This window comes from Ursus americanus, chromosome 27 (assembly GCF_024610735.1).
Source record: "Ursus americanus isolate L20-20 chromosome 27, mUrsAme1.1.p, whole genome shotgun sequence".
Lineage (NCBI taxonomy): Eukaryota > Metazoa > Chordata > Mammalia > Carnivora > Ursidae > Ursus > Ursus americanus.
Window position 1 is genome coordinate 22,479,650 of NC_142153.1, and position 576,716 is coordinate 23,056,365.

The 576,716-nt window shown below is 35.0% G+C and overlaps 1 protein-coding gene and 1 pseudogene across 2 annotated transcripts; one reads left to right on the plus strand and one right to left on the minus strand.

Moving 5' to 3' along the window:
- Nucleotides 1-33,651: 33,651 nt before the first annotated feature.
- On the plus strand, nt 33,652-451,754 carry SGCZ (sarcoglycan zeta). 2 transcript variants are annotated; one of them, XM_087856458.1, is made up of 7 exons: nt 33,652-33,846; nt 259,290-259,391; nt 342,005-342,092; nt 397,345-397,467; nt 429,393-429,465; nt 440,846-440,969; nt 447,890-451,754. In XM_087856458.1, the coding sequence occupies exons 1-7, from the start codon at nt 33,652-33,654 to the stop codon at nt 448,082-448,084; spliced, it is 900 nt and encodes a 299-aa protein (XP_087712584.1). In that variant the 3' UTR covers nt 448,085-451,754. The 2 variants fall into 2 exon arrangements, with proteins under 2 accessions (XP_087712584.1, XP_087712585.1); XM_087856459.1 differs by lacking the exon at nt 259,290-259,391.
- Nucleotides 283,563-284,491, minus strand: LOC123800909 (large ribosomal subunit protein uL10 pseudogene; annotated as a pseudogene).
- Nucleotides 451,755-576,716: the final 124,962 nt, after the last annotated feature.

The window sequence follows — 576,716 nt, forward strand, 5'->3', positions numbered from 1 at the left end:
ATTACACTACTGACACATAGTAAGCAGTCAGTAAAATTTAGTCAAATATCGTTGTAACAAAATGAAATTTTTCTGATAAAAGAGTCAAAAGTTTTGGTAAGTAAGAGAAATTTCATGACTATTAATATTTGATTTGTTTGAAAGATTTTTTTAAAATAAACTTTGTTGCTTTTTAGAGTAAGGAAAGTAGTGAAATATGCCATGTTTTTAAGACTAAATAATATGCATGAGATATATTATATCAAGGCAGATGGCAGAAAATAGACCATAAACCTCAGGAGAGATATACCTTGTAAAATTAAGAAAGAAATGAATCAATTAGTATGCCAACTGAAAGTAAAATTCTGAATATGAATTCTAACATACATAGTTAAAAACAGTGGTGGTAAGAAATAATACTGGATTATATCAGCACAGGATGTAAACTTCAGTTCTGAAATTGGTATTGTTATGAGTAAACAGCAGTCTACTCAAGAAGACTATTTCATTATTCTTCATTGTTATGCATTTCTTTGGAAGCATATCAGATATCCATAAATTCTAACCCCCTCAAATTTCACACTAGGAATCTAAGGCCTACAGATAATATGTAATCTGAATTATGTTTAAATGAGTAAGTGAGGAAAAAATGATTTGTAGCAACCTTCCCAATCATATTAATGGCACAATCAACACTTCTATTGCATTAACATTTTTTTTTAAGTTTTGGCTATCTTTCATCAGATGATAAAATGGCATAGCAATATTTAGACAGCAGCTTTTATTGCCCATTTGCAGACCATTGTTCCAATAACTGTTTAGTAATGCTGGCATCATAGGAAGAAAATTGTATACCTCAGCTCCTGTCCTCCCTGTGGCTGTAATGAAGTCCCTGTAGTAATCTAATTGTATCGACTTAGCAAGAAAGTGGAATTATAATTGACAATATAAAGTAAAGAAAATTGCAGTATCAAAGGAGACATGCTGACTTAAGCCCCGATGACCTGAATGTCGAAAGTACTTTTTTAATGGCTAAAGTTTGTTTTCTCTAATTTATTTAGTTTTCGAACATCAAAATTATATAGGAAACAATGTTTTGAGTCAAGACTTTGAATTTTATTCCTCACCGTTGTAATTCCATACTGAATTGCTTTAGAAAAATGTTGATAGACTTTATCAATATCCATTTATGCTAACATCTTAGAAGATCCATGAAGTATGAATTCGTGGATAAAAAATAATTACTGAAATGTTTGCATCACGGATTCTGATTCTATTTTGTGTATTACTTCCCTTTAGGAGATAATAAATCTTTTCTATATTCTGAATGTATATTCTATTTATTTCTGTTTCCTGCACTTTAAAATTAAGCTTCTATGCTTCAGTTAATAGCTAGGCTGGAATATATCAAAGCTCTGGGTTATCAGCTTTATGATATGAAATAAAAGAATGACACATCAAGTGGTTTACCCAAAGGGGGCCTGGATTATTAAAGTTAGGGATTTCAGTAAAACATAATGTTTACTTTGAAAATAAACCCGGTTTGCAATCCTCAGAAGAGTTAGAGAAACAGCTAAAGCTTGAAGAAAGAGGGGGGTGGGACACCATAACCCTAGAGCTCCATTTTGATAGGGAGTTTATTTGATATTATTAACATAATTATATTTCTTTAAATTATTAGTCATTATTCATGAAGAGAGAAAATAAGATGCTTTCAGTAGTACATGAAATTTATCAGATGACTTTGGTCTATAGTTTCTGTTTCTCATTTTCTATTACACAATTTTGAACAAATCTCTTGGAATCTTACTTGATCTGGCAATAATGATGTCACAATATCTGTGAAAAGTAAAACAGTGTTCTATAAAGCACTGTATCTTGTGTGTGTATGGAATTATCTCTACAAAGAGAACAGATGACTCAATAGGAGATTTTAATGGTTTTTCCATGTGTTCTATTTTCACAGAAAATACTTTGAAACAAACTCTGGTCTACTATTTGAATTATAAAAATAATAGGAAAAGAATAAAAATAGAATCAAGAATGAATGAAAAATTCTTATTTTAGAGAATGAGTGTGATTATGTATCTGAGTAAAAGGATAGTTTTTAATCTTAATAATTCTTTATAGTGCACATTATAGGGCTGTGCACATAATGGGACACAGAAAACAATATTTCCTGACCAATTAAAATTAATACCTTACATCTTGTCAAAAATCCTTCCTGATTTTTCTAAACAGTAGCAGTTATTCTCTCTTTAACTCCTTTATCATTTTTTCTTATCTTTTGTTTGTGGATTAGGAAATGATTACTTCTCACCCTATATTATTCTTGCTTATTTATTAATCTTCTTTGTCTTAGAATATATTAGTCAATTTAATATTGATCCTTCTTGGATTTCCAGGAATGCATAACATGAGGTACCCATTGAATGGAATAGAAATATGCAAATACTCAATTCTTATTGTGTGGTGGTGTATTTTTACCAAAGAATGCTCCTCGTGTATTTGGGAAGGCAGTTCTTCCTATAGTACGCACATGAAGTTACATCAACTCCAGTGACCAATGAGATGGCCATTGTAACCATCGGATAGCTCTTACATCTGGGCAAAAGGAATCACAGATGTCAAGAAAAAATACTAGACTGGTTTTAAATTGTATCAGGTCTAAATTCAGTTGAGAAAATTGTAGAAGATTTCTTCCTTGCCTCAATTTCCACACATATAAAATGAGGGAGTTGGATAATTTATTTCAAAATTTATTCATATATATCTTCTTTTTGCATATTCCTGTAGAATAGACTACACTGTATATTTTTAACTCTAGTCTCTTCTTATGAACATTTACAATTATGCTTTGTTAGAAGAACTTCTACTTCTCTCCCTTCAACTTTAAATCAAATAATGGTACTACGCATAATGATGGTATTTATCAAGATTTGGGATTAGTTATACTTCCTCAATTTTACAAATAAAATTTTGAGGAAAAACATTTGAAGTTTAAAGAGGTCAAGTGACTTGCTCAAGATTTCCCTTTGAATGATTGGCCACGCCAGTCTTGGTGAAACTCAGTTTTGTCTGATGCCAGTTTTTATATCAGGTTTTATCTTTTGATTCTCTGTTTATTATTTAAATATTTGTACACACGCACACACATTATATGCATACATCCTGTATATGAAGTCACGGTATTACCACCCAATTTTCTAAACATCTTTGTTTAAATCCAGGAGCCTCCAAGAAAGATTTGATCCATGAAGTTGTCTATAAAATTGACAAGGGAGCGTGGATTTCATTTTGAGTCTCTACAAACTTGATGAGTAAATCTATTCATAACAGTGTAACTTTGGCAAACCCAAATAGCAAAACTACTTCCTGGATTATTTTATTAGTGTGTTGGGCAGGTAAAAAAGAAAACTTTTTTTTCTTGCCAATTCAATTTTATTGACTTATGGGCTGTACTTAGGATTCAGCATTGTCTAAAAATCAGTGGCTAAGACATTACTAAATTGACAAGTTGATATAAAGAATAAGATCTGCTTCCTACTAGATTAATTGGGTGCATCTTGCATCTATTCTATTGATAGCTGCAAGATCTAAGATACACTGTTACAAGACTGTCATGTTGTGGCTAATTAAAATGACACAGTTAAAAATTAATAAAAAATATAAACAAGCTGTAGGCATATCTTAAAATGGAGTTGTTTATAGTACTAAGTAGCTGAAAGCCTACTCTTGTGATTTTTGAAGTGTAACTGATGAGTAGCCTGTTCGATATTTTGAAAGTCTTCTGCATTTATAAACTGAACACACATTGTTTTTGACTCCCTTCTTAATTTTTGTTTTTGCTTCTTTTTGTTTTTTTTTAACTCTAGATGCAAATGTAGATGTCTTCATTTTATCATCTTCATTGCATGTATTCTATAATGTTTCCTGTTCTTTTTTATTCTGAATTTTTTTTTAAAGTCCATGACATTTCAAAGAAGATCTTGCTATACGCTCTGTTAAAGTTTGATTTGAATTTCATTATCATTTAGCAATCCTGTAAGTCTCATATGAAATGAGGGCATTTTCTATGACATATAAGTGATATATTTAACAGATTGCATAGATTAAGTCTTTAATGCTAATGCCTAATTTTAAGAATTGCTTTCTCAATTTTAACAAAATGAATAATAAAAATCAAAGTTTTTTTTATTCATGTAAGGATTAGGTAAGAATAATTTATAGAAAATTTGATGTTTTAAACTGTGTATTTTAATAAATTTGTTCTACATGGTATAAAGATATGACCTTGTATAATTTGCAGTTTAAGCAGGTAATTACCATCATCAAATAACTTTATTTGCCCTTCCAAATTTTTCTCTTTTTCATTATCTCCTATCTTGATAATATCTGATGGAATTGGATCTCTAAGGAAATATGACAAAATATATAAATTATTTAGACATAATATTGTAATGTTTAAAATGTAAGTATTTAAAAATATGATAATGAACAGTGTTTTTCTAATATAACTGTAGTCATCCACTTAGCTATGCTATATTGATCACAATCATTAGACTTTCAGAGGTACTTCATTGAATAGCTTTGCTTTGCTTAACAAGAAACACATCACTTTGTATTTACGAGGACCTACCTGGATTTTGTTCTTTGAGAAAAATTAAATAAAAGTAACCCTGTGGTTGCTTCACTATGCTTGGTTGGCTGAGTGTGATTTAAGTTCTCTTTTTGGAATATTCATGATATTCTAGTGTATGGAACAATCATATGATTCCTTTAGGTTTTTTTGATTTTTTTGATTTTTTTTTTTTTTTGGTTTGCCTTGAATCCTCTTCTGTTTTCTGGCAGTAAACATTTTAATTAATCTCTACATATCAAATATCAAGAAAAAATATGCACTTCTTTGTTAACAGTTGAACTAATTTTTCATTAATTCCAATAGCAATTATATTTGCAAGTTCAGAGAATGCACCTTGTATTTTTTTCACAAAAGAATAATCTTTAGGGTGAGAATAAAACTTTACAGACTTCTGAAATATTCTAAAATGGTTTTTTTTTGTTTGTTGATTGGTTTTTTGTTTGTTGATTGGTTTTTTGTTTGTTTTTCCTTGCTTCCGTATCAACTGTCTTAACAGTTATGAATATTACAACCTTTAGGAGGATATAACCTGCATAATACAGAAGTCCTATTATTTTAAAGTAGTACAGCAGTCCTACAATGAAAATATGAAAAAATAGCAAGGAGATTAGGAATTAACTCATCATTTTCAAAACTTCAAAAGTAAAAAAAAATTAGATATTTTAAATTTTTATTCATTCAAATATTTTGTTCAATATTTGTGGAGCTGCAGTTGACTAATACTAGTATAAATACAAACATAAACACTTTGAGGTTTTTATATTTGAATGTGAAAAACAGCTATATAAACAAAAGAATATGATTGATTTCTTTTTTTGAAATTTACATTAAATGCTGAAGCTAAATTTTACTGGCATTTTTCTTGTTATCGTAACTAAAACTAATGTTTACTGGTAGAAATTATCAAATTCAGGAGATTGCTTAAGCTTTGACCTTTTAAAAATACTTTCATATTTATTCTGTGACCTTTAAGTATCCTTACCTTATAACAGGAGTGAGTTAGAATTTTTCTATTTCCTGTAGCCCAATGTGGTGGCGAGGCCTTGGGCTCAAGATTTATGCAAACTTAGTTATTAATTTAAGTCATAATTTGCTTGTCAAATGACTTTGAGTAAATTTTCTAACCTCATTTAATCTGTTTCTTGATGTAGAAGTAGTTATGTGATAGTAGTTATAGGTTATTATGATCATGCAATGGATTCAATGATCATGAAATTGCCTAGCCCAATGTCTACCACAAAATGTGTGTTTAATAACTGTTTGCCTATCTGCCTCTTCCCCTTCCTTTTTTCCATATTATGGAATTCTATATTCTATGTAATTCTATATTCTAGAATATTCTATATTCTATGTAAAGGAATTCTATATTCTAGACACTGTTCAGGTGCTGTGAAAAAATAAATTAAACTTAGCATGGTTTTGGCCCTAAAGACCCATAATGCTTTTATTTTCACTTTTACTATCTTTCATTAAAATCAGTTTACTTCATAACCTAATCTTTTGAATTTTGTTTTCATATTTCACTATTTCTCACCTGTCTTCCTATTCCCTTTTCTCATATTAACATGCATAATACATTAATCACGTCTATGTAGTCACTAGCTTAAATTCCTTTACTGTTCTCCTTTACACACATATTATTTATTTATATCATAAAATTTAAACCAATATAAGCCCTCCAAGATTTAACCCAAATCCACATCATAAAAATAAATGCATACTAATTTTCAAACTACTTCCCATATGATGGTCTCTTGATTATCCCAGTCTCCTTGACTTACTCTGTTTTCTAGGCTGATGGCCTTGTGCAAATCATATCATGTCTCCTCCTGATTTTCTGTTCAGTTCCCACAGATATTTCAATGCTTGTTTCTAACCTATCTCCTTCTCCAAGTCTAACACTTAATAATTCTTCCCATTTCTGCCACATAAATGTGCTCTGTCGTCCACACCTGGATTAAGTCTACATACACCTCATACTAATATTTAAATATTCAAATAGGTTGTGAACTCCTTAAAAGAAAGAACAGGATCTCATAGTCTTGCATCCCTAAAGGAGTCATGCTCAGACAAAAACAAATACATCGTTATTTAAAACCCTGCCTCTTAGAAAAATAATTTAGGATATTTTACGTATATGCATACCTCAAAATGGAAAAATAAAGTATTTAGAAGAAAGAGAGGAAAAAGTCCTAGATAAATTAAGCCACATTATTTATTAACTGATAAAAATTATAATTTATAATTATTTTGGCATGAAAATTATTATATAATTATTTTGGGTATTAATTATTTTGGGTATAAATTATTTTGGAAAACTAGAGAATTTGGAGAACGTAGCTGAATATAGATATAAGCATGTTTAATGTTGAATAGCTGAGATTTTTCTCCTCTGAAATATATTTAGGACAAATTAATCACAAAAGATTTTTCATGACTTAACAAAGTTTTATCTGAATGATTGACCTCAAAATATATGATTAAATATCATTCTATATATATGTGTTTATATGTATGTAAAAAATATACATATATATACACTACTTTTGTAATAATTTATGAAAAGCAAAGTCAGACTAATTGAAGGGTTTTTTTAGAAGTAGCATGGTCTAGCTTTGTTTTTCGTTCACTAATTTCCCTTTATTTGTTTCTTAATATCTTCATCCCTTTTCAGAGTGTCCTGGCATAATTGACAGTTTGGAGAGTTGTCGGAAGTGCTTTGCTTTTTGTCTTTAATGAAGAATAGTAGCTCTTGGTGAAGCTATTAGGACTGGGAAGCAAATTTATTCGGAACATGAGTGATTCTGTTTTTGTCTCCAGAAAAAGTAGTGTAGTTCACTCTGTGCTTTACCCATGAGTCTGTTGCCTCATTCTGTGAGTGTTGAAAGTTTATTATGTACTTGGACTCTAATATATTCAGTCAGTAATGCACACGGAGCAATTTAAAAAAAATTAGTAACAAATGTATAAAATAACTCATTTCCTAGCCTTGAATTTTTACTGGTTTGGAGGAGAGTGTTTCACAGAGTACATGTGTTGGTGTGGTACAGTGGATATGGTGCTCAAGAAAGGAATTTACTTTTGAAATTACAGTGTTAACGTTCAATTTACTTCTTCTTTGAAAGAGAGAAAGGGTGCTAAAAATGAGCAAATTGTGCTTGAATGAGTCATCCTCCTATCCTGTAATCAGTCACTACATTTCTTCCCCACAGCCTAGGAGAAGCCCTTTCATCCATCTCTCCGGAAGCTACTCTTGATTGATAAGAATGGGCATGTATGATATAACCAATTCACCATTCCTGTGTTAAACATCTCCTACAGCTTTATTAAGCATTTCCTGTGAACAGTAAAGATAATTATTTGCCAAGAAACTTTGTTTTATTTTATTATAACCCATTTAGTGATACATGTAGCTTTGATTTCTGAGAAATCAAGTTTACTGCCTATTTGTGTGTGTGTGTGTGCAACTATGGTCTTATGTCTACTACCATTTGTTTTGTTTATTAGCGAGTTTATTTATATATTTACTAATTTGTACTACCATTATCTTCTAAATATTTCCATTAAGGTTTGAATTCAGATAATTATTATAAAAATGATTTTAATACACTGAGTAGGCTTATAATTTCTTATTTCTAGATTACTTCTTAGTGCTTTTGAAGGTTTCTGTTATGAGGACCTTTCCTTTAACTTTTTTAAATGTCCAGAGTAGCCTTCTTGAAACTTGTTCAGATAAGTGAAAATTTTTAATTGAAATTAGCCTTTAATTCTAAGACCTATTCTGGTATTGATATTCAAATATATTTTGATGGATTAGATAAGATTTCTGTTTTGGTAATTATTGCCCTGGATATTCTCTTCATAAAGTTTACCCATTTTACCCTTTGGCTGCTCTTGCCTTTGTTTTCCACACTTTACTGGGCATTGTGTATTTGTGATTTCTTATGAGGGCTATTCTTCTCCAAGACCTTTTCCTCATCCTGTTTTTGTGTTGGGTATTAGTAAAACAGGCTATGCATGAGTAAATCTTCAGACAGACCTGCAGTGCTTCAAAACTACTCATGGCTAACTGTATCTCAAATCACTTAAGTAGACAAACACAGTACTTAATGGAACAAAAATACTCATTTTAAACCGTATCACTCTCTGGCATATATAACATCTGTTTAGACTCAAGGAAACTTGTAAGAATTTTTCAATCTATTTCTTTATCTAGATGCAGGATTGTATTTAAACTACACTTGTAAAAAGGAAACCAAGACAAAATTATTGTGCCTACAACAAAAAAATCCATGTATTCATTATATTAACATATCCCAGTCTCTCACCACTTCCTAAGTTTCAACTAATTCCCTTTGTCTAGAATCCTTATTAATCAAACTACCTCAGAAACAGAGCGCATTGGGGCAGTTGAACAAAACGGAATATATAGGATATGAAGGTAGTAAATAAGTGATTGTTAGAAATTCATTGTTCTCAGAAAATTGCATGTTCTTATAGTGCCATATTTGATGTGAGTACCCCTAAGTTTCACTAACTTTAATAATGTAAAGAAGCTGTGAATTACTGCAGTATATACCCAGTGCAAGAGCTTCATACTATGCCATTTTAAAAAATGTGCAAGACACAGTACCTGATAGAGTGTTAAGGACATAGGCTGTGCATCATTGGCTCGCATGAAGCAGGAAAAAATAATGAGAACATGAACTTTTGATAATTTAAATGCATGCACCATTCAAATTTTTATTTTTTAAATGGTTAAACATATTTAAACACGTTTACTCTTTTGTATTTTGATGGGGTGGTTAGTTAAGTAAAGCAATCTGTACTTGAGATGACTTTGGTAACATTGGTTATTGACATTTTATCTAATAGCATATAAATAAAAGATGGCAAGTTGGCCTCATTTCTGAATACTTCCCCTGCTCCTCCCATTGCTGGGGAGCAAAAACCAAAATTAATTATTTAAACATTTTCTATAAGCTTGCTATGTATAAATAATGATGTTGCTAGAGGCAGAAATAAAGGTAAAGATCATTTAATTGTTGGTATTAAATCTAGAACTCTTTTTCAAAATGTGAGAAGTAGGGGTGGTTGGGTGGCTCAGATGGTTAGGCATCTGCCTTCAGCTCAGGTCATGATGTCTGGGCCCTAGGATCAAGCCCATATCAGGCTCCTGGCTCAGCTGGGAGTCTGCTTCTCTCTTTCCCTCTCCCTCTGCCTCTCATGTTCTCTCTCTCTCTCTCAAATGAACAAATGAAATCTAAAAAAAAATGTTAGAGGTGTATCCTTCCTATATTCTAAAGTAAGTGGTAGAGTAAGAAAAAAAGGTTATGCAAAAATATATGTTCAACAATAAAAATTAAATAGTAATAAATTCACAAATGGAATATTATTTAGTAAGGATTAAGTTTTGCATATTCTATTTGAATACAGACAGACAAAGTCTTGATAAATATGCTAGACCCTTATAAACCAGCTTTTCTTTATGGGCTAATGAATCAAAATTTTATTCAACTTTATTCACGAGTCTGAAGGAACTTGCTAAAATTAGAATCATCTACCTCCTTATTCATTGTTGAATTTACTAAAATGGACCTCATATGTCTCAGAGAATTCATCAACCATTTTAATAGTTATACATATTAATGTTAACTCTAATTAAATTATACTCACTTTTTCTAAGTCTCCTGAACTATTTTCGAATACAGTAATAATATATAATCTTTGTTGCAGTGAAATTTTAGAAGAGTAATTCTATTCTGTTCTTTAGTGACAGGGTTGGAGAAAATGTGATACTACATTTTAGCCAGGGCCCAAACCTGAGGGGTCACTGGCAAAGGGATGAGGCTGAGCAGAGCGCATGCTCTGGGGCTGGCTGGTCTGCTGGTAACTGGTGAACACCGGAATACTCCCTCCCTCCCTGGGGTGGGCTGCAGAGGTCTAGGTGTGGCTCGGAAAAGGGTTCTCACAGGTGGTGTCTCAGTGGAACTTTGTACCTGGCTGTCACCTGCTGACTATGCATTAGTTTTGTCATCAGTCTCTTGCCATATCTGTTACCAAATCTGCATGTGTATTTTCAAAAATGTATATTGCTTTTCCCAATTCCACTCAAATTTAGTAAAATAGGTTATCAGCGTTCAAGGTGGAGTGGTATGCAAGGACTATGAAAATCTGTCATATTTTCCCAGTCTCCTTATGTGGATATGTTTTACTTCATTGCAGTACATATTAAGGTCATTCTGCTGAAAATAGAAACAGAAAATTAAAAATTACTAACTCATAGAAACAATAGAAAGGTGGCTGTCAGGGGCTGGGAGTGGGTGAAATAGGGAGAGGTTGGTAAAAGGGTACAATTTTCAGCTTTATATAAGATGATTTAAGATCTAAGGACCTTATGTATAACATGGGTATAGTTGATATCAGTATATAGTATAGTTGAAATTTGCAAGAGTGTAGACCTTAAATGTTCTCATCAAAAAAGAATATTGACACGCACATGTGCACGTGCACACACACACACACACACACAGTGGAGGTGATGGATGTGTGGATATGTAATTAACTAAATGGGAGAAAATCCTTTCCCAGTGTGTATATGTATATCAAACCACTATGATGAAAACTGAATATCTTACAATTTTATATGTCACTTATACCTCAGTAAAGCTGATATATTTTTTTAAATCACACTTCTTTATTCATTTCCTTATTTATTCAGTGAGTATTTGTTAAATATTGACATGGGTCAGGCACAATTTGGTAGTTTGGTCCTGGAAATAAATAAATGAACAGAACATGATCATTCAGTAAATCGTGACCTATTTGACTATACAGGAAATACAGAATTTTACCCAATTTGTGAAATTCAGATAAAACCGTTCTGTATTACTTTAAGCAATTTACTATTAAAAGTGGTATGCTTATTTTATTTCTTATTTTAATGTACCTATAATAATTAGTTGTGGAGTTTAATAATATTGAAGGTAGAATCAGGCAAAAATTGAAATATATATATGTATGTATACATACATATGTGTGTGTGTGTGTGTATTTATTAGAACAAAAAAATAGTGCTAAGTTGTTTTTAGTAAATTTATCTGTTTATTGAGTGGCTCCTGAGTCCCTAAAACAGAACAGGCTTATTTGTTCAATGAATGACTATTTCTCAAATATACTTAGCACATAGTTAGTTTACAGGCTTTTAGTATTAATTTAGTAATCCAGTCCTCATTTAAATATTTCTTTTCACAATTGGAAATATTAAGAAACAAATATACCATTTAGATTTGAAACTTCATTTTTTAAGCATTACTTGCGATTCTTAATATGGTTAAATCTGAAGCATGTTAATCCTTGCTACTTAGTTTCCTGATGTGCTTTTATGGTGATGCTTCTTTAAATGAATGCTGTCATGGGTAATCTATTGAGCATGAATGATTCATCATTTTCCATCCTTCACATCTCCTTCCTACATTGAGAGGATTTCATTGCTCTCTTGCTTATATCAACAAACTCAAAATTAGGGAATGATGAATTACGTACTGAACAGCCATCACTCTCTTGGTGTTTGCGTCTGCTCATGTTTGGAACGTAATACTTCTTCCCCTGAAGTTGGATTCTATCCAAGGAAAGTGCACTGACCTGTGCCCTATTGCTCTATGATCTGTTAAATAAAAAAAAAGATTGTAAAGCACAGGTGCGTGACAGCATGCCTATGGCTTTAAACAAGTGTCTTCAGGTAACTGTTTCTAGGAGGATGCCTGCTGGAATATATCTCAGGGACAATTAAGTTCCTAAGAAGAATTTAATTCAAGTTCAATTTTGCCATTTTCCATATGTGTAGATAAATAATAAACATCCCATTCCTAAAAATTACCTCAACCACCTTATCCTTACATCTTACTACATATTCCCCTATTACACTACGCAGCGTGCCTTGTTATCTAGTCCCTGGGTCTTCCCTTCCTTGTCTTTATTACAAATTTCAATTTTCTTTTCCTTTCAGAAGGCTCAGCTTAGGATAGACTTTCTTCATGGAGCAATGGTAACAAATTTGACCTCTTACCATTTTTTTTTTCTCATCCTGGTTTTCACTTTTTATTTGTCTATACATTTTCAGTATATAGGTATATATGGCTTAAAACAAACTCTGGGCAGATTTTTATCAGTCTAGTTTAACAGGAAAAGTTCTAGAGCACAAATCTTATGTCCAAGTTCATGCATGGAGAGGAGAGAGCTTATAACTGTCTTGGAATACGTTTATATCCTTCTTTGGAAGGTTTTTATATTTTTGCTGATTATGCATGTGAACGTAACTTGTGTGTATGAATTCCTGTGTATGTATATGTTGGTAGAGCATTGTTTGTTTTTGTCATTTAACATTACATTTTTTTGTGATCTAGGAATGTTAATACATACAGATTTAGTTCAGTTTTTTTTTTTTTTTTAGATTTTATTTATTCATTTGACAGAGAGAGAGAGAGGGAGAAAGCACAAGCAGGGGGAGCAGCAGAGGGAAAGGGAGAAGCAGACTCCCCGCTGAGCAGGGAGCCAGACATGGAGCTTGATCCCAGGACCCTGAGATCATGACCTGAGCTGATGGCAGATGCTTAATCCCACTGAGCCACGCAGTAGCCCCTAGTTCAATTCATTTTAATTGCTCTGTTATTCTGTCTTTCAGTATACTGATTTTATATATACATTTCTCTATTAACATTTATGAGATTTTAAAAATATTTTAGTATTACAAGAACATCCTGTGAAAGCGTTTTATTCTTTATAAGTTCCAGGGTTTCCGTAGCATATATAAGGGAAATTCTGGGAGAAAGAGCATGCACATCTTCCATTTAACAGATATTTTCATAATTATTTTCCAAAGTGAGGGACCAATTCATACTCCCACTAGCAGTTTTTGAGAATGCTTATTTTTGAGAGATACAAGAAAACCATATTTTCCACACGCTTGATATTCCCAATAACTTCAAGTTAAACTGTACATGTGGGTCTATTTCCAGAATTTCTGTCATATAGCAGTGGTCTGTTTTTCTACCCTTGAATCCACACTACCCAAGTTGAATGTAGCTTTATAATAAATTTTGATATCTGGTATAGTAAACACTGTTCCTATTCTTTCAAAACATTTTATTCCCTCCCCTTCACTCATTAATACGAATTCATTTCATTTGAAACATAAAACAAGTTTATCATAATCAAAATTAGAAAAGTGATTCACCTCATAAGGGTACAATCATATTCCGAGGAAACAGTTTTTTTAAATAAATATAACTGCAAACTATCCTCTTTTATATTTAAATAATCTTATCTATTTTCTTTTCTTGTCATGTTTTTGATATGTTCGTTCTTTAAGTTATTTTCATATTTTTCTCTGCTGCTCAGGTTTCTTCAGAGACACTTCATAAGTTCTGCATTCATGTTCTCTTGCTTTTTCTTTGCCTGAAATGCCACCATTCTGGCATGTTTTTCATTTATTAAAATCTTAAAGGTTATATAAAGTCTGCATCAAATGCTTCTGCAAAGCTACCTGATATCCTGTTAGAGAGTGATATTCCCTCTATCAAGTTCCTAGAGCATGTATTACTGACATGGAACATATCAAATATTCTTGGGCTGCTGCTTTAAGACCCTTGAAGCTTTAAGAGCTTCAAGAAGTAACACCTCCCGCCTCTTCCCTACAGTGTATGCTTGGATCCTCTATGTAAATTTCCTATACTTGATCCAAAAGGCTAAGTGATTTCATGTAAATTTCCTTACAGTCATCCAGTGTCTGCTTGTTTCTTATAGTTCAAGGGAATGCACCTTTGCAGAGCTAGCCCGTTTAATATATGGAGAACCTAGTGAGAAAGCTTTTTCTTACTGAGGGTGTTTTCCAAATATTAGTCACTTCCTACAAGCTTCATGCATTTTCCCCATATTCATACACCACATATGCTGTGTGTTGAATATTATGTTTTAAATTGACTCACAATCTCTACTTAAACCTATTTTTAAGGAAAATTTCAAACTGATACAGTAAATTGGAAACCAGTCTCACCTGCCAAAAGATAACAGGAAGGAAATGAACATTTTCATCCGGCAATGAGGTAAACAGAAAAGGTGAATACAATAGCAACAACAACGAAAAACGAAGTTACCGCATCCCAACTAGAGAGACACTGTTTAGCTGAGAACTTTTCTAATTGCGTTTTTTTTTAAAGGTTGACTAGAAAATGGTAATGTGCCTACTAGCATAAAAAAGACTTCCCTTGTAACATGCTAAGAAAACATGGAAGCACATATAAACAAGAATAGACTTCTCTGTATGTGAGTCAGAGATGTTTAATGTCATGTTTCTTTACTATCTGAAATGATGACACCACTTAAGACAACTTGCCTACCACCAGTAGTAAATTTCACATTGGGAGAAGCACAGATTATATTCATTTGCTTATTGGTTTATGGATACTAAAGACAGCGTAGTGTATATTTAAAGGTATTTAAAATGTTTTGCAGGGCACCTGGGAGGCTCAGACAGTTAACCATCCCACTCTTGATTTCGGCTCAGGTTATGATCTCAGAGTCCTGAGATTGAGCCCCTAGTCCCTCATCTGGTTCTGCACTCAGCAGGGAGTCTGCTTCTCTTTCCCTCTCCCTCTGCTCCTCCCCACTACTCCCGCGTGCGCTCTTTCTCTCTAAAAATACAGAAATGAGGGGCACCTGGGTGTCTCAGTCAGGTAAGCGTCTGACTTTGGCTCCAGTCATGATCCCTGAGTCCCAGGATGGAGCCTCACATTGGGCTCCCTGCTCAGCAGGGAGTCACTTTTTCCTCTGACCCTCCCCACTCTCCTGAGCTCTCTCTCTCACTCTCTCACTCAAATAAATAAATAAAATCTTAAAATAAAATACAGAAATGAATCTTTAAAAAATAAAAAATAAAATGTTTTGCATGTAATAGGTATTCAGTAAATATTTGTTGGGAAAATAATGTGATGTAGTTAAAGAAATAAACACATCAACAAAAGCTGCCATATCAGTCCACAAACCTGAATCCAAAAATCAATGTTTTACTTACTTGAGGAACTTTGAGTATGTTGAATTTTTGGTACTTCAGATTATTAATTACTAAAATGGAACCTGCAAGGTTCAATTTTATAGAGTTAGTTGTGTTGAATAAACAGGGTAACCTATGAGAAGGGTTGACTCAGTGCTTGGCACATAGGCAGTGTGGGGTCTGGCTGAGAAAATGAATTCAGGGATCAGAATAGTGTCTTAAATTTCTTGTCCTTATCAACTCGTGCACCTGTTATCCCTTGGAGAAATTTCCTAACATATGTGGGCCTCATTTTCCTTGTCTTACAAAAAAAGGAAAATAAAAACAGCTTTCTTCTCTGGGTTGCAGTTAGGATTAAATGAGTTAACTGGTCACTTGTGTCTGGCACATGATAACTCTATGCTGTCCTTTGCTGTTAGTATTATAATAAATTTCCTTTCTTTCCCTTCAATGAAGGATCTTATAGTGTTAAAACGTGCAGTTCTTTTTTAACAGAAAATGAATCTTCTTTGTTTTGTTATAGAAAGTAATTTGGGTAAGTATGAATAAAAATCAATTACTTCCTTTGCTTCATTTTCAGATTAAATAGAAGCACTTACCTTTTAGTTTAGGAATATAACCAAACATAAACTGGGCATAAATGTATCTAGTAGGGAGCACTAAAGTACAATTAAAATGCCGAAGTCCACAGATGGCATTAGAAAACATGCACTAATTTCACCTCACTACTGTATCATGGAAGTAATCTTGTGAATAAGCACTTTGTAGTTTATCATTAAATCTGTATAGTGTTTCAAATGGATTTTGGTATGCATATCTTCACTCATTCAAATAAAAATTTTAAAGTGTCTAAATAATTAGGTGATTTTTATTATTGCTTCTTATTCATCTTAACCTACTTTTTCTAATGTACTGTGTACAATAATTTAAAAAGTAAGTGAAAAAACAAATAAGCAAATAAAATGTCAAGGAAAACATTGGCTATTAATATATTCAGTTATTCTTAGAACTAGCAATTGACATGCTTTTAAACAATTTTGTTTTATATTCATCTAGTTAAACTCCGCATCTGTACTGTTTCTTGATTGTAAAATGGGTGTTTTTAAACCACTTAAATGCATTTTTGCAAAGATCACCAGTTTATAATATGGCCAAGGCCTTCTCAGATCACCAGGTTGAGGTCTAAATTACGTATCGGAATATAGCTCTCCAGATCTCTGGAGAAAATGTATTTTAAAAAAATTTGTAAAATGCAATCAGAAAACAATTTACACATGGGGAGAATCTGGAGTCAAGTCTCTGTGCAAACTCTGGAGAAATTACTTTGGTTGCCACACAGAGGAGACACAGGGATAAGAATACAATGGTGAGCTCTGTGGATCCAGCTGATATCCTGTCCCATGGACAGGTTAAGTGTAGGAGAGGAAAAAAATAATTTTCCATCTACCCTTTTGAGTTCTTGGCTGAGACCCCTGTAATAAGGGACAGATTAACAATAACCAAACCCAATAGACAGAAGTTTAGTAACATGTATTCCTCACTTATACGTAAGAGATAACCAGGGAAAAGTGAGTAACCCAAACAGATGGCTTAGAATTCAGACTTAAATGTCATCTTAATAGGAAAAGAGGAGTGGAATGTAGGTCTCTTGGGGGAGAGGAAATTACTTTTAGGAAAGATGAATGAGACCTTAGAAGAATAGGTGGGAGGTGTAATAGTTTGTAGCAACGTTTGTCTGGGTGTGGTATCAACTTCTGTCCTCCTTAGGTGTTAGAAGAGTCCGTCCTTCCTGGCTGACACTCCCAGGGAGAGGATTTATTATAGGGGAGTTTCTTTTGGAGAATGTCTTCAGGCAAATAAGAGGAGTTCCTTCCCATTCATTTGCTGGTTTTCGACTGCCTAAGCTCAATGTATCAAAATGCCAAGGTGGCATATTTTCATGTGGCATCCTTTGATTTTGCAATCCTTCATTGAAAACTGATTTCTTGGTTTGGATTCAGCATAATTAATACAATAAATAAACCATTTTATTTTATACCCATGAAGATAAGGGTCAGCCTTCCTATGTGAGGGAAGCATTTCATTCCTTTAGTCTTTGTAAAATTATTTTGTTTTTGCATAGGGAACCACTTTTCCATCACTTCTTTTCACTTCTATTCATTTCAATATATTAACCAGTTGGGAATTTTTTTTTTTTTTCAGTTCCAGATCACTAAGTAAAAATGAAGAAAAAACCCCACTTTTAAAAGCTCATGAAAACAGCTAAGACAGATAGGGGCTGACAGTAAGTCTAGAAGATAACTTCTTAGGTCATTCAAATTACTATCATTTCATTTGTTATTGACAAACAATTGGGTATTTAGTTATATTTCCAAATTCTTCAAGCATCCATTTTTTAGCATTTTATTGATTTAATATTTTTAAAAAATCAGTAAAAGAAAAATTCATTTTCTTCATAAATTCTAAAATTATGTAATTTTTTCATAGAAAATATATTCACTGGCATATGGTGGGGTAAAGAAGGAAAAGCTCTAAGAATCAATATAACTTACATTTTAGGTTAGTTACTATACATTGCATTGTTTAATCTTTTTTTATTTTTTTAATTTTATTTTAATTTTATTTTTTTTATGTAAAGTTCGATGATTCATTAGTTGCGTATAACACCCAGTGCACCACACAATACGTGCCCTCCTTACTACCCATCACCAGTCTATCCCATTCCCCCACCCCTCTCCCCTCCGAAGCCCTCAGTTTGTTTCTCAGAGTCCATAGTCTCTCATGCTTCATTCCCCCTTCTGATTACCCCCCCTTTCTTTATTCCCCTCTTCTCCTACCTATCTTCCTAGTTCTTATGCATTGTTTAATCTTTACATATGTTTCAAGGTAGGTCAGTTTACTGTCAATTTTTAGATAAGAAAATAATTCAAATACATGTTTAGAGTGACATAATAGTATATGGTAAGAATACTGTTGAAATTTATTTATTTATTTTATTTTTAATTTTTTCATAATAGTATTTTTATTATATTATGTTATTCACCATACAGTACATCCCTGGTTTTTGATGTAAAGTTCGATGATTCGTTAGTTGCGTATAACACCCTGTGCACCATGCATATGTGCCCTTCTTACTTCCCATCACCAGCCTATCCCATTCCCCCTCCCCCCTCCCCTCTGAAGCCCTCAGTTTGTTTTTCAGAGTCCATAGTCTCTCATGCTTCATTCCCCCTTCTGATTACCCCCCCCTTTCTTTATCCCTTTCTTCTCCTACCGATCTTCCTAGTTCTTATGTTCCATAGATGAGAGAAACCATATGATAATTGTCTTTCTCTGCTTGACTTATTTCACTTAGCATTATCTCCTCCACTGCCGTCCATGTTGCAGCAAATGTTGAGAAATTGTTTTTTTTTTTTGAGAGCTGAGTAATATTCCATTGTATATATGGACCACATCTTCTTAATCCAGTCATCTGTTGAAGGGCATCTCGGTTCCTTCCACGATTTAGCTATTGTGGACAATGCTGCTATGAACATTGGGGTACATATGGCCCTTCTCTTCACTACGTCTGTATCTTTGGGGTAAATACCTAGTAGTGCAATGGCTGGGTCATAGGGTAGCTCAATTTTTAACTTTTTAAGGGACCTCCACGCTGTTTTCCAGAGTGGCTGTACCAACTTGCATTCCCACCAACTGTGTAAGAGGGATCCCCTTTCTCCACATCCTCTCCAACAATTGTTGTTTCTTGCCTTGTCATTTTTTGCCATTCTAACTGGCATAAGGTGGTATCTTAGTGTGGTTTTGATTTGAATTTCCCTGATGGCTAATGATTTTGAACATTTTTTCATGTGTCTGTTAGCCACTTGTATGTCTTCATTGGAAAAGTGTCTGTTCATATCTTCTGCCCATTTTATGATTTGTTTATTTGTTTCTCGTGTATTGAGTTTGAGAAGTTCTTTGTAGATCTTGGATACCAGTCTTTTATCTGTAGTATCAATTGCAAATATAGAATACTGTTGAAATTTAAAACTTCATGAATGTCATCCTCTGACCTTATTGAAGAACACACACCTCAGAAATGAAGAAAGAAGAACAAATTCATTTAATCAGATCTTTTTGAAAACCTGCATGATGGTATCATTGGACAAATGGTGGCTACAGAATTTTTGTTTATTCAATAAATGTTTTGTGCACCTATGTTTCTACTTTAGGGAGTTATAGCAATAAACAGCTCAAAGTCCCTGTCCTCATATGGCTTCTATTCTAGTGGAAGTGACAGAAAATAAACAGATGGAGATTTAATTTATTGCTAAGTGGAGATAAGTACTATGAAGACAGATGAATCAGGGAGAGGGAAATAAGATGGAGGGACACTTTGTTATCTTATATGACACAGTTACAGAATGCTCTGTGAAACCTTGGCTCTCCTGTTTTTCTGACTTCACTTCATTTGATCTCTCTGCTTCTGCCTCCCCACTAGACCTAGAACATGACAGTCAAGTTCTTTCCTCTCTGTCTGAAAAGCTATTACCCTGGTGGAGGTATAGCTCCCCCCTTCACGTCCTTGTGGACATTACTCAGAACTTGAGTTTCCAATGAGGCTTTAACAGGCTACCCTGTCTAAATGGCAGTGCACATTTTCATTTTCCTCTATCCTTGTATTATTTAGCTGCTCACTACACTCTCACTTACTGTTTTATTTATTTCTGCTTGCTCTTTGTTTGTGCCCAGCTTGAGAATATAAATCCCAAGAAGGCAGGAATGTTTGTCTTCCCTGCTGCATGGATAGCTTCTAGAAAGATGCCTTATGTGTAGAAAGTATTAAACTAACTTTTGTTTGATATATAAATAAATATGATAATTATGCTATGGGACCATGTTCCTTGAAACTAAGCAGTAGAGGCAAGAAATTGGAAACCTTTAAAATAATCTTGTCATGACATGATAAATGCTGATAATGAGAACTGATATAAACAGATCTATGTGAAAAAAATGATATAAAGGTGGAACTACATGCCCCCCAAAAAGAGACATAAAATCTAAGCATCATTAAAATTTTTAGTTTTGGGTTTTTTTTTTAGCTATAATGACTAAAATATTGTGCCACTGACAATAGAATAAGGGACACGATGACAGTATTAGAATTAGAGATATGTTTTCAAAGACTGTTGTCTCAAAAAGCCCTGCCACCAGCCCCAAGATATCATCTTGTCCAATAAAGGACAAAAAATAGCTACAGCTTTTCCAATTCATAAAAAGCAAAAAAAAAAAAAAAAAAGACACATAATCTTGGATTGTATAATATTATTTTGAATTAAATATAATTCCACTCACTCTCACTGCACTCCCTAAATGTTTCCAGTTGTCTGAATTATATGCTTTCTACATATATTCATCCATTCATAGAGTCAACAAATACTTATTGAATTATTTAATGAAGCTCATGGATGTAACAGTAATATACTAAATGGTAACATCATGATTCCCAAAGTGCCCTCTTTCCTGAGTTAAAGTAAAAATCAATTTGGTTTTAGCTGAATCAACAACAACAAAAAAAAAACACCAGCAAAATGCCTAGCATGGAGTCGGATTTCAATAAACGTTCCTATTAATCTTTTTTTATCACTTATATCGTACCTGTGTTTGATGCTAAGGTGACTATACAAAATTTTAAGCAAAGGCGTTTATAATCTTATTGGGAGTGTAAAGGAGAAAAAATAATTTTCCCTCTACCCCATGAGTTCTTGGCTAAGGATCTTGTAATAAAAAACAGATTAATAGGGAAAAAAAAACCCACAAAAGTTGATTAACATATATACCGCATGCTTATGTGGGAAATACTCAGGGAAAAATGAGTAACCCAAAGAGGTGGCTTAGAATTCTGACTTAAATGCCATCTTAATAGGGAAAGTGGAGTAGAATGTAGGCCTCTCAGAGGAGAGGAAGTTATTTTTAGGAAAGATAAATGAGCCCTTAGTGGAATAAATGGGAGATGTAATAGTTTGTGACAAAGTGTGTCTGGGTGTGGTGTTGAGTTCTATTCTCTCCTGTGACAAGAGTCAATCCTCCCTGGTTGATGAAATTCCTGGGGATGGCACTAATGACAAAGGAGCTTCTTTTGGAGAGTCTCTCTTTAGACAGATAAGGGTTGTTCAGAGAAATCTTCCTGCATTTGCTATTTTCAAGTACGTACATCTAAAAATAATCAACATGTCAAAATGGCCCACTTTGGGGTGGCATGTTCTGCTACTTCTTCATAAGCTAAGACAAGAAACAACCATAAAACAACAGAAAAAGAGTGATATATATATATATATATATATATATATATATATATATATATATATATATATATATATATCCATCCTCCACAAGACTCCTCAGGTAACAACAGCTAGTCAATATTCTTGCTTAGTTTCTTAACACTAGTACTGAAAAAAGGCTGATTTGTAGTATGTAAAGCAAAAGGAGATAGTGTTAGCAGTTCTCTTTCTTCATTTTCCACCTGTGGTGGCAAGGCAGGTTAATACTCATGATGTACGTGTGCCCATCCAAGGTTAGGATGAGTAATGATGGATGAAGCATTCATCTCTTCTCCTGGCTTATGTTTTCTTATATGGCCCCTCCTAAGATCTGACGGGAGACAGGTGTACCATCAGGAGCAGTCCTCAGTGGGCCAACTCTCCAGCATCTTATCATAATGGCACCACTTAATGATGACTTTTCAGGCTTCTTTTCCCTCCTTCATGTCATTGGATATTGGACTGGTCTGCATATCTTCTCCGCCTCCAACTTGTTACATCAAAAGTAGGCCTTACCTTTTACTTTACCTTTTTAAAACCAAAACAATTCAGAGAGTTGAAGCCCAATTATTGCCTCAATTGCTTTATCTTAATTTTGGTAGTCAACATTTAGTTATGCTGGGAAAAAAAATGGTTGGATTATATTGATCTTTAAAAGGTCATCTGTGTTTTATTCATTTAAAGCAGAACATTCTAAAACAAAACATATTTTTAACGAATCTCGTCTTTTCCTTGTCTCCAAAAGTGAGAAAACCCCAAGCAGAACACATTTTTTAGAAGTTCATTGCAAATTAGAAAATTTTACATCAAAACAAATTTGAGTATACTAGAGATACTTAATCTGATAAAATGTAACTAAAGTTGTCAAAGTGGGGGAATAAAAGACTTTCAATAGAGTATTTTGAAATTTGTTTGCAAGATTTTTCATAAACCATGGTGGTTTCCAATCAATCATCAAGGCCATGGAAGTCATACTTTATTTTCCTTGTTCTCATTAAGTTTTTCTACTTGCTGTTAAAATACAAGCCAATAACCCTTAGTCTTTCTCTGATTCTCTTTCTTACTATTCTTTAAACCTGTTTTCCTATTGATCCTTATTGATTTAAATAGTGTGGGCTGTCCACTTGTCCAGGTAAATTCCCCAGCTATGTTTCTGGCAAATTAGTTTAAACATTTGTTAAAGATTTTCCTTTTGCTCCTGCTGTGTATATATAGCAGTGCTTGCCAATGGGTTCCTCTTGCTTGCAATCTTAGTGTGAATGGTGCTCATGACTGTCTATGTTGTTTCATCTCTTGGTGTTGATATACCTATGAGTAGGCAAAGGCTTCTCAGTCTCCTTTGCAGTTGCTCTAATAGATAGGTTTTATTATTATTATTATTATTATTATTATTATTATTATTTTATTATTATTAATATCACATGAGGGGATCTGAGAATTGAGTTACTTTGATGTTAGGAACCTAAATCTAAGTCTATGCCTAAATAAAAGCCCAAAACTGTGATTGACTTTTCATCCAATTAAGTACTGAAGATGTATTTCCTATATAAAAGCACAGAAAAATCTCTCTTTAAATGTCCACATTTTTATAGAACTTTTATTCATCTGGAAGTATGTTTCTCTTTTAATGCCTATTCAGGTTTCTTTTTTTCTGTCAGGCTTGGCTAGAATCCTCTTCTATTTCCTATCTCAAGAGGCAGCCCATTTGACTCTGATATCTTTCATCATTCTTGAAATTCAGTTGCTAGGCTACTTCTTTTCCAGGCTGTAAAAACTGACTACAACATTTTCCATAAACCAACTGGAAAAAAAAAAAAATCCATTCCAAGTGGACATTTTTTCTTAAGTAGAAAATTTTAACTACCACCACATTGGAGTATGCCTTTGAGAATGAAGTGTCATAGATAGGGAGAAGTTTAAATTGCCATGGTAAGTGGACTTAGTGTATTGTTTTCAATCTCTCTCAACATTAGTAGCTGTTTAGAGACTCATTTTCTGGGAACAGAAAATAAAATGCCTTTCTGCTTTATCAAGTTCATATAATCTGAACACTTCAAATATTGTTTTTACAATGAGATTTCAATCATGTCTTTTAAAATTAATTCTAATATAAATACTCATACAGCTCTTAAGTAGGTGACCACTAGCTAAGAGATAGAAAATAAAGTTTTAAAATTAGTATTTTTACCATTTAAAATGAAAAGAGCACTTAACATTCTATTTTCATGCTCCCCTATTGCTCTTATATAAGTCAATGTAATATTCATTTGAGAGCTCAGGAAACTGGGGCAGAGAAAGGCTAAGTGACTTGTCCTAGGATGCACAGAATAGAATGGCCAGGCTGGGATTAAACTCGGCACATAAATCTGAGACTGCATTTAGTTGGTTGTGCTCCATTCCTTGTCCGGACAAATAACAGACAATTGTAGTGTTAAATCTAACATGATCAACCCTTAAAGAAAAGTGACACCAACATGATTTACCACTTCTCCTAGAAATAAGCTACTCCCATTCAGCAGGTTAAGAGGTTTTGGAACCAAGATTCAATTTTTATGGTTACAAGGCTATTGCATATTGGTACTTGAGTATACTGAATACTAGCTCCAGAATCAGAAATCAAAAGCAATTTCTCAAATTATCTAGCTTACTTTCTCAGAGACGTATGTTTTATATTCATATTTTCCATAACAGGGGACACAGGGGACAGGTCTGAGCAGAAAGTAGATGCGCCATATATATTTTGATTTTAAGGAATCAAGTTAGTGAGGGAAATAAATAAATAATTTGTTATTTCCTTCCAGTCTTTGTGTTTACATCTGTGCATTATATCCAGTGTTTATGTGAGTAGTATTATAAAATTGTTACATGTGATATTTTAAAAAACAGTCATATCAGATATATCACTTCCAATATAAAATTGAGTTCTCTTTGTGGCTGTATCATCAGATTGACAATTTAGTGGCAATATTTAAACTGGAGATAAGAAGTGCTCAATACCTGGACTTGAACTAACTTTCTAATGTCCTCAAGCACTTGTGCAATGTTTGATAGTCCTTTTTCTGTATTTGGTAAAACTCAAATTTTAAAGAGCTATGTCCCATTACTCACCTTCACACTTCTCGGTTCTTACTTCCATTTTTAAGTTGTTCAAACTCCCTCCCTTTAGTGGTCATGAGGATACAAACATGTAGTAGGGTCATTGGGTCATCCTTTCAGACAATATTTTTCCCTTACAAGACACAACATGGGGCATTCCATTACTAGTTTTTATTTTTACCCTTAATTTAACCAACAGCAATCGAAAACAATTACCTTATGCATTGTACTCTCGCCTAGCATCTTCTTTTCTTCCTCTGGTCTCATAAATATTAACAGAGGTCAGATTTTCTGTCTATCCAGAAAGATGCCATGTCTAATTCTATTCACAGATACCCTCCTATTTCCACTCCCAATTTTAGAAAATAAATGATAATAATTTATAATAAATAAAATAAAATAATAATTGCCTGAAAGAGGGCAAAGACTATTGGGGTCAGCAAGGAGAAGATGTTTCTTCTACATATACACATACATTCTAGGTCCTACACATTGAAATCCAAATGGAGGAAGTTTGTGGTCATGGAGCTTCTGAAGAAGTGTTCTGTGAAGGAAGGAAGTGAATCTTGGTGCCACATGTCACCATTATAGCTGCCTGCAGACTTGAACCACAGCACAGCTGCTTTCAGTTTTGCATATGCTGATGGAAGTCAGAATACTAGAGTAATAATATCAAGAACTGTTCGCATTGGATTATGATAATTATAACCTGTGTATGGCACCCCCACTTTGTAGATACTAGCTGCTTGGCTCATTTTCTGTCATTGTCACTGGGTTTTTGACCACCACCTCACTGACAATGCACAGCTTATCTCTGGATCCCAGCTTTGCCACCTCAACTACTGGCCCCATGTTAAGTGTCCTCATTTCTTTTCCATTCGCTAGCTTATATCCTGTGTGTATAGTTGCACTGGCCCCTGATTGATAATCCAATACCAAACTCCAGACTCACATCGGAAATCCTGTTTCTTTGCTTTTCCTTACCCCTCAAAAATTGCCTGTACTCACTTTCTTCACTTCCTCATTTTCAGTTTTCTCCCACTGTAATTAGGCCTTCAAATACTCAAAAATCTCTTTTAACTCTCTTCCTAGAAGATCTTCATCATTTTATTTTCATGTCAGGAGTCACTTCCTTTGTGAGGCACTCTCTTTTTCACCCCTTCTTTTTCTACCACTTTCAAAGGAGTCTCCCCCATTTTATCCCCATGCCTGTTATCTTCATAGCACCTGTTTCGATTTAATATTCTAATGTTTATATCATCTATCTGTTATATTATTGTATTTCTCTTGTGGTTATCCCCTTCTGGGAGGCACGGGAATAATAGCAAATGGTCTCTGCTATTCTAGTTAATTTCTCTCACATTCCGTCCAACTCCGTAGACTTCACCAGAATTCCCTGGGGCTGGATTATTAGTGATGAAGCCTATTTAGGTCATTCTAGATTAATTCATTCTCTTCTAGTTTTTTTTATGTTATGTTATTAAATTTACTGAACAAAGTAACCCTTTCTGAAAACCAGATTTTCCATACCTTTGGAGAAAAATATTGAAAACTTCACAAGGTCTAATTCTATTTGTCCATGCATCTTTCATTTAACCTCATAAAATTATGCTGGATATTTTATTCACATTATCAGGATTTTGAAAGTACGTTTCTTTGTAAAGAAAGTGTGAAGTCCAAATTTAAATAAGCCCTTTCCTGAATTACACGCGAATACAGGTAAATGCATTTACCTTAATGTGAATGCTGATGGCTGTCTTGATCCAAGAAGGCTGAGGAGTTCTTTGGTATTAACTAAAAAGACTGGGTGTTGTAAATTGTTTGATCCTAATAAATGCTTTATAGACAGGAAATGTAGCATGAAGTTGAATGGCAAAACTAAGATGAAGAAGGTCTTCATTACTTTATTAAGTAGCCAGGAGGAATGAGTCTACACAACCTTGAAAACCAAAGAATTACAAAGAAAGTATTTTGAAGTAGGATGTTGCATTTATATTGCAGAGGAAGATAGAACTAAGTCAGAATGACATCTCAGTGCAGTGATGTTTTCTCTCAGGAAATCTTGATCATCTCTCTCTCTTAGGATTTCTACTTCGCTTATCTGAGAAAATAAGTAACTATGCAAGTGTACATTTGTTTGATAGATTCCTTTAGAATGACAATATCATTGAGTGAACGAATTTTCTATTTTACTTACAGAATTTTCAGAATGCCTAGGGAACCAAGGTATTTCAGAATATTTTTAATACTTGAAAATGGATCAACATTTAACATTTTAGGCAAAGGTTGTAAAAGTTACAAATCGATGATAGTTTGCTTAATCTCTTAGAGTACACTGTTGCTCTTCTTTGCTAGTACTACTATTGTGCTGTAACAGCTACTGAAAGGTTTTGTGATTTTAAACAACACCAACAGCCAAAAAACAAAAAATCCAGTCAAGAAATGGGCGGAAGACATTAACAGACATTTCTCTAAAGAAGACTTATAAATGGCCAACAGACACATGAAAAAAAGCTCCTCTTGACTGCGCATCAGAGAAGTACAAATCAAAACCACAATGAGATACTACCTCACACCAGTCAAAATGGCTAAAATGAACAACTCAGGGCAACAGAAGTTGGCAAGGATGCAGAGAAGGGGGAACCCTCTTACATTGTTGGTGGGAATGCAAGCTAGTACAGCCACTCTGGAAAACAGTATGGAGGTTCCTCAAAAAGTTAAAAATAAAGCTACCTTATTTCCCAGCAATTGCACTACTAGGTATTTACCTAAATGATACAAATGTAGTGATCTGAAGAGGCACATGCATCCCAATGTTTATAGCAGCAATGTCCACAATAGCCAAAATATAGAAAAAGCCCAGATGTCCATTGACAGTTGAATGGCTAAAGAAAATGTGGTACACACACACACACACACACACACACACACACACACACACACTGGAATATTACTCAGCCATCAAAAAAAAAAGAAATCTTGGCATTTGCAACAACGTGGAGGGAACTAGAGGGTATTATACTAAGTAAAATAAGTCAGTCGGAAAAAGACAACTATCATATGATTTCACTCATGTAGAATTTAAAAAACAAAACTGATGAACATAGGGGAGGGGAAGGAAAAATAAAATAAGGTGGAAGCTTAGATGGAGACAAACCATAAGAGACTCTTGATCATAGGGTTCCTGGAGGGGAGGTTGGGGGGATGGGGTAACTGGGTGGTGGGCATTAAGGGGGGCAGTTGATGGAATGAGCACTGGGTGTTCAGTGCAACTGATGAATCACTAAATTCTACCTCTGAAACTAATATTACACTATATGTTAATTAAATGGAATTTAAATAATTTTTTAATGAAAAAAACATTTAGGTCTGTGAGGTTTAAGAAAAAATTAAGTTTTTAAAAGAAAACTCTATCCTTGTCCTTTTGCAGTTTGGATACTCTATTTTGTGATGAACAGGTATATAAAGTAAACTCATTTTTAAGAAAACACCATTGTGGGAGCCTGGGTGGCTCAGTCCGTTAAGCGTCTGCCTTTGGCTCAGATCATGATCCCAGGGTCCTGGGATCGAGTTCCGCATTGGGCTCCCTGCTCTGCGGGGAGCCTACTTCTTCCTCTGCCCCTTTCCCTCTCTCTCTCTCTCTCTCTCTCTCTCTCTCCCTGTCTCATGAATAAATAAATGAAATCTTAAAAAAAAATTGAATTTCTTGAGGTGATAAAAATAGCTTTAATTAAATAACAATTTTTTATGTGTTCTAGATAGCCTTTTCTCTGACCCTTTTGTTATCCCATTTGCTTTGCAAAGTTGTTAGTGTCATTTGATATATGTACAGAATTTCTGTTGCATTACAAAAAAAATTCTTTGCTCTAAAGACCATTTTCTTTGTAATTTGTGTTTTATTTTAGAGACTTAACTAAGTTCTCATTTCTTTTCTAAAACACATTAATGTTTCAATTAATTCTGACTAAGTAGAATTAGTAGAAATAGAATATTCTGAAAAAGAACTTTGCTTTAATGTGAGATGAAAGGCAATGCATGATCTAAATAGTCAATAGCTTTTGTGCCTTTTCACAAAGGAGCTACACAGGGCAAAGTCTCCTACTTGCCAGTCAGGCATATCCAGGCTTCTGCTCTCTCCTGCTCTCCTCCTACACTCATGTGCTTCCTTTTCTGACACCCTTCTCCCCTTCAGTGAGGGTGGTCCTTAGCTTCCTTTTATCTTCTTCTTATAATATGTTTTCTACTTTGTAATCATAACCACTGTATCTCCACCAAAATCCTCAGGCAAATAAATTCCCATGGCATGCAGTCATCTGTTATAACATTACATAGCAGTTAATATTTTGCGCATCTCCCCTTGAAATAGAAATCTTATTCAGGACTAAAGATTGAGGCTAGTGTCAAGAAAATATGAAATATTAGCCTTAATAAAAATGACATTAAACACACAGGTAATTCTTTATATCATGAAAGAATTTGCTCTTGATCATCTAGTATTATTAGCGCTTCTAATTCATTTAAAATTCTGATTTAACATATACAAAGATTTTTATTATATGGAGCATAATGCTATTCATAAAAATTAAAATGTTTAATAGTGCATTAATACGATTTAAAGCTATGGCTCTAAAATTAAAACAAATTGGGAAAAATCCAAAAAACATTTGGATATTTGCATTTATCAATATGCAGTTCCACATTTTATTTAAAGTAGAATTGGCTCAATGAACACCATAACTTATACTCTTAAGTTACATATTTTGTATAACATATATACGCATCCCTCAGAGATACAGCGGGTTCCATTCCAGACCACCACAATAAAGCAAATATTTTGATAAAGTGAGTCAAATAAATTTTTCAGTTTCCCAGTGAATATAAAAATTATTTTATACTATACTGTAGTCTATTAAGTGTGCATTAACATTATGTCTGAAAGAACAATGTGCATACCTTAATTAAAAAATACTTTATTCCTAAAATATGCTAACATCATCTGAGGTACCGTGAGTTGTAATCTTTTTGCTAGTGAAAGATCTTGCCTCAAGGTTGATGGCTGCTGACTGATCATGATGGTGGTTACTGAAGGCTGGGGTAGTTACTAAAGGCTGAGGTGGCAATTTCTTAAAATAAGACAACAGTGAAGTTTTTTGCATTCCTTGACTCTTCCTTTTATAAATTATTTCTCTGTGGTGTGGAGTGCTATTTGATAGCATTTTACCCACAGTAAAACTTTTTTCAAAATTGAAGTCAGTCCTCACAAACCTTGCTCCTGCTTTATCAACTAAGTTTATGTAATATTGTAAATCCTTTGCTGTCATTTCGATAATCTTCACAGTCTCTTCACCAGGAATAGATTTCATCTCAAGAAACCACTTTCTTTGCTCATCCATAAGAAGCAACCCCTCCTCCCTTGAAGTTTGATCATGAGCTTGCAGCAATTCAATTCCACCTTCAGGCTCCACTTCTCATTCTAGTTCCCTTATTGTTTCCACCACATCTGCAGCTACTCCCTCCACTGGTCATGAACCCCTCAAACTCATCCATGAGGGTTGAAATCAACTTCTTCCAAGCTCCTGTTCATGTTGATATTTTGACTTATTGTCATGAATCACGAATGTTCTTAATGGCATTTAGAATGCTGACTCCTTTCTGGGTTTTCAATTTAATTTGCCCAGATCCATCAGAAGAATCACTATGACACCTACCCTTATGAAATGTATTTCTTAAATAATATGCCTTGGAAGTCAAAATTACTCATTTATTCATGAGCTACAGAATGGATGTTGTGTTAGCAGGCATGAGAACATTAATCTGGTTGTACATCTCCATCAGAGCACTTGAATGACCAAGTGCATTGGCAATGAGCAGTAATATTTTGAAAATAATCTTTTTGTGAGCAGTAGTTCTCAACAGTGTACTTAAAATAGTCACTAAGTCATGTTGTAAACACATATGCTGTCATCCAGGCTTTGTTGTTCCATTTATAGAGCATATGCAGAATAGATTTAGCCTAATTCTTTAGGGCTCTAGGATTTTTGAAATTGATAAGTGAGCATTGGCTTCAACTTAAAGTCACCAGCTGCATTAGCCCCTAACAAGAGAGTCAGCCTCTCCTTTGAAGGTTTGAAGCCAGGCTTTGACTTCGCTCTAGATATGAAAATCCTAGATGGTGTCTCTTTCTAACAGAAGGCTATTTCATCTACATTGAAAAGCTGTTGCTGAGTTTAACCACCTTCATAAGTTATCACAGCTGGGTCTTCCAGATAACTTGCGACAGCTTCTGCCTTAGCACTTGCTGCTTCACCTTGCACTTTTATGTTTTGGAAATGGCTTTTTATTTAAACTTCATGACCCAACCTTTGCTAACTTCCAGCTTTTCTTCCACAACTTCCTCACCTCTCTTGGCCTCCAGAGAATTGAAGAAAGTTAGGGCCTTCCTCTGGATTAGGATTTGGCTTAAGGGATGTTGTGGCTGCTTTGATTTTTTTTATCCAGACCACTAAGACTTTCTTCATATCAACAGTAAGGCTATTTTGCTTTCTTATCCTTTGTCTTTTTACTGGAGTAGCACTTTTAATTTCCTTCAAGAACTGTTTCTTTGCATTCACATCTTGGCTAACTGTTTGGCCCAAGAAAATAAGCCTTCCTCACCAAGCTTAGTCGTTTCTAGCTTTTGATTTAAAGTGAGATATGCAACTCTTCCTTTCACTTGAATACTTAGTGGCCATTGCAGGATTTTTCCTTTGTGTGTTAAGTTTTTTATTTAAGTTCCTGTTAACATAGAGTATAATATTAGTTTCAGGTGTACAATAAATATAGTAATTTAACAATTCCATACAATACTTGATGCTAATCCCAGCAAGTTACTGCAGGGTTTTTAATTGGCCTAATTTCAATATTGTTGTGTCTCAGGTAAAAGGCAGCCTGAGAGGCAGGGGAGAAGGGGCGAACTGCCACAGGGTGGAACAGTCAAAATGCACACAATTGGGGCGCCTGGGTGGCACAGCGGTTAAGCGTCTGCCTTCGGCTCAGGGCGTGATCCTGGAGTTCTGGGATCGAGCCCCACATCAGGCTCTTCCACTATGAGCCTGCTTCTTCCTCTCCCACTCCCCCTGCTTGTGTTCCCTCTCTCGCTGGCTGTCTCTATCTCTGTTGAATAAATAAATAAAATCTTTAAAAAAATGCACACAATTATCAATAAAGCCATCATCTTATATGAGTGTGGCTCATGGTGCCCCAAAACAATTATTAGTAACATCAGATATCACTGATCACAGATCACCATGACAAATATAATAATAATAATGGACAAAGTTTGATATATTGTGAGAATTACTAAAATGTGACACAGAGATACAAAATGAACAAATGCTGTTGGAAAAATGGCACCGATAGACTTGCTTGACTCAGGGTTGCCACAAATCTTCAATTTGTTAATAATGCAGTACCTGCAAAGCACAATACAATGAGATATGCCTGTATTTTATATTACTTGACAGGTAATTTTAATTCTTCATTGATGTTGCTTTTATTTTGGTATATTTATTCAGCATGATTTCTGTTGTATTAATTGTTTGACGTGAACAATAAAAGAAATCTGATGAAACCTAAAGAGAAAAAACTAAACTAAAAAACCCTTATTGCCTTGGAGAAAATTATATTTTATAAAAAGTAAAGTTTTTATTCTTCAGATAATAAATAAGGTATTCTAAAGATTGTATGCCTAGTACATATCCTTTACTTTTCTTAACTGTACTTCTTGATTGTATCTGGAGGAAAATAATGTATTTGCTTTTTAAAAGAATTAACTTAGAAACTAAATTTATATATTACCAAGGAATACCACCACCTCTTTTCCAAAACTGACTTCAATGTATATCAATATGTTGTATAATATTATATAACAGAATATTACAGTATAGTGTCTTCTTTTTTAGAGATCAAATTTATTTTGAGAACTAATTGAAATACAACTAAAATAAATAACCAACAAAATTCTAAGTAAAAATATTAATTAAACAGCTATATCTATACAATTCTCAATAAAGTGTATTTTCTTCCCATAGGTTCTTTCAGATGCACTTACATTTTATTAAAACATACACCCTGAGCACTGGGATATCCTGTATCTTAGATAAAGGTACAGGAATGCCTTGTGATACATTTGGTCTCTGTCTACCCAAAAGAACAGGTTACACTTATTCCAGGAGTAGCTGGGATGTGCATAGAATTTTAGGTTATAGACACCTGGGAGTAGTGATGAGCATCTTCAGAGTCTCCTTAAAACAAAGCTACTGTTAGAATTGGGCAAATCTGACTGAAAATAATATACATCCTAGAAACATTGCAGTTAGTTAAACAGCTCTAAAAAGAAGCACTGATGATGCGATGTGAGGGGCTTTGTAAGATTTTAATCAATTTTAATTTAATTTTAATTACACAGCAATAATTCTTTGAACACTCACTCCCATTATTCATAGGTATGTTGTGTCTTTTGATTTAAAAAAATTATTGGTTTTAGTTTTGAATGCTTCTTTTCTTTCTTTTTTTTTTCTTTCTTTCTTTTTTTTTTTTTTCAGATGACACGAGAACAATATATACTAGCAACACAACAGAACAACCTGCCAAGAGCTGAGAATGCACAACTTTACCCAGTGGGGATTTATGGATGGCGAAAGAGGTGCTTATACTTCTTTGTCCTTCTGCTGTTGGTTACCATGATAGTTAACTTAGCCATGACAATATGGATATTGAAAGTGATGAATTTCACTGTGGTAAGTACCACCATGACTCTATATCTACTGCTTTTGGTTCAAAGATGATACAGCGCTGTTATTTTTATTTTTTAATTGAACATTATTTATCTTAAGCTTTATAAGGTTGTGTCTTGAAATTCCAAAGAGTGTCATATATTATTTTAAGACTGCATTTGATATGTATTTCATGACACACGTATGATATTTATTACTACCTGTCCTTTAAGTATGGGAAATTGATATCATGAGATAGTATAGGATACTGATTCATTAACAAGTTAGGAAAATTTTAATCTATAAGTGTGAACTATTGCTTGCTAAATCTGGTACTCTAGAAAATGAGTCTGTATTTTGAGATGATATTTTATATTAGAATTAATATTAGATATCACAAATACCTTTAAAATGCTTTACATAGAGTATTTACGTCTCCATATATGCTTTCTGTGTAACACACTGCAAGATCAAATCTAAACTCTGGAATTTTTCATGGGCCACATGAACCAATGTCTGTAATTGTCACCAGATGGTGATTTCATTCTTTTGGAGTACAGACATGGTAAGTATAAGATATACCAGAAATTAAATCGCTCTTTCATTAAAAGTAATAATTTAATAGCAAAATAATTATATAGCTCATTGATGAATTTTGCTTTAATTTATTGAATGTATACAATAAACCTATGAGCCTGGCTTATCTTGGAAAAATTAGCTGCTTCAGCAAAGTTTAGGTTAGCTCACTTTATATTTTCTGGCTAAATTCTTAGATTTCTCTCCTCTGCCTTTAAAGCTTTCCGCCTTTGCTTAAACACCTCAGATATCTTCCCATTCAAGCAGGTATCTTACACTTGCTGACCAGACCACTATTATTCTTTAGAACTCTGCATCCTCAGAGGCAAATGTAAAGCTGGCTGTTTAACTTCACTGATCTTTGTATATTGGGCTGCTTCTTCTTTTTTTTTTTTTTAACTCTGCTGTCTATTGATTTAGCAAGGGTAGTTTCTTTCTGAGTTCACTAACATGTAATCTAACCTGAAACAATCTCAAAAAGGAAAATGAGTGCAGCATCTGTCCATTGTGTAGGGCACTGTGGTTGTGTGCAGAAGGACCCTGTGAGAGCAGGTGGCCTAACCTTCCTGAGAGGAAAAACTAGAACTGTGTAAATCATAATAGAAGAACGTATATGCTCATGGAGAAAAATTAGCTGAGCAAGGGCTCCATTTCTCTGATACAGTGCAAATTTTGAAGGGTAATCATCAAAAAATAGATGAAAGGCAAAGAAAAGTTGAGCAGAACACAATACGTTCCAGGATTAGAGAAAATAACTATATCCTAGCAATGGGTATGTGTTCAGGGTCTGTGAGCCTGTGTGCGGGTGGCTAGAGGTGGAGTTGGGTGCTACTAGGCAGATTATTGCTGTAAGAGACACCATGGTTATACATCTGAGCCATTTCTTTGTCCTAAGAGTTGGCTCAGTGCCCCCCCACCCCCACCATTGAGGATATTTTGGCACAGATTACACTAATTCTACTCCTAGTCTTTTAGTTCTAAGCTCTGCTCCTATGTTCTCTTACTAATGTCTGGGCTTCATATTAATGATTCATTTAACATATAGTAGGGGCTGAAGATTCTTTTATATGGTTTTGACTATCAGCCAAATGAGCAGTTGCTGACAGCAAATTTTTCAACCTCATTTTTCTTAACAAAACAAAACAAACAAAAATCACTGTGAAAGAGATAAAGAGTATAATTTTCTCCCAAGATTTGAAGTTTCAAGCATTTGATTACCTCTACCAAAGAGCTTCTTTCTAAAGCTCATGAAAGTTGTGATCAATCTCTCACTTCAGGAGCCCTGATTCTTTCCAGTGACCAGGCCATGGAAATTTTCAGATTCAAGCCCTGTAAGTTTCTCAAGCATATTTAAATTAATTAAGAAGATAAACTTAAATGCATAATTACACGGCTGCATGCATCAGGCTCCTAATACCTTGCCTCATGCTGAGGTCAAGTCTGGATAAGCCATTCAAGGGAAGTAATTGAAACAATCACCTTTGTCCTCAGGGTCCATGCAGACCTCAGGGTTTCTATCACCTATGGAGCTATCTAATTTGAACCTCAGCTAGCCAAAATGTAAATGTCAACATATTCCTGGGAATAATGAAAAGGAGTTTATTTCCATAGGAGTTTTGGTGTTCATTTATTTATTTCTTTAATTTTGAGCATATCTTTCTTTTTTTAATCACATTGTTACTTTTTAATAATCAAAAAATAGGAGGTTATTCTTTGGCCATATAAGCTATATGTATGTAAATAAATGGAAAGATGAAGTAATTATTGTGTCAAGATAATCTTTGTAACGTTATATACTCTCCATTTCAATACAGTAATTCATAATTGTTCAAAGAAATTCTGAATTACTTACATAGTTGCCGAGTTTAGCAGTTCTGAATACTACACACCAGATTAAGTTGTATGAATTTAAAAAGTGTGAAATAATTTGTGATCCTCTTACATTAGAGCAGTAACAAAATCAATTTTATGTTTTCACTGGTGTATTATGATTGCATCTATCTCTAGAGTGAATACCAGAAACCATTCACCATACTATCATAAGAAGTAGTAAATGATGTATAAATTGTTTGGGGAGTATTATTGATTTACACAAAATGTATTTCTCTTTCATTATAATGATTTCTATCCAGTCCATGGAAATATGTGGCTGTTAACATCTTTTATTTCAGCAAACTGGGAATGTCATTGTTATCAAAATACTGTTTTTAGCATAGCAGGGATAGCTGCCAACCTGTTTTATGATGCTTCTTGAAGTCCATCATTATGACTAGTATTATACATGATCTGTGTGGTTGATATGACCTTATTCTGCTTCTTATTTTGTGGAAAATAAAATCACACAGCTATTGAGATACGCAGGTGCAGAGAATCAAGAAAAAGGAAATTAGTTTATACTACAGAGTGAAAGGCTTAGGACAGATATACACCACAATTTCCTGTCTATGAGAGTTGATAAATGCAGGAATGAGTTGAAGAAAGAGATTGTGAAACTTCATTCTCTCTCAAGATCAGTATAACCCAATTATGTGTTTTTGTTGGTGGTGGTTGTGGTGGTTGTTGGTTGGCATAATAGTTGTATGGTTCAATATAAATGGACAAATCTACCAGATCTTTTGAATCTAGGCATCCTGCTAAGGTGGTATTCTTTTCTTGGGCCAAGTGCTCAACCTAAGTAAGTTAGTTCTATATTTGAAAATTGAAAATTAATATAATAATAAAGTATTCATTCTAATCACAAGAATACTAAGTAAATGTTGGTAGCATCATCTGCAACTTCATTTGAATACCTATGTTAACTAGCTAGCAAAAGAAGGATGGAAAAATAAATGCCATTTATTAAGCAAAGAGGGAGAGGAAAGTCATCAATGCTGAGACTGAGAAGTCATGAATACCCAGTTATGGGTAATAATTGAAACAATCAATCAGTTGAACAAATTGGAAAACAAAATTTTTAGAGACTTGTAAGATCGGTGGGATGAATGTTGGCTGAAAAGAGATCCCACAAGAAGTAGATTGAATGTGATAGTGTTTTAGGAAAAAAAGGAATTGGGAGATTTTTAGTTCAGCCGTCTGTATACTGTTAAAGGGCACTCTCTGATATTCTCTCCATTTGGTCACTCAGCATCTGCTGAAACTCTCCTTTGGATAAGCAAACCATCCCATTAAATCACTGGGTAGTTGTATTGCTGTTTAACATCTTGCTATTTTGTTGCAGTCTCTCTGTACATAACTCCAATCATGGAATGCAGGTTGCATTTTTTCAAACTGACATGAATTTATTATTTTATCAAGACTACAGTTTGTTCTAATATACACATACACACACACATATACATACATACACATATTCACATCAAGGATATATATTCTGTATAGATAAACATTCTATATCTCTATTATTCTTATGCAGCCACTTTGCTTCTTTAGCTGCCATTTGCCTTTCTTCATTTCAAGTATTATCTATAGTACATTATTATTATATATTTACAAGACTGTCAACCTTTTTAAGATATCTTTCTGTTTATTGCCATTAGCCAGAAAGTCATAGATATCTTTTATCATATTTTCTTTTCTTTTAGTGTACCTTTCTAAAGTTAAGAGACAGTACATGTATCACTATATTCAGTTTTCTGTTTTCTAATGTTTTTAATGCTATAAATTTTAAAAGATAATTTTGAGGGAATATGAAATAATACACATTTGCTAAGTCTTCAATCTTGCGCTCTAATACCTTGGTAAGTGAAGTATCACATATCCCCATCTCACTTGTGTGACTATTCTTTTTCTTTATCTTCATCATTAACCCAGTGGCACATTATCCGTAGCCATTATCAGTTTACGTAAGATGGCTAAAGTACATCTGCAGTCTGCTGTTATTTGTCAGTGTGCCCATCACCAAACTTGTCACTCCACAGTTGTCTTCATTTCACTATTTAATAGGACCATTAGGTCAGAATAAGCTTTTCCATCTCTATATATCTAGCCAGTTCTTATATTTATCAAAGTTGTGTCCCCATACCAAATGCATTTTATTTGTTTTTCAAATCTATGGACATATACAGGAATTATGGGAAGCTTAAATATGAAATAACCATGTTTTGTTGATGTCTCATTACTTTTTTCTTCTGTTCTTAGCATGTTTATCACACATTGTTTTTCTTTATATGACTTTGTTTATTGTCTGGATTTATTCCCCACAGATGGGATATAAGATCCACAGGGCTCAGAATTTTTTACTCTTTTTCCATTGCTGTATCCCCAAGGCAGAGAGCAGTGCCTGACAGATAATTAGATCTTAATATGTATTTGTGAAATAAGTATCCATCTTTAACATCTCTGCATTGAAAGCTAGTTAAACTCTTCATTTCAGTATGATTTGTGCCTTTCCAAAGGCCTGCCTTGAGCTGGGAAGAATTGATAAAAAGACTACCCGTTATCCTTTCTGTTGGTATTTATGGTTTCATAAGCACATGATAGGGTTCCATGGACTGTGCAGTGGTATTTACTAACTACTACATTGAAAAAGTAGTTTTGTGTTCTGCACGCCAAGTTTAATAATTTCCAGCAGCCCCTGCATTTAAACCCTAACACATTTTAGGGAGGAAAGCCCAATCTCAATTACCCATATCAGTAGTACAGAGAATTGCCATTATTAACACTTTAGTTTATTTTGAAATATTTTATCCTACAAAAGGATATATGTGTAATATATATATCTGAACCAGTAATAATAATAATAGCAATAATAAACAATAAAATGATCACCTGTTTCATCATCAGCCAGCTGAAAAAATAAATTCCTAACTCTATCTAGAAAGAATTATAATCCTAAATATTTTTCTTGCTTTTATTTAGTTTCATGTGTATATAAACCTCAAACAGTATAGTGTTTTAGCTCAACAATATGTTTGTGAGATTTATCTCTGTTAAGGTGTGTAACTGCAATGTATTTACTGCTGTAAATTTTATTGAATGAACATACCTTATTTAATTTATAAATCCTCCTTTTGTGTTGTTTTCCGTGTTTTTGGTTGTTGTTTAATTTGCTCTCACAAACAACGATCCTGTGAGCATTCTTGTATATTGATAATTGTAGTTGCTCATGTACAAGAATTTCTTTAGGTTCTAGAGTCTAGAGTATATGTCTATGAATATTGACTTGTAATAAATTTTTCCCCCAAAGTGATTGAATCAATATATATTACCTCCAGCAACCTGTAAGGGTTTCTTTTGTTCACCTTACCTCTTAACAGAGAATTGCCAGCTAAACTAAATTGCTACTTCTTAAGCCACAAATCTGACACCCAGCTATCTGATGAAGATCCTTCTTATTTATTGGTTTAGGTATCCCTTTCTGACAGATTTATTCCTATTTCTATTTTTATTCATATATCTTATCTCTATGAGAGTACTTACTATTTGGATTAGATATATAATTATGGTTCATCTAGATATAGATTCTTCTCTTCCACCAATGTCCCCCAGTCCTGATGCAGAAGGCTGGGTCCAAGAACCCAGGGGAGGACCCACAGAACCAGCCAAGAGGGTCCTTGCCTTCACACAGAATAGAAATCAGATGTGAGCTGGAGAATGTGAAAACAGTTCATTAAATAGCGTGAGTGACAGGTAGAGAATAGTAGATGGAGTATCTGGGAGACCGGAGAAGGAGAGAAGAATGAGTCTTGTCATTGCTTGGGGCTGGGAGTTTATATTAGGAAAGGATCTAGGGTACCTGTTCCTCTAGAAATGCACAGTAGGCTCCAATCAAACACGAGTATCAGGTGAACAGGTGTTATTCCATAAATTACCAAAGGTAGGGGTATTGATGGCAACCTCAGCCCAGGTTGTTTGAAGCTAATGTTCTGGAAAATGTTTGGGATCTGGGTCTTCTTAGTTGTTATCAGGTGTTTGCGGCCTAGGACAAAACTCAGAGAATGATTAACTTTTTTGCTTTCCCCTTCATGTGGGAACATAGCTTCTTTGGTTTATTCAAAGGCACAATGTGGGACATGAGTAAATGGGGCTTAGCAGAAAAACAGCAGAGATGGAACCTTTCCAAAATGGAGTCCCTTCAGCTTCCCTACTTCAGTCCCATTAATGTGGGAATTCCTCAAGTAGCAGAGCTGTTTTATTGTCTTATTTGTCTTGGTAGCATGGTCAGGAACATGCTAGGTGGTGATACATTATTTTTGGTTGACTTTTTGTAATTTTAAAAAGTCTAGATTCACTTTGAGTAGAGGGAGCCTCAAATTTAATGTCTTAATATTTCTACTTGTTCTCTCTGTAAAACTGCTTCAGATTCCAGTTCGTTTCTGTTTTTATGTTTCAGGCTTTTGTTTTTAGATGATATCTCACCCTCCCCCATTAAGAGAGTGGCATTCCTCAAGTCCTTTCACATCTTTCAGCCTCTGGTGACTAGGTTCCCCTGACAGCAAGACAAGCAGAGCACACTCTTCCAGAATCCCAAAGCTGTTAAGTAAGATGGTTTTTCAGTTAAAGTAGGGTCCTTTGAAGCTCCAATCACTAGGTCTGACTGACTCCCTCAGTAATGACTACAGTAAAATCCCGGTCTTTTCTTTTTCCTGGAAACAAAAAAAAACCCAAAAAACCAACACTTAGATTTTATATAAAAATACTCTTTTTCTGTGCTATCCTACTTCATCTTTTGAGATAAGATCTATTGGTAATTAAGAGGTGCCATAAGCCTACAATTACTTGTAAATGACTACCAAATCCCAGAACTTTAGTGCCATCACTTGTTTACAATCCCTATCGAAAAATACTCAGACCTTCAGGCATGAGAGATAATCACTGTGTGTTTCCTGACTTCCAGACTCTTGTGGGAGGGTATCTGCTGCTGAGAAGCCTTGGCCTGCTCACCATAATCACACATAACTTCCCCAAATACCTCTTCATTTAACACTTGAAATCAGTGGAATTATAAGATTTTCTAGAGACATTTGTTGATCCAGTTTGGTGTCGTGTCTAGGGTGTATTTGTGATTTTCTGAATTTGCTTTGATTGAAAAAAAGTCATAAGCACAACAAACAAAATAAATATCCACTAATTTTAATCTAAACTCCAGTTACTGAAAGAAAGAAGAAAGGGATCAATAACAGCAGAAAGTAGAAAAAGGGAATACTTTTTTTTCAAGTGGCCCACAAGGGCAAAAGTAGGGGTGTGAGTTTTATTATTTGCATTTCTCACAGAATTGTTATAAAACATGGGTTCAAAATCAGATGTTTAAAAATTTAATTTAAAAAACTGAACCTTAAACATTTATTCTTCTCAAAACCCACATACAATTTTGTATATGCAACAATGTAAGAAAATGAATTCTTTTTTATTTATAAGTGTTATTTACTAGGGGAAAAATCTTCAGTCTCTACTATTTGCTAGTGAGGTATTTTCCCATAAAAAAAATGGTGTCCATAGCAAGATCTCCTTAGACTGCTTGCTGGTCCTGTTAAGACACCTGTCATCATCCATCAGCAGTGGTTAAAAGAATTAACTTTAGGTCCATATCCTGCTTTTGGCACTTACTAGTTATGTCACCTTTGGCAAGTTATTTAAACTGTGACTTAGTTTCTTACTCTGTCAAATGGATACAACATTATTTTTTTCCCCATTAGATTATTGTAGACATCAAAGCAATTAAAATAATGACAGTTCTTCAGAAATGCCTGGCATATCCTAACAGCTCTCCCAGGGTTTACTATTATTACCCTTACTCATTTTCTGCTGTTCCAGCTTCATGGTAATTCCAGACATTGTGTGAATTAATTTGATTCTATTACAGTTGAGTCTAAAACTGTCAGGGGCGTCTGAGTGGCTCAGTTGGTTGAGTGTCCGCCTCTTGATTTCTGCACAGGTCATGATCTCAGGGTCATGAGATAGAGCCCCACATCAAGGCTCTGCACTTAGCACTAAGTCTGCTTGTCCCTCTCGCTCTGCCCACCCGCCCCACTGCTCACACACTCTCTCTCTTAAATAAATAAATAAAATCTTTAATTTTTTTTAAATTAAAAAATAAAACTGTCCTAGAAAGATAAAAGTTTCTTGGATCCATGCGTATTAATAAATAAGTAGTAAATAAATGATGGTGTTTATAATCTTATTCATGCTAATGATATACGTAAAGGCTAAGAGCATGAACTTTTGAGCCACACTGGTTCACATTCTGGCTCCATCACTGCTGCTTAGCAGGATTACCTTGTGTGAGTTCCCTAGCCCTTTAACTCCAGTATTTTCAACTGTAAAATGGCCAATGGTATTGACCCATGGAGATGTTAAAAGTATTAAGTGAGTGAACTCCTACAAAAGCAGTTAAAATTGTGCCTCAGAGAAAGCACTCAGTTGGTGTCAGCTGTGTATGACAAACATTGCCCTGAAGTACCAGATGTTAATAATTAAAGTTATTTTACTTGATACATTTTATCAGAGAAAATGTCTTACTTCCTTAGGATGATCAAAGGATAATAAAGATTTCTTTTGAAATTATAATTTAATGCTGAGATATAGAAAAGTATATTTAAAACTTCTAAGAGGAACCATTCAGCTGTCAAACATCATAATTATTTTGATGACCTCAAGCTGTTCCTTTTTTTTTTTTTTTTTAAACCTGCATTACCTGAAAGTGACTCTACTGGCCTGTCTGAAAGAAGGAGCTCATTTACTAGATAGAACTGATCACCTTTTTGAACAATTTGGATAAATTGTAATTACTACTAACTGGATGATAGAGAGGGATGTCTGTTCTTAATCCTAAGTGTTCTGAGTTTCTTTAATGATCAGAGTTTTAAATTATTATCTGATTGAGATATTATATTCTGAATTATTTTTATAGTATCCTGAATTATAATCTTAGGGTATAACCTTTACATATGAGGATGAATTTTAAGATGCCAGGGAGCCCATATTTATTTAGTATGTAGTTTGTATTCAACAAGATTATGTACTATATAGACCAGTCCTTAATGAGTTTCACAACACTGCAAAGTAAATATTATCCCCTTTGGCAGTGAATGACACAGAGGCTTAGGGAAATTAAATAAACTTCCCAAGGTCACGTTGATGAGCAAGGTTAGCAAGGGCTATACAATTTTAAAGTCCATGTTCTTTTCACTACCTTTCATTGCATTAATTTTATCAAAATTTAAATTTAAATTAGTTCAGTATTCTTCATTAAATGATTTATTTCCCTGTCTACCTCAGTGCATTCATACAACACTATTAAATATGTAACTCTGACATCACTGCTTTTTAATTACATTTTTAATTTGTTGGACAAAAGATACCTCAGTTCTCTCAAATATTATTAGTTTAACGGGAAAACATACCTAATTTCTCATAGTCAGTAATTAAAACAGTGAAAATTTCTCTGTAAGTTCTGAACATGACTGCACTTTTGATTTTGGAAGAGTGAGCCTTAGGTTTAATTTCTGGATACAGCAATGGTGCTTATTAATGGCATCTTCATAAAAGAGACAGTGGTTGCGTATTAATAAATAAGTAGTAAATAAAACAATGCCTTTCATAAAGACATTTTTATGCCTGTGTTCCAGTCTTTGCTCTGGTTAAACTATATTTTGCTAAGGAGTTAAGTAATTGGCCATGAAGAGACCACTCTGAAGGTGATTTAGGATCATAGCTCTTGTCCACCTTTCTAGGCTGCCATTGCCATTTTCTCAATTAATTTGTCCATGCATGAATCATGGTGCCCACCCCAAGCCAAGATGGGGCACTACTTTCTGTGGCACTGTGGTCACCCTGAGGGGGAGTGCCAGCAGTGGGAGCCTACCTGCTGGAGAACCATCCGGCCCGCACCGCCCCTCAGTGTGGTGTGTGGATTTATAATAGAATTGATGAGAGTGAATGATACAGTTAATGTTGCAAGACTGTTTCCATTATAACCTTCTGTTTGTACCTCCTCATAATTTTCTGACAAATTGTCCCTCTCAAATGGAATCTTTCATGCTTAGTCTTAGCCCAGCAGTACATTTTCTTTCCTTGACTTTATAAAGAAAAATTTAGTCATTTGTATCCAAGTTCAAACAAGTACAAAGTAGTAGTTCTTTTTACTAAAACAAACTACAAAAACAGTGACGTAACATATATCATAAATCATAGCTATCACAAGCAAAATGTTTCATAGGGGGAAACAAAGAATTAAGGAAATTAGTTATTGAAAAAGAAGTTAGGAAAGTAAAGACTTGTTAGTTTATATGTTTAATAAATTGTATATTATAGAGAGCTGGAAAGGACTTTAGTTCAGTGTCCTAACTGTACATAGAGAAAATGGAAGTCCAGAAAGATAAAATCACTCACCCATGTGGGTGACTCAACAGCCAGAACATAAAATATGTTGGATCAAACTGAACTTAAGGTAATATGTTTCAAATTGAACTTATTCTCACATAAAATAGCATATAGTTTGTCTCATGTAATTTGACTATTTTAGTGGGAAATTTGGGGATGATTTTAAGTAAAAATGAAGTTAAAGGGTAATTATCTTCAAAAGGGGTAATGTTTTGCTATGTTGCTTTGTAAAAAAAAAAAAAAGTAAACATTTGCTTTTCAAAAGCATACTTGAAATGTCATATTTGTTGTTTCCAAGCAAAGAAAATATTATTTTCATAAAAGTAATCTTATTGGGTAGGAATTCATATGGGTTTATTAATTTAAATAATATCTCCATAGATCTTCTATTTGCTAGTTTGTAAACTTAACCCTAGACCAAATATATATTAATACTACATAATAGATTAATAGTATTAATATAATATATTTAGTTTGCTAAATAGTTTAATATTTAGTTTTAAATTCTTGTAGAAATTCACCATTAAAGTGCCCTTGCAAATAATGGGAAGCTATTTATATCAGGTAATGACTATCAACTTGGTAGCTAATTGCATTCTTCCCAAAGTGTGACAGATGGTCCATAAAATATCTCCAGATCTTTCCAGCTTACTTCAGTGTGTCTTACAAATTCTATAACTGAATGATGTCATTAGAAAGTAAAATACCTGTTTTCTTGGAATTCACATATTTTTGCATCCACAATTTTTGTACATTTCTTGATTTTAGAGATTTGAAATAGGTAAGTCACTGTTACCACTGACATACCCTTTATTCCTTTTTGATCTAAGGCTTGAGTTAAATTAAACTGCAGAAGCACTCTGCATTTGTTAAAAGTTCCATATAAACTGACCAAGTTTATCTCATGATGCCAGTTTTAGTCAGAGGAGGGAAGTATAAAACGTAAATACAAATTTGACCCACATACGCATGTACGTGTGTGTGTATTATCAAAAGAAGTATTTATTTTTGGTATTCACTAGTCCCCAAAATATGATATTAAAAAGCAATACAAATTGCTTAAACTGTTTAAAATATCCCCACTATATCGTCACTATATAGTGTACATCTCCACTATAATACACATTTTACTCTAGCTCATGGTAAATTGCAATTTTGTAAATTGAATTCTATTTTTCAGTTAACCTAGTTTACTTTTTTTCTAATATTTTTCATTTCTGACTAATGACTTAAAAACAATGTTAACTTTATAGTTCTCTAGAAGCTGTAGTTAGTAAGTTGAAAATAAAGTACTCAGATTTCTAGAAAAGCTCTTATAAATTTATTTAAAATATATGAATATCTAGGTACTCAAAGAAAATAGAAATTGGTACTAGTTAGATGGAAAAGGGAAAAATATTCGTGCAACAGTAAGGTGTTGTATATGTTTTGTCTTATATAATATGACATTCTTATGAGATCCATATTATTATCTCTATTTTTAAAGAGAAAATGTTGCCCAATTTCAGGTAACTAAAAAGTGACTGAGTTGATATTTGAGTATTTGTTTATCTAACACAGCAGGTCAAATGTGTTCCACCCACTCAGGAATCATTCTACTGTTGATACTATTTACAAGCCATTCTAGCCAAAAGATAATTTTTCTATGTAGGCAATCGTCTACTATTTGACAATCAGTTCATAAGTTCATAAGTCCTCATGCATTTCTTAGGGCTATGAAATTGAATATTTTCTACTTGATTTTGGAATGGGGTAATGTTATTAGTTTAGCGTCTATTAACTTACCTTCTGTTGCTATATTTTTTCTTTTGATTCATTATATTCCTGGTATGTTAATTATAACAAAACTACAGAATACTGGTACTTTCTATAACTTTTTTTGTCATCTGTACAAATAACGAGTGGTCCCTTACATGAGCACTGTTTTCTTCTAAGAAATCACAGGCATGCTCTATTTTTTATATATTTATAGGCATTTTAAAGAGGTACAATGTTATCAGTGATCTATTGCCACAAGAATAGCATGTAACAGACACAAATCCTAATAGATTAAAATAATAAACAGTCATTTAACTCAGGAATCTGTGGATTGAATGGACAGTTCCATCATCTGATGTTGGCTGGGCTTCTTCATAGATATGTAGCAAGCTGTCTGGTCAACTTGTAACTGGCGAGATTAGGATGCCTCATTTCCATATTTGACAGTCATTTCACTATTGGCTGGGCGATTGGATCACATGTCTTTTCATCCTCCAGTACATTAGCCATTTTTAAACAGGTGAGAAGTTTCAAGGAAGAGTGTGGATATATGCAAGACTTCTAGACATCTAAGGTGCAAAACTGGTTGGCTATCATTGTTCGTATCCGCGCATTCCATTAGCTAGAGAAAGTCACAAGGTAGTCAAGATTCATTGGATGAATAGACTCCACTTCAGTAGTATCCTAAGACAAAAGATTGGCAAATCATAACATTTTTGTGCAATGCTAAAAAAAAATAAAGTTTTGTTGTGTTAATGAGCAACTATTCATGCATTACCCTGATTTTAAAATTTCCAATATAAAGGATGAATAAATGTGATTAGTGTATGTGGCAAAAATAAATAAATAAAGTATCCTAAGAAATGCAATTAAAACAACAGTTAAATCCCCCCCTTTTTTTTTTTCAATTTAGGATTTTAAACAGGCTTTATTTTTTAGAGCAGTTTTAGGTTCACAGCAAATACAGAGTTCCCATATACACTGTGCCCCCCGCCCCATGCACAGCCTCCCTCTCCAAGAAAATCCCCCACCAGAGTGGCTCATTTGTTGTTATTGATGAGCCAATATTGACACATCATTATCACTCAAAGTCCATAGTTTACATTAGGGTTGACTCTTGGTATTGTACATTCTGTGGGTTTGGACAAATGTATACTGATATGTATGTATCATTATAGCATCATACAGAGCAGTTTCACCGCCATAAAAATTCTCTGTGCTCCACTTACATGTTCCTCCTTTCCCCTTAACTCCTGGCCACCCCTGATATTTACTTGTACTGTTTGCATCATTTTGCCCTTACTAGAATGTCATATAGTTGGAATTATACAGTCTGTCACTTTTTTAGATTGGCTCTTTTTTTTTGGTAATATGCATTCAGGCTTTCTCCATGTCTTTTCATGTCTTGATAGCCTGTTTCTTTTTAGTGCTAAATAATTGTCTGGATGTACCACAATTCACTTATATATTCACCTACTGAAGGGCCCTTGATTGCTTCCAGGTTTTGGCAATCATGAATAAAGCTGCTGTAAACATGTGTGTGCAGATTTTTATATGGATATGAGTTTTTAACGCCTTTGGGTAAAGACCAAGGAGAGTGATTATTAGATCAAGTGGTGAGACTATGTTTAATTTTGTGAGAAACTAAATCATTTTCCAAAGTGGCTGTATTGTTTTGCATTCCCAATAGCAAGGAATGAACATTTTTGTTCCATATCTTTGCAAGCTCTTGATGTTGTCAGTGATTTAAATACCATTTTCAAACTTACCAAATTAGCATACCTTTTCTTGTTTTTCCTGTAATGCTAGTTTTAAGTACACAATGATACTTCAAGATTTTATTTATTCATTCGACAGAGAGAGAGACAGCCAGTGAGAGAGGGAACACAAGCAGGGGGAGTGGGAGAGGAAGAAGCAGTCTCCCAGGAAAGAGCCTGACATGAGGCTCGATCCCAGAACGCCAGGATCACGCCCTGAGCCGAAGGCAGACGCTTAACGACTGAGTCACCCAGGTGCCCCCACAATGATACTTCAATATATATATTTATATATATTAAGATATATTTAAATATATCTTAAATATATCTTAAGCATGTATCTTAAATATAATGTGCATGTGAATGTGTATATTTAGATACCAATATTCTGACTTGTATGATCACCTGATGTCCTACCACTTGAAGATAGTTATTTAAAGTTTTGTTAAAAGTAATGACAACATAGGGGCGCCTGAATGGCTCAGTTGGTTAGCGTCTGACTCTTGATTTTGGCTCAGGTCATGATCTCAGGGTTGTGAGATGAAGCCTCACACTGAGCTCCATGCTGGGTGTGGAACCTGCTTAAGATTGTCTCTCTCCCTCCCCCCTCTGCCCTTCCCTCAGTGCTCCCCCTCTCTAAAAGAAAAAAAAATAGCCATATTTGACAGTAAAAATGGATTTTTCTTTACTTTCAGAACAATTATTTGAAATTTGTATAATTCTTTAGAATTCCAGGTCTTCAGAGTATTTAACATGGGATTTATACCCTAAAAAGAATCAGAAATGTGGAGAAAAATTATGATCAATGAAGTATATCTTCTTTTTATATGAAGCAACATGAAGATCCAAACAAGAGAAAGTGTTAAATCTATAATAATAAATATATGTATGTAATATTAATTATTAAAATTGTTTTTCCGATAATATTAATGATTTTGAACAAATGTTTATGGTACAGCATCAAGTGAAAAAGACACTTAAATAATGTATGCAGTATTACAGTATGTCTCTTAAAAGAATGACATAAGAAAAGATATTAAGTAAAAAGCAAGATATTAAATAGTAATTATCAGTAGTACTTTTACAATTCTTTTTTTTTCTTGTACTCTTTTTCGTAATCTTTATTCAGTGAACATGTATTTTATAGTCAGTGGAAGTCTATGTTAATCATAGTGAATTCACTATGTTTGATATAAGACGGCTTTGATTGTTTTCTTTTCTGGAATTAAATACAAAAATATGGGTTATCAGTGAAAACTTAAATGTTTTTAAAACCTTATGCGATAATACATAATGAGTGCTTACAAATTGTACTATGCCAGTTGTTCTGTTTTACTTAAGAAAATGCAGAAATAAGTATTTAATTTTCAAACCCAACAAACATTTTTTTTTCTAATTAAATTAGACTTTGCAACCTGACAAGATAGATCAATCTATATTTTACAAAAGACACAGCTGATCCTAGATCAACAGCACTTTCTTGTTCTGATGTTTGTGCACTAAAAATAATATCAAGTATATCAGAAAAGTCTTACTGACCCAGAAAAGCCTATATGGGAATCTAATCTTTAGTTATGAGCCCTTGAATATTAGATCAAGAAATATTTTAATTTTCCTCCTCAGTGGTTTTTTTATATTAAAGTGAATTTGATCCTAGGAAACAGGATAAACTGAGTAACTAGAGACTTATGACCTCTACTTTCCCTTTGGGTGGGAAGGAGACAAACTTGACTACCCTGGTTATGTTTTTCTTAATGAATAAAGTACTTGACTCTCCTTCCGACTAACCAGGTCTGATTCCTGCACATACTTATATATGAATATTTTAAAATGGAGCATTGTGTTCTCAAGTGAGTTTCATTAACGTAACTTGGCTTGATAATTTTGTTGTATTTCTTTACTTTTGCTTAAACACAAAATAACTGTATAAGCATTATAAAATAGCAAAACTTATGAGGGTCTACCACAACCACTCTATGGACAACATCCTTCACTGACTTTTCTGATGTATTCTACCCAATCAAGATTCCTGTTTGGAATTTAATCTATGTTTTGCATGAAGATTGTCTTGATGAAACCAAACAATATACGTTCAATTCTTCCTAAAGATTACATTTAAAGTAGCAAATGCAATGCCCTATTATGTCAAAATAGTTTTCCAATTGTGATTTTATTTTAAGTAAAATTAGTGAAAGATTCATTAAACACTTTTATTTGGATTTCCTCTCTTCTAAAAATAAATAACTGTGGTCTGTTTCATTAAAATTGTAGATAAGATTTCTTCCTGGGGATCATTTATCTCAAGGTCTATGAAATTTCCTACTGTTAATTCTCCTAGTACTTGAGTAGTACCATACTCACTCAGCTTAATCTTTTTGAATGTCTTCCCCAAATGGAGAAACACTGGGATTGAAGGCAGAGAAAAACTGCTAATGCCTATCGAGTTCTACCAATTAGAAAATCAATGGACTTTGGGTGATAATGATGTCTTAAAGCATGTTCATCAATTGTAATGTACCACTCTGTTTGGGATGTTGATAATGAGGAGAAGGCTATGCATGGGGGCGGGGGGGGGGGGGGCAGAGGGTATATAGAAATTTGTACCTTGCATTCAATTTTACTGTGAACCTAAAATTGCTAAAAAATAAGGTCTATTAACATTAAATGTATGGGTATATGTGTATATATTTAAGTATGTATGTATACATTTATATGGAGACATTAAAAAAACAAGCAAAATCAAATTCCTTTGCTTAAGAGAGCTCCAGCCTTCTCTTTTGATAACATCCAGTACAGAAGGTCTTCCTTAGTCACATCTGCAGTAAAGAATAAATATGTTCCCTCGATTTCTTCACTAAATTATGCAGGGACATTAATATTGTTTAAATCAACTCAATACAACAATTTATATGATTTCGTTGAGACTATGTAGAGTGTCATTGGCTGAATTCTCTATTCTTTAGATAAAGAAAATGTACTCTGAGTATTTTTCAGTGACCTGTCGACAGTTTAGATATTTGTATGCCCCCTGAAAAAATGGTTATAAAAAAGTTAGACCTGTATTTATTGTCATTCTCCATATTGAACATTGTCCCAAAATTTCTTCTCTACCCCTTTAATTCAGTTCTTTGTGATGCAAATCTATACATGGAGAGGTCTACTTTGAGATATGATAAGCTATAACAATATAGTTCTAATTTTGTAAGTTGTATGGTCTATTGAAAGAAGTTAATTTGTAATTATATTATTTCTCATTTTTTTTCCTACAGCCAATATGTAAATAATCACTTTGCTTTTTTTTTTTCCCCTCAAAAAAAATAACTGTATCATAGCAACTTCCCACCAAAGGCAACTGACACTCTTCTTTAGAGTCTACTATCTACCTTACCTGCACAAGGCTTTGAGGTTTCTGATTATTTATATAGCTCTAGATTCTCAAAGAAGTTACATAATTCAGTTAGATATCCAACTGGAAGTTTCATCCAAGTCATGTTGTCTTAATTTATTTTATAAATATTTGTTGATAAACTTTGTTTTATAAAACTTTTATTTTATAAAAAATTATAAACAGATACAGAAATTTTCAATCTGAAATTTATATCCATGGCTCTTTGCATCACTTCTTTGAGGTATTGGAGATAGTATTTTAGACATTAGTTTTTAGAATGCTCACCATAACACTGATGCTTTTTGTATTTGGGTAGAAAATTTGTATTTGCAAATCATCTAGCCTTGAATTCCAGCACAGTTGTGAGAGCTTCTTGGTAGTACACAAGCAGTGTCTGCTCATAGTCACACTTATATATGTAAACAAACATAAACAGTGGGGGGAAAAAGCCTCATTTTTCATTTATTGCAAAATCAGTTATTTTAAGCAATCCTACTGCATTCTATCCGGTGACCTAAGTCTAAATTCTGAAACTCCAAGCAGAATTTAACACTGTCACCAATCAGAATCTCTTCTGACCTTTTGTTCTTACCTGGTCTCTCAAATAAAACACAGGGACTAATTGGCCAGCGTTTGTGCTTGGGAGGAAGAAAGGGAAGAGCAGTATATAATGTGTATACTCTAAATTCTATGTGCCTTAAATATTTTTTGAACTTCATTGCTTTTTATGCTTATTTTATGCAAATTAGAACCTGAATAGAATTTAGCCCCCAGATAAAACCGAGTGTTAATAAAATTGAGTCAGATAAATTTTGAATGTAAAACATCTCATTAAACTAGCAAAATTGGGAATGGGAAGTACTCATTGTTATTTTGTATATGGTTAATATTTTAAAGGTGTTTACTTTCTGTGGCCTCTAGCTTCATATAATTCTAATTATATTTTTAAATTTCACCTTCATTTTATTACATACCTATCCATGGATTCATTAATTCAATAAATACATTAAGTATAGGAAAAATGAATCCACTGGAGAGCAGTCTGGGAAATTCACTTGAAATCAGTTGAAACAATACTATAGAAAGTGAACTTTTTGATATTAAATATTAATAGTCAACTATCTTAATTGGCTATTTCATGAATCTAAAATAGTCATTCATTAATAATTTTCAAATTTTTGTTTGGAACAACAATATTAAAATTATTTATGAGCTGTTTTCTAAGATAAATCTGTTAAAACTAATGAAAAAGTTTGCATTTATGATAATGACACTAGCATATTTCCTAGAGTTCATGAAATTAAATTTGAAATATAAGACATTTTGGTTTTTTTAAATATAAGACATTTTGAAAATCATATATGAAATATATTTTTGTCTAATGAATTTATAGCTTCATTTATTAATTGGCACTACACTTGAATAACGGATGTAAATGGACAATTTCCATTAAAGATAAACAGAATTCCTCTTTGCCAACTAAATACATCTGTTGAGAACAGGTGAAGCTGCCTCTCAGATTGGCTGAAAAGTAGGTAATGAGAAATGCACATGACATGAAAACAGGGCATTCTTTGTGACCAGAGATTTTAGAGAGGATCAATAATAGATTACTCAAAAAGGTATGTTGGGGGGTGCCCAACTGGCTCAGTCGGTTAAGCATCTCTTGATTTCAGCTCAGGTTATGATCTCAGGGTCATGAGATTGAGCCCCGCATTGGGCTCTCTGCTCAGCGTGGAGTCTGCTTGAGATTCTCTTTCTCCCTCTCCTTCTGCCCCTCCCCCTGTTCGCTCTCTGTCTCTCAAAATAAATAAATAAAATATATGTTTTTGAAAAGGTATGTTGGGAAATATTAGGGGACACAGAATTTTGTATAATCACAGGATAATCACAGGAAAGAGTTGGAGATTGATATCATTTTTAAACATTAATTTCTAATATAAATTAAAGAAATAACTAATTAGAGAAATATTTACCATACTTGCATATTTTTATAAATTATTTTGGCTTTGCATCTTAGCTAAGGATTTTCTTATCTAAAATGGCTCAGTATGTTCTGCGATTTCTCACTTTTTACCAGTGAGTATGTTCCATGATCAAACCTAAATATGTCCTTGAAAAATTCATGTTATGTGACATCAAAGGAAACTAGAAATGTAGATTTGGTCTTATTACATAATACTTTCATGCTAGTGTAGCGTGTATGTTAGCTATCTATTTTTAATTATATTCCCAGGATAATGATCTAGACTCTATTTTTAACCCATCGTTAAGCAATTGCTTTAGTGAAGGGCACAGTGTGTTTTAAGAATTCAACAGAGACACAAAGAGTACTAAGAATGTCCAGACTGCAATTATATGTATACAAATTTTGATAGTCAAATAAAAGATGAGAAAGAATATTTGAATAAATTTCCAGGAGTTCAATATAGCAAGTCTGAAATCAGTGTCTAATCAAAGTGAATATAAGATTGGGAGCAAGAAATGAAAGCTTTCTTAAATTATAATATAACTCTATTTTAATCATATCTAGAACAATTATGCATATATCAAATGTTTTAAGATAAAATCTACAAGCAGAATAGACATGTTAAAGTAGAACCAGTCAGCATAATGTGTAAGAACTCAATTTGGTTTTGTTTTAAATCACTGGTTCTTTCCTTTTCTGGTTGAATGAGTTTGAACAAGTTACTTAACCTCTATGTGCAGGTCTCATTTCCTTCATTTGTAAAATAAGGATAACTCATTGGATATTTTGATGATTAAATGAGAAAACCAGCCTTAGCATAGAGATATAACAATGACTGTTGTCCAGATTTTTTTTTTAAGATTTCATTTATTTATGTGACAGAGAGAGCAATAGCACAAGCGGGGGGGAAGGGCAGAGGGAGAGAGTGAAGCAGGCTCCGCACTGAGCAGGGGGCCAGACATGGGGCTTGATCCCAGGACCCTGAGATCATGACCTGAGCGGAAGGCAGACCCTTAACCAGCTGAGCCACCCAGGTGCCCCTGGTTTTTCTTAAAAAATCACTCATGAAAATTAACAAATAATTCATAGTAACAACCAATAATAATGCAAATAAAAACACATAACCAAAACCCTGCAAAAGTTTCTGTAATTGTCCTAATTAATGGAGATGATGAAAGAGCTCTTACAACAATGTGCCAGAAATACCAAGTAGGTTTAACAGAATCTTCATTTTACTTCCTGTATTGCGTTAACTCAGAAACGTGGAAGAGAATCTGTCTGTAAACAGCCACAGTGCTCTCAGTGACAGGATAGACAAGTTACTTTTATACTTTTAAGGCTAAATATTGATGCAGGATAAAAATTTGAGGGCTAAAGTATCTCTACAAAATTTTAATTCATTTTGTGCCATTATGTCCTAAAAAGGTATTAATTAATAAAAAGGCTCTATCTTTTTTCCTTATTATAGACTACTAAATTTTTTTTGAACACTACATCAAAAACTAATGATGTATTATATGTTGACTAATTGAACATAATAAAAAGAGTTCTCTGTTCCCTGGGGAGGACCAAATGAAAGAGGCAAAAGTGATCTCTGCATTACAAGGAGTATATACATGAGGGCTATAGTACTAGAAAGAAGAGCAAGCATCTCTTTAATATCTAGCAGAGGACATTGACATTACTTGGTGTTTTGGTATCACTGTGGATAGGTGGAGTTAATGGTATCTAAACAAGCACAAAAGGCAACCAACAGCAGTCTAGACATTTATACATAGCTCTTTGTGCTTGGATGAGAAAAACTCAAAAGCTCAACATGTGGCAGACAAAATCTTATTTTACAAGGGCAGAGTATTTTTTACTTGTTAGGATGGGAGTTCTTTTAATGAGATAGTATAATTATGTTATAAAACAGAAGAATATCTTACAAACTGTTACTATTCTCAAAAAAATCAAAAGGAGTTTTCTAATAAGATGAACAGTCACAAAGATAAGAATGTTATGAAATTAAACAAAGTAATTAAATAGAAACTGAACAAATAGGCACATTGGAAACATCAAAATAATATAGATATATTGGTAGAGAAATGAAATCAGTGAGACAGAGAGAAAACCATGGAAAGAACCCCAAATATCTGGGAGCTAATGGAAGAGATATATAAAGATGGTAAAGAGGAAAGGTTTATAAACATAATGTAACTGATATCCAGCCTACAAATAATAAATTTTTCAAATAAGATACAGGATAAAGAGAGCAAAGGCAGATAAAAGTTTATGGTAGGATGATAATATTCACCCATGAAGATTTTCCATAGTAGACATTAATGTGCATGGTGGTCTAATGAAAAAGGGATCAACATTAAGACACTGTCTGATAATTTACAAATTGAAAGAAAAAGAAAATCGTGAGAATTTCAACAGAGGAATAAGAAAGTGGTTATTTTACTAGAAATAAAAAAAATATTAGTTACACAAAATTTTCCTGTGTTAAACCATGTCACAGTCCTGGTTGCCAGGCTTTGAATGAAAGGCATTGTACAGAGGGCACGTGGGTGGCTCAGTCATCTGACTTCGGTTCAGGTCGTGATCTCAGGGTTCTGGGATGGAGCCTCATGCCAAGCTCCAGGTCAGGCTCTTCGCTCAGCAGTAAGTCTGCTTGTCCCTCCCCCCGTGTCCTCTCCCTTGCTTGTGCTGTCTGTCTTTCAAATAAATAAAATCTTCTAAAAGAAAAGCAAAGGGAAAGAGAAGAAAACATTGTGCATTACACTGGTAACATTTCCTTCTGGTTTTCTTTCATTGTATTCTGTGTTCTTGATAGTTTACTTCATAGGCTCCCTTCTTGTCAGGCTTCTTGAATTTTTCTTAGGTTTTTATATTCACCTTTTCCCCCTCTCACTCGTGTTCTTCCTGGGTGATCTCATCAATGAGTTCACCTCTGTTCTGAAGGTAAAGCAACAACAACAACAAAGGACCTCTACCTGACACCTCTGAGTTCCAGATTGATATAAAATGACAACTGCAGGATAGACTCACTGATTGCTTACAGAATCCTGTCAGTCTCAGAGTTCCCTAATTTTGTGGAGCACATTTACAGTGGTCTCACCAATACTACTTTTTATCAGTCAGTCTCCAGAAGAAGAAAACCAATATGATGTATATGTATAGAGAGAAAGAAAGGAACTGCCCCCACCCACAATTGTGCAGGCTGGCAGGTACAAAATCTTCAGGGTAGCCATCAGACTAGACACTTAGGGAGGAATTGGTGTTGCAGCCCAAGTCCTCTGGCAGAGTGCCTTTTTCCTCAGAAGAAGTTGGGCCTGTTATTCTCTTAAGGCCTTTAAATGATGGGATGATACCCACCCACACCATGAAAAGTAATCTGCTTTACTTAAAGCCTAGTGATTTAAAATCAGTCTCATCTGAAAATACCTGTAAAGCAACATTCAGAACAATGTTTGACCAAATATCTGGATACTGTGACCTAACCAAGATGACACATGAAATTAATAATCGTGTACTTCAAATAACTCTCTGATTGACCCACTTCAAATTTACCCTTCCTACTATAATCAGAGAAAAACATCCAAAATGCATATTTGATAGGTCTTAAAATATTTAAAAGACTCCTCATTGCCTAATAGAGGCAGTCCAAGTGGCTCTTCAGCGTGGCATACGAAATCTTTTATAATCTGATCATGCATAACTTTCCTGCCTCACACACACCGCTGAGTATCCAAAACTTTATGCTCTAATAATGGACTGCTGCTATTAAATGCTTTTACTTTTATTATTCCCTCCTCCTGGAAGGTCTTGCTGGGTTATATCTAAGGGGAAAATGTTAATCATCCTTCTAACCTCTACTCTGACACCACCCCTTGGGCTACATTCTCACTTCCACCTGTTGGGTTAAATGTCTTTCTTGATGCTCTTATGGAATTGAGAGTGTTCCACTCTTGTTCCATTTATATTATTGTGTAGAATGTACCTGTTAATAGTTGTTCTTTCCCGCTAGACTATGGAATTCCTGAAGGCACAGCCTGCTTATTATTTATATTTATATTCTCTGTAATTTAAACATAGTTTCACATAAAATTGTGCACAATAAATCCTTTTTACTTCAACTACACATTGAAATGAGATAGAAACAGTTATAAATAAATAAAAATACTAAATGCAAACATGGGATAGGAGACAAGCTGATATGTTTTAATAGTTATAACAAAAGAGAATTCATATTTGAAGAGATGTACAAGATGGAACATTTTTAAATTGTTCTCTTAAAATGAAAGACATGTAGCTAGCCTAATTATTTTTAATGGTATCCTTCATGAACCATTTAGAATGGAGAGGAATACAGGAGGCAGTTGTATGACTCACCTCACAATGTATATGATGGAAAAAAACAAAATAGTTGCACTTGTGAGTATGTTCTCTCTACATTTTTTATCTTATCATTTCTACATGTTCTTTCCTCCTGACAAGGAAATATAGCTGGGTTTCCTGTGTTATCCTCCTCCAAAGAAAATATAAAGCTATCTAGAATTCATAAACATTTTTTCTTATGTAACTAATCTCTTGGTACAAACCCTATATGATGGAACTATTTAGTGACACAGTTGAAACATGTTCAAATTCTAATGTTTGATTTCTCATTTTAAATAATTGATATGTATTGTCCCCTATTAACTGGTTCTTTCAATAATAATGTATGATGAAAAAGAAGTGTAACAAATTTCTGGGGGAAAGAGAAAGGTAAAGAGTGTTCTTACCAGTTCTGGGAGGGGGGCTCAAAAAGTGAAAGAAAAGTTAGCAAGAGAAAGTCGGTTGCTAAGGTTCTTAGATATTTAATATATATATATATATATATATCTTTAGAAAGTTTTTTAATTGTAAAAAATATCTTTATTTCTCAGACTCAACGCTTTATTTCATCAGATTTTAACACATTTTGTATTAACAAGTGATTCCATTTGCATCGTGACCAATACCAAAGAAGAGACCTCACACATCCTAGGCATTCCTAAGAAGTTACTGTCAAAGGTTGTGCACATATAGAATGACAAGAAAGCATCTCATTTGATCTAATAGATATCTTACTTTTTATCTATATTCATTTGGAAATTAATGGATGAAAACTTTTAATTTCCTTAAAGTGACTATTTTTAATCCATTAAAAAATAAAAGACCAGATGGCTTGAGTTTTAAAATGCCCACAGATCCATATTATTTAATGACATCCTCTTTAGTAGTGCATGACTGTATGCACCAACTCTTACTAGCCCAGCCAAAACCAAGCATTTATTTTGCTTATACCTAAACTGTTTTTTTAAGTGATAGGTAAACAAGATTTAGAACTTGAACCCGCAAAATAGTGTTTTATTTCCTGATCCTCATCTTGGGGTCGAAACTGGAAGAGGAGGACAGACTGTTGAAAACCCATCTATATTGAGGAAACAGCTGAAAAACAGTGATATTTTTCATACCTCTTTTTTGGATCTTTAGTAGCCAAATGCCTTGCTGTGAGCCCCCAGATTGGTATGGGTTGTCAAAGCATAGTGGAAATGTTATTGACATGTTTAGACAGGAATGTATAAAGATTCTGTTTTAATCCCACTGAATGACTGTGTAATTTTAAAGAAATCCAGGAGTTCTTGTAGGCTCCCAAAAGAATGGAAATTAGTATGATGAGAATGTATATGGTTCCCACTGGACTTCTGATGCCCCAGATGAGGTAACCCTATTGCAGAGCTTGCAATTTAGACATCCTTAGGTGGATCGGAAATATAGCCTGGGACTCAAAAGATCTGGGGGTGTCATGAGCCATGCTGGGGGTGTGTCAATAGCAGGAAACAATTGCACTGCCTGGTTTGTGCTGAAGTCACAATTAACAATTCACTAAGTGAAATATGGTATTTGATGCCAATAGGACGTACAGAAAGAAAGCAGAGCAATGGCATGATAGTGGTGGGCCAGAAAGGAGCAAAGGATATGAAAAAGATCAACATCAACATGTACATGGCAGGCCCTCTATCCTAAACTCTCTATGGCCACTTAAGCTCCCCTTGAGGGAGCCCATACACCATCACAAAAAAATGGCTTTGAAATAAAAGTTGAATTGTGAATGGGCTGAATATTCCTGATCTCATATAAGTCTGTTTAAACTGGAAAACTGAAATAACTTTAAGGAAAGCATAGGTTCTTTACCCTTCCTCACTCTCTTCTATCTCAGCCTCATTAGTAGAACCTGGCACTCATCAAGAAGTTTAAATCAGTAATGGAAATACAGAAAACATATTTTTTTCATATCTACATCTTAATGTCTACACTTTTATCCTATAGCAATTTATTTTTTATTTTTTTTATTATGTTCAATCAGCCAACATATAATACATCATTAGTTTTTGATGTAGTATTCAATGATTTATCAGTTGTGTATAACAACCCGTGCTGATATCCTATAACAGTTTAAAAGCCTTTTTTTTTTCTGAATGAGATACAAGCAACCGTTGAAAATGTGAAATGTGAGTTAGTTGCTTTCTCTATTACATGTTCAGAATATTTGAACAATAGACCCTAGACAAGGGTATATTCTACCAATTTTCACATTCTTTCTCTTCATTTATTCTATTATATTCTGCTATTTTTATCTGTAATATTCTGTTCTTCCAAAACACATCTTCCTTTCAGTCTTTCTCTGTTTTTCTATTTCATACACAGACACACACACACACACACACACACACACACACACACACCTTTTACGTTATCCATTTACCATTTATCCATTGTTTTTATTCCTTTCAGTCATCTCAATGCATATTTAACCAGATGTTTTAAATTTGCAATTTTAAAAATGTATTTATGTAAGCTAGCCTGTGTCTACAGCTTCACAAAGCTATTTGTTGTAAAGGGATTTGTTTTAGAAAACAAAAGGATGGGCCATTCCCCAGACTCTGTTCTCTCCTTTTCATTTTTTTCCAACTTAACACACCGTATGCCTACAACACATATTTTGTATAAATGTAAATGTAGAGAAATGGCTGCCTCTGAAATTCATAAACAAAAATTTTAAAAAAAGCAGAGTCCAGAGTTTTGTGATAGTTTTTACATAAAGCAATAAGGACATTTATATTTATTCAACCAGTGAAGTATCAGTTTACCAACTGGCGTATGAGCTCTGACTTCCTAATGGATCAAATGAGTTGGTAAAGTTTATTAATTTGAGTGATCTATGAGTACTTTGCTGTGAGGAAAAAAAGGTACTAGCACATTTTTCTGAGTCACAATTAAAATAAAAACAACAACAAAACACAAAAACCAGGTTCTTTGGATGCATAGGAAGAGTATCACCATGCCTACAATTATATTTCTATAGAAAAGGTCAGTAGCTTTGGATTAGTTCTGCTTAGACACTGTTTACTCAGAGCTACTCAGTGTCTAAGGGGTTTGACATTATATACCACTAGACTACTTGTAGGTGTGAGGGAAAGCATACTTCTTTCAAATTGTTGGTGGAGGGTCATCTGGGTGGCTTAGTCGGTTAAGCGTCTATGTCTTGGTTTTGGCTCAGGTCATGATCTCCTGCTCCTGGGATTGAGCCCCCTGTTGGGCTCTGCACTCAGCACAGAGTCTTTCAGATGCTCTCTCTCCCTCCCCACACCTCCCCCTCACCCCCCACCTGTGGGCATGTGCTCTCTCTCAAATAAACAAACAAACAAATAAATAAAATCTTAAAAAAATTGTTGGTGGAAAACACATGAGGTTTCAAATCAGATAATTGGAAATATTTTTTCATTGTTTAACATTGCAGATTCTAGAATTATTCTTTAGACATATTCACTTTCATAAGCTGAAATTTCAATATCTTCTCTGTACTTAAATTTTATTAGGTTTATAGATTTTATATATCTAATAAGCCACAGTTTATTCAAACAAATAAACTTCAAATATGCAAGTAGTCCAAATTTGATGCATAGCCCATATACTCGATAGGGCGCCACATTATCAAAAGCTGTCACTGTGGAAAACATGAGCTGAAGGGCCAAAAAAAAATAAAAATAAAAATCAGAGTAGCAGAGTAGGGAGGTTAATTAATAATGATTATATTTAACTGGAAAGGCAATGTAATGCATAACTTTTCTAACTATAACATATTTTAGTATTTTGGTGTATGGAGTAAATGGAATTAGAAATAGGAAGATTTATAAAATGCCCTAAAATTATGAAGGCAACTTTGCTAAATGTTTCTACTTCTTAAGGTAATCTAAATGGATTTTTTCAATCTAAATGGATAAGTTCAACTTGAATTCAGACTCTTTTTTTTCTTATTTTGGTTAAGAAAATCAACTCTTCTGATCTTAAATATAATGCTTGGTGATTAAAAACTTCTGTCCCAAGACTGAACTGAGAGTGATAATGAGGAGCACTGTCAGCTGCTTATTGATAACAGTAACAAGAAATTAAAATGGCTTTCATGTATGCCTTGGTGGCAAATTGTGTAGACTTATTAAACAGAATAACGTTACATTTAAATCACTTTGCACAAGAATCTGATTTTTCCAGCTAAAAGTAACAGATTACTATAAGTTTTGATGTTAAAGATAATTAATTTAGAGGCTTTGGAAACTATTTAAATCATTATTCGCAACAGTATGTCTTTTGTTATTTGGATCTTGTCTGCAAACATACATTTAATTATTAACATTGATTATAAACCCAGGTATTGAGGCACTAGGCTTTGTGAATTACTAAATAGAAAATTAATATAGAAAAAAACCCAAACCTCTTTATATTCTTTCCATGTTTGATGTTATAATGCATGTCTGTGTATGTTGCACCTACCTAGAGTAAAAAATGATTGGATGCCTCTCTAGTTTTCTCACAAAATACTATTTGGATTTCATGAATTTACCTTAGTCTAAGATATGGGCTTCAGCCTTGCAAGCTCAGAAAACTGACTTTATTATCACTCCTAAAGGGAATCCATTACTCAATATTAAATTCACACTCACTATCTTATGACCTTGATGCTTAAACTCAAAATGCAGACTTATTAGCAGATGACAAATACAACTGTCTTCAGAAGTACCAGAAGTTTTGGTGTCTACTGCTGTTTCTCTCAGTAGGCAAGTATATAGATAGTACTCAAAATGTTATGTAATTACCATAGGATCAGAACTAGGAGAGTAAAATTAATTCACTGTGTAAGTCATCAGGATGATATTACATGAAACATTTGCTGACTAGACTAATGCTCCCCCGTATGGGTTCATGCTGCCAAAGTTTACCTCTGGGCTTTCTTTTTTCAGCATTTCCATGATAGGGCATAGTAATTTCTGATTGACCCAGTCTTCCATCAGATAAATTAATATGTTCAATCTGGTAACTTGTGAATCTTGGAAGCTAAGAAATTTTTGTGGGCAGTACTGCCAACTGGTTAAAAGCACCAGCTTTGGAGTCAAATGCCCTGAGTTTATTAACTGGCCTTGAAATTTCTAAGATATTTGATATGATACTAAACCTTTCTGAATCTTAGTTTCCTTTCATGTAAATTGGAATGACAAAAAATACCACTGATATGAAGTGGCTTGAGGCAAACACATAAGGGAGTAGGAATCAGGAGGGCTTCATTGCCGTGAAAAAATTGGGGTCAGTAAATTGTGGAAAAGTCCACTTTTTCACCTAAATAAAGTGCCTCTGATATTATATGATTCGGGGGGGGGGTCTAAGATTTTGGTTCTTACATTGTTTATTAACCTTTTCTGAAAAACCATTACTTTTTTCTAAAGCCACTTACTCTATATTTTTAGCAATAGAACATGTTTAGAATATAGATTTATTTGATGGTAAACTCAAATATTCTGCTTTTAAGAAGTCTGAGTGAATGGTTGTGCACATATGTAACTACATTATCTTTAAGGAGGGCATAAAAAATAATCGTCTTGCTTGCAAACTAATTGTTTAAGGTTTATAGACTCTGCCATTTTTCTTATTGATGTAGATCATATTGGTGCCTCCTTAGCCACAAATAAAGTGGCAAAGCATTTTCCAAGGATTTTTTTTATACTTCTCAAGAATGGACATAAACAATTATTTACATGTGTGAATGTATTAAATGAATAGCTGCCATTATGTATTGTAGAGAAGGTCAGTATATTTATTTATTACTATAATCTTCATTGCTGTATTTTCAATTAAGATTTTGGTAATTCTAAAAAGATGGGGATATTTTTAAGCTGACATCAGCAGATATTTCTATCCACTACCCAATTTCTCAATAACTATGGAAACCATAATTTATGAATGTGATATTGCTCACATACATCATCATGGAGGACAACATCCATACAGTTTGATAAACTATTGATATGTAATAAAATATTAAATTATCAATATTTAAAAAATATAAAACCTTAGAAATTTTTACATTTGAGGTAAACTAAGTTTTAAAATATCTTTACCTGGTATTTTGAATCATTGCTTTTGTACATTAAGCTGTAGTAAAGTGCACACACACGTGTACACATACGTGCACCAATCTCAAAAAAATCCCAATAGATTTAATTAAAAAGAGTCAAATCTGGAGTACAAGAACAGCAGCAATAACTTTTGAAATATATCTTATCTTTTTCTGAGTAATGTGGCCAGATCTCAAGTGTTCTGTTATAAAATTGGTCGCCTCTTCATAAATGTTTATTGTAGGTCCACTCTGTGTTAGATACCAGGTTAGGTTGAAAGAATTTCAAAATGAATTAGATCGGTTCCACCTTGAGGAGGTTAAGAGAGCAGGTCTCATGATCAGAAATAGTGTCAGTACAATGTGGTAAGCCCAAAAACCAAAGCCATCCTAGAGTGCTGAGGATTTTTGTGATATTTCCTGTCTTTTTTTCTAGTTTATCTGGTGTTGACTTAACTTCAATTTGGTTTCTAATGTTCAAGTGTTCCTGTTCTTACTCCTAGGTTAATTGCAATCCATAAGACACAATACAGCATAGTGCAGTGCCTGACAGAGTTACTGGTCAGTAAAAAGAAAAAATTATTAATGCAGGATATGGGTTCAGATTCAACAAACTGGTTTAGCACTGTGTTAACATTTTCTGATTCTTATATAAATTTTGTTCCAGATTGTCTTGAAATGAACATTCCAGAAATTTATCATTTGGCCACACAGTAAGAGTGTTGTCAGATACTCCAGGTTTTGTTGTTGTTGCTGTTGTTAAGGTGCTGCTTCCATAGTCTGAGTGTATTCTGGAACACTGAAAAACTGTTTAATGTCCGTTAAAAAATGTGTTTGTTATTTTTTCTACTAAATTAAGGGGAGCTTTTGAAATGTGACTATTTCTTGGCTGTTAAAACTTTTCCTAGTATTCCGACTGGGCAGATGTGTAGTGGGCCATGCCCTGTGTCTTATGATTTATTATTGAATTGTAGTAGGGCTTGGTTTCTTTAACTACTCCAATTTAGCTGTGCATTTAGGATTAAAGATAATTTTATACTTATAAATATTAAGAGACTATTCTCATCCACACTGCCCTGTTGGTAATAAGTGTCCAAAAAGCTATCTTCCCGGCTACACTTACTAGATTTCATTCCATCCTTACAATTGTTTATTTTTTTTTGAATTTTCAGAAAATGGCAATACAATAAAATTATTTTTACTGGCATAATGTTGTTCAGTTTAGACTCCTTAAGAAATCTAGAATCAATTTATGGTTATTATCTTTTTAGTTTAATCCATATCAGTGCAGTCCAGTTTTAGAATGACTACTGATTAAATCAGATGCTTAACAACTCACAAATTAAATAAAAACCATATTATGATAGGTTTTAAAGTATCATGCTATAATTATTAGGTATTTTTGAATGAAAGCTATTAATACAATATATATCCCTGTGTTTCCAATTCTTTTTTATACTCCTTAACTTATAATTACATTGGACTATCCAAAGGGCAGCCCATGGAGAGCAGAATTTGATGACAAATTAATAACATTACTATGATAAAATCAACTTAAAAGTCATTTAAAACAGAGAGAATATCATTTTTAATACGCTAATTTACAATAAGTAGCAAATGACTTGAATTTTTCAACTTTGTATTATATACAGATCATTTCAAAAATATTTTGTATGTAATCACACATGGTACTGTCCATTTTGTAAGTGTTTGTACATGTTTTTGCTCTATAGTTACATGGGTTTTTTTAAATATAAATATTCTGTTTTTTTAATATAAATATTCTGGGTTTGATGTATAAAGCAAATGACATTTATTTTTTTATAATCAGTGGATTCAAAAAGCCTAAAATTATTTAATTAAGACTGATTTATAGTAGAAGCTTGAGTAAATATGTGTTAAATGAATGAAGAATCTTCTGCTCATACTCTCTTTAACTTCTCTGGTCACTTCTTTTTCTCTGTGTATTTTTTTTTTTTCCAGTTCTAGCGAGCAGATAAGCAATGAGCAAAGCTTCATGGTACAGCATTTTGTTAAAAAATGGGAGATTCAAAATGAAAGCTAGTAACCAAAGGCCAAAGAAGGAAGAGGCTTAGGTCTTCCCTATAACCTATGAGTTGAAATTACCCATAGTCTTCACCATATACATTCTCATGATGCTTAGGTGATGAATATGAACACTTTTGGTTTCTCTGATATAGTAGTTTGGCCAGGATCTTCTCTAAGGCGTTCTCCACTTCCAAATGCTTTGTCAGGTAGCTCCTTTAGAATCAGGGCCTGTAACAAACAGACCTGAGTCCAAATTTTGTTTTGACAACAAATATATCTATAAAAGCAGGTTAGTTAGCCTCTGTGAGTCCTGGTTATATCTTTTGTTAAATTTAAATGAGAATAACTACTAAACAGAACTTTTGTGAAATCTCAATAAATATTAAGTAAAATACTGCTTTAAAGGATTTCTCTCCTAGTGCTTGGCAAATAGCATATATCCAGTAAGTTTTATTAAGCTTTAGTTATTGATACCTAATGAACAGGCACACATTACAGTTTTCAGTCATTGCCCAATCAGTGATCCTCCTGTTCAGGAAAATCACTGCCTACCTTTACAGTTCTAAAGGGATATTTTGAATCTACTTTTATAGGATTTTGACTTACAAACTACATCATAATTTTCTTTACCTTCCCAATAGCTAAAACGCTTTTTGAGTTGCTTCTCTGCTCAGCAGTGAATTCTAAGGAACAATAAAAGAAATTTTTCCTATTTTCTTCTGGCATTTGTATCTTTATATTAACCCACGATGAAGCTAGGGTTAAATGGGAAAAATACTGAAAGTCCTTGCTTATTAATATGTTCGTTATGATCTTCTACACACACACACACACACACACACACACACACACACACACACACTCTGCTATGAGTATATGGTTAAATGCTCTGTTTCCCATAACAATATTTTACCCAAAACAAAAATCATCAGCTCAGATCTTTTAGAAATTTTCAGTTGGCTTGGATTATAAAAAAAAGTCTTCAAAATTTCATTCCTTCTTTCATTCAGAAACTTGAAATAACATGACCCCTGTATGTCAGGGAGCTGGCTGTATTCAAAGGGGACCATGAGGAAATAGATGTAGATCTTGTCTTCAAATAGCAAATCCTTATGTTTAGATCATATTTAGACAGTATTGATACTGGTACATGTTATATGTTTATATTATAACACGGAAGGACTCTTCATAAAATTATTTCCTGGTCGTTTTTTCTGACTTCATAGCTAAGTTCAGCATGATTTAATGATTTTTCAATACTTACTGCACGGGCATATTTTCTTATTGACATATGTGATGAATTGGTACTCATGCCTATAATTTATTTGATACTGGGTCCTTGTATGGAAATGTACCTTCTAATTAGGGTAAAATTTCAACAAGAAAAATAGGATCTACTGATACATATCATACTTTTCATAAATGTACTTTGAATAAATTGCAGAAGTGGTAGGATATTTTGACACAGTTTATTTTTAAGATAATAAGAATCAATACTGAAGTTTAACTGTATTTTTCCAGTTTTGTTGATTTTTGACTGATATATGTCAAAATTATTTTCTGTCTTATCATTTTGTTTATTGTAAGCTTTTATTTTGAAATTGTTTAAGACTCACAAGAACAAGTAAAAATATCCTCATATACTCCTCACCCAGCTGCCCCCAATTATAATATTTTCATAACCATTTTACTGCTTACTCTTAGAAAATCTTCATGAATTTTTCTTTCCCTTAGACTATTGTAACATAATCTAATCCATCGCATGCATTTCTTTGTATCTCGAGATCATCCCTTAAAGTGTCCCCAGAAGTATCTTGAAATTTCATTATTATTGTAGACTCTTCTTTTTTTTAAATTTTTAAAGATTTCATTTATTTATTTGAGAGAGAGTGAGAGCACAAGTGGGGGCAGAGGGAGAGGGAGAAGCAGACTCCCTGTTGAGCAGAGAGCCCAAAGAAGCAGGGCTCTATCTTAGGACCCTACGATCATGACCTGATGAAGTCAGACACTTAACCAACTGAGCCGCCAGGCACCCCTAGACTCTTCTTAAACAAATGTGGAGTAATCCTGAAAGCATTCAGTGATCTGATGATGGTTATTAATGAAAAAATATTAAGTCAGACAGAGAAAGAGAAATACCATATGATTTCACCTATATGTGAAATCTAAAGCACAAATCAATAAACAAAGAGCAGAATCAGACCTACAAATACAGAGAACAATCTGATAGTTGCCTGAGGGGAGTGAGGTTGAGGGACGGGCAAAATGGGTGAAAGGGAATGGGAGGTAAAGCCTTCTAATCATTGAATAAATAAGTCACGGGAATAAAGGTACGGCATAGGGAATAAAGTCAATGGTATTGTAATAGCGTTGTATGGTGACAGATGGTAGCTACATTTGTGGTAAGCATAGCATAACATATCAACTTGTTGAATCACTATGTTGTACGTCTGAAACTAATGTAACATTGTGTAAGCTCTATTGAATTTTTTTTAAAAAAGGAAAAGTAGTGAGTTTTATAATCCTAATAGATTGTATTTCCCTTTTCAGAAAAATTATTAGTACTTGACACTTCAAAACAAAGTTAGTTATAGTAGGATTTCTTTCCTTCATGTTTAAGTACTATTTTTTGGTAGATGATACTTATTAATGAAAAAATATTAAGTCAAACCGAGAAAGAGAAGTACCATATGATTTCACCTATATGTGAAATCTAAAGCACAATTATTTTTACAGCTCATGTGGAGAGGGGATATAATACAGAATGTCTGTTGCTACTCAAGTGATAACTGTGATCCATTTTTTTACCACATGGATTAATTTTGCTATTACGACCCACTGCATTTACTTTATTAAAATTATTATTAGTTACATGCTAACTATATAGTAGTTTTTTAGGAGAAGGAAAACAGAATTTTGTTCCTATTCATTGAAATATATTAAATTTTCTTTCAATCCACATAGACTGCTTAAAATTAAAAAAAAATTAAAATGCGTTAGTTTTCTTTTTGTACAGGTAGAACACCAAATGCACCATAATGAAATTTAAGTAATCAAATTTAAATCATTTATTTTAATGATGTCACTTGAGCCCTAAACTGTTTTGTACCTCCTTAAGTAAATCAGTTGTTTCAGTTTATATATGGTCACCAACAGCACAATTAGTACATAGGTAGATGCCTAAGATTGGGTACAAATTATAGGACAAAGTTTAGGTCCTAAACTCAAACACAAATCACAGAGTATTACTGAGCAATCCTAGAAGTCACAAAGCTTTACTGAAGAGTCTCTCTCTCAAATAAATAAATAAATAAATCATTAAAAAAACAAAGGCTTTACCCAAGATAAATGATATGCTATTCTCACTTTATTGCTTTAAGTATAAAATAACTAAGAATAGTTTTGTTGACCTTAGAAGCTAAATTCTCCTGTGTTTACTCATAACAGTACAGAGTGGTAGATGGACAGAGAAAATATTTCAGAATTGCAATGGCTGTCAGTAATATCAGCCTAAAATATTCAATGTTCTGTGGTATTCACTGGATATTGGAAAAAAACATAAAATGGTCAATTTTATATTAGGCTTCTACTTCCTCATGTGTGCAACAATTAGCTGTTTGCTTACCGATCTCCTGTACTAAAAGAGTGAGTACCATGTTCACTCCCCCATTACTGCAAAGTAGCCCTCATATATTAAATGATCAATAAATATTTACTTTTTGATTAGATGAAGAAAGGAAGAATGAAGGAAGGAAGATGACAGTTCTAAAAGCTGAATGCATGGTTGTTCACTTAAGAACTTTAAAGTACAGGGAAAATGTCACTCATCTCATCTCAAATATTAAAAATTCAGGAGCATTGGACAGTCAGGAATAAAACAGCTCTAGAAAATAGCTTCTCTTCCGTCTTTTTTGCAGGCCTCTAATTATCCCTGCTTCTGTCTGTGCACCTACTTTATTCACCTTGACCAACAGGTGTTCCCTGTTCGTTGGTGGTTTTTGTATCTCTAACCCGCAGCTTTCCTCTGGCATTTCAAGACTTCTCTGGTCTCAACGTCTCAACTATGGTGTCCGACACTAGTGGGCTGATTCCTTCAGACTGTGTTTGGATCTGTTGAGCCCCACTCACATTAGTCTTACCGCATTATTCAGTTTGCTGTTGCAGTGTTCATGGGTTGACTGTGTGAACACCCACCCCGGACAGAATAAACTGTGTTTCACCAGCCCTGCTTCTATGACCCAGGTTCTCTTCTCAGCTGCCTTTTCTCCTTTGTACCAGCTCTCATTTTTGTTTTCATGAACTCTGCTAATATACTGACCTTTTGATAACATTAGGTCACCGAGATAACTTAAAAAACAAACAGAAAAAGGCCATGTAGCCATACATGATACAGAAATTCTTATGGAAATTTCTGATAGACATTCAAATTAATTCAGTAATTATCATTATTATTCATAAAGGAGTTATATTTTTGATTGATGTGGTTAAAACTAATCATCTTTTATGAACTGTGAAAACCGTAGTGTAAAGGGAGAAAAATATGTATTGATCAATAGAGCAGTACATTTAGATACCTGAATTAGTCTAGCTGATCCTTGGATTGGAATACTCTCCACATACTATATTCCTTCAATTTTGGCATGTAGAGATAAAAAAATTATGTCATCGTGAGTTTCTTTGAACTGATAACCAAACTTATTTTGTTTTTCTAAGTTAACTATATCTCATCTGAGCGTATTTTAAATATAATTATATTTCTCCTCCCTGTTATTTAATAGCAATTAAAAAAAAAACTTGATCGACCTGAATCAATAATGAACAGTAAGCTTGTGTTAAATAACCTTTTTAAAAATTAAAAAATAAGATCCTCACTAATATTTTAATTAATACAAATAAGTTATGATTTATTTTTTAGTGTGGGTTAGTTTAGATGTAATAATCATTTGGCTTTCTTTCAAACTTTACTAGGATACATTAGATATACACAAATACTATTTTGAAGAGAAAGTAATTCATTCTATCTTACAGAGAAAAAATTATTTGGACTGCTTGTTATGGGAACCAGCAATCCTCCAAATTGTAAATTGGGCTATTTGTGAAATGACATCATCTGACATTTGAGGTAAACTAAGAGAGGATTATATTGTTCAAGTTATTGTTAATGAATCAGAACTTAATCCATGCTTCTGAAGTCAGTCTAAGGGGAATACTTTAGTCTTCCTCTTCTCTTACACTGTATGCAAACACTGCAGTCCACATGCACACACACACATAACACACACCACATATTTGCACTGTAAGTCACTTTATGGCTGGTTTCCCCTTGTATTTTTCTACATTACCATTTATCTATGGAGGGAATGCCCCTCTACTTGCTTTTACAAAGTTTAACAACCATTAGCTATTCTTTCATCTCAGATTCTTCTTTCAAAATGCCACAGTTTTAAAATCCTGAACCAATTCAAGGTCTGTCCTATTTACACACTGAATTGGTGTAGTTATTGAGGTAAGAGGTGATTACTCTGTTGGTGTTCATTCTCTATGAACTATCTACTGAAAACTGCTAATAATCCAGTTAGCTTTACTTGATGGTTTATTCTAGCAGTCCTCTGCTGCTTAAAAATAAATATGCGCTTGTAGTGGAATTTTTTTTCTTCAGATTCTGGGGCAGAAATAATTTTCTTCTTCTGGACATCTCTGTGATTTTTAGTGGTGTACCTTGGACACTTAGGCATATCTGGGTCTGTAGGGCTCTTCTATAATGCCATTAAGATATTTCCACAATATTTTCAATGTGTTCCTTAAATTTTAATTAAAATTTACCTGGCAAGATTTCTAACCTCTACTGTTTACTGGAGGAAAAGATTTTTTTTATTGAAACAATTGAAGTAATTGCTTCTGTATTTGTTATTTGTGTGATAAAATTCACTGTGTTTTTAAACCAAGTTTTATACTGGAGTTTTAATTGTAATATTCATTTAGGGCTGGTTTCATAGGGCCTAGTAAGTTCTTCCTTAGGGATCCTAATATCTTCTACCTTCTAAGATTATTTAACCTTTAGCTTCCTCACATACAAGATTATTAATGGCATTATTGAATCTAGTAGCTAGACTTATCTAGTAGCTGTAAGTTATGGCGGTTAGAGGTTTTGGATGTGATTTAGAGTGTAAATAGGAAGGAAAAAAACTAGTAGGAAGGGAAATATTTGGGATTGGGAAGTAAAAGATGAAGAGGGGGTAATCTATTAATTGGCATACGTTAGATTCCTACTCATTATCATTGTGGCCATTCTTTGCATCCTCTACTTCACTGTCAGGGTTGTTTCAGGATTCTTGTATATTTGGGAACCTGTAGACTCCCAACTACTGTGGAACTTAGATGTGTATAGGACACGTCTATACACATGTAGTAGAACTTCACTTATCCTTCATTGTCAAAGAAATTGATTTTTCCACGTAAGTGCATATTCTTAACAATATTGTTGCCATTCAAGTACTCCTAAAAATATTCTTGATGGACATATTTTAAAATACAGTTTCAGAGTAGTTCAACTATTTTTGATGACTCATTTTCATTATTGAATATTCACCAGTCACCATAGTTTTACAGTTTTATGTCAACCTCATTGTCCCTTCAAAGAAGTCACAAGAGCACGTCTGTATCTGACACATTCAAATGATATGGTCTGCTAAATACTGGACATTCAAGAGTGCTCTGGAATGTGAGTGTGAAGGGCCAAAATGCTAAAAAATATTTGATCAATTCAACTTATACTGTTAATATATAGAAACACGGTCAGACAGAATCAAATGATTTTTTTTAACAAAAAAGAGAATGCATAAAACTTTAAATTAGAAATAATAGTGTTATTTATTTGTTGAACAATCTGTGAGGAGTCATAAGTTATAAACAAAGGATACGTATTAGATTACTGATATTTTGAGACTGATTAGAAGAAGAAAAAACAGTATTGTGTTTTTTTATCTTTACAGTTATTTTTTCCTTGAATGTCGGGGCATGAATGAAGGCATGTCATCTTTATGAGAGTTCAAATGATTATCTATAATACATAATACACAAATGAGTGTTTTTGTATACTGAGAAAGGTGGAGATATTTATTTAGAGCCCTTCTGATTAAGCATTTGGCAGATTAAGGATGTTTAAATATTTAAATGTGTTTATGGGTAGAAAGCCTAAAATCAGGCATTGCCTATTATGCAGCACTAATGCATTCCTAATTTATAAAATAATTTTTCTTTAATTACCATTCCTGATAAGAAACTGAAAAGATCCAATTTCAATGTGCATTACAAATTTTGAAAATATGTTTCTACAAAGGGACATTAATATATTTAAATTTATTATTGTCTGCAATGAAGATGAGATTAAGGGGATGCTTGAGGAGTTAAAGTCAAAAGAGTTTTTTAAAGCCTGAAGCAAAGCATTTTAAGAAGAAAGATGGACACTCAATAGTTGCTAAAATTATTCTATTCACCCCAGGAGATGTATTTAACATTCAGACCTCATGAAACACATAGAAATATTAGGGCAAAAGCTAGGGGATTTTTCTTTTGGTAATATGGGCATATTAACATTAAATATATGCATCGTATACCTAGATGCCTCGTGTGTAGGTCTGATGATGTGAAGAGCAATCCTAGATGAAGGCTAATGCATCTTAGTGGAGTTCTCTACCGAGCTGATTGAAGCTGACAGCCCTGTGCTGTTTGCAAGGAAAACTTCATGGGGAGTTAGGAACAGATGCTAAACAATATGGCACATTTGATTTCATGCTGCTCACGCATGCCAGCCCCTGGCAGTCTTTATGAGGTCAGAGGATTAGTAAAATTGCAGTCAGCAGGAATACAGGGCATATAAGTAGAAAGAGCCAAGCAGGTGTACTAAAATGAGTTAGATGTGGGCTTTACCCAGGTGTGTCTTACTTGCCCTTCAGCATATGGCTGTAGAATCGTAGGGGAAAAGTTAATGCTCAAATAGTTTAATCCAAGTAATGCAACCAGTTAGGACTTTGTACATGTTGAATATGAAATATACATGTATGTTTGACTAAACATGTGCTGCCGTTAATTTTAATGTTTCTTTAAAAATCTAAATTTTGATGATTATTCATGAAAAAACATCAGTATAAAACAAAAAAAAAATATATGTTGATGACCAGGAAGTAAGTTTTACTTACAAGCAATTTTTTGTTCAAATGGTTCTAGCTTTTATGGTCTCAATTTATTAACCTATAAAATTAGGATGTTGGAATGGATGATATCTTAGATTCTAAGATCCCTTCCGTATTTGAAGAAACCATGCCTGTTTTATAAATTTCAAGACTGCAGAGTTGGAGTTTTTTTGTTTGTTTGGTTGGTTGTTTGGTTGTTGTTTTTTTCACATAAGACAGGGTGCAATTAACCCAGCAATTATCAACATAGAGGAAGGAGACAGCACAGAAAAAGAATTTGGACCTCAGAAGGAGGGGGACATTCTCAGCCACTTTCCACTATAAATGTCAATTTTCTTTTTCTTTTTTTAAAGATTTTATTTATTTATTTGACAGAGAGAGAGAGACAGCCAACAAGAGAGGGAACACAGGCAGGGGGAGTGGGAGAGGAAGAAGCAGTCTCCCAGCAGAGAAGCCTGATGTGGGGCTCGATCCCAGGACTCTGGGATCATGACCTGAGCCAAAGGCAGACACTTAACTGACTAAGCCACCCAGGTGCCCCTATATTTGCTTTTAAATGTGTTGGTTAATGTTTTTTTCTTTTGTGTTATGACCAGGTAACTATAAAAATAAACATATATAAATGGAAGTAAATGCAAATACAATTATAGGAAGTAGATCTGAAACAATTTAAAGAAATATATAATGTTTCTCATAAGACATGATAATTACCTTAACATGTAAGCAGTATTTTATTTTGTTCAATTAATAGTTATATATTAGGAATGTGCTAGAAAGATGAAAGCAAAGTACAAAATAGGGGTACACTTTTTTTAAAAAAAATTGTTTTGAATTGCTTCACAAATCTTAGAATCAGTTTCTAATAAAATGGAGGAAGGCAACTTTTTTTCTTTTTTTCCCCCAGAAGAGGACATTCATTTTAGTCCATGTATTTTAGGAACACAAAATAGAAGGAATATGTATCTCAAGAAGCAGGGAGCAAGGACAAGTAATGGGGAGTTATAGCTATTTGTCAATATATCTTGGGGGTGGGGAAGGCAAAAACTCCAGGCAGAATGATGGTGAGTCAAACGTATACTTGGAGTGATAATTGATTTCTTAAGCTGTCTGAAGAGAAAGCTTGATAATGAATCCACAGTTGGAACAGAAAAGAATCTTGACAAAACAGGTCAGAATCATATCACTTTCAGACAAAATGTGTTATGTGCTTTACAAAACAAAAAGCAGATAAGTAATGATTATTAAAATTAATTATGTAGACTTCCACTTCTGGGAAGATTTTACCTTTTACCTATTCCTGTAATTAAGTACAACTAAAATCTTGAAGAGTGGTGTTATAGAAGATTAAGTAGGGCATTGAAACTTTCATACTAGCCAGGTGGGAAAGAGACTTCTGCTGTAGTGTTAGTGAAGTTATATGAGGAACAGTAAGAAGGAACCTCGGGCCATCTAAGGCAGGGGAAGTATCACTGGAAACCTAGTGGAAAGACAGAATCCCCATCCCTGCTCAGAAGTAATGGGGCCCTGCCTTAGGTGTCAGTGGAGGAGAACCTGGGCTTTCATACCTGCCTGAAAGTAATGAGGCAGTGCATGCCTTTTCTCTTGCTCGTGCGGTGTCAGAGGAAGCTAACTAAAACAGGTTTAAATGAGAACCAAAATTTCATAAGACAATACCCAAAGTGATCAGGTTTCAATCATAGGTCACTCAACATACCAATAATCATTAAACTTTTGGTCTGACTCTTAGTTTTGGCTTGGTTGTGATCTTGGGATCGTGAGATCAAGCCCCGTGTCAGGCTCTGTGCTCAGCATGGGTGGAGTATGCTTGAGATTTTCTCTCATTCTTCCTCGTGTGCTCTCTCTTTCTTAAATAAATAAATCTTCAAAAATGATTATCCATTCGTCTGTTGAAGGGCATCTCAGCTCCTTCCACAGTTTGGCTATGTGGACATTGCTGCTATGAACATTGGGATATATGTGCCCCTTCTTTTCACTATATCAGTATCTTTGGGGGAGGGGATTATGCTAAGTGAAATAAGTCAAGCAGAGAAAGATAATTATCATATGGCTTCACTTATATGTGGAACATAAGGAATAGCATGGAGGACATTAGGAGAAGGAAGGGGAAATTGAAGGGGGGGAAATCAGAGGGGGAGATGAACCATGAGAGACTATGGACTTTGGGAAACAAACTGAGAGTTTCAGAGGGGCGGAGGGTGAGGGAATGGGTTAACATGGTGATGGGTATTAAGGAGGGCACGTATTGCAATGAGCACTGGGTGTTATGTGTAAACAATAAATCATGGAACACTACATCAAAAACTAATGGTGTACTGTATGGTGACTAACATAACATAATAAAAAATAAATAAAAATTAAATGAACAAGTATGAACAAAAAACAAACATAAAATAGAAAGCCTCAACAAAGAAATAAAAAGTCTCAGCAATAAACTAGAATACATAAAGAAGAATCAAATGGAAATTTTAGAATTAAAAACTAAGAGAAATAAAATCAATGTATAGGCTTTACAGCAGAATGGAAGAACGTAAGAAAGAATCAGTAAACTGAAAGATAGAAGAATGAGGAAGAAATGGGAAAGAATTAGTAAACTTAGAGATGGAATAGAAATTACCCAAAAGGAGCAATAGAGAGAGAGAGAGAGGGAGAGAGAGAGAAAGAAAGAAAGACTGGAAAAAAATAGCAGAGGCTCAGGGACTTGTTCAATTAAAACAACAATTTGCCACTTGTGTCATCACTATTCCTGGAAAAAAGAGGAGAGAGTGGGTGGGGCTGAAAAATTAGTTGAAGAAATGACTGAAAACTTCTTCAACTTTGTAAAATAAGTAAGTATATAAATAAACTTCAAGATTCAAGAAGCTGAGTGAATCAAAAACTAGAGATATCCAAAGAAATCCATACCTGGACACGTTATAGTCAAACTTCTAAAAACTAATGACAAAGACACATGAAAGCAGTGGAAAAGAAATGACACCTTACCTGTAGAAAAAAGAACAACTTGAACAACCAGAAACCATGGAAGCAAGAATGAACTGCTACAATATATTTAAAATTCTGAGGTGAGGCATGAGAAACAAACAAACAAGCAAACAAAAACCCTGTCAACCCAGAATCCTATTTTGAGTGAAAATACCATTCAGGAAAGAAAAGTAAATAAAGATTTTCTCAGATGGAGGAGAAGAAAGATCTTTCTACAAAGGCCTGTCTCTCTCTCTGTCCTAAGGAAATTCTCTAAACAGAAAGGTAACAACAAAAGAAGAAAACTTGGAACATCAAGAAGGAATATGGTAAACAGTAATGTGGGTTAATGTAATAGACTTTCCTCTCTTCTTGAGTTTTAAATTATGTTTAATTGGTGAAACAAAAATTACAGTATTAGACTGTGATAAATTATGGATATAATGTAATACCTGAAACAACCACTTAAAACAAAAAGCTATACAGAAACTCCACTGCAGTATAGATAAATGAAAATAGAGTTGTAAAGATGAAAATATAACATCACATTTTCTGGAACTCATGTAAAACAGTATTGATGAAAATATTTTTTTAAATGTATAGCATTTGGGGTGCCTGGCTGGCTCAGTTGGTAGAATGTGGGACTCTTGATCATGGGGTCATGAGTTAAAGCCCATGTTGGGCAGAACCTACTTAAAATATGTACAGCATTTTATGCTGAAATATACAATGATAATGAAAAAAATTAAATATCTGAGTGAGAGACATATCTTGTTAATGAATTGAAATAAACAACCTAGCAAATATGTCGATTTTCCCCACACTGATATCTACTTTAACAAAATTTTTGTCAAATTTTCAAAAAAGAATTCTTAGATATATAATTAAGATTCTTCTAAAAGGCATATAGAAAAGCAAAGGAAATATAATAGCTACAACAATCTTGTCGAAGAATAAAAAAGTGAGAGGAATCAGCCTACTCATTTTTAACACTTCCATAGCTATTGTAATCAGGGTTGTGTGGTATTTACATAAGGATAGATGGATGTATTAATGCAGTGAGAAAGAGAACCCAGAAATAGGCCTACATGAATAAGCCCAAGTGATTTTTGACAAGAATGTAAAGGGAAATTTATAGAAGAGAGATAAGTTTTTCAACCAATAGTGTTGGAATAATTGGACATTCATAGCACAACAATAAAAGAACCTAGACTTTAGTTTCAAACCTTATTAAAATGAGCTAAGATCACAGACTTAAATATAAGATGCGAAAGTATAAAACTTTTAGGAAAAAAAGCTGTTCAGGACTTAGGGTTGTCTTTACATTTGTCACCAAAAGCATGATCTCTAAAAGAAAAAAATCCATCAGCTGAATTTAATCAAAGTTTAAAACTTTTGCTCTGCAAGGGACTCTGTAAAGTGAAGCAAAAGAGAATCTACTGACTAGAAAAAAATATTTCCATACACGACAAATGACAAGCAACAAAGTATCTGAAATATATACAACATTCTCAAAACTCACTAACACACACACACACACACACACACACACACCTTCATGAAAAATAAACAAAAAACATTCCACTGAAGGAAATATGTGGAGGGAAAATATGCACATGAAAAGATGTTCGATGTTACTAGCTTTCAAGGAAATCCAAGTTAAAGCCACAATTAGATATCAGTACATAGTTTTCAGAATGGCTAATATAAAAAAAGAATAGTATCATAACCAAATTTGACAAGAATATAAAAAAGTTGGATCACTCATACCTTGCTGCTGGAAACAAAATGGGACAGCCACTCTGGAAGTTAATTTGGCAGTTTTAAAAATAAAACTAAGTATATAACCTAGTAATTGCACTCTTAATATGTGTTCTAGAGAAATGAAGACTTATGTTCACACAAAACCTGCACATAAAGGTTTATAGTGGCTTTATTTGCAAAGGCCAAAATTTGGACGCAGCCCAAAATATCTTTCAAAATGTTGATAGTTAAAGAAACCAAAGTACACCATACTGTGGAATACTACTCAGCAGTCAAAAGGAATAAATTATTGATACACAGAAAAACCTGTATTAATTTCCAGGTACTTATGCTAAATGAAAAAAAACACCTAAAGTTGAATTCCATCTATATAACATTCCTGAAAAGACAAAATTATAGAAAATGGAAAAGAAATTAAGGTTGCCAGCTATTATGGAGGGGGCAGAGTCAGGAGAGAAACAAATGTGGCTATAAAAGACAACATTAGGAATTCTTCTGATGGTGGAAAGGTTCTGCATCTTTACTGTTCAATGATACTGGTTGTGGTATTTTATTACATATATATTTATTATATTAAGATCGTATCATTGGGGAAGGTTGAGTATAACGTACACAGGAAGTCTCTGTATTATGTTTTACAAACCTGCATGTAAATCTACAATGACCCAGAGGTACATTTTTAATTACATCAATTATATCCTAGAGAAAATATCCTCTTGATTTTGTTCTACTGTTGCTAAATTTAACTATGTTTTCAGGAAGTGCAAACATGCTTATTATATAATATTGATTTTTGAAAGTAGAACTCAAAAACGTATGCTATTATTACGAAGAGAGAGACAGAGGTAGAGAGAATGAGGGCAAGAGAATGAGAATGTACCAAAATAACATTTCTGAATACAATAAATGATAAGGTCCAAAAAAAGGTTAAAATTAGCAGAAGATTCCTTTTGAATGTCAGATTGAAAATAGTTCATTCCAATATATATTTTTCATGATCTCAATCCTTTTTCATCATGTCTCTTTTATTTTCATATAGAAATATGTTGTGCCCTCGTTCCTGCTTCATTTATTCTGTGAAGTGACTATAATATGACAATTTTTGTTTCGGTGCTATTGCATCTGGGGAGGAAATTGATGTGTTTTATATTATTTTCCTTGCTGAATTATTTTTTACCCTATTCAGCATTCATTTATTAACATACTTGGATGTTTAGCACATGTCAGCAATGTGCCAAGAGATATATCTAAAGCACTAGTGTCTGACACCTTTGTCCAAATTAAATTTTAATGTTATTAACAGTTTCAATTACCATTGATTACAACATTCTGAAGTTTCACTGGGCTGGCATGAACTACAACAACTGTGAATAGTAATAGCTGTTTTCATGAACAGAAGATCCCTGTGAGGAGGCTGTCATTAGAAACCGTATGACTGCAAGAGAGTACTTCAGTATGTCAATTCCCCAATGTTCCATAGTCATCAAGACAAAATCGTACTTAGTTTTCATAGTTCCAACACATTGTTAAATAATGTGAACCAAATTACCACTTGCTAATATCCCATAAAGGATCTTTCAGGTTGCACTATGGGTATAACTTGTCAGTGTGGAATGATTGTTATTTGAATACTTGTCATGACAAATTCTTTCTTGTGAGAAATTTATCATCATTCCTTTGTTTTAAAGTTCCTTAAAGGAGAATGAATTCAGTGTTGTACTCACAACCGGCATGTCTTGAGTGAATGCAGTATTTTAAACACTGTGACATGTGTTGGTAATCTGAAGTAGGGCAAGAAGCCAATTATGAAATATGCAAGACACATAAAATACATGTATACATATGTATGCTTATATATTATATAGATATAGTCTAGCGTATCATATATAAGCACAAAACAATCAGTGCTATGCCACAGTTTCTTTGAAAACATTTGTAAGTATAGCTAATGAAATAGCTGATTATACTCATAGAGAGTCAACAACAAAACCAATATATTCTAAGGCTTGTCTTGAAAAATAAGTAGAGAAATTTAAGAGGGAGATTATTGTAGATGTAGAGACAGAAAGACTGAATTTCCAAGATACAAAAATGCATGAAGAAAAGTAGAGGAATCCTTAAAGTATTCTTTAGTTCCCCATCGAGTCAGCGTAGTGGTTATCTAACATTCTCTAACACCATAGATGATTTTTAGCAGAAAATTAATATATTTAAAATTGTAACATATAATGTTTCCTAACACGAGAATTAAACTATGTACTCTTTTGACTTTCTTAATATATAGTGTTATAGTTTATTACAAGTAGGTGAATTAGAAATAATAACACATTATTTAATCATTTTACATAAAAAACTTTTCTGTATTTTTTTCATTATGAAGTTTTATTTGGTTCTTGTATACCATCTATTTTATGTTTTCTGCTGTGCTGAACATGGATCTAGGAAAGAGATTCATTTTGCTACAGTATAGCAATAACTCTAGCCATTTGTCTAAGGTTTGTTATGTTTCAGGAAAAAAAAAAGCTTCTTGAATAGCAGGAATCAAATAGCATTCTATGAAGACTACACTAATTTAAAAAAATTTACTTTGAGGATTAATTGATGTAGTTATTTTATAAGAATTAAAAAGCTGTGGAAAAAGCAGACACATTGCTATATAGACTTGCTGAGGGCTAAACAAATAGTCAGAATTAAAGAGAGTGAGTTAGCATTTCTTTTGCTACACTGCAACTGAATTGTACCTAAAACTATAATTCCTTTCTTACGTGGGCCACCTTATTAGGGTAAAGCTTCCAAATTAAATCAATGCAAAACAAAACAAAACAAAAACAAAAAAGCTTTCTGGACTTAATGAGAGGGTCTCAGTTTCAACACAATGAGAAAGTTTAGAAATAATTGTATTATATTCCACAATAACTTTTACAAGATGTTAACTGAATTTTCCAAATTCTGTAATCTGCTACCATATCTTAAGGTTGAAACAAAATGTTAATTAATATGAATTTTCATCTATGAGCCAATATTTTTCAGTGTGTAATAGTTACATTCTAGGAGTACTATGTGTACACACACACACACGTGCGCGCGTGCACACACACACACACACACACACACCACTAAGGCCCGCAGTAACATGTAAATATTAAAGTATGATATTTTCCTTATAGATTAATGTATTTGTGATTCTTATTTTTTAAATTCAATAGTAACATTTAGGAAACATCAACAGCAAACTTTATATTAATAGATAATAGTTCTATTAAAAATCTGTTTGCTTTTGTGAAGTGTTTTAATATAAAAGTTAAATGTTTCCAGGGCAAAATACATTTTTAGAGAGAGAGATAGTTAAATTCTATTAGCAATTGTAATTACAGTCTTTAGACTATGCATTTTAAGTAAAATTAATTCTAGTGCCTAAAATTCTACCTGGCTGTATTAAAAGAAAATATATACAACCAGTAGACTTGAACAATAAAGCCAAACCAATAAATCAATTTTAGAAAATTCTAATTAGAAAAAAACAAATACAATTATGAAAAATAAGGTAGGTTATTGTGAGAAAAAATTGATATTTTTAAGAATATTACATGTAATTTGGCCAATTAATTTCAAATCTAAGTGGAAAACACTTTTTGTAGGAAAATACAAATGCCGTAACTATATCATACCTATGTCATAACTATGTCATGGGTATATAATAGTTAAAAATACAATTATGCCATTATTTATGGCCAAAATGAAAATGTAGTCAAACACAAAAGGTGTATGTGAGGAAATTTTTATGTACTTCTCAGTTTTACCAAAATTTTCAAACAACCGTTAATTGCCATATTTTGTAATATTTTCTGGGTTCTATAAAAAATACAAAGCTTCTTAATCCATTCTTGCAGATAGCAAAAACTAAAGCACATTCTCACAAACGAATTCCATAATACCATCAAAAACCTATTACAGCACTTTGTTAAAATGGTCATACTGTTGGTGAGAATGCAAGCTAGGGCAGCCACTCTGCAAAACAGTAGGGAGGTTCCTCAAGAAGTTAAAACTAGAACTACCCTATGATCCACCAATTGCACTACTAGATATTTACCTAAAGGTTACAAAAATACTGATTCAAAGTGATACATGCACCCAGAAGTTTGTAGCAGCATTATCGACAATAGCCAAATTATGGAAAGCCCAAACGTCCATCGACTGATGAATGGATAAAGATGTGGTATGTATATACAGTGGAATATCGCTCAGCCATAAAAAAAGAATGAAATATTGCCATTTGCCAGGACATGGATGGAGCTAGAGAGTGTTATGCTAAGTGAAATCAGTCAGTCAGAGAAAGACAAATACCATATGATTTCACTCATACTTGGAATTTAAGGAACAAAACAGATGAACATGAACTGAGGGAAACCATAAAACAGACTCTTTTTTTTCCCAAAAATTTTATTTATTTATTTGACAGAGATAGAGACAGCCAGTGAGAGAGGGAACACAAGCAGGGGGAGTGGGAGAGGAAGAAGCAGGCTCATAGCAGAGGAGCCTGATGTGGGGCTCGATCCCAGAACGCCGGGATCACGCCCTGAGCCGAAGGCAGACGCTTAACCGCTATGCCACCCAGGCGCCCCCATAAAACAGACTCTTAATCACAGAGAACAAACTGAGGGTTGCTTAAGGAGAGGTGGGCGGGAAACAGGTTAAATGGGTGATGGAGATTAAGGAGGGCACTTGTGATGAGTACTGGGTGTTGTATATGAGTGATGAATCACTAGACTGTACACGTGAAACTAATGTTATACTATATGTTAACTAAGTGGAATTTAAATGGAAACTTGGGAAAAAAATGAAAAAAAAAATAAAGTGGGTAAAAAAATTTTTAAAAATATCCAAAATCTATGAATAACTTATCAAACTCAACACCCAAAGAACAAATAATCCAGTCAAGAAACGGGCAGAAGACATGAGCAAACATTTCTCCAAAGAAGACATACAAATGGCCAACAGACTCATGAAAAAATGCTCAACATCACTCGGCATCAGGGAAATACAAATCAAAGCCACAATGAGATACCACCTCAGACCAGTCAGAATGGCTAAAACTAACAAGCCAGGAAACCACAAATGTTGGTGAGGATGCAGAAAAAGGGGAACCCTCTTGTGCAGCTGATAGGAATGCAATCTGCTACAGTCACTCTAGAAAACAATATGGAGGTTCCTCAAAAAGTTGAAAATAAAGTTACCCTACGACCCAGAAATTGCACTACTAGGTATTTACCCCAAAGATACAAATATAATGATTCGAAGGAGCACCTTGCACCCCAATGTTTATAGCAGCACTATCCACAATAACCAAACTATGGGATGAACCCAGATGTCCATTGACAGATGAATGGCTGAAGAAGATGTGGGGTATATTTATATATAATGAAATATTAATCTGTCACCAAAAAGAATGAAATCTTGCCATTTGCAACGACATGGGTATTATGTAAGCGACGGTATTATTTAAGTCAATCAGAGAAAGACAATTATCAAATGATTTCACTCATATGTGGAATTTAAGAAACAAAATAGAGGATCATAGGGGAAGGGAGGGAAAAATAAGATGAAATCGGAGAGGAAGAAAAACCATGAGAGACTCTTAACTCTGGGAAACAAACAGGGTTACTGGAGGGGAGGGAGTTGGGGGGCTGGGGTAGCTGGGTGATGGACATTAAGGAGCACCCATGATGTAATAAGCACTGGGTGTTATATACAACTGATGAATCACTTAACCTTACCTCTGAACTAATAAATCACTATATGTTAATTAATTGAATTTACATAAAATAAAATTTAAAAACAAAACAAATTTTAAGAAATTATTTTATTATTTTTTAAAAAATAATAAAATTTAAAAAATGGTTCTACATTATGACCAAGGAGGGATTATTCTAAGTTTACACAGATTATTCATGTGGACCTGAGTAAAAAGTCTCTAATATATATATAGAATATCTATAAATATAATATATAAAATATATATAAATATATAAAAATATATATAAAATATTTATATATTATAAATGTGTATAATAACATATTATTAAATATAAATATACGCTTTAAAGGTTGTTCAAATCTGACTTGTTAGATGATATAATGTTTGCTACATTCAAATAAAACAACTTATGTAATCCTGACGTCAACTGAGGCACTTAAAGATTCTGCCTAAACCCAGTTTTAAGCTGATGCCAGTCAAAGCCTTCTTAAGATAAATTCCTATGACTTACTTCCTCATTTTTTTCATTTGTTAGCTTCCAAATGCCAGCACTCATATGTCACCTTTATTCTCTATGTCTCATGTGGTACCCTGGGGTCAGAGCCAAGTCCTTTCATTGGTTTGTACCAAAAAAAAAAAAAAAAATGTACTTCTGTTCAGCATTTTGTAATATATCAATAGTTCCTGAAATTTAGTGGTTATTGGAATAAGGGTGAACAGTGCACTACAGTCTCCTGGTTCCTGGCCTTACCCTCCCTCTACTTATTTTCTTTGTCATGAGACTTTAATAACAATTATCAAACCCTACAGCTATTTCAAAGAAAGCAGTATATCCATATCCTGAATCTTAGGTTTTAGTTTTTACATCAGATAGTTAAAATATGCAATAAAAACTTAACTTATAACGGCTTAACAATGAACCACATTTTCTCAAAATTATCTCTCTTGAGCGGCATAGATTCAAAAGGTATTCCCAGTCAGCCATTCAAAGGGTCCCTGGATGTGGTCCATTGGGTCATTTCATGCATATGTATTGGCATAGTCACCATACTAACTAATGATGGAGAAAGCAAGTCATTGGTAAACAAGAACTTCATTCATGTAGAAAACAGATATAATAGATTTACTTTATGGTCCTTTCTTTTAGTACTAGGACCAAACTAATTTCCCTGATAGCTAGTGCAAAATTCCTTAAGATCTTTGTAGTCATCCTGTGTTTCTGTGAAACAAAATGAATCATGTAGATAAGGAAAACCCAGAAAAACCAATCTGTATTTTTTAAAATCCATTTTAATTGGTGTGATAGTGTAAAATTCCTTTCTGATTCTATCATTAAATTGATTGTTAATGTAAGTTTTTAAATTTCATTCTTGCTTTCACTCCATTCTTTGCCTTCATAGGTGACTTAATAGGAAAACAAAAGAAGTTCCACATGAGCATCCTGCAGGTGCCGTTTTAAAATCCATTCACATTGTTTTAAGCAATAATCCGTGAGATGGAGAATTGGACATATTATTTGTACATAAAAAGAACTATCCCTTATTGGGTTACTGGGTGATAGATTTAAAACTAACAAGTGATATAATAACATATTAAAATATATTCAAAATCATTCATTTTCAAAGGAAATCTTAGGAAAGTACTTACATAATTGAAAAAGACCAACATTTTCAACAAGTGATATTAGCTAAAGTTTTGGGAAATTGTATTGCTCATATACCAGGATTAGAAGTATAAATCAATGTGCCTACCTTGAATGGACAATACCCATCAATATTTTAAAACACAACACATAGCACAAAGACCCAGAAATTTTGTTTCTCACACATAGACTCACAAATAAGCAGAAAGATATTCTTATATCAATGTTTATTGCATAATGGTTTTTAATACAGATTATTAGAAATAATCTAAGTATGCATTAACAAGACTAATTGCATCTCTTTTGATGAACCCTTAATATGAATATTCATAAGGAAATGAGGTTCTATTCATTACTATTAGACTTACTGTGTAACCTTTGGCAAAGCACTGTGTGCAAAATGGAATTTAGACTTGGTCAGCTTTTCCTTGTATATCCCTGATGATAATAATTACTAGGGATCCTTTCAACAATATAAATTCTCAGGCTTCATTTGCAGGATCATAATCCTAGGGGAAGGGAGCAGGGAATATCCATGTCTAAGGAGCACTTAGAAGAGTCTCTAATGAAATTTGAGAATTCTCACACCAGGATAGACAATTTCTAAAATTTCTTAAATTTCTTAAATTCTAAAAATCTAAATATTAAATTTGAGCATCAGCTATGGTCTACGTATTACACAAGGGATTATGAGTGAACAGAAAACATGCCAACAGAAAACAAAGTAAAATACATTGGGAGGCAACAGGGATTTATGATTTAGTTGGACATCTTCACCTATGTGACTAATGTGACCTACTTGATGTATAGATGCATCTTCTTACATTTGCATAGTTAATCATGCAGCTTCCACTTGTTTATATTAATCAGTACTGCAAGATCTCTCTTTCAAAGCTCACTTTCCACTTCCCAAGCACCCATCTTACTGAGATAGTTAGGGGTTAGTCCCATTTCCAAAGAACATGTAAAATACCTAGAGATCTTGCTAACAAGGCTGTTTTAGTTGCCACAGTCTTACTACCAGGTTGATGGGTGCTTAGCTTATAGCCTAGATATAGCCTAGACAGTTTCACATGCTGCCAGTGTTGCTCTATGATGCTTTTGCTTATCCTCAGAAGTTTAGCAATTCTTCCAACTTGTTTACATAAGATTATAGGCCTTTCAAATTTTTTTATAATAATTTTTTTTATTATATTATGTTAGTCACCATACAGTACATCCCTGGTTTTTGATGTAAAGTTCGATGATTCATTAGTTGCATATAACACCCAGTGCACCATGCAATGCGTGCCCTCCTTACTACCCATCACCAGTCTATCCCATTCCCCCACCCCCCTCCCTTCTGAAGCCCTCAGTTTGTTTCTCAGAGTCCATAGTCTCTCATGCTTCATTCCCCCTTCTGATTACCCCCCTTTCTTTATCCCTTTCTTCCCCTACTGATCATCCTAGTTCTTATGTTCCATAGTTGAGAGAAACCATATGATAATTGTCTTTCTCTGCTTGACTTATTTCACTTAGCATTTCAAATTTTTTAAATTGCGATTGATCATCCGTAGACTATGCTGCCTTACCTAGATGTAATCCAGGGATACTCTGTCCTTTGGGAGTCAAAAGAAGTGGATCTCTTCAAGTGTCCCTTCTGAAATCCTAAGACTGTTGGTGGGGGGAATTATGTTATCTTTTGGCTCCAACACCTTGTTTAAGAACTTGGATTAAGCTAATGATAGTATTTTTAATGTCCTTATCTTCCCCGAATTCTTCACATTGCATTTTAGCTCAGTTTTTCAGTTCTAAAATAATCACTGCAGGGCTGTTTTTATTGCAGTAATACAAAATCTGAATATTTTAAAGTCATGAACAACTTAAAATTTAATTAGAATGTCCCTGTTTTAATTTAGGCTATCCTCCCCCTGGAAGTTTCTTGGTGGCCAACATTTCTAAGCAGGTTCTGACATCCTGCCATGTCTGCTGGTCCTCTCATACTTGACCTTTTCTTCAAACTTGCTTTCAGTTTTTCGTAGGCAATTATGCAGAACTGAGACTATATTACTTTGTTGTACAGTCTCTTTATGGCATGACCTTTGGGCCTTTTGGGGACACAGAAGTAAAAACAAAATATCCTCCTAACTTCAAACAAACAAACAAACAACAAAAAGCTCTCCACAAAGGAGAAGAGCAGGGTAACGTTTTATTATTGAATACGCAGTACATTACAATGTGATGTGCATTCCAGGCAACCCGCTAAAGGAACAGCAAAGACAAAAGAAATCTCACCTTCTATAGCCACGCAGATAGGACACATTACATATGTTTTCTCAAGATAAACAATAACTAGTCCTCAAGGAAGACAGCAGCATCACCCTAAATTCATCTGGTAATTTGGGTAACCATCTATATTTGCTAACTGCCTTACCAAAGCAAAAACAAATTTCTCCTACATTTGTAACACAGTAGATTTGCAACTTGGAGCCAGGAACCACCTGACAGTAAGCTACTACCTCGCCATGGTAACGGGGACAGAGGGTGCTGTCTTCCTTGATGTTTACATTTCAAAGAGATGGCTTCTAGGTCCTTAAGAAAGACATTGTTAGGTTGTAAAGCTGGCAGGAAGTTTATTTAGCTTATAAAAAGATTTACATTCATCTAAAAGGAGCAGAAAAGAATTTACACCTGCAGGTTTTCTAAAATAAATGCTTCAAGAAAAGAGAAGGAGAATTTCTTTCCCTTTTTGAACCAGGGAGAATTAAATATTTAATTTTCTTATTTTTAATTTGGATTTGTCCTTACAGGCCTCACCACTCAAAATGGTCTATAAATGTATTTTACTGACCAAAAGCTATATTATGGTACAATCATAGGCAAAGGTGGCTAGAGACAGTTGTAGTTGTAGTTTAAATTCCATTTTTTTCTATTAATAAATTACCTTAACATTAACAAGTTTCATTACATTAACAAGGTTCCAATGTCTCTTGCATCTTTTGTCACAAAGAAGTTTTTTTAGTGTATTTTTCCAGAATACAAAGATAGGCTTTACAGTAATAGGTTTTGAAACTGGGAAAACTTTACACATGAGCAAAGTCAATAGCTTTTATTTTTCTTGCATGATATAAACACATCTAATGAGTGACTGAACTTGAACTGGCACTTGAGCCTTTTAATAATCAGTCCACTTTCCACTACACCTTTCTGCCTCTTGTTTTACTTGTATATGAGTATAGTTTCACACAAAGTAGGATATTTATGGTGATAAGCCCCAAACTTACTAGGCATATTAAATATAAAATAATATTTTCTAAGTGTTCCAAAGGGAATTTGTCTTTCTGAAACTGTTTAGCCTATATTCCTAACTGCATGGGAAATTATTTTATTGGGCAAATAAACTAGAAATACATTAGTCACAGCTGTGAAATTGCTATCTGATACCTTGAAAAGTTACAATGTTTGTCTGATTATAAAATTTGTAATACTGCAGTACAAGTCAGCAGAAATACATATTGCTCCGAGTAAAATATAACTTTCCTGTAGCTTGTGTACAAGTAAATACCAAGTTTTAAGTTTGGAGTTTTTAGCCATAATTATACTATAGTTTTCTTTCTGTAGTTGTTTATCTGATTTCTTTTGCATTGCCTAAATTTTGATAAGATATGAAAAGCTTCAGTTTGGGGTATTAGATAACATTGACAAGCCTCCTTGGAACAGATATAGCCTTTCTTGCCACTCTTATTACTTTAAGTCTTGACTGTTGCTGCATTTTACATTTATGATATAATACATATAAAATTCTAACCCTGTATTACTCCATTTTTGGAGTAATTTTAATCCACCAGATTAAAATTTTCCCATTCATGATCTTCTGAATGTGGCAATGTTTCATTTACTTCCAAAATAATTTAATGAATTCACCTGCGTAGAGCATTTAAATACTATTGATAAAGTAGACTTCAAAGATTTGAAGCACTAGCAGAAATAGTAACATTTTGTTATGTTAAAAGGGTCTATTGCCCAAAAATATATGAGTTGTAAATCTGAGTAAAGGCCCCAAAAATAGATTTTGGTATGGATGTTATGCCTAATACAGATTTTCTGAATTTTAAAAAAATAACTAAAATGTAAACTAATCTTTAAAAGGAGTAAAAAAAGCATGAAGATTCATTTCAACAAAGGATGGCATATACAGTTATCATGTGACAGATTAATAGAAGTTGTTTGTATTACTGAGATAGGCAAAATTTATATGATTGATGCTCAAATCAATAACCAAAAAATTCTTTAGAAAAATGGACAAAAATTTCCAAAATGTCATTAGCGATCTGACATATGCCAATATCCACAAATAAAAAGATATATATATTTATACCACATGTTTAGAAAATATAAGACTTCTGGATGATATGTTGGATGAGGATATGAGAAAAAGCAACTTATGGACTGTGGATGGGAATTAAATGGTTTTAGATATTTTGGTAAATAACTTGTCAGGACATATTTAAAAGTAAGTATAGATATCTTATGACCTCACTATCTCACTCACTGTATAGATACAAAATTGTGACACTCAATCAAAAGGCATATTTATAAGGATGCTGTGAAATGGGTAAGTACAATGTGGTGGATTCATGTTATTTGAAACAGCAAATAGGAAGAATAAACTTAAAAGAACCTACAACGTGATAGCTATAAGATAGCATATTAAGAACACTATTGAGTGGGGAAAAAAGTTAGAAATGGAATTAGGTTTAGAGCAAAATACCGTTTATGAAAAAATTGTATACACTTAATCTAAACACACAAATATTCAGAAAACAACTTTTCATATTTTGTAAGAATTGTTATAGATCTAAGGACAAATATAATATTAGAGCACCTGCCTATATTAGGGGATAAGGAATACAAGGAAATAAATATATAAGTAAAACTGGATAGAAACTTACAGGAAGCAATAATTATAATGTTTCCTCCACTAAGGAGTATGATTAATTCTCTGCAATTCTGATACAAAAACAGTTATATTCACATTTCAAGTAAATCATTATATATTTACAATGTGTATATACAGAATCTGTATAACACAGAATATGACTTTCAGAAAGAACTGAATACATGCCGAAGGAACAGTTTAGATGTTATCACAGTATTCCAAGTGAGAGATGATGATGGACTTGAATTCATTGATGGTGATGATGGTAGGAGAAAAAGAGATTCAAGAAACAAAATCTGATAAGACTTGGTGACTGGAAATTGTAATGTGAGGGAGAAGGGAATATGAAGGATCATTTCTCATTGTCTGGTGTGGGAGAGGTTGGTATTCCTGGGAAAAAATAAGGAACATGGGATGAATATAAGGTTTAGAGAGAGGGAAAGTCATCTGGGATGGTTAAAATATTACAAAGGGATTTCTTTTTTCCAAATCTACTCAAGAAAAATAATAGTGGTGAGTCTCGAAGCAGAAGATGAGATGGTGGCAATGTGACATCAGATCTGTTCAGGTCTCTGGGAACATTAGTTTGGCTTGGAATAGACAAAGAATGGAATACTTAAATGGGAAGAGCTTTCTTATTTCATCCTGGAGTCTTACTCTACTTGAAGGATTAAATGCTTGGGCCTTATTCATATTTGCAAACTTAGGTAAGCCCCAAAATAGATAGGAAATAGTGTAAAATCAAAGTAATTCACCTAAATTACCTCCACTCAATTTTATTCACTACACATTTATTTGAGTTCCTTACAGATTTGAGTAATATGATAGTCATTATATGGTAATCATTTTATGAACTATTTTTGTATTTGTATTAGTACATAAAGAAGTATAATTTTGATGTAATATTGCTTTCAGTTTATGCCTACCCTTATTCATTATGCCAATTCATTAAATTAGATCATTTCAGGGGGTTATATTTTGAAATTAATGAAGTGTTTAAAAGGCTCTATGAAACCTTGCCATTTGCAATGACATGGATGTAGATAGAGAGTATTACACGAAGTGAAATAAGTCAGTCAGAGAAAGACAACTACCATATGATTTCACTCAGGTGTGGAACTTAAAAAACAAAACAGATGAACATAGAGTGGGGGAAGAGAGGCAAACCAGAGAACAGACTGTCAACTATAGTGAACAAACTGGAGCTTTGATGGAGGGAGGTGGGTGAGAGATGAGTTAAATGGGTAATGGGTATTAAGGAGGGCACTTGTGATGAGCACTGGGTATTGTATGTAAGTGATGAAAAGCTAAATTCTACACCTAAAACTAACTTCACACTGTATGTTAGCTAACTGGTATTTAAGTAAAAACTTAAAAAAAAAAAAAAAACACAGAACTGTATGCGATAAATAAATAAATAAATAAATAAATGGCTCTAATGATGTAAATGCTGATATAGTATCAAACACACACTTAATTCAAATTTTCCTGCACAATTCCATAATAAAATCTGTTAGAACAAACATTTTTATACATCTCTTATTATTCACTTGATTTATGAAAAAATTGGCTATCTCCATTTTTGTCAAAGTAAGTACATGTCTAGTTATTCATTCTTAATTAGAAATTATTTTACTAATTTTTACAAACATTAACGATGACCCATACTCACTCATGACTATTTATGTCAAATTGTGTTAGATGTGTTGAACAATTCCTAAGTACCTGATGGCTAAAGTTCTATTATTCTACAATAACAAAGGATTTATAGTATCAGGCTTCTGACATATTTTTGAAAATTAATTTCTATGTAGGTTAGAATTTAAATGTCAGTGATACATGATCCCATCAAATATATTCTCCAAGATAAGGTACTAAGATGAAATACCAAAGAAGTTCCCCAGACATTAATTTATAACCTGTATATGCAGCACCAGGTTACTAGACTGTAGTATTGGGTAAAGATGAGTATTTTTTTCTTGACTTCTTTTTCTTGACTCTAAGATTTTTTTTATGTCCAATAACCTAAAAAAAAATACATCTCAAAGGAAAATAAACAAAAATAGATATAAAGTTAAAATATATTCATATTAATATCAGCCTTGCTTTACTTATCACAGTATATAACAAGCTTACATTTTTCAGGATCTTATAACTTCTTTTTATTGGAAAGTACATAAATTACTTTAAAAACCCAAAAGGACTATTTAGTGTACTACTAAAATAGTGTTCTGCCTCTAATTGGACAGCTTAGCTTTCAACCTTAGAAATCTCTGTATACTCACCTCAATTGAATACTCCTAATAAATTACAGGAGCATGTAGTTCACTAAGAGATCCCGGATGCATACTGCCTTTTCCCTTAACAGTGCTTATCTTTTGATCCATTAGAGAGTGTATGTGTGAGTATGTGTGCGCATGCGAGCACGGGTGTTATAGAGTCTGTTATGGAGAGGCCATTAGGGATTTAGTGGAGAGAGGATCATGAAATTGTGGACTTTTCTACATACCCATTTTAAGACATGTAATAAAACTGATCAAAAGTAGTTAAACCAAGTAAACAAAATGGGCATTAATTAATTTTAATGCTGGACAGGAAGAAAGTGTTCAAGGTCAAGTCAAATGAAGAAATATAAACAAAGAAATGAGATGGATTTAATCATTGATGAGTAGAATGAACCAGGAATTTTTAAGTTTTTAATGTCTATGAGGAATGTGAGTATATAAAACTAGGAATGATGAGGTTTTCAATTGATTAAAAGCAGTACTACAGATTTGAGCTAGTAGAATAGGCCTCCATAATCTTCTCATTCCATATTCTGTCTCAGGAATGACTTTTTTTTTTTTTAAGATTTTATTTATTTATTTGAGAGAGCCAGAGAGAGAGCACGAACACAGGGGAGAAGCAGAGGGAGAAGCAGACTCCCCACTGAGCAGGGAGCCCCACGCAGGGCTTGATCCCAGGACCCCAAGATAATGACCTGAGCCGAAGGCAGATGCGTAACCGACTGAGCCACCCAGGTGCCCCTCAGAAATGACTTCTTAAAAGGAATATTTTTTTTCTCTCTGACCCTGGCCTTGAAGGATTTTAACAGAGTTTATATGAGAATCCAGAACGTTAAAATAAGAGATCTGATTTTTTTTAAAAAAATGATATGTATGTATTTCTCTTCTGTACCTGGCCATAAAAAATCCATTGATTTCCTGAGCTATTATCTAGAATATAGCCTAGCTTGTAATGGTGATTTAATAAATGGTTGTTCGATGATCACATCTACACATTGATTCCATAAATTTTCATTTCACATGAAAACTACCGAGATTTTATGCTCATCAGAGAGAGGTAGGAGACAATGGGGGAGGAGGGGAGAAGAAGGGAGAGGTTGAGAAAAGGACGAGAATCAGCACACATCATTTTGCAGTGCATTTCCTACTCTGTCGTGGAGTTCCATTTCTGAATCAAGTAACATCTATGCTTTGAAGCACTTTGCATCATACTCAAGTAATACTGGTATTTTCTAGACAGAATATAGTAAGTCAAAGATATTCTACATTTTCATCCTACAATAAATAAATTATCATGCATGGAATACATGTAAGCATATTATTCCATTTATGTAAAATGTGGTCAAAGTTCAGTAAGCAAGATGTGAAGCAAAGGTCAGTGATCAAGCTGGGTGTGGCTCTTAGATCCAACTAACCCTGGTGATCAATGGAGTGACAGATGTCACAGTCAGTTCACCATCACACCCATTTCTGAGATCCAGTCAAATGTATTTGTTTCACATTAAAGGCTCATAAAATGCCAACTTTAGGTATTTTTTTCTAATTTATAATACTTCGTTTTCACCACACCATTATTTCTTAGTACATATGCTTTGTGTATAGTAAAAATGCAGCTAAGTTAACTCACTCTCCTACTTTCTACCTTCCATTTCCACCCCAAGTACCATTTACACACAAACATTCTGACCAAAATGAATTCATATGGACAAAAAGGATCTTTAGGACGAGCAATTAAGTTAAATTAGTAAAGTTCCATACCGGTTTGAATTACATTTGTAATCCTTTTAATAAGAAAGATCTTGCTTAGTTTTTTGAAGAAATTTTTTTTCTTTCTTTCTTTCTTTCTTTCTTTCTTTCTTTCTTTCTTTCTTTCTTTCTTTTCTTTTCTTTCTTTTTCTTCCTTCCTCCCTCCCTCCCTCCCTCCCTCCCTCCCTCCCTCCCTCCCTCCCTCCTTTCTTTCTTTCTTTCTTTCTTTCTTTCTTTCTTTCTTTCTTTCTTTCTTTCTTTTTCTTTCTAGAGTAGGGAGGAAGGGCAGAGAAGGAGGGAGGGGGAAAGAGAATCTTAAGTAGGCTCCACACCCAGCACAGAATCCAGTGCAGGTCCCCATCTCACAACGCTAAGATCAAGAGCTGGGTGCTTAACTGACTGAGCCATCCAGGCACGCCTTTGTATCCATTTCTTAATTTTTTGGCTACTAAAACAGATTTGAAACCCATAGGTGCAGTGAACATAGCAGGTAATAGTGAAAATGTTGAAGTTTTACAAGTCATTGTTCTCATTCTAATTTTTTAACGCAACCATAGTCTCTTAGAAAATGACCTTGTTAATCTAATTTGATGATAACAAATTTTTAAATAAAATGGGAATTCTCCAAGAAATTACATTACTCTTTTATATTTAATAAAATTAAGAATCTGAAAGAACCCATGTGTTCTGTAAAACTGAATTACTTCCTATTCAGTTCCATTGGTTTGTGGTATTTTATCTTTACATTAGAAATATATAAATGACTAGTTGGTGAAAAATTTTTATCTAGAAGACACCCCTGCATTTATGAATAAAAAAGTGTAAATCCTCAGAAACTAATTAAAATTAATCTTTAGTTAAGTGTCAAAGAAAAATTGCATCTGACAGATTAAGAGGTTAAGGAAGATTTTATTCAAGATTACTGTGATAGGGGTGCCCTGGGTGGCTCAGTCAGTTAAGTGTCTGACTCTTCCTTTCAGCTCAGGTTAGGAGCTCAGAGTCCTGATATCTTCCCCACCTCAGGTTCTGCACTCAGCATGACATCTGCTTGAGGATTCTTTTTCTCTCCTTCTGCACCTCCCTGGGCTTGTGCTCTCTCTCTCTAAAATAAATCAATAAATCTTTTAAAAGAAGACTATTGTGATGGAGGTCAAGATTATTTCAGTAGAGGAGAGAGATTGAGCTTAACTCTTTTGAAACACAGGGTGAAGCAATTTTTTAGCATTTAGATGAGTTAGTGGAATGTAATAGAAGATGTTGAGAGAGAGGTTGGTCAGTATGATTAGTCCAGATGTGTTTGCTAATTGGTACTTATGAACATTGGTCTCCTGCCTTCCCACAGAAACTGGGAGATAGGGATGCTGTCTTTCTTGGTGATTACATTTCAAATGGAGGCTCCCAGATCTTTGAGAAACACATTCCTGTGTTATAAAAGTGGCAAGAGTCTTGAAGAAGATTGGCATCTCAAAGATGCATAGAAAGAATTTACAATTACAAGTTATCTCAAGTAAATGCTCTAAGAAAAGGAAGGTGGGGACCAAGAGTCAAGGGGAAACCTGTCTAAAGTTTAGTCAAGCTGAGGGAGAACTTTAATGCTGTCTTTGTCATAAGCAACAAACCGTAAACAGTTTATTTATTTTTTCAAAAAGATTTTATTTATTTATTTGACAGAGAGAGAGACAGCCAGCGAGAGAGGGAACACAAGCAGGGGGAGTGGGAGAGGAAGAAGCAGGCTCCCAGCGGAGCAGGGAGCCGGATGCGGGGTTGATCCCAGTACCCTGGGATCACGCCCTGGACCAAAGGCAGACGCTTAATGACTGAGCCACCCAGGCGCCTTCATAAATAGTTTATTATGAAGATGATGGGATATAGAATATTATTTTAGACTTTTATTCAAAATACAATATAGGACAAAGAAGATGTAGTATTATATTAAAAAATGTATTACTTAACCATAAAAAAGAATGAAATCCTGCTATTTCCAATGACATGGGTGAAGCTAGAGAGTATGCTAAAGTGAAAGAAGTCAAAGAAAGACTAATAGCATATGACTTCATTCATGTGGAATTCAAGAAACAAAACAAATGAGCAAAGGGGAAAAAAAAGAGAGAGAGGGAAGCAAACCAAGAAACAGATTCTTAACTATGGAGAACAAAATGATGGTTCCCAGAGAGTGTGTGTGTGGGGGGGTGCGGGTTGCGAAATAAGTTATGGGGATTAAGGAGTGCACTTGTGATGAGCACTGGGTGCTGTATGGAAGTGCTGAATCACCATATTGTACACTTGAAACTAATATTACACTGTATGTTAACTAACTGGAATTTCAATAAAAACAAACAAAAATAGGCCAAGTATCTATTCATCAACCTTCAGATTCTAATACAAGGATAAAATGTCTTATTAATAGTTACAAAGAACTAATGAGATGGTAGGGAATAACCAGGCTGTGATCCAAGAAAGGACCAGAAGAAGCCAGAAAGATGGATCTAGCATCCAGATATCTTTCCATTTTGGGGGATTTGCCTCTGTGGAGGAAGCAGCTGATAAGTTAAGCTGCACATTCAGGAGTTTCATGAGCTCAAGTGGAGAAAAGGTTTTTTTTTTATAGCATGTCAAGAGTGGAGATATTGGCTAACCACCAGGTGGTCCTTAGAACACAAAGGACTGTGTCCTAGGAGAAAGAATAAATCAGAATTAAACCCATCACTACACTTAATATTTTGCAGAAACTTTAATCCTAAAAATAGTATTAAAACTCTGGCTTGGATGACACATATACTAAAGTTGAAATGATACAGACAGTGTTAGCATGATTCCTGATGACATAAAAATTTGTGATGCATTCCATATTAAAATATATATGTTACTAAAATGGGTCTGAGACTACTAGTTCTCCCAATACTTGGCAAAAGAAAACTATTTCAAGGCTAAGATAACATCAGCTGAGGTCTCAAAACTATTCTGGATTTTGAACTTCTCCAACTAATATGTTTTGCTTCTGGAAAATACAATTGAAGTAAATTTTCAGTAAACAAAAGAGCAATAGTTTGAAATAATGAACATTTGAAAAACTTTTAGAATCTGAAAGAAACATATACAATGCTAATCAGCACATTGTTGTGACATCAAAACAAATAGAAAAGAAGCTAGTATTCTGGTATCCATATTACATAAAGTGTTATACTTTGCTGTATTTAATGTGTCCTATAAGACATATCCCTCATCACTAGATATTGTGAATTTTTAAAGGCCAACATATGTGTAGAGGAGGGAAGAAAGTGGAGGAGAAGGAGGACCCTAGGCTTGCCTTGCCCTGCAAATACTACTAGATAACCATCAAATCATGCTAAATACCCCAGATATTGACCTGAAGACTAGCAGAACAAACTCTACAACTAAAGGTAGAGAAGAGGCCAAATCAAAGAAGGTAGGAAGCACAGAGACACTGTTTGGGAGAGAAATGGAATGTGGCCTCTGCTGTGGGGAGGGAGCTGCCATCTTGGAGAATGGCAGGAGACAGACTAGCACACAGGGGAGTGCACAGGGAAAATGAATGCTCATAGCAGTTGGCTTGAAAGGGAGGAGGGGCTGAATTTCATGAGTTCTTGCAACCAATGGGGCTTAAAGCCGGGAGTTTTAAACATCAGTGTGCTTGGCTGTGAGAGAGCTAGGAGGGCGTTGCCCTGCTCGTGGAGACAAGGCAGGGCAAACAGCCCGGGAACAGGTAGCCTGGAAACAGAGATCTGAAGATCGCCTGGGGCACACAACAGGTTATTTGCTCATCTGAGAGCAAGTCTCAGAAAGATAGCATTCACAGAGAAACCCCTTCAGGAACAAAGGAACTGGGAGGCAGCATTTCCCTCTCCACCTCAGCATACGGAGTCACCTGCAGGAACCTGTGCAGCACTGACGCTCACTACTTAATTGCTTACACCAAGCCCACCCCCCAGCACACACACCACCCCCCGCCCAGTGCTCTGGTGGAACCACCTTTCCCAGTCAAGCTTGCCTCAGTCCCAGCTTGGCAGGCCCCCTCCCCCAGAAGACCAGCCCAAACTCCTGCAAATAGCACATCTCCCCACCCAGGAGTTTTGTAGGGCCTTGATTCTGGGGGCAGTAGAGACAGGTCTCATTTCACAAGCAGACCAGAGCATATATAGTTGAAAGTCACCACATATAGGCCAGGAACAAAATACTGCCCACAACAGACAAAGAGAGCCTCTGTAGATGACTGGCCTGAAAGATAAAGTGGCCAGGACAAAACAGCAGAGCGCATGCAGCACACATTGGAGACAGTGCTGGAAGCACCACACCCTGGTGAACAGGGGCACTCACTATAGGACCTCTTCTTCATTTTCTAAAAAAATTTTCCAGTTTATCTGATTCTTTTTTTTTTTTCCAAATTTTTATTTAAATTCTCATTAGTTAACATATACTGTAATACTGGTTTTAGGAGTAGAATTCAGTGATTCATCACATATATACACCCAATGCTCATCACAGCAAGTGTACTCTTAATACACATCACCCATTTAACCCAGCCCTACCCATCTCCCTTCATCAGTCCTCAGTTTGTTATCTATCTTTAAGAATATCTAATGGTTTGCTCCCTTCTCTCTTGCTCTCATTTTTTTCCATCCCATATGTTCATCTGTTTTATTTCCTAAATTCCACATATGAGTGAAATCATATGGTATTTGTCTTTCTCTGAATGACTTAGTTCGCTTCACATGATACTCTTTAACTCCATCCACATTGTTGCAAATAGCAAGATTTCATTCTTTTTGATGGTTGAGCAATATTCCATTATATATATCTTCTTTATCCATTCATCAGTCAATGTACATTTGGACTCTTTTCCATAGTTTGGCTGTTGTTGATAATGCTGCTATAAATATTGGGGTGCATGTAACCCCTCAGATCAGTATTGTTATATATTTGGGTCAATACCAAGTAATGCAAGTGTGGATCCTAAGGTAGTATTATTTTTAACATATTAAGGAACCTCCATGCTGTTTTCCAGAGTGGATGCACAAGTTTGCATTCCTACCAACAGTATGAACATTTTAACTTAGTGCTGGAATAGATTTTTAACAGTATTATTGAATCTGCTTATGGGAATGTGCTTTAGTTTTCTCTACCTGCAAGAAAAATCTCAAGTAAACAACCTAACCTTACACATAAAGGAGCTAGAAGTAGCACAACTAACATAACCTAAAACCAGCAGAAGGAAGGAAATAATATAGATTCAAGCAGCAATAAATGATACAAAAACTAAAAACAAACAAAAAAAAACAAAACAAACAAACAAAAAAAAACCAACCCAAAACAATACAACAGATCAATGAAACTAGGACCTGGTTCTTTCAAAAAAACCAATAAAGCAGAAAAACCTCTAGCCAGGCTTATCAAGAAAAAAAGAGAAATGGCTCAAATAAATAAAATCACAAATGAGAGAGGAGAAATAACAACCAACACCACAGAAATTCAAACAATTGTAAGAGAATATTATGAAAAATTATAAGCCAACAAATTGGACTACCTGGAAGAAATAGATAAATTCCTAGAAACATATAATGTGCCAAAATTGAAACAGAAAGAAATATAAAGTTTGAACAGACCAATAACCAGCAAAGAAATGGAATCAGTAATCAAAAAACTCTCAACAAACGAAAGTCCAAGACCAGATGACTTCACAGATGAATTCTTCCAAACATTTAAAGAGTTAACACCTGTTCTTCTCAAGCTATTCCAAATAATAGAAAAGGAAAGAAAATTTACAGATTCATTTATGAGGCCAGCATTACCCCAATAACAAAACCACATAAATACTCCAGTAAAAAAGAGAACTATGGCCAAGGTTCCTGATGAACATAGATGCAAAAATTCTCAATAAAATGCTAACAAACATAATCCAACAATACCTTAAAAAAATCTTTCACCACAATCAAGTGGGCTTTATTACTGAGTTGCAAGGGTGGTTCAATATTTGCAAAGCAATCAATGTGATGCATCACATTAGTAAGAGAAAGGATAAGAACTATAAGATGATTTCAATAGATGCAGAAAAAAACATTTGACAAAGTATAACATTCATCCATTATTATAAACCCTCAACAGAGTAGGTTTGAGGGGAACATAACTCAACATAATGAAGGCCATCTATGAAAAGCCCACAGTGAACTTCATACTCAATGGTGTAAAACAGAATTTTTCCCTTAAGGTCAGGAACAAGACAGGGGTGCTCACTCTCACCACTTGTATTTCAACATAGTACTGGAAGTTTTAGCCACAGCCATCAGACAACAAAAAGAAATATAAGGCATCCAAATCAGCCAGGAAGAAGTAAAACGTTCACTATTTGCAGATGACATGATACTCTACAGAAAACCCTAAAGATTCCACCAAAACACCCAACTAGAACTGATAAATGAATTCAGAAAAGCTGCGGGTTATGAAATCAACTTACAGAAATCTGATGTATTTCTATATACCAATAATGAAGCAGCAGAAAGAGAAATTTAAAAAAAATCTCATTTACAATTGTACCAAAAATAAGATACTAGGAATAAATTTGACCAAAAGGTTGAAAGTCCTGTTCTCTGAAAATTATAAAACACTAATGAAAGAAATTCAAGGTGACATAATGAAATGGAAAGACATTCCATGCTCATGGATTAGAAGAACAATTTTTGTTAAAATGTCTATACTCCCAAAGGAATCTACATATTTAATGCAATCCCTATCTAAATACCACCAGCATTTTTCATAGCGCTAGAACAAACAATCCTAAAATTTGTATGGAACCACAAGAGACACCGAATAGCCAAGCACCTCGAAAAAGAAAAGCAATGCTGGAAGGCATGAAAATTCGAGACTTCAAGTTATATTACAAAGTTGTAGTTATCAAAATAGTACTGGCACCGAAATAGACAAATAGATCAGTGGAGCAGAATAGAAAACCGAGAAATAAACCCACAACTGTATGGTCAATTAATCTTCAACAAAGCAGGAAAGAATATCCAATGGAAAAAAGACAGTCCCTCAACAAACAGTGTTGGGAAAACTGGACAGCAACACAGAAGAGAAAGAAACTGGACCACTCTCTCACATCATACTGAAAAATAAATTCAAAATGGATGAAAGACATAAGTGTGATATCTGAAACCATAAAAATCCTAGAGAATACAGGCAGTAACTTTTTTGACCTTGGCCATAGCAACTTTTTTTCTAGGTATGTCTCCTGAGGCAAGAGAAACAAAAGCAAAAATAAACTATGGGGACTACATCAAAATAAAAACTTCAGCACAGCAAAGGAAACAGTCAAGAAAACTAAAAAGCAACCTACCAAATGGGAGAAGGTATTTGCAAATGACGTGTCTGATAAAGGGTTAGTATCCAAAATATAGAAAGAATTTATGCAACCCAATACCCCAAAAACAAATAATTCAATTAAAAATGGGCAGAAGACATGAATAGATATTTCTGCAAGGAAGACATACAGATGGCCAGCAACTCAAAAGAGTATGGTACGGGCACAAAAATAGACACACAGGTCAGTGGAACAGAAGACAGAGCCCAGAAATAAACTCATGATTATATGATCAATTGATCTTTGACAAAGGAGGAATGAATATACAATGGAAAAAAATCTCTTCGACAAATGATGTTGGGAAAACTGGACAGCTACATGCAAAAGAATGAAACTGGACCACTTTCTTTCACCATGCACAAAAATGAAATGGATTAAGGACCTCAAAGTGAGACCTGAAACCATGAAATTCCTTGGAGAGAGCATGGACAGTTATCTCTCTGTCATAGACCATAGCAACATTTTTCTAGATATGTCTCCTAGGGAAGGGAAATAAAAGCAAAAATAAACTATTAGGACTGAATCAAAATAAAACGTTTCTGCACAGTGAAGGAAACAATAAGTAAAACTAAAAGGCAACATACTGAATGGGAGAAGATATTTGCAAATGGTATATCTGATAGAGAGTATCCAAACATAGAAAGCGTCCAAATCATAAAGAATTTACAAAACTCAACACCCCCAAAAATAATCCAATTAAAAAATGGGCGGAAGACATGAACAGACATTTCCCCAAAGAAGATATACAGATGGCCACCAGACACGTGAAAAGATGCTCAACATCAGTCATCATCAGGGAAATGCAAATCAAATCTACAATGAGTATCACCTCACACCTGTCAGAATCAACAACAAAAGAAACAGTAGGTGCTGGAGAGGATGTGGAGAAAAAGAAACCCTAGTGTACTATTGGTGTGAACGCAAAAAAAATCTAGTTACTTTATAAGAAGTACAGTTAATCCATAGTTGTTTATGAGTGACTTCTAATATAGTATTTTAATATCATATAAATATAATTAAATATAGTATTAATTACAATATATTAAATATATTACTTAGAATTAGTAAGGTATATATTACTTAGAATACAGACTAAGTTGCTTTAGGAGCAAGGACACAAAAGGTAATGTCTTAATAAGATGGCATTTATTTCTCTCTGGGTTACCAGTTCAGAGGTGAAAGATACAGGGCTATGAGAGGCTCTCCTCCATGTGTCTTCCCAGACATTCCAATTGGCTGGTCCTTAGTATCATGCTCCATCTCTGGCTTCAAGGGAACTACAACAGTGTTATGTTTTAGAGAACTGTAAGGGGGAGAGGAAACATAGGATAAGTATGTTCTCTAAAATGATGACTTAAAGTAGTGTGAATGAATAACTTACTGTCCAAATGAGGGAAATTTTGAGAATAAAAGGAGTACTAAAATAATTTCATACTTTTTTGAAAAGTATTTATTAACTGAAAAATTGGTTTTATTATGCTGGTAGATGTAAAAGAATACTTCTATTCTAAATATAAAATACTTCTAAAAAATGGTTCATGTTCAGGGCTCCTGGGAGGTTCAGTTGGTTAAGTGTCCACCTTCAGCTCAGGTCATGATCTCAGGATCCTGGGATCCAGCCCTGCGTTAGGCTCCCTCCTGGGTGGGAAGTCTGCTTCTCCCTCTGCCCCTCCCCTCACTCATTCTCTCTCTCTCTCTCTCTCTCTCTCTCTCATAAATAAATAAAATCTTTAAAAAATAGTTTATGGGTGTGCCTGGGTGGCTCAGTCATTAAGCATCTGCCTTCAGCTCAGGTCATCATCCCAGGGTCCTGGGATGGAGACCTGCATCAGGCTCTCTGCTCAGCAGGGAGCCTGCTTCTCCTTCTCCCATCCCCCTGCTTGTGTTCCCTCTCTCACTGTCTCTCTCTCTGTCTCTCTCTCTCTCTCAAATAAATAAATAAAATCTTCTAAAAAATAGTTACGTTCATGTATCTGTTGTCTTAGAAAGGAAGCTGTTGGTTGTCTTTTACCCAGAAAGATGGAGAGAAAAGAGACAAGTTAACTTACTGATCATCTTTCAGATATATTTCTACTAAAGTGAGAACTCTATTCACAGTGCCCACAGAGTCTCACACGTAGGAGATGACACCAAGGAAAAAGCTGGAAGTACAAAATGGAGGGCTTGCTTTAATCTATCAAAGTCTACTTTACTTCAACTACTAATAATTATGGTTAAAAATGATAAATTCTGGAAAAAATGCTAAAGTAGACAGGAAGATGCAAAGATGTCTAGTGAATGTATTCTTTAGTTGGATTGCCATGTATCCAGCTAAATCTCAAAGAGCAAAAAGTAATAGTAACTCCTACATGGATTACAAGCCTCCATTTTAGTGATATAAGTGACTTTTTGGCTTCCTTGTCTGAACTAATGATTTCCAGCCCTTTAAAATATAAATAAAACAAAATATTTATACTACATGAGCAAAAGATAGTCATTTCAAAATGAAATTGGATTATTTTGGCTTTGGTATGATCTAGTAAGTGTCTCCAGGAAGAAATCAGAGACAACTGTGGCCTCACATTGTTTCCTGCCTCACTTAGGGAAAAACAGTCCTCAGCTGCCTGTTGTCTAATGTTTGAAAATGATTATTGCATATATTTTGTCTAGCTTTTTAGTTGATGGTGGGGAACAAGTCCAAAATCAGTTTTGTCTCTTGATCAGAAATGGAACTTCTTATTTTTTTAATTTTTTGTATATTTAGTTTAATATTTTAATTTTTTTCCAAATAGTTGTAAATTTCCCCAGTATAAAATTCAGAAATTAAATATAATGAAAAAAGTTATCCCACTTTCACCTCCAGAGGCAACAAGTATTCCAAGATCCTTGTGTAGTATTCTACAGTTATGACATGTATTTACAAAATAAAAATGCAATAAACTCGTCCATAATGTAATTGTAGGGTCTAAAAAAATCAATAGCATAAAATCTTAGGTCATATTTATTATGCTATCAATAAAAAAATTTTCTGTGAATTCTCACAAGCAGCACAAAAGTAATCATTATGAAATGGTTATTGTACATTACTGGGCAAACAATGAATTGAGTTAGTCCCCATTGATCATGAGACAATGACTTCTAAATTCTCTCCTCATTAAATTATTTACAACTATGTATGAGTCTCCTTGTTTCAAATCCTCACAGAAACTCATGATTAGAACTTTTAATTTTGTCAAACTGATTAATGTAAAATAACTTTTCATCTTGTGTTAAACATCCCTCTGGTTCCTGAGATTAAGTGTCATATATTCATTGTTTATTCATGCTTTAATATTCTGTATAATATTTATATCTTTTTTTCAGTTACTCTATTGGGTTATTTTATTATTCTGCATACATTTTGAATTACTAAGCCTTTGTGTTTATGTTAGTTGTATTTTATATTTTCTTTTAGTTTAGGAGCAGTCTGTTCATTTTTCTTTTTTTTTTTTTAAGATTTTATTTATTTATTCGACAGAGATAGAGACAGCCAGCCAGAGAGGGAACACAAGCAGGGGGAGTGGGAGAGGAAGAAGCAGGCTCATAGTGGAAGAGCCTGGTGTGGGGCTCCATCCCACAATGCCGGGATCACACCCTGAGCTGAAGGCAGATGCTTAACCACTGTGCCACCCAGGCGCCCCAGTCTGTTCATTTTTCTGAAAGCATCTCTTGATAAAAAGAAGCTGTTAATCTTAGAGCAGTCAAATCTTCAAGATTTCATTATCATTAATCTTTTGAGTGTTTTTTTTAAAGAAATGTTCTTTACAATGAAGTTATAGAGATATTATTTTATATAAGTCATTTTAAAGAAATTTTTATTTCTGTGTGTGGTGTGAAGTAGATATAGATTATTTTTTTTAAGTCAAGGATTTCAAGACCTTAGCTCAGTTACTTAAGAAGTCTGCATGATGAGATATAATCAACAGAAAAAATGAGAAAGAATATCCACATTGGAGATAAGAAAAATAATGTGGTAGTCCTAAGCATAATAAAGCCAAGATACTGATTTAAGGAGTGTGCACATATTCATAGCAAAGGATAAAAATCCGCATAATGAAGAAATGTGGAGTATGAAAAAAAAGCATCAGGATTATCCAGGGAGGCGGGGGGGGGGGGGGTTGACTAAGAGAGTATGGTGTTCTGAAGAGGAGAGAAAAATATTTCAAGAAATAGTGATCACAGATGTCAAATTCTATCAGTAAGTCAAGTATAATGAGACAAGAGAATTGACCATTACATAGAGAGATAATAGAGTATTAATCACCTTGAAAATAGCAGTTTTGGTGCAGACGTGGAGGAAAACAAAGCTTAATGAAGTTCTCAAGAGAGAATGGGAAGAAAGAAATTAGAGACAGAAGAGAAAAATAAATATGTCAAGAAGATTTTCTATGAGGGAAAAGGAGAAATGATAAGTAGATGCCAAGTGGGGTAAAGAATTTTTTTTTCATATTAAGTGAAATAACACCGTGTTTTTCTCTTGATGAGAATGATCTAGCAGAGGAAGAAAAATTGCTCATGCAGGAAGAGAAGCAAAAAATTTGCAGATTAACTGTCTTAATTAGATGAGATGAGGCAGGGCCTACTCACAAGTACAGGGGCCGATCTTAGTTATAAGCAAAGACAGTTTGTCCTGTTAAAAGGTGAGATAACAGTGAACGTGGGTATATGTGGAGGTAAACAGTTGTAGTGACAAGCAATTTTAGAAGTCCTTTTGATTGCTTCTGTGTTATAAGTGAAATGGAAAATAAGGTCATCAAATATGAGTGAAAATGGTGAGAAATAATTTATGAAATTTTGTTCTGGGCAAATGTGAGGGTGAATGGGATAGAGAATTGTAATTTTTTTCCCCTGGGAAATTTTATCTGGGAAATTTTTTTTTGTAGGAAAAAGAGATATTTAGGTTTTGTGATCGTAAATTTAAGGTGAAACAAATCAGCTTTATTCCCTCTTAGTTCTTCTATTTTAAATCTCAGTTTTAGTTTTAAAAATCTAAACATAGTTTATTAATTATTATCTGATAATTCCCGCATCTAAGGTTTTTGTGAACAAATTGTTTTTGTTACATTGGATGTGTCTTGCTCATGCAGGCATGTTTTTTTTTTACCCCTTCTCTTTTCTCCTCCTCTTCTTTCATCTACTATATTTTCCTTAGCATTCATGCATGTTTTAATCCTGAGTGATTTAGCAATCTCCAGTTTGCATTATCACTTGAGGTGGCATGACCAACAGCAAACAAAAAACAAAAACAAAAAAGTTCTACTCAAATGGAGAATCCAATCATGTGAATAACGATATTCCTACTCTCCAGTATTTTATTTGGAAATAACAACAAAAACAATGTGAGCATTTATCAATGAGGGCAAAAATTGAAAGACGGTGCGGTATAAGAGGCCAAAGCAGTTATTATGTAGAAATTTATGAATAATCTGTATTTATAATTATGCCAAGGCCTGCTTTAAGCAGAAGCCCATAATTAGTGAAAATATAGAATGGTCAGAAAGGTAATGATGTGGCTGTCAGTAGCAAAAGAAGCCAGAAGTTTAAAGAGGAAGAGACCAAGAGAATAGCTGAATGTACTTCTAGCTAGAATCCTGAGGGACATCCCTAAGAACTCTTTCCTTCTTTCTTACATTTCAGAAGAGACCTCCATTTCCAATCTTAGAGACCTGGAAATATAATGCTATAGTTCTTGCCCCTTTGCTTTTTTTTTTTAAACAGACTTTATATCTTAGAACAGCTTTAGGTTCACAGCAAAATTGAGTAGAGATACAGAGTTCCCATATATCCCCTACCACCACACATGCCTAGCCTTCCCCCATTGGTTACAATCTATGAAACTATGTTGACTCATCATTATCACCCAGAGTCCACAGCTTGCAATAGTGTTCACACTTGGTGTTGTACATTTTATCGGGTTAGAAAAATGTACAATGACATGTATCCAGCAGTATGGTATTATACAAATGAGTTTCGCTGACCCAAAAATTCTTTGTACCATGTATTCATCCCATTCTCTTCCCTTATTGGCAAGCATGAATTTCTTTAGTGCCTCCATAGTTTTGCCTTCTAGATATCATATAATTAGAATCATACAGTATATAGACTTTTCAAATTGAGTTCTTTTACTTAGTAGTATATATTTGAGGTTCCTCTTTGTCTTTTCATGGCTTGATACTCATCTCTTTTTAGCATGGAATAATTTTTCACTGTCTGGATGTATTACAATTTACTTATCCATTTACCTACCAAAGGACATCCTGGTTACTTCTAAGTTTGGGCAATTATGAATAAGGCTGCTGTAAATAACTGTATGCAGGTTTTTGTGTAGACATAGTTTTCAGTTTGGGTAAATATCAAGGAACATGACTGATAGATTGTATGGGAAGAATATGTTTAGTTTTATAAGACACTGCCAAATGTTTTCCAAAGTGGTTGTACCATTTTGCATTTCCACCAGCAATGGATGAGAGTTTCTGTTGTTCCACATCCTTGCCAGTGTTAGGTGTTGTCTGCCCTTCATTTTCATCAGGCTCTTTTTCAATTATTTTTTCTGTACATATTCTTAAAATGAATGTCTTCACCCCTTCACTAACCTTTTATGAAAAACCTTGAGTGAGTTCCTTGTAATCTAAAACAAAACAAAACAAAACAAAACAAACAAAACAACAACAAAAAACCTCCAAGAAAAAAAGACAAAAAGGAAAAAAGTTAACCATATATTAAGAGCTAAAGATTTCGGAGTGAAGAATGATAGTAAGTTTGTGATGATAATGAAACCTCATTAGCTAGAAATCTACACTTTTTTTCCTTTTACATTTTTTAAATATAAGATAGTCTGGAGTGTTATGTGCCATGGTGAAAATCAGAGCACTTCAAAAATTGTTATAGTGTTTAAAAATTTAGGACATTTAGGCCTAACATTTTCATGGTTATTAAATCAGAGTAGATTTTGCTAAACAGAACCATTTATTAGTTGTACATATGGTTTTAGACAGGTGTAGTAGATGATAAACTACTGAAGGAGAATAAAATAGTGTAAAACTACTATGAGGACGTATCTAATAAAAATAAGATAATTGTATCATTTCTACTACCCAAACTCAATTTAGAATACTAATAGGGTAATAAAAATCACTAGTATGTAAAACAACTCACAGTGGTAAGAAGCACAAAAATATAGGTAGTAAATTTCAATGAAGAATATTAACATTCATTAATGAGCCCATAAAATCAAATGCTTAAAACCAAAGTACTTCAGTATCTCAAAGTTGTGTTAAAGGGTTTTGCCAGCAGGTTTGGGCCTTTTCTTATTAATGAAATGCAAAAGTAGCATGTTGGTAGAAATTCATACAAGTAGTTTTATAGAGAGTTGTTTTATGGAGTTAAATGTTAATAACATGTTTCTAATTTATTACTGTAAATTATTTACAGAAGTGAAAAGAAACAAAGGTGTGAACTTGAAAAGAAGCAAATATTATGTAAAGTAGAATAACTAAATATACCCAAGTCATTAATTAGAGGAGGAACATTTGTCACTAGCTGTGGTTCATCAGAGATTTTCCAACAAAGGAGATAAAGTCCATGTAGGATCACATTCTATTTGTGTATATTTTGGAAAGCACAATTAGGAGAATATAATAGTTTGTTAAAGAATAGATGAGTTTTGGGCTGCCTGCATGGCATAGTCATTTAAGCATCTGACTCTTGATTTCTGCTCAAGTGGTGATCTCAGGGTCCTGAGATCAAGCCCCACTTCAGGCTCCACCCTCAGTACGGAGTCTGCTTATGATTCTCTCACCCTCGCCTTCTGCCCCTCCTGCTTGTGCTCTTGCTCTCTTGCTGTCTCTCTCTCCAAAATAAATACATAAATCTTAAAAAAAAAAAACAGAATAAATGAGTTTTTGCCTTTTTTTGAAATAGATGAGTATGGAGACTGATTGTCCAAAACAGTGAGGCACAAAACATGAAGTATGAATGTAGTTGTCAAATGGACTGGATTTTAGTTCTGGCTGCAGGACTCTGGCAGGTAACTTAACTTGTTACAACTCTGTAATGTCATCTGAAAGTGGATATTAGTAATGACTTCATCAAGTTGTAGGAATCAGTGTATTAGATATTAGTAATGACTTCATCAAGTTGTAGGAATCAGTGTATTAGCTTCAGGATGGGTTTTGTGCAAGGTTCAGAATATAGGAAATAGTAAATGGAAGCATATTATTCTTATTAAACTCTGATTGACCATTAGCCGCAGGGAAGTAAAAGTCCTCTGAAGAGTGAGATAGAGTCGGTATCATGTGGGCTTTGTTGTAATTATTAGTTCATTTAAGAAAATATGTTATTCTTTTATTATTTTTTATTTCAATAAATTATATACACACATACATATACATAAACGTCAAATATTGCACCATTTAAATAAATATATTTGTTGTGCATGCATCACACATTAGAAGTTGTCATTTACTTCCTTAAATTAGAATTATTTCTGATTATTTTGTTCTCTGGCTTTAAGGCCCTGATTATAATATCCTGGAAGATTGGGATAGGGATTTGAGTTTATTGTAATTTCAACAATTTCTAGCAGAAAGCTTTTTTTGTACATAAAAACCAACCAATGTATATGTGAAATAACTTAAAATATTAGCTTTATTGTGAGCCATCAATGAAAATTTAATAATTTTAATCAGAAGTATTTCCTTCTGTTTTAATAACAACTACTTATTACAATGAATCATTCATGGAGATGGGAGTTTTTTAAATGACAACAAAAGGAAATTTCTATGTAAAGAATTCTTAATCATTGTTGCTACTATTTTTATTTTATATTTTAGTTTAATTAATTTTGCAATTATGTATCAGTGTTTCAATTCTATTCTGGCACTTATCCCACAATTATTTTACCCTTTTTATTGCAAAACATTGCATTTATATATCGGGACTATACTTTGACATTGATATGTACATGGAATAAAAAGAAAATAAAATTATGTATTTTCCTTGGTGATATTCAAATATGATTCTTTTGTTAATACTACAAAACTGAGTATAAATCTATTTAGTTCGTAATATAAAATGTAAGAGCTACACTGTATTTTTGTATGATTTGAAATATTCTGTTTTCTAAGACAATGGCATAATAACTCATTGAATAAGTCTACATTATGATGTCAAATTGGTAATGAAAGAATATATACCTGAACACTCAATTCTTGTGGCATACAGCGTAGGTATTTGGCAGTTTCAACTCTAAGGAGATCCAAAGAAAGGCTTTAATTTAGTAGATTTGGCCTTTTCAAATGCGTGTCACATATTTTGGAATGATGCATTTGTAAGATTAAAACTGTGACTTAAAAAAAATTTCAGGGGCGCCTGGGTGGCACAGCAGTTAAGCGTCTGCCTTTGGCTCAGGGCATGGTCCCGGTGTTATGGGATCGAGCCCCACATCAGGCTCCTCTGCTATGAGCCTGCTTCTTCCTCTCCCACTCCCCCTGCTTGTGTTCCCTCTCTCACTGGCTGTCTATATCTCTGTCAAATAAATAAATAAAAATCTTAAAAAAAAAAATTTCAAAATCTCTTCGATGGCTGAAATCATTTGGATAAAATAAAAGCCTTTGTCAAGGGCAGGTAATTGACTTTTCAGTGTGAATCAAAATCTAACAGTAAATTTAAGTATTTTAGCCTCTGAATATAGTTTCGAAGTTCTTTGGAGGAGAATGTCTGCAATATATAATTTATAAAATTATTCTTTTGTCTCTAATGGACAGATATATTTTAATTTTGTATGAAGGGCTACCTAGTATGATTCATCTTTTCCATTCTTGAAATTAATCCACAGAGCTCTCTATAAAGTTAAAATATGCCTAAACATTGAAAGAGAATTATGATAACTATTACTGCAAAATATACTTCTGATATATATCAAATAGGTTTAAAAACTAATTTCTAACATCTCTATGCGAAAACTTGAGTTTATATGTATTCATGCATGTGTGTGCCTATAGATATAGGAGTATATATTTAAAACAACACATCTTAATTATCTACACTGCATTTTGAGAGACTTGGAAAATGATTCAGAAAGTTCAGATAGTTACATGTGCAGGACATAGATTAAGTATTATAATGATCTGAATTGAAAATAATTTGATTATCTAACTCATGTATTTTATAGAGAATCTTTAATACTTCAGTTTTGTGTGCAAAACAGGTTTATTTAGGTAGCATTAAAATATGTTGTTAGAGGTCACTCTTCCTAGGAACATATGTCCTTTATCATTTCAATAAGGATTTCTTATTTCATCTGTAATTTTTCCCCCACACAAAGATTCTAAATTTGGCAATGAATAGTACAATAGATAAGGAAATTATTTAAAGATATTAATTTTCATAAAAGACATTTTTGCTTTTACAGTTAGTAACAGTTCTATTCATTTATGAATTTTCATCAAATGTTTTCCCTAACACCTATGTAGTTGAAAATACCGGTGGAAAATTTGTATTATTTTTTGGCAGAGATATTTGTTCATATAATGGATTCATTATTTTCATGTTGTATTTACTTCCTTGCCTAATATTTCAGGGTTGAGGTTAGGAAATTGGTAATGTTTTTAATGAAGTTATCTCATATGTATAATATGATAATAAAAGTAAAGAATTTTGGTTCAACATGAGGGCAATAGTAGATTAGGGGAAAGTTTTCTTATTTCTAATTATCTTATACATAAGAATGTAATTTGAAAATAGTTATAATTTTTAGCTATTATCTTAGAGAACTTTATTTCTGTAATAAAACATAGAGGACTTCATAAACCATTGTAATATATTTTAATATACATGGAAGCAGATGGGAATTTTATTATAGATTTAATTATAGATGTACTAGATTGTAAAAGATTACTTTCCTTAGTTCATCCTGAATCAATGTAAGCCATACCAGAAAGGACAGGGTCATTAAAATGAAAGTAAGTCAAATATTTTTGCACATCTTAAATAATGAATTGTCAATTCACGTTATTGATGGATTCCATATTTGTGAATGTGTCTATTTGTAAAAATCATTTATAACTTCCAAATCAGTATTTAGAGTGCTTTTGCAGTCGTTCATACATAGGTGCAGAATGGTAGAGAATTTAAGTCTCTGTGTTCATATTCCTGGTTGTGGTGGGACAAGGAGACTCTTGCCCAGTATTGCAGCTCTTATAGTATAAATATATGTCCTTTTTGTGATCTATTTAGTGCCATTTTGTGTGTGTATGCTTTTTGTTGGTAATGAAACTATTCAAAATGACCTAGTTCTTAGGTGCAGCCCAGTATTCCTAAACAAAAGGGGGCAGTGATGCCTTATGGATAAAATATGTGTGTGTTAGATGTTTCATTCAGGAATAAGTTATGTTGGTCATGAGTCAAAATGAATCAAAAATACATATTAGATATGGTGTGTTAAAAAGAGAAACATGTATTAAACAAGGTTATGTACTGAAAGACTGATGAAAATATTGTGAGTAGAAGCTTTCAGGAACTTACCCCTGAATTTCTCTTAGGAACAATGGTTCTGAATTCACAAATTCAGGGTTCACACTGACTTTATAGAATATTAGTGTAACTTATAAGCATTAACTATATTTTGAATTTACCACACAAATGTGCATAATGTTATCCATATTTTATTTTCATTGATTTATGCATTCTTAATACAAATAAATTCCTAATATATTAGAACAGTGAGAATAACTGTGTGCTTCTCTTAACTGCATCGCAGATAGATAAATAAATCATATCTGAAGACAGCTTGTATTTGGAATAGCTTATGGGCATTTCAAAGTATTTTAAACGCTTATGTATTTATTCAGAATAATTAGTTTTACATGGATATGATGTTCATTTGAACCCTTTGTAGTCTCTCATGCTTCATTCCCCCTTCTGATTACCCCCCCTTTCTTTATCCCTTTCTTCTCCTACCGATCTTCCTAGTTCTTATGTTCCATAGATGAGAGAAACCATATGATAATTGTCTTTCTCTGCTTGGGAGACTATGGACTCTGAGAAGCAAACTGAGGACTTCAGAGGGGAGGAGGATGGGGGAATGGGATAGGCTGGCGATGGGTAATAAGGAGGGCACGTATTGCATGGTGCACTGGGTGTTATACGCAACTAATGAATCATTGAACTTTACATCAAAAATAAATAAAAAATTATAAAAATAAATAAATAAATAACAAAAAAGAAAAATTAAATATTTATATAGAAAAACAAAAAACCACAAAATGAACCCTTTGTAAATTTACTTATCTACAAAGTAAAATAATTCATTTATGTAGAATATCATACCAGCAATTATTGACATATTATTATGTGGAAAAATGTATTGAATTCAACACTGTTAGGTGGCACTGAGATCGTTATTTTTATTCATTTAATAGCTTATTCACAATATTTAGTATATATTAAATTGGCTTTCAAATTTTGTAGCTGATGTGACATTTGTGGCAAGTTACTTTTCAGGTGAGTTGGTAATAATTGTAGGATGTGTTGAATAATTTATTAGCACAAGGGATCTTCATTTGAGGGAATTTATTGGGAAGCATAATCTCCATTGAGATATCCAGTCCAAAGATTAGGTCCTCCTTGTATAAGCCATTAAAATAATTAAAGATTTTATCATACATTTAGTATTAGATGGGACTGATATGTTTAGTTGCTGCCAGAAAAATAGAATATATCTTATGGGTTTTAATTAGCATCTCTGATAAAATAGTCCCATCACTAAATGTAAGATTCCTGAACATATGCTAATTAATGTATTTATCAGCACCACAAATCATTCACTATTCAGTGATACCAAGTAGAATAAATGAGTTGAGTATAATAACATTCTACATATCACAGATAGTCTCCATTTTGGATCATTTAATACTTTTAGAAAATATTAATTTGCCATGCTTTAGTCTGTTACATTTTTTAAGAAAACACAAGTTATAAAAGGCTTATAACAGTTTTTAAAGTAATTAGTATTCCCTTAAAACTGGATGTATATGTTCTGTTTAAAGAAGGTTTAGATTAAAAATTTAATTAAAATGTACACATATCTGTCTGTCTGAGGATGATATTTTTTCCAAAGGATTCAAAGAAATGAAAGCAGGTTTTTTTTCTGAAGGCACTCCATCAGTCAACCTGGGGTTGTTTCTCTTACTGGTGCTGGTGAAATGATCATTGCACCTGGGACCTAGATCATTAAAGATCAAATAAGTGAAAGGAATTGTTAAGACCACTTATTGCTCGTTAGTGCAACTATCTAAATACACTGGAGGACTGACTATTTTGGTATCAATGGTGTGCTATAGCAATCCATCTTTTCTCAGCACTCTGTCCAAATGACTTTCTTTTGAGCTGTTGTAAAGAGGGTGATTTTATCCCTGGCTCTTTTTATTCACACCTTTATATGCTCAGTTCTTTTCTGTATCAGAGTGGTTCTCAGTTTAATTACTGATGATCTCCCATCATCATATGCTTACTCTTAATTATGTGCTCAGAAATACCCTCAGGCAGAAAATAAAGATAATAAATATATCAGAAGTAGTTTTCTAAAAGTGATTTTCTGAGCGATTATCCAAGAATACAGGGGCTAAGAGCCTTGGATCTAGAATTGATTGACTTTAATTTTTGCTCTGGCACATTTTAGATGTGACTTTTGACATGTTTTCTTAAATTCTATAGAGTTTGCTCCTTCACTTTTATTATTTTTTTTATTTTTATTTTTTTAAATTTATTTATTTGAGAGAAAGAGAGACAGACAGAGAAAGAGGGCATGAGCAGAAGGGGGAGAGGGAGAGGGAGAGGGAGAGGGATTCCCGAGCAGAGTCTGCATTGAGCTCAGAGACGGACACAGGGCTTGATCCCAAGACCCTGAGATCATCGCCTGAGCTGAAATCAAGAGTTGGATGCTTAACTGACTGTACCACCCAGGGACCCCTTGTTCCTTCCCTTTTAAAATTAATAATAGTATCTTTCTCATAGAGAAAATGAAATTACATTCTTTAATTCCTCCAACATATATTCATTGAGCACCCACTTTGTGCCAGCAACTTTGCTAGATACTGGCAATTATAAAACATCGAGAGGAAAATAAAAGCAAAGATCTGATCTCTAGGAAGACAGTCATTCATCAAATAGTCACGGAAACAAATGCGGATTTTCAAGTGTGGCAAATCCTGTGAAGGAGGGATTCCTGCCTATTTTCCATGAAGATGGGAGAGGGCTTTGAGATAATAAGTAGATCAAATAAAAGATCCCCTGAGTAGGTGATACTTAAGGTTAGATCTGAAAAATGAGTGAAAGTGAAATAGGAAAATGCAAGAAGACAGAACACATCTGCCAGATCTCCATCTGAAACCAGAACAATATTGCAGAGTAAAAAATATTGGAGTGAACAGAGTAAAAACTTGAACCTGATTATTTAAACTCCAAGGCCCTTGCATGTGATCTTTCTATAATATTCCTTAGGCTACTAGTTCTCAGCCAGGAGTAGTTTTACTTCCTATGGGATGTTTGGTAATGTCTGGAGATGTTTTTGGTTGTCATAGTTGGATGTTAGTGGCATCTAGTGGATAGGTGCCAAGGATATTGCTAAATGTGGTACGATGTCAACAACCCTCCACAACAAAGAATTGTTCAGTCTAACGTATGACCAATGCTGAGGTTGAGAAACCCTGCTGTAGGTAGTAAGGAGTCACCACAAGGAGCTTTGCCTTGCCCTGGAAATGACAGTCATTAAAAGGTGTTTTGTTGTTGTTTTGTTTTTTTAAGATTTATTTATTTGAGAGAAAGAGCAAGTTGGGGGAAGGGCAGAGGGACAGAATCTTCAAGGAGATGCCCTGCTGAGTTTGGAGCCCGGTGCAGGGCTTGATCTCACAACCCTGAGATCATGACTTGAGCAGAAACCAAGAGTCAGATGCTTAACCAACTGAGCCCGTAGGCACCCTTGAAACCTTTTAAGGAAAAGTGGTGGTGGTGGTGACTAGGTCACATTACCATTTGGAAATGATATTGGGTTTTGGAGTGGAGAACTGAATGGGAACAAGTAGGCTGCAGGTACGTGAGACCAGTGAATAGGTTATTGCAGTGGAAACAATGCAGAATAATGGTAGATTGAATTAGGGTGACAATGAATTGCACATAAAGCCAATGCATGCACATGGTCTAAATAAATATATTAAGTTTGTTAATTAGTAATACATTTTCATGCATTGTCAGGTGATGGAATGTTAGATTTTATTAAGGGTAATTTGAGCTGATATGCTTGTTGTACAACAATTTATTTTGAGAAACAGCAGACCAATTTCATGGAAAGTTACTGAAATCTAGAAAGCCTTAATTTTGTTATTTTTCTCCAAAGATCTGCATGAAATTAAGATCACTTAAACTCTCATAGCCTACAGTTTATTTATCCATGGAATTCAAAAAGTGAAATAGATATTTATTTAAATCTTCATTTAGTTTACACTTCAGTGTAAACATCGGTTGCACATTTGCCATCACAGAGTTCGAGTAGGCACTGCCGTTGTTCACAATTTAGGAGGTGAGGGCAGACATGTGTGAAAGTAATTATCAGCCATTTTAGAAAGTTACATTGAATAAAAGTGTTTAAAAGTACACAAAAATTCTAAAAGGTAACATCTACTTTTTATTGAGGCAAGATATTATAAAGTAACCTAAAATTAAGTACATCATGAAAGTTGACTTTTGTATGCTTTACGTTTTAAAGACAAGTGGTCTTTAAAAAAGTGTGGTTTTGTTTGAATTATTTGAAGGATCTGGTAAATGATGCAGATTATTACTGATGCTTATGATCAAGTATAGACGACCACCAGTAACAAGAGTAGCACAGCAGCTTCTACTACCATATTCTTAGCATCTACTATGCTCAAGTTCTAGGCTAAGAACTTTATATAAAATGCTTCATTTAATTTCTATAACCTTATAAAATATATAGCATACTATCTGTACTGTACAGATAAACTGAAGCAAAGAAATATAAAATTTATGCAATGTAACATGGCTTGAAAGTGACAAACTCAGAATAATTATGCAGGTCTGCCTAGAGCCAAATCTCTTGTGTGCTGTCCCTATAGATTTTAAATTATCATTAATTAACTTGACCCAGATAAAATGGCCAATATTAGATTATTTTGACCTAATATTTTATTTAATTCAGACTAACAATTAAGTATGTTTTCCATTTTCTAGAAAAGGGAATTATATCCCTTCAGGATGTGCTCAGTTTTCACTCCAAGACTAACTGCATCATAGAATCTGACTTAAGGGGATGTCATTTTTATTAAAGCGTATTTAAGTATTTTTAGAATATTATGTAACATGCTCTTTACTTATTAAAAACACATGAAGATTTTATAAATGCATAATTGCCTATGTGATCCACTGTGCTTGCCCTTCTATATATTTTTTTTTCTGATTAGTTTAGCTACCTATTTATATTTATGTCTTCACAAATTTGTAAATTTCTTAAGGTCAAATGCTAAGCATTATTCTAATAGGATAGAATTCAAATGAATGTCACAGTGTTAAAGCTTTAAACTATGTCTTTGAGAAAGGAGAGAATTGTTCTGGATAATATGGAAAATATTTTTTAAAAATTAATAAAATTACAGCTAACTGGAAATAAATTTATTGTACAAATGAAACGATTGATAATTCAGTGATATAAACATTAGAAAAGTCTTTTTCCAAATGCCTTTTCAGTGTCAAAATATTTGCAGGAAGGAGAAGACATATATAAGGTTCTCATTGAAGATATTTACAAAGGCATATGCTATGTCATCTATGTCAATAATTCCAATGTACTGACCCTAAAATAGATTATTATTATTGTCTAGTAGAAATTTTCACAAGAAGTAAAATCATAAATATTTTTTCAAAACCTCAACAAATAGATTTTATTTTTTTATTTTTATTTTTTTTAAAGATTTTATTTATTTATTTGACAGAGATAGAGACAGCCAGCAAGAGAGGAAACACAAGCAGGGGGAGTGGGAGAGGAAGAAGCAGGCTCATAGCGGAGAAGCCTGATGTGGGGCTCGATCCCAGAACACCGGGATCACGCCCTGAGCCGAAGGCAGATGCTTAACCGCTGTGCCACCCAGGCGCCCCAGATTTTATAAAGACATATATAAGCTATGTTTATTAGAATGTTACATTGAATCTTGCAACTCTAAATCCTTTATGTATGGTTTGTGGAAGAGTTCTGAAGCAAGCTCTTACTGGAAGATTCCTCAGGGACCCTGGTGTCAACTGGCCTTCAAATATTGTGCTGAAACTGCCACACTGACTCATCTAGGTCAGTGTGTGTTAGACTTTAATGGTAAATGAATCATCTGGGCATCTTGTTCAAATGCAGTTTTTGATTTAGTAGGTCTGGGCCAGGCCTGAGATTCTGCATTTCTAATAGGCTCTATGGTCAACACTGTGAGTAGCAAGAGCTAGCTATGAAAAGAATTAGATGCATTAAGCTGATGAGAGTCACTGGGGATATTACAAATGCTGCCATGAGCGCTAGCTGGAAAAAGCTATATTCCTTCTAGAAGGGACAAAATGCTGAAACTTGGAGTTGCTCTGAATGAAAGCCATTAGAATTAGAGGAGATATATCCTATGGGACAAGCTATTGAGTATAGCTGCCAAGACAAGTTATCACCATTGAAAGAATCATCTACTAGGAATATGGGACCTACTGTTAATGGGAGCTGACTGAATCCCACAGCCGCATGCCTGCTAAGGGGACCTTATTGCATAAAGATAGTATTCCAATCCACCAACCCACTGTAAGTCTCTTTTCTTATCTGTTATTAGGGTAATGTGTTGATTTTTCAATGTGCTAAATAATGAGGAACAAAAGTAACGTTTCAAAATAGATTGAGATTTAATCAAACTTTACATTGGATAACTGATTCATAGAAGCCTCTGATTTTGAAGAGAGGATATGGACTGAATAAAAACGTTGCTTATCATTTAACTAATGTATTAAATAATAATTAAAATAATTAACAATGATGTTTTGAAACATGTTTCTGAATTGAATAAGAACCATGCATTCTGAACTTGAGCTTCTGACCTCTAGCTCTAGAGTTAGGCTAGATGTCAGCACTCTGCTTTTTTACCTTTTGAAGCATTGCATAATTTTATCTTTCCAAATCTAATTAACAGGACCAAGTAGTGAGAAAATCTACTCCTTCAGACTTAGAAGGCCATCTATTCCCCTCAGTGTTTTTCAGTGAGTGTACTCTTGTTTTTTAGAAATGTCAGTTGTTACTGTACGAAACCTTCCTACAAGCTGCAGAACTATTAGCATCCCTGGCCCCTTCCCACTAAATGTCAGTGATCCAAGTAATTTGGGGGCAACCCCACTGCTGCCCTTCATCCTGACTTCTACCCACTCAGAGTGAATACTAACATCCACTGACAACCATTCCATAGTTAATACAAAATGTCTACTTAGTTCAGATTTTTAAAATTTATGAATTCTCTTATGTTGATTGACAGCCTATAATATTCTAAACATTGTATAAATGTTTTAGTACATACTTTCACAATTCATGCTTCTAGGTTTTGAATTATACCTGTACCACTCTGTGGCCTTACGCAATTTTCTTGTTCAATTTCCATTACCTTTTCTTGTTCAATTTCCAAATTTTAAGTGTTGATTAAAAAGTATCTCATATGATTTTTAACATATTACATGGAGACAATTTTAGAGTTAGAGAAAAGTTGAATAACTAGTAAAAGGAGTCCATGTGTACCCTTTGCCAAGCTCCTCCTAATGTTAACAATTTACATAAGCATTGCTATATTTATCAAAATTAAGAAATTAATATTTATATTATGCTATTAACTAAACCTACTACATACTACTATTTAAACTTTCCACATTTTTCACTAAGATCTTTTTCTGTTCTGGAACATAAATCAGCATCCCATGTGACATTTAATTGTGTCTCTTTTTTTTCTTCCAAATTTTTATTTAAATTCCAGTTAATTAACATACAGTGTAATATTAGTTTCAGATGTAGGATTCAGTGATTCATCACTTACATACAACACCCAGTGTGAATCACAAGTGTACTTCTTAATCCCCATCACACGTATAACCCATCCCCGTGCCTACCTCCCCTCCAGCAACCCTGAGTTTGTTCTCTATAGTTAAGAGTCTGTTTTATGGTTTTCTTCTCTCTTTTTTTCCCTCTGTGTTCATCTGTTTTGTTTCCTAAATTCCACATATGAGTGAAATCATATGGTATTTGCCTTGGTCTGACTGACTGACTTATACACTCTAGCTCCATCCATGTCACCTTGCAAATGGCAAGATTTCATTCTTTTCGATGACTGAGTAATATTCCGTTGTATCTGTTTGTATATTTATGCCACATCTTTATCCATTCATCTGTTGATGAACATTTGGGCTCTTTCCATAATTGGCTATTGTTGATAACGCTGCTGTAAACATCAGAGTGCATGTGCCCCTTTGAATGAGTATTTTTGTATCCTTTGGATAAGTACCTACTAGTGCAATTGCTGGGCTTTAAGGTAGTTCTATTTTTAACTTTCTGAGGAACCTCCATACTGTTTTCCAGAGTGGCTGCACCAGTTTGCCTTCCTACCAACAGTCTAAGAGGGTCCCCCTTTTTCTGCATTCTACCAACACATCTTGTTTCCTGGGTTGTTAATATTAGCCATTCTGACAGGTGTGAGGTGGTATCTCATTGTAGTTTTGATTTGCATTTCCCTGATGATGAGTGATGTTGAGCATCTTTTCATGTTTGCTAGCCATCCGGATGTCTTCTGTGGAAAAATGTCTATTCATGTCTTCTGCCCATTTCTTAACTGGATTATTTGTCTTTTGAGTGTTGGATTTCATAAGTTCTTTATATATTTTGGCTACCAACCCTTTATCAGATAAGTCTTTTGCAAATATCTTCTCTCATTCTGAAGGATGCCTTTTAGCTTCGTGGACTGTTTCTTTTGCTGTGCAGCAGCTTTTTATCTTGATGAAGTCCCAATAGTTCATTTTTGCTTTTGTTTCCCTGTCTCAGGAGATGTATCTGGTAAGTTGCTACAGTCAATGTCGAAGTGTTTATTGCTTGTATTCTTCTCTAGGTTTTTGGTGGTTTTCTGTCTCACATTTAGGTCTTTCATCCATTTTGAATTTATTTTTGTGTATGATGTAAGAGAGTGGTCCAGTTTCATTCTTTTGCATGTTGCTATCCAGTTTCCCCAACACCATTTGTTGAAGAGACTTTTTACCATTGGATATTCTTTCCTGCTTTGTCAAAGATTAGTTGACCATATAGTTGCAGGTCCATTTCTGGGTTTTCTATTCTGTTCCATTGATCTATGTGTCTGTTTTTGTGCCAGTACCATACTGTCTTGATGACTACCACTTTATAATATAGCTTGAAATCTAGATTGTGAGGCCCCTAGCTTTGCTTTTCTTTTTCAAGATTGCTTTGACTATTCGGGGTCTTTTGTCTTTCCATACAAATTTTAGGATTGTTTGTTCTAGTTCTACGAAAAATGCTGGTGGTATTTTGATAGGGATTGCATTAAATGTATAGATTGCTTTGGGTAGTAGAGACATTTTAGTGGTATTTGTTCTTCCAGTCCATGAGCATGGAATGTTTTTTCCATTTCTTTGTGTCATCTTCAATTTCTTTCATAAGTATTCTATAGTTTTCAGAGTACAGATCTTTTACCTCTGTGGTTAGGTTTAGTCCTTAGTATATTATGGTTTTTATTGCAATCATAAATAAGATTGATTCCTTCATTTCTCTTTCTGTTGTTTCATTATTGGTGTATAGAAATGACACAGACTTCTGTATGTTGATTTTGTATCCTGCCACCTTACTGAATTTGTGTATCAGTTCTAGCAATTTTTTGTTGGAGTCTTTTGGGTTTTTTACATAGAGTATTATGTCATCTGCAAATATAGTTGTGTCTCTTTAATGTTATCCATTTTGGGACATATTGGCTCTTATGTCCTTTTGATGTTCCCTCACCTTTTTCTGAGTACTTTAATTTCTGGCACCACAAGATATTCTAGGCTTATCTTGTATTTTCCTGCCTTAGCTCCAGATCAACTACTTCTCCAAGTAGATGGGTTTGTTCTTTGTTCTTTGGTTTTGTTTTTTTTTTTTTTTAATGAAGAATAGTATTTAGAAACTAAGATCTGTGTATTAAATGTGCTCACTTCTACTGAGGTAGCATTGTTCCAAGCCCTCTCAGAGAACAGAGCTAGGAAATGTATGTGTGGATATAAATACACAGTTACTTAATTATATTTATTTCCCTGTATATCTATGTATCCATATATTTAAAAAACCAAAATTCTTAGTGATATTTCTGATTCCAGTCCAGCAGTATTGTGTATCTTCTATAATTCACTTTATTTGTAACTTCTTTCTTCAGTAGTGAAATACCTAGCTTTCATTATGTACAATATATTTACTTATTGGGTTTAATCCTACTATGCAAATAAAGTGGTTTCAGAATTGCCTAATCATAATCTTGTGAGAAACAAATTTATTATAAATTGCAATATTTATGTAAAGTTATATTTTGTTTTTAGCAAAAATATCCAGTCAAAGTGGTGCTTTCTAGAGTTAGTTAAGCTAGTTCGTTTTTCCATAAAATTTTTCAGTGTTGTTATGTTTTTCTTCTATAATACAGTTAGATTAATTCATTATTGTTTTTATTTAATTTTGTATTGTCCACAAATTGTGGTTGGTTTTAATTTTTTATTTACTTCTTGGGGATATGAACCAACCCCATAGTTCTAAAAATCAAAATTACACAAACATGGGTTCAGAAAAGTATGATTGCTTTCTCTTTGCTCCTGTTCCTATTCCCATTTTCTAGACCTTTCTCGTGTACACTTCCCCCATAGCCCATTATTATCGTCCCTGTATTTCTTTGGCACAAATGAAAACATATGTATATTCTCTTAGATTATTTTCTTTCTTTTTAAAAAAATTGAACGACTTTATTGGTACATCATTTATATGTCATGAAGTTTACCTCTGCGAATTGTACAATTCAGTGGATTTTAGTGCATTTACAGAGATGTGCATTCTCATTATCAAACATTAGAACATTTCATCACTCTAAAATATCCTCTTGTACCCATTAGCCATCACACCTCACCCTTTCCACCCTAGTTGTAGACAGCTAGTAATCTACCTTGTGTCTATATAAATTGGACTAATTTGGACACTTCATAAAAATGGAATCAGAAAATATGTGATTCTCATCTTTCTTACATGAAAGGTGGCATACTATTAAATACTTTCACACTTTGCTTTTCTCACTTAATATTATGTCCTACAAATCACTCTGGATTAATACACAGAATTCATTATCATTGTTTACAGTACTGAACACTCTATTGTGTGGATATGCTGTAATTTATTCAACCACTCTCCTGAATATGGACATTTAGGTGGTTTCCAAAATTATTCAATTACAAACAATACACAAATAATCTTCCATATATAATTTTCATGTTGTTGCCAGTAGACCTTTAGGGTAAATTCCAAGAAGTGGGATTCCTGGTTAGAAAGTAAGATCATGTATATATATTTCAATAGGTATTGACAAATTTCCTTCCAAAATTTTTAGGCTAATGATTATTTCCATTAGCAATATATAAGACAGTCTTTGTCCTTAGACTCATCAATACCACACTTTTCATTTTTGCCTATCTGATAGAAGAGAAATGGTATTTTAGTGTTGTTTTAAATTATATTTCCTAATTCTGATTGAATTAGAACTTTTTACCCGCTTGAGGATAAAATATTATTTATAAATTGTCTGTTAATATATTTTGTCCATTTTTTTCTATCAAGGATTTATTACTCTTTCTTTAATTTTTAGGAATTCCATATATAATGGGGATTTTAGTCTTTCAACCATGGAATATGTTACACATATTTTTCCTATTTTTCAGTTGCTTTTTGATTTTGCTTATAGTGCTTTTGGGCATGGATTTCAAAAATTATGTTGTCAGATATATCAATCCTTTATTGTGTCTTTATTTGAATTGTTCTTAGGAAGATTTTTCTTACAAATCCAGTGAAGAATTCACTCATTTTTTTTCTCCTGGTATTCGCATGGTTTCATTTTTACAAACCCTTTCTAAAGGGAAAAACCACTTATAAAATATATATGTATATATATATTCAGGTATATAGGTAGTTTCATGCTTCCTGTTTCCTTTTCTCTTCTAATGGATTTAATATCTTAGAGCAGTTTTAGGTTCATAGAAAAATTGGATAGAACGTATGGAGAGTTCCCTCTGTTCCCACACCCCACTACTGACATCCCATTCTAAGATTATACATTTGTTAAGTAGATGAACCTACACTGACTCAACTATTATCACCCAAAGTCTGTGGTGTACCTTACAGTTTACTCTTGGTGCTGTACATTCTGTGGGTTTAGTAAATGTATAATGACATCTATCTACCATTGTAGTATCATGCAGAATAGTTTCAGTACCCTAAAAATCCTCTGTAAATCACCTATTGGTCCTCTCTGCCCTCAATGCGTGGCAGCCATTTTTTTTTTTTACTGTCTCCATAGTTTTACCTTTTCCAGAATGTTATACAGTTGAAATTATACAGTTTATAACCTTTTTAGATTTGCTTATTTCACTTAGTAAAAGTTTCCTTCATGTCTTTTCATGACTTTATAGCTCCTTTTTTTAAAAAAAAATTCTGAATATATTCCTTGTCTGGATGTACTACAGTGTGTTTATCCATTCACCTACTGAGGGACATCCTGGTTACTTCCAAGTTTTGGCAATTATGAATAAAGCTTTTATAAATAACCATGTGCAGGTTTTTGTGTGGATGTCAGTTTTCATTTCATTTGGGTAAATATCAAGGAGCACGATTGCTGAACTGTATGGTAAGAATATATTTAGTTTTGTAAGACACTGCCAAACTGTCTTCCAAAGCAGCTGTGCCATTTTGCACTTCTGCCAGGAAGGAATGGTAGTTCTTGCTTTTCCATATCCTCTCCAGCATTTCATGTTGTCAGTGTTTTGGATTTTGGTCATTCTAAATAGATAGGCATGTAGTGGTATCTCATTGTTGTTTAAATTTTTGCAATTCCCTAATGACATATGATTTGAATATCTTATGTGCTTATTTGTCATCTGTATATTTTCTTTGGTGAGGTGTCTGTTCAGGTCTTTCCCCATTTTTTAATTAGGTTGTTTGTTTAAGATTCTTTATATATTTTAGATAACAGTCCTTTGTCAGATATGTCTTTTACAAACATTTCCTCCCATTTTGTGGCTTCTCATTCTGTTGATCCTGTGTCTTTTAAAAATTTAGCTATGGATATTTTTCTTAATCTCTCAAAAGTAAAGGAGTAACTTTCTCAAATATAAGCAAAAACATACACTATAAAGAAAACTGCCTGTTTTTTAGTTTAATGATATTTCCACTAGGTCACACTGTACCCTGACACATGATTGAATTTCACTGTTAACAATAGATTCCTAACAGATTGCATCTTTTCTAGTCTAAAATCACTGAACCTGTCATCATATACATATTCATCAAAAATAAACATAGGACAGAAAAAATAGACATGAAGGGAGTGAAATTTCCTACGGATTCTATTTTTGTTTTCATCAGTCTTCAAATAGTTCACTTTTAGTAGCAAAGAGAGAAGCTGGTTTATAGATCCCTGAATGCTTTAAAATATACTCTGCTTTTAACATGTATAGCGAGATGGGTAATTTTCTAACTATGAAATTGCTAACTAGTTTTTGACCTTGGGGACCACTTAAAACAAGTACCCTCTGCTCTCCTGGTGGGCTTGGAGCAAAGCAGCTGTATTTTTCACAGCACACTGAATCATAATGGGCCATGTGCTGCTATGAATATTCATAAAGCTACCATATTCTGCCTCCCCCAAATGATTCCAGTGGATGCTGCTAGAGGGATTTGAAATATCACTTTTGTAGTATCCTTGAAAAGAATACACATATCAGGAAAAATAGAGCTGGAGCCCAGGTAATTCTGTCCTTAGTGTGCACTTCAGAGCTCTCCTCCAAATGATTTTGCCCTGTAGCAATGGCATAGAAATCTATTGTAATGACAGAAATGAGAGGTTTAAACTTTCTGAGAATCTTAAAATAGGTTAAATTAAAATCTAAGTGGTCACTGCGGTACAGTTCTACTGACTGGCACACTTCCTCACATATGAAAGAGCTGTTCTGATTCTATAAAGTAGCAGTGGTTACTGGAGGTTGTGATTTCCTGATGATACATTTAACTAAAATTATAGCTGCTTTCAAATTACTACCAATGATACTAGGACACTCTTGATAAGGCAGATGACTGTATTTCAACAGACATTTTCTACTATACTTTCAGTTAATTCAATACTGCTCATTACCCTCCTGACTCTTTATGTTAGGTTATGCTAACTATAAAGCCTATTTCTACATTTCTTTTTTTTTTTAATTCCCTTATGGAGATTGAAATTAAACAAGCATAGCCCACATACTTGCATGCTAAGGAATCTTTGCGAGTGCCTTTGTAGAGAAAATCATGATGATTGCTTGTGAACTGAGCCACTCTCATTGACAGAGCATTAGACTGTTAGTAAAGATCCTTATTGGGGATTCAGGCTCTATGTATCTTGGCTTCATCATGCAACCGTGACCGTACAGTGCACTTGCAGTGGAACTTTTGTCCAAAGTGATTGCCAGATTATTGTGTCCTTTCTGCTTCATTGTTGCTCATGTTAAATATGTAGTTTCATTTTTCACATTTTCAGTTTTTTTTTTCTTTTTACTCCAAAAGAGTCCTGGACAAATCTATTACATTACATTATGTTATATTATATTAGTTATATATACACCATTATATAATATGTGATATTACCCACATTGTATTGTCCACATTACATTGTTCACTTTTGTATATAATATTATAAACTTTTGCTCTCTTTACTCTGATGAGTGCAAGAATTTCAGGGTGAATTCAGTAGTATTTCATTGCAGGTACAGATTCTGATCCTCACTGTTATAAACACATCAAAATTATTTTCTGAGTCTCTTCAGGAGGAACTGAGCCCTGGGGAGTTTACCTTAACTGCCCAAACTCAAAAAAGTCTGATACACTAAGAATAATATCAGCTTTTAATTTAAGTATTTGAGAGTCTTTCTGGCATAAAAGAGATTATTCCTGAAATCATTTTTTCTACATGATATTTTTATCAATATATTTTTACCTGTCAATGAAATAGCAACTTATAAAAGGTCTATTAATATTCTAAAATAAAGCAAAGGGAATCTTAGATGTTGACTACTTAATGGTTTATTGTCTATTCTAGGAATATATCTGTATAAATAACATATTCAAGAAATATCATCTTGAATGAAACCCCCCATTCCTGGGGACAATACTGAAGAAAAATCTGGCATAATTTTGTTCTATATTTTTGACAAATGCCAGAACATTCTGCCATTGTAACACTAAATTATGATAGATATTAAAACTTATTAGTTTATTTTTATATGTTAACTAATTGATATTGCAAATTCACTTAAAATATTTTAATAAAGATGTATTTAATAAAAGCTTCTTAGGACGAATACTTTCAGAGAAGGGTTCTCATCTGTGGCTATGTATGGAAGGATGGAATGTAGCAAGCAAAGAGAATATGAGTTTACTGGGACTGTTGTAACAATGTACTATAGAAACAGTAGCTTAACCAAGAGAAATTCATTGTCTCACAATTTTGGAGGCTACCAGTCTGAAATCATGATATCAGCAGGATTGTTTTCTCCCCCTCATCCTTCCTCTCCCTGTCCTCCTTCTTCTTCTTAAGGATTGTGTCCTTCTGCGGGCTGTAGGGTAGAGTCTGTTCCATGCTCTTCCTAGCTTCTAGAGTTCCTTGTAATGATGTTCTCTCTTCCCTCTATACACATGTGTCTTTGTTCCAAATTTCCCCTTTTATAAAGATATGAGTCATATTGATTTGAGACAACTCTAATGCCCTTATCTTGACTTGATCATCTGCAAAGCCCCTATTTCCAAGTGAGGTCCAAATAAGGTATTGGGAGTGAGAACCTCAACATCTTTTTTGGAGGATACAATTTAACCCATAACAAAATGTATGTAATCTGAGTGTGAAATTGTCCTAAGTATATAAATCCCATGAGTTAATATGAGTGGTTTTTTCACTCCCCCTTTCAGAAGCTGATATTTAGATAAAACGACATGTAAGTTATTTTATCCTTATCTAAAAATGACACCAAAGAAATGATAAAAAATCTTTCTAATATGAAATTGTGTTCTTCATGTCATATGATAGAAGTATTAGATTATCAGAAGCAGAAGTAGTTGTAGAAAGAACAGTGAAGGTGAACATGATAGCAACCAAGAATTCATCAATATGTAGTAGTAATATAACAAAGAAGTTTCTTACTGTAGCCTAATATGGACCCTTGAGTATAACTTAATAGAATAGTCAATAAGATTATTTATACAGCACTCTTTCCCTAGAAGTCTCCTCCTCTGTTTGGGCAGCATGGAGCTCCTAACCGGACTTATTTTGCACTCTGTGATAAGCCCAGGAGACATCAGGAAATATGTCCACTTGCTTGTATCTGATAGTCTGGGATATAATGCATGTGTGTTTGCATGGCAAATAAAATCAACCTTAAATAAAATGCAAGTGATCATTGTCCTTAATGTTTACACTCAGATTAACCTTTTTGTTCTGGTGTACACTCAGCAGGAAGATATATTCTCACCAATAAGTACAGGGCTCAGCTCTGTCAGTTTACATCTCAAATGTATATTTGGTAGTATAGGGAAGAGGTGGAAGCTGAACAGACTGGTAGGGTGGTGATAGAACACTAGAGTATACTGTGGTATATGCCACTTCATCAGCTGAGATCATGGAGTCATATCCAAGGTTGGGGGAGACCAAAATCCTAATAGGCCAATTCAGGGCCTGGTGGGAAAGCTGTGGCTAACAGTGGCAGTGGATGAACAAAGAAGCATCCAGAAAGATCATAAGAAAGATGGTAAGCATATGTGACACCATGTCTGTCACCATCAAAGATACTAAGAAAAAATTCTAATAACACCTATGAGCTGTGAAAATTTGAATTACTGTTGTTGTCATTACTACCTCATTCATATAAATAGCCTTTGTGCCTGGATATAATCACGGAGTTAGATTTTTCCAAATTCTTTTTGGTCTTTTTTACTTTTATTAGACACCCAAATTCCCATGGACAAAGGTAATATCACTATCCTGTTTATTACATTTCTACTGTGTTTTACAAAGGCAGGACTCATGGCTTAGTCTTTTTTAGATAGGTTATACGGTAATTAAAAGGTGGCTTGAATTTACTAACAGATGTATGAGATCCAGTGTGACAGTTTTACTCTAGAGGAAATTGGCACCTTGTAGATAATTGTGGTTAAACTGGTCGCTTGGTATCAGAAAAATGTCTGCTTTGTGGTCCTTTTTGATGCTTTCTTAATATGGTTCCTCAATCTAAGCAGTGCCAATGGCCATATACAGGATGTACTTGGCAGCAGAGTACCGCAGATGGTGGACCCTTAATCTGTTTTTTAGTAACAAGAGCATCTGGGGTCTTGTGCTTTCCTTATTGACATCTTCTTAGCATCTATAGTCCATCTCCTGTCTACTATTGTAACTGCTACTAGTTCCAGAGAGATTTGAACTTTTATTTGAAATGTAAATTATTGTTATTTGTAGGGTCCCCCTTTTTACAATTTTTTTCACCCATTTGCAACTATTCTAACATCAGAATGAAAATTTACTTCTATGAACATGTAAATGTTTTGGATCTTGAAATGGTGCAAATATATACAAGTGTATTTTCTATTTAAGTAAAATTATTAATTTTTGCTAACATGGCCTTGCATGATGGACCTTGTCAATTATGATTCCCAAGGAGATGGCTGTCATTGATTATGAAATAGTGCAAAGTCTTTCATTACATTCACTTTAAAACACTGCCAAGATAAAGCCTGATGGAGTTTTTAACTCCACCAACTAGGTTGTTTGGTGTTTTTTTTTTTCCTTGCCTTCTTTAATTAATCCCTTTGGATGTTGTAACTTATCTTTCATTGTGGGTCATGTGTTTGAGAAAATGAATGCATGAATATGTTTAGGTTATTATGGAAAGTTTAAAAGCACTTCCCATGAGTTGTAATGTTGATTGCTTTTACATGATGCACTTAGAAAAATAAACTTATTTCATTATTATTAGGTAATTTTCTCTCAAATAATTAACTTTATATTTTAATAAATTGCTATATCTTGGATTTAATTAGATGTTTGAAATATTAAATTTCCTTTTTACCCAGGTGAATACATTATTGTATTTTTGATCATATAAGCTCCGAACAAAATTCATGAGGCGTCATGGACAGCCTAATTATTTTAGAAATGGAGAATCTTGATTTACTAATGGATTCCACAACTGTTAGCTGTTGTACTGAAATAAGTCACTTAAATATCTTAACTCAGTTGTTGCTTCCTGATCCTGACTGAGCATGAGTTTAGAGCCTTTCATGACCTTTTTGGCCTGTTGTGCAAAATTAATATTCTGTTATCCTAAAGAGTTCATTTCTTATAAGCTTCTTATATTTCCCAGAAAATATAGAATGTTTCTTGAAAAATTGCTGTAATGTATTATGTATCTTTTCTATGTATATCTCTAATTTCATTACATTCAAAGATCTAAAGCTTTTGCATGAAAATTTCTTAATCTTTTTGATACAGACTACTTTGAAACTAACATTAAATTATAGTTCACTTGGGGTAATGTATATGAAGACTGAATTGCTCTGATAATCTTGTTAATTCTAAAGTACTGTTCTCTTTATGCTTTTGGGGAAAGACTAGTGTAATGGTCCATATTTGTTAGTTTTCAAAAAAAAATATGGTCTGATCCCTTAATTTATAATAGGGTGTAGGCAATGCTGCCTGAGTCAGGGGTGCTTGGGTGGCTCAGTTGCTTAAGCATCTCCCTTTGGCTCAGGTCATGATCCTAGGGTCGTGGGATCAAGCCCTATATCCTCAGGAAGTCTGCTTCTCCATCTGTTTGTATGTGTGCGTGCTCTCTCTCTCTGTGTCTCTCTGTTAAATAAATAAATAAATAAATAAATAAATAAATAAATAAATATTAAATAAATAAAATCTTCAGGAAAAAAGAATGCTGCCTGAGTCAGCACAATGCAAATGAAAAAATGGAGCTTTCTTTTACCTCATATTATATATAATGGAAATCTTATATAAAGTAAAGGATTCCTTGAATTCTTATACCTTAATAACAGATTTATATGTAAAGTGAGCAGAGAAGAAAAATAAAGCATTTTATAGCATAGTGAAATGCATTTCTAAGCTAACAGCATTGTTATGGAAAACATACTTCCTGAATATTGCATCAAAGTTTATCACCACCACTGATAATTTAGAATGCTCATATAACTAATAAAACAAAATGTGTGGAAACTGTACTAATTGTACTCTATTGGTTCAGAAATGATTTTTAGAGATAATATATGTCTGAATATCAAAAGCTATATACTATTGTTAGAATAATTCCTGTTTTATAATTTACTATCCAAGTTGAGATTGGAATATTTTTAAACTATACATTATGTTTGTTTCACCTGACTTACTTGAACTGTGTCTCAAATTAGGGTAAAGGAATATAGGTAGAGTTTATAGCTTAACTAGGCAATACCATGATTATTGTAACTGGGAAGAGTATTTATTTACCACATGCTGGAGAATAAATGCTAGTGGTCACCATGTAATAATAGATACAGCTAATCATTTCCAGTGGTGTAACATTATTATTTACATATTTATATCAAAGTTTTCATCCCAGAAGAACTTAAATTTATGAAAAAACAGAAAGTAAACATTCCTGTCTTTATTGACTGCATAGAAATCTCACAAAAACGTTAAACATGTAATTTCTTAATGTATAAATTGCATTAGAAAAATAAATCTGAATCCAAACATCAAAGCAAGTAGGAGACATGCTAGAAAATATGAAAGGGATTAAGATAAATCTGTGGACTGGTTCAACAGTATCTTTCACTTACTGGGTTACTTAGGCTTTCAAAGTTCCGTGCATCCATCATAGGACCTAGTTGACACTTAAGATGTTTTATGTTTTCTGCCTCAATGCATATGATCATGTAATTCTTCTGTAACTAATATTATAGAATACATTGATTTTCAAATATGAAACAAACCTTCCAAGTTTAGAATAAATTTTGCTTGGTCCTTGTGTATATGTCTTTTTATATGTTACTGATTCTACTTACTAATTGTTTGTTAAATATTATATTTATTTATATTTAGAGAAATATTGAACAATTGTTTTCATTTTCATTTTTTATTGTCCTTGTCTGATTTTGGTATCAGGGTAATAGTAGAGTCATAAAATAAAGTGAGAAGTATTTGCTCTTCTATTTTCTAATAGAAATTGTGTAAATTTTATGTTAATTCTTTCTTATGTGCTTAGTAAAATTTCCCACTGAATCCGTGGGGCCTGGAGATAGATAGATAGATAGATAGATAGATAGATAGATAGATAGATAGATAGATAGATAGATTTTAAGTTTTTAAATGATGGATTCAATTTCTTTAATAATTATAACACCAAATAGTTAATAATTCCTATAAATATAATAATTATTCATATCATATTAGTTATATAGTGGTTGTCTTAACTAGGTTTTCATATTTATACATGATAGCATATCATATTATAATTTGATTAAGTTACTCACAATATTCTCTTTTTATCCTTTTGATACCTGCAGGGACATTGTGACATACTCTTTTCCATTCCTGATCTTGGTAATTTGTATCTATTCTTTCTTTTTTCTTTATTAGTTTTTTAGAATTTTACCAATTTTATTATATTTTCAAAGAGGGAGCTCTTTTCTTCTAGTCATTTTTCTATTTTCATTTTCATTCATGTTTTCTCTTATTGTTATTATTTCTGTTTTGCTTCATGAGGTTTATTTTGTTCTGTCCCAAGAACTGCTCTTTTCTTCTAGTTGTTTTTCTGTTTTCATTTTTAATTTCATTCGTGTCTTCTCTTATTGTTATTATTTCTGTTTTGCTTCATGAGGTTTATTTTGTTCTGTCCCAAGAACTGTCCCAAGTTCTTGAGTTGGGAACTCGGATAATTGATGGATAATTGTTCTCTTTTCTAATAAATGTGTTTAGTGCTGTAAATTTCCCTTTCAGCAGTGTTTTAGCTCTGTCTCACAAATTTGATATGTTGTTTTCTTTTTCGTTCAGCTCAATTCATTTTTAGCTTTCCTTTGGAAATTCATCTTTGACCCATGGGTTATTGAAATTGTGCTATTTTACTTCCAACTGTTTGAAGATTTTTCTATTGTCTTTCTCCTATTGATTTCTATTAGATTCCATTGTTTTCAGAAAATACATTATCTATAAGATCACAATGCCTTTAAATGTAGTGAAGTTTGTGTTATGATCCAAGATATAGCTTAATTGGGTATCTATTCTGTGGACACTTGAAAAGAACATATATTTTGTTGTTGGGTCGTGTGTCATATGAATGTCAAATAAATCCCTTTGGTTGGTGATGTTGACTTTCTTCATATATTGGTTGATATTCAGTCTAGTTGTTCTATCAGTTGTTGAGAGAAAGATATTTAAATCTCCAGAAATAATTGTGGATTTGTCTATTTCTCTTTTCAGTTCTCATAGTTTACTTCAGATATTTTAAATCTTGTTGTTTTATGCATACATATTTCAGATTGCAGTATCTTTTGGGTGCACTGACCCATTTATCATTATATAATTCCCCTTTCATCTCTGGAAATTCTCCTTGAAATCTACTTTAGCTGATATGAATTTAGCTACTCCTGCTCTTCTGAATAATGTTTGTATGATGTATCTTTTCCCATATTATAATTTCTGTGAGTTTCTTGTAGACAGCATACTGTTGAGTAATGGTTGTTTTTTTTTTTAATTCACTCTACTAATCTCTCTTTTAATAGGTATATTTGGACAATTTACTCATAATGTAATAATTAGTATGTTAGGACTTACATCTGTTCACTTAATTTTTGTTTGTTTTCTTTGGTTTTTCCTTGTTAACTTCCTCCTTAATTCCCGTAAGCTAATTAATTTTATTTGAGAATTCCATTTTGATTTTTCAGTAATGTCTCATCTTTTTATATGACATTTTTGGTAGTTGCAGTTGATAATATATAAGTGTTATGTGTTCGCAATATACTTGTGTTGTTATTTTACCAATTAGAGTGAACTATAGAAACCTTACCTCTCTTTGCTTCCTCTTACTTTCTGTCATTTTTATTGTAACCATCTTAAATATCATTCTCTAGAACCATATTAAATGGTTTATGTCAAGATTTTATTTATTTGAGAGAAAGAGAGCATGAGTGTGTGTGTGAGAGAGAGTACGCACGTGCATGTGCACACAAGGAGGGGGAGGGGCAGACTCCCCAATGAGCAGGGACCCCGAAGTGGGGCTCCATCCCAGGACCCCAGATTCAAAGGCCTGAGTCAAAGGCAGACACTTAACTGACTGAGCCACCTAGGTGCCCCTAAATGGTTTGAATCTTATTAGATGGATTATAATTTTTGCCTTAGCAATCAAGCATGATTTGGAAGCCTGAAAAGGAGAGGAAAAATCTATTGTATTTACTCATATTTTTGCTTATATTTTTTTTTCTTTCTTCTTGGTGTTCCTGGGATTATTGCCTCAAGTTTACTCTCTTGCTAATATAACTTTTTATTCATTATTTTATTTTATTTTATTTATTTATTTTTAAAGATTTTATTTATTCATTTGACAGAGATAAAGACAGCCAGTGAGAGGGAACACAAGCAGGGGGAGTGGGAGAGGAAGAAGCAGGCTTCCAGTGGAGGAGCCTGATGTGGGGCTCGATCCCAGAATGCTGGGATCATGCCCTGAGCCAAAGGCAGAAGCTTAATGACTGAGCCACCCAGGCACCCCTCATTATTTTATTTTTTAAGAGAACTTTCTTTAGCCATTCTTTTAGAGAATTTCTAATGGTGATAAATTCCCTGATTTTCCCTTCTGAATCTGTCTTTATTTCTCCTTATTTACTGAAGGATAGTTTTACTAGCTACAGGCTTCTGAATTGACAGTTTTATTTTTTTTCTTTTCCTCTTAGTGTGTTAAAATGTTTGTGTCACTTCTTTCTGCTCACTGTAGTTTCTGATAAGAAATCCATTGTAACTTGAATTATTTTTCCCCTATACATAAGGTGTCATTTCTCTTTCACTGTTTTATTTTCATTTCTTTTCTTTGTCCTTAGCTTTCAGAAATTTGGATAATCTGTGTCTTGGTGTGGATTTTGGAGGGTTTCCAGTTTCAAGATTTGGCTTCTTGAATCTGTAAATTTATTTTTGATCAAATTTGAGAAGTTTAGGCATAATCACCATGTACTTTTTTAAGCCCCATTTTACTCTTCTCCTTCAAGGACTTCCAAATGGTTCATATTTTACTATCATTACTCAGGTACCTGGGCTCTGTTAGTTTTTTTTTTTTTTTCCTTTTCCTCAGTATATTATCTCTCTCTCGTTTAGATTTAGTAATTGCTGTTTTTCTATACTATAGTTTACTGATTCTTTCATTTGATCCCTTAATTCTGCAGCTAAGCCCTTGCACTGAGTTTTTTATTTCACTTATTGTATTTTTTAGCTCTATAATTTCCATCAGCTCCTTCTTTATGTATTCTATTTCTTTCAGAGACTTTCAGATTCGTTTCAAATATATATGTGCTCATTTGAGCATTTTTGATGGTTGCTGCTTTCAAATCTTTGTCAGATTAGGGCACCTGGGTGGCTTAGTCAGTTAAGCAACCCAACTCTTGATTTTGGCTCAGGTCATGATCTCAGTGTTATGAGATCAAGCCCCATGTCGGGCTCTGCACCAGGCATGGAGCCTGCTGAAAATTCTCTCTCTCCATCTCCCCTTCTTTCTCTCCCCCTCTCTAAAAATATAAATAATAAAAAATAAAATAAAATAAAATAAAATCAGATAATTCTGACATCTCAGTCATCTCAGTGTTGGCATGGTTGTTTTTCATTCAGTTTGACAACTTATTGATTCTTGTTGTGGTGAATATTTTCTATTGAATCCTGGACATTCTGGGTATTATGTTATGGAACTGTGGATCTTGTTTTAACTTTCTCTTTTGCTAGCTTCCTTTGACACTATCCTGTCAGGAAATGGACTGCCAGGTGGGGATAGATGTTCTGGTTCCTCACCCAGCATCTGTTTGTACCTTTAGGGTGATATTTTTACCACGGAGTGATGCTCTAAGCCCTGACTCTTCCTAAGTTTCCTCTAACACAGCCTTACTAGGGAAGGGCAGGGACTCTTCACTACTGTCAAATAGGCATAGAAGTCTAGGCTTTCCAGATAGTCTGTCCAGATTCTGTTTGTGGGGAAAAGTAATGGAGAGGGTGGGACATTTTCCTGCTTGTGGTGAGCCTGGGCTCTCTACTTGGCCTTTTCTGACACCACCCAGCAGAGGGGAGAGAAGGTGGTATTTGTCTCCTTGTAGTCTGGTATAGGGGGAAATTCTGGGCTCCCCATTTGGCCTTTGCTGCCATGGGTGAGTGTCACCACACTTTAATTTTGTGTGTGTGATTTTGACTGGAGCAGAGATACTATTATCTAATTTTTTTCTCTCTTGCTACGCTATCCTTTTGCTAGTTCCTTGAGTATAGAAAGGAATATTTTGGGAATATTTTTTTGACCACAGCTGTCTCTTTATATAAATCATTTAGATGTGAAATGTCAAGCAATACTGAAATGATTTTTAAAGCACTAGAAATATCTGGAAAATAAAGGAATATCTAAGGTAAGATAGTGTTTGTACCAGTGATATTTGAAAGTATTGCATTTTATATTGAAGCAATGTCTTGGATTTTTAAAATGAAGAGCTTTGAAATGGCAAGGTCAGTGAGAGTAGAATAGTCAACCTGCAATGCTTAAAGGTTGTCTTCATTTCTTTGAGTCATGCTTTTACAAAATACCATTATAGGATTTTAGGCAGCATTTGCAATTTTCAGCAATTTGTCCTGCAAGCCAGCTCTAACAATTTTGCTTTAAATAATTGTGATCAGCACAAGTAGCCCCAGACATTTCCTCCATGTGTTGTGTAATTGCTTTTCAGTGCCTATTCAATTATCCATATTTAGAGGGCTTTTTCCTTTTTTTATATTTTTAAATTACAGATATATCCTGATTTACATTGCAACTGTCAACACACCAGTGAAAGAGAATATTCCTTAACCTCATCCCTTAAGCAGCAGCAAGTCAATTGGTCTGCTAAATGATAACATAGTATAATGTAATATAATATATATTCCAGATTTTATATAAATATATATATGTATTCCTAGTTATACATACATATATTCCTAATTATAATATAATATAAATTCCTAAGTTAAGGAATTATCAGATGGAAAATTTCCAAACACTTATTAAAAAAAAAACCCTTAAACCTGTGTTTTTCAAACACATTTTCTCATTAAGAAGAATTGTTCCCTTTAAAAAATGTATAATGGTTAAAGGTAGAGCCCACAGCAGGGGGGATGCAAATCCCTTCATCCCTGATGTCACCAAGCAGCTCATCATGCCACTAGGCAGGATTAATCCTTGACATCTATAAACCTCTGCAGAGGATGCTTTGTAAAAGGTCCTCTGTCTTAATTATCTCCTGTCTTCTGAGATTTACAAAATTCTTCTTGGATTATGAAGGTATTATTAAAAGAAAAAGAGGATGCCTCTTTCGGAAGTTCATTATAATACCATATGTCATTAAAAAATGTTTCTTTTATAAAAAATGATAGGCAAATAATTTTGTAATGGAGAGTATAGCGTTAAGGTATAATTGCAGTCACGGTTTTCTAATTATTAACTAATTTAGTATTGCAGTGATATTCTGGCTATTTCTCAGAGAAATTTATTTAATTTTTAACAATTAAATATTGATGAAAAATTTTGTTTCAATTTCTTAAAATACCTGATGGAATATGGTGGTTTATTATTGTTTAAGCTTTATTGGGGTATAATTGACAAATAAAATTGTATAAATGCAAGGTATATGATCTGATGATTTGATATACTTATATACTGTTAATTGATTATCACAATAAAGTCAATTAATACATCTGCCATCTCAAATAGTTACCTTTTATGTGTATGTGTGGTGAGAAAATTTAAGATCAACTCTCTTGGCAAATTTTAAGTACCCAATACATTATTGTTAGCTATCAAATTATACATAGATTCCAAACCTTACTCATCCTACAACTGAAGGTTTGTATGCTTTGACCAGCATCTCCTCTTTTCCTTCACTTCCCAACCCCTGGCAACCACCATTTTACTCTTTTTGTGAATTTAACATTTTTAAATATCACATACAAGTAAGATTGTATAGTATTTGTCTTTCTTTGACTTATTTCACTTACTATAATGCTCTTATGTTCATCTATCTTGTCAGTTGGCAATATTTTCTTATTTTTTATGACCAAATAACATTCTATATATATATATATATATATATATCCATTTATCTTTCAACAGACGCTTAGGTTGTTTCCATATCTTGGATATTATAAATAATGCTGCAATAACTATGAAATGCAGATATCTCTTTGAGATAGTGTTTTCATTTCCTTTGGATATATCCTCAGGAGTGGGATTGCTGCATCATATGGAAATTATGTTTTTAATATTGTCTTCCAATACTGTCTTCCATACTGTCTTCCAAAATTTATTGTACCAGTTTGTTTTCCCCTCAACAGTGAGTTTTGTGTTCTCTTCTTCCACATCCTTGCCGACACTTGTTATCTTTTATACTTTTGATAATAGCCATTCTAATATGTGTGAGGTGGTATCTAGCTCCTTTTCAAATATATAGCTTGTTAATATTTTCTCCTGTTCCATAGGTTACCTTTTCATTTTGATCTTTTCCTTTCATATACAGAAGGTTTTTAGTTTGTCGTAGCCCCCACTTGTTTATTTTTGCTTTTTTTTTTTGCTTATGCTTTGGTGTCGTATCCTAAAAATTATTGCTAAGATCAATGTAAACTATTTTTTTCCGTATGTTTTCTTAAAGGAGTTTTATGGTTTCAGGTCTTACATTCAAGTCTTTAGTCCATTTTAAGTTGTTTTTTGTGAGAGGTGTAAGATGGAGGACCAACTTCATTCTTTTGCATCTAGATATTTAACTTTCCTAGCACCTTACATTGAAGAGGCTGTCTTTCTCCCCTGAGTATCCTTGGCTCCTTTGTCAAATGTTAGTTGACTGTATGTGGACCTTAATTCTCTTCCGCTGGTGTGTGTCTATTTTTGTTCCAGAACCAAACTGTTTTGATTATGATAGCTTTGTAACGTAATTTGAAATCAGGAGGTATGATGCCTCCAGATTTGTTCTTTCTCAAGATTGCTTTGGCTATTTCAGGTATTTTGTAGGTAATACGAATTTTAGGATTATTTTTTTCTGTATCTGTAAAAACGCCATTGGAATTTTGATAAAGATTGTATTGACTCTATAGATGGCTTTAAGTAGTGTGGATCGTTTCATAATATTTAATCTTCTGATCCATGGACATGGGAAACTTCTTCATTTATTTGTGTCTTATTTATTTCATCAATGTCTTATTGTAAAAATTACACTGAAAAGCATACAGATTTTTTTTGTCTCCTTGGTTAAATTTATTTAAAATCTTAAAGTTTATTTAAAATTTTTATTTCAATGGTAATACATTATCTATTATTTAAATTATTCCTATATATTTATTGTCTTTCATGATAATGTAAATGGAATTTATTTATATATTTTTAAAGTTTTTCTTATTTATTTAAGAGAGAAAGAGAGAGACAGAGGGAGAGGGAGAAGCAGGCTACCCACTGAGCAGGGAGTCTTACATGGGGCTGGATCCCACAACCCTGGGATCATGACCTGAGCTGAAGGCAGATGCTTAACTGACTGAGCCACCTTGGCACCCCTTTTTATTTATTCTTCTGAGTTAGTTCATCCTTAATTTATAGAAATGTAGCCGATCCTTATGTATTTCTTTTGTTTCCTGCAATTTTAGGAACTTGTTTATTCTAACGGTTTTGGTGGAGGCTTGAGGGTTTTCTGTATATCATATGTCATCTGCAAATAGAAATAGTTTTATTTCTTCCTTTCCAATTTTGGATAGTTTTTAAATTTCATTTTTATACCTAATTGTTCTGTCCAGGACTCCCAATATTCTGTTGAAAAGAGTGGTAGGAATGGAAATCTTTGTCTTATTTCTGATCTTAGAAGAAAAACTGAACACTTTTGATGTTAGGTGATGAATTATGATGTTGAGTATGATGTTAGTTGTGGGCTTGTCACATAAAGTCTTTATTATTTTTGAGGTATATTCCTTCTGTTCCTAATTTGTTGAGATGCTGTCATGAAAAGATCTTGAATTTGTCAAATGCTTTTTTCTGCATCAACTGAGTTGACCATATGATTTTACTCTAATAATTCCTTCTAAAATTTAATCATCTAGAATTGGTTATTTTAGAGATTAAAAATATCATACAAACTTTCCATACATCCTATCCTTAAAACATGCTATAGTTTGAAGTTCATTTTCCTTTAGAATCTTAGGGGAAAATATTACATAAGCTCTTAAAGTACTTGTAAATTATATAATAAAAAGAGTTTATTTATCACGTGTAACTGAGAAAAAATCTGGTTTAACTTCTTAATTATAATCCTCATAAACTTTATAGCAGACAATTTATTTTAATAAATTCTAGATTTTATATGCCAAACTATTTACAACACATGTCAATAATTTCAGGTAACTGCACTTCTGTGAAATAGTTCGGTGATTTTTGAGATGTAACGTCATGTAATGTTGTCCAAGAGGCACAAACTCTTATATTAGGATTGTATTTTTATTTTAGTAAAATGTACGAAATGTAGAATCAATGAGAGTTGTTTTTAGCAAATGACAGTAAAAGTTTTAATATGGTATTATATAAACCCTTAACATTTGTTTAGCTATTCTAAACATTATGGTCTGAGGTCCCTTTCATATTCTTAAATGTTATTGAAAATACTGAAGGGCTTTAGTTTATGGAAGGTTGTTGGTATATCTTGATACTTATTAAATTAGAAAATAAAACTGAGACAAATTTATTCAGGTGTTAGTACATTTAAAAAATAACTGTAATAAAACCTGTGCCCAGTAACTTAAATAATATATTTTATGAAAAACAACTGTATTTTTCAAAAATACTTACTGAGAAGAATATCATTGGTTTTTAGTTTACAAATCTCTTAATGTTTGGTTTAATAGGGTGACACATGAGCTTCTGTTGCAATATATTGCTCTGGTTGAAATATATGAAGAAACTCTGAAGGAGTAGTTTTCAGATAATTGTGGATATTCTTTGAGACTATAGTGAAACTTGACCAGTGGTAATTTATTAAAAGTTGTTCTCAATGTGGTTTAAGAAATCACGTCACCAAAATTTTCTAATCTGTTTCATTTAAATCCATTGGTCTGTGTTGTTCTTCATTCACATCATTTCCACGCCCATTCTCATAAAACTTCATGCATTGTTCATTTTGAAAATATTACTTTACCAAGTTATATAGAACTTCCCAATGTTCACAGATTTCATTGTATGATGTAAAAAAAATCACATGTTGATATCACCTCCAAAATTTCATTTAAAATGTCTTTAGGGGCACCTGGGTGGCTCAGTGGGTTGGGTGTCTGACTGTTAACTCAGGTCATGATCTCCAGGTTGTGGGATTGAGCCCCATGTCAGGCTCCACTCTGGGTGTGGAGCCTGCTTAAGATTCTCTCTTTCCCTCTCCCTCTGCTTCTTCCCCCCATCCCCACTCACACTCTCTCTTTCTTTCTCTCTAAAATAACATCTTTAAAGATAAATAAATAAAAAGTCTTTAAATATTAGGAGGCTACTAAGTTCCTGGTATTGGATGTTTTCCAAATTCTCATTTTTAGTTTAAGGTTTGAATTTTATGTTCATCAGTAAATGCTGTCAGTTTTTTGGTTTTTTGTTTTTTCCTGAAAGAACTTCATTTATGTCATGAGAAAATATCTGGTAAATTCCAGATATTTTGTCAGTTTTTCTTTAAAGTAAAAAGTATTTTTCACAGAGAATGGCTAGTTGAGCTTATAGCCCAATCAAAATGCTTTTGCCTCAGAGAGCAAATATACTTTAATATGAAGCAGAAGTTTTATATGGATACTTTCTATTTGTCATTAGAATATATATATAACCAGAGGTTGAGATTAATGAAATTAATAACTTTCATTGCTTAGTGAAGGACTTCCTAAAGAGAACTCCCTCCTTTTGGAAGATCTTAACAGTGAAGAGTACAATGGCTATTAGCACAATTTGATGCCTCTGCCTTGATTCATGTGAAGGTATTAGCACAATTGCTTTTGTATCATCAGTGCCAATATCAACATAATTAAAAGGCAAATAAGGCCTTACTATAATTATAAAAATTGTTTTGACCTCACAGATCCCCTGAATGTATGTTAGATACTAGGAGTCCATGACTACACTCTGAATACACCAGGTAGATTATCTTAAATGTATGGTTATTTTTAGAAGATTGCTAATTCAAAAAAAAAAAAAAGTGAATAAGAAGAGAGAACACACTTTGTGTATTTAATGACTTAATAAGATTTGTAGTTTAAGTATCTGCTGTGTAGCTTTCTTTGCCCTGACAGAGCTGCTTTTTTCTTTCTCTTCTACTCTGTGCCTCAAGAGGCTGTCCGTGGACAGCATCACCAAAGTGACTTTGTTCCTTGGGTTCCAGTTGGGTTTGGCCAACAGAAACACCGGCAAGAGACCAAAGTGAAGAGGGTAAAAATATCAGAGTATTTGTTCTCCCACTCTCTTTCTTCCAGGCAAGAGTTTGGTAATCATTACAGTTCTCTACCCAAGGCCACATCTCCCAATGTGGTTATAACTCAGGATTAGGAGAAATAATCCTGTCTCATTGTTATTGCTTCTTTGCTATTTCACTATATCTTGCTGGTTCTAGTAAACTGGAAACACTTTTGATAATTGCATCTTTATTAGACTCTCTTCAGTTACACTTTGGAATTTACCAAATATTTTCTATAGGAAACATGTTTTGATAATACACTAAAACATTATTTTTTAGATTAGCTAGAGAATAGGGTATCTCAGTTAAATAAATATGATTAACTGAGTGTTAACATGTACATTACATCTAAACCAATGAGTTAACATTTTCAAATATTTGCAATATAGCAATATATATATATATAGTTACCAAATTTCAGTAATCACATTTAAATTTTTATTTCAAAATTTATAAAGTGCTTTATCAAATTTCAGTATCTGAGGTCAATCTTTTCTTTTTAAGATTTTATTTATTTATTTGAGAGAGGGAAATCATGAAATCGTGAGTTTGGAGGGGTAGGGGCAGTGGGGGGGAAGTAGACTCCCCGCTGAGCAGGGAGCCTGACATGGGGCTGGATTCCAGGACCCCAAGATCATGACCTGAGCTGAAGGTAGACGCTTAACCAAATGAGCCACCCAGGTGCCCCTATCTGAGGTCAGTCTTACGAATGAATATTCAATATCACAAGGAATACAATTGAAGAATTTTTTATGGTATTCTACATATAGCTGTTATATTTGTGCTGACTTACTATCATGGTTTGGAAGTTTCTCTATTGAAAAAAAAATTTCAGCATTCTCACTTCAACAGAAATGTATTGTTTTTACATGCTTAAGATAAAAGTGCTGCAACAACAAACAGGAGTATAAGGAAAAAAAATCAGCAGAGGGGAACCAGATGTGTAAACAGTGAAAACTAATATGATGTTATTATTGCTTCAGTTATACCAATGCTTTGGAGAGTAAAGGCTGGCACAGTCTATTCTGCTAGAAGTACAGGATGATTAAACTGGACCCTGGTGATTGACTGTGATTTTAATAGGTGGACAAAGCAGAGTTCTAGGCATTCTAAGAAGAGGCATTCTAGGTAAGGGGAACACCATGAGTGTTAGTATATACTAATAATATATGAAATATTAAATTTAAGTGAATTATTGGTCAAGAAATCAGATTCAGCGATGGAAGATCATAATGGAAATCTTGATTGGGGCTTTTGTTGACTTATTTGGGGGCCATAACTCTATTTGTCCTTGAGGTAGAGTTTTCTCAATATTTCAGCATAGTAAAGTATATGGATTTGTCCTTCATGTCACCAATATGCCTTTCACATGAGCTAGTTTTAGTTTTAGCACTTGTCATCACCATTGTAATACATGGCGTACTGTGGTGGTCCCTGACAAGGCAGAGCCTCTTACTTTCCTCTGCATCACTAGCCCGTACAGAGTAGATTCTCAATGATTTCTTGTGTTAATTGGACAAATGATAAAACAACTCAATGGTTTAAATGCTCTTCTTATGTAGATTCCAGATAACCTAGAGATAGCTGCGTATTTTTGTAGGTGTTCAATCCCAAGCAGCATTTCAAAATAAGATATTAATAGCTATAATTTGTGGTATACTCTCTATATTCAGAGAGCTACACTTTATATTTACATATATTATATCTTTTGTGGAATTAACTTTTTGTGTACCTGAGGAAAACTAGATTCGTAAAAGTTGTATTTTGGCCAAGGTCGCATAGTTATCATATGGTAGAACCAAGTCTTCTTTTCTTAAAGGGATGCTATTCGTTGGATTTCAAGCCCATACCAGATCCAATATGATTTCATTTCAAAATTTTTAACGTAATAACATCTGCAAAAACCATATTTACAAATAAGTTCACATTCACAGTTATGGGTAGAAAAGTCTTTTGGGGGATACTTTAACTTACTACGTGGCTTAGAAGGCCCTGTGTGACCTGGCCCACTCTTCCCTCATCCCCTCCCACTCTTCTTCCTCACTCTGCCCCAGCTGTGTTGCTGGCGTCTTTCTGTTTCCGGAAAGAATCACGTAGTATTTGCCTTCAGGACTTTGCTGTGGCTGTTGCCTCTGCTGGAAAACTCCCCTGATAGCCGTGTCTCACGCTTTCATTTCCTTTAAGTCTTTACTCAAACCTCACCTCCTCACCCTGACAAACATTTTTCAAATTCCAACTGTCTTCAAGCCCCACCCTCAACTCCAGCATTCCCAATTCCTTTTATCAGAAACTACTCTACATTTTTATCTTTTATAACATTTATTGCCTACTAAAAAACTAAAAAAAAATATTTTCTGTGCGAATCAGCACACTAGAATGTAGGTTGCAAAGGGACAGAGATCTTGATCATTTTCACTGATGTATTCCTATAGTGCAAATTTCTCCAAACAAAGTTTGTATAATATATTTGGTTCTTCATGGCACCTCGGATAATTAGACTTAGACATAGTTAAGTATTAAATAATGGTCTAATAATTGGTTTATTATAAAACAACAGCAGGTTTAAGCATTTTTTTTTCATTAGTGGTGATGAAATAAATACGGCTATTTTGAAAATAAAATACCTCCTCCCTAACCTGGTTTCCCCATCAAAACTAAAACAAATGTTGTTTTCTATACCAATTCATAAATAATTATTGAAACTGTGAAGGTGTGTTGTAGAATTATAAAAATTACTTGTAATCAACACACAGAATCTTTAAGTTTTGATGTGAATTGATGTCCAAGGGTAGGAAATCAACCAGTAAAAACAATGCTTCTCACTTTATAATTCTGTTCCCTCTACAAATGAATTACCAGGAATGATCATCCATGCATCTTTGTAAATCAAGCTGATGTAAATAACTTACTTCATTTTTGCTGAATCTCAAAACTATACACGTGATTGTGTTTTGAATCTATTTTCTGTAGTTCAAAGAAAATTTTCACAGATTAGGATAAACAAATTTTAATTTTAAATCTCTATTTTTTTTAACCAATTCTTATAAAATTATGTTTTATAAATAAAATTCATTAAATGCTGGTACAGTACACAAAAACATGCTATGGTTAATTCATCTACTTGTAAAAATAATCTACCACAATGATGTAAAAAGATATAAACTCTACAAATTTGGCTTATTTGACTAAAGAGAAAAAAAATGTGATTGGGAAACACTGTAGATCAATCAAATCCCTTGCATCTCCACTGACTTGAGAACTAATTGAAAAATATGCATAGAAGTTAAAATGATGAATAAAAAATCACATACCTATAGATATAGGTATAGTAAGTGCATTTTTATTATATCGATAGATTTACCTTATATACTATTAATATGTTATATATTAGATAAGTAGTTTTATGTATAAATATTAGGTTAATTACTGTTAAAAGTGAAATGCACAACCTGGCTGGTCTGATGGCCACATTCCTTCTTCTTTGAATTTACCCTTTAGTCTGGTTCTTGTTCTATCTTCCTCCTAATGAAAGTATTTTAAAGCAGTCAGCTATCTGGCTAGCTCCAAGAAGAAATTACTGCCAAATACCTATAAAACCCTAAGTGATAATAGAAGAAGAGAGGTCTTAAGAGGTGGAAGAGGGGCAAGTAAGGCAGAAATCCTCATACAGATATTCTTATTTCCTGGGGAGGGAAGAAGCAGTTCCTCAAGGAAACATAAGAGGGGCCTAAGTGGGGGGTAGGAAATTCCCTAACATATTCCAGGAGAAAGAGAAAAATCTCTATGATGTGATCTGAAGTATTCAGATAATGTGTCTTTTCTAAAATGTCTTTACTCTTTTTGATGTGAAGCCACATAGTTCTTACATTTAGAAACTGCCTTTGGCAAGGAGACTTTCATGTACGCATTGTTACTACTTGAATGGGCACATTACACTGTAATTCATTCATTCTTTCATTCATTCTTTTCATTCATTTTAACATGACTGGGTTGCTAATATACAGTACTAAGTCAGGGTTTCCAAAATAAATAATAAAATATCTACTTTAGTAAGAAAGAGTAATAATTATGAAATGCAGTGTTAGAGACAACTAGAATCTTATTTGATCTTAGACAATTTTTTCATTCTCCTCAAAATCCATTAATTCCCTTCAGGATATATTGTCAAGCTTGGTTCCTCTCTTTATTTATTTTAGCAACCACCTTGCACACTTTTCCATGCGTGCACATTTCATTCTCTCTGGTTTCCTCCTGTTAGGGGGTAATGTTCTTTATCCTGTGTTCTCACATTGCATCCAGAGTCCAGTTTGCATTAATTATTCATCCTTTGGCTTTTTTCCTCAGTTCAGAAACGTGCTGAAGTTTTCCCAAATTAAGCTAAAGCAGAAATAAACAAGACCTCTCCTCAGCCTTAAGATCCCTTTCATCTCTTTTGCCATCTCTCTCCTTTCTGTAACTAAAACTTGTAAGCATGTTTTCTCCTTGCTCTGTTTCTCTAACTGTACTTGCTCAACCCACTGCCATTTGGCTTGCACTACCAACACATAATACATTTCTTTTATGAAGGTCACTAATTATTTTTATTAAACACATGTGTGTGGACATATGTCCCCTTACCACACTATTTAAAAATGGCATTCCCACTTGTTTTCCACGCTCTGACAATTATCCCTATCCCCACTCCTTGTTTTTTTTTCACCACCTGATGCACCTCAAATTGTATTTCGAATCCTTTTATAATATGCTTTTATCTTCTAGAATTTAACCTTCATGAGAGATTCGATTCTTTTCTGTTTATGGCTGACACCCTTGAATGTAGAGTAGTACCTGAAACGTAGTAGACACTCAATAAATATTGAATAAACAGATGATGAACCTTGGCCTTTTTTTATGAGGAAGAAGTAAATGAATTTATTTATATATTCATTTGCAATAAGGATTAATGATATTTAGGTATTTGCTTTAAAATATCTGAATCTATGTTCTTCTTTTCATAGCATCATTCTCTCTTCTTCTAGTGTTGGTGATCTTTCTTTAATACATGATAACTGCCAGCAATATCTTCTTTATTTTATTATTATTCCTCACTCATCATTTAATTCATTCTGACACATTTTTGGCTTAGATCTCCAGTTTCTCTTACTTTAACTACTTTTTAAATTACAAAGGAAAAATGATAAATGTAACTACAGAAATTAAAAAACATCTAATCTTATATAAACTAAATAAGTGAAAAATTAGAAAATAAAAACCCTATTTGCAAATATAGTTGCAAGATGAACCTCTCAGTCTTTTTCACATCATGGCACACTTAAAGAATGAGAATATTTATGTGCCAAGCTAGGATCAAGAGAAGATCCCACACTCATCCAGAAGTGAGGCACTTGCACTGCAGCTGACCCAGTCTTTAGCCAGCCACTAAGAGGCTAAAGGAATCTTGGCATTCAGTTCACTAGTTAGAAAGCTCTGGCTAATGTTCTTGTTGTAGGAAGAGTGTTTACAAATGAATTAGAAATAAATAATTATTTAAATATAAATAATTAGGAAAATAACATAATAGAAACTGGGAAAATCAATGAGAATCCTTTTGAAAATATATTGGTGTTACTATGAGTGGTTACATTGATAATATGTGTTAATATTAATATCGTTAATTTATTTAGAGCAGCCATTCAACTGCCAGGAAAATCATCTGCACATCATCTAACTGTATAATAATAAGCATATAAGGAGTTAGGAACTTTTTAAAAAGGTTGTTGACAGGGTTGCCTGGGTGGCTCAGTTGGTTAAGCATCGCCTTCGGCTCAGGTCATGATCCCAGCGTCCTGGGATTGAGCCCTGCATCAGGCTCCCTGCTCAGGCGGGGGGAGTCTGATTTTCCCTCTCCCTCTCCTTCTGTCTGCCACTCCCCTGGCTTGTGTGCTCGTGCACATGCTCTTTCTCTCTCTCAAATAAATAAATAAAATCTTTTAAAAAAATAAAAATAAATAAAATGTTATTGTCTTTTACAGTATGAGAAAATTCAGTTGTGGCATTGATTAAATAGTAAGAAATTGGAAATAATTCAGATATTTATCAATAAGTGATTGGTTAAATGATACATGAAAATATTGACATACATGTAAGTATGCCTTAACATATAAAATATTCTGTTAGTAAAAGAATAAATTAAGAAATGATGTAATAGTTCTATATATGGAATGGATACTATGATGCTATGTGGGAGACATATACACACGTGTGTGTGTGTGTGTGTGTGTGTGTGTATTTCAGTATATTCATACAGAAATGTGAGCCAAATTGTTTTCTTTTCTTTTCATTTCTTTTGTTTAGCTTTTATTTATTTATTTATTTGACAGAGAGAGAGGGAGAGAGCAAGCACAAGCAAGGGGAGTGGCAGGCAGGGGAGAAGCAGGCCCCCCCTGAGCAAGAAGCTCAATGTGGGACTCAATTCCAGGACCCTGGGATCATGACCTGAGCTGATGGCAGTCGCTTAACCGACTGAGCCACCCAGGCGTCCCAAGCCAAATTGTTTTTATAATGGGTCTGGATGGATGGGGTCTTTCAGATAGAATTTTCATTTTCTCATTAGCATGTATGAAGCTTTGTATATATTATCTCTCTTAATCCAGCATATTGAATATTCTGCAAGTATTTTCTTCATTAAAATGAGAAAAACAAGCTTTAGTACCCAATATTGTATAGAAGCCTGCTCATGATCTGATCACAGTTTCTTTCATTCTTTTATTTTTACCCTCCTCTCTCCTTACACTGAGAACACCAAGTTTCCTGTGGAATTTGTAATGAGTTGCATTGTTTCATATCTTTGTCCCCTTGAAACCTTCCATTACTTTGCTAAACCAACACTAATTCATACTATTTACTAATTTTTATTATACCCTATGGGCATTCTATTTTGCATTTGTTATACTTTAATGATTCATGAATTACTTGAATCTGAATATGTCTGATATTTAGCAGAGAGGGAGGGGAAAAGAAAAAGACAGGAAAGGAGAAAGAGAGAGAAGGAGGAGAAAGGAAGGAAGGACAGAAAGGAGAGTAAAAGCAAATGTAATATTAATTGTAGCAGTGTATTTATTGAAAATATTATTTTGCAATTAAAATTTTTTTAATTTAGAAGACTAGCATTTGTAGTCAGAAAAATTCTGAAACACATGATACTACCAAGAAGAAAAGGGTTTAAATAAAGGCACTGATGGTCTCTAAAACAAATAGTGAAATTTAGTAGTGGTAAGGACTAGGAAAGATCTGGAGTAACAAAAGCAATTCTTACGTATTTCTGAATTTGTCTAGGCAAGTCTTGAAAACTATACTATCTCATCTACATCTCCCCACCGGCCTTTCTTATTCAGCAAACCCAGTAAGCCAGTTCTCTTTGTCTTAAACCATTCTTTTTTATACAAGTAATTTTTTTTTTACATTATGCAGAAAAATAACGCAACATAAATGTGAGTTTTCTTTATAGTTTTCAATTACAGTATTTCACTTTGCTTTGCACCACTGAGTGCTTGAGGCATCCATGACATCCTTGAAGCGGAAATTGAAAATTAGATTTTTCAATGTTTAACTTAAGTAGTCTGAAATTGCCTTCAAAACAGTTTTCATCAAGGGAAGTAACATAGCCTAAGTCTTGCCTATTAAATCATCATCATCATCATCAACTATATACAACTATATATATATATATATATATATATATATATGCACACAAACATACATATATATGTATATACATACATATATACACATATTTATAATTATAGTTATTATTTATAGTTATTTAATATATATATTCAGCATAAAATAGTCTCACAGATTTCAGTTATCAAACAAAAAATTGATCTTATTTCTGAAGTGTAAATAGTTCTTCCATAAAATTTATTTCATTTAATCTGATAATTCTAGATGAAACATAAATCTCATGTAGCTTTTCCGTATTTTGGATTATTCCCTAATAATCCATTTCAAACAGATTTGTGTTTTCTCATTTTTAAAATTTTGAGTTAATACTAAAACCATATGGGCTTTAACTCTTTGCAGTTGTATGTATGTCAAGGAAGTTTGAGTAATTAAAATACAAATATATGGGTTGCATAATTTTGCCAGTATCAACATTTGGTTTAATCTACTAAAACAAAACTAGCATCATCTTGGTTAAAAAAATCTTGGTCCATACATTTCCCTTCCAAAATTTTTAAAATGTTTTATTGTAAAAATCTGAGTTCTAAATTAACTTTCCTGTGACCTCCTGTTCCTTTTGATTCTTTAATATAAGAGATATTTTATAGACTGCTAAGTATCAAGCTCTATTCTAAGCTCTTGGATATATGAGGAACATAAGATAGACAATAACCCCTATCATCATGGTTTATTCTTATTCTTTAATCCAGTAGCATATGTATTTAATTTTTCTTTAAATGCACCTTTATTGAGGTATAATTTACATATAAAATTCTAAGATATTTAAAATGTACATTGTGGTGATTGGATATATGTATACATTGTGATAGCATTCCCTCATCTAGTTAATTAACATATCCATCACCTCACATACTTTTTTTGGTTTAAATATTTAAGTTCTTCCATTTAGCAAATTTCAATTACATGATTCAGTGTTACCATCTTACAGTGACCATGTTTTACATTAGATCCTCAGACGTTTTTATTTTAGCTAAAAATTTGTATCATTTTACCAAACTCGCCCTATTTCCCCTACCCCAAAACTTTGACAACCACTTTTCTACACTGTTTCTATGACCTTGACTTTTTTTCTTTCAGTTTCTACGTGGAAGTGACACTAGGTGGTATTTGTCTTTCTCTGTCCAGCTTGTTTCACTTAGCATTAATGTCAAGATCCATGCATGTTGTTGTAAATGGCACTTTCTTCTCATGGCTGAATAATACTTCATTTTATATATGTATGTGTATTTTGTTGTAGTTATACACAACACACACATATATGGTTATGTTTATACAACATCTTCTGTATCTGTTCATCCATTGACAAACATTTAGGTTGTTTTCACATCCCACTGCATAAACATGGGAGCACTGATATCTTTTTGATATTTTTTTGTATTGCTTTTGGATATATGCCCAGAAGTGGGATTGCTGGATCACTTAATAGATTATAAAAATTTCTTGAGGAAATTTCATAATGTTTCCCGTCGTTGCTGCACTGATTTGAACTCCCACCAATAGTGCATAATGATTCCCTCTTCTCCACATCCAAGTTAACACTTGTTACCTCTTGTCTTTCTGATGATAGTCATTCTAATAGGTGTGGGGTGATATCTCACTGTAGTTTTGATTTGCATTTCCCTCACAATTAGTAATGTATAGTACTTTCTCATGTACGTGTTGGCCATTTATATGCCTTTTTTTGGGGGAAAAAATCTCTTCACATTGTCTAGCCATTTTTCAATTGATTGTTGTTTTTGTTTGTGTGTGTTGTTTTTGGTTCTGTTTTTTTTTTTGTTTGTTTTTTGCTGTTGAGTTGAATGAATTCTTTGTATATTTTGGATACCAAACCCTTATCATATATATATACCATGCAAATATTCTGTCCCATTCTGCAGGTTGCCTTTTCATTTTCTTGATTGTTCTCACTGCTGTGCAGATGCTTTTCACCTGGATGCATTCCTACTTTGCTTTTGCTTTTGTTACCTTTGCTCTTCGCATCATATCCAAAAAAAATCATTATCAAGACCAAGGTTGAGAAGCTTATAACCTATGTTTTGTCTTCTAGGAGTTTTATGGTTTCAGGTCTTACATTCAAGTCTTTAATCCATTTTGAGTTGGTTTTTGTTTGTGATATAAGATATGGGTCTGGTTTCACCCTTTTGAAAGTGGCAGTCTAGTTTGCCTAACACCATTCATTGAATAGTCTGTCCTTTTCCATTGTATATTCTTGGTTTCTTTGTTTTAAATTAATTAACCATATATGCTTGCATTTATTTCTGAGGTGTCAGTTCTGTTCCACAGATTTGTGTGCCTGTTTTCATGCCAATATCCTACAGTTTGATTACTATAGATTCATAATACAATTTGAAATCAAGACATGAGATGCCTCTAGCTTTATTCTTTGTCAAGATTGCTTTGGCCCCTGGGGGTCCTTGTGATTCCACACAAATTCTAGGATTGTTTTACTTTTGTGAAAATTGTCATTGGAGTTTTGATAGGATGTTACTGAATCTGTAGATCACTTTGAGTAGTGTGGACATCTTAACAATGTTGATTCTTCCAATCCATGAGTACAGAATACCTTTCCATTATTTGTGTCTTATTCAGTTTCTTTCATCAGTATCTTATAGTTTTCAGTGTCCTTATCTTTTATATCCTTAGTTAAATTTATTCCTAGGTATTTTATTCTTTTTGATTCAATTGTAAATGGAATTTTTTCAATTTCTTTTTCTTATAGGTCATTATTAGTGTATAGAAATACAGCTGATCATTTTGTATTGAATTTGTATTCTGCAACTTTACTGAATGCATTTATTAGTTCTAGCAGTGTGTGTGTGTGTGTGTGTGTAATCTTTAGGGATTTCCATATCTAATATCAACTCATCTGCAAATGAAGACAGTTTTACTTTTTTCTTTCCAATTTGGATGACTTTTCTTTTTTTTCTTGCCTAATTGCTATGTCTAGGACTTCCAGTACTATGTTGAATAAAACTGGTGAAAATGGGCATCCTTGTTTTGTTCCTCATCTTAGAGGTAAAGCTTTCAGCTTTTCACTGTTGAATATTTTATTAGTTCTGAGCTTGTTATATATGATCTTTACTATGTTGAGACATGTTCTCTGTCTTCCAAGTTTGTTGAGAATGTTTATCATAAATGGATGTTGAATTTTGTCAAATGCTTTTTCTGCATCTATTGAGATGATCACATGAATTGTAATCCCCTTTTTATTAATGTGATATATTGCATTTATTGATTTGTCAGTACTGTACCATTCTGGCATCCACTTTATCATTGTGTATAATCTTTTTAATGTATTATTGAATTTCGTTTGCTAATATTTTGTTGAGAATTTTTGCACCTCTGTTCATTAGGGATATTGGCCTATAACTTTCTATTCTTTTGGTATCCTTGTCTGCTTTTGGTATCAGGATAATCCTGGCCTCATAATATGAGATTGGAAGTTATTCCTTCCTCTTCATTTCTTTGAAGAGTTTGCTAAGGCTTGGCACTAAATTTTCTTTAAAGGTTTAGGAGGAATTCACCAGTGAAGTCATCTTTTCCCAGACATCTTTTTGTCAGAATGTTTTTGATTACTAACTCAGTCTCCTTACTAGGAATTGTTCTGTTAAGATTTTTATTTTTTTCATTATTCAGTCTTGGTAGGTTGTATGTTTCTAGGAATTTATCCATTTATACTAGGTTATACAATTTGTTGGTGTATAATTGTACATAGAGGTGTCCTATATACCTTTATATTTGTTTGGTATCAGTTGTAATGTCACCTCTTTTATTTCTAGTTTTATTTGAGCCTTCTCTCTTTTTTTCTCTATAGTGTTTAGTGAGAAGTTTGTCTATTTTATTTTTTTCTAAAACCAACCCCTAGTTCCATTGTTCTTTTCTATTGCCTTTTTAGTCTCTATTTTATTTATTTCCACCTGATCTTTGTAATTCCTTTAACTTTGGAATTAGTTTGTTGTTCTTTTCCTAGTTCTTTCAGGTGTACTGTTTGGTTGTTTATTTGAGATTGTTCTTTTTTCTTACTGTAGGCATTTATTGCAGTGAACTTCCTTCTCAGAACTGCTTTTGCGGGGCACCTGGTTGGCTCATTCCTTAAGCGTCTGCCTTGGGCTCAGGTCGTGATCCCAGGGTCCTGGGATCGAGCCCCACATCGGGCTCCCTACTCCACTGCTTCTTCCTCTCCCACTCCCCCTGCTTGTGTTCCCTCTCTCTCTGGCTGTCTCTCTCTCTCTGTCAAATAAATAAAATCTTAAAAAAAAAAAAAAGAACTGCTTTTGTTGTATCACAAAAGTTTTAGAGGTGTTGTCTTTCCAATGTCATTTGTCTGAAGATATATATATATTTTTAATTTCTTTTTTTATTTCCTCTTTGACCCATTGTTTATTCAGTAGCATGTTGTTTAATCTCCACATATCAAATAAACCACTTATGTCCATTTCATTAAAGTCTGCTTCTGTAGTGTTATCTCATTCTTTTGTTTGGTACATGGTTCTCTGTATTTTTTTTTTTTTGACTCTCTGTTTTAGTTTCTACACTTAGATAAAATAGCCATCTCTCTCAGTCTTGATGGAGTGATCACACATAAACTTATGAATCAGTCCCACTCAAGTGTTTTGTTGTCTCTCAAACTTTTGGGTTGTCCAAGCTGCCTTCTGTGTTTTTAGTGGTTCTTGGTAGTTGATGGTGTGCCATAACCTGTCATTGTCCCAAAGGACAGGATCTCAGTCAGCACCTAGATGCAGGCTAATTGGAAGCTGAACCCTCAGACAGCAGTTTTTAAAGCATGCAAATAAATCTCTTTCAGGGAAAGACTGGGAGATGAGTGTTTCTCTCTGTTCCCTCTGTGCTGAACCCCGGCAGCATAGCTGATTAAAAATTGTTTCTTTATTTGCAAAAGTCCTGTGGAATCCACAAATGCAAGCCTTACTGTCCACTAGAGCCAGGTGATCAAGGAGTGTGTCCCTGGGAGGCAACTGCAAAAGCCAGGGCTCCAGTTGTGTAAAAAAACTCCTTCCAGGGGTGCCTGGGTAGTTCATCAGTTGAGTGTCTGCCTTCAGCTCAGGTCATGATCCAGGACTTCTGGGATCGAGCCCTACATGGGGCTGCCTGCTCAGCAGGGAGTCTGCTTCTCCTTCTGCCCTTCCCCCTGCTGGTGGTCTCTCTCTCTCTCTCTCACTCTCTCTCTCAAATAAATAAATAAAATCTTTTTTAAAAAAGCCCTTCCAGGGAAGCACTGGCAACCTGATCCAAGCCAAAGGGAGAACATGGAGATAGTGCTTCACCTGCCTCCACATTCTCAGGGGCATGATCACAGTTAGCCTCCAGATGTGTGGCAATTAGAAGCCTGATCCTCAGGCAGCACCTTTTGTAGTATCCAAATAAGTCTCTTTCAAGGAAAGACTGGGAGATGTTCATTTCTGTCTGCTGCCTCTGTGGTGAGTCCTAAGGGAATAATCAGTTAGTCCCTATGAGCCCATTTAAAAACTGTTTCTTTGTTTGTTGTAGAATTATGGGTCTTATGGATACAAATCCTGTTGACTTTCAGAGCTAGGCCTTTGTGGTAAACGTTGTGGTAGTAGATGTTGGATCTGATCTCTTCTTTCTTCAGAAATAAACTGGGAGTTTTGAGTTCCCTTCCAATTATATGTTGCTGTGCCAGGGGTGGGAAGTGTGTCTCAGCCTTTCCTACCAATATCAATGTGAGTATTTTCCCATTTGCCTAACATGTTAGGAGTTGTTCAGGTAGTCTGTAAAATTCTTTCAGAGGAAGTGGGCTGTAGATTCAGTATGTCCATGGGAAAAGGTGGTTTAGGAGCTTCCTATATCACCATCTTGAACTGGAATCCCTCTAGAGTCTTCATTTCAAAGTTTGAAAAGAATGGAACAAATCTGTGGTCCTCTCTGAGCAAACATTTTATTTCTCTGGATACTCCACCATAGGCTCATTATATCCTTGCCTGATATCATATAGATGACTTAGGTGGATATGAGAAGTCTAGAAATTTCAAATGTGGAAATTGGAATGAAAATATTTTGAAGCTGCCTCAAATGTTTCAGGATGAATTATACTTTAAGAAAAAAAAAAACAGTGACTCTTCTGGCAGGAGGAATTCTATTAAAATTTTAGAAAAATTTTGCCTGTTCTTATTCTATAGGGTGAAGGGGAGGAAAACAGAATGAAGAGTAATGTCATTTAAAAATACAGTGTAATGTAATGCTGACCTGAAGTAGTGTGACAGGAGAAGGAAGGGAAAAATGAGATCAGAATTTCTCAGCATTTTAGTATATATGATGCAATTTCAAATATACAAATGTTAGACTATTCACATGAAAGAGTTCTGACAAAATTCTCTCTCATTCTTTTAAAGATATATTTTTGGGGTCACCAGGGTTGCCCAGTCTCTTAAGCATCCAACTCTTGATTTTGGCTCGTCATGATCTCAAGGTCGTGAGATCAAGCCCCACGTCAGGCTCCGTGCTGGGGGTGGAACCTGTTTAAGAGTCTCTCTCCCTCTTCTACTGCCCCCCCAACTCATGTGTGGTCTCTATCTCTTAAAAAAAAGATATATTTTTGATTAACTTAATGAGAGAAAACGGAAAAAGAAATCACAACTCATAATTTTAAGAAAATCTTATTAATTTTAATTTTTCTTTATTCCAGAGATTTCAAAGGGCTATACAAATGTCTTTTGAAATTGTCTGGTCAACCTCTAAAAGATATATTAATAAAAGTAGAAAAAAATTATCAGGAAAGATCTACAGGCCATTTCTTTAAATCTAGAAAGAACTCTCTAGAAGTATAAAGCAACTAGTCCTTTCTTCTAAGAGTACAATAAGATTCTCAAACAAATTTTTACAAGGAAAAGAAGAATAAAGAAACATATTCACTGGGGAAGGGCGTGCACAAACATACTCCACCAAGGGTCTGGGAGCAAGTTTGTACTTGTTATTGTTTGGTGTGCCAATCACATGTTTTCTATGGTTCTTCTGCCAAGTGGGGCCTGACCTCTCTGTGTTGGGCAAACAGGTTTCTAAGTTCAGAACTCCAAGTCTATCAGTCAATTAGGTATCTGTCAGACAATTGAAGAAATAAAAAGAAATACATTTAAGAAGGTAAGAAAAATGGTAAGGAACACATTAGCACTCCTTAAAAATAATGAACACAGTATGCAAAACTGAAATACACTAAAGTCAAAATAAAGGAAAACAATTGAATAAACAACACACAAAACTGAGATAAGAGTTGAGATGTAATCAAAGATTTTGTTATAAATAGCAATGTGGCAATTGTGAATAGCAATAATTAATAATGGTGATTAGTCTGTTTTGTGTTAAGGCATACTATGTGACTGTGAAGATATATTTTTCTTTTCTTTTGTATTGTATTATTTCAGCCAACTTTGAGAAAATTCTGATAACAACAAAAAAAATAAGAAGATTAAAAAATTTTAGGGTTCAAATTAGTGCATAATAGAGGGTATAAGAAAGGCAGAATTATTACAGGTTCAAAACCATAAGCCATTTAGGGGCGCCTGGGTGGCACAGCGGTTAAGCGTCTGCCTTCGGCTCAGGGTGTGATCCCGGTGTTATGGGATCGAGCCCCACATCAGGCTCCTCTGCTATGAGCCTGCTTCTTCCTCTCCCACTCCCCCTGCTTGTGTTCCCTCTCTCTGGCTGTCTCTATCTCTGTCGAATAAATAAATAAAATCTTTAAAAAAAAAAAACATAAGCCATTTAATACAGCTTAGTAGGATGGATTATAATATAGAATATGAATGCAATAAAAACAATAAAATTAATATAATCTGTATAGTAGCAATGCTGGAAGGGATTGTTAACAGCAAATGAAGAAAATATACTTCTGACAAATCACATTTGGTGCTCAGTCCTATGAATTGTGAAGCAGAAAAAAACCATTATTCTGTAATCATACTGAGGTTGAGAAAGGTAAATGCTCTATATCACTATGGAAACAACTGCTAGTCATTTCAGCATAATAGCTGGACTTTGAATTCAATAAATTCAGTATTCAGTATTCTTAAATCTAAATTGGAAGTTTAACAGAAATGGAAATCAAGCTCACATTACTCAAATTTGGGTTTACCCTATTTGTTGTAAACTGGGGTAATATAGAAATGGGTAGTTAAGATTTTTGTGTTCATCAAGCTCTACAGCTGCCATTCTATTAAGAAATAATTAAAATATACAATTTTTGTGTACTTGAGCAAGAAAGGGACTAAATAATTCAAATGTTATTTTTTTATGCTGATTAGGTTCATAAAGGAGATGAAATAGCTTAGACTAATAACAAAACATTTAATGAGATAAAAAACCTCATATAGACAAAAATTGAAAAAAATGATAAATAGGTGGAGAAAAAATTATATCGACATAAATAAGGAAGCATTCACCAAACACTATTTCTTACTTCTTAGCAGTAGAGGCAATGAGTCAAATAAGATGAATTACATAACTCACTTTGTTCGGCTAGTAGGATATTTTTTTTAAGATTATATATTTATTTATTTATTTATTTATTTATTTATTTATTTATTTATTTATTTATTTGTCTGAGAGAGAGAAAGCACACACAAGCAGGGGGAGCAGCAGGCAGAGGGAGAAATAGACTCCCTGCCCAGCAAGGAGCCTGACATGGGATTTGATCCCAGGACCCTGGGGTCATGACCTGAGCCAAAGGCAGACGCTTAACCAACATCGTGTAGTAGGATATTTTTCTGTGTCCAAAACCTCACATGGGTGTTGTAACATTAGCTTATTCACTAAACCTTTTGGCTTTCCATTTCCTTTCAGCTTTTGAATTACTTTGAGTAAATTTTAGATCATCCTTGTTATTTTTTGAGTTTAGCAATATATTAAATATTTTTATTATACTTTCCTTAAAGTTTAAAGTATTTGTTCTTGGTCTAGTTCTGGGCTTCTTGGGCTGCCATGGAATTGAAACCAAACATGCCAGTGGATACTTAATATTAACTAACATTTAGATGGCATTGCCACGCAGGTAAATCAAAAGCACCAGTAGGTAATTAACATTAAGATATGGGTAATTTTATTCAAAGCCTGCAGTTGTGGAGTTGCATTTGATGCATCCAACAGATTTCTGATTAATGTGATTTGAACCCACGAAACACTGGATTGTATTATGTCCAATTTCAATGTGTTCTTGGTTATATATAGCAGCAAGAGTTTGCTTCCCAGACTATCTGAGGACAGGGATGCTGCTTATTGTTTTTTTTTTTCTTTTTTGAAATTTTACTTCCAATTCCTTATAGAGCAATACTTTTATAAAATACAATAAATTTGTATTGACAAAGTCAAATTTTCACAAAAATTTCAAAATATTTAGTCTCAATTTTTATATTTATCTTTTGGTCATTAACCAGTAGTTTGCTGACTTGAAAATTAATACCAATTTGTGAACCATTTAATAGTAGTAGGTAAAACAATGAGACAAACCATTTCATAAAGAAAAAAATGATACAAATAATTTCCTTTCTACAAAAGCAGTTTTTGAGGGAAGATGTAAATGCCTCCTAATGTAATCATACTCTGGAAGTCACTGTCACTTTCTCAAAGTAATCCTGTTTTCTGGATGTCTATAAGGAGTAACTTTTCTTTAATAGTTTTGATCTTTCAGGACTACTGGTTCCACAAACAACTCCTTAGATGTAGACAATTTTCTATTCTTCACTGCTATTAAACGTTAATTCTCAGTTCTCCAACCCTTCGGAAGAACCCCTCATAGCCCAAGCCATGACTGAATACTTTTATTTTTTATTTTTTTACTTTTTCATCATTTTTTATTTAAATTCAATTTAATTAAAATAATGTATTATGAGTTTCAGAGGTGTAATTTAGTGAACCATCAGTTTTATATAACACCCAGTGCTCATTCCACCAAGTGCCCTCCTTAATCAAGTGCCCATCACCCAGTTACCCCACCCTTCCACCAACCTCCTCTCCAGCAGCTCTCAGTTTGGTTCCTATAGTTGAGAGTCTCTTATGGTTTTTCTCCCTCTCTGATTTCATCTTATTTTATTTTTCCTTCCCTTCCCCTGTGTTCATTGTTTTGTTTCTTAAATTCCACATATGAGTGAAATCACCTGATATTTGTCTTTCTCTGACTTATTTCGCTTAGCATAATGCCCTCTAGTTATCTCCATGTTGTTGCAAATGGCAAGATTTCATTCTTTCTGATGGCTGAGTAATATTCCATTGTATATGTATACCACATCTTCTTTAGCCATCCATCTGTCGATGGACATCTGGGCTCTTTCCATAGTCTGGCTATTGTGGACATTGCTACTGTGAACATTGGGGTGCATGTGCCTGTTCGAGTCACTCTATTTGTATCCTTTGCATATATACCTAGTAGTGTAGTTGCTGGGCCATAGTGTTGCTCTATTTTTAACTTTTTGAGGAACCTCCATACTGTTTCCAGAGTGGCTTCACCAGCTTGCATTCCCACCAACAGTGTATGAGGGTTCTCCTTTCTTCTGCATCCTCACCAACATCTGTTGTTTACTGAGTTGTTCATTTTAGCCATTCTGACTGGTGTGAGGTGGTATCTCATTGTGGTTTTAATTCGTATTTCCCTGATGCCAAGTGATGTTGATGGTTGAATACTTTTAATGTGATGGCAAATGCCTTCATGGTATACATCCATTTGAGCTGTTTTCCTCAATATATTAAGTTTTTTCCTTCCCTAAAATAAAATCCTGATGAAAGCAAGGCATGTGTCCATCCTTACTCACCTATGAATCCACATCACCTAGAAAAGCACCTACTACATGGCAGGCATAGTCTATAAAACAACCGGTACTAAAGGATCAGATTCAGGGAGGATGTTGACAAGATTAGGAAGGAAAATACATTTCTTCAACAAATATTAAATGTATGATGAAAAAAATATATCTATAATAAAATTACAAAAAAATTAAAATGTCAGTTCAAAATTCAAAGAAAAACTAAAATTTGTAGTTGAGGTCTGAACAATCAAAAGTGGGACATAATTTTAAATAGTTACTTGACTATATAAAAAGAAAACCGTCATTGGCCTCTGATGCTAGAAACATTTTCCTTTTAGTGGACCAGGTGAATTGACATTGAAATAATAAAGAAGCACATCTGACTTAACATTAATCAGATTTTATATATATTTAATAATGTAATTTATTCTCACTGTTTTTCAACTTTTTTTGCCAACATGTGAACAAAAACTACAGTTTTATTATGGTTGTGAAAAGAATATAAATGTTTATGATTGTGATAAATAAAAATGTAGCTGGCAGAATGTAGGAGGTGAAATTGAGGAAAGGACAAAAAAAGGTAATGATTTCATTTGAATTACATTTGATGGAACAAAATCCAGGTATATATGCATTTCTTTTCAAAGTTGAAAAAAGGGGCGCCTGGGTGGCACAGCGGTTAAGCGTCTGCCTTCGGCTCAGGGCGTGATCCCGGCATTATGGGATCGAGCCCCACATCAGGCTCCTCATCTGTGAGCCTGCTTCTTCCTCTCCCACTCCCCCTGCTTGTGTTCCCTCTCTCTGGCTGTCTTTATCTCTGTCAAATAAATAAATAAAATCTTTAAAAAAAAAAACAAAGTTGAAAAAAAATCACTAGATCAACAAAAGTAATGATCATTGCAGAATTGAGGAGAGGAAGAGTGGTGATAAGAGCGATATATCTGTACTTGATGAATACAAATATTGAGTTATAAGTCCATTAACATAACCACCAGAAGAATGCAAACTTTATTTAAAATTTATATAAAGAAAAGAACATATGCCTCACTGCCTAGAGTTGCTGAAGGAAGAAATTGATTGTGTGTTCCATTTTGGGCCATACTTGCCAATTGCACTAAGAATTGAATCAAATATTTTTTAGGTCAATATTTAAATATCTGACATATTAGAATTACTTTTCCAGCTACCCTCATTTTCATCTGTCAGAAAACTCAAAGATGGGATCTCGTAATATGAGCTCAAAAACAGCTGGAGCATGGAGGAGGAGCTCTCCCTATGTCTTCCTCAGATTCATTTTTTTCTTGAGGAAATTCAAGCAGCCAGCTTGATCCTGATGGAGGAAAACATAAAAACAAACCAAAAAACCCCAAACCCACAACTGAGCCTTCTTCATACTCCTTCCATAACCCTCACCTATTTTGGATCTCATTGGTGACATGAAAATGGTGTTATCCAAATGTACTTTTTTTTTTCTCATAATACTTTATGCATAGTATGTAAGCACTTTTACATTCATTGTTCTATTTAATTTTCAATAAGCTATAAGATGGTTATTGCTCTCCCCAAATTACAAAAAAAGGAAATTAAGACTCAGACAAATTAATGATATACATAGTTCCACCAAGCTAATAAATTGGCCAGATGTGCTGCCATATTTTGCTTACTACAAAATGTTTCCTTTATAATACCAATGTGCCTCTTGCAAAATGAAAAATGCCCATTTTAAGAATGTAACAGAAAGTTATTAGCCATGATTTCAATATAAAAAATCATGGGTTGATTTTTGAATCCAAGTAGAGGTGTCATTAATACCCATTTAACCTTTTCCCATTTTTGACCAATACCTATGGGCAACATTGTAAACAAGAAAGTTTTATTTCCTATTTCAACCTTTCTCTGTCTCAGTCATCTGGAGCCTTCACCCCGCTTCTTGGCTATTCAGACTCCCTATGGCAACTCTTCATGGGTGCCACTGTGGGCTTGAGGTTACATTCAAGTACTCTTCTATTCTCCAGAACATATCTTTCTATGTTCTTGTTCATTCTTCTAATATAAAAAGGTGATTTTTTTCGTAGAATGGAAATTCTGTGTTGACATGAAAAACTAAATAGAAGCTAAATATAGTTTTTCTATATTGAACAATTATAAGTTGCTTAATCTTAGAAATATATACATATCTAATCCAATTTCTAGATATGTTAATTCTCAGGAAATATCCATCTTAAAAGAAGCCTTCTGGAAATATTTCCTCATGTAGGTATAAAAGTATACTTTGATTAGAAGATCAGGTCCTATGGTTACACCATGGACAGGCTATGTAATCTCCCCAAATAGTATTAGAATATTAAGAGAAATTGCCTTCCCTAATTCACAGGCTTTTCTGGTGGTAAAATTAAATAGTATATTGGAAAGTTATTTGCAAATTGTAAAATAAATAAGCATTTTTCATTATTGCAAAATAAAGGTGATTATAATGATTAGGTTTTCTTGTATTGAAGCAAGTCAAGAACGAATATAGTTTTTGACAACCAGGACAGTTCCAAATCCTGTGAGGCACGCTGGCCAGTTATATACTCAGTCCATGGATTCTCTGTGCAATGCAGTATGAACAAATTCATGCACCCCCATGTCTGTCAAAGATTGGAAGCGGTTTATCTGAAACTTTTTTTAAATTGTAACATATGTTCTCTCTCATTCCCTCAGGAAAAAAATCTAAACAAACAAAATATATCTTTAATAAATTCACTTTCTTCTTAAGGAGCTGTTCAAAAGTGCTAAACCTAGACCTGAAACAAATGAAGAAAAATTCAATGGAAGATGTCAATTAATTTATTTACACTAATTTTCTTAAGTAGGGTGATGTGATTTCTGTGCAATATGCACATTTTCTTAACTCAGTGCTTAATTTTCTATATTCAGAAGCAACAAGAGTTTAATTTATATTTAGGTAACAAAAATATTACATTTTGAAATAGTTACCTCATTGGCTCATTCCTGTTTCTCAGTAACTTTCCTGTATATTTTCTTACAATTAGAAAGCGTAATCTACTCTAGTGTTTCTGGAAACACTCATATTCTGTTGTAAGAAACGGCTTTTTTCAATTAATTTAAAGACATATCCATTATAATGTAGTTTTGCTACTTATATGGTTGAAAACTTGTATTTATATTTAAATGAATCATGAGCACTTGTGAAGCACTATTTAAAGTTCCCCTTTTCATTGATCTCAAAGGACTCAATGAATAGAGTGTTATTTCTTTGAAATTCACTGAAATTACAGAATATTTCTACTTTGGCCATTGTAAAAATACTCTTCTGTTAATAAAAAAGTGACATAAGTAGTAGGAAAAATTGTAAAATATGCAAGTGCCCCATTAAGCACAGTTTTTGAAAATATCATTAAATGAACTAAGAAATGAATAATAGCGATTTTTTAAGTACTTTCCTAATTTTAAGTGTCTCTATTAATCAGCATTTTTCAAAACAATATTTTCAAAGTAGATTGTCAATGATATTAAATCTTCCAATTTCAATTTTATGATCCAGTTTCAATTTCATAAGTGCTTTATTTTACAGTTGTTATGAAATGTGTCAAATACTAACATATGTATTTATTTACCTACTTCTTCACATACTGACCAGAAAGCACCCTCTCCATTTCTAAAATGTGTCTTAAGTACAATACTTGTGTATTATTGGCCAAACTTAACTGTTATGCTATTGTAGTAGCTTAATCATTATTTATGCTTGCGCTTATAACATTGATTTGAGGCAGCATATCACGTGTATTTTTGCTATCCTTAAACTAAATCCTTTTTGAATCCCATGACTCATTATTACACTTGAGATGGTTTATAAATTTATTATATAATCTGTGAAGTAATGGTGGCCTTTTTATTTGCCTAGATTTATCGCAGGCAGGTTTTAAAGCCTAACAGTTAAAATTAAACCCTCTGGCCCCACTCTGGGCTTACACAATCAGAATCTCAGGATGACACCCAAGAATCCAACTTAAACTCTCTAGGGAATTCTCAAGGACACTTAAATGTGAGCGGCACTGATTTAAGGAACATGAGGAACAGAGTGTCACAAATATATGACGTATCTAAGCTAAACAACAACAAAATAAGAAACTGATAATAGATTAGAAATATAAAATACAGTTTCTGATTTAAAAGGGGTGTGTGTGTGTGTGTGTGTGTGTTGGTGTGTTATGTTGCTTTTGGCTTTCTCTTCACACCTTTTCTCTAACTCTTAAATTTCATGTGTAAGGCCTGCAAAATATATAAGATGGCAAACATTCATCTGATATTAAAAATAATAGTCTTGGGGACCCAACTATTGTGAAACATATAAATGCAAATCATGCCAATTTATTTTCATGGGTTGTGAATTGAGAAAAAACACTAGATTAAATATCTAAAGTACAATAGGGATAGAAAGCAGTCTTACTGGAGAAGAGTAAATGATGTGTTCACTCACTTAACACATTTTATTGTAAATTTTGAAAGTTCTAGGACTCTAGATATATCAGAGAACAAAACAGACCGAAGAAAAGATTCCCTTTCCTGGGGCTCATCATCTATCTAAAGATATGCGTATCAATGGATTTATAAGACAGTTTCTGTTTTTAGCATGCAGGTATGTTCTTATAGTGTTGCAGAGGACAATTAAGCAGGTGGAAAGTGAGGAAATATGATTTTAGTGCTCTAGAAAAAAAGAATGGGCAAGGGAAGGTATAGTAGGCACCATCTTTAGAACATTTTACAATTTAAAGACTGACTGAAATCTAAGGAATCAACATCACCAGCATGAACTAGAAAAATACTTAACCTAGCATCATACTATAATAACATCCAGAGATCTAACACATTTTACTATGTACTCCTGAAATATCCATTTACCTTAAACAACATTGTCGCATCCAACAGGACCCATCCAATTCACTTGTGATGGGAATCCTAAAAAAAATAGGAATGAACTCTTTATTTTTTTTAAATTTTTTATTATTTACTCACCATACAGTACATCATTAGTTTTTGATGTAGTGTTCCATGATTCATTGGGAATGAACTCTTTAAAAAAAAAAGAAAGCAGAGAGAGATAAAAGTAACAGAATTTTCAAACTTAGTGAATAGGGAATTAAATAATATTCTGTTAAGTTTAAAAAGAAAGGGTAACCTTGAGGTCTGAGAGGAGAGCTAATCTTGACTATACAAAATGTGTTCTAGACTTCCTTTGAATTATCTGTATCCTTTGTGGATTGGTATATAAAGTACTAATACCTAAGAGATTTTAAGAGCAGTATCATGAAAGCATGTTTACATATTACTATGTTGCTCTGGTCACTGATACTATTTCATGTGACCTTATCAGCTCAAGGAAAGCTGTTGATCAGGATGCTGAAATTAAAATAGTATAATCAGGGTGCCTGGGTGGCTCAGTCAGTTAAGTGCTGGACTCCTGATTTTGGCTCAGGTAATGATCTCAGGGTCGTGAGATCGAGCCCCGTGTTGGGCTCTGCGCTGAGCGTGGAGCCTGCTTGGGATTCACCTTTCCCTCTCCCTTTGCCCCTCCCCCCACTCTCTAAATATATAAATAAATAAGATCATTAAAATAGTAACTAATCAATGGTAAGAATTTACTGTTAATAGTAAGAATTTGGTCAGTTTTTTAATGTATTGATTTTATGCAAAGCGTAATAATTCTAAAATCTTAAAATTCTGCGGTGAAGTTTGACTTCTGCAGTTTAAGATTTATTTATTTATTTTAGAGAGCCAGAGAGAGAGAGAGCATGCAAGCAAGGGGAGGGACAGAGGACAAGGAAGAGAGAGAATCTCAAGCAGACTTCTTGCTGAGTGCAGAGCCCTACAGGGGGCTCAATCACAGGACTTTGAGATCATGACCTAAACCAAAACCAAGAATCATGGCTCAACCAATTGAGCCAACCAGGCACCCCTCCAGTTTATAGTAAGAGCTTAACACATAAGCTGGAAATGCTATTTGTTATGGTTTTATTTTTCTCACATAATGCACCTGATTAAATGCCACTATTTAATAATTATTCATGTGATAAAAGGCAATTTTTCTTATTTGCAGTCTACATCCATCAAGTTTCCAATTGTCACTACTTCAAATTCAAATATTTTAATTAAAATAGTAACATCCTTGTAGTTGTGGCTGGGTATTTTGCTACCATGGTGTGCGTCCTTAGTAAGCTTTTTAATATGCAGCAAAGGTGCACATTGAATACATTACCCCAGTGAGAGATTCCCACCGTGGTTGGCTGTAATATTTGATTAAAATGAATAGCTCAAGAAAATGAGGCTGAGTAAAAGGTTAGGTTACTCATTAAGATGCTCACTGTTGTGCACTTCTTTAAAGTTAATGCAGAGTATGTGTTTTTACCTGATGACTAGGTGAATTATTTAAACAGAACAGCTGCAAAAGGCAAGGCCTGGCAGCATTTATGCTGAGATTATCTGTTTAAATTGGAAATGCAGTTCATTTGAATATTTCACCACATTTTTGCATCCATATAAATTAGACATTCATATGTACACATAGCCAATGATCCAAAGGGAAACGACATAATTATAATAAATGCTGTTTATTAGATACAAACTGTGGGCCAGACTCTCTAGTAGATGCTTTACATACGTTGTCTTTAACCCTAAACACACACACACACACACACACACACACACACACGCACACACAAACATGGGGATCTGAGCTATTTGAATTTTACAGAAGAAGAAACTGGTTTCTCAGTCCTAAGAGTCTGGATTTGAGTCCAGGTCACTGAGACCACAGCCTGTGGTATTCTTTTCATTACTGCCCCTCAGTGTCAATTAGAATTTCATAATACCATACAGAACTAATCATTATTTTCTGCAGGTGGATTTTTGAATGTCAGCACTAAGCTCAACACTGGCTTTGGTGGTAGAATGTGAACAAGAGATGCATGTCCCTGACTTTGCAGAGAAAACTGTATATTCTTATTCATTATTTTCTTCCCATGTGTTCACCTCCCTCCTGTCAGCCTCTTTCAGCTTTTCTTCAGTGGAACTATATGATTGAAATAGTACTTGCTGGCTCTCTTCCCCTTAGAGCACATGGGAATGTGTGGGAGTATTTGTACTGGAAAGAGACCACAGTTCTAAGATGTTGTTGAGTAATTGTGTTTCATTGATGACTAACATTGAATGTATTTATATATAATCATGTAATTGTGGGATGCTACTATTGAAATAGCATTTATTCATGAGACAAGTATTTAATGAATATTAACAATGTGCTAGACATTTTATTAGATGGGTATACAATGGTTTAAAATAATACATATAACTAATACCCTCAGAAAGTTTAGAGTTTGAGGGAAGTAATTTAAGAAATACATAATTACTCTTACGTTAACTTGGACTATATATACTGTAGGCAGCAGAGTGGAGTATTAAACTCCCCATCTTCCCTTGGTTATGGCATTATAGACTTGATCTTGGTTTCAGCATAACTAGGTATTATGTGTAATGAACCAAAAGTTTTCTGTATTGAAGTGGTCATGAACTCAACAAGTTCCTAAATAACAGAATGCTCATGTATTTTATATGTCTTATGAGTAAAAACAACGGTTTCTATGACAATAATTATGCAAAAATTTTTAAGATTTTTTAAGAGTACAAATAATATTTTAAAGAAGAGTTCTTCATGCTATTTAAGAATTGCAGATCTTTCTAAATGAAATGTTTATGTTCTTATAATATTATTAAGTAGAATATTTCTAATTTAAAAAGTAAATCTGAAGAATATCAAAAAACAAAACCAACCAGTTGACTCAGTAGTCACATTATTTTAATTGCACAATACAGTGGTTTATAATCTAAATATTCTTTAGCTTTTTAAAACATTTTCATCAAAATTCATAATTGTTTTGAAGAACACAGGAACTTCCTGACTTTTTAAAATTTGCTTAAAAAAAAAAAGAGAGAGACAAATATTGAAGAAAATGTCAGCACCACTATTTGATTTAAATTGAAAAACTAAAGGTCTCTATTTGCTTAACTTTTTCCCTAGAGAGAAGCCATGTTCAGTTTGAAAAGAACTGTGCTTGATGTGGAGGCTTAATTGAAACTTTTTGTTAATTTTTTATATTAACTTAGGATTATACAGGATACCAATGTTACAATCCCCAAATATAGTTTTGTCCTTTTATAAATTTTTATAGAGGACAGTTATACTTGGAGATCCATTTGGGTTATTAAAAATCAATCCTTTCTTACCTTATACTGTTACACAAATAAAAGTCAGTTCTGCCTTTCAGGGTCATCAAACCAATATACTCAAAGCCAAGATATCCAATCAGATATCTTCTAATTAATTCATTAATTTTATTCTATCTCTGGTGAGAGCTATAAACTCACTCCCATGTACTGAGTCATATTTGTTATGGCTGTAAATAAGTGCTCATATTTGGAAATGTAACAGTATTTTCATTTTGGTAATCTAATTTGCATATCAGTTTATATCCACATATCTTGCAATATATATTCATCAATATATTTCATTTATGTAAGACTAAAAGTTTTGATTGGATCAAAGTTCTCAACAAGTGATCATTCATATTTTGAGCAATATGTTGGTTACCTTTAACTAACTTACCTATAACAGCAGGCGTATCTTAAAACACAAATATATTTTTTTAATATTAATGCAAATTTTTGGATCTGGCATGTCTGCACAAAGTAAAAGTTAGACAATGTTTCTTGTCTCTCATTCTGACAAATTCAATGAGGTCACATGTAGGACATTTTTATGAAAGTTAATTCACTCCTCTTTATCTGAAGTTCTAAGCCATATGTTGTCCTTGATTACAGAACGCTGGATGTCTAAACCAATCAAAATGGAGGGCACAGAAATATTTACTTATTTGATGGTATGATCCATGTTCATTTCCAAACCATATATTTTTAAAAGTTTTCATTTTAAGAAGTCCCCTCCTAAAGCCACACATTAGAATCTCTAAGTATAATTTGAGAGTAACTATTTTAAAGCTGTATATTATAAATGCTCATTTGAATTTCTGGTATAGATAAATGCTGAGTAAATGTACATTGGTTGTTTGAATAAGTGACTGATTGATTTTTACCACCGTGTCTCTGAAATAGGCAGTTCGGAAACTTAAATCATTATATCTTATTGAGAACGAATAATGTGCTAAACACTGCTCCGTGTTGTATATAAAAGACAGAGATGATCCTGGAGCATAAAACCTAGTTAGTGAAACAGTTGTTGACCAAATAAATACATGTGTAATTATATAATTTAAAATTGTATTATGTTCTATGAAGGAATATGTAATATATTTTCTTATATAAGAGAATAACAGGAAGAATAATTTTGAATAGGATGGGGGTCAGGGAACATCTCAATCATAAAGTAATATTTAATCTAAAACCTGAACATTCTTAGCTAGCTGAAGACTGAGAGGAATAAAAAAGACCCTAAAGCGGACAAAAACATGGAAAATTCAAGAAAATGAATGAGTGCTGGAGTCTGGTAAGTAAGATGCCATGTAGGACTAGATGAGGTTGGAGTAGTAGATCCGATAACCTAGGTTTTTGTGACCGTCTAAAATGCGATGAGATGTTACTAAGGGTTTTAAATAGGGAAGTGATATAAACTGATATACTGCAAAAGTCACTGTGCTCAGAAGAATAAAAGGAATTATAAACAATTAGGAAGGGACACCTGGGTGGCACAGTCAGTTAAGTGCCTGACTCTTGGTTTCAGCTCAGGTCGTGATCTCTGGGTCTTAAGATGGAGCCCTGACTTGGGCTTCCTGCTCAGTGGAGAGCCTGCTTAAGATTCTTTCTCCCTCTCCCTCCGCCCTTTCCCCCCACCTCTCTCTAAAATAAATAAATAAATCTTAAAAAATAAATTGGGAGGACGTACATTTGGAAGTGTAGGAATAAGAACATGGGTCCAGAATTCAGGGCGGGATGACGGTGGACTGTGTGGCAGTGAGGATGGGGAATATTAGGACTGAAGATAAGCAGAGTGACTGATTGGACATTATGAATGGGAAGAGTGGAAGAAATATGTGTGAATAAGCAACTCCCAGGGGCCTCAGAGGTGTTGCTTATAACATTAGGACACATCTGTAAGTAGCAGCTTTTGTTTGAGTAGATTCTGTGATCATGAAATTCATTGAACAAATAGTCCATACAGCTGATGCTACAAGTACCAATAAAGCAAATTCAGTTCTTCTCTTTGGGCCTCTGCATTGCGATGATTTACTTTTCAGTTTCCGTAATTCTCCTAAATTGTTTTTCTTAATTTCTCCCTTCTTTTAATTTTTGAACATTGTATCTATGTTCCACAAAGGATACTGAAGTATAAAAGATTAAAGAATGTGAAAAGGAAGTAAATTTCCAATAATTAAAATTCTCTAAAATGCAGTCTCCATTTCTTCCCCCCTCATTTACATGTATCACATTCTGCCGTTAAATAACTAGTCCTCTACCTTTTACCTATGTTGATACCTTCACTTAAGATAAATGAGAGGAAAGTGAGAACAAAAGATTTAAAGAAGCCCCTTCTTTCCCAACAATTAGAATTCAGAGATTGCCTATAAACATATTTAGGTGCTTTGGGAGATACTTTAGAAAGCATGGACAAAGTTACCATTTTGAAAGTCTCTAACACACGGAAATATATGCAAGGAAAAAAAAACGCACCAGCTGAAGCTTTTTGGAATAATTCTTCAGTGGCAAGTGGGCATTTGTTTCATTTTTTATGAGAGCCTTTCTCAGTTCTTGACATTGAAACAATATTATATTTTGCTCAATATTTAGTAGCAATAACATATGTGTGAATTATATTTTCCTATATCCTGTGCCTGTTATAATACTTAATGCCTCTTTGATTTATATATATCATCTAATGCTAACTAACATTTTGTGATACTTAAGAGAGGTGTTCTACAGTAAGAGGAAATGTGGGAATAGTTGTATGGAGAGCTTTGTCTTAATCCTGACCTCACTACTACATAGTTGGGGGATGTTCGGCAACTATCTTAAATTTTCTGAATGTGAGTGTTCCTATCTGTAAGATATGACAGACAATATGCTAAAACTTCAGTTTTTAAATAGCTATGGCAAATGATTAAGAAACCTGTAAGAACACATGAGCAACATGTAACAACCCCTGAACAAACAGGTACTCACATGAATACAGATAGCACAAAGCTGAGCTAACTAGGCTGCCCCTAATGCAGACTTGCTTGGTGCTCCTGTTCAGAGTTACTGCTTAGCTACTGTTGAAAAGAAAATCTTACTAAAATGCTAGTGATCGAGGCATTGTTCTAAAACTAATACTGCAAATATTCTAATCTATTAAAAACTGTATTATTTACCAGCTCTAATACTTAATCATTACAAGTAGTAAATTACCTGACACACATCACAGCTGTAGGTACAATATAGTTGGAAATCAGTCTTGAAAATCAGTAATTTTAAGGCTCTGCTATGCTCACATATACACTTTCCTAAAGCAGAATATTTCAACGTTTCCATCACATTTAATTTTATACTTCATCTGTTTTTTAAATGTACAAATCAGCCATAATGTAGGCAAGTGTGATTCTCAACAGAAGGGCATATTAAAAGCAAATTGATTTGCCTAATGTATTTGATATTCTGTAGAAGAGGATGTATTAGTTAAATAACCAACGATGTGCATACTGAGGTGGATAAAAACAGTTCACAAATCAAAAAAAAAAGTATTTTATGGTACTGAATTTTATGAGTGCATTTTAGTTTAAATCTTAATGAAATATGTGTGAGAAAAAATAATAGTTTCATGGGGAGGCTATCTGAAGCAATAATAACTCGCATCATAATCTTAAAATAGTGAAATAACTTACAAAGCTTAAATATTCAGCCAAACTACATTTTCTTTGTCAGCCTCCAGTCAGAGAAATGGAATCCATGTCATATATTTCAAAGGAGGGAATTTAGCATGGAGAACTAATTACAGAGAATTAAGGGGAAATGAGGCAACTCAGAGTTGACACTTGCAGGCAACGCTTGTCAATCTAAGGCTGGGAGAAGGAAAGGAAAGAGTAGTGCCAGAGTTCAGGAGCAAGCGCCATCCAGAGGGAGAAGGGGAAGGGACTTTTTGAAAGTTTAGGCAGCTGGGCCCACCATGCTGGACTTCAAAGCATGGAGAAGAGGCTACTGGGCCAGAGCTGCCTTCCAGAGGATTTCAAGCCACTGCTGGAACTGCAATATGGTGCTGTGGAGGTGGAAGCAAACCCAGTCCCCTTTCCTCCTGCCCTCCAGTCTCACGGCAGTGCCTCCTATTGGCCAAAACGAACTCAAAACACTGTGGGAAGAGAAACCCAGGCAATGTCCTTTTTAGATTTCAGCTCCTTGAGATAAGAGCTGAGCGAGGTAAAAGGAAGGCATGGATCTGAGTGCAAACAGGAAAATGACAGGTGCATAGGTCAATTATAGCAACTTAAATGCAGGATTGGAGAAAGAGCTAGCTGGAAAAAAATCTGTACTTCCTTTCATAATCAAAGTCAAATATCCACATGAATTCTCAGTGGTGCCAAATTGGAAAGATCTTTTCTAACGATTAAAGAAAAATAGTACAACATCTAATTTCAAATGACAACCTGAGGTCTGAATTTCCTCACCTAATTGAAAATCTAAATGTCATTTTAATCATTTATCATTATTTCTGAGTATGAAAAGAACTTTTAAGATTCTCTGAATCTCCTTCTAACCTTTTCCCTCCACCTCTTCCAATGCCCGCATACTCTAAATTACAGTCTCCTTTTAAGAGGATGTGTTGCTGTTACATCAATGCCTATGTTTCATAAAATGGACATTTTCTTAGCATTTACTAGGTAATTTATTTGGTATAGTATAATGTTAAAGATTTTCTAGCACAGCTTTACACACACTGAACACTGTGAAAGTTTTATGTGATTAAAAAAAGGAAATTGCACTAGATAAACCTAAATAGATGGGGTGTTTACAGCCAGGTCTAAGTCTATGACTGTTATAACATGAGAGTGTAATTTAAGGTTGAGTTAAAGGTAATGCATCTCTACCTCTGGCCCCCTCCCTCCTCTAATCTCATATTGTCTATTCTCAGTCCTTCCTGATACTCAGGTACATCATTTGTTAGTCTCCCTCTCCATCTTCTCTGTCTCCTTCTGCGCCTTCCTCTTCGAGATTTATGCATGGCACACATCCAGTTGCTAGAATACTCATTTCTCTTCCCTCAAATTCCTATCAAATATTTCTCCCAACTGATACCTAGATTTTCCTAATAAGTCTGATGATTTTTAATGTCCTAAGCATTAAAAAGTATATCACTGACAAGTTTAACAGGTTTTTAGCTCCTGTTAAATCTTTAAACATATCGTATAAAGGAATATTGTATGTGAATTTTTTTCTTACACTTGAATAATGCACAGACCTCTGTTGGGGGAAAAAGCATGCTAGTTTGAGAAATGTTAACTTATGAAATTATATTTTTCTATTTATTTGTTTATTTATTTATTTACCAGAAAGAGAGAGAGCATAAGCAAGAGTAGTGGCAGGCAGAGGAAGAAACAGGCTCCCCACTGAGCAAAGAGCCAGATGTGAGACTCAATCCCAGGACCCTGGGGTCATGACCTGAGCTGAAGGCACAAGCTTAACCGACTTTACCACCCAGGCATCCCGAAATTATGTTTTTCAATAGAAACTTAGATAAATCATTGTTATGATTTATCACTGCAAATATAGCTTTATTTCATAACTAGCACTGTATGTTTTTTTTTCAGTTAAAAATGTTTATTTTTTTTAAATCCCTTTTCTTTTTTTCAATTTAAATTCATTTAGCCAACATATGGTTTTTGATATACTGTTCAATGATTCATTAGTTGCATATAGCACCAAGTGCTCATCACATCACGTGCCCTTCTTATTGTCCATCACTGAGCCACCCCATTCCCCCAACACACCTCCCTTTCTGCAACCCTCAGTTTGTTTCCTGTAGTCAAGAGTCTCATATGGTTTGTCTCCCTCTGTTATTTCTTCCCCTTCAGTTTTCCTTCCTTTCCCCTATTGTCCTCTGCACAATTCCTTATGTTCCACCCAAGAGTGAAACATATGATAACTGTCTTTCTCTGACTGACTTATTTCACTTAGCATAATATCCTCCAGTTCCATCCATATTGATGTAAATGGTAGATACTCATCTTTTCTGATGGCTGAGTAATATTCCATTGTATATATGAACCACATCTTTTTTTTTAAGTAATCGTTGACAGTTTAGCAGAATTAAAAAACAAGACAAAGTTTTTTTGTAAAATTCTCAGATCCCCAGCAACAAGTTTCTTCAGGCTCCCAACACTGACTCTCTGTCACTTTCCCTCATTAACATACAAATATACTCTGTACATAAGAACAAGAACACTTCATAAGGTCTTTTATTTTAACCTATGTTGCTTCCAGTCTGTTGAAATAATAAGACAACAATATGGGTAAGAAAAACCAACGTGCTTTTCATAAGAGTTATTATCTACTATGAGCTAGGAGTTTTATTGATTTGATGGGTAGTGGAAAGAAAGTATAGAAGTAGTACATTACATTATTAGTTACATTAGTCATTATATTATGGACAAAATGAATCTGGGAAAGTTACTTGTAGGTGTGAAATGAGCTGTGTCTTAAGTGACTTGGATTGGTGGAGTAGAAGGAAGACTATGTCAGGGCCGTTAACAATAAAAAGAAATCAGAGCAGAAGGTGGTACTGGCCTCCTTGTGGTGAATCATTGGTTTTTAAATCATGTTGCACTCACTGTTAGAACTTCAGATATTATGCAAATGTGTGGTTAGATTTTCATTGTTAGGAATATATTTAACATAACAAAATAAATATAATTGCCACACATATTCAGTTACATAAATTGATTTGAACTCTTTGAAAATCAACAAACAAATTAACTTGGGCTCCCAGCCTAGCTCATTATTGAATATTCCATTGGTTCAGTCCTTTTTTCATCTCTGTACATACATTTTACTTTTCTGTAAATCAGTTATTGATTAGGAAGCTGTAGCTTTGCACTTTAAAAAATACATATGTGAGACAGTTCACCCATATAAAAATGTACAATATAACACAAGCATGACATGTTTGATTAAGAGTGCAATATTCATGTATCCAGTACATAGGCTAGTTGTTATAGTAGTACAGTCTTGGTATAAAATATTGAATATGATAGTTTACATAATGTTTCTATCACATGACAGATAATTTTTGCTTCGAATGGAAGACCAAAAATGATTTTAGCAATTCCACTTGTAGATATCTACCAAAGATAAATATAAACATAATAGAAACTTGTACATATATGCTCATAGCAGCATTATTTATAATAGGTAAAATAGGTGAACAAGTGAAATTTTCAAGTGATTAATGGATAAACAAAATGTCATATATCCTTATAATGGAATATTATTTGATAATAAAAAGATATCACATGGCTGTAATATCTCTAAAACATTATGCTAAATGAAAGAAGCTAGTCACAAAAGACCAAATATTATGTGATACTACTTAGCACGGGAAATATCCAGAATATGCAAATATAAAGACACAAGGAATAGAAAATACATTTACAGTGCTATACTGTAAAAATCCTTGTATAAATGGATTCATGCAGTTTCAACCTGTGTTATTCAAGGGTCAACTGTTGTTGAAAAATATTAAGCTCAAAGCATGGTAATGGGCTCTGAACAGGTTAAAAACAATTAATATGGCATCTCTTATAGTCAAATAGTTCATTATATAGTTGAAAGAAGGATATATAATTTTGAATTCACAAAGTGCTAAAAACTTACTACAAAATGTGTCTCTAAAAGAAGGTAATTCTAATTCCAGCTGGAAAGACTAAGAATTTGTTTCCTATTACTAATCACCTGTTAAGTGGGAAAGAACCTACATATCCAGAGCATAAATGAACCAACACATGAGAAAGTCCTTAAAAAAAAAATCATCCTGTCAAATGTGACTGAGCATCATTGGACAAGTATATTGTAGGCACTATTAAAAAGTAGGTGGATGCCCAACCAATCTATAGGATTCTATCAGTAAAGTAAAAATTTGGTAAGAAGTGAATTCTGATTTACCAATCATCTAAGGAATTATACACAGATTATTTTGTAATAATAATATAAAAATAATATAAAAATCTCAACAAAGAAGACATCCAAAGTAGTCTGATACAAAACCAGAAAATATTAGGAGACATTTATAGTCAACAAGATTTTTAGTTCTGAAATACCAAAAGCAATGAGAGTGTCACATTCTTCTCATATCTCAAAGCACTAATGATTAAATTAAGTTTCTGAACCTAAGTCTGGGCTATTTGGAGCTCAGAAATAGAAATGTTCCTTTTAGAAGAAGTAGTTAATACTCACAAGTAAACACTCAAGTTTTATAACAGTAAATAGTCAAATACACTATTTAAAGCTTATTTATTTCAATAAGCATTTACACTTGTTGAAATGAAGTTCTATAATTAATAGGCAAAGGCTAGATCCTAAACTAGATCTTTGGTGGAAAGTTGAAAAGAACAGGACCAGGTTCACTTCTAGGAGGAAAAGATACATAGTTGAGAGAACTATCAGTAATCAGGGCACTTCGAGGTACAATTTAATATAATCCTAAAGGATAGATAATGTTATTCTTATTTGAAAGATGAGAAATACGAGTCTTAGAACAAACAACTGGTACACATTCACACATCTAAAAGAAGCAGGTCTGTCTGACTATAACTCCATCTGTCTCTCTCACTTTACTCCATCTCTTTTCCAGTCAAGAAGATTGATACCAATTGAGGGTCATAGAAAGCCCCCACTTGAGTTGAAGGTCTGAACCATTAACTTAAATAGGCATTCTTAGAGGAAGACAATTTCATAGATCAAAGGAATTTATCAGATTCTCTGCCAGTAGAGAGTAGGGCTCAGGGGAATGAAAATAGAGTGTATTTTCATGAAAAGGAGAAATGCAAGGGTTTAAGGTTTTGTTCAGGTTTGACAACCTTAAATGAAGTGCCCAGGTGAAAGACGTTCGATGTGCTAGAACTTCAAATGAAGATATTTGTGACAGATGGTGGAGGGAGTCACTAAAGAATTTCTTTGGAGGGGCGCCTGGGTGGCTTAGTTGGTTAAATGTCTGACTCTTGATTTCGGCTCCAGTTATGATCTCAGGGTCATGAGATTGAACCCTGTGTTAGTCTTGCACTGAGTGTGGAGTCTGTTGGGATCTCTCCCTCTCTCTGTCTGACCCTCCCTGCCACTAAGAAGAAGAAGGAGAAGGAGAAGGAGAAGGAGAAGGAGAAGGAGAAGGAGAAGGAGAAGGAGAAGGAGAAGAAGAAGAAGAAGAAGAAGAAGAAGAAGAAGAAGAAGAAGAAGAAGAAGAAGAAGAAGAAGAAGAAGAATTATTATTTCTTTGGATACCAAATAATTTTGTATGTCCTCCATATCTTTTTTAGATTTTTTTAAAAAATTATTTGTTTGAGAGAGAGAGACAGAGACAGAGAACACAAGTGGGGGGTAGATGTAGAGGCAGAGGCAGAGGGAGAAGCAGGTTCCATCCCAGGACCCTGAGATGGTGACCTGAGCTGAAGGCAGATGCTTAACCAACTGAACCACCCAGGCGCCACATTATGTCCTCCATATGTAATCACAAGGAGAAATTATGATCATTTTTGGTAAAGATAAGATTATGCTGCCTGAATTGGAGAGATTAATGTTATATTTTATATGTTAGAATTTAAAAAAATGGCGCTATATATTTATTATGCACAATAATATTGCAAGCTTCTTGATATCATGAAACAGGTAGTTATTTCCATTCTTTACATAAAATTTAAGGTAGGTATTATCACAACCTGATTAGAAGCATTGAATGTTGATGCAAAAGAAAAAAAGAAGGAAAAATCCCTGTGAAGCAATTACTTCCTTCATTTACAGTGTTGAATGCCTGTTAGAAGCAGTAATGGTTATTTTAATTGGGAATAGAAACACAAAAAATGGAAAGTGATTTATGCAATTTCCCCTAATTGTAAACTGCCTTCTTAGTTCTCATCTTTCTTCTCTGCACCAGAAACGTTATTGTATTCTAGTAGTACTAACTTCTATTACCAACATAAAAAACTCATAGTCTCCCATATTTCTTACATATCTTAATAGAGAGTGAGGAATAGCATCTCTCATGAAGATATGAGAAATCAGTCAAAATTTTGTACATTCCATTAGTAGAATACACTAAAACCCAAGGATTTAATCTGAATAGATATCAATAACAGTAATCTCAATTTTAAGATGAGAAAACTGATTCTTCGAAAGAATCAATTTTGGTGGCCCTTCCACATTCTGTCATTAATTCTCAACAACTTTATGAGGGAGAGTGCATGAGGCCATGTTACAGATGAGGGAACTGCTTCTACAAGTGATTAAGCAAATTCCCCTTGGGTAAAGCATGAGCTCTGCAATACACCAGGCTGGTCCTCCAGCTTCCTTCAAATAGCACAGTATTGCCATTTAATCTCTTCCAGATGTTCCTTAGGGGTGATTTATCTTGAGCATAGTGAAGAGACGGGATGACCAGAGTCAACCTTTAAAGCCCACAATTTATGATCTGTTCACTGGATCTCAGAAATAAGCCACTGAGCAGACTGACCATGAAAATCACTCTCAGAAGAACCCTAAGGAATTTGAAAGGAAGATGTATCTGTCAGCCATTATATTAGCTATCCGGACTAGCTGATCAGATAGCTACCCCTTGCAATATCTAGTGAGAATGGGAGCTTTGTCTATCTAATCTACTTCGTTATCCTTTGCACCAAGAAAAGGGCCCACCCAGTAAAGAGGAAATTCTCAAAAGACATGTATTGAATATTGAATGAATGAATAAATGTGACCATATTTGAAGGTAGAGGGAATAAGTTGGATAATATTTCCAAGTCCCCAAGCCATTGAAATTCTAACTGTTGTTCATGAAGATTTGCTATCGGATAGAGATTTCGTATGTACCAGTTGCCCAGTAGTCATTCCCAATTCCTCAGGTGTCAAAGGTTACAAACAGCAGGAAGTTAAAGCAATAAAGCGAAACATTATAAGAATATCCACTTCTCTTGTTCAGAAAATATATTCATTTCAAGTCCTCATCTTACACTAAATTGAAAGCATGTTGCTTGGGAACTGAAAGAAGAAGCAGAGCTAAAGCTGCTCATGGATGACTAGGTAATCTTTCCAGCTAGACTTCATGTGTAATGAAGAGAATATTGGCAAGTTATAGGCAGCTACAATGGCAGGGGTAAAAATTGCCAGGAAAAGAAAGCAAATATTACATAAATCCTGTTCTTAACTTTAAAAATCTTTTTTTCTTTTGTATTTATCCTCTCCCTTATTTTAAATATATGTAAAATGAAGAGACATTGAATGTGAATGATAAGCCTACTTTGACTTGTATTTTGATCTTTTGGAAATAGGAAGTTTGGTTCAATACAAAAGCATCAGAATTTATTGAGAAGGTAAGAGCTATTTTTTGCAGTTATCTTATTTGATATTTATACCTATTTTGATAACCCTTCATTTGGACATAATGTGCTGGATATCATCTATTCACTCCTACAGATCTACTTTCCACCTTTCTCCTAATACTGGCTCTGTGCTCCTTGCCCTCTGATTTCTGGTGCTGGTCACGTAACCCTGCTGGGATAGTAGAAGAAGTGAGGAAAATGAGTCAGGATATTTTGGAGTATTTATTCTGTTGGCACCCTCCTGGACACCTCTGACTGGCTGTGTCCTGTGCTGAAGATTAATGATCCTCTCAATATTACCCTTTCTGGATTAGGGATTACCCTAATCCCTAGGGTAACCTAATCCAGAACCTTCCCCATGTACCTGTGGACCTGAGGTCTCTGCTGTTATCAGCACTAGTGCATTGCACTCTTCCTTGTCACATAGGAAACAGCCCTTTATAAAATGTCCTCTCTGCAGTAGTCTCCATTTTCATTTTTCCTTTGAGCGTGTCACCTGTTTCCTTTTGCTAATTGGCCTGAGAAACAGGGTATCCTCTTTCAGAATCCTATTCTTCTCTCTCTCTCTCTCTTTTTCTCTCTCTCTCTCTTTTTTTTTTGGGGGGGGGGTTTCTTTGTCATTCCCATGACAGTAACTTCTAGTTGAAAGGGTGAGCATGAGTGTGAACCTCCAGGGCTATATCTTTATTTGATATGGAGACTTTTGAATCATCAGGTGATATTGGAGACTATGGCAATAGATAAAAGGACTCAGAGAACTTATACAGACTGTGACAGAAAGACTAAGGGTAGAATAATTATAGCTAGCGTTCACTGAGCACATTCTATGTTCCTTGCATTTTCTATGTACTTTTCCTATTTAATTTGCTTTAATCCTCAGAATTCTCTGAGGTAAATATTATTAGTTTGCCAATTTTACAACTCAGAAAATGAAGGTTCCAAGTGCTTAGACAACCTGTCCGTGTCGCCACCTAGTAAATAGTGGAGCCAGGATAAAAACCCAAGTAGTGTGACAGTGCTCTGGATAGCCTCACAATATGGTCCAAACACTGATAGAACACCTGGAAACATGAATGGACCCAGTGTGACCAACAAGTACCTTATAATACGTTGGTTACTTAGCTTCCTTGTGTTCTTTATTCTATTTAAATTGTTATCTCCATCAAATCACCAGACTAAAATCCTGCCCTCTTTTTTATCTCTAAATATCTCCACTTTCTCTGCACTACTATGGTGCTCTTTTAGGCCTTTGTCATTTTACCCACAGGAAACTATCTTTGAGAGTGTCAGAAATCCACATGAATGAATGGATGAGAATCTTAGACTAGAAACATAAGCCAGGCATGACCTCAAATATTTTGACTCAAGTACTATTTGTGTCATCTTAAAAAGTGTGTGTTTGTTTGTTTTTAATGTCAATATGTGTCTTGAAGATATTGAAGGTAGAGAAGTGAATAAAGTAGCTCAGGATATAACAGTGTACATTTATATTTTATTTTTTTCATTTATATTTTACTTCTGTTTTCATACTAACCATGTAAAATATTTTAAAATAAAACTCAGAAATAATGAAATCACTAATAATATGTTTTAAAGAGAAGCACACATTAATTAAATGACAAGGCCAGGATATTAATGCATATAAAAAGTTAATATATGCAGAGGTGAAAATTAATGTATACAGAGGTGGCAATAGAAAATTCACTCCTAAGATCTTATGCTTTGCAGAATGTTCAGAGTCCATTAGGATCTGTAAATCAATATACTAATTGGAGTAATTTCTGGGAGCATCTAAAAGCACAAGAGATATTTGCCCTCCTTGTTTATAAGTATAGGATATAGCATTACCTTATCTCTTTATAGGAGATAATTATGTTGGAATGTAGAAAACAAGATATTAAAATTTAGAAGGGCAACCAAGTCAAGATAATGCAGAGGCATTTCTTTACTTCTTCCCAGCACTGGGCTCCAACAGAAATCACTACCTAGAATAATTATGAGATTGTTAGAAATAGAGTTCGAGTTTTGTTCTTAAAGGTATATCTCCTAATAAAACACTGTGTATATAGTATAGTAAAAAATAAATTAATATAACAGAAATTTCCTAATCTAAAGGGGCCCCGATGCTAACTATAACTTTTTCTTAAATTAAAGCTTGAAAATAATTTACAAAGGCAGAGCCCATGTATAAATCTCCAACACTTTTGTATGGTAAAGTTTGACTTTTTTAAGTCTTGAAGGCATTACATATGTATGCATTATTGAAGAAAAATTCATGATTAGTATGCATGAGATTAAGAAACACATACATTTATTATAATTTCCTAAATTCACAAGAATTGTATGTGCTTATATATGCTTACAGTACTTATTTTTATGTAATTTAAGTAATCATATTCTATTTACTTATGTTATTAAACTAATAAAAATAGATTTCAAGTTGATATCAATGTGAAAACCAGGATTAGCCTAAGGTTTGGTTCCCCATGAACTCTTACTTCTGAAGTACAGTATACTTTGCTTTGGGAACTCTGGGCATTCCAATTTTCTAAATCGGTAAACATCTTTTCTGCTCTTATCCTATTGTGACAATAACAGATCTTAAACTCATCCACATCATTTTGATTACCATCTACTTCCTCAACTTGGTCTGCTAGCTAGGGAATCTTACTAGATTTAACAATCAATACTTCTTACCATCTGAAAGCTAGAAGTGTAGCTACTTTAGTTTAGCTAGAATAAGAAAAAAATGATTCTCAGGTAAACTTTTGGTAGAAAATTAGCTCTAAGATGAGAAAAGAACAAAATGTCAGTGAAGAAAATAAGGTATTAAAGTATAGCTGTTATTGTATTAAAATAGCTGATGATTGTCTTTTTGTTATTTATCTAAAATATTAAATTTAGGAGGTTAATAAAGCCAGAACCCTTCAAATCATTTAAAATTTCTCTTTCCCTTATTTCTCACTACAGCCCTCAGTGCAATGAATCACAAATTGTTGTTCGCTCTGCCTCTTACTGAACTAATTCCTACACATCTCTCTGCAATACTGGAGTGGTCTCCTAACTGGTCCCCCTCCAGTAGACTGGCTTCTTTCCTATCCACCCTTCCCTGTCGTATCACTGGGCATAGCACTCCCTGCTTAAAATCTGTGAGTAGCTCCCCATGGGCTATAATACAAATCTGGCATACATTAAACTTTTTGGATATATATGGAATCTCTTAATATATATGTAGGACATAGATAAAAGTCTTAAAATGACTCCTTCTACATTGTAGGGTTACGCATGATTTTTTTTCTTTTTTCTTGTTATTTATTTATATCTATAATAGTTGTATGCTACTTTTTATAATAAGATTAAATTTTTAAAAAAATACTAAAAAAATCTTCTTTCAGGAGACTGATCATACTAGGGACACATGTTTTCAACGATGATAATAGAAGATAATTTTGCTTGGTCAGTCTTAACATTTCTAGTCTCAAACCAGGCATTGTATCAATCCATTTCCAGATCACCCTTAGAGCCTCAATTAAGGGCTAAAATCCTGGAGGTGTTTTTGGCCCTAGAGACTTGTTACTGGGTAATGTCGGAGGTAGAGGACACTTAGGATTTATTTACTTTTGTGCATCTGGTGGTAGGTCAGAAGTTTATTTTATTTGCTGTACTTTTTCATTGCATATTTCCTCTACCTTTTCCTCCTTCTGGATTGCATGTGTTCACTTTATTTCTCTGATTTCTCACTAGTGGCTTGAAAGTTAGAGTCTCTATTGCTATTTTAATAGCTATCATTAACAAGTTCAAAGTTAGTGAATATCTCTATCTTCCTATAGATATGGACTCTTTGGAATAATGTTTAATAGTTCTTTTGCTAAAACACTGCTAAGAAAATTATTAAAAATTCATTTCTAGCATATGGTCAGCATCTAAATATTTTCACATTTTAAATAGCTTCAAAAGATGTACTGTATGTAAACATATACTAAATACGAACCTTATTTATTTGTCTGTTTTATTTGGGTATAGTTGACACACATTTGTTACATTTATTTCAGGTGTACTACATAGTGATTCAGCATCTCTGTATGTGGTACTTACCACAAGTGTCACTACCATCTGTCACCATGTGATGCTATTATAATACCATTGACTATATTCTCTATAACTGTACCTTTTATTCATGTGACATATTCATTCCATAACTGGAAGGCTGTGTCTCCCACTCCACTTCAACCCATTTTACCTATCCCTCTACCCCCTCCTCTCTGGCAACCATCAGTTTGTTTTCTGTATTTATAGGTCTGATTATGCTTTTTGTTTGTTTATTCATTTTTTTGATTTTTAGATTCTACGTATGAGTGAAATCATATAGTATTTGTCTTTCTTAGTCTGATTTATTTTACTTAGCTTGTACCCTCTAAGTCCATCCATGTTGTTGCAAATGGCATAATCTCATCCTCTTTTATGGCTAATATTCCTGTGTGTGTGTGTGTGTGTGTGTGTGTGTGTGTGTGTGTGTGTGTGTGTGTACACCCCTGTCTTTCTTATCCATTCATCTATTGATGGACACTTAGGCTGCTTCCATATCTTGACTATTGTAAATAATGCTGCAATAAACACAGAGGTGCATACATCTTTTCAGATTAGTGTTTTTATTTTATTTGGATAAATACCCAGTACTGGAATTATTGGATAATATGGCATTTATATTTTTAATTTTTTTGAATAACCTTCAAACTGTTCCACAGTGGCTGTACCAATGTACATTCTTAACAGCAGTGCATGGGAGTTCCTTTTTCTCCATGTCCTCACCACCAGTTATTATTTCTTGCCTTATCTATTTTTGCCATTCTGACAGTTGTAAGGTAATATCTCATTATGGTTTTGATTTGGATTTCCCTGATGATTAATGATGTTGAACATCTTTTCATGTGTCTGTCGGCCATGTGTATGTCTTCCTTGAAAAATGTCTATTAAAGTTCTCTGCTCATTTTTTAATTGGATTATTTGTTTTTTGATGTTGAGTTGTATAAGTTCTTTATATATTTTGGATATTAACTCTATATCAGATATATCATTTGTAAATGTCCTCTCCCATTCACTAGATTTTTTCATTTTGTTGATGGTTTCTTTTGCTGTGCAGAAGCTTTTTATTTTGATGTAGTCCAAATTATTTATTTTTGCTTTTGCTTCCTTGCCTTCGACATATGTAGGAAAATGTTGCTGTGACCAGTGTCAAAGAAATTACTGCCTGTGTTGTCATCTAGGATTTTTATGGTTTTAGGTCTCACATGTAGGGTTTTTTTAATTTTAAGATTTTATTTATTTATTTGACAGAGAGAGAGAGAGTAAGTGCACAAATAGGCAGAGTGGCAGGCAGAGGAGAAGCAGGCTCCCTGCTGAGCAGAGAGTGTGATGCGGGGCTTGATCCAAGGACCCTGGGATCATGCCCTGAACCTAAGGCAGATGCTTAATGACTGAGCCATCCAGGTGCCCCCCACATGTAGGTTTTAATCCATTTTGAGACTACAAACTTATTTAAACAGATATAATAGAATCTACATACCATACTAATTCAATGGTTACCATGATCTATTTATAATATAAAGATTTTAACAGAATTTTATCAAAATTTTTTCAAAATTTTTATTATTTTGTATTTTATTTTCCCTTATAGATTTTATCCTCACATATAATAATTATACTAAAAATTCTCATACAAAAGTATATAAAAAATTCTCCACATATATAAATCTACTTTAAAATTTTTCAATATTTTGTCAACAAAAGGCTCTTAACATTATTTTCTTGATTGATTTAGTATTAAAATTATAATTAAAGTAGTTGGTTAAAGCTATATAACTATAGTAGATATATATCTTTTAATTATTAAACAAAATATTTTATTAGAAACAGATTTCAATGAGATTATATTATTGCCCCTCCAAAGTGTCATGTATCCAAGGATAAAATGGATTTCAAATTAATTTCATTATTTTTTTATTTTAATTTATTTTTTTTAGAGAGGGAGAGAGAAACAGAGCATGCCCATGAATGGTGGGGGAGGGGCAGAGGGAAAGGGAGAGAGAGAATCTTAAGCAGGCTCCACACCCAGCATGGAGCATGAGGCAGAGCTCAATCAGGACACTGAGATCATGACCTGAGCAGAAATCAAGAGTCATACACGTAACCAACTAAGCCACCCAGGCGCCCCTTTCATTGTATTTTTTTATGGCTGTAAGTGCTGCCTAAATACTAAATAAATAGATGGGAATTGAATTTTTATTTAATAGTAATTCATATGATCTGTCTATCATCAAAGTCATTTTTGATGTTTCACAGACTGACATCTTAATTTGGTCTTCCTTCAATGTTGTAGAAAAGAAAGAATTGAAACCATCTTAACTGTAAATTCATTAGTCTTTTAGCCTGTCAATAGTAACATCCATGTCAACTTGTCATTCGTTTGATGCCTTATTGGTTCTTATGCCCTTGACATTGGTTCATGATTACTTTCAGTATATCTGGGCAAATCAATTTTGAGAAAACTAACACACTAGCCAACAATAGTCATATGTATTATTATTTTAACATTCAATACTTAGTTTTAGCCAGGCGTTTACTAGTTTCCTTGATTTCCATTCCCTTTTATAACTTAATATTTCCTCCTGGACATATTTTTCTTTTTCCATAAGTATACCCTTATATGTTTCTATAAGAGTTAATAGAGACAGATTCTCCAAGCCTTTGTCTAAAAATTTATTTGTTTCCACTCTCATTTTGGACAGGTGCAATGGATTTAGAATTCTAAGTTGATAGTCATTTTGTATTAACTCTGAAATTTGCATTCCATTGTGTCTCAGTCATCACAAAAGTGTGTGTGTGTGTGTGTGTGTGTGTGTGTGTGTGTCTATGTGTATAATTATTATTACTTTTGTTAATCCATTCTTTTTTCTGTCAGGTTAGTTTTATGATTTTCTTCATCTTTAATCAGCAGTTCAGCAGTTTCACCATGATGACTACTTTGAATTCGCTTCCTACTTTGAACATAATTTGCTCTTTTAATCTGAGTACTTATATTTTTTCTTTAATTCTCAAAAATTCCAGGATGTTATTTTTGAAGTATTGGTTTTCTTCCATTTTCTTTATTTCCTCGTATGCTGTTATTGGGACCCTTTCTATTATATTCTCCATTAATTTATCTAGTCAATCATTTTTATGTTTTTATGTCTCTGTACTACATCCTGGATGAGTTCCCCAAGTCTAGTTTTCTAATTCTCTCCTCAGCTGTTTTTAATCTGCCATGTACCTGGTTCAATGAGTTTTTAATATCAATGTGTATCTATTCTTGCTGTGTGTGTATTTATTTTTTAAATTAAAGCTATGAGATGGATAGAGTGATTTCTCACCACTTGCCCACTGCCCAGTGTAACAAAAGATTTTTTTCTTAATCATCTTTAACTCTTCTTACGGAGAAGTCCTTCGAGACCCAAGGGTTTATATAAAGGCCAATTCTGCTTTTCTTGGATGAATACTAGTATTGTTTTATTATTTTCTTCTTCAGACCCAAATTTTTCAGTTGCTAAGTGATGAATTTTACTTCAAATTCATTATCTTTACTTTTGGAGAAGGAGCTAAATTGTTCCTTTTTCTGAATTCCCTATTCCACTTAAAAATGACATTTTACATTCATCTTCTATCTTTTTTTTCTTATATTATTCTATGGAAATATGATCACTCAGAAAGTTCTGTTGGGGTTGCCTGGGTCGCTCAGTTGGTTAAAAGTCTGCCTTTGGCTCAGGTCATGATCTCAGGGTCCACGGATCAAGTCCTGCATTGGACTCTCTGCTCAGCAGGGTGTCTGCTTCTCCTTCTCATTCCCCCTCTGTGCTCTTTCTCTCTTTCTTTCTCTCTCTCTCTCAAATAAATAAATAAATAAAATATTTTTTTAAAAAGTTCTGTTTGTTCCACATTCATTATGCCTTATCTGTCCTTCCATTCCTATGATTCTTCTTCTCTCTCCTATCCTGTTTAATCTCTCCTCTGAGACTTGTGGTAACTTCACATTTGTATTCTAGAATGATCCTTGTGTTAAATATCTAAAAATGCAAAGGCTGGATGAAGTCTATATGTTGCAGTAGTCTAGATAGTGTGAACAAATGGAATATTTATGAGATTAATAGCAGTGAAAATAATAGAATTATATATTTAAAATATTTATTAATTAGTTGGTCATTTTTGTTATAATCCTGAACATATAAAGCAATCTTAATCAGAAACTATTTTTCAAAATAAAGTACCATTTGAAGAAATAAAATTCACAAATATCCATATACAAAATGAAAATCTCTCTTTTTTATTGTCTGAACATTAATTATAAAGTGAGAGTCAATATTCTTGTCACATATTTTTATTTTTCTACAAAATTCTCCAGTCATTTTCAAATTATAATTTTTATAATTAATGAATTTGAAATTGTTGACGCTCGAAATTGATTCTTAGTTCAATAATTTTAAAGGTTCTAAAGTAACTGCTAAATTTAGAGTAAATTCTACTATATGGTAGATGATCCCGATTTCAGTTTTATTTGTATTTAAATTGCGAAGATGTCATTCCACATTTTCATTTCCATTCAAACTGCTCTTCTTTAATAAACATTTGCTCCAGACAAATGTTATCACATATCATTTTATTTGCATTTTTTGGAAACTTTCATCAAATTTAAATTCTGTGAAATCATGGCCTTCTCCATTTTATTCCATTCTTGTACAGAATATGATTTAATTCTATTCACATACAGCATTCATCAAAATATTTTACCAGAATTCAAGATATACCAAAACATACCTTTAGAATTTCAACATTAAAATACATACACCACTTACCCTTTTTTCATCTCTTTCTCCTTTGCATTTGTAGGCATACATTTCAATATCCTTCCATGTCGAAGCTTGGTTTTCAAAATGTTAGTAAGTTGAAAGCCTTGAAAGATGAACTTTTGGCATCCACTTATATAATAATAATTAAAACTTTACAACTGGTTTTGAAAAAAAATCAAACAAAGTGTAGAGGAAAAATTTATTTTAAAAAGGCCATTGGTATTGATTGACCTACAAACTAGTTCTACAATGTCCAAAATATTTCTAAAAACTGAGATGACGAGAGGTGAAGAAATGAAATACGGACTGTCATACAGAGCATTTATTTTTTGTATGCTTAATATTATATTTGTACAAATATAAAAATTTTGTAGATTTTAGTAACTATAACGTCTGTTTCACTTGCTAGAATTCCAAAGCGTTTTTAGATGCAAATATTAATCTTGTTGCACTAAACCAATTCTATGTGCATTTGCCTTTCACATATATTTCACACCTGATAAAAATATTACTTTTTACCTTGATGGATTCAAAACGTTTTTCATCTTTTTTTTTTTTAGATTTTATTTATTTCTGCATTTGAAAGAGAGAGAGCATGAGCAGGGGGAGGGGCCAAGGAAGAGGGGAAGCAGGGACCTGAATGATCCCAGGACTCTGGGATCATGACCTGAAACAAAGGCAGACGTTTAACTGACTGAGCCAATGAGGCACCCCACGTTTTTCATCTTTAATACTGATGTTTTTAAGTAAATTTACAGTAAGTAGCATTTGCAATTGTATCAGCTGTTTAACTTTCAATGAAAATGTTTCAATTACATGTTCATCATTAACCTTCTTGAGAAATGGAAATGTAGTACTTAATTTGTCATTAAACATGTATTTTAGGTTTTCTCCCTCCCTCTTTTTTTTTTAATATGTTGCTTTCAAATTGCTTACTGCAACAGGAAAATAAATGAATGTTGATATACTCTATAGTGTAAGTGACAAAACCACAGTAGCCAGAGACTGTTCGTTCTTAAACTCAAAGTCAGGATAACTCAGCATCATTTCTCTTTTGTATTTAAGTCCTCATGTTTTCTATTTTCTCTGCATTGATGGCCTGGCAATTTGTGTACAGCCTGAGGGCTGTGATGTGGACTGTGGCACAAATAGCTGATATGCCAGGTGTCCAGCTAGGACATTGGTGTTGTATACCTCTTGCACTACTCCTTGGAAAAGAAAGGTTTTAATTTGTTGGCCCTAGCAACATGCATCCTAGAGCATTTTATTTCATCTACATGCACCTTCATGTTCCTAAAGAGACTTGGTTAACTTGGAACTAGAAACTGCCACACACAGCATACTTGATACACTTGAGTGGCTTTCTGCCATGGTTGTGCTGGAGGTGGTTTATACGGACTCATTTGTGCCCAATTGTGCACACCTCTTCCAATTCTGTATTCAGTGAGTTCATGCAGATAGCTTGAAATTTATCATGGAGTATTTACCTGGAAATTGACAAATGATACAACCAAGGTTTTACCCCAAAAGACAACTGGTAATTATTGACCCGCACACCACTAACTTAAACCCTATGTAGTTTCTTCATGAAACCTATAGGATGTTTTGTTCTTGCTAATCTTCATTCCCCTTGCAAGATTCATGAGTCTTTGTTAATGTTTATTTTAACACAGGTCCTCTGACATAAGATATTCCAGGGTATGGTTAGTTAAATTAATTTTTCCCATGTGGGGCTCCTAAATAGGGAATTCCAATGTAAAAATTAAATGCAGGTAACTGGACATGTCTAGAAGGTTATTTTAAAAATGAGATTTCCCCCATAACATCTAGTTATCTTCTAATCTATTCTCAAACTTCCTTCCAAATTAAATTTCTCATACAAATTCAGAACATGGCACTTAAGCCTTTAAACTCATTAACTTCCTATGAAATAATGCTGAAACTTCTTCACTTTTGAGGATTTGAGGGCCTCAGTAGTCAGGCCTAAATTCACCTGCATTGGGTCTGTTCTTACTACCTTCCTAAAGTATTTCTCTAATGAGAGGACCCATTTTTTCCCTGAATATGCTTCTCTATTTCACAGTCAAATGTTTATTCTTACCAGTCTTTCTGCCTGCAATGCTTTTACATCTTCTTAACATTTAGTTTCAGTGATAATGTCCTGGCATGAAGTGATCTTTCCTTCTAGGATCTCCCGTAACAGGTGATCCTCATTTTCTTTTTGGTATTTAACATCTACCGTTGATAGCATTGCTTTGTAAATGTCCTTTACCTGGGAAGACCGTATTGTTTATTATCTAGAGTGTGAGACTTTTGAGAGTGAAAAGGAGTGATGATACTAATTAGTCTAGAACATCATGTGTAACTTGGGATTCCACAGGCAGGGAGAAAAGGGGCTTATAGTCACTCTATCTTTAGACTTCTTTCCCATAATCATAAACTTCTTTGAGTAGTGATGAAATCAAAGAATAAAGGTTCAATACATATTTACTGAATGATAATTTAGCAGAATGCCTCATAGTTCATCAGTTTTCTTCAAAATTAAAGCTTTTTAATTTTGACATTCTAATTAATTCTTCAATTAATTGGTTTTTTTAAAAGATTTTTTATTTATTTATTTGACAGAGAGAGAAACAGCCAGCAAGAGAGGGAACACAAGCAGGGGGAGTGGGAGAGGAAGAAACAGGCTCCCAGTGGAGGAGCCTGATATGGGGCTTGATCCCAGGACTCCGGGATCATGCCCTGAGCCGAAGGCAGACGCTTAACGACTGAGCCACCCAGGCGCCCCAAATTAATTGGTTTTATAAAACTAATTTTAAATGGCTCATGCATAACAGAAATTTCAGCTTGATTTAAGACTTCTGGTATCTACCGCAGGTTTATATTTGGAGGATGGTTGGGCAAGACCCAACAGATACCATCCTGTTTTTTATAAGTTTGGGGGAAATTCTGGAAAGCAAACATAAGCTCCATTTTTGCTGGGCTGTATCCCAGTATATAAAATGGTGAGATGATTCCATATAAGTTGTCCTCTCAGGGGACAGAGCTTTCTGGGAGAGAAGTTATCCTAAGATAAGAAGGAGCTAGGCATGATGAGTTATACCTGGTATCAAAACATTAGTCACTGGTGGACAGTAAGTAATCCATCTTAATATAAGATTCTAGCTCTTTGATTTGAGTTTGGTCTCTGACAAAGACCACTAGACCCTCCTGTGTTCCACAGAATGAGATAGCCATAAATAAACATTACAAAACTGGTTCATTAAACTCACTTAAGTATTCAACACGCTGCCCACTGGTGAGTACCCATGTGTCACATTTATAAATCTTTATGTTGTGAACACTTACCTTTTCACCAAGCAAAACATTTGTTTGATTTCTTTTCTCTTGGAACATCCTCCTCCAATATTCTTGAGCATCGCTGATAATGACAATTTGTGTCACACCTTCTCATCAGTTTAAGGGTCCTATGGGAGCTGATATGTGCATTGGGAGTCCCAGGGGAAGGACTAACTGACTCATATATAATCATCACACGTTCAGTTTGTATCTGCTGTGTGCCAGGCATTGGTCTATGTGCTGTAATACCATGGTATTTATCTTAGTTAGTGACTGTTAGACAGGTATGTATTTTTTTGAGCCCTGTGTCTTGTGTTTAAGTTCTTTCCCACAGGTCTTGGTACTCATGCAAAATAATTTATATTGATACAAACAGAAACCTCTGGGGTGTAAAGGAGTTCTATAAATAGTCTTAGTTAGGATACTCTTCTACTCTAACTACATAGAAGACCTCAAAGGGATAGTGATACCTAATTCCATGGTCAGTTTAGCAGATGCTTAGCTCTGGTTTAGCAGGAAGAATCTGTTACACAAAAAAGATATCTCTTTCATCAGTGTGTAGTAAGAAAGGTAGGAAGGAGTATTCATTTTTCCTGTCGCTTGTATGCAATACTCTTCTTGATACATTTCTCCAGGTGTTAGCATGCTAAGGCTGGGGAAATGGTAACATGGTACAGTGATTAGGTGTGACCAAGATGTAATGATTATTCCCAGGGTCTGAGAAGGCTAGTGAGGTGTTAGCAGAAGCTGGAATGCTTACTAGTGAAGTAGAAGTGTCTTTCAGAGAATGACTGACTAGTGAAACCATAATGTTTGTGTGGGCAATCTCTGTGGCTCAATATGTTTTGAGAGTACTCTTAGAGGATAGGGAGTCATGTGGGAACAATGGAGCAAGACATAGTAAAATATGGATTATTATTCATAATGTGACCCCATTGATGCTATTAGGGTGGCTAGGCCTAAACAACTTGATTATAGAAGATTGTGCATTTTTATACTCAGAACCTGTTTATAACTCTGCTCTCTATGAACGTTTAATAGCTTTGTCTGAAGATCAAATTATATATATATATCTTTAGCTTTGTCTGAAGATCAAATTATATATATATATATATATATCTTTATCTAAGAAGCTTTGTTAATGGCCTCTGGCCAAAAATTTTGGAGTTCAGACTTGTCCATTAAGAATTAACACAGGCATACATATATTTAAATCCTATGAATCTTCAGGCTCGTTAAAACTTTTATTAAATATTACAAGGCGTATATATTGTTTTTACCTCTTTGCTTACCACCAAGTCAGATAAAAAATAATGTGGGTCAGAGACTGCACTTTTGAGAGGGAGGGAATTTAATGCACAGTAACAATGTCTCAAGAATTATGGGGAATACACACTAAATTTTTTTAAAGATGTATTTGTTTGTTTGTCAGAGAGAGGGAGAGCACAAGCAGGGGAGAGGGCGAGCAGAGGGAGAAGCAGGCTCCCTGTGGAGGAAGGGACTCAATCCCAAGACCCTGGGATAGTCTAATAGCATCCTTTCAGCTTTCATGACTTTATAGTGTTTTTCCCCAGTCCTATCCTAATTTAAATTCCATGGTCCACTCATACACCCTCAGTGACCTTATCCTTCTCTTGCTTTCTTGTGCTCCTGTGGAAAAACTCTAATTATCTGACTACTGCATCTCTATTCCCAAACAGATGAATTTGTCTGAAGGAAAACAGAGCATTATGTGGTCCATTTTCTTTATCAGTTTATGGTCACTAATCCTAAATCTGTCGTTAGTGTCCAACAGTCCAATGAGTCTAGTTTCTTTTCAACTAAATGATTGTTTTACAGTTTTCTGTCTTTATTCATTTATCTTGTACCTGTTCTTATTCTCACTCACAGCAGATGTCCATTCTTATTTTAATGGAAAAAAACAAATTCAGTTATTTAAGAATTTCATCAAATTCTTCCTACCAGACTAATGAACACATGGGAATATGAACCTTCCCTCTTATTGCTAAAGATAGGACTCACTTACACAGTAAGTCCCATGTCCCCGTCTTACCTAAGAACTTCAACCTAGGACTGCTCTATTGTCTCTTTTAGTTTTCCCATCTAAAAACACCCCATCCAGCTTCCATTATAGTTCTCTGATATCATTTATATGAAAAATTCTTGAAAATTTCATCTAAACCCGTTTTATAGTTTTTCTCATCTCATTTTCCCTTGATGCCTTTCATTCCATCTTTTGCTCCATCATTTCACTGAAATTGTTTTTTATAATCATTTAGTGATTATGCAAAATCCAGCAGTTTTTAGTCCTCAGTTACTCCTTCCTTTCTCAGAAGTGTTTGCCTTTTTTTTTTTAACTCTGGTTGACAAAATACCACACTTCTTTGCCTTATTTCTATGTCTAATCTTCCATAACTGATTCTACTCATTGGGCATAGTGATGTGATCCCCTGGGCAAGGTCCTGAAGCTTCATTGTTTCACCGTCTTCTCTAAATATCTTGGGTTGCTTGAATTGCCATCTATATGCTGAGATCTCATAAATTAATATCTTTAGCCCAGACCACTCTTGTGAATTATAGAATTGTATATCCAACTTAGACTCAAAATAACCACTTAATATTCTTACGTAAATTTCAAATTTAACATGTCCAAATGAAACTCATGATCTTTCTTCCATGTTCCAATAAACCCTTCCCATTTCACTAAATGTCAGCTCTGTCTTTCCAATTGCATAGGGTGAAAATCTGGGAGCCATCTCTTTCTTACTTGCTTAACCTTATGCAAATAGATTAGCAAGTACTACGTACTAGACATGATTTCTTATCAAGTATACTTTTACCATTCATCTACAAGCCATCATTTTCTCTCCCCTAGATTATTCCTAAAGTCTCTTCACTGATCTCTCTTCTCATTCTTTGCCAGCCAAAGCTTATTCTCAACATGTTAGTAGTGTTCTCGATTACAAGTCAAATAACATCATAATGTCACTCCTCTGCTCAAAATCTTATCATGGTCTCTGCCTCATTAGAATAAAAGAAACAAGCTTTACAATGAACGATTAGGTCGCTCATGACCTGCCTCTACAGCTCACCTCATTCCCTCACTGGCCTCATTTTCTACTCATTTTCCTACATTCTTTGGACTTAATCCCTACAGATCTTCTTGCTGTTCCTCTGATACTCTAAACAGTTTCCTATATCAGGCCTTTCCTTTCCTGTTACTCTGCCTTAATGTTTTTTGTTTGTTTTGCTTTTTGTCTTTATTTTTAACTCCAGTTATCTCCAAAATTCTATAAGATTCACTCCTTTGTCTCCTTCAGGTATTTGTTCGAAAAGCTACCTATTCAGTAAGGCTATTTCTGCCAACCTGCTTAAAAGTTCACCCGACCCAACTTGTACTTCCTATCATCTTTTCATTCTTTCTGTTACTCTATAGCACTTTTCACAAGCTAGTGTGATATATAATGTACTCACTTGTTCTGTGAATTTCCTGTCTTATATCACTAAAATGTAAACTCTATGAAGACACAGGTTTTTTCTTTTGTACACTCCTCTATTCCTAGGCCATAGAAAATTATCTGGCACAGAATAGATAGTAAATATTTGCTTGGAATTAATTTTCTGATGTTTCTTTTAGATATCCATAGAGGGAAGATTTTATATATATGTCTATCTATCTATCTATCTATCTATCTATCTATCATCTATCTATCTATCATCTATCTATCTATCTATCTTCACCATAAAATCTTCAACCTAAGGCACAGGTTACTACTGACAGAAATTTTTTTTCCACATTGACATTCTTCATACAATTTTCATACTCATCCTGGAACTATTTACTTTGGGAAATTCCACAAGTATTATCTTTAGGATCTATACTCTAGTTATTAGAGTTTCATGCTCTATCTAGGTTATGTATCTTAAAATCCCTTTAAGGCCTTTGAGTTTCTCCTCCGCTAATTTTGCCATATTCCAGATCACATTGGGTTATATTCCCTTTGAATTCTCATGGCATGTAAAGGTTACCTTATAAATTTAGTTTTTGTTTTCTTTTCTATATATAAGCCTAATTTATACACATGCACAATAAATAATATAAAGGTAAAGACAACATTTCTTAATTTTTATGTATCACCTTAAAACTGTCATTATGATGGGTATATAGTTGGCAGTGTTTAACTTGCAAGTTACTGATTCCCTGACTGCTGACTAATTGATTGACTGATTAATTGATTGATAGGGCCAAGGGCAGAACATGTGACTGTGTGAGGAATTCTTTATTCACACTTAGGGAAGAAAGGCTGAAAGAATAATTGAGAGGTGGTCCTTGGATTCTTCAAAATATAACAAACATTTTAAATATATATGTTTATCCTGAATGTATATATTCAGGATAAAATCATTGTGGAAATTTAAGGTCCATGATTTTAGTGAATATATTCATAAAACATGGATTTTAAATAGTTGTTATAGCAAAGGTTTCTTTCTAAAACCAGAAAATGCTATCACCTAACTGCACTGACTTTCTTACCAAAAGACTTTTTAATGATTCTAATGACACTTGTTTCTGATCTCTTATTCAGGAGACTTAGTCATTAATTGTCTCATGAATATGTTACAGCAAATTATATTCTTTTGTGGACATCTGGATTCTTTGAAGGCAGAGTTTACTTAAAATTCCAAATTTGGTAAATGCCAGAGATTTCCTGAAGGTGCCTACCATCTGGGAGGAATCTTATTAATTCTTCGAATATTTTAAACTTTTTCATATGAAACAAAAGAACAAGAAGAGTAATTTTATTTGACTTCCGCAGTGTAAAAGTTATACTTCTCCTTTTCAGTGCCAAGAATGATACATTCATGATTGTAAGTGGCAAAAATGCTTAGACATGCATTTTGAAGTTCCTCATTCTGTGGAACTTCAATATTACATTTATATTGCATGCCTAGTACACTAAATTTGTATTACTGAATTTAAGTTTTTATCAGTAAATATGAGTTTATTCATTAGAGCAGTCATTTTATATATACTATATGTTAGTCCTCAAACCAGATGTTTTAATAAGCACAAACAACAACAAAGAACAAGAACACCAAAAACCAAAACAAAACAAAAAACATGAAGCCTATCTAACTATATATAACTAGTGTGCCTGAGTTTCCAAAATGCTCTTTAGTAATCATATAAATATTAATACATTCTCATCTTTAATAGAAATATAAATAGAGGATACTTTAGAATAGTGATGAAAAGAGAACTTGAGTAAAAAAATTCAGATTTATTCAAATCTTACTAGCTGTGCTATCTTAACTGAATTATATAAATTCTCAGAAGCATGTATTTTTCATGTTTAGAATTTGGTCACTTACATATAACCTATTTGTTTCAGATACTTCATTTTTTAAAAAGATTTTATTTATTTATTTGGAAGAGAGAGTGAGCAAGAAAGAAAGAACATAAACAGGGAGGGGCCAGGGGAGAGGGAGAAGCAGACTTCCCGATGAGCAGGGAACCTGACCCTGGCATCATAACCTGAGCCAAAGACAGACAGACACTTAACCAACTGAGCCACCCAGGCACCCCTGTTTCAGGAACTTTAAATAGCTAAATGAATTATTGTGTTATACTTAGCAGAGTATATAATTTTTGGTAGTCACTATATTTATGAATAAATTAATAAAGTCAATTAAAGCAATATACTACATATTTACATTGAGGAATATCAGATGACTGACCAAACTGACAATTTCTTACATTTAATAGCCACTTGATCAAATGTGTCTTTGTCTACTATGCTCCCTAATGCATTTGACTTACAGAAAACTGAGAAGTTAGTGTAGCTATGCTAACTCACTCTTCACCATTTAAAACTCTCCTTTCTTCTTCGTGGTAGCTCTTGTGTCAAACTTGTCATTTCATTAGAATGGACAGTCTTTTTAATTCCCCAACAGAACTCTGAAATGAGTTTGTTGAGCCACAACTGTGGGAGCTGAACATCCTCTGAATTACTTTGTAATACCCTTAATTGTATGTAGAGACAAAGATACATCATTAATTTAGATTTGCAATCTAACCTATGTCTTAAGAAATATATCCTAAACATGTCTTTATTTTTTTTGTCTTTACTTGTCCTTTTTAAAAACAATTTCAATCATCATATCTTGAACAGATGAGAACGAACTCAGTGTCATTATATTTTGAAGTCCCTAAGAGTCCTAACATAATTTTGTTCTTACACATAATTTAGAAGGTATAGGTATAAAATATTTAAACATATATAGTTCACTGTACTATTCATGTTATAAATATGACCTATGGGGCACCTGGTTGGCTCAGTCAGTTTGGCATCTGCCTTTGGCTTGGGGTCATGATCTCAGGATCCTGCGATAGAGCCCCACATTGGGCTCCCTGCTCACTGGGGAGTCTGCTTCTCTCTCTCACTCTCCTTCTGTGCTCTCTTTCTCATTCATAAATAAATAAATAAATAAATAAATAAATAAATAAATATCTTTATAAATATGACCTAAATTCATATACATATAAGTTTAACAAAACTTGTGTGCTTAAAAAAACACACAAATTAATTCAGTCAATACAGTACATTTTAAAGATTATCGTTTTGCTTTTTTTTTGGTCTATATTGTTTTGAGTGTTTACCATATATATGACATTGTGAGGTGCTTTCTATGTATTATCTAATTAAAATGAAAATAGCCCTACCAACTATAGGATTAAAAGTTTAGATAAATTAGTTAAATTATGTGAGGTTACTAACCCAGATAATGATAGAAGTATGATGGAAATCTAGTGTTATGTGACTTCAAAATCTATATTTTTGACTACTAGAACTGTGATGTCTCTTAAAAAGTAATCAGATGTTCAATTTTAATGAAAATAAAGTCAAGATAGCTGAGTAAATGCAAGCATCCTCCCCAATTTAAGTAATTGAATGGGTGATCAAATCTATAATCTATAATTTGAGTGTTCTTAAATTATAGGTAGTCACTTTTGCTTCAGTTGTTGACATTTAGTGAGATCTCATAGAAAGCTAAGGATAAAAACTTGATTAAGAAAAAAAGATTTAAAAAGGTGAATATTGCTTTGCAATCAACTAAAATTTATATCTATCTATCTATCTATCTATATATATATATATAGATATTTTTAGTAATACTGAATCTTATATTCTGGATGTAATACGATGTGTTTTAATAGTTAAAAACAATGAAGCTATACTAGATACAACATGATATTTTATACTTAATGTACTTTTAAGAGCAGCAAAATCATTTTTAAAAGTGCTGATGAATATTGTTATAAAACAAAATCCTAAAGCATTTACAGAAAAAAACACACCATGACCAAGTGGAGCTTATTCTAAGAATGCAAGATTGTTTGAATATTAACAAAGCTGTTAATACAACACAATATATATGTGAGGAGAAAAGAAGGAAAAATGCTGGAAACATTTGGTAATATTAAACATCTATTTCAGAAAAAAGAAAAAATTCTCAGAATAGCTATTAATGAGTAGTGGTTATCATAAATATATCTGTATCTTTTTCTATCTCAAATTCTCAATCTTTATCTACATACCTTATCCCTAAAGCCAAAATATTAGATAGTAGGGAAATAAGAGGCATTTCCACTAATACCAGCTACAAACAGCTATAGGGGCAAACCAGTCATGGCCCCTATCTCTATTTCTCAGTGTCTCCTCCATGTGGTCTCTCCAACATGGGGAAATCAGAAACACTGGACTTCTGTTGTGATGTTGCACACATCTAAAGTTGTTTCCTGAGAGGATATCAGGTAGAAGCTGTATCTATAAAGACACACAGATCACTTCTGACATAGTTGTAGGTACCTCTACATTCAAGAGGAAGAAACACAAACCCCACCTTTCAATGGAGGAGTGTAAAACTCATGCCGTAGGAAGAGTATGGGGAGGGGTAGGATGTGTTGGTGTGACCATCCTTAGAAAATGAAATCTGTCCTAAACAGGTAGAGGAATTAATAGGAGTACAAATGTCATGTATAATATTAATAAAGAAGATATAATACTTAGGAATAAATAACAAGTATGTAAAATATACATGAGAAAAACTTTCCATGTTCCTTAAAGATACAACAGTAGCTTTGAACTAATGGAAAAAAGAAGCATTGTTCTTGAATAGGGCAACATAACCTCCTTGATTTAATTTATAAATTTAATGGAATCCTAACAAAAATTCCCCAACAGACATTTTTATAGAACTGAACAAACTGATACTAAGGTTAATTTGTAAAACTAAACATGTAAAAATAGTTTAGGGGCACCTGGGTGGCGCAGTCAGTTAAGTCTCAGGCTCTTGGTCTCAGCTCAGGTCTTGAGCTGAGGGTTGTGAGAACAAGGCCCGCATTGGGCTCTACGCTCAGAGCATAGTCTGCTTAAGACTCTCCCCCTCTCTCTGCCCTTCCCCCACATATTTCTCTCTCTCTCTCTCTGCCTGTCTCTCTTTCAAATAAATAAATACATCCTTTAAAAAAAAAAAGAATAGTTTAAAAATTATTGAAACACTAAGTCTAAGGGGGAATTTCCCTACCAGATATTAAAATGTACTCTCTCTCTATATATATATATATATATAATAATTTCTGCATATATACATATATATATGTATATGTGTGTATTTTAAAATGTGTTAGTGATGCATGAATAGACAAAAACACAAGAGGAATAATAGAGAGTTGAGAAATAAACAAAAGTATATATGAAAATTCAGTATATGACCTAAGTGGCATATCAAATCTCTGGGGAAAATTATGCTTTTTATAATAAATGGTGCTGGTATTATAGGAATAACCATTTTGAAAATGGTAAATTTAGATCTGTACCTTAAGCTTTTCACAAGAATAAACTTTAAATGGACAGAGGAAAAGAGATCTAATTGAAAAAATGTATAAACATATAAGTATTTAAAAAATGGATGAATTTTTTAATAGTGTAGAAAAAGATTTTCTGACAATGATGCAAAATTCAGATGGAATAAAAGTAAAGATTGATAAATCTGATTAACTTTCAAAAATTATATAAACAAACTACCACTGGACGATTGCAGACAAATCATTTATGAAACACATGATAAAAATATTTGCAATAGGGGTGCCTGGGTGGCTCTGTCTTTAAGCATCTGCCTTCGGCTCAGGTCATGATCCTAGGGTCCTGAGATCAAGCCCCACATCGGGCTCCCTGCACACTGGGAAGCCTGCTTCTCCCTCTCCCTCTGCTTGTGTTCCCTCTCTCGCTGTGTCTCTTTCTGTCAAATAAATAAAATCTTTTAAAAAATTTGTAATAAATACCACTGATAAAAGGGCTAGTAACTCTAACATAAAAACTACTTAAGAAGCTGGGGAAGGTATTCTGGTTCAGCTCTGACATGTAAAGAGTTTAGAAGTTATTGCCTCCATCCATAAATAAAAAAAAAGCTGAACAAACTGAAAATTAACAAATTTTCTTGGACTTGAAGAGAAGTGAAGTCACAGGGCAAATCACCACTGTGGAATCTGGAAACAGGCAAGCATGAATACTCATACCAAGATCAGTTTACCTGAAGCTGAAGGAGCTGGAGCAATAATTTGGTAGGAACACTTCACTGATAATTTTCTTTTCTTTTATTTTCTTTTAAAGATTTTATTTATTTATTTGACAGAGATAGAGACAGCCAGCGAGAGAGGGAACACAAGTAGGGGAGTGGAAGAGGAAGAAGCAGGCTCATAGCGGAGGAGCCTGGTGTGGGGCTCCATCCCGGAACGCTGGGATCATGCCCTGAGCCGAAGGCAGACGCTTAACCGCTGTGCCACCCAGGCGCCCCCAGTGATAATTTTCATATATTGATGGAAGCTGAGTGTAGACTAGCTCGTAGGTAAGAATGCCTAGGAGCCCAGTCTTAGGGAGGCCTTCACACTTCCCTGGGTTTACCTCTAAGGATATCACTAGGTTCTCACTGCGGAGATCTAAGAAAAATCCCCTTGTGTATTCTAGCAAGGAAGAGTAACCATTTTGAAATAGAACCAGTGTTCTCCATAAGAAAGTCCTATTCTCCAGGGGAAGAGACTTTACCAGATTTTTATCTCCCTGAAACCACTCCTGAAGTTCATAGCCTAGGGCTGTGGTCTAGGACTACCAAGGACTGGGATTCAGTCATAGGATCCCTCTCCCTACAGCTTGCCACAACATCAAAAGCATTCCAGTATAACAGTAGAAAAGTAAGTATATCTTCAAAGAGTGAATGAGTACATGTTAAAAAGACACAGTCACCAGATGTCGGACAATTTCATCATCAAAATAAATATTAATTGTAATGGATTTTAATCAATTTAATAAAACAGCAATTAATCCATATTAATTAAAAAATAATGAATAATTAATTACCCAATTTATCCTCTCACTAAATTATTTGCCCAATTATATGCTAAGCCCTTTATATTCTAAGCACTCACTTAAATATATAATAATTAATTGATTTCCAATTAAGCAACAAAAGATAATGATTGTATTAATAATAGCACACCAATTAATAAGTGCAGAATAAATGATGGTGTTAGAAAAGTCATTACTTTTCAAATATCATAGTGATTCTTAAGGGAAGAGTCATCAAAGTATGTTAATAATAGTAAATGTTAAAAAATAGGATTTTTACATATTCTAAATACATCTCTATAAAATACTTATAAATCAGTAAAAAAATGTAACTTTACAGTAGAGTAACTTGGCAGACACCACTTAATCCAAGCGAAAAAAGTTAACAATGTCAGTAATGAAATAAACCTTAATGATTTGCCTCCGCCTGGGAGGCACTGGGAAAACTCTAAGCACTCATGGTGTTCCTGACAAAAACATAGAACCTCTATTCATGAAAGTGTATCAGAGAAAGAAGAATGCTGTACAATATAACTCATCTTTATTCTTCAAAAACTGTCAAGGTCATGAAGACAAAACAAACCGAGGAACTATTCTGGATTCAAAGTCTAAAGAGAGACATAGCAATTAAATACAATATGTATCCAAGACTGTATTGGATTGGATCCAGGACCCATCTTTGTTTTTGTTTTTGTTATAGGGGGCATTATTGATATAATCGAAATATTAATTAGGTTATATTTCATAATTGTGCTGTATTTAGTAACAAAATGGCATATTGTCAGGAGATGCACACAAACTATTTAGGGTGGTCTGCAGGTATTCTCAATGGTTCAGAAAAAAAAAAAGCATTGTATGTAAGAATACAGCAAATGATATGATAAGAAAATGTGCTAATGTGTTCACAACTGAGAAATCTGTATGGAGGGTTAGGTAGGAGTTCTTGATATTATTGCAACTTTTCTGTGAGTCTAAAAATATTTCCAAGTAAAAGTATATGAAAAAGGAGTAATAACTATTTGTCAGTAGACATAAAACAGTTCAAAAACAAGACAAAACAAAACAAAAACCTTTGGGTGAAGTGAAAGCTCAGGTATCACTAAATTTAACTCAACCAACATTGATCCAATACCAAATGTATATAGGTCTGCTATGTCTTGGAAAATATAATGAGAATTAGAATATTGTTCCCTTCTCCACAGTATAATTAAGCAATCAATTTAGTGAGGAAATAAGTCAGGCAAACAACTTATTATAATAAAAGTCAAAGAAAATAGAAATAGAAAGAACATGGAAATACGAACAATGTGCTGGGAGAATGAAAAAAAAGAGATAAATCCTAGAGCTTATTTCAACAAGAATGGCTTTGTCCTTACTGATAAGAAGAAACTTCATTAGTGATCAGTAAAGCCCAAACATCTTGAATATTATTTTAGCTTTACTTTAAAAAATATTAATTATTTATAAAGGTACTAATGAATTTCTATATCTTTCAAAGAAATATTTGTTTATAGAGATAATTCTAGTATAATATTTATGTCTTGAGTTAACGTCTAAAATGGGCTTTGGGGTTTAGTTGTTTCAAATAAGTAGACTACTTGCTTTATCCTAGCATTTACAAGTTCCAAGAATATCAACAAAATTGAGAAAATATTACATATTACTGTTCAATTATAAATGTAGAAAGGAAGATCCCAAGATTTCAAATAATTTCAGTCTTTCTTTATATTTCATGGAACCAATATTTTTGAAGAGTACAGTGTAGTTATTTTTTAATCTGTCCCTCAGTTTGGGTTTGTCTGCCTTCCTTTGTGATTAAAGACAGGTTATATGCTTTTGGCAGGAATACCACAGTTCCACCAAATGTGAGCTGGAATTATTCAAAATGAATTTTAACAGGATGTACATGCTGTTGATCAGTCCCTTTACTGGGAATGCTAATTTTGATCATTAGGTTTTGCCAGGTTTTGTCACTGTATAGTTGGTATTTTAGTCATTGTAATTAATCAGTGCCTTGCAGGGAAACATTTTGAGACTACAAATTTCCTGTTACTTCTCCAACTTTCACTAGTGAGTTTGTATGCCTTTTGACGATTTTTGCTTAATGACCAAATTGTGAACTTAATTCCATTGTTCCTCTATATTCACAAAGCATTCTACTTTGTGAAAGAGTGTTTCCTTCTCCTGCATGTATTTATTTGTGTCGTTGCAGACTCCTCCATTCTTACTTTAGTTAGTAGCTTATAACTTCATATCATTATTTATTTCGATGTTCAAATTGTCCCAAAGTAGCTGGGCTCTGTGTCTCTTTGATAGACCCCAATCATTTTGTGGGTGTGTGCCTGTTTTTGGCACAAGAAGGTATTTTATACTCCCATCTTGTACTTTCCCTGCTTCATCTGTGAAAACAGAGACTTTTTTGGCTCCTTTCAGTTGAAAATGGTACTAAGACAACAAAATCTGTGCTTTGGGTGTGTCCATTGCAAGTAGCCCCTTACAGTGGGCAGAACTGGGAGGTAAATGTTTGTATGCACATGAACACATACTGTGTGTGTAAAGAGGGAGAGAGACATATAAATTAAAAAAAAAAGACATAGATAATGGAGAAAATCAACAAAACCAGAAATGAGTTATTCAAAAAGATTAATAACTGATAACACATTTTCAATATTAACCAAGAAATAACAGAGAAAAATGCAGTATCAGGTACCAAAATAAGGAAATCAATCTGACCATACAAAGAAAAGATGATAATACAATGATTTTATTATATTATACCAATAAATTTGACAGTTTAGGTGAAATAAAAACATTCCTTGAAAAACATTTAACAAAAATGACAAAAGAAGAGTACAGAAATCTAAATTGAATCCTATTAAAAGAAAAAATCTATTACCTACTTTAAAAATGCATTTGTTCTTTTTAACTTCCTCAGATTTCCTGATGAATTTCTCCAAATATTTAAGTCCCAAATAATACCAATCTTAAATAAACTCTTTGAGAGAATAGAAATTGTAGAAACAATTCCTAGTATATTTTATGAGATGAGTTATGGCCTTGCTGTCAAAAATCTATGACAAATATAATAAATAAAATTATAACAAATTTGCATTATGGACATAAAGACATAAATTCAATACAATATACTATCAAATCAATATATATGTAAAAATTATGATCTATCAAAAATAGGAAAGAGGAGGCTTTAGAGGGATTGAAGTCAGTGTTCAATGAATGAGCAAAATGTAAGAAGTCATATGTATGATTCAGAGATAATTTGACAAAAATAATTATTTGTTAGGAAATAGCCAAAAATAGAAGGACCTCAGAGAATGCATGTTTTTGAGAAGCTCAATGCAATTTTATTTATTTATTTATTTATTTATTGAAATATAGTTGACATACAATGTTACATTAATTTCATGTGTACAATATAGTGTTTTCAGATATCTAAACATTATGCTATGTTCACTACAAATGTAGCAACAATATGTCACCATACAGTGCTATTATAAAACCTTTGACTATATTCCTTGTGCTGTACCTTCGATCCCTGGTACTTATTCATTGCATAACTTGAAGCCTGTCCCTCCTGCTCTCTTTCATCCATGATATTCAATGCAATTTTAAAATGTATATCAAAGTATAAAATCTATGTGTTGGTAAGACCATTTGGATTAAAAAATCAGGATGGTATTTATACAATCTGTTAGAGTATACAACATTATAATGTCATATATTAATAAGAAAAGTGGAAAGGATATGTATATTATTAAGATGAAAGAGACAGTAAAATGGTTCGCTACATAAAAAAAATTAATGTTATATCTCTACTTTTTACCATATAAAATGATAAAGGTCAAATAGATGTTAGAATACATTTGAGAGATGAAAATTAAGGACTGCGCACCTGAGTGGCTCAGTCAGTTAAGTGTCTGCCTTCAGCTCAGGTTGTGACCCCAGGGTCCTGGGATCAAGCCCCATGTCAGGCTCTCTGCTCAGCAGGGAGCCTGCTTCTCCCTCTCCCTCTGCCTGCTCCACCTGCTTGTGCTCTCTCTCTCTCTCTCTCTCTCTCTCTGTGTGTCAAATAAATGGATAAAATCTGTTCTTAAAAAATTCAGGACTAATGAAAGAAAATGTAGGAGAATATTTTGTGGGATTAGGCTGGGGAAGAAATTCTTAAACAAGATTCAAAAGAACTATTTATTTTATATGTTAGGCTTGACTGTATGAATATTAAGCTATTCTTCAGTGAAGAACACCACGGACAAAGTTAACATGGTTGGTAGATAGGGAAAATGTCATATCAAAATAGACAAGGTATACAAATTTAAATTATGTAAATAACTCCCACAAATCAATAAGAAAATGACAATATATCTAATAAAATAATAGGGAAATGACTCAAAAGAAATTTAGACAAGGAAAAGAAATTTAGACAAGACATAAATGTCTAATGAAAAAGTAATGAGTTTTACAACCTCTTGAGTGATCATAGAATGCTAAATAAAGGCAATTGGAAGACAATTTGCATCACTCAGTTTCTCAAGGAATAGAAAGAAAAAAATACATCAGATGTCACTGATGGTTGATGATGTATATAAAAACCCTCAAGCATTGCTCCTAAAAATTTAAAACCTTCAGAGCTCTCCTACAGAAACATCAGTCAACATTCAGTGACAAAGAACATGTATATATTCCAATGATCCATTAATAACTATTATATATATATATATTTATATATATATATATATTCCAGAATAAAATTGCAGAAGGGAATGTACCAAAATGCTCAGCTTTCTTTGTGTTAACAGGAAGTGAGAAGAAGCCTAAGAGTCCATCAATAGGGAATATGTAAATAAAATGAGCTAGGTATTTTTTACAGTTATCTATATAATATTAAAAGCACTAAATTATTTTTGCACAAAACAATATGGAGTGATCTCCAAAACAAGTGTGAAAAATAGGCTGTATATAAATACAAGACACATTTACGCAAAAGCCTACACTATATATTTTGAAAGGACATGTAGAAAATAAATGATATTGTCTATGGCATAGAGAGAAAATAATTGGAAATCGTATTAAAAGGGGAAATAATGAATGTATGCCATGAATTTAGGAGTGGGGTTATCTCGATTCTGCACTGAACTCCAAAGAAGGAAAATAAAAAGGCAAACACAGACACAGTGATATGTAAGATGGGTATTTTCTAAATAAACAATAATTAAAGAGGACATATATCTGTCAAATATGAATGATATTGGAGAATTGCAGTTCATGAAATTAGAATACCAGATAAATCTAAATGTCCCCGAACAGGAATTTTGCGCAAAGGAGAATAAGCAGCACCAGCCGTGCCATTTGCAAACAAGACTTGTGCAGCCTCAATATCTGGTCCAGCAGCTGCCACCAAACAATCATGCACTGTTAGCTGAGTAAAAATGGATAAGTGACTGAATACTGCCTGACTTTTGTTGGTTAGGTGAAATTTGGTGAAAGCGCCAAAATATCAGATCTTCTTTATGATTAAAAGTAGACTTGCTTTTGGTGAAAAAAAGAAAAAGAATGATGCATCTGGTTACAAACACCGTCTGTTCTGACTGCATGTCTTGTGCTTGTAACCTATGGGTGTAAAACAAAATGCCGAAGTGCTGCTTATGACTGATTCAAAATTGAATAGTGCCATATTGGAACTTCCGGAAATGAAAGATGTCATCTTTCGATTGTAACCATAGGAGTTTAATCTCAGCCCGAAAGTCAGTATTTTTCCCTTATTACCTGGCTCTGGATATTCACAATGTATATGACTGCCAATGAATATAGAATGAAAGAAAAATGGCTTGGTATGAAAGGTCTCTTCTGTTTCATGTTGTCATTATAAAACCTGTCTACATCAGAAGTGCAGTATGTCAACTGTCAGTCACATTGCTGTTTTCGTGTATCTTGAGTCCTATAGAGATAGAAAGGTGATGAAGAATGCTTTTGCATTTAAACTCCAGATTAGGAACATTTTGTCACATTCTCTTCTTTCCCAACTATCACCTTGCAAGTAGCCTTGAAGATAATATGCAGAATTGGCATCCAGATGTTGAGCTATACAAAAAATTTGTTTGAAGAACCTATAAAATCATTTCAAAGGCTCACATCTTACCATCTTGTACTACATACAATGTTATACCAAAATATTTTCTTAAATCCATTTTCTTAGTATTCCTACTTTTTTAAAAGATTTTATTTATTTATTTAACACAGAGAGAGCACACAAGCAGGGGGAGAGGGAGAGAGAGAAGCAGGCTCCCTGTGGAGCAGGGAGCCCAATGCGGGGCTCTATCCCAGGACCCTGGAATCATGACCTGAGCCAAAAGCAGATGCTTAACCGAGGGAGGCACCCCAATATTCCTATATTTGTATACATTTTTGGGTGGAATTTTGGACGTTCAAGGAACTGTGTATATCTCTTAAGCTATTTTTTAAAGTAAGATAATGTAAAGAGTCAATAGAAGAAGGGGTTTGGTGTCTAAAAGGTTTCCTGCAAAGGGACTACAAAAGTACCATAAACCACAAAAGTAAATATAAATCTGGCAAAATAAAGAACTATTCAGCTAAATGAAGGGCAGATTCAGAGCAGGGATATGTAAAATAATAAGGCTAGGAAATAAACCCAGTATACTTAGAAGTTGAGTTAATTTTCACCGAGAAAGAATGATTCCATGAAAAGAAGTCTATACTCATGAGTTTTTTTTTCTTTAAGATTTTACTTACTTATTTATTTACTTATTTATTTATGTACGTATGTACGTAGAAAGAGAGAGAGAGAGTGAGCAGGAGCAGAGGGAGAGAATCTCAAGCATACTCCACACTCCCAGACATGGGGCTGGATCTCATGACCCTGAGATCAGGACCTGAGCCAAGACCAAGAGTCAGATGCTCAAGTGACTGAGCCACACAGGCACCTCCATAAGCTGTTTCTTTAGTTGCAGTGATTAGAGGAGGTAAATGGGAGATGTTTGATTTGGGCCTTGAACCAGCTCTGAGAAGCAGCAAAATGCAAGGGCTCTGTTGGAGACCCTGCAGGAAGGAGATGCTCCCTGAACATCAGGCTGTAGCCTAGGTAAAGATCCTAGCTAAGGTATGAGACTAAACATGTAAACAATCAAAAACAAAATTGTTGTTTTGTTTGTACAAGAGGATTGCATTGAAATGTTGAGTTTTCATGTCTCTCATGAGCAAGCTATATTGATCGCTGTGAAAACTCCCGCAAGACTCCTTGTAAATACAAATAAGCTTATCCTAAAATTTATAGGGATGGGTACCTGGGTGGCTCAGTCAGTTCAGCATTGAACTCTTAATTTTGTCTTAGGTCATGATCTCAGGGTTGTGAGAGCAAGCCCCCTGTCGGGCTCCATGCACTCAGCCCAGTCTGCTTGAGAGTCTCTCTCCCTCTCCTTCTCCCTCACCCCCTACTCTCATGCTCTCTCTCTAAATAAATTAGTAAATTAAATCTTAAAAAAAAATAAAGTAGATTTGGTGGGAGATACATTTTGGCTTATCAATAATTTCTGTTTTTTTCTTCCCCTTTCTCTTCTTCTCTTCCTCTTCTCCTACACTGCCTGCTTCTCTCTCTTCTTTTCTCCTTTTTTTCTTTCTCCCTCTCTTTCTCTGCCTCTCCCTCTCTTCAACAACCACAAGTGATTGAAATTGCTTAAGGGTTTAAAATTAACTCCACTTCCCCAAGTAGTGTCAGAATTGGGGGAACAAATGATCATCAAACATAATAGGCCTTAAATACTTTATTCTATCATGGATAACATAATCTGTACATACTTAAAATTTGCTTTCTGAAAATGTGTTAAATAAAAATGAAAATGTAGTTCAGTTCTAAATTTCTTCCAGAGGAAAACATAGACTCAAATCATTTGTAGGATTTTCAGTTGCTTTTTGGTGATTACTCTTCCTTACTATCTCACATTATATACAGCAATAAGATTATAGATATATGACATATGCATATCATATAATAAGAGTAAGATTATATTTGATATACATATGATATAATATATATACATATTTCTTACGCTTCATTTACCTAGCTTATTTTGACAACATTAAGCAATTACTGTTCTGCATTTAAGTAGGTTAATTAGATCACAAACTATTTTATACAAACTATATTAACATTGCAGGAGACAAAGTATTTGAGTGATTCTACAAAGCACACAATTTCCTGATTAATGAGAAGATTAAGGCCAAAATATTCATAACTTAATTAAAATGCATTCTATCCCAGAAAAAAATAGTTTTAATATGAAAGTTATCATTTTGAGTTTCTGTATGCATATGCTCCAAGTGCATTTTGATGTTTTCATTTCATTATATGTTGCCTTAAAGAATTAACAAAATGCTCTATTCCTATAAGTACATTTCATAGTGAAGTATTATAATGCTAGGGGCTCTTAGTGAGACCATGCCATGCTCGACAGGGCAATATACCATATCCTCCTCTGGTAGTAGGATTTTATTTTTGGACTCACTGAATCCATACAAAAGTATCAGATAATTTGTAAAAATGTGTTTCTTATCAACAATCTTTTTAGAAACTTGTTTTTGAAAATTACTAATAATTTGAATGTTTCTTATTTTGTGGTAGTCATAATAGAATAAGATCTAATTGTTAAAAGGAATTCCCACTGAATAGTGAGTATTTTGCTTATTATTCTATAAAACATTTATGTGGAATATTTCTTTTCTCTTACACATATCTAAATATATTACAGTTTGATTTATTCTTAGCTGTGAAATAAAGCTTATTTTCCAAAGGTAAATACATTTAACTGGAAAGAAATTATCCTAAGTATTCATTTCTTTGCTTCTCCATATCAAGAAATTATACTTCTGTTTATGGCAAATTTTTTCTAAGTTGTAACCACTCTAAATCATGAATTATATATAGTTACCTAAGCATGTGCATTAATTTTGAATACCTCAAGTCACATTTTAGCTGTACTGCATAGAATGGATCCTATGGAAGGTCTGGCGAGATACTAGACCTCATGAAATCATTTAGTATGGTGTGAACTCAATGCATGCTTTGATAAAAGACAAAAGAAGGAATAGATCCTTGAAGATTTGTCCATAGGCATGAGGCATGCCTCTTACAACAGTCTACTCTGTTGTTTGAGAGTTATGTAAGCATGCAAAATAGAACTGGGCTATATAGCCTAGCACAAGGTAGATTACAACTAATTTGTGTTATTGTTTTAGTATTCATGAGGGACATGATATTACTTGGGAAATTTTAGAAACATGAATTTTTAATATTGTGTTTTTTCTGGAAGAATGTTTAGAATCCATGACTTCATTTGGCATCTCATTTTGTTATGTCATTTTTAAAATAAGTGATTCCTTGAGTTTTTTTCAGTAATGAAATATATCAGCTACAAATAGATTCAGTTATACACAAATAGAAATATGAATATTGTAATTACAAGTAGGTATCATTTGGGTAGGTATATATTTATTTTAATATAATAAATAATGAAATGTTAAGTAAGAAAATTCTAATTAAAAGAAAGGTATACATTTCAGATTAAATTAATTTTCAAAAACAAGAGGACAAATAAAAATTATCATACAGAAATATCATTTTTAATTTATCTTAAATACTTTTATCTTACATTAAGTTTTTCTGAGTCACATTTTTCCAAGTTAATATTTATGTTTATGGTAATTTACTTTTTAATCTAAAATAGCCAACTACTTTGGACAGATACCATATTCCATATAGTAACTAGCATTTAGCTTTACATTGCAGTGCCATTTGATGACAATAAGGCTTCTTACAAAATCATTAGCTGTAGAGATCCAAGCATCCATTCATGGACTGACTCACAGCAGCAGAACAAATTGGTTTAAATTTATTGCTATGTTTTGCTTGCATTTTTGAAGGAGCCAAAATATGTGATATTCTATTTATACAGCTAAAATATAAAGGAGAGTTTTAGAAAGGTGATAAATGTCCAATGTACTGAAAAAACATGAGGTTTGGATATTGATAACATAGATTGGATGCCCGGTTTTGTTACTTATTAGTTATGTGACATGAACAAACTCATTAAATCTCTTTCTGCATTTCGGAACAAAAATAATATCAATCTAAAAATGTTGAAAATGTTGGTAGTATAAAATTTGTTGATATAGTTGATGCTCATAGATCCATTCCTTTGGCACAATTAATGAATGTGTAGCCCATGTCAGGCAACCGTTCTGTAGCTAATGATATGGAGATAGAGACATACACCCAGATACTTAGGACATGCCATTCTGGAATGTGTAGCCCAATGGGGGACACAGAACTAGATGAATAGGTGAGCAAATGAATATATGCATGGGTGAGTCTCAGTTTATGAGCTCTTAATGTATTCTCAGTAAAGGTTGGCAGGGCATTGACTTTGTGGTTATTTTCTTCTGTGATCCAGAAAACACATTGATGATCGTTGGGGAAAATTAAGTGAGCATTTAGCTGATTGCTAGTCAGTTTCCAGAGTGCAGTGGCTAAATGATCAAGTTTCCAGGTAATAGCAAATAAATACTAGCTTCTCCACTTTGTAACTTAGGACTTGGGATATGTTCCTCATCTTCCATTAGCTTCAATTTTGTCAACTGCATATTAGGGATAATGAAGTATCTGTTTGCTAAGGTTGTGAGAGTTGAATAGATAATACATATAAAGTGTTTGGCCCATTATTAGTACTCAATGCATGTGACATTTTATCCTTTTATTCTTACACCTCCCTGGGAAAAATGATAAGTGTTATGCTAATAATAAGGTTACATAGTAACTATTTTGTATTTAATGTATATTATCTAGATATGTAGCAAGTCTCTCTTGTCCTACACCTTATCTGCTTTTGACTATTTCTGACCTACTTTTCTCAGTCCATAGTGTATAGTTCTGCATACTGCAATAACATTCTATTTAAAAGTGACAAAATAAATGAAAAAAATTGACACAATACTGATTATTGGCAATGTTATTAATACTGTTACTGATAGGAATTTTATATTTGCACAACCGTAGAGCACTTAGGCACCGTTATACTATTTTCAGGATAAAAGCATTTGAGACTTTTAGCACATTAAGATACTTATCAAAATATGATTTGCTACTAAGTGGTGAAGCTGTAACTAGAACATATGTCTTCTTAATGGTATACTAGCATGTTTGCTCAAACATTGTTGTGGTGTGTCATATGATTTCATGATATTTGTGAACATTTGTGATTTTATAGCTTTAATTCTTTTTTTAAGTGTTAACATATCAAGGTGTATATGGTATCACCATTGTTGTGTTCATTTTAAATGTACCTTTTATTTACAATTTCTTATTTAATTGACTTGTATAAAGCATTTTCCAGTTATAAATAATTTTATTTCTTCTAACTCATAACTTCTGTTGGTATAATAGTTTACAATGGTTTTTCTGAATGTTTTTCTCAAAGGCAGTATTCTATATTTTAAAGAATTGGCATGGTTACATCAAAATTATGATATTCAGGGCACTTGGGTGGCTCAGTTAGTTAAGCGACTGCCTTCGGCTCAGGTCTTGAACTTGGGGTCCTGGGAGCAAGCCCCACATCAGGCTCCCTGCTCGGCGGGGAGCCTGCTTCTCCTGACCCTCCCCCCCTCATGCTCTCTCTCTCTCTCTAATAAATAAAAGAAAATCCTTAAAAATTTTTTTTTAAATTATGATATTCTTAAAATTATTTATATATTTTTCTATTATTTTTATAATTGTTAAGTATTAAAAAATACTACAACTTTTTAAAAGATCAACCTGATATTTTCTTTTATCACAGGTTAGGACTGACTTTATGAGAATTTTTCACTTGGGAAAAATATGACACAAAGAGAAAAGTTAAATAAATTAGGAGGATGTAATATCTTACAAACATGTAAACTTCAAATTTATGAGTACAAATACAAATTTTATTTAGCAGATGTCAGTAATTTAACGCACTCTAAAATGTGCTTATTTAACTTGTGCTCAAGCTACTATATATCTTGGTGTGGTTTTCTTTGTGTTTATCCTGCTTGAGGTTTATTTCAACCTTTTAAAAATTTTATCATTTTGTTTTCAAATATTTGTTTCTCCCCAAACTCTTCTTTTTCTGGTACTCTACTCACATATTGAATCACACAACAGTACCATGTGAACTGGAGACTCTGTCTAGTTTTCTTCAGTTCATATCACTATCTACTTACCATCTAGTAATTCTTTTCCTGAAGGTTTTTTGTTTGTTTGTTTTGTTTTGTTTACTTGTAGAATTTACATATTTTACATTGTTTTGTTTACTATGTAGAATTTACATATTATTCTTTTTGCATTTTATCTATTTCTGTATTGTTTCCTGTTTGTTTCTTTCCGGTGTACATTTTTCCTTCTAAATCCTTTACAGCATTTAGAAGTGCTCTTTGAAAGTCTTAACCCATCATCTATATGATTTCTGGATCATATTTGTTTGTTTCTTCACACTGATATTATGTCAGAAATCATGAATACTATATTGTGAGTTGTCTGGGTTTTATTATTTTTCTTCTTAAAATGCTAAGTTTTCTTTAGAAGACAGTTAATTTACATGTAGATCATCTTGATTATTTCAAAGCTTATTTTTAGGGTTTTTAAAAATTTTTGTTTATGGGGCTCCTGGGTGGCTCAGTCAGTTAAGCATCTGCCTTCAGCTCAGGTCATGATCCCAAGGGCCTGGGATGGAACCCCACATTGGGGCTCTCTGCTCAGCAGGGAGACTGCTTCTCCCTCTCCCTCTGCCTCCCACCCCATGCTCTTGCACGCATGCTCTCTTTCTCTCAAATAAGTAAAATCTTAAATTTTTTTCTTTTTCATTTTGAATGTCTGGAAAATTCATTTGCTCTAGGCCTCTCCAATCCCTACCCTAAGCCATGACTTTCCTGGAGTCTATACTGATTGTCATGGTATCAATAATGTGTCTCCATTCCGACTGATTAAATCTCTAATGTGTCTCAGTTCTATGTGATTTCCAGTAGTTGTCCAGTGTATAGCTTCCTGATAGTTTTCTTCTCTTTGTAAATTGCACTTAGACTGGTCTCAAGGAGTCTTGTCCTGCAAATGTGCAGGTTAGTATTTAGTTAAAAACTCAAGAGGTTATCCATGTTGATTCAGTGTTCTCCCCTGTTGTCAACTGTTGATATTTTCAAATTTTTGTCTAGTTTTATAGTTGTTTATGGCTGTCCCTTTATTATGGCCAGAAGAAGCTCTGGCCCTTTCTTTCATGTAGCTTGATAGGAATGATATTAAGATACTATTTTAAAAATATATTAAGTAAGAAATTAGTATATTTTTAAAATAGTATCTTAATATCATTCCTATCAAGCTACATGACAGGTAATTAAGAATAGAAACACATTTGTAAGTAAACTTCAGTATCAATAAAGCAATTGAAAATATTTTATTCCAGGGAACAATAGAATGAGAAGCTGAATACAGTTAACTTGACACTTACCTCTAATTAAACAGATGACTAATTAGATTTGTATGTCAAAACCTTATATACTAGAGATTCATTATTTATGTACTTTCCCGAAGGCACTCTTCAGAACTCCAAACAAACTCAGCTGCCTGTTGGCAGGGAGAAACCTGCAGAATTCAAAATGTATGTACATATGGATATATATATTGATAGATAGGTGGAGGGATTTTTAAGAGAGGTTAATTGAAGCACTTTGTATAATAGCATGTATTAGATATTTCCTCCTGGAATCTTTTTTTCAAGTAATAGTTTCTTTATTATGAATATGTAGATGAAGAAACTCTCATCTTGCATTATAACTGATTTTCCAGAATGTGTAGCCATATAAATATTTCATTAGATATAAGAAGCAATTTAATGGTGATACTTTTTAAATTCTAGTAAAAACCAGTATTCTCCTAGAAATCATCATGTTCTTACATGACATGAGAGCCACTGGGTTCTCCCAGAAAGGTATTTTTCTTACTAATAGAAAAGGAGCAGCAAGGTTCTGTTTGTTCTCTAGTGTAATAGATTCCGGGCATGTACAGAAATTATCACTGCTAAAAAAAAAAATTTTGAATTAAGAGTATTGTCCTGACAGATGGAATTCATCGTTAATATAAGATAAATGAACTTTTATTAAAAAAGACTAACTCTCATAAAAGAATATACAATGCAAATAGCAATACCATTTCTAGCTATCTTATCAAAAATCAGGTACCATGCAATGCATTTTACACATAGTATTCAAATAATTGTAACAATTATCCTACATTGAAGACATTATCCATGTTTTATGTATGTGAAAAAATGAAGCTGAACAACTAGCTCATGTTTATATAAAAAATAATGAGTGGGTTTGGGATTTTATTCCAGCTCTGTTTACTTAAAAGTCCAAATTCTTAGCTTTTAAACATATCCCCAAGATAAAACAAGAACCAAAAGGAGACTTATTTGACCATAATCAAGAAGATATTGGAATAAACCACCCAACTGAATTTAAAGGAATTATATAGAGAAATTAATCGCTAATATTATCTCATGGGATTATTGGCTTTCTTAATGTAAAAGCAATCTAAAATCCTTTGTGTTATTTTCTATCTTTATATTTGCTTGGTAGTCATAAAAATGAAATGCAAATCAAAACCACAATGAGATATCACCCCCAACATATATAAAACATACCAAACTAGAGGAGCAAGAAATAGAAAATTTGAACAGACCAATTACCAGCAATGAAATTAAATTAATAATCAAAAAGTTCCCAACAAACAAAAAGTCCAGGACCTGATGGCTTCACATGCAAATTCTACTAAACATTTAAAGAAGAGTTAATATCTATTCTTTTCAAACTATTCCAAAAAATACAAAAGGAAATAAAACGTCCAAAGTTATTCTATGAGGCCAGTATCTGTGAGGCCAGAGTATCACCCTGATACCAAAACCAGATAAAGACACCACGAAGAAGAGAACCACAGGCCCATATCTTTCATGAATACAGATACAAAAATCCTCAACAAAATATTAGCAGACTGAATCCAACAAGACATTTAAAGAATTGTTCACCACGATCAAGTGGGATTTATTCCCGGGATGCAAGGGTGGTTCAATATTTGCAAAACAATCAACATGATACATCATATCAATAAGAGAAAGGACAAAGACCATACGATCATTTCAATAGATGTAGAAAAGCATTTGGCAAAGTGGACATCCCTTCATAATAAAAACCCTCTGCAGAGTAGGTCTAGAGGGAACATACCTCAACATATGTATGAAAAACCCACAGCCAACATCATACTCAATGGTGAAAAACTAAGAGCTTTTCTTCTATGGTAGGAACAAGACAGGGATGTCCACTCTAGCCACTTTTATTCAACGTAGAACTGGAAGTCCTAGCCAAAGCAATCAGACAACAAAAAGAAATATAAGGCATCTAGATTGGTAAGGAGGAAGTAAAGGTCTCACTATTTGCAGATGACAAGATACAGTATATAGAAAACCCTAAAGATTCCACCAAAAAACTACTAGGACTGACAAATGAATTCAGTAAAGTCACAGGATACAAAATCAGTGTACAGCAATCCATTGCATTCCTATACACTAATAATGAAGTTACAGAAAGTGAAATTAAGAAAACAATCCCAATATAATAAATATCTAGGAATAAACTTAACCAAGGAGGTAAATAAAACAGTACTCTAAAACACTGATGAAAGAAATTCAAGATGACACAAAGAAATGGAAAGACATCCCGTGCTTATAGATTGGAAGAACAAATATTGTAAAAATATCTATAATACCCAAAGCAATCTAAACATTTAGTGCAATACCTATCAGAATACCAAAGCATTTTTCACAGAGCTAGAACAAACAATCCTAAAATGTGTATGTAACCACAAAAGACCCCAAATAGCCAAAGCAATCTTGAAAAAGAAAAAAGAAAAACAGAATTGGAGGTATCACAATTCCAGACTTTAAGTTATATAACAAAGCTGCAGTAATCAAGAGTATGGTATGGCACAAAAAATAGACACACAGGTCAATGGAACAGAAGACAGAGCCCAGAAATAAACTCATGATTATATGATCAATTGATCTTTGACAGAGGAGGAATGAATATACAATAGAAAGAAATCTCTTCAACAAATGATGGTGGGAAAACTGGACAGCTACATGCAAAAGAATGAAACTGGACCACTTTCTTTCACCATGCACAAAAATGAAATGGATTAAGGACCTCAAAGTGAGACCTGAAACCATGAAATTCCTTGGAGAGAGCATGAACAGTTATCTAACATAGACCATAGCAACATTTTTCTAGATATGTCTCCTAGGGAAGGGAAATAAAAGCAAAAATAAACTATTAGGACTGAATAAAAATAAAACGTTTCTGCACAGTGAAGGAAACAATAAGCAAAACTAAAAGGCAACCTAGTGAATGGGAGAAGATATTTGCAAATGGCATATCTGATAGAGAGTATCCAAACATAGAAAGCGTCCAAAACATAAAGAATTTACAAAACTCAACACCCCCAAAAATAATCCAATTAAAAAATGGACAGAAGACATGAACAGACATTTCTCCAAAGAAGACATACAGATGGCCACCAGACACATGAAAAAATGCTCAACATCAGTCATCATCAAGGAAATGCAGATCAAAACTACAATATCACCTCACACCTGTCAGAATGGCTAAAATCAACAGCACAAGAAACAACAGGTGTTGGTGAGAATGTAGAGAAAGGGGAAGGAACCCTCTTGCACTGTTGGTGGGAAAGCAAGCTGGTGCAGCCACTCTGGAAAACATTATGGAGGTTCCAAAAAAATTAAAAATAAAAATAGAACTACCCTAAGATCCAGTAATCACACTACTGGGTATTTACCCAAAAAACACTAGAATATTAATTCATAGGGATACAGGTACCGTTATGGTTATTGTAACTTTATTTACAATAATTGTTTCCAGACTATGGAAACAGCCCAAGTGTCATTAACTGATGAATGGATAAAGAAGAACTAATTTGTATATACAATGAGATGTTACTCAGCCATAAAAAGAATTTGCAACATGGATAGAGCTAGAGTGTATAATGCTAAACAAAGTAAGTCAGAGAAACACAAATACCATATGATCTCATTCACGTGGATTGTACGAAACAACACAAATGAGCAAAGGGAAAAAGAGATAGAGGCAAAATACGAAACAGTCTCTTAACTGTAGAGAATAAACTGCTGGTTGGTTAGCGGGCGGAGGTGGGAAGGGAGGGTTGGTGAAATAGGTGATGGAATTAAAGAGTACATTTATCATGATGAAAAAAATAAAATAATAAAAAAAAACGCCAAAAAATCTGAGTTATCATTTTCTACACAATCATACGTGTATTTGATAAGCCATATTTTTCCAGAAAGGTGTTCAAACACCATTTAAATGATATAGCCAGGTAAAATGAACATTTTAAATTGATAGTATAGCAAGTATGACAGAGAAAAAATGAGGGTAGGGAAGAGAAGATGAAGACAAGACTGAACTTAAACTGTTAAGTAGAAATATTCTGTGTATGCTAAACTAAGCTAAAAAATTGTTAGATTTCTGACAGCCAATGCAAAGAAGGAAATATGATCATTTACATGCACCAGCCTGTCCATGAGATAAAGTCAACCAATTGCTCAGAATAACTGTAACTACAAAATAACAGCAAGGCCTGATTTTCAATACCTGTAGTAAGAGTGTAGTTGTTTTAGAGTGCTGATTAGGAGCAAAACTTTTACTTGATAGCCAGACTTGCTGGGTTGCAGTGCAACAGCCATTAGTGAAAGTTAGGAAGAGGAATGTGACATATACTTCCATAAAAGCCCGCTACAGAAGTGTTGTGACGGTGTCAATAGGCAGAGTCAGCTTCACTGCAGAAGGGAATTGAGAGGACTGACCCTACGAGGGTCATATGCACATAGAAATGAACAATGAAAACCTCCGGTTTTATTCGACACAGAAAAGTTCCCTAAAATAGCAGCAGTTTTTATTTTTAAAGACCTGTGACCAAATGACCTTACTTAGTCATTAAATAATTTTAACAAAGGACCTTTAAACTGTGTGACAATTAATAATGTAAATTTCTGGTATATTCTTACCCTTAAGTCATGATCCCTGGGAAATAGATTATGAGATAGATTTTTTTTGAACAGGAGGATTATTGGAAAGTGTATTCTGCATCAGTAACTGTGGGAGAGAGAAAAAATTAGCATTGGACAGACGGAGGAGTTGACTTGCCATGCAGTTGTCATAAAGGTCTCAGCTCTTCCCCCAGGAAGCTCTGGAGCTGGGTGACTCCAGAGTAGACCCTCCCTGAGGCAACAAGGCCAGGACTCTAGACCTCAAAATGTACCAATCATTGGGTACATACCCCTGCCATGGTACATTATATCACATCTTCATCTTGGAATAATTCCTGAAGAAGGACTCAGCTGAGAGTCACCAGCCACCAACACTCTTAACAGCAGGGAAAAGGAATGCTTCCATTCTAAAGGAATGGGCGGGGTGCCTGCTGTTCCACAGTGTTCACTGCAACTCAAAATTAAGATAGTTGAAAAAGCATGTCTGGGAAAATTTTTTTTTTTTTTTTTTTTGCTATTTAAGATTATTACATAGAAGCTGGTTAGACATTTAGAATGGTTTACAAAAGTGATTCTGTTTCAAAATAATCCTGTGCATGCCTACTTTTGGTTGTCATTCATAATCTGAGATAGAGATTTTATAACACTATCTATAGTTTATGGTCATTACACTGCTATCATACAACAAAATGTTAATTTTGTATTTAATCCTTATTGGCAAACAAGGAAAAACATGTATTCCCGTCAAGTGAAAGTAGTTTCATTAGTTAAAAGATACGAAAGAAATTCTTGGTTTGATTTCAGTTCTGGCAGGATAAAATCAGATAAGATGAAAAATATTCTGGCTCTAACAACTGGAAATGTTGTATAGCAAGTGAAAAACAAATAAAAGAGCATTAAACCCATCATTAAGTCATAAGTGAGGAAAGGAAATCCTCAACAAAGAGAAAGAAAGAGGAAACTGTAAGCCAAGCAGAAAGCCCTTGAACTGCCTCTGTGACATTTTCACACTCACCAGACAAATGGAGAAGGGCCTGTGGGCTTCCATGAAAGAGGCTGCAGCTGACATCACTGCAACAAATTTAAGTCCTTGGAAGGATACATTTGTATGTGGAGGGGGAAAAAACAAACAAACAAAACAAAATTGAAGTAGGTTAAAGAGATCTAACAACCAGTTCACAAGGCAAAAAAGCTTGCTGTATATCTGCCCAGATAAAGAAAAGGATAAGCTAATAATATCAAACCCCGTGACCTACATGGGATTTTGAGCTTCCATTTGAAAGCACTGTGCACATACAGGCATGTACGCACACATGCACACGCATAGAACACACCCAGGACACTCAGGCAGAGACAAATCCCCACAGAGCTTCTCTGGGCCAATTGTAATTTCATCTGTTTGTCCTGGTTTCACAAAGACTGTGATTTCCAGGATTCCAGCTGAATTTAGGGTTCTCAGTTCCATCTCCCTGCTTCACACCAGGCTGAAGCCGTATTTCCCAGTGCCAGGGCTGGAATTCCACTGCAGTATTAGCTGCGGGGACCATAACTGGCTCTGCTATTCATCTCCTCATCCTTCCAAGACCAATTCAGCGTAGTTACACTGTATTAGCTTCTATTTTTAACACACACATCTGCTCTCTTTAAAGGTAAGCAGTATACTAATTTTACCCTTACATATTTGCCCAACAATGCTACGCACTTAACTGTCTGCAGTGGTGGGAAATGGATGTCAGCGCAGCCCACTATGTAGACAGAATCAGAAGATCAGGGTCTACTGATCTCATTTCACATGTTACCAAGGAAACTCCTAAGTAATTTTTTGATGTTTTTTTCCTTTGGCTTATTAGTACGGCTGCTATCGTCCTTATTTACAAACAACAAGGAGTTAACCTAAGTGAGAGGCCATAGAATACATGGACCTTTAAAGGCTATTTGCCCTCTCACTGGTACAGGCACACAGCTTTCTTTTCTACCGTCCAGGAGTTCTACTGTTTTGGGGATTTGGGTTTTCCAGTTAACTCTGCCTATTTGTGCTCAGTTGAAATGATATTATCCCTAGTGGTTTTCCTTTCCATACACCTGCAGGAGAATTATTTTTAACGTGGCCTTTGTTGTTATTTGTGCTTCTACGTTTTCTCTATTTATGGGTACAGCTCAAAGTTTTGAAAAGTTAGAAGTTATCTCGCTTAAATGCGAGGACTCTTCTCATCAATTCTAGTCCTTCTGAGGATGTTGTCTTTTTGAAATGCAATGATAATACTACTCTCTAGCTTGTTTCAAGTTCTTGTTTGTCTTTTCTTTGAATTCAACTGATTTTAAACAGTGGCAAACCAAAAATATTTGAGAGCTTGAAACTATAATTAGTATTTAAAAAATTGCTTTGTTTTCATTGTGAAATTCAACTTTTCATGCCATAACAATATTATTTATTCTTTTTTCATCAGTTTCCTTTCTTTACATTGGTTCAGGAATGTAAAACTTTAAACAAAGGCAATCCATTTATCCTATCCTTATCTGGTGCTTATAATGTTGGTCATAATTGGGTCGACATGATTATTTCTTAGTTGCTCTTATAAGGTTTAATGGGAAAAGATAAAGTTTATTCCAAAAATTCTAGGAAATCTTAGGATGCTGTAATTTAAAAAAAAAAATTCCCAGATAAAAATTTTCCCAGGTAAAAAGCATTTCTAAAAACAAACAGAACAAAGTTATAAAAATTATAACAATTATGTAACAAAAATTTATAATGATAACATGAGAATAATAAAACAAATTTATAAAATTTACAAGATGTGCATTAAAAGAGTTGAAAGAAAAAAATATCTATATGCATTTGGTCTCTTATGGGCAATGAGATAAAAATTTGTTTAACTCCATCCTATGTTCCACTGATTCCTTTATAAACTACTTAGCTAAAGACTTCAAATACATTGCTTCTATGTACTTTTATAATTGCATTCAGATTCCTACCTCCTTAGAGGTAGGTGCCTTGATATCTTGATACCTCATGGTGATAAAACAAAATGCCCCAATTAGGTGGATTCACTTGAGGACAAGGGACTGACCTTAGTGTAAGAGGCCTGCATTAAGCTTTTAGGGTTTAATGTTAACACATTATTGAAAATAAGCAATCTATTAGTAAATGAGCAGAGGTCAAATCTCACCACGACTAGTTAGTTCTTTGTAACAATACTATACCCCTATGATAATTTAAATACTTGTAAATTCAATGAGACCTCATTACTGGTTAATGTTTTATTAAAAACAAAATTTCAATTTCAAGTGTATCATTGAAAAAAAATTTCCATTCTTTACTCATAGCCCAAATACTGATTCATTGATTTATAAAGTAGGGCCTTATTCAAAAGTTCTTTGTTTAAGCAACTGAGCCATACCTGGGACTACCTGATCTCGCTCATCTGTTGGTCTCTCTTGACTTATTTCCTCATCTTATAAATGACCCAAAATGATTGTCCTCCTCTCATGCCTTACAGTGCCTGCCCCTCCTTAGCAGTTCCATTCTCCTCCCCCTGCTCGCCCAGTTCCTCTCTATCATACTTTACACTTCAGATGTCAGTAACTAACTTAACTGAGTGTCTGAAAGGCTCCTGGTCAGACAGGGGCTTGGCTGTCCTCATGCCCTATCTCAACAATCAGCCATGCTGATTAAAGAGAAGAAATATTTTGTCATGCCCTATGCAGAAATGTCCCTTCTAGGATTATGACCAAAAAACCCAACCCAACCCAACCCAACCCAACCCAAACCAAACCAAAACAAAACAGAAGTGTTCTTTAGAAAGGGCTACATGGAGCCAGCAAAACACTACATGTTACCCAGGGCAAAGTGAGTGTGCAGCTTGGATAAGTGGGATGTGATAGAAAAATGTCTCCCTTGGTCGTCTAACACTTTGCATGTGTAACTATATGTTGGTGAAACTGCTTCTATCCTCTGACCTGCTCATTTGATGTCTAGTCAGTCTTCTGTCGGCTTTGGGACTACCCAAACTTGGCTCTCCACATCGGTTTCTCAGAAACAGCTATCTACCCATACCCTATCCCTATCATAAACCCTAGTTCCTTAGTGAATAGATTCATGCCTCCAACTATTCCCTTCTAGCTCTGAGGACTTTCTCCAAAAAATATTTAAAGTATTTTAAAATTCATTGCCAGCCCATAGGAGAAGTTAGCAATGATTTGGTGAAGAAGTTTCCAAAGGTTTTTGTTGTTGTTGTTGTTTTTCCTGACAAATACTACTTATGTAGGACAATAATATTGCCTACGTTTATCAGTATTGCTATATTAAATACAGGTAAACATTTTTTAAAGCCACAGAAATTTGCGGAGCTTTTAATAATAATCATATATCTGTTATGCATCTCTAGAGGGGGCATAGAATTTCCAATATATTTGATGTTAGAACTTTTTATGGCTTATGTAATTGAACTAGTATTCCAGAAGATATAATTTAAGAAAAGCCAGGTGTATGAGAGTTGTATTAGCTATTCTTAGACTCACACATTATAATTTCAGAGATATAACACAGCGAAGGTTACTTTTCAGTCATTTAGGGGTCCTATGGATGTGTTCTTGTTTGGTGGGTAGCTTCCTTCCGTGTGGTAAATCAGGGCCATAGTCTCTTTCCACCTTGTTACTCTGTCATTCACTAGGATCTCAGAGTCCTTTACTTTAGTTATTCAAAGACACACCTGCTTCTCAAAACTCCTGAGATCGACAAATCCCTTTTCTAGTTACATTCCTTGGTGAGAACTAGTCCCCAAATCACACTTTGATGCAAGAGAGAGCATGAGGAGGATCTCATCTTTATCTGTGTAACTGTTTCCAAGCCACACTGTATGTAATGAAAAGGAAGCATGATATATTTTGGGAGAACTATCCATTTCTGATGCACTGAATTAAAGGAGTTTCTTATCTTACCACATACTCTGCAATTTACCAGTACTGTTTTATTGATTTTCCCAACACGGTAAAATTAAACCCGTTAAATAAACTTAGTAAAATGCTATGAATGCCTATCTTTCTGTATATTCATAGACTCCTGAAAGCTTGTTAGTTAAAATTAAAAAGAAGATTCAATTAAGAGTCTATGAAAGTTTAGAAAATGATGTTTGTATTTCATGTACTTGGTTGAGAAAAATCAATACTTTAACTTTCTTTACAGGCTGAAAGACATATTCTAAGCCATCTCAGTGTCTTGAAATACAAAAGGTTATACTTTTTCTACCAAATCAGTGTTTAAATTTTCATTTGTCTTGGATTTATCTCCCTAAATATATCGTGAACTCTTTGAGAGACTATGTCATACCTTTTATTTATTAACCACTTATTCATTCAGCAAATTCAGGCTTAGCTTCAGCATGTGCCAAGTATCGTGCTAACACTGGGAATTGATTGATGAAAAATAGATTGTCTCTATCTCAAAAACATTTCTATCTATTGCAATAGACAGAAATAAAAATGTTACTAAATACAGGATGATTAGAGATAGGTATACATATCTACTTATTTTGGAGAAACATTAATCTGAGTATGCTGTATTTTATGTACTTTTGTAAATTAATATTTACTGTTATTAATACTAGTAGTAATATTATTTAGATTTAAAAGAAACAGTGTAAAGAGGATTATGCAGATAGGTAGGTTGTGAACTTTCGAGGAAGGCATTTCACTCATCTGGAGTGGTAGGAAGGTGAGGAATGAAGGAAAGAATATCATTCCTAGCATAAAACACAGTGTTAAGATCTTTGTTAAAGATCTTTACTTTTATACTTTGTCTTATGAAGAACCACTGAACGATTTTAAGCGTAGAGTACCATGACAAAATTCCAGTAAGCGCTGAAAAATAAGCTCTGGATGCAGTATGGAAGATGAATAAAAGCGAAGCCTGAATGAAGTCAGAAAGACATGTCAGGAAGTACTGCAAAACACAATAGAAGTTTCTAACTATGGCTATGCCAGTGTGAATGCACAGAAAGGGATTGTTTCATAGGTATATGAGGTTCAATCTATTGAATGAAATGATCAAATGGGTATAGAGGGTTATGAGTATCACAAAATACCAAAAAATAAAATTGTGGTTCTCTTTGGTCAGAAGTAAAAAAGAGGGAGCTGTTTACAAAGAGATGGGTAAGTGTATCTGGGATCCTAGCAGGGATCTGTCTCCTGACCTGGCTGAGAAGGGATTGGGAAAAAAAAGATGGTAGATGCCTGGCAAATGACTACAAATTGATGTGATGTGGCTTATTGATTATTGTTAGAAACTGTCCATTCATAAGCATATAGTTATATGCCTCCCGAAATGCATTTACTTTTGTGCCAACAGAAATACTCTGATTACTCATGGAAGTATTATTCTTAATAGCTCAAATTTGGAGACAGTTCAAAGATCCATCAGGAGTAATATAAATACATAAATTACGGACTTCTTATATAATGGAATGAATTTTCAAATGATTGAATTAAAGGTATAATATTGAATAAAAGAAGACAAACTCAAAAGAATCATACTGTAGACTTACACTTATACTTAAATCTTACTATACACTTAAAGAATGATACTTAAACTTATTCATTTACATAATGTTCAGTTACATGAGTATTATGTTTTCAGATGGAATTTAAGCTGGTAAAATCATAATATAAAACACAGAAATGGTCCCCATAAGAATCATGTTTGTGGTAATCTTTAGTGAAGATGGAGAGGTTTTGAAGTTGAAGGGATCTGCAAAGGACTCCTGGAGTGTTGTAATGATCTGTTTCTAGACCTGGGTAGAGATTGCACAGGTATTCCCTATTCAAATGAATTATTAGATTATGCTTTTCTCAATTTTATGGGACGCCTGTGTGTGTTTATAAATTAACATTAAAATACAGTGAGAGTAGTTTAATTTGGTAAAAGCAAGTATCTTCCTTCAACTGATTTAGGTTAGTTTTTATTTTACTCTTTAAAGTACACCCTTCTGTATTAAACGGAAAGACTTTGCATTTATTTTTAATGTATATGAAAACCAGGATTGATAAAGTTGCCTCCAAACTAGTAACTAATTATATTTAATGTTTAGTTCTCAGTGAAAGTCTAATAATCCTTGATATGATAGATACAAAGAAGCAGAGTTTATTTACTTTCTTGTGTCTTTGTGTTAAAGTATCTGACTAGTGGTGCTGCTGATGGTGATTGAAAGTCGGCACTTTGAAGAAACATCTAACTTACTAGACAAGGGAGAGCTGAGTCCTATGCAATAGTAAAAGTAGGTTAGAGAGTAGGTTAATAGTGAAAGGCATTAGTCTATGAAAATAAATATTCAAAAAAATTTTTTCCAAAAGAAAATTAATTCCTTAGAATTTTTTTCACTTCTCAACAAATAAGAGAATACTCTACATTCAGTAATTCTCCTAGGAATTGTTATAGTCAGAAATATTGTTATTAACTCTAAAATATTCTTGTGATTCCATCACATTTTGTTGTACTGATATCTCGGTCACTTTGTAATGAAGATGGTACCTTAAAGTTCACTATTGTGCTTCAGAATAAAAAAAAATAATTTATAGTAATTCAAAATGACACAGTATTATCGATGCAGAACCAAATAATTTTAAAGTTAAAGAAACTTTAAATATCCCTCCATGTATTTTTGTAAGTCTAGATTTATTTGCATTTTTGGATTGCCTTCCAGAATCCACCCAGACCAAATTATTTTCCAAACAAATCTGGTGAAAATTTGGTCTAAGGTCAGGCACTTTAGAGGACAATGACCTAACTCACTGGCATTCTCTCCCATGACTCCCCAAAGTGAATTTCATATATGATATGTAGAACTTACTTTCAGCCTAGTAATATACTCAACCAATTTGATGAAAATTATTTCATTTAATCCTGAAAGTTACACATATATGTATGTATGTATTATTTTTCTCTTTTGTAAAAGAATTTACAGTGGCTTATTTTATAAAGTATCTGTACTTGGATTGTAGGGAAAAAATATGGAGACCATGATAATTTTTTGTGACTAAACATAATGCTAGATGTGATAAACTGAAAAATGAGGAAAATGTCATAATTTAAATATAGAAACAGAAGTACACCATTTCCTGAAGAGAATATTTTTTTTTATTACTGAATTCCTAAGGAAATTTTTTACATAGAACAAAGAAGGAGGCAATGGAAAATGCTCTCAATAAAAATTTTATGACAGTTTCAGAAGTGAAATTGGTGTGGCAAGTTATTTTAGGAATCCTCAATAAAAATTCAAGACATTGCACTGATGTTCACGTCAGTGCAGGAATTCTGCCAGTGGCTATACTCATATTATCTCAATATGGAATCTTTCTTCTGCCAGGCTCGATCAAATGATAGAATGTAGTCTTCTAAGAAAAATGAGTAGATTTTTTGAATACTGTGTTCTTTAAAATAATATAATACCTCTCAGCTAGAATTTTGACAAGAAATTATAGCCTCTGGCAAGCAACCAGGGTTAATATTCTCTATGGCTGATTACGGACAGATTAGTTTTCTTGAACAGGTGTTAGGCTTAGCGTGTTTTTATGAAAATTAAGGAAATATACCTAATGGAAGTCTAACTTACAAAGATATTATACAAAGCTTCCATCTTAAATATATCTTTTGAATGGAATATTTACAGAATGGAAGAAAAATAAAGAAAACAACCTAAACTGTATTCTTAGTTAAAAAAAAATTATTCACATGTCCACATGTATGTACCATAGGGGAGGATAAATTATTTTTTTCTCGAGACCATTATTCACAAAAATTACTAAACATATTAAAGTGTGTTCAGTTATCTTTTTTGTAAAGTCTAATCTTACTTTATAATCTAAACTAGATTGTTTTATTTTATCTTAATTGTAAAACTTCCCTTGTGATATAATGCATTGTACTGAGAAAAATGACTGATTTATTACTTAGTGCATTTGGCAAATGCCTTTATTCGAAATATTTTATTCAAAATAAATGATGTAACTCTATGGTTTGAAATAGTCTATATATTCACCTGACAGTCTCCTCAATATCCTAATTTCACTTTTCATTTCCACATATTTTTGTTTTAATAGACTGTTCTTTAGAGCACTTTTAGGTGCACAGCAAAATTGAGCAGAAAGTACAGAGCTTTCCCATATAGTCCTGGCCTCCACACATGCATAGCCTCTCCCATTAGAAATATCTTCACCAGAGTGGTGCATTTGTTACAATTGATGAACCTATTTTGGCACATCCTTATCCTCAAAGCCCATAATTTACATTCGGGTTCACTCTGAATATGGTACATTCTGTGTACTTGGAGAAATTTGTGATGTTGTTTATTCATCATTATACTATCATGCAAAGTAGCTTCACAGCCCTAAAAGTCCTCTGTGCTCTGCCTATTCATCTTCTCTTCCAGCCTAATCCTTGGTAACCACTGATCATTTGTCTCAATAGTTTTGACGTTTCTAGAATATCATATGGTTGGAATCATGCAGTATGTAGCCTTTTCCGATTTGCTTCTTTCACTTAGTAATATTCATTTTAGTTTTCTCCAAGTCTTTTGATAGCTCTTTTCTTTTTATTGCTAAATAATATTCCATTGTCTGGATGTAACAGAATTTTTTTATACATTCAGGTACTGAAGGACATCATGGTTGCTTCTAAATTTTGGCAGTTTTGAATAAAGCTGCATTCAATTTGCATTTTTCCCTGATACTGTATGATGTGGAGCATCTTTTCATATGCTTATCTGCTATCTGTGTGTGTATGTGTATATATATATATATATATATATATATATATATATATATATATATATATATCTCGTAGAAAAATCTTTGTGTTCTATTCATCCCTTCCCCACTTCCCTGAATTCCCAGAAACCACTGATCTTTTTTACTGTCTCTATGGTTTTGTCTTTTCTATAATGTTAGGGAGTTGGAATCATATAGTATGTAATCCTTTCAATTTGATTTCTTCCTATAGTAGAATTTTCATGTCATTATTCAACAACATATAGAATAAAGTAGGGTTCCCAGATTCCTTAGTATACCTGAGAAAAAAATATGCCTTAAATGTATAATCACAGAGATATTTATAATATTTTAAAAAGCCAAGCATATTTTTAAAGTGTTTTTATTAAGGAAATAAGCTCTCTAGCTAATATAGGTAAAACCAAATTTAAGTCAAATGAAGCCACAGTTAGATGAGATGGTGACAGATGGTTAATAAGAGATAAAGAGCAGGACGAAGGATGGAATCACCATTTGAAGAATAGCAGTGCAGTTCTGCCTGACCCTGAAAAATAGATAGTGGAATCATAGGCGGTTAGAGTAGGAAATGACCCAGGAGGCTGCTTACTCCTATTTCTTAATTAATAAGTCAATGAACTTGGGATACAGAAATAATTCATGATTCATGCACAAGGAAGGAGTGGAGCTTGGTCTAGAATCCAGGTTTCTGAGGTTGCAATAACCTTCTTCCTTCCACTGAAGCCAGTGATACTAGAGTTCGCAATATCTGGTAGCTTAGGCTAGTTCTGAACGTTTTTTTTCTCTCTCTCTCTTTTTTTTTAAAGATTTTATTTATTTATCAGAGAGAGGGAGAGAGAGATCATGAGCAGGGGGGAGGGGGGAGGGAGAAGCAGTCTCCCTGCTGAGCAGGGAGCCCATGTGGGACTCAATCCCAGGGCCAAGGGAACTGACCTGATCCAAAAGAAGATGCTTAACCGACTGAACCACCCAGGTGCCCATGTTTCTCACTTTTGTAAGAAGCTGTTAAGAACCAAGCAATGGAATTGAAACTTCTGGGAAATCTGAGAAAGTAGCAATTTTGAATAGCAATAGGTTTTACGTGCATCATTAAATAGAGCTTCTAGAACCAAGAGATAGCACTATGACCTGTTCTCACACAGAAAAAGCTGGATACCTGCAGAGATTATGTGTTTTTTGTATTATTTTTTTCTTTGCCATTTGTAGGAAACATTTATACACTTTCCTCAGTATATTCCTAGGAGTATAATTCTGGATCGGGGGTGTATATATTTTCAGCATGAGTAGATCTACCAACAGTTTTCCCAAAGTGATTGTACAAATGTACTCTCCCAGCAGCCATATATAAGAGTTCTAGGTGCTTCACATTCTTTCCAACACTTGATACTGTCATTTAATTTTATTTTCCACTCTAATGAATGTGTGTGGATATATCCTGGTTTTAATTGTCATGTGCCTGATAACTAATGAAGTTCAGCGTTTTTCATATCTTTATGAACATTTGGATATCCTCTTCTGTGAAGTTCCTTTTCAATTCATTTGCCGGTTTTTCTGTTGTATTGGCTCTTTTACTGTTTTGTAGGAATTCTTTAAAGATTCTGAGTATTGTGTGTGTGTGTGTCCTTGTACTCATGCTTTTATTTTGCTGATGCTTTTATTATTGCCTACAAGTGAAATCACAATAAAATTTTCCCCAAATTTGTTGCAACATATTTTATTCTCTGACCAGCAATGTATACGAATTCCAGTTGCTACATTCTTTATTAAACTTAACATTATCAATTTTTTTGTAGTTTTAGTCATTCTGATGGGTTGATACTAGTATCTTACGGTGGACTTAATTAGCGTTTGTACTTGTTCTCATCTATAAAAACACAATTGACTATTTCAGCCAGCAAATTAGCTAACGTCACTATTTGCAAAAATTTCCACATTACTTGGATTATTTACATACACAATTAGGTCATCTGCATGTTGCAAACTTTATTTCTCTTCCAAACTACCCCCTGCCTTTTTCCCTTTCATTCTTGCATTGGTTAGGGCTCTACTTTGATTTGTTAGAAATTGTAAGTTGGACTTCTGTTTTTGTTTTTGCTTTGATTTTCAAGATGTTATTTTTGTATGTTTTAATGATTATAATTTATTTTTAAAAGCTAGCTACCAGGCTGACTGTTGTTACTTTGTAGTTAATATCCTCTTTTCCTGTCGCTGATTAGAAGATTTTCTCTTTCTTTTTGTTTTCCAGAAGTTTTACTACACTGTCTCTAGTTTGGTTTTCTGTGTATTTTTCTCTGATTTAGTTTCATAGACTTTCTTTAATCTGTTACTGGATCTTTGGTAAATTTTTCATCCACATTCTTCAATGAAAGTATCTTATTTTCTTCATGGTCTGCTTGTTTGTTTTGTTCTTTTCTGAACCTATTATTGTTGTTATTGTTATTATTATTATTATTATTATTGCTTTTGCTTCAATCTGCATCTTTACTAATGACCTCTTACTCCCTTCATTGGTTCTCTCTTCAGCTCTTTCCAATGTCCTGTCATGCTCATCTGTCAAGTTCATTTTTAGAAATTTCAGTTCTAGAATTTCCACCCCATTCTGTTTTATGGGTGTCAGTTCCTCGATATTATTTTTATCTAATCATATATTTTCCTGAATATATGAATCATAATTATTTTGACTATAGATCTGCATTCACAAGCAATTGGATCACCTGTTGTCTGTTTGCATTAGTTTGTGTTTCCCGTTGATACTTATTCTTAGTGTGACTGGTAATTTTGAGTCAATTGTAGACTTGGTGTCTGAAAAATTATAGAGGCTTTAGATGATGCTGTCTTTGTCTACAGAGGATTTACCTTAAGCCCCCTACTAAATAAAATCAAGGTGGGAAGTGATTCAATGCCAAGATTTAGATGTTTTGAGTATCCTCTGAGGATGGTTTATGCCCTCTCTGTGGTATAGTCCTCTGTGGTTCCCAAATGAACTTTGCAGTGTTTGCCCGGGCCCCACCCACACTTTTTTAGTGAGTACTAAAGTCTGATTTTTGTTTTCCAGCATTATAAAACTACTACAAGTTTTTATGCAATTCTCAGATGTTTTAGTTCAGCTTCTTAGCCTGCCCTAAGCTGCTTAATAGCCAGCAAATAACTTGAGGAAAATCCTCTATAGAATCCTACCTTTCTTAAGCTATCTTTTCTCTGTATGCTAGTTCCTCAAGTGCTAGCTACTTTGACAAGCCTGGATTTTAATTTTTGTCTCCCCAGGACCATGAGATTACAGAGAGCATCCCTGCTTCTTTACCACTTATCTATTCTCTACTAGCTTCTTAACCTCAGCCCCATGTCTTGAGTTGTTGAAGTTGGCAAGTGCTTTGGAAGGAAAATAACTGAACAGGAGACTGAGCCATGAGCATCTATTCTTTCAGCATCTTGCCCTTCAAGTCTAACTACTTCCAACAGATGTTACTCCTCTTCACACCCATTAGAATAGTTGCTATATTAAAACACAAAACAAAACAAGAAAAAAGTGTGTTGGTGAGGATGTGGACAAGTTGGAATCTTTGTGCATTGCTAATAGGGATGTAAAATGGTATAGACATTGTGGAAAATAGTATAAGGTTACTCACAAAATTAAATATAGAATTATTATACGATCTAACAATTCCACTTCTGGGTATATACTCCAAAGAATTGAAAGGAGTGGCCCAAAGATATTTGTACACCCACGTTTATAGCAGCATTATTCATAATTGCCAAAAGGTGAAAGTAAGTCAAGTGCCCATCAACAGTTGAATGGATAAATAAAATGTGGTATATGCATACCATAGAATATTATTCAGCCTAAAACAGGAAGGAAATTTTGACACATGCTAAAACTTGGAGGAACTTTGAAGACAAAACAAAAACAAGCCAGGCACAGGACAAATATTATATGATAACATTTATCTGAGGCACCTAGTGTTGACAAATTTCAAGATCAAAATAGAATAGTGGGTACCAGTGTCTCAGGGATGGGGTATTGGGCAGTCATTATTTAGTGACATTATTTAATGGGTACAGTTCAGAATGGTGAAAATGTCTGATGACATAGTGTTGATGGTTGCATAAAAATGTACTTAATGCCACTGAACTGTATACTTAAAAATGGTTAAAGTAGTAAATTTTATGTTATGTATATGTCATCACAACAAAACCATATAAAACATATATTACTTTCGAAGACAATTGGTTTTGCACTTTATTATTTTATGACACATTTTGTAGATATTTTTCAGTGGATGCATTAGCCTGCTATGAGCTACTCTGACATAAACATTCTAATTACTCATAGATATCCTAAAAATGCATTTTTAATCATTGATGTTTATCAAGTTCTTGCAAGTATTTGTGTTTGTATATACAAGTCATTATGATAAATTCTAGAGATAAAAATGAAGAAGTGAAATAATAGAAAATGTATATACTTGTCTCTGCTCTCAGTTCCTGGCACAAAGCTCCTAAAATCCTTATAATTTCCTAAGTAACAAGAGCATTAGAGTTTTTTAGTTAAGATGGCAGAGTTGTAGGGAGACCTTATGCTTGTCTCATCCCTCAGACACAGGTAGATAAATATCAAATCATTCTGAACACCCAACTAATCAATCTAAGGACTGAGAGAACAAACTGCACAACTAGAGGGAGAAAAGAGGCCATATTGTGGAAGGTAGGAGGTACAAAAGTGTGATTTGGGGAGAAAAGAATCATAGGTGCTGTGGAGGGGAAGGAGTTCTGACCATGGGGCGGGGGGGGGTGGGGAGAAAGTAAGACAGAGAGAGTAGTGCACAGGGGATTGCACAAGAAAAAAACACTTCTCCAAAACCATTAGCTGGGAAAGTGAGAGGGGCTGGATTTTGTGAGGTTTTTTGTTTTTTTTGTTTTTTGTTTTTTGTTTTTTTTTTTTTACAATCAGCAGAGCTAAAAGACTGGTTTTAGATGTCTTTGCAGTGGTTAGGGTGGATACTGGTGGATGTAGTGGTACTGCTGTGGAGAAGGAAGGCAGAGGTCCCAGGGAGCAGACAGCATAGTCAGGATCCCCTGGGTCGCACTGGGAGAGACAGTTCCCTTCTTGGGTTGTGTTTGGGAGAGGTGGCACAGCCTTCAGGGGACAAAAGAGCTGGCAGGTGACGTTGTGCTGCCCTGTTCATTAGCATCAGGGCAAAGACAGCTGCTGACCGCAGCTAATCTGGACCCCAGCTTTTTCCTGCATTTTACTCTAAATATCAAGTGCCTCTGTGTTTGTGTGACTGCCTTTCTGGGACAAACCAGCACCAGACCCAGTGTGGAAAAACCCTTCCCCAGAGGACCAGTGTGGGTCCCTGCAGCACCAGTTCCCTAAAGTTCAGAGTTTTGAAACTCAGCTGGCATGCCTGAGATAAAACCCAGGTGCACTGTGCTGCCAGGTGGGCAGATGGCCCAGACATGGACAAGGTGAAGGCAGGGATCTGAGGGATGCCTGGAACACATGAGGGGAGATTGTTTGCTCTGCTGTGAGAGCTACCTGGACAGTGGTGGGCCCAGATTTCCCTCTCCAGGAATGAGAGAGTGGACTGGCATGATTTTTATGCCTGCCCATCAGCATAGATGGATTTTAGTGAGCAGCAGAGTGCCCATAGTGGAGGCTTGAGCTGCTTACACCTAGCCCTGCCTCTTGCACCCTGCAGATGCTTCTGAACTAGGGCAAGTGTGCCTGAAAGTCAGAGCAGCAGTGGGCCCCTCCCCCAAGAAAATGAGCACAAACTATCCCCACCCCCCACCCTCACATACCTCAAGTCTACTGACCATGGAGTGTTGCAAACCTTCAGCTCTAATGGAAATAGGATCAGGCTTGTTGTAACAAGCACACCAAAGTGCACCTAATTAAAACTTGCCGCACACTGGAAAAGGTCCAAACATTTCCCATTGCAGACAAGAAGAGATTCTGCAGAGGACTGACCTGAGACAAAGAGCAGCCAAAACACAATAGTAGAGTGCACACAGAACACACCAGAAACACTTTCTGAAGCACCAGACTCTGGATCATATATGATAGTAATAGCCATTACTCTCAGGAGCAGGAAACATAACAGGCTTTCCTAACACACAGAGGAAAAAGACCTAGAAAAAATGCCAAGATGGAGGAATTTATCCCCCAAAAAAGAATAAGCAAAAGTCACAATCAAGGATCTAATCAAAACAGATATAGGTAATATGCTTGATTCAGAATTTAAAACAACAATCATAAAGATACAAGCTGGGCTTGAGAAAAGCATGGAAAACACTAGGGAGTCCTTTACGACAGAGATAAAAGATGTAAAAAACAGGCTTAAATACAAAATGCTGTAACTGAGATGTGGAACTGACTAGTTGTAATGATCACAAGGATGGAAGAAAAAGAGGAATGAGTAAGTAATATAGAAGATAAAATTGTGGAAAATAATGAGGCAGAAAAGAGGGAAAGAAAAATATTGGATCACGAGTGTAGACTTAGGGTACTCAGCAGCCCCATAAAATATAATAACATTCGTATCATAGGGATTGCAGAAGAGGAAGAGAGGGAAAAAGAGGCAGAAGGTTTATTTGAGCAAATTATAGCTGAAAACTTCCCTAATCTGGAGAAGGAAACAGACATCCAAATCCAGGAGGCATAGAAACTTCCATTAAAATCAAGAAAAGCACATCAACACTAAGACATATCAGAGTGAAATTTGCAAAATACAGAAATAAGTAAAAAATCCCGAGAGTAGCGAGGGAAAAGAAATCTCTAATTTACAAGGGAAGACAAATAAGGTTAACAGCAGACTTATCCACAGAAATTTCGCAGCCAGAAGAGAGTTACATGATATATTCAATGTGCTGAATGGGAAAAATATGTGGCCAACAGTACTTTATCCATCAAGGCTGTCATTCAGAATAGAAGGATAGATAAAGAATTTCCCAGGCAAAAACTGAAGGAATTTATGACCACTAAACCAGCCCTGCAAGAAATATTAAAGGGGATTCTTTGAGTGGGAAAGGAGGACAAACAGTGACAAAGACTAGAAAGGAACAGAGAAAATCTCCAGAAACAACAACATAACGGGTATACACGGGCACTAAATTCATATCTATCAATAATCACTCTGAATGTAAATGGACTAAATGCTCCAATCAAAAGACATAGGATATCAGAATGGATAAAAAAAGACCCATCGGTATGCATCCTACAAGAGACTCAGTTTATACATAAAGCCACCTACAGACAGAAGGTGAGGGGGTAGAGAATTATCTATCATGCTAATGGATATCAAAAGAAAGCCAGAGGAGCCGTATTAATATCAGACAAACTAGATTTTAAACCTAGCTTGTTTACAGTCAAGAAATGAAGAAGGGCAGTATATCATAATAAAGGGGCCTATTCCCCATAAGAAGATCTAAAAATTGTACATATTTATGCCTCCAGCTTGGGAGCACCCAAGTAAATGAATCAATTTATAATGAACATAGAGAAACTCACTGAAAATAATACAATAATAGTAGTGGACTTTAACACCTCACTTACAGCAATTTACATCTGATCATCTAAGCAGAAAATCAACAAGTAAACAATGGATTTGAATGACACACTGGACCAGAAGGACTTAACAGACATATTCAGAACATTTCATCTGAAAGCAACACAGGACACATTTTTTAAGTGCACATGGAAGATTTTCCAGAATAGATCACATACTGGGTCACAAATCAGGCCTCAACAAATACAAAAAGATAGCGGGCATACCATGCATATTTTCTGACCACAACGCTATGAAACTTGAAGCCAACCACAAGAAAAAATTTGGAAAGACCACAAATACATGGAGGTTAAAGAATATCCTACTAAAGAATGAATGGGTCAACCAGAAAATTGAGGAAAAAATAAAGAAATACATGGAAGTAAATGAAAATGAAAATATGACAGTCCAAAACCTTCGGAATGCAGCAAAAGTGGTCATAAGAGGGAAGTATAGAGCAATACAGGCCTACTTCAAGAAGCAAGAAAAGTCTCAAATACACAACTAAACTTATACCTAAAGGAGCTAGAAAAGGAACAGCAAATAAAGCCTAAAGCCAGCAGATGAAGGGAAATAATAAAGATTGGAGCAAAAATAAATGAGGTACTATATGTTCACTAAGTGAACATAATAATAATAATAATAAAAGAAGAAAAGGAAAGAAATGATATAGAAACAACAATAACAAAAAAAAATCCAGTAGAACAGATCAATGACTCTAGGAGATGGTTCTTTGAAAGAATAAATAAAATTGATAACCCCCGAGGCAGATTATCAAAAAGAAAAGAGGAGGGACCCAGATAAATAAAATCACAAGTGTAAAAAAGAGAGATCACAACCAATACCACAGAAAAATTATAAGAGAATATTATGAAAAATTATGTGTCAACAAATTGGGCAATCTGGAAAAAATAGATAAATTCCTAGAAACATATAAACTACTGAAACTGAAACAGGAAGAAATAGGAAATTTGAACAGACCCATAACCAGCAAAGAAATTGAATCCGTAATCAAAAAACTCCCAACAAACAAAAGGCCAGATGGCTTCCTAGGGGTATTCTATTAAACATTTAAAGAGTTCTTCTCAACCTGTACAAAAAAAAAAGAAAAGAAATGGAAGGAAAACTTCCAAACTCATTCTATGAAGCCAGCATTATCGTGATTCCAAAACCAGACAAAGACCCCACTAAAAAGGAGAATTATAGGCCACTATCCCTGATGAAGATGGATGCAAAAATTCTCTACAAGATACTAGCAAAACAAATCCAACTGTACCTTAAAAGAAATATTCACCACAATCAAGTGGGATTTATTCCTGGTGTGCAAGGGTGGTTCAGTATTCATAAGTCAATCAATGTGATACAACACATTAATAAAAGAAAGGATAAGAGCCATATGACCCTCTCAATAGATGCAGAAAAGCATTTGGCAAAATACAGCATCCATTCTTGATAAAAACCCTCAACAAAGTAGGGATAGAGGGAACATACCTCACTATTATAAAGGCCATTTATGAAACATCCACAACTCATATCATCCTCAATGGGGAAAAAAACGAGAGCTTTTCCTCTATGATCAGGAACAAGATGGGGATATCCACTCTCATCACTGTTATTTAACATTGGAAATCCTAGCCTCAGCAGTCGGAAAACAAGAAGAAATAAAAGGCATCCAAATCAGCTAGGAAGAAGTCAAACTTTCAGTATTTGCAGATGACATGATATTCTATGTAGAAAACCCAAAAGACTCCACCAAAAAATTGCTAGAACTGATACACGAATTCAGCAACATTGCAGGATACAAAATCAATGTACAGAAATCTGTGACATGCCTATATACCAATAACGAAGTAACAGAAAGAGAAATCAAGGAACCAATCCCATTTATAATTGCACCAAAACATAAGAGGCCTAGGAATAAACTTAAACAAAGACATGAAAGATCTGTACTCGGAAAGCTATAGAAAACTATGAAAGAAATTGAAGATGACACAAAGAAATGGAAAAACACTTCATGCTCCTGGATTGGAAGAAATACTGTTAAAATGTCTATACTATCCAAAGCAATCAACACATTTAATGCAATCCCTTTCAAAATGGCACTGGCATTTTTCAGACAATGCTAATAAACTTTGCATGAAACCAGAAAAGACCCTGAATAGCCAAAGCAAAGCTGAAAGCATCACAGTTCCAGACTTCAAGCTATCTTACAAAGCTGTAATCATCATGACAATATGGTATTGGCACAAAAACAGACACATAGATCAGTGGAACATAATATAAAACCCAAAATGGACCTACAACTATATGATCAACTTATCTTTGACAAGACAGGAAAGAATATTCAATGCAAAAGCCAGTCTATTCAACAAATGGTTAGGAAAACTGGACAGCAACATGCAGAAGAATGTAACCAGACCATTTTCTTAAATCATACACAAAAGTAAATTCAAAATGAATGAAAGACCTAAACATGAGACAAGAATCCATCAAAATTCTAGAGGAAAACACAGGCAGCAATCTCTTTGACCTTGTCTGGAGCAACTTCTTATTAGACATGTCACTGAAGACAAGGGAAACAAAAGCAAAATGAACTACTGGGACTTCATCAAGGTAAAAAACTTCTGCACAGCAAAGGAAACAATCAGCAAAACTAAAAGGCAGCCTACAGAATGGGAGAAGATATTTGCAAATGACTCTGATAAAGGGTTGATAGCCAAAATCTATAAAGAACTTATGAATTTCAATACTCAAAAGACAAATAATCCAGTTAGGAAATAGGCAGAAGACATGAATAGACATTTTTCCACAGAAGACATCCAGATGGCTAACAGAAACATAAGATACTTAACATCACTCATCATCAGGGAAGTACAAATCAAAACTATGAGATACTACCTCACGCCTTCAGAATGGCTAAAATTAACAACACAGGAAACAATAGGTGTTGGCAAGAATACAAAGAAAGGGGGATCCTCTTACACTGTTGATGGGAATACAAACTAGTGCAAACACTCTGTAAAACAGTATGGAGTTTCCTCAATAAGTTAAAAATAGAACTACCCTATGATTCAGCAATTGCACTACTGGGTATTTACCTAAAGGATACAAAAATACTAATTTGAAGGGACACATGCATCCTGATGTTTATAGCAGCATTATAAGCAAAACCAAATTATGAAAAGAGCCCAAATGTCTACTGACTGATGAAAGGATAAAGAAGTTGGGTATATATACAATGGAATATTACTCAGCCATTAAAAAGAATGAAATCTTGCCATTTGCAATGATGTGGATGGAACTAGAATGTATTATGCTAAATCAAATACATCAGTCAGAGAAAGACAAATACCATATGATTTCAGTCATGCGGAATTTAGGAAACAAAACGGGTGCCTGGGTGGCTCAATTGTTTAAGTAGTTAAGTGTCTGACTCTTGATTTCACCTTGTGTCATGATACTGAGGTTGTGAGATCAAGCCTCACGTCTGACTCTGGGCTCAGTGGGGAGTCTGCTTGAGAATCTTTTTCTCCCTGAACCGCCCCCCACTCGCTCTCTCTCTAAAATAAATAAATATATCTTAAAAAAAAAAAAGGAAACAAAACAGATGAACATGGGGCAAGGAAAAAAAAAAAAGAAAGAGAGAGGCAAACCATAAGAGACTATTAAGTATTGGGAACAAACTGAGGGTTACTGGGGATGGGTGGGTGATGGGCTAAATTGGTGGTGTGTATTAAAGAGGCTACTTCTTGTGATGAGCACTGGGTATTATATGAAAGTGATGAATCACTAAATTCTACTCCTGAAACTAATATTACACTATATGTTAACTAACTGGAATTTAAATACAAACTTGAAAAAAAATTGCATTAGGAACATATTTTTGCTCTATTTGGTCTTTGACCCTGGCTCCTGACACAAAGCTCCTAATCTCAGAATTTCCTAAGTGATAGAAGTGTCTTTTGTATGAGGGGACTCTTCTTGGGCTCCTGGAGGCTACAGGATGAGGGTTTGTTACCAAAAAAAAAACCCCAAAAACAAAAAAACAAAACAAACAAACAAAAAAAACAAGCCATGATTAGAAGCTTGCAAATTTCAGCCCCATCCACATCTCCAGAGAATGGGAGAGGGGTTGGGTCTGAGTTAATCATTGATCATGCTTATATGATAAAGCCTCTATGAATATCCCCAAAGTTTAAAGTTCAGAGAGCTCTAGATTGATGGACATGTGGAGGTGCTGGAAGAGTTGTGCCTGCAGAGGGTATGAAGGCTCTTTGCCCCTTCCCACATACCTAACTGTATGCATCTCTTCCATTTGGCTGTTCCTGAGTTAGATCCTTTTTATAATAAACCAGTAATCTACTAAGCAAAATGTTCCTGAGTTCTGTGAGCCACTCTGGCAAATTAATCTAACCTGAGGAGGTCATGGGAACCTTCTACTTAGCAATTTGGTCAGAAACACAGATAACAACTGGACTCACAATTGGCATCTGAAATTGGGGAGGAGGCAATCTCATGGGACTGGACTCAACCTCTGGAATTTATGTCCAGGTAAATAGTGTCAAAATTGACTTAAATTATAGAGTGTCTTAGAGAAATATTTGGTGTCTGAAAAATCTACATATCTAGTGTCAGAAGTATTATGAGTATATTGTAAAGGAAAAACACAGGAGTGTTTTTTCCTACTCAGAAGACATAATACATTCTCTCAGTAAACTCAGACCACAGGAGAGAGTTTCCAATAAACAATGAACTATAATTCATGCAATAAATACTTGAATAAAAGAACAGTTGTTATGGAAACAAAGAAAAAGGAATAGGATACATTGTGGGAATGTTTGCAAAATAATACAACTGTTGTTATTGGGTCATAACTTATTATATATTGGCTAGACCACAATATAGTCTAGAGTATGAAATCATTTTCAGGTTGAGTTTATCTTTGGATGATAAAACAAGCTTCACTTTGTAAGAGGATAAGAGCATCAACAATTTGAAAGAGGATTTTAATTGGCTACATTAATGATAATGGTCACATTTAGGAAATGGTATCATAGTATAGGCTGAAAGTGAAAAAAAAAACTGAATCAAAACAATAGCAGTGAGGATAAACAAAGGGCGTAGATAGAATTGACCGTTTTGTAGCAGGTTTTACTTTGTTTTTATATTCAGGTGCAGAAGATTGAGATAGTCATGCCCATCAATTTATGGAACATTATCATCATTGGTCCCTGTAAATTCTTTAACTGTTTACCATTTATCATTTATTTATTTACTAATTTTCTCATTTTTTAAATTGTATCTCCATTTCCATTATCAGCACCTGCCCTCTCTTTGTAGTCAATCATTCTGTTCTTTTCAGTGACTGTTTTATTCCTATGTGTTCTAATAAATGGATTTCATCTGTGTTATACATCCATGTTTAATTAATATAAATATTATTCTATTACTTTTTAATTTTTTAACTACTGTTGCTAAGTGTACATCTAGTCATTTGCTGCACATTGCATGATACTCCATGGTGTGCCTGCACTGTATTTTACTTATCCACTATTCCAGGGATTGATTCTTAGATTTTATCCAAGTACCATCCCCACCCAAAGACCATACTTATACTTGAAGACTCTATGTAAACCTGTTCTCCAACATATTCAGAGGACATGGGAACTGATTCATTGTGTGGAAAAACAAAAAAATATTGACCATAACTCTGAATTTTGTACTAAAAGCTAGAAGGAAGGTGGAGAGTAGAATCACTATCTACATAACTTTTTAACTAATATTCCACCCAACATTATATTTTATCTCTCAAGAGTTTTATAAATGTATATATATTTAAAAATTAGGAAAACAATTTCTAAATTTTGATTAATGTGCATGTAGCAAAGAGTTGTTCCTTCTCTGGCTTCCAGGTACATAGAAGCTAACTTAGATTCTCATTTTTTGTCTAGACCTGTGTAATTATACAAAAATTTCATTGTTTGTAATCACATATTTTAAGGACGTCTCTGCTAATTGAATTACCATAGAGAAAAGGTTGAAGTGCAAGCATTAAAGATAAAAAAACTTTTCTGGTGATGATAGTACATTAATAAAGCACTCTCTAAAGGAAGAAAATTATCATGTTTGAGTTGTCAATATGAATAACATCTTATCCTACTGTCTTTCCACCAGGCAGCAATATTAATGTTCTGATTTCTGCAATGTAAATTAACGTTCATTTTCATTTTTAGCATCAGTCTTTCACGCTTGTCCTAAGACTTAATTTTTCGTTTAATTTTAATTTGAAAAGTATCATGGATTTATTACATTTTGATAAAATGATTTCTCAATAATTAAATAACATTACATCAAGGGAGCAGGATTGAGCAGAGAGAGGAGAGAAGTCAAAGTGTGATGTAAAGAATGGCAGCCTTGACTGACCCCACAGGGAGCTCTGAAGCTAGAATAATCTGAAAAATTGTCTAGAGTGGGTATATGATACCTGGGCCCTTAAATCTTCACATTAATCAGTCGATCGTGGACATGATGACTCCTTGCAGTTGAGGCATTTCTTGGCAGAACTGACAGCTAAAGGTTTTCTGCTATTGATGGTCATGGCAGGTGGGGCAAGCCCATCACTGAAGTAGGACCTGACTTTTGCTGGACTTGGTGGCTTACCTGGTAGACTGACTAAAATCTTCATTTCTCAGGGGTCTCACACTAGGGTGATTGCTACTAGTTCATTTATCAAAATTTGACAAGAGAGGTCAGTGGATTCTGGGTCAAAAAATTGGCTCCTGACCAAAATTGGGCAAGGAATCATGACCTGTTTATTGGGACAACTGCCTTCAGCCTGCTATTCATTCATCCTTGATTTGTGTTGATACTACACACTGAATAGTACCCTTGCTGCTTAAACATCATTTTTGCTTCAGTGGCCACCAGATTTATTGGCCATGTCCATAACATTCTGGAGTTGCACCCTACCACCCTACCCTGGCTGCTGCTCCAGCCTGCCCCTCATTACCAAAACTGTGTTAACCTGGCTTCAGGCTACCATTTGGCCTTTATTATCTCAGGGCCCTGCCACCTCCATTGCTGTCAGTGAATCTGATTTTATAACGGTATTTTCTATCATCAGCCCTGACCTACAGAGGAGAGCATAGCACTGAACTTAGTGAATCTGGTATCTTTCTCAGCAGTGATTTCCTATACCTTGGTAAATGGTGTATCCTGTGGGCTTTCCCATAGATGATAACAGTTTGACAGGTCTTCTGAACTTACATGCTTTATGCAGTCTAGCTGATTCACTTCCTGAGATGTTTAGTTCCTGCTTTCACCTTCTGCCATGAAAATCCAGGTTGCAGGTTACTTGACTTGGATCATTACATTTTCCATGCTTCTAGGAGCCATATCCTAGTAATGAGTTAGCACAATCTCTGAGGAACCTTTCCAGATGTAATATTCTATATCCCAAATTGAACTTTGTGTTCTGACCACATGATAAAACATCCTCAGAAACCTATTGCCTTCCTCTTGCTGATACATGCTGGCTGGCTGGATCTTGCCACTCCTTTGAAATATAGTCTCTTTCTTCTTAAAGGCACCCCCCCTTTTCTTTTTATCCCATCTGGTTTATGTTTCAGCTAAACGTTAGGATGCAGATAGTGGCCAGGAGAGTAGATGAACGAAAATCCTGAGAGGGACAAATGTGGATTTGAGAAGAGCCTCTACATGTGTCCAGCCAATCAGATGGGAAGTTCTGGCCCCAAACCAGGAACGATGGCTTACTTCAAGAGGCTCACAGGTTTCAGGGGCTTAGCACAATCTCTAAAAGGTCATACAGTTAAAAATTACCTACTCTCCTTGCTTCTAGCAATTGGGGCAATAAGTCTTTCCTCTAAGGACTGTCTGTAGAGCACATCCCACCGTGTGCCAGAGCAATGCCAGAATGAAGGCAAGTGGGTAGGGCTTGGTAACTGATCCATTATGAGAAGGAGGACTACAAAGTCCAGAATGAGATACAGATTTCTATTAAACAGGGATGATAATAATTCTTTGAGATAAGAAACACATCATAAGAGGCAGTTCATGTTGGGGGATTATCACTTTTGTTTGGGGTATGCTTGGTTTGAGATGCTTGTGATATTCCAGGAAATAGTAGGCAGTAAGTAGACGAATACCTCTGTCTAGAATTCAAAAGACAAATTTGAGTTGTAAATATCCAGCTATAGAAATAAATAATGGAATCATGGTGAGCAATAAGATGGGTACCTGACTATAATAAGCTTACAATCTGATGGCAGGTGTAATTAAATATTAACACAAAAAGAATGTGAACTGGTGCAAACTCTGATAAGGTTCTCGAAGGAACTGTGTCTGGTGCTGTGATTCACAAAGGAAACAGTTCCAAGCTTGTATGGGATGATGCCTTCAGGGGAAGATGCCTTCTGTAAAGTATGTTTGAACTTCTATACAAAGAATTAGAGATAACCAAATGAAGAGGGAAGAGGGACGGAGAGAAGGAAAAGAATAAACAAAGTTCCAGTGACAGAAGCTTGACTTAAGTAAAATAATTTTACTCATGGAAGTGGATGTGGTCACCAAGAGTAAGTATGAACACTTAGAGCAGAGAATCTATTGGAATGGATTTAATTGTTCTTTTAGTAAACTAGTATGTAGTTTAGGGAGGGGGGGGAGAGAGAGAGGAAGAGAAGGCTAGAGAAGGAAGGAGAGAAAGAGAAAGGGGGGAGAATTTGTGAGGTCACGATACTTTAGGAACTATTGGAAAAAAAACACAATCTGAGAAGGATAGTTATACATCTGGGCCTCAGGAACAACAAGAAACAAATATGTTTGCCAAGTAGAATTAGCTTCTATTCTCTCTTGGCCTCTCTTAACCTAGGGATATTCTGTCTTTCTCTACGTAACTGCAAGTATGGTCGCAGTAAACTCCCACTTTTACATTGAAAGAGATTTTGTTTAATTGGTGGTTGTTCTTAACTTTGAGTTCAAAATATGCTAGTAAAAAGTATCTCATTGACCCAGTTTGGGTTTAGTTATTGACTCTTGCTTGAATTATCTGTGGCAAGCACATCAGAACCAGGTACGGTTGGCAAAGGGAGAAGGAGGCAGTCCTCACAGGAAGGCTTCCATTACAGGCTGATGTCTGTCTGTGATATAACAAATAGAAAGCAAAACTTGGAAAGGAGGCCATTTGGAACTACAGTAAAGTATAATGGATACAATGTAGAAGAATAAAAGCTTAGTAAATATTTTCCAAGTGGTTGGTTAACTGTATTCATAATGGAACATACATAAAAGATGTGATGCTAGACTACATGTTGTAGACAAAAATAATCGATCCTCAAAATTTGAGAGTGAAATAGGCGGAAACCTATAGTATCCTTCAGGGAAACTTGTACGATCTTTTAAGATTTGGCTGAGAGATGACCCATTGCATTTCTGCATGGGTGAGAAATGCATTTCTCATTGATGGTAAGAACAATCTTCAGATATAAAAACCTAAGTGACGTCTTTACATTAAGAGGCCAAATGTTATAGCTCTATAAATTCGATGTTGTGCTTGCCAGCTGCTATGGGTTATTGCTAAGCAATCCAAAGTCAGACAACTCTTACCAGTGGTCCCACTTTCTGGTCCCAGAGAGAGCATCAGCTTGCTCATCTGTACCTTCATGAGATTTCTTTCCTATCTCTAATGAGAGTCACCTGATATCCCCTCAGTTCCAGGATAGTAAAATAGCTACAATTTTACGTTTAATAAATTTTTGGTACTCCTCCTGTGAACTAACCTCTTCTAATATACACACATGCCCGCATGACCACACGCATGTACACATAACTTAGGTTTATAGACTGAGGGTGATCACTAAACAACTCATAGGAAGAATATGAAATGGTGAATGTTTTATTTACCAAAAATATTGTTTTGAGATTTCTTTCAAACATTTTATGCTTGAACAAACATCATTAATTTGTTCCTAGTACTTCATCTTCAAGGTAAATTTTATAATCATTTGGATTTTTTTTGTCTTAGCAGAACTTTTTTCAGAATACTGTGATTCAGGTCTGAGCCAAAAGAGAAACATATGCTGATAAATGAAGTCAGTTAGAGAAGGAAATTTTTAAAAATAAAAAAGGCACACAATTTAAGAAAGAAGGAGAGAGATCAACTAACTCAAATAATAATAAAAATAATAAGACATCTTTATTGGAGTTCATAATAAAATAAATTTAACTTACATTTTTTATTCCTATTGTTGCCTAGATTGATTAAAAGTAAGAGGATTAGGCATGCCTGGGTGGCTCAGTCAGTTAAGCACCCGACTTTTGGTTTCTGCTCAGGTCATGATCTCGTGGGTGGTGAGAATGAGCCCTGCAGGTGTTCCGTGCTCAACAGGAAGCCTGCTTGGAATTCTCTTCTTCAGCCCCTCTCCCAACTCGTGCTCTCTCTCTCTCTTTCTCTCTCTTTCTAAAATAAATAAATAAAGTAAATAAGTAAGTAAGAGGACTAGACTTTGGGCTAACTTACTAGCTGCATAAGATCCACTTAACTTCTCTCTCTGTCTCTCTCATTGGTGTTTTCAATAAAATGGGAACAGGGTTGTTGTGATGTGCCATTGGCTCACTGTCTGCTAAAGTGCTCTATGACCTAAGCTATACAGTTAATTTCATAGTGAAGGCGGATATTAAAGATACTGTCTTGGGAGTTTGGAAGGAATTCTTAGGCAAGACCTTGCCATGTGGACTACCTAGGTGGGGTTATCATACCCTAAGGTCTTATTCTTAATTTATAGGTCCAAATATGTGATTTTGTTCAAGGCAAAAAGTGATCTTTAAGGAAATACATTATGCTTATGGTAACTGGCAAATATATGCAAAAAGACCTGTGCTCAGCATTACCTCCCGTTCACGTTTCTTACAGACAATAAGAAACTACATTTGTGAAGCAGACCAGATTCCTAGCAGTGTTCAGCATATTTTCTCTAGTGTTTGAAAAGAGCTGGGAAGCCAAATTATAAACAGAGTTTAATGGTTCTATACACAGGCTCTCAATAAATATTTGTGGAGACGTGATAGCTTTAACTCTTTAATCACTTCTGTGCTTAACAATGCACCGCTTTGTTAATAGGTCTTCCTTTAGAGATTATAAAATATGAAAGATTAGACCAGTATTTACACAATGTGTTCAAAGGGACATTATTCCACCTATTCTAACATGCGAGAAAGTGAGTGGGGGACCCTTGGACACAATATTTAGTGAACTCTCTGTTGAACAAGGAAAATATGTTTTATTAACCCAGAATTCTCAGTGTTTAGTATGCTGATATGCATTGTGAATCTGAGTGGGAATATATCATTTCGTGGTTTCCTAAATTTAGCTGAAAACAAAATTTTTTTTCCACTGGATTTATTATAATCCTAGTGTTCTATTTATATTTGAGGAAAAACAGGCATGTTAACAGTGAAACTGTAAGCTCTATACCCTTGTTGCAAAGATTAAAATACGGATGTTCTTCCGTCACCCATTTACAGATGACAATCTTTAGGGAACATAACATTATTACTAGTTCATTATTTATTATTTTCCTTATTTATTATTTTCCTTAAGTCAAATGCCTCTGAGGTTCTTTCCAGTTGTTTCCGTTTAGCACTGAGACAGACGATTTGTTTGTAGTAGCAGGCTGGGTTTTCCAACAGCTTTCTTCATTAGCAAGTGTCTGTCTTCTGCCACAATTGCTTATCACATTCTCTGGGTTTAACCTTAATTTCAAGTTAAGGTGGTTCAATGCTAGTCCTTCCATGCACATTTGAAGTTGTTGTATACAATTAATATTACATTATTAGATTGAGCCACACCAATAATTTTTTCCTAATAGTGATTCCAAGAGATATCCTATAGGAAAACATTTTTTTTCCAAGAATATTGGACATAAAATGCCTTTGTGTTCTAAATGTTCCTACTATGATCTGTTCTCCATATAGATATAGCTATAATCTATTTCCCATTATTTTATGTAAATACATATATATAAATACGTATATATATATATATATATATATATATATATATATATATATATATATATGTATTGCTGATCTCATATATAGTCTCATTGGATTTATTGAACTCATCCATTTTTTTTCCCATTTCCTGGATGATTGTGATCATCTCTGCCATGTCAGATTAACAAATTTTTGGTTTTGGTTTTGTCTTGTTTCAGCATATTTTCATTCTGATGATTTTGTTAGTAAGCGATCACATATGTTATATGAGGTTATTGATACATAGATCGTTAGAAAAAGAAGGAAATACTTGTCAAAGAATTCTATTATCAGTAGAGGAAAATTTGGAAAACAAATTGAATTTTATTTTATTATGTTTTTAAAAAATAATTCGCATAGTTAAAAGAACACCAATACAAATAAAAGATACAAAGTGCAATGTTTATTGTTGTATTTAAATATGAATACATTAAACCCTTTTCACAATGCTGACAGTGACATATAAATTATGAAACTTTGAACAACTTGGCTATGAACAAAGGTGATAAATGCTCCAGATGATAAAAGATATGTTATTAACAACAATTTCTAAAGATGTGTCTATACAAGCTGCATTAGAGGTCACATTCCCAGGTCTATCAGTTCTTATCACTGTAGAGTTTATTTTCTAATAATAGACAGGACTAAGACAGGCCAATTAAAATGAAAATAAAATACAGGCTTATAATGAACAACACAGTAAAAACGTACATATAAAGCAGGCTGTCAACTTGCATTTTGTTTGTTCTTTCTCTTGTGCTTGGGGAAAAACAGCTCATTATAAATTATAAATAACAGCATCTTAAAACAGGTACGAAAAAGAAAAAAAAAAGAAAATCCTTAGATATTTTAAAGAGAATTTTTCTTTAATTAGGAATTGGGAATTAAACAATTTTTTAATTCATTTAGCATAGAAGAGAGAATAAATAACAAAAAGACATTTAAAAGTGGTTTGTAACTGTATTTGAACAAGCTAATACTTCCATCTCCTTGTATTGTTCTTTACATTATTAAAAATATTTAATCCCCAAGGGTCTCACAAATAATTTATCATACTAGACTTCAATTTGTCTCTAAGTAGCCTTTTTAAGGTCATTTCCGCATGCAAATTGAATTATAGAATGAATATCATTAGATAATCAAAGCCATAAAAATACACATATTTATCTCCCTTTCTAATCATTTTCTTTTTAAATAATGCTAGTAATTTGGAAGAAATTTATCTTTGGTTTTAGCCAGAAAAAAATATTTAAAATCTATATTTAATTATCTTCTGGCTACTAGATTCTTTCAACTTTCTTTGAAAACTTTTTTAAATATTTAATCAAGCACTTGGGGTGCCTGGGTGGCTCAGTTGGTTGAATGTCTGACTCTTGATTTCAGCTCAGGTCATGATCTCAGGGTTGTGGGATCAAGCCCTGTGTCAGGCTCATAGAGCCTGCTTAAGATTCTGTCTCTCCCTCTCCATCTGCCTCCCCCCCCCAAAAAAAAATTCTCTTTGTCTATCCCTCTGCCCTCTCAAAAAAATTAATGAAGCACCAGATTTTATATATTATTTAATAATAGCCTCAGTTTTAAAAAATTTTCTCAATTCCATGTCAACACGTTCATTACTTTGAAAGTTACATTTGCCTGTTAAGGCATAATTCAGATTCTGAGGGTAGCCACCATCTAAACAGCTCTCCTAATACCAGATAGCTAAGTGTCATAAAGAACCTTGTGTGGGGACAGAGTGCACTAGGGTAAGATCACTTCAAAGTTATGAGTGTGGATTTTTTTTTTTAATTTTATTTATTTATTTGACAGAAAGAGAGAGAGCACGAACAGGGGGAGGGGCAGGCAGAGGCAGAGAGAGAAGCAGGCTCCCCGCCTAGTGGAGAGCCTGATGTGGGACATGATCCCAGGTCCCCAGGATCATGAACCGAGCCGAAGGCAGACGCTTAATCACCTAAGCCATCCAGGCGCCCATGAGTGTGTATTTTAAATTAAAATGACATGGCTATCAATATTCTTTGTTTACATTTATATCTATTATTTATTTTAATGTCTTATTCTCATAGTAAATTCCAAAAAGAATATTTCTCAACAAAGTATCTTCCACCTTGTCCAAAATATCAAGTGCATGAAAATTATAATAAAGATTGGTTGCAATTTCTATAGATAAATTCTATGAATTTTGGTGATGATATGATTTTATAAGGATTTTTGTTTTATTTTTTATCAAGTAAAGATCTAAATTCTACTGATCAATTACTCAAACATTCAGCATATACATGCCACATAAAACCACTGTTGGAAAGACTACGCTAGAAGAAGGAGTAAGTACATACATAAATAAGATCACTTATTTTTAAGAAGAGATAAAAATGTATACCCAGTTAACTAAAACTGTAATCAGAATATGATACATTTTATGAGAAAATACAAATATAGCAGTTTGGATATATACAGTAGAAGTTTCAAATCCAAGCTGTCTGGCTCCATATTCCCTTCTCAAAGGACACTACACTGTCTGTCAAGAGTAGGTAAGTGATTGTGAGATTACGAGATGATGAATAACTGCATCATAACTATGATGATGATAAAGCTTGATGTAGAGTCTACTGAAGTTCAAAGATAATCTCTATGAAAATAGACAATATGAATTTTATAATACTGTTATGAGCCAAAAATTTAAGTTATTTTTAATAAAATATTAATGGTTAAAACTTTGAGTACTTCTACTTAAGTTAGGTATTATTGTAAGCTCTTTATTTCCTCCTGCAGTCCTTGCAATAAATACCTTAAGTTGTGTTTTTACTGCTTTTACTGGTGATAAATTTAAGGCGATAAAATTATTTAAATTAAATTTAAAAACAAAGATATTAGTTAAGTTCAAGCCTACATAGGACGAAGATGACAGAGCCACGGTTGAGGCCTGAGCCACAGGTACATTAAATTCTTTACTTGCTGGTGTTTTGGCAATGTCATCCTTAGCAGCAAATCCAGAAGTTATTTTCTCCCTTTTAAATGTTAACGGGACCAAGAATATAGTGAATCAGGAAAGTGTAGTGACAGTAAGAATAAAATGACTTTCTAATGCTCCTACAGAAGAGAAACCAGATTATTTCACATTCTCATAAATTATTAATGGACTTGGTACATGCATGTGAAGATCCGGTTGATTATACTGAATATATTATGCACTTCTGTGTATTTTATAACTACATGTAGATAACATGTAAGAACTTGAATATTCATTTTTTTAATTCAAAATAGAAATAAAAGGAGAGACAAATGGATATCGCAGAGTGAGGTTAGATTCCAAACACAATACTACTCTAATACTCCTACATTTATACAGGGGAAATCTATTCATCTAATCTAAATGAAACAGATTTATATGCCCCAAATCATACATTATATAGAAAATATAAAAGGAAAGTATTGAGTTTAATATTCAAAACTTTCCAAAATTAGATATGCAAATAGTAAAGTAATATCACAGTTAACTTTGGATGTCCACTTCTTTTATTTCTAACCATCTTAATGAAAACATTTTTTAAGATTAATGTTGAATTGGGAATTATGTTTATCATAGAATTGATTTCTGTTGTTCTAAGTTACACTAACAGTTGCATTAGATGTTTCCATAGCAACTTCATGGGGAACATTTCAGTACACTTCCTTCCGGCAGGCATCTGAGAATATATATGGACATCACTGTGTGAAATTTAGTCAAGAAAATTTCTCAGGGACAAAATAATATTTTAAAGCCATGTGTCACTTTGTATATTCTTTCCGAATTATAGAGACTTTGGTCTCCACTCTGTTTCTGCCCACTGCTCAGGTGTTCTTCAGACCTCATGATGTCTGAAAATTTTTTTGCCTTCAAGATCTCAAAATCTGAAGTTTTATTTTCTGATGATAAATCTGTGTTAACATTTCTCATATTTCTTAACTCCTACCGAATTTGATCATTAATTGATCATCAGTTGTCATTCCTTAACCCTGTGCTATTTTTGCTGTGCAACATTGGTGTTCTGGCTCTACTTGTCTCTACCCAATGAGAAAAATGATGGTCAGCCATTTGAGGAGCATCATTTTTTGCTACTTTGGCATGCCACATGCTTATGACCTTCTGCCATTCCTGCTTAGCAAATCCTCAGTTTTGAGTTTCTCCCTGTTAATTCTGCCAGTTTCTGTTCCTAGATAGGTATGATGTTGCCAAATGATACTAATCAGAGCCAACAAATGGGTGACTATGTAATTGATGTCTAAATCAGAAACACTTTTCACTTTTGAAAGTGAAAGAGGATATTATAAAAGTGGTACAAACCAGCTCTGTCTCAGAGAAACTGGGGTATATCATCCCAACAAAAGTAGACCTATTTTCTCATCAGAATAAATCTTCAGTGATGCCTTTAAAAATTCTTTTTAAATTTTTTAAAAACGATTTAGTCAATTCCCTATTAGACATTTCCAGTGTTAGCTCTAAGTTTGAGTCTCAAGAAATGAATCCCTTCATCTATCCCAAGTTTAATTCAACCAGAATTCATTACTCTGCCCTTCCACTACAGGATCGAGACCTCGCCATGTCAAAATATCTCTCAGTAGTCATTTTCCTTCTGTGATTAAAAAAAAAATCCTTTAATTCTTAATGAAAGTTCTATTCATTGTTATGCTACTTTATTGGCTTTCGTTTAGGGAGAGAGATGCAGGCCAAGTGGTACTTCCTAATGTATTGGTTTTCTTCTTACACTCACCATAGTCTCCCAGAATGTATGAAATGCTTCTTTCCAATCCATAGACCTGGTCATTATCTGAGAGTTTCTCCGTGGTTTTATAGACATATTTCTGTGGAGGACTTGCTCATCCATCGTAGTAGATTCAAGCATGAACTGTCACTCTCCAGTCCTCTTTTGTACAGGTGTGCTAGTTGATGATCAGTATCTGGATTTTCACTGATACCTCAAAGTTAGGAAGTCCACAGCTAAAATCATTTTGCCATTGAGTGTACAAATTTCATTATTCCAATTTAAAAATTACTGCATTTCCTTATTAGGTCATAGTCACAAAACCTGGGATCAGTCATAAATGTCCTTGTTTTCAGTATCTCCAGAAAAATTTAGTCACTGGGTCTCGTAGGCTGTTCTTCCACCACACTCCTTACACTTATTACCAAGTTGTGCCTTCTTACTGATATTCTGTCAGCCCCACATAGTGCTCCTACCAGATTAATCTTAAAGCTTAATTCTGATCATTTCAAACCATTGAGCTCTTCAAGAACTTTTTATGTTTCTTCTTCTTTTGATGTAAGTACAGATTCCTTACCTTTGCATTCATGGTTTTCCTTTCACTAGCTGCAAAACATACTCCCAGTTGTTTTTTCTCACAATAATAGTCCATATGTTAGCAAGATTGGATGGCATGTTATTTCTTAATGTTACAGAATGTTCATTCTGTTTCTCCCTCTATGGACATCTCCTGTTGAAACTCCATATTCTTAAGACCTTTCTCATAGTTAATCTCTTCCATGAGAAATTGTTCACTCTCTTATCAAATTTGAAATCTTTAATTCCTATTAGCACTCCATTCTTACTTTTTAAATTTATTTTATTCTGTCTCATAAATGTTATTTATGTACTTGTTTTATCCCCCTTATAGGGTGTTGCTTTCTAAAGGAGAGGGTATAAGCTTTACTCATGGTTCGAATACAGGAACACCAAGCTTACTTACACTAGCCAATTATTAAGCACTTGTTGAAATCATTGTACAAATGTGACTATTTGACTATTGTGGAAATATGTGTATAACTGTACTGTAGAAATATGTGTATACTGTAATGTAAAAATTTTGTTAGAACTTTCTGCAAGCAAAGTTGTTTCCAATAGTCAGATAGCAAGTATCATTATACCCCCAAAATAGTTAAACCGGCTGATGCATGAAAAAAAGTACAGGATTTTTTTCATAGATAAATTCTAATCTCTGAGAGCTAAGAAAAGATACCAGGTCCTTAATATACCTCTTTTCCTGTTCATTTTAAATAGAGCCCTCTATATGCATGCAAACTGCTGCAGTCGTTCATTAAGTAGATCCGATCTCTCATCTTCCTTAAATCATCACTGATTTGAGCATACTGTTTTCTCAATTTAGCCCTAAGAAAATTATGGCCAGTTATTCATTCTCTAATTAACCTAAAAGTGAACTATATTTCATTGCTTGTAGGATGGTATGGGAAATCTGAGAGTCACCAAGAAGGGAATCCGACTTGAAGGTATATCTGAATTTCTACTTCCATTGTATGTGAAAGAAATTCATTCCCGAAAGGTATGTGACACTGGCTTTGGCTTACTGTAAAAGATAATTTACAGGTTATGTTTTAGCTTGAACTAGGAGGCTAGAACCCCCTTATCTCTTCAGTATGTATTTAGTTTCCTTAAGCTAAAGATTGACTTGAAGAAATCAAAACAGTGAAACAATTAAAAAAGCAGTGGAGAAGGTTAGTTTTAAACTGATGAATTAGAGAACCATTTTGAATTAAACTGCAGTGTTGCTTTGGTTAGTCTATAAATTTGCCCCTCTATTTTTCAATAGAAGTAAAAAATACATAGTTATAGCAATTTCAAAAGGGGCATTTGATGCATCTTGAATAATTTTTGCAGGAAACATTGGCTTGAATAGATGATTTTATTTTAATATATTATAAATCTTTTTAGCTCAAATGACCATGCATTTTCTAAAAAAGATGAGGAAGAGTCTTACTGTAGAAATTACACTTATTTCTGGATGAACATTATTTAAAACAAGTAAGAATATTTATCCTTTCAGATGTGTGGGTGTGTGTATGCGTGACTTGTGGGTATTTTATCACTTAGCAGCATGCTAAAAATCAGAAGGTTATAGCTTAGCCGTTGTGCATTTTGGCTTCAGTGTGTTGCTTTTCAGAAAGTAACAAGTATTCTTGGGGACGTGAAAATAAAACTAGAATCTTTCAAATCTATTGGGCATATGTGTGTATGTGTGGAAATTTAGTAAATCAGAAAAAAATGGGAAGCTTGTTATATAAAATATGTAAAGATCATTAACCTTACTTCATAAATATGAAAGTCTATTTTAGACTAGAATAATTTTTAAATATTAGCAATATAATATGTTAGCAAATGGGTTTCATAGTAAGCCATAGTTTAATAATTTGCTTCAAAGCTGTGAAAACAAAACAGAGGATTATTTTTATAAAACTTCTAATTAGGTTAATTATATTACCTTTAAATTTTATTTTGTTCTATATGAACCTGCAAAGCTTCACAAATACATCATATTGATTGCTGCTCTAGGTACTAGAATTTTACATTGAGAGATTACTTGCTGGATGTTGGGCAGACGAATAATACAATAGACAAATGTATGAACACCTGACTTTACTATAAAAACTGATTAAATTTAAAATAAAGTTGTATTTTTCTTTTATTTTCTTTTTATGAAAACTGAAAAACTAACATGCATACCCAAGTTAGTGCCTTCCCTCTGATTGGATGTCACTACCACTCACTAATTTACTGGTTTCTTCTTGTGGTTGGCACTATTAAACGGTTTAGTATTTGAAGAAATGAAAACTTATGCATGGAAATCAAGAAATTACTTAACACAGGAAGGTAAGAACAATCATAGGCAGGAACTTCTTTGAAAATGCATTCCACTGATAAGTCCAGGGACAGCAAAGATTTATCTCCAAACCATTTAGATCAATTTGGAGTGGCTGCCTGGGAATACAACTTAGGGAAGAGTTGGTAAGCCCTTCGCCAGCAGGTAGGTCATAGAGTTTATCTTCCCAGCCAGAACATTTTTGAGAGTGTAAGAACAGCTCTAAACAAGGATTCTTCTGGAAAACTGGGATATATGTTTATGCCATCAGTGGACCAAATAAGAAAGAGTCCACTAATGTGTTAGCTTCAAAATGTGAGCTGGTAGCAGTCAGGCTCCCTAACCTTTATCCCTGGGGAAGTTCACAACCTCAAGTTCGTAAGCATTTCTAAAACCCACTGTGTTGATTGAAACCTCTATGCTCCTTTCACGTCCCAGATCTGTTGCTTGTCCTCACATCTCTCTTAATCGTTTGCCTCTCGGTGACTGCAAAGCCTGGCACAGTGAGAGCAGGTGGGACCATGTGCTCTCAACAGTCAGACAGAAGGTTAGGTGTGACAACGCAAAAAATAGAGACTCGTTTCCTTTTTGAAAATTTCTCTACACACACACTATGAACATAAATAAAGAGAAAAATATGTCTTTTATAAAGAGTTCCTGGGTTAGGATTCTCTTGTCCATGAATGTATGCAGTTGTTCATTCTCTGCCATAAAGCCTATTCACTATTTTAAGAAGTCAGCCTCAGTTTCCCTGAGCTTGTTTTCATAGTAATAAAGTGAGTTTCATAGAAACTTTATCAAGACACTTAATTCTTAGATTAAGAAAGAATACAAAAATTTCCGTAATTCTAGTAGCAATGAGATTTTTTAAAACCCCATTATACATTTCAGTATTTACACACATTTTCATGTATTCAAATATTTTTTATGATAAAATGTTAAAGTTCCTGTAGGTCTAAGTTAAGGAAATCTACTCAAATCAAAAGATACTTACAAAGATTCAATTAAGATGAGAAAAATACTACTACTGTGTACAACAGATTTAATTTTTGTGAATTTTTTTCCAGCAATTTTGATTTGTGTATGTATGTGTGTGTGTGTGTGTGTGTGCGCGCGTGTGTGTGTTTTCCAGAGTTAATGTCAGTGGGTAGCTTTCTTTATATTTAGTTAGTATTCCACTCTGAAAAAAAGAATTTTCTTATTTAAAGTAACTTCTTGGTTATGTAGGAATTTAATCCCATACGACTAGACAGACCCATCTCTATTCATAAAAACATGCAGTTGCCCACAGACACACACATCTAGTCTCCTAACCTAGTAAACCATGGGCTGTTTCTACTCTAAGCTAACTGGTCCCCTGCTCCCACCAAGAGAAATCTATAGATATTTGAAGTTTATTATTATTCATCAGTTTACTCTCTTCTCCATGCTTTAAAAAATCAACCTTTTTAAAGTGGTCCATTATTGTCAGTATACAGGAAAATATTATATTCTATGTTTGAAATATCTGAAGAATTAAGTGTATCTTTCAGAATTAGCAATATTATTTTCAGGGAGTAAGTATTTACTGAACATCAGTGAAGTTAAATATATAGTTTTCTTCAGATAGGAAAAGTACAAAGGATGTGGGATTTGGGGCTACTTTACATAAATGATAGCAATGATAATAAGATTTTGAATCAATCTTCAATGCACATGATGTAACATGAGGTCAAAATATTTGAACTGTCAGGAAGTTAGGACAGGCTTTTTTCCCCCCAAGGTTTCATGAGTCCAGAGAACTAGGATGGTTAAATTACCTACATTTCACTGCTTCTTGCCCGAAAAATTTGCATTGTGCAGTTCTCTAGAACTTTTTGTGTTACCCAGCCTCATCTGATATTAACTGAGCAGCTCTCTTGTTAATTTTTTTCTGTTCAAGTGTTCTTAATTAAGGTGATACCTCACCGTTGACCCCTCTACCAGCATCCTTCATGATGGACTAATAAGTATGCAGGGGAACTGCTACCAGATAATTCCAGTTCCTGTAACTCCACAGCAATGCTCTTGGGACGCCTGTGTTAGCAGAGCTGGGAGTAAGACCATGCTCTCCCCAGAATGTGTAGTCATTTCACTTGAGCTGGGTTGCTCAGTTCTTGGTCACAACTAGTTTTTGGCCTTGTGTGTTCAATTATTCTTTATAGAGTTCAGACATAAAGCCATGGGGCCAGACAAATATAGCAAACTTCTTCCGTGCTTACACAACATACCCATCTCTTGACCCTGTATCTTTTAGTACCTTGGCAAATCTTCTCCACGCAAACCAATGCATACGAAGAGATATCTGCAAGCTTGTGTAATCATTTTATTATCATTGTTATCATTATCATTTTACATTTAAGTGTTTAACTAAGTGCGTATTATTTTACTATAATGTCTTCACTCAAGTTAAAAACACAAATCACCCCCCAAATTTTTTACATTCAGAAAGAAACTATTAACATCTGATAAACATCATCCCAATTAGATAATTACACATCTGCACAAATAAAAGGGTAAGTATGGAGGGAGACATGTACATGCTATTTTTAATTAATATGTTATACATGCTTTCTTCAATAAATGAAAAATCTGAAATAAATGGGACAGCATTGCTGAGCTTAAATATTATCTTTATCACAAGAATGTTTTTAAAAAAACTTGTCTTTATGGTTAAGAATAAAGGACTATGAATATCATTAAGAAGTTGGATGCATTAGCTCCATGTTTTAATTTCAGACAGTGTTCATTATCTCCCTGCAGTGCAATCTGAGGTGATTAGCTCCTCTCCAATTTGTCCTTACCCCTCTTCATTTTCAGTTTTTTTGATAATTATATTACCTTAACTTTGTCAGAGTTCATAATATTTACATTCCGTTCTGCAACTTTAATTGTGTTGGTGCTTTGGTCTTAATTCTACAGATAGATGGCTGCAGTACTAACCATCAGCTCCTTTTATTATGGCTTCTTCATGACTGGGTTCATTATTCCAATCATTTCCTCCTTACTTGTATTTCACTGTTAATTAGTTTTGTTTGTTAATCCTTGAAATAGTTCATGCTGAAGGTGTCTCACTGTTGTTTTTATTCTTTTCTGGGAATATTATTAATGGTTCATCCCTTCTTCTCCTGTTAACTAATTGTTCTTTTAAATTCCACCACTGAATATTGCCATAAAAGGTCTATGGGCAGCCTGGTATGTTTCTTCTGCTGATGACATGAACTTTCTGCCTCGATGCCTGATACAATTTTGCCATTTCATTTTTGGGAAATGTTGTCTGTTATATCACTCAATATCTTTCACTTTCATTTGTTCAGGGCTTCACTTCAGAGAAAGCAGTAATTCTTGTGTTGGATCATCTTTGTCGTCCACAGCTATCATAATTTCTCTAATTATTTTTAAACTCTTTATTGTTCCTCTGAATGCAAGTAACTGTCATTATCTGCAGTCTTTCTTCCATGTCTTTATTTTTCTTCATATGAATTTTGCCCTTGTTCAACTTCTTTTACTTTATGTATAAGAGTGTTATTCTGATAATTGGAATTATCCATACACCCATAGTCTCCTTATAAATCATATTAGGTTATTTTATTATTTTTATTAGGTTATTTTATTATCTATGGTTTTATTAAAATTAAAAATTCATCATTCTAAAACACTTGCCTGACCTAGTTTGAATGTTCCCCAGTGAGTCACAATTTGAGGTAGGGGAATTATTGTCTAGTTACTTTGTTTCACCAGCAAGATGGTTGTTGGCAAGGGGAGGGTAGATGGGGGCTGCTTTCCCTGCCTGAGGTACTATTAAATGGCATGCCAACCAGATGTGGACTGTTTTAATTCTGTGGGTCTTAGAGGCCCTTTCTGCCTCTGAAGAATTCTTCCAGTGGTATATATATTTTTGGTAGACTTTTTTAGTACCACCTATTTTACCACCCTCTTTTCCTCTATCCACGTAAGTTTATTTAGGTCAGACTTCTCTGAAATATATTAACACTCCTTCTTTTCTTCTGGTGATATGGATGAAAGTAGGGTAGGGATACATGTTATAAGGTACTATGAAATAATCTCTTTTTTTCTTGGCTTCCACTTTTCAAGTTTTATACCATAAGCTTAAATCAACAAATTGTTGGCTGTTCCAAGAAAAAATTTTAAAAGAAAATTTTGTGGGGTGCCTGGGTGGCTCAGTCAGTTAAGCATCTGTCTTCAGGTCATGATCTCGGAATTCTGGGATGGAGCCCCCACATCAGGCTCCATGCTCAGTGGGGAGTCTACTTCTCCCTCTCCCTTTGCCCCTCCCCCCCACTCATGGTCTTTCTCTGGCTCTGTCTCTCTCAAATGAGTAAATAAAATATTTTTTAAAAGAAAGAATCGTGGCTTAATTTTTTTAAGTAGTGAAGGAGAGAAGTTTTTGAAAATTTTTCTATCTGGATGTATAGTATTAGGTAAAATCCTTCCTCCTCCCCCCATTTCCTTTCCTTTCCTTTCCTTTCCTTTCCTTTCCTTTCCTTTCCTTTCCTTTCCTTTCCTTTTTTCTTTCTTTCTTTCTTTCTTTCTTTCTTTCTTTCTTTCTTTCTTTCTTTCTTTCTTTCTTTCATGGCCAGTAGTCCCTAATACTATAATTTGAATAGTCCATTTGTCCTATCACTGATTTGAAATATGATTTTCTCATATACTGCATTCTTAAATGTACATGGATTTGTTTCTGGTCTCTGTTCTGTTCTGTTCTGTTCTGTTGACATACTTAGACTAAAACCAAACTTTAGGAAATGTTTTTTTATAACTGTGAGAGCAAGTTCTTTTTTATTATTCTTTTTCAAAAGTTTTTGCCTATTGTGCATTTTCTCTTCCAAATGAACTTAATAATCAGCTGTCAAGTTTCATAAAAATTCCTGTTGAGAACTTAATTATGGTTAATTTAATTTGTGGGAAATTGACATCTTTATAGTTTTGAGTTATCCTATTTAGGAACATGGCTTCTCTTTTGATTTTTTTGTTGTTGTTGTTTTAGAACTTGCTTTGCATTGCTTAGGAGCATTTCTTCATATCTTTGTCATATAAGCATGACAGATTTGTTGTCAATCGCATTATGGTTCTTATCGCATATAGGAATGGCTTTTCCATTCACTTTTCTCATTTGCCTTTGTGATTATATAAAAAAGCTGTTCTTTTTAGTGTGTAATATTGTGGCCGTTTTCTTGAAATGTTATTATTTCTATTATATTTAAAATCATTTCATGGCCAATAATGATTTTTAATAATAACAGCTAACATTCAGCTTACAGTAGAGCTCTAGAGTCAAATTCCTGGTTTCAAATCCTGGCTCTGTCAGTTAGCACTTGTGACTAATTACCTTATTTAACTTCTGTTTGCTTTACTTTTATCATATGTAAAATAAAGTTCCTAGTAGACCCTAATGTTTTTATTATTAAAATAGTAGTATTGTCCAACCCTACTAAAAGAAATAATTAGTTTTAATGAAAGTCAAACATTACATTACATGCTTTGCATATTTTAGCCCATTCATCCTTGCTAGGTGATATGTATTATTATGAAAGACAATATATTTTGAAAGTAGAATTTAAGGACTTGCTGACATACTATAAATAAGATGTAATAATAAGAGATAATCTAATATTATATCAAAATTTTTTGTTCTGAGTAGTTGCTATTAACCAGTTGAAGGAAAGTAGGGAATGGGGGAATATTGTGAGCACATTTTTGAACTGTTAATTTGCCTATTAAGAGAGCATGGATTTCAGGTTAGACAGGTGGATCCATGAGTCTGGATTTCATGTTGGAGGTGTAAACTAGAGACATAAATTAGAGATATTGTCTGTCTCCATCTATCTGCCTATGTATCTGTCTATCTATCTGATTTCAATACATGAGATTAAGACAAGATTATCGAGTAACAGAGTGTAAATAGAAAACTTAAGGAAGTTTATTGAATGAATGCTTGGGCATCCAAAATTGAACAGTTTGGAAAGAAGTGTAAGAACCAAACACAAACTAAGAACTAAAGGAGATTGAAGTAGGAGGAAAACCAAAAGAATGTGGTATCTTGGAAGCTGAAAGAAGAAAGGGTTTCCAATTTGATAGAGTGAAGAACTGTTTCTGATAGACCAAGTAACAAAGACTGAAAATTTATCCTTTCATTATTAGCTCGATTATACCTTAGTCGGAAATAGTTGTTTATTTTTAAACTATTTATTTTAGAGAGAGAGAAAGCACGAGCAGGGGCAGAGGGAGAAGGAGAGAGAATCTGAAGCAGACTCTCACTGAGTGCGGAGCCCAATGCAGGGCTCAATCTCAGGACCCTGAGATCATGACCTGAGCTGAAACCAAGAGTTGGATGCTTAACTGACTGCCCCACCCAGGTGCCCCAGAAATAAAATAGTTTTTATCATATTTTAATATATCTATTAATATGACTTTTATTTTTTAATGTATTGACTGAATTTCATGGAAAGATATTCAGACATCAAAGCATCCTTTTATTACTGGGACAATCTTTTTTTGTTCATGAGGTAGCAACTTTTAATTAAACAATCCTGAACATTAAACTTTGCACTTTACAAACCATTTTTATAAATATTACCTTATTTAATCCATACTGCTATCCATGAGGAGATATTTTCTTCATTTGCATATGGCAGTCCAGCTGCCTTAAATCATGCAACATAAATCTTAATACTGTGACTAGAATCTCAGTCTTCCTGTCTTGATTCACTGCTTTTAACAATTCATCAGACTCTCCAAATTAATCCTTTTTTACATATTCTCCAGGAAACCCGTATTTCTTTATGTGTGGAGTGCTGGGCTGGACCCACTGAATAAGGTATGGGGACAGTTTGAACATAGTAGATAGGGGACCTTGTTTAGGAACAAGAGAAAAAATAATAATACCATAGTAGGAAATATTCATTAAATTGGGAGACAGTTTTAAGTTGCTGAATATGTAAACATAGGTGAAATTTCTTGCCAAGGGGAAATATTCCTTGAACTTAGAAACAACAAAAACAACAAAACAACTACAGGGAGACTCCAAAAAATACTGTGTATTTTTTTTTTAAGATTTTATTTATTTATTTGACAGAGGGCACAAGCAGGGGGAGCAACAGGCAGAGAGAGAGAGAGAGAAGCAGGCCTCTGGCTGAGCAGAGAGCCTGAAGTGGGACTTGATCCCAGAATCCTGGGATCATGACCTGAGCTGAAGGCAGACGCTTAACCGATGAGCCACCCAGGCACCCCTTTTTTTCTAGAGCGGTGATTGTCCTCTCACTAGTGTGGTCTCCCAGGCTCCACTGAAGCCTTGCAGAGTAATCAGGATTTTCTCATCAGCTCTTACTTAATCAGCTACCTTTATAAACAAATATGTAAACAAGTTACATGGTTCTCTTCTCTACCAAGACACACACACACACACACACACACACACACACACACACACAGCCTTCACGTACTACTTTTCAAGAAAATATGTGAGATAATGACACAGCAAACCCAGAACAAAGGAGAAGCACACATTAGCTCAGGTAGCTTTTATGTACAGTATCAGAATTTTTTTTTTTTTTTGACAATCTGTTGCAGAGAACCTGGAACAGGAATATAGTAACCTTAGAGTAAAATAGAGATGCTAGTAAACATTACACATCTTTTAATGCCTTACAATAATCTAACAATATAATTCAGCGTTAGGAATTACCTGCCTGAAGGAGCACAAATAATTAAGCTTCAAATACCTGCTCACTCATCTCCAATAGCTCCTGCTACCAATTGTTAAGTACTTTCCATATGCTAACTGCTATGTGAAGGGTCTGGTATGTATGCTTATCTAATTCTCATAGCAACCCACATGAATTAGACATTATTTCATTCATTTTACAGATGAGAAAAAGCACGTAGCTCAAAGAACTTACCTGATAATCACAAAAACTTATGGGACAGGATCAAATCCAGGTTTGTCAGACTTATAATCCATGCCCTTAACTACTTGGAAATCTCTGCACATATGAGTGGAATAAGCCAAGTCTTGTCAGGAGGAAGGTGACGGGGATTTCTCCAGAATTCTATTATTATTCATCTGTGAAACATTCCATACTTTCTATAAAGTATGTTTTCTAAAATCTTGGCTGTGGAGTTTGTTTTAAAATAAGTACTTAGGGGGCACCTGGGTGGCTCAGCTGTTAAGCGTCTGCCTTCAGCTCAGGGTGTGATCCTGGCATTCTGGGATCAAGCCCCACATCAGGCTCCTCTGCTGGGAGCCTGCTTCTCCCTCTCCCACTCCCCCTGCTTGTGTTCCCTCTCTCACTGGCTGTCTCTCTCTGTCAAATAAATAAATAAAATCTTAAAAAAAAATAGGTACTTAGGCCCTTTAAGAATTTTTCTTGCGTGAGATCAAAAATAGGCCTTTGTGGGGCGCCTGGGTGGCACAGCGGTTGGGCGTCTGCCTTCGGCTCAGGGCGTGATCCCGGCGTTGTGGGATCGAGTCCCACATCAGGCTCCTCCAGTATGAGCCTGCTTCTTCCTCTCCCACTCCCCCTGCTTGTGTTCCCTCTCTCGCTGGCTGTCTCTATCTCTGTCGAATAAATAAATAAAATCTTAAAAAAAAAAAAAAAAGGCCTTTGTTATATTGAATGCCACTCTCTAGAGAGTGGGATTTTAATGAGGCATCAGTGTCATTTCTTTTTTTTAAATTTTTTATTATGTTATGTTAGTCACCACACAGTACATCCTTAGTTTTTGATGTAATGTTCCATGATTCGTTGTTTGCGTATAACACCCAGTGCTCCATGCAATACGTGCCCTCCTTAATAACCATCACCGGCCTAACCCAATCCCCCGTCCCCCTCCCCTCTGAAGCCCTCAGTCTGTTTCCCAGAGTTCATAGTCTCTCGTGGTTCATTCCCCCTTCTGTTTACCCCCTCTTCATTCTTCCCTTCTTTCTCCTACCAATCTTCCTGCTATTCCTTATGCTCCATAAATGAGTGAAACCATATGATAATTGTCTTTCTTATAATGGAGCTAAAAGAAATTGTACTCCAACTAGCAGATTTCTTCACTACCCAAATTTACATATCTACAGAAATGTGTGGGCACACTATTGGTATATAGGATCATCTTAGTAATGATGAGGAGAGGGATTTACTGAAAATGTCCAAAGTTCTGGGAGTAGACCAGAGAGAAAATATTAGCAACACATAAATTAGCTCAGAGTTTTTCAAACGTATTTGAATATGAACCACAGTGAGAAACAAATTCTACGTTGTAGCATGGGATACACTCTGATTTTTTTTTCTAATCTAATATATTCTAGCAAGGCCATCCTATTTTAATTTCAGTTGAATTAAATAATTAATATACCATATATGTGTGTGTGTGTGTGTATTTGTTGCAACCCACCAAATTGATTTAATGGCCTTTTAATGTGTGTGATTTGAAATACACTGCCCTATGTATTAGCTATTCAAATAGTATGTTCAATTTGGCAAGGTATTTTCTCTTTTCTTTCAAGTGTCACAGATGTAATGGATTCTATGTTGGGGAATACAGAACATTTTATTTGAATTTCAAAAGAAAAAATACAAAAGGTGTAAATACCATGAAAGCAACAATCCTGTGTTTTGACCACTTCCTATAACTGTGTCTGGTAGATTAAAAGCCCAGTGAAATTTTTAAACTTTTTATCAGTATGTATGCGTGCAGAAAAATACATACACATCTTAGTGAATGTTTATTTTACTGAGTGAATAAATGGTTAGTATATTCAAAAAATATAAATTAAAACCACGCTAAAAGATGTTTCTCCATCATATTAGAAAATGGAATAGGCAACCCTACTACCCCTAATATTCTGTGTTGGTTTCACAGGTTTTTAACCAATATAAACACTTGGTGAATCAGATCCTAGAATTGCCATATATAGCATAAGAAATAGTAGCCATAGTAACTTTATACTTATAAAGAGGCAAAGTAGCTTTCACTTGCATTCTCTAAAAACAATTTAAGAGAACAGATCTAATTTTGAATTTTCAGAGCTTTATGGATTTATTATGATCTTGTCTGTACTTGAGCCACAAAATGATCTGCCTTATGTTTCTTATGACTATGTATGTTGTTGCTCAATGAAGTTGTTTGTATTAGTTTGCACATTAATTTTTTTTTTCTCTAGTTCTTTGTCCCAGAGGTCAGGCCTGGGAACTGAGTTTGGGAATAATCTCAGAGACAGTATCTTCACTTTGAGTGTGGTCTTCCACACTAGATTAGTATCTATGGATCAGGCTGGTATACATCCATAGGAGAGAATTTCAGCTGGCTTTAGGCAATGATTGGGGTATGAATTTGAAATTACAGAATTTTTATGAGCAAGAGAATAATTTATAAAAAGACATTGTTTAGGAAACAGTAAATAGAACAGTTTGGTTTGATATGAGGAATCGTATCAAATCCAGACAGATACACTCTAAATGTGTCCCAAGATTTTCCAGAGGGTAACAAGGCATAGAGTGATCCTTTCTAGACTCTCAAGTTTCAAATGCATTCTTTCTTAATTTTGATCTGCCTGAGAAGGACCCTGTAGCTGCTACTTTTCTTTTTCCTGCTTCTCTACCACTACCACTCTTCTTCAGAAGTAAAAGACTGCCATTGGCCTTTTTTTTTTTTTTTTACATTTTTAAAAATATTGTTCAGGATATAAGAAGTTTAGAGTAGGGGAAAAGTGGTTGGTTAAACAGCAACAAAAAAGAGTTTGAGGATACACTGCCCAGGAAGTAAAACTAAAAAGTTGATAGATTGATAAGTTGTTAAAAAATTGTAAAAGCAGTAGAGATTGGAAAGTATCAGTGGCTGGGTAAGACTGTTGATAGGGCGGCATATACATTTCTCCAGACCATAAACTCATGGCAGAAATCTCTCTCTCTTTTAGAATTATAAATCAAAAATAAATTAGTTATCTTGGGATGATATTAAGATATTTATTTGAAATGAAACATTCAAACTTTTTTTGATAGAAAGTGAGACTGGTTTTACTGAAGGTTTAGGTTAGGTGGCAGATGTGTTCTATCGTTTGGATAAGCTCAATGTAGAGCTCCATAAAATTGGAACATTCCACAAAATACATTTAAAATACATATACAATAGGTAGTGTCAGATAGTTTATCCCTTGTAAACATTAAATTTTAGATGCCAAAAGTATTTCAAATATCAGCTTAAAAATATTTGAGGGGATATAGTTTTAAAAAATATTTTAGGGAGTTGAGTGAGCAAAAAAAAAATTGAAGAACAAAGATACAAAGGAGCAGGGTAACATTGATTTGGAAAGCAGCTTAGGGCTTTACACATGTGGGGTTTGAATGCTAGGGAATTTGGAATTTATCCCTAAGGCACTGATACTCTAAACTATGATATTATCTTACTTTTGCTTAGTATACTATATTTCAAGTTTATGAAATGCATTTCTTTAAAAGTAATAAACATTTTTCATTAACCAAAAAAGTTCTTCATTAACCATTATTTGGGGTTACTGTATTTTAATGTGATAGATAATCATTCTTTTTAATATTTCTGAGACATAGAATGTTAAAAACTTTTTTAGAAGGCATTACAGTGAGCCACAGATAAAGATATATTTTTAAACAGAAATACTCAGTATCTTAATACTAAAATCCCTCACTCTTAATTATTACAGATTAAAATATTTGTATTTACTCAATTGATGGTTTATAAATGATTTTTAGATATGAGATTGTTCTTTCAAATGAAATCTTGCAGAAAATAGAAGCAATATAAAGCAAATGGAAATGGAGATCTGGCCCATCCATGAGAAGAATCTGTTGGACCTCTGGTGCTCCTTCATTATACCTGGAAAAACACTGGTTTTGACCAATATTTTTAGTATCATCCTACACTTTTTTCATTGTACACTCAGGAGAGCTATCAAAATAAAGTCCAATTACAAATACTGGAACTACCTTTCTGTCCACATTTTATCATAATATGCTTCCTCATCACTGTAAAAGCTCCTACTTTATTATAGTCACAATTTTGCTTTTTCAGATACTTTCCCCTTCTCTGATTTTCTCTTGATTTGCATTAATAAAATAATTGAAAGATTTAAGGTATAATCTCTACTTGTTAATTTTCTATCTCCATAGCAATTGAAATCTCTTTTGAAGTAAAAGCAGCCTCCTATAAATCAGAACCTGCTTTAAATAACACATGTGTGACAAAATAAGTAATCTTTATCACAAACTTTCTAAGATATATCAAGATCCTGAAATTTCCAGAGATTAAGAAAAGAACAAGTTAATTTGATGTATTTTGGTTTTATTAATTTTATTAATGCTGAATGTAACATTATTATTACAATGAATCCATATGTTGCCCTTAGTCATCCTGCTTTTTAAAAACTTAAAGTTATATCCTCCAACTTTGTATTTGGTTAGTTCCAACAGTTTTTCTGGTTGAATCTTTAAGATTTTTTATATATAGCTTCGAGTCTTGTTCTATAGCCTATGGATGATCCAGTTACGTCTAAGATTTCTGTGGATTTCCAAGGAACTTAGGTCCTCTGGCTCCAATTTTCTGTCACTATTGAATGTTTTGGTTTATTTTTCCCCCTGTATCATATGAAAGTTCTTAACTTCTATTATGACATTTGCCCAAATATGAATTTTTGTCATTTCCTGGATTTCCCTATTTTCTTAATCCTCTAAAATGAACAGATATATTCACACATGACTTTTTTTTTATTCTGTAAAGACCTCACAAAAGTTTTGAGGAGATTGAATATTTACATTTTGATATGCAATATAATAAAATGTTTTTATATTACAGGATGTCTAAAATTTCATTTAAAATTGTTTATATATAGGTATTGGACATCCTATAATATAAAAGCATTTTATCATATTGCTGAGTCATGCTTGCATTTCTGCCTGTCTTATTTTGCTTTCCCTCCCTTTCAAGAACAACAACCAAAAAATTCTTCTTTGTGTATATATGTTTGTGTATTTTTTTTTAATTTTATTTATTAATTTGACAGAGAGAGACATCCAGCGAGAGAGGGAACACAAGCAGGGGGAGTGGGAGAGGGAGAAGCAGGCTCCCAGCAGAGAAACCTGATGTGGGGCTCGATCCCAGAACGCTGGGATCACGCCCTGAGCCGAAGGCAGACGCTCAATGACTGTGCCACCCAGGCGCCCCTGTTTGTGTATTTTTTATAAAAAGAAGAGAAATATGTTGGGAAAATGTCCACCAATTTGTTAGTAGAATTTATATGAGCTAATGAAATGAAACATGAGAACAGAATACAAATTTAATTTATATACTTAAGCTTTTTATTTTTTTATTTTTTTTTTAAGATTTTATTTATTTATTCGACAGAGAGAGACAGCCAGCGAGAGAGGGAACACAGGCAGGGGGAGTGGGAGAGGAAGAAGCAGGCTCCTAGTGGAGAAGCCTGATGTGGGGCTCGATCCCAGAACGCTGGGATCACGCCCTGAGCCGAAGGCAGACGCTTAAAGGCTGCACCACCCAGGCGCCCTACTTCAGCTTTTTAAAATTATTATAACGATCATTATGTCACAGGCCAAAAATTTGAACTCATTTCAAGGCCCTGGTTTTCACATTATCACTCAGGATCCCAGAGGATATTGCAATTTTTCTCTCTTTTCTCTTTAGTTAAAAACCTAGAGAAAAGAGTCTTTCTTGCTTTAAAAAAAAAAAAAGGCTAGGTCAACCTATATAACTCAAGATAGGAGAAAAAGAGAGGAGAGAGGGAGAAAAAGGCTGGAAAGTGCTGGAGGGATTGCCAGATTCTATAAACATGGATGGAGTAGAAAAATAATTACATATTAAGAGTCTTTTCATAGATTTTGAGATACGCAAAGTAAGGTTTTGAACTGTTAAAATTTACTTTGTGCTTTGAACTGTTCCTTTGACCCTGACACCACTCTAAGGCTGAATTACATGGTTCTAGTCTTTAACCAGGTCACAGAAGTATTAATTTAGAAATTTAAATGTCTGGGAAATAAGGAAGCAAGCAATAAGAGGAATGGTTAATTAAATGCCATAGCTCTTGTACGCCCTATAGTCACTGCATCATTGCTACCTATGCATAGTTATTAGTTAAGTAAAAGTTATTGTAGCAGTATTTTTCCCTGATAAAATATTTAAGTTCATTTACTATCTTTTTCTTGTTTCTTGAAATGTAAATTATTGCAAATAATGGCCTTCAATAAATTTTAGGTGTAATTAGTAACTATCTGCCATTGCATTTCTTGTTAGGAAGTATTTGTGAAGTGAATTATATTTCTATTATTCTTATTTTATCCTGAAGTAGGAAAGGAGAAATTTAACATAATTTATACAGATGCCTGCATTTATTGCTTTTTGATCTTTTTTAAAATCAGTGCTGAGGTTAACACCATGTTTATTCTCACCCTCTTCATCTGTCTATGATTTGCAGTCAGCATTTCATGTTGCATTTCACTCAGCATACTACAGTTTCACCATGTTGGCTTCTTCTTCCGATCATGAAAATTTAAAGGAGGGAAATAGAGTCAAAATACTCTTGACCATACCAGATAACAGAGTTTACCAGAGAGAACTTGGAAAATCATCCAATATAGCAAAAGGCTTTGCAGAGAAAGTAATTCTAATATTTCCGTACTTTACACTACATTTGGAATAATGTTTAATTAGCTGAGTAGTCATTCAAACATCTAACCTCATATATTATTTCAAAATTCATGAAATTAGTGGAGAGGTATATGGTCGTAATAGGGATGTATATAAACTATTAATTTTGGTTAATTAAGAATTTTATGTAATATTATAATGTCACATTTAACTTGTTTGCTTTATTCATGTTTTGTAGACTATTTTTTGTTATGATGGTTATGAAAAATAGTTTAATTGCTCAATAGTTTAATATGAAGACTGATTCAGCTCTTACTAAAAATAAAAAAAAAGCTTTAACACAAAACTTAATACCTTAAAACCATAAGCATTTATTATTCCTCTCAAAGTTTTGCATAGTCAGGCAGTTTTTCTAGTTTGTACTAACTGGCTTGGTGATGGAAAATCTAGAATGTCCTCACAGGTATTTGTCAGTTGGCTATGATGACTGAGATGACATTACATACTGCTTGATCACACGATAACATAACGGTTCTAGTAGCAAAAGAAGACAGCCCCCATGTTGAAGTGCATCTCAAGACTCTGCTTATGGTCAGTTTGTCCAGGACAAAGTCACAAGATTGATCCCAAATTCAGTGGAGAAATTGACTCTATCTCCTGATGGTAAAACAGTAAAGTCGGTTTACAAAGGACATACACCGAAGGGAAGAATTTGTGGTCATTCTGTATGCCACTACAGAAGCTATCATTATTTCTGGTCTGAATAATTTTATAGTACTTTTTTTTAATTTTGTAGTTTACCAGTATGATTTTCCATGAAAGATTGAATGATACACTTAATACATTTGTTTTAAAGGTAAAATTTTAAATTACACTTAAGGTGAGTATTTTCACTTAAAATCAGATAAGATTCCTAGATTTTTGCTATTTTGTGTTTATGACATAAATCTTTGAAGATATGGAAAACCTGCTTATCAAATTCTTTTAGAAGTCTTAGTTTGGGGACATTGAATCTTTCCTGCAGTTTTTAAATAAGCAATATAAATATTAGAAAAGTTGGCTGTCATGATCATATTAACAAATATAATTTATGTGGCATTACTATGATTTATAAGGCATCTATCATGCTAATCATTATTCATCTCTTTGAATTTATGTGATTATGTTGTTCTTAGGATAGCAATATTAGTAGATTAGTTGTTGACATTGATTGTCCTATGACGATTTATAGCTTAGCTTTATATTATATTAAGATAAACACCAGCAAACATAAGATATGTGTCAATCTATTTGATCTAGAATCTTTACATAAGAAAACACCCTAAGCTAGGATAGATTATTGTAATGCTTTGTATGTGCTGTTTGTCTCAAACGTGATTTAATGAATATTATAGATTTTGATGTAATTATCAGAGTCTATATTTCCTAATTGTTATTAATTGATAAATTTGCTAAGGCTAAAAATCTCTAAATTGGTTCTCCTTTATGTTCTATATCAAGCAATGTATTACTACTATAATATAACCAAATTGTACCTATAATTAATGTGAAAATAGGTGTGCTATTTCCAGACTTATAATTGAATGGCTACAATCTCCTTTCTTATTGAAGTATAATTGAGATACATTATATTGGTTTCAGGCGTACAACATAATGATTTGACATTTGTATACATTGTGAAATGATTACTACATTAAGTCTATTCACCGTCTGTTCACCATATAAAGTCATAATTTTTGTTCATGTGATGAGGAATTTTAAGATTTAATTTGTTAGCACTTTAAAATTTGCAATACAGTATTATTGACAAAAGGTCCCCATAATACATATCCCCAGGATTTATTTACTTTGTAACTGGAAGTTTGTCCCTTCTGATCTGCTTCACCCATCCTGCCCAACCCCCCAAACGTCCTGACCTGTGGCAACCACAAATCTGTTCTCTGCATCTATGAGTTTTGTTTTGTTTATTCATTTGTTTTATTTTTTTAGATTCCAGACATAAGTTAAATTATTAGTAGAAGGAAGGAAATGATAAAGATCAGGGTGAAAATAAATGAAATAGAGCATAAAGACAGTAGAAGAGATCAATGATACTAAGAGTTGGTTCTTTGAAAAGATTAATGAAAATAACAAACTTGCAACTAAACTCACTAAGAGTAAAAGAGAAGAAGCTCAAATAAATAAAAATTAGAAATTGAAGAGAAGTTATAACTGATAACAAAAAATACAAAAGGTCATAATGGACTACTATAAACAAATATATGACAACAAATTGGACAACCTAGAAGAAGTGAATAAATTCCTAAGAATATATAATCTTCCAAGACTGAATCATGAAAAAATAAAAAATCTGAATAGACTAATTATTAGTAAAATGATTAAGTCAGTAATTAAAAAATTCCCAACAAACAGAACAACAGAATCAGCTGGCTTCAGTGGTGAATTCTGCTAAACATTCAAAGTTGATTGAATACCTATACTCCTCAAACTTTTCCAAAAAGTTGAAGAGGACGGAACACTTCCAAAGTCATTTTAATGGCCAGCATTACCTTGATACTAAAATTAGACAAGGACAACACACACACACATACACACAAACACACACAAACATGCAAACACACAACTGCGGCCAAAATCATTGATGGACATAGATGCAAAATCCTCAACAAAATATCAGCAGAAAAAATTTAACAATACATTAAAAGCATCATACAACGTGATCAAGTAGGATTTATTTAAGGAATGCAAAGATGTTTCAACATCCATAAGTCAGTGTGATATACACGTTAACAAAATAAAAATTAAAAAACATGATCATCTCAATAGATGCAGAAAAAAGCATTTGACAAAATTTAACATCCACTTATAATAAAAACTCTCAACAAAGTGGGGTTAGATGGACCATACTTCAACATAATAAAGACTATATGACAAAGCCACAGCTAACATCATACTCCAGAGCAAAAACCTGAAGGCTTTTCCCTTAAGATTGGGAACAAGACAAGGATACCCATTCTCACCACTTTTATTCACCATAGTTTTGAAAGTCCCAGCCAGGGGGGTTAGGCAGAGAAAAGAAATAAAAGATATTCATATTGGTAAGAAGTAAAACTGTCACCACTTGCAGATGATGTGTTTTTCTATATAGAAAATCTTAAAGACTCCACCAAAAAATTGCTAGAACTAGTAAATGAATTCAGTAAAGTTATAGGGTACAAAATCAATATAAAAAAATCTGTTGCATTTTTATATAGCAGCAATGAACTTTCAGAGAAATTAAGAAGAATCTCCTTTGCAATTAAATCCAAAAGAATAAAATACCTAGGAGTAAATTTAACGAAGGAGGTGAAAGACCTATACACTGAAAACTATAAGACATTGATGAAAGAAATTGAAGAAGACACAAATAAATGGAAAGATATTTCATGCTCATAGATAGGAAGAATTAATATTGTTAAAATTTCATATTACCCAAAACAGTATACAGATTCAGTGTATTTCCTACCAAAATTCCAGTGATAATTTTCACAGAAATAGAATTTACAATTTTCATTTTGGCCACATTTTTAGAAAGTGAAATAACTCCCAAAAAAGGATACTGCTTTACCACAGCAATGAGATATACAGCCATATAATTATGAGATTTATGCATTTTAGATTTTTTCTGATGTAAAAATACCCTCATATTTTCATTTGGGAAAATGATTTTGTGATATAATTTATAGTGACTTTATGATTTTATCATTCTTTTTTTCACAAACCTGAAGCCAAATTAAAAATATAGCAGACTAAAAAAAAAAAACCGAAAAACTATAATAGTCTCTATGCATCATCATTTTCATTATAGTGTTTCAGAGAAATACTAAGAACAAATTGGGAAAAGAATAAATGATAGTTCGAGTGGAAATTAGGTTTTTGCTGTCTTACAAATGTCTTTATTTTAGAAAAAATCCATAACTGTTTGGTCGGCTAAGGGAATAATTTCCCTCTCACCACTGTAGATATAGTGCAACTCCATTTATTATTCTAGTAATAGAAAATAAAAGTCTCTGGCATTATTGTAATTCCAAAAAAAGATTGAGTCAATAATGAAATGAACATAAAGCATTGCTTATTTTTTATTTTTAGAATGCAAAATATTATATTGACTGATATTTTGCTACTTAATGTAATTGGTTATCCATTACTTCCACTGACAATCCAGAAGACTCTGATGTTTCAGTATGTCACTGTTGATGTGTTATGCTTCTTTGGAAGTTATCTAGAATCATTCAGTTGTAACAAAAATATACATTTGGAGTACATAATTTTGGTTTGTCATGTCTATGAATCAACTGACTCATTGTTCATTGAAGCAATGTTTGGTTTTCTGCACGAGTATTTAAATAAGAGGACTTCTAACCTATGAACATCCAGCTTGTGTGTGTGTGTGTGTGCGTGTGTGTGTGTGTGCGCGCGCGGGCACGTGATATTGGTTTTTAAATAAATCCATGTCCTTTACGTTTACAATTTCTAATCTTGATATTTATTTTTTATAGGATAACTGAAAAGTTATATTTTATTTTTAAAGTAACTCTATCTTCTATATTTATGTATTTGTCTCATATGTTTTAGCTAGTGTTAGTTTCCATTACATAATGTTTGTTATGATTTTGCTTTTCAGATAATTTAAGAATACATTGCAGTATTATTCCTTGTAGAAACCAGTTCCAAAATATGTTAAGAGATTTTAAATAGGTTTGTTTTACTTTATATTTACGATCTTCTTATTTCCTAAATTATTTTTAGGGGACAAAAGTGTCCAACAAATATCTCAGGTGGTTAATGGCCTTTGATGAGGGTGTTGTAAGATTACAGACAAAAGGGGCACGCTAGACAGAGGTTAGCTTGAACACATGGTCAGAAAAAGAAGTACAAACACGGCTGAAACTGGAGAGTTGGGGGTCATGTTAATTGTCTCTCTGAACTTGAATTACAAATTGAGATTTTACTGACTGAAAAATAGAGAGTCATTAAATGCTTTTTGAGCACTTAAGTGACTTAGGGTTTTATTTAAGAACAGGATTTTGTTGGTTATATACAGAATGAATTCGATGCAGGGGGATATTAGGGGAAAATATTTGTTACAAAAAATAGCACTAATTTGGGACAGGCGAAGCTTGAGTTTCCGGAGAGACATTTTGATAGAAATATTCAACAGGGTTTTGGCAAATAGAAGCTCAGTCAGACATAAAGCTGGAGGGACAGATGAGGAAGCCAGCACATGGTGAAATGGTCAAGCTCTTCAAATAAATGGCAATTGAATGAAATTTGAGAGAGAGAGAAATATCGGATATAGGTCAGAACTTTGAGAATGATGTTTTTGTCAGAGGAGAAAGACGTCCCTATGGAACAGTGGTTAAAGAAGTAGGAAAATTGAAGTGTGAAACAAATAAACGAACAAAATATAAAATTTTTCAATGTACATAGTATAGGCTTCTTTGAAAAAAAAAAAGTATCAGGCAGGTAAAATATACCTGGTTTGATAAATAGAAATGAAAACTACCTATTATAAGGATAATCTGGATCAGTAAAATCATACATTCAATCAATTCCAAAAAAAAATTCCAAATACCCAACTCAGTGTTTTCACATAAGTGTTTAAATTTCGTGTTAGAAGATACATTATTTTTTTTTCATTTTGGATAAATATAAAATGCTTTCTAAGTTTTAAGAGCTAGATTTAACTTACAAAGTTAAAAAATAGATATTAAGATAGTGTAATAGACTCTCACATTTTGGTCCAATTACAGTGATGTGTATGCCTTTAAGTTGTAATCTTAGAGAAAGAGAAGACATTTTAGAGCTGTAACTTCACTTTCTCTACTCCCTTGATGCTGTGTGTGTGTGTGTGTGTGTAGACATGTGTTTGAAAAATCATTCTTTGCTAATCAGTGACTTCTTTTAATAAGTGCTTATAAAGTAGTTGACATATCTCTAAACAATTGGGGGAAACATCAATGAGCTCTAAATGAAAGGCAGCCTTTGGAAAGAGGATTTTGAAAACATTCAAACAGCTACATAACTATAATTTTCATCTGAAAATGGTTGGTGCTTTGAGTTTAAAAATCTGTTTTCTAAAAGAGAAGATGAACAACAAAATAAAGTTATAACTTAAAAAGTATGCATGAAGGATAACATGATTATTATTAAAATCAGTTTCAAAAGTTTTCTGACAACTTTTAAGTTATTCACCTCAAAGTACATTTACTTTTCTAACATTCAGTCAAATGAGTTTGGGGTTAGAGATATTACAATAAGTGGATAGAGGCATCTGAAGAAATAACTTGAGTCTAATAAAATTATTCTTATTTTAGAGGAACTAAAGTTGAAACACTAAGAAATAATCTCTTTCTGTCTCTAGATTCCATACTGAACCCAATTAAAAAGTCTAAATTTTATTCTTTTGTCCCCTATGAAATTTGTTGTAATGTGTTCTATAAGGTACCAAAATAAAAATAGGACAAAGGTGAATCTGAGTGAAAACAGGCAACATGTTGTAGTTAACTCAAGAAAAGTTAACTCAATTTCAAAAATTGTCTTTGTGAGATTTGAATCCTCAGGTAGAAATTGTACTGCAAATTTCCACAATTCTGTCCGTCCTTCTCTCAGAAAGCAGGAGTCAGTTCCATGCAGAAGAGAAGAAGCTCTAAAGAAAGCCATGCGCAGACTCTTTCAGTTTAAATAATATGTACATTGAAGGATTTTATACCTAGATCTCAACAAGGTAGTTTGAAGGGGGTCAAACTAGATAAGCTATATGCAATGTCTGAGCTTACAGTAAGTGATCAATACATGATGATATTGATGATGCTGGGTTGTGGAGCGCCATGGTCAGGAGAGAATTCTTGAGACATTTTGGAGTGCTAAGTGGTGCTTTCATTACAGCACAGCGACAGGACCCGCAGGCAGAAAGAGCTTGCGCTGTGATTGTAAGGAGTGACTGATTATATAGGGTTTTCTATCCTGTGAAGGTGAAAGTGATATTGAGGCTCCAAGAAATTGAGTCTATAGATTCCTGGAAGTCTGGCTATTATTAAGATGGTGTTTTTCTTGTAAATCATTAGGACAGTTACAAACGTAGTGGAGTTTCATATCCTGCATAACTGTAATCTTTATTAGTTGAGCGCTTGTTTCTCCCTGCCTTTGTTCTTAGACGGTCACAAAGTGCTGGAGCAATGGCATATGTACTCCACCTCAAGGGGAGGGGGTCTGTGGGGTGTCAGCTCTTGTTTTGCTTTCAGGTGCCTTTTGTTCTCTCATCAGTGGTGATGATGATGATGATTTCCTTGAATATCCTAAGTTGATTCACTCATCAACAAGGGGGCAGAGAACTTGCTGGCTCTTATCTTTCCTGGTCTGGCACTGGCCACTTCTTCACATACCTCCACTCCTGAATTTTCTCTTTCAGATCCACGTTATTCTGACCACCTGTAAGATTTATGTGTGGTGAGGGGCACCTGGGTGGCCCAGTCAGTTAAGTGTCCGACTTGATTTCGGCTTAGGACATGATCTCGGGGTCATGGGATTGAGCCCTGCATCAGGCTCTAAGCTCAGCGCAGGCTGCTTGCCCCTCTCCCTCTGCTCCTCCCTGCCCCCACACTCACTCTCTCCCTCTCTCAAATAAATAAATAAAAATCTTTTTTAGTGATTTTTTATTATATTATGTTAGTCACCGTACAGTACATCCCTGGTTTCTGATGTAAAGTTCGATGATTCATTAGTTGTGTATAACACCCAGTGCACCATGCAATTCGTGCCCTCCTTACTACCCATCACCAGCCTATCCCAGTCCCCCACCCCCCTCCCCTCTGAAGCCCTCAGTTTGTAAAAAAAGATGTATGTTATAAAACTATTGTCATTTGTGGCAGATCGTGCTTCTTTGGGGTCCAACAGCCCACATCTCACTCTACTCTCTAGTTAGAATTCTAATAGCCACAAAGGATCTCTCACTTTTTTTCTGACTTACTCTTTCCCCTTTTGAGGCAATTTGGCTCTGCAGCAATAGTGGAGAAGTAGCTATTTCAGTGACTAATACATATTGACATTCTTTTAGTGGAGTTCTTCCTTCTTAGAACTTTTTTTTTTTTTTCGAGAAGTAAGCCATTATTTCCTTTTTACAAATCAAGTTAGTTTTGTTAGTTACTTTTTGGTGATTAGTCAGAGACCAAATCCCATATCCTCATCTGACTTCTCTGACTCTTCCTTTGCTTCACACTTGGCTGGGACTACAGCAGCAGCTGCAGGAGTGACAGTGGTGGTGGCATCACAGGAGCAGCAGCCACAAATGCAGATGGATCAGCCAAGAAGGCCTCGACCTTCTCAGCAAGTGGGAAGGTGTTATCAGTCTCCAGTGACACAGCCAGGACCCACATGTATCCATTGCTGACAGAAGGGTCTACTGGTGCAACAGTCGGATAATCAGTCTGCAGACATAACACTAACAACACTGGGGACACCATTCAGGAAGCTAGAATGCGGTTTCCTCTGTGATATAAAGCACTTCGGGGTTGTAGATGCGGCCGTTGTCAAGCACCTGCTGGATGGAGAAGGGGGGAATAATCAGCACGTTCGGCGTGGCTTCTCTGGCTTCCACTTTGTTTCCCATCTTAATCAGCTGCACATCACTCAGGATTTCAGTGTTGCCCCTGGACATTTTAGTTGTGATGCCTGCAGCCTGAGAGAAGGGGGTCTTCTCAGGCCCAAACCAGTGTTCTGGGCTGGCATAGTGACCTCACATGGGGCCATAGCACCAGCACGGGTGGCAGCTGATACCTTATTGTCCAGCAGCATGTCCCTGATCTCAGTGAGGTCCTCCTGGGTGAACAAAAAATGCACATTCCCCTGAATATGAGGCAACCATTTCTTCGGGGTTATGGTGTTCTCCAGTGCCCTTGGATGGCGTTGTGCATCATGTTGTTCTTGCCACCAGTACCACACCTTCCTGCAGAGGGACATGTAGCTCTGCTGCACCTGCTTGGAACCCACATTGTCTGTTCCCACAATGAAGCATTTTGGATAATCATCCAAAGGTTGGATGATCTTAAGGGAGTAGTTGGACTTCTAGGTCACCTGTCTTTTCTGGGCATCACGGTGGTGTGTCAGGGATTGCCAAGCAGCATTTAAAGACGATGTTACTCTCACAAGGACTCCTAATGAGAGAGGGTAGAACTTTCTTAGTAGTACGCACTGTCTCACCTCTACCTTGATAAGATGTTTGTAATTTCTCAAGTTTTTCTCTTTAGATGTTGCAATTTAGCCATATTCCCCAGATAATTCCTACACTGTACTTACTATCCATCACCATTATCACTGCCATCTGGCAATTATTAACTGTGAGGCCACCCAGTGCTAAAGACTGCATACATTTGTCATGTTATTTAATATTCATAACAATCTTACAATACCATGAAAAACTCCTTTATTTAGGTAACAAAATAAAAAATTAGATAGTTTTAGTAATATGACCAAGGTCATGCAGTAAGTAGCAGACCTGGGAGTATGGATTGTACTATATTAACCTAAGAACCCAAGCTTGCACCATCCCTCCCTCATTCGTTCCCTGCCTTCCTTCTTTCTTGTATTTGGCTGTAGAACTTTTTTTTTTAATTAAAATATAATGCATTGTGGGGTGCCTGGGTGGCTCAATCGGTTCAGAGTCCAGTTCTTGATTTCAGTTCAGGTCATGATCTCAAGGTCCTGAGATGGAGCCCCCTATTGGGCTCTGTGCTGGGTGTGGGGTCTGCTTAATATTCTTTCCCTCCCTCTCCCTCTGTTCTCTCACTCTAAAAAAAATATAGATGATAGATAGATAGATAGATAGATTGATGATAGATAGATAGATAGATAGATAGATAGATAGATAGATAGATATAATACATGTATAGTGAAATGCATAGCTCTGAAATGTAGTTCAAATATATACATTCTTGTCACCTATACCATTGTCAAGATAGAGACATTTCTGTTTTTCCAGAAAGTTCCCCAATGACCATTTCTAGTCAAGTTTCATCCTGTGACCCAGAGCAATCACTGTTCTACCATTATAGAGGTATATAAAGCCATAGATCAGTTTTGCCTATTCTTGATCTTTATTTAAATTCAATCATAGTATATTGTTTTCTCTTTCATCTCTCAACCTAATAGTTTTAAGACTTATCCACATTGTTTCATCATTCAGCAGTTTATTATCCCTTTGATTGCTGAGTAGTAGTTCATTGGAAGAGTATATCAAAATTTGTTTATAAATAAACATACTGTGAACATTCCCAGGGATAGATTATAAAATCACACAAGTTAGATAGCTTTGCTTTTACACCTCTCTTTCCAGGCTCTTCCTCCTCTGTCTGTCATGGGTCAAGAACCTGTGACTTCCTCAGTCCTTTTTGTCTTCCTGAAGAGAACTCTCTTACTTAGAACTCGACATGCTGTCCATCAGACCTGATCTTCAAGTTGTATTTTGTTTTGTTTTGTTTTGTTTTTTTCCAGAGAAGTCAAGTACCCACCCTATACAAACCTTACCCTAATCAGGGTTAGAGCCTCAGAAGAGTAAAGAGACATTCAAGAAAAGCTACTACCATTAGTGTCTCATAATATGAGCATCTTGACTCTACACTTAACTCAGACCTTACCTTGTGTGACAGGAGTAGATGTGGTTCAGGCTTCCCAATGAACAGTGGGAATCACAGCACAGGAAGAGGGACAGAGAAGGTGTTTAAGGTGTTCTCTCCAGTGATTTTAGTGTGAATATTAGTGAGTTTTTATTAGAAAGAATGTGGTAAAATATCATGGGGAACATTTAGAACATACATTAAAATGAAATATTTTAAGTGATTTCTGCTGTTCTTAAACTTGAGAAAAATTTCCATGTCATACTATAAGCTTTAAGCTGATATACCAGGGTCTTGAGAGGTGTGGACCTCGTAAACCAAATCCAAGGGTAATTATAAAATTGATGGGGGGGGGCACCTAATAGGATTTGTTTGTTGTGGCTTTTTTTTTTTAAGATTTTATTTATTTATTTGACAGAGAGAGACAGCCAGCGAGAGAGGGAACACAAGCAGGGGGAGTGGGAGAGGAAGAAGCAGACTCCTAGCGGAGAAGCCTGATGTGGGGCTCGATTCCAGAATGCTGGGATCACGCCCTGAGCCAAAGGCAGACACTTAACGACTGAGCCACCCAGGCACCCCTGTTGTGGTGTTCTGATACCAATGTGAGCCAGTAATGAGGCAGTGCAGCATTTAATTAATGATCTGGCTTAATTAAGTGTTCAGTATCTATTTCCAATCCTCTCAAAGGGTGGTTACATAGAAAGTAGGAAATGCTTAATTATAAAATATTAAAATATATAAAATTATATAATTATTAATTATATGAAATTTAGAATTATTTAAAATTAATTATATAAAAATTAGAAAAATTTCTACATCTCAGATCAACGAATTCCCTATAATTTCAACATAATTTCAGAGGTTTACGAACTTCACTAGTTCATTGACCTTTGTCAATTTGCATTACCTAGTTTGAATATTTTATATAGATTAGAGAATTATTGAAACAGAATATATTATATTTATAAAATTGAGCCATTCTTTATACTACTTAGAAATAACTGGTGTACTTATATCCAAACTGACACATTTCTTTTGGTGTTAAAAGTACAAATTACTGATGAAGTTTCTATGTAATGTGAAATGTTTATGTGAAATCATTGGTTGTCCATGGGTAGACATGAGATATTTAGTTCTGATGCTAGGCCTTTCATTATTTTCAAAGATTTGTCTTTGTGAAGACTGAGATATCTCTGTTTTATAGAATCCAATTTTATTTTTCTACACAAATTAAAAGACAAAAAATAAGAAAAAAAATTGGTACTTCTGTGTGGCAAGTATAGAATCTGGGTTAGAATTTGAATGCATTCATTTTACATATATCACATTCATTGTCTACAGGGATTTTCCTTGATTTGCATTAGATATGTGTAGCTAACTTATGGTTTGTTCCATATTCTTTTGATTTTCTCAAAATAAAAAAAGCTCCTTCCTTAGACTATTTAAGCTCAGAAAGATATTTTTGTCTGTACTTTTGAGATTACTTCTGGAAATGTCAATAGGTCAATATATCTTTGGTAAATCATTATGTTTACTTTTCTCCAGGGGTATGAAGGTGACCATTCTTTTATATCCTAAAATCTAAAGAATCATGGAAAGACTTTAAAAGCTGTATTATACATTAATACGTCTAATAAATGTGTGTTTTGTGTACTAATTACTGGCATAACAATAGTAATATCCTAATAATGACACTTAATATTTACTGAGAAATGCTGTGTCTAATATAATGTTACATGTGTTTTTAAGCTATTCATATAATTTGCAAATTGAGGGTCAAAATTATTAAGTAACATGTCTAAAGTCACATACCAACTAAGTGATAGAGTTAGAATTTGACCCCGGTAAAGAAAGGTCTAGCAGTTTTCAGTGACATACTCTAAATTGCTATGCCACATTGCTATAGAAACAATCTGGACATAAAATGATTTAGGAGCTAACACACTATAAAGCAGTCTTCTCTTTCATCAACAACAGCATGTCTTCTCACTCACTGTCCTGTTTCTTGTCTTCAGGATATGCTGAATTTCTTGTTGATTCCTGATTTAGTATGGTCTCTTACATCAATATGTTTGCATGTGTTACTTCTTCCCTTAGGTCTTTCTTAAATTTCACCTCATTCATCATTATTTGTTATATTAATAATTAGCTTAGGAGGTATATCCTTCAGCAGACCTTCCTTAGCTGCTTTCTTCATCTATACTTGGGTGGGTGTCATCATGTCTGGCCCATGTAAGTTCTGCAAATCTCCATGGCACTTGTGTATATATAATTGTTCATTTTCCCATTTCCTGAGTAGGAATACACATAATCTCTTCCATTTATTTTTTGGACTTGATAAAGTTTTATAAAATTAATATATTAGTTAATGATTTTCCATAAAATAAAACATGGAATTTAGAAATCTATCATTAAGTCTTGAGCCCTGAAGCTTAAAAATCCTCTTCTACCTATTGAATTTCCCAGGAAAATTATACATCCTCTCTTAAGATAATGGACAGAGTATTGGAAAAGCTTTTCTTCTGCCTGAGTTATTAAAGCAGTTGGGGTTTATACACAGAAAATGAGGGGCTAGATTACACGGTAAAGTTCCTATTCTTGTTATGTGGGGAAAGCTGAGAAAGACAGGACTGACTCATTTTTTTCTTATACAAATATCTGTGATAAGTAATTCTCATGTAGGGGAGTTTTCTTTGACTCTTATATATAGAGAGAATTGGAAAATCTTTCACAGAAAGAGTCATTATGTAATCCACAAAAAGGGACATATTGCAAAGTTAAAATATATATTAGTGGCATGTTGAATATACAAAACTGCTATCCTGAAACCAGGATAAAAACTGGTTTTTGTTTGTTTACTTTTTTCATATCCTACAATTTAAAAGATTATTTTTTAAGATTTATTTATTTATTTTTGAGAGAAGTACAGAGTGCATTTGTGCCTGCACCGAGCGGGGAAAGGCAAGGGAGAGGGAGAGAGAATCTCAAGCAGAGTACTCACTGAGTGCAGAGCCAGACATGGGGCTCAATTCCATGACCCTGAGATCATGACCTGAGCTGAGACCAAGAGTCTGACACTTGGGGCACCTGGGTGGCTCAGTCAGGTAAGTGTCCACCTCTTGGTTACTGCTCAGGTCATGATCTCATGGTCATGGGAGTGAGCCCCCTGTCTGACTCTGAGCTCAGTGTGGAATCTGCTTCAGATTCTTTCTGCCTCTCCTTCCCACTCACTCACTCTCTCTCTCAGATAAATAATTACCATCTTGAAAAGAAAAAAGAGTCTGAGACTCAACCGACTGAACCACCCAGGTGCCCCAAGAGATATTTTAATCTAAATTATTAGTAAACCAACTAATGCTTAGAAGAGTGAAAACTATCTTGAAAAAGAAAAAAAGTTGGATGATTCACATTTATGATTTCAAAACTTACTATAAAACCAAATAACCAGGAATATGTTACTCATGTTAAAATAGACATAGAGAGCAATGAAACAGAATTGAAAGTCCAAAAATAAACCCATGAATCTGTGATTAATTAATTTTTGACATGAGTGCCAAGACCATTCAATGGGAGAAGAATAGCCTTTTGACAAAAAGGTTCTGGGATAACTAGATATCCACATGTGAACAAGTGAAGTTGTACCCTTACCTATACCATATACAAAAATAATTCATAAAGATCAGAAACCTAGATATAAGAGCTAAATCTATAAAATTCTTAGAAGAAAATATAGAGGTAAATCTTAATGACCTTGGATTCGGTAATGGTTTCTTAGATATGTCATCAAAAGCATAAGTAAGAACAACAACAAAAAATAGATAAATTAGACTTCAAAATTTCAAAAGTTTGTGCATCTTGCTCACTGTAGCAGCACATATACTAAAAAGTTTGTGCATCAAGAAAGTAAAAACAGAACAAAACAAAATAAAACAAAAAACAAGTTTGCATAATGGGACAAAATATTTCCAAATCCTGTATCTGAAAGGGCTTTAGTCTTTAGTATCCAGAATATATAAAGAATCCCTACAATTTAACAACAGAAATTCAACAACCCAAATTAAAAAATGAAAAAAAAAATTTGAAAGATTTATTTATTTATTTTAGAGAGAGAGAGAGAGTGAGTGCAGGGGGGAGGGGCAAAGGGAGAGGGAGAGAAAAACTTAAGCAGACTCTACGCTGAGCACAGAACCTGACATGGGGCTTCATCTCACGACCTGAGATGACGACCTGAGCCAAAACCAAAAGTCGGATCCTAACTGACTGCACCACCCAAGCACCCCCAAAAATGAGCAAATAATTTGAATATACATTTCTTTGTATATCAAAGAAGATATATGAATTGATAATAAGCACATGAAAAGATGTTCAACATCAGCCATCAGGTAAATACAAACAAACACCCACACAACATACACAGAGTCAGATACCATTTCACATGCTCTAGAATGGTTATAATCAAAGAAACAAATGTAGGTGAAAATGTGGAGTAATAAGCACATTGCTGATAGGAATGTAACATGGTACAATCATTGTGGAAAACAGTGTGGCAGTTCCTCAAAGGTTAAAAAGAATTGGAATATGGTCCTGCAATTCCATTTCTAGGTATATACCTAACGTATTGAAAAGAGGTATTCATGCAAAAACTTGTACATGAATGATAATACTAGCACTACTGACAATTATCGAAGTTGGAAACTACCCAATATCCATCACAGGATGAATAGATAAGTTATGGTAATTCCATACAATGGGATGTTACTCAGTTAAAAAAAGGAATGAAATAGCTCTGCATGCTGCAACGTGGCTAAACCTTGAAAATATGCTAAATGAAGGAAGCTAAACTACAAAATGTCATATATTGTGTCATTCTATTTGGGTGGCATATCCCAAATAGGCAAATCCATAGAGACTGAAAGCAAGTTAGAGGTAGCCAGGGGCTAGGGAAGGAAGAAAGGGGGAGTGACTGATGAAAGGATACAGGATCATTTCAGAGGGGTTGGGTGGGAGGATTAATGAAAAAGTTCTAGAACTATATAGTGGTGCTGGTTCCACAGCATTGTTGGTATACTACATGACACGTAAATGTTAAAGTGTTTAAAATGGTAAATTTTATGTTATATATATTTACCACAATAAAAAAGCAACTGATACAGAGCTACTTAATTTGAGATTATAATAAAATTTAATAATACACTACAGAAGTAAGAAAGCAGTCCACACTCATATAATGAGAGGAAGAGGATTTTCACACATATATACATGGAGAGATCCTGCAGCTTCATTTTGACAACCTCATTCATCAGTCAAAAGTAAACATATAGGGGCACCTGGGTGGCACAGTCATTAAGCGTCTGCCTTCGGCTATGGGTGTAATCCCGGCGTTCTGGGATCGAGCCCCACATCAGGCTTCTCTGCTGGGAGCCTGCTTCTTCCTCTCCCACTCCCCCTGCTTGTGTTCCTCTCTCGCTGGCTGTCTCTCTCTCTGTTAAATAAATAAATAAAATCTTCAAAAAAATAAAAAAGTAAACATATATACAGAAATCCATAATACTTACCTAAAAAAGTTGCTCTGCTTTCTAAGGGGCATATCAATTTTCTTCTCACAAACAGCAGAAAACAAACAAAACATATCAAACCATATTTTTCATCATTGCTCACCAAAGAGAGAAAAAATCCCATTATCCCTTTAAAAAAATATCACCAAATTCTCAGGCTATAAAACCATATTCTAATCACTACAAATGAGAGATCTGCAAAAATAAAGCTCTAGGGCTACTTGGGAATCACCTCAGAAACCAAGAGAAGACCTGTTTGAATTTAAATAGCCTGACACGTACACCTCTCAGTCTATGTAGCTTAATGGGCTCTGACAACTGAGTCTAATTGGGAATATTGGTAGAACCTGCAAAAACTTTCTAAAATACGAAAATTGAAAAGCATGTCTATCATGAATATATAAAAATAAACATATCACAGATATATTTTCCCATTAATACTATGACCATTTAAATGACGAAGCTAGTTTGAAGAGTGTTTTGTAAAACAAGGATTTTTATAGTGTGCACAGACAGATATATTGAAATAAGTTAGAGACCAAACTCATTAATATCTTACATAGCAATAAAACTGTAACCTTTTGGGCTATTTTTATTCTACTGGGCAGAGATCTATAATTTAATGTGTCTCTCCACAGAGCCTAACCCCTTAATTACTAGTAAATAGTAAAGTCAATTCGAGGTACATTCCCCTATATAATTAAATAATGCTGGGTTAAGCCTATCACATATTACTCTAATATGACATTGAAAGGAGCTGGTGCCTACATTTTTGCCTTCTTTCCCAGTTTAAATATTTTTAACATGATATGAATATATACACATTGAAAAAAAATAAATGATATTCAAGAAATGAAGACAATTAGCAAGCAGGGAAAATAATTTGCAACAACTAAAAATTCTTATATACTTACTAAAAAGCTTATGTGATTTTTTTGTCTAAAACAGTTTATATACTTCTTATGTAACAATACTTTTATACTTATGAGAAAGCATAAGTATTCTATTTGTGAAATTAAAAAATTGACAAGGAAATCACAATTAATGCACAAAACATGGCTAATACACAAAAGGAAAAAACTAAGCTCACTGGTAATCAAGAAATGCATGTTAAAACTATAATGATATGCATTTGTTAACTTTTCAAATAAAATTTTTTAATGACAATTTTATCATGATTCAGATACTCAAAATGCTAATAGGAATATAAATAGCGTCAGTCTTTCTAAGAGTAAATTTATGTATGTTTTAATAGCTTTTTAAAAATTGTCAAAGACTGCTATGTAACAGATTTATTTCTGGAAATATAAGAATACAATGAATGAATAATTATAATATTCTAAAAGCAAATTTTGAAAATAACATACAATAAGATAAATATACAAAGCTATTGTTTCCTTGTTTATTTTCTGTTTAGATGATTTGCATTGATCTAAGTGGGATGTTAAAGTCCCTTACTATTATTGTATCATTATCAATGAGTTACTTTATCTTTGTTATTAATTGTTTTATATATTTGGGTGCTCCCATGTTGGGTACATAAATATTTATAATTGGTTAGATATTCTTGTTGAATTATCTCCTTTATTCTTCATCTCTTGTTACAGTCCGTTTTAAAGTCTAATTTGTCTCATAGAAGTATTGCTACTTCATCTTTCTTATAACATTCATTTGCGTGATAAATGTTTTTCCACTTACCACCCTCCCCACTTTCAATCTGCAGGTGTCTTTCAGTCTAAAATGAGTCTTTTGTGGCAGATCTAGGTGGCTCTTGTTTTGTTTGTTTGTTTGCTTGTTTGTTTAATCTATTCTTATACCTGATGTCTTTTGATTGGATCTTTTGGATGTTTGGTTCACTTACATTCAGAGTAATTATTGATAGATATGTCCTTACTGCCATTTTATACTTGTTTTATCATTGTTTCTGGAGATGTTCTCTGATCCTTGTTTGTCTTTGTCACTTTTGATTTTTCCTTTCCACTGAAAGAGTCCCCTTAAATATTTCTTGCAGGGCTGGAGTCATGAACTCCTTTAGTTTTTGTTTGGGAAACTCCTTATCTCTCCTATTCTGAATGATAGCTTCCTTGGAGAGAGTATTCTTGGCTTCAGATTTTCCCTATCCAGTACTTTGAGTATATCATGCCACTCTATTCTGGCTTGCCAAGTTTCTGTTGAGAAATCTCTAGCTAGCCTTATAGGTCTTCCTTTGTAAGTTAAGAATTTCTTTAGTCTTGCTGATATTAAGATTTTTTTTCTTTAGCAATATATTTTGCAGAGTTAATTACAATATGTCTTAGTGTAGGCCTGCTTTTATTGATTTTGATGGGAGTTCTCTGTGCCTTTTGGATCTGGATGTCTATTTCCATCCCCAATTAGGGAAATTTTCTGCTGTTATTTTTTTGAAATAAGTTTTCTGCCCTCTCTTCTCTCTGCTCTTCTGGGATGCCTGTAATATAAATATTATTACATTTGAGGGAGTCACTGAGTTCCCTAAGTCTATTCTCTTGTTCCATAATTCTTTCTCTCTTTTGTTCAGCTTCGTTATTTTCCATTATTTTCTCTGCTATATCTGTGATTCATTCCTCTAGTTCTTTCAGCCTGCTGCTTATTGCATCAAGCCTGTTCCCAATCTTCTTTATTGCATTCTTCATCTCTGATTGATTCTTTTTTAACTTGTTTATCTCTGTGGTAAGGGTCTCCCTGATATCTTCTGTTTTTTTTCTCAAGCCTGGTGAGTATCCTTATGAATATTACTTTAAATTCTCCATCAGACATGTTACTTATATCTGTTTCACTTAGATCTCTGGCTGTGGCTTTATCTTATTCTTTCATTTGGGATAAATTCCTTTGTCTTGTAATCTTTAAGTCTCTGTCTTCTTTTATGTGTTAAAAAAGCCAATTATGTTTCCTGTTCCTGAAAGTAATAGCCTTCTGAAAAAGAGGTCAGGTCGTGTTCATGATCTGACACTTCAGGGAGTGTCTCTGGTGTGTGCTGCGTGTGCTCTGCTGTTGTGTTTTGGCTGCTCTGTACTTCAGGCCAGTTGTCTGCAGGGGCTCTCCTGGCCTGCTGGGAGCAGTGTTCGGTCCTTGGCCTGAATGTAGAGTTTTAACTAGGTGTGCTCTGGTCTGCTTGTGAAATGAGACCTGATATTACTTGAGACCTGAGGCCCTGCAGAATTCTCTGGTCAGGAGACGTGGAGTGAGCAGGGGGCATGAGGGCGTTTCTGCTGGTCTTCTGGGGGGAGGGGCCCACCATGCTGGGACTGAGGAAGACTTGACTGGAAAGGATAGTCCTGCCAGAGCATGGGGGGATAGGGCTTGGTGTAAGCAAGTTACGCAGCCAGTGTCTGTGCTTCTTGTTCTGTGTTTATGCTGAGGGGTGGGGGAGGAAATGGCACCAACCAGCATTTTTGTTCTAAGAGAGGCATCTCTGTGAATGCTGCCTCTAGGGGAAGCTGTCCAAGAAGAGCGAAATAATCTCCTCCCTGTGTGCCTAGGCATTCTTCAAATCACTATCTCCACACCATCTGTCCCCAGGTTGTTTGCTTGCCTTCTCTTCAGGAGCAGGGCAGTATCTAGGCTCTACCCCAGCCAAGCCCACTCACTTTAAAACTCTAGGCTTTAAACCCCACTGGTTCTGAGAACTCATGAAATTCAGCCCCTCTCAATTTTCAAGCCAATAGCTTCAGGGAGATGTTCTCCTTGTGTGTTCCCTGTGTGCTTCTTTTTCTTTCTCACCTTTCTCTGCAACCACAGTGTCTCCCCTCCACAGCACTCATGATCTGTTTCTCCCCTAAACCACATCTCTGCACTTCTTACCTTCTTCAATATAGCTTCTTCTCTCCCTTTAGTTGTGGAGTTTGCTCCATTAGTTTTCAGGTTGATTTCTGGGGTATTTAGAGTGATTTATTAGTTATATAGTAGTTTTCATGGAGGAGATGAACCTTGGGTACTCCAACTCTGCTGCCATTTTCCCTCTAAATCTCACACTGGACCAGATGGACTTAACATATATTCAGATCATTCCATCCAAAAACAGCAGAATACACACTCTTTTCAAGTGTACAAAGGATGTTCTCCAGAATAGATCACATATTAGACAAGTACCATATGATTTCACTCATATGTGGAATTTAAGAAACAAAACAACAGAATGAAGGGAAAAAAAAAAAAAAGGAGAGAGAGAAGCATACCAAGAAACAGACTCTTAACTACGGAGAACGAACTGATGGTTACCCAAAAGAGAGGTCAGTGGGGGGATGGGCTAAATAGGTGATGGGGATTAAAGAGTGCACATGTTATGATCAGCACCGAGTATTATTTGGAAGTGTTGAATCACTATATTATATGCCTGAAACCTGAATACACACGAACTGGAATTTAAATAAAAACTTTAAAAAATAATGTAAATATAACATAATGTTAGTGTTTTCATTAAAAATGAAGTGATCAAATAATTTTTAATAGTATGAGTAACCGATCATGATGTACTAAGTAAAAATATCCTGTAATGCCTTCTAAATGATGTTAGTTACACAGTATTACTAATACATCAATTCAGTCAGCTTCATAATTCTTTGCAACATACTTTAGATAAGGTCTGTCATTTGGAGCTTGGTTTGTGAGAAGGGAACCCTTTTGCCACAGCTGAGTTTTCCATCCCATTTTAAATATACTCTGCACAGCTTTGCTAAGTGTTTAAGTGTAAATGGAGGTCAAAGAATGATGAATTGCTTTATAACTAACCTGGTTGGATCAAGCTTTATGAAGGAGGCAGTTTTCAAATTAGGTTTTGCCCAGATGAGCAAACTGGTAGTAGGTAGAAATATGATTAGACCAATATGCTAGGGATAAGGCAACTTCTTGGAATTAGCAGGACACTTTGGTATCCTTCAGAGAGAATGCCATGCAAGGAAGTGAAGGATTCGTAATAGAAAACTAAAGACTTATATGTAAGATTTAACACAGAAAGCCAATTTGCAGGCTCCAGAGAAAAAGCAAAATACATTGACTTCATTAGCATGAAGCCAAAATTCAAATGCTAAATAGTTTCTATTACTAATAATTGATCCTGATAATCTTCCTTTTAAATAAAATAGTAATAAATTATTTTGGCCAAAACAGCAGCAAAATCATGCTTGTTTTCTGCAGTGAGTATTTTAATCTACAGATCTTCTTCAACTTAAAATGGAGTTACATCCTGATAAACCCATTGTACACTGAAAATATCATAAGCCAAAAATGCATTTAACACACCTGATCTATTGAACATCATACCTTAGCCTGCCTACTTCAAGCATGCTCAGTATACTTATATTAGCGTACAGTTGGGTGAAATTATCTAACAGGCTATTTTGTAATAAAGTGTTGAATACCTCATGTAATTTATTGAGTACTTTACTAAAAGTGAAACATGGAATGCTTGTATGGGTACATATGATTGGTAAGTGTATAGGTGGTTTGCTCTCCTGACGGTGTGGCCGCCTAGGAGCTGTGTGCCTCACTACTGCTGCGTGGCATCATAAGAGAGGGTCATACCACGTCTTACTAGACCAGAAGAGAGATAAATTCAAACTTTGAAGTGTGGTTTCTACTGAATATTATCTCTTTCACACCATTGTAAAGCCAAAAAGTTGTTAAGTCTGGGGACCTTCGGTAGTTGTGAGAAGGCAATCTCCTTTTTTATAGGAAATTGTCAACAATGGTAGGAGTTCTTATATGTGCCTGATATAAACCACTGAAGGTTGCAGCATGAACCTCTCTCCAATCTTTACCCGTAGACCTATATTGATAGAGAAACTGTGCACTGTTTGTTTCTCCTACATGAACAAATCACCAATTTAGAATCATTAAATGTAGACATATAGAAACCACTTTCCTGTGCTGTGGGATGGTAAGGCTTCTTATCCCTTTTTTGTCTTAAATATTAATTTCCCTAGTTTTGTTTTTTCCTCCAATGGCAAGAATCATGTTTTTTTCTTCTTAAAATGCCAATATCAAGCACTTTATGTGGGCCCATGTGCTTTTGATAAATATTGTTGATATATGAAATATGACCTAAATAACAGTTAATCATCTGTCCAAGCTTTCTGAGAGGTGGTGGGGCACTATGAAGTTTCCATGTCATGGAACAGCCTTTACTGTAAGGCAGTCCCTTCCATAGCTCTAAATGGGTCATTTCACCTTATTTAGAGCTGCCTCATATAACTTATTTGACTGCATTTTTCTCTCGAGTTGAACAAAGTAGATCTAATTTATATTTCACATCACATCAACATTCTGCTAGTGATGATTTTAGGCTAAATTTACTCAGTTCATTAGTTTATTCTCCTTTAAACAAGTTATTTGTCTGTTTTTAACATATCTGGACTTGCTTTCCTCTGGGCTAAATTCATTCTGTGGGGGAGAAACCTAACAGAATCCCCAGCTAAACTCAATAATTCAGATTTATCAGTACCACTACAGGTAGAACATTGTCTCTTATTCTGAACAATATGTATCTACTGATGTGGCTGGCTATATTTTTTTTAGTTTCTTTGGTGGCTGTAACACCCTTTTTTCCTATTTACCTGTTGACAATGACATGGTTAGATCTTTTCACATGAACTGATAAGCCAGGTCTTATCCATTTGCTATTCATATATTTTGTCATTGGGATGCATCTCTCTATATAGAAGTGTATTTTTTATTTAGTTTTATAAATACAACTTTTTTACTCATGCAGTATATTATATATTCTGTTCTGTGGTATGAACAGAATTTGGTATGTCTTATTGACCTTTATCCTACACACACACATTACAAGGTAGAAAATTTTTTATTTTTTTATTATTATTTTTTAATAATAATTTTTTATTATGTTACATTAGACACCATACAGTACATCCTTAGTTTTTAGTGTAATATTCCATGATTCATTGTCTGTGTATAATACCCAGTGCTGCATGTAATATGTGCCCTCCTTAATGCCCATCACCGGCCTATACCAATCCCCCACCTCCCTCCCCTCTGAAGCCCTCAGTTTGCTTCCCAGAGTCCATAGTCTCTCATGGTTCATTCCCCCTTCTATTTACCCCCTTTCATTCTTCCCTTCCTTCTCCTACTGATCTTCTTGCTATTTCTTATGTTCCATAAATGAGTGAAACTGTATGATAATTGTCTTTCTCTGCTTGACTTATTTCACTTAGCATAATCTCCTCCAGTCCTGTCCATGTTGCTGCAATTTTTAAAAATGCTCTGCAAAAACTCTAAAAACAGGGCGAGCTTTATAAGCATCAAGGACCAAATGAACTAGAACTGTATAGCAACGGGTGCTTTATAAGGTAGACTGATGGTCCCAGGCCTTTTTCTTCCTTGGAGGTATTGAAACTTCTGAGTATAAACCAAGGATTTGGTTTATCCCATATGCATGAACTTTACCTGGAGAACAAGAAGCCATTGAAACTGTATTAGTCTCACATGTCTGATGCTATTGGATGGAAATATATTGATTCCAGATGCAAGACCATATCTCTTCACAGGACATCTGCAGATTTCTGGAGCTAAAAAACTAGGTTGTAAAGGCTCAGATATTAGGGTGAGTGCATCTAAAAGAGTGAACTCTCCAATAATTTCTCCAAACTTAGAATACAAAGTTCTTATAGAAGGCGGAGGCCAATATCAAGCACATAGATTGTTCCTTCCTTAAAACATTTGGCAGATTTCCCATTTTGGAAGGTACAAGACTAAAGCCAAGCTCAGAAGCCTCCCAAGGGGAGAATGAAATGTCATCTATTTTATATGGAAAAACAAGAGATTCATCAGTCTCTCAGCAAAAAACCCAAGAAGATTATTACTAAGGAACTGACATAAATCAGGGAAAATAGAGATTTAATAAGCCTGAAGCTCTGCCTTGATCCAAAACAACCTTCTAAAGGATTGCTGTATTAAGTCTTTCACCTATCTTCTTAATAAAAAAGGGAAAATCTTTCCTGGTGGAAGATATCATCTAAAGGTACTGTTTACACATCTTATATACAATATACAGCATAGAATTAAATATTACTAGACAAGCAAAGAGGCAGGAATAATGAAAAATCAAGAGAAAGACAGACAGTAGGATAAGACATACACATGCTCTCAGCAGTGGAGTAAACAGCCATTCACATAAACATGAATGTTAAATACCAATGCAAAAAGAGTGGAGAGGATGCATACAAAAATTTCAACAGAGAATTGGCACAAAACAAACATTCTAAAGTGAAAAAAATGTTAATATTCAAAATTATGAAAAGCCATTGTGTGGCTTGAATGGTAAATTTATGCAGAAATTGACAGGATAAATCTACAGCTGGGATAAATTGAAATCACATGATAAGGAGATAAGTTTGAATCCAATTGTCAATACTAATATTAAATTTAAGTGGAAAAAACTCCCAGTGGAAGACAAAGATTGTCAGAATGAAGAGAAACCCAACAGTTTATAGGAGAAACACTATAAATCTGACGACATCGGTAATTTGAAGACCAAACAAGGAAAAACATATGCCATACACATAATAATTAAAAGCAGATCAGTATAACTATATTAAAATCGGACAAAGTCTATTTTAGCATAAGAATATCACTAGAAAAAAGGAGGGACATGTCTTAATGATAAAATGGTCAATTAAAGAGAAAAATATAACAATCCTTAATTTACATATGTCTAATAACACTTCAAAATATATAAAACAAAAGTTGAGGGAAATACAAGGAAAAATCAAGCTAGCAACAAAATAGGTCCTAAACAAGAACGAATTCTATTAAAATTTTTATTTGGCAATTTGAGAATATAAAACACGGTTCAATTCAGGGCCTGGCATTTATTTTTATCAATAAAGCTGTAGGAGAACACAGCCACACTCATTGGTTTATGTACTGCCTATGGCTGTCTGTGTGCTACTAGAGTAGAGTCGAGGACAAATCCTAAAATATTTATCTGGCCTCTGCAAAAAAGAATTTGCTGATTCTTGTGTTAAATAATTGTATCTCAGCACTGTTTAAAATCCTGAATACAAACTGAGGGCTTCAGAGGGGAGGGGGGTGAGGGAATGGGATAGGCTGGTGATGGGTAGTAAGGAGGGCACGTATTGCATGGTGCACTGGGTGTTATACGCAACTAATGAATCATGGAACTTTACATCAAAAACCAGGAATGTACTGTATGGTGACTAACATAATATAATAAAAAAATATTATTATAAAAAAATAAAAATAAATAAAAATAAAATCCTGAATTTGAGAATTGTATCATGATTATATAAGAGAATGTTGCTGTTGCTTAATACCTACTTAAGTGTTTCGGGTACAGGAATGTAATGTTCTCAAGTTACTCTCACATGGTTCAGGAAAAGTAATTTTTATTTATATATGGAAAGATTATTGAGAAGATTAGAAGGTGAATACCCAGGGCTCATGAGGAGGACTTGAAACTTTTCTAAGTAGGGAAATTTTATCTGCTGTACAAGAAAAAGTTAGGTATACTCTTCTCTTGGATTTTCTTAATGAGAACTTGTAGTAATATACTGAGAGAGTTAAGAGAGTGGAAAGAGGGGGGACAATTTCTGAAAAGTAAAAAAAAGCTAAAAATTAATGGAGCCAAATGAGAAATAGGGCTTTTTGAGGATACTTAGTAAAATTACTGGAAAATACTGAGGTTCTACTTGAGTTCCGTAATTGTGAACCCACAATCGGATCAGCTTCCTTGTGTCATTATTTCCAGGAATTCTCAATTATATGGAAAAAGGCATAGAGAAATATGATTTAGATATTCAGTCAAGGTTAGCCTTTCTCAGTCTACAACAACAAACATGGAAGGAGAAGCATGTTGAAAGTATTTGAAAGAGAGTGACTATATTGATGAACTAGGGAAGTGGGATTTGAAAAGAAAGGAAGTATAGTCAGGAAGGACTAATGATAGGGTGAAATGCATGATTCAAAATATTGAAGGTCTTGATAAATTGAAACCAAATATTACAGTAGGGGCACTGGAGCAACTGAGACAGAAGGATAGGTGGCTGGGAACAGAGTATGGGGGGTGCTTCATTTATGATTCTGAAGGTGGTCTATTTTCTGATTTTAGTATGCAACCACTGAGGTTGGTAGCTGATGAAGGGTTGAGAAATAGTGGTTGTAAGTAGGGACATAAAATAAATGAAACACTAGGTATTCAAAATACCAAGAATGATCATAGGAGTACAGAGGAAGAGAGTGAGTTGGTTTATAAAATATTAATGAATATGAGTGTGTGTGTGTGTGTGTGTGTGTGTGTGTGTGTGTGTTAGAAGTCACAGTCAGTGGGACTAAGAGATGGTTAATGGCATAAACGATGATAGGAAGGGGTATAGTAAATAGGCAGGATCTTCAAAACTACATGGATTTTTAGGAGAAAGAGGAATCATAGTGTGAATGTGGAGTGAAGGTACATAACTTACCTCTGACACTGAGCTATAATGGTATCCAAGAATTACTTTTAGACAGGGATGCAGGGAGATCAGTATCCTTAGAGGTTAATCAGAACTCAACTAAAGTACAGAGAGAGACAAATATTCTGAATAATGTTCGGGGCATCTGGAAATTTTCCTTGCCCCTTCTTATAGTCGCTGTGCAATCAACATTTATTGAATTCCTTGTTTTGATAGTATGGGTGGTATACAAAGAAGACTAAGTTTATTCCTTTTAACCAGAGCCAATACAGCTTGAAAACTGATTTGATGTAGACGAAGCTAAATATATCTAGCAATATCAATATTTGTAGGAGGAGATGGATGACATTCACAAATATAGAACAGAGCACAAGGAAAGTAAGTATTCTTTAGGCACATTGAATTGTATATACAAAAATAATTTTATGATTCAGGGACAATCTTCTTTTATGTCTAATGATTTCTAGATATAAATACATGTATTTCTTGGAAGTATTTTTGCTATAGTAAAGTGTCCTATCATAATCCCCTCTATGTTCTGGACTGACTCAAATATTCCTTGTTACTCTCTCAGATTATATATATTTAATTCAAGAAGAATGCTTTTTGATACATATTTTTATTAAAATATGTATTTCTGTTTACCTAGCATTTAGATTTCATCAATCTCTAAGTAGTCTATAAATTTGCAACCCCACTTTTAAAAAGTCAACTGAAATTTTTTTGGATAATGAAGGGATACTTTTTTATCTGATTCCCAAAGATTTGTGACATAAAAAGTTAAGAATCTACCATAGTGGGAAAAAAATCTACCTTAGTGGATAAAAATATTGCATAAAATTAAAAGCTAAATGAAAACTCAAGAGAGAGAGGAAGAATGGACCTAGTAATGATAGATTGCACATTAGATGTTCTAAATAATATGTATAAAGCACTTTGACATATTGCCTGGGACATAAGAACTCATGAAATACATTCTTATTAATATTATATAAACTTACTACCTCATTTAATTATAGTAAATAATGAGATATGTATGCTTATGCTGATTGTACTAAAAAGAAAACTAAGTTTCATGGCTTTTCTACCTTAAATTACTGTCTTATTTTTTTTTCCTTATATTACTATCTTGAACGCATCCATTTCAAAAGAGCTAGGACCCCATCCCAAGAATGTGACTGCAAAATCTTTTGTCCTGTTATACTAATTAAAATCACTTAAAGTCTCAAAATTTATAGTTGTGGTAAAATATACATAGTAGCACAGGAAAGCTTTGTCTGATCTAGAATAACATCGACCTCATTTAAGAAAGGTTGTGATTATCAAAATATAAGAACCACTTTTATTTTCTATGTTAATTGATGTCATTCTCTTTTCTTACATTCTTTCTCCATCTTTCATCCTCCCAGTCCTGCCTCCATATATATGATAACTGGCCAAGTAAATCATCTTTAATAACGCTTGGTAAAAAGCCAAAACACATGAATTAAGAACACTGAATAAAGGTCAAATAATAGCAACAAAAGCCTAAGAATAGGATTTCCTGGTTGGAAAGATGTTCAAAAATCAATTTCACACAAACTTTCTTTCTAACCACCAAGGAATCAACAGTAATAATTATCATTAGTGGTGTTGTTTTATAATTAGGAAGACAATGTAGAAAATCTAAGTACCATTAAAACACCATCAAATATTTGAGATTTAAGGGCTCAGGAATAATAGCACTATAAAGAAGTCAAAGCAATACTCTTCTTAGAGTCATATTTTATATGGGTATAATATCAATGATGAAATTGTATTTAGCCCAGTGTCTTAGAAAATTTAGTGATAGTAATATTCCTTCTTTTTAAAGAGAGGAATTTAATAGTATCAGATAAAGGAATAAAATCTTACCTTGAGGTTACATACACATTGAATCATACAGATTCTTTCTTACTCTGCTATATTATATATTGCATTAGCTAGATTTACATTCCACTTTTTTTTGAAACTGTAATTGTTAATACAATGTTGTGCATGTCTTTTTTGTATCAGGGCAGACAGACCATTTATTTATACTGATTCAAAATAGAACAATCCTTGTTATCATCCATAGCTGTATGTTATTATAATTGACAGTGATGGAAGATTGTGTATATGGTCTTCTGCCTAGTAGATTAAATTAATTTGTTCTTAATTCAAATTTAATCCCATTTGAACAAAATCCCAAGTCATACTTCAGATAGAAGTCCATATTTGACTTCCACAATTTAAAAAGGCATTGACAAAAAAGAAAGGAGTTGAGCAAAGCCCCAAAGCTGATTAACATTTATTTAGACCTAGTTCACTTAGACCAAGATCAAGATGTTATTTTTTTAAAAGATTTTATTTATTTATTTGACAGAGAGATAGACAGCCAGAGAGAGAGGGAACACAAGCAGGGGGAGTGGGAGAGGAAGAAGCAGGCTCCCAGTGGAGCAGGGAGGACCCTGGGATTACGCCCTGAGCCAAAGGCAGACATTTAACAACTGAGCCAACCAGGCACCCCAAGATCAAGATGTTATTTAACAAATCAAATTAAAGAATGAGTTTTCACAGGGGGACAGTTGATATTTGTTTCTCTAAGGACCTAATTAGAAAAAATGGAGTATGACAATGTGAGTCAGATTAGAAATAAGAGAGCGTTTTCTGGAATTTCAGTCATTAAATATCACAGTGAATGTCATTGAGGGTGTGAGTTTCATTTGCATATGCTAAGATTGAACATCTGTCATCTCTGTGGAATAATATATGTGACTTTACTGGCCAAAAGTTGTACAGTGAAGGTAGCTCTGTGTACTCTTGTGTTATAATATATACTATAGTTACAGATTCTCCATGTACTTCTGCTTTTTTGTTGTTAGTAAGGTAGATTCAAATTTTATTTTTATTGTGAAAAATCCAAGATATTCATGGAGTCATCTAACCCAGTCTCCTGCAACAATATGCTTGTTCTCTTTATTTCACAAGGGTTAAAAAGAAAATTTAATCAAAACAGTACAGAATTTCCTATAGAGAATTCAAAATTTGCATGTACATTGTTGTGGTAACCTGTAGCTTTTGAGTACCTGGCTAGCTACGGTTATGGTTAAGAAAAAAGACAATATATAGATGAATCCTAAATTGCTTAATATTTTGTAAAGTTTAGGGGTACCTGGGTGGCTCAGTCGGTTAAGGATCCAACTCTTCATTTTGGCTCAGGTCATGATCTCATCACGGTCTTTAGATCAAGCCTGATTCAGGCTCTGTGCTAGGCATGGAGTCTGCCTGAGATTCTCTCTCCCTCTCTCTTTGTCCCTCCCCCTGCTCTCTCTCTAAATAAATAAATAAATAAAATCTATAAAAAACAATATTTCATTAAGTTATACATGTATGTTTTAGAAAAAATCTTTATCTAAATTTCCAGAGAAACCAAAGATGAAATTATGACTAGTTTTCGTACATTTCCGTGAAAAATAGCATGTTACACATTGCAGCTTTTCAGTTATTTGTCTGCATCTGTACTTGATGTGTCCTGGATAGTTCATTGCACTGGCCATACAAATAGTTACTGTTATTTTTATAACAAGCATACACCACCCACAGAGGCTGAAATTGGGAAATGAAGTCAAAGTTTATTGAAATTTGAGAAACAATTGTCTAGTGATAACAGAAACAAGGAAATAAATTGAGCTTGCCCCTTAAAAAAATGTGTAAGACTGATTAATAAATAAACCAGGTTGTCCATTAATTCCTGTTCAAGTGGTCAGTAAAAATTTAGATTATGAATATCCATACAATTAAAATATTATATATCCTTTGTAATGTGGCTATACTATTTTAATCTTTACTCCAAAGATATTTTGACAATCATCATCAATGTCAGTATTACAGCTGTGAGGTTTTATGTGGATGTTTTAAAACTTCTATAATAAAAATTAAACAAGGAATTTTTCAGTGCCAATAATTACCCAAGTTTCTTTAGTTTAGAAATAGAGGTACATAATAATAAAAAATAATTAAAATAAAATTAAAAATAGCTAATAAATTCTGATGAGGTATATATAATGGATGTATATATCCATCTTACCTATCTCCCCACCATATCCACATACTTAAGTACCCACTCTTTTTGTTTCTTGTGAATACTTTTAGTTCCTTTACACATAAACAAATAGAATTAAAAAAATAGAAATAAAGGTACAATTCTGAATTGGTGAACTAATACGGACTGCTGATTCTCTTCCTCAAATTCAGCCTGAGAGAGGTTCCAGAAACAAGCCAGAGAGATTTATGAATCTTGTAACCTAACTGCAATAACAGTTACCAAATAAATGTGACTGTATTCCAAGAAAACTTAATCTGTGGACACAAATTTGAATTCCATATATTTCCGTGTGCCTTAAAATATTACTGTTCACTTAATTTTGTTTTTTTAAAAAAAAAAACTATTTAAAGTAAAAACTATTCTTAATTTCTGTGTAGTAGAAAAACAAGCCATAGGCAGGATTTGTCAAGTGGACTATAACTGGTTGACCCCTAAACCAAAAGGAAAAAAAGACCAGGTGTAGAAATCTTTAAAAATTATCAGGAATGATTGAAGAAGATAGAAAAGTTAGAAAAATTTGAGATATGGGGTAAAAATTGTATTACCTAGCTACCTATCTAACTATATATCCAAAACTCTGTAATTATTTCCAGAGATAGATTTTGGGTGCTTTTTATTTATTTATTTTTTGTTCTCTGTTTTTCTAAAATTCCCATGATGAACATACTGTATTTTTACTCTGAGGAAAATTAAAAATTATGGAGGAAAAAAAGCTGAATTCTAAATTATTTAATATCTTTTTTTCCATTTTTTCCCTAATGTGTATCAAGTAATCATAATTTTTATGACAGAGTTTAAAGGGAATGTGGAACATAAAGTTTTAGACTAATGTATCTCTGAATTAGCCATAGTCAAAATTGGTTAGTATAGTATTCATCTATGATACATTTTAAAAAACTAAAACCATACCAATGTCTGTTTTCTTTTCTTTTATCTCTAAAGTATACTCTACAGTTAGATCCTTGAATTTGCATTTTCAAAAATGAGTTGGGTAGCTGTGGTCTGATGCACAGAGGCTAAAAGAACATGTGTTACTGCTTAGTGAGTGGGCTAGACAAGCACCTCTTCAGATTAAAACCTCAGAATACTGCAATTTCTAAACAGGTAGATTCATTTACATCAGTGACCCCTGAGGTGATCTCTTCAACATCACTGTCCTACCTTAGCGAACATTGCTAGGATGCTATGGTGATTCATTACCAATACTAGTATTGCTTCTGTCCCCAAAAGCAAATGATGGCTAATCAAAGCCATTTCTCATTAAAGGAAGACAGTTTGTTATTTTTTTAATAATAATATTTTTTTATTATATTATGTTAGTCACCATACAGTTTGTTATTTTGACTGAAAAGATACTTGTAACAAATAAATGACATGAACATTTGGAGACATGGTCTCCTTTTGAGGTGGTTCTTCGGGTTGGCATAGTCTACTCCCACCACTCTGGTTTTGCCATTGCTGCCACCCATTTGTCTGTGGTTTACAACCATCCCTGACTGAGTCAGAGAGGAAATTGGAGGCCAATGCTCTAATGGTGAAATGACATCCATGCATATGATCTCCAACTCCAGTGATTCATTTTGTTTATTTCTTTGAAGCAGGTCTCGAGTTTTTTCATAAAACTGGAAACTAATCACCTGCTTACTCTTGATTGGTCAACTCAAGAATTATGTACAATTGCTTCTTCTGATACAAGCAAACCAACAAGAAGAACAAAGAAACAGTAGCTAAACTAGCTGTCTAAAGTAGTTAGATTGACCTCAGGCAACACCAGTTTTTATGGATTGGTGTCATGAAAAGGCATGAGATATAGCTAAAGTCATGGTTTCTGTTTATACTTCACCTGAGCTCCGTGCTCTATGCTTGCTGGTTAGACAGACCTTTAGCAACTGCTTGTACTGGTCTCTGGTTTTGAAGCTCAGTCTCTGCTGCTGCTGCTGCAACTTTTCCCATAAGAGGTCAAGAAACCGTATGCTTGACATTGACTGACCAAAGATTGCTGTGTGCTTGAGCAATTAGGTTCCACAGGAGCTCTGGCTTTCTTAATAGCTACCTAAAGAGACCTGGCATCACAACCTGGAAGTGTGCGGGAGTTAAAACATTGTGGTACGGCATTTGATCAATAGAGGATAGGGAAGCAGATAATTATTGTCCCTGATAGATGATTGTCCTCAGATGTCATCTTTTATAAGGCTTCTCTGACAATGGATGGCCATCTGGGTAACTTCTCTCATTATGTGTGTTCTTCTTTCTTTCCTACCTCACTACTTTCATCCCCCTTCTCGTACTCGCCAGGGACCAATTGTACTTTTTTCATGTAAAATGCTAACGCATAAGCGTTTTCTTCAGGCTCTGATTTCTTGGGACTTCAACCTAAGATAGGTAATTAAAATTAAGTTACATAGCAAGAACAAAAGTGGAGCAATATCTTCCTACTATTTTTTTTAAGAGACATGTCCTCATTAAATATCTAGACTAAGAATTAGGGACATTTCCTTAAAACATCAATTTATCAGGGGAGAGACATGGCATTCTAGAAGATCATAATAGCAATTGCCATATTTTTGTGGGCTGAGCATTAAAAACCACCTTGTGGATTACTAAGGAGATTTCTCAGGGGCTTTTTGTGTACTTTGAGTACATCACAAAGTCCCACATAGAGGTAAATCATAAGAAAATACCAGCCTCTTTATTATGATACCTTAATGGAGCATTGTTACTGTTAATAACCCAAAGATGTGGTCTGGTATTTAGGAGAAACAGCTTTATAGCTGGAAGATTATATCTATAGACACCTAGCTCATTGGCAGAATACATGCTGTGTGGAAAATAGTAATCTAGAGAATATAGAAACCTTTGAGAGTTTGTTATCACTATTTCACAATCTCTTAGCCTCCTTTGAGACCTTTTCAACTTGATATGAATTGCCCAATAATCCTTCCATCCCACTCTCCCCATTTGTGTTCCAGATTCTATGCTTGTGATATGTTTTTCCTCCCACCAATATACTAGCGATTTAAGTTTTAATTCATTGATTTTGCCACCATTCATTCTTTGATTGATTATAAGTAGATTGCCCTTCAGTCAAGTTGAAAAGGCAGATATATAAACAGATGATATAGGGTGATATATGCATTAAGAGAATATGGTCTGGAGTTAGCATAAATGCGAAGGTGACTATTTCTGAGTCGAGTTATAAAATATCATTTGCTCTGGCACTTGAAGAGCATCAGATATATGAGAGGAGGTTTTCCATGCAAAGGAAACAAAGGTTTGCAGAAGTTGAAAAATATGAAGAGCATGGCCCAGTCAGCAATCCCTTTGCAGTTGAGTACTATTGAACATCAAGAGGGTAAGTTGGAAAATGATACATATCAGTAACGGCAAGTTAGGCAGACATCACATTGCAAAAGTTTGTTGTGTCATTTCATTCTGGGGAATTTGGACTCTATTCAATATATGAGAGGAAACCAGAAATGGATTAAAATGGAGGGCAGAGTGGTGGGATAGTATGAAATGATCAAAGTCAGAGTTTTAGAGTAATAACCTTGAAGATAGTATGAAATCCTGAATGGAAGGAGAAGGAAGTATAGAGAAATAGTTATGGGTGTTTCGGAACAGTCCAACTGAGAGTGAGCATCTAAATTACATCAGTGATATAGAAAAAGTATGGAGAGGGCAAAGATGCAAGTGACAGGAAAGATACACAACTATTAAGACTTGGTAAGAAATTTGTTGTTGAACTCACAGGAGAGAAATAAATCAAGAATCATGTTTCGTTCTGTGTTTCTACATGGCATGGGATCTAAATTAACAATTAACAATTTCTTCAGGCATTCAAAAAAAGCACAATTATTGAATACCTGCTATGTTTCAATCACTGTGATAGGTGCTAGGAATCTAAAAATGAATGCTACACTTTTCTAAGAATCTGTGACAAGATGACTAAATGGAATCGTTTTCATCACAGTTTCAGTTGAGAACACAAGAAAATACACACTACATTCCAAAGTAAGGTATGAGACTACCATGAAGGACGTGCAAAAGAAGCATCGGAAAATAATTCATGCTACTTGTAATGCCACCAAAATGAGGATGCATAGGTACAGAATTTTGCATAGTTGAAGAAAACAGAGCTTTATTTGTATGTGTGCTCTGCTGTACCCCCAAGGCAGAAGCATATCTGCTCTAGCACAGGGAGTGACTCCCACTAGAGGATGTGATACATGCTCCTAGCACTTGGAAGGCATAGTGGACCCTGTTTGATTCAGGCCTGAGAGATTTAAGAGGTGAAAGGTTGGCACATTGAGATGGCGTTCACTCGTAGAATTTGGCAGACTAACAATGCTGAATGTTCCCCTAAACCAGATGTTGGTTCTAAGTGAGTGACAGCTGTCTTAGGTCTGTCTTACATCTAAGTGGACTGTCAGTACGGATAAAGTAAGCTGTATTGAGGTGGGCTCCAGGATTCCCAGGTTTAAGGCAACAGTGCAACTACTAACAGGAAGAAAAGCATTCCATTGCATAAAAGATTCTGCAGGAGAGGGATCCCGGAAGTTGGGACATGTCTGCAATGAATCAAGGAAACAAGTGCTTCAAAAAGATACAGAGTTGCCTCTGAGCACCTGCCATGGGCATGAAGTGCTAGCTCCAGCCCAGAGCAGTATTAGTGAAGTAAGAGTGCTCTCTTTCTCTTTATTTCTTCTTCCCCCACCGCCTTACATGTTCTGACACAGGAGGAGGTCAAAGAGAGGAAGGAAATATATCTCGCCTTTAGGAGTGAGGGCAGCTGGAGTCAGCAGGCCCCAGATAAGAGAGAAGAAAGGAGGTTTGAAGCTTTTGAATAGTACAGTGATTAAATGCATTTTTATTACAAGGAGGACTTTTAATTTTCTGAGACTATACAGAAAACTCACAGGGTTTAACTAGATTTCATCCAAGGGACAGGGAAGAAGTTGTCATAGAGTAGGAAAGAACAGGCAATGGAGGAAAACCAAGTTGATATTTAATTTCACTCTATGGGTTTACATTTGGTTTCCATTAAGATTAGAAAGCCCACAGTTTAAAAGTTTTTAAATATTTGACCTTGGTTACCTAACTAAAATTTGACTGTGAGTCAGGATTCCTAGAGGTTGGCTCTGACCTATGAAACTGTGGGCATATGGCCATACTGCCCCATGTTCTCTGTATTCTCATATATACATCAAGGACTCGAACTAGCCCATCTCTGTGATGTCGCATACTCAATTTTAAAATTCTGACAGGAGATGAGTACTATTGCTCTGATATACTTCACTTATTTAAAAGATGTTGAATAGGCAAACCAGAAATAAAGATAGAGGTCTGCCAAAAGTCAGGGGAGCAAATGAATTTGGGCCACATTTTTTTTACTTTACACATGCTCCAAGTAGTTATTATCATTATTATTATATCTGCATTGCAGTTTATATAGTAATGTCTGTCTTATTCAAATGCCTGAGAAGTATGAATTAAAAAGTATAAACAATAAACTTTTGTGGAAAAAAACCCAAAAAGGTAAGGAGGAGTGCCTGGTTGGCTCAGTCAGTGAAACATGTGAATCTTGATCTTGCGGTCACAAGTTCGAGGCCCATGTTGAACATAGAGCTTACCTTTAAATGAGAAGGATAGAGAAAGGACATATTTGAGGTCACTGAAATAAATGTTTAGCAAGTCTCCAAATGAACATCACTTAAAATAAAACTTGGAATGCATTTTGAAGGAGATTGTCATAATTAATAGCATGTTTGAAACATAAGAGAAGCCTATATTAAATCTTGGTAACACTAGAAAAAAAAATAACAGTCTATAAAAGTTCTAATTTTTTATAACTTATATCTGTACTCTAAAATCAAGTTCTGTTTGGTCTCATCAATGTTTCTAAAAAAACATTAGAGTCCATCAGAAGCTGAAACAAATGGTTTGTGCATAACCTCATAATATGAAATATTTATATAAACCAACTCTTTCCTTTTTGTGCATAATTAATCATCAACTTCAAGGATGCTGAAACATAGGTGTTGAATTCACTTGAAATTTCTGGTGAATGTCTTCTTCTATTATTTTCAGTACTTTATTTTTTTTCTGTCAAATATTTAGAATAAGATTTACTTTACTGCAATATAAAACAACAGCAGGAGTGTAAGAAATTGCGTGCTTAAAATTCTATATTAACATATACAAATAAAATCTCAAGAAAACAAGCAAATATTAAACTATTAGAATATATTTAAGAGGGTATTTAATAAAAGAAAGACACCCTGAAGAATTTTCCCCTGAAGCCTGTTTCTAACAAAGAGCATCAAGAGAGAAGAAGGCCATCTCTCTATTTTCTTGTTAGAAATTTGCAGGTATGTTTACTAAAAATAATCCCATTTTGTAGAGCAAAAAAAAGCATTTAACAACTCTCAAATTCCTAAGATGTAGGGTGATAAAGTTGCTACATTTTTGAGCTGAGATAAAATACTTAAACAAAATATTTTGTTATGCATCCCTTGAGAAGCTATTATAATGCTCATTAGTTTTTAGACTTAGTATTCAGGTTGCATTTGATAGTGCCTGTTTCTTTTCTTTGATAAGGACAAGTACTGAAATAATTTACCCAACACACATGATGGTAAATTATAGGGTGTGTATTCACATATATTTGGATTTTCTTGGTTGAAGAAAGGTAGAATATCTAAATATTCTAAATCTTTAAACATAAGAATTGGGAGTAGTGGAGTAGTGTACTTAGACGTTTTTATTGATAATATTAAAAATCTGCATTTAAGTGTCTTAACAAGAATTGGGAAAGCTCACCAGGAGATTCGATGAGCACTAATTTGCTGGGATGGCCTGGGAGAGTTTGTGCACTGGATGACCATCCCAGGGCGCTTTGTGTGGAAGAAAGTGTGGCATATGAGCCTGATTTCAGGAAGAGTAAGAGAGAGGACTTCTTCAGGTAAAATCAGAAACACTTTACTAGAATATGAAGAAATGCAACATTAAGTCATTTTAAGGTGCAATATAATTATTTTAATAAAATATAAGCACTGAACCTCGGACTAAGCTACCTAGAAGAGTATCACAAAAGAGGAGCCGTTTTCTATTATTTTTATTTATTATCAATTTTATTATCAATAGTTTTGTACCTATTTAAAATAAAGACCTTCATGAATTATTGTCATTGAGGAAAAGCTCTTTGTCATTAGACTTAAATGAAGGAAACAATACACAGATAAAATTAGAAAGTTTTATAGTACTTTCATTTTACTTAAATGTAAACTTCACTTATTTTTAGATTGACATTCACACTGATATATTTAATTGTTTTAGTGAGTAGAAAATAGATTGTCATCATCCTCTCCATTTAGGAGTTAATACACGTGATTTCTGAAACAAAAGTTTGCACATACGATCTTAAGTTTCAAGCCAAGATGTTAACTACTCAAATGTAAAATTTCATTTCTAACAGTTTCTTCTACCCCACATAGGCCAAAGCTGAGGTTAAAGCAAGCTGCTCACCAATATGGGTGCAGTGTGAATACTTTGAAATAAATTTAGAGCCCTTCCCTAGTACCTCAGAAACCACCAGTAGCTTAAAATTAGGATAAATACTATTTATTCCCAAACCAGAACGTGTTAAAGTTTGAAAGGGTGTTTCACTACGACAGTGGTGTACAAGAGTGACTCCTAGGGACTTGCAAGAAATGATCATGTATTTTTCACAAATAGAAAAAGCAATCCTAAAATTCAAACGGACCCACAGAAGACCCTAAATTGCCAAAGCAATCTTGAGCAAGAAGAGCAAAGATGGAGGCATCACATTTCCTGATTTCAAACTATATTACAAAGCACTAGTAACCGAAACAATATAGTATTGGAATAAAAACAGACACATAGATCAGTGGAACAGAACAGAGATCCCCTGCATGTATGATCAACTAATATTTGACAAGGAGCCAATAATATGCAATGGAGAAAGGATAATCTCATCAATAAATGGCATTGAGAAAAGTGGTTATCCACATGCAAAAGAATAATATTGGACCCCATTGTGTACTGCACACAAAAATAAATTCAAAATTGATTAAAGACTTGAATGTAAAACCCAAAACTGTAGAACTGCTAGAAGAAAACTTAGAGAATAAGTTCATTGACATGGGTCATGGTAAAGATTTTTTTGATCTGACATCAAAAGCAGAGACAACAAAAGCAAAAATAAACAAGTGGGTTTCCATCCAGCTATAAAGCTTCTGCACAGCAAAGAAAACCACCAAGAAAATGAACAAAATGGAAAGGCAACCTACATAATGGGAGAAAGTATTTCCAAATTACATATCTGATAAGGGATTAATGTCTAAAGTATAAAAGGAATTCATACAACTAAATAGAAAAAAAAAAAAAAAAGATACCCAGCCCAATTAAAACGTGAGCAAAGGACCTAAATAGACATTTTTCCGAAGACCTACAAATGACCAAGAAATACCTGAAAATATGCCCAACATTACTAATCGTTAAGAAAATCCAAATCAAAATTGCAATGAGATATCACCTCACACGTTTGAATAGCTGTCATCAAAAAGACAAGAGGTAACAAGTGTTGGTGAGTAAGTGGAGAAAAGAGAATCCTTATACACTGTTGGTTGGAATGTAAATTGGTACAGACACTATAGAAAACAGTATAGATGTTTTTCAAAAATTAAAAACAGAACTGTCATATGATCCAGCAATCCCACTTCTGTGCATATATCCAAAGAAAACTAAATCACTAGCTCAAAGAGATATTTGCACCTCAGTGTTCATTGTAACATTATTCTGATAGCCAAGATGAGGAAACAACCTGAGTCTCCATGAACCGATGACTGGATAAAAACATGTATATATAGATTGTATACATACATATACATATTTGTATATAAATGTACACACACATGCACACACACATATACTGGATGTTATTCAGCTTTAAGAAAAAAGGCGGGGGGGATTCCTGACATTTGCAGCAATATGGATGAACCTGGAAGGCATTGTACTAAGAAGCCAGACCGAGAAAAACAAATAGTGGGTAGTGTCCTTTATACAAGGGATGTAAGTAACAACAAAAAAGTCAAACCCCTGATACAGAAGTGGGTTGCCAGTGCCTGGCGGGAGGATCCAGTAGATTGGGAAAGTTTGATAAAAGGCTACAAACTTTCAGTTACAAGGTGAATAAATTCTGAAGAATGCAGAGCATGGTGACTGTAGTTGACAATGCTGTGTTGTATAATTGAAATTCACGAAGGGAGTGAATCTTAAGCATTCTCAATAACAGCAACAAAAAAGGTAATTATGTGAGATGATGGATTTGCTAATGAACTTCATTGTGGGAATCCTTTCACACTGTATATGTATATTGAGTCATCCCATTGTGGGCTTTAAATATATTAAATGTTATTTGTCGATTAAACCTAGAAAAGAAAAAGAGATAATTGTGTACATTCAATACAAGTCCAAGTTCAATGCCGTCATGTGGGTAGTTTGGAATCATCCAGCGTAGGATCATTTACACCACAGAAATCGCCAAATGCTCCACATCAAGGCTTTCAGTTTTGGAGAGCCCTTATTAAACCTTTACCAGAACACTGGTGACTATGCAGAACAGTAGTGCAAATTGGGACTGTCTCAGGCAAACTGTGACATTTTGACTCTACTTTGACTCTCCTTAAAATGGAATTTATATAATTCAGCTGTCAAAGTTTCATCGAAGGCACTGGTAGATGAAGTATGCACGACATGAAAAATCCTCCATCAGCCCATGGGAATTACCTCAAGACCATACTTTAAAAAAATGAAAATGGAAAAGTTTAACTGGCTTCTCAATGTCAGATTTACAAAAAGAGATGCAGAATTGGAAGACTGCTGGTAGCAGCAATTGTTCTAAGCAGCATTTGTCTAAGATCCCTTAGAGATCTGAGGTTCTAGGAGGGAAAAAGGAGACCCGGTGCTTGAAAGAGCAAGCCAAGGTATCTAAACCCAGATAAGCAGGCTGATCTGTCTGTTTCATCCTTAGCAGAACACTGGGCAGAATCAGTTTATAAACTGGACAATCATATAGGAAGTTAAAGAAAAAGCTGTGGTGTAAAAGGGACGTGAGTCTCAGGTTTGCTCCAATTCTGAAGTAAAATGGCAATTCCAAACTCCCCCTCCGATAGAGCTGTATTTCTGAGTCTTCTATGTTCCTTAAACGAGGCATCTGCTCAGAGTATTTTTTCTGACCTTGCTGGATATGGAATTATCTACATGTCTTCATGGAGAGAACATTATCGTATATTAATGTTTATATTGACCACTTCATATTAAACAGGCAGTGGTGAATGAAATTCATCTCCCCTGAAAGTTTTCAAAGTATAGATGATCCTGGTGATACATGAAGAATTTCTAAGGAATCTGATTCCAAATTATCTTAAAATTTTCAGTTATTAGATAGTCAGCTTCCACTTACGATTTCTCATGAAACCACCTTATAAATTATAAAGCCTTCATTCGCAGTAGCCTTTTTTCCACTTTACAGAAGAAAGCACAGTCCTCATACAACCCAATTTTAGCTGACATAGTGCCTAGAAGTTATAAAAACCCTTCCTCAGACAGTAAGCAAAGGGATAATTTGACATACTGTTTTAGGGAAACATTTTTAATTGACTAATCAAAACACCTTAAACCCATTTGGCTTCCTGTCTTTTCTTTTGTTATAATTATTTCTGTGTAGCCTGAAGCTTGGTCCCTATCCGGATGTTCCAGATTCAGAAAAATGGAAGCAATATAGGTTTTAAATGGAAGCAATATATGGGGCGCCTGGGTGGCGCAGTCGTTAAGCGTCTGCCCTCGGCTCAGGGCGTGATCCCAGCAGGAGCCTGCTTCCTCTCCCACTCCCCCTGCTTGTGTTCCCTCTCTTGCTGCCTGTCTCTGTCAAATAAATAAACAAATAAAAACCTTTAAATAAATAAATAAATAAATAAATAAATAAATAAATAAATAAATATAAATGGAAGCAATATAGGTTTTAAAATGTCACTGGAATATTTTTCAGGACAATCTCATTTCTCAAAATACTTAAAAAAACACAAAATTTAACATGATTACTTTCAGATTTAGTCTTTATTTGAAAGAAAATATGAACTTTTATGAAAAATCATCAAATATTTATTCCACTTACAGCCAATCTTCATTTTATTTTACCTTATAAAATGTTTATTACTTTTATTTTCCTGTTAGCAAAGAAGACTTATTAAGGTATAGTTAAATATTTAAATCTCAACTAAATGTGTATGAGAAAGGACATCTTTCCTTGAGGGATATCCAAGCAAAAATGTTTGAAGATTGCCGACCTTGTCAAACCTTGGCTGGCTCCAGGGTTGCTGTGTCTCCAGTCAGATAACCTTCTACTCATTAGACATAATCTGTATCTGCACTGGGGATGGTGACGTTCACACAATAATGGTTGTCACACCTTGTCCTCCAGGATTTTTGACTTAAAGAACTTGCCACAGTATCGTCAGAAATTTCTCTGTCAGAGAGATCAATGACCCAAAGGCAATCTATGTCACGGAGATCATCTGAAAGTTGAAACTGAATGTTTAGTTATGCTAAGGAGGGTGCATCAGAATCACCTTGTGGACTATGTAAACACGCAGCAGCTCTGGACGATCCTCTGGGGTCTGCATGTATTTCTAATGGAATACCTAGTTTAGAAATAATCAAAAATAGTATGAAGACAAGGAAGCCAATATGATTCTATTTCTGGAAATTTATCTTGAAGAAATACATATTTACTCAGTAATTACAGGGTAAGAATATTTATACCAGAATTACTTCGAATACCGAAAAGTGGAAAGCCTTTAATATCCAACAACCTAATTATTGATTAAATTAATATATTGTGATAAAAGATTTTTGAACTGTTAAAATCATATTCTCAAATAGTAATTGAAGTTTGACAGTCTTTACAGTATAATGCTATGGTAAAACCTTAAACTGATTTCTACTGTAGATTAATTAACCCCATCATTATGAAAAGAAATCACGTAATCTGTGACTATATTCATAGAAAATATACAAGCACAAAATTTTCAGAATTGTGTTAATGATAAAAGAGTTGAATTATGTGTAATTATTGTTTTAATACCCTTTTTACCCTTTTATTTTTTATTTCCTATTTACATTGTATAAGTTATGCAAACCTGTAAATATACTTAACATATATACTCAATAATTTGAAATAAACAGACATATTATAATGCAGTTAATTAAGCACATTCTACTCATTAGATTATAGTTAAATGTTGCATTCTAGTATTTAATATACCTCAAGCATTCAAATAAGAATGTTTATTGTAAGAATTTTTAATTACATAACTACTGATTAAAGAATGAACAAGAGGGGCACCTGAGTGGCTAAATTAAGCATCTCACTCTTGGTTTCAGCTTAGGTGGTGATCTCCCCGGTGAGATCTAGCCTGAGTTGGGCTCCGTGCTCAGCAGGGAGTCTGCTTGAGATTCTTTCCCTCTGCCCCTTCCCCCACTTGAGTGTATTCTCTCTCTGTCTCTAATATAAATAAATCTTTTAAAAAAATGAACAAGAGTAATAAATGCAAATGTGTATACAGTATTAATTTAATAATCTTTGTTCTACAACTTCCTCACATCTAAAAATACAAATATATAACCATAAAGAAAAAATGTATTTATTTGTCTTATGGTAATTGAGAAGCCAATGATAAAATTTATGGGTTTTGCAAGTATGATATATAACTGACACTTGTTAAAATACTATTCCTAACCTTAATTATTAGGTCAAAAATGCATTATGAGAGGCTATCTGCAAATTTTTAGTGATTGCAATAACTTTGTGCTGGATTATAGCAAATATTTGAAGAAATATATTATGCAATTTCTCTATGTATTGTCTACACCAATCCCAATATTGTGCTTTTATTGTTTTTATTTTTGTAATTCTATTTTATCACTAAAATTTTTTGAAGTATCATAGTAGATATTAACTACTGTAATTTTAGTAAATCTGAAATATGAACAGTACATGTAATTTCCCAAAACTTTCAAGTTAGAGGAAATCAGGCTATAACTTTATTTCATATATGTATAAAATTTTATGTTTTTAAATGCTGAGTTGAACAATTTTTTTTTATTTTTTTATTTTTTTATTATTTTTTTAATGATTTTTTATTATATTATGTTAGTCACCATACAGTACATCCCCGGTTTCCGATGTAAGGCTCAATGATTCATTAGTTGTGTATAACACCCAGTGCACCATGCAATACGTGCCCTCCTTACTACCCATCACCGGTCTATCCCATTCCCCCACCCCCCTCCCCTCTGAAGTCCTCAGTTTGTTTCTCATAGTCCATAGTCTCTCATGTTTCATTCCCCCTTCTGATTACCCCCCCTTTCTTTATCCCTTTCTTCCCCTACCGATCATCCTAGTTCTTATGTTCCATAGATGAGAGAAATCATATGATAGTTGTCTTTCTCTGCTTGACTTATTTCACTTAGCATTATCTCCTCCAGTGCCTGAGTTGAACAATTTTTGAATAGACTAAATTTAATTTTCCTAGCATCAGGTATAAGAAAAATGAAGAAGAGAAAAACTACACTTCTGGCGAGAATATGATGTAAATACAAAATGAATATGTAAATAAAAGCCATGGAAAACCCTTAAATATATGTAACAATTAAAATGGAAATATTTTAGGTCAATGAACCCAACCTCTTCACTCTACAGAGGAGTAAACTGAGGCCCTGAAGAGCTTTTACATATGTCCCATCGTTAGTCTCATTGCTCCTCAGTATCATCATGGCCTCCTTGAAGCAGCAGGAGTAAAACAGTGACAACAAAAAATCTGTCATAGCAGCAAACACTGAGGAAATTAACCGTATTATGCATAACAGCATCATGAAACTAAATGATTTCAATAATGGACAAACTCTAGGCAACACACAATGGAAATGGCTTATGTAGCTTAAACTCTCTATCAAGTCATCTTTTTCCAGTTCAGTAGCACTTTTCCTATCAAAATATCAGCAAAACTCATCCTATAATATGGAGCAGTAGCACTATTAGGCAGACTGAATGAATAAAATATAATGACAATGCTCATGTTCACTGTTCTTTTCCCATGAGCTTTTGCTCATTGATCTTATATTCATTTTGAGGTCTTTTATCATCTTATGAAATGTAATACCTTCTCAGAACTACTTAGCATTGGGACTGACACTTGATGGACACATGTACTCAGTATGCCTACTGTCAAGGATATTGCTCAGATCTATAAGGTACTAAAAATTATCAAAATTACCTGGAAAATGGGAAGGGTTAAGGGGGCATTGTTTAACACACCCATTAAAATTCAAATTAAATAAGAAAACAAAAACATTTTAAAACAAAACATAAAGTATGCTCCATAAGCCTTTAAGCTTTAGGAACTCACTTCAATTCATTTTTTTTCTTTTTTTTCTTAAGATTTTATTTATTTATTTGACAGAGAGAGACACAGCAGGAGAGGGAATACAAGCAGGGGGAGTGGGAGAGGAAGAAGCAGGCTCCTAGAGGAGCAGGGAGCCCGATGTGGGGCTCGATCCTAGGACTCCGGGATCACGCCCTGAGCCGAAGGCAGAGGCTTAACAACTGAGCCACCCAGGGGCCCCCAATTTCATTTTTTTTCTAAGTCCCTCCACAAAAGCCATTTAGATAGTCACTGAGAGAAGCTCAGTCTGGATCTTTATATTCTGTTGTTCAATATCTTCCCTACACCGCTTTCAGTGACTGTAATATCATAGATCTAGTATTCTCTTCATAATCACCGGTCTATGCCACAACTGTGTTCTGAGGTTTACTCATAATTCATTTCATTTTTAACTCACCTCCTCAGACATCGTAAATTTTGCTATTAGTTGCTTTGACCATAGACAACTAGAAAGGTTTCAAGTGACTCATATTTGCTTAGGATAAGATACAAGCTCATTTCCCCCATGATTTCCCCGCTCTTCACTAGTTTCACCTCATAGACTTCTCTAGAACATTGTGTGGAACTGAATGTATTTCAGTTCTCCATTTTATTCTTCTTCTTCTGGCTTTGCTTGGTCTCTTTCCACTACCACAAATGTCCATTTCTTCTTGAGTCCACACATTCTCCTGGCTACCTCCTACACATTATTTAGCATTCAATGCGAACACCGTGTCTTGAAGAAAACCTTCCTTAATGCCCTTGTGTGTTATTAGGTGAATCACTTTAGTGCTTCTACAGAACTTGGTAAAACATTGTATTTTTTCCACTCTATTGTACTCATTCTGTTGAACTCATTTCCACTCATTGTACTTTTTCCACTCTCTCCCATTAATGTCTTACCAAAATATAATACCCTCACAGACTAGGACCATGCCTGTTATAATTATATGGCAATAGTCTCTGTCCCCTGGTAATGGATCATTATATTTTGGTTCAATTTATAAAAACTGGCAGTATTTCAAACTTTTGCATTTTCTTTAGCCCTTTTCAAGGATTGTAAGACCAACAAGGACTAGATAGTATTAGGACTGGCCAAAAAATAAATAGGACCCTTTTGTATTTGAATTTCAGCCACTTCTAGGAAAGAAATAATTGTTTAATCATCTTTAAAAAAGGAAATGAGGCAGGCACATAAATTCTTTCAACTTTATGTTGACCTGATGTGTTCTATAAATATGATATAAACCCAAAATGTGTGTCAGAACTGAGGATACCAAGAGCCTACTGCAGTAGGCTTTGGTTTTCAGAGTCATACTAGGTATTCAAGGTTGGCACCCAAAAGGAGTCAGATGAAATAGCCTGGGATGGGGGTTTAAATAGATATATAGTGGTCCAACCTAATTCCATTATACTCTTGCTGGCCTATGTGTCTCTTCTGGGGTATTCTGAGAGCTGTCTTAAAAGTACCACTTAGAATCAGACTCCCTAATGCAAAATTTTTTAAATTTTAAAATTTAAGACTAAATTATTATTTATTTTTATATTCTTTATTTTTATTTTATTTTTTAAAATATTTATTTATTTTTGAGAGAGAGAGAGAGAGCACAAGCGGGAGGGGCAGAGGAAGAGGGAGATCTTACCACCCTTAGATGACGACCTGAGCCGAAACCAAGAGTTAGGTGCCCCAAGGCTAAAGTTTTTTAAAATAGGATAGTTTTGATGATTTGGGATAAGGAAGAAAGGCTATCTTAAGTTCCTAGTACTTGGACATTGACATAAAAAAAAATCCTTTTCTTCTCTTATGAATGGACACTGTCAGAGATAGGACACAGACATTTCAAAATACAAATCTTCACAGTAGTATTCTTAATGATTTTTATGTCTTTTCGGAGGTGTAAAACATAGTACCGTGCCCTTCTGTGTTGTTCTCTCCTAAACCACCACATTTTTATTTGCATTCTACAGTTGGTTTAAGGAAAGTTTCAAAATGCTATTATTATTACGAGTGCTATGTAGTGTTTAGGAATACCACCACTTCCATTAGACACAAAGCACAATAATGAAAACAAAACTAAAGGAAAAAATATTCATGTTTTCATGTGGAGCATTTCCCAAATGAATCTGTCTTCTTATTCTTCAGGAAATGCTTATTTAATATTTAAGAGAAAAACTTTTTCATTTTTTAGCCTATTTTCATATATTTTTAAATTACCAATGACTTTATCAAAAAAAAATGGAGGTTCATTCAATTCATGGTTAAGATAATGAACTTAGTTTAGACTTCTACTAATTGATAACCACGTGATCAGCCAAGGAGTAATGCTGTCACAGGTTGAATTCTCTCAAAAACTGTATCCTCTCCTTTCTCTAGATGCCTCTTTCATCATGCTTCAATTGATTAGGGTAGGACTAGGTTACAAATAATGTACTTCTTTTTTTTTTTTTATTTCAATGTGTTCAACAATAACATCTTTCAGGAGTATTTTTACCCCGAAAATTCAGTGATTTTTTTATACTACTTTTGCTTTCCCCTTCTGGGAGCTAACTGACTTCTTTGACAGTCTTCAAAATTTCTTGTTGACTTTTATTGTATTCTTTGTATACCCTAAAGAAAGAATCTGTACCCCCATGAAACTGAATAATTTATTCAACAATTTGTTCAGAGTGTTACTCTATCCAGGGGTGAATACTCAACTTGAGAAGGGTTTGATCATTCTTTTTTGAGCCTTAGATTGCTGATTTGATATTCTCGGAATTACACTGTGGTCAATATATTGACAAGTAAATTTAAGGAAAACTATAAAACATCTAGTTAGTCCAAATAGACAGCTTATACTTGGCACTGATCCAAGGGAGCAGATCGGCTTTGCATTGTTCTACAGAGGGTGATAACATTTTATGTTCAGTAAAACTTTTTAAGGGAGTAAACTCATTATAGACCTTCAGTTAATCTATATCTATCTCTATATCTATGACCTATATGACCTTAACTTCCAAAGAAATATTTACATTAAGTCACTCTTTAATAATAACATAAACTATCAAAATATTTATTTGTCTTAAAAATTTATTAAACCTATTTGTTTGGAGAAGGACCTTCTTCTTTAAATATTTTACTAAGTATCATTCCACTCATTTCAGGTACCAGCTCGGTTGGCTATGTGTTAGAGGTGAGGGAATCCAATTCTGCTTGAGCAAGATACCTGACAGCTTAAGAATTTAGTGAAATTTCATCTTATAAAATGTGTCTTTGTTTTCTGAAGGAACGTAGTTTGCCTTTTGCTTAAACATTTCTGTGGGGCTACTTCTATTCATGTATCCTTTTAATAAACTCAGTATATCTTTTATATATAGTATAATTGGAGTACCCCATGACAAACTGAAAATTGCATTTGCTTTATAAAATGTAGTATTTCAAATTCATATACTGCAGGTTACATAAGACTAAATGTCTCTTCATAACATAAATGACTAAAGTATAGAAGGTAGAGTTTTAGCATATTCAGGAATCAAACACAAAGATGCAGCCAAGTATATGTCATGATGATGGTTAGGCTGCTTATTGAACATTTTGTAAGGTTAAAAACCTGCTCTCTGCCTTTGCATTATGCTGCATTATTTAGAATGTCTAATGATTTTTAGAAGGTAGATTGCCAGCATGAAGAAGGCAAAGACATGTCACTGCAATAGTTTCTATGAACTGACCTATTTCTCATTTACTTCTATCATGCTGCACATAATTCTCACACTTGAAGATCACAAAAGTTTGTCTAAACAACCCGAACATGTGGAAACTAGTTTAATGCCTATTTTCCCTGCTTGCAGATTAACTAATCACAAGCATATCACATTGATCCAGTGAAACATTTACATTATTTTATGTTATATTGAATGCACTCTGTAAGAACTCACTATCACAGTATTTAGTTGATTTTTGAATGCTGTTTATTAGTTGATATAATCTCAGCACTTGGTTTATTTGCAGAAACAGTAAGCCTTGTGATATGTTTCTTTCTATCCTGTCTGTTAATTTACTGGACCTATAACCTGTGAACCTAGTGTTAATCTGTCACCTGTTAGCTAACCTTGACTCATTCAGAATGTGCAGTGGATCTCTAGAGTTAGTCTAAGGTTCTGAACTATCTTTTCAGTGTGATTTTGACTTTGTTTTAATGCATAATTAGAAGATTCCCAGGAGATTAGGGATGTAGACAGGATGTGTAGAAGATTTCAGTGTACAGAGAACTAATGCACTGCTCCATATTTATAATGAAATATCCAGCCTAAGTTATTAATTGTTAACTTTGGTGTCCAGAGAAACTCCAAATTAAAAGAAAAAATGTCCTGTTCTTCCTTACAAGAACATGCCTACTTTTTAATTATTTCCATTGTAATCTTCATATGTAGACAAAATAGGATTTTGCTTAAGTTATCTTAAGATATGTAAAGGATTGCTTAATATCCATATTCCCTGCTATGATATAAGGTAATCCTTTCAAAAATATAATGTGGGATCTAGTAATTAGTGGTACTTTTTTTAAATAACACAGCCTCACTACTTTGGATGTTTTATAGTTTAAAAGCCTAGCTTCAGGGCATCTAGGTGGCTCAGTAGGTTAAGCAGCTGACTCTTTGTTTCAGATCAGGACATGATTGCAGGGTCATGAGATTGAGATCAAACCCCACATGGGGCTCCACACTCAGCAGGACGTCAGCTTCTCTCCCTCCCCTTCTCCCTCTGCCCCTCCCCTACTCCTGCTCTCTCTCTTTCTCTCTCTCTCTCTCAAATAAATAAATAAATCTTTTTAAAAAATAAAAATAAATAAAAGCCTAGGTTCAACCAAATTGTCTACAAGGTTCTTATTTCAAACAGCTATCAAAATCCTCAACCATTTCATTGTTTAAAAGATATTGAAGCAAGTTCTCTTTTTATTGATCTTGAATATGTAGATATATCTATCTATCCTTAATCTATGTCTGTCTATCTGTATTTAAATCTAGACTTCCAGCATTGCTTGGTATCAATTTAAATTATCACAGCATTTATTATCTCATGTTAAATATATGCATATGCATATTAACATGATTTATACTATGATGCATTACTTTGTTTTTCTATTTATGCCTTATTCAATCCATAAGGTATAATCAAAATAACAAATATGCAAAAGTGTAGCAACATATAAACAATAATACCAAAAAAGGCAGCACTAGAAAAATTAAGACTAAAAGTAGGACAAGATCAGAAAAAAATAAAGTCTATCCTTGTACAGTTTTTATCCTACAGCTTCCATTTTGACTTCAAGAATAAAAAGAAAAAAGAAAAACATGGTTACATGATTTTAGTTTCCAAAGTAAAGGAATATAACCTGTTATTTAAAGAAAACAAAGGTCTTAGCATAAACGGCCAAATAAGTTTGTTATATAGAATTTCATAAGAAGATCATGGAGCAAAATAGTAAATGTTGTGAAAATAGTTTCAGGAAAAACAGAAACATGTTTAATATGGTTTGATATTGTGTCCCTGATAAAAATTATGAGAACTGTTTTTAAATGGAGTTAAATTGATGCTTGAGAGGGATTGATGCAGGATTAATTTTCTATATATGCCCAACTAAATCCTCACATAAAGAGTAGTCAGAAGAACATAGCTTTCAAGCAATCTTCTCTAAATATTCCTCTCAATAAGATTGTAGTAGAAGTAAATATCAGTTTGATGGCACAGCTTCTGATGTAAGCCTGGAAGGACGACAATTCAAATTTGCCCTCTGTGGGTAGATTCCTGTGATTGAGAAATAAGACAAGCAGACAGTAAGGTTAACTTTGCAGTGTGAAAACTTAGGGATTCTCATCTGATGGATAAGAGGCGTCCAGTGAAAGCAAAACCAGGTGTTCCTCACATGAAAATATGGGTTTTATCTTTCTCTAAAGTTCATTGTTTTAGGATTAAAAAACTTTCAAGGAATCAAAAAAGAAAAGAGAAAGAAAGATTCACAAACTGGGTGTCAAAACTCATGGTAGGACTTATAGAGGGATGTTACATAAAGCATGAGGTGAGTTATCTTAGGAGCTGGTATATTATGAGCTCTGTTACCTTATAGAATGGTGTGGCTAGAGTGCTAACAAGTTCCATGTAGGGATCTCCCTGACTACTACCTCCTAACTACTGTTATTGAATGTATCTTTTTATTATTTTTTAAAGATTTTATTTATTTGAGAGAGAGAGAGAGTGCACACAGTCAGGGGGAAATGCAGAGGTAGGGCGACAAGCAGACTCCACGCTGAGCACAGAGCCCAACGCAGGGCTCAATCCCATGGCCCTGAGCAGAGATCATGACCTGAGCCAAAATCAAGAGTTGGAGACTTAACCAGCTGAACCACCCAGGTGCCCCTGAATGTATCTTTTTAAAGGAGAGTCTGATAATAGAAACTCAAAGAGAGTCACAATAAGGAACATTTATGGCACCTTATTTAATATTGCCAATGATTGTATGGCAAAATCCATGTCTCATATATGTATCTCTCATATCTTTCTTAGGTTATATGGTAGACATTTTCACAAATAGAATAAAGCAAATATTTGGCTCCAAGGTTATGATAAAAATGTAACTGTAGCATGTGATAAAATAGGAGCATTGTATTTATCACACGCTTCAACCATCTATTAACTTCACCAACGTGTTCCAAAGAATGTAGGATTACACGAACTCTTGCAGGGAGAATATGATATAAAAAACCATTTAATTAGTTTTAGTAGAGACTTTTAGGCATCTAAAGGGCATCCCTTGAAAAGAGGGATCTCTAATAATTCTGCTGGCTGGGTAACAATATTTTGCAAGTTAGTTGGTTTCTGATTAGTTCTTTATTGCAAAATTGAAGGTGTACCTGAGTATTTTCAGTTATAATGTTGATGATAAATCAGTGTGATGGGACTTTTTTGGGATCGACTTCAAAAAATAAGTAACATTTGTATACCGAATTGCTTTATTTCTACCTACTCATGTATGTGAACAAGTTTCTCAATTCATGCATTACACAGCAGAAGTAGACTGTATCTCACGCTGAACCCTTTTCATTCTAGCAATAAGTTACCCCACTGGGTGGTGGTGGTGGGGATTACCTATATCATTAAGAAAAATATTTCTGAAAGTTTCTACAAATTCTTCTTGGTTTTGCATTCTTTTTAAAATTTTTAATTGTGGTAAGGATGTCTGATTAATTTGTCTTTTTTTTCCTTTTGATGATGATAAAGCAAATTTGTAATATAATTTTTTTTCATCAGTTGAATAGTAATCTTAATTTACCTAAGTCCAGAAGAATTCTTTTTAACCTGGTGTCAGGTGCTAGAACAAGTAAGCTGAAAGAACAAGTGTGGTGTGCTTGAGGTGGACCTTAACAGAAGAGTTGCAGTTATTAATAATGACAGTCTTAGTATGACCACGAGAGAGGCTAATGAAGGGTGTATGACAAGATCATGGGAGGATAAAGCAAGAATCAGGAGTTCAGAATATCAAAATATCATCTCTGTGGGAGCTAAAATCACCAAGAATTATGACTGAAATGATGGGAGAGAATGATAGTGAGTGAATCAAGAAATGGAAACTTCCAGGAATGAAGGCATGAGTTTTGGATTATGTGGTATGATGACCTGGGGTTCAAAGATTAGGAGGAGGTAAGAAGAGGGGAGAATTACTCGAACTAGTTCCGAGACACATAGTGTCATATTAGATGCCTCCCCCATCTCCACGCCCATTGGAAGAGGGAGCAAAACCAGCTATAGTTGGAGAGATAATCGGAACTCATTATGCGATTCTTGTAAATTTAGTTCAGTACTTCACTTCAAAGATGAGGAAGTTATTTTTAACTTTTTGCAGATTCATAGTTACTTAATTGTGAAGACTTTTACAATGCAAAATGTAAATAGATATTAATATAGATAAACCCCCTACACTCTCTACAGCTTTATTAAGTTGATCATTCATATTTAGGATAATGAATTTCAGGCATTACAAATTCCTCATACAGATAAAAAAGTAAATTTTATCTTTCATTTTCTAAAATTGTAAGTATACACATTCATTTTATTCATAAATATATTTGGCAGAAACAATGAAACAGAAAATCTTTTTAATCTTATGTGTTATTAATATAAATCTTTAATGGGTACTAAACTAATATATTATTTTTGACATAACAATAGTGGGAGATTAAACAAAATTTAACAGCTGGATTCAATTTTAAAACCTGTGTTTTGTTTTGTTTTTAACACTCTTCATTCATTCATTTCTACTGCTTCATTTATTGTTTGACAAAGTAGAAATTCTGGCTTCTTCCTTAGTGTTCAACGTCTAGCTCCAGACAGCGTTCGGTCAGGCAGGCCTCAGGGAAGACAGCACAGTACACTATTTGATTTGCCTGAATTTGGAAACAAATGCTCTAAATGAGCATATTTAAATTTCTTAGAGAGAGATTAAATACTAATATTAAGGGAAAATATTTCTCCCTAAATATTTCTCTGCTTACTTTTATCAGGCAATGACAATTTTATAACGTAACATTTTTATTTTGCCTTAACTGCTAGAAAAAAAGTCACAGTATAATTCAGGGTTCAATTCTAGCAATAAGCTTGTTGCAACAAGATGTGTCTAGACACATTTATTTCTCCAGTTTTAAAAGCCCTTTAATTCTGTTTATAAATTTTAGGGCCCAATTTAACATTGTGTTTAAGTTTATAACACACTTAATATCTTTTTGGAAGAAGTACCATCTTAATGAAAGTGTAGTATTTTATGTTTTGCTCCTCCGTGTGTTTGCTCTTCAGATGGCATGTGTCTTTTATTTTTTTATGGAAAATAGCACAATTCAGAAAAACTGTAATACTTTTTATGTGTAAAAATGACTCCAAAAATCCATAGAGTTCACTGATTTCTCATATCACAAATTCTGTGCTTTAATAGAAAAATCCCTTTAAGTCCAATATTCACTAATATTTAATTGATTAATCTATTACATTTAGAAGTTTTTAGCTCTTTCTATAGGCTTAATACAGATAGCTTACTCTGCAAAACACGTTTTCTTTTTCTGTGATTTAAAAAATACTTCTTGCATTATGGATCAACTTTGAGACACAGATAAAGTTTCCTTTCTTCATATGTGAATTCCACCAGTCTATCTAGGAAATATTATTAAAATATTTTTAAGGGTTAGACTAACTAGTAACCAAGATGAACAAGTATGTGCTCTGATTATCATATAGCAAAGTATCATAGTTGCATACGACTTCACTTGCGATCTGGCAATTTATAAACTCTGAATTTGCAAACATCGTTCCTTCATACAGGAGCACGTACACACATGCATACTTCCTTTTTAGAAGTATCTGATGTTTCCAGGTACTCAACTTGTCTAACTTCAGGTCACTCACTACTTTATCCTTAAAATAAGCATACTTTATTTTACATTTATTTTTTTCTCAACCCTCATCTCTATACTTTAAGCTTCTTTTATATATTGTTGAATAGTAAGTTTATTTTTTATGTAAAAATGGCATGTAATGAGAACTTTGACTTCTAGTAAATTCTCAGATTCTCTATTCTCAAATAAATTCCCACTGACAACCTAGATGTATATAATTGAATTTTTTCATTTGAAAAACATAATGGAAAAACCATAAGTCAAAAAGAAAAAGAGAGAGAGAGAGAGTTGAAAAAATAGCAGGATGTGAAAATCGAAATCAGAGTTTCCCATAATGATAATTAACAATACCTAGAACCAGCTGAATAGCGTAAAAAACATCAGGCCATTATGGTTACAAATACTGTATCCTTTGAGAATTTGTAAACGTTGTCCTATCCTTTCGAATTCATATCTTCCCAGATAGGCACTGTCCTCCAGTGCCTTGCAGGAGCAAATACAAATGTTCTCCAGAAGGATGCTTCCTTAATCCAGGCTCCTGGAAATTCTTGCATGTTGACCATGAGATAAACAACGAACAATAAAAAGAAGCAAGCCGGCAATGGGCCAACACAACAGAAATTCAACACAAACAATGATTCACTAACTTAGACCTCTAAATTACTTCAGCAATTAGAATTTTCAGATTATTATAATAATGTTTAAAAAACAAACTGGAATAAGAGAACAAATAAAAAACAATAACATAAACAAATATAATTGACCAGTCGGGTATGAAAAAATAGCCATTTTTCTTAGTAAGAGATGTATCAGTGAATTGCTAACTCAGTGGATAGTTTAACAGATGAAGGGAGGAGTACACACACAAGGGCGGAAGTCCTAAACTATAAGGTAGCACAGAGATAGGGAGATGGGAAATAGGAGACAGAGTTAAGAAGGCATATAGATAGAATGAAAGAACATAGATTCCATTATCTAAGGGAAATTCTGCATGGAAAGGATGTAAAGAATGAAGTAGAGGCACTATTAAACGGATAATGGATGACTGTTTTTGCAAAACTGATAAAAGACAGGAGTCATAAGTTTCTAGAATTAAGTATCCTAAGCAGAGTTTTATAAAGTGAAATTTATACCTAGATTTATCATAAATACTTTTTAAATTCTTTTTATATGAATTCTTATATTTAAAAATGCATATCAAGTTAACACTATATTTATTTAAAAATCATTCAAAAAATAAAATCATTATATTAGCATTATTTTGAAAAATGTTGGGTGCATAGTTGCTGTAACTTTGAAATCTGAAATCCATCAGAGATTCATTCTTTAGACTAGAAGTCAGTAAACTGTGCTTGCAAATGTCTGCCTTTTTTTTTAAATAAGATTTTATTGCAATACAGACGTGTTCATTCATGTTTTGCTTGTGGCTACTTTTGAGCTAGAGAAGCAGAGTTGAATAGTTACAGCAGCTACTGCATGGTCTATAGTGTCCTAAGTATTTACTATCTATCCCTTTAAGAAAAAGTTTGCTGATCTCTCCTTTAGATGAAGCCAATTTGTTTAATTACTCCTAAGAGAAGAATACATTGTTAAATATCATCACCGTTAAGTATATCATTTAACAGTTCAATCTGTAGCATCATAACGTTCTGAAAGTATATCCATGTTATGAGAAATGTCAGTATGATTATTAAAGGAGAGGAATATGGAGCAAATTTAAGACAGGAAGAGAGGACTTGCACAGGGCACTGCAGTGCGGAGACCTTGGGTAGACACCCTGGGACAGTCACCTCCTTATAGAAGAGAATGAAGGGTATTGTATCAGAACAAGCACACTCTGTTAATAAATAACTGGTATCTCATGGATTAATTCAAGTACAAAAACTATCCTTTACCTCACAATCTGGTGATGTTGGTAGGACTGGTGTCTTAGACCCACACAGACATTTAGAGACCTAGGTTTTCTTCATGTGTTGTTCCGCAACACCTGGGGCGTCAGATGGAGAAGTTTAGCATGTGGCTTGCAGGCTTTTGTAGTCGAGTCCTGCAAATATCTTATATCACTTCGGCCCATATTTCTCTGATGACAACTTTGTCATTGTTGGTTGTGCAGCCCTATCACACTTACAGGAAAGACTAGAACATGTAGCCTGACTGCCGTGTGCACGGGAAAAAGTGTCATGGGTTAGTGAGCAGTCTTTTCCATGGAGGCTGGGAAGTAGAGAGCAAAACACATCCTAATTTATAAATCTGTGGGTTAAACGTAGGCTTGCCATGCTATGGGGACTAGTTCAAAAATAATTTTTTGAGACAGCTGTAATTTTCTGCTTGATCTATGGGCCACACTGCAGATGAAGAAGCTTCTAGCTCTCTATTCCTACACCTCAGCCAAACAGATCCCATACTATTTAGTCATCTGTAGACCAGTACCATGATATCACTTGGGAGCTTGTTAGGCATGAAGAATCTCAGGCTTCACTCGGTCTGCATGTAGAAAGATCCTCAGATGATTTATATGAGCATAACAAATTTCTAAGCATCAGGTTAGAGTAATTTCTCTAGTCATGTCATGTGCTAATTGGTCTGACATATTCTAAATGTTCCTAAATGTTTACTGACCACAGATGCTATAGTAACCATTTTTATATAGCTAAAAATATAATTAATTTTACATTTCTTCTAACCCCCAAACATGTCATCATTAGATTTTCCTATTAAGAGACCAAGAATTATTCCTTATGTTACCTTAACATGAAATAAAAAATGTCAGAAATTTGAAAGTGCTGTAGTCCTTTGAAAAAGTAATGCCAGTGATACTTTCTACCCTTTTTATTTAGTTGACAAAGAAAGGATGAAAATTGCTATTGGTTTTCAAAGTAACGATTACACAAATTGAGGGAGGATTTATTCATGTGTGTGTGTCTGTGTGTGTGTGTGTGTTTGCACAGTTGTCTTATCAAATATAGCAAAGGTATAACCATAATTAGCAAAATGCTTCAAAGTATAGAAAATCATAATCATACAACCACAATAAATGCTATCTGTAGGGTCAGTTTGTTGCTTAATATTCATATACATATTTTTACCATGTTCCTTTAGTAATTAAGATGGGTACTGTATTAGTCTGGGTTCCCCAGAGAATCTATATATAGGTTCTCATGGGTTAACTCAAATACAAAAATTATCTATACAAAAATTATAATCTATATATAGGTTTTCTCTCTCTAAATTATATATATAACATTATATATAATTACATATTTATTATAAGGAATTGGCCCACATAGTTATGGATGCTGAGATGTCCCTGAATCTGCAGTCAGAACCCAGGAGAACCAATGGTATAGTTCTAGTCCAAGTCCAAAGATCTGAGAACCAGAAGAGCTGGTGGTATAAAGTCCAGTCTGAGTTTGAGTCAGATAGCAGAATGCTGATGTTCCATTTCAAAGACATTCAGGCAGAGAGAGCAAATTCTCTTACCCACCCTTTTGTTCTATTCAGGTCTTTGATGTGATGGATCAGGTGAACCCACACTGGGGAGGGCAATCTGCTTTATTCAGTCTACCAACTTTAATTTTAATCTCATTAAAAAACACCCTGACAGACACACCCAGTATAATGTTTAACCAAATATCTGGGTACCCCATGGCCCCATTAAGTTGATACATGAAAATAACCATCACAGGTACTATGACCCTGTTGCACTTATTTAATTTTATAACCGATTGTTTTTCTTATTACTTATTTTGTCATCCCACTATCTTTTGTCACTATGGAAAAATGTTTGTCATAATCATAATATTTCTGATTTCCCTCACTGTTTCTGCAGAAAATCAACAGCAGCATAGATGCACACACACACACACACACACACACACACACACACACACACACTCAGCTAAAAAGTTGATCCTGATATTTCAGATACTTAAAGTGCTTCATCAGCCAACTAGATTTTAAGAGAAAGATTTGCTGTTGCTGCTGTTACTGTTGCTGATTTTAACTAGAAGAAACTTAACTAATATAAGTGAAGATATTTCTATAGGAAATAATCCAATAAATGATTTTTCTTTTAACTTCTCCATCCTTATTCCCTTCCTTAACAAAGCATTTCTTGGAAAGTTACATACCTCTTATCTGAGAAAGGTGAATTTTTTAAGTGTGCTGCAATTTTTAAATTTTAGATTCCACAGATTTCTTATCCTTTCTCTACTGCCAGTATCTTTTTTAAAAAAGATTTTATTTACTTATTTCAGAGAGAGGGAGAGGGAGAGCGTGAGTTGGGGGAGGAGCAGAGGGACAGAGAGAGAGAATCCCAAGCAGACTCCACACCAAGCACAGAGCCCAATGTGGGGCTTGATCCCATGACCCCGGAGATCATGACTTGAGCTGAAATTAAGAGTCGGTGTTTAACTCACTGAGCCACCCGAGCATCCCTCTCTAGTGCCAATTTCAAGCAAGGTAAAAGAAAAATAATTTAATTGAGACTTAGCTCCTTGCTTAACTCTCTATTTTTCCTCATCTCTTGCATTTATAGAAGATAAAGTCCGTTCCCTATACAATTACACATGTGGCATACCCTGTAGCATTTTATTACAGAAGAAGTAAGAGAGGCTTTGTACGGTGCTTGTTCTGAAACACCTACCCATTCCCCATTGGATAGTTTCATTTCTAGAAAAACTTAACTGGTTCCTTGTTCCATATAAATAAATGATTTAAAAGAATTAACTCTGTTAATATTTTACGGCATATGAACTGGTGAAACAGAAAATATTTACATACACTCTAAAGTTTCTTTCTGCCCATCGAAGTGAGCACAATTTATGTCCTCCATGAAACAGCATCCGGTCTCCTTTACCCCATCAGTGGGGGTGTACGTCATTCAGGCTCCTGGTTAGGCAGAGAGTGAACAGGCTGGCACCTTCAAACTACTATGAGGGCAAGATCAGCCTGAAGAAAGACTGAAGGGGTAGCTGGAGGAGCAAAGTGGCAACTCAAGAAAGAGATGGAAAGAAGAAACCATTTTCCTGGTACAGCGAGTGTGACCTGAGAGGAAAGGATGCATCCCTGGGAATTTAATGTCATCTGGTTAAAGCAACAGTGCCCTTTCATTGATCTGGATCTTTATTACTTTAGGTAGATATAATACTTTTCCCTTTTAGGATACTGATTCAAGAAGCACTTGTTATCTAAGCCAATCCATGGGTAAAGTTTGGGTTGAAGCAGTTTAAATGATAATAGGAAGTGGCAGATTGCCAAAGATTCCCTGTAAATGGAACTCTATGTGCAAAACTGCTCCCTGTGGCATTATTCTGAAGACACATTCATCGATAGCAATTGGGATAAGGAGACCCTCAGGGGGAGTATGTCTAGACTACTAGGTTTACTGTGTAGCCTTAGAGAGGCAGGAAGGAGCCAGAAGGGCCATCAGAAGCCATAGGTCATTCTCACAAGATATTCCTTATAGTGACCTCTGTGACTTCATAATTTATAACAAAAAACTAATGAAAATGAGGAATTCTCAATAAAAGTGTTGAAATAGAAACACAGAAAAGCTGATTGGTGAATACACGCTCTCTCCCCTTCACTATTTCACATTCAGATTAAAATGTGAGCACTGAGAATTTGAGGAGGTCACTTTAACATCTATAGATAGATTCCTTTTCATAATCAATACTTCTTCTACCTTTAAAATACAAATTTCAACAGTTAAATGCTTTGCATTCTGAAAGAAATAAAATTTCAAGTAATTGTTTCCTTAACCAAATAATTAAAATATTACCTGTTTTCAGCTTCTTAAGTGGATCAAACACTTAGGGAAAGGAATGAAGTCTGCCTTGTGCAGAGAGAGGATGACTATAAATCACATCATAATGTGATATGACTTGTTACACTTCCATGGTCTTTTAGAAACCTTTCTCTGGGAAAAAAAAAAAAAAAAAAGAAAGAAAGAAAGAAAGAAAGAAAGAAAGAAAGAAAGAAAGAAAGAAAGGAAGAAAGGCAAAAGCTTGATAAGTTCTGTGTGGCCTGAACACAATCCAGGTAAACGCAGGTAGCCTGAGTGGATTGTGTTGTAAATGTGCTCAGTTCAATTCATTCACTCGGCAGACATTTATTGAACATGAACTAGGTGCCAAGCGTGACACAAACTATGTTTTCAAAAGGCTGCCTGTGTAAAGGAAATGACAACACCTGTGCTTTCAGGCCAGTCCAGTCTAATGGAAGATATAAACAAAGGAATGATCAAAACAGAGCAAAGCAAAAATCTCGTGACAAGTACCATGATGGACATCAGCACTGATTGAAGAACTGGAGAGTGGGAGGTGAAGTTTAATGCTGGAGGAGCAGGAATGCTTCAGAAATGATGCAACGTTGAGCTGGAACTTGAAAAATATAATTTTGCCAGTTACGGAGACGAAGATAAGAATTTCAGGTGTGGGGAACAGAAGATGAGAAGGCACAGAAGTAGCATGTTTTCAGAAACATGGGAAATCTGGGTCATTCTTGAATGGTGAAGTGGCATGAAATAGAGCTACGAAGCAGAATTGGATCATATTATAAAGTACCTTGTATGTTATGAACGTGAATTTTTTCCAAGCTGGGAATGAGGAATCAATAAATGTTTTAGTTCATTCTGTTTTAATTTAAGCATGCCAATATTTTAAAAAAATGTTTTAGAAAAATAACACTGGATACGAAGAATCAATGTAAGGAGAAACGGATTGTTGTGAGTTATGAGTCTGTTACAGGACTGGTCACAGGAAAGACACGAAAGGGTATATTTAAGAGACACTTCTAACATAGCTGATTGAATATTGAGGAAAAGGAGGATAGAGAGTTTGGGGGGTGGTGTAAGTTTTCTGCAAAGTTGTATAATTTCGGTGACTGAGGATAAGAAACCTCACCTGCAAAAACTCAGGTCAAACTGTATAAATTCAAGAAATGACATGCCAAACGCATGCCACTTACACCAAACAATACAGACCATTAATTATGTTCTCTTTCAGGATAGCAAGTAGCGCAGGTGATACATTCGAAAATAAGAGGGCAGTTCAGGTATATACTCTTGCTTTAGAACCTGAGAAAACAAAATGAAACAAAATGAACCAGACTCTTACCGAAACGTGGATGATGGCAGTGTGGAGGTCACATCTTATATTCTAAGATGTATGTATCAGATTGTCCTTTTAGAGACTGCAGTGTTTAATTTTAAATTATATTTTCTTCACTTTTTAAATTTATATTCACATTTTGATCTGACATTGTAGAAAGCCTAGAATTGAATCACCACCAGAGAGGCAGTATCTCATGGTGATTGATGAAGGAGATTCTGGACCCAAATTGCTGGGCTCAAACATTTGCTCTGTCATTTTTTACCTGTGTGATTTAGAGCAAGTGACTTATACTTTCTTTGCTGGAGTTTACTAGTTACTGTTATTAGTAGAACACTATAATTACAGTGAGGAATAAATAATAAAAACAAAGCATTAATTGTGCCTTTAGCAAAGGCTAGCTACTAATCTAAGCATTTTGTATATATCATCTCATTAATTCCTTATAAAAAGCCCACAAATTATGTACTATTACCCTAGTTGCAGATGCAGCAATCATGGTACAGAGATGTTGAGTGACTTACCAAGTGAAGCAGAAAGTGTTTGGCAGATTCACGACTTGAACTCAAACAGGGTGCACTGTCTGTCTTGCAACCAGTTTATTTCTTGGTTCTTTCTTGGGTGGTTTTATTTTAAGCTACTAAGTGGACGAGCTCATACACGTGAAGTGTTTAGAACAGAGTCTGGCATGGGTAAGTGCCAGTAGGCACTAGCTGCTGCTCCGGTGACCACTACTTACAACTTAATACGTGTGAAAGAAAGAATGAAGTGCCTCATATACATACAACACCTTATATGTATACAAAACTGTTATCTTCTCATCAGTATAACATACACTTTGTGAGAAAAGTCTCTATTACAACAGCTTACTACTATTAACATTCTCTGGGGGTTTTTTTGTTCTTGTTCTTTTTTTTTATTTATGTAGTTACTTGTCTAGCTTTATGTGGTAGGTTATGAACTCCATAAGAAAAGAAAGTTTGTCACCGTGTTTCTGTTTTTTAATCCAGTAACTAGCAAAGAGCTGGACACATTGTAGGTGATCAGTAAATATGTAAGATAAACAAAGGTGGACACAATAAAAATGAGAAGACAGGAATCTTTTTTTTTTTTTACCTTATTCACTCGCAGTGCCTCTGACAAAAACATTGAAATAAGAAGGATGTATTGCATTATTTTTCTAAATCCATTAGCAAGGTTTCAATCAGGCCCTTGGCATAAAGAATTTGTGCATGAAAGAATCATAAACAGGGGCTTTCAGGCCCACTTCATGGTACCATTGCTTTTCTCCCTGAGTCTCCCACCTGCTTTCTCAAGAGTAGGTAAGAAGGCAGATAGGTTTCCTAGAGTTAGAGCCAAGATGCAGGGCAACTCCAGAACACCGTGATACACCTGCCAGGAAATTTCCTGGTAATGGAGGACAGATATTTGAATAAAAAGATGAAGGGTTTTTTTTTTCTCCAAAAAGAAAAGATATTTATATTACTATATTGTGCAGAATAATATGCCACCTACTTACTTACCCTAACACAGAATTTATATGTCTTATTCCTCCTGCATGAGTCAATACTACCAAGTAAATCTCCCCTTGATGTCCTCAGCAAGAATAAGCTATAAGAGAGTACTACTATGTTTTTTTTTTTTAATATCTGAAATTAAACACTAGCCTTCAAAGTCTTGGAATACAGGAATATAAGACAAAGGACTCTAAGAAGGAAATGTAGAGCAGAGAGTGGAAAGCAATGATTTCTTAGTGGAAATTATTTTCTTACATATAGACCTTTGGAGAGATGAACACAAGAAAGGAGACATAAAGCATTCTTAAATGTCAGTCTTTTTTTGGAAAGAGGTAATTTCTTGGTACTAATTTTTAACTAAAAATTTACTTAGTATTGGATTTACAGATTGCTGAGCATTCTATCTTCTTTGGATGTTACTACCATTTTTATCATGTATGCTTTTATCACATACATATATTTGAATTAGTACCGAGTTGGTGTTATATAAAAGGTCATGCATGAGCCATGGTTCTAAGCCCCAGAGATGGTACTCTCCTGATATATAATGCAGAAACCATACTGTGATTTTTCAGTAAAGATGATGCACTTGCATACGTTACCTTTTGTTTAACAAAAATAGTAACTTATTTTCTTGAAGTTTGTTTGTTTCTTTTTTTATTTAATCTCTGCACCCAAGGTGGGCTCAAACTCACGACCCCCAGAGCAAGGGTTACATGCTCTTCCTGATTGAGCGTCAGGCACCCCAATAGTTACTTGTTTTCATTCAGCTTACCTAGTTATATTTTAACAATTCAGTATAACATAATAATATATTAATGTCCACGTGGATACAGCATAGAGAATTGTTCATTACCCCGGTAGCTATATGCTTCGAGTTTTAGTAAAAAGATTGTTATTTTTATCATAGTAAAGTTTTAATCTAGATATGAATATTTAATTCTGAGGGGAAATTTAGTGGACTCATGGGAGGAAAAGGGATGAATGCCAGGGGGAGAACCTTATTTTTGTGGTTACAATAAGGGAAAAGTAGATAGAATTGTAAACAAAGACATATAATGATTAGATTTTTCACTTCTAACTCAAGTCTATCTCTCTACTAAATTAGATGAAATTCGTATTGCCTTTTATAATGGACAATTCTCTCATCTTAAAATATTTAGTAAGGCTATAATTATTTTAATAAACTTACATAGTCCTGAAATTACACAATGTTAATGGTTATGCTTTTTTATGCTATAGTTCAAAGAAATTTAGATTTACAAAGCAAATAAAAGCATACATTGTCATCAACTTTTAAAAATCTAAACATTAACTGTTTATGTTATTTCATAAAAATATTAAAACAATCTGAATTAAAATGTATTACCCAGTAACTAGCAAAGAGTGTATTTTTATGGTGTTTTGAACTGCAAGTTACTTTATAGGCTTTTGCTGTTTCTTGCATTCATATTAATTTTATTGGATTCAAAGCCCCCCTTTTAAATGCATGAGTTACGTGTAATTAATTCTACCACCCTAAAATAGAATCTTTGTCTGCTTTTAGAACCCTGTTCTTTGTGCAGTATCTTTACTGAATATATTTGCATGCAGTCCTTAGTCTATGACCTATACTATAAACAGAATTTGAACACATTGCTCAAAAGGATAGATGGAATTAATTTAAAATACATTAGATATTTTCAAAGATGGATTACTGCAGCATAGAAATACCTATGGAAAAAGGACTAGATATATTTTTTGAAATTGTATAAATAACCCTCTTGATTTGTGGCACAAAGAAATGAGTTGTGGTAAGAAAGACAGAGAATGAAATTTGTACAACCAGGTCTCACTTAGCAGAATGAAAGTATTCTTCTAAATGTGGAAAATTAATTTTTAAAAAATCACATCTTAGTTTACACATAGTATCAAAACCCACTTTTAAAAGAAAGTGTGTGCACACGGGGTGTGTGTGTGTATGTGTGTGTACACTTCTTTACCCAGTGCTTTGTATCTAGTCAGATGTGGTACAAATCAGCTTTAGGAAAAAAGCCTATAAAGTCTTTCTATGCATCTCCAAATCACAAATCTCAAATCCTAGTCTTGAAAGAGTTTTTATATAGCTTATATATAAAAAATACACTTGTGTATTTACATTGACATAGAAGTGACATACCACCTAGATCATGAGGGTGGTATTGGGAGAGATTTTCACAGAATTTTTTTACCTGGATTCAAAGCTCCATGAGGGCAGGTATTATTCAGTTTTGATCACTGAAATGTCCCAAACCTCTAGAACATGACAGCATACATAGTGAGCACTCAATTAATACTTGAATGAATGGATGGACAGTTTGTAAATAATCACCCTGCTTATGTTTTAGATCATAAAAATGAAAATTTATGCAGCTGTAAGTTATTTGTCTGATGCAATGGTGACAGAAGCCCAATATGCAGGTTCCTAAGGCAAGGGGTAATATCCTTCAATAAATTATTTCACTGTTAAGTGCTAAATTAGTGATAAAAGTAAACAGTTAACCAAGGTTAAATATTCTAAATGAGAATTTCCAGGCAAACATCTTATATTCTATATACCTCCCTACATAAACCATTCTGTGATTTACAAGGCATTTCCACATGAGGTAAATAAACAAGCTAATATGATTTATTATGAAAATTTATTTAACCAATCAATAAATACCTAGCAAATGCTTTTTTTTCAGCACTGTGCTAAGTAGTGAGGATATAATTTATACGCATGACTGTCATGGTCCCTGTCCCATGGACATTTCCTTTTGTGACAGAAACAAATGAAACTAAGTAAACACATACATATGCACAATAAATTTGCCTTGTGATAAGTGTTTTGAACAAAATAAATGGAGACCGGGAGTTTGGGGTTTGAATATATTTGTAGGGGAGGCAATTTTGATGAGATGACATTTCAGCTGGGATCTGAAAGTTGTAAATTCAACTTAAAAAGGAATTTCCTCATTCGGGTGGGGTCTAAAATATCTCCATGGGTAGACATAGGTCCCACTGGGAGATGGAGAGGAGAGGAGTGTCTACACCTTGGATGTACAGCAGTCGGTAGAGTTGGAAATTATTGCATCAAATAGTTAATGTCCATTTACCAAAGTGGAAACATTCCTGTCCTGTCAAGTAGTTATGATGAAGCACTTGTATTTTTTTTTCATATTGTCCAGTCAATATTTGGGATGTTAAAATAAATGCTTAATATAAAACAAAGAAATAGAATTTTGGTAATACCCAAACAAATGCAGTATAGTTTTAGAGATTAAGTTTGACTCTATTTCTATTTTTTATTTGATTTTTTTATTTTATACATGTTTCCCAGGATAGTCCACTGGTCTTACAGTCTGACAGGAATGTAACAGTGAATGCAAGAAATCACATGGGGCAGTTAACTGGACAGCTGACAGTAGGTGAGTGCTTTGGGGGTAAAGATTGCTCATACCATCTTACTCCATTTGAAGCTTTGTGATTGTGTGAATTGGGGAAAGTAAAAGTCTATTATTTTTCTAATATAAAACTAGACATCCTTTTTTAGTCCAATTATCTTGCATATGATTTGATTTTTCATAAGCTAATTATAGTTTCCTCTATTTTGATAGTTCTTACTCTTGTCAATGTGTTCCTATGAGACAATTACATATATTTTGTTGTTATTACTCTTAAATTATGAAATGCACCATTTTTTTAACAAATATCTCCCTAGTGTGTGTTAAGTTATAGTAAACAGACTAAAACACATGAGATATAACATCATGTGGTCTACGTATCCTTCGTTTTAGGTAAATAATTTCCTAAGAGATATTGTCTGCTATTGTAAACTAGAAATGACATATTAGTTGAATATAATATATCTTAACATTTATCAATTACTTATAAATTTGGTGTTGAGATTACTTGTATTTTAAGCTTTATAGGCTTTGGAAGTTATAAATATAAGTTAATGATAAAATATTATTGTTTTCTCATATTGTCAAAAAATTAGCAATTCATTTTACATGGCATAATTATTTGACTCATTTTTATAAGAAAACAGGAAAATAAAAAGTCAGTGATAATTATGTAAAATAATAAAAAGATTTGTGTGTAACTGTCAAAATATATTTAAAATGCTCTATTTTTTGTGGGGCAATTACCTAATATTGATAATATATGTGTATATATAAAGTATATTATAAATAATAAATTACAATCTTGAGGAATGAGTTGTCTTTATCTTACTGAAAAATTAATGACTACCTTAATACAAATGTATGTTTCTAATAGTTCTTTTTAAATTACACAAGAAGATGGCATTTGAAATGTGAGATTTATAAACATGAATTTGATTGTGTCTACTTCCTTTGTAGGTATATGAAACACTTTACAATATGCTACTTGCCTTTATGAAGCCAAAGATGCAATTATATCTTAGCAGATATGTATTTCCAAAAAATACAATGCACTTTATTTATAATAATTCAATTTTATTTTACATAATGTTCACATCATAAAAGTTAGTCACCAAAGTTGGTTACTAATCAACATTAGTTGAATACTGGAGGATAAAAATAAAAGGAGGATAAACTGAAAAGTTGAACAAGAAATAATATTAATGGGCAGAGCTGTTTTGTTTTACTTTTTTTTTTTTTCAGTAGTCTCCCTCATTTAAATTTCAGTCACAAGCAGTCATGTTTGGGAAATCCAAAATAGTTGCTGTGTGGTCCTGTGGTGTAAGCATGATAAGAAGGTCCATAATTCTACATCTATAACATTATCTCAGTAAAACATTAATAGTAATTGGATATTAAATAATTGGAATGTCATTGTTATAAATATTTACTTTTAAAATCTGCTTAGAGTCACAATGTTATGCTTCATCTAAGATCTCATATATCATCATAATTCTCCTTATTTAATCCTCAGTAAATTTTGGAGAATAAATTTCACTCCCAGGAACTGCTAATTTTTATTGTCAGAATCATTGACTCATCTTGGATATTTTCATTTCCATTTATCAAGAATCAGTGACATATCCAAATTATATAGAAACCTTAATTACAATTTGTAATTTCTCATTTTTCTGTCTTTCTTCATTACTTCTTCAAAACTGAGAGTCATGGCTGCCTTCAATAAGTCTTACTATATGGTAATAAGACAGAATGTCATTTGCAAGAAATTAAACAAAATGATATTAACACTTAGTACTAGTTTGCTTTCCATAATTCACATTTTGGGGATTAAACACCACATAAAATAAAAACAATTACAGACAGCTTCTGCAGCAGAGTTGACTTTTTGGTTTCTTCTGAGGTCTGAGGTGCTTGCCTTCATTGTCCAAGGGGATTTACAAGAGAGCCAGTCAGGGAGTGGGAGTCTTGAGGGGGCAGATGTGCCTCATTACTGGTTTTCTGCCTTTTCTAGTGGCTGTCAATTAGCTATATACACCTAAAATCAAATTCGTTTTATTTATGATGAGAAGATATGCTTGATGAGAACAATTAGGCACTGTAAGGAGATTCTGTAAGGAAAATATTTTTCTTTGATTTGTTTTCTCAGAATTTTGAGTCAATATACATTAATAATAAAGTCCTTATGATGAAACAACCATTTTTAAAATATTGTTAAGTTTATGAAGAGATAAAAAAATAAAATGTGCATTTATATAATTATATAAAAAATTAGTACATTCTTTATCCATGTGGAAGCTATTTGTATTGTATATAATGGTTAACTAAACCACATTGACCTTCCTGGTGTAAAGGTGTAAAGAGAAATGTGACTAATGACATGATCTCACTATGTTTAAGAAGAAACAGCTGGGTTTTTTTATGGAAAACCAGGGTTTTTTTTCTCACATACACTGAACAAAATGTACATGCTGTTTAATAGAAAGAAAACTGGATGATATAGTGTACACTATTTTTAGCAACTCTCCATCAAAAGAAGCATGATGCTTTAAGGAGTGGCCAACACTTTGGCCTGGTGCTTTAAGGAATGCTCAGAGCGCGACCACAAAGTGCCGTTAGATAAAATAATTGTGGGAGTAAGAAATAGGACATATTTACCAGTTCAGCGTAATTCAGTGTTAAAAATTTAGGCTTATCTGCCTATTAAGTATTCCTTATGATATATACTTCCGCCTGGGTTTGTCATTGGTCAGATGAAGTGAGAACCCAAAATGTTAGTGTTTGTCGCTGGGTCTTTTCAGTTCAGAAGTGAAGTGAACTGGTGATAAAATTGATATCCTTTAGTAAAACCTGAAGACCCTAAGACTCTTAACTGTGTCCATGCCCCTCTGCCCACCTCAATATATTTCCAACATCCAAGACAAGCAGGCAGGCAGACCACACACACACACATGCGAGTGCACACACAGCACACAGGCTCCCCCATAGAATTGGTGTAAGGAAAGTACTGGGAAAGAAAGCTAGCAGAACACTTAAATAAACATTTTGAGTCTGCTACTACACACCAAAGGATTGATTGAGATATCAGCATTTTATTCAATGCAATATGCTACAAGGTAATTTGAGTCTAGGAGCTTTTCTAAAAATATTTATTAGTCACCTATCATGGCAAAATAAACCTTCAGTAATGCAAGAAGTGAATAAAATCACATAATTTCTAAAATTATTCACATAATTTAATCATAATTTTAATAATAGCTATGTTACTATTAAGAATTTATTATACAATGTTTATTAGATAAGCCATGAGCATTTTTTAATGTTCCACAAATTTAAGTTAATCTATATATCTAAAGATTTATAGCCTGTCACAAAACACTCTTGCTAGAAAGGCACTTTGATTATGACTAATTATTATTATGATTTTTAAAAGATTTTATTTATTTATTTGACAGAGAGAGAGACAGCCAGCAAGAGAGGGAACACAAGCAGGGGGAGTGGGAGAGGAAGAAGCAGGCTCCCAGCAGAGCAGCCTGATGTGGGGCTCGATCCCAGGACTCTGGGATCATGCCCTGAGCCGAAGCCAGATGCTTAACGACTGAGCCACCCAGGCGCCCCTGGTTATGACTAATTATTAAGAGATGTTACGGAAAACCAAAAAATATCAGAACATAAGTTCAGTGAAAATTATTTTCAAAACACAAAAACATATGGATTTTTCACTAATAACAATATTTTGTGGATAATTATGTGATTTATATATCAAAATGTTCTAGAAGAATATATTCACCTAGATACCATACTTTAGTCAGAAAGTAGTTTTAGAAAGTAATTGTATTTTAATAGTTTAAGAGCTTGGATTCTGGAGCCAACTAAATCCCAGGTCTGTCACTTCCCAGCACTGTGACCAGGTCACTCAGGGCATCCTCCATACTCTAGGCTTCCATGTGGATAGCATGAGTTTCCATCTCATAACAGTAGGTGTGAGAATTGAGTAAGTGAACAGATGTGAAGTACTTGGAATACTTCACATACATTGGAACACTTTACATGTATGTTAGTTATTGTAATTTTTATTAGATCTCTACGTATATAATTCTGTACAATTGGCCAAACCTGTTGGTTTTACTTTGCTTTCTATGAAATGAATATTATGCTGGATTATCTCCATTAAAAACATCTATTTTTACCTTTAGAGAGGAAATTAGTTAATGAATTCTCAGACCCATTGAATTCCCCACTATACACCAGTCCTGATAAAATGACATCTGATTTGATTTTTTGATATCTTAACCACAAATTATAAGTACATATTTTTCACTTAAAATGAAGAATGTAAATAAGTACAACTAGATCACCGTCATTGTTTTTATTCTTTCACCAAATTTTAGCTTATAAAAAGATATTTTTAAAGATTTTTAATCCACAAAATAATTCAACAAGTCCAATCAGTTTGTTTATTTTTGTCAAAACTAAACATCAGCATGTTTTGTCCCTAAATGAATGGAGAAAAATGTAGATGAGGGTTTTATAATAAATATTTAATGACCCCTAAAGTGACATGTAATCTTGCATTAAAGCAATTACTGTGAACACCTGGGAATCACTTAATTGACTGCAGATGGTGTAGGACATATAAAAAGTAGAAGGTTACAGATTATTCTCACGTACCAAATTTATGTTTTTTGTCATTGACTCATTTTTTTAACTTAAAGAATGCTGTAATAGTCTGGGACAACTTAATAAGAATGAATATTTTATGTAAAATAGGCTGTGTAAATCTGGGAGAATAGATCAACGGAATACTTAGGTTGAGTATGGCACACACATTTTAAATGATCAAATGCATTGTCGATGTTTCAGAGCTCATTGTTAATATTAATTAATTAAACTAATATTAATTAATCAATTTGAGAAAATACTACATCAAAGCAGATGACTGTGATATTAGGAGGAGGCTGGCATTCGTAAAAATTAGGACGCTTAATCTGTGTAACTCAGGTGTAACAAGATTACAGTGTCTGAAGAAAAGACAATAGTGTGCATGTTTTGAAAAGTTTTATCATAGGAGTATTTCATTTTTTAAAAAATTTTGTTTCTTTGAGAGAGAGCATGTGAAGACGGGGTAGGGGGCGAGAAGGAGAGGGAGAGGGAGAAAATATTGAGCAGACTCCCTACTGAGTGGGGAGCCCAATGCAGGGCTCAATCTCATAACTCCAAGATCATGACCTGAGCCGAAATCGAGAATTGGATGCTTAAAGGACTGAGCCACAAAGGTGCCCCTCACAGGAGTATTTCATATCAATTGTTTGAACATCCTGAATCATGATACTACTTCTGTGGTGTTACTGTTTGTTATTACCTTAAAAACAGAAAAATGTGGGGCGCCTGGGTGGCACAGCGGTTGGGCGTCTGCCTTCGGCTCAGGGCGTGATCCCGGCATTGTGGGATCAAGCCCCACATCAGGCTCCTCCGCTATGAGCCTGCTTCTTCCTCTCCCACTCCCCTGTTTGTGTTCCCTCTCTAGCTGGCTGTCTCTCTCTCTGTCAAATAAATAAATAAAATCTTAAAAAAAAAAAAACAGAAAAATGCATTGTCTCAAATATTCAATTAAATTCTCAAGTATTTGTAGTGTTAGATATGCAGAATCAAAGAATACTAGGATTTTTCTTCCTGAAGCCTAGACCAAATTCTGAAATAGATGGTTTGGCTAGTCATTTCCAACCCTTGCTAGCTTCTCTCCTCCTTCTCCTTCCAGGTACTCCATGCCCGAGTCTGATCAATCGTAGTTCTATGAGGCCAGCTCCACTTAAGAGTGCTCTGTGTTATGGTTCTAAAGACCATCCCTGCAGGGTGTTGGCCTCTACTTCTCAAGACCGTGTGTAGCTAATCCACTAAAATTGTCAGTGGATACTAATGCTTTGATTGATACAAAAACATCTTTGAACTTTCTCCCCTTCCAGGCAACATACATGTTTCAAACTAAGATCTTTGGTAATAATGCCTATAGGTGTCAAAGAAATACGTCTGATCTTGAGTATTTAGGAATGAGGGTAATAGGATAAAGTGAGAAATGGTGGTTCCATTAAGACATTTTGAAAAGTGCATACTCCTCAATCAGCTTTACCTAAGCCAGTCCATCTCTTTATATGATGATTAAAGGAGATAATATAGATTTTTTTCAATAAATTTAATGCAAGAACTCATTAAGTATTTCTAACTGTATAACAGAGGAAAACAGTAAAGAGATGAATAACCATTTTATTCTATGATTACATAAAGTTATTCAAAATGTGCTATGACTATAGCTCACTGTTTAAATTTTAATATTAATATTGTGATAAAATAAAAATGATATATTACAGAGTTTGTGAAAGATAAAATGAGAATGAAGTAAACAAAATAGCAAAAGAGTGGTTCCTGACTTCATATTTTATATATTTAATTAGCATTATAACTATATGACTTATCTAAAATTAATGACTCTCTAATTTATACACTGGACCGACCTTTGTTTTTAATGAGGCTCCCTTTGTGGAAACTCAGAATTATAGGTGCTTTGAGTTTCATACATAATTGACTTAATGAACATGCAGTTTTGTGTTGGTCTTAATAAGAAACTTATCTTCAGAAATTTGGTTAATTGGGCATACTGTTCACAAATGTAAGGTTATGGGACTAATTATTGAAAAACATCTGGTGGTAGGAAGCTAAATAAAATTTAAGGATTCGTATGTGCACAGAAGATCATTTACTTCAGTATCAGGAGCCCTAGATGAGGTCTCAGCCAAGCCCATAGCTATAGAACAATGCTAATTGCCTGGTCGTGGAATAGAGGAGATATACCATGGAGGGCCGTTACATCTATGATGGTCTAGGCCTGTTAACTACATAAGCTTTTTTCTTTTGTCTCACTTTGGATTAAGTATCTATTCTTATGTGTAGTCTTGGAGAAATTACAAGTCAGATAATGCATAATCAGAAAAAGAAAGCTGGGAATAGAAAAGAAAGGTGGGAATAGAAAATTGAGTAGAGGAAGAAGGAAAACTGAAGAGCAGTTCTTCTGTTTCTAGGTATTTATTGGACTCCTGACAACATACTCCTCATAATGAGGAAACAGTATTGCCAAAATCTTTTAAAATTACTTTGAGTTTGCTATCAATCCATTAATCAGCATTCTGTGGTTAAAGTATATAATCAACTCTGGGTCCACTTGCAACCTTTTCCACAATAGTATCTGTAGATATTTTGTCATGTATTTGCCTGAAATTAAGAATATCTAATTCTATACATTCCCTTCATGTATTGATCCAATTTTGACATGGTTTGTTTTAAATCTTCCATTCTGAGATCACGTGTGTGCTGCTTTGTTTTCTAAATGCTCACAAACACATCGGTCTAATGCATTTTAAAATTCCATCCTCCTTTGGGGCACCTGGGTGGCACAGCGGTTAAGCGTCTGCCTTCGGCTCAGGGCGTGATCCCGGTGTTATGGGATCGAGCCCCACATCAGGCTCCTCTGCTATGAGCCTGCTTCTTCCTCTCCCACTCCCCCTGCTTGTGTTCCCTCTCTCGCTGGCTGTCTCTATCTCTGTCACATAAATAAATAAAATCTTTAAAAAAAAAAAAAAATAAAATAAAATAAAATTCCATCCTCCTTTACACCTTCCCCTTTAAAGAATGAAAGCATGTTAATAACTCATAACTTTTGGAAACTATCTACTCTCATGTCATAACATTCAGAAAAAAATCTCATTTCTAATCTTACATTATTTTTGCCAGTCTTTATCATTTTATAAAAATTACTGAAAATAACTCATATACCGTCATGTAAGTTTTTCTGGGGGGTGGATAGGGCAGATCGTTCTAAAAGAACAATTTGTCTTCCTAAGTTCTCAATATTGAATCTCCTTATTCTCTACATCCAAAGCCTGATTTCTTAGCATTTTGAACCACTTTTAAGTGACTCAGTAAATTTATCAGCACCTATGCCACATTGGAGAATTGTGAGTAAATATATGTGGAGAATAAACCCTTCAATATTATATACTAAGACTTTAATCATACATATTTTCTCATTAAAAGCTCTGAGAAGTCATAAACCATAATAATTACAATTATTTTTTAAAAAGGTATAGACAATACGAAGTGCTAGAATGGATGTAGAGGTACTAGAACTCTCATACACTGCTGCTGCTGGGAAGGCAAAACGATACGGCCACTCCGAAGAAGTTTGCTTATTTCCTGTTTAGCCATACCTCGGAAATATTGCAGGCTTGTTTCCGGACTACTACAATTAAGTTGAATATCGCAGTAAAGCAAGTCAAACGAATGTTTTGGTTTCCCAGTACAGATAAAAGCTCTGTTTATTTTGTAGTTTATTAAGCGTGCAGTAAAATGTCTTTAAAAAAGTGTACATACCTTAATTTAAAAAGTACTTTAGTTAAAAAAAAAGTACTTTATTGCTAAAAAATACTAACCATCATCTGAGCTTTCAATAACTCATAATCTTTTTGATGATGGAAGGTTTTGCCTAGATGTTGATGGCTACTTGCTGATCTGTGTGCTGATTACTAAAGGTTAAAGTGGCATTTTCTTAAAATAAGATAGCAATGAAGTTTCATCCTTTTGTGAACGATTTCTTTGTACCATCTGACGCTGTTTGATAGCATTTTACTCAAGTAGAGTTTCTTTCAAAATTTGAGTCAATCTTCACAAACCCTGCTGCTGCTTTATCGACTAAGTTTATGGAATATTCTAAATCCTTTGTTGTCATTTCAACAATCTTCACAGACTCTTCACCAGATGTATAGTCCATCTCCAGAAACCATCCATAAGAAGCAACTCCTCATCCATTCCCTTGCTGTTTCTACCACATCTGCAGTTACTTCCTTTCACTGAAGTCTTGAAACCCTCAAAGTCATCCATGAGGGTTGGAATCAACCTCCAAACTCCTGTTAATATTGATATTTGGACCTCTTCCCATGAATCACAAATGCTGTTAATGACATCTAGACAGGTGAAAACTTTCTGGAAGGTTTTCAATTTACTTTGCCAGATCCTTCAGAAGAATCACTAGGCATGGCAGCTACAGCCTTACAAAATGTATTTCTTAAATAATGAGGCTAAAAGTTTAAATTACTCCTTGATCCACAGGTACAGAATGGATATTGTGTTAGCAGGCATGAAAACAACATTAATCTCATTGTACATCTCCATCAGAGGTCTTGGGTGACTATGTGCATTGTCAATGAGCAGTATTATTTTGAAAGAACTCTTCCTTCTAAGAAGTAGGTCTCAACAGTGTGCTTAAAATATGCAGTAAACTGTGTGGTAAACAGATGTGCCATTACCTAGGCTTTGTTGTTCCATTTATAGAGCATAGGCAGAGTAGATTTAGTATAATTCTTAAGGGCCCTAGGATTTTCAGAATGGTAAATGAGCATTGGCTTCCACTTAAAGTCACGAGCTGCATCAGCCCCCAACAAGAGATAGACTCAGTCTTTCCTTTGAAGCTTTGATGCGAAGTATTGACCTGTCCCCGCCTTGATATGAAAGTCCAAGATGGTGTCTTCTTCCAGTAGAAGGCTCTGTAATCTACACTGAAAATCTGTTGTTGAATATAACCACCTTCATGAATTATCTTAGTTAGATCTTCTGGTTAACTTGCTGCTTCACCTTGCACTTTTGTGTTCTGGAGATGGCCTCTTTCTTTAAACCCTGTGAACCAACGTCTGCTAGCTTCCAACTTTTCTTCTGCAGCTTCTTCACGTCTCTCAGCCTTCATAGAACTGAAGGAGTTAGGGCCTTGTTCTGGATTAGCTTTTGGCATAAGGGAATATCGTGACTGATTTGATCTTCTGTCCAGACCACTAAAACTTTCTCTATATCAGCAAGAAGACTCTTTTGCTTTTTTATCATTCATGTGTTCACTGGAATAGCACTTTTAATTTCCTTCAAAAACTTTTCCTTTGCATTCACATCTTGGCTAAGTGGTACAAGAGGCCTAGCTTTCAGCCTTTCTCGGCTTCCAGCGTGCCTTCCTCACTCAGCTTAATCATTTCATGTTTTGATTTGAAGTGAGAGATATCTGACTTTTTCTTTCTCTGTAACACTTGGAGGCCACTATAGGTTATTAATCGGCCTAATTTCAATGTTGTTCTACCTCAGGAAATAGAGGCTTGAGAAGAGGAAGAAAGGCCCATCAGTGGAACAGTTAGAACACATGCATTTATTAAGTTCTTTGTAGTAATGGGCATGGCTTGTGGCACCCCAAAACAATTACAGTAGTAACATCAAAGATCACTGATCCCAGATCACCATAACAAATATAATGATAATGAAAAAGTTTGAAATATTGTGAGAATTATCAAAATGTGACAGAGACACAAAGTTTAAGTAAATGCTGTTTGAAAAATGGCGCCGATATGCTTGCTCCTGAAGCAGGGTTGCCACAATTCTTCAATTTGTAAAGAAGGCGATACCTGCAAAATACAATAAAGTGAAACCCAATAAAACAAAGTATGCTTGTAAAGTTAACAAGCTCACACAGATATTATTAAATTACTTTAGGAAACTTTTGCTAAGTCTTTGGTAAATGTCTAACTACATTTCTTTCTCAGGTATCAGGAAATGTATAATAAATGATCACTTGCTGCCAAGATACTTACTAATTTTATTGAAATAACTGAATCCTCCTTATTGATATAAGGTGAGTTTAGATTAGTCTCATTTCATTTTCGTTCTCAAGATTAATTATTTGCCAAAAATATTCCAGCTAGCACCATCTTCACCAAAGCCTGCCCCATCTGTTTTTATGTCATCTATATTCTTTATCTAAGTTGTATGATATGCTTCTTTAACATATCAAATGTAAGTGGATAACTCCCAAACTGACCCCTCTAGCATTTCCTGTCTTCTTCTTCAAGCCCAAGAAACTAACAAACCAACTGTTTTTTGGCTGTCTACCTGCAGACCATACTGATCTCCAACTCAACATAAATTTAACACTGGGTACTCTGAAGAGGCTAATGAATAATATGTATCTGCTCAGCTTTTAGTTTTAAAAGGTGGTGGTAGTTGGGTTTCCTTTTAACACTATGCTGAATATTTATAGTTATTTTTTTAATTTAATGAGACAAATCAGCTTCCCTTTAAAAATTGCCTCCTGTTTCTGTTTTCTCATCCATAGTAAGCTGATCATTTGAAATAGTCCATAACTGTTATTTGAATGCAACACTAAATTGGTCACCTCTGCTTTTGAATAACCTCCTTAAAGCTCAATGAAAATAGAAATTAGCTATGGTATTTGTTGAAATCATGTTGATAACAAAGGGAACAAGATGAGTGCAAACAATGTGAAACTACTGAAAATTAAACATACTCCACTAAATAAAGTTTATGGTTCTTAAGAGTAAGTAATTTCAAAGGAAAATGTGTTTTGAATATAAAAGGAAGAGATGCTTCAAAAGGCTGATTTAGTGTCAAATAGAAGTTCATGAGGCCATTGGCTGAGCATAGAAAATGAACACCAAATGTGCCTCTTCAAAATAAACCAAAGGATTTTCCTTACGTGCAGAATATTTAATGGATTGAGGAAAATGTTGGTAGGGTCACAGTATAAATAACAAGAATAAATCATTTTGAAAGAGAATCTCATAAGTGCTTCAAAGAAAGAATATTATGTGACATTAGAAATAACTTAATGATGACTATGATCTTGAATGGGCTTTTTGGCCTCCTTCCATTCTCTCTATATCATGCCTCTTCCCTCCACTGGTCATTTTATAATTTTCATGGTAACAGTATAAAACCTTTTCTGTGTCAGAACTTCAGTAGATCTAAATTTATACTTTTTCTTTCTTTCTGTGTAGCAAATATAATCAGAGGAACCAAAATAAATATCATTTTAGTGTAACTGAGCTTTTGCTTATAATTATATTTCAAGAAGTGCGAGGCTACATAACATATATTACACACTGACCCTGAGTTTTGACACAAAGCCAGGGAAGGCACAATTAGAAAGTTTAAATACTTTTCCACCTCACTCTTTCTGCATCTCTCTAGCCTTCAGAGCTGGATATATTTCCTCTGCACCTGCTACAAGGTATATACCCACCATGGTCCCTTATCTGTTGACAAAAATACTAAAACTTACTAAAGTGTTACCATTGATTCTATTCTGTCCTTGGTATTTCCATCCCCTGGTATATCTATTTATGAATGTATTAAAGTAACAATTATCTACTTTGTCAGGAAAAATAGTTTTCATGTGGAAGAACTAGGTTTAAACTTGACAAGTTAGCCAGGTTCGTATTGTATCCTTTTCAATGTAAGTACAAAATTTTGGGATGTTATTTGTGATGAAGAGTCACTTTAAAAGTTTGACCTCAGAGTAGCACAATAATATTAAAGACATACTTTCTGATGTAAATTAGAAATAAATGGATGAATGGGAACAAGTACAGTGTGTCTAGAGCATGAAAGTATATTTTTAAAATATGTGTCTTAGTTTGGATTTCCTGGAAACAGAGATTGCCAGCTGGGTGCAAGAGTGTATAGGAGAGGGGTTTTGAAAGAACACTTGTAAGAGAATGAGGAAGGTGGGAACACAGAACTGGGGAGGGGAAGAAGCTGACCCTGAATGTCCTATAAATAAGGCCTCAGCTGATCCTTGGAGGAAAATCAGAAATCCAACTGCTGCCGAGAGTTCGGCGTGAGTTCAGAGGGTCCTGGGAAGCAGAAAAGTATCAGAGTAAAGACTGTGAGCCCTGGGTCCAGAATACATGAGTTCGAGTTGCTCGCTATCACTTACCAGCTGTGTGATTTGGGCAAGTTAGTTAACCTCTTTGTGCCTGAGTTTCCTAACTGTAAAATGAACATAATGATAATACTTGGCCTTGTGCAGTTATTTTGATAACGAGTTGATGTTATTCAAGCTTCTAGCACGTTTTAAGCATGATAGAAGTGTTAGCTGCTATCATTTTTAGTGGTAGTAGAAGTAGTTTCTTAATGCGAGAACAGGCAGAAGATAATCTTAACCCAGAATTACCCTAATTTATATTGGTTGATTGGATGATCACTCAAGGTAACATTTAATTGTAGCATCTTAAGTTTATTAGGTGTTATCACTTGATTTATCGGCATAGGCAGGTGCTTCCATGTGTCATGACATTCCTGAGATTGCTGCTGGGCGATAAGCACAATTAAATTACCCGTAGCATCTGGCCCTTTAACCAGTCACTGACAGGACATTAAGGTTTTATATTTGTTCCCTCTTAGTGTCCTGACATTCCAACAGCTTATTAATTTTGGTAAAAATATACTATTCTTGATGTGAATGCTTTAGATAAACATAAAAATAAGTAGTGACTTTAATGCCTTTTATTAATTGCATTATTTTACATTGATATTTATTTAATATCTACATTAAGAAAATCTGAACTCTGTAATATGCATTTTTATTTATTGAAGTTATCAGTTCCCTCAGAGTTCACTTACAAATGTAAGCCAATTCCAATGAAAATACCAATGCATATTTTACAACCTGATGAAATAGCTCCAAAAAATATCATTTAAATGAAAAACCAAAAGAATTTTAATATGAATATATCAAATATTATAAGCACAATAAATAATACAGTTTGGGATTAGAAAGATCAAGAGAAATAGAACAGGATATGAAACCAAGAGAGACACCATGTATCTACAATAGTTCAGTATAAGATAGATATTCTTTCCAACTGATGAAGGTATGAGAGGGGGATTACTTATTAAATAATTGAAGTTGACGTAGTTGCTTAACAATTTAGAGTTGCTTTAACAATAAAGTTAAATCTCGATGTCTTTATACCATAAAAACAATGAACTGATGATGGTGTAAAGGTTTTATTTTAAATTTGAAACAAATCCTGGAAAAATATATCAGAAGAGCTATCTGATCATGTGCGGGAAGGTCTTCCAGAGTGTAGTCTACATCAGAAGCTACAGAAGAAAAGATTGATTTACATGCATGAAAGTTAAAATTTTTCTGAAGGCTAATATTCTCATCAACAAAACTGAAGTACTCTAAGTATCAACTAAAGTACCATCTCAGTTGAACTTCTGAAGGCTCCCAGTAGCTGGTACCAGTACTCTCAGCATCTTTGAAGATTCCTGTTGTATTTTCTCCAATCCCTTCTGGTTTTGAGTCCCTTCCAGTTGGAATCCACACTGGATCAACTAACTGTGGGGCTGTATCTACATAGTTGTAAGAATTTAATCAATCAATGTGTGTAAAACATGAAGCATGATACCTACTAAGTAGAAACCACTCTGTGCTAGCTATTGCTGTTATTATTTTTCTTCCAGTCAATTAGTTCAGTAGTTTTATTTATTTAACAATTATTAATTGGGTGCCACCATATAACAGGGACTGTGGTAGGAATGGAGATACGATGGTAAGCAGATACAACAATGGTTGCCTGTAGCAGGAACTACAGATGTTAATCAATCATAAAATCACGTCTAAATGTGATCGGTGCAAAGAAAGCATTTAGTAATACATAGATTGTCTTCCAACATATTCTTTCCTAGTTCAGAACTACAGGTTTTGCCAGTAGTTGACCAAATCCTCTTTACCGGGTTTTACACACATATACACACATACACACAATGACGCATGCACATAAGACATTGATTATACACACTACCTTATGAGAAGAAAATTGCATTTTCATTTGTTGGCCTTTTTTTCCTTCAAAGCTCCCAGCCTCTTTCTTTTATGAGCTCCCTCTTCTTGGGCTTCTTCTTGAAATTCAATTTTCTGTTCTATAGTAGGCAGACCAATGAATCCTTTACTTCTACTTGATTCTTGACCTCCCTGCCCATGGCCAAATGCTAATGAATATACTATCTTAACAATTACAACATCCACACCAACATAAGATAACATACAGATGTGTTTTCCTTTTTTGTTTTGTTTCCCACACCTTGAGATGGTGGAAATGGCCACATTTGTGTCTTTAATCAGATTGAGGAAGATTCCTTCTACTTTGCACCTTTTTAAAATAAATAATCAGGAGATTTTAAATGTTCTGAAATAGTTTTTTATTCATCTATTAAAAGAAGATATTTTTTTTTCCTTTATTCTACCATTGGGGGAATTACATTGATCTTTTAAACTTTGATACATAACTGTTCCACCACAACATTCTCTTGTGCTACGTCTTATAGCCCCTACTTTTCTATTGTCATATTTTGCTGACTAGAATGGTTCAAACTACAGAGAATGAGTGGTGAGGGCCAACATACTTACCTTGTCACTGATTATAGGACAAGAGCATTCAGTCTTTCACTGTTCTGATGTTAGGTATAAGCTTTATTTCAAGTTGAAGATGTTCCCTTTACTTCTAGTTTGCTGAGAGTTCTTATCATGTAGGGATGTCAGACTTTGACAAATATTTTTTTCTTCATCAACTGATGTGATCTTATGACTTATCCTCTTTATGGATTGCATTGTTTTTTGAAAGTTCAAATAGCCTTGCACAACTGGAATAAAATTCCACTTGGTGATGGGACAGAATTATTTGTATATGTTGCTGGATTTTGTTTGCTAATATTTTGTTGAGGATATCTGCATTTAAGTTGCTAAGAGATCTTGCACTCTAGTATTTTGTTGTTGTTGTTTGCTTGTGTGTAGGAGTTTTTGTTTGTTTTTTACTGTCTTTGGCTGGATTTGGTATCAGGGTAAATATCAACTTGATGGAACGAAGTAGGAAGTATGCGCTCCTTTTTTTTTTTTTTTTTAAGATTTTATTTATTTATTTGACAGAGAGAGAGACAGCCCAATGTGGGGCTCGATCCCAGGACCCCGGGATCACGCCCTGAGCCGAAGGCAGATGCTTAATGACTGAGCCACCCAGGCGCCCCTCCTTTTTAAATTTTTTTTAAAGAATGTGTAGAAATCATCCAGGCTAGAATATTTCTTTTGGGGGAGATTTTAATTTCATTTAGCATTATGGAACTATCCAGGTTGTCTTTTTCATCTTGCTTTGCTTTTGGTGGTGGGTGGATTTTGAGAAGTTGGTTTATTTTTTCTAAGTGTTCAAATTTATGAGCATGGATTTGTTCATTGTGTTATCTTATTAACATTTTAATGACTACGACATCTGTAGTGATATCCCCTGTTTAATTCCTGATATTGGTTATTTGTGCTTTCTCTCTTTTTTATCTTTTTCAGTTTTGAGAGTGTATTACCGTTTGTTTTTTTTTCTTTTCAAAGAAGTAGCTTTGGATTTACCGATTTTCCCTATTGCTTCCCTGCTTTCAAGTTTGTTGATTTCTGTTATCTTTATTATTTCATTCTTGTTATTTTGGATTTATTTTACCATTTTTTCCTAATTTCCTTAGATAGGAATTTAGATTATGATTTCAGTACTTTCTGTTTTCGTGTAGTTAGTTTATAGTACTGGAAGCCTTCTCTTGTGCTTGCTTTAGTGCTGATGTTATTTTTTTTTATTTTTAATATATTCTATGTTCATTTTCATTCAGTTCTGTATGTTTTTAATTTTCTGAGACTTCTTTGACCCAGGAATAATTGATAAATGTGATAATTTTTAAGTATTTGTAAATTTTCCTGCTGTCTTTCTATTATGACTTATAGTTTGATTCCATTATAAACTGAAAACATATTCCATACATAAATAAATACGTTAAATTTGTTAAGATTTATTGTAGGACCCAAGATGTGGTGAAGGAACACACACTTTTGGCGAAGGTTCCTTGGGCACTTGAAAATAATGTGTATTTAAATTTTGCTTGGTGAAGTGTTCTATATATGCCAATTATTTGATGGTGTTCTTCAGTTTTTCTGTATCTTGCTAATTTTCTGTCCTATAGTTCTGTTAGTTGCAGAGAGCATAGTGTTATAGTCCTGAACTATAATTAGTGGATTTCACTATTTCCTCCCTCAACTCCAGCAGTTTTCGTTTCATGTATTTTGAAGATCTGTTGTTTGGTGCAGACAGGCTTGTGATCTCTGTCTTCATAGTGGAGGGTTCCTTTTATCATTATGAAATGTAGTGCCCACCCCATGGTGTAATGATTTGCACTCTGGACTTTGACATGTCTCTTATTGTTCCAGTAATATTCTTTACTCTGAAGTCTTATCTGATACTCATACAGACATACTGGGTTTTGGTTTTATTTTTATTAGCAGATGTATATTTTCCATCCTTTTACTTCCCATCTACATATGGTATTACCTTGAAATTATTTTTTTGTAGACAGCATATAGTTGAATCTTTTTTAAAGTCCATTCTGCCAGTCTCTATTTTTAAAATACACTTTTAAATTTTAAAACAGTCCTTTATTTACAAAATTATTAGAAAAATAACACACGGAGTTCCTATGTACGACACAACCACTTTCTCCTATTATTGACACCTTACATTAATATGGTATATTTGTTATAAATAGTGAACCAGTGTACATTATCACTAGCTAAGAAACATATTTTATTCAAATTCATTAGGAATTTTTGTCCTTAATGTCCTTTTCCTGTTACAGGATTTTATCAGAGATACTACATAACATTTAGTAGATAAGTCTCTGTAGGCTTCTCTTGGTTGAGACAGTTTCTCAGATTTCTTTGCTTTTGATGATCTTGACAGTTTTGAGGAGCACTGTTCTGCTGTTTTGTGGATTGTCCTTCAATTGGGAATTGTCTGATGTTTCTCTCATGATTACAGTAGGCTTATATGTTTGGGAGAGAAAGAAATGCCATTGTCATCACACCATATCAAGGGCACATACAAGCAGCCCGTCTTCTTAATGATAATTTTGCTCACCTGGTTGAGGTAGTGTCTGTCAGGTTTCCCCATTGTAAAGTTACTCTTTTCCCTTTGCCTTTGTTCAGTCATTTATTTGTAGTAGTATGGACAAATGAATATTATATTTTTATACTTTGGGTTATGAGCCAGTATTATTTTTTTGTTTTTTTGTTTTGATTTTTTGTTTTGTTTTGTTTTGTCAGACAGTTGCAGCTTCAGCCATTGGGATATCTTTTAGTTGGCTCCTGTATCTTGTATCATTTATTTATTTATTTATTTATTTATTTATCTATCTATCTATCTATTTATTTATTTATTTTTAAGTAGGCTTCATGCCCAACGTGGAGTCCAATGCAGGGCTTGAATTCACAACCATGAGATCAAGACCTTAGCCGAGATTAAGAGTCTGATGCTCAACCAGCTAAGCCAGCAGGTGCCCCAAGTATCCTATATCTTTTGACATACTCCCATAATTGTGGCTTTGTTTTGTGTATGCATGTATGTTTTTGTTTTGGTTTGGTTGGTTTGGTTGTTTGTGTACTTTAATATTTTCAGTCACTATGAGATGCTCCAGGCCTAACTAGTGTATTTCCTGCCCTAGTCCTAGAACCAGCCATTTTTCCAAGGAGTCCTGGTTCTTTTATTCTAATACCAGAATGGTATTAAAAAAAAAAAAAAGATCTTGGCATTAAGTGTACTCATTACTACTGGAGTGTCATGGCTCTAAGTCCTCTCAGGGAGATATTTGGAGATATGCCACACATGTATCTATAAATATGTCTATGTGTAAACATCTTTATTTATATTAAGTTAAAACTGAGTTCGTTCTGATGTTTCCCACTCTAGTCATAGCCTTATGGATTATTTTAACCTCCTTTTCTTTTTTTTTTTTTTTTTTTGTTAATCTGTAATCTATTACTCCAACAATGAAAGACCTGGTTTTCCCTATGCGCCATCCATTTATTACTTGTTCAATTCCAACATGAATGTGTAGTGGTTTCGGGATTGTTAACCTGTGCTCCCAAAGGAAAAAAAATATCTGCTACAATAATCTGCAGTGTGTAGATCCCATTTCCTTTTGTCTTACAGGCTCCACTCACTTCCAGAGACAAAGGTCACACCTTCCCCCATCCCCTTTACAGAGGTTATTTCATACATTTGTAGTACATTTAGAGTCTTTTGTCACAGTAAGTATTCAATCCTAGAATTCCCTGATCTTCTAAATTTTTTTTTTAATTTGAATACATTAAGGTTACTCCCTTCTTCATAAAGGCCCATGGGGTTTGACAAATACTTAATTTCTTGGATTTGCCATTATAGGATCATACAAAGTATTTCCACAGCCTTCAGAAATCTCAGGTAGTTTTCCTATTCTACGCTCCCCACAAACAAATCAAACTCTTGGCAGCCACTTATCTGTTTAACTTGTCTACAGATTTGCTTCTTTCCAGAATATGTAATTGTAATCACACATCATGTAGCCTTTTTAGACTGGGCTCTTCACTTAACAGTAAGTATTTAAGATTCAGCTATGTGTTTTCACTGCTTGATAGTTCTTTTTGTCACTGAATAATATGCCATTGTAAAGATGTACCGGTCTTTGGCTTTTGATTGGTGTATTTAGACCATTTCAAATTTAATCACTTCTTGATGTGTTAGGTCTTAAGTCTACCATTTCATTATTTACATTCTGTTTGTTGCCTCTGTTTTTTGTTCCTTTGTTTTTCTCTTCTCTTACCCTCTTACAGGTTACTTGATCATTTTTTAGTGATTCCATCTTGATTTCTTTCTAGTGTTTTTGAGCATATTGTTCTATACAATTATTTTACTGATTACAGTAGATATTACCATGTACAAACAAAACATTTATCAGACCCTAGTGATATCAACATTTTTTACCACTTAACATAAAATATTAAAATCTTGCTTTCATTTAGGTCTTGTTACCCTTTCCACTTCTTAAATGTAATTATCTTCAGTATTATTCACATAGAGTGAGCACTATATCAAATTGTCAAATAATTATTTTCAACAATCAAATATGATTTAAGAAGCTCGCGAAGAGAAGAAAATCTGTTGGTTTTTGTTTTATGTTTATCTCAGCCTATTGTTAGTAATGCTATCAGATAGGAATGCCTGGGGACAGTGGCCTGGGCCCATACTACTTATGGAAGCCCCCACAGACATTTCCATACCACATCAAAGCCAATATTTTGGCTGGAGTGGCCTTTGTGGTTCTTATTATGATCGCAAGATGCGCCTCAGCAACAGCCATCGTCAGGGAACTTTGAAAACACAAGGTTTATTACTCACAAGTGTTGAAGGGTACACAGCACACCCAGGGTCACACAGTGAGGTCACAGCACACACAGGGTCACACAAGTGGTCAGTCATCTAGGGCTTTTAAAAGGGGAGTTTCATGGATGGGATGGCCTGGCTCTTTATCCAGTTGTGTAGCTGGCAGTATGTTTATTTGAGATGCATGTCTTTGAAATGGACACCTTGCCAATCAAAAGGTTCATGTCAGGTACTTACATTGCATATTTTCTCGATTCTGTTGTTTTTCTTTCTTTGCTGAAGTTCCAAGCCGCCTTCTCATATTATAGCCTATCTACTTGAAAAGGTTCCTTTACTTTTTGTTAAGGCTAGATCTGGTGGTGGCAAATTCTCTAATGTTTTGTTACTTTTGTTTGTTTGTTTTTTGTATTTTGTCTGAGGGTATATTTATTTTCCCTTCACTCCTCAGGTATAGTTTCACCAGATACAGAATTTGAGGTTGACAGTTATTTTGTGTCAGCCCTTGGATAATGTCATGCCTCTTTCTTCTGTTCTCCATGGTTTCAGATGAGAAATTAGTTCTCCTAAAGGTAGTACATCCTTTCCCTCTGGTTGCTTTCTAGCCTTTTTCATCTTTAGTTTTCAAAAACTTAATTACCATATGCCACATATATTTCTTGGTTTTTATTCTGTTTAACTTCTTGAATTTGTAGCTTATATCTTTCCCCAAATTTGGGAGCATTTCATCCATTATTTATTTAATTCCCTCATTGTTTTTTTTTTTTTTTTTTTTTTAGTCCCTCATTGTTTCTCCTTGCCTTCCAGCACTCTGATCATACAAATGTTAGATCTGTTATTGTTGTCCCACAGTCCCTGAGAATGTGTTTACCACTTTTGGTGGGTTTTTTTTTTCTGATATTCTAATTAAGTATTTATTGATCCATCCTGAAGTTCATTGATTATGTCTTCCATACCACTCCACTCAGCCCATCCAGCAATTTTTTTTTATTTTCATTATCATAGTTCTTAGTTTTATAATTTCCATTTGGTTCTGTATCATAGCTTCTATTTTTTTGCCTCAATTTTCTTTTTTTTTTTCAGGAGAATTTGTAATTCCTTGTTGAAGCAATTTCATTACGACTGCTTCAGAATTCTTGTCCATTAATTTGGACATCCAGTTCATCTCTTTACTGGCTTCAGTTGATTATCTTTTCTTGTTTGAGTTGCGATTTCCCTGCTTCTTGGTATGATGAGGAATTTCCAGTTGCATTCTGGACATTATGCATGCTATCTTTCTTGCTTCCATTTAAACCTTCTATTTTAGCAAGCAGTCACCGTGTTTAGGTTTAGTGTGTAAGTTCTGATCTACTTTGAGGGATGTGCTTTCAATGACAATGTGGTTTACTGAGTCCTCGCTATGTTTTTCTGGCCTGCTTCCTTTGTTTTTTCCTCTTGGCTCCACTGAAACTCTTGCTTGATCCCTACTGGTATCACCTGAGGGGACAGAAGCACTTTTCTGGATCATTCAGTGTACACAGATAAGGGGTTGGAGATGCCAGGCACTGGGGATAGAGAGTAGTTCGCTTGGCCTGTTTTCTGGCTGTCTATTCCTTCTCAGGCTTTTCCTGCAGTCTCTCCTGGTCCTACCAGGAAAAGGAAGAGCCACCTTCTGCTTCTTGGGGAAAGATCAAGAAATGGCAGTTCTGAGTTGCCTTTTGTTGGTAGGCCTGGTTCCCCCTCTGCTGCAGGATGGAAGGATGGAGAGACTTGGCTATTACAAAGTAAGGAAAACTCTAAACAATACAGAAATAATGAATATAAGGAAGAGCCACTATACTAGGATTGAGATAGATCACCCAAAAGAGAACTTCCCACTCCTGCACCCCAAGACTGAGACCCAGAACTTGATGGAGAGGGCACAGCTGTGGTTCACTGGATGGCAGAGAAGTCATTGCAGTGACACTTCAGTGGTACTTTTGGACATTTCCCTCTTGATCTTGTGGGAGGAGTACCCTTTAGGATAGGTGCTAGGGAATGTTGTTCACAGGAAGATGTCTCATCTGAGGACCTTTGCTATGAAATTATTTGGGGAGGGTATGGGGGCGTTAGGGAAGATTGTGGCCACTGGGTGAAACAGAAGCCTGGTGCTGGGGAAACTGCATGTATTAGGAATCTTGTATGAAAAAGACACCCTTCCTGCAGGAGCTGTACACTGCAGTGACTGCACATCACAGAAGCATGAAGAGCTAGCACATTAGACCAGGAGGCGAAACTCATTTTACTCCAGCCATGTTGCTCTAGTACCCTCTACTGACAAAACATAACATCATGCCAGCTGGCAAAGGAAAATTCTGCAAAGAGTTCAGATCCATTTTCACAGAACAGACAAAAAGAGTGAATTTTGAGCTGAGAGACAAAAAGTGGATAATTGGCACACTCCTTTGGGGAAACAAGAATGTCCCAACTATGTTTTGGCATTGTGTTGATAGTATAATTAAGCTGGGTTTCTCTTAGTTCAAACCCAGTGAATCTTTCCAAATGCAATCAGGAATGGTGTTGCGCTGGATTGAAAAATACTGAATAGAGGAAAATCAGTTAATGATTATTTCAATAATTCATCCCTACAGTTACAATACAGTTACCTAGCACACAGTAACCACCAAGTGGTATTTTTAAAATAGATGTGAAATGAGAAAAACAAGAAAGGATAAACTACATAATAACTTTTTTTTTTTTTTTAATGAGCCAAACAAGAAAACAAATAAGGGTTATTCCAAGACTTGAGCCTGATAGCTTGGGAAATTGGTGATGATGTTTTCAAAATTTGGTATTGATAGTAAGAAATTATTTCAAACATCAGGAGCATTGTGACATTTTTACAGTGAGTTTGAGGATATAGTAGTTAATCAGATAGAAGGAAAGAAATGAATCTATTTATTCAGAAAAAAAAATTTATTTCTTTCATAAATAATTCATAAGATAAATGAGATGATTATATTTTCCTTAATTATACAAGTTATAATATTTAAATGAAAATATAAATTCAAAACATATAATAGTGACATAAGAGATTCCATTCTTATGTACCCACTGCTAACATATTAGTAAATATCCATATTAGCTTTTTAATAAATATGTATCATATAAATATAAAAATAGCTAAGTGGGATTGTATTAAGCATACATTTGCTAACAAGGATTTTCACTTAATATATTATGAAAATGTCCTGTGTCATTAAATAGTCTTCAAAAATATAATTTAAAATGGAACACTTTAAATCATATTCCATTATTTGATTATTCCATAAATTATTAAGCACTTCCCATATTATGAGAGATATACTGCACCTAATCTGTCTTATTATAACTAATGCTACCATTAACATCTTTGGAAATGCTTGGTGTGAATACAGGACTGTTTCCTTGGGATAAATTCCCAGTTAATTATTATTTCAAATTTTTAAAATATTTTTATGAAGGAAACAAGTAGTAATATACATTATTATATAATTAAGTGTTGCTAATTGCCTTTTATAAATGTAGTAACAATCTTCATTCCAACAAACAATGAGTAAAAATTTTGGATTCCAGTATGCTTGCTAATACTGAATTTGATTCTTAAAAACAAAGAAACATCACTTTGACAATCTGATAGAAATGGTATCTTATTGTTCATTTACATTATTAAGTTGCTAATGTGATTGAAAAAAATATTGACAGTAACTTTTTATTTGTTTTTTGTTTTGTTTTATGTTTTGTTTATTCATCCCTGCATACTTGCTTTAGACATCTTTCCATTGGGGATATTGAAAGTAATTCCACCTTGATTCAAAGTCTTAAAATTACCACCTTGTAAATGTCTTACAGTCCTACATTTTTACTTAATATCAGTGCAGTTATTGTTTTAAAATAAATGTTTTAAAATAACTTTTTGAAATGTTATTTAATTATACTAATTATATGTTATCTTTAAATCATCTGTCCATTGAAATCAGCGTGGAACTTGATCATCTGAATCTTTCAATAGAGCTGACTGGTTGAATGGCTGATGTCCATCTTAATGGAGTTCAGTAACAGGTTTATATTCTTTTAAACTAAACATAGTTTGTCAGAAGTACTTGGGATATAATCATTTAAGCCTCCATAGTAAATGAAAGTTGCCTGGATTTAATCAGTTTCATTTTCTCTTCATAGGAAGGAAGTATTAACAGTGCATCCTACTGTGTATAAAGGTACTGAAACATTTTCTGCCTTATTAAGGGAAAGAAAATTTTCTGGGATATGTAGTACTCCACTTATCCAAACCACCAGCCAGTTTACATTCAAAGTATCCATATGATCAAACCTACCGAAAGTTGCATATCAAGTGCTTTTTCTTATGCAAGATGGTATGGGGTTTGGTCAGGAGAGAACTAGTCTCTGCCCTCCATGGATCTGTTTTGTTTTGTTTTGTTTTGTTTTATCTGAAGCAGGTAGTGTCATAGATAGAATGAATTTAAACTTTCCTTCTTGAAATATTTAAGCATAAGCAACTAATTCTTTCTTTGGCATTCCATATTGTTGATCATATATCTTCTGTTTAATAATAGAACACCACCACATAATTAGAAAAATCAAAGTGAATATTTCAAATATAGCCATAATATATCAATATAATACTTTAATAAAGAAACACTATTAAAAATAAATAGAAATCTTATAGAAAAGTAGTCCAATTTTGACTAGACTAGGTTACAAAAATTTAAACCAAAAACATTCTGGTGAAGAAAGGTAGTATATGAGTATTTATTTCTGAATTCTTACATTATATTTCTTACATTATATTTGCATATGATTGCTGAGGCTAACATGAATACATGAATCCTAATGCTAATCTGTAGTAGCAAAATAATTTTAAAGACAACTTAAGAACCAATGATTTGTTTCTAATTTAACTCAGCAAAATTTAACAAATCATTATATTTAAATTAAACAACTAGTTAAATACTAATGAGCTATTAGCCATACATTTACAAAAACCAGACTACCAGTTTAAGCAAAAAAGAAAAATAGAATATGTTTTAAATTATTTTTTAGAGCAACTACCATTACCCCCCACCCTTAGAAGGTGATTCTGTCCATTGCAGGAAGTTTTGTTGTTGATATTTGAAAATATAGCATTAAATTAGTCAGTTAAGCAGTTTGTACTTAACTGTCTGCTCAATTTAAATACTGCCCCATAGAAATGTCAGAAAGTGACATGTGAAAGACAACTTCAGGGTGACATGGCTACATGGCACGTGCCATCCTAGGCAATGTGCTTGCTTTGGTGTGGACCAAAGACCATTGGGTCTTCCCCAAGATATTCTAGTGGTCTCTAAGAATCTCAGACTCTACACAACTGTAGGGAGGAGGTAGACCCAACCAAACTGCCTGAAATGATAGAGATGCGGCTGGAGAAAGATTATTTGTTTACAGAAATAAAATAGCATTGCAATTCCTAAAAACCAATCATTTGGAATAAAATTTGTATCAGTTATAGTAGGACACAACAGGGAATAAGTCAGAATTGATAGCTTTTTATATGGAATAGATGAAAATGAGCAGAGTGGATCCTGATAAAAGTTGTACCACAAACGTAGGTACAACTTACTATGAGTTGTATCATAAGCTTCAATTTTATGTTTTCAAGATCTCCTGGGAGGAAACTCTCTCTAATAAAACAAGAACAAAGCCAACTTTCACCATTTTACAAATCTTTTCATTTTCACATTAGATTTTTTTTCTATAAATGTTAGGATTTCCTAATATTTTTAATTGAATTTTTAAGTGAATAATTTTGTGTGTTTATACTCTAATGTAAATGCTTATTTATTATAAATTTTTCTATGTAGTTTTTATTCAGCAAGAGGTGAAGGTATTAAATACGTGGCTGGCTCTATGACACAGATTATCACTCAAAACAATTGTTATCTTTAAAACATAAGGTTTGAGGTTATACACTGCAGTTTCTGAGCTCTCTTATACCATAATATAAGTCTTAAAGACTAGCTAATGCTTGGGTACAGCACTGGAATAAAGACTTTATTATTAAGCCCACATTTAAAAGGTATAATGTTTTCTATTAAAGTCACCTTATGTAATTAGAAACATAAACAGATTATTTGTACATAAAAATACAATTTTGTTATGTTAAATGATAAATATTTAATCAGATAATACTATAATGGAGAGAACAATAAACTTGGTGGTAGAAGAACTGGTTTTTAACTATGCAATTTGTTTAGTTAAAGTAATCTGGTTATTTTTCTTAACCTATCTGAACCTAAAAGTAATACTACTATGTAAAATTGAGAAGAATATGCTTGGGTCATTATGAGGAAGATTGCCTGATTTACTGTTTAGTGGAAGTGTCTTGCTAAATTTCAAATGCTATTTGATACAGTTTGTATTATCCCAATGCATCTAAACAGGATAATTGATTTCAAAAGCCACAATTTAAAATAGCATAAAATTATTATGACACTCAATTATATTAAGCTAGTGGCTACAACTGAGCCTTAAACATGGTTCTGAGCTGCCTGACAATTCAGATTTAAAACAAAACAAGACTACAAATAAAAATGCTTATATTTGACTATATAATTTTCTTGGTCAGATTAAAAGTAAACATATTTTCTCATCTAGGGAGAGAAAGTTGTCCTCAGGCCCTGAACTGTTAATTCTTACATAAGGAACATTGTATGATATAAAGGACAATGTTTTGAACCATGATTTTGAGGTGAAAATTCTGAAACATTAATTGAACATTTCTTATATAACCTCTGCACGAAAGGAATAGTGTTACATTTTAGCTCTCTAAAAAGCATTCTAGCAGGGTGCTAGGAAAATATGATCCAGGTACATTGCTTTTCTGAAGTTTGGAAAATATAAAAGAAAAGGTAAAAAAGCTTTGAGAACATCATCTAATGACTAGTTAGCATATTGAGGGGGTGTCTATTCCAATTGATGTCTTGAGTGACTCTTTGACAAGTGTCATTTTGTAGTCTGTATATAGAGTGATTCTCTTTAAAAAAAATTCTAGGATACTACTTTTGTACATGGTTCATTAGAGGCTGATGCATGTGATGTTTTAAATGGATTTATTTGATTTAGATCCCTGATAAGCAAGTAGGGGAAAAAACCACATTCTTAAATTAACTGTGGCAGAGCAGGTCAATACTGATTTTGCAAGACTTGGGAAGAACTCAGACTCACCCAATGTAGACCTAGGCTTCTTAAATAATCTGTCTTTCAAGTAAGGGAGTAGACAGAATGTAGAATTCCATGGTCTGAGAAATACTGGCATTTGCTGTAAAGTGAAGACATGGATGTTAGCCAAAATCATCTATTCAGGATGAAATGAGAAGAGTGTGAAAAGCAAGAGTCATCTCCAAGTAACAGAAATGACAAAAGAAGAAAAACCAGTTACCTTTGTCTCTTTCTTACCATGCCACGTCTTTTGATGCCATGCTCTTGCTGTGGCAAAGGTCTAAAAGTTTGACAAGGAAGGACAGACACCAAGAGATTAGGACGCATTCTCCATCAAAATGGGAATGACTACAGTTTTCCACAGTGCACCACTCTCTCTGTTCTTCGTATATTCTCAACTCTTGCTCTTTCTGCTTAGAACACTCCCTTTCCAACTCTTTTTGTAGGTAACTCTTACACAAGCTTTACATTTTACTCTCACATGGTACCTGCCATGGTACCTACTTGCACCTGCTGTGCACACCAGTAATACACTCTCATTCACTCTCTCATAGTGTTGATTGTATTTTGCTGTAATTACCTGATTCCTTATCATAACTCTCACTAGGCTATAAGGTCTTTAAGGGCAAGAACGATGTTTCATTTGGCATTGTTTTCCTGGTGCTCCCCTCCAGTGACCTCCAGTGACCTCTGTACCTCTTCATCTGAACTTTCCCACAGTAACAACTGCCATCGCTGAAAATACTCAAGCTTTGACATTTTAAAGTCAGGTATCTAATTTTCTGATCAAAACACATTATCCCACTATAGCTGCCAAAAAAGTATGCAAAAGATAAAATTTAGGACGATAATCACATTGATTCTGAGAAAATAAGAATGTATATGTATGTGACTGGGAGAGAGCTGTGTAAGGTCATGCGAATCTTATAAATTATTTGTATGGAAATCAAGAGTAATAGATTTGTATGAAGTGTAAAAAGATTGAAAAATTTCTAAGTTAACTAAAGTAGTGACTAGTTCACTTTTAGCTCCAATAAAATTACTCATTTATAAACCTAGATAAAAAAAGGCCTTCAGCTCTCTTCAGGTATTACAGCATCTACCAGTTTGTTTTGGATTGAGTAGTATCTATTTAACACATCTTTGTTGGTTGAACTTTAGTTTAAAGCCAGATAGACATAAGTATATCGTTACAATATTAAGACTTTAGATAAATGCTTTTTTCTTCTATTTTAAAGTGTGTCAAGGGAGATCATTAAATCATTGGGTAGTACACTAAACAACTTTAAGTTCTAGGAAGGAATAGGATGGGTTTATATACACAAAGAAGAAACTCAGTATGACTCCTATGCTAGATTAATGCCACAAAATTACCAAGGGGTCTTTAAACCTTCCATAAAATACCTTGGAAGGAGATGAAATAGAAAAACCTTAAGAAAATATTTTCATATCAACATGGTTTTAGAATAAGCCTTATTACATTGATCTGCCTTTCATCAGTGTAGGCTTTAAAAGCCTCTCCTAGTATGGATTTTTTTGTTGTTGATTTTTTTTCCCTTATGAAACCAAATTTAAAAAACTGGCCAGAGTTGATGATTATCTACAGCTGTTGTAACAAATTATCACAAACTTATTATTATGCAGTTCTGGGGATCAGAAATCCAAAATGAGGTTTGGTTGTCTGAAATGAAGGTGTTAGCTGGCTCTACAGTGAGGGGTGGGGGGATTCCTTTCCCTACCCTTTTCTGTTTTCTAAGGATTGCCCTTATTCCTTGGCTCATGACCCCCTTCCATTCTCAAAGCCATCAAAGGCCAGTTGAGTCTTTTTCACATCACATCACATCACTTTAGCATGGACTCGTCTTCTGCCTTCCCCTTCAAAGTCCAAGAACCCTTTTGATTACATTGGAATCATCCAGGGTAGTCTTCCTATTTTAAGTTTGGGTGGTTAGCAATCTTAATTCCATCAGCAACCTTAATTTATTGTTGCCATATAGCAGAATTATGCCCGATTTCTGAAGATTAGGATGAGGGTGTCTTTGGGGTGGCATTATTCTGCAGCAGCTGGGGTCATTACCATCTAAGTGTTACATGAATTTTGATTTTTAGAAAATACGTTATCATTTTTTTTCAAAAGTCAGATCTAACAATTTCTTTTAACAAGATCTTACTAGTCATACTTCTGATAACTTTAAGATCCTCATTTCCATAAACACGTTTTTTGAATAGATGAGCTGGTGAGAAAAATCTCTTGAGTATTTTCAATTTTCATAAATGAAAAAAATAATGAATGTACAATTTACAATTTGTAAACAGTAGGAAATAAAGCAAATGTACTTGGGTGAAAGCTTAAGAAATTTGCAGTGATTACAAAACATGAGTTTTGCAATGATTACAAAAACATCAGTTTTGAGCTGTTGCATCGAGAGAGTGTTTTAAGTATAAAACTAGTTTTATTCACTGGAAAAATGCTTAAAGAGTAATGTGTAAAAAACCCATCTAAATAAAATTATGAAAAGGAGATCTTTAGCTCACATAACGGGATGATGTAGTTATGATAAATTATATGCCCAGTCATCAAAGTTATGTTTAATCCCATCTCTGCTCATGCACTTACAAACAGATGGTCCTTAACCCTGAATTCCACTCTGAAAATTTACTTGACAACATTGCTTTTAAATGTTCTTAATTAGAGCAGCAAGCTGGTAAATTTTAAGGGACTGACCATCCCTTAATTTATGCAAATTTAGAAACATAAAAATGTGTGACAGAAATCTCAGAAAGTAATAGAAGGAAAAAAATATATATGTATTGATAGCAGCCACTTACTGAGAATCTACTTGGCATACGCAGTGGGCTAGAAGATGTATTTTCCAACTCTTAAAAACAAAAACAAAAAAAAACAGAAACCAAACCTGGATTTCCAGTTTCCAAGCCAACCTTTAAGATGCCTGGGACGCCACCACTCTGTCTACTGACAAGCAAAAAGCTGAACAAACTGAAAAAAGCAGCTCTTCTTAGACCTGTGGGAGAGGGGAAGTCACAGGGCAAATCCCTGCACCCCCAATCAGACACCAACAAGCAATTACAGAAAATCACAACTTCCCGGAGTTTCTCCATGAGCTAAAATTTCACAGGAACCATTGCTGGGTCAGAAGAATCTGAACTGGAAGGTGCACAACTCCTTTTCATTGTTGAGGAGTATTCCATTATGTGGATGTCCCACAGTGTACTTATTCACTCAGTAGTTACAGGACATTTAGATCTTTTCCAGTTTTTAAGTGATTGTGAATATGAAGCCACTACACATATATACATACAGGTTTTTATGTGAACATGAGTTTTCATTTGATGTGGGTAAATGCCTAGGAGAGAGATTGCAGTGTCAGATGGTAAATGCAGGATTTTTATAAGAACACTTCAAACTGTTTTCCAAAGTGGCAGTACCATTTTGGATTTCCATCTGCCTATATGACCATTTCCACTTGCTTCAGACCCTGCCAGAACTTGTTGTGTTTTTGAATTCTAGCCATTCTCATGTGTAAGTAATGATTTTAATTTGCATATCCCTAATGACTAATGGTATTGAGTTTCTTTTCATGTGCTTTTTTTTCATTTGCATATCTTCTTTGATGAAATGTCTGTTTAAATGTTTTGCACATTTTATTGGTGGGTTTTTTTTCTAATTATTAAATCTTGAGAGAGTCCTTTATACATTTTGAACGTAAGTTCTTTGTCAGATATGTGTTTCATAAATATTTTCTTAGAGTCTGTGGCTTGTCTTTTGATTCCTTAACAGTGTATTTTAAAGAGCAGATGTCTTTAATTCTGATGAACTTGAATTTATCCATTTTTTAAAACGGATCATACTTTGAATGTCATATCTAAAAATATCATTGATTTACTCAAGGTCACAAAGATTTTCTTTTTTATTCTATTCAAAAGGCTTATACTTTATAATCCATTTTGACTTAATTTTCATATATGTTTTGTGGTAGGACCAAGGTTGTTGTTCTTTTTTTTGTTTGTTTGTTTCCTTCCATTGCCAGTTTACTAAGAGTTTTTATAATAAATGGAATTTGCTTTTTCTGTAGCTGAGATGCCCATATGATTTTTCTTATTTACCTGGTATAATATGGTCAAATATATTGATTGATTTTGAAATGCTGAACACTGGTCTCAAAATATTTATCCTGAGATAAACTACATTAGTTATGATGTATCATCCTTTCTATAAATGCTGCTTGGATTTGATTTGCTCATCCTTTGATTACATCATATGTTGAAGATTTATAGTGTTCTTTATTCAGGAGGGATATTAGCCTGTAGTTTTTCTTTAGTATCAGGGTAATACCAGACTCATAGTAAGTTAGGAAGTGTTTTCTCCATTTATTTATTTGTTTATTTTAAGATTTACTTATTTGTTTGAGAGAGAGGGGGAGAAAAAGAGAGCATGTGTGCAGGGTGAGGGGCAAAGGGAAAGGGAGAGAATCACAAGCAGATTCCCCGCTGAGCACAGAGCCCCTTCCAGGCTCCATCTCATGACCCTGAGATGATGACCCGAGCCAAAACCAAAAGTCGGATGCTCAACCCACTGAGCCGCCCAGGCACCCCATGTTCCTTCCATTTCTGTTATCAGGAATAGTCTAGAATTGGTATTATTTCTTACCTAAATGTGTAGTAGAATTGGCTGTTATGCAAGTAAGGCATTTGGACCTTAAGTTTTCTTTAGGTAAACTTTATTCATAGCTTTATTGATATTTAATTTACATAATATTAAATACATTCATTTTAATGCATACTGCAATGATTTTTTAGTATATTTACAGAGTAGTGCGACGATTACCAAAATCCAATTTTAAATAATTTCTATTACCTCCAAAATGTACCTATTACCTATCTGTAGTCATTTTCCTTTATTATATGCCTCCCCAGGCAACCAATAATTTGTTTTCTCTCTATATAAATTTGCCTGTTCTCGATATTTAATATAAAGGAATTAGATAATATCTGTGCTTTGCAGCTGGTTCCTTTCACTTGGTATAATGGTTTTGAGGTTCACCCATGTCATAGTATATGTCAGTGTAGTCTGTTGCTTTTATTTCTGAGTCTATTGCATTGCGTATGACTTACCACATTTTGTTTGTTAATTCATCAGTTAATAGATATGTGGATCATTTTCAATTTGGAGCTATTAAGAATAACCCTGCTATGAACATCCATGTACAAATCTTTGTGTACTTAGGTTTTCATTTCTCTTGGGTAGATATCTAGGAGTAGTGTAGCTGAGTCATGTGGCAAATTTGTGTTTTTTTAAAACACAAATAAACAGTTTTTCAAAGTGGTTGAAAAATTTTGCATTTCCAGTCTCTCCACAGATTTGCCAGTACTTGTTATTGTCTCTCTTCAGGGACAGTAATTCTAGAGGGTGTGAAGCAGTATCTCCTGTGTCCTTAACTTGCATTTTCTTACTGACTAATATTCAGCATCTTTATGGACTTGTTAGACATTTTTTGTTTCTTTTTGTGTGTGTGTGAAATGTCTATTTATATATGTCATCCATGTTTAAATTGGGTCATTTATCTTCTAATTGACTTGTTAGAATTCTACAGGAAAGGTTTTAAACATAAATTAATGTCTTTAATAAATATAAGGACATGCAATTTATCTATTTCTCCTTGAGTGACCTTTGGTAGTTTGTGTCTTTCAAGGTAGTTGTGTCTTTCAATGAAATGTGCCCATTTATAGGCATAAGGTAATTTATAATACATATATTTATTAATTTTTTATATCTTTTGAATATGCTGTGATGTCACTTTACCCATTACAGTAGTCCGCCCCCTCCATTATGTTCCAAGACCCTCAGTGGATGCCTGAAACCGCAGGTAGTACTGAGTATTACATAAATTGCTTTTTCCTATACCTACATACCTCTGATAAAGTTTAATGTATAAATTAGGCACAGTAAGCAATTAACAACAACCACCAATAAAATAGAAAAATTATAATAATATGCTTTAATAAAAGTTATGTAGATGTGCTCTCTTTCAAAAAATCTTACCACATTGCACTCACCCATCTTCTTGCGATAATATGAGATGATAGAACGCCTGTGTGATGAGATGAAGTGAGGTGAATGCCATGGCCACTGTGACTTGAGTTAGACCACTGTTGACTTCTGAGAATATGAGAGAAGAAAAGTCATCTGCTTCCAGACCACAGTTGATCAAGGGTAACTGAGACCACAGGAAGCTGAAACTGCAGATAAGGGGGGACTACTGTACGGATACTGGTAATATGTGTTTTCGCACTTTTTTCCTGGCTAGATGTTTATCACTTTTATTGATCTTCTCAAGTAATAGAATTTGGTTTCATTAATATCCTTACTGTTCTTCTCTTTCCATTTCACTGATTGCTGCTTTGATCTTTTTTTCCCCTGCTGCTACTTGGGATTTAATTTGCCTCCTTTCTCTAGTTTTTTGAGGTGAAAACTGAGGTCATTGATTTTAGGTTTTTACACACTTTTTTTAAAATAAGCTCCATGCCCAGCGTAGAGCCCAACATGGGGCTTGAACTCACTACCCCAGTATCATGACCGGAGCCACAAGTCAGAGGCTTAACTGACTGAGCCACCCAGGTGCCCCTCCACATTTTTTATATAGAAGCTTAGTGCTGTCAGTTTACACTTAAATACAACATTGGTGTTATCCAAAAAATTCATATATATTTCGTTTACATTTTCATTTATTTCAAAATACTTTTACTTTCTATTTTAATTTCTTCTTTGATGGATTATACAGAAATGGATTATTGAGTTTCTAAATATTTTGGATTTTTCAGATCTCTTCATAAATTTTATTTCTTAATGACATTGTTATAATAATATAATTCGTAAGACTTGAAACTTTTTTTAGTTTACTGAGACTGTTTTATGGGCTAAAATTTGTTATATCTTGGAAAATGTTACATGTGCCCTTGGAAAAATAGTATATTCTGCTTTGTTTGGGTAACAGTATTTTATAAATGGCAAGTACAGTTTGTGTTGCTCAAATCTATTACATCCTTGCCAATTTTTAGTTGACTCGTTACATTTATTTTGGGGAAATAGGGCTTGAAATTAATTTTGAGTTTTTTTCAGTTCTATCTATAAGGTTTCCTTTTTGTATTTCCTCCATAGCTCTTAATTAAGTGTATAAACATTTAAGATCATTTTTTGTCCCCTAGAACACCTCTGACCCATGACCTCTTTATCAATATGAAAGATCTTTTTATCTCTGGTAATATGCTTTGTATTAAAATTGATTTTATTTGTGTATAACACCCAGCGCTCCATGCAATACCTGCCCTCCATACGCAAACAATGATTCATGGAACACTACATCAAAAACTAATGATGTACTGTATGGTGACTAACATAACATAATAAAAAAATTTTAAATAAATAAATAAATAAATTGAATAAATAAAATTGATTTTATCTGATGTTGAAATAGTCACTTTTAGGAGCACCTGGGTGGCTCCATCAGTTAAGTGTCTGCCTTCAGCTCAGTTAGGGTCCAGGGGTCCTAGAATCCAGCCCGTGTCCAGCTCCCTGCTCAGCAGGGAGCCTGCTTTGCCCCCTCCCTCTGCTCCCCCCATGTGTGCTCTCTCTCTCTCTCAAATAAATAAATAAAATCTTTAAAAAAAGTAGTCACTTCTGTTTTCATTAGATTAGAATTAGCATATCGTTTTCTATCCTTTTTCTTTTACCTTGCATCTTTTTCTTTAAAGTGGGTTCCTTGTAGGTAGAATATAGTAGGATCTTGTTTTTTAATCCAATCTGCCAGTCTTTACATTTTGACTGGAGCGTTTGCCTTATTTCCATTCAATAGATAGGGTTAGCTTTAGGTCTGTCTTCTCTTGGATTAGTTAAAATTTGTTATGATGCCATTTGGTCTCCCTATTGGCTTTTTTTCTTTTTTCTTTTTTCTTCTTTTGTTTTTTGCTGTTGCTTTAGTGCTTATAATATACATCTTTCACTTATCAGAGTCTACCTTCAAGTGATACCATAGCACTTCAATAGGACCTTAGAAGAGTATACTTTCATTTCTCCTTCCCAGTGTTTAGAGGACTATAGTCATGCGTTTTATCTACTCAATTTACACATTTCACAATACATTGTTATTATTTTTTGTTCAAATTGTTAATTATGTTTTAACCAGTTTAATAAGAAAAGCATATTTATCTAAATAGTTGCCATTACCATTTCTTCCTTTGTATACACTCATGTTTCTATCTGATATGATTTACATTTTCCCTAAGAACTCCATCTAACATATCCTAGAATGCAGATTGCTGGTCATAAACCGTTCAAGTTTTTTGCATCTGAAATTATCTTTTTTCCCTTTTTTTCTGAAAAATATTTTCGCTAGGGGAGCACCTGGGTGGGTCAATTGGTTAAGTGTCTGACTTAGCTCAGGTCATGGTCTCAGGGTCCTGGGATCCAGCCCTGCCAGGGGCTCCCTGCTCAGCAGGGAGTCTGCTTGTCCCTGTCTCTCTGCCCCTCCCACTGCTCATGCTCGCTCACTCTTCCTCTCTCTCTCAAAAAAATAAATAAAATCTTAAAGAAATATTTTGACTAAATATAGAATTTCAGTTGTCCTATTTGGTGTGTGGGAGGGTGTCACTGCAAAGATGGCACTCTCCCATTTTATCCCTTGCATTATTTCCAATAGGAATCTTCTGTTCTCCTCAGCTTTATTATTCTGTATATAAAAGTATCTTTTTTCTATGATTACTTTTGTAATTTGCACTCTACCACTTGTTTTGAGCAATTTGAATATTTTTATTTGGTATGGTTTTCTTAATATTTTTGTTGAGGATTTGTTGTGTGTGTTTAGTTCTCATTAAATTTAGAAAATTTTGCCCACTGTTTCTTCAAATATTTTGTCTATCCTCAGTCCCCTTTTCTTCTGTTTCCAGAAAGTATATGAACCCACATGAAGTTGTTTACCCACTGATGTTTTCTTCATTAAAAAAAAAATCCCATTCTTTCTTTATATTTTATTATGGATCACATTTTTTGCAGTGTCTAACCTGTTAATCCCATTTCATATATTTTTCATTTCATTGTAGTTTTCATTGCTGAAAGTTTGAGTTGGGTCTTTCTGTCCATATGTCTAACTTTTGAACATACAGCATACAGTTATAATAATGGTTTTATCACCAATTTCTGCTAATTTAAACATTCTTGTCACATCTGAGTCACTTCTGATTACTTATTATCCTCATTATGGGCCATGTTTTTCTGCTCCTTTTTATGGCTCATAATCTTTTAATGTTTGATATGAGGCATGGTACATTTTACTTTTTTTTTGGTGCTACATATTTTTTTATTTCTATAAATATTCTCAAACTTTGTTCTGGATGCAATTAATTGAAAATGGATTGACCTTTTAGGGTTCTGCATTTGACGTTTCTCTGGCAGATCCATGGCTTTGCAAGGTCTGTGGCTAGTCATTCTGTATTATGAATTGTGATTCAAGACTTCTCTGAGCCCTCTACCAAAGCCCCATTAATTATGATATTTGTGTAGTATTCCCAACCCTGTGTAAATGCCAAACACTATTTCCTCTATTTCTTTCCCTGTCCTAGGATAATTTTCTCACATACCTGCAATGATATATAATCTACTGACTATTTGAGGGAGATCCTCTGAAGATCTCTAAAGGTCCTTTCTCTATGCATCTCTGTTCTCTCTGGTTCTCTGTCCTGAAATCTCTACCTGTCAGTCTCCCTGGACTGCTCCTTCTCCCCAACTCAGGAAGTCTCTGGGTTCCACCTGGGTTCCCTGTCTCTGCACCACAGACTGGAAACTCCCTTAATGCACTAACTTGCAGTAGGTATGATCCCATCTTGTTTGTTTTCGTCTCTTAGGTATTACTCTTCTTCATTCCCTGATGTTGAGTGTCTTGAAAACCATAGTTTTATATACTTTGTCTTTTTTGATGGTATTTCAGATGAGAGGGTAAATCTGATCTCAGATATTCCATCTTGATCAAAGGCAGAAATATTTTTATATCATTTTGTTCATTTTCTTATCATTACAAACTATTACAACATCCTTCATAAACCTTAGAGCTTAAAACATAGCTGAACGCTCAAGTAAAGTGTGACCAAAATGTGTGACACACCCTCTGCTATTTATATGACACTTTTTCATTCCAACTGTGATTACAGTAGACTTCCAATAGCAATTTTACTGTATTGACTAAGTTTTATATCTCTTCACCAACAAGGTTGACCCTACTCTGATCACATATTTAGTTCACATCAACAATCAGCCATCAGAGAAGGCCTGTAATAACATACAATAATCCAGATAGATGTGGTTTAATCAACACAAAGTTTAACGGGATCATTTTCTCGCTCATCAGCATTGCATCTCTAGTTCTACAGTTTAAAATAATATTTACTACTTAAACCCATCTGACAAAGTTGTCTAACAAGCAAAACACTTTTTCCCCCACAAATGTTGATAATTCTCCCTCCTCACATTCTGTTTTTCAAAGGATGTCTCTTTATTCCCATGCAAAATATATCTATTTTTTAAATGTTTATTAAAAATTATCGTCCCCTCATGCCAATCTGTCAGGATCCTTTAGAATTCTCATTCTGTTAAGTAGCTGTCCCTTCAGTTTTAGTGTCAAGTGAAAATTTAATTAACATGGCATCAGTGTATTCCTCAAAATGATTAATAAAACATATTGTTCAGACAGGAGTTTTCTTATTAAACTACAAGCAGTTACAACTTATGAGAATAATTGTAAGCAAATAATAAATAAACACATGTTGAATCAAACAAAAGCTAGACAAGTTTGGGTGCCTGCATTATTATATCCTCTCCTTTATTTAGATTGTCATGAACCAAAGGTAATTTGAAAATGGAATATAGTTATTATGTGAAAAGCAGTGGACAAACATTGTAAAAAATGTGCATTTTGTTTAAGAAAAAGAGATATAATTATCTGTGCTTTTTTTTGCTAAAAATAAAAAAGTTCACAAGGAACAACAAAAATTGTTCCATTTAAGGAAAATGTCAGAAAAGGATTTATAGGGCAAGGGTAGAAGTGAGACTCATCCTGTATAACTTATGCTTTAAACTTTTGTATTATGTAAATGCATTACCTTGTCAAAAGAAAAAGTGATTTATGAACAATAATGTAGGAGAAAAGATTTTGACAGAGTATTGGATATAGTCACCTACTGAGAGATCTTCAAAAATAGTATTTCTTCTTCCAACATAACCACAAATAACATAGGTAAAAAACATATGTAACTGTAGCAATTTTAAAATGATGTTATCACTCCTTTCAGTATATGCAGACATACACACCCATCGTATATGATTTTTAGTAGGTGTGAAGTATAGTCTCTTATGGAATATATCACTGATTCGTTCGTAGTTTATTAAATACATCTAGGTTTTTCTCCCTGATAATTTAATTTTAAAAATGAAAATTGTATTCTTAATTCAAATGTCTACTACATGAAGACTACCTACTGCTCTTTTTTACAGTAGTTCATATGTTAATAGCTCATTATATGTTGGAAAGACATGAAAGTAATATTGAGAAACTGATCTACTGACATCAATTTCATGCTTATCAAATTAGTGAATATGAAGACTTGGAAGAAAAGAAATAGAGAATCGGGTGAAATGGCTGATAGTATTACAAATAGGCTTAACTAGAATTTGGGAATAAAAGCTCAAACATGATATGCAATTTATTCATAATTATTTTACTGGTAATTTTTATTAAAGAATGCTTGGCGGTCACAAAACATTTTAATATCTCAGTGTAATATTCCTTTTCCAAAATATACATGTTATGGAAAGAAATAGTAGAGATTTAGTTATAAAAAGTAGTGTTTAACAATATGCAAATCATGTACTGTTAGGAAAGAAATGCAGAATGAATAATAATACTTAAGGTAATTATCAAGCAGACCACTAAGCAATAGATAGAGTAGTATTTTTTTCCATATTATCATTTATTTTTCTTTAAATGCAAAATTTACTAAATGGCAACATAATTTCCTAAATAAAAACTTAATAAAATTATTTGTTTTCCGTCTTTACAATAAAGCATTACCCAACTAGAATTTTTGGAGGAAATATTTTTACTAAATCAGGATACTTCTAGCAAGTACTCTCTTCTTTATGTATGCGGTTGGCTTTTAAGTCATTGATTATGTGACATTTTTCTATGGGTCATAGAAATTTCATGTTAACAAAACAATGCGTTTATACAAAGTGTGACTCAAACCTAAGGGGTTTCTGCTTCTGATAGCCTTCCTTTACTTAATTTAGAGGCAAAGTATCATTTTTGATAAAATAACAGGACCATAATTAAGATAAGTAATCCTACAGGATATGGAATCCAGCTATTACTAACAAAAGAACCATAAGAAAAATATGTGTAAATGTTGACTCTAGGGTTTTTGGAAGTCTGAGGAATGATTAAGATTAATTTCTGAGGTAAAAGCACTTGCATGATGCTGTAGATACCGTTAATGGCTCCCTCCCTGTGACCATTCTTCCCCTCCCCCTTTAGAAATACAATCACCAGTGTTAGTTGCCCTGTGACTACCCAGCTGAAGGCAACAGGCTTCTAATGTAGCCAGGTGTGCCTGAGTTCAAGCCAAGTGGATATAAGTGGAGGTGACATGTAGGATGTCAAATAGTGTCTTTTTAAAAGAAATGGTATACATGAAACTAATATAACACTGCATGTTAACTAACTGGAATTAGAATCCTAACAGAAAAAGAAAGAAAGAAAGGGTGGGGGGAAGAAAAAAGAAAAGAAAAGAAGAAAAGAAAAGAAAAAAAGAGAAATGGGCCTGCCCTCTATTTTACCTTTCCTCTCTCTGGAATGAGACACATTAAAGCAACCCAAGCACCTGTGTTGGTCTCCAAGATGGAAGCTGTAGTTTTAAAGTGACAGAGCAACAGAGTAGGTAGAAGAGACCTGGATCCCTGACACCATCATGTGTGCATTCTGACCACTGAGCACATACCAAACTTATATGGGAACAAGAATCAGCCTAACCAGTATTCGGATATAGACGAATATCCAGAAGGAACTTTTTGGAAATATACTTTCAGGTCTTAGATCTCTTCATTTAATACCTGCAATAGATAAGTGATAATAAAAGAATTTGCCAGGTGATATATTTCAAGTATTATAATTACATTTCACTTAATTTTATCATCAAATTATTTATATCCTCTGAGCACCAAACAGCTGGTTTCAGGGAAAGACAGGTGCAGTTATGTTGGTGAAGGGAAATTAGACTGTATTTGAAATGTGCTGCATGTTTTGCTACGATACTTTTTTCTTTCGTATTTAACTGGATAATCTGATGGCAAGTATTGCTTTTAATCAGAAAATACCTTAGAATTTAAAATATATATATTAATCAATAATAAAGGACAATGTGTGGAAAATAATTAGAAATTTCAATTGGATGATAACAATGTAGGAAGTTACTTTAGGTGACTCTGTAAAACACACTGATTTAAATACCTATTCTGAAAGGGAGAGATAGGCCATGAAGAGATAACATAGCCTTGCTTAAATCCAAAAAAGGAATAGATAAGCAGGAAATAAGAAACTTAGAAATCCATTCTGCAAATTACTTTTAACAAATTCAAGTGCTGTCTACTGAAACACAATAATGTCAGAAGTTTCCTCAAACATTTAATTTAATAAATGACTTCATCATATCCTTACCCCAAATATGACCAACATATACAAACATTAGTTTGGGGGAGAGGCATCTTAGCTATTGACATTTCTACTTAAACGGTTTTTAAAAATTCAGGATATCAGGAAAGCTTAAGGATATCAGGAAAACTTCAGGAGACTAGAGGAAGTAAGGATGTTGTTAGAAAGATGAATGTGGGGGTGTCTGGGTGACTCAGTCAGTTATCTTCTGCCTTTGTCTCAGGTCATGATCCCAGGGTCCTGGAATAGAGTCCCACGTTGGGCTCCCTGCTCAGGGGGAAACCTGTTTCTCCCTCTCCCTCTGCAGCTCCCCCTGCTTGTGCTCACTCTCCCTCTCTCTGTCTCTGTCAAATAAATAAATAAAATCTTAAAAAAAAAATGAATGTAGGGAAAAAGTCGATCTTAGAGAAATATTATTTATTTTATTTATCTGAAAGTCCTGTTACCTTTTTGAAACAACGAATTAGGCAGTCATTTTATAAACCAGAAGATAGCAGTGGGTTGGACAGGTGCTATTTCTGAGAGAAATATTTAATGGAAATGTTACATATTAATTTAAGGACTCAATTTGTATTCACTTGACTTTGCTTTTGTCATTCCTATATGGAAAGAAATCCTTTTAATTTCTTTACCCTTTTCTTTGGGTTTCTATATCAGAAAGAGACTGGGAAGAAAAAAATGGTGTAGTGAAAAGGGGATTTAAGAATGCCCGTGAGCCATGTCGACACTTTTATGAATAGTTTCTTCACTAAGTTTAAAACCCCTTCTCACTGCACATTTTCTCATAGACATTAAAGGTAATTATATTAATGGATAAAATTTCACATTTTATGTAAATGAACTAAAACCCCCACATTTAATATTCAATCACTGGAAAACATTAGGTAACAAAATCAGAGCATTCCTTCTGAAAATAGGGCAATTTAAAAGGTATAATAAGAGCATTCTTCTTTTTATAGACTCTTAAAATTAGTAGAAAACTCATAATTCAAGAAGTTGTCTTTTTTGTTAGTGGAAGAGGCATATAGGTTAATTTTTGTGAGGTTTTTTTTCTTCAGAGTGCGCAGTGGTTTATCAAACTACATTTAAGATGGCTCCTGAACAAATGTGAGCATATAGTAGCTGCATAATCAATGTTCACGCTTATAAGGAACTTGAAATATACTCCTATCAATATGTATGCCATAAATCTGTATTAAGTTTTTCATATTATTAGGTAAGGCAAGTCACATAGCATGTTTACACAGAAGGGGAGGAAAGACAGGAATTGAAATAGACCATGTAAGAAGCCAAAAGCTAAAGTGATGTTATTATAAAAGATATTATGAAAAAAGTAGATTTAAGCAGACTATAAAGCATTTATTTAGATGATAAAGGAACTAGATGTTAGTTCTTGGAATGTTTATTGAGGTGAAAATTAAATAAGATTATTAAATCAATAATCAAATTGTCTATGCCAGAAATACTTCTTGAACACCTGTAATAGGTGAGAAACTGCTTAATTACTGAAGCTTCAGATGAATCAGGAAAATAAAAATCCTTAAACCAAGGGAGGTTATATTATAGTGAGGTTTTCAGAAAATAAACAAGCAACCAAAAGTGATAAGAAGAAGAATAAAGTAGATTCAAGTGGAAGAAAATGAAGGTAGGAACAGGATTGTTTTAGATGAAATGGTGGGGTAAGGCTTCCAATAATGTGAAGGGTGTGGCGAGTTTCTATACACAAGACAGAGGAGGAAGAGAGGGAATGGTGGCCATTTTAGGGAATGGTCAAGGATGAGCTACTTGAGGGAATAACTCTTAGGAAACCAAATACAATCATGAGCAAAACACACCATGGTCTGGCTAAATAGAGCAGGACAGGCAGAAGAAAGGAAACGTGTAAAAACCTGTGTGTTTAATAAAATCAGTGTGTTTAAGAAGTGGCGGAAGGACCATTGTGATGAAAGCAGAAATCGAGAGTCCTGAGAGTTGAAAAGATAGAATGCATTCCGAATATCATGTGGAGCTCTTGAGGGGATTCAAATACATGAGTCATGTGGTCTGATTTTCATTTTGAAAATGTGACTCAGACTTATATGTGGAGGATATACATGGGGGAGGCAAGGCAACAAGAGGCCAAGTAGAGGCACGAGTAAGAAAGCCTCTCCATTGTTTCAGAGAAGTCAGCTGGTAACCTTAAAGGGCTTCCTTGTAACTCATGTACCATTTTTCTGTTGCTGCTTTCAAGGTTTCTAGTTCTCTTTGGCTCTCCTCCTGTCTACTGCAATGTGTCTGTATGTGGAAGGTATGTTTTCTGTTATTCATCTCTTCTGGCATTTCTAGTACACGTATGTTCCTGTGTTTAGTGATGTCCCACGTTTCTCTCTGAGGCTCTGTTCATTTTTCTTCATTCCTTTTCCCCACTGTTCTTAGATTTTATGGGTTTTATTTCTCTTTAAAATTGCTAATTCTTTCTTCTGCTAGTTCAGGTTTACTGTGGAATGAATTTTTCATTCAGTTCTTGTACTTCTAAGCTTCAGCATTTTCATTTGCTTCTTTTTACAACTTCTCTATCTGTATTGATATTCTCCATTTGATGAAACATTTTATTATACTTTCATTTGATTCTTTAAAAACAGTTCCCTTTAGTTATTTGAATGTGTGTATACTGGCTACTTTAGCCATTTGAAGTCCTCGTCTGTTAAATGTGACATGTGATCATTTTCACAAGCGCTTTCTATTGCCTGATATTTATCATCTATGGGTCAGACTTCCCTCTTCCTTTGCATGTCATAATTTTTGGTGGAAAATTGGAAGTTCAGGTAATATATTGTAGCAAGTCTGGGTGCTGGTCCTCCACCATCACCCTTGGGGCTTGTTATCATTATTTGCTTGCTTATTTCTTTGGTAAGTGACTGGATTATTTTATTGAAGTCTACTGCTCTCTGTCCCCTCCCCCACCCCTCAGTTTAAAGCTCCTGAAGTTCCTGAGAGGGTGCAGCCCTGAGCACGCACACAGTCACCAGGGATAACAGTGGTTTTAGCAGTGCAATGTTGGCCTGTCTCTTTCCCTGAGCACACCCTGCTGATAAGCTATACTAATTTCTGGCTGATTGCTATATTGTTTACATATTGTCCTGGAGCATAAATTGTTTCATGGACTATGGTTTAGCTTTTGTCACTGATAAAGCCTTTGGTCTCCTCTTTATTACTTTTCACCGCAGCTGCATTGTTTTTGAGAGCCTCCTTAGGTTCGAACTTCCTCCAGGTCTTCCGCAAATAAAATCTTCTTTGGGAAGAGCTTCAGTTTTGTGTTTTGTAGCCCATTTCTCTTCTTGGGCAAAATCTCTGAACTACACCTGAAAGAGGGGACAGTGATAAGTTTCTTTCTGAGTGGCACTCTTGCTTAGTTCCCGGGCATTTGGCAAAGCTGGGGATTGGGTGTAGCTTCTAGGACTTGCTTATCCTGACATGCAAACTCCATCCTGTGAAAGAGCTAAAGGGAGGGTGATTTGGGCCCCTGTATTATCACTACATCATGCTTAAGGTAGAGCCTCCGTCCTGTGAGTGGAGTGTGAGTGGAAGAAGTGAGCCCTCATCTCTCAGTTGAACTTCCTAGGAACTTGTCCTCTGCAACAGTTATGTAGAGCATAGGATGGAAAATACTGACACCCTCTCCCTCCTGGGAAAATATCTTAGTTCTTCACTGGGAGGTAGATGAAGAAGGAGCCTTGTGTTCTTGGCTGTACCTACGTAGCATGGACTTTCCATCATATTGAGCTGGGAGGGGATAAAGTAAGTGGCTCATGATCCAAATGATACAGACTCTGTTTCTACTGTTTTAATAGATTTTCTTGAATAAATGTTTGTCCATTTGCTGTATATCCTTAGAACTATTTACTGAAAATTCAAATTGTTTATAAAATATCTTTCAATAGTGTTTCTGGAGACCAGATCTGCTGAGCTCTCAACATTGTCATTCCAGAAGGGGCACCTGAGATGAACCTTGAAGTTGAGGGTTAAACTCTTGGGGTGAATTGTGTCCCTCTTCCCTGAGAAAGGGATTATTGAGGAAAAAATAAATTAGCAAGTGTGTGATAATCAAGAGTTCTTACTGAGATACACAATGCCTTTCTGACATTTATAAACAGTTAGTTACATAAATGTGAATTTCAAGGTACATATTAGTGCACATGTTACAAATTTTGGATTTGAACACATATACTTTACTTAAAGACATCATCCTGGATGAGAACCTGTAGGTGAATGGATATAAATAGCAACGGATTTTTTCTCAATTCTTTTATTTTTTCTTTGTTCTGGAGACATTTCACAAAAAATACACTTTAGGAGTTATTAGTCTGACCTCTGGAGCATGTAAATATTTAGAGAATAGGAAGAAAAGGGGGAAGCAGAGAGGTAGACTGAAAAAGTATAACTAGTGAGCTAGAGGAAAACCCAGGAAAGTGTGTTCTCTCAAATCTTAATCTTCTTGTATCTCTGATATTTGATCTGTGACTGTTTCCTTTTTCTTGAAAAAAGTCCTTCATAATTTTCTTAAAATGAATTTGTTGGTGATTAGTTCTCTCAGTTTTTGTTAGTCTGAAAATATCTTCAATCGTGGATGATAATTTTGTTAGACTTAAAATCCTAGGTTGACATTTTTTACTTTTGTTATTTTTTTCTCCACATAACATTGAAGATATGTCTTATGTGTTAAATTATGCTCCTCCCCCCCATTCATATACAAAGTCCTAACCCCTAGTATCTCAGAATGTGATCTTATTTGAAGATAGGGTCTTATTTGGAAATAAAGATAATCAAATTAAAATGGGGGCATTAGGGTGGACCATCAAATATGATTGGTGTTCTTACAAAAAGGAGAAATTTGGACACAAACATACCTATAGAGGGGAGACGAAACACATGGAAAATTGGCCATCTGCAAACCAGGGAGAGAGACCTAGAGCAGATCCTTCCCTCATAGCCTCAGGAGGGAGCGACTCTGCCATTTCAGACTTCTAGCCTCCAGAACTGTAAAGCAATAAGCTTCTGTTTTTCAAGCTACAATGTGTGGTGCTTTGGCAGCCCTGACAATAAATATTTTATTGTTCTCTGTCAGTTTTGTATTTAGAGGTGAACATCAGGTTAGATATTATAAATTCCTACTTATTTGGGAACAGACTTGGTGATATCACCTTCACTGGCCAATAAAATAAAATGATGTATTACTTCTAAATGAAAGTTAAAAGATAGTGCTAAGTTTGCCATATCCTTTTCTCTTGTTGCCACAATTTTGAAAGCAAATGTTGAGATGGAGCCTTAATCATTTGGTCCCTGATGATTACTGTGATTATAGCATCCTGCTAAATCTTGCTGGAAATGAGCATGAACAAAAACAGACCTTTGCTGGGCTAAGGCACTCTAATTTGGGGGATTATAAACTAGATCTTTCTTTCTGATAGAAGAGCTTTAACCCAAGTACCTTATTTGGTCATTTTTGCAGAAACCCAAGTCCGATGCTTCTTTGGGAATCAGAAATAATGCTTTTCAATGCGAGCAATTCTAAGAATGCCATGTAATCATAAAAATATGCTTTAGCTATAACAAATCAATAATAATGCACAATTGCCTAACGATACTTAAAATGATCAGATTATAATAAAAACTGTGTTTTATACTAGGATTTCTTACATTGTTTATCTTGAAGTTTATTCTTGTGTAGTGCTCAGTTAATTGATTTATAACACTAAAAACATGTTCCCACTAAAGGAAATTCAGAGACAGTCTACCTAATATTAAAAGGAATAGGAAACAATTTTTATGTAAAAACTAAGTACTGATAACCACACCTCAAATAGTCTTACTAAAAAGTATTAGCAGGTAGGTGCACCTGGGTGGGTCAGTTGGTTAAGCGTCTGACTTCGGTTCAGGTCATGATCTTGGGGTCCTGGAATGGAGACCCACATCATCAGGCTCCCTTCTCAGTGGGGAGTCTGCTTCTCACTCTATCTCTGCCCCTCCTCCCCAATCGTGCTCTCTCTCTTTCTCTCCTTCTGTCTCTGAAATAAATGAATAAATAAAATCTTTTAAAGAAAAGTATTAGCAGATAGTAAAATAAATATGCTAAAGCTACTCTGTAGAGAAGGTGGTTACTTTTTCCTGACATTTTCAAGGATACGGTTCTCTGTCTGGAATGGTTTCTGTGTACATTCTCTTACAGTAGAAAAGTAAATACATACACTGTTAAGGTGACTTTCACTATGATATTTATGTGATAAATTAATTGTCAAAGTTGGATGTTTTTGAAAATAGAGAAAAAATAATCTTGATATTTGGCAAGAAATTTATACTTAATTGGTACCATGAGATTACATTATTAGTTGAATACATCTGCAAAATTATACTGCCACAACTAAACAAGTTATACTGCATATAATTGGGGGGGAATTTGCATAAAAATATATTAGAAAATTGTTTCCACAACTCAGTTTTTGTGCTTGTGGTGATGTGTAACATGGATACACATGTTGTTACTTGAGAGAAAATGCATGTTAGAATGAAAAAGATTAAAAGTATTAAGGAGTTCCATGAAACTACCCTGATAGATGTGTCAAAATGTAGCAGAAGACCAGGGCAAGCTGATAAGAAAGAAGGAAAAATTCTGAGAAGTTACTTGTTGTTCTTATGAAACATATGTTAAAAATAAAAAGTAATAGGCTGCAGTGGAAAAAATTTTAGTTCGATATTATCAAGAAATGGCTTTTCAACTCTAATGTTCTTCCATAAATTATATTGCATCATTTTAGACATTATTAATGTCTGCTGAAAAATTAGACAATGAGAGATTACCAGAGAATATTAGGAATTTGTTTTCTTCTCTCTCTTATAACAACAGCTTACCAAAAATGTAGTTGTAAGCAGTCTCTTCTCATTACTTAAGTATTCACTGTTGCTACTCATAGAGAGTAAGTCTATCAGATAGTATCTTTTTCGCTGCATGCAACATGTATTTTTGTTTCTATTTTTCCTTTATAAATTAAAAGAACATGAATGATTGTGATACATAAAAATTTTTAGAGAATATTTCACTCACCAACTTTGTGCCATCCACAGTTTTGAAATGCATTAATTTTGTGTTTGCATACTATACAAAAAACAGAATATTGTATGCATATGTTGTTCAACTGATCCCCTTAAACAAAATGATAAGTCAAAGATGTATGCTTTCACTTCTCTTAGACAACATAGTCAACAAAAGTGGGATAACGAGACATATATATATCATCTGATCCTGCCAAAATTCATAGAGGCCAGGCCCAGGAGAAAATACCATATTAATTTATGAAATGGCTGGCTAGGTAGTCATACCAGTTAATGATAATGATTAATTAATTAATAATATTATATTATCATTAATCACCAAAAAGACCAAAAAAATACAAGTATAAAAGATTATATTTATACCATTAAGGCTAGTTTTGAAATTGTCTAAGTAGAAATTTAGCTTGCTCAATGCAAGGCTATAAGATAATTTGCCTCAGGATATTGTGGCATCCCTCCCCACAAAGTCCTAGAGCATATTTTTTTTTTCCTTTTAATCACATTCTAATGATTTGTGTGTGTGGTGGGGGTGCAGTGTTTGTTAAAGGTGGGAGATTTCTAACTTCTATTTAATAAAGATAAGCATGACAGAGAGGGAGAGAGAGAAGGATGCATGGAAACGAAGAAAATACAGAAAGAGTGAAAAAAATGCCAAAAGAAACTCAATTCAGAATTTGTGTCCTCCTCACCCTCAGTGGGGTTTATTGATTCATATAAAAGGCAAGTCCAGGACTACATGAGTTTGTCTCTGACTAGATCCATCCATTTAAGCAATAGTTCCAGGTATGGCTCTGTGTTCTTCTCATTCTCCTTCTACGCTTCCCCCCCCCCTTTCCACTGATGGGCTGAACTTTTTCCATGTAGGGATTATAGCTAGCCTTAAAAGCTTAAGTTTTTATCATACCCAGTGTCATGATCTGAAAAGAAGAATCTGCCTCTTTTTCAAAACATAGAGCAAAAATCAGCAGAGCGAGTATGAATTAATTGCTTTGGTCAGAGAGAATAATATCCCTATGAGAACTGAACCACTTCTAGACAGAGAGTCAGCCCCACGTGCCCCCATGTCATCTGACTGTGGGGAATATATTGTCAGTAAAGGAGACTGAAGCTCAGTGGCATAAAAAAGATACTTACTCCAGCAGTAATCAAGGAATTCTAAATTGAAATCATTGTGGCATACCTTTTAGGAACTCAGATTGGCAAAAATTACAAAGTCTGGTAGCGCTGAGTGTTGACAAATGATGGAGAACTACAAAACTCTCATAGTCTATTGGCGGGAATGTAAATCGATACAACCAGTTTGGAAAGCAACTTTTTATTATCTAGTAAATTTGAAGTATGTTCTCTATGATCCAGCCATTTCACACCAAAGCATCAGCTCTAGGATTGCTTGAGTGTAGAAGGAGACTTGTAGAAAAACTTTTATAGCATCATTGTTACTGACTCTGATATTGTAGAAATTTGTAAGATTACCATCACTAACTGGTATATCCATACAATAGACGATAGTAATGAAGGTGAATAAAGCCAATGTATCAAAATAGATGAATCTCACAAACCTAATACTGTGTGAAAAAACCTAGTCACTGAAAAATACAAGTAATGTGAAGCTATGTGTTTGTGTATGTACGTGTGCGTGTGTGTATATAACAAAAAACATGCAAAACTAAGAAAAATGTTTTAAGGATACACACATAAGAAACAACGTTACAAGATGGGAGTGATAAAAACTCTTTTCAGGATAATTAATGCTGACATGCAGAACTCCCCAAAGATGAAAGGGCATGTGATTAAGAAGAGATTATGCTGAAGGCTTGTGTTGGTAATAATAACTATTTCTTCAGCCAGGTGGTGGGTAACATCAAGTACACAATTGTAATATTATGAGTTTTTCATAACTTTTTTAAAAAGGAAGATGGAGAGCAATAGTATGTGATCATAGCTATGGTATAGATGGGCGAGGGAGTGATAAACAAGGCATACGAGTACAAATGGTGGAAATTTCAGGTAGTTAACATACAGTGTAATAGTAGTTTCAAGTGAACAATGTAGTGATTCAGCACTTCCATACAACATCTGGTGCTCATCATGACAAGTGCCCTCCTTAATCCCCAACACCTATGTCACCCATCCCCCACCTCACTTCCCCTCTGGAAACTATCAGTTTGTTCTCTATAGTTAAGAGTCTGTTTCTTGGTTTGCCTCCCTCTCTCTCTTTCTTTTTTTCCCTCCTCTTCACTCATTTGTTTTGTAAAAACAAACTTTTATTGAGAAATTGCTATGTACAAAGAAGTGTCTAGACACAGGATGGTAGGAAGGCCCAGATAGGGATCTAAGGGTGAATGTGACCTCAGGGTTCCTAGAGCTACCTTACTTGCTGGACAAAGAATGGTTACTCCTGCAATTCTGAAACAGAAATCAATTCCTGTGATTGGAGGGGTAGGCTGCGGGGGGCAAGTTGTGCTAATCTCTGACAGGATCCAGTGTAGATTGCAATTGCCAAAGGCTCGGGAGCCCTTGTTCCAAGATAAACCCCCAGTCCAGCCCCTGTAACCTTTCCCTCATTCTGCTCCTTCTCCTTCTCTCCCTAAGGACACTTAGGGTAAACTTTCCACATAAGAGTTTTTAATGACATACATAGTGTAAAATAAAGTACAATGCTTATTTATATTTATATTTATATTTCATGAGAGCAGCTTCTTTTGTTTTGTTTCGACTTCTTTGTTTTTGTTTTTTGGAGGCCCATGATAATTCTAAAACAGGAATTTCAGAACTTTGAATTTAGTTGATTGTATTGACTCTTGTTTTTATTTTTCTTGTGGGAATTTCTAATCTTTTAATAGTACTCTTCTTCAAGACCTTGAAAATATTGACAACATGTAAAATCAGAGTTATATAGGAAGAAAGATCCATCATGATATGCTTGAGGAAAACACACCAGAGATAATTAGACATATCCATTTTGATCTTTGCCTTGTTGTCTTTAAATTGGGACTAAATAGTACCAAGAGGCCCCATGGAAATACATTGTTTGAACCCCTGTAGAGATTTTTATTGAAGAAAATTTTCCAATTCATGTGTTTGACTGATTTAATGTAGGAAATGCAAAGATATGCCTTTGGCTACTGAATATGACTGTAAGAAATGTGAATGTTCTAAAAACGCAATGGGGCCATCTCTGAGGAGAAAAAGAAAATAGCTTTGTTGTTGCTACGTCTGTTTGCTTTTAAGGAATATATGCAGAACATTAAACAAACTAGAGAAAATATTTGGATATATATTGAGTACTTCAACCCTTTTGTGAAAACTGTGATTTTTTTCACATGTTTTCTCCCTTTTTCCTGCCAATTCCCTTTACTTATTTTATCCCTGACTGCTCTTTGTTTGATTTTGAAGTTGCTAACATAAACTTCCTCAGATATTCTTAAGGAAGCATTTAGTCTTGAGACTTTAGTGAGCAAGTTAGTGTTTAAGATGACTAGTAAAGGGGCGTCTGGGCGGCTCAGTTGGTTAGCATCTGCCTTTGGCTCAGGTCATGATCTTGGGGTCCTGGGATGTGGCCCTGTGTCTTCAGGCTCCCTGGTCAGTGGGGAGCCTACTTCTCCCTCTCCCTCTTCCCTTCCCTCTGCTTATGCTCTCTCTGTCTCTCTCAAATAAATAAATAAAATCTTTTAAAAATTTTAAAAATATAAGATGACTGGTAAAATATAGAATAGTCCGGATAGCGCTATCCCCCATGATCTGTTTGCTAAGAAATCAGAGCTCCTCATCCAGAGTCATCAAGCGTACTGCTTTCCTGCAACTCTGGAAGCATTGCTGGTTGAGAAAAAAATGGAACTGAACGTTTACTGCCCCTCCGAACAATTAGATCCTGAGTTGACCTCACCTAGCAAATATGTGAAGCTAGGAACATGAAAAACAGAATAAGACAACACGAAACATGTTATGACATGATAAATACAATTTCATATAGCCTACTGCATTAACTTTAAACATAAATATTTACAACAATGCAATATGTGTCTAGTTACATGCATTTATTGTTTGCTATTTGCAGAAAAGCAATGTACAGAAGCACAACATATTCAAAATTATTTTCTGATTTAAAATATTTACTGTCAATGTATTACTAATTGCTTGTAGTTTTGCCTTCTGAAATTTTACTAATATGTTGAATAAAGTGTAGTCTGCAGTATTAATTTATGTATCTATTTTTAATTGAATGTTTCTGCGTGCACTTATTTATGGCCTAGATGCATTTTTTTATTCCAGGTGTGCATATATTTTCTTACTTGCTTATTTGCTTTTGCTTATTTAAATTTAATGAATTAAGATTTCAACTGACTTTGCCATATCCGGGTACCCCGCTTATATTTCTGCTTGTTTATGTGACACACAATATAGCATGTCTACGTTAATAAAGTATCTTTCATACGATGACATTAAATGTCATGCCAAGAGAAGTCTTATAAATTTGTGACCATATGCAGCATGTGTGTGTATATATTATATATTACAAATATTATATACATATAGTTATCTAAGGCACTTCAGTGTCATTGAAGTCACTGATATATTTTGTGGATCAATTCATCCAATAAGTAAGTGTATTTGAAGACAGCAATGTGATGTACAAGTTAAGGTTTTACATGTATAATATCTAGAATATCTTTCAGGCGGTTCAGATTTAGTGTTATGTCTGAGTGCCTTGAAGATTGAGACATAGAGGCCTCCAAACTCAGAGGTCACATTTATCAACACACCAGCCCCCAGCACAGTTTTTTGAACATCACCCAGTTGGGTTACTATGGTTTAAAGATTAAGAGCACATACAGTAAAGTTAGATCATGATTAGCAGAAGACATACTCAACTGAATACAGTCTGCTGACATAGTGTTTGCCAGATCAAAGGCAATGACTGTCACCAAGAACAGTAGGTCTCCCATGGTTTCTCCAATATTGTCATTAAATTTCATAAGAAAAGTGCTTTGCTTAAATATATATACATATATATGTATATATATAACAGACATTAAAGTACAATTCATGCTACTTTGATCTTGACAGCCTGCAAGGTTAACATCAGTTTTATCTGACTTAGCATTGTCGTACTTTAAAATTTTTCTACGTAGACCTAAAAACATGGAGTTTCTTATAAGAAAAATATGCATTTTGTTTTCAGAGCAAATTATCCCACATGTTATCAGGGTTTGGAATTAATGTTTTCCTCTTATTAGGTGCCCCCCAGAAGCTATGATTGGGGGAGGTGTAAGATACTAAAGCCCATGGGCTAGGACTGGGAGCAGGGCTGAGGTGGGGTTGAGGGCCAAGGAAAGGGACAGGAAGCTTTTGTTTGGTATTCCTTCACCTATGTAACTTCTTACCCTAAGTGCCCCTAGAAATCAGACCCAATTTTAAATTTGGAGAAAATTTTGGAATACAAAGATGATCTCATGTTTTGAATTCCTGGGGTCCTATATCTAAAAAATAATGGCAGTACATTGTCTCAGTCTGTTTGGACTGCTATAACAAAATACCATAGACTGGGTGGTTTAAACAACAGAAATTGATTTCTCACAGCTTTACATGCTGGGAATTCTAACAGCAAGGCACTAACATCTCCAGCGTCTGGCGAGGGGCTGCTTGCTGTTCTAGACATAGCCGGCTTCTCACTGGGTCCTCACTTGGCAGATTGGAGAGAGGGAAAAGGCAGACGTTATAAGGTCACCACCCACAGGACCTAATCGCCTCCCGAAAGACCGCCTTTTCTAACATAATCACTTGGTGGGCTTGGATTTCAACATACGAATTTTCGGCAGGCACAAATGTTCAGTCCATAGCATATGTAAAGTAAATGCAAAGAAGTATGCACAAGTGCGATGTGCCTTGGTCCCTGACTGGGCTGGACTGTATCTGATAAGAGTTTGTGATGTAGATAGCAGAGGGGAAGTGCTCCAGATCGTTGCAGGAGGGGAAGATGTAGCATATGCCAGATGTGTTATGCCACATGAAATAAATTGATATTATGGAAATAGCAATTCCTCACCCTCTGACCAATTTGGTCATCTTGTTGAAACCCTTCAAACCCACAAATTAATCATGTTTTCCAAATATGGAAGCTGCCTTTGTGATTTGTAGATGGATTAATATGCAAATTGTCCAATAAATCAGAAACAGATTTTTCAATTCCATGGTGTAACTATATTTATTTAATATTATAGTTTAACAAATCAGGAAAGTTATTGATGACAAGATACACTGGGGAACACTAAAAACATACATATATATACATATATATATATGTATATATATATATAATTTTTTGCAAGATTGCATTCGCATTCAGTGATAATAAAGGGTGAACAAATTTAATATTAGCATATATAAAATGTAGAGTAGGGGTGCCTGGGTGGCTCAGTCGGTTAAGCGCCTGCCTTTGGCTCAGGTCATGATCCCAGGGTTCTGGGATCCAGCCCCGCATTGAGCTCCCTGCTAAGCGGAGAGTCTGCTTCTCCCCCTCCTTCCAGCTCGTGCTCTCTCTCACTATCTCTGTCTCTCTCAAATAAATAAAATATTAAAAATAAATAAATAAATAAAATGTAGAGTAGCTGAAGCTTCACAGCTGAGCAGTGCTTTATAAGTACCTTGTAATATAGCAAGCATGGGGACTATTGTCTGCTTTCAGAAGGAACATGGGAGTCATTCTGTCCACAAGTATTTATTGAACATCCAGCATGTGCTAGGTATAAAGCCAAGTTTTCAGGCTATAACCAAGAACAAAGCAGATGTCATCTCTCCTTGCATATATGCAAAGCTTTTTTGTTTTTGTTTTGTTCTTAACTAGTTAAACCTACAAACCTTGTTAGGACTATGTCAAGCATTTAGAGGTCAGATGAATGTCCAACCATCCCAGCCCAGCAAACTCTACCAAATTAGACAGCCTACTAGAAAGGATAACAATTTGAAAATATTAATTCAGGTGTAAAACATACTGAAGAGATAAAATAACTAAATAATTTATGTATTTCTCCTCTTTAAAAAAAAGTACATGTCAGTGGTTTCCTGCATACCAGTTTCATTTTTCAACCTTTCTTCTGACCGTAGGAGCTGATGCTGTGGAAGCTCAGTGTAAAAGATTTGAAGTGAGAGCGAGTGAAGATGGCAGGGTGCTGTTCTCTGCAGATGAAGATGAGATTACCATTGGGGCTGAAAAGCTGAAAGTGACAGGTACTGTTGTTTGAGGTCTTGAAACATTGTTTACTTCTTGAAAGAATATGCAACTGAACAAGAGTACGTTATAAGATGTATGATGCTGAAAGTTGAGTTCACATAAAGACATGATCTCAGACCATTGGGTTTTCCAGGAGTCTTCAAATAGAAGGCAACTGGTTGTGGTGGCAGAAGACAATGTAAACACTGGCCTTAGTGACATAAAGTAAGCTGTGTGTCCTCGGTGGGGGTAGGATAGACGGAGGAAAGTGGGTCAGCAGAGCGGAAGAAAAAGTGGGTGCAGACCATGAGAAAAGGTAACTCAAGGTGATAAGACAAACACAATTTAGAGGTATCACTTAGAAGTAGAAGATACGCAGAAGAACTAAAATGTAAATATCAACTTTAGAATGAAGTAGGGGGAAAGTTATAAGTAAATGAAATTATTTTCTTTAGGGCTTGTGGTTATTCTCATAAGTATATATATCAAGATATAGTGCTGTCCTGGGGCACCTGGGTGGCTCAGTCAGTTAATCGTCTGCCTTTGGCTCAGGTCATGATCCCGGGGTCCTGGGATCTGCCCCACATTGGGCTCTTTGCTCAGCAGGGAGTCTGCTTCTCCTTCTCCATCTGCTCCTCCCCAACGCCCTTTCTCTCTCAAATAAATAAATAAAATCTTTAAAAAACAAAAATAAAAAAATAAATTAAAAAAAGGAATAGTGCCACCCACATATTATTTAGAAGTTGTGGAAGTCGTTATTCTAATATTAGAGCTATTAATTCAATCACCAACTGAAATTAAAAAGCAAAAACAAAAGGATAAATTAAAGTTAAAAGCAAGGCTGAGAGAGGGGAAAGATTTTATGAAGACTATTTTAAGCACAAGCTCTTTGAATTACTTGATTTGCTATTATAATACATATAATTTTAATAACATATTTTAAAAATACCAAAGAAGCCTACAGTACAAAAAAAGTGAGATAAGCTTGACCTAGTGTTAACCAAATTTGAGTTTGGGAACAGCTCATGGGGTATCTATCCTATCTATTTAGGTCTTACTGAGCCCTGTGCCATGTGAGAACAGTTAGCGTAGAAATTAGCGTCTGCGCTCAGGCTGTTTGGGTTGAATCCGGCCTCTGTCATTCAGTATTTAAATAGACCCTATGCCTCCAGTTTGCCTTCATCTAAATGATTGAAATGATCATGATCATGATAACTTCAAATTATGCCAGGATATGGGTGCACACCTATGTGTACATGTGTGTGTGTAGAATATTTTCAGCACATAATGAAGACATTGTAACAGATCTTTATATTTATTAGTAAAGATAATAATAATATTGTTAGTGTACGAGACATGAGGGCTTGTTTGTATTTCAAGAAAGGTGTACTATTAAATGGTACTGAAATTCAACAAAGATAGTTAATTTTTTTTTTTTTTTTTTGAGAGAGAGAGAGCGGGGGTAGGGGGATGGGGGGTTGGGGCAGGGGCAGAGAGAGAATCTTAAGCAAGCTTCACTCCCAGTGCAGAGCCCTATGCAGGGCTTGATCTCATGACCCTGAGATCGTGACCTGAGTGGAAATCAAGAGTCAGACGCTTAATTGACTGAGATGCTCAGAAGCCCCTCAACAAAGATACTTCAAATGGAGATCCTCACTGGGCCTCCTTGACTGGGATCACAAGCCACTAGTACCATCCCTGCTGTCTCCCATAGCTTCCTTTCTCTTGTGGGATGTTCTGAGGAGTAACTGGAGCCTGAACCATTGGGTTGGTGTTTGGAGTGTTTCCCATTACTGCCCAACTGCCTCATCTTTTCTTTCTTCAGCCTCCTTGGAAAGGTCAGGAAAGGAACCCCCACAGGGGGCAAAAATTGACCTTTCTAAGCCCCAAGTCTGGGGGGCAAGGGACAAAAAAAAAAAAATGACAGCTTTGGTTGGAACAGAGCACAGACAAATAGGAAAGGACGTTGACTTTAGGACCCTCGGTACTAACATTTGAGTTGCTGGTTGGTGGGAAAGCAGGGAAACCAGGTAGAAATATACTCAGGGCGATTAAGCAGATGTGATTTCAATATTTAACAATCTTTTTTTTTTTAAAGATTTTATTTATTTATTTGACAGAGAGAGAGACAGCCAGCGAGAGAGGGAACACAAGCAGGGGGAGTGGGAGAGGAAGAAGCAGGCTCATAGCAGAGGAGCCTGATGCGGGGGCTCGATCCCATAACGCCGGGATCACGCCCTGAGCCGAAGGCAGATGCTTAACCGCTGTGCCACCCAGGCACCCCCAATATTTAACAATCTTTGAACCTTGGTAGTGCCTCCTAGTTACCAGCTTTAATCCTGAGATAGTTTTTAAGATATTACACACTTATCTAAAAATTATTTCATCCATATTCGGATATTCCCATTGAGTACTTTGCATTCACAAGTGACAGGAAGTTATAGAGTTCTTGACAGTTTTTATGAACTCATGGAATTTTAACTTTCTCTGATCTTATGTTGAGTTTTCTCTTAACAGTTGCAGTGAAGTGCTGTCTTCACAAAATTAGACCCATTAACTAGTTTTCAAATTTTTCTTTGAGGTGCATAGATACTCACCTTTATTTTCTTTTTCTTGGTAACCTGGCTGCCATCCTTGGATTGTTAATGGGAATTATTAAGTTATAAAGTCAGCAGAGAAAGTGTTCCCTGAAAAATCTGAGTTTTTCTCCTTTTCAGTTAACTTCCTTCAAGCAGTTGTCTCTGCTGACTTAATCTCTCTCTCCCCCTCTGTGTGTGTGCAGGTGTGTGCATGTGACATACACATGGCATGTATGTATATCTGGATGCATAGATAGATAAATACATGTCTCATTCTGGTTCTCTTTTTCCATTTCTTTCTGTCTCAAACATATACACATAGCTTTGAGTTTATTCTTCATACAACTTTTGATTGATTTTTGTCATTCAGTTATCTCAGAAAATTAATCAGTTTTATAGTAGAGGTCTGTACCATATGTTTCCAGAAGATCCTAAATAATAATATAATTTTGAGGTCATGACTGCAGAATCCAGGCAGAAATTTTTGTAAGGATTTAAAGCATAACACGTGAGATGAGGGAATGAGAGTGCCTGTAACAAGTAACCCCAATTTCTAACCTGATGTGGATATACAAGAGGCTTCAGTTTATTAACAAAGAAATGCTAAGTTGGGAGTGTTTTAATTTGATTAAAATCCCCCCTAGGATCGAGTTGCATTTCTGTTTCTCACAGAAGAGCCCATATACCCACAGACACACATAGACACAAACATATACACATACACACACCCTCTCAAATTCCTGCTAGGTCATTACTCCTTTAGCAGAATATCAAATATTTACTTTGTAGTAGCTTTATTCCTTCCTGCAATACTTCTAAAATAAAGAAAAATAAAGATATCAAAGGCAAATATAATTTAGAATTTCACAAACTTAGAGGAAAAAATTGTGCATAGCATCGCGTACAATTTAAAGGCCCTGGGATTGATTAGAAACTCACATATACTTTAAAGCGGTGCTTGAATCATTTGACAAATAACACTACAAAGAGACACTGACTCCAGGGTGTTTCATATAAATTAGGTAGCTGTGCTGACAAGACTTCAAAGTTACATGTGACAAGAGATCTGTGTGAGGTTGATTCTGGAATTTTAAATTTGTGGCACAAAATTTTCTATTTAAGCTATATCCATTGGAATTACAACTGATTCTTTCTGGCTTCATACTTCACGAGCAATGGCATTTCATACCTGGACTTCTCTTTCAGGGTGACAGAAATGGATAAATTTATTTAGACAATGTGTCTATACACCTGAGGCAAAATCACTTATGACTAAAATTATTCATAGGTCTAGCATAGCTCAGGATATTTACATTTACTCCACTTGGAAAGTAGCAGGGATTTACCTGGTATGTTCACATACTCCTAGGGTGCAGGAGGATAGAAGCAAAATCACAAATGGTTACCTGAACACCAACACGCTTCATTACCCCATCACCGTGGTAAGCAATCATGTGCTCAACATTTGTAATTTTTTACTCTTGATATTACTTGAGTTGTTCAGTAACCGTTTGCTTAAATCTTAATTTGAAGCTACTTATTTGACCTTAACCCCTACCCTCTGGCTACATCGCTAAATGTATTGGAGTGCTACAGGTTAGCTCACCTATGCATACTTGAAAACTTTGTTTTCATTAAAATTGGTCAAAGATATTCATTCCTTACTGCAATTATCTTTTGAGACCAGGTAAACAAATAAAAGATATAAAGCTTTACACTTAAGACTCTTAAATTTAGTGCTTTCAGGCAGAATCAATCAACTGCAATTTGCACTTTCATTTGTATTCCAAGTAGTGTATTAACTTAGAGAACAAAGTACGAGTCTGTCCTATGACTTTATAAAGTGAAAAACTTTAGACGTATAAGATAACTTCATGTTAAATTTTATGCTATTAATTGGACTTAGATCTCTCTGTTTTGCTTATGAGAAAAAAGAGGAAAAATAGCTAAATGTATAAGAAGAAAGGAGATCTCCTTTTTTCAGGCAGTAGAAATTAAAGCTGGCAATCTGAAAAAATAGTGAATCCCAACCCTGCATCCACCCTGTGCCCTAATGTTTGCTTGAAAGCCATGACTATATCATTCCTTCGTCCCTGTTCTAATTGAATGATTGGGAAGATAGACAAGCTCCAATGCTTGTTTGACAACAGAAGAAAGGATTTTCTGAAGAGCTGCCTTTTAAATTAAACACCATGCTTCTGGGTTGAAATCAATATTTCCTGGTTTGTTTTTATTAGTTAGTCTTCTACATCCTTGTTCTTGTCTGTTAAATTGGCACACTTTGTGGAGGTCAGCTTTGGAATCAAGCTTTCTATTAGGGAGAACCATTGTTCCTTCAAGTTGTCCAAATGCCAAGAATGTGGTAACACGCAGCCAACAGGACGGAGCTGCTTGGTTTGAATAGCACCTGAAAAAATGTGATTAGAACAGGTGCTGAGAAAAGTGATGTGCAATCACTTAATTTTCTCAGGTGTGGCATTTCAAGTCTGTGGACTCGGGTAAATCACTCAACTCCATTTTCTAGTTGCTTTTTAGAGTTACTGAGGATACAGATTTTAGAAACACTGAAGATTAGTACCACTCTGTCTCCTCCACAAATATCCAAGTAACAAAGGATTGCAGGTTTCAAGGTATATGAATAATGAACCATGCTCTTCTCAAACAATAAGGTATTTTCCCTGAGCACCTGAGAGTCCTCTCCATGACTTATTGTATTTTTCCGAGCTTTCATTTAAATGTTTACTACTTTAGTTAAAGAAAACTTATTGCAAATATAATTGTGTAATAGAAATCTAAAGAAAGTGGTAAAAAAAGACAATTCCTTTATAAAGGTTGGAGTGGTTGCTTGAATCAACATCTCTGCGTATTAGTTTTAAAATTTTCCACTGATGTTTTTAAATTTCTTCTTATAGCTATGGGCCTTAAATCCACAAAATATCTCAAAGATATAATTTATCCTGCCACTGTGTAAATGAGTAGTCTGATTTCTTAAATATCGTGATGACATTCTAAAAATACTTTACTTATAGAAAATGGTCTACTAGAATTGCTTGCAGTTTCATTGTTTCCTTGCTGGCTGTCAATCAGGAGCTGATATTTCTTCCTAAAGGTGACCCATATTCCTTCTTATGCTTTCCAAGTGTCCTGCGTCCGAGAACACTGGGTGAGTTCCTCTCATGATTCAAATCCTTCTTACTTTCCCTCCTGTTGCATCTCTCTAATTTCTTTTTCTGCCTACAGCTGGAGAAAGATTATCTGCTTTTAATAGCTCATATGATTACATTGCCTATTATATTACCCAGATACCTGGATAATCCGGGATAATCTCCCTATTTTAAGGTCATTGCTTAGTAACCCTAATTACATCTGTAAAATCCCTTTTGTCATGTAACATATTCACAGTCTGCGGGGGTTTAGGATGAGAACATCATTGGTAGGGAAGTCCTTATTCTGCCTGCCATACTGTGCAAATGGTTGAATCTCTCTAAGGGTTTTTTTTCTTTCAATGCTGAATTTTCATTTCAATGTCATGCAGCTGCATAAGTATAAATATTTGTTCAATATACAACAATTATGACATCCATAGGGAATGTCTTAGAGAAAATAAGACTGCAGATATTTTATTGCTTTATTGCACAGATTCGAACAAACTTTCAAGCTGGTAAATCCACAGCTGGGCGTACTACCAAGGAGCACATTTTATAATCACAGGACACTGACCACATAGAACACAGGAGACTTTCTACCAGCTGACTAGAGAGGTTTACAACAACAAACGGATTACGTGAATGCAACCTGAAGTACTCTGTACTCATCCAAAATGCAAAAATACATTTGGCAAAAATAATAATACTACTATACAAAATACACATAAAAATATTATTTGTAAACAAGCAGGTAGTTGTATTTTAAAGGAAACTAGGCAATTTAAAAGCGAAGACTGCAAACCATGACTGGTCTTGATGTCTGAATGCAGAAGGATTGAGTTATGACAGCCTCCACATAGAGATGTGAATTGTAAATGTTGAAGCCACTTTGAATCTCGAAGTCTTTTTTTCTTCTTCTTCAAAGGAGCATTATAAGAATCACCTACCACACAGGATTTTGGTGAAGGTAAAGGATATATATGAAAATCCCTTAGGACCAATCCTGCACAAATTTGATATTTAATAAATGCCACCATGTAATAATTTTTAAACATCATTACTGTTCTCCTAATTTGCCTAATATCTTTTAAATAAATACTTACAAAAAAAGAAAAGACATCGGACGATAGATGAAAAACAACAAAATAAGACAGGTGAAAATACATGAAGTGAAAATCATATATCAATATTAGAACTGGGAAATTATATACTTCACTGGATGTTTAGAGATATTTGAAGTCTTAATGAGAAAATGTAAAAAGAAGGATAGAAGAAAATGGATAAGTAATACTAGCTGTATTGTCAAAATGTTCATTTCTCTCATTTAACCATGCAGACATAGGCAGGCTCCGTGAGGCATCCAGTGATACAGGTTCCTTAGAAATTACACATCTGCATGCCTCTAGTTCAGACTGTTGCCCTTGTCCATAAATTTGAGGCTATCACATACCATCATCTCTGCATTCCAGCATGGAGGAAGTGAGAAAAAGAGGAAGCAGAAGGGAAAGACTTTTCTTAGAATATCGTATCCTAGAAATAGCACTCATCTAGAAATAGCACTTATCACTTATATATTATATTGGCCAAAATTTAGTCACATGCTTATGTGTAACTGCAAGGGTAACAGAGAAATGTTAGCTGTAACTGGGCTATGTTCTTTGTTAAAATTTTGGGTGGGGACTTCTGCTGATAAAAGAAGAATGGATTGACTGAGAAAATGAACCATTTCTGCCACACGAAGTGATGTAATAATATAGAATTATAATACATAACTTCAAAGGGAAAGAAAGAAAAAATGCATAGTGTTAATATATTATCCATTCGACAGTATCAGCCTTCAAAATGGCTCTTAAATTTGCAGTTTCAATACAGCAATCCCCCTTATCCTATTTTACTTATCGCAGAAGATTCTCATGCATTTAATTCTGACATATCTACTTTCGGAAAGTCATTACTATCATGTCATTCAGTAAATCAAGACCATATCTTCACTCCCTGTTGTCATCTTTATTAAACCAAAACTTCACTTCCATTATCAAGATTCTTAAAAACTTTAATACGACATTTTTCTTATTTCTTTCCAACATACACACTCTAGTTGGATCGGTCAACTCACTCAATTTTCCATCTGTCTGCAACTCAAAATGCTTGCAGTCAAGGACTGAGTTCCAAAGAGTTATAGTGGGAAATTTTACTTTTAGGCAGCTCAGAATGTCTAGAACTGTGTGAAAAGAGTGAAGTCAAAATCAATAGAGGAATTCAAACTTAAAGTACCAAGGAAATCCCAAATATCAAGTCCAGAAAATTAATGGGTGAAGTGAATCTGGAGATTGAGACAATATTACAGAGCTAGATGGAGACAAAATCTGTGTGAAACCAAGTTAAAAACAAACAATTGCATTGCATGAATTAGGGGTGGCAACCAGTCTTGACTATTTGCATCTTCATTTATTGGTTAAAGGCCTAAAGTTATAGATGTAGAAAGGTAATCCAGGAGGCTGATGGCAGATGAACAGGTATTTCTTTTCTACCCTTTTCCTTCCTTCCTTCCTTCCTTCCTTCCTTCCTTCCTTCCTTCCTTCCTTCCTTCCATCCTTCTTCCTTCATTGCTAACATCTTTCCTTCCTTTCTTCCTGGAAGATAGCCAGTCATGAGCAAAGACAGGCCAATACAGCAGGAGCCAGCATGTGGAGGGTGAAAAAATAGGTCAGTGGCATTTGAGGTAATGTAAGAATGGTGTGTGTGTAGCTTGGGAAGGAAGCATGGTAGGGGCAAGAGCACACCTGAGGAGGGCATCAGGGAGGCATAGAGGCCCATCAGGTTTATAAGATGGGATACATGTGGGAGATTGAGCAAATCTTTAAATATATGGATGTCCTCTTATCTAGAGGAGATAAGTTTCTCACTCATTGAGAAGGGTGGTAGAGATATGGAAAGGAGAAAAGCTAGAATTAATTCTGTGTTGTTGGACTGGAAGTACTGGTGTAAACTCATGCTTTTCAACTCCTAAGAGTAGATAGAGAAATAAATATAGATGCAAACATGTGTCAGTATTGCTTGCTACATATGTAGATATGCATTTCCTAGCACTATCTATAGGAATGGCTATGGGTTAGTGATTCTAGTAGCACTGAACACAACTAGTTCTCAGATTTTATTTCAGAATACCACTCTCTAATAAAAAGAACTAAGGACTTTTTTGGGGCGGAAAATGCATGATACTCAAGCTGAAGCAATAAAAAAATAAAATGAGAAAGTGCCTCAAGACGGGCCCCACCCTCAGAAATCTACTAAACCTAATTCTCTCTGAAAGACCCTATCTCCAAATAACATCACCTTGGAGGTTAGGACTTCCTCTTATCAATCTTGAGGGGACAATATTCAGTCTGTAGCACCATAGTTAATTATTTTCTTAAAGTTTAAGAAACCAAATATACAATATTAAATTTCAATTCCGTGAAGATATTTATATAGGGAAATATAATTACATAGCATTGGTTTGGAGCTTTCTGATGATATGGCTTTGATACAATGGTAGATCTCAGAGAATCTAACACAACAATGTCTATGTGGTCCCTTAGTCTGTTCCTCTTGAATATCAGTTGCCTTGGTAGAGTTTTATAGTAGCTGGGTTGCAAACAATGAAGATTGCAGTCCCTATTAAGTAAATAATACACAGGCCTGTGTTGTTGATTGAAAGGGGATCCTGCAGTTTGAATCCATTTCGTTTCTCCTTTTGTTCTTTCTTGGCAGTAGTGTCAAAATTCTGTGGGATACATCATATCATCAATGAACTAGAGTCTCAATTCTGATTTTCCTGTTAGATTAGCCAACTCCAATTCCTTTTACCATCCCACTCATGCTTAGGGATGGCTGTAGATCACTTTCTGACAAGGTTCAACTAGCCTAAGGAACAAGTTTGAGAGAGGTTTATGGATCAAAGTAAGTACTCAGGTTGAAGACCCCAAATTCTGACTTTAGGAGAGAATTCTAACTATAAACTTTTATTTTTAAATAATTATAAATTCACATGCTGTTGTAAGAAATGATACAGTGAGATTCCACACAACATTTACACAGTTTCTCACAATGGTAACAACTTGCAAAACTATGGTATAGTATCACAACAGGATATTGACATTGCTACAGTCAAGACACAAAACAGTTCTATCACTAAAGGGATGCTTTGTTGCCCTTTTGAAACCACACCCACCTTAACCCCTGATTACCACTTATCTGTCCCCTGATTCTGTAATTTGCTCATGTAAGAACATTATATATAAACTCCTTCGGTAGTGACACTTTGGAATTATTTATTTATCTCGTACTCAGCATAATTCCCTGGAGATTCATTTGAGTTGTTGTATATATCAATAGTTGGTTTTTTTTTCCTTTTCATTAAAACTGAGTATTCCATAGTATGAATATACCACAGTTTATTTATTCACTCAGTGAAGAACCTGTGGATTGTTTAGGTTTTGGCTACTAGGAATGAAGCTACTATGAACATGTGTGTACAGGATTTTGTGTAGACATTTCATTTATCTGGTATAAATTGCCACGATTATAATTACTCCATGATATGGTGGATCTATGTGCTGTTTTATAAGAAACTGCCCAATTGTTTTACACAGTGGCTGTAACATTTTAGATTCTTTCCAGAAATGTATGAGTTTCTTTGTATCTTCTCCAGCTTTAAATGTTATCATTAATTTCTTTATCTAAAAAGTGTGTAGTCATGTGGTGATAGCTGTGTAATATTTCATCGTGCTTTCAATTTGCATTTATCTTAGGCCCAACGATGGTGAACATCTTTATGTGTTTATTTTCCATCCGTCCATACATCCATTTTAGTAAAATATCTACAAAATCTGCTGCCCATTTACTAATTGGATTGTCTGTATTTTTTACTTTTGTTTTGAGTGTCTTTATATATTCTATCTACTAGTCCTTTGTTAAAGATATAGTTTGCAAATATTTTCTCCATCTCTGTATCTTCTCTTTTCATTCTTTTAACAGGGTCTTCAGTGAAACAAATTTTTAAATTTTGATGAGGTGCCATCAATTTGTTTTCTTTTCTGGATCATACTATTGGTATTGAATCTAAGAATGCTTTGCCTAATCCTACATACCAAATATTTGGTTTAATTTTTTTCCATAAAGTTTTATAGTTTTATGTTTTACATTTAAGTCTGTTACACATTTTGAATTAATTTTTGGATATGATATGAATCTTAGGTCAATGTTCTTTGGGGTTTTTGCTTTTTGATTGTTTTACCTACTAACATTTAATTGCTCCAATGCATTTCCTTTCTCCATTGAATTCCTTTTGCACCTTTGTCAAAAATCAGTTAGGCATGTGTCTACTTCTAAATTCTCTATTTCATTACACCAGTTGAGTTGTTTATCCTTCTGACAATATCACGGTATCTTGATTACTACAACTATAAAATAAGCATTAATATTGGATAAAAAGAGTTTTCCAAACTTTATTTTCAAGATTGCTTTTGTTATTCTATGGCCTGTCCCTTTATATATAAATTTCAGACCATGTACTTCTATGTATAAAAAAAAAAAAAAAAAAAAAAACCTTGGTTAAATCTTGATAGGAATTGCATTCAAGCTGCACATAAATTTTAGGAAAATTAACATCTCTACTATATTGAGTCTTCCAGCCCATGAAAATGTTATGTCTCTCCATTTACATAGGTTTTCACTGATATCTTTCATGAACGTTTTGTCATTTTCAGCATACACATCTGGTACATGTTTTGTTAACTTTTTAATTTTTTTAAGTAAGTGAAATTGGCATAGTGTTTTAATTTTTGTTTTTCTATGTATATTGTTAATAAATAAACTTTGATTTTTTTCACGTATTGATCCTTTATATTTGCATTATGTGATTTTACTGAACTAATTTAGTAGTTATAGGAAGTTTTTGCAGATGTGGGCTTTTCTATATAGATCATCATGCCATATACAAATAGAGACAGTTTTATTTATTTCTTGCTTGTAAATCTGTATGCATTTTATTTCTTTTTCTTGCCTCATTATAGAAGCTACAAATTCCTGTATTATCTGAATAAAAATAATGCAATGAGAAAAGAGATGTTTCTCAAACAAATATTTTGAAAAAATAATAACATGCTCAGATCCTATAAGGCCTGGTCAGTCTATTCAAAGATCAAAGATCATACAAATTATTTCCTTGTAAATAATTTGAACATGATTCAGATCATAATGTGTTTTCTGATTAGATAGGCATATTGAAAACCCTCAAAGGTCATGAACATTCCACAGAACATAAAAAGTCTATAGTTACTTATATTGCTCATGAATCAAATAAAAATTCTGACAAGAAAGAACATTAATCATTACTTCAAAGTGATAAGAATGATTGTACCTTTCAGAGGTGGCATTCTTTAAATTAAAAAAAAAAATGTCATTAGCCAAAACTATTTAAACTAATAGAGAAAATAGGGGGAAATGTACAAAATGTTTCTAAGCCAAAAAAATAAATCCTATCCCAATATTCTTTCATTATTGTAGATTCTGTCCCCAATTTGAAAAATAATGACCATTTAGCAATTACTTTTGAGTTACTGTTACAGTAGAAACACTGAGAGAAATTTTTAACTTTGGCCCACTAAAAAAAAAAAACTAGCTATCAGGGATTTATTCAACAAAATAAGTCCTGGACAATGACAACCTGTCACTGAATCCAAATATGTTCAATTCCAGGACAATGTAGCTGTTTTGAAGGGTCAAATGGGAAAGGAGGAATAGAGTTCAGAGAGGAATAGGCTAAGCAGAAATTACTGGAGGGATTCAAGGTGCAGCAATTAAGAACTTTGCCTCTGGCATTATACCTCTGCTGCTTTCTCAAAGAGTGACCACGGGCAATTTAGTTAATAGGTTTCAAAGTGACCAGTTCCCCATCTGTAAAATATGAAGATAATAAATAATAACACCTCACTGTATTTTCACTGAATTAATGTGAGTTGATCCCTGTAAAGCATGGTGTCTGACACATACTAAGTGGTCAATAAATGTAAGAAATTATTGTTGTTATTATAACAGACATAAAAGTGTTACTTTATATTATGTGTTAAATGACACTCTTCCTCTGGTAGCACTTATTGTAAAGACCTTCTCAATTTAATTGTTTATCATTTGTTTCTCTCTCATATATACATAACTATATACAAGATAATGTTGAACACTTCATGTAATACTGAATAATATTCAATCCAATGTAATAAAAGTAATTTAATAGGCCTCTCAGGGTATTTAAGTAAAAACAATATGAGATAAAAGTAAAACAAAAAATAAATATAAGAAATGTATTACGTAATAAGTTTTAGAACAAAAAAATCGCAACTAATCAAAATAATGAAATTAATAACATTCTGTCATAATCTTTGCTATTGACAAAATATAGTCATTTGCATTAATTCATTTACTCCTCAGTATTTAAGGAGGTGTTTATCATTATATTCATTCCACGAACTGAGCCTCAGGTGAAGTGATTTGCACAAAATACACACAGCTATCAACGGCAGACCAGGAAACAGATCTGTCTCCTCACTATTAGCCCAGTTGCATTTCTACTTGGTTTTATCTGTGTGTATAATATATTATACACATTATGCATGTGTGTATAATATACTTAGATCCTAATTAAGAATTTCTGTAACAAGAAGAAGAGCTTCTAGGATCTGATTTATTTAGCAGGTAGGTCATTATTTCAAGCAGATTTATTTAGTAGCTGGAAAAAGTTAAAGGTGAAGAGGAATGAGCACATTTAAATACTGTATATCTGACTTTCTCAACTAAATCATAGAGAGCTCCAGGAGTAACCTCTCTGTCTTCATGTAGCTATCTAAATTGAAAGCTCAAGATATGCCAAACAATGTCAAAGGAAGATTGAGGTAAATGATTGATGTTATAGTCACTGTGGAAAAACACTAATGTATTCTTGGTCAGAAATTCTAAAAATCTTTGCAATTTGAGAAGGAACTAATTTTAGTTTCAAGTCAACTGTATATTCATCAATCAGGCTGACTTTTGTCATCAAAAGGTACTTGCTGGAGTGTGTCAAGGTAAATTTTATTCTTAATTTCACCTTTGGAGATTTGTATAAGTGTGTTTTGTGTAAGTAGATAAAATTTTCATGTTCACACAAATGATCACTGGGACAATCTTTCATTTCCCAATGAAGGTAGGGAGGGAAAGTGGGCAAGACGGAAGGAGAAAGGAAAAAGGTATTATAAGCTTGACTGGGTTGCCTACTTTTGCCAATTACTGATTGTGTTAATTTCCCGTTGGGGGTTGGAAATCTGAAATGGTCCTGACTGGACTAATATCAAGGTGTTTTCTGGGCTGTGCTACTTTCTGGGAGGATCTTTTTTTTTTTTTTTCCTTTTTCCAGTTTCTAGATGTCCTAGGCATTCCTTGACCCCTGGATTAGCAATGACAATTCCAATTTGTCATCTGAATTCCCCTTTGCTTTTAAGGTAACATATTCACTCACAGATATCAAGGATTAGGACATGGATCTTTGGTGAGGGGAAAGGATTATTCTGCAACCCACTAACTGATAATGGATCTATTTCACCAAATGATATTTTTAGTCACCAAACTGACAGTTCCTGGAAGATAGAAACAATAGGTATAAGTTCCCTTCTTTCTCAAATTCAGAATTGGTAAGGCAAAGAAAACTGAACTAGGACTGAGCTTCTCTGTGCTCAGGCAATAATTGGTTTGTGCTTTTCCTAACCCCGGGTCATCTAAATCCTTATGCCTTAGCTTATGCAAGCTGTTTAGCCTCTCTGTGCTTCAATTCTTGAACCGTAAATGGGGATATTATTTTTAAAATTTCTCTCCGAATTTTACTGTAAGAATGATACTATTTGACTTGGTATTTGTTCAGCACTTAGTGCATGACTGAAGTAGTTTAAGCATTGAGTGAATATTTTCCATGATCATCAGTATCGCCAGTAGCAGCATCAACAGTGGTAGTAGTGGTGGTGGTAGGAGAAAGAGTAGAAGAAGGAGAAGGAAGAAGAACAATATGGAAGAAGGAGAAGGAGAAGGGAAAGTAGTAGTGCTATCAGTGTCTCCATCTTGTTAGTTCCTGATTTCCTCATAAGGTTAATCTAAAGATCAGTAACATTATGTAGGAGAGAACACTATGCAAATGATTTGAAATTAGGACAAATTATTATCCTGTTTAAAATGTGGCCAAACTGAAAAAGAATTTCTAAAATGCCTCTTTTAATTGGCCAACTGAAAGACATGGCTGGTGCCTTTATTATTAGCTTTTCCCCCCATTGGTTGAAAGGTAGCCTTAGAGGTGCTGACACCCTGGCAAGGCATTTGGGGTGATCCCTGGGTGCTGCATGTGCTGAGCCTGCTCCCTGGGGCTCTGAGAGGCAGAGAGATCCTTGCACATTCTTGAAGTGATGTGTAGTGAATATGAGTCCGAGGCGCTCTAGAACTGTTCTCCACATCTGTTGGCTGAAATCAGACATGAGCTAAGGAAATTTGCCTAATTCATTCAGAAAATAAAATATATAGGTTTTGATCATGGTTCCAGACGTGAATTCTTAATCTCATGTGACATGCCTGCAAAATTGGGAAAAAAGATGTTTGAGGATAACTTAATCACAATTTCTCTAAATCTCTCTAAATCAAGTATAATATCCATTTATAGGATCGGTTTCTTATTTATGCACAGTTCTTTCAGCATCAGTCCTTATCCCCCATACAAACACAAAACCTATACAGAATTGGTGAAGAATTTATGTTTCATTGCACGGCCTGTTTTAAGTTTCTGACTGAGAAGTGGAATGAATTATTTTTTGGTAATCTTTGGTAATTACCCTGGTTGGTTTGGACTTTAGAACGAGTGGATCATTATAAGCTTTCAGCAGCCGGTCTTTTTATTCATCCACCCTTTATTGCGTAATAGGTGAAATAAATATGGAATCTCAGCCGTAAAAATTATCTGAAATTTCAGTTATTCCAAATTTCCCACCAAGTTTAAATTTTCTCTATTATGTCTTTGTAATGTGGTCATTCCCTCTTTCAGCACTTGACGGAAATCTCATAATCTCTCAAGATAGTGATTTATCTTTAGACATTTACTCAAATACTTCTATTTAAGATGACATCTAATTAAGACACTTGTACCTTTTAAGAAGAATTATATATAAAATGAAAATGCCTGTGAAAGCTTTTTTTATATGTTAAAGTAGAAAGATTTAAGAGGAAATAATGTTTCCCAAATTTCTCTGCAAATTAAGCAGTATTTTGAGTTTCTAATCGGATGAAGGAGAAAAAAGGGCCTAAAAACCAGGGGAGGGGACATGAAGAAAGCTGCCAAATGATGCATGTTGACCAGTGAAGATTTTATGAGGCCCTTTAAGAACCTGGAAATTTATTCATACCTTATGGAAATCTAATATTCGTTTTTAATTCATGTCATTCAATGCCATTCTATATTTTAAATGGCTAAAATTATTCCATTTTATTGAACCACAATAGTTTATTAATTAATTCCCTATTATTGAACATTTGGATTATAGTCAATAACCTAAACAAGGCTGTCATTCAATTCCTTGTAGCTACATATTTATATACAAAGATATCTCTTCAGGATAAATTCCTTGAAATTGAATTGTTTGTTCCAAGTATAAGAACTCTGAGGTATTCATTATTTGCCCTCTCATGATCAGTGAATGAAAATTCTCGTATTCCTGAACCACCATAGATCACTGTCTTTTTTTTTTTTTCTTTAAAAGCAGGCCCCATGCCCCAGCATGAAGCCCAGTGTGAGGCTTGAATTCATAACCCTGAGATCAAGACCTTAGATCAAGAGTCAAACGCTTAACCGACTGAGCCACCCAGGTGCCCCAATCACTAAGTCTTCTAAACTGACTTTACACATAAGCAAACATGCTAGATAATCATGAAGTATACACAGATATAGATACAGATCTAAATGATACAGATACAATATAGATAATTTTTTATTTGATTTGATTTTTTTAAGATTTTATTTTTAAGCAATCTCTACACCCAACATGGGGTTCGAACTCACAACCCCAAGATCAAGAGTCACAGCCTCCACCAACTGAGCCAGCCAGGCGCCCCATAATAATCTTTTAAAAAAAATCTCACACAGTCCTCTAAGGAGGAGAGGATACACAGTTTTATTTTGTTTTGTTTTACACAAAAGGAAATTAAGATTGTAAATAGCTAAATGACTTATTCAATGCCATGCTGCTAGTGAGACCTACTGAGAACACATTGAGCCGTTTTCTGTGGTGTTGCGTGTCCCCTCCAATGTCACCCTACTGAAAAACTAGATACTTTCTGATACTTTGTGTATTGAACTGACAAAATAAATATCGGCACACAATCATTTAACTGAATAGCAGACTTTAAGTCATCTAACTTTGAGCCTGACTTCTTTTTTTTTTTTTTTAAGATTTTATTTATTTATTTGACAGAGAGAGACAGCCAGCGAGAGAGGGAACACAAGCAGGGGGAGTGGGAGAGGAAGAAGCAGGCTCATAGCGGAAGAGCCTGATGTGGGACTCGATCCCGCAACACCGGGATCACGCCCTGAGCCGAAGGCAGATGCTTAACCGCTGTGCCACCCAGGCTCCCCATTGAGCCTGATTTCTATTTTCTTATTTTATGTAGGATTTTAAGAAAAAAACAAAACATTTTAATTTGAAACAAGCGTAGAAATTTAGTAAGACATGTTATTTCAAAACGGCTATCTAAAAAAAAACGAACTCCAGGAAAGGTTTTATTTTCAGTGAAAAATGCACTTTCTATAAATTCCACAAATACTTTAGTCACTTTCCAAACAGCCACATAATGGCATCCATTTGCTTGTGATCCCAAAGTGGAAAATAGTAAATAAAGGTTTGTCTCAGCCATAAAGATAATAGAAACTAACATGACAGGCTGACTTTTCTAGTGTCCTGGTCACTAGAAAAGATTCAAATAAAATTACATCTCTTTTTTGTTTTCATTTATAATGTCCTGATTAATAGTGACATGGAGCATTTTTTTTCCCCAGTGTACTAACTATTCAGGTTTCTCTTTTTGTGAGTTACTCATTAGTATTTTTTTTTTTTTTGGAACGAGTTGTTGTTTTCTTATTGCTCTGTAAGAATTCCTTATATTTTCTGGATGGTATTTGTGTATCAGTTATATTTGCTGTTGATGATGTGTTTTTATATTTAATTTTGCTTAAAGGTCTTTTTATTGCTAAGAAAAATTTTATATTAATATAGTCAAATTTATCAATTGTTTTCTTAAAGATTTATATATCTTCTGTCTCAAGAATGTATCCGTACCTTCCCATAAGAAATATATCTTTGACTTTAAAGTTTCTGCAAGACCAGAGGGTTTAACGTGGTACGACAATGCAGTTTTAATTTGTTTCATTTGATTACAAATGAGCTGAACTGTTTTTTCAGATGGTTTTTGAATATTAATGATCCTTTTTTTGTGAAGTATCTCTCCAAGTTCTTGGTCATTTCCTGTGAGTTTCACTTTTCTCAATTACTTTTTAGAGTTCTTTATATATTTGGAAATTGATCTGTGTCAGTTTTATGTGCTGCAAGTGTTCTCTCCAAGATCAATGTTTGCCTTGTTTCAATTTCTTATGGTGTCCTTTGTTCAGCAGAAATTCTTAATTTCAATGTATCAATTTTATCATTTTTTTCTTTACTCTGGGCAAAACCCTTCTCTAATCTGAAATAAAAAACATATTCTCCTATATTGTTTTCTACACATTTTATAACTTTGCCCATCACATTTTTAATCCTGCTGAAATCTATTTTTGATAAATACAATTTGATCTTCCCATATGTGTAAACAATTATCCCAGCATCATTTATTCACTAGTCACTTGTTTCCCCAGTTATATTGAATAGTGACTGTCATAAATCAGCTTTCCATACAGATGTAATTACATGCGCTGGTCTGTTTCTGGGGCCTCTTTATTCCATTGTCTATTTCTCTCTCTCTCTACCAGAGCCACACTGACTTAGTAACTAGAACTTTTTGTATGTTTTGTAATCTGGTAGGGAAAATCTGCGTACTTGAATTGGGGAGGGGTTCAGAATTGCCTTATTATTCTTGGCCCAATATTCTTCTAGATAGATTTAGAATCAGCTTGTCAAATTCCATGAAAATAGCATTGATGATTTGAGAATGCATTAAATCTTTTCAAGGTTTTGGGGGAAATTAACAACTTTAGGTTCATATCTTCTTATTTATGATCACATTATGTTCTTCTTACATTTAAAATTGCTTTAATATCTTATGATTAAATTTAATAATTCATTCTATAAAGGGTTTCCAGAGCTTTTATTAAACTTTAAGTCAAAGTAATTCTCTTACTAATTTTATTAAATTATCTGTGTGTTCTTTTAGGTTTTCTGTGTAGAAGCCATGAGAATTTTGTTACTTTTTCCCCAAACAATACACTTTTCATGTACAGGATTTTTCCTTCCCTTCCTTCCATGTGGTAGTACAAGAACTATAGTGGAGAGTTGAATCCAAGTGGTGATTCTAGACAAAAGGTAAAACCACATCACACCTTTGTACAGCTGCTGCTCATAAGTGAAATATTTTGGTGTGTCACCAGTAAGTTTGAGGTTGCTGTAGGTTTTGTGATTTTGTTGTAGATGACTCTAACCTGGGGGAAAAAGTTCACCTGCATTCCTATTTTTCTAAAAGGTGGTAACTGTTATTGTGGTTGTTGTTGTTAATCACAGAAAAACGTTGAACTTTCTGAGTGGTAGGTCTGAATCTTTTGATATGATTATATAATGTTCTCCAACAAGGAATTAGTATGGAGAATTTTATTAATTAATTTTCTTCTGTTAAACAAAAATTACATTCCTATAATAAATACTAAAGAAATGATCTTGATATTTCTTACTTTACTGTTGGTTTCAGCATGATACTTTCTTTAGGATCTTAGTATCTATACCCATGAACAAATATGAACCTTTAAATTTTCTGTCTTGTGTGGTTCTTGTCTGGGTTTGGTATTGAAAATATCCTTCATATATTAAGGCATTGTGTTTTCTCTTTTCCAATTCTCTGAAAAAGTTTCTATTAGATTGGAACTTTATTTGGAGAATAAACTCATTTTATTCAGGACTCACAAACTAAAACATCTGGGTCTGGTACTCCTCAGTGAGATTCTATATGCTACATTCACACACAAACACACAAACACAGATGTTTACGTTTCTGTCACAACATACTGTCTAGAAAAAAATGAAAACTTTATATTGAAAATATTGTATATCTGCTTGACAGGTTCATGGTGACATATTTGGTAAACATATCAGAGTATTCCAGAAATGTAAAATCACAGGGGCACCTGGGTGTCTCAGTCAATGAAGCAGCAGACTCTTGATTTCTGCTCAGGTCATGACCTCAGGTTCCTTGGATCGAGCCCAGCATCAGGCTCTGGGCTCAGCCTGGAGTCTGCTTGAGGATTCTCCCTCTCTCTCTCTGTCTCTCTCTCTGCACCTCCCCCATCTCTCACACATGCGCGCGCTCTCTCTCTCTCTCTCTCTCTCGATCTCGCTCTCTAAAATAAATAAATAAATCTTTAAAATAAATCTTTAAAGTAAAATAAATCCATCTACATCTAGATATAGATATATATAAAATCATGAATCTAGGCAATCCTGTTGTACATTACCCCCTCCCCAAATTAACAGCACAGATGCATTTATACAAAAAAATCTAGTGCTAACCTCTGAAGCATTATTTTGGAGCTCAGAGGAACACCATCTTTAAAGCTACCCGGTGTGGCACACAAACCATGCACATAAAATTCAGGGTGACATAATAGCTCAAGGATTTTGAAGGTCCCTGGACTTGTCTACAAACTGTGGATGCTCAGACTGGTTATGATTTGCATAAAACTCTAATGGTTTACTCTGCTTGGAATTGCTCTAAAAATCATTCAGAGGCATTCACAGCAATTCCAGCCGGGAATATGATGAGTGTTCATGGTGAAGATACTGTTATAGAGGGAAACAGGGTTCTGGTAAAAACCTGCTATTCTTTACATTAATTAAAAATAATGCTACCAATCCTCTTGTGGGTAAAAAACAAACCCAAATAAGTGGAGCTCTCTTTGTTTACCTCTTGGCGCACAATGAATTACATGGCGGGTGACAACATAAAATTCACAGGAGCAATCTGGAACAACAAAAGGTAAAAATAAAATAAAATGAAATCTCATAGAAATGAAAGGATGAAGGAAATTTATTTTGGCATTAACAACTGCTTTCTGATGTCTGTGAACCTAGCTGTTTCCCGTTTGGGCTCTATCTGTGTTTAGAGATAGATAAACTCTCCTATTATTACAGGATAGGCTTTTGAGACTTGCATTTTTCACCTGAATTTTTATAAAACTCAGTTAATACTAAAAGAATGAAAACATAAATATCGAGGCAAGTTGCCTGTACAAACATTCCAGATTCTGACTATCCACATCAACAGAGATGCTCTGAAAATCATAGGTTAAACTATGATGTTTTAGAGTCATTTAGATATCTTTTTTAAATATTTTATTTATTTGAGAGAAAGTGAGAGAGAGCACATGCTTGGGGAGGGGCAGAGGGAGAAGCAGAGTCCCTGACAAACGGAGTGATGATGAGGTGGGGCTAGATCCTAGGACCCTGACATCATGACCTGACCCTGACCGACTAAGCCACCAGGGTGCCCCAGTCATTTAGATATCTTGAGATAAGAAAGAAAGTCTAAATTGTGTTGAATGTGGTATCACGTTAAAAGTCCTAGCTTTGTTCACATGTCAGTTTGTACAGATTAACCACGTAGTTCGGGGTCATAGAGCTATTTACAGAATTAGCATCTTTTGAATATACAAGGCTTTAGGGTTTTTTTCAAAATGAAAAGAGACAGTAGGAAGTTCAAATAAATCCATACACAATGTAGTATCTGAAGCCACTGAAGACAATCGGGTACTATCTGTTTCGGACAACTTCCCTACTGATTTTTATTTTCCATAAAAAGCACTGGAGATATATCCATTCGATGTCAATGTATCAAAAATCTTAGGGGGAGAAAATTAAGAAATAAAAGTACTGCTGTGATGATGAGTCCCTGTCCTTGTACATTCCATTAGGTAATGACCAGCACAGTGTGCCGGTAGGAAACACAGTCTTCCTATCTGTACTTACAGCCACAGAAAGCCCATCTTCTCTTCAGAGACTAATCTAATTAGGGGTGAAGAAACTGAAAAATAAAATATGACAAAAAGGCAGAATTAAGCTATTCACTTTTCTTCCCCAAAGCAACCGGAGTTTATCTTGCGACTGACTGTAGATTTTTAGATAAGTGAATTTCCACAACGATCCAAAAAGCTGAAATTGCATATAGATTGAGCGATGATTGAGTTTCTAAAGGAGAAGGTTACATAGAAAACACGCATGCGTAAGAATGAACATGACCTTAAAGAAGCAAAACTAGTATTAGATATACTATCTGCATGTAGGTAAAATGCCCAAACCTCAAAACAAAATGTACTACTAGATTAAGTATTTCAAAGCTTCCAAAAAGTATTTAAATGTGATAAAAAGATAATTCACCTAGAGATCTAGTTTTATTAATTTTCTAAATCTTACCATGAACTAACCTTTTATGAATCTTTTTTACAAAAAAAAAAAACAAACAATATAGGTAGTTTATATCAAGTTGTTTCATAGTTCTACATTTTAATTTCTGTTAGAATGTTTACAATGTAGTGATAAATCAATTCAAACATTCCTGCCTTTTAATAAATCCATAACAACAGAATCTTATGACTATTATGTTTACTAAAGATACGTTCTTGGTGACATCTTTACATTTAGGATTTTCTAGAAGCCACAGGTGTGTATTGTTTCTCATTCTTTTAGTGTATGTAAGTTAAGTAAAGGGCAAAATGACAACCTCAGTAATTACAGACCTTAGAATTACTTATTATTTCCTGAATGTGTACATCCTCAGAGTGAATGAAGAAAGCTCGCCTTACTATTCTAAAAATTTTTTCGGAGGTGGGAATTTGAAAGACGGGTTATTTCTGTACCTTTTTCCTAGATGTAATTTTCATCAAACTACTTATTCATTCAATATGAACATAATTTATTTTCTTTTCCCTTCTGTCTTCTTCACACATGCTTTAAAATTTCAATTATTTTTGTTTCATTGAGAGCAATAGAAAGAATTAAGAAAGAAGAGGTATTCTCCCCTAAACAATTGGAGAAATAAATGCTAGTAAAATACAAACTACTTGAAGGTTATAAAATATGAGCAAGAAGCTGCCTGCATTATTTCTAGTCCTGATATGTCTAAGTCTTTTTTGATTAGTGACAAATCAAATATTTTTGAAATAGACTTCATCTTGAAGAAAATAGTTTTATTCTAATGCATTTTCCATCTGATTAAGTATCCTTTCCATTATCTCTTTTTATCTTTTGAAAGCCTTCAGAAGTGGAAGAGAGGACATGATTTGGCATCTGGGAGTAAATGCCTTGAGATATTTTTTAAATTATAAAAAATGCTGACTGAAAAGTAAAAACAGATTTTGAAATAATACATTTTCAGAAATCTTGGCAGCTTATTCTCCCATCTCAAATGAACAACATGGTGTTTTTTTGTTTCCATCAGAAAGACAATTTAACAATATTGCTTCCCTGTTTCACTAGAATAATTAACAGTGGCTAGGCTCATAGTAACAGTTTCAATAAATTCAGATCATCACCTCAGGATATTAATAACGCAATTTGTATTAAGTATTAAATAAAGAAATATTTAAGAAACAAAGTTCCCATGTTTTATACATAAATTATAAATAGAATAATTTTTAATGTATTCATGCTTTCATTCTTTCCTTCCCATTCTTTCTTTCATTTACTGACCCCAATTATATATCCGAATCTAAGATCAGTGCTAAGTGTACAAAATTAATTAAGACAAAGTCCTTGAGTTCAAGGAACTCATGCGTTATCGGGTAAGAGTTCAAAGCAGATTGCACAGCAATGTGATAAACGCTATACCAGTAATTTTCATGAGGAGCTGGGGAAGCTGAGCAGAGGGAGGAAGAGCAGGAACGACACAGGTAATGTTTGCTTCACAGAGAAAATTATCTAGAATCAGATCCTAAAGAATTTGTAGGGATTACTGTCAAAGGGGAGAGGGATGGAGGGGGTATGTTAGGAAGAAATAGTATTCATGACAGTTCATAAATATTTCAAAACTTGCAAGACTTTTATTGTCACAAGTGTAAAATGCATAGCACTTCTAAGAGGTACGTTCTGCTAAGACATTTGGACTTGACTTCTATAGATGATTGGATTCTGGAAGCATTTGAAGTGAGAATTACACAGTCAGGTTTGTTTTATTTTTGCGTTTGTTTTCAAGATTTTTATATACTTATTTGAGAGAGAGAAAGAGAGAGGGAGAGAAAGATAATGAGCTGGGGGGAGTGGCAGAGGGAGAGGGAGAAGCAGACTCCCTGCTGAGTAGGGAGCCCAAAGAGGAGCTGGGATCCCCCGGATCCCAGGTCCAGGACCCCAGGATCATGACCTGAGCCACCCAGGCGTCCCTCATCTTTGTTTTAGAGTGCTAGTTGGCAGTGGTATGGAGGAATGGAGTATGGAGGAATAATAGAAAATAAAAGTGATATTGAAGTTGTGGAAAGAAGTTAACTAATAAGGAAATTGAACAAGAAAGGACGTCTTAGTATATACTTCCTAGTTTCTGAATTAAGTGTTTAGGGGACACCTGAGTGGTTCAGTTGGTTAAGCATCTGCCTTCGACTCAGGTCGTGACCCCAGGATCCTGGGATCGAGTCCCACATTGGGCTCTTTGCTCAGTACAAAGCCTGCTTCTGCCTCTGCCCCATCCCCCGCTCATGCGCGCTCTCTCTCTCTCTCTCTCTGACAAATAAATAAAATATTTTTTAAAAAGGTATTTAGGACCATTGTACCATTCATCAAACTAGCATTAAAAACAGGAGAAAAAAAAACTTTCAAGGGAAGATCCTTGAAAAGGATTGATAAGGATCAATATTTATTCGTTATCTCACATATGTAAGACACCATGTTGTGTAGAAGAATCCAGTGGGGTATGAGCAGTATGTCTTTGATTATTTTTTACTCTAGATGGGGAGTGATACCTATAATTTAAAATGTAAAATTTTAGGATAGATGTGATAGGTTCTAAATGAGCATGACAGGCAGTAAACCCTAAATATATTCAGAGGATGAACAGATTACATTTACCTTAAGAGGCGGGAAAAGTGGTAAAGAGACTTCGTAGATGAGTAGAGGAAAAGTAGTCTGAGCAGGGCTCTGATTACAGAAGTCTTGTATGCTGGGCAGAAGCAGTGTCCAAGAAAATAATATAGCTCTTTGTAGAGGTGAGGTGTCAGGAGATTTGGTGAGATAAATCTAGACATGTATAGGTTGTATTTTGTGGAGCGAGCTGGAAGCAGGAACACCATTTAGATTATTAAAATAACACAAGTGGGAGATGTCTGTTGAAATGTGTTGACATTTTTGTAAGGGTAAGGATGCTTGCAGGATTCACAGAAACTCTTTCTAATCTAGTAGAAGAAATGACAGTTAATAACTTACTTTTACCAATAGGACTACTCCATTCCTTCTCGAAAGTATTTTTCTCTTTTGATTTGTAGGGACAAACTCATTTCTACTTCTATTTAAGGAGAAATGAGAAGAGGTATAGTATACACATTTTGACGTGTTTGGGGGAAAAAATCATGTAACTGTGACTGTTAGAAACTGAAGGTCTTTAGAGATCATGTTATTCAGTACCTAACTTTTTTTAAAGATTTATTTATTTGAGAGAGAGAGAAAGAGGAAGCGCAAGGAGAGGAAAGAGGGGGAGGGAGAGAAGAAGACTCCACTGAGCATGGAACCTGATACGGGGCTTCATTCCAAGACCCCAAGATCATGACCTGAGTCAAAATCAAGAGTCAGCACTTACCTGATTAAGCCACCTAGGCACCCCTGAGTGCCTCATTTTAGAAATGGCAACCAGAGGACTTTAAATATTTATCAGAGATCAAAAAATGAATTAGAGGCAGATCTGGGAATAGAATGAAATTTCCCCATCTAATCTTTGACTTTACCAATTTAGATTTGGAGGGAAAGAGATGCAAATAAAGAAAAAAGAAAGCAAGGAGTGAAGCCTTCCAAAGACTGAAATAATCTTTGGCATAGGTTTAAGTTTGAAAATAATGAATACATTGGAACTTTCTGGCACTTAGGAGGTACATGAATTTGCCCTGGACTTCATCCGTATTCTAGCATAGAAATTTCAAATGCTGCCTGGAATTCCTATGAATTGTGGGCAGAGGGCAGGGAGGGTTATGTTCTCTTAAGCTCCTTGGCCTCATGACCGTGATTTCCTTTCATGTTATCTTTTCTGTCCTATGTTGATCTGCATGTAAAACTTATTCCCCTCTTGTCCCCTCCAAAATACTACTACTACCAAACAAAAACCTCAAAACATATAAACAATCATGGTAGATTTTATTGAAAACTGAAGGCAGCAGGAGATCCCATTTGGCAAACATCAAGACAAATGACCTAAAAAATAGAATTTAAATGTTTCTATTTCTCTCTGGTCTCCTCCCCACAGTGTGAGGGGTGCCAGCCTTTCCTGATTCCTTTGTTCCCCTTCCATCTGGCCTTTCTCTTTTTCTTCTCTCTGACTCTTCAGAACAGCAGACATTCCATGCCAGGCTTTAGCCTTCTCTTCTGAAGCCCCTTGGGCCCGCTGTTATGGAGACCCTGGGGAAGCCCAGTCTCTTCCTGGACCCGCAAGTACTATGTTCTTCAGGTCAATTCCCGAAACTTCAGAGAGATATATTAATGAATGACTATCTTACACTACATAAAGTGGTAGCAAGTGGCACTACAGAGTGAAAAAGGCCCATATCTCAAATACAATTAAAAGGGTGCCTGGGTGGCTCAGTTTAACCTTCTGCCTTCAACTTGGGTCATGATCCCAGGGTCCTGGGATCGAGTTCCACATCGGGCTCCCTGCTTGGCAGGGAGTCTGCTTCTCCCTCTGAACTTCACCCCACTTGTGCTCTCTCTCTCTCAAATAAATAAATAAAAATACAATTTAAAAAGATTTTATAATTTGTAAAGAGCCTCGTAGTGTAATTAACTGAAGAAATTGTGTGCATTCGAAGGCACAGGGTCAAACTTGAAGATAATGAATGAACAGCAATAGTTTTGCCCCTGAGATCTAGATGAATTCACCCAGAATTTCAGCCCTATTCCGATGGAGGAATTTAAAATGCTGTCTCAAGTTTATTAAATTTTTTGATTATTTAAGTCTCCTAACAGTCCCATGGACTGGATATTGGAGGTGGTGCTGCTATCATGACTCTGATTCCTTCCCACTAAGTTCTTAGAGCTATTGCTAGCTTGGAATTCTTATAAATTCAGTGACTGAGATTTCTCATTAAGAAGAGAAATATTATGGGGGCACCTGGGTTCCTCAGTTGGTTAAGTGTCCGACTCTTGGTTTCAGCTCAGCTCGTGATCTTAGGCTCTGTGCTCAGTGGGTACTCTGCTTGTCCCTCTTTCCCCTCTGCTCCTCCTCCTGCTCGCTCTCTCTCTCCGTCTCTGTCTCCCTCTTTCTCTACCTCTAAAATAAAGTCTTAAGAAAAATTAAAAAAAAAGAAAGAAAGAAAAGAAGAGAAGAGAAATATTCTAAGGAATGGCGTCCAATCCTACTCTTTCTTAACTTTTCCTTCGACTTTTAAAAGAAAGCTAAAACCCTGGTGGGGTTAATGACTGCTTCACCGACTCCAGTTACTTGGATGATGAATTTCCAGGACATCCTGCACAGAGAGCTAATAAGTATAAAACACAGAAAAATCACAACCATCCTTTGTCGTTAGTACAGGGTCTACTATGCATTTTTGTTTTCATTCTTCCACAATTTTTAAAACATCAGGATAAAGTTCAATTAAAAGGAAGATCGTGCTGGACATAATTTTTTATGTAGAAGAAACGTCTTTCTCAGAGCTCATTTGGGCATTGATCCATCTTACTTGGTATCTGTGCACCTGCATTAGGGAATCCCTTGATTACTGAATAGAGTCTTGATTAATAAAATGCATTTACTATCTAACATTTAAGAATCTCTTTACAGTGTCTAAATTTCAGATTTCAGAATTCAGCATGAGACCATGTTACTTGAAGCTGACATTTTGGCAATAGATAGTTCACGTGTTAATGAGTGAACCCATGTTGGGCCCTTAAAACTGCAAACACAATGTGTAATTCTTCTGTGGTGATTTTCATAAAGAAAAGTGACACAGAGAGGGAATTAAGGAATACTTAATTCTTACACTGAACCAGGCACATTTATATCCTATTTAAGAAAAACTTAACCCAACCTGTAAGGTTGGCATTTCTATCTTTATTTTTATCTATGGAAATTGAAGTTTGGACAGATTAAGTAACTCACTCAAGTCATTTAGGTAAGAATGAGGGAGCTGGGGTTGTCTCCTACTGTCTGCTACCTTCAAAGTGCATAGCGTATACATATGTCTTAAACTTATGTATTAAGCTGTCTTTAAATGTAAAGTAGGATCACAATCCCTATATACTCTTTCTCCTCTCCAGCAGAGCAGAATATGCCATCCTTCTTATTGTGTTTCGCAGCCAGGTATTATCATCTGAATGACAGCTAGTCTTTTTGACCCTTAAGTTTGCTTGTCTCATCTTTCCTGACCGTTGCAATAGTCACAGTCTATGTTTTCCCAAAGCCTTAAAACAACGTTGTCACTTAAAATGATCTGAAATGCCCTTCAGCATCTATACAAACAGAATTGAATGTTGTATCTTTTTGAATGGCCCCTTAAAGCCACAATAAACAAATGTTTATTTAATCAACAAGTTTAAATATATATATATTGATAAATGTCTGTGTTGTGTACCTTCTTGTCCCTTTTCTGTCCCCCTTCCTTTTCAGTTTCTGTAGTTCTACAGCTTAAGATGTGAAAAATTCATCACACATTCTTTCTTTTCCTGAACTAAGAGTAAATCACCTCTGTACTTTCTGTACCAAATGTTGGTTGAAGGTTAGGATTAGCAGATATAATACATGACACCCAGTTATTTTATTTTATTTTATTTTATTGAGACTAGGTTACAATTTATTTATTTAATTATTTCAAAAATATAAGGGTTTTATTTTTTTATTTTTCCTTTAAATTCAAGTTAGTTAACATATAGTGTAATATTAGTTTCAAGTGTACAATATACTGATTCAGTTCTGAATTTCAGATAAACACCATATCATTTTTAATATAAGTATGTCCCCTGAAAATATTGCATACTTATATTAAAATTTTTTTTCATGTTTACCTGAAATTCAAAGTTAATTTGGTGTCCTGTATTTTTAATTGCTAAGTCTGGCAACCTTACTAATCATCTGACATTTGTAAAAGTTCCCAATTTGAAGGAAATATATATTTTAATTTTGATGTTTTATACTGTGAGATTATGTGCCTACTTCAGATGGCTTTTATTTTCCCTCACTGATTTCCTTTTAAGATGATCATTATTGCTTATTAATTGTTACTCCTTTGGTTCATTCTAGGACAGTAATGGAGAGGATGAGGATAATTTTCTCATTATCTGCAGGTTTATAGTTAGTTAATTATTTATGTTATTTTATTCAGTTTTCAAGTTAGCCCCTTAGGAGATATGATTACACATTATTTCTTCAAGAGTTGTTTTTTTTTTTTAAGTCATCAAACAGTTTCTAAACTGATACTTAGATTTAAGACCTCTATCAGTTTTTAATCCCATTGGAAAATTAAACCTTTGATATCATTCTCCTTTTACTTTCACTGATATATTCTGTGCAAAGTTACTGTGTGTGCCATTACATGTTTGAAAATAAATATTGCGACTGCTTTTTAATTATATTTCTGTCATCTTGTCTGGGAAGTTTTCAAAGTCACAGAATAGTGGAAATTAATTTTTAAACTTTGCACATGGATAACTATTCTTTCTGGAAGTTATATCTTCTTTTAAAATGCAAAAGGAGTCTCTCCTTGAGATATGAAAATTTATACCTTGGAATGTCTCAAATGTCACCCCCACCACAATCACAAAATTAGGGTTTTGTTTTTTTTTTTAAGATTTTATTTATTTATTTATTCAACAGAGATAGAGACAGCCAGCGAGAGAGGGAACACAAGCAGGGGGAGTGGGAGAGGAAGAAGCAGGCTCATAGCAGAGGAGCCTGATGTGGGGCTTGATCCCATAATGCTGGGATCACGCCCTGAGCCGAAGGCAGACGCTTAACTGCTGTGCCACCCAGGCGCCCCACAAAATTAGGGTTTTATCTAAAACTGTTACTTTACTTTCAAAGACCTATCTCTAACAATTTTCCACTCACAGAAATAAAATATATTACAAAATATCAAAAGAGTAAACTCCATAAAGAAAGAATTGCTCAGATAGTCTGTCTATATGTTATAGGGCCTACAGAGTCTCTCTAGAAAAACAAAACAAAACAAAACATCAACAACTACTAAAACCCAGTGAGAGGTCAACAAATGCCAACAGCTTTTAGCTTATAAACTGAAGTCTGTAATCTTAGGAATTTACTGTGGCAGAACCTTATAAATTTACCCTTAGAACCATAAGATAGATGAAACCACATTATAGTCTTGAAAAAAAACTCTTCCTCTCTGATTCAAGATCAAGGTCTGCATTGCTGTTTAATGTGAAGGAGTCATCTGGTGATTTTAGTATATTTTTCTTATAAAACAACATATTTTTAAGGAATTTAAGTGTTAGCTCTAATTTTCCAATGAAAATGTCATCACTGCTTATTGAATCGATGTATTTCCCATTGTTCTTCACAGTAAGCATAAGGAGCTTTATCTTATAGGTTTAAAATTTATATTTTTATTTGCATTATTTGTATTATTTGCATTATTTTGTGTAATTTGTATTAATAAGCTGGTGTAGAGGCCATTAATGGAACAGACATGACATGCCTACACCAAAATGTTTGATGAAGATTAAGCCAAAAGAAAATAAAGTTGTTCCAAAGGGAATGATCTAAAACATTTATGTGAAATTACAAAAGAAAAAAAAGAGATTTTGTCATCATCATCTTTTAAAAAATGTTGTTTTTGCATTTTTGAAATGCAAAGTCATTCTGTTTAGCTCATTTAAATTATGGAAAGGCTCTGGGAATCTGGAAAATCACATAGAGTCAATAAATGAAAGTGTAAATAGCGGGGCTCCTGGGTGGCTCAGTCGATTAAGCATCTACCTTCAGCTCAGGTCATGATCCCAGCATCCTGGGATTGAGCCCCACATCGGGCTCCCTGCTCAGCAGGGAGTCTGCTTCTCCCTCTCCCTCTGCCTCTGCCCCTGACTCCTGCTCGCTCTCACTCTCTTAAATAAACAGAATCTTAAAAAAAAAAAAAAAGTGTAGATAGAATATAATTCAACTGCCTGAGGAAAGTGTTAGAGTGCATGACCTCTTTGGGTAAGTATGACCCCACATGAAGTCAACTGTAATGAAATGATTTTGAGCAGTTCATGGTTTTAGAGAGAGCCTTAGTTCCAATGAGGTCAAAGTAAGGCGCCATGGATAATCTCTCTAATCAAAGGTGGGTGTTATGTGTAGGAAGATTGCCAAATGCCCCGTGAGACCTGTGTCTTTAAAGAATTAATGATATATTACATGAGAGCTCACTCTCCACATTTTCATTCACACTCTGCTGTTTCTAGGAGATTAGAACTGAGTATTGTGACCTATCCCTCCCTCAAATTCATGTACCTGAGAAATAAAAAAGGAGGAGATGGTCTTTGCTCTTTAATCAGAGAGTGAAAATCCTCAGTCAATCTGAATTTGGCTAAATAAGGTAATCTCAAAAGTGGTCTACAGAGGGACATTTAGATTTACCCTTCTTGGCCTTTCACTACCTTGAACACATTTTCCAATTTTTCTCTTTTATTGTCTGTACTCCTGTTTCCAGTTGTGCCATTTTTTGGATGAATATTTGATGCGTAAAAATAGAAATGAAAACCGCATCTGTCCACTTGCTTGTACTGACTGCTGGATTCCTGTTCTGTCCAGGCACTGAAGGAGCAGTATTCGGGCACTCTGTTGAAACACCTCACATCAGAGCAGAACCTTCCCAAGACCTCAGGTAAGTTCTGGCTCTTCCAGCTCTGTCAGACTTTCCATCGCTGTTGATTTACTCTTGATACACAAAGAAGTAAAATAGAAAATGTGCTACATACTTGTATAAAGAGTTGACATTCCCTACCTACATGGTAAGTAGTTAAGTATTTGATTGAGGGCAAGAAAATATGAGTTATTATTCAAAACTTCTATATATTTTTGCCCCAAATAAACATACAATGAATATAAAAATAAATATGTCAGACAGGAAGAGTGTGGAAAAGGCAGTTATAGAGGAAGTTTAGAGGAGGATTGATGAAAATCAGGATTCTGAAAAATCTGACATAGACAATGAAACACATAACACACATAAGCAGAAAGAAAGAAAGAAAGAAAGAAAGAAAGAAAGAAAGAAAGAAAGAAAGAAAGAAAGAAAGAAGAGCAGAGAGTAGGAAGAAAGCTATATTTGGTCAGGGAATGTTATGTTGAGGGAAATACAAAGCAAATGTAAATAGTAATCAGAAAAAGGCAGAGCTTAATTGCCCTGTGATGGACTCCTCAATCTATTTTTATTTCCAGTGGAATAGGCTTCTTCCTGATATTGTGCTATTTGTAAGAGGCACAGTTATATGTAACAGCCCTCACTACCCAGGAAATTGTGAGACAACTTTATAGGGATTCTTCCCAGGATAATCACAGCAACTGTTAACAGAAGTTGAAATATTAAAATCTAGTAACTGATCAATGGATGTTCTCAATAAATAACTTAAGGTTTAGGGATCAAAGATATTTTATATAACTTATTGTGGTAATCATTTCACAGTCTATCCATACATCAAATCATTATGTAGCATACCTAAAACTAATAGAACTTAATATGTCAATAAAAAAGATGTTTTATATAATTACTTTCTGATAGGTAAATTACATTCCAAAATACATTTTCTATGGGATTAAAAAGGACAATAATGATAATAAAAAAATAAATCACATATTAAAAGTCATTTTTAAAGCTGAATCAAAATACCAATCTGGGAGACAGTCTTTGTCTTGGAAAACACAATGCAAATATTAAGCAAAACCCAAATTATTTCATAAAGATCAGATTCAGCCCTTCCCATTTGGATGAGTGGAAAAACATGTTCAAATGAAAATAGAAAAATAAAAAAAATTAAATGCAAAAGAAAAAAGCCATACTTTCACAACAGTAAATTTTTCAGGGCTTTATAGTTCTGCGATAAAATTTCCTAAGGAATTCTGTTTCTCAGGATCTCAGGATTCCAGATCCAAACAGTCGGTTAACAATAACAGAAGATGGTGGCCATCTTCCTGTGATCAAGGCATTTTTTATTAGACAAAAATAATTTTTTACTCAATGCCAAAACCCCAAGGATTTAGGATGGTGGAAGAGTATGTGTGAACAGCTGATCTCATGGTGTGTTATAGTTTTAACTTATGGCTCTTTTTTCAGTTAGGAATTTGACATTTTTGTGTAATTATTTATCTTATCCCTCCCCACCTAGCAAGATTATATGTTCCGTTAGCCCAGAATTTGCATCCTTCCTTGTTTATCTTTAGTGCTCTAGCAGTCAACATGTATCTCACATAGAATTGTGTCTGGTAAATATTTGTTCATTTGAATTACTGAACTACCAAAACTCAATAGTGAGGATGCTGAGTATGTGTAATGTAAGAAATATCATCGCTGTTACCGTGTTATTAAGACCCATGTGGCCAACACTGACTCCAATTGTTTTTGAACTGTGTTTTAGTACAGATGCCAGAGTTAAGTGATTCATTCAATAAAAAGCTATTTAAATTATGCCATTCTAAAAGAAACCTCTTTTTACTTCTAACATTTTAGTAACTATATATTCATTGTATGATTTTCATTATGAAAATCTATTGCCAAAAGAGAAATAAGAACTGCTATTTTAATTACCTTGCTGACATTGTCTCAAAATTCATAAGCGTGAATGTGAATTAAATTATAATTAGTATATAGTGTTTCTGGGTTTTATTTTCTAATTATTCATCAATTATTTAAATATGGCACTAAGCTAAGCTTATCTGCTAGTGCTAAAAGCAAATTAGCAGCCCCCAAGATGAGTGTTACTGACCTAAATTCGAAAACTGAAACAGAAGCAAAGCACAGTAATGATGGGGGTGTTCAATTATTCATTTGTGTACATGAAGATTAAAAGCAGAGTTTTCTGAGATCTTTACAAGTCCTGCTGACAATTTTCCTTTCAGGGCAGTAAGAAGTACTCTTAGTCTAATCAACAAGGTGAGATTGGTTGGCCAGGTAAATCAAATGGTAATTTGAGGAGTAAGTTGTCTTTAATTTTGTTTTTGTTGAGAATAAAAGACTTTAGACAGGTACATTTCAAAAGGTTTATTAAAGAGTATAGGTAGTATTTTGGTGTGGACATGAAGTCAATTTCTGCAGTTTATTTATTCAACCAATGTTTGATGAGTGCTTCACGTGTGCCAAATTCTCTGCTAGTTTCCATGTCCACTTCAAACCTACACTTGCAGATTTTCTATGATGTCTGATATAAAGTGCCATTGGTTTTTAGCAGGGACCTATGTGTTAAAAAAGCAAAAAAAAAAAAAAAAATGTATGTTGAATAGTCAGTAAGGACATACCAGTATATTTGCCCAGAATAGCCCAAGTATGAACATTCTTCCTTTTTTATTTCTTAAATTAGTGTATAGCTAAATTATTACAGTTCAAAGAGTTTCTGCAGTCTCTGGTGAAGAGTGATGAAGCCCATTGTGTATTGCCCAAAGATTTTTTGAATTTGAGTTTCATTAACTGTTCCAAGAAAAAAAAATTCAGTAAAATGAATTAATATTTAATGATGTAACTGGCATCTTTTCATCATGTTAATTCGTGTATGAATATAATTTTAGACTGAAATGTTGAGTTTTGCAGACTCCAAATTAATCTCCAAAAACACATAGCTCTCGGTTACATCATGGCTGTGTTCAAGGAAAGCCCACCACGTGTAAGGTAGTGAGGATTTTGCACTGAGATGTTTTTGTTTTTGTTTTTTAATTTTATTTATTTATTCGACAGAGATAGAGACAGCCAGCGAGAGAGGGAACACAAGCAGGGGGAGTGGGTGAGGAAGAAGCAGGATCCTAGCAGAGGAGCCGGATGTGGGGCTCGATCCCATAACGCCGGGATCACGCCCTGAGCCGAAGGCAGATGCTTAACCGCTGTGCCACCCAGGCGCCCCTTGCACTGAGATGTTTTATCAATGAAAGGCTAAGATAAATTTGCTGAAAAAAAATAATAAAATAGTATTCTGCTCCTCTCCCCTCCCCTTCCCCCTCTCTCCTTTTCCCTTCTTCTCTGCCTCTCTTTCTTTCTTCTTCTCTTTTACTCTTTCATGCTATGTATGTATATAAATATTTATATATTTAGAGTTAATGGCAAGCGATCATTATGAAAAACTTGTCTTAGTTGAGTCTTACTCTTTCATGCTATGTATGTACATAAATATTTATATATTTAGAGTTAATAGCAAGCGATCATTATGAGAAACTTGTCTTAGTTGGGAACACAGAGCAACAACTGATCTAGAAATATGTTGGAGCTAATTTGAAGGAAGAGACCATAAAGGAAAATGCAAATAGGCAGAAAACAGTAAAAACTGAGGCAACAGAAACAATGTGGTTCGCAGCTGAAAACTCACCTCAGCTCAAAGTGCTAAGGCATTAAAATTGCTCTTATATTCAGGTCAAAATCTGCATTGCTTTCTTTTTCCCCTAAAACATTTTTCTGTTCAATATTACATTCATTCCATCATTGAAATAAAAAATAATTCATGAGTGCCCACTACATGCCTGACGCTGTTAAAGATTTATGAAGAGCGAGATAGCTGATGCTTAAGTTTCTGTGTAGTCATTGCATCTCACAACTTACTTTAAAAGGAGTCTGAATTCCTTTCTCATTATGTTGAGAATTTTTCTAGAGACCTAGAGCACTCATTTTCAAATTGAGATTCACATAACACCTTAAAAACAAAATCTTGTTGCATCTTTGGTGTGTAAACACCATTAAAGCAGAATTTCCTGGAAAAAACAGGTGATAGGGTGACTCGAGTTCAACATTAATCCTTTTCTCTGCTAGAATCTCTTGGTATCCACTATAAGAACTAGCCTGAAATCCGTTGCTATGATTGCTGTAATGCTTTCAAAATGAGCACAATTGTACTTCTCTAATTCCAATGACTAATCACATAGGAATTCACAAGCTCTGCAAATAAACATGGGTTTCATTTTTCAACAGGCCCTTTTAGAGAATGTTTTGTAATAAAATGAATTAAAGTAAAAACCTCTACTATGTTGTGAACCCTCCTCAGGGAGGCTTGAGAATTTCTATATAGGAGAGAAGCAGGGTGTCAGTTAAGTGTTGATCCTGTGTTCCCAACAGTCTGCTTATTAGATAGTGTAGAAGGGAATACAGGTTTAGTCTAATTTGAGTTCCAGAGTATTCTGGAATGTTCGAGCTCCAGAATGTCTAAGTCCAGGCCTTCTATAGGGATTCTAGGCTTGTTTGAGAAGTCCAGCCTATCTAGAGAGACCGATACAACCTAAGCCTTAGGTAGTCAACTTTATCAGTTCTTTCTCTTTATGATTTTCGGGCTTTCCATCTTGTTTCAGAGGTTTTCTTTTGGATATTTCCTGTATGTTCTAATTCTCTGTCATTTATTTTGTACACTAGGTAATTTATTTCTTAGGTCTATGCTTTGTATGAATAAAATGGGAAATTATGTTCTGAATTTTCTTCTCATTTTCCATTAAAAATTAGTCTGTGCTTTATTAGTTTTTATATTTTGAAAGGTAATACTGGAAATTTTTCTTGCAGAGCGTGTTACCAATCTAATGTTATTGTCTTCTGTGTGGAGAGTCAACTTATTATTGATTAAATAACCTACTCTTTTCCACCCAAAATGATCGCTTCATTTCTCAGAAACTAATCTCTCATAAATGATTTTGAGCTGTTTTAAATTATATTGTGTTCCATTGACAAATTTCTATTTTTAATTCCAATCTCATTTTTAATTAAAATAATTTCAATATTAAGTTCTAATTTTAAAAGGAAAATCTCCTACTTTAACTTCATTTTAAAAATCTAATAAGTGTCACGCATACCTTTTTTTTTTTAAATATTTTATTTATTTTTTCTAGAGAGGCAGAGGGAGAGGCAGGTGCCCCTCGGGGTAAGGAGCCTGATGTGAGACTTGATCCCAAGACCACTAGATCACAACCTGAGCCAAAGGCAGACACTTAACCAACTGAGCCACCCAAGCACCCCTGTACTTTTCTTCCAAAATAGTTTAACATAGTGTTTTAAGCTTCAAGAGACTCTATTGAGATTTTTGTTGGGATTTTATTACATATGTTTATTATTTTTTTTTTTGCAATTTTCATGATATGGAAGTAGGTATGAGTTTACTTTTATCCAAATAAACTTATCTCAAATTTTTGAATTTTTAGGTTAAGTAAATAATATCAGACGTTCTTTCCAGATAACCCTCTCCCTGAAATAAGGGTAAAATACAGACATTCAGTGATATAGCATTTATATTAACATGGTAATTTAGCAACTGGAATTAAATATATCTTGAAAGCATCCCTATATGTCATTAGTATTCTTTATTGAATTTTAATAGTCAATGACAGTCAAACATTAGCATCAGTTAACAGTTTTCGTATTTGTATCTCCATAGCATAATGTCTTACAAATTTTAACCAAAAACAAACTAAATAGATATTTCTTTAAGATCTGAGCCCACACCTTCTTCCCAAGATCTTATTATGAAAAGTCTCAAATGTACTCAATATTGAAAGCATCTTATAGTGACCACCTATATACCCCTGGCTAGATTCCTCCATTATCATTGTCCTGTATGTCTTTAATTACACATGTACACATTCCACTAGCCATCTGCCAGTATATCTTTCTTTTTTTGCATTTGCACATACGTTGTATAAATCTGTATACTTTGCCTATTTGCTTTGGCATGCATATCATTAACTACTATTCAAGATTACTTACAGATTCTTTTCTTTTACTGTAAAATAATTATGCAATGACATTCACAAAAATTAAGTGCACATTTCCAGAGTTTTGACAAATGCATACACTTGTGTAACCCAAATTCCTGTCACGATATAAAATATTATCATCGGGAGACTGGCTGGCTCAGTTGGTTAAGCCTCCGATTCTTTATTTCAGCTCGGGTCCTGAAATCGAGCCCTGTGTCGGGCTCTGCACTCAGTGCAGAGTCTACTTATCCCTCTCCCTCTGCTCTTCCCCCTGCTGTCTCTCAAATAAAGAAATAAATAAAAATCTTAAAACATGCGCGCACACACACACACGCACACACACACACACATTATCATCACCTAGAGAGTTCTCTTATGCCCTTCCCAGGACATCCCCACCATTCCCCCCAGAAGCAATATTTTCTCTCACCTCTTTCACCCTGGATTAGATTAGATCGATTTAGTACTAAATATAAATTAATCTACAATATGTACTCTTCCTTGTGAGATTTCTTTCACTCCACATGATGTTTTTGAGTTCCATCTGTGTTGTTGTCTGTATCAATAGTTCTTTCTGCTTTACTGATGATTATTATTCCATTATATGAACATACAATATTTTTTATGCATTTTCCTAATTGATAGACACTTGGGATGTAGCCGGCATGTATTAAGTTTTATATGAAAATGTCAGAGCTTTCCAAAGTGATTACATCATTTTCTGCTAAAAATGAATAAGAATATCAGTAGCTGCACATCTTCCCCAATATTCACTGTTAGCATTCTTATTAATTTGAGCCATTCGGGTGGATGTTTAGTGGTATTCCGTGTCTTTAATTCACCATTACTTGATGAGTAGTGACTTTGATGACTTTTTCATGTGTATATCGAACAACCATATATATTGTTTAGTGAAGTGTTTGTTCAGGTCTTTTGTCCATATTTTAATTGTGTTTTTTGTATTTTTATCTTTGAGCTGGAGGATTATTTATATATCCTGGCAGCAGTCCTTTGTAACATCTGTATTTTGTGGATATTGTCTCCCAGTCTATTGGGTATATTCATTTTATCAATGGATTTTGAAAAGCAGCTTTTCCTCTTGAAGACATCTAATTTCTGTTTTAAAATATTTACTTGTTATTCCTTATTGTGGCCTAAGAAAGTTTTGCCTACTCTCAAGTCACAAAGATATTTTCCTTTCAAAGCCTTACATTTTAGAGGTGCCTGGGTGGTTTTAGAGGATGCCTGGTTAAGCATCCGGCTCTTGGTGTGGTCTCAGGTCATGATCTCAGGGTCCAGGATTGAGCCTTGGGTTGGACTCCCAGCTCAGCAGGGAGTCTGCTTGAGGATTCTCTCCATCTGCCCCTCCCCACACTTGCACACTCATGCTCTCTCACTCACTCTCTAAAATAAATAAATCTTTAAAAAATAATTTAAAAAATAAAAGCCTTATGTTATAGCTTTTACTTTTGATAACAGTAGGTGGTATAGATTGAATTTCATTTTGTCCATATAGAGATTCTAGCACTGTTGAAAATACTTCACTTTTTGTCATTGGATCACTTTATTGTCTTTGTCAAAAATCGGATGACCATACTTGTTGAAGTCTATTTCTAGAGTCTCAATGTTATTCCGTTGTTCTATTTGTTATTCTTATGCCAGGCCAGCAAATGTCTTCATTATTATAGTTTTGCTTGAAGTGCTTAAAATGTGTAAGAGTTTTTAAGTTCAACATTGTTGTTCTTTTTCAAGTTGATTTTGGATATGCTGAGATCTTTGCATTAGCTACCTAATCCTAAGCAAATGACTCAACCACACTAAGATTCAACTACTTCCTAAGTAAAATATGGATAGAGTATGCATTTCTCAGTATTGGTGGGACAATCACTAGGTAATCCATGCAAAGTTTATGTATAGAATGAGTTGAAGAGGCTGTATTTTCCCCATTGGATAGTCTTTCCTGCTTTGCTGAAGATTAATTGACCATATAGTTATGGAAATAAGATTTATATTATATCTTAATGATGATCACACTTAGTTTTATCAAGATTAACAAAGCATACACTTGAAACCTGTTTAAAGTCTTAATCATTTCATAACTTGAAGGATTTAGCAATACTATAAAATTACTACCACTTTTTGAATGTGTTTATGTACTCTTTGATCAGTTTTACATATATACAAATTATATAAATTATTAAGTACATATATAAATTATAAAAATTACTATATATATATATATATATATATATATATATACACATATATATATTCAGCCTCCAGTGCACTGATATCAGAAATTCAGCCTCAGTCTATTCAGTTCTCTTCATTTTTACCTGGGTTTGCATCACTGTACCAAGAAGTTTACACTGTGGCAAAGTTTTTGGGGTGACATTTGGTCATTAGGAGCCTAATGACCCAAGCTGGCATTTGCCAAGAGGTTCTCATTCTTCTCTCCTCTTACTCTTCCTTCACCGCAGGTCACCATCCCTCACTCCTTTGAGAATCTTGGATTTCTTGTTCTCAGTCATCCTGAGATAGCCCTACTCTCCTCAGACCTCTAATACCTAAAGTATAAAGGCCCCACATCATAGGACTTGGCCTCACATAATAGAACACAGAGAACAATTTGGAACCAATTCTGTTGATTTCCCATCCAAATCTTTATTCTGTGAATCAAGAAAACAGTTCTCCAACAGATGGAAATACACAACAAGCTCTCACTGACTTGTTTTCTTCTGATTTTTTTTTACATGTGCTGAATCATTTTCAACACACTAAATGGCTAGGTTTTTTTCAAATCAAAATATCTATAAGATTAGGAAATTTAAAAGTTCTTTATCAACTTCTCTGCTCCATCTTCCACTGTTTGTGGCAAAAGATACTGTTTAGTGAATGCCAGAACTGCAAGGAAATGGGACAGGGAAGGAAATTCTGTCAATATCTCAAAATACTACCCCACCACATATTTATCTCCCTTAATTCTCCTAAGACATATCTTATGGCCCCATAAAAAAACATTAAAATTTTCAATTTAGAGACGTTGAAACTGAGTCTTATTGCTGCTGGCTAACTTTGTTGAACCCATCTCTCAGTCTTTACTGCCTCTTTGAATAGAGATCCTGTAAGTCGGTGTTAGCAAAGCCCTGTACTTTATGGCTGTGCTGACAATGGACACCTGAGGTCTAAAATTAAGACGAATGTAATAAACATCTTCTGATTAAATAATTAATAAAGATGAAAATGGAAAAACTAAAAAGCCCAGAAAGACAATATATTTTAATGCTCTAGTACCAAATGTCAAACGCGGTAGAAATATGATACAAAAACACGTGCACATTTAGTATGGATATCTTACTATCAAATAGATGAGTAAGAACCTCAACCCGTATCCCTGGAAACAAACCAAACCATATCAACTATTTGATAAAGTAAGAGTGCTTTTTCTCCCACTTATAAGTTCACTGAGTTGTGTTTGCTTGAATGTCAGATTCATAATCTGTTTTTGAATATTAATTCATTTTAATTAAGTACCTATCTGACTTCTGTTTGAATCATTTATCATATCCAAACTTATATAATTACATTTAATGTTATGGATAATTAATCAATGAAAATAGTAGTGGTCACAGATTTACTACTCAAGATGGTGTATATTGGGGATGTATTAGGGAATATCAATGATAAAATACACAGATTAAGAGAAATATAGATTCTATGTGCAGGTGTGCCTGGGTGGCTCAGTAGTTAAACGTCTGCCTTCAGCTCAGGTGTCCTGGGATCCAGCCCCGCATCGGGCTCCCTGCTCAGCAGGAAGCCTGCTTCTCCCTCTCCCACTCCCCCTGCTTGTGTTCCCTCTCTCGCTGGCTGTCTCTCTCTCTGTCAAATAAATAAATAAAATCTTTAAAAAAAAAAAAAAGATTCTATGTGCAAAGTAAGAGGATTGTGAGTGAAAAAATTATAATTATCTTATTTTCAAGTTTTTAAATGCTGTGTGAAAACGTGATTTTTATTTTTCTAAAAAAATACAAACATTTCTTTAAAACATATATATATTATATATATATGTATATATATATACACACACACACACATATATTAAAAATCTGACCCCTCCACGGATTTTATAAAGATGTCCAAGAGGCCCATAAAGATGAAAGTTTCAAAGTTACTTTGGTGAGTGAAAAAAAAATGGAAAATGTCGAATTTACTTCTTCTAAATGCTAGCTCTACTCCTTCAATAGCACTTGAAAGTCTTTAAGTTCAACTTCACTACTGAGAGAGAGCTGATCTTCAGAGTTTAAACTATTTGATGTGGTTTTCCCTGCAAAACAGCAATGGATCTGTTGCCTCAGAGGAGACCGGTTGCTCTGGATGATGGTGAATGTGAGCCTGGGGGGACTCTTGTCCTAAAGTTGTGTGGGCAAGGGAACCACATACAATCAATGCCCCAGAACAGAGCGTTTATCCAAAAAGGCCATTTTGGGGATGGTTCCTCTGCTCACACTTGTACTTTTTACCACTGTATTCTAGCTTCCATGTTCCGCCTTCTTTTGCCCTTTTCTCTAGTTTCGCAATTAAAGATAATTTTGAAGCTGCCTCCCAATTAACTTTTTTGCAGGCACAACTATCTAAAACAGTTGTTATTTTTTCCCCCTCATAATTTATGCAGTCGATCTTTAATCGTACTTAAGCTGGTATATCACCCCTCATTTACTTGTTCTCTCTCTGACCAATGTCATTCATTCTGTGAACATTTTCCAGGGCCAGTAGAGGTCAGTTGATGTAGGAAATGGCTTGTTTCTGCATTTTAATTATTTCTAACAGTGTAATGAGTAGTTTGCAATTTTTCAGGCCTACAAAATTTTGACTGTGAATGCTTGAAAGTTCACAATATTAATGATTTTCATTAAACCTCTCTCTTCTTTGCAAGGCTCTTTATTGAGGGATAGTTACATGCTAAGTTGGTAGAAATGTATTTATTAAAACTCCATCATTAATTTTGAAAATATATAAAAGATTTAAACAAGTAAACTTATCATAACCTACTTTTCATGTGCATTGTGAAAGGAAACAGCCTAAGAAACTCTTATTAAATCATTAACCAAATGAGAGTAAATAATTGATGCTTGCAAATGAAGAGTTTCATAAAGAGCCAAAAAATAGATAAAACAATCAAAAATGATTCTAAAGCTCATTTTGACTTCTTCGGAAATGGCAAGGATTTTTATTTATGCCCACTGTTCTACCTGTTCATTTGTTTTAGTTACTAATGTTATCTTTTAGTCCATCATAATTCATCTTTCTTTCTACTCTGAAGGAGTCTTTTGTTTTGGTCTTAGGCTTGAATCCCCCACCAGGTCCTTGATAATGGAAGCTCCACGAGGGGTCCAGGTGAGTGCTGCTGCAGGAGACTTCAAGGCCGCCTGCAGGAAGGAGCTCCATTTGCAGTCTACAGAAGGGGAGGTGAGTTCCCAGGGGCAGAGACTGGCCCTTTACTGCTGAGGGTGCTTCTCAAATTATATGCATATTGCTCCAGGTGACTGATTCATGAGAGAGCTTAAATTATGGAAATATAATACTTCCTGGATACGAAATTTGGTGAATCTGATGTTATTTTCTTAAAACAAAGCACCATTTATTTTCTACAGTAAGATACCCATTCGTAAGTCAATTACAAGTGGGGCATCTAAATTCCTGTAGTTTCAGAATTGGCAGATAAACAGAATGGATGTCAAGATAATATCAAGAATGAAGGCAGTCTTTGTTTTCTTTTTTTTCTCTTTTGGTCTTCCAAAAAGTACTTTGAAAGTTTATTTGTGTAGAAATGGCTCCTATGTTTCTTCTAAAAGAAAGATGAAAAGTTATTTTACTATTTAGCCCAATTGTTACTCCCTAAATAAGGAGATAGATACCTGCTAACATCTTTCTCCCATGTTACTTTATTTCCTCCAAGGATCTCCTGTCTGTCGTCATTCCTTTAAAGATCATTCCCTTTCCCTCACTGCCTGCTGTGAGGAGCCCTTTGTCTCCCACCTGCCAGGTGGCACTGGAATGCCCTAGGCACACATCACTTCATGTACTTTCTTTGTTACACACATTATGTTTGTTGTGTCAACAGAATGACATGTTTGTCAGTTCTGGAAATTTCTTGGCATTGGGTCTTCTCCTGTTACCACTCCCCATTTCTTCTATGTCCCTTTTCTGAAAGTCGGAAGAAACACATAGTATTTCTTCCGTTCCCTTACCCTCCAGATCTTTTAGCCTTTCCTTCCTAGTTTCTACTTCTCTGTCTCCCTGTGCCTTACTCTGTTTAGTTATTCAGATCTACACGCCCAGATTCCTTTTCTGTATCTAATCACTTATTTAATGTCTCCACTGAGTTTTTAATTTTAATAATTTGGGGCACCTGGGTGGCTCAGTCAGTTAAGCATCTGCCTTCAGGTCATGATCTCAGGGTCCTGGGATTGAGCCCAGCGTTGGAATCCCTGCTCATCGGGGAGCCTGCTTCTCCGTCTCCCTCTGCCCACCCTTTACCCCCTACCCTCCACCCCCCACCCCCACTTGTGCTGTCTCTGTCTCTCCTCTCAAATAAAATCTTCAAAAAAAATAAAATAATTTTAATAATTATGTTTATTTTTAGGATTCTTATTTGTTATTTTTTTCAAACCTGCCTGGACATCTTGGTAGTTTCTCTTTTGCTTGCTTGTTTTTAATTCTATTTTAATTATTTCAAATCCTTATACACAGTATATATTGTGTATGTTTTTGCTACAATTCCCAATGTCCTCGAAAGTCTAAATCCATTGTATTGCTATTTCTACCAATTAAGTGCCTTAATATTTTCTTCCTTCTCATGCTTATTTTATTATGAGCTTATAAAGGTCAAGTTGAGAAGAAAAAGAGTGGAAGAATAACTTGAGAAAGATGTTCTGGAGCATTTTATACCTCTTCAGATGTAAAGATGAAGACAGAAATCAATAGAATCGAAGGAGGATGTTCCTTCTTACTTTTTTTTTTTTTAAGATTTTATTTATTTATTTGACAGAGAGAGACAGCCAGCGAGAGAGGGAACACAAGCAGGGGGAGTGGGAGAGGAAGAAGCAGGCTCCTAGCAGAGAAGCCCGATGTGGGGCTCGATCCCAGAACACCAGGATCACGCCCTGAGCCGAAGGCAGACGTTTAACGACTGTGCCACCCAGGCACCCCCCTTCTTACCTTTATGCCATTATTTCAGTTCTTGATTCAAGATGAATTTTAATTATATATTTTGCTTCTTTTTTTATAAACAAACTTACTGGCAGGACCATATTAGCATCTGAATGGATATTACAACTTAAATGATCTGGAAATAGGCTTCATAATATTTTAAAAGTATGCCCATATTACCTTTCAACATTTCTTTCTGCTACACTTACAGAATACAATACTTTTTCTACCACAGCAAGATGGAAATTTTTCTTAAATATCTTGCATCCTTTTTTAAAGAGTTCCTTTTATCATGCTAATAATTTCATTCAAATTATTCATAATGAATCATCCCATAATAAATATTGGTGGTTAGTAATCTCTGTTCTGTTCCTATTTATGCACCACTTTACTTCTGTTCTTTTATTCAATGTATCAGTAGAATGAATCCTTGGATTCAATTACAGGTTAGCATTTAATTGTGAATTGAATATTATGCTATAAATAAATCATAGCCAGAGATTTTCAGCTGTGGTCATTTTTTTTAAAGATTTTATTTATTTATTTGACAGAGAGAGAGACAGCCAGCGAGAGAGGGAACACAAGCAGGGGGAGCGGGAGAGGAAGAAGCAGGCTCCCAGTAGAGCAGGGAGCCCGATGCTGGGCTCCATCCCAGGACTCCAGGATCATGCCCTGGGCCAAAGGCGGACGCTTAATGACTGAGCCACCCAGGCACCCCAGCTGTGGTCATTTTTTATGTTAATAACATAAAGACACAGAAAAGCACAGCACTTTATATTAGAATAAAATAACATGTAATTTTCCTAGGAAAAAGTATGAAATGATATGAATGAAATCTTTCTCTTTGCTTCACTGACTATGCCACAGAAAAGACAAACTGATTGTTTACTAAACAAAATAGATGTAAAGTCCCTGCCTTAGACTATTTTTAAAGTAGTTAGGATCAGAACAAACATGGTATTGAGGTAACAAAGTAACAGACAAAATGCATAAGAATGAAATTGCACGCAAAATTCTGCACTGATGAAGCTTCAGTCATTTTGGACGTAATGTTACAAGGAATTTTAAACTCCGCTCTGAAGACAACCCGAATCATAATACAGGTGGAACTTCGGGGAAAAAAAAAATGTGTTATCCTAGCACATGCGAGGCAATAATGGAATAACATGTTACAAGATCACAGAGAAAGAGGAAAACGGTTTTTATTTTGCAAATTGATTGAGATTTGCTATCACAGTGATAGGCCTGATTTCAAAGGGTAAGAAAGGGAATAAATGACTTCTTGGTGCAGAGAAGATGGTGGGCCATGACTTAAAAGCTCAGGCATGTGATTCAGAGTACCAGGAAGAGTTTCAGAACAAATGGATTCTATGGTTTATAGGGCAATATAGAATAGAAATATCACGTTTAGAATTTGGAAGGTGAACGGTATCACAGTAACTGTCTTAGCAGAACAGAAAAAAATATGAGCAAGGCTTTCAGTTCCTAGACTCAGGTCCTTGGACCAGCAGTGGTACCTACGAGACTGGACCCCAAATGTAAAAGCACAGGCAAGGTTTTCTTGGGGCTCCAGCACCAGGGGGCAGCACAAAGGAAAGAATCCTCAGGCTGACTGTCCAAGGAGAGGTCAGATGGAATACTTTAAAGGAACTTAGGTGAGAGCAGGGTGCCCTGTAAGCAGGTAGGGGTGGGGATTTATTAGCACCTGTGCAGTTAAAGGTCCTGCTGCTTCATGCGTGGCGTGTCTAATGAACTTGCTAACTCCCCACCCCTGGGCGTGGGTTTAGTACTATAGTGAGGGGGAGGGTCCACAGTACTGGGGTCGGTGTTGGTGCAGACTGGTTTGCCCTGGCCTGGCTTGCTCCTTAGCTGGTGCTTTGCTCTGCAAGAAAAGCAATGACGGCCAGCAGGCAGCGGGGAGTTTTCCAGGTCCACAGGGGCTTGTTCCCAAGGTCCCTGACTGGCTCAGGTCTATGCTGCTGAAACCTGGCCAAGCCAGGTTGTAAAGAATCAATATGGAACACCTCTTTTTATCTCATGATTTTATTTTTCTATCTCAAGAAAATATCCTTTTCTTTTTAAAAGCCTCAGTCATTTAAATACTAATAAAACATACTTCCCTTATATGGGTGAGGGAATGGTATGGCTCTCGGAAGCTTACAGAATTAAGTATTGTCCTATAACCATGTGCTGGAGAGAGTAGCCCCGGAGTGGACAGCAGAGCTGCAGGGCCGCACACCTGCTTCAAATAAGGCCCGAGTCCTTCAAGGATAATTGTGTTGATGAGGCCTCTACCGCTGTGTTTGCTTGACACAGCTGCCACCTGCTCGCCCTACCTGTGCAAACCTGCCCCTCCCTGCAGCCCTTCCCCAGAGCTACCCGCTTGCAGAGGGTTAATGCGTATCTGTAAAAGCCACGGGGCGGGGGGCATTGTGTCAGCCGCTCCTAAGCACCGGGGCTAACCAGTAACTACAGTCACTGCTGTGCCAACTAGTAAGTGAGCCATTCCCAGCAGCCTACATTGATTTGCTCCGTCCCACGTGAGTCTCCTCGCCACTTTCCATTTGCAGTCTTTATCGTGTATGTCTTCAGGTTTCTCGGACAAAACACCAGCTCCTGACATTTCCTCAGCGTGAACGCATCTCCAAACATGCAGACCCAGACCCCACCGTCCCAGAGCTTGCCCCATTATATTTTTGGCATTTATGGAGTCTGGGATTTCTGCCCTCTGCAAGCATGCTAACTCCTAAAAAGAAGTCAGGGACGCTAGGTGAACTGTGAGAAAGTTCCTCTCTTAAACTCAACGAGTAGAGAAGTCATCCCTCTCTTCCTATGGAGAAGTGAGGGAAAGAGCCCAGAGTGTGTACTGCAATGGTTGGTGAGACCCTCACTGACATCCCTCAACAAGGAGACACAGAGCCAGGAGAAATGACGCCCAGCCTCTGTACCCCAAAATATGTCATCATTTCCCTTTGCTTAGTTTTGTGCACTTTCAGCTTCCCTATCAGTAAAAAATAAGTCTCCTTAAAAAAATTAGAACGGAAGCATTTTCTTTCCCTTTGCTTTCCTGTTACTTAACCCAGAACTAATTAGGAGTGATAAATTTCAACATTTGACACCTACAAACAAAATTTTTAATCGTGCTTTCTTAACTTTGAATATTGTTGGTAAATTCAATCATCCATTTACTTTATAATCTATTTATTCAACAGCCACTTGTATTATGTGGAAGCTGAATGTGCAGTGTTAAACTCTGTGAAGTTATAAAAGAAATTCAGGTATGATTCCACCTTCGAGGTAGATTTAATTTACGAGAGAAAGAAAGATATAAATAGACTGTAAAATAACATCAAATGATGAGCAAAATAAGATACTGAGTTTCTATAGGAGAACCAAAGAGAACAGTCTTTCCATCTTGGAGCATCAGGGAAAAGTCATGGAGGGTGAAGTGGATGAACTGGGCTGTGCTGGAGGGGGACATTTGTGTCCTGGAGAGGAGAGACATGTCGGTGGCGAAGAACATTGTTTCATGCAGCATGCACTGGTACAATTTTATGCACTACTCTGTGAACCAAAGACAGCTGTAGATCTTACTTGCAAGTGAGAGAAACAAACAATAAATGAAGGAATACACACTTGATACAATGTTAGGAAGGGGCTGGTACTATAGGGAAAAGTAAAGCCATCAAAGAGAGACTAATGGATTAGTGTTATTTTCACAGAGTGGTTAAAAAAACTTTTTTAGAAGGTGACCTTTTAACAGGGATCTGAAACATCTAAATTAATCTAAAATATACATGTCTATGGCATATGCATTATTTTTCTATCTTATTTGCAGCATTCAATAGATTCCTGTGTTTCAAAAAAATTTTTTTAAAGTTTACTATTTAAAAATAATAACAAATATAAAAAAGATAAAAAGCAGAAGTCTCCCTCCTACCCTTGTTTTCTAACCACCCACTTGTAAATATCTGGAGAAAAGAGTATTTCAGGCTAAAGAAACAGGAAGTGAAAAAACCTAGAGGCCAGAGTTTTTTGTTTTGTTTTGTTATATCTTTGAAGAAATGCAAGAGCTGGAGCAAGAAGAAGAATGCCAAGAAGTGATGTTAGAGAGAGGCCAGATCATGGAGAGCTTGTGGGCCATGGGAAGGAATCCAGATTCGTGTTAAGTGTGGTGGGAGGCCCTCAGGGAATTTTGAGGACTGGGGTAATCTGATCTGATCTGTTTCTTAGAAGTTCACTAAGCAGTATATAAAACAGGCTATAAGAGGACAAGAAGGGCAGCTGGCGGGCTAGGCGGGGGCTACGGTAGGAGTCCCATTGAGAAACGAATAGGACTTGGATGAGGGCAAATATGTAGAAAAAATGAAGTAATCTTGGATTCTCCTGTCAAGTTAGAGATGCCTGCGGGCTGTAATTAGCTACATTAACAATAGAATGAAGAAAAAGCTAGAGAAAGTTGTTTCTTTGTTCACTCATATTCATGATTCAGTTTTTCTTTCTTTGAAACTTTCCCCTTGCATGTCAAAACCGTATGATCACCGTCTCTAAAACTGTTAAGTCCATGTTTGGAATAAGTGAAGTAATTTTGCAAATTAGAAAATCTAGCAAAGTAAGTGTAGTGTAGGAGTAAAACATTTCATGGAGATTTCAAACTTGATCATAGCTAACAATTGTTGTTAATGGTGCCAATTATCTATGTGGTATATCCTTTAGACTGTTGCCATGATTTCATGACTTTTTAAAATATAGGCCGCTGAGTAACTTTTTTTATCATTATTAATTGTCCATCTTGTCAGTAATGTCCTCTCCACGAGCATCCTGATTTCTTTATAAACTCTTTAGACTAGGCATGATTAAGAAGTTAAATGGAGAGACTCTGTCGAACTCATTAATTTTCTGTGGTTTTCGAATAAGTGGGTTGGCCCCCTAAGCAGATTGTGCAATATTGCTTTTCAGATCGAGGGTTTTCTGTCAGAATGCACCATGTCTCAAAGGAGAAGATAGCTGCCGAGCTTCTGGGCTGTACCTAGGAATGTAATTTGTTTGTTCAACAAAGCATGGCAGCTAAACCAATAGAATTGTTTGTTATTAGTCTTTCTTATTAGACAGTGTTGTAAAGCTCCGAGGAACGTCGAATGCTAAATGAATTAAAATGCACTGTCTCTTCCCCCCAGATATTTTTGAATGCAGATCAGATCCGGCTGGGGAATCTACCGACCGGCTCTTTCTCATCGTCTTCTCCCAGCCCCTCAAATTCCCGGCAGACGGTGTACGAACTGTGTGTCTGCCCCAATGGCAAACTTTACCTTTCTCCAGCAGGACTAGGTTCCACTTGTCAGTCCAGTAGCAACATCTGCTTGTGGAGCTGAAACGACTGATTTCTCCTCACACCAGAATAGCCTTTTGTTCCTGTCCGTCTGCTTCACAGTTCCGCTTGGTTTCCCTTGTGATCAGTCCAGAGCTTCTTCAGATGGTCCACAGAGCACCTGCTTCCGATGCAAGCAAGGGTTCGCTGCCACCTTCTCTCTTGATTTACTGCACTGCTCGACGCGGAGAGTGTGGGTGGCGGGACAGTGGGAAAATCACCTTCAGCGGGAAAACTGGATCATAACTTTTGCTCAAAAGGGAGAAAAACATAGGTGCCTTTGCTACGTGAAGTGAAGCACACAGTTTTAGATTTTTGCAGGACCTGGATATGAACTGCACATACATACATTAATTACATAGATGAAATTCCCAGTATCCAATGGCAAGATGTGATGGTTAACCCTGTCAGAAAACCAATTCTACAGTCTGAAAGCACAATTTTCCAATCATCTTTTTGGATGTAAACTTTTATCCCCGAATTTTAAAATTTTCAAGCATTAGATAATGCTTGCTTTACTAAAAATTAAATTCAATACATGATTTTTAACAAAACAAAACAAAACAAGACAGAATCCCACCCTGAGTTTTATTTGTTTCTTTGAATTCAGTGTGTTGTTACTCTTTGTCTACTAAGTCTAGAATTTTGTACATTAGGTAATTTTGAAAGCACTCAGCAATATAATCTTTACAGAATTAACAAAATGCCATTATCCTGTCATTTGTCAGATCTGAATGGCCTTATATAGTATTTACTTGGCTTTTGCATGTGACGTATTTGCATTTAATGAAACATCTAATTTATTGCAATATAAGATAGGATTAAGAGGGGCATACTGATGGTGTGGAATCCGTAGATTTTTTTTTTTAATTCACATGCTATCATTTCCACGAGGCTCTCATAGTACAACTTTTTGTTTGCTCCCTTCACCTTATATTTGACTCTGACTGCTAAAATTCAAACATATCCACTAAATAAATAAATTACTAATGTGAGGCATTATGCTGAGAATGGATTCACTTTCCATTGGAATATAACCTTCAGAATTATATCTATGTATTTTTTAGTTGGAGGTTAAGATTTAAGGACGGTAGAAAGTAAATTACAAATCCCTGCTTACACAGTAAAAAACATAAATGTTAACAAACATGTCGAAAATGTGTTTGTTCCAATAGATTCCTATTTGCAGGAATCTGGTCATATTTCCTTTCAGCTCTTAATACTTAGTTACCTTTATTAGACTGTTAAGCTACCCAGCTACCCTGCCATCAGAAACCATAGCTCCTTCCATTCTCCACTGCTTAATTTTGTAAATTAGCACTAATAAATAACTCCAGAATAATGTAGATTCGTTTATCACAACACTCCTTAACTTGAATTCTTGAAACTTACAGAATCCAAGTTTATAAAATTGTATTAAATGTTTCCTATTATGGGAAGATGACTTGATTACTCTAAGGTAAGTCCTTAACCTTCACATGTCAGTCAATCTTACTTTCCTCCATGCACACTATTGCAGGTGTGTGGATGCTTCATTTTGGGGGCCCATGACCGTAGAACCTTTGAAATTCCGGCCTCTACAGCATAGAGCAAAGTGGGAGATGGGAACTTCCTGGAGTAATTTGGTGAAAGTAGGAAAATTAGATAATGCAAGGAACAAAGTGAACCATTTGGCCAGAATCATCTTGTTTGGATAACCTAACATATCAAATGCTTGAAAAAGCTACATTTTAGTAAAATGCATTCTATACTCAACAAAAAGTCAGAAGACTAGTGCAGTTTTATCACTTTTAAAATAGAACTTGCCTTGTGTTTTGGGGTTGTTATAAAAAAAACTTCAATATTGGAGTAAGAATGGAGACATGCAATTGGTTAAAAAGTCATATAACATAAGCGCTCAACTTATTTAAGTGAGAACATTAGAATTTAACATGAGAAATTCTCACATTGGTTTAGCAAAGTACACGAAGTATAACACAAGAAATTTTGAGAAATTATGGGTGCTAATCACTGTGTTATGGACCTTTCAGGAAAACACTGTGTATTAATTCGAGACATATTCAAGTTCTAAACATCCCTAAATTAAAACAATTAGAAAGGTTTTTTTTAGTCAAACTGGAACAATTCTTTTGATTAGTAATTAGCACCGTTTCTAATTTCAGCTCTGTCTTCTAATCAGCGAGCTGATTTAGGCAGTCTGGGAATATCTCCAGAACCCAGTTTACTCAGCTATACAACAGAAGTATCGAATCAACTGATCTTTTGAGAATCCTTCCAGCTCTAAAATGTTCTAATCCCAAGAGCAAATATTTAGCCGGTGGAAGGGTCCACTGAAATTTTAAATTATACGTCATAAGAGGAGAAAAGTCAAGAGAGAGTGAGGAGAAAAACAGTATAAAATCCAATTCCGGTGAGGGGCTGTCAATTTCTAATTCAAATATGTTCTGAAATGTTACAGACACAATTTGAAAGAAATATATGTTGAGAGATTTAGACTATGTCTAAACGATGTAAAAATATCTTCCATTTAGTAGAAAAAAATCGTGATACAGGTGGCTTTGCTATCCAACACCGGGCAGTTGGTTTAAATTACTTGGCTGGCTATTTTAGATTCCTTAGAATCTAAGTATAGACTCGGCCTCAGAGTTGGAGCTTCTATTGAAGGCATGGAAGATTGCTCCTAAAAGTCCTTCATTTCCTCATAAACGAAGCTTGGTTGTCTCCTAATACAGAGTTCCCTTAATTGTAGACTATACGGAACAGATTCCTTGTCTGTTTCTCCAGTAGCATTTTTCTGTTACAACCTATATAAATAACTCAGATGAAAACTTCATCTTTCCTAAATTTAACTCAGAAAAAAAATAATTCCTTTCAGGTGTAATACACGGACCTTAAACTTTGTATTCCGTTCAGCTGGAGAAGGCAGGAAGAGGAGAAGGGAGAAAGTCAGGCAAGGCCGCAGGCAGGAGGGATAAGAGGAAGGAAAGGGACTGACCATATTCCTAGCATTTACATTTTTAGCTGGGAGTGAATAAACTGAAAGTATTTGAGTTGTTTCTGGGGGTCAAAGGGGAGAAGCAAAGAAGACACATTATCCCTTATTCTTTTAGAATATTTAAGTGAGACACTCTCAAAAAAATATAGTACCAAATTTCCTCTTTCTTTCCCTTAACATCTCCAAAATTTCTACCTGGTATTTCTTGGTCCTATTTTTTTTTTTCTTTTTTATTAGGAGCCACAAGCTTTATAATTTAGTATATAATATTTATTGAAGGGTTCAAGATAATTTTATAATTCCAATCTGACATTAATCAGGAAATCTTAGATTTTAGTACCCCAAATCTCTGAAAATGGAGCCTGCCTAGAGTTTCATTTCTAGTTCTGCGCCTACCTACACATGTGACCTTAAGAAAAATACTTCCTTATCTTGACCACAGTTTACTTACCTGTGAGAGGGGTACAGCAAACTAGAAGTTTCCTTTGGTTACTTTCATCTCTAAAATGTCACCGATTCACTTAAGAGACTCAGCAATCTTGGGTTCAGTAGCTTGGTCTGAACTAGTGTTACTGATCTCCTATACCTTAACATGTTGCTTCTTTAAATGTTGAAATGCAAATCTTTCCAGCATCCCACTCCTTACTCCTTTTTCTATATTCTTTCTTGTTCTTACCATGTGAACATTAATGTCCCTTTCATAAATAATATGTCATTGACATATGGTTGACATTTAAAAAAGAAAAGGATATCTATTTGGTCTAATTTGAAAGAACTATTTAGGAAATTAATAGAAATATTTAGCAAATATTAATACTCCATTAATCATTCTGTTACTACTTATCCCCACCAAACTAAAAGCTCTGGTCTTCTGAAGAAAAGATAATTTGATCATAAAGGTCAGTTGCTGATTTTTTATAAGATGCTACGCCATTCAAACTTCCTGCATAACTTTTCATCTGAATTTCTCAATTGGACAGTGCCTCATTTTATAAACTGGCATTTGATACAATAAAACTCCTAACGAATTGTGTCATAGCAAACATAGTATCTCTGTATGAGGCAACAGTTGGTAAAAGGCTGGAGAGTGTTTAATGCATTAAAGTGCTATATTTTATAACAGATAATGTCAGTATCATAGTATTAAATTATTAAGATAGTTGAAGATATTTAATGGCCAAATTTCTATACCACCGTCAAAGCCAAATTCATGTTTTGAGTTTCATATGAGTAGGTTCTTCTAACCTTATTCTTCCAGTAGCTTTGGTCTAATTATTATTGATCATGTGACCATATTTAAAGATACTTGGAGAAATTATTTTCTCTGCGTAGTAGTGTATATTATAGAAATGAATATTATGAAATATCATTATCACAAAGTAAAATGGTATTATATTTTTATTCTTTAAAAAAATCATAAACTAATGAATGACCTCATTGAACACTGTTATCACATTGTTTTATACTGCAGTTCATTCGTTATTTAAATGTCAAAGACCAAAGACTGGGATTTCTATTGTATTTAACTCTACAACACTGCTGCTTCTACTAATTAATTCAAATGACTAGGAGGGCTTATAATTATAACATGAGGTAGTAAACATCCTCCTTGCAGGATTTTGAGCTACAGATCATTAATGAATGTTTTGGTTTTAGAAGGAAAATTTTGTTAGTATAGTCCACTTACCTTTTATACATGCATAACAAACTCCTTGATATTCATAAGACCAGTATATAAAAACTACACCCTAAAATGGGTCCAGGCTGGAATGACTCAGCTGAGTTTAGACTTTCATTGCTTGGAAAAAATTCTTTGGAGAATATAATTAATTTGAAATACTTTTAGAACCAGAGGGCTATTTTTTAAGTGTTGATCGAAGCGGTTCCACTCTTTGAGAAAGTCAATGAAAAACATGAAAGGAAATGAGGTATAATGAACTGTGATCCTTTATGTTTTTGCGGTCTTAATACCTCATTTGTCTGAATGTTTATAAATAAAAGCCAAACAGGGTTGAAGATGTGCAAGGACATTCACTAACAATGGAGATACATAATTTCAAATTTTAGTGTCTCGTTATTTATACAATTCTTTAAACCAGGTCCACTACTCATTTATTTTGTTTTGTAATTTTCATGTAAATGTTTTCTTGTATATATAGATATATGAAAAATGAAACTATTTTCTTACACATACTATGCAATATGTTTGTAAAATTGCAATATTACCAAAATACAAAAGCTGTGCTTTTGTACTCTATCTTGCTTTATGTAAAATCAATCTTTTTCTATTTAAATGGACTACCTGTCCCATAAACTGTAGATAACATATCTATTCAAAATCAGTCTATTGTATCTTTTGTTTAGTTGGGGGTGGTTTGGGTTCTATTTCTTTTGGGAGAAAACGCACCAGTTTGGCAGTTGGAAACTTTGTTTTCCTCAAAAAATGAGAACTTTGAAGCATGCAATGAGCTCATATAATTTAAGATCTCCTGTAATTCTTGTATTTTGTCCTAATTTTGGTGCTACTGTGTAACCATGATTAAACGTGATAGTCAAAACAAAGAGGATCAAAACTTATATGCTATCATTTATTTAATTGAGAAAAAAGTTTAAGAGGAGGGATGTGAGTATTGAAGTGATTTAGAGACCTTTTTTGACTATGTGTTCTAGATATCAATTCTAGTAAGATCTATGCTCTTCAAATTTTAGTTTAATCTGTGTATTTATACTTGATAAAGATGTTTCCCTTATGATAAATTGAGCATATTGTTCTTCTTAAACATATGACCAATGAAACTATAGAAATCAAATTGACTTAAAAGTCTTGGTCACTACATTTTGCTAGCTTTTTAGCTAAGAGTTTATCCATTCTGCAATCTCCATGATTTGATTCTGGGGATAAGACTAAATGAATTGTTAATTGCTCAAATATACATCTCTACACAGACATGTATCATCACACATAAGTATACACACATGTGCAATGGCATACTAATTGGCATTTACTTATTTGATGTATTTCTTCGTTTCCTTGGCATACTCAAAACATCAAGAACAAGCTAGTTCAAAACAATAACCTGGATTTGATTACCTTTTAGAGATATAATTCCCAGTCCTGTACCCTGCATGCTTTGAGAGTGACAGCATTTCTCATAGGTTCCAAAAAAAGCAACAGTATCAGTTGGAAGTTTCGTGTTGTTTGCTGTTGTTTTGGTTACTATTGTCTTTTTCTCTGCTGCCCACATATTACTACAGACTGGTCCACGTATTAGGAAGAAGAAAAAGGAAGTACACACAGTCATTTACACTCTTCACAAAAGCTTTCAAATGTTAATTATCAATAAAAAAAATAAATGAATGCTTTTACTCTGGGGAATCCTATGTATTCTATGACTTTATCGAATCTCAACAAAATTTGGAATGGTTCTAGTAAGCAACCAGACACTTCCATGCCTGTTTCCAGCATGTCCTCAGAACATTTACCAACCATAGCACGGCCTGGTTTGGGGCACTCTTCTCCCTTATTAAGTGGGGTACTAGAGGGTGCAGGTTGGGCATGGATATTAAACCAGAGACTTCCAGGACAATATTATATTAGTATTTTCCAATGGCCTAGCACTAGAGGAACGGCTATAGAGAATAGCACCGTGCAAACTGAAAGCTGCTGTAGCTTTCTCCAATGACCAGCAGAAGCTTACCCTCTTTCTGTCATGTGACAAATTTTAGAAGGAAGGCACTTTTTTTTTCCTTACATTTTTCTTTCCCTTTCAATAAGAAATTTTACTTGCTATGAAAGTGGGATATATGGTAATAACAAATCTCGCTATTATAGTATTCACTAGTGATTTTATTTTATTTTTTTTTAAAGATTTTATTTATTTATTCGACAGAGATAGAGACAGCCAGCGAGAGAGGGAACACAAGCAGGGGGAGTGGGAGAGGAAGAAGCAGGCTCATAGCGGAGGAGCCTGATGTGGGGCTCGATCCCACAACGCCAGGATCACGCCCTGAGCTGAAGGCAGACGCTTAACCGCTGTGCCACCCAGGCGCCCCTCACTAGTGATTTTAAAAATTAAGTATATTCTGCCAGTTAAAAATTATTCTAACTCAAAAAGAGAATAACTTGAAATTATTGAAAATATAAATTGCCCCCCCACCCTGATTTTTTGGTCACTCAAAGAAATATTGTTGATACTGAAAGGAGAAAGACTATGTCATAAAAGAAAGATTTAATGTCACCCTACAAATATATACTAAACTACTTCTCAGAACTAGCCCAATCCATTAATTTTTTTCTGGTGGCAGATATAAATTGTGAAGATAGGATAAATACATTGTCTTGGCCCAGAAAGAATGTCATGTTACAATTAAATATTAGATTAAATTACATTTGCAGGTATTTTAGCTGACTAATCAGGCTTTCTAGGTAGTGATCACTTATTTTTTAATATACCACTTGTTATCAGAAAGAATATCAGATTTCTTACAATATAAAGTAAACTCTTAAAACAGAAAAAAATGAAATTAAAGGAAAACCATAGGAAGAAAGAAGGAACATAAAGGTTAATCACTAAAACAAAACTAGGTAATATGTTGACTATTAAGTGTATATTTAGGTTTCCTGAAAGTCAAGATTTAAAGGGAAATCGTTAGACTGTATCATTAGAGAAAAAAATAAGTATACCACTTCATAATATATAAGCATTTCCTATGTTAACTCTAAAGAATGTTATTGCCTAGATATTTATCCATGGATCAATACAGAAAACACAGTGCCTAAAAGAATAATTTCATTTAAAAAATTGTCCTCTATTAACTATTAATAATTGTAGAATATAAGATGTTGTAGGATCATTTGGAGTGTTGCAAAGCATGAGAATTTCAATTGATTCATAAGTATTATTCATTAAAATATGCATAAATTACCCCAAATGTATAAAAATTACCCCAAATGTGTAAGATGTCAAACATAAATAGAATAGATCCAAAGCATGTGAGAACTTGCCGGATATTTTCAAAAATATATAATTTTTCTTATTATGCAATTGTTAGCGGTTTATATAGTAGTGTGTATAAATGAGTTTAGCTTATAAGGTAGGAAAGAGACAGTTTGGAAAGTATTATAGATGAAGAGTCTTGGTAAAATCCCATACCACTTAAATTTTAAAAATATGGTGAACGCAGTATTTTCCTAATGTTTACAACTTGCCAGAAGATTCTGAATCCATTGCCCACCACAACTAAGGGCTTTTGGACATCATGAAGAAGTTACCAATTCTTCTGAAGATTAATTAAGGAAATGTAATGCCAAAAAAGGACATACCCCAAATTCTAGAAAGATATAATGCTTTCTGTCCTTGGGTCAATCTCACTACCTATTAGATTTTATAGATCATGTTGAATTTATAGCTGACTTAATGGCATTCCAGTATATTTTGAATGTATAGTACATTATCTGAAGTCACAGTTTAAAGGGAGTCTAAAAGCCCAGAAAAAATAATTTTAGTAAGTTACAGCTTCAAAGCAGAACACTATAATATAAAAAATTTAAATTCATTAAATAATAACTGAAATTTCAAAGTAAAATATTAAAGGAATTGTAAGTTTCCTTTTACATTTCGTCTTTCAACACCTACAAATTATTTATTTTTACTATGATCCACTACCCATCTTGAAGCAATACAGTCCTTAATAGGTAAATGGATTCGATTTTTAAAAAGGGGCATCGGTAAAGTAGAAGTCAAAAAATCAGATTCTAATTCCTATGTTACTTTGAGTGTCATTCAATAATCTGCATAAATCTGATGTAAGTAAGAACGTTAAACTTCATTCGTGATTACACATGGATTCATCTTGCATGCCAACTCTGCCCCGCTGAGAAGGACTATCAATATGGGACATCGTATTGAGAATGATTCTAGAATAAGGTTCCAGCTCTCCAGGAAGAGCGGCATGATCATTTATTATGTCAGGAATTCTGGAGTAATTGATTAATTGCAGCACATCTGCTCTATTTTAGCAGCAAAATGATCTTCAAGTTCTATCAACTCAACTCTAGGCTTCAGTTTCCTAAACTGTAAAATAAAAATGTTAAATACAAACAATTTTTAAATGCAACAGCATCACCTTAATATACTGTATCATTTTAAAAGGTTTAATTCTGTGCTATATCAGATTTACCTTTACCCTAATGTGGAAGTATAACATAAAAAACAAAGTGCTGAAATCAAATGAATAAGGAATAGAGGTGGCAAGTGGTCAAGCATTGGATGAGTTATGGTCCATTCTGTAATTCAAAGTCCACAATGGAATTATCTGGGTTATGTAGATTATCTGGGCTCTGGATAACAATTTTACATGATAGTCTACTGTTCAAAGATAGAAGTAAATTAACTTACATGGGTTGAGTATATATCGTTAATTATAATTGAATTAAGACACTTAATTTCTGTTACTTCTTTAATTATAATCTCAACACTCTTTTGGATTAAATTTAATTAATCCCAGTTTTATAGGCAAGAAAGCTCTATTTCAGAGAAGTTACTAAATCAACTATTACAATGTTTATGTTTATTTGATTTTAATCCATTCATTTGCTCATCTATTTAATAAATGGTAGCAGGTACCTGCATATGTCAGGCACTATTTTACTAGTCTAGACATTGGTAAACAAACAGTGGCCAACCAACCAGAGATAGAAAAGTCCCAACTCTTGTGGAGCTTCTGGATCGGCAAGGAAATGCAGACCACAAATAACGTAAAAATAAACAAACAACATCATGTCATAATATGAAAAGTTCTATGAGGAAAATAAGCACAGTGGTAGTGGCAAGGTGAGTCTCACTCGTTACAATAAGCTCTTGAAGAACAAGAAGAACCTTATAATTACAAGTCACAAAGGTTTCCTTTATTTCAGTATCTGGTGATCCGCAGTAGAATGTGTGCCCTCCCAACCCCCTGGATACCTGGGTGTCAATTAGGAAAACAGTCCTAACAGAAGTAACTAGGAAGTTTGTATTCAGATTTCAATAATATAAATAATGCTGTAACTGGATATAAATCAAGAATAAATATTCACTGCAATTTTTAAATCTATCGTTGAATTCAAAGTCATAAACTGATATCACAGCTTCAGTCATAATCGTGTATGAGATTCCATGTTTTGGCCTCGGACACACCTTCTTTTAACACAGACCATTATTCCTGTTGATTTTATGTCCTGGCTGCATGTGGAAAATTATGCTTCTTTGTGTGTGAGTATGATATATTACCCAGTATCAACAAAAAGTTCTTTTACTAAGTTCTTTTTAACACCCTCCCTTTCAAAAAATAAATTTCAGAATGCTATCTAAGGGTGAAAAATAAAAGCCTTGATGTCTTGAAAAGAAAAAAAAAGATTAGTAATTCATAGTGTAATCACCTTCTCCCAGGAGGACATATTTACTCTGGATTCTGACCCTTACAAAATGCTTGAAGCCTCATTGTTGCTCATGTTACATCAAATGACTTATTCATTGTTTCCTGTTCATGCGTTTGTTAGAATAGGTCAGCTGTAAAATTGGCTTGAGTATTATCACAAAATACATCCCAAGCTAGAGCAGTTTTGTCTCTGGGATCAGTCTGTTGAGTCAGGTGACAAGATTCTTACTATCCTTGCAATTTTAATGATTGAGTAATAGATTATCAGTCCTAGTGTCTTGAATTGTCCTGAAGGCATTTGAAAAATATTTATAACGGAAAACACTAAATTACAAACCTACGCCTGGTCATTTGCCTAAGGGAAAGTAGAATCATATAACGAGAAGGGTATGGGTAAATTATTCTTTTAATTTAGGCATCTGAAGATTTTGTATTGTTAGTGTCCCCAGACTATAGTTTAATAAATCTTAATGCCAACCATAATGATTTACCTAAAAACAGTACACTATTCGTAAGTTCTAGTATTCAATTTTCAAAGTTTTTAACAAATAATGTAGAGAAGTTTGAGTCAGATAATTTTCCAATTCAGAAACTTTAGATTTTATGATTTTTTAAGGAGTACACAGACCAAGTCATTTCCTTGCATGGTTATCTGAGCATAGGTACCATAAGAAAATGCTTGGTGATAAATACTTGTTAATTAGAACACTGAAAAACAATTGAAATCAGAGGACCAGTATCTAATAGTAGCAACTTAGAGGTAACTATCATTTGCATTACAATAACTTACTTTCTTTTTTTTTTTTCAAAGACACATCAGTTCAGGTTGGAGTTAACTTAATGTCAGCGGTGATACCAAAAACAGATTCGAAGGCTCTGACTGACCCATCAACTTCCCCACACTGCTTTAAAAAAAAAAAAAAAAAAATTGACCTAACGTATTTTCACCACTCCCTAAATGGGTACAACCAAATAAACACAAATATCTTATAGACTTGTAAATTTCATACATATTTCTTAAAGTAGTACTTAAGTGTTATTTCATTATCTGTTTTAAGTTTTGTTGTTGTTGTTGTTAATAGCAGCACAGGATAGAGGCACCTGGGTGGCTCAGTCCATCTGGTGTCTGACTTTTGGTTTAGGCTCAGGTCATGATCACAGGGGCTGGGGGATCCATCCCCAACTGGGGTTCTGCGTTCAGGGCCCAGTCTCGTCCCTCTCCCTCCCCCTCTGCTCTCTCCTCCCATCCCCTTGCCCCCAAGCTCAGGCTCCTGCTCTCATTCTCAAATAAATAAATAAATAAATAAATAAATAAATAAATAAATAAAATCTTTTAAAAAAAATTGTCCCAGGATAATCACCTGTCCATATTCAGATCATGATCAGGAAGGTTGAAATATCGGAAATATCATTTATCCTACTGAAGATCAGGAAGTAGAATAAATCTAATTAAATTTATTCAGCCTCAACTTTATCTTTCTGTTTTTGTTTTGTATTATTTAAAATCAATATCTTAATCCCCATTTAGCAAATGCATATATACGAGTGCACTCTACTTTCCATAGTCTTTAGAGCTGAAGTAAGATTGATCTAGTTGAGTTAATGTGATAGCATGATAAATGTAAAAACTTAAAATTTTTCCTAGCATTAAAGTTTTTGGAATAAACTTTTAAAAATTACATACAAGATAAGTTTGAGCACTATTTAAACGTGATGGCTACTTCGTATAAATTGTATAGTTCTTCCACATATATTAAAATTTACGATGTTGCACTGAGAAGGTCAAAGAAAATCGTCATTTTATCTGCAACAATGTGTCAAATTGTTCTGTTCTGGTGGGGAAATATATTTAATCCATTCTGTGTAACAGCAACAACTTGATATGAATTATCAGGAAATGGGTTTCACTTCTGTCCTACCATGCCTCCAAGTTCTGTGATGGTGTGCAAATGGATAGTCAGAGGGAATTCAAATGCCTATTTACGTAAGAACAGTGATCAGTTATTGTCCATAAAATATAGTCACTGTTCAGAAAGGTGAGTGGATGATAAGAACTAATATTATATTTTGAAAATTAAAGGGAAATTAATAACCAAAAAGTAGTCAAAGATAAAAGGAAATTATTCTCATTAAAAAGCATCATTTGAAAAAAAAATGCATCATTTGTATTAAACTCTCAAAGCCATTATTTCCAAATATGATCGCCTGCATGATGACTTCAACAAACTGAATAATATATTGAGAAAATAAAAGTGACATAATATCCTTTAAGTGATGCAATTTCCACAGGCTTAGCTTCTCAGTCCATGGTGTCTGGATTAGTCTGGTTTTTCATGACCTCAGAAAAGAAGAATCATCTCAAAAATCAATAAACAGAAGGAAAAGTACATGGCTTAAAGTATTAATTATTCACTGTTTGACTAGCTTGGCATTTCTGAATCTGAAGATATATTTAAGCTAGCAATAATCTGGGACCTACAAGTTTTCATTTAATTCTCTGCACTTTCCTGCAAATACATTTATCAAATAGATTAAGGTGTAATTGGGACACTTTTCTTGACCCAAGAAATTCAACAAAGTGGCCTTAACCTAAACACCCAAATTTACTATTTGCAAACAGGAACACCAGCAACAAAATCAGCTGCTTGTCAAAATAAAAGATTGGATTTTCCAAACACAAAAAGGATTTCTGGAATGAATTTTAAGTAGAATTCCCTTTGTAATTGCTTGACTATAGAAAATTCAATTAGGAGCATCTTATTTTCATCCTACATTAATAAGGACATGCTCTATTTCTATTTGAAAATTGGGCCACTTGAATGAACCCAAATATAAGGCTTTTTACAGAAATGACCTTGTGATTATTCAAAATGTATAGGAAATTCTTCAGAATGTAATTATGCTTGCTCCAAACTTATGCAATCTAGCACACACGCCCTGAGTTTCCTTTGGGTAATCTAGGAGCAGCATGTCACTGTTCAGAAAGATCGATGGAAGTCCATATTTTTTCATGATTACCAGACTCGTTTGCAGAAAAACACAGTGTCTATCTATAAGCATACTGGAATCACATCATTTATTTCTTGGTTAGGTTTTATTCATCTATTTTTTTACCTCCTGTTTTAAAATTTTACATATTTTTTAGGCATGATGAATTTTTACTTTTTACTCATATAGAGTACATTTTACACTCTTTAAAAGACTGAAAATTTTATATCTAAAGAAAAAGATGACCGCCATATATTTTGGATAACAAGGAAAAAATGAATTTTGACCACGCAACTTCACTTTCTGCGACAATATAATTTATATCAGTTTAGCTAATGTCCCTATATAATTTTAAGATCTATAAGCATATCTTCCCAAAATATAATCTTGTACATTTTAATTTTAAAATATCACTTTAGTCAAATTATTGTCTTTTTTTTTTTAAGATTTTATTTATTTATTCGACAGAGATAGAGACAGCCAGCGAGAGAGGGAATAGAAGCAGGGGGAGTGGGAGAGGAAGAAGCAGGCTCACAGCAGAGGAGCCTGATGTGGGGCTCGATCCCAGAACGCCGGGATCACGCCCTGAGCCGAAGGCAGACGCTTAACTGCTGTGCCACCCAGGCGCCCCAAATTATTGTTATAATAAAATATGCACATTCTAATAAAGTTTTTAAATAGTATATTATATCCTTTTATAAATTTGTTTTATTGAGATAGTTAAAAAATACATACATGCAATATATTGTAATAATTTTAAATGTACATTACAATGGATTTTTAAAAGTAAATATAAATAAAAATATTTAGTACAAATGATAGTAGAATGTGATAACTTTGTCTCTCATATTAGACAGAAGGCTTTGCCATAATAACATCATTTATTTTAGGAAGAAGAAAACTCTCTGGGAAAAGAGTGGTAAATAAATGATATTATAAAGCATGAAAACATCTAACGAAGTGAATGCTAGATTGAAATAGTTGTTCAGAAGACAAACTGACCCTTTATTTCTTCTGTGATAATATGCCTTTTATTTTTTGTGAGGATGTTCTACAAATATGCTCTTTCTTCAATTAATTTTTCTGTAAAGAACCAGCCTGTGGAAATAGGCAAAGTTCACCTAAAACCAGACGGGGATATAAGTCTCTTAATGCAGACATCTCACACTGAGTCGGTGTTTTCAAATGTATGTTTCATTAAACACTAGTTCCACAAAATATAAGCAAGAGTGTAAAACAACAAAGTCACATGGACAAAACAAAACTGAACAACAAAAACCATGAGAAAGAATAAAGTAAATTCATACCAATGTTTTTACTTATTAAAGACTTTAATACATATTGAATAACTTCAGTATGGAGATACATTTTGCAATGCCTCCCAGTTACTTAAGCAGAGAAAATTGTTTTAAAGATTTTATGTATTTATTTGACAGAGAGAGAGGGAGAGCACAAATGGGGGGGGGGCAGCAGAGAGGGAGAAGCAGGATCCCTGTGGAGCAGAGAGCCCTACGTGGACCTGGATCCCAGAACCCTGGGATCATGACATGAGCCGAAGGCAAACACCTAACCAACTGAGCCACCCAGGTGCCCCGAGAAACTTTTTTTAATGGAGAATATCCTATTGAACCATATCTTTGGAAATTCTGCCCTAGGTTTTTCCGACCCCCTAAATTTCCCATTTGTTGCATTTACCCTATCAATTTGAATTCTGATTCCCTTACCTTACTGCCTCTTGATAATCACTAAGGCTTCTATGTCTGCTTATAAATATTTGACACATGGTTTTGGTGACAAGTGAATAAAATTATGTATTACATAAGAATTGTTTTAGACCCGGATCATCATGTCTCCTTTCACAAGAGTTCAGATTGTGTGTGGGTTAAGGCTATGGCAATGGAGAATCTGGAGAAGTGTGACATTTTTATATTCAGTATTAACATAACGGAACTAGCAATGCTATAATCCCATTGTTATTTCATAATGCTTTCTTATATAGTCTATTTTAAAAACTCATTTGTTCCCAGAGCACCTTGAATTTTACTTGTTTCAAATTTAGATCTTCAAATGCTTTTGTTAAAGATTTATAAGAATAGAAATGCACAGTCTTTGATAAAAACATTCTCTTGTTAAAAGGTAAATGAAGAGGAACCCAACTTGGAAGAGCATGAAAATCAGTAGTTGCATAATCTGTTTTTCATGGATTCAAATCTCTGCGTTTTCTTTTTTCATTGTTTTTAAGTGTTAATAGCATAACCTTATTATCTCTAAATTATACCTAATGAATTGTAATGCCTGATCCCCTTGCAAAAAGATACCAGTATCAGTTTTATTCTAGAAAAGCTTTCCAATATTTTTAAAAAGAATTCATTTACATTATTATTATGACATCCAAGAAGCATTACTTCAAACAAAAGATGCAGAAAGAAAAGCAAGATTTACAAAACTATGAAAAGCCCAGCATAGTCATAAAGTGTACATATTAAATAACTTTCTCATTCCTCATTTTTTTAATTGTAAACTGTTATAAATATATACACCCTTCAAATTACATTTTGAAAAGAAGAAAACTCAATCCGATAATACAAGATAAGATATATTGTCAATATATGTGAACACATTAGCATATATATTGGTAGGAAAACAGAAAGAACAAAATATATGAGAAAAAGTTTAATAAATCTGTATTACAAATAGTACCAAATCAGAAATATATTATGGACTGATTTAAAGTTAGAGACCTCAAAGTCCTTCAAAACAGTGCAGATTATTTTACTATTTCTACTGGGAATATTCAATTGACAAAAGCCAAAGACTGAATCTATTGTTAAAAATTTTTGCTCTAGAGTTCAAAGATAAGCAAAAGTAGCTTATCTTTGTAAAAAACTATATAATAGAGAATCTTTTAGTGCAACTTACTTCAACTTACAGATATACAACAGTGTCCCATTGGAGACTTCTTGATCTAAATTCAGAAAAAAAAAATGCCCTCTTCTTATACAGATACTAATATTTTCTTCTTCTAGAACTCTCTAATTCCTCTTCCCAATCTTTCCTGCTAAATGTCTTCCAATGTTTTGTGGTGGTCGCAATGGTAGCTGAATGCCCTGAACACCTCTACCTACAATATTCTTAGAGACTCAATAATCACTGGAGTGCAGAAAATCCATTTACTAAAAGTGAATGTTTGGATTCCTTTTCTGCATTCTGCCCCGATGGACTCTTCTTTTGCATTCTCTTATGCCCAAATCACCGGGAATCACTCCATTGATCACGCTGTTCCATGTTAGCAATTTCTCATCCAAAATGTCTTTCTGAGTTTGATGTCTCTAACCTTGGGTTCAAACACTAACACCCAGAAAAAACAACCCAGCAGTTTGCTTCTCTTTTACCTTCCTGCTATGTAGCCCTTCATCAATGACATAACCTCACGTGCACAGCTGTTCCGCAGTGGTTCGACCCAATCAATATCATGTGTTTTTAATAATATTTAAGAGACCAAGAACTCTGAAAAATAATTGTATTGTGAATTTTTCTCTTACATTTTCTTTAATTTTTGTAGTTAGAATTCACTGAAAGAGATCTATCTAACTAAAATATTTTAAACTGTTGATAATTCTAAATAATATTACTGCAGATTATATAAATATAGCATCATACTATAATTCATGAGTGACTGTAAGGTAATTAATAAATATATTATAAATAATACAATTTAAAGAATACAATATTAACATAAAAACTAATTATAATAAGTTGTAAATGATCCGCTCACGAAAAAGATAGGGCGCTCAGTGATGGAGATAAAGCACGATATTGGATCCCAAGAAACTTACTTTCATTGTAGTGTTTTGCAAAATACTACACTAAATCAGTTCTAAGAAACCAACAGATACGTGAGAAAATCAGAGAATACAGAACAGCAAGATTTTAAATAGAGGCGATCCTAATTTGGGGGAAACAAAGGATATCAGTAAGAGATTTGAAAATATATTTCATTAACTCAATCCCAACTGCCTCCAGGACCCAAGTGTTAGTGAACTATCTCTCACCAAGTGTAACATATTTGGTGCCAGTCTGACAGCTCACCCATATGTTAGCTTGCAGTTTGATTTGTCCCACGAGGTACAATTGAGATTTTTTTTTTCTGATTTTTCTTAAAACAGTTGATGTCAATAATTTGTGGTAAATGTATTCAAGAATTGCTGAAATTCCAGCAAGAAAAAGAAATATTAAAATAAAACACAGACATTACTGCTAACTACTCCAAATATATAAGATTTAAACAGTTCGAATGTTTAACAACTGAGATTCCCCTTCATATTTGCCACACATGACAGTGTGTTCATTATTCCACTAAGACGCAAGTTTTTGTATTTTCCAGTACAAAAGAGCCTTATTTTCTTAAATTATCAAATTTTCTTGCATCACGTAAAATTAGTGTTTTGTTTTGCCTTTGTTCCCCAAGTTCCAGTTCATTAATATTCAGCATGACCTTTGCCTGACGTCCTTCTAATGTAAGAAGTCTTCAGTTTTAGTGTCTTTATATTTATGTGAAAGAATGTTGCCTTTCTCATGATTATGACCAAATATGAGATGGGCTTGATGAGAATATTATGGCACATATCCTGCATTATGTGAAACGTACACATGGGATATCCTTCTGGTCAGGTGTGAAAACACGTCAAGGTCTCTGTTCATAGTAAAATTTTAATATTGCTATACTTATATTTCATGTATGAAACATTATAGATTCTCTTATAATCAACAACCCACATATATGCAGTGAAAATCCTAGAAACTGTAACCTTGAGGAGATTGCCACCCATTACACACACGTGGTGGAAGAAATATTGCCTACTATCTGATCTTTTGAGTTACTTTCTTTTTTCCCCAGGACACGTGGAATTTGTGATTTTCACCGAAAAGACACACCTCAAAGTCAAAGCAAGGTATCTGTTCAATTTCACATGCACCAACTGAAATTCTACCCATTTTATTTCCACTCCATTAAACATAGTAAAAGGGAAATATTTTAGTCTGTTGTAGGTATAATGTTGAATTGTCTCCAACTCATAAAACATAAATCATGCTGATCCTATGAGAGCAATCAATACGTTTTTGGATATTGCAGACCTGTTGTATGCCTTGGTTATGCTGTTTGAGCCAATGAAAATAAACCGCATGTTTTGATTCTGTACCGCCTGATGTAACCTCCTAGTGGTCTCATTATGTAGAAGAAAACCCCAGCCTGGGAGACCACAGAACTCATTTTCCGGTGGAAGTATCCCGATGTGACTTGCTATCACTGAAAATAATAAAATGTTCCCAAAGAGATGGAAGAACTAGGAGGAAGATATTCATAAAATAGCATCTTACCTCTATTTCCAATCCTTGGTTACCTTCTGGTAACAAATTACAGCTGAGGAAGGATTGCTAAAATATGAGTGAGGAAATACTTGAAAATGCTCACAAATAATATCTACAATGATTCCCATGGACTTGGAAATAATTCATTTTCAATTCAGTGCAGCCTCTGAAACACTCTTTAAAGTCAGCGCTATACTCTTAACTGTGCTAGGAGACTGGGATAAGGCTGTGGGCGGGCATACGCCTGTCCTCCTGAAGCTATGGTATGGGGGAAGGGAGAACAATTAATCACATGGTTGTATTACAAGGTGTTAAATGTTACGAGGGGAGAAAAGCAAAATGTAATTCTTAATTTTTAAAGCCCTCTTTTTTGTTCATCTTAGCTACTGCCAAAATATGACTTGCATTAATTAAATACAAAAGATTTCAGGTAAAGATACATCTCAAATATGTCATCTTTTCTATAAAGCTCCTTGATGAGCAAGGGTTTCTGAGTGAAACAAAGTGAGGCATCTTTGATGAATATCATAGAGGAATACTCTGTCCTCCAAAAGCCTCCCTAGAACATTTTCATGATATACGATCTCTGGAAATTTTAGTTCTAAGACTTAAAACAAAGGATATTTAATTAGTTTAGAAATTTTACTCAAGGACACTATATTCTTCTAATTGTAAACTAAGTGCTTCGTGATTGAGATGCTACTGTTCAGGGAAAAGAACGCTAACAATTATCGCAAGGATAACTGTAAGTGTGTCATGAACAAAGAGCAGACTAGCCGGTGACAGGGAAAATGTGTAGGTGTGACACCGTTCTCAGGAAGCTGACGAACAAAGTGCCTTATAAGAACAGCAATATGTATTCTGTATGCACAGGGTCTGGGGATAGGAAAATCTACTTGGTTATCTACAGGAAAATAGTCAACACTCTTCCCCTGCATTAAACACGTATGAGATAATGTAATTACCAGAGAGAGAGAATCAACCTGGAAACTGGTCATGCCGACCCCACTCTTATCAATAGGGCAACGACAATAATGATGCCAGGAACATTAATGATTCTCAATTACTGCTTAACCAATGACCCCTACAAGTCTGTCTTTTCATAGTCATTTGCTAGAATACAAACAACCACCTTTCCTAACAGATACCATTGTTTCTGTTTTCCAAGGAAGGAAAAATTAGCCTTCTAGAACATGAAGCAGCACGGTCAACATGGGCTGGATTGACTAGTCTCTCCTATTTCAAATGTATTTTAAAAATCACTTTTGATGGTGCACCTGGGTGACTCCATTGGTTGTGTCTACCTTTAGCTCAGATCATGATCCCAGGGTCCTAGGATCGAGCCCCATGTCGGGCTCCCTGCTAGGTGGGGAGCCTGCTTCTCCTTCTCCCACTCCCCCTGCTTGTGTTCTCTTGCTCTCTCTCACTGTCTCTCTCTATCAAATAAATAAATAAAATAAAATAAGAAGCCTAGAAATGAGTGTTAATAAGTTTTATCTTTTCTATTTTTTTAAAATATTTTATTTATTTGAGAGAGAGAGAGAGAGAGAGCATGAGCAGGGGGGAGAGGGAGAAGCAGGCTCCCCATGGAGCAGGGAGCCCGATGCAGGGCTCGATCCCAGGACCCCTGGATCATGACCTGAGCTGAAGGGAGATGCTCAACCCGCTGAGCCACCCAGGCACCCCAAGTGTTATCTTTTCCAATTAAAGATTACCTTTTTCTAATTATGTTGAGAGTACACATGGTAATGGTCACTTGTTACATTTTCTGGCTACTGAGCACCTTTCAAATACTCCCTATTTCAGAGACATCTCTGCCTTATAAATCCTGGGCCCTGAAAATAGAGCCCAGAAACGAGGGTGTGGACAGGTAACATAGACCTCATGCATCACACACCCTGCAAAACTGCTTCACAAGCTCGCTTCCATGTAGAATGGATGTTCAGGCAAGGATGGTGGCAGAGGCATCCCTCCCGAGACAGAAGTCTTGGCATTGTGGGCCCGTGTCAGCAATTCAGTTTCTGGTCTGTTAGCCCAGGAGCAGTGCTGGTGATGTCGTCACCCCGAAGCCAAGAGCTATTGAATAACCTTCAGTAAGTTCTGTCATGAACTAAAGCGGACTCTGGGTTTATTCTTCTTACTCATGTGTTTGCTTGCTTGTTAATTTTTTTTTAATTCATCGCCTTTATGTCCTGACTTTTTTATTTAGAGAATTCAAGAAATTCAAGAATATGTACAAAAAATGCAAGAAAAAAGAAGCTTCATAAAATGTTACCACCTAGAGAAACTCAGTGGTAATATTTTAACAGCCATCTTTTCTAATATGTCCGTAGGCTTTGAAACTGTGTATGTATAGTATTCACTGTTGCACGTTGAGTGGGGCAGTTCCCATTAGCTGATACAGAGGGGGTAGTCCCAAGGATGCTGAGAACAGGGACTAGCAAATGCCTCCACAGTAACTGTAACACATTAACAAGGTGTTAAGCCTGTTGCCCTAGGATTCAGGAGAAAAGAAGCCCCTCCCCCACTCCCCACCCCCCCCCCCCACCCCCACGCCTGCCAGATTCCCACTCCAAAACCAAAACACTCATTCCACCAAATTCCGGGTTTGGGCAGCCTGTGTGACTCTCCACAACTTGTACTTGGTTAAACAAAGTTGACGTCATCCTCCTTCTCAGAGGCAGCCCCTGTCCAATCACTGGCTGATGAAGGATTTAAAAGGACTAGCCTTCTTGCCTCAAACTGTGACAACTTAATTTTTTTATTTTTATGTATTTTTAAAGAGTTTATTCATTTTTTTTGAGAGTGCGAGCGAGAAAGCACAAGCAGGGGAAGCAGCAGAGGGAACAACAGAGGGAGAGGGAGAAGCAGACTCCTTGCTGAGCAGGGAGCCCTATGCGGGGCTCAATCCCAGGACCCTGAGATCATGACCTGAGCTGAAGGCAGCTTTTCAACCGACTGAGCCACCCCGGCGCCCCAAACTGAGACAACTTTAAATGGCCTTCTCAGCTCGGAGACTCCGCACAGACTCTGTTGAGACCTCCGCTGTGGCTGCGTCATAGCTAAACCCTTCTCAGTCCCAAATCCTGCTCCCTTTGCTCCATCCTACGTGTTGAAAGCAGTCCCAACAGGCTTGCATGCTACTCTTCCTACCAGAGCCTGCGTCTCAGAATTCAGTCTGCAACACTACAAACCATTCCTGAAAACTAGTCAAATGGAGGACTAAATCACTCGGGTAGGGGACCAAGGTGGGGTGATGGTAGAAATTTCTAAACCATTAACAGTCCTGCAGTGTTTCCATTGCCCTCTCTGTGAGAGAAGGGAGAAGCACCATATTCTTTCTTTTTTTTTTTATTAAGATTTTATTTATTTGAGAGAGAGAGAGACAGAGAGAGAGCATGAGTGGAGAGATGGACAGAGGGAGAGAGAGAAGCAGACTCCTGGCCAAGCAGGGAGCCTGATGCGGGGCCCAATCCCAGGACCTGGGATCATTACCTGAGCCGAAGTCAGACACTTAACTGACTGAGCCACCCAGAAGCCCTGAGAAGCACCATTTCCCTAATATCTTAAGCCAATCAAGAAGAACCCAAGATAAAGAACTTGGATCAAAAGATAACAGATTTCTCCAAAATAAAACAGATAAAAGAGCTTGAGAAATTGTGTATGCCTTCAAGAAAAGCATGAGAGCAATTTCCTCTGTGGCCCACGCCTGTCTGTAGCTCCTCTGAGCTGCAGCGTGAGGAAAGCCTACGAGTCGCTGTACTTCTGCCTTTGGATGAGTCAAGGGCCTACGAATTCCCATAAACCAGGAGGAAGTTGTCATATGTGGATAAGTTAAGCCACTGAAAAGGACCTCACCACCAAGAGCTTCCCTCTAGAGCAAGTAGATGCTAGGGGAAAAAGGTCATATCGTATTGACAAAGAATATTTAAAGAAAGAAAGGTAAAACCATGACTTTCATCCAAAATAAACATGTATCAAAGATTTTAGAACATTTGCTAGTGAGGGAATCTGTAAGTGGTCACAACTGGTTTAAGAAAGAATCCAAAGAATAGACAAACATATAAACCCATCAAAAATGTTCAAAGTAATTGGCTTAATTGACACAAAATGGCAACAGTCCGTAGAACAATAACCAATAGCGCTTCACTGGACACAGTCTGCATGTCTATAAACACGCATCATTGCATTACTATCAATTTTCTATGCTTTACAGTTGCAAAACAGAGGAAAAGACGACTCAGATGAGTGACCTATATGGAAAGCCACTAATATTCTGACATCACCAAAAGACAGAAGCTGAGGGACATCTCAAAACAGCAGCATGGGAGTGCAGAGTCCATGCAAAAGGGCACAGCTCATGATGTGAAGGTTCCCAATGGTCCCACAAATAGCCCATAAATGAATGGTCATTTTGGAGGCTTGCCATGACAACATTTGTCAGTCGAGTAAGGACAAGAAACAAAATTGAGAGGAAAAAAAAATTCTGTGTCCTACTTTCTTCCATTCATAGCCCCCAGGACCTGCCCTATCGCTGCAGAAGCCAGAGGCAGTGGGTAAGGGAGGAGGACACAGAAAGGCTGTCAATGTGAGGGCCACCGAGGGCCTCTGGGGGTGCAAAGGAGTTGCCTTAAGCTAAATGTGAGGTTCAAGTTTTTGTATAGATTGGACTAGACTTTTAAATTTGAAAATGATACTATTTTATGGTCTGAAATTTACCAAAAAGCTGTATTATGCTGGTTATCCTGTGTTTGCACCTTCCGATCCATTCTTTATTCTGTTCTGCCCTGTCCCTTGCCCGGAATGCAGAGCCCTGCACATGGCATCTCCTTGGCCTCCCATGTCCTTTGGCTTCTGATTGTGTCCAGCCAGCTGGGGAAGCAAGAGAATTGAAGCCATTTATTTCACTTACACCCTTTACTGTGGGTGGCTGGGTCATGTCTGTGCTTCTTACGCATGGTGACATCTGCTGCAGAGTCCCATAGCTGGGTTTCCTGCTTTGAGGGCTCAAGTGACAGTTCCTATCCTTCCTTCTGAAGGCACTGAGATCCGTGTCCACCTCTGGCAGCCCCCGCGTGAGTGCTTCACTAGCTCTTCCTGGCTTCCTTGGTTTTACCGTTATGTCTGTAATGCCGCCGTATTTTTTCCTGAAAGATTTCATTTATTTGACGGAGAGAGAGAGTGCACATGAACCGGGGGAAGAGTAGAGGGAGAGGGACTAGCGGCCTCGGGGCTGAGCATGGAGTGGGACGCGGAATTTGATCTCACGACCCTGAGTTCATGACCTGAGCCGGAATCAAGAGTCAGTCACTTAACCGACTGAGCCACCCAGGCTCCCCTGTAATCCCACCTTATTAAACTCCTTTTTTACTTCAATGTTGACTGTGATGTGAACCCGAATAATGCATAAAAAATCTGTCAAAAATATCCTCCAAAGCTACTGAATAGCCGACAGAACGTGGTTGAAGCAGTGGTCTGAGAAAAACAAAACAGTTTTCTGTTTGTATTTTACTATGTCAAGTTAATTCAATGGAGATTTTGTATGTATATATATTTCATTTTTATTTAAATACATTTATATATTATGCATTTTTTAAAGATTTTATTTGTTTGAGAGAGAGAGAGAGCATGAGCACGGGGGAGAGGCAGAGAGAGAGAAGCTGCCTGCTTCTCTGCTGAGCAGGGAGCCCAAGGTGGGGCTTGATCCCAGGACTCCAGGATCATGATCTGAGCCAAAGGCAGATGCTTAACTGACTGAGCCACCCAGGTGTCCCTATATTATGCATTTAATATTAATCATATTCCATAAATTTATATGATCTAACATACATATTAATTTTAATATATTTAAATATTATTTGAGTATAGTAAATTATTTTATAGATGGTATAAATAGCCCATACTCTTTGGTAAGCAGGGTTTCCAACTCAAAAATGTATCAAGGAGATTTTTGATGTACAGTATCGTATGTAACAGCTTATAGTATCCCAATGCCTTGATGATATAGCGATTTAACCACATTCTCTAATCATAACACAATTTGAGTTCTTTCCAATTTGAGGCTAGCATAAACATTGGTTTGATGAAAGTTCTCAATACACTCAAACTTGCATATAACTCTGACAACCCATTCTACACTGCAGTCGGAGCCTATTTTTAAATTTTAAAACATAAATTATACTAATTTACATCCCCAATGATATTAGCTATAGTATTATTTTATTCATATTCTCATCCAGCATTATCAACAAATATTAACTACTGTTAAGTGAATGTTTGCTGTTTGATATAAATTGTATTAAGAGTTTTATAAAACCACCTTATTAATAGTCATACCTTATATAATCTTGTTAAACCTTATTTTTTCCTAAACTGGTAAACAAAACATTAACACCTCAGTTTTTATGTGCAATTTCCTGAAGGCAAGTTAAGTATCAAATAGCTTGTATTTCTTCTTTAATAACAGCTTGTTCATATGCATTATTAATATTTCTACTGGCACAGAAGTATTTTCTTTCAGTTTGTAAATACTTTTATATAATGAAAATGTTAATGCTTTGTATAGCCTGTCTCAGAAAACATCTTTTTCTTTAGTTTTGTTTATTTTCATTTTTATGGTGCTATGTCCTATGAAAGGTTTCATTTAAGAATTCAAATCTAAACATGATTTATTTATGATCTGCAAGTTACCTCTAAAATTTGATTAAAAATTTCAGAGCCCTAAAGATTATGAAAATATTCACCTATATTTTCCTCTATCACCTTAAAAATTGAAATTTTACCTTTAAACTTTGATTCATCTGTTATTTATCTTTGGTTTCCCCTGGTGTGTTTCATTTTTCCACAGGTAGCTAGCTAGATATTTCTTCACTATTGAAGTGATCGTATTGAACCAAAAATGATTACCGTGTGTGTTATCGTGACTGTGAAGCCTGCATGAGCTCCCACAATTGGAATGAGAGCCTGGCGTGGAGACTGGTGTCTCACATGGCGTGGTAACTCCTAGACAGATGCTACCGCTCGGCAGATCCCCAGAATTGACATTCTCCAGGCAGCAAGTCATTTTGGCAGGTAGTCTACATAATAAGGATAAATCACAAAAAAAGTTCTGATAAACAAGTGCATGTTAAAATTTTAAGTTTCTGTATGGGAAGGAAAGAAGTCCCATTAGAAAGAGAAAGACAGGACAATATCTAGGCCTATTCACGAACAGACTTATCGTCACAAGTGTCTTGGGAATGTTATGTTATGGCAACAATAATACACAACTTCACCTCTATCAAAGGACTAAAAAAAAAAAAAGACAATACAGAGGTTTCAAAAGGATGTGGGAAATTATAAGCTATTAAATCCTACTGAAGAAAGTGTCACTGACACAAACATGCTGATGAGAAATTCAGTAACACCAAGCGAAGTTGTAGATTTCACCCCGTACCACCAGGTCATTTTACTTTTAGGATCTGCCAGAGCTGAGTCGGGTCCCAGATCAAAGGGCTTAGCTGAAGGGTCACACGGGGGCCAAACTCTTCTTCTGCTTTGTACACCAAGTCATGCATCCTGATGTGGGGCTTCTCGCCTCCAGAATACATGCCTATTAATTTCCACCAATGTGTCTCATGAATTAGCTCTAGCCATGATGTCCCTCTGGAGAAACCGTCATATATGTGCACAAGGAGACAGACACAACGTAGCTACCACGTCACTATGGCTAGTAGCAACAATGTGTAGGCTACACACTGTCCATTTGTAAAGGAAAGGATGATTAAGCTCAGTTTCCCCTAATATTTATACAGACATATATATGCAAACAAGAGTATTCCATAACAATTTTCTTTAAATGTTGAGTAAAAAAGAAAAATGCAGAAGAAGAAAATAGTATTATACCTTTTAGGGACATAAATTATACATCATAATAATAAATTTATTAGGGATTAAAAATAGACTTATGCACCAAGGAACTTACAGAATTATTGAATCATTGTATACCTGAAACTAATATTATACTGTATGTTAATTATAGTTTAATAAAAATACAGAGAGAAAAATATACACAGCAATAGTTAACTTACTTGAGTATGTTGGACACATGAGAAGTACGTGACAAAAAAAGCGTCAGCTTCAGGGGAGACGGTGGGAGAGATGGAAAACAAGGGGAGGGTGGGGACTTGCGCACCATCAGTAATTATACTTTATGTCAGTTTTCAAAAGAAAGCTAGCAGAAAAAGAAAGGCTAAGACATAAAAGGAAGGGCAGGGAAGGGAAGGGAGTGCCTTTGAACCGGTGAGTGAGAAGAGTCTTATCCCCTTCCCTTCAGTGTCACTAAATCTCTCCAGTTGAAATTAATACTGTAATTTATATTGTTTGTATTTATCCCCCTAAAATACCTCTCTGTGGTCTAGGATTAGGACTTTTTTTCCTGACTGCTCTTCTAAGTAATAGAATACATTCTGTCTAGGGCTAAGTCTTGAGCAGAGTGTTTTAGAATCAGCTTAATATCCCACTTCACAAATTATTAACTAAATATGGACCTACGCATTTTTGTGTATTAGGGTGAATTGAATTGATACAGTAACCACTCCTTCCATGATGTTACATTTCTTTGATAGAAGATGTCTGTTACATTTATACTGGTTAAAAAGGTACTGCTACTGACCAGCATTTGAAAGTTACAGATTCATGAGGAAAATTCCTAATGGCACAGCCAAACAGGACTGCTGGTGCTAGAGAGCATTTTCATGGTGATTTTCCGCACTCCAGACCGGAAGAGCTGCCGCTTGGAGCAGACATACCTGATTGACGATCACCTGTAAGGAGTGGACAGTGTCTTTCTGAGCAGCTGACACATAGTGTGCTTTTTCGGCTTAGACTACATGTTTAACACATTAATATCAAATTCATTTGGACCTGCACATTTTGTAACTGCGCTGGTTTATTGAAGTACCTCCTTGAACTATTCACTATTACCTTGGAAAGTGAAAGGTGGTCCAGGAAAAGGGCTCATGTTAAATTGTATTGAACAGTTATCTAAAAAATGAAAAATTCTGGCTTCCAGTGCTGTTTACCCAAAATTGTGATCTAGGGGCTAAGTCACTTAACTCTGTATGTCCAATTGTCCTTATTTTAAAAAGCAAGGGTGGGGGGACTCATACATACTAAACACATCCAGAATGAAGAAAAGAACACCAAGGATGTAAACTTAAAACAAATCTCATTATAGTTATCCCATTGTTAAACTTCAAAATTCTCCTGCATTTTTTAAAGATGTTATTTGTTTGACAGAGAGAGAACACAAGCAGGGGCAGCAGCAGGCAGAGGCAGAGGGAGAAGCAGGCTCCCTGCTGAGCAAAGAGCCTGATATGGGGCTTGATCTCAGGACCCTGGGGTCATGACCCGAGCCCCTGGGCCAAAGACAGTCTATTAACAGACTGAGCCATCTGGGTGCCCCTCCTGCATTTCAAGATAAATACAAACTCTCTAGTTTCCAGCTTATACTTTCAGACTCATTGCTTGCTATTCAAAATATGAAGTCCTGAAAATAGTCCTGCTCTCTGTATCTCCACACATGCTCCTGAACAATGACCTTCCCCTTCTGGGGAGCACCTACTTTTTTTTATAAAGCTCCGTTCATATGACACCTCTTCTGAGAAGCCTTCTTTTTTTTTTTTTTTAAGATTTTATTTATTTATGTGACAGAGAGACAGCCAGCGAGAGAGGGAACACAAGCAGGGGGAGTGGGAGAGGAAGAAGCAGGCTCCCAGCGGAGGAGCCTGATGTGGGGCTCGATCCCAGATCGCCGGGATCATGCCCTGAGCCGAAGGCAGACGCTTAACGACTGTGCTACCCAGGCGGCCCTGAGAAGCCTTCTTTGATAGTAAAATCAACGATCCTTTTTGTGCTTCCATACTGCTTATGCATACCTCTATGATAACACATTACCATTTTAGTTATTGAATTTATCTCATTTGAATTCATGAGGGCTGAGCTGCCTTATTCATTTATGAATTTTTGGTGCCTCCAGAATTCCTGAACATAGTGGCCATTCAATAAATATCCCCTAAATAAATATGTGGAGAAAAGTGAAGTCGAATCCACTCCGTGCAATTTTTGTTAGTCTTAATTTGAACATAAAGAATTACATTTCATCTAAGTTCTCTAATGTTGTAATTACTCTTCTATTTTTCTAAGTAGGAGTGTGTCGCTTCAAGACAGTAGCTGAGACATTAGTGTTTCCTGGTTTTGCTCAATTGTGATGTTATAGCACAAAAAAAGGAAAAGTCTATATCAGGCAAAAACACTTACAAGAGAAGCCTTTCTCCATGAATATATACTTATGAAAAATAAGATTTTATTAAATATCTGAAAATTAAACATTAATATCACATTTCTCCCATATTCACATAAGAAAACATAAGTAATAATAAAGATAAAGAGAGTGATGTTCAAATAGTTGGAAATATAAGGACAGAGACAAGAAAATTAGAGTCCAGTGGGCTAGGAATACACTGCAGGTGATATCAATATTATAATTTATTCTCCTCAAATATCAAAATCTTTAGTATAATTCATGTTTTTCAAACACCAGTACTCAAGTATTATAAATTCTGCCAGAAAATATATTATTTTTCATTCAGATGATGAAAAGACATGTTTATGGATATGTAAAATGAGGAACATGCTTTTGCTAAAAGGGGATCATTAATGAGGTATGCAAATAGATTTCTCATTTGCTTTTGGAATATTCATAAAAAACAAATTATTCATCTATGAAAAATACAGACACCATAAAGCATATCAACCACATCTTCAATCTTCTTTACATTTAAGAAGATACAGTATCTTGTGATGTTAGGGAATGCCAACGTGAAATATTTCAGGCAATTTGTGATGTTTGGTTCATTTTATTTTCGACAGACAAAAAATTGCTTAATTGTAAATGGAAACCTTTCTACAGTAGGTGTTATTACAAGTTCCTAGGTGCTGATGAATCATGAGGTTAAAGCATTTGTAATTTAGCATACTCTATTCCATTAGTCTTTTATGCTACAGAATCATTCTGTGACCAAGCAGGCCTTGCTTGGAAATCCTCCCTCAGGCTGCAGAATACACGAGATGATACTGCAGTGAGAGAAAGCCACTTACTTATCCTCCCTTTTGCCTTTTTTGAAGACAGAGGGAGGATACCCATTTCCAGGAACTACAAATGCTCGGTTGGGTACTTCTGACACCAAGCATCGGCCGTGGATATCCTCCTTTCAATCCTCAAGGTGATGGCAGCTCTCCTTGGGCATAAATGTTCTTTTGATAGTTGGAAAAGAATACTAAGGACGTAGTTGTGAATGTTGTCAGTGTTAGTTCTTAGTACAAAGTCCATGACCCTCTTGCTGGGCAGACTAGAAGGTCAACAGGAGGTAAGTTCAGGATGCAGGTGAGGGGGATTCTCAGTCATGTCACATGAAAGCTAGTGGATTCATGGGCTATCATGCCTTCCAACTGGGCAACAGGAACTTAGGACCTCTTCTACTGGGAAAGCTCATCTGGCACTTCCTGGGTTCGGTGGGGGGTAAACAGAGCAAGCTTCTGGAACAAGTGCCTTGAACCAGGTTCAAAAACTCTGTGGGGTCCCTTCCAATAAGCCTCTTGCTTGGTAGGTTCCCAGTTACCCAAGCTTCCAATTTATCACAGAATGTAATTGATCACAATGGACGGTTCAACCTAAGCCCTAGTCATTACCAAGGGAAAAACAAGACAAAATAAGTAAAAAACAAAAAAAACTCTGAACAGAGAAGGCTTACTCTTCAAACTCTTCCCTGAAGCATTTGGGAGTGGGTGTGCCTTCTATGATTATGTTTTCGCTTGTGTGTTTACAGAGGTCATGGGGGTTGCCAAGGGTTGAATTTCTATTTAAAACCAGGTTGAGCATCTGAACATTTGTTTCGTTACAATAGATAATTGTTTAGATCTGTCAATGAGCCTGACAATTTAATCTTTGTAGCGACCCTCTGAAGTAGGTATCTTATTACTAACTTCATTGTAACATCACAATGCCTCATATTATAGATGAATTAGTTGAAGTTTAGTGAGTGCATGTGACTTGTCCAGGCTCACAGATTTAATAAATGTCAGGGCCTGGATCAAGTCAAGCCCTATTTGAATATAAAGCTTCTGCTCTTCACCACTTTGCAAAAACCTTCCTTTTCCATCTCTATAGATTGTCACATTGTTCTAAGACAGAAGTAGGCCTACTGTTTCTGTAAAGGACTAAAGAGCAGATAGTTTCATCTTGTGAGCAACAGCCAACAGTGAGGCTACCATGGAGGTACTTATATATCAAGAAGTAAAGTAACTGTGACAGATTTGTGTTGATGAATTAAAAATGTAATAATTGAGAACACTCATTTAATAGTATAGGTCTACTGGTAAGAACGGAATTCATTTGCAGCAGGGGGATAAAATTTCTTATTTTAAATTTTGTTAAGTTTTTTATTTTAATTCCAGTATAGTTAACATCCAGTGTTATACTAGTTTTAAGTAATTGAAGTGTATTTTTTTAAAGATTTTATCTATTAATTTGTCAGAGAGAGAGCACAAGCAGGGGGAGCAGGAGGCAGAGGGAGAAGCAGGCTCCCCAGAGAGCAAGGAGCCCCATGCGGGACTCAGTCCCAGGACCCCGGGATTATGACCTGCGCTGAAGGCAGGCACTTAACCCACTGAGCCATCCAGGTGCCCCTAGGTAATTGAAATTTAAAGTTAGTGTTTTGTTTTTTTTTTTTTAAAGATTTTATTTATTTGACAGAGACAGCCAGCGAGAGAGGGAACACAGCAAGGGGAGTGGGAGAGGAAGAAGCAGGCTCCCAGCCAAGGAGCCCGACGTGGGACTCGATCCCGGAATACCAGGATCACGCCCTGAGCCGAAGGCAGACGCTTTAACGACTGCGCTACCCAGGCGCCCAAAGTTAGTGTTTCTTACCATCAAATCTATTATAAACGTTCATCTGTAAGAAATATTTTTAGGCATCCCCAAACAGGCAGCCCTGGATTCGCCTCATGGGCTGTAGTTTGCTCCAAAACGCTTTCATTCAAAGGAGCTGGGGACTGCACCACAAAGATTTTCCTTACAACTTTACCCGGGGACAGAATATTTCCTAGTGTAGGAAGAGTATTACCTATGCATACACTTTGCCTAAAATTGGCTCAGCACTATCGTCTCCTTAGCACATAGAGAACTATTCCCTGGAGATCAAGTCCTAATTTCACATCATTTGTCAGATATGTTTTCAAATTCCTGTATTATCAGAAAACATGAAATTTAAACATCTAAGTAAAACTCATGCTATACTCAAAGCAAAGTATCTTTTATTCTTGTGAAATATACCAAAAAATTTAAGGAAATAAAAGTAGCTCCTAGTGTATACAATTATATAGTGATTAAAGAAAATCCTATTAAAGCTGAGAATAACTCAAATATTTGTTGAGTTGGACCACAGAAATCATCATCTATCTCAAAATGATTCTTCATTTCAAAGAATCTCCACCAAAATTCTATGTTTTCCATTGTGAAGATCCCAAAGTTTTGATCCCTAAAAGTGATACATGCTAATAATATTGTAATCTTAAGGTTATAAAAATTCAGATTATTGCATTCAAAACCCAAATATACTTTATGTTCAGCTCACAGATAAAACTAATTATGCTGTTTGAGATCTATCCCTCAGAGAAGCTTTTTCTTTATTTTTAAAATATATTTCTTGTTATAAAAGTGTAATGCTCAAGTTTCTGATTCATTATTCTTAATTTTCTCTGATTGTTTTTTAAAAAGCAGTATGATGTCAATGATGCAATTAGAGATTCTTAACAAGCTTTTTAACATTATCTTCTAACCCCAGGACCTGACTTTGATTTGCTTCTCATGTAGCGTGCTGATAGGGGTGGGTTTTCCTTTTTTTAAAGAATGCTTTATAATTTTAGGTTCATGTTACAATAAGAAGAGAAAAATGAACACATTCAAAACCTGGATGAATAAACACCCTGGTCATGCTGCTTTTTGTTGAATAATAAGGATTTGCCTTTTCTGAGGTTCTAACATCTTAAGTGCTTTGGTCATCTTCCAACAAAGTGTTAGAGCAGATGATATGAAGATAGAATTTAGCAACTCTCTTCCACTCCTCTCAGCATCTGGATTATGCTCTAGGTCTTAAATCTGGCTGTCAACTCTGTGAGCAATTGCTTATTGAGAAATCCAAGGCTTGGGTGCTAAGTCAATAGTACCAATTTTGCTTCCAAGTTAGAAAACAAAAACAAAAACAAAGAACACGCAAAAACTGATGATGTCACTAACGTTATAAGACAACCATGAAATGAAGTGCTTGCCCATGACAAGATTCAGAAAGCCAGACCTAAGGGAAATCAGTGAGTGGCCTAAAAATGTGCTCATTAATGATTGGTCTACAACAGGCAAGGGGATACAAGCACCCCTTCCAGAAACTCACAGATAAATCAGTGATCTGAAGAGTTCCAGAGACGGATTTAAGAAAAGCATAGAAGAGGGTACAGCTACTTTGTCACAGATTTCTTTTTTCTGAAGTTAAAACTGTCAAAAATCTTTTTCCCCTTGGAAAAGCATGTTACCATACATCACTTGAAACCCGTTGGGAGAATTTAGTGGGACAGTTGAAAAGTCCCTTTTGGATGGTGAAATAGATCTTCTGGAAAGACTGCATCAAGATCAATTACCCCAGGTTTCTCTTGAATGGTGGCAAGGCAATTGAGGGGGAGAATGATTTATAGAACTATTTAACAGGTGTCATGCTGGGTGGGTAGTATCTATGGGATGTGTCCATGGAGGAGAAAATAAAATCAATTCTGTAATGAAATATTTGGCTGTAGTTGGCAAAAGATAAATTTCAGAAATGGAGTTCCCTTGAAGAGATTCAGTAAGCCGGCGGGGGGCGGGGGAGGGTGTGGTGCATTCTACCTAGGAGGAGAAAGATACGGTTTACACTAACATCCTAGATAGCCATTTAAAAAAACAATGATTAGAATTCACTAATTGTCAATTACTTAAAAGCCAAACAAAATAAACCTGGGAAACCCAAAGCATAGCTTAGCTTGTAACAGTATTATCCAGAGCCCCAAGTTCTGAAGGGCCTTCCTATCTTTCCCGATTGCAACCCCAAAATGTATTCTAAATTCTCCACATCAGTTCCCTGTACTAATCAAACCCCATAAGAAATCTCTTAATTCTCCATTCCGTTCATTTCTCTCCCTCTCTCTATCTGTATGTGTGCATATAGACAGAGCTCTAGAGTTCAAGTTTTTCTTTTGAAATATTGCTGCTATTTTCTGTAGTCGTTGTGTCTAGTCTTTTTTATAAAGGAAAGACCCTTTTATTAATTAAATAAAAATAATCATAATGCTTAGCAGACACATTTATTGGAGAATTTTAGCTTTGCTTAGAATTTATTTTAGACACAGCAAAAGGCTTATTTTGTATCATCCTCAAAGCATATGCCAAAAAGAAGGCTGCTGTCAGAAGGAGCACAGTGGTGATTCAGGGTAATGAAAACAGCAGTGAACTGCACGTCCTGGGTCCAGCTGGCCTTCAAGGCCAACTAGACAGACACACTGCAGGAGCCGGATGCCAACAGACAGAGCAAAGCAGTCATTTGACTGGTCGTGGGTTAGTTATTTTTTATAAAAGTGCCTCTTTCCTAAATCCATGCCCTCAATACTTGCAGAGTAGTAATAACAAAATGAACTCATCTACAAGCCAAAGAGATTCGTGCCACGTATTTGCACAGTCAAAATTTCAATTAACATAAGATACCCTTTATGTTTTCTTTCCTCAATACCAAACTGCCTTCCATCCTGTTCAAATAATACCCAGATTGTTCTTTTCAAATGTAGTTGAATTGTCCATTAAGATATTTGTTTGTACTTTCTTTACTTTTACCCTGTTCTCAAAATCTATACATATATTGCTTTTTAAGCATAGTCAGTCTATTGTAGTTGATTTCTTCAAATGGGTCTGGTTTCTGCTTTGGATCCTTAAGCAATTTCTGGAAATGAATGGAAGGGGAAATCATGAGATTGCTTAAAAGAGAATCTGGAAAACGCAAAGGTTTTAAGACTGAGGTGTGGTATACTCCCACTTGGGACCAGTGGTTAATCCCTTACTTAAAATCTGCATGCATGCCAGGAGAAACAATCATTTTTTCCAGTTTTGTTCTTCTTTCCACAAATGTGGTATCAATCTCTAGGGTTCCAAGTGAGAGCATGTCCAAATAATCCACAAAGTTTGTGTCCCTTTTAGTTACTGATAAGATTCACTGTCAACTGGAGGTTTCTGATCATCCATTAAGATGAGAACATAAGTCAGGATTTAACATTTTTACCGTCAAAACCTCTTCATTTGAGTGTGGTCACAATACCCTCATTTAGCCTTCTCTGCTAAATTGCCAATGCGGTGTATTAGCCACTCATGCCTTGGTGTTATTTTAAAAGAAAGTTCACTTTCCTTCCTTAAACAAAACCTGGTATTATTAGAAAAAAATTTACCCAATTTTAATCATATTATATCTAAAACTGAGTGAACAGGTACGTCTATCCTTTCTTAGAAAAATCTCATTATAAAAAATGTCAAGACTGTAGGCATATAGTGTGTAAGGTATAAAAATCAAATGAAAATGACTGAATTTCACTCTCAGAAGGAGCAACTCTGAAGGTTCTGGAATACTTTCTTGGTCTCTATTGATTTTTCAGCATCCTTACATGAAAATGCTTAGTTCTAGATTCACAGTAATATTTTTTAAAAAGCTTGATGAGGAACATTCACGGCATTGTGTTGTCATAACCAAATAAAAATGAAGTTCAAAATATTTCATATGCCTTTCCTTTTCTAGACAAAGGTACTTTTACCCTTTTTTTCTTTCATTGTTTACCAAAATCACTTCTCATGTTCGTTTTCTCCTCTTTCCAATGTAAACATTACAAAAAGCTTAATATTGATCATTGCATATTTTTCTCATGCACATCTGACCACAGATAGATATAATAATTTGTTTGAACTGATTCTCATCTGTGAATATTAGTTATTTTTCTGTTTTACAATTATGACCTCCTATGTATGTGTCTGCATATGGTGTTTTTTATTTAACAGTATCTTTTCAGAAAGGATTGAACCTTGTTCATTTTTGCCAACAATGCACCTGGACCCCACATGTGTACCAGCAATGGTGTTATTCTTTCTGCATTGTTTTCCATTCTGCTAGATGTAAAGTCATAGCTTACCTTAGCTGCATTTAAATTTCTCTGACTCCCATGAAAGAGCATCTTTTCATGTTTGTCAGTGGGATTTGCTCTCTTGACAGTGGTTTCATCGTGTCTTTATTCACCGCTTTGTTTATCCCATTCTTGTCAATTTTCAAGAAGTCTTTATATGTCATAAACATTCACCTCTATTATCTGCATTAAAAAATGTTTCCAAATCTCATTTGTCTACTGATTTTGGTTTTGAAATCTGTTAGCTATTTATATATTTTTACCCTGTAGGTGTCCACGTTTCCGAATGTGTAGAATGATGTCCCCCAGGCCTTTCTTTTTCCTAGACGACGTTTCACAAGCTCTATGTTGATTCTCTTCCGGCTACTGATGTTTAGGTGATGGAAAATCATTTCCTTCCCGCTATTTGCCAACAGCAGAGCGCGTGACTTGTCCTTGACCCTGTTCTCGCGGCACTTGAGTTCTGATTCGATACTCTTCACAGTGGCAGTTTGATAGGCAGGGATTCTAAAACACCCAGGGCTCGGCTGGACTTAAATGTGATTTCTGGCCCACTGTTGTTTTTATGACTCTGTATTCTTTTGCTGTGTTTTTTGGACCCAGCTCATCTGGACTCCAACACCCCTAACAGCTGACGATGCTTTATTTCTGAGGGTTATATTCGCGGGATGAGACTTGCCCCCGCCGGTCCTTCCTGCACGTGTGCACACGCACGTGCCCACATACACATGCACACGCACACACACGCTTTTTCTTCCTTGCCTCCCACCCTCCTTCCCTCACTTTTGCTTTTTCTCCTATGCTTTGACAAACCGGCTTTGGGAATAGGGTGAGAAAAGCAGCTGTCGGGGTGACACGGGAATCAGTCGTCGTACAGTTCTCCTCTTCGTAGAAGATTGCATTGCGGGAACCGGGGTCAAACAGCAGACAGGAGGACAGGGACGGGTCGCCTTTGTGAATGCACATGGGTGTAGGTGGCCGCGCTCTAGGGTCTCAGAGAAGAGTGGGGCATTCATGAATGACTCGATCCGCTGTTCATGTCGGGTCTGTCAGCCTGGCAGAGCGTGGCCTCTCTCCCTTGGATTCATTCCTAGGTCTGGTTCAAAATACGGCTGTGAATGTTCATCTTTTTATTTTTATTTTTTAATGTTCTGCAGCCGTTTCAGTAAGAAGCTCGGAGAGGTCACATTAGGAGCTGCTAGGGAAATGCCCTTTTAAAAAAATGGTAAAAGCACATATATTGCCCGAGCTCGGAAACCTATTACTCTGACCACTTAACTTCACTCATAAAAGATATAACTCACATTTCACACTAAATATTGCTACCCTCATGAGGAATCTAAGAAAGGATGTGCCACTTCTATTACAAATAAGAGAACAAAAGAGGTCAGGCCACTGCGGCCATGTATAAGTCGGTTGTGCTAAACACATACTATATAAGGAGGAAGGTGAAAGGAAGGAGGGAGCGCTGGAGAGCGGGCCGCCCACCAGAGCAGCCGTCTCCGAAACCTCTGCCAATGCTCGCATCCCCAAGCTCAGAGGCTGACATGCGAACCACATGCTGGCAATCAGTAAGGCTCCTGGTACTGGCGCTGTGGGAGACAGGATGCTGAACTGGTCCCCAGGATTCCTGCCCCCCCACGTGGGCTCCCTGCATAACCTCCTCCCCTAGAGTGTGGGCGGGACTTAGAGACCTGACGGGATTTCGTCCCCACGGCTGGGTTACGCTCTGTGTGGAAGATGTGATTCAAGTCCCTGATGAGCTGACTCTTAAGTCTGACCTCATCTTTTACGGCCTTTAAACCCGGATCAGAGGTAGATGGAGTTTGAGAATTCAAGTAAGAGAGACAGAGACGCTCTCCTGCTGGCCCAGAGGAAAACAGAGAGCTGTCTTGTGAGCTCCATATGCGGGACCCAAGCGGCCGGGACCTTAGTGGCTGAGAGTGATCTCAGCCCAGCAAAAAAAAACAAAACGAAAAAATAACACAAAGATATCCATTCTACACCCTCGAAGAACTGAATTCTGCCAACAGCCTCAATGAACTTGAAAGAACAAACGGAGCCTCAGATAAGAACAGCGGAGACACCCCCCTACTTGCAGCTTTGAGACCCTGAGCCCAGGACCCAGCGAAGCCACGTCCATGTCCCTGACCCAGGGAGACTGTGAGATAATACATATGTGTTGTTTTAAGCCACTAAGCTTGTGGTAACATGCTATGCAGCAATAGGAAATGAGTCCAGGTGCTAATTCAATGAGCTAAGTAAAACCCCTTAGCACAGAGACGGGCGCAGAGAAGGTACTTCTTAAATAAATGCTCTGAGAGTCATATCATGTTACCACCTTTTTCAGGCAGTATACAAAAAACATGACAAAATTAATATTCTTTGATAATAGCGTGAAAAAAATATGACAAATTCTGGAGGGCCTGCCACTGAGTGTCCTCAACACTGTATCACATGGTCTTTGTAATGTAGACTGTGGTGCTGTCACAAATTACAAAATCCAATTCATGTTTCCAGTTCAAGTCCAAGGAAGAAGGGACGTGCTTGTCAACAGAGCAGGGAGGCTTCAAGATAATGCCTGGTGATGGTCATAAATGAATGAATTGGGTTTTCTTTGTTTTTCTGTTTCCTTTATTTTATTGCTTTTCAGATCATGGGTTTTGCTACTTCTAGAACATGTTAGTTTTCTAGTTGTGCTGTAACACCTCACCACGAACTGGATGACCTCAACCAGAAGTTTATTGTCTCACAGTTCAGGGGTTTGCAAGTCCAAAATCAAGGTGTCAGCAAGTTATTCCAGGGTCTTTGAGGAAGAAACAGTTGGCTGTGTCTCTCTGAGCTCCTGGTGGTTGGCGGCTATTGGCATTCCTTGGCTTGTAGACGTATTCCCCCAATCTCTGTGTCCACTGTCACATTGCCTTCTCTCTGTGCTGCATGTCCTTGTTTTTTCTGTTTCTCATCAGGATACTTAATTCAGTATGATCATATCTTTATCCTTTCCTGGAATACATGTGTATTCCGTATAAAGTCACAGTCTGAGGCTCCAGCTCCAGATGGACATGAGTTTTGGGGACACACTGTTTAACCCACTACATACCGTACTATCCACAGAGCAAAGCACTCTGCTAGACATGTATAGGCTGCTTAATTAGTATGTAAACAAATCCACAATTGAATAATGTGAGAAATTACATAATCAAATAATAATTTGTTATACAATTGAAAAAGAAGAAAGGAATTAAAGACTTAAAAAATAGACTACGATAAGTGGAAGAGGCACCAGGCTACTTATAAAGTGAGTTCTAAGTTTAGCAGAGGATTTAAAATTACTAGCAAATTTCCTAACTCTTTGGGCTTCAGTTTTATCATTTCTGAATTAAATGGATCATACTTGATGACCTCAAGGATATTATTTGTTTCCAGCGTTCTACGATTCTATTAATCATGCCTGCCAATCATTTAATTAATTTGTAGTAGTAAAATGGCATATATGCCAGCTAGGAGATAGTCGTCTCATTGATTTACACAACTGAGTTTTTCTGTTTATATTAAACGGAAGCAAAAGATAGCTAGCTCTCCTAAGGAACCTGTCCTTAGAAACCCATACAAAGTAAGTTGAAGGAATCTTTCACTGTTAATACATTCTGTAAAGTATCATCCCGGAAGGAATTGGAATTTGGATCAGAACCTAGAGACAAATTAGAATTCACTAGAATTTCATTCATTCGTATATATTTAATGCCAATACATGTTTGGAAACAAGAACTAATAGGTTTAAATAGGTCTATGGTGCTCATGATTCTTTTGGGATTCTTTCTTATAGAAAGCTGTCCTCATTTGAGCATCATGTGCTGATTTACCTTGAACTTTTACACTAGAACAAAGACTTTATTAGAAGAATGATAAAGGGATAGAAAAACCTTAGCCACAAACATTTTCTTCCTCTCATCTCTGTATCCCTGGCAAATAAAAATAAAAAGTGTGGCTCTGCTACTTATCACAGGTGTTACTGCCCAAGGACTCAACTTCATTTTCCAGGCCATTCTCACTCTCCTAGGTCATTAGTTCTTCCTTTCTCTCTCTTCCCAGATCCTTAACAGCTCCCCATCTGCATCCTTGAATGACATTTTCTGCTTTACTGAGAACACAGTAATGATGAAAAGTCAAGTCCAGAGGAAATGAGTGAAGGTACAAACTTCTAGTTACAAAATACATAAGTCCTGGGGATGTAATGGCGACTGTAGTTAACAGCACTGCATCATAGATCTGGAAGTTGTGAAGACGAGGACATCTTAAAAGTTTTCATCACAGGGGAAAAAAATGTAACTATTTGAGCTGATGGAGGTTAAGTAAATATATGGTGATCATTTTCATATACTATTCATCAAATCATTATATTATACACCTGAAACTAATACAAAGTTATATATCAATTATATCTCAATAAAACAGGGAAGGAAAGGAAAGGAAAGGAAAGGAAAGGAAAGGAAAGGAGCACCCCCATGCACTCAACAACATCCCTTTTGCCTGCACCCTTGGCTTTGCCCAGTTTCCTTGTCCCGGTGACCAGCTGTCTCAGCAACTCCCCACACTGACCGTCCAAAGACACACGGGTTCTCACTTCAGGTCCTCAAAGACACAATACCCACAATTCTCCATTTTCTCTCCTGAATTACTCATGTGGGGTGGGGTTTCTTTGGGGGGGTTGTTTTTTGTTTTTTTAACATTCAAACATGTTATTTCTTCCATTTAAAATTTTTAGAAAAGCTTCTAAATGACATCTTGACTCCACAATCTCCTGAGTTATTGTCCTGTTTCTCTGCTTCCATTTGCAGCAAAATTTCTTTTTTTTTTTTTTGCAGCAAAATTTCTTGAAAGAATTGTCCAATACCTCTTGTGTCATTCAGTCTTGAACTAGCTTCAATCATGACTTTATTCCAAACATTTCACAACAATCCTTTCTGAGGTCACCGTGCCCTGCGTGTTGAGGAATCCAGCAGAGTCAGTCCGCAGACCTCTGACTTCCCAGCAGCACTTGTGATGGTGATTCACCCGCGCCTCACAACACTTCCTTCTCCTGGGCTGCCTGGATGCCTGCCATCACCTTGCACACAGTCTCCCTCTGTTCCCAGATCTGCCTTAACTCCCTGACTCTTCCTCTGTCTCCTCCTCTGTCTCCACCTATCTATTATCTCTGAGTCTTCTCCTCATCTCTTTCTCCTAGGGCTCTGTAGGTAAACTCATCCAGTTTCTCATACCTTAAATTTCTAAATGACCACCTCCTCTGAAGCCAGAAATATCCAACCTCTTTCCTCTTGGATAGCTTAGTGGCACCACAAACTTAACATCTCCCAAAATGTACTCCAGTCTCTTCTGCCACCAGTGCCGCCACCCTGAACCAAGCCAGAAATCTCCCTCACCCAGATTATTCCCATAGCCACCCAACAGTCTCCCTCGGTCTGTCTCCTCCCTGCTGCCAGCTATATTTCATGAGGTAGCCCCAGCAAGCTTTGGAAAGAGTCAATCAAATTATTCCAATCCTCGGGTAATGAGAGGATAAGCAAAGTCCTGTTCATCACAACCAAGCCTAACATGGTCCGGACCTGGTTACATCTCCCATTTCATCTCCCAGCATCGCCCCCACCCTGCCCTGTTCTCTAGCCACGCTGGCCTCCTTGCTGCTTCGTGACCATAGCATGTTTTCTTCTGCTTCAGGACCTTTATAGTTTCAGTTCATTCTTCCTGAAATGTTCTCTTCATTCAGTGCCTTCATGTTTCTGCCCAAACAGTATTTCATTATAGCAGTCTTCCCTGAAATCTCTAAATAAATGTCAGAACAGTCTCCCGATCCCCACACTCTTATTTGCCTTACCGGTGATGAGTTCTTCTCTACAGCACTGTCTCCTTCTCATTATATGCGCTTGTCGTCTTGTTTATTAACTGATTTCCCCCCATTAGAGTAGAAGCTTCGCCTGGGTGGCACAGCGGTTAAGCGTCTGCCTTCGGCTCAGGGACCGACGCGTGGTCCCGGCGTTGTGGGATCGAGCCCCACATCAGGCTTCTCCACTATGAGCCTGCTTCTTCCTCTCCCACTCCCCTGCTTGTGTTCCCTCTCTCGCTGGCTGTCTCTATCTCTGTCGAATAAATAAATAAAATCTTTAAAAAAAAAAAAAGAAGCTTCGTGGGGACGCTTGTCTGTTTCCTCCTTTTTGTGTCATTGATTCCTAGCTAAGAATCTGGCACGTTGTAGGCATTCAAAAAATGTTGTCAAAAGAACAAATCATACGATAAGAGCAAATAGATATCACATACTCTGCAATGTATTTCAGTTTATAATGACTGTTTTTCTAATTTACATTTCAGACTGCCCGAGTGGTCCTAATATACGATGGAAGAGATAGAAGCCCTTGAGAATACTGTTGAAGAGGGAGGAGATTTTCATATTTTATAGCTGAATGGAAACAACCTTTCCTTCTTCCCAGTATTTGGAGAGTGAAGTAAATAGCACCTATCTAACATATGTTCAATTAGTTTTTATGTATAACCTCTAAATTAAACAGCCCACATAGATGGAGATAAATCCAATAGCTTTATCCAATCGTGACAAAGTCAAATTGGAAATGCACAATAAAGGAACAAGTTGTCTGTGGCCCGGAGAAAACAGGTTGACCTGCTAGAAGACTTAGCTTTGGAGATAGATCTGTATTCAAATCTCAGCATTGCCAGCTACTAGCGCTGGACCTTGGGTGAAAAATCTGTCCAACCCCGTTGTTCTCGGATGTAGGGATTTTCCCTCGTATTCAGGAAGGGCTTAAAGCATGTTAACTTGTCTGCATGTTTTTAATAACTTCTAGCTTCAGCATTTCACTTAATCAAAAGAAAATCTATCTGACTTCTATTTGCCCTAGGTGGCTCATTTTAATATCTGACCAGAATAAACTGTCCTGGCACAGAATTATTTTTCCCTTTCAAAGAGGTTTTGCAAAAATCTTATCTTTTAAATGTAGATAATATTGTGCTACTGTGTATAATTCAAGTAAATGTTATTACACAAATACTTTAAAAATTACATAAGGAAAGTTTTAATTAGAAATTATTAAGAATAAGGTAATTTAAAGCATAGCTAACCCATTTTTATGGGTAAGAAATATACATCAATACTTGTCTGCTAATAATGGAAAGACCAAGACATTTATTATAATGAAATTCTTCCCTAGGTAACGTACGGCAAGATAATAAATATTACAGATTACTACCAGTATGGAATCCTATTGAAATTGTTAATCTTCTTTAAATTTTCCCTAAGCCTTACAGATAGTCTTCACTTTCACAGTACTGTATTAAAAGAAACACGTCCACATCAGAATGGTGTCTCACTTTGCACGATTCCCACGTGCAGGGAGAATCCTTTGATAGAGTACTGTACAGACTGAGGACAAGCAGCATAGCGTGGTGGTTAAAAGTACTGATTCGGTGGCCGGACTCAATTCCAATACAATTTTCATGGCCTATTGAATACCCTTAAAGAACTCACTCACTCTTGTTTTGCTTCAGTTCACTCATGTACAGAATGAGGGTAAGAATAATGCCTCTTCCTGTGTTGTTGTGAGTTTTAAATGAATTAGAAAGTAAAACTTTTGGAGTAGAGCCTGACACTTCATAAAAATCTATAAACATTAGTGGTTTCTTTTATTCTCGTTATTAATGGTACCAATTCTCTGTCTAGATGTCTGAGTTGAAATAAAGATTGAATATCAAAAAATAGTATACTATTCTTTGGTTAAAAAAACCTAACAGCTGTTCTCTATCAGTAGGAGGTCTGACTTCAGTGGAAAGTGAACTTTCTTAATTACAGGGTTTTCAGGTTACCTCTGAACATCTACAGATGTGAATTAGTTCGTTGGGTCTGTCATTGACTAGTTTTGCAAGTTTTAATCTCTCCAGCCCTCAGATTCTTCATTCAGAACGAACCTTCATGTGGTGGCTGTGAGCCCTGAAAAAATATTAATAAATATTCAATAAATTGTACCTATTACCTGCCAAATACCAAATGAGAGATTTTCCTAAGAATTATCTGTTCAAGAGGCTGATATAACCAGCTGCAGGATTGTGATGACCGATTTGTGAGATATCTCTTTAATCTTTTCCATTGCCGTGAGCTACTGTGTTATTTAACAGGGAGACAATCATCCCCATAATTGGTATTTTTAATTTAAACTGTATTAAGGTATGATATGCATAAAATAAAATGTACCCACTTTAAGTATAAAATTTTGAAGTTGCACAAGTATATATCACCATCCTGAAAATCAATGTAGAGAATACTTTCATCGTCTCAAATTCTATCATAAAAAAAAATTCCATTGTGCCTCTTAGAAAATATTCACCCTTCCACTGGCAAGACCCCAGGTGGCTTCTGATCTGCTTTCCTTTATTACAGATTAGTTTTTCTTGTTTTAAGATTTCAAATAAATTGAATCATGCAGTACGTTGTCTTTTGCCTGTGGCCTCTCATTCGGCATGTTTTGAGGATTCACCCGTGTTGTTATGGGGTATCAGTAGTTCATTCCTCTTACTTGCTGAGGAATTTCCTATTGTGTGAATATACCAAAACGTGTCACAATGTATTTTTCAAGTAACCTGCTTATGTTATGTATTTATAGTTGTTCCCAGATTTGACTTTTCCAAAAAAGTCACTATGGACGTTCATGCACATGTGTTTTCATTTCTCTTGAATCAATCAGTACCTAGAAATGGGATTGCTGCTAAGTGCAAATTCAGCTTTTCAAGAAACTGCCAAACTGTTTCTTATTTTGAAATACTTGTAATTTGGCCCCCAAAAAATAAATCATAATTTCATTTATCAATTACTAATTTGATGAAAAGCTAAATTAAGGCTGAAAAGTTTTCATTCTTGTCTATTATTCAAATGGAATCCCTACAAACTCCAAAACAGAATTCCCCAATTTTAATATAATAAATCCATTTTGACAAAATGAACATGATTTTGTTTCATGATTCCATAAATGTGAATAGAATATTGTATTTCCATGCTTTTTCATTCTCTCCTGTCTTGTGATGACATTAAGGTAGAGATTACATTCACTTTTCAGAAAATACTTCCTGGTCTGACTCTCACTCTTCCCGTTGGCCAACTCCAGTCTCGTTGTCCTATCCCGGGAACCCTGACATAAAGGATAAACACATCCTGATGTACGTTTTGGGTAAAATAATTGTTATTCCACTCTGTGGAAGTCACTCCAGTGACTACTTCTGCAGTAGGAATATACTGTTGTTTCTTCCAGGGAAGAATTCATTTTATAAAGATGGATTATATTATAAAGGCAAGACTAGCTTTGTTATAGTCTTCACGTTCTTCGATGGTGAATGGACCACCGCCACACAGCAGATAAGAAACCACTTTCAGAGTTTCCAAACACAGTTAAAAAATTAATAGTGTTGTACTGATAAAAACAGAAGCCAATTATTTTTTCACAGTAGAATTATGTTTTGGATAAGCTTTTGCAGCCAGATGTATTCTAGTTATACTATTCAATTATCATGCTTGCTCATCAAATTCATCATCATTAGTCTTGTAATTATATAGGATATTCTGCCACAGAATGTATTCTTCTAGACTAGCCCACTAGCATAATAGCACTTAAAGGGGGTAATTATACAAATACAATCATGTAGTTGATAATTAATGGAATGATGTAAAATTTTTAATGAGTACATTTTTGCACATTTTTATTTAATCCTTGTGTTTATTCTTAAAATATGGATATATGGTAACAATAAATATACAAAGCAAAACTCCATTAGTGTGATCAGAGGGCATAACTTCTCGAAGAAATACAGGAGGTTCAACAACTATTTGGGAAATCTGAGCTATGTAAATCTGTTCTTATTTTAAAAACTCTCCCACCTCCTTCAGTAATGGATATTTCCACAAAAATTACCTAGAGAGTGAATAAGTACATATAATTTAAAAATTCTAAGTTTTGCGTACCTTAAAATGCTTTTTCACTTTTACAAATCTCTTAGAAGTAAGTACTGAATGATTAATTTGTTCTTTGGTCCCCTTATTGCTTTATAGAGAGGTGAAGTTTCATCATTTCTAATTCATCCAAAACCTTTGGGTTAGATATGATTCAGAATTCAGCCTTTCACTTCCTTCCTTCCTACTTTCCTTCCTTCCTTCCTTCCTTCCTTATTTCCTTCCTTCCTTCCTTCCTTCCTTCCTTCCTTCCTTCCTTCCTTCCTTCCTTCCCTTCTTTCTTTTTTCCTTTTTCTCAGATTTTAGAAAGGTACTGCATTGCATATATTATAACCCCTAACAGGTTTTTGATGTAATACTAATAAGAATCACACTAAAGCTCCTGCTAAAAAATATACAAAATTCACACCAGACAGCATAAATAGATAGAATATATATTATTTCCTTTTTTGGCTAAGTTATTTATTATTATTATTAATATTATTATTATTACCACCACCTTGTAAGTTTGGGGAACTTTTTTGATTTTCAGAACGTTAAGGGCTTTGGAATATCAGATAAAGAAGTATGAACCTGTATTACCTTCTATGATCAAAGTTTTCTTATTGAAATAGCTATGCTTTGAACAAATAAGACCTAGTGGTATCATTTTCCTTGTCTTCTTAGGTTTCAGTGTGAAGCAGATAAACACACATTCCCCACCTAATGTAAGAACACCCCCTTATCCTCTTACCTGGCTCCCTACTCCTAGATACCTGCTCAGAGGAGATAATAATTGACTTCAGTCCACGGTTTTATTGAACAGCTACTACATACCCGAAACTATACTGGTAGGGGTGCAGCTTTGCATTTTACCTCGAGGACCCCCCTTCTGTCATTATTGTCATAGCAATGGCAACATGCACAGAAATGTATCAATAACATAAGGCAGCACATGGTATTACTAAATTGTAATACTTCAGTCCATCAAATGATGTCGTAATTCAGAGAAGAGATGATGTGAAGTGGAATTTTCCCAAGGAAATAAGGCTTCTGTAAGTGTTTAGTTCCTATTCATAAAGATGGTTAGCAAGAACATCAAATAAGCTAATGAAAAGAAGCAAAGGAAGAGACACAATATTTACTGAGCAGCTACTCTGTGTCAGACATCGTACTTGGTTATTAAATGTATTATCATTTTAGCAACAACTTATGTATAATATAAAGAGAAAGACCCAAAATGTGCTGGTGAAAAAATTACATAAGGACTGATTGACAATGAAGTGCATAGAACGTACTAACAGTCTGATTTGCCGTAACAAAGACAAAACTAGTGATGTGCCCTCCTGTTTCATATAGAAATAAAAACTGTACTAGCGGGCGGTTGCTTCTGTTTTTCATATGAGCTATTTAGCCCTAGTCTGAAACAAAGTTCCTTGGCGGATCAAATGGAGTGCAGACTGCTCTGGGTAAAGGTAGACCAGTAGGAACTCTCCTTAAACATGTCTGAGCTGGGATGCCTGGGTGGCTCAGTCAGGTGAGCAATCAACTCTGGATTTCAGCTCAGGTCATGATCTCAGGGTCCTGGGACTGAGTCCCGCATCGGGCTCTGTGCTCAGTGCAGAGTCTGCTGGAGATTATCTCCCTCTCCCTCTGCTCTCTCTCTCTTTCACTTTCTCTCTCTCTCAAATAAAAAATTAAATTAGTAGAATCTTTTAAAAAACAAAAAAAAAAAACCCAAACATACGTATGTGCTATACAGAATCCTCTCTCCCCCAACTATTTTCTACTTCCTGGGACCCGTGAATAGGTTATTTTTTATGGCAAATGGTATTAAGGTTACAGACCTGGAAATAGAGAGGTTATACTGGATTATCCCAGTGGGCCCAATCAAATCCTCACAGTCCTTTGGAATAAAAACGTTCTCCAGCTGAATCAGAGAGAATGGTAGAGGAGCAGATAAGAGAGATTCAAAACAAGAGAACAAATAGATCTGCTGGTGGTGGCTTGGAAGAGTACGGGGAGCAGAAGCCAGGGAATGCAGGAAGCCTCTAGAAACTGAAAACAATCCTCAGGCTCAAGTCAGAAAGGACACAGGACCTTCAGTCCTAGAGTTCTGTGGAAATGAATTCTGCAGCAACCGGAAGGAGCAGATTCTCTCCCCAGGCTGACCAAAACCTTGGTTTTAGCCTTTCAAGAACAAGGACATGGAAACCAGCCAAAGCCCAATGGAAATTCAATAGCAAGCCCAGAAACGTACAGAATGTGAGATCATAACTTTGTGTTGTGTCAAACATCCCAGAGTCTGACAATTTGTTTAGGCAGTAATAGAAAATGAATACTTTGTAGGATTGAATGGATAGACACATTAACAAAGAACTATATGAATGGGTTGACTATCATGACTATTTATATTCTTAAGGTGTTTTATTTAACATTTTCAAGTTGCTCGCAAAGGCATTCTTCCCCAAAGAAGACATAGTGCTTTTTAGTGTAAAGTGGCTTTTAAGGTCTACCAAAAAAAAAAAAAAAAAAAACAGTTTAAAATTATGTCACAAAGTCAATTTTTTGTTTCATGAGTTAAAAATTAAAGGAGACTTACAGGGAGCTTCATTTATTTTCAAAATTATATTTCCCTTCTTTTCTCTGGGGCCAAACAGTTTTTACTTTAATTAGGTAAATCTTCCCCAGATTTTGACATTGGATAATAAGTTCATATATCATAAGCTTACCCGCTATACTTAGAAATCATTTTTCATTAACGATGTAATAATGTTCACAGCTTCATTTACTCTGTTTAGCAGCACTAATTACGATGGATGCTAAAGTCTCTCCCACTTCATTTTTTCCCTCAATGCCATCTCATTAAATCATTAGGACTCATGACTGAAATATAATAAATACATGGGTACATATTTATTTGACACACATTCTTATTATTAGCATCATGGCCATCATTTCTAAATGGGTTAAAATTTTACTGATTATGGCAACAAGGCTAGAAGCCATAACTAATTTATCAGTATCCCTAGTCACTGGCAGTAGGTCCTCAGAATTAAATTTCATGTTGTAGAACTTAACCATTTGCCTAAAAATGTCTATTAAAATGTCTGTTACTTCTTTAGTCATTCATAAAATGACTAATATTAATTCAATGTTGTAGGTGTTGGTTTAATATCTTATTAACGGTAACACATTCTGTATAGATTCGAGCAGAGTAGTAAGGTATACGGAAACCTGTCTTTGTCACTACTCTCAAAAACGACTAAATAACAGCATGATAGCATTAAGGACAATATAGTAGAAATTAAGAGATCAGAAGTTTAATTCTGACCAAATTAACAAATGGTTTTACAGCATTAGGAAAGTCATTTATTATTTCCAGGTGGCAATTTGTCCATCTCTGACAGTGAGAATTTAGACTAGGTTTCTCTAAGACTCTATCCATATTTATGACTCTGTCTGAATAAAGCATCTTGTTAACATAGCTTTGGAAACTCAGGTTTGCCTGTTAAATGTCTGCTTGGATAGATTGCTAACTAACCTTGAAAAATGATACTCTGCAAACGCGAACCTTTATTCTATTATCAATGTTGTCTTGTTCATTCTCCTCATCATTTTATATGATGACCAGGGTTGGAAAACTCTGCAGGTCAACAACCTGCAATAAAAATTCTAATAAAGAAGAAACCATTTGATTTTGTTTTGTTTTGTTTTTGATTCAGTTTGAACAGTCAAAATGGCTCTTTTGGGTATCTACAAATTTATTATGAATGGATTTTATTTTATTTTTTAAGATTTTATTTATTTGACAGAGAGAGAAAGAGCACAAGCACGGGGAACAGCAGAAGGAGAAGCAGGCTCCCCGCTGAGCAGGGAGCCTAATGCAGGGCTGGATCCCAGGACCCTGGGACCATAACCTGAACTGAAGGCAGACACTTAACCGACTGAGCCACCCAGGCGCCCCATGAATGGATTTTAGTTTTCTGATAACATTTTCGATTTAATAAAAAGCAATTGGTAAATTATCCATTTCCCTTAGATCATCTGGAGAAAAAGAAGTGATCAATCCTTTCTTTATGACTCTGTGGTATATATTTTGACAGATCTATTTCCAAATTTTGTTAGTCAACATTTCATGACTAGTTTAAATTTGTTTTGACTATTTATCATTTGGCAATTTCCCTGGTAACCAATGTTGATGTATTTCTTTTTTTTCTTTTTACTATAAATAGTATTTTTTAATTGAGGATTTCCTTAATTGTAGGAAAAGATGGAGTCAATTCTTAAACTATTGAAAAGATGATGACTTGTGAAAATAAATACTTAAAATTTAAAAAATACTTCTCTTGAGGTAGAATTCACAAACTAAAATCTGCATGTGTCTAAACTGTATGATGTGATAAGAACTGGCATGTGCGCATACCTATGCATGATGGTTTCCTCACACGTATCACAATAATAATAATATCCAGTATACTCCAAAACTTCCTCATGCTCCTTTGTAATTTCTCCTTCCAGACTCTCTCTGCACCCCACAAACCTCCCTCCCCATCCACAGGTAAACATTAATCTACTTTATGTCACTGTAGATTAGTTTGCATTTTCTAGAATTTTATCATGAAATCACACTTTTTTTTTTTCTGGCTTTTATCACCCAACATAATTACTTTAAGATTCATGTATAACTTTGCATGTATCCACAGTTTATCAAAGCATTTTATTCTTGAGTAGTATTTCATTATATAAACACAGCAAAATTGTCCATTTACTTGCTGATGTATGTGTCTTTTCTGGTTTTGAGGTATCTTATGGTGAAATTATGCCCTCCCATTCATATGTTGAATTCCTAATCCTCAGTACCTGAGAATATGAACTTAGAAATAGATTAATTGCAGATGTAATTAGTTTAGTTCAAATGAGGTCATGCTGGACTGCGGTTGGCTCCTAATCCACTATGATTGATGTTCTTAAAAAAAAGATGCATATGCACGAAGGGAGGATGATGTGAGGACATAGGGGAAACACAATCTACATCCACAGAAGCCAACATTTCATGTTATCTATAAATAAAGACTGTTATATCTTCCTTTCTGATCTGAATTCCATTTATTTGCTTATCTATCTATCATCTATCTATCCATCTATCATCTGTCACTCAATAGATATCCATATATCTATCACCTATCTAACTACTAATTCATTTTAACTTATTGCAGTAGGTGGAATCTCTATTTCAGTGTTTAATAGAAGTGGTAAGAATGGATATCCTTGCAATGTCCTTGATCTTATGGGGAAAATACTTAGTCTTTTACCATGAAGTATGATACTTGCTATATATTCTTTTGTAGATCTTCATCAGGTTGGGAAATTTTCATAATAATCCTATTTTGCTGAAGATGTTTTATCAGAAGTCAATGTGGAAAATATTGGCACAGGTTATAGAGATGAGCACATTTGTTTCCATTTTAACTTTTATTTTTTATTTATTTATTTAATTTTTTAATTTTTTTTTTTAAGGATTTTGTTTATTTATTCGACAGAGATAGAGACAGCCAGCGAGAGAGGGAACACAAGCAGGGGGAGTGGGAGAGGAAGAAGCAGGCTCATAGCGGAGGAGCCTGATGTGGGGCTCGATCCCATAACGCCGGGATCACGCCCTGAGCCGAAGGCAGGCGCTTAACCGCTGTGCCACCCAGGCGCTCCATTTTAACTTTTAAAAATTGTTAATATGGTAAATTCCATTGATTGATTTAAGGATGTTAATGTTAAGAATGTTTAAGAACTAATTTTGCATTCTTGGGATAAATGCCATTTGGTCATGTTGCATTAGCTTGTTATATATTGTTAAACTCAATTTGCTAAAATTCTTAAGAATATTTTTATCTATGTTCATGAAAGATATTGGCCTGTAGTTTCTTTACTTGTGTGTCTTTGTCTCGTTTCAGTATCAAAGTGATACATTGTGTCTTCATAGAATGAGTTGTGGTGTGTTTCCTCTTCTAAAACAGAATGTACAGAGTTGGTTATATTCTTGGTCCTTAGATTTTTAATGAAGTAAACAGATAGAGTTGGAGTTTTCTTTGTGGAAAAGAATTTAAAAACAAATTTTAGTTAATAGATAAGATGCTATCAGTTTGTGTTTCTTCCTGGGTGGGTTTTGGTAGTTTGCCTCTTTCAAGAAATGTGTCTTTGCCTCTGAGAATTAAAATGTATTAGCCTAATGTGCATAGTATTAACTTCATTATCCTTTAAATATGTTTGATCTCTAGTGATGTCAACTCTATCATTCCTGAAACTGGTAGTTTGTGTCTTTGCTCTCTTTTCTTTTTGATCTAGATAACTAGAGGTTTATACTTTTTTAAAAAATCTCCTCAAAGAAATAAGTTTTGTTTTCAATGATCTCCTCTATTGTAACCATTAGCTCAAAATCCAGTATATTTGCAACTGTCAAGACAAATACACACAATTATTTAAAAATATTTATTGGGGGGGGGATGGGATGACCTGGTGATGGGTATTAAGGTGGGCACATGTTGGAATGAGCACTGGATGCTATAAGCAACTAATGAATTGTGAACACTACAACAGAAACTTGTGATGTACTATATGTTGGCTAACTGAACATAATGAAAAATTTAAAAAATAAAATAAAAATATTTATTAAACACTTTCTTTACTTTTTTTTTTAAGATTTTATTTATTTATTTGACAGAGAGAGACAGCCAGCGAGAGAGGGAACACAAGCAGGGGGAGTGGAAGAGGAAGAAGCAGGCTCATAGTGGAGGAGCCTGACGTGGGGCTCGATCCCATAACGCCGGGACCACGCCCTGAGCCGAAGGCAGACGCTTAACTGCTGTGCCACCCAGGCGCCCCTAAACACTTTCTTTACTAATGTGTTTCTTCTTCATGCACATTTACTAAAGGTATGACTAACACAGAATGTCTGTAACAATATTGATGAGTATCACAATACTGTTTTATAAGTCCATAGTTAATTTAAATAGTGTTAGTAATATCTTGATTGGGAAAGGTAAGTTTAAGCATCAGAAATACAAACAGGTTACAGTTCTAAACCTCTGTCCTCTAGGGCTTTTAAATATATTTCCATTAAATAAAAACATAAGAAAAGGTCAACAGATAGATTGGTGGAAGAATTATTACACATATCTATATATCTTTATATGTATATACATAAACATACACAAATATGTTTAAGTACGTTATTTATTTATAGGTATCTCCATAGTCCATATATACCATTTATGCGGTTTGTTTACTCAGTGTTCTGTATTTCTTTATGAATGTGACAAGACTAGGATCTACTTATTTTAAATATTACAAATCAACATTTGTAAAATATGCACACTTATGAATGGAGTTTGTTTTATTTATTAGTTCCTGTGTCCTAAAAACCAGTTTACCGAAAATAACACCAGTAAAATATTCACTCCTATCTGACACCGTTTTTATTTTTGAAAGGTTATTGGATCAACATATAATCAAATGCACCTGTTTATCATATCCTTACAAGGTTAACACTACACTGACTTGCAGCTTTTATACGACAAATTTCATTTGCGGTCCTTTGGCAAAGCCAGTGTATGAATTATGGCTCAGAAGTCTTTCAGTTGTCTCAAATGAATTCCAGACACAGAATAAGTATAAATACTATAATAGATACATTTAGTAAGATACAAAGCTATGACAAGAATTTAATTGTCTCAAGTCAATCTCTCTTATAAACCAAACACACGTTCATATTACACGTGGACTTGAGGGTTAGGAAGCTGCCGTGCCCTACCTATATCCCCTCACCCTTAATGTTTCAGTGTGCGGCTTCCATTCTTCCAGCGACTAGCTCTTCCATTCCTTTGCCTGAGGGTTTCTTTCTTTTTTAATGTTTATTTTGTTATATTAATCACCATACAGTACATCCCCAGTTTCTGATGCAATGTTCCATGATTCATTATTTGCATATAACACCCAGTGCACCATGCAATATGTGCCCTCCTTACTATTCATCACTGGCCTATCCCAGTCCACCACCCCCCCTCCCCTCTGAAGCCCTCAGTTTGTTTCCCAGAGTCCACAGTCTCTCATGGTTCATTCCCCCTTCTGTTTACCCCCCCTTCATTCTTCCCTTCCTTCTCCTACCAATCTTCCTGCTATTTCTTATGTTCCATAAATGAGTGAAACCATATGATAATTGTCTTTCTCTGCTTGACTTATTTCACTTAGCATAATCTCCTTCAGTCCCCTCCATGTTGCTGCAAATGTTGTGTAATCGTTCTTTCTGATGGCTGAGTAATATTCCATTGTATATATGGACCACATCTTCTTAATCCAGTCATCTGTTGAAGGGCATCTCGACTCCTTCCACGATTTAGCTATTGTGGACAATGCTGCTATGAACATTGGGGTGCATATGGCCCTTCTCTTCACTACGTCTGTATTTGGGGTAAATACCCAGTAGTGCAATGGCTGGATCACAGGGTAGCTCAAAGTTCCTGGCAAACCAGATGAGTGAGGGAACGAGGACCCCTCAGGATCAGCTCTTAATCAATAGAAACAATGTAGCTTCCTTATACCTTGGGTAATAGAACTGAAGGAAGAGGGGCACAGTTCCCAGAGCTCCCTCGCTGGATAGAGCTTCAGTTTTTGTTTTCATTCATTATGTATCTCGAACATGACATTTTACAGTTTCCCTATTATACAGTTCTTTTGTATCTGTATCCATCTGTCTGTATCTACAGAGTGTTGTCCCTGGGAATGAGGGAAAGAATAAATGCTAACCGATTTCCACACTGCTAAGTACTTTGTGACATAAATCCAGTTGTTTATGAACTAGGCTGCCTGCACTTTTAAGAAGTCTTTTAAAACTTTTTAACACAAAATATTCATGAAAATAAAACTAGAAAATATCTCAATTAAAACTATTTGAATGTTTTTCTTTGTCCCCGGAGAAGTGAGTTATTTAATGTGTTAGATTATTGCCCCGAAGCATTAGTCATTTATAATTATGCCTTGCTTATAGAATTAAGGAATGGAAAGTTGTTTTTTAATAATCCAGTGATGCAGTAATCTTTTCTTTTTTAATTAAAAATTAATTTGCCTCCTAATGAAGACAAATAAAACATCAAATCTAATTAAGATTGTGTGAAAGGTTGTGTTAGCCTCAGTTAAGAGGCCAACAGACAACAAACTTCATAAATAACAAACCTCATCTTGTTCCTTTTCCTAGAAGGTCCTAGGGGTAAAAGCAGCTGCAGAACATTATTCCTCCTTTTGTTTTAATTGCCTTTAATAGATGAGCTAGAAAAAGCATTATAAATAATGCATCATAATGCTTTGCATAAAGGTAAACAGAACAAATGTGCCAGGTGACAAGTTTATGACAGTATATTTTAATAACCAGGCTGTTTCATGAATTATATTTTACATCTCTCTTTGTCACTCAGCCAGGAGAAAGGGAATGACAAGACAGACAAGGAAAAATGAGCCATAGAAGAATTAAAAAGGCGCTAATGATAATTAGGAAACGAGAACAAAGAAAGTTGTTCTGTTGGTCTGCCCACGGGAAGGTGATTTAAGTATCTTAACGATTACATACATTTGGGATTTGTAAGAAAAAAGAACCATGATAATGTTGTAATTAGAAGACTTTATTTCCATACATTTTCACTGAAACATCCACTAAAGTTTAGACACTAGGTTAGCTTCTGGGGTTGCGTAAATTATCAAGTAATAGACCCAGCTCTTAAGAATTCCGCTTAGTAAAAGAAGGTACAGATATAAAACAATGATCTATAAAATCCCAAGAGAAAAATCTGTTCAACGTGACGCTGGAAACCAGAGGATGAATGACTAATTCTATCTTGGGGAATCAGAAATGTTTAACAAAACATATAAACAAAATCTGCAAGTACACTAATACCAAGCAAATTATCTCAGACAGAGGAGACGTACCAAAAGATTGCATAGTATTTTCCCGGCAATTGGAACAATATTTGCAAGGAGAGAACGGTAGATGGTCAGTCTTGAAAGTCATATCTGGGTGGCTCAGTCGTTAAGCGTCTGCCTTCGCCTTAGGGTGTGATCCCGGAATTCTGGGATCGAGCCCCGCATTGGGCTTCTCTGAGGGAAGCCTGCTTCTTCCTCTCCCACTCCTCCTGCTTGTGTTCCCTCTCTTGCTGGCTGTCTCACTCTCTGTCAAATAAATAAACAAAATCTTAAAAAAAAAAAGGAAAGTCATGTCTTTTATCCGATTGCAAAGGAACATAAAATAGAGGTTGCACTATATAACAAAGGATGGCTCTTAAGTTTCCAAAGCTGTGATATTAGATAAACAATTTATGTGCTACCCTCAAAACATTAAACTTTATCCAAAAATCTTAGAGAAATATATATGGTTTTTATTCTACGAAAGTCTTCTCAAATTTTACCTTCTCTAATTTTGGTATATGTCCAGGTTCTTATTTCAAAAGACAACTGTTGGCATCGCTCACTATATGAATGGGCAACGTGTGTGGCCACAGCTGGATTCTTGCACAGAAATGAGGTTCCAATAATCATAAAAGACTTAAGCAAATTTTATTTGAATCATATTTTAAAAGATGTACAAATTTTTTAAATAGTTCGATGCACCAGAAAAAAGCACTATTCTGAAATATTGAAAATATAAAACATATTTAAATCATCTGTTTTTCTAAACAAGGGTTATTTACATCCCCATGATAACTTCGCTGGAGTAAAGATGAACATTTTGGTGAAAAATCAGGATTACCTTGGAAATAAGTTACAAAAAGGAATCTAAATTAAAATGGACTTGAGTCTTGCACTTTGTTATCAGGATTTTTTGGGCATAACATGAGAGGAAACCATATGATTGACTCTGTTCATGTTTTAAAGCTCTTCAGTATTATAAGCTACGAAGGAAGAAGTTAGCACGGAGCTCCATTTTATCCCTCTCTGCTTGCTGACATTCAACTAGTGTATTGGTGGCTGTATCCATTGTTAAAATACAGAAACACTTCTATATTGGTTGTTAAATGCGCACCCCTCTGAGTCCTACAAGTTCCCATATCCATGCTACCACATGCATTGGCCAATCTCTCAGACCTCTAGAACTTCCCCACATTTCAGCAGCCAAAGGGTCGATGCCTTACATCAGAGGAGAGCTCTGGGACCCAACTTGTTGGTAAGTGGTGCGTGCCTCGTACGGGGTTCCATGTTCACACCTACTCTTACTCAACAAACACATTTCGGCAAATGATATAAGCCATACACTATACTAGGCACTTGGTAGACACTGAATTAGGAAAAATAAAGAAACAGAAATTGTTCCAGTCTTCATAAAACTCTAGTGGGAGATCAAATATAAAGTAAATAACCATACACTGGGTGCATAATTTAAAATAAGGGTAGCTATGAAAGAATGAAAGAATAGAATACTACAAAATCTTAAAAGATGGATCAAGCTTATATTTAGGAATAAATCCTCAGTTGCTCATTAGCTAATCCTGAAAATGAGATGATATTAGCAATGCCAAAAGCATGTGGGCAGGGCTAGCATGGTCCAATGGTTGGGATATTTTTGTGGTTGCTGAGTCAAGAATGAATAAGTAAAGAAAAGCCCAAAGGAAAAGAGTATTCAAGCAACTTAGCTTTCATTTTCAAGAATGGGAGCCTCTTGGCTTCGATGATTGGATTTTGTTACTTTTCTCATTGTACAAACGTAGTTGTTTTGTTATTCTTCTGGACCTCGATTACTTCCTCTGCAAATTTTATATTACCTTCATCAAGACAAGTAGTATGAAGATCCCATTCTTTGCACAGGGCCTGAAACATAGTAGGTGGTTAATAAACTTCTTTGGGATGAATACATTTGTGAAATGAGAATGAAAATAATTTAAAGAATCATAGCAAGGATTAAATTCTTTATGTGTGATAGCTATATATGTATGTGTTTATATATACATGTATATTTATATATGAATAGTTTATAGTTTTTCATGAAATCCTATATATAACTATAGGTGTAAACACTTAACCACAAAATTGATCGGGTACATATATGTCCTCAAGAATATACACATAGTTTAGTAGATTGACTGATTCAAGGTAGATACTACTAGATATTGGTTCCTTACTCACTTATCTTAGATAAATACACTTTCAAAGAGAGTGCACTGATTAAATTATCAAAATGTAGAGTGGGAATAAGTTGTAGACTTATTTTCGCAACAAAATTTCCAAGAAATGACAAAATATATAAACATTTTTTAAAGCATAAAGGCATTGGATTTCAAGTAGGGGAGGCTGATAGTAATTGTCACTATGCCACTTAAGACAAAAGATGCAACAATAGTGACATCTTTCATGGTTGTCATTAGCTTTACATATTTGTATGAATTGGCACTAAAAAATTTCTTTAAAAATCCTAAAATACATTTTATCTACTGAAAGACAAGTTATCACTTCATCTGATTGACCTTTGAATTCCCATCATTTTGAGAACTTTTCTCAGGAAATTGGTATAAATATAGTATTCTACCCTACTGTACAAAATATACTGACTTTTCAGAGACCAATTTTTGAGCTCTTTATTGCTACATTTGAAAGCAACACTTTAGTCTTTTTGAAAAAAAATTATGATTTGAGACAAATTTTCCAGGGACAGGTTCACTAATGATTCATCAAACTTGATGGACACATGTAGCTTCATTACGTGAGGTAAATCTTTTGGTTCAAGGTCACATGAAGCAGCATCAATTATGCTGCAAAAAAATTACGAGCTTGTGTGGCTCACGTGCCATTTTGGAACAGGAAACTAAAGGAGACAACTTTGCAACACTTTCCAGATCTTTGGAGGGTTGAGAGGCACACAACATTATTCACTTGGCTGCAGACAGAAATCTGATACTTGGACAAAATACAGAGTGCTTTCAAATGTTGCTTTATCTCAGACAACCTTAACATTGAAACATGGATTCATAATCATAATCTTGCTGACAAAGCCATCAATGGCAGAGACCTTGCTGAGTCAGACCTCACTCACTTCAGGACAAAGTAAATGTTAGCACATAAGTTTGACTCAAGATGCATCGAGAATCCTGGTTTTCTTTGACACGAGCCTATCACTGCGCAGCAGAGTCAGCAATGGAAGCCCGAGTTCCATTTTCTGTTACGTGCCTTTGTGAGTCAAGGATTTCACTCTATTGCCAACTAAGAGTCAAAATTGATTGGGTTTCAAGAACAGCTTGATCATTGTCACAACAGAGATCTTGTTGCAATTTCAAACTTGTATTCATGCCAAACAATAGCCCCGCCATTAAAATTTCCTTTGTTAGAATTAAAATGTTCTTTCTTGTTTGATTTGTCCAATTAAATCTATTTCTTGTTTTCAGGAGGAACAATTGCATTTTACATGAAAAACAATAAGAATCAGAAAAACATGTTTTAATACACTTTCATACAAGGTATTTTATATACAAAACTTACATTTTCACTTCAGTCAAGTACATTGTGTAGATACGATGTTGTACCCAAGCCATCATATGTCATTTTCTATAAAGGTTCATAATCCCATCAGATTCTCATAAGGGTCCATGACCCCAACATATTTAGCGTGTTTAGGCACCGATGCACTGGTATAAATATACTTATTGAAAGGAAATATATCTTTTAAAAATGTGTCCTCAAACTTTGACCACAGTAGGCAGGCCAAGTACAAATAAGTAAAAACACCAAAAACAAGTGTTAGAGACAAGAGCTATTAAAGTCTGCATGGTCCCAATCTGCCACACGTCCTTTATACCTCCCACTGACCCCTTCAGTCTATTAGAGAATTTGGTTCTTCATAGTCCTTTTTGGGTTTTTTGTGACACAGAAGACAGATAATGGTTAAAAAGAGAAAGAATGAGAAGTGATGAAAAACACCCAGAAAGGCTAAGTTGGGCTGTGTAGAATTTATAATTTGAGAGAGACCTGGGAAAGACCAGGAGAGAGGGGAAAGAAAGAGACAGAGAGACAGAGCTAGTCCTTTCCTGGGTTGAGAAGCCAATCATTAAACACATGTGAGTCACTTAGAATAATCTATGCTACAGAATAAACACCTCATAAATGTTACTTCATTGTACTCGTTACTTGTCATCGTCATCACCATCGTCATGAGAGGTGGGGACTGAAAGGTGAGAGGCTTTGGGACAGATGCAAGATGTCAGAGAACAGGAGATGAGAGTAGATCGGGGCTCTTAAGAACCATTTTCTGTAGCATACATTCTGGATCCCCTTCAACATTCTTTGAGATATTTAAATTAAATAGTAAATTTCTTTTAAACTTGGTGTGACCAGCACATCTAGCATTATTTGGGTACATCTCTGAGCTGGTATTGGGCCCTGGAAAAACTCCAGTTCTTAAGTAGATTATATTTTGAAAGCTGTGGTCCTGGATTTGGGACCTCTGCTTCACTATATGGCTGCTGTCCACATTAAAATTGTCAACCTGTACTGAAGCCTAAATTGCATATTAAAGCACAGAAGGGGGGCGCCTGGGTGGCTCAGTCCTTAAGTGTCTGCCTTTGGCTCAGGGCGTGATCCCAGAGTCCTGGGATCGAGCCCCACATTAGGCTCTTCCACTGGGAGCCTACTTCTTCCTCTCCCACTCCCCCTGCTTGTGTTCCCTCTCTCTTTCTCTGGCTGTCTCTCTCTCTGTCAAATAAATAAATAAAATCTTAAAAAAAAAATAAGTAAAGCACAGAAGGGAAGTCAAGCAGATAAGAGCTATTATGATTCTCAGAAATCAAGAGCCAAGTTAAAGAAACATCCTGCAGACACACTTAAGTAGAGAATTAGATTTTCTCAAACCTTGTGAAAGTTTACCAAAATTCCCTCATGAACTTCTAAACTGGAATTCAATTTTTCTTTTACCCTCCATGGAAATCCAGTTTCTCATAAAATTAGTATACTTCCTATATGCAAGAAGAAGGCACTATCAGTTCTATGCTTTGGAGACTAGATCTCCTAGGGATAGAGCTGTTACAAGAGGATTTCAACTAAAAGGCTTTCTAGCCACTGGCTGAAGTCATTCCTTTTCAGAAACTAAACCAGCATGTCAGTGACAGGGGCAGAATATTTTGAATATGGTGATTTAAATACTTCAAGAAGAGAGAGCTTCAGGACCTGAAAAATGTTAAATATTATAGGATAGCAAAGCCACCAATATCTCATTTCTGTGGAAGAGTATCTTTTCGCTCTAGAGCCTAGAGGAGGCTTAGTAAATTATATTTGGGATATTTATGTCAAATTTATAACCGTGTCAGCCAGTTTCACGACTGTGTTGACTCTGAAAATACTGCTACATCAGGTTACTTGTTAAGATCGGAACAGAAGTGCAATTATTGGATCATATGGTATTTCTATTTTTAATTTTTTGAGGAAACTCCATACTGTTTTTTCATAGTGGCTGTATCAATTCCCACCAACAGTGCATGAGGGTTCCTTTTTTTCATATTCTCCCCAACAACATGGATGGACCTAGAATGTATTATCAGACTGAGAAAGACAAATGCCATATGACTCCACTCATAAATGGAATCTTTAAAAAAAAAGAAAAAAGAAAAGAAAAAACAAACAAAAAGCAGAATCTGACTAATAAATACAGAGAACAAGCTGATGGTTGCTGGAGGGGAGAGAGGTGCAAATTTAGTCAAATGGGAGAAGGGGGAAGGAGATATAGGCCTACAGTTATGGAATGAGTGAGTCACGAGAATAAAACACAGCACAAGGAACACAGTCAATGATGTGTAATAGCTGTGTAATGGGACAGGTGGTAGCTGCACTTGGGGTGAGCACAGCCTAATGCAGAAACTTTTCAAATCACTAAGCTGTACACCTGAAACGAATGTAACAGTGTGTGTCAACTATACTCAAATAAAAATAATATAAGAATGGAAGTGATGGATGGGTATGTTTTTTTACAGAAGTGGCTAAGAATAAAGGTTTAGTCAATGTTAGAAGAATGATAGAACTCTTACAGAATTCCCCCTGATGACATAGCTACTTGCCATAAAAATACACTATGAAAATTATGGGCTGGGGCCATTGGAAGTGAGGCAAATATTCTTCTCCCTTGAAAAATCTGACCTTTCCAATGACGCCCTTGTGCGTGCGAACAAATAGGTCACCCACCATTGACCTCTCCTCCTCTGAGGAGACCCAGAACCGGGGCTGGAAACTATAGCGACTGATTTTTATGTGGTGGGTGGAGTCACAAGTGGAACAGCAAACACGGGGGTACATTTGTTTCTAGATTTTCATAGACATCAGCCAGAATGGGACAAACCAAGTTGCCTCCAGTCAGCCCAAAACTTTGGTGTCTATATATGTCATTTTAGCAAGAGGACCTATTCTCAGAAAGCAAAGAATCCAGGGTGTACCCAATGGTCCTTATTCAATGTTTTAAACTACCAGTAAATAATATCCTGATTTCTTATTCCAGTTCTAAGTCAATTTAGAAATAAGACAAAAGCATAAACCTACAGAAGCCAAAATATCACTTTATCTTATGATAAAGCAGATATGAGAGAACAGAGCTTATGTTTACAGAAAGCTGGGCTTCCTAGTACCATACGCCCAGACCTAGGCAGCCAGCATGGCTTGCACCCAGGCTGTCTACTCTACCCTTCCTTTCAGCTGCGAAGCCTGCCCCAGGAGGACCTCAGTCTAATGCATGCTCTCCTGACAGCTCACTCTCAGAAAGGAAAGAAAAGAAAGGGGCTGGGTCCGTGTGGTAGGGTCCTCCTTTCAATTCACCAGTTGGAACATAGACATCTTCCTCTCCAAGAAAGCAGTGAGAGATGAAAAGAGGCCAACAGAGTTACACACTAGGAGAAAACATGCCCCACCTGCCCCTCTGAGAGCCCTTACCTACCAGAGACACAGATCTTGGAAAGACAGTGAACTAAAATCCAGAACAAGGTTTTCTTACCCAGGAAATACCCATTTACCAGATTCAAAGTATTTTCCAGGAAGGCTCTTGACAGGCATGACTGAGTTGAGTTGAGCTGTATTAATAATGAAGCGAGGAGGCCATGAGACTGAAGTGACTCGCATGCCCTCGTGGCCTAAGTAATCAAACCAAAACCCAAGCCCGTAAATGCCTCAAGGTCACAAATTGAAAACCTCAAGGACAACCAATCACAAATAGCCAAGTAGACTTTGAGCTATAGCTGATCGATAATCTTCTTATTTTTGCCTTTTCTCTGTAAAAGTCTCCCTGAGCTCCTGTCTGTGGAGTGCTCCTAACCACTTATGGTTTGGCACTGCCAGTGTCCAATCAACTTTTGCTCAAAACTCAATATTTTTAATATGCCTCATTTTATCTTTTAACAGCTTCAAAGATCTCTTAGTTGTATCTCTTTGCAGAGGTATGCATAATTTATCCCTGGGGGAATTGTGGTGGGATCACTGCTTTTTAACTTGGGAGTATGTCTGGCCTTCCAGTGAGGAATGAAGTGCAGTCAACCTATTTCTAGCCATCCACATCTCAGGACACAGCAAGGCAAACACTGATTTGAATATATGTGGCTCTCATTTGCTTGTAATTAATTTTTTCATGAGAATGATAGATTTATCTATTTGGTTTAATTGTTTTCTCAGCTCACCAAATCATTCTGAGATAGCCAGTATGGTAGAACGAGCCATCCAGATCCATCATCACCTATTACTGATTTGAACATTGATTTGGAAATGGGGAGCGAGAAGCAAATTAAACAGTTTGCAGTGACTTTGTGCCAGAGAGCAAGGAAAGGAAGTTCTTCATACCAAAACGCGTGCTCTGGGGCCCATATTAAATGAGAAATCGGAATAAATCTGTCAAAACCTGGGTGTATTGCTAATACCTCTATTGGAGGATAAGATAGGCTCGCGTGGGTGGTGCCAATTCAGCACACCATCTGTCAAACGCTCGTAACTACACCAATTTCTTTTATTAAAAGATAATCATCTTACCTCCATTCTTTTCATATTCAACATTCACATAACAGCTAGGACAATTTTTCATATGTTTATTTGGGAACACTTTGACAAAGGCCATCTCACTTTTTCCTCCTTTATCGCTCTTGAAAGTCTAATTTCCCTTGATGAAAATCAGTTTTTCCAATGACAGAAAAAAGTAATTAAATATGTTCCGTTCATAGCTGACTTATCTCATTGCCAACCATCTAAATAGCTGGATAATTGTGTGAGGGGAACAGCGGTAACCTACTGATACGAGTTCCAGGAAATGAGAGGCATATTATTTGTCCCTCTGGATACAGCCTGGTATTGGCTTGTGTATGACCAGAATGGGTATAATGACTCATATTTCCTGCCCTGTGACTTGAGCCCCTCTCTGTCACACACTGACGCAAGCGTAGCTGAAATAATCTGAAGTGAAGTGTGTGACAGGGCTGTCTCCATCTGTTAGAACCACAAAACCAGGGACCGTGTTTGGCAAATACATCTCTGAACCTGGCTTTTACATTTTGTTTTACATCTTCAGCTTTATTTTAAAAGAAGGTTTGCCCTGGAAGATTTCATTTAAAACAAGACCACCGCTTACTCGGGAAATTTAATGAAAAGCTAGGAAAGAGGGGTGCTTGGGTAGCTCAGTCAGTTGGGCATCTGGCTCTGGATCTCAGCTCAGGTTTTGATCTCGGGGTCGGTCTTGATCTCGGGCTCGTGAGTTCAAGCCCTGCATTGGGCTCCATGCTGGGTGTGGAGCCTACTTCAAGGAAAATTAAAAAAGCTACAGAAGAAAATGAGAATTCTCATAGTGTGTCACTCTTGAAACAAAACTGACTGTTATACTAGGAGATATTTCAACCATCTAGTTTCATACTTGGATAGGGAATGCTCAAAATTTGTAAGTGGCAAACCTGTTCTGAAATAGATGCACTTTGAAATTGACTGATACAGAGACTGTGGCAGTGTGCCGACTAGCCACGGGAAGCGACCTAGGTCAGTGGGTGCGCTTACACACATTGGTTTCCTCCTTATATGGGTCATCATTTCTTGAAAGATCAGATTAAAACTACATGTTTTGTCTCCTCAAATAATCCAAGATCTCCCTAATCATAGCACCTACATAAAATCGTGTGCCGTTTACGATACTCAAAGTCCAAAACAAATATATGCACCTTAGCTACTAATAAATAAAGACAAATGTGGATTTTGAATCAATATGATGACTTTTTCGGGCAATTTACTTGCTTCTTTTCTTAAACACTCCTACAAGCAACCCCTACAGGCTACCACCTTCAGGTGTTTTCTTACCCAGATGCCTTCGCCACGTAGATACACCCTTCCTGCTCTGGCAAGCACGCCAAAGTACAGGTGAGGGTGGAATTGTTTTAAGTAAAACAATATACGTGATTTATTTTTAAGCAAGTGCTTTGACAATGTTAACATATGAAATATTATCAAAAGTAATTCCTTCCACCACTTCTCACATCTCATAAAACATGATGATGTTTGCATAGGGCTATTGAGGGTGTAATTTATCTTCTTGTATGGGAAGTGTTAGGTATATTCTTTCTCTTCTGTTAATTCTGCTTTGATAAATGTAAAAACTAAAAGAATGTTTCTATTCAATTTAGACAGGATCGCCCTACTGTTGGAAAGGAATAACATTAATGAGAATCCACAACTTCATACCACTTAGTCCTCCCTATAAGTTTCCTTACAATATTCCTGGCTGTCCCTTACATCAAGCCTAACCTGAACAGGTGCTGAAAAAGATGTTAATAATATATTCAGTGTGGGTGAAGTATAGACACTGAGCTATGAGCAGGGAGAAATTATTCCAAACCAAGTCATATATGAGAGGGAATGGGGCACTATTGTAATTATATGGGACAAATGGCAAAATCTCAGGCTGTCTTGAACCCACCCTGTGACTTAACTATTAATGTTATCAAAATCCCATGTCTTTGAAGTTAATCTTGCATGGATGGCTTTATTGTGTTTCTCTGTTTCTCTCTCTGTTCTGTTTTTTCAGGGCTGAATTTCTTCTGGGGCCCCATCCATGGGCTCACAGTATGCATTAGGGCCCTATCTCTAGCACTTATCTCTGCTGGTTGTTGCCTGGCTTTATTCCTCATAGAGACATGATTGCTATAAACACGTAATCCTCCTACTTCAGAAAGAAAGACAACTTCTCTTTTCTCAAAGCCTCTGGGACAATCCTAGGAAGGACTAATTGGTCCTGATTTGGTCACATGCACCTCCCTGAACCAATCAGGAAGAAAATGGGTTTAGGTCTCATTACTGGTGCTGTAAGAGGATGGGTTACATAATTGATTACCGCAGGAGGGCCATGGAGGAGGCAATTCTGGGCAAGACTGAAATCACAAATATTAACTCTTTCAGGATCATATTAGTAAGTTCTATGGATGGCATCTACGGTAAAATCTTTGCTTTTTTTTTTTTTTTTAAGATTTTTTATTTATTTATTTTGACAGAGAGAGAGACAGCCAGCGAGAGAGGGAACACAAGCAGGTGGAGTGGGAGAGGAAGAAGCAGGCTCCCAGCGGAGGAGCCCGATGTGGGACTCGATCCTGAAACGCCAGGATCACGCCCTGAGCCGAAGGCAGCCGCCTAACGACTGCGCTACCCAGGCGCCCCCAATCTTTGCTTTTTTTAAACACACCATGCTGCCTATTCTACACATAAAGACAATAAATGATGACAAGTTTTAGGCAACACATTTTTTAATAGGTTTCAATTTGTTCTGATTCTAGTGGCCTTATTGATACGGTTTTCCATACGCTCTTTGACAGTGAAGTATTGGTTTATTAAGACACGGGTTTTTGTCAGTTTCTTTTTTCCTGTGTTAATAATTGGACTTAATAATCACGGGCTATGATAGCTTTGGCTGTCAGTGGAGCTCTTCGAGTACAGTCTTTTCCAGGTATGGACTATGAATCAAGACTTTTTTCAATTTGTTCAATATTAAGAAATCCCTAAAAACAAAACAAAACAAAAACTCAGGTTGTCATATTCACTGTTATATCTGGTTCTTATAATACTAAGTAGAGGCAGATGGTGACATATTAACTATTTAATGCCCACTAAGAGATCTAAAAAAGTGAGAAGTCTAATGTTTAGCAATAATAAAAATTATATTCATAGACAGACTTCTTGTTTTGAAGTTTTAATCTAATTTAGTTATGAATCTAATTCATGTGCTAAACTCCTTAAGTCCAGTATTATATTTAATTTTCACAATCGTATATGAGCCACATTCCATACATGAAGAAACAAAAGAAATTAAGAAACTTGCCCAAAGTTACACATCTGAAAGTGGCAGGGGCAAGATTCAAACCCACAACTTTCTGACCAAAGAGCCAAGGATTTTTATTCCTAGTCCATCCACACCACAAGGTTCGCTTGCTCTACAAAAGGTCCAGGCCTTTGAGGTGGACAGGCAGACCTTGTTATGGTTATTTCTGAATGTCCATCTCTATGCACTCTCCTATGACTGTCTTATGGGGAAGGCTTGTGTCTTCATCTCTAGCCCAGTACCTGCCCACCTCAATCAATGATTGGCAGCATAAACAAAGAAATGTTCTACCAGCCTATATTCTTGCACATGAATTACTTTCAATGAATAATTTTGTAACATAGATTTTTAAAATAGCCTAAGATTAACAGTTAAAACCACAAATAGAAAAGACTGCTTAACTCATGCTCTGAAACCTACCATTGTTATTTATTTTTTATTTATTCATTTATGTATGTATTTATTTATTCATTTTGAGAGAGATAGCAAGTGTACGTGAGTGGGTGAGAGGGGCGGAAGCAGAGGGAGAGAATCTCAAGCAGACTCTACACTGAGCATGGAGCCCATCATGGGGCTTGATTTCACCACTATGAGATCATGACCTAAACCGAAATCAAGAGTCAGATGGCTAACCGACTGAGACACCCAGGTGCCCCTGAAATAAGTTCTTATTTCTTATCACACTTTCTGGAGGCACCGACAAAGATGTTTTGCAATGACTAAAACATTCCAATCCCAAGGCCAGAAAAGCCTGGATAGCAACAGGATGTCCAGAAGACCACATCCCCTTCTCTGCCCATGATCAGGAGCTGAACACATACTTACCCCCATCCATGATCATGTGCTCCCTGCCTGCTCTCTTACACCCGCCCCACACCCACCTCTCCTTATAACAGTCCTATAACACTTCATCTTGCAGGTGAAGAGGTCAGTTGTTGAGGCTAGAACCTGCCATCTTCCCCGACTCTTGGCACCAGAAAGAAATTTCTCCCTCACTCTTTTCCAGCAACAGCAACAACAAAATACCCTAAAGATTAATTTAGCAAGAGCAGATATCAAATTGCATTTTTATTTTCAAATTTTTAGCTCAAGAATAAAATTTAGCTATGGTTTTCATTAAATTCATCTTGGGTAAAAGGAATTTCTAAACTGATGGTCAAAGTATTCTAGAATGTAGAGAACTTTTGTCAATGTCCTTTATGAAATACAATGCGGGCAATTTTTCTTCTGCTGACTGGAAAAACAATTACTGCCATATACATTTAATATGAAATTAAATATGTGTTTAGGCCTCTACCATCTGTTTTACCCATTAGGCAGATCTGGCTGGAGGACTTGTTTTGAAAGGCCATTTTTCCCATTTGTTCAGTACCTCATGGGGCTTGATACTGATTATCCCACTTCCTATATGTACGCCTAGAAGTCTAGAGAATCGGCACCCAGCACAGGCTCTCCGTTCTCTTCCTGTGTCTTAGATCTGATTAAAGAGCAGCACTAGTCATATATGTACCCAGATTGCCCAATGAATATTCACACAGCTAGCAACACTTCACTGGGAGAACATGCTAGAAGGCTGCTGTTGGTTTTTGTTTTTTGTTTTTGTCTTTTCCTAAGATAGTTCATTAACAGCAGTATATCATAAGCTCTAATATAAAGGTAGACATCAATTTCGAATATGTTAAAATTCAACACATACCATTTCAAGTTCTTGGGTGATTATTAATTTGTCTTTTTGACATATATGCTGGACATGTCCCACCTGTTCTACATTTAATTGCTGTAAATACCTCATTTAAGTTACTCAAGCTCTGAACACTATAATAAAAATTTCAATTTCCACTGTGATTTCAATATTTTCAGCTCCTTTGTAAAATATAAACTTAAGGGGAAAAAAATCAACAATTGCTTTTTAAAGAGATTTTGGATGATGTCACCCATTCCTTTCTTTGAAATGTTCACAATGTAATTAAAATATTTGCTAGCAGGAAGCCATGGATTTGAAAGAGGCTTTCAATAGTCAGTTTCTGTTTTAGTAGTAGCCAGATTCTAATCCTCCTGAAATCAGTGAGGACCCTTCTCTAGTGTTTCCCAGGCTTCCCTCTAGACCTTTACTCTGTAAGCTTTTTTTTTCTTTTCATTTCTTTTCTTTCTTTTTTTCTTTTCTTTTCTTTTCTTTTCTTTTCTTTTCTTTTCTTTTCTTTTCTTTTCTTTTTTTCATTCCCCCAGAAGCATCAAACCATTGGCTATTCCCTGGAAATCTTGGTTTGCTTTTTAGTTTTGCTCACTGCAAATCTGGGGCAGCACAGTTTCATTATCGGAATATCTCTTGCATCAAATCAAAAGCATTCCTAGGTTGTTAGCAGCTCTAGTTTATGAGCAAAACAAATTTTCAATGATTTAGGTAGATGAAAATATTTTATAAACTGTAAAGCACTTTACAGATATCATTACTTATTGTAATTCTCAAACGTCTTCTGGAACTGGAAAATAGTGACATCTAGATGTCATTCGTAATTTAAGTGAATACCAAGTTATATTTCTTTTTCTTGCTCAAAATGAGATATTGAGAGGCGCCCGGCTGGGTCAGTCAGAAAAGCATGTGACTCCTGATCTCAGGGTCATGAGTTAGAGCCCCACGTTGGGTGTAGAGGTCACTTAAGTAAAGAAAGAAAGAAATGAACAAACTTCAAAATGAGATATTGAATAACATTTATTTTGTCTAACTGCATCATACAAAGATGGGAAACAAGAAAGTAACTTAGAAAAACACCTAAAAGTTGTAATTATTCCATTATATTATAGTTATTCCAAATATATAAAATTATGGAATATCATAATTATTCCATAATTAGTGCATTTTAGCAATGATTTGAAATATAACTGAAGTCATCAAAATAACACAGCTGTGGTTTTCTGGAATGAATCTTGCAGATTATTACTTTGAAGCATTCAAAAAACAAATATTTACTTGCCTAATACCCAATATTGTGCCAGGCACTGTAGAAAAGGAAAACAGATTAGCTGACTTGCCATGAAAGAACACACTTCTTAGGAAAACAGGACAAACCGAAAAGAGCTTGTCAGTGACACACAGGAACATACACCAGATTATGTTATCGTCTCATCAGGTAAGGCTGTGTCGGAAAGGATTTAGCAGACTGCTGAAGAATTTGCAAGAGAAGTGAATATTTCCAGATGAAGGATATTTTGATCAGGGAAGGAGGATACATTAGGAGTTCCATCTCTCCTGACAAGAAGGCTACTGCCTGGCATGATACTCATTTTAGAATAAACATTTCTTGCACGTACAGCACAAACTAAGCCAAAAGAATCCTTTACTGAAGAGGAGATTCTCATTGGATAATAATCTACATTTACTAGCTCCCGAGATTTTGCCCTGTAAACTAATTTAGCGTAGTCATCGTGAACATGGTTATAACGAACACTTTCTTGTGTTTCTAGTGATCGAACGTCTGTAATAGAAAATGTAAATTATGATCAGAAGGTATTCTAACTTAATACTATGTATTTTTCAACAAAATCCAAGTTATTTAGTGTTTTATTTTATTTTATTTTTTATTTTTTTTAAAGATTTTATTTATTTATTCGACAGAGATAGAGATAGCCAGCGAGAGAGGTAGTGTTTTATTTTAAATACAAAGACAGAGTTAAGAATTTTTAGAAATTAGCTAGCAAATTCATAAAGAAGCTTTTAATCTTAGATCATTTATACCTGAGGTGGGGACAACTGATTCAATAATGAGTCAATAATGGAGGTGTAAGGCAACAAATTTACCCTCCCTGACGCAACTAAAGAATGTGTACATAGGTCTGTAGAATACTGAGAGAGGGAAAGAAAGAGAGGGAGGGAGGAGGCGGGAGAAAGAGAGAGAACACAAATAATAAAAATTTGACTTAAAGATTTAATTTTATTTTAGCAATAAAAGAACGACTATTTTTATCACAATACTTTGAAGCTTCCAAAAGACCTATGGTATAGATCATAATTCTTCTTCTAAGCAGCTGAGGATGAACATTTCAATTACATTTGTTCCTGACAATGTATTTTTTAATGATTAATGATTAAATGATTTTAATGATTTAAAGAAAGTCCTAGTATTGCTACTTCTGTCTATTTTTCCAAAAGTAGTGTATCTATTCTATTTTATTTAGTCCTTATTTTATATCTCCTCCAACTATTCAACTTTAAGGCCATCTTAAGGAAGTTTAAAAATATCTTCTGTGCCTTTTTGGCTCGATGCTGAGAACAGAGTTGGTTTGGTTCTCAGGTGTCAGCCATTCTCATCACGTTTGACCCGACGAACTTGAAAGATGTTTTCTACAGAAGCTTGACAGGAAGAAATTCAGCATCATTTTAAGCGTGCTACTGCAGCCTTAAGGGTTCTGATGAGGCAAATATTTGAGAACTGTGACATTAGTGCTGAAATTAAACTTGATATTGGATTGAAATTACAATTCAGTTGTAACTCCCTTCTGAATACACAGAGCCACAATGTGGGTGATGTGAGAGACGTCTAAAATGCTAGAAAACCTGTCAATGCTCTCTGTGAATGTTTTTTAATGAAGTAAGAGGACCGTCATTCTAAAATTGACTTTTAATCTTAAGTAAAAATATTTGTATACATAGTCAGCAGTTATTTTTAGAAAGTAATCTTTAGTCTCTCCTTTAAGCCTATTAGTGGGGAAAATGGTTTCATTCTGAACTAGAACAAACTGTGTCCTCTTCTTTTCATCTCAATCCCTACTCCCTTGGTGAATCTGTATACTCTACAAGCTTTCCTAACCATTAACTCCCAGATGTGACCTTTCATCCCAAATTGAGCCACAAAATAATTTCTTTTTTTTTTTTTTTTTTTTTTAGGATTTTTATTTATTTATTTGTCAGAGAGAGAGAGAGAGAGCACAAGCAGGGGGAGCAGCAGACAGAGGAAGAAGCAGGCTCCCCACTGAGCAGGGAGCCTGATGCAGGACTCGATCCCAAGACCCCAGGATCATGACCTGAGCCGAAGGCAGGCACTTAACCAACAAAGCCACTCAGGCATCCCAAGCCACAGAATAATTCGTAAGAGCTGGATAACTCTTCTTGAGTACATGCTGCCATCCTAGGTGGTCACCTTTCTGCATCTGCATGTGCTGTGGAATTCTCCCAAATGCAAAGTTACTCACCTACTCTTCTCCCCATGGCCCTTCTTTGTTGCAGTATCCAACCTGAATCATCCAGAACACTTTGCTGCATGGACATAACCCTGGGACAACTTTACTTCCTTTGTTGGAGGTTAGGATCTTGTCAGATGTTTGAAAAGCAGTATTACAGGAAGAACTTTCTAAGCTATATCTAACTATTCTGTTCTCATGAAGAATGGAAGATGTAGGTATGACAATTCTTATTCCAACTCATCCCATCACAGAAGTTATTAATATGCAATACCACTCAACTGCATACTCTCAGTTCTGTACTTGCCTATTCTTCTAAAATGAATGTAAAAGCCCAACTTGTTGGGGCACCTGGGTGACTCAGTCATTTGGGCATTTGCCTTTGGCTCAGGTCATGATCCCAGGGTCCTGGGATGGAGCCCATGGGGCTCCCTGCTCAGCGGGGAGTCTGCTTGTCCTTCTCCCTCTGCTCCTCCCCCTGCTTGTGCTCTTGCTCACTCTGTCTCTCTCAAATGAATAAATAAAAAATCTTAAAAAAAAAAAAGCCCAACTTGTTGAGTGTTATGGCTCCTTCAATACATATGCCAGTGTCCAGTCAGAGACACAGTAAGCATATTCCTAAATTTCCATCCTATCCTCCTTTGATTGCATGTCTCCTTCCTAAACACAAATATTCTACAGTTGGAATGTTCTGCTCTGAACCAAATTTCCAGTAATTGTAGTGACCTTAGCTCACAAAAGTACAGCTCTCAGTGTGAACAGCCTAACTAGATGTTCGATCTGGTGCAGATAGGGTAAAATATGACTCATTCCTAGATTAACATTCTATTAGTTTGGTGTTTTGTTTTATTTTTTTTGAGACTAATTTATTTATTTGAGAGAGAGAGCACACGCGAGCAGGGAAGGCGGCAGAGGGAAAGGGAGAGAGAATCCTTAAGCAGACTCCCTGCTGAGTGCAGAGCCTGACACTGGGGTCCCAAGGACCCCGAGATCATGACCTGAGACAAAGTCAAGAGTAGGACGCCTAACCATCTGAGCCACCCAAGCACCCCGACGTTCTATTACCCTTTGTATCAGCTGCAGACATTTTACTCTGTTGTATGGCTATTTGGGATACAAACTTGGTCACAAAAGACCAAGCTTATTTGTAGACAATGTTTGCTTATCAAGCCAAATAGTAATACATCTACAAAATGTCTTTGAGAATTCTAAATACACAAGAAAAAATACAATACCTATTGATAGATTTGACAGATTCCTGAACTATAGTTAAGATTTGATAAACTTACAATTATAGTTAAGATGTAGGTGGCTGATATTAAACAGAAAAGAACAGACTGACTCACAGAATCTTTAAGAACTGGTTGGCGATTTAAGTTTACTAAACATCAAACCGGAATAGAGTCTGAATTTTTTGTTGTCATGAAAACAAACTATATTTTTCTCCAAAACCATGAACAAAATATTTACTCTCCCCAGCTTTGTCTCACTAATCTTTCAGTATTCAATATTCTTCTTTCACACATTCACTGTGATGTTTAATATTTGTCAGTGCTTTTGAATTCCTTAAATAAAAGTGTACAGGGACAAAAGAATCATAGAGTTTATACTCAATGTACAGTTATAAATTGTGTGGTTTGTCAAGAATCATATTAATTCATTTTTAAAATTAGAGAGTGATGTGGCTTTTTTAGGAGGGAAATAACACTATGGAGAACAGTCTGATTCAAGTCAAGTTTACCTCCAAAACGGTGGAGACAGAATAACACATTTAAGATAACACGGTTTACTTTAACACATCCCTAGGGGAAACAACTGTGCAATAACCTTAAATAATGTATTTTTATAAGAATCAGAAAGAGTGAGAAACTACACTTACAGTTTTCTTTCCAATTTTCTCCAAAGTGCTGGAGGGTATCAGTTTCTCCAGGTGTTTGGCACAAATATAGGGAATTCTCTGTCTCTTTCTCTCTGAGAAATTAAATTCTTCACTAAAGTCCTGCAAACAATGCTATGCCACTTCATCACTATTTTGACCTTTTACTTTGACAATTAATTTTTTTATTTCAATATTTTGGTTAACTTATATCTAGGTGTTTTATTAAGCATACCCTGTCAAAATCATTATCTTGCCATTGTTATTTTTATAAACATGCCTACAACAGTAACTTATAGCTTTATTTATTTAATTTTTTATGGTTTTTATATCTGTCATTTGATTCAGTCTAGGGGGAAAAAGGCTCTGCTAGGGAAGTGAAACACATCATATCCTCATATTAGATCTGAGGGAAATGCTAAATGCTGAGTGCATTTTATATGTTCAGACAGCTAATTAGTAGAAGTCAAGTCTCCTAATTCTACACTTAACAGAACTTTTCACCACATCGATTTATGTCTTTTCAAAGCTGTGCTTTTTAAGCTGATTTTTAGAGGCATTCTTTTTCATTTTTAATGAAACTCCTCTTTAAAAAAAAAAAACGTATTCTTCTAATTCCAGAGCAATTCTAAATTTTTAATCATTTTTTTTCTGCTGGATTTGATGAAAAATTAATACAGCTGGGAATTCTTTACATTCTCATTTTCCTTTGTCTATGAAACATCTGCTTTCTGGATCACACATGACTCAGAATTTACTGGCTACTCCCCCTCTGCTTATCTCTAAATGCTGTTTCCACACCTGTATGCTCCTTGGATTTCTCTTGCTCTTTCTTTCTACTTCCTCATTGTCAATTGGTTCATCTCTACGCCCTTACATGGAGGAGGTAATGAAGGGTTTGGATGGAGCCAGAGAGCATGAGGATTTATTTTTTATATTTATTCAACACCTCTTTATTGAGAAACTGCCATGTGCCAGGTACTATTCTAAAGCTGTGAGGGAGAAAATCTTGCCCAAAGGTGGCTTGTATTCTAGTGGGAGAAGACAATCAATACACACAAAAATTACCCGTGAAAGAGGACAGAGTATGCCAGTGCTGTGTAGAATAAATGCACATGAAAGTTTTCCAGAGAAACAGAACCAGTAGGATGTATCTGCATAGGAACAGAGATTGTAGGGACCAGAAAGTCAGAAATTTGCAGGGCAGGCTGGAAATTCCCAGAAGAACTGACGTTGTAGTCTTGGGTCTCAAGGCAGTCTAGAGGCCGAATTTCTTCCTCTTTAGGGAAAGCCAGTCTTTTCTCTTAAGTCTTCAACTGCTTAGATAAGGCCCACCCACCTTAGAGAGGGTAATTTGCTTTCCTCAGGATCTACTGATTCTAAAAAGAATCCTTCACAGCATCTAAATTGATGTTTCATCAAGCAGCTGGGCATGCTAGCCTAGGCATGTTAACGATAAAATTAAGCATCACAAACTGTAAATAAGAGAATGTGCAAACCCTAATGAGACAGGGAGAGCTGGGCCAAGATGTAGTTTTCTAGGGCAAGAGCAATCAAGTCCACTTTGGGTGGGAGCACAGTAGTTGAGATCAGTTCAGAGAGGGGCTGATCCTATGTGTCTTTGCACCATTGTAAACTTTGACTTTTATCTTAGTGAGATGGGAACAGTTGGGCACATCCTCTGACTTTGTTTTACCTCCTGGCTGCTGTGGTAATTACAGACCACAGGGAAACGGGGGCAGCCACAAGACACAGAAATAATCCAGGCAGGAGTTCTTGGTGGCTTGAAACCTGTTGGTAGGTGTGTTCATGGTGAGAAGAGATGAAGACAAGCGGAAAATGATGGTGTGAGGGCATCATTGAGCTGCTGGGTGAGACCTACACTGCAGAGAGCCAAGTGACTCAGCTTGTCAATGTACCATGACTGCAGAGCTTCTCAAGTGACGTCCACGGCACACTGGTTTTTGTGATGGACACATCCCTTCAGCCTCAGAATTCCAGAAGAGACTTAGAGTGGCTGGAACCCCTAACCTGTTGTCTACATCTACCAGTAACCTCGTCGGGGGCTCTGAGTCTCTTCGAAGTTACTCCAGGGAGTCATACAAACCGTATAGTGTGTGCACGTGCGTATGTGTGTGCACATGCACACGCATGTGTAGACACTCTGATGTGAAAATGGTGGGGAGGCACTGCACTAGTTTCGAGTGAACCCCCCCGATCCTTGAGCCATACATATCACCTGCTGCACCTTTCGCATTCCCGTACTTACTAGGGGATGACATTTTTAGGATGCTTGCCATATACCATGCACGGCTCCAAGTGTCTTACCTGTATTATCATGTATAATTAAAAAGACAATCATAGTCAGTGTGCTCAAAGCAAAGTGACCTCCCCAAGACATTCATCAATAGAGTGTTAATGTGAAGATAATTCTTTACTTCTCAGAGGCCAGAACTGAGCCTGAGTCTATCGCTCTTGTGTGGCTCTGTTTCATGATATGTTCAATCTGTTCTCCATGTGGCGACCCTCTTTTTAGATCCTGTTTGTCTGCCTCCCTGTTTATTCTCCTTGCTGTCATTCTTGTCTAGTACAATGCATACGATTCTTCTCAGCTTTCCTGGAAAGCTTGTCCCCTGCTGGGCAGGTTACACTGGCTCCTGGACAGTCCAGTCGGAGCCCCTTCTGGGTCGTAAACTGACCAATCACCCTGCACCCTCGATCACATTTCAGCCTCTGCTCCTCTGGGTCATATAATCCCTGCTGAGTGGTAAGACTCCAGAAAGACAGGCATCTTTTAGCAGGGAATTCTCTTTATTCTGTTGTCTTAACACTTAGAGATCCCAAATTCACGTTCTCTTTCTCTAGAATTTTTAAAAATCATGGGTGGGTTTATATTACACACCTATTTACATAGGTGGGATTATATTATATGTTATATTATATTATATTATATTATATTATATTATATTATATTATATTATATTATATTAATGTGCACCTGAAACTAATCACCTACCACCATTGGGAGTATGGGAACCATGCCAGGCATAGGCTGTGCTCATCAAGCATTTCAGTCATAGGAATTACAGCATTTTGTGTGTGTGTATGTTTGTTTTTACTTTTTACACAACTAATAAATCATGGAACACTAAATCAAAAACTAATGATGTACTGTATGGTGACTAACATAACATAATAAAAAAATAAAAATAAAGTTTTAATTTTAATCCTAGTTAAAATGCAGTTGTATTCGTTTCAGTTGTACGATATATTGATTCAACGCTTCCATACAACACCCCATGCCTGTCATTAACAAGTGCTCTCCTTATCTCCGTCACCTGTTTCACCCATTCCCCCCATCCCCTCTGGTAACCATCAGCCTGTTCTGTTGAACAGAGTCTGTTTCTTGGTTTGTCTTTCTCTCTCTCTTTTTCTCCCTTTGCTGGTTTGTTTTGTTTCTTAACTTCCACATAGGACTGAAATCCTAGGGAATTATTACATTTTTATTAGAACAGGCCAACAACGACCATGTGAGCTGAATTTTGTTGCTTGTTCTACATGAATACGTTTTTCTCACCGAGAACTGTTTGCACTAAGATATATAAAAACCACACAGAAAGGATTCTTACTATATTGCGTTTTTTTTAAAGATTTTATTTATTTATTTGATAGAGAGCACAAGCAGGAGAGAGAGGGAGAAGCAGGCTCCCCGCTGAGCAGGGAGCCTGATGCAGGGCTCAATCCCAGGACCCTGGGATCATGACCTGAGCGGAAGGCAGACGCTTAACTGACTGAGTCACCCAGGCGCCCCTATATTTGGGTTTTAACACATGAGAAATAATGTAGGTATTACAAGGATGCTTTGCAGTATAGCAGGGGGACCACAGCATGTGCTAGAAGTTTGTAGATCTGTAGGAATAACCAATGAAAGGTCCCTTAAGGAGTTGGGTCTCAGGCTATAGATAAAAGTGGGGGTACACTTTGATTTTTCTGCAAAGTGCATATATCACCTATTTGAATAACTAATATACCTTAGATGGGTATGATGAGCTGCCTAAATATGTATAAGTAAGTAAATAATGAACAAAAGTGGAGAAGTAAATAACTTACAGAACCGAATAAAATTAAAAATGACTGGAAGGGAGCAACAAGGATAAAGATAAAAGTCATTTCATACTTTTGTCAAAACAGGCAAAAATACAGACATGAAATAGTGGACAAATATGTACAGACTCGTAATAAAGTGACAGTACAGAAGAAAAATACTGGGTCAGAGCGCTGCAACTTTTAGATGAGCATGTTGTGTTCCATGAGGATTTGCAGCAGCCACTTCCTTCCATGTAAGAACTCCCCCTCCCGATATGAATCTGCCAGGACGAGCACATCCAGCCACAATGCACTGGGGATCTATGGTGTTCAGGCCGAGGGTAGCTTCCTTGGCAGTTTCTAGCTAAGGACCGAGCACAGTGGACTGGCTGAGGCTTGACCATTTCTGTCTAATCTTTGTGCTGAATCTCGACCTCAGGCAGATTCTCGGGGCTGCATCCCCAGTCCGGGGCTCTGTTACTCAACCCTCCTTCTTCTCCCTTCTCCTTCCACTAGTGTCAGACCTGGCATCAATGGCTTCAAGTTCTTGACTACTCTGCTCCCCTCCCCTTTGTCTTTCGCAGACATTCTTGGCAGTAAATCTGCACTTCTGACTCCTTGGCATCTGATTCCTGGAGGACTTAAATTGACAGATTTCAAAGAGCTCTTCTCCTCTCCACAGAATGTCTCCTCTGACAAACTGGAACATTCACCCACACCAAAAAACTCCCTAATAACATGCAGGTGTGGGTTTTTTCCTTTTTTTTTTTTTTTAATATTTTTTTACTATGTTATGTTAGTCACCACACAGTATATCCTTAGTTTTTCATGTAATGTTCCATGATTCATTATTTGCGTGTAACACCCAGTGCACCATGCAATATGTGCCCTCCTTAATACCCATCACTGGCCTATCCCAGTCCACCACCCCCCCTCCCCTCTGAAGCCCTCAGTTTGTTTCCCAGAGTCCACAGTCTCTCATGGTTCATTCCCCCTTCTGTTTACCCCCCCTTCATTCTTCCCTTCCTTCTCCTACCAATCTTCCTGCTATTTCTTATGTTCCATAAATGAGTGAAACCATATGATAATTGTCTTTCTCTGCTTGACTTATTTCACTTAGCATTATCTCCTCCAGTCCCCTCCATGTTGCTGCAAATGTTGTGTAACCGTTCTTTCTGATGGCTGAGTAATATTCCATTGTATATATGGACCACATCTTCTTAATCCAGTCATCTGTTGAAGGGCATCTCGACTCCTTCCACAATTTAGCTATTGTGGACAATGCTGCTATGAACATTGGGGTGCATATGGCCCTTCTCTTCACTACATTTGTATCTTTGGGTAAATACCCAGTAGTGCAATTGCTGGGTAGATCATAGGGTAGCTCAATTTTTATCTTTTTAAGGGACCTGCACACTGTTTTCCAAAGTGGCTGTACCAACTTGTATTCCCACCAATATTGTAAGAGGGATCCCCTTTCTCCACATCCTCTCCAACATTTGTTGTTTCTTGCCTTGTCAATTTTTGCCATTCTAACTGGCATAAGGTGGTATCTCAATGTGGTTTTGATTTGAATTTCTCTGATGGCTAAGGATGTTGAACATTTTTTTCATTTTCATGTGTCTGTTGGCCATTCGTATGTCTTCATTGGAAAAGTGTCTGTTCATATCTTCTGCCCATTTTTTGATTTTATTATTTGTTTTTCATGTGTTGAGTTTGAGAAGTTCTTTGTAGATCTTGGATACCAGTCTTTTATCTGCAGTGTCATTTGCAAATATCTTCTCCCGTTCCGTGAGCTTCCTCTTAGTTTTTTTGGCTATTTCCTTGGCTGTGCAGAAGATTTTTATCTTGATGAAGTCCCACAAGTTCATTTTTTCCTTCGTTTCTCTTGTCTTTGGAGACGTGTCATGAAAAATGTTGCTGTGGCCAATGTCAAAGAGATTGCAGCCTATGTTCTCCTCTAGGTTTTGATGGATTCCTGTCTCACATCGAGGTTTTTCATCCATTTGGAATTTATCTTTGTGTACGGTGTGAGAGAATGGTCAAGTTTCATTCTTTAGCATATAGCTGTCCAATTTTCCAAGCACCATTTATTGAAGAGACTGTTTTCCACTGGATGTTTTTTCCTGCTTTATCAAAGATTAGTTGCCCAAAGAGCCGAGAGTCCATTTCTGCATTCTCTATTCTGTTCCATTGGTCTATGTGTCTGTTTTTGTGCCAGTACCATGCTGGCTTTGTGATCACAGCTTTGTAGTATAGCTTGAAATCCGGCAACGTGATACCCCACCTTTGTTTTTCCTTTTTAACAATTCCTTGGTGATTCGGGACCTTTTCTGGTTCCACACAAATTTAAGGGCTGTTTGTTCCTGTTCTTTGAAAAATGTCATTGGTATTTTGATCGGGATAGCATTGAAAGTGTAGATTGCTCTGGGTAGCATAGACATTTTACCTATGTTAATTCTTCTGATCCATGAGCATGGAATATTTTTCTATCTTGTGTCTTCTTCAATGTCTTTCAAGAGTAACTTGTAGTTTCTAGAATGTAGATCCTTTATGTCTCTGGTTAAGTTAATTCCTAGATAACGTATGATTTTTGGTGCTATTGTAAATGGAATGGATTCCCTAATTTCTCTTTCTTCAGTCTCATTGTTTGTGTGTAGAAATGCAACTGACTTCTGAGCATTGATTTTGCATCCCGCCACATTACTGAATTGCTCTGTAACTTCTGTAGTTTGGGGGTGGATTCTTTTGGGTTTTCTATATAGAGTATCATGTCATCTGCGAAGAGAGACAGTTTGACACTTCTTTGCCGATTTGGATACCTTTTATCCCTTTTTGTTGTCTGATTGCTGTTGCAAGGACTTCTAGTACTATGTTGAATAATAATGGCGAGAGTGGGCATCCTTGTCGTATTCCTGATCTTAAGGGAAAGGCTTTCAGCTTTTCCCCATTGAGAATGATATTCGCTGTAGGCTTTTCATAGATGGTTTTTATGAAATTGAGGAATGTACCCTCTATCCCTACACTCTGAAGGGCTTTAATCAGGAAAGGACGCTGTATTTTGTCAAATGCTTTTTCTGCATCAATTGAGAGGATCATATGGTTCTTGACTCTTTTCTTGTTGATGTGATGTATCACACTGATAGATTTGCGAATGTTGAACCACCCTTGCATCCCAGGGATGAATCTCACTTGGTCATGATGGATAATCTTTTAATGTACTGTTGGATCCTATTAGCTAGGATTTCGTTGAGAATTTTGGCGTCCATATTCATCAGGGATATCAGTCTATAATTCTCCTTTTTGATGGGGTCTTTGCCTGGTTTGGGGATCAAGGTAATACTGGCCTCATAGAATGAGTTTGGTAGTTTTCCTTCTGTTTCTATTTTTTGAAACAGCTTTAGGAAAATAGATATTATTTCTTCTTTGAATGTTTGGTAGAATTCCCTGGGGAATCCGTCAGGCCCTGGACTCTTCTTTTTTGGGAGGTTTTTGATCACTGCTTCAATCTCTTCATAACTAATCGGTCTGTTTAAAAAATCAATTTCTTCCTGTTTCAGTCTTGGTAGTTTATACGTTTCCATGAAGGCATCCATCTTTCCAGGTTGTTTAATTTATTGGCATAAAGCTGTTGATAAAAGTTTCTAATGATCCTTCCTATTTCATTGGTGTTGGTTGTGACTTCTCCCCTTTCATTCATAATTTTATTAATTTGAGTCCTTTTTCTATTCTTTTGAATAAGTCTGGCCAGTGGCTTATCAATCTTATTTATTCTTTCAAAGAACAAGCTTCTAGTTGTGTTGGTCTGCTCTACTGTGCTCCTGGTTTCTAATTCATTGATCTCTGCTCTAATCTTGATCAACTGTCTTCTCATGTGTGGGTTAGTCCTGTTCTTCTGTTCCAGCTCCAGCTTCTTGAGGTGAGAATATAAAAATTGCATTTAAAATTTTTCTGTTCTTTTGAATGAGGCTTGGTTGCTTATGTATTTTCCCCTTAGGACTGCCTTTGCAGTGTCCCATAGGTTTTGGACCGATGTGTTTTTGTTTTCGTTGGTCTCCAAAAATTGTTTAATCTCCTTCTTAATTCCCTGGTTTACCCAATCATTCTTGAGTAGGATGGTTCTTAGTTTCCAAGTGTTTGAGTTTCTTCCAAATTTTTCCTTGTGATGAGTTCCAGTTTCAAAGCATTGTGGTCTGACAATATGCAGGGAATAATCTCAGTCTTTTGGTATTGTTTGAGACCTGTTTTGTGACCCAGTATATGGTCTATTCTGCATGTGCATTCGAAAAGAATGAGTATTCTGTTGTTCTGGGGTGTAGTGTTCTGTATATATCTATGAGGTTCATCTGGTCCTGTATATCATTCAAAGCTCTTGTTTCTTTGTTGATTTTCTGCTTAGGTGATCTATTTCTGATAGTGGAGTGTTGAGGTCCCCTACTATTAATGTATTTTTACTTATATGTCTCTTTATTCTGGTTAAGAGTTGGCTTGTGTATCTAGCTGCACCCCTGTTGGGGGCATAGATAGTTATAATTGTCATATCCACTTGTTGGATACATCCTTTAAGAATAATATAGTGTCCTTCTGTATCTCTAACTACAGTCTTTAGTTTAAAATCTAATCTGTCTGATATGAGAATTGCTACCCCAGCTTTCTTTTGAGGTCCATTGGCATGAAAAATGGTTTTCCATCCCTTCACTTTCAGTCTCGATGTATCTTTAGGTTCAAAACGAGTCTCTTGTAGACAGCAAATGGATGGGTCATGTCTTTTTATCCAATCTGCAACCCTGTGGCATTATGGGAACATTTAGGCCATTCACATTGAGAGTGATTATTGAGAGAGATGATTTTAATGATGTCATGTTGCCTGTGAAGTCTTTGTTTCTATAGATTGTAAATTTCTGTTCTGTATCACTCTTGGGACCTTTTTACTTTTATAGAACCCCCCTTAATATCTCCTGTAGGGCTGGTTTGGTGGTCACAAATTCCTTCAGTTTCTGCCAGTCTTGGAAGGTCCTTATCTCTCCATCAATTCTGAATGACAGCCTTGCTGGATAAAGGATCCTTGGCTGCATGTTCTTCTCAGTTAGAGCTTTGAAAATACCTTGCCAACCCTTCCTGGTCTGCCAGGTCTCTGTAGGCAGGTCTGACATTATTCTGATATTCTTCCCTCTGTACATAAGGATTTTCTTCCACCTGGCCGCTTTCAATACTGTATCCTTGGATCTAATATTTGCGAATGCACTATGACGTGATGTGGTGTAGGTCTGTTCTCATTGACCTTGGGAGGGGTCCTCTCTGCCTCTTGGACACGAACGCTTGTTTCCTTTGCTAGATTAGGGAAGTTCTCAGCTACAATTTGTTCAAATATCTCTTCTAGGCCTCTCTCTTCCTCCACCCCCTCAGGGATGCCTATGATTGACATTGGAACGTTTCATTGAGTCAATAATCTCCCATAATCTACATTCTTGAAATTGGATTTTTTTGGAGCCAAGTTTCTGTTTTAACTTTGTCTTCTACCATCCCATCCTCCAATTCACTAATTTGTTCTTCTGCCTCATTTACCCTGGCTGTCAGAGCATCTAGTTTTGACTGCATTTGATTCATAGCATTTTTAATTTCTGCCAGATTCACTCTCATTTCCGCCCTTAGAGATTCTATATGCTCGTTAATATTTTCGTTAATATTTTTTTCAAGCCTACACATCATCTTGACCATTGTTAGTCTGAACTCTATTTCTGACAATTTGGTCATATCCATATCCATCAGTTCCGTGGCAGAGGCCACAGTCTCTGTGTCCTTTATTTGCTGAGGGTTTCTCCTTCTCGTCATTCTGATGAGGAGAGGCCGTGGGGATGCACAGAGCCCAGGTTATTTATCAGGGCCCAGGCAGTGTGCACTTGTTTTATAGGGACCTTAGGGATGTGGGCTTCTTGATGAGGGGCCTGCCATGCTGTTACTCAGGCAACCCTGTTTGGGTAGAGTCGCCCTGTCCCCTGCGAGGGGGGTTGGGGATGGGCACAATGTGAACCAGTATTTCTGGGCTTTTGTTCTCTGGCAGCTTTCCCTGGCGGTTTTCTGTGACTCTTCTGAGAGTCAGAGCAGCAGTGGCCATGTCCTAGCCTCTGTCTCAGAACAGAGAGATCACAGACTGCTCTCCACTGAGCTCTCCTGGCCACTTTAAGTCTGTTTCTGTCGGTGCTGCTAAAAACCCCACAGAGTCCCAGGATGTGTGCCCCACGGCCATTCTCCCAGCCCTTGCTTCCAGGGCCAGCACGTCTCTGTCCTTTGTGCTTCTAACACTGCCAGCTGCCCCTGGCAACCACGCGCGCGCACGCGCACTCGCTCCCAAGCTCCCTGTTTCAGTGTGGTTCCGTCTGCTCTGGAGTGCCGGTTTTCCGTCTGGTTGCGCGCACACTCCCAAGCACCGGGTTTCAGTCTAGTTCCAGTGTGCGCTCCTGCGCTCCGGTTTTTAGTTTGGCTATGCCCGCGTTGCCGGGCTCCCGGTCTCGGTCTGCTCTCTCGCTGGTGCTGGTCCCTGAGTCCGGCCCACTCCACAGTGCAGGTGGCTACTGCTTCCCGGAGCTTGAGCGTGGCGGCTCCCTCCCTCTTCCGTTTATCTTCCGATATCTGTGCGCGGATTCACGGGTCCCCACTTCGTACCTCAATACTCAGCGCCGAACATGTTCATTTGTAGAGATCCAGGTGTATCTTCCTGCGTCTCAGGCTGACTTCGTGGGTGTTCAGGCTGGTCTGGTACCTATCCAGCTCGACTCAGGGGACCAGCTGAAAAAGGCGTCCCCTACTCCTCCGCCATCTCCCCCCCCCCCGCAGGTGTGTTTTGAGATGAATTAGCAGCACTTTTCCTCTCAGAAAAAGCCAATTCAACAATTAGAGTGGTATATAATGTACGTCAGTTGCGTGGAACACAGGAGAGGTTAACGTGGTTGGTGACCAGCGAGGCGTCCTGTGGATAAGGTAAGACCTGCTGTGTGCGGGTCGTAACGAAGGATTGAAGTGAGTGGATTCACTGGTCAGGAGTTGACATACGGGGACAGTTGGGGTACATTTGACAAGGTTGACTGTCCCACAGACGATATTGCAAGAAAGAAGTTTTAAAGACTACTTTTCCTACATCACAGTTTTCCTGAAGTGCTTCTAGGAAGTGATTTAGATCAAGAAATAAGTACCCACAGCAATGACAGTGTTGAGAACCTTTGAAAGCCATGGTGAAAAGTTTGCTTCTGACCTCAACTATGATGGACACTGACTGGTATGTTGAAAATATTTTAGTAATATCTAAAGAATTTGATCTGTAGTGGAAAAAAAGCTATGTTGAGAATTTAAAGTTTGGAATGTTAGCATGAGTTTCAGTGACTATTTTTCTTGAAACATTTAGTATTGATTTTATTTAATATTAATCTCTTTGCTCTACTTTAATATGCTAAAAGGAAATCCCCATTTGCCTATTAATATCTATATATGCATGTCATTAGAAATATGTTCAATATTTAAGTCATATTCATATCAGTTGATAATTCTGGAGGGCTCTTAAGAATTAGATGGTATCATATGCTTTTTCAATACATTCTAACTCCAAGGAAAAACATTCAGTCAAATGAACGTGAAATGTTATTTAGAAATGTTTCTAATTAACATGAGCTAACATTGTATTAATCCAACCACTTTTAGGTTCTTATAAAACAAAATGTTTATTTCTCAAGATAAAAAAATTTACATAAATCTCAAATAACTATGACAAAGCCGTGACAGCAGCACCATTTTTGGGTGACACTGAGCAAGTGGGCTCAGAAAATTATTGACTAAATTTACACAGAGTAATCATCTTAATGGTTTTTGCTTTGGTGGTTTTTTTTTTTTTTTTTCTGACGGACAAATAGAATTAAACCGACAGCCTTTTAAACATAAATGTTGACTTTTATATGTTACATGAGACATGTATGAAAACTTTCCCATGCTGCTCAAGAATGATGGACACCACAATAATTATAAGTGTCAAGATAGTGAGGATGGCGTTTGATGCAAGAATTATGTCTTTGGTTATGATCAGTGTGGATATTTGCTATGTTCATATTAGTAAGACCTGAGTTTCTTCCAGTATAGAGGCCATTATGTACTGTAGCAACTTTGAGGCAGATTCTGTGCTTCCAAGGAAATTCTTGCTAGAAGCTAGCTAACTAGATGTGCCACCTGTAAATGAACCTGTGAATAGAACAGCAGGAAGCAGAAGAAAAGAGGATAGGGATGTAGTGAAAGAGAGGACACCAACTGCAACGTGGAGAAAGAACCTAAGTAAACTTAAATTTATCAAGAAATCCCAGGAAAATTGAACCCTCATAATAAATATGCATGCAAATATATATGTCCTATTAGAGTATGCATTCATGTCCATAGAGCTTATGAATTCTTACCTTTGCTGTGGGATATATAAAAATGACCATTGTGTAGCATCATTGTAGCAGTAGAAAGCTGGTAGTGTATCATTGGATCCATTGTGAAATGTGAAATATAAAAATCAAACCTAAATATGCTAAGGGATTTAATGAATTTCAATCCAGAATTACCATCTTGAAGAAAGGGGCATTTTAATCAACACCCTTCTTTTGACATTAGCGTGGGTGGTACTATGTACTGCATACCCATGCAAAAGAAATCTGTTATGTGAGAAAAAGAAAAATATTTAAAAAGTAAAAATGCACATATTAAAAATAACCTAAAATTTTAAAATCAGAAAAGGCATCCTTTTATTTGATATACTAGCTCTTAAATTGCATTGGTTTTATAGAATCAGAGCAAGGTATGGGTAAGAAGCGAATTCAGGTCCCTGACAGAAAAAATATAGAAAATGCACATATCACATTTAACTTGTTTTTACAGCAAGTCCCCAGGCAATCTGAGCATGAGAAAGATAAAACAAAATTAGGTATCGCCTTACTCACGCATGCATTCCATCATTGTCTTACTCTGAAGGCCAGTTTCACCTGGTTAGTCCTCTCAAGTATATGCAATAAAAGTTAATTACCCTCATGCCAAATGCAAGCTTTTATGAGGCTCTTAAATCTGTTCCCACCTTTTCTACCAAACGCTCTCTCCTACTAGTTAGCTCTCCTGCTAATTTACCCAGTCACCACTCTGCTCAGTCTGTCTAGTTCAAGAATAGCTTCAAACCTCCATAGCCACAAATAATCATCCTACCTCCATCTCCAGTCACTGACACAGCACTGGTTTTCTGTGCTAAACTAAATTTAATTTATTGTTTTTAAGAACAAAAATTCATACTTTTTAAAAAATATATACTTTCAATTCATACATGCTTCTAAGAGAAATTTTGGAATGTTCAGAATATGTTGGAGTATGGACAAGCAAAAAGGAGACCATTAAGTCAGGATTTCAATGCCCAGAAATAGTCGTCCTAATTCTTTTAGATTCTTTCCTTTAATTTTTTTCTATTACATATAGTCGAATGTTCTCTAATTTAGTGAGTTTATGTGGCAAATAAATTGAAATACACTGAGCCAACAAAAGTCATTGTGCTTTTGTAGGAGAAAGCTCCTCGGTGTGGCTCTGGTATCAGAAATGAAACTTACCTAGTGTTTTCATTCTTATGCCAAAACTTTGCTGTCTCTTGGTGTCTTGTTTGTGGTTTAGTTTGGTTTAGTTTTTTAGCATCTTACAAAACTAGAAATGCATATTTATTTTAGAACTAATACTTAAGAATATCATGAGAATTTTATTACTAATGTAGCCTACTAGACTAGGAGTTGGAAAAAATACATATTTAAGACAGAGCAGGTAGTCCTGGGACTTAGAATTAAAAAATTATGCAGAACTTGAGTTGAAAAATGAAAGCAAATTATTTGTTATGTAATACTATTTATCCTGGCGAAAGAAAGGCAAACTATAGATACAATTTTTTGATGGCAGGGTTTTAGAGATCCTATCAAAAGTTGGTAAAAGATGGCTCAGCTTCAAAATTTCATTGCAAAAATTAAAGTCGACTTTGAGAGGAGCTGTTGCTGCTTCACTGTTAGTGAGGAGGATGGACTCCTATGCCTTCTTTCTGGTATATACATGTTAAGTCCCTAGGAAAGAAACAATGTTGCCTAATTTCTTTGTGTTTTATACAATGTAAAACATTATATGTATAATTTCATGTGGATAAGCAAAAAAAGTGCCCTTTCTATCTACCCCCACCTCAGCCAGTACTACACATGGGACTTCCTTCTCAGTTGTTCACTGGTGATTTCTGCAAAGCTGGTGGTACCAAAAAACAGGGTCACACAGGTTAAGGGAATAGCTTTCCCATTTCCTGTCAACTTTGGTTTTTGAGGCATGAGGTAGATTTCATACCTTTCCAAACTTTGTGTTATTTTTTTAGCGGTTTCTCTTCCATGAAGACTATCTGGATGCCCTGAGGGAAAACAACATTGATTTCCTTCAACTGAACATTGTTTCCTAAGTAATTCTATGAGCCATCTCTCCCAGTCCCTCCTCAGATTTCTCTGTCCTAGTTTTGTATTGTGTTGGTTTTCATCTTAGGTAGTTGGGAGAGACTGTGTCGTGTACTTTTGTATGTATGCCATTCAAAAGCAGATACTAAAACAGGGATTTTAGCTGCAGAATGTTGAAGCCACACTGTTCTAGAATTTTGGCTGACCATACATTAAATGGACAATCATTATCCAAATAAGAAGCCTTTACCACACTTTTTTTTTTTCTCTAGAATTCTAGCAGACAGAAAATGAGACCGTGCTATCTTCCCTGAATTTAAAAATCTTGTTTTAGAAACATAATAAAATGGGTAAGGAACAATTAAAAAGCAGATAAGGAGGGGATAGCTGTGCATTGCTATAGAAGAGCCAAGGAAACTGATCCGGACACATTCAAGCTTCATATACAGAATCCTTTCACAGAAGATGTGCCTTAAGCTGTTTGGTTTTTCTCTGCACAAGGTTTATCCTACCAGGTAGTAGCAGTTGAATTGGATGGGTAGAGAATTTGCTGCGGGTCTACAGACTTTCACAACAATTCTCTTTATCTTCTAGAAACTGAAGAAAATGGTACACAATGGGAAGGGGGCTGATACTGCACCATGACAGAAAGTAAGTGAGCATTTACAAAAGATACAATAATAAAACTAAAAGTAATCTCTCAGACCAACTGGAGTGGGAAATAGTTTGGGGACTACTGCAAAAAATTATGCCCAATGACCAGTCTGCCCACCCTTTCCATAACCTTCAAAGGAATGATTCCTTATATTCAAGGCCCCCAAATTCTTCTAAGTGCTCTTGAAAATCAAAATGAGGAATAAAAACAAAATTTCTCTTTGTAGGTTTTTAACAGAAAATATTTTGAATTTAAATCCTCCAAGACAATTGAGTCATGAGTGTTTAATGTGAGTATATAAATGCAAAAGAAGTAGCAGGGTGTAACTTCTGATATTCAGTTTGACAATCTTATTATATTTTAGCAACTGAGAGATGTAGGCCAATCAGTTAGACATTCTTCAAGTAGGATACTTATTTGTAAATGTAACGGAATGAAAAATGTTTGCAGATATTTATCTGCTGGCTTTATTCAATTTTTAATACAGAATCTTATTTCCATGTTTTCCAATTAATGATCTGATGAGATACATTACCTTTTAAATTAGTTAACTAACGAAAGTATTACAAACATTAAACAACGAAATAGTTTTCAGAATTGGTACTAGATTATCCATCATTCTATTGAGATACATACAAATGGCATAATAGCTAAGTGTTATCACAGAACTTAGGTACAGAATTTCCAATAGCAAGAACTACTATACAAGAAAGTCCTCTGTTTAGAGGAGAGAAAATATACTATTCTAAAATTAGAACAACCACTGTCCTTGGTATTTCAAGATGATGCTTGAAGGGATTTGCCTACTTAAATAAAAAGGAAAAGTTAAACATCAAGCATCAATACCTTCTAATGTTACTGATCTCTGAGCTCTCCGGCATTCATAAACCACGACAGAAAATTCATTTCATGCTTGTCTACTCTGATAAAACTCATGACTGAATTGTTTAAAAATGGTGAAAACAGGGAATGATTATAGGAATGCTCCAAAGTTCGAGACACATTGGAACAAAAATAAGGTCTCTGACCAAATATAATGTTGGCCACCTTCATATGTCAACCTAGCAAAAATATTGTTAAACATGGATATAGAAGATAGCTTGACCATGCAAATTAGGGATAATACATGAAAATTATAGCATTACTAAAAATAACATTGTCCCTATGCAAAGCTATAGAAAATAATCAAATATTAGACTTCACTGATCCTTATTCTCTTCCATATTCTCCAGTGGCTGCTAATAGAATTCTTCTTTAGGATTCATATTCTGTCTATGCATGAATTTAAGGCTGAAAGAGTATTCTCAGATTACTCTACTTCTATTTGTATCTTTTTTTGAGGACTGCTGTTTTTCATTCTGGGGATCTTCAAGTAAATGAAACCTACAGTGTTGAGAGTAACAGGCTCTCAGAAGAAAATGACTTCCATATCATTCTTTCCTGATTTTTCTTCCATAATTCTCTAAAAATTTAGCATTATCTGGCTTAAGATTTTCTTCCATTAATCCTTTAAATATGAATTTTCCTCACTGTTCTGTGCCCAAACTTTTATTCTTTTTATTCAGTACATCTATCTTTTTCACCTGAGAGCTACACATTGATAACTCTATCTTTTCTGCCTAGGACATATTTTTCTTCTTAAGCTCCATATAGTAAACTGACAGTTGGGCATTCCGCCCTTAACCTCAAAATATCAAAGTTCAATTCATTATTTTTTATTCCACCCTGACACCTATCCTTTTTTTTCTCTTTTTTAATTTATTTTTTAAAGATTTTACTTGAGAGAGGGGGAGAGAGAGAGCATGAGTGGCAGAGGGGTGGTGGGGAGAGGGAGAAGCAGGCTCCCCTATGAGCAGGGATCTCTATGAAAGGCTGGATCCCAGGACCCAGGATACTGACCTGAGTTGAAGGCAGATGCTTAACGAACTGAGCCACCCAGGTGCCCTTTATTTTTAACGTCAAAGCTACCATTGTCCTAGTCCTCCAAGCCAAAAGAATTAGATGTTTAAATTAAAAAAAAAAAAAAAGTTGTGGGGCGCCTAGGTAGCGCAGTGGTTAAAGCGTCTGCCTTCGGCTCAGGGCGTGATCCCGGCGTACGGGGATCGAGTCCCACATCGGGCTCCTCCGCTGTGAGCCTGCTTCTTCCTCTCCCACTCCCCCTGCTGTGTTCCCTCTCTCGCTGACTGTCTCTCTGTCACATAAATAAATAAAATCTTTAAAAAAATAAAAAGTTGTCCCTAATAACAAGGATCAAATTAGTCATGAAGATTGGTAATTATAATCCTCAAAATATATGGAATTATTCAACAATTGTTCTATCACCACCATCAGTGTCATAGGTGATAATTACATTATTTGGACCGAAATTTCTACAGTGGTATAACAATGGGTTTCTTCAATGCTAAACATTGATCCTTTGACTCCATTCTTATAATTGTAGCCCAGGTGGACTTCCCAAAATAAAATTTGATTAAATCATCCCTCTGTTTAAAGACTTTATTGTTCTCTAGTTTTTGAAATGAAGTTCAGACATCTTAAGACCATATATAATAGCCTATAGAACATCTTGTAATCTTTCTTCCAAGCATCACCACCCGTTGGTCCTCTTTTTTCCTCCCTCTTTCTTTCTTGACAATTTTACTACTTTATTCATACAGAATAAAAATGAAAGTTTTTGCTTATTGCTATTGTATGCTTAATATACAATATCGAAAGTATAAATTTTCACATCTGTATCACTGAAATCAAGAGTATCTTTTTTTTTTTTTTTTCAAGATTTTACTTTTGTTTGAGAGCAAGAGCAGGCATGGGGAGAGGCAAGGGAGGAAGAGAGGAAAAAACAGGCTCCCTGCTGAGCAGGGAACACCCTCCCCCCCAGGAGGCTCAATCCCAGGACTCTGAGATCATGACCTGAGCCAAAGGCAGACGCTTAACCGACTCAGCCACCCAGGTACCCCTAAGATGGAGTATTTTGAAAGTGGGAATGCTTATCTCAGAATTCCTACCTCTTACTGCAATGTCTGGAAAAGTATAGGCTCTCAATGAATGTTAAATCAAGGACTTATTTAAGAAAATAAAGATATATTATCCGGGGCGCCTGGGTAGCGCAGCGGTTAAGTGTCTGCCTTCGGCTCAGGGCGTGATCCCGGCGTTATGGGATCGAGCCCCACATCAGGCTCCTCCACTAAGAGCCTGCTTCTTCCTCTCCCACTCCCCCTGCTGTGTTCCCTCTCGCGCTGGCTGTCTCTCTCTGTCAAATAAATAAATAAAATCTTAAAAAAAAAAAAAAAGAAAAGAAAGATATATTATCCAATAATTTAGGCACTTGAGGAAAAGTCCTTTAATTAGAGGATTTGATATTGCTTCTGTTTTGGCTGTTTCACCATGTAATAATACTGACCTGGAGTGAAGTGCCTCAGTGTTATTTTTCCTCTTAACTACTTAGATTTTACAGGCACGTCAATAAAAATAGACACCTCTGATCACTTTAAGAATAGATTTGTAATCTTGAAAATTATAGTAGTGAAAACAACCTGAAAGACTCGTAGAAAAAAAAAAAGATTTTAATTTCATGAGAGCAGTTAAATCAAAAGATACAAATAAATTAGCATCATTAAAATTTGCTCAGTTGTAAGCAAGTGTTACAGAAGTACTAAATTTGAAGCATTCTGTGGCTTTTACTTAGTTTTCCCTAAACAGGTTGAGATAATAAATGCCTTAGTTTTTTCCCTAGTCTGTGCCAATAAGTTTATTCATATTTTTCCCACATATTTTACTCTCTGGCCCCTGATTCAATTGGAGTTAATAGTTCTTCATTATCTTTTAGTTTCTTGGTTGAGGCTCATGATATATATATATATATATATGTATGTGTATATATATGTATATATATATATATATATATATAGCCTATAATTACAGTTATTGAAAAAATTTAAAATACTACTTACAGAAATTCAATTGACAGCTTTGGTCTTTGAGTAGCTTGGGTCAATGACCTTTCAAATTTTTGACTGCTACTCATAGTCCAAAGTACTTTTATTTGTCACAAGCCAGAATATATAGAAACATACACATATATAAAATTAGTAAGATTACAAAAGTATACTTAATCATTTTCTATGAGTAATTAAGAAAATACTGATGATTAATGATGAAATTGATTTTATGAGCCAATAATGGATTGTACTTTGCAGCACATAAGAATAACCTTTTATAATCTGATTGATAGTAGTAGAGGCCAAATTTTTATTTTCTCACCATTTTCTATATGGAAAGTCAATAAAATTATAAAGTTCTACTAAAATATATAGTATCCTATTGCTGGTTATATATAATCATAATGTTTTGTTCCAATAAGTAAGGCGCTTCGGCACTTTCAGCCAGAGGCAAGTCTGTCTCTTGACAATAAGGCTGGACAAAGCCACTGGATATGTGGACTCCAATCATTTGCTCATTGTGATAAATAGGCCTCTACACTTGTCTAAAGAAAATTGACCACTTCCTTTTATGTATATATTCCTGACGTCCCCTATAGTAACTTTTGCTCCAGTGATTATCCAGTTTTTGGGGTTAGGTTAGAGGGCCATGGTAGCCTGAAAAGTTATGTATCCTGTAATTGTTAAGAGAAAACATGTGCATTTGCATGCATTGTTATCAGGTGATCATTTTATAATCCTGGTGGCTCTTAATTTTCATTGTAATGTTCTGCTTACATTGACCAGAATCAATTGATCAGCATCTTCGTTCTTTCCTATATATAGTTTATATATATGTATGATTTTACAATGTTCTAGATGTGGGTTATAACAGAAAATGAAGCTTCCAAACCTCTGGAGATGTATTTTGTGTTACCCCTTCAAACGTCTCTGGCTTGAAAAAGGGTGAGGGAGAAGAATTCTCTCCTCACACTCTTGAAGGATATGTTGAGAAAATGCCACAGCACTCCAATAGCATTTTTCATCTGCATTTTTTCTTAATTTCTGAACTCCATAGCTGAATTCTTCACCTTTACTTATGTTGTCTGAGGATGCTTGATTAGTGACACAAACTGATTTTTAGAACTTCCTCTCTAGCATTTATATTACTATATCCCCCCATTTTGAAATTTGGGAGAGTTGACACCTCTTGTCTTGGATCTTTCAACACAAATGAGAAAAAAGAGACCCATTGTAAAATTCTATTGGACAGGCCTAAGCCATATGCCCAAACTCCCCTTCGTCACTTAGGGCTAAATTTAGCTGGCAAGAACAAATGACCATATGGGGCTGAATTTGGAGCTCAGTGTTCCCACTGGAGTGGAATAATTTGAGATGAAGGACTGAAAAGTGAAGAAAGTTCAATGATTTGGTATTTGTGCAATGAAATGTTCACTTATTTATATGCTAATAATTTTATAATATTTTCCATGGAATTAGAGTATCAGTCTTTCATTTAGTTTGGCTGATGTAAATGGATTATGATGGACACTTGAGATGCCTAATGCTTACAATGTTATTTGTAATACTGCTATGGATCTGTGCCATACAAATACAAGGATTCTTGGAAAGTCTATTTTTATGACACATTTTTAATTGTATATGCTATATTGTTTTAGTATGTGTTGTTGGGAGATAACTTCAGTTTTGATTAGGTGTCCAAGACCACCAAGTCCTGCACATACAGTTATCCCTTGTGATGGCTGGAAGAATTTTCCACAGGCTAGTGTTCAGCTCCACGTAGTCCAGTCCTTATTTCTCCTTCAATGCCCAATACTTCCACTAATTCATACCTTAGAGCACATTTAAGTCGCTAGGTAATGTATGATCCTGCCTCTTTTTGTCCCAGTCTTTGTGAGTTGACACAGTGGGAGATAGTGGATTTCTTGGGAGTCATTTGCACACTGAAACAGCTATAAGTAACTCAATGGTACATGGCAGTGGCTGTGCAGCATGTCACTATGTCCTTCTGAATCCAAACCAAATAGATCCATAACTAACTTTCTCCTATCTGTATATTCGAAAGACCCACAGTCCCTCCAATAACACTGGAAAGGACGTGTGATGGAGGGAATTGCATGGAGCAGAGCACTGGCCTTTACTAATTACAGTAAACTATTTAATTTTTCAGATTTTCAGGAACATATGACCTTAGGGACACATTGTAAGTCACTGCCAACTTGGAAAAGGGGCCTGTGAACGTGAGGGCCCCTAAAATGAATGGTTAATTAGTTTCATGGGAAATCTGTCATTAAAATGTAATAAAAATATCAAAAAAAGATTTTGCATTTCTTCACTTAGAATATAGCTTACCGATGCAAGCTTATGAGCAGAAGAGTAAGAAAATGCATGATTCCTCGCACGCACAGATTCATGCCTGCGTGGGCAAAGCTGGATCTGTTGTGAAGAGCACATAAATACAGGTTATAAGTCGTTACCATCTTATTACCTTTATTAACTTTTAGCCAAAATGATTCGTCCACACAAAGCTGTTTTATTTTTATTTTTATTCTTTTTAATTTTTAAAGATTTTATTTATTTATTTGACAGACAGAGACAGCCAGCGAGAGAGGGAACACAAGCAGGGGGAGTGGGAGAGGAAGAAGCAGGCTCCCAGCAGAGGAGCCTGATATGGGGCTCGATCCCAGAACGCGAGGATCACGCCCTGAGCCGAAGGCAGCCACTTAATGACTGTGCCACCCAGGCGCCCCAAAGCTGTTTTAATTTACACTTGTTTTAGGTTTTAAAATGTAAAAATTAAAATCCTTTTATAATTTTTGTTCACAAATCATGTATTTTTAGGGAGGAAAAAAACATATTTTGCTATTACCAAGTCTCCTATTCAAAATGAACCTCTGTTTTGTAAGGGACCTAATATTCAGGGAGTATTTCTTCCATTTTATATTCTAGGCCTTGTGAGGACATAGAGGATATAGAGGAGGAAAGATCATCAATAAACTCTGGCACACTACCAAGCCACTCTAGGGCCAAGTAAAGGTATGGCTATGTCGTCTACACAACTCTTTTCTCTATCAAGCATAAAGGCTGAACAGCTACCAGGAAATCTAAGGTCTTAGGTGAAATGAAGCACAGTGTATTACAAAGTTTATGGGCAATGTCCAGAGTGATTTTATTATTTAGGAGACCTCCGGAGTCCTGGTGAACAACATTTTACATTTTGAAGTCAAAGCATAAACTGTAGTGAAAGTCTCCGCAAAGGTTTTTTCCTAAGTTCTCATGAAATCAATAAAATATATTGCATGACCCATAGAATGCTAAGGGAAATGTCTTCTTTCAATTTTTATGTCTTAATTCTGTGTTATTTCTGTAATCGTTACACTTGTATTAGGATCACTCCAAGCAGGTCACTGTGGCTATGTTTAGATATTTTAATAATTTTTAATAAAATAGGTGTCATTTTTTATAAATTTTGAGGTATTCATCAACTAAGCTATAATTATTTTAGTTCTATTTCCTCTAGTGGACTTAATATCAAGGCTGAAAACATCGAAATCAGAGTCCTTGAGACAAATCTTGGCTTCACTATTGTTGATGAAATGTTAGCAAAACACTTCAGCTCATATTGAAAAGGGTGAGAGTCATACACACAGGAAGGCTTCTGACATTAACATTAAGGAAGTACAGAAATAATGTTATGCCCTCAAAGGGATTTATATTTTCATATGAATAAGCTTGAAACATTTTTAAAGCATTTGAATTTATTCCAAGAGAAGGAAAATGTACTCTCTCGATACTTTTTATTTCATCTATAGTTACTCTGACACAAAGTCTTTTGGTGAAAAGTTTAATTTTCAATGTTGAAATTTACAAATGTTTGTTTGAAAATCAAATAATTTGGAAGAAGTATACGTTTCTGATTCATTAGGAAACCATCATATGTGGTCTATTTTATATGAATTTCTAGCATAAATAAGTAATACATGCACAGATATATTTATCAAAAGAGGATAATATCATACATACTGTTTTATACCTTTATACCTTGAGTATCCCATCAAAATATGTGTTCTATATATATTCATACCAGTAGCACAAATCTTCATTTTTAAAAATGTTTATGATTTTTAAAATTACTTAACTTTCCTTATTGATAAATATGTAGTTATCACTAATAATTACTGTTAGACAAAAGAGTTCATTGAATATCTTGTGCATTTGAAATGTCATAAAACATGCTTATTTGGATTTTTGTGAATATATTCACAAAGGCAAGCATAGATTATCTTTCTTATCTGTGTCTAGGTTTTTATTATTTGTTAGCCTGTAAAATCAATTCAGTATCATCCATTTCTGTGCTTTAAAGGTTTTCAATATAAATAATGGATTTTTTTTGATATTTTCTAAATCTTGCACATGAACCATTTTGCCCTGGTTACTTAGGGAGGGAAGGGGGTTCATGTGCAGGGGGCTGGGTAGCTATTTCTATTTCCTATTTTAATTCAAATTTTATTACTAATATATTGTTCTATACTGCCAAGAATTTCTTTTTAGATCCTTTGTAGCCTAGCAAAAGGAAAACTTCAATTTCTTTTTGTAAACCTAACAATGACTATCTTCAAATTTCTAATTAAAATGAATACTATGCATGTATAGAGAGATAGTTTCTCTCTCCAAAATAGAATGTTAATATGCTTTAGCTTATCTCAAAAGCTTCATTTCTCAGTTTGTATATATTAATCTGTAATTCTTATAGCAGATTATTTTATAAGTTTATACTTTACCATAGTCCTGCCCCCCCCACCCCCCAATCTGTGGTTTCACTTACCTATGGTCAACTGAAGGCGGGAAGCAGATGATCTTCCTTCTGATATGTGGTCAGAAGGTTAATAGTAGCCTAACGTAGTCACAGTGCCTAGTCATTCACCTCACTTCATTTCATCACACAGGCATTTTATCATCTCACTTCATCACAGGAAGAGTGAATACAGTACAAGATATTTCGAGGGTCAGTAGATCAACAGCCAGGATGGGAATCTTGACTATGGTGTACTACAGAATATAAACAATAAGCAACACTTAATGAACATCGAAGAAATGAACTATGTTCATGTTTTAATCATTTTCTAAGTGCTTGCAGAGAAGACAAAAGAAAACTATTTGGCTTGTAAACTTCTACCTTTTTAGATGTCTAAACCTAACATAGATGGGCTCATTCAAAACTAGATATTAAAGCAAATTTTTCTCAGGATTTTTCTTACTCCCCCACCATCATATTAGTCTGGGTCCTCCTGAGAAACAGAACCAATAAGATATAAATGATATAGCTATATTCCATCATACTTGTAGGGTGTGTGTGTGTGTGTGTGTGTGTGTGGTCACCAAGCTGGAAACCTAGAAGAGCCAATGGTATGATTTTTGCCTGAGCCTAAAAGGCTGAGAATTAAGACAGTTGATGGTATAGATTTCAGTCTGAGTCTAAAGGCAAAAGATCAATGTGCCAACTAAAAGACAGAGAGGAAATTCTCTTACCCTTTTTGTATCATTTAGGTTCTCAATGGATTCGATACGGCCAATGCACATTTGGGAGAGCAATCTGCTTTACTTCCTCTAATGATTCAATTGTTAATCTCATTGAGAAATTCCCCCATAGATATAACTGAGAAGAGCCCTGCTGGAAACAAAAGCAATTTCCACTTTTTTTTTTTTTGAGATTTTTTTAAATTGAAGTAAAATTAACACACAATGTTATATTAGTTTCAGGCATACAATATAATGATTCAACAATTCTATACATTAGTTAGTGCTCATCCTCATAAGTGTACTCTTAATTCCCTTTGTCTACTTACCCAACCCCTTATAACCTCCTCTCTGGCAATCACCAGTTCTCTGTCTTTAAGAGTCTGTTTTGGGGAACATACCTCAACATAATAAAATCCATCTGTGTAAAACCCACAGCTAATATCTTCCTTAATGGGGAAAAATGGAAAGCCTTTCTCCTCTGGTTAGGAATGAGACAAGGATGTCCACTTTTATTCCACATAGTATTGGAAGTCTTACCACAACAATCAGACAACAAAAATAAAAGGAATCCATATCGGGAAGAAATAAAACTTTTAGTATTTGCAGATGACATGATACCATACATAGAAAATCCTGAAGACTCCACCAAAAAACGCTAGAACTGACAGACTAAAGTCACAGGATACAAAATCTACAGAAATCTATTGCATTTTATACACCAATAATGAAGCCACAGAAAGAGAAATTAAGAAAACAATCCCATCTATAATTGTACCCAAAATAAGAAGATACCTAGGAATAAACCTAATGAAAGAGGTGAAAGACCTGTGCTCTGAAAACTATAAAATACTGATAAAAGAAATTCAAGATAACACAAAGAATTGGAAAGACATTCCATGCTCATGGATTGGAAGAACAAATATCATTAAAATGTCTATATTACCCAAAGCGATCTACACATTTACTGCAACCCCTGCTAAATGTCAACAGCATTTTTCAAAGAGCTAGAGCAAACAGTCCTAAAACTTGTATGAAACCTAAAACTTGTATGAAAAAGCCAAAGCAATCTTGAAAAAGCAAAACTGGAGACATCATAATTCTGGACTTCACAAAACTGCAGTGATTAAAAAAGTATGGTACTGGCACAAAAATAGGCACCTGGATCAATAGAACAGAATAGAAAATCCAGAAATAAACCCACAATTACATCGTCAATCTTCAACAAAGCAGGAAAGAATATCCGATAGGAAAAAGACAGCCTTCAACAAATGGTGTTGGGAAAAACTGGACAGCAACATGAAAAAGAATGAATTGGACCACTTTGTTACACAATACACAAAAAACAATTTGAAATGAATTGAAGACCTAATTGTGAGACCTGAAGCCATAAAATCTAAGAAGAGAGCACTGACAGTAAATTCTTTGACAGTTGTAGCAACTTCTTCTTAGATATGTCTCCTGAATCAAGGGAAACAAAAGAGCAAAAATAAACGTTGGAACTACGTCAAAATAAAAAGCTTCTGCACAGCAAAGGACACAAGAAAACTACAAGACAACCTATGGGATGGAGAAGATATTTGCAAATGACATATCTGATAAAGGGCTGGTATCAAAAATATATCAAGAACTTAAACCCAACACCCATAAACCAAATAATCCAATTAAGAATCAGTGGAAGACATGAACAGATGTTTTTCCAAAGAAGACCTCGAGATGGCCAGCAAACTGTGAAAAGATGCTCACCATCACTGATCATCAGGGAAATGCAAATCAAAACCTCAATAAGATATCACTTCTCAAGCGTCAGAATGGCTAAAATCAATACCACAAGAAACAACACGTATTGACAAGGATGTGAAGGAAAAGGAACACTTGTGCACTGTTGATGGGAATGCAAACTGGTGCAGCTACCTTGGAAAACACTATGTAGGTTGCTCAAAAAGTTAAAAATAGAACTAGCTTATGATCCAGAAATTACACTACTGGGTATTCACCCAAAGAATACAAGAACACTAATTCAAAGGGACACATGCACCCCTGTGTTTATAGCAGCAGCATTTACAATAGCCAAAGTATGAAGCAGCCCATGTCCACCCATTGATAAATGGATAAAGAATACATATATTCTGGGGCGCCTGGGTGGCTCAGTTGGTTAAGCGACTGCCTTCTGCTCAGGTCATGATCCCAGGATCCTGGGATTGAGCCCCACATTGGGCTCCCTGCTCGGCAGGGAGCCTGCTTCTCCCTCTGTCTGCTGTTCCCCCTGCTTAGGCTCTCTCTCTGTGTCAAATAAATAAATAAATAAAATCTTAAAAAAAATACATATATTCCATATACAATGGAATATTATTCAGCCATAAAAAAGAATGAAATCTTGCCATTTGCAATGACCTGGATGGAGTTAAAGAGTATAATGGCAAGTGAAATAAGTCAGAGAAAGACAAATACCATATAATTTCACTTATGGGGAATTTAAGAAACAAAACAAATAAGCAAAGGGAAAACATAATAGACAAGGCAAGAGACAGACTCTTAATTATAGAGAACAATCTGATGGTTACCAAAAGGGAGTTGGAGGGGTGGGTTTAAAAGGCGTTGGGGATTAAGGAGTGCACTTGTCATGATGAGCACTGCGTGATGTATGGAAGTGTCGAATCTCTATATTGTACACCTGAAACTAATATTACATTGTATGTTAACTAACTGGAATTAAAATAAAAACTCTAAAAGTCTGTTTTTCTCTCTTTTTCTTTGTTTCTTGAATTCCACATATAAATGAAATCATGTGGTATTAGTTTTTCTATCTCTGACTTAATTTACCTGCATTATACATTAAAGTCCACCCATGCTGTTGCAAATGGAAAGACCTCACTTTTTTTTTTTTTTTTTTGGTATGGCTGAGTACATTGTGTGTGTGTGTGTGTGTGTGTGTACGTACACACACTACATATTCTTTTTCCATTCATATGAATGGATACTTGGGTTGCTTCCATATCTCGGCATTATAAATAATGGTACAGTAAACATGGGGATGCATATATCTTTTTAAATTAGTGTTTCTGTTTTCTTTGGGTAAATGCCTGGTAGTGGAATTACTGGATCCTAGGGTAGTTCCATTTTTAATTTTTTGAGGAAACTCCGTACTTTTTTCCACAGCAGCTGCACCAGCTTGCTTTCACACCAAAAGTGCACAAGGGTTCCTTTTTGTCCACACTCTGGCCAACATTTGTTTTTTCTTATGTTGTTGATTTTAGCCATTCTGACAGGTGTGAGTTGTACATCATTGTGGTTTTAATTTGCGTTTCCCTGATGATCAGTGATGTTGAGAATCTTTTCATGGGTCTGGTGGACATTTGTATGCCTACTTTAGAAAAATGTCTGTTCAGACCCTCTACCTCTATTTTTTTTTTTTAAGATTTTATTTATTTATTTCACAGAGAGAGACAGCCAGAGAGAGAGGGAACACAAGCAGGGGGAGTAGGAGAGGAAGAAGCAGGCTCCGAGCAGAGGAGCCTGATGTGGGGCTCGATCCCAGAATGCCGGGATCACGCCCTGAGCTGAAGGCAGACGCTTAATGACTGAACCACCCAGGTGCCCCTCTACCCCTATTTTTGATTTGCATTCTCATGAGCTATCTTCTTCTTTTTTTTTTTTTAATCATTTTTCTCACATTATCAGGCCATGGTCAAGTACAGGCTTAAGTTTTCATATAAGGCAACTAGTGGAAAATTTTTTGGCTGTTGATTCAAGTCCTGCTTCGACTCTGGAAAATGTTCTTCCTGTATGTTTTGCTCTCCTCTTCTCCTCAGTCTCTTATTTTGGAGCTCCAATTAGGCAGTTAGGGTTATCCAGAATCTATGTCTACAATCTTTAACTTTGTGCTCATTAACATTATCTTCTTTTATTTGAAATCCTGAGAATTCCTTCCAGTCCATTATTTAGTCTATTTTCATACTCCTGATAGTCAATCTATCCATTACATTCTGCTTCTTTTTTTATTTTCACTTCTTCATGTTAAGTCATTTGCTTCTTTTTCTCAAGCAATTATGTTTTTTAGTTTGTGGTATCTTTTTATTCCGCTGAGGATACTGTTTTTATTAAAGTACACTGCTGTTTCAGTTCTTGGGATTTTTCTGTCTAGTGATTTTCTTTCATGCTATTGGATTTATTCTAATATTCAGCGATTTTTGTACCTACTTAATTTTCATGAAACAAGAGCTTAAATTGCAAAATATTTATAGCAGAAGTGTTTCCTAATCACTGTCTGGTTTTTGACAATAAATAGAAAATTTCCATAGAAGGTAGAGGCTGCACTGACTGAACTGACATGGGAAGCCAGTGGTTAGGAGTTGGCATTTGGATATGTGAACAGGTTGGCTTGTCTTTAGATAAATGGGAAATGTATTTTCTAGGAATGCATATGTTTATCCTTTGAAGCAGCCAAGTGAAAACTAGATCTTGTTTTGCTTCTTTGCCTGACACTAATGCCCATTCTGTGAATCCCTATGGCAAGTCTTTAGTGTATTTTATAAGTTATCATTGTGCCTTTGTCTTGAGGACAAGGGCTAGATCTAACAGCTATGATACCAAGATAATGACACAACTTGCCCAAAGTCTAAAATTGATTGATTTGAAGACCTATTAGACCCTGCTGTCTCTGGTTGTGTGACTTGTCCAAGGTTTTGGTAGGAAATTGTGCTTTGCAGGAGTACTATGCTTTGCCCTTCTTGTGTTACTATTCCACAACCATAGTACTTTTCTCCATCAGTCTGATTTCATATAATTTCTTTCTCCATCAGTTTGATCCCAGATGCTTTGGATCCTACCAATGACCTGATGAGTTTGTTATACCCTTTCAAGCTTTTTGATTTCAATGAATGTGTCTTGTTTTTATATTACTCTATCACATCAATTAGATTTCATGAAGAAAAAAAAAACACCTAAATATTTTTGCCAAATCAAACATCACAATACACAGGATTTTTTTTAAGTTTTTTTTTAGTTTTATATTTACTTGCGATGTAGAGATTTGAGGTGATCATATTCCTCACCTTATGACACTATTCCAATAGTATGAAAAACGAAAGTGAAAGTTTGCTTCTTATTTATCCCTCATTTCTGAGCCTAATACATATCCCTCCCAAATACATTTGCTCCAGTGGTCTGATGTGCAATGCTGGGTTTTCAGATCTCCTAATGACTGTAGGGTATTTGATATATGCATGCAACACATTATTATATAATATTATTATATTATGTTATATTTATTATATGATATATTTACTTTCTTATTAACTATAAGAGATCCTGACATGAACATCTTCCTATTGACCCTGTGCCCTAGGAGCAGTTACAGTTTCTCTGGGCAATGTACCCAAGAGTGAGGATATGATGAATGCATTCTGAATTTTATCAACAGAAGTGTTCTCTAAAACAACTGCAACACATTTTACTCAAACCAATAGTGTATAAAAATAGTTCCCTATTAAGCCATTGGTAATATCTTTTTTAGTTTTGCCTAGATAGTAAAGTGTTTATATTTAATATTTTCCAATGACTAGTGAGATTGAGCATCTTTTCCTTCATCTATAAGGCATTTGGTCATCACCTTGAATAAGCTGCCTATTAATATCTTTTATTCACTATTTTTAAACTGGATTTTTTTTTCAAGTTCCTTCTAATGCCAATTTGAATTAATACATTGCACAATTGTTCTTATAATAGCTAATAGTTTTCATAAAAGCATAGATGGGAAATGGTCCACTCAAATAACATTTGTATTTTACACTTAATTCTCTTATATATTAGGTACTATTTCTGGAGTTTCTAATTGAATGTATTAGTCTGTTTAACCATACCATCTTTTCATGCTATCTTGTTTTCATTAATGAGGTTTTGTGGACTACTGAATATTTAATAGAACTAGTATATCCCAGTATATCCTTGCTCTTATTTTTCAGAACTTTCCAGGCTATTTTGTTTCTTCAAATTTATAATTGTGCCTTTTAAGAAAAAATTTGTCTAGGATTAAGAGGAAAAATTAGTGGATGTATTTATATTGGAATCATATATTTTATAGTTTACTGGAGAATAACATTAACATTGTTCTTTTGTTGGATCTTCCCTTCCAAGAATACAATAGACCATCCATTTGTCCAGATGCATTTTCAGGATTATTTTAAAATGTTCTTCATATAGGTTTTGCATTTTTTATTAAATTTGGTTAGAGATTCTTTCTAAATTACTACTGTAAATGGAACCTTTACCACCATTATACTTTAAATGTGGTATGTTTTGTACACATAAACAATACTTATATCCCCTAACTTCTCATTTTTAGTTCATTTCTGAGATTTTCTAAGTATACACACTAATCTACAAATAGTAATACATATGATCTTTTTCAACTTCCACACTGCTCATTTCTTTTGCTAAGTGCAAAGGCTAGTATGTGTTATTTAGAACTGTGTTGCTTAATTTCTAAGTTTTTGAGGGCTTTCCAGTTATAGTTCCATTACTGATTTCTTACTTGATTTCATTATGGTCAGAGAACACTCTTTATTTTACTTCATTTTTAAAAATTTGTATGAATTGTTATATGGCCCAGAATATGGTCTGTCTTGGTGTATTTTCCAAGTATACTTATAAATAACATGCATTCTCCATTTCTTAGAGTAATTCTGCATGTTTTCTAAATAATAAAAATGTGTTGAGTTCTATAACTTTTTTCATTTCTGTATCTGTTGAAATAATCATGCTTTTTTTCATTCTATTAATATGGCAAGTTATATTATTTCCTTACATTGTTAAATTCACCCAAATTTGTAGGATGAACTCTAATTTCCTATTTAGTTAGCTATTTGTCACACTTAAGCTAACATTAAAAGATGTTTTCCTCTGCTCTTAATCGAGGAAAATAAGCAAAATACCTACATCACAAATTCTAACTGAAAACTGTATTTAAAGGATGCCTGAGCAGCTCAGTCAGTTAAGCATCTGCCTTCGGCTCAGGTCATGATTCCAGGGTCCTGGGATCGAGTCCTGCATTGGGCTCCTTGCTCAGCAGGGAGCCTGCTTCTCCCTCTGCCTGCAGCTCCCCCTGCTTGTGTGGTCTCTCTCTCTCTCTCTCTCTCCCTGACAAATAAATAAATAAACCCTTTAAAAAACTGTATTTAATAGCATAAATATTAGAGAAATTAATTTTTCATTTATACTTAATAAGAGCATACATTAATTATAAATTTAAACCCTTGGCAATTGATGAATAGATATATGTGCAAATAATTTTTAGTATACTTCAGGTTCAGAAAAAAATGGTTTCAGTTCATGTTCTAGTTTTTGTGAAAAATCCTATTATATTTATTGTAACTTTCCAAAGCTATTTGAAACTCATTTTGGATTGACCTTTGCTAATTTTTTTTTTTTTGCTTTGGTATGCATATGTTTGTGCCCTAAGCATGTGATCATCTAGAGAAACGTAACTTCTATTAAGTTATGATTGTACAGTCAGAAGGATGAGAGGGAATAGTCCTGCATCTGCTTAAAACTGCTTCTTTGTTTGTTAGAGTCCTGTGGGACTCATGAATACAAGCCCCATTGATGATCAGAGCTAGGTGTTCGGGGTTCATCCCTCAGGTGACATCTGTAAAGTTTGGGAGGCTTAATGTGTTGATAAGCTCCTTCAGGGAAGATACTGATGATTTGGTTTTATTATTGGAGAGAGCTGGAGGGAGAAGGTGGGGGAAGTGCACACTGGCTCTTTCAGGCTCCAGGAAGGGTAATGGTCAGCACCAAGATGCATTCTAATTAGATGTCATACCCTCAGGCAGCAGCTTGTAAAGTTGCAATCAAACCCCTTATGGGGAAGGACTTAGAGATGGGCATATTTACCTGCTCCCTGTGCACGAAGCCCTGGGAATAGGTAGGAAGAAACCCATTAGGAATCACTTCTTTATTTGTTGTAGTCCCTTGGGTCTTTTGCACTCAGTTCCCATTGGCTTTCAGAGCTAGGTGTTTGGGGGCTTATCTCTCCCATGGGAGTCTTCAAAGATGGGGTGCTACATGTGTGATCCAAGCCCTTCGTTCCTCAGGGAGAAGCTGGGAGTTGGGGGCTGTCTCCTGTTTGTTTGATACAGGTCTGGGGTTGAGGTTTATAGTGAGATTGTGTCTCAGCCTTTCCTACCCATTGATGTGGATGTTCTCTCATTCATTCAGTGTCCAGGAGTCAGTCAGCTGGTTTCTGAAATTCTCTTGAGGGAATTGCCCTGTGTGTAGTTGTACATTGGCTACATCCCTGGGGGGAGGGAAGTTCAAGAGTCTCCTATGTCACCACCTTGGTCCCTCACTCTAAATGTCAAAGCAGACTTTGGTTCTAAAATAATGCTCTTAAGTAAAGACGCTAGTTCTTCCCACAGACACAACCCATAAAGTGCATCGTTAATATTAGATGGATTAAAAGTTGAATATAGCACTTACTTGGGAATTTCTTTTCAGATACTTTAGCAAAAGGTACAGTAGATTAATTAGGTTTTCAGGGAATCTCATGACCTATGTATGAGTTCTTGACCCTTGGTAGTCATGTTGCCCTGTTGTCTTTTTAAAATCATCACCCCACTGTAGAACCCTGAGACCAAACACCATACCCATGTTTCTCAAAAGTGCTTCCTTACCTTAATAACTGTACTTTTTCACTTCTTGGCCCTGTGATACTAGATCTTTTTTTTTTGGGGGGGGGGAATGGTTCGGCATGTTTTTACCTAAAACATTTTCCTGTCAACGGGAACTCTAATTTTTTTTTTTTTTTAAGATTTTATTTATTTATTTGACAGAGATAGAGACAGCCAGTGAGAGAGGGAACATAAGCAGGGGGAGTGGGAGAGGAAGAAGCAGGCTCATAGCGGAGGAGCCTGATGTGGGGCTCGATCCCACAACGCCGGGATCACGCCCTGAGCCGAAGGCAGACGCTTAACCGCTGTGCCACCCAGGCGCCCCAGGAACTCTAATTTTTTAACCGTGAAGCGTGACCAATGAGATGCATCAATGATATTAACGTTGAGAGAAATATATAATATGGATAATATGCAGGCAGAATATCCTTTCATTCCTTCCAAATTCTATGAGTATTGGATGGCACCCTAATTCTGAGTGCATCTTCTTTATAGAAATGAAATAAATATCAACATAGTACCTGATTATTTCAGATCAAATTAGTTATCTTAACTCATTAAAGTTATAATTTGATTCACTATATCTGTATTGTCCTTAAAAGATAATAATTATGTGACTTTTTTGTTATATTCAGAGTCATACGTTAAAAAGTGGCTTATATTCATATTCATTTGCAGTTTCAGGCTCAAAATGACTCATACTTTAGAGACTCTTTTCCTTGACCCTATTTACATGTCTATTTGGGTGTGTTAGAAGCAGGATTCCCATATTCAACACAGTTATGGACCATTTTAACTTCAGAGAATCTTTCAAAGTTCTTTGCCAAATTAAAATAGTATTTTTGGTATATTTTAAAAAGCTCAAGTATCTAATAACTAACTAAGGTACTTCCACCTCTACATTAAATATAGTATCACTTTTTAATCCAGACCCTTGGGATAGTCTGATGCTGTAGAATTAGTTGAGGTAATTAGTCTCAAGATGTTAAATATTTACACAGAAGTCTTTTGATTTTTCTGGCCTAATATATTTAAAATGCAGTGTCTGTTTCTCTTTCCCTTCAATCTTCTGAATTCCATTTTTATTTATTGCTCTAGCATTTAACCTGTGTGTTCTCACTTAAATATTAGCATCATTATGATTCAATCTTGCTCTTTGACAACTCCTATTGACTTTGTAACACAATTGTCCATTACTGTTAATTACTTCTGAACTTCACTATTGTTTCTATTATGAACATCTTATTTGGCATAGTTTTGGAAGCATGGGTTTCTATGAGCAGCATGTTTTTTAGTGATTCAAACATCATCTTAAATAAGGATAAATGCAGAAAATAAATCATGAATTATGTACAATCGTTTTGATCAGAATGTTTCATGTACCAAAATGAAAGCAACAGAAATTTATTGATCTCTCAATAGTTTACTATCAGAAAAGCACACACTCTAAGGATACATGATCAAATGATTCTAGAAATATAAGCAATGTACTAAATAAGACAGAGACAGCAGTGTATTTACTCGGGATCTTAGATACCCTTACCACGGTTTCTATGCTTTACTGGATCTTGTGTGTTTATAGTTGTATATTTGAAATGATGAAGTCAACCATGAAAATAAGCAATGTGTGTCATTGTGAATCTCTACTGGCTTATTTTTATTTTCCCCCAATAGGTTAAGCTTCATTTTACATCAAACTCTTGCAATCCAGGTATCTTAAACATTCATCTTTTGCAGAAATAAAATTGACTTATAAAATGACAGAACAGTTTGTTTCACAGTGAGCAGATGTGGGCATACATTACATGGCATCCCATCTGTGACCATCATATATCTCCATGTCCCATAAAAAAAGTCATTGGTTCTCCTAAAGAATTATTCATCATTTCAACATTCTGCACCAGGAATCAAAGTCTGAGCTATTGGACGTCACTCTCTTTTAACAGAGTGCCTAGGGCTCCCTTTGAAGGAACTGTGATATAGCCTGGGAAAGAAAAGTGAGTGCTTCTTGCTGGATGTGCTGGGTTCACTGGGGCACCATGGGCCTCTCACAAGTATGCCGAAATATATTTATATATAATTAAAATCTGTCAGAGGGAAGTTTAAAAAGAACGTTTAAAATAAAATATAAAGTGGAGTAAAAACACAAGTAAGATTACAAGGTTAAAAAGAGGCAAATGTAATGTCATACCAAGACAAAAGGGGGGAACAATACATGTGTTTACTAGAACCTGCAAAACATTATCTTGTGAGTGTGCTAGTCACCTGCTCTGGAAAATAATCTGTGGTATTCAAAAATAGTGCTGAACAAAATCAAATGAGTAGTATGAAAACTATTAAAACATTTTACAAATACGATACTTGTTTCATTTAAATGAGTCTCCATTGTTCCTGAAAAAAACCCTAGTATTTAAAAATGTGACGTTTGCTGTTGTGCAGACACCTGTAAGACGACCTCACATGATCCCAACCCCCAGGCATCCCCTGCTTATGTAGTTCTTTTCTGTTGGGTAACTTCTTTCTAATCAGTAGAACACAGTGTTGAAGAAAAGGATGAAAAGCACTGAGTTAGAAGTGAACTCGTCCCTGGTAGATTAGCTATACCATTATCTGACGTCTTCAGTAGGGATAAATTCCTATTTATGCATATAATAAGTCTATTCTTACCTATTGTTGCATTACAAGTTGCCTCAAAATTTATGCCTTAAAGCTTTACACATCTGTTATTTCAGTTTCTGTGGATCAAAACCCCATGAACAACTTAGGTGGATTGCTCTGTGTATAGTGAATATTCTCCCATGAGGTTATAGGGGAAGCTGAAGACTCACCTGAGGAAGGATCTGTCTCCCAGCTCACTAACAAGACTGTAACATAATTTAATTCCTCCAGATTTATTTGACTGTGGACCTCAGTTATGCACTGTTTGTGTTTATGACTGCCCTCAGTTCCTTCTGGTCTTCTCCCACATGCAGGCTTACTTCACCAAAGCCAAAGAGAAAGGGAGGGGAGGAGAATAAGAGAGGAAGAGTCTATTAAGAAAGAGAGCATAATCTTCTGTGACCTAATCATAGAAGTACATCTCCTCAATCTTGTCGTATTCTACTGACTAGAATTATATTAGGCGGGGAATACTAGGAGTTGGGATCATGTGAGGCCATCCTAGAGGGCTCCCTGCAACAATTCCAAAAGTCATATTTATAGGCAGCCAGGGGCTGATTGTTCAATGTTCTATGTTCTTTGCCTTGTATTTTTTTTCCCGCTGACTTCCTTTTGCCCAAGCCTCTATTCATTGCTAGTTTACCATAATTTGGGGAACACTTGAAGACAAAATTCAAATTAGTCAATGGTTAGCCCTGCTAGAATGCTTTGGAAGAAAGTTGAGTTTTACTTATGTAAGAGAAAATTTCTTAAGGGCAAGGATTATGACTTCCATATATCTTTCTATCCTATTCAGTAATTTATAGTAATGTCTGTAGTCAGTATTATGCAGCTAATTGAATGGCCAAAGGTTTGGATATTACCAACAGATTAGATTTTTCTTTTTACCCCCCACCTTTTTTTAACCACCAAAGCATTAGAAATGCTTAGAATCAAATGTAATATCATGATAATATTTTTTAAAATATTTATTTATTTACTTGAGAGAGAGCATAAGCAGGGTGGGGAAAGCAGAGGAGCAGAAGCAGAGGGGAGGTGTGGGGGAGAGAGAGAAAGAATCTGAAGCAGACTCTGCACTCAGTGTGGAGCCTGACATGGGGATTGATCGCAAGATCATGACCTGAGCCAAAACCAAGAGTCAGATGCTTAACTGACTGAGCCACCCAGGAGCGCCTATGGGAATATGTTTTTATTTTCATTCTTGGAGTGGTTAGAGTAATAAGGAAGTTGTCATTTTGTAGGGAGTTTAATTGTAATTCAGTCTCATTTTATCCTCACATTTAAAGAATATTAGCAATGAACCAGCAAGAATTCACTGATGCCTGATCTACTTTTCTCTGCAAGACAACTGCATTGCTAATTTTTTGACAATATCATTTTCCCCTAAAGTTACAGAATTATACAGTGGTAACTTTTTAAATGCAATGATCTAATTTCTTAATATGCAAACTAAAACACCTTATTATCCTGTAGAGAGGAATTAGGGTTCTTCTGACTCGTATCACAGCTGGCATAAGACAAGTAAATATCTCAAGAGTAAAATGAATATAAATTATTTCTTTATCTAAAACCAGCACATGAGCTCCCAAGAAAGTCGTTGGAACATGAGGTGATTCGGGGCTACTAAATGTCTCATATTGTCTCCATTTGTGTCCTCTCTCTGCTCAAGTTCTTTCATTCCTTATTTTTTTTTAAATCTTAAAAGACTGAGGTTCTGTGAAAGAGTTAACCTGTTAATTTAAATTTACACTAATATTATGTATTTGTAAGAACAGATATATACATCTTCATTTATATCTATATATCTATATCTATGTCTATATCTATATGAAAGAGAAGATTGACCTTGTGAATCCTAAGTGACTGAAAGGGATGGGGTGAGGGGAGGAAGGAAGAAGGGCAGAAAAATTCTTCCCAAATCCAAGTGGAGCTTGTGTGCATCTGATTGGTTCAGTCTCTTCATCTTTGCCAAACATTTTCCTAAAGTTTTGACACTACGATAGTGAGCGATATAAAGCCAGTTCCTATTATGTAAGACCTCACATAATAGTTAATAGAGCATTGGATATAAATAACATCATTTCTACAAATCTTAATGGCTATAAAGAAAATAAAACAGGGTGTTGTTACAGAATATAAGAGTCTGGGGCATGGGACATGTGAAGACCTTGCAGAGGAGAATTTTGTGTGAGAGAACAGCAAAATGAAATCTCTGAGACAAGAATAAAGTTGGTGTGTCCACAGGGCAGGATTATCAAAATATCAGGGACTAATGTAAGGAGATGAAGTCTTGAAATGTAGGCAGCTGACACATTAATGTGGGCTATTGTAAGGGTTGTGGATTTTATTCGGCGCTGAAAAAACATTGAAGATTTTTAACCAAAAGAGCTGCGCAGTCGGATTTATAACTTGACAAGGATCTGGAATCTAGGAATAGAGAAGAGAATGACTTTGGGATTTGCAGGAGGAAGCAGTACAATTAGTCATGATAGGAAGTCCTAGAGGAAAAGATGACAATGGCAAAATGAAGGTTCTTGATAGGGGAACTGTTGAATATGGGGAGTATTTTGAAAGTACAATGACCTAACTTGCTGATTGAGTAGATATATATGTGAAATAAAGAAATCTCAGATGATCCTAATCTTTTTAGCCTGAATGAAGGGAAACTTTATAGATTGAGGCACTGTTTTATCTACTAAGAAAAATGAGGGAGGACCAGCTTTGGTAAGTGGGAACTGAATCTATAATTCTGTTTTACACAGTTAAGTTTGAGAATCTTGTGTGGCATCAGTTGCAAATTACTACAGAGAAATGACATCCTACTGAGGAATCAGAATTGAAATCAGTCATCAAGGTGAAGATCATAGACAATTATTTTTGAAAATCTCATAGTAACACAAACATTGAGCATGTAAATTATTTTTTTTTCAAGTTCAAGGTTTTTTTTCTTCAAAATATTGTAAGAATTTATTTTGAGGGGACTCCAAAAAATATTTGACCTTCATTTTTATACTTTTCTCATAACAAATGCATGACTTTTAACACTGGAATCATAATAAAGTAAGATGCTCACATTTGGAAAGGCACATAAGAACTGAGAACAACTGGGGACAGTTCTTTTATGTTCTCTATGTCATACTCATTCTAGGGCATATATTCATTAAGTAAAAAGATTCACACAGGTATAGTCTGTGCTGTTAAACCCCTCCCCCCCCATTCTCTCTGTCTTTCCATCTCTCCTTCCTCTCTCTCTCTCCTTTTTCAAACATATGATTGGGTTCATGAGAGTTGAATTTATTTATAATGCAGTTGTATTCATTGTATTTTAAAAAAATATACCGGCAGCCCCTTTCTCATTGGATCCTCCTATGTGTCAGATACTCAGCTTTATCTTTATTTTACTGACGGATAAAATGAAACTTAAGAAGACTGAAATCATATCAAACATCTTTTTGGAGAGTAATGTTACAAAAGTAGCTATCAATTACAAACAAAACAAAACAAACAAACAAAAAAAACTAGAAAATTCACAAATATATTCCTGACCAACAAACAGGTTGAAGAAGAAATAAAAGAAAAATCTTGAGACAGATGAAAATGGAAGCACAACATAACAAAACTTATGGGACACAGAAAAAGCAGTTCTAAGAGAGAAGTTTATAGTGCTAAATGCTTACATTAGGAAAAGAGAAAGTTCTCAACCTAAATTTATAGCTGAGGGAGCTTAAAAACCCTAAGGTAGCAGAAAGAAAAATAAGAAAGATCAGAGCAGAAATAAATGGAGACTAAATGTCAATCAAATATATAATTCACATTATACATTCGTGGCTTTTTAAAGATTAAGAACCTTAAAATGGATAAACATTTAACTAGATGAATTATACAATAAGACAGAGTAGTCCTAAGTAATAAAACCAGAAACAAACTGAGGGCTTCAGAGGGGAGGGGGTGGGGGATCGGGATAGGCTGGTGATGGGTAGTAAGGAGGGCACATATTGCATGGTGCACTGGGTGTTATGCGCAACAAATGAATCATCGGGGATGTACTGTATGGTGAAAAACATAATATAATGAAAAATATTATTAAAAAAAGAAATGAAAGGGGAGACATTATAAATCATAATAAGAAACACTAAAATCAGAAGAAAGTACTCTCAACAGTTATATGCTGACAAATTAGATAATCTAGAAGAGACTGATAAATTCCTAGAAACACAGTCTTCTAACACCTAATTCTGGAGAAATAGAAAACCTAAACAATTACTAACTACAAGGAAATTGAATCATTATTCAAAAAACTTCCAACAGAAAAAGCCCAGGACAAGATGGCTTCATTGGTAAATTCTAACAAACACTTAAAAAAGAATTAATACAATCCTTCTCAAACTCTTTGAAAAAATAGAAGAGGAAGGAATATTCCTACAGTCATTTGACAAGGCCAGCATTATTTTAATACCAAAACCAAACAAAGACACTACAAGAAAATTACCAATACCCCTGTTGAGCATAGATGCAAAATTCCTCAACAAAAACTAGCAAATGAAATTGAACACTACATTAAAAGAATTATGTAGCATGATCAAGTAAGGTTAAACATATGCAAAGAAATAATGGTTCAACATATGCAAATCAATCAATGGGCTATACCTCGTTAACAAAATGAAGGATAAAAATCATATGATCATCTTAATATGTGTAGAAAAAGCATTTGACAAAATTCAACATTCTTTTATGATAAAAATTCCCAGCAGATTGAGTATAGAAGAAAGGTACCCCAACATAATAAAGGCCATATATGACAAGCCCACAGCTAACATCATGGTCAACAGTGAAAAACTGAGAGATTTTCTTCTAAGATCAGATGTTTTATTCAACATAATTCTGAGGTCCTAGCCAGAGCCATAGGCAGGAAAACAAAAACAAAAACAAAAACCACTTCTAAATCAGAAAGGAAAAAATAAATGTTTTTATTTGCAGATAAATTGATATTATATATAGAAAACCCTAAAGACTCCACTGGAAAACTATTTTCCACCGGAGAGCTAATAAGTTCAGTAAAGTTGCAGATTATAAAATCAATTACAACAGTCAGTCATGTTTCTATACTTAATAACAAACTACCAGTAAGTAAAATTAAGAAAACAATACTTTTTACAATAGCATCCAAAAAAAAAGGTTAGATTTAATCAAGGAAGTGAATGATTTGTACACTGAAAACTAAAACCACTAAAGAAGATGCACTAAATGAAAACTAAAATTAGAGAAGATGCACTAAATGAAAAGATATTCCATATTCATGGATTAGAATTAATATTATTAAAATTCCCATTCTGTCCAATATGATCTATAGATCAAATGCAATCTCTGTTAAAATTTCAGTGATGTTTTAAAACAGAAATGGAGAGAAAAAAATTAAAATTTGCATGGAATCACAAAGACCCAAACAGCCAAAGCACTCTTGAGAGGGAAGAACGAAACTGGAGACATTATACTTCCTAATTTCAAACTATATTACAAAGCTATAGTGATCAAAATAGTACAATATTTGCATTAAAAAAATACATCAATGGAACACAGCAGAGAGCCCAGAAATAGATATGAATAAATGGTCAACTAATTCTTGATAAAAAAGCCATGAATGTACGTATGTATAATCTTGTCTGAAAGCAGTATTGGGAATACTGGATCTTCACATGTGAAAGAAATGAGCTAGACCCTGATCTTACACATACACAAAATTCAATTCAAAGTGGATTAGATTCTTAATTGTGAAAATTGAAACTATAAAATTTCTAGAGAAAAATGGTGTATAATTTCCTTGACATTGTTCTTGGCAATGATTTTTTTTTTGACAGCAAAAGCATAGACAATTATAGCAAAAATTAACAAGGGAAACTACATGAAACTAAAAAGCTTCTGTCCAGGAAAGAAAACCATCAACATAATGGAAAGACAACCTACAGAATGGGGGGGAAATATTTGTAACTACACATCTGTTAAGAGGTTACTATCTAAATTATACAAAGAACTTCTATAACTTATAGCAAAAAAAAAAAAATCTAATAACTGGGCTGAAGATCTGAATAGACATTTCTCCAAAGAAGACATGCAGATAGCCAACAGGTACATGAAAAGGTGTTCAACATCACTCATCATCAGGGAAAAAAGATATCACCTCATACATGATCGGATGGCTATTACCAAAATGACTAGAGGTAACAAGTGCTGGTGAGAATATGGAGGAAAGGGAACACTTGTACACTCTTAGAATCAAAACTAGTACAGCTACTGTAGAAAACAGTATGGAGATTCCTCCAGAAATTAAACACAGAACCACCAAGTGATCCCATTTCATGGTATCTATCCATAGGAAATAAAGCCATTTTCTTAAGAAATATATGCACTTTAATGTTCATTAAAGCATTATTATAGCATTATATAGCATTATTCACAATAGCCAAGGTATGGAAACAAACTGTTGAGGGTTGACTGGATGAAGAAGATGTGGAATATATATACAATGGAATGTTATTCAGCCTTAAAAAAAAAAAAAAAGAGAAGGAAATCTTACCACCTACAACAATATGGATGACTCTGAAGGGCATTATGCTAAGTGAAATAAGCCCGACAGGGAAAGATAAATACTGCATGGTTATCACTTATATGTGGAATTAAAAAAAAAAAAGGTGGTGGCCTGGGTAACAGGAAAAATAGGGTTAAAGGGTACAATGTCAGTTATAAGATCGGAGGATCTAATTACAACATGGTGACTACAGTTGATAATACTGTGTTGATCTGGCCGTTCCTTTCACGGTGTATATGCATCTCAAATCATGACTTTGAACACTTCAAGTATCTTACAATTTGTCAATTTTACATCAATGAGGCTGAAAAGTTACAAGATAATTAAAAAACAACAAAAATTTGTTGAATTAAATAATCTATAAGGGCTGGCAAAGTAAAAGTCCAAGATTAATTTCAAAGAGAGTAAATGCTATAAAAAATTACAAGAAGAAAAAGTATGCTAGAGTTACTCTTATGAAGGGTGACTTGGGTAAAAAATATCTCCATGAAGCAAAATTTTTTCAACTAAATAAAATCTAGAGCAGAGAATAAATTGGAAATCTGCTGGGATTTTTATTCAGCTGGAGTCAGGATGCATGAAGCAGCATATTGTAGGGAACATTCAGATTTGCTTAAAAATGATGAGACCAGACAGTCCAAGGAGGTTGTAGGAGAATTGGTGAAAGGAAGAAGACAGCAAGACCCTAGGGAAAACATAGGCCCTGCAGAATCTTGGAAGCAATTAGTTAAAGATATTATGAGAGGTGCCCCTGAAGTTGACATGTTTAGTAATGGAATAGTTACAGGTATAACAAAAGGTAAGGCTAGGCAGCATGTTCGAATGAACAAGAAAAGTCATGAAGAAGGTTATTTTTCACTATATTTTTGCTGTTGTAAATGCATATCACTACTGGAGAAGTAAAAAAGCATTTTTAAGAGGATTTTAAAAGTATAAAATTGGAAAAGATTTTCCTTTTGGCCTCACCTTTACACAATGATAAACGTTTCTTAATCTTTTATTATAAAATTCTACCTGAAAATTATATATGAATGCAGAATATCTTGAAATGTCTTCAGAAGCAAAAATACAGAAAGGGTAGAGTTTGGTGACCTGTATATGGCCGGCTTCTTTTAGGGGATGCAGATAGCAGGACTGTCATTGCTGCAGAATATGTGTTAGAAGAGATTGGCCGGACATAACCAGAGAAGAACGGCTAAGCTATGGCATTAGAAACACTGTAAGATTTCCAGGCTTTCTGATCTTTAATTCCAACTCTCCATTTCCTTTTGTGAATACTTCCTTCTGTATCTCTAGGTCTCATCTTCATTTTCTTGAAAAGGGCAATTTTTAAAACCTATAACTATCAATTTTTGTAAACCCATAGTTTACATTATCCAAGAAAAATAATGGTTTCTTTTCTTCATAAACGTCGTCTTCATCTAAATGCAGATAACATAAAATCAGAGATTAGTGCTAGAGCCCACCCATGATATCTGGTGATATGTTCCTCAAGTTTGAATTTCTGTGAACCTTAGGGATGTACAGAGATGTGCTGAGTGGTCCTGATGGCCCCAGGATAAAGACGGTACCTATGAAGTATCAATTCACACAAGTATTTTGGAGAAAATATGCTAATATTGAAATGAACTGGTATTTAGTATTGAATAGACTCTAAGTTCCATAAATTAAAAAACTAAAACAAAAACAAAAAAACAAACCCAACATTAAAAGGCATTCCCTACTTTAAGTATCTTGAGATCTGCTACCAGATTTCCAAGTTTATCTGTTCAATGTCCTTCATTGTTAGGGATAATAAGTTCAAAATTATGAGAAATATTAATATAACATTATTTTAGGAAAGCAGGGAGATTACTTATAACCTATATCAAAATATACAAAAATGAAACAGAATAAAGGGATTAAAATCTTAGAAGATCCAGAATGCTGGATTAATTAGTTTAAATTGATTGAGTCAAAGGAAGTAGAAGGCTTGGAGAGATAGAAAAAGAATCTGGCATGGAGCAGATGAACAATTTTAAATTAGAAATTGAGCTCTTGAGTTCAGGACTTTTTGATTAAAGAGACCTAATCAAATGTTGTCTAATATATCTTTACTTTCCTTAGACTGCTTCTGGTTGGTAACCACAAATGCAAATGATTTTAGAAGCTCACTTGGTGTCTGAACACCACCTACTTGTTTTAAAGCATTCTTAATATTGGTGTAAGAAAACCATAATTGCTTAGCACATTTCCACACCTACAGTGAAACTGCTTTAATTGGAGAGCTGGCATCATTCCTAGAACCAGTCTTAAAGGGGAAAAACATATTTTTCAAAATTTCATTTTTAAATTTCATTTTTGGCAATAAAATATAATTACTTGCATTGTTACACAAGTCTGTGGTTGCACATATGAAGAAGAAACTATGGAAATTAATATCAAATACAAGTGTATTCTTCAGCTTTATACATGAAACGTGTGTGTGGACAGGTTACTATGTAGTTACAGCAAACTCATTGCCATTCTTCTTAAATTCAATAAAATTAGAAATATATTAAAAATGTCATTTTAAAGAGCTTGTAATCCTGAGTTTACTTAGGAGTTAAGGACTTGTAGTAATAATTCTTTTCACCATTTATTTTTCCAAATCAATGTGTTGAAACTCCAAGTAATTTTTATTCTGGGGGGTTAATTGTACTTTCTTTTAATGATTGATGGTTTTCTCCTATTTCACAGTGCAGTTAATTTCTCAAGTTCATATACCATGAGCTAAATAGCACCATGTTTAAAAAAAAAAAAAAGGTTTTCAATAGATAGCTATTAAACAAACAAAAAAATTACCTAAATTGGAAAACAGAAAAACTTTAAATACTGTGAGGTTTTGAAAGGTCTAATATAGCTTCTCAACATGTTTCATTTGTTTTGAGAAAGAGGTAATACAGGTAGTATAAAAATTCTGCTCAGTATATCATTATCATTAATATTAGTATACTCTGTTTAAACAAATTTATGACTTAAAGACAAAACTGTATTTCATCCTAGAAGTATTTAAGAAAACTACTTTATTGGGGCACCTGGGTAGCTTAGTTGGTTAAATGTCCAACTCTTGGTTTCAGCTCAGGTCATGATCTCAGGGTCAGGGTTGAGCCCTACAGTGGGCTCCACACTGGATGTGGAGCCTGCTTAAGATTCTCTCTCTCCCTCTGTCTCTGCCATCTCTACCCCCCAAAAAGAAATCTCTATCAATCATAGCAACAATCAAGACTTCCTTTACATATGGAAATTTTAATGCGACTGATATTTCCCATAAGATGGGACATTTTTGCCATTTCTCAATTGAGCATAAATGATTATATATAGGGATAAATATAGTCCTAAGTGATAAAGTAACATAAGATTGAATAAGCCTAAGTTTGGAAAACACTTTTATCAGATACTTTATTTTTTGTGGTTAACTCCTGGGGGGCATGGTGACTGGAAAGTAATACCATAGGGTGGCTATTATTGTATAAAGGGAGAGGGAGAGAGGATCTTTATTTTTCTTCCTGTTTTGGGAAACGACTCTCAGACCAATGACAGCTGAGCGAACATGATTTCATTGAGCGGTGATTCATCTACATATTACACAAGCTCCCAGATGTCTGATGTTGTGGTGAGGATGACTCTTAGGCTGAAAGCTTCCTGGGATTCTTGGGTATACAGGCCATCATCATATGTGGAATTTAAGAAACAAAACAAATGAGGAAGGAAGAAAAAAAAAAGGGAGAGACAAACCAGGAAACAGGTTTTAAACTATAGAGAACAAAATGATGATTACCAGAGGGGAGATGGGTGGGGGGATGGGTGGAAAAGGATGGGATTAAAGAATGTGCTTGTGATGAGCACCAGGTGTTGTATAGAATTGTTGAATCACTTTATTGTACACCTGAAACTAATATTAGTGTATGCTAACTACAATTTAAATAAAAACTGACCAAAAAAGAATGACAGATAAAATCTCATACAAGGCCTATCATACTTAATACTAAGTAGTAAGTGTACTAAGTAGATTTTTCTGTAACCTATTTTATGGTTCTTAGTAACACATATGTACCTATAAACTCATTGATGAATTGTTTCTGCTATCACTTTATGGAGATGCTTTAAACCCTAAGATATTAATAAAAATATAATAAATCACTTTATGCCAATAAATGTGAACATTTAGAAAAAATGGGATTCTTCATAGAAAAATATTACTTATGAGAACTGACTTAGAAAGGAAGGAAAAAAAAACCTTAAAGGGTTCAAAAACCACTGAAGAAATTGAACCAGTAATCAAAAATATTCACCATTAAAATTTCAAAGATGATTGCTTTACTGATGGATCTATAAACATTTAGGAAACAAATACAGCATTATGAAAACTCTTCCTGAGGAAAGAAAAAAAATAATAAAACACCATCTCATTTTATGAACTGAACGTCATCTTTTTAAATTGTTTTTCTTTTAATTGTAGTTTAGTTGACATACAGTGTTATATTTATTTTGGGTGTATGATACAGTGATTCAACAATTCCATACATCACTCAGTGCTCATCATCACAAGTGCCCTCCTTAATTCACATCACCTAGTTCACCCATCCCCCTATCCACCTCCCCTTTGGTAACCATCAGCTTGTTCTCTATAGTTAAGAGCCTGTTTCTCAGTTTGTCTCTCTTTCCTTTTCTCCCTTTGTTCATTTGTTTTGTTTCTTAAATTGCATTTGAGTGAGATCATATGGTATTTGTATTTCTCTGACTTATTTCCCTGAATACTATACCCTCTGGCTCCATCCATGTTGTTGCAAATGGCAAGATTTCATTTTTATGGCTGAAAGATATTCTATATCTTACATCTTCTTTATTCATCTATCCGTGGACACTTGGGCTGTTTCCATAATTTGGCTATTGTAAATAACACTGCTAGAAACTATAAGGGTGTGTGTATCCCTTTGAATTAGTGTTTTTGTATTTTGGGGGTAAATACTCAGTAGTGTGATTATAGGATTGTAGGGTAGTTCTATTTTTACTTTTTCAGGAACCTCCATACTGTTTTCCAGAGTGGCTACATTAGCACCCTTTTAATACAAAAACCTAAGGGACACTGCAAGAGAGGAAAATGACAGGCTAAACCCACTCATGAATGTTGGTGAAAATACCTGGCCCTCATTTCTCAGTAAGGATATTGAAGACTTGAACAACACCATCAACTATTGTTACTTAATTGGCATACACATTCCAAGCGCAAGTGGAATATTAGCTCAGGTGTCTAGCTCATGGCCAGAAACCTATGTATGCCTTTTCAGGCCAACTATAGGCAATTACACAGGCTTTCCCTGCCAGGCCTCACCAGCGAGTGCTGCTTTCCCCACAACCAGTCCCAGCTTATAGCTAGTACCTTGCAGCCTGTGAAGGAAGTTGTAGTCAAGGACTCCACCACTGCTGGCAGGCCATCCTTTTGAAGCATAGCTGCCTTCCTAGTTCAGGAGTCTTTATTCCTAGGTCTCTCTATCTGGGGCCTTTTGCAGATGTCTTTTTCAGGCCTCCTTATCAGGAGGGATACGGGATAACCTCGAAGAGGACACTTTTCCCCAACTCAGTGCTCAGTGTTTCCCACCCCTAGCTCTCTTTCCACTTTGCCTATAACCCCTTCGGTCTACAAAACTACAGGAGTCTTTCATTTGAGCTCTCTTGACAATGGAACAACTTCCATGTCAAATTTATCCTGAGAAGACAGAATTGACTGAACATTCAAAAGTCAATCAGTGTAATTCACCATATTAACACCGTAAGGAAGAAAAAAAAATGATCATCTCAATAGATGCAGCAAGAACATTTGACAAACTGTCACAATCATTCCTGAAGAGGGGAAGACAAACACAGCGAACTAGGAATAGAGGAAAATTTCTCACCTGGCAAAGGGTATCTATGAAAACACCTACAGAAAACATCATACCCAATTGATGGAAGACTCAATACCTTCTCCCTAAGCAAGCAGAACAAGACAAAAATGTCAACTCTCATCATTTCTATTCAATATTGTACTGGAAGTATTAGCTAGGGAAACAAACTAAGAATAAGAGATAAAAGGCATCCAGGTTGAAATGAAGTAAATCTCTCCTTATTTACAGAAGATGTTTGTCTATGTGTAAAATCTTTTGAAAATGTAAAAGGCTACTAGAACAAATAAGAATAATTATAGAATACACGATGAATATAGGAAAATCAATTCTATTTCTACACACTAGTGAAGAAAAATCAGAAACTGAAATTGATTATAAGAAAATATCAACAGATATGAAATAGTACATATATTTCTGACAAAAGATTTGCAAGTCATGTACATGGAGAACTATGACGCATTGCTGAAAGAAGTTGAAGAGGACCTGTGTAAATGGAGAGACATAGGGAGTTGATCACAAAATCTGTTTCATTAAGATGCCAGTTCTCCAGAGGGAGGAGTTAAGATGGTGGAGGAGTAGGGGGACCCTAAATCTGTCCCTCGAATACAGCGACATAGTTAGCGAATCATTCTGAACACCAGAGAAATCGATTAGAGGTTTGAGAGAACAAATGCTACAAGTCTACCAGTAGAAAAGTGAGCACCTTTTGGAAGGTAGGAGGTGCGGAGACTTGAATCCATTGTGCTATAGCTGTGGATACAGCGGAGGAGAGGGTGCCTGCTTAAGGAGGGTACTGCAAAGTATTAAACACAGTGGAGTGCAAAATTGGAACTTCTAGAGGTCTGCCACAGTGGGGGAAATGCCTGGCTTACAGGTGCTCGGGTGGCAAAGTGGGGTGGAATCGCAGGTGTCACAGCATAGTCTGAGGACCCTCTGGGTCACAAGAAGAATGGGTAGCACCTAAGTGCTGCACTGTTCCCAGGCATAGGTGCAGGGCAGCCAGCTGAGAACAGTGAGTCTAGGAGCCGTTTTGTTCTATGTTGCCATAAATTGTGAACCATTGCAGTTGTGCAACTTCTGACCAACCGGGGAGACAAGAGTGATGGATTGCTGTTCTGTGAGGGCTCACTGAAGGGCGGGGGATGCAAATGTTCAGATCTGGGTGTAGAGAGCCAGTCACTGCCATAGTCATCCTGCTCATCAGTGCTGGAAACCTCCAGGGTACAAAACAGCGCCGCCTAGTGGAGTCCAGAGGCACTTACACCAAGCCCTGCCTCCCTGTGTACTGGAGGGGCCTGGAGGGGCATTTCCACTAGGGTAAGTCCACCTGAGAATCCTCAGAATCCTCAGGTCCCTCCCCCCAGAAGACCAGCTAAAACAACTCATTCCCACCAAGTGTACTGATCACAGAGGGCTGTAAGCTTTACTGATCGCAGACGGCTGTGAGCTTCAGCTCTAGGAGAAAATCATATCAAGGCTCCTTTGTACATTTCTTCTTTATTATTTTTTGTGGTTTTTTTTCATTTATCTTTTTCAATTCTTTTTTTTAATTTTAATACATATTTTATATTTTTTTAAAAATATTGTTTCCTTTCACTGTATTTTATTTTATATATACATATATATTCATTCTTTCTTATTTTGAGATCCAGTTTCTTTTAACAACAGACCAAAACACACCCAGGATCTAGTTTGTTGTTGCTGTTGTTGTTGTTGTTGTTGTTGTTGCTTTTTCTTTCTCTTCTTTTCTTTTCTGGAAAGAATGATGAAATGGAGAAATCACCCCAAAAGAACAGGAGATAGTACTCAGAGCCAGGGATTTAATTAATATAGATATAAGTAAGATGTCTGAACTAGAATTTAAAACAATGATTGTAAGGATACCAGCTGGGCTTGAAAAAAAGCATAAAAGACACTAGAGAATCCTGCACTGTAGAGATAAAAGAATTAAATAGAGTCACAAAAAGATCACAAAAGAATCATAGTATGGTTCCACTTGTAAAGGTTCAATAACAGGCAACACTGAGCTATATTATTTAGGAGAACATACAGCAGTGAAAATATATGAGTAAAAAAGTATGCAATTCTTGCAAAGTTAGGATAATATTTGCTCTAGGAGGTGGGGAATGAGTTTGTGAAGGGATAAATGGGAGATGTTGGCAGCATAGGTATTTTATTTCTTAACTCTTGGCCTTTGGGTGATCACTTTGTAATTATTTAAGCTGTTCATGTGTGATTATAAATATTTATATACACACATATATGTATATATGTATGTGTGTATGTGTGCACACGCATATATCACAATTTAAAATGAAATGTACTATTTGTATTTTTTTCTTAGGTGTCTGATAAATAAAATGTCTCAATTGTGTTGTTCAAAATTTCTGTATGTTTATCGGTCTCTGCTTGCTTAACCTGTTAATAGGAACTTGCTAAGAAATATACCCACCATGATGAAGGACTGGCCAGTTTCCCCCTGCAGTTCTTTCCATTCTTGCTTTTTTATTTTGAGGTTATAGAATTAGATGGATAACTTTATGCATCTAATGACCTTCCTGGTGAATCAGAACTTTTGTCATTAGATATACAGTTTCTCTATCCCTAATAAAGTCAGGTTTTAATTTTTTATACGGTATATCATCCCACCAGCTGTCTTTAGGTTAATATTTGCCTACTATGTATTTTAACATCCTTTTCCTTTCAAACTTCCTGTGAAGAGAAGGTTTGAGGTGCCTGTGTTATAGGCACTCATAACAGGCTGTCAAAACAAAATACCACTGTCTGGGTAGCTTAAATAAGATAAACTTATTTTCTTACCATTCTGGAGGTTAGAAGTCCAAGATCAAGGTGCCAGCAGGGTGGATGTCTGGAGACCTCAATTCATGGCTTGCAGATGGCACCTTCCTGCTTCTCTCATTGGTCTTTTCTCTGTGCCTGTGTACACACAGTACATAAGTGGTCCGTGCCTCAGTTTCTCTATTTTTAAAATGGAGATAATTTACTACATAGCTCATAGGCTTACATGGGGGTTAAATAATGGATGCATGTAAATTGTTAAAAATGGTGCTTGCAACAGAGTCAGTTTTTACTTAATTATAAATCTGCATTTGCTCCTCCATGACAGCTTCACTCTTTTTGGAAGATCATCAAAGAATGAATGCTGACTTTCAATCTTTTTTAAAAAATGACTTCCCACCTAGACTCTGAACTCAAAGTAGTTGCCCTGTTGAGCATACAGAAGGCATAATGACATATTCTGATCTAGGGCAAGAGCATTTCCTACTGGAGCTGGAAAATGAACATGGTTACTACCTTTGGAAAGATTACCATAGTCAACAAGAGTTTTCACAATTACTGCTTTAATAAAGGAATTCTCAGAGACATTTGATTGTATATAGAACTTGAATATCTAAAATTTAACACTTCTATGGTTCCCAAACTTCTTTTTTTTTAATATATTTTTTAAAGATTTTATTTATTTATTTGACAGAGAAAGAGAGACAGACAGTGAGAGAGGGAACACAAGCGGGGGGAGAGGGGAGAGGAAGAAGCAGGCTCCCAGCAGAGGAGCCCAATATGGGGCTCGATCCCAGGTCTCTGGGATCATGCCCTGAGCTTAAGGTAGAAGTTTAATGACTGAGCTACACAGGCGCCCCAGTTCCCAAACTTCTTTAATCAGAGGATCCCCTTTTCATGAAATATTTATTAACCTGCTTCTTCCTCTCCCTCTCCCCCTGCTTGTGTTCCCTCTCTCACTGGCTGTCTCTCTCTGTTAAATAAATAAAATCTTAAAAAAAAAAGAAATGTTTATCCAGGACATCGATTAAGCAGACATTTACTGTGTACTTAATTTGTGCCAGGACCTAAGTTCTACATACTTGGGATACAGTAATGAACAAAACAGACAAAAATTACAGCTCTAAAGGAGTTTTCATATGTGTAGGGACAATATTGTTTAAATACTGAAGACTTTCAAATACTTGATACCTAATACTATATATTGAATCCAATTTTCTGCAGTTTGGTATGAGTGTATAATTTTCAACCAAAATGCAAAATAATGAATTTTACTTTGAGGATTTTTAAAATACTATCATACACTTAAGAAAAATGGAACAACACTAGTACCATAATTCCAGGTCTGGCATTTAAAACTGGATCTTTTAAATAAATAAAAACAATAAAATTGTGATTGTGTTCATTGTACCAAATTATAACTCCAGTTAACCCACACTTAGATGGTTCTCTCATATTAACATTTAACATAATTTTAAAGTAAAACTCTAAATAATAAGTAACATTAACAAAATAAAAGGACATCATTCCTGTGTCTTCCTGTGTTTCTTCCCCCAGATCCTCTAGTTTTAATTTTTTTCTTTTCACACATACGTTCAAACATTTTCTATTAACATATGTCCTACTACTCTCTTTTATAATATTTGATACTCTCGAGAATCATTCCAAGTATTTTAAGTATTTTTTATATAGATTTTCTAATGTTTAATGTTGAACAGAGTCACTTCTCCCTTTAGAGAAAGATATTTTATGTAGGTGAGGGAAGTGACAAAATGGATCCATAGCCTCAAACATCCCAGAAAGGTAGCTCTCGAAATGTACAACTTGCTAACAAGCATAAAAATGAAGGATATGCTAAAAGGTCACTTCCACTCTAAGCTTTCATCTGTTCAAAGACTAGCCCTGTGGGAACATGGGGTGTCTTAAAAGACAATGATATTTTGATGATTCGGAAGTTAGGCTGGAAAGGCAAAAAACCTAGGAAACTCTGCAGTGGTACTGAATTCACATGGAAGCTGAAGTAGAAACATCTATCTGCTTCAGAACCAATCAGTGTCCTTAAAGCAAGAAGATACAAGTTTATTAATGACACTGAGACTGGTACTTTCCGGTGTGTGGAAAGAAAGTCAATTTAGAGGAAAGTTCAGCAAAGTGATCAGCCAATTCTTGACTTACTGCATTTCAAATCTATTTGATCAAGAAAAGATTTTGCATAAGACTCACCAAAGCATGTGTGCATATGTGTGCATGCACGTAAAACTGGTTATTAATTAGTTTAGTTTTATGTTGGAATGTCTTCATTTTATTCTATGTAAGCCAGGGAAGGAAAGAGACATAAAAAGAGATGGAACTATCCAACAGCAGTGATAGTGAATTTTTAGAATCTCCCTATAATCTCATTCTCCCAGTAAATAGGAAAGAGAATGTACCAGCTCAGGGTTTCTCTCGTCTGGATAGAGAAAACTTAGATGAAAATACGTTGAGTCACCCTCCTTTAAGTTGTATGTTGAAGTTATTTATATTCAGTTATTGCCCTGTATTTAGAATCATCCTTTTATTTGAACTGTATTCCTCACTGAATAGTGATGTCAAAGTTTTCTTTTTGTATCAAAAATAGCATGGGGTGGGGGCGGTGGGGAGGTGGTGGGAGGCCATGGTGGAAAGTATTCTCTCCCAGTGCAAAAAATATCTGCTCTGCAGGAGGAAATCCCACCATGGATTATTATTGGTTTTCCACTTAACATTTCTCTGTACTGTTCTTTTAAAAACCTACATATCCCTAGATAGAGTTACTCATGTAGACTATAAAATCTTGAGTGGATGAATTTATGGAATCTCTGTGGAGCAGCACGGGACCACAGAACTAAAGCACATAGGAACAAATGACAGAAATTGGGGGGAAATGTCAGAAATGGAAAGTAGAAAGGCAGTAGACTAGAATTTTGT

What these genes read in the sequence shown, in the direction of transcription:
- SGCZ (XM_087856458.1), top strand. Translation starts at nt 33,652, where the DNA reads ATGACACGAGAACAATATATACTAGCAACACAACAGAACAACCTGCCA. An exon ending in AAGAAATTCATTCCCGAAAG is followed by an intron (nt 259,392 to 342,004) that starts GTATGTGACACT and finishes CATGTTTCCCAG; the next exon opens with GATAGTCCACTGGTCTTACA. An exon ending in TGCAGTCTACAGAAGGGGAG is followed by an intron (nt 440,970 to 447,889) that starts GTGAGTTCCCAG and finishes TCTTCCCCCCAG; the next exon opens with ATATTTTTGAATGCAGATCA.